We start from the raw sequence: 576,716 nt of genomic DNA on the forward strand, positions 1-576,716 counted from the left end.
AAGAAATGTGTGCTAATTGAAACAGCGAATTTGAGAAATTAGCTATTATTAAGAAATTCGAAAATAATTCATTCTTCTATAAATAACATAATGAATATCTTATCAATTTCATTAATTTGTTGTTATTAATGATCTTTGAAATTTTAATCTTACCTGTAATTTGAATTTTATTTTTCCAGTTGTTGGAGTATCTACAGGGGTGTCTATAGTGGCCGTCATCATTATCGTCTTGACTATCACATGTCTTATTTTCTGGAAGTACGTATTCCCTGTATCTGAATATTTTGAAGATAAAATCTGCTTTATATGTTTTTATATTTAATCGATGACCTATGCTCCTGGAGCTGTTATATGCCACTTGGGTTATTTCTCTATTTCATATATCAATTTAGATAGGACCGTACTATTTAAAATCGGATGAAGGGAATTTTATTATTTATTTATCTATCTGTTTATTATAAACCGACACATCGATAAAGGCAAGCAGGGTCAATCATAAATACTCGCAATTTCTTGTTTATTACAATTTATACTTTAGATTAGAAGAATTTGCCAATAAATTATTGGCAAATGTTTACAATTTTTTTTCTTTCAGTACTTGGTTACAAAAAAGAAAGAATTACAGTCTATTCTTTTTCTTGTACATTACTTTTACTTATGTTTTACAGTCCTGGTATTGTTTCTGTAATTTTTAAATTTTCCCGTATTTCCTTTACTTTCAAAGAAAAATTTACCCCTTCTCAGACTTAAACCTTAAATCAAAAAATGTTGATACTTAACACATAGGTTATTAAAACATAAATTATTTATCTTTTGCATTATTAAGTTAATATTTTTAGTTTATTTATAGAGTACTCTCCTTAGCAGAGGTAATAGTTATTAGCTTTAATTATCTTTTTAGATCCTTGAAAGTCCTTCACATTTATAGTGTTCACTATTTTTTGACACCTTACAGGGGCTTGCATGTGGTGAGTATGGGCTTGGCACACCCAAGGTCCTAAGCTGGATATCATCATTCTTCTCTCAATCTCTCTCTTTCTCTCTCTCTCTCTCAGGGTAACACAGAATTTTGGCTGGTGCAGCAAAAGGCTCAGGCTTCCTTGCGTCATATGGCTAAAATTAAACTTTAAGAAAATTTGGTCCACCTCAGCAACCTTGTTGTTACTTCATAATCCCTTTCCTGGGGTCACATCCGCCTGATGTTCGTTCAGGATATTTGAGTCTTGCAAATTTCATTGCAAGACTCAAATATCATTTGAGTATATCCTCTGTACTATATATCATTTCTATACCGTTTGTCTTTATTAAATTTTCTTAGATTTATAAACTTGTTTATTAAATCAAATGTATTTGCAGGGCACATTCTCTCTAGAGCATTCATTCCTATAAATTGCATTCCAGTTTCTTTATTCTGTCTTCTGCTTTCTTTGTTAAGCATCTGATTCTCTGTTAATTGCGATATACCACTTGGTTTCGGTGCGTCAATCTGTCCGTCGATAAGTTAGTGTTAGTATCACTAGTGGAAAATGATACAAAAAAAAAAAAAAAAAAAAAGGCTTATACAGTATCAGCCAAAAAAAAAAAAAACTTTTCATTTCACCTTTCCATTCCCTCCAATGGATGCAATTTGCAGATCTGAAGCAGTCCTGGTTAAGAGAAGCTCTTTATTCCTCTCACCAGTCTCACAGCCCTTCTCTGTACTCGTTCCAACAGCTCTATATCCTTCCTAAAATGAGGCCTCCAGACTTATATGAGGCCTCCAGACTAGTACTACTATATGCAGTACTCAAGATGTGACTTGACCATTGCCTTATACAAATGGGACAATCACCTCCCTGTCCCTGCTAGCAAAATTCTTTTATATCATTGACAAAACCCAATGAGCTGTCCTGGCAGCCTCTCTGCATTGCTCAGAGAACTTCATATCGGACTGTACAATTACCCTAGGTCTTTTTCACTTTCCACCACCCTGGGTGAAGTGACGTCATTAGTAATTGCAGTACCAGAGTTTTAGGAGCATCAGCGACTAAGGCCATATTGCTTCGTATATACTGTATGTTAATTACGTGTGTTCTGTGATAAATTTTCTGTTTGCTGTATGATAAACCCCAGTTTCGGGGAGAAAAAACCATGCTACCCTCGCCTGAACCGACTAACTCAGCGACGTGAAAAGGCTCATAAAAATTCCTCACATCATCGATGGGACTCGAATTCAAGTCTTTTCCACCCGGTGTGGGGAGAACGGAATTTCTACCAACTATGCTACCTAAGAGAAAGAGTGTAGTGCCATACAGTTGATACATTATTCTGGGGTAACTGCTTCTTATCTGCGCGGTAGCACAGTGGTATCGTCACAGTCCTCCTCATACCTCGAGGAAAAGCCCCGGGTTCGATTATCGATGACGCGAGGAACATTTATGGGCTTTTTTCATTTCGTGGCTGAGTTAGATAGCAAGGTTTTTTCCCGGAAAAACTGAGGTTTTCCGTCCGGCAAAGCAGGCAAATCGACCAGATAACACTTTCAATTTACAGGCACAATACACATGGTTAATTGAAAGTAACATTCCAGGTGACCCGAATATAATGGTTTAGTTTTTTGTTTTTTGTTTTTTTTCAGTACTTTGCATTGGTCAAAGTTAAATTTTTATTTGCCATTTCTAAGCCCATCTGCCTAATTTTTATAGATCTAGTTATGGTAGTAGTCTACCGTCATTAATGTCATTAGCCAACCTGTCAACTTTTGTTATTTTCAAACTGGACATTAAACCTGATATACTCTCATCAATGCCATTAATACAAAAAAAAAAAAAAAAAAAAAATCATCAATACGGAAAAAAAGACGGCCTAGCACCGAACTCTCTGGGACTCCACTAATAACATTAGTCCATGAAGAGCAGCGTCCATTGATAATCACTCTCTGTCTTCTCCCACTCAACTATCCTTTTAACCATAGCAATAATTTGCTCTTAATTCCACACTGCTCCATTTTGTACATCAGTCTTTTATGTGCAACAGTATCAAAATCTTTCCTGAAATCCGAGTATATGATATCAAAATTATTTTTTGCATCCAGTTTCTTTGTGAATGCACTGTAGTATCCAATCAAATTGGTCAGACAAGATTTCCTCTTAATAAACCCATGCCGTGTCTGGAGAATAACTGCAGTCCTGTGTCAGATGGTCCTGCGTTACTTCTTTAACCAGTGACTTCATTATTTTCTCTGGAACAGAAGGTAAGTTAACAGGTCTGTAATTACTCGTGTCACCCTTTAATCCCCTTTTGTGAACTGGGGATACATTTGCACATCTCCAGTCTGCGGGGATTTCCTCTGAATCCATGGATCTCATAATTGTGGCTAAGGGTTTTGCTTATATCCTTCTCTGCCTCCCTTAATATAATTGGATAGAATCCATCCATTCATCTAAGGTGCCTTTCTTGTGTTTAACTTCAACAATTTCTCTTCCACTTTCCTCTCAATTATTACAATCGCTTCTTGACGACTTTCTAATCCAGGTTTTTCATCGTTGTGGAAATTCCACTTAGAAAATGTTTAGTTGGTTAGGATCCTAATGGGACGAACTGAGACAGGACAAAGTCAAACCGAACTGTTCTGCTGTCTGAACGCGACGCTAATCTGCTGTCTGAACGCGACGTAAATTCAAGTTACGGGGGGAAATGTTTAGATTGGACTGCAGGAAGTTTTATTTTAGCCAGCGAGTTATAAATTACTGGAATAAGTTGCCTTCATGGGTGGTAGAGGCCGACAGTTTGGGGAAATTCAAAGGTCATCTGGATAGTACTTTCGGGTAAGGGAAGCGCATAGGATGATAGGATTAATTTCCTTTTTATTTATTTTTTATTTCATTTTATTATTTTTATTTATTTATTAATTATTATTATTTATTTAATTTTTGTTTTTATCATTGTTTTGTTCGGATTTTTTTTTTTTTTTTTTTTTTGGCTGGTGCAGCATAAGCCATAGGCTTTCTTGCACCATACGGCCGTTACTAATACTAATACTAATCGCTGTACTTCGAACATTGCATACATTGCGCTCTGAAAACATGAAAAGTGTTTCTTAACTCTTTCGCGAGTACTCGTATTATATACGTTTCAGATACATATATATATATATATATATATATATATACCGTATATATGCGTACTAAACGTGCATGTATAATTATATGTATCCGAAATTCAAAAATTATATTAAAGATTGGTGATGTAGTACGCTGCCTGATGAGTAATATTGTTATTACCCTTGCCATTTATACAGGAATTACCAAAAAATCTTGAAATAGGTATTGTTATATCTTACCTGTGTTTCCAACTGATTGTTGATACAATTTATGATGGCTTACGATGAGAAAATAGAATCGAAAATCGGAATAAAAACTCGAATATATTAGTGACAATTGTCCGATTTGGGTAATAAACGCCTAAATAAAATTAATTTTTCGAATTCTGATCTATACGATGATGAAACTGAATCATGTGATAGATGTAGATGATATTATTGAATCAAAAGATGTAAAACGAGTTTATTTATGTTTAAATATTATCATTGTTTTATGATTTGATTTTTGACAATAATTTCGCTCTAATGTCAAATCAAATCAAAATAAGAAAAATTAATATTGAAAACTTTATGTACAGAGTGCTCATTCTTATAAAATATTAAAATTCAACAAATAAACTCATTCCACGGAGCACACCGCCGTAGAAATTTCTACAACCCACGCATGAGGACCGCACGCCCATGAACTCTTTCGTCAAAGGGTTAAAAATCTATCCCAAGTCGTTTTCGAGCGAACTTTACGCAAGGTAATTGTAGTAGTAGTAGATGCATGTAATGCAAGAAAGTAAGCGTATGAGCTTATGTAGCTCATACGCTTGCTTTCAAAAATATCAGCTAAAAAAATAATAATAATAATTTACACATCCATTTCCTCTAAAAGTTTGTTCAGTTCCTCCTTAAATTTATTTAAGGTATCAACTTCCACAACGACAGATGGAAGTTTGTTTCAGCAATTAACTTTTTTTCAGCTAAAGGCAAATTTCCACACATCTATTCTACAACCGTCTTTCCTCAATTTGAATTTAAGTCCCCCTCAGGTTCGTATTCTGACCAAGCGGAAGAATCCCATCCGAAGTGAACCACCTCAACCCATTCAAGGCCTCATACACCTCAATCAGATCACCTCCCAGGTACCTAGTCTCCAGACACTGCCAGACGATAAATACGGAAAACAACACTGGGCCCAACACCGAACCCTGGGGAACTTCACTAATAACATTAGTCCACGAAGAGCAGCGTCCATTGATTACCACTCTTTGTATTCTTCACTCAGCCACCCTTTTATCCATTGTAGCAACTTGCCCTTAATACCATACTACTCTAATTTGCACAATAGTTTTCCATGCGGAACAGTATCAAAGCTTTCCTGAAATCCAAGTATATCATATCAGAATTAGTTTTTCCATCCAGTTCCTTTGTAACAACATCATAGTATCAATAAAATTTGTCAGACAAGACTTTCCCTTAACAAACCCATTCTGCGTCGAAATTATTACCGCAGACTTGTCTAGATGATCTTGCAATGCTTCTTTAACCAGTGACTCCATTATTTTTCCCAGAACAGAAGTTAAGCTAACAGGTCTGTAATTAATCATGTCACCCTTTGATCCCCCTTTGTGAATTAGGGATACGTTTGCACACCTCCAGTCCGTGGGGACTTCCCCTAAGTCCAATGATGCTCTCATAATTATGGATAAGGGTTTGCTTATTTCCTTTGCCGCTTCCATTAATATAACTGGATAGATCCCATCCACCTCAGGTGCCTTACTTATGTTTAACTTCAACAATTTCTCCTCCACTTTGCTCTCAGTTATTACAAAATCATTAAGCTCCCTGTTAAAATTTAATGAACTTCTATCCTCCACTTCCCTAAAGAATTTCTCATGTGAATGTAGATGCAAAATACTCATTCAGTTTGTCAGCTATCTGAACAGGATCATCAACAACCGAACCATCGATATCAAGTGGACCAATCTGATTCATCCCCTTCTTTCTAGAATTTATATAAGTAAAGAAGTCCTTGCTTGTCATACAGGTTTCATGAAAAGTCGTTTGTGAACGATGATATCAAGAGGATACAAAAAGTATCCTCTTTCTGTGGGTACTCCCTTGATCCCTATAAACAAACACGCCCGTTTGAACTGGTGTCAGTAGTGTATCGACCGAACCCAAATGCAATGTACCACGGTGCTCTTCACTGATGAGTCCGGATACAGTCAAACAAACTCGCGATGTAAGTTAATCCGGCGGAAACAGGACACCAGATTTCAGCCTTCCAATATTCCTGAAGAAACACGTTTGGAGATGGTGGGCTTAATGATATGAGCTGAAATCGCTGATTTAGATTTGTACCCACGACAAAATCTCTTGATATTTTACCGTGACGAGAAGAAATACTACACTCTTATGTTTGTCCTTTGGCCGAAGAAATTGTTCGAGATTGTTTTTATTTTATTATTATTTTTTTTTTTATGGGAAATAATGCGTATCCTCACAGAGATCTTTCAGTTAGCCGATAGGTGGGTTTTTCGTCACAGGCCCTTCCCAGAAACGTCACTGAGTGTGCGTCAACTTTATGCAAGAATGAGAATTGATACTTCCAGCATTAATCGACAGTCTCGTTCTCAGCTTGAAAAGTAGATGTCTCTCCTGATTGCTACCTACAGAAATTACACACCTTATTAGGGTGTGTTTCCATGGTTATAGAAGTGCCGCCGTGTTTGACTGTTTACAGTCCCATTTGCACAATTTTGTAATTTCGGGCAGAAATTTCTTCAGCAAATGTACAATATTGAAACACGTTAAAAAAGAATACCTCGCTATCGTTTTTCTTTTTTTTCTTATAATTATATTAAAAGGTTTTTGATTTATTTGCCTTTTTATGCTAGTTCCTTAGCTTTTGAGCACCAGCACAGTTTTTTTTTTTTTTTTTTTTATCTATGTTAACTTGAAAAAGTCATTACTTTTTATTTAATTTAAAAGGATATTCTGCTGCACTGATATATTTTAAAATAATACATTTTTCTAGCCGAAATTGGAAACGAAATCAAGAGAATACAGATGCTGCCAAATCAGCTGGTTACCGTTTAGCAACACTAGTTGACAGAGTACGTTGGGCCTCTCCAGGTGGTGCTATGACCAATTCCAGCTTTCAAGTAAGTTAACTTTCTGCGAGTAAATGAGCTTTGACTACAAATGCATTAAATTGATCACCGGATGACTGAAAATTGAATAACTTTCTTCTAAAAAAATCCCCCACCGTGGATTTTTTATAAATTTCTTCTAAAAAGAAGAAATATAACTAATTTTTTTTTTAAAAAGAAGAAATTTTACTTTCTTCTAAAAAGCCGCCACTGAGTGTACGTTAATACGTATACCCAGTGGCGACTGGTGTTAAAGTGCATTTGAGCCAGGGACATTCCTAGGGTATGTGGCACCCAGTTGCCAATCACATTTTGGCGTCCGAGTGCCAACTGAAATTTGGCGCCCCCTTTAAAATTTTCTTCATATGTGTATGTAAGTTTCAGGTTTTCAGGCCCCCTTGAACTTTCGCGCTCGAGTGCAGTTCAGCATCGGGATGGCTCGCCCCTGATTTGAGCCATGGCGCTACCACAATAACAATTAAAAAATAAACAAAAATAAATTTTAGTGTTTTTATATTTATTAATGATTTGTATCTATTTCGTTTATTGCTAATATGTGCTTATTCTGTACTTATAACAACCGAAAAAAATCTTCAAGTTCAAAAATAAAATTTAATTGTTTTAATAATTTTATTTTTTATTTCATTCAGTTAATTTTATTAAAAGCTTCGATAATATATTTATGGCAATAGCCTCGGGTTACATAGAAGTTAACTAGCATATAAGTTAGTGCTAGAGCATCATGTGTATAAGTAGCCAACTACTAAGCAGTGAAAAATGGCATCAAGTATATCTCATATTGTGAATACCTTCACAACGAGTTACCATGATATTGAACTACCTCAAATAAGTAACGAATAAGTAGTAAAAGCTCAAAATAAAAATATGATTGATTGATTTAAATTTAATTATTTTATTCAATAATAATATTTAATATTCAATAATACAAGGGTCACTCCAAAATATTTTGCAATAGATGTTAAATAATAAAAATAATCAAAATCTACGTTATTTATTTACCCTAAATGCCAAGTTTCATGAAAATCAAATAGTTACCGCTGGAGTGAGTGATTTTGTTGACAAGGTGCTTGTTTTTTTTTTTTTTTGTTTTTTTTTAATGATTGCTTAAGCCAAAATGAAGATTAATCTTCAAAGTTTACGAGCCATGATTTTCTATGATTTTAAATTGAATCTAACTACTAAAGTATCCCATGAAAGGTTAGTAAATGTTTTAGGAGATCAAGCCCCATCAGTTAGAACAGTTTTTAATTTGTTCAATGAATTTAAATTTGGAAAAACCAATTTTTAAGATGACTTTTGGAATCACCCTTGTAATTCAATTGTACTCACCCTTGTAATTCACCCTTGCAAAAACTTGAGTTACCCTTGTGATTCAACAACTTTTATGAGCTTTTTCACGATATGAAAAAAACCCATAAAAGTTACAGACTAACTAATTGATTGACCCAGTTAGTCGGTCAATAACACCAGGAGTGATCATTGATTAAAATATTCATACAGATATTCGCACTCCGAATAAGGTGACGTCACCACATAAGCTCCTAGTTTGAAAGTATCCACAGTATTGCGAATATGGTGTTAGTTGTGAATGGAGTCAAGAGTCCGTTAATTGTGTACATACGTCTGAAAAGGTAAAGGACAAGCTTTTCAGTAACAGCATAATGTTATGACTCTGCCTTGCATACCAAATTTTGAACAAAATCTTGATATGTAAGGTGTTAATTCCTTACTGTTGAATATTGAGTTCTACTCGGACTTACCAAATAGTAAAGAATTACACTAAACACAGATTTCCAACGGTAGTTTATTATATACTCGTGCTTCCTCTATTAAGATTATAATATATTGTATTCTGTTTCTCAAGCAGTGCAAGAATTTTTTTTATCTTGTATCATTGTTTTGAAACTACAAACAGTTAAAAAATGCAATGTGAAACACTGAAGGTGTCAAAAAAATAACATTCTCGAAAATTTAAAAAATTAATAGTTGTCACCATTAATAATTAATTATTTTATTATTATTATTATTTTAATTTTCCTTAATTTATTAGCTTTGATATATTGTACATCACGATTAAAAAAACAAGGTTTGGTAATGCTGCGAATACGTTGCCGCTGTACTTTAATACTCAGCGTTTGTTCTTTCTGTTTTGTTACACCCAGAGAAGTGAACAAATTTATTGAGATTAGATGGCTGGTTATGATCCTGAGTACCTCCGTAGCCGAGTGGGCAGGAGCGGGAGTGCAGTAGCACCCGCTCTTTGAGTAGACCGGGGTTCAAGCCCCTGACTGCTGAATACGGTCGATCTGCCAACCCGCACTGGACCAGCGTGGCAAATTATGGTCCATTTCCCTCAGCATGAATTGTTGAGGAGGCTTCCACCCTGCAGTGGGTTGATAATGGTTGCACTTTACTTTTTTTTTTTTATGATCCTGAGGTAAGCGTACGCTAGTGTGCCTATTGTATGATCCAACCCGGACCATACTAAACATGGACCAGCATACCAGGCATGCTTTAAAAACCAATGGTTCTATGAGCATGATTATACCAACCGTGCTACTGACAAGGACTAGTATTAGTGAAGTACATAAAAGTTTTGCAGGAGAAAAAAAAATTAACGAAACGTTTATTTTTTGGCACTTTGAGTGTTTCTTATTTCTACTCACAATTAATGCAATATTTTAAAATTCATCTTTCTTTATTTCCAGCCTGCTGAACCAACAGTCACTTTAGCATTACCTGCAACAGCATCACATATTTATTCAAATCCATACACATCTCATACACAAGGGGCAAGATCAAATGACGAAGAAAACCTGTATGGACGTATTAAAAGACCACGAACTGCGCCGAGTCCAGCATTTGTAAGTTCAATATTCTTTGTTACGTTGATTTATGAAAAGTTCCATTAAACAAAAAAAAAAAAAATTAAATACGAATAGCAGTATCATTATATACTGCTCATTATATACTATCATTATATACTGTCTCGATATGATGGTAATGATAAGATGTATCCCACCTATCCATTTCCTTCCATGAGTTAATTTAAAATATTGTTTTGGTCAAATGTTTCAAATTTGAAACGAATGAAAATGATAGTCTTGGACCAATCTGAATTAATTTAATGCTATAATAATCCCATCTTGATAGTATACCCTTGTAATTAACTCATCACTAATGGAATTTATAAATAAGTTGAGCTTTTTATCTTTTTCAAGTTCAAAGAGATTTAGACTTCTCAAAGCATGTACAAAATTTTTTTTGTATTTATTATTTTTATTAACTATTTTAGTACAATATTATTACATATTTTATTATATTTTTATCATGTATTTTAGAACATTTTTATTACGTATTTTATTATAATTCCATTACATATTTTAATACATTTATCTACAACATTTAACTTGATTCATTCTCGAAGAGATGCATCTTCCCTACTCTATGAATCTCACTTTCTTGTAATATCACTATACTACCCAGGCATTGCAGTACTAATCTCGCGTCCTGCTGTCTCGTTGTATTCCTAAAGAGGCTAGTCAATCGTTTTAATTTATGTTTACATTCCTCCTTCTGTGTCACCAAAGATTTTCTAATGAATTTGATAAAATTTTATAAAATGTTTTGATAAATTTGAATGATGTTTAGCCTTTCTGATTGTTATTGTATACTAAATAGCAGCAATGACCAATAACACGGAATGGACGTAAGGAAATGATGAAAGTTTCAACTAGCTCCTCTTCCTTCGTATAAAATTACGGTGCTGTAACTGAAAGATCATTTTGAAAGACTTGTTGATCTTTTTGACTCAACTGTATTAAATGATGTGGAGCCATCATTTGCTGGTGAATTATGTTCTTATTTCAGAAATTTGAAGAAGCCCACAAAATCTAAGTCAGTGCATCCAGTGAACATCGGTGTCGAGTGTAATGTTGAGTCAGTGTGGTGTGACATAAGCAATGGGAAAACGAAAATAAGGATAGGAGAGTGTTATAGGCCTAATATGACTGTGATGAGTATAGTGAATAACAATAGATACATATAGAGTGGGCCAGTAAATCAGAATGTCTTATAATTGGGGATTTTAACTTTCTGTATATTGACTGGACTTTGTGGGTTGATCACTCACACAATAGCAAGACTTTTGTGGATTTACTCGATGATCGTTTTCTACGCCAGCATGTTAGAAAGAGGCAACAAGAGAAAGCAATACTCTTGATCTGGTTAATTATCAGCAGCGATACTTCATTCAATTAGATTCTGCAGATAAAACACCCACCTGGTGGCAGTGATCACAAAGTATTGATGCGGGGTTTATTTAAAGATGTAATCAGTGTCACAGGCAATGTAAGGGGCTTTTGCTTTCGTAAAGGTGACTACAGCGGTCTCAGGCAACTTTTAAATTCTATGCACTACAGCAATCACAGACAGCATAGGCCGCCGTAGCCTAGTGGTCAGGAGCGCGTGTGCTTAAGTACACGTGCCTTGAGTGACCGGGGTTCAAGCCCGTGACTACTGAATACGGTGCTGTTTCTTGTATTCAATCTATCATGCGAACTCCCCTGACCGTTTGGTCGTCCCGGAGTATAAACAGAAAATTTATTTATTTATTTAAATTCTATAAAATGGATCCAACTAATGGAATTACCAACTGAAAATTCTAAATCACAAACATTCAGGATGTTATCGTAGAAGCTATTAAGCCATTTATACCAACTAAGAAATATAGTTCAAGGCATACGTCAAAATGGATGTAGCGAAGAAAAATGCACGGGATGCATATATATTACCAGGTGACACATGCCTACAGTAGATAGTTTATAGTCTGCAATAAAATAACGAAGGAGGTTTGGCAAGCTAAGGCAGATTATGAGATCTCTGGCAAAGACTGAAAGAAGCAGCAAAGTCTTTACTTACATAAGCAGGAGAAGGAAATGGCTGAATCACATGAGTCCATAGACATATGAATGGATTAACTGTTCATGATCCTGCTCAGGTTGCTGACAAACTGAATGGGTGTTTTGCGTTTACATTCACACATGAGGAATTTTTTAGAGATGGGGATGTCAAAGGTAGGTCAAATTCTGGCGCTGAGCTGAATTATTTTGTGATAACTGAGAGGAAAGTGGAGGAGGAATTGTTAAAGTTAAAGGTAAAAAAGGCACCTGGGGTGGGTGAGATCTATCCAGTTCTATTAAAGAAAGCAGAAAGGGGTCAACAAACCTTTAGTGATAATTATCTGAGCATTCCTGGAATCAGCGAAGGTCCCCATGGACTGAAGATGAGCAAATGTATTCCCAATTCACAAAGGGTGATCGAAGGGTGAGATAAATAGTTAGAGACCTGTTAATTTGATTTGTCTGCGCGAGTAATACCACACAGTGGTATCGTCAACGTTCACTCCACACCGGGTGGAAAAGGCCCGGGTTCGAATCTCGTCGATGACGGGAGGAACTTTAATGGGCTTTTTTTACTCAGTGGTTGAGTTAATCTGTTTGAGGCGTAGATAGCAAAGTTTTTCCCCCAAGAAACTGGGGTTTATTCGTCCAGCAAAACAAATAAATCTCTGTTCCAGGAAAAATTATGGTGTCACTGATAAAAAAAGTAATTCAGGAGAATCTAGACAGGAATGCAGTTATACTGCAGTACATGGATTTGTTGGCAGGCGATCTTGCTGATCTATCTTATTGGATACTATGATGCAGTAACAAAGAAACTGGATGCATAAAATAATTTGGACATCATATACTCAAGCTGGAAATCTCTACAGATAAAAGCAGAACCTTGCTTCTCAATGGTCGTCTTAACATCAACAGAACCATCAACAATTCGTTATAAAGGACATGTACTCAAGAATCAACGTTCATTCAAATATTTAGGTGTTACCCTAGATGATCGCAGAACTTTCATGCCACATCTAAAGTCCATAAAAGAGAAGGCCAAAAATTATATCAATATGCTTGCTCGCTTCACCCGCAAAGACTGGGGTCTTAAGGGACCTGCACTACGCCTTCTTTATTCAGCTGTTTTTGTACCGTTCGTAAAAAACGGCGCTGCCGTATGGTTCCATCGTTTGTCCATTATCAGCATTACGAATGTTATCCTGCAGATACAATGGTTGATGTTATTAAAAATGACTCGGGCTTGTAGAACGACATCAACAGCAGCCCTACGAGTAGTAGTAGTAGTAGTAGTGGCCTCTGATGCAGAAAGCAAGTGTTTGGCAGCATCAGCCAAAAAAAAAAAAAAAAAAAAATTTACAAATCAAATCCCTCTAAATGTTTGTCCAGTTCCTCCTTAAATTTATTTAACCTATTAACGTCCACAACGACAGATGGAAGTTTGTTCCAGCAATTAACCACCCGCTGGCTAAAGGCAAATTTCTGCACATCTATTCTACATCTGTCTTTCCTTAATTTGAATTTATGCCCCCTTAGGTTCGTAATCTGAACAAGTGGAAGAATCCCATCAGAATTCAGCGTGCTCAACCCATTCAAGGCCTTATACACCTCAATCAGATCACCGCGCAGGTGCCTAGTCTCTAGCCACTGCAATTGTCAGAACTTATTTTTAAGCCTCTCTTGGTAAGAGTAACCCTTCATTCCCCTCACCAATCTTGTTGCCTTTCTCTGTACACGCTCAAGCAAATCTACATCTTTCCTAAAATGAGGCCTCCAGACCTGTACGCAGTACTAAAGGCGTGGCCTGACCATTGTTTTATACAGAGGGACAATCACCTCCTTTTCCCTGCTAGTAAAATTCCTATATATCATTGACAAAACCCCATGACCTGCCCTGGCAGCCTGTCTGCATTGCTCAAAAAACTTCATATCTGACTGCACAATTACTCCCAGGTCTTTTTCGTTTTCTACCACCTTAAGTGTAGTACCACACTGTTGGTACGTTTTTCTGGGGTTACTTCTACCCATATGCAGTACTTTGCATTTGTCAAGGTTAAACTTCAGTTTCCACTTCTCAGCCCATCTGCCCAAATTTTCTAGATCCTGTTGCAGTAGCACACTGCCATTACTGTCAACCTCTGTATCATCTGCAAACTTCGACACTAAGCCTGATATACCTTCATCAAAATCTTTGATAAATATACAAAACAACAGTGGACCCAACACCGAACCCTGCGGGACTCCACTAATAATATTAGTCCACGAAGAGCAGCACCCATTGATTACCACCCTCTGTCTTCTTCCACTCAACCATCCTTTTATCCATTGTAGCAATTTACCCATAATACCATTCTGCTCCAAGTATTAACAGGTTGTATCCCCCTTGACCTCCAAGCAGTCTTCACAGGACTTTCCCATGCCATCAGAAAGAACAAAGAAACTGAATTCTTGGGGATAAAAACTGTTGTCGATGCAGATCCGAAACAAGAACTCCGGCGAACTTGGCTGGAACTTGTTTCCCTCTGGTAAATCCATTGGAATGATTCCACCAAAGGCAGTACTACTAAGATATTTCTACCTAGTGTCTCCTACCTTAACAAACAAAGACTTGTCTGGTTCTTCCCTAATTTGCATACTACCTTTCTCTAAGGTAGTATGTAAATTAGCTACTTCAGGACTTTGGGCTTGTAAACGATGCCCATTGTGTATGTGGAGAACTGGAGGACTGGCACCACGTAATGCACTCGTGTAACATCTACCTGGGCCTACGTAATCAACTGTTACTGGATATAAATTTAACCACAATTAGTCCGGAAAGCAACCTGTTAAAACCAAAAGAAGTATTTTTAGCTTTATCAGATATGCCTCAACAGTCTTCAAAAGGTGTTGGTATCATCTCTTCACGTGTGATCCCACAACATAGACATCCAGACCAGACGTTCCTTAAACCGCTGTGATCTCTCCTCGTTCCTGCTCTTCCCTCATCACCGACCACTATCAGAACTGAATGAACACCCAACTGTACATCTTCCTGATTTGAATCACGGCACTAAACTGATAGCAATCAAACTCAGACACTTCCCATTGTACCTACCCAACTTTACAGACCTCTCTAGTTCTGCAAGCTGTCTTCCTTTCCCTGGCCTTCGGTGGGCTCCCAGACCAGGGGTGATTTACACTTCTCCCTTCCCACCTCTTCTTTCCGCTGGAGGATGTCTTCTTTCCTCATCTTCCTCCTTTTATCCACTTTGACTCTACCATTTGTGCTATCTTCCCCACTCTCTTCCTTATTTTTATTTATTTATTTTTTTTTTGGTCTCTGTCCAGAAAGCTCAGACGACCCTGGCGGAGATCAGCCAGAGTATGAAAGCCTGGCTCACCTCCCAGTGGTGGTGGCGGGCAACGTAGGGTTCCACTAGGGGCCCTGCGGCCAAGTAGAGAGAGACACAACAACAGAACATAACACAATACTGCCTAAATCAGACACTACACTTTTTTCTGGTTTATGCAGTAGTTCTGCATTCCATCACAGAGTACATACGGCGCAGATGTGGGGAAAAAAAAAAACCACAGGTGGCGCCTAACCCTAAATACTATTGCACTATGCCACTTATTTTACAGAAAAACGTTTGATACTATTCCACATAAAAGACTGCGTACAAATTGAAACAGAGTGACATGAGGGGCTAGTTACTGCTATGGATAAATGGACGGTTGAGTGGGAGAAGAAAATAAGTGGTTATCGATGGGCAATGCTTACAGAATGACGATATCACCGTTTTGTTTGGCCTCGAACTTCGCCTGACCTTTATCCAACTGAATGCCTGTGGGAACGTTTTGGAACGAGAAGTGAGGCGTATGGATACGCAACCGTAATCTATTCCGACACTATGGAAAGCCTTTCATGCAGCATGGCTGCAGATCCCTATGAATGTCTTCAGACATCTAGTTTAGTCAATGCCTAGGTGAATAGCTGCTGTTATCCGTGCGAATAGTGGCCCAACATGGTATTATGTAGGTGGTAATAATTTAATGATCACTGAGTGTATATTTGTACAAATTCATAATCTGCGCAAGGGCAGCACAGTGGTATCGTCACCGTCCTCCCTACATCGGATGAAAAAGGCCCGGGTTCAAATCCTGTCGATGACGCGAGGAACTTTAATGGGCTTTGTTCACTCCGTGGTCGAGTTAGTCGGTCTCAGGTGTTGATAGCAAGATTTCCTCCCAAGGAACTGGGGTTTTTCCTCCAACAAACCTGACAAATCGACCATAGAACACACTTAATTAACATACATAAGACACACAGCACGGCAGATGAATTTAATTATTGAGGTGGCCTAAAAATAATAGTTTGGTTTGTACTAATTTATTCGCGTCTGCGTGGTAGCCCAGTTGTATCGTCACCATCCTCCCTACATCGTGTGGAAAAGGCCCAGGTTCAAATCCCGTCGATGACGCGAGGAACTTTTATGGGACTTTTTTCACTCCGTGGCTGAATCAGTTGGTCTCAGGTGTAGATTGCGGGGGTTTTTCAGCAAAACAGGCAAATCGACCAGAGAACATCAACCGGTGAAATACCACCACTTTGCTTATTGGAGGCCTGAAGTGGTGAAACCCATGTTTAGTCTCTAGAGCAAAGTTTCCGGCATCCCCCTCTCCCCATACTTCTCCTTCAACCCATGCACGGTACTAAGTACTATAGGTTTTCATACCTTTCGTGTTTGGGATTTTCATAAAAAAAAAAAAAAAAAAATTTACAGGCACAATACACATGAATAGATGAAGTAACTTTCCGGGTGACCCTAATAAATAGTTTTTTGTATTAATTTATATATAAATATTCAGTTTTATTACACATAATTGATTTTCTGCAGAATGAATTTGTGGATTTTTTTAGACTTAAAAAATCTTTAAATTTAAAAAGAATGATGATAACATATATTTTTATATATTTCTTCCAGACAGATGACAGCAGTCCGTATGAACGCGAATTGATACCATCAGAGATCTATGGTGTGGGATCACTGTCTAGTAGTCAGTTTATTCCAAGACCCCTCTACAGATGAAAAACGACCATTCGCTCAATTTTCTACCTGTGAATTAGACAGTTATTTTATGGTATTACAGTGCGATACTTTCCTTTTGAAGAGCGAAAGTGCCTTACAACAAACTGCATCATCTTCATTTTTGAGTGCTGGTCACTCTTCGGGTTGAATACTGACCTTGGTTACTCACTGTGATTTTGATATCTGTGGAATATTATATAATATTTTGCCTTACTAGATTTTATTTTACCCAGAGTTTTAAAAAAAAAAAAAACCTTCATACTGAAGCATTTTGCAAAACATTCAAAAGAAACTGATGATGAGACAGACAAAAATAAAAATGTACAGTTCATAAAATAAATCCTAAGGGATAACAGAAATATGAAGGTTCATGAGATAAATGTTTTTTGTCTATTTTCTAAATAAACACAGGTAATAATTCTGAAGATTCTGCTTTTAGTGTTTATGTGCAGCTTAATAAGACTAACAATTATTCATATTGAGGTTTAACATTATGAATGCCGTTTCTATATATGAGTACAGATTTCTGTTGTAAAATATAAGTACGTATATACATATGAAGGTTGTTCAAAATGTATCGGTAGCACCGCTTATTATATGTACAACACACAACTAGGGTATGGTAATAACGTTCTCATTTCGAATAATATTCTTTCAGCAAGATTCCCTACTATGGGTCGGGTTTTATACTCCTAGCTTACTCAAACTTAGAAGAAGAACTCTTATACAAGGCGCATCGGTATACGTAACACCCATCACGGCTAAAACGGTCTCAGTCGTGAATTGCAAGGTTTTTTTTTTTTTTTTTTTCCTGCCAGAAACTCGAGCTTTCCGTCAGGCAAAACAGGAAAATCGGCAAGAGAACACATGCAATTTATGGACATATTACTAGACATGGACAGATGAGTTGGCTCTTGGGTGGCCCTAATATGGCAGGGTTTTTTTTTATTTTTTTTTATTGCACTGAGTTGTTATTTGAGTGACTATGGCGTTGCTTTGGCCCTACTTAACTCTTTCCAGCCTCTGTTGGTGTCTCACATTATCTGCTTCCGACCACAGGATCGCCTTTGGTTAGCTGTTATTTGATTATTGCTCTTGTATAGTGTGTCTTGTGTCCTGACTGTTTCAGAAGTTTCTTTCATATCCGCCTGTTTACTGTGAGATAACACAGTACTCTGCTACGTCATCATGTGATTTATGTCAGGTACTGTAAAGTGGCGCGGTGTGATGTAGTTATGTTGTATGGCGGGCAATTTGCAACCAAGAAGAAGAAACTAATAGAAGGATCATCCCCCATACCAATCCACAACCACGAGGAGATATGTCTTCGTCATTATGTACAATTATGATAGGATTATACATACCTGCCCGGCCTTTGTGATGAATTCAGATGCGGCCAGATGAGAGAAATCAAAGGATCTGATGGGATCCGAGGTTATCGATTCTCAGCTGATAAGGGAGCCACACCTGTCATGTTCAGAACCTAATCATTCTGGGTTACTACCTGCTTCTCCTTTTCCTAGATCATATGCAGACACTGTTCGAATTTCGGTACAAAAGACTGGACAACCGAAAGTTAAAACTGATAATGTTATTATTCTTCGAGCTTCAGACACCAGTGGGTGCAAAACAAGTGGCGATGTTAAAAATCTCGTTACTAAAACCCTCAAGTCTGATCTTAAGACTGTTAAAATTAAGTCCCTACGCATGATACGAAATAAAGGAGTTATTATAGAAACTGCTACCAAGACAGACTTAAAAAATGTATCTGCTTCTGAGTCTCTTTCTTCGGCTGGCGTCTCTGTCGGTCGCCCTCGCATGGGAAAACCGTCTTTGCTTCTTTACGACATTCCAAAAGATTTAACTAAAGACGAAATAATCGAAAATCTTCATGTGAAAAACTTGGCTAACAATGGATTTTCCTTAGAGGAATGCTCTCAGATTTACTACCCGTTCAAGATCGTCGTCACTTGTGAATTGGGTAATAAGCTTCCCGCCAAGAATGTACAAATGCCTTCTGTCGCAAGAAAGGATTTTCTTATCTTGGACTTCTCACAAATTCCGTCGGTTTACAATTGTAACCAAGTGTTACCTCTGCTTAGGATATGGGCACACTACACAGTTTTGTTCTCACGAATCCCCTTCGTGCGGTCACTGTGCCCGCAGTGGTCATGTTTTCTCTGAGTGCCCTCATAAGGAAGAGACGGCTTGCTGCGCAAACTGCAAGCGACGTAAACGGGAGTACAGCCATTCTGTAAAGGACAGTGAATGTCCTGAATACAAAAGAGCATTAGAAACCGCAAGAATAAGGACCGCTTATGAGTAATTTGACTCATCACTCTGTACATAATGTAAACAACACTACCTCTCTAAACGGTTCTACGCCAGTTTTGTCTGTGAGGGAGAAAGGCCGTCTGAGGATTATGCAGATAAACGGGCAACGATCTCGGGCAGTAGCTGACGAGATTAGGCTTTCTGCCGAGACAAATTGTATTGACATTGTCGCTATACAAGAGCCTTATTTTGCTAGCGTCCAGTCTGGACCACAGTCTAAAATCCTGGGTTACTCGTTAAAAATGAGAATAATACAACCCGTTGACCAGAATCCCAAATCTTGTATATTAATTCTTAATGACTCTTTAGACATCACGGTTCTTCATGGATTTTGTACTCAGTTCTCTACCTGCGTTCTTGTCCCACACTCAGAAATGAATTTTTACTTAATTTCTCTCTACTGCCCTCCATCGGAGGACTTTAATCACTCTCTTGCTTACCTCGAGACTGTGATAAATACTTTGGGACCGAATAGCAATATATTGATCTCATCGGACGTCAGCGCAAAATCAAACTTTTGTCACAGCTCTTCTACAGATGCACATGGCCCTCTCTTGGAGGAGTTCATAATTAATCATTATGTTTTAATTCACAACAAGCCTAATCACCCTCATACTTTCTCAAGTTATGCAGGAGAATCTAATATAGATATAACGATGACAAACTCTCACTTCGATTTGCGGCTTACTGACTGGACTCTGTATACGGACTGGTGCACCAATGACCACAGAGTCATCTTTTATATACTTTCCGCTGATTCTGCCGTTCCATCTTCACACACTTTCTCACAGCCAGAATTAATAAGATTTTCCATCAGAAATATTGACTGGAATGCTTTTGACTCTTCCATTCTTCTGGACCTTGACGAACAGACACTTGCTTCTTTTGAAACTTCACCTATTTCTCATCAAGTGAACTATATTCAAAATGCTATAATAAAAGCGTTATATAAGTCTTCTAGGAAAAAGAGGGTTAATCAGAAGACGTGTTCATGGTGGACTCAGGAGTTATCCCAGTTAAGAAAGGAAGTTCATCGAGCCCGTAGGTACTACCAAAGGCATAGAGACTGGCCCCAAGCCGACGTTAATCGTTTTTACCAGCAGTATTCTTCATTGAGGAAAAGCTACGTGAAGGCCATTGCCTCTCGAAAGCGTGAAACGTGGATGAATTTCGTTCACACCTCTGGAAATGCTAACCCTTGGGGTCTTCTATACAAGATTGTAAGAGGAAAAACCTCTGGTTCTAACATATTTGGCTCAATTGTGTCGGACTCCGTGGAAACACTGAACTGGCATGATGTTGCAAATGCAATCTTGGATGCTCTTTCCGTTGGATGCTCTTAATCTTTCACGAACTTTCTTTATTTCCTGGAAGTCTTCATTCTCAGCCTGCACAAGTTCACCTTCATCTTTCCTTTGTCTTTTCCTACTTCGAGCTTTCTTAACACTAACATCAGACTCACCACCATCCTTTGATCTTTTCTGTTTCTTTAACACTTTTCTTCTGGGTATCGCTAATTATCTGTGAAGGACCGGGGAGCGATGACAATCCTCCCTTCATTGGCGTTCTTGCTAATGCTCGCCCTGAAAACACCTCGCTTTCTGTCGGCTCATGTACTTTAACAGGGATTTCTTGGACTTCCCTTTCATCTTTAGATGTTACAGCCATAATTTCATCACAAGTAGGATCTATTTCACTCGAACTTGACATTGTAAACTTTAAAAATTTATATATTTACAATAAAAACCAAAAGTCAACTGTGACAATTGGTAAACTATTTACACTATATACAAAAACAATTCAAGGAGCAAGGAGCCGCCGAACCAGGACTCAGTTTCAAATGGAACTTTTAAAAACGACAAACAGTCGTTAAAAACACCGAACCCCAAGTTTAACGGGTAACGGTCCCAGGGGCAACTGCCCAACCAATTAACAAAAAGGGCACGGAAATGCTCAAAAACAAGATTCTCAGAATCCAAACTATCAATTAGTGCCCGTTTAGCCGAGCAGGGAATCTCCCTGCTCGCCCACCCCAGACTACGAGAAAGTAGGGCAGCTAATCCAAGCAACACTATAACAAGAATAAAAGAAATCAAAGTTGAAAGTCAAATCAATTCCAACAAGATATTGGCTATCTCAAATGCTCAATTCACAATATACCTCAGATATATGCTGAGGTATATAGGTATATGCCGAGATCATCATCACCATTCTTCATCGTCCGCTACTCTACGGGTCGGCGTATGAAACCTCGCCCCCATGGCCTCTCCGTGTACTTCTCTCGGTCCTTGATTTTAAACCAATTTCCTTCTCTCTTAATGACATCGGCCTTTATCATGTCCTGTCATCTCATTCTTGGTCTCCCCTTGGTTTTTTGTCCCTTAATTGTAAATCAAACTTTCTTCTTGACAAACGCCTCTCGTTCATCCTCTGGACATGTCCAAACCATTTCAAACGGGACCTTTCAAACCTATTCTGGAGTTTTTAACCCCTGGCTTGTAGCCGTGAAGGGTATTGTGTACGGCGTGTGCGTTTTGTATGCAATAAAGAGTTCTTCTTCTTTTTCAACCTGAATTGTCACGCTAATCACAAAATTCCTAATTTTGTCGTGTCTTGTGTTTCCGGCTATGTTCCTCACAAATCTCATTTCTGCCCCTGAATTCTGCTTTCATCCTTTTTCCTCATAGTCCAAGTTTCAGATGCATGTGTCAGAATTGGTACGTATTAGCCCTGATATATAGCCTTCTTACACTACAGTGGTATGTTCCTGTTCCAGATCAGTTCTGTTGTCTTCCTATAGAAATTCCCACCCGCTTGTATCCTTCTACTTATTTCTTCGTCTATTATCCCAGTCTTTGTAATGGTGCTTCCTATACACTTGAAGTTGTTAACCATTTTTAGCTCTTTCCCTTCCATTCTAATGTATCAGTCAGGCTCACCACTCCTCTTTAGAACGATTACTTCACTCTTCTCCTGACTGAAAACCAGTGCAAATTCATTGACCATACTAGCCCATATATCAATTTGCCGTTGCACTTGTTCCCTGCTCTCTCTCCCTATATGCAGAGGACATCTGCGAAGAGCAGAAGAGCATGACTGGTCCTGTCCAAGTTGTTCCATCACTCTACATTGCACATCATTCATGACAGCTATGAACAGTAGTGGTGACAGGACACCACCTTGCCTCAAAACCTAATGTTATTTCGAAGCTCTCCGTCAATACCACCGCTGTTCTTACTTTTCTCACTGTATTGGTGCACGTATTCATAGTTGTATCCTCAAGATGTTCCAGTATCCCCAAGTTTCTCAAACCTCCCACACTTTCTCTCTCTTTACGGCATAAAACGCTTCGTTTTGTATCCAAAAATGCCATCCATAATTTTTTTTGTGTTCCTAACACTTTTCCATCAGTTGCCTGATGCAGAAAATTAGATCCACCGTCCATCTGCCAGGCCTAAAACCGTACTGTTCCTCGGCCATCCTATTTTCAATCGTTCTTCTTGTCTTCCGCTCTAACATTCTCTCATGCAGCTTACTCACATGTGATGTCAGTGTGATGCCTCTATTAATACGCCGAGGTAGATTTTATATATATATATACAGTGTATATATATATATATAGGTTCGCAAACTTGTTTTGATTTTTGAAGAGGTCCTTAAATCTCAGTGGTTTGGGAACCTCTGGTAAAAATAACCCCAGGGACCCAAGAAACTCCGGAAAGTCGCAATCCTGAACACCTGTAGGACAGTCAGAGATTTCCTCGACCAATAGTAACACCAGACATTACAATCACCCTGTGTAGTTGGTAGCAATACCCGTCACGGAGTGGAATCCCCCAATCAGATAGAAATAATAATAATAATAATAGGTCCACCTCCAAAGATGGATGATGTCGCAGAGAAATATTAATCATAGTGCATCGAGTATGGCGCAGGATAAAGTCACTCGCGTTCAGGTCTTAGACAGAGGGGTCGGTTCGAAAAATCAGAGAGGGTCTCCCGAGGAAGACAGTGGAGCGAGTGGCGCTCTCCCCCGTATGGCTACCACAAGACAAGGGCAAGACCATCCGGCCCCACCAACTGGAAGTGCTTCCTGCGGAACTGCGCTAGTGCCCACCCAGGAAGGAAGAAAACGCGAACGCATGAAGTGTAGCATAGAAATGAATACGTACATCATGCAAGCATACTACGAAATAACGAAGATGAATAACAATATGACAACTTACAGGACGAGACTACATACCAAGTGGCTGGAACGATTCATGGATATTCAGGTCACCGAACAGCGAATAGCGGACCAGAGAAGCACCATCGTCACGTAGAACTTGATAGGTCCTGCAATCTTGGAAAAAATCAAGCAGGACGTGAGCAATGAATTACAAAGGATAAAGAATACGGAACCAGAGGGGGAAGAGCAAGAAGAAATACAACCCACAGCAGCTGAAGTGGAAAGAGACGAAGTTATGATATCCAGAATAGAGGACGAGTGGAAGAAGGCCCTAACAGAATTCGAAGAGATGTACCCCAAAAGACTCACGTGATACCGAAGCAGAGGCCGAATAGAACCTTTTGGATAGTCACAGGCAACCTCATTCGGCACAAAATACCACATTATCTCGACAGCAATGGTGCAACACTGGAGACTATCCACACAGCCGTGTATTGTGCTGCGGTAGCAGCCACGAGGATTAAGGAAAGAGAAACGAGAGACCAGCAGAAGAAGAACCGAAAACTGAAGGAACTGCCAGCTTGAGAAAGAAGACTTCAGCAGAAGATAGAAGAATTAAGAGTCAAGATAGGCCAATTGACCCAGTACCAACGGGGCAATAGGAGTAAGAAATTAATTGGAAAAGCGAAGAGCATCTTCAAGAGAGAGAGAGAGCGTCCACAAATTGTTATTTTAGGGTTGTCTGTAACTGAATACATTAAACCGCATTTGTGTCTGTAAGTTGCGTGTGTGCCATGGTCGATTTGCCTGTTTTGTTTGACGAAAAAAACCCCGGTTTCTGGGGGAAAAACCTTGCTATCTACGCCTGAGACCGACTAACTCAGCCACGGAGTGAAAAAAATCCCATTAAAGTTCTTCGAGTCATCACGGGATTCGAACCCGGACCTTTTCCACCCGGTGTGAGGAGGATGGTGACGATACCACCGTGCTACTAACGCAGACAGAAAGCGTCCACAATAGACATGTGACAAAAAATCAAAGAATAGGAGAGTACTTGTACACATTGAAGCAGAACCTCCTTGCACTCAGCAAGAGACTACGCCGATACAAAGCGAGTTCCCAGAGGAAAATAAACAACCGAATCTTCAATGAGGACCAAAGAAGTTTCTACATGAGTCTCGGAGAAGACCGAAAAGAAGGGAACGGACCACCCCAGCAGAAGACGATTGAGGAGTTCTGGGGAAGTATATGGAGCAGGGATGTAAGACATAACAGCTCAGCACCCCTGGATAGAACAAAAAACCAAAAAACGAAGGACATATAAGAATTGAGAGGGTGGGAGAATCGGGAAGAAGAAGAAAACGAAAATATATCATTTAGAACTCTCGCTACTGGCCAACTCTCACTACTGGCCAAATCCAGGAATAGATGACGTCCACATCTACTGGTACTTGCACACACACACAAGCACCTGGCAGAGCAGTTCACCCGAATGATAAGGCACACAGAGACAATCCCGAAGTTTCTCATTCAAGGAATGACATATCTGAAGCCTAAAGACGAAGATACAAGAAACCCAGAGAAATATAGGCCAATCACCTCCCTCCCAAAAATGTACATGTTCCTGACCAGCTACATAACAACTGAGGTATCAGACCACTTCCAGAGATAGGATATAATGACCAAACAGCAGAAAGGATGCAAGCGGCTGAGCAAAGGATGCAAGGAGCAATTAACCATAGATGCCGCGGTTACGTAGCAAGCTTACAAGAAGCGCCGCATCATGTACACAGCCTACATCGATTACTGCAAGGCCTTCGACTCCGTGTCTCATAGCTGGCTAATAGAGGCGCTGTACATCTACAACGCCAATGACAAACTTTATAGGAGAAATAATGGCGAAATGGATTACCACGATTAAGGTCGAAAACATCACAACTAGGCCAGTTCCCTTCAGGAGAGGACTCTTTCAGCGAGATGCCCTGAGTCCATTGTGGTTCTGTCTAGCACTGAACCAGCTATCCACCATGCTCAACAGTAGCAAGTACGGATATAACCTCAAAGAAGGAAGGATGAACCTGTACACCCTCACACACCTGATGTGCATGAATGACATCAAGCTCTACGCTGGAATCCGGATTACTGCAAGGACTTCGACTCCGTGTCTCATAGCTGGCTAAAAGAGGCGCTGTACATCTACAAAGCCAATGACAAACTTCCTAGGAGAAATAATGGCGAAATGGATTACCACGATTAAGGTCGAAAACATCACAACTAGGCCAGTCCCCTTCAGGAGAGGAATCTTTCAGCGAGATGCCCTGAGTCCATTGTGGTTCTGTCTAGCACTTAACCAGCTATCCACCATGCTCAACAGTAGCAAGTACGGATATAACCTCAAAGAAGGAAGGATGAACCTGTACACCCTCACGCACCTGATGTGCATGAATGACATCAAGCTCTACGCTGGAATCCGTAAGCAACTCCAGCAACTACTCCAGATCACTGAAGAATTCAGCAATGATATTAGGATGGAATTTGGTTTAGACAAATGGAAGACTCACGGATTGCGCCAGGGAAAATTAGTCAACCGAAACTACCAGCTGCAGACTGGTAAAGATATCGAAGCCATGGCAGAGCGAGAGGCCTACAAATACTTGGGGATGATGCAAGCGCAGCAGATATAGCACGAGGAAATTACGGCCTGCCTGACCGAAAAATGTCATCAAAGATTCAGAAGCCTGCTGAAAGCAAATCTGAATGGAGTGAACACACTTAAAGCAATAAACACCTATGCAGTTCCAGTGCTAACATACTCCTTCGGGGTCATAGATTGGACTAACACCGAGCTGGAGGATATCATGAGAAAGACAAGGACAATGATGACCAAGAGCCGCCAACACCACACGAAATCTGCCATAGAGAGACTGACAATTTTCCGGAAAGAAGGAGGGAGGGGCCTGATAGACCTCATTGAGCAACAGAAGACAGCGATTGCTAACCTGAAGGATTACTTCCCGAGACACTCAGCAGCACTCCACCAGGCTGATAGACATATGGAAGATAGACAAGCGGTATACCCCACTCAACCTACGCGAAGACTCCCCTTCCAACCAGGAGGCACAAACGAAGCTAGAAAGATGGGCAGAGAAGACACTCCATGGTAGACACTACAATGATCTACATATACATACAGATATTAACAACTTTATCCCATACGTGTCTCCAGGGCCTAGGCCCATATGCACTAATTCTCAACGTCGAAAAACCTTGTATACAGCCTTTGATTTTAAGTATATATTCATAATCAACATAATAATAATAGATAACAAAAAATAAAAATACAGAGATAAATAAAAAAATAAATAAATAACAATAAATCTTTCTAAAATTTCCAATTAAATCTTGGTTCAATATCAATAAAATTTTACATAATGTGCACTATAAAAACAGGGCCGATATATTATCCCGTCGGCACTAAATAGCACATTGTGTTATCCAGTGCCTTCGGTTGCTGTTCCTATACCTTGTGACGAAATACCTCTACTATCACTTAACAACATGGCCCTCCTTTTAAACACATTATTAACAAAAGTTGAGAAACATTTAAAGGACATTTGACTTATAAAAGCATATGTTTCCCTGCCTTTATCAGAGTAATTCCATCTAGTTTGCCAAATATTCATTAACTCATCATGTATAATCGGTCTTTCGACCGCAAGCAGCCGACCCACCCCCGGGCATGACGGAATACCTAAAATCTCCGCGGAGATGCCTCTTCTAAGACAGTACCTTAAGCCTGCGCGGATTACCAATAAATCCGCAGGCATCTTTAGCATTAGCATTAGTAGAGGCATTTGATGCAAGAAAGCAAGCTTATGCAGCATCAGCCAAAAAAATTAAAGTAAAATAAATAAATAAAAAATAACCACTTCCACTTTACCCCTCTGTTCGTTCGAAATACCTGTCCAGCCGAGCCTTAAACTTGTTTAGGCTATCAACTTCCACGACAAGGGATGGAAGTCTGTTCCACCTACCAACCACCCGCTGGCTAAAGGCAAATTTCCGCACGTCTATCCTACATCTGTCTTTCCTCAATTTGAATTTATGCCCTCTCAGGTGATTATTCTGAGCAAGAGGAAGAATCCCATCAGCATTGAGCATGCTCAAACCATTCAAGGCTTTGTACACCTCTATCAGATCACCTCGCTGGTGCCTAGTCTCCAGACACTGTAATTCGCAAACCTTAAGCCTTTCTTCGTAAGAGCACCCCTTTGTTCCATTCACTAATCTTCTTGCCCTTCTCTGGACTCGTTCCAGCAGCTCTACATCCTTCTTGAAATGAGGTCTCCAGGCCTGTATACAGTACTCTAGGTGTAGCCTGACCATTGCCTTATACAAGGGAATAATCATCTCCTTATCCCTGCTAGAAAAATTCCTATATATCATTGACAATACGCCATGAGCTACTCTTGCAGCCCGTCTACACTGCTCAGAGAACTTCATATCTGCCTGCACAACCACCCCCAGGTCCCTTTCATTCTCTACCACTTTCAGTGTAGTACCACAGAGTTGATACGTTGCTCTGGGGTTGCTGTTTCCCATATGTAGTACTTTACATTTGTCAATGTAAACTTCATTTGTCACCTCTCAGCCCATCTGCTCAACCTTTCCAGATCCTGTTGCAGCAGCATAGTGTCAGTAGTGTCCTTGACAACCCTGCCAACCTTCGTGTCGTCTGCAAACCTGGACATTAAGCTTGATATACCATCATCAATATCATTTATAAATACAGGAAACAATAAAGGACCCAATACTGAACCCTGAGGGATTCCACTAATAACATTAGTCCACGATGAGCAGTGTCCATTGATTACCACTCTCTGTCTTCTCCCCCTCAACCACCCCTTTATCCATAGCAGCAATTTGCCTCCAATGCCACACTGCTCCAATTTGTGCAGCAGTCTTCCATGTGCAACAGTATCAAAAGCCTTTCTATGATCCAAGTATATAATATCAAAGTTATTCCCTGCATCCAGTTCTTTTGTGACTGCATCATAATATCCAATCAAATTGGTCAGGCAAGACTTCCCCTTAACAAAACCATGCTGTGTCTGAGCTATAACTGAAGTCTTGTCTAGATGATCCTGCAGTGCTTCTTTAACCAGTGCCTCCATTAATTTTCCGGGAACAGAAGTTAAACTCACAGGTCTATAATTACTTGTGTCAGCCTTTGATCCTCCTTTGTGAATTGGGGTCACATTTGCACATCTGCAGTCCATGGGTACCTCCCCTGAGTCCAAGGAAGCTCTCATAATTATGGCTAAGGGTTTGCTTACTTCCATTGCTGCTTCCTTTAATATAACTGGATAGATTCCATCCACCCCAGGTGCCTTTCTTGTGTTTATCTTCAACAATTTCTCCTCCACTTTACTCTCAGTTATTACAAGCTTCTCTAGCTTACTGCCAAAGTCGAATACACCTCTGGCATTACCCTCGCTGAATAACTCCTCATGTGTGAATGTCGATGCAAAATATTCATTTAGTTTGTTAGCTACCTGAGCAGGATCATCAACAGTTGACCCATCGATATCAAGTGGACCAATCTGATTCATCCCCTTCCTTCTAGAGTTTACATAAGAAAAGAACTCTTTGCTGTTTTTCTTCGCATCCTTTGCCAAGGATTTCTTGTAATCTGCCTTCGCCTGCCTAACCTCCTTTGTAACTTGGTTACAGATCAACTTGTATCTATCATAGGCTTCTGTGTCATGTGTTAATTTGTATGTATCCCATGCATTTTTCTTCTCTGCCATATGCCTCATTAGTTCATCTGACATCCATTTAGGCCTAAACCTTGAACAATATTTCTTAGTTGGTATGTGAAGCCTAGTAGCTTCCCAGATAAGTTCTTTGAATGCTTCCCATTTTGAATTTGCTGTTGGTAACATCATCAGTTGATCCCACTGTATAGAATTTAAATACTGTCTCAGTCCACCGTAGTCGCCTTTACGAAAGCAATACCCCTTCCCTTTACCCCTAATGGTAGTTACCTCTTTGAGTAAATCCCACTTCAGAACACTGTGCTCACTGCCACCTAGTGGTTCATTTATCTACAGATTCTTAATGCATGAAGAATCACTACTGATAATCAAATCAAGAGTATTACTTCCTCTAGTTGCCTCTCGAACATGCTGATGTAGAAAACAATCATCCAATAAATCCACAAAAGCCTTGCTAGTGTGTGAGTGACCAGCCCCCAAATTCCAGTTAATATCTGGGAAGTTAAAATCCCCCATAATAAGACTCTCTGATTTACTGGCCCACTCTATTTCTCTGTAGTTTCTTATTATACTCATCAGAGTCATTAGGCCTATAGCACACTCCTACTCTCAATTTTTATCTCCCAATGCTTATGTTTCACCAAACTGAGTCGACACTGCATCGTCCAGCGATGTCGACTGGCTTCACTTCCTTGGATTTTATGTGTTTCTTAACTAATAGCATAACCTCTCCTCCCTTCCTATCCTGTCTATCCTTTCTGTAGATATTGTACGCCCCAAATTCCAGTTCTGCATTCCTTATATCATGTGACGGCAGGCCCTGGTGATACCTAGAAGAGCGAACCTTTGAGCAGATATTAAATGCTCTCTAATTACAACATTAATCACTTTATGATACCAAGCTCCAGCAGCATAGGTGATAATGGGGACAAACACATACTCATATAGCATATTTAATGATCGTCCTTTGAGTCCCCATTTCACCCTTATTACTCTGCAGAGCTTGGCATAATGGAGTTTAATTTTTTGTTTTAGATATATGATATGTTTTTTAAAAAACAAGAGGTCTTCCAGAGGTACATGACGGCACACCCATTCCTCAAAGAGACACCACCTCTTCGAAGAACGGGAGGCCTCATCCTGCTTAGCTTTCACTTCAGCAACATTGTAACAGTTTTGTCTTTAGAAATATTAAGCTTGTGCAAGGAACTCCAATCCAATAAATCCAGTAAAATCAACCAAGTCCTGTCTTCAGTATCTCTCCTTGAGTTACCGGGAACCAGAAAAACTAAATCATCAGCGTAGGCTATTGCCTGTGAGTCCCCATGTCACGCTCTAAAAAATTCATCTAAAACCATGTTCCACATGAAGGGGCCGAGGATCGACCACTGCGGGCATCCCCGTTCGACCTGAAAAATCTCTTCCTCAAGAGAGGACCGAACAATTACACTACGGTTCGAAAAGTAATCCCGCAAGATGTTATGCAGTGATCTGGACATGTGTACATGTGTATATGTAAAAGGCGGCTCCTAGAACGTTTGTTCAACTCCGCCTCGTATCTCTGTGAAGAACAGTATCACTACAAATTGGCCAGATATGTGTGTGACGTCGGTTTGTGTGTATCATGTGTGTGTTCTGTTGTTCTGTTCTGGCCGCTTGGCTACCCAGAAGCATCAGTCACCTGGACAGATGATTCTAGGTACTCGTCCACAACACGGGAAGGTGGGCGAGTCCATGTAAAGCACGTACTGTCTCAAGAGAGAGAGAGAGAGAGAGAGGGAGACACTGATCCATCTGACGTTGCCAGAAGGTAGGCCAGGATCCTCTGGGGGACCCATTCCAATGTAAAAAAAAAAAAACATCATCCATGGTGCTGGATATGGAACCGAAATGAATAAAAATGAATCAGAAGAAAATAAAATAAAATAGGTGTAAAAAAAAATAATAAAATAATAATAATAAATAAATAAAAATAAGTAAAATGGAAGAAGGTAGTGGTGCTGCTAGAAAAAAAAAGAAGCCAAATAAATCAGTAAAATAAAAAAAAAGTGGTGCTTTTTTAATATATTAAATTTAAAAAATATATAATTTAATAAATAAACAAATAAAAGAAAGTAGTGGCACTCCTAAAAAAAAAAGAAAGAAATTATTATAATAAATAAATACATAAAAGAAAGAAAGCACTTAATTTTTTCTGCAGGCTGAGGCAAAATTTCACATCATGAGGATTTGAGTTTATACATTATTAAACGAGATCTAACCAGCTATGCATCAGCAGGACCATTGTGCTGCATTCTGTTGAGATCTGTCGACAGAATCTGAACGCCTTCGAAGAAATACGCCTTGAGCGAAAGCCTGAAGAATCTGATATGACTCCAAGCTTTGAAGCAGAGACGACTCCTGTCCTGGTTGAAAATTATTAAGTGCTTGAAGAGGAAGCCAGATGTTAACTAACTCGTTCCACAGTCTCCTTCTTTCTCTTTTAGTATCATCTTGAAGGTTGATGGTTATTCCAAGAAATTCGGTCTCAATCTGCTTTTTCAGTTTGTATAAAAATCCTCTAAAAGTAACTTGCAAGTCTAAAGGTAATGTTCCGGCTAGTACTTGCAGAGCTTGCGTCGAGACTGTCCTGCATACCTTAACTAAACACCGCAAGATGGTTCTCTGCAATGAGGCGAGTTTTGCTTTGAAATGTTTGAGCCGTACCCTGTGAAACCATGCACCGGCAGCATACCTGATCAAAGGGAGGAAAACTGCATTGTAATAGATCCTTAAAGTTTTTCTGGAGAGCCCCCATTCAACACGGGACACCCTAACAATTGCACCAGTAAATCTACGTATTTTAGATGATAAGTTTGTCAAGTGAGGAATAAAATTGAGACTGGAATCAATTACCACTCCTAGAACCTTGTACTCTTTAACTATAGGGAGACGAATGTTTTTGATTTTGACCAACGGAGGACGAGTGATATCCAACTTTGATCCAAGAATCATCATCTTTGTTTTTGACAAGCTGATTTTAGGCTTATTGGCCACAGTTCAGTCGTAGAGATCCTGGAGAACAAAATTTGCCGTAGTTTCAAGATAGGCCCTAGAGTTACCATTTACAAAGATGGTGAGATCGTCTGCATACGCTATTATTTTGACGTTATCGAAAGATCGGGAGAGCCACTGCTGCAGCACCATGTTCCATGTAAAAGGACCCAATACAAGGACCCTGTGGACACTCTCTAGATACCGATTTTGATACTTGGCTATGTTCAGCCTTGACTATTATGGTTCTATTGGCAAAGTAATTACGGATTAAAAGGTAAAGGTCGTTGGAGCACCTAGCCGATCGCAGACGCTCCAGGACCCTCTCCCACCAAAGGGAGTCGAAAGTGCCCTCGAAGTCGATGAAAACGGCCAGGGTACAATTTATGTACCGAGTTTTGAACTGAAGAGACAAAGTCCACAAGAGCATCCTGGCAGGAATGTCTGGGACAGAACCCATATTGACTCATTGAAAGCGGATCCTGTTCTACCAGTAGGGTATTCGATCTAATGGCCATTAGTCGCTCTAGCAATTTACCAAAATTTGCCAGCAGAGCGATCGGCCTGTACGATCTAGCCGCTCCAGAAAGCTTATCTAGCTTTACTGATCAACTTAACTAGAGCGACCTTCCAAATTTCAGGAAACGTTTCTTCCTGAAGGCTGATAATAAAAACTGTGATAACAAAAATGTTTTCTACAAGATCTAGTCCTGGGCACTTCAAAACATTAACTTTCTGCGAGACAGCCTGCAGTTCATCCAACGTAAAAGGTTCGGTGGTTTTTGAGGACACATAAGATTCATTGTCTGATCGGATTTTAGAATGAACAGCTAAGTCTGAGGTAGGATCATCCAACGGAAAAAGAGCATCCAAGATTGCATTTGCAACATCATGCCAGTTCAGTGTTTCCACGGAGTCCGCCACGATTGAGCCAAATATGTTAGATCCAGAGGTTTTTCCTCTTACAATCTTGTAAAGAAGACCCCAAGGGTTAGCATTTCCAGAGGTGTGAACGAAATTCATCCACGTTTCACGCTTTCGAGAGGCAATGGCCTTCACGTAGCTTTTCCTCAATGAAGAATACTGCTGGTAAAAACGATTAACGTCGGCTTGGGGCCAGTCTCTATGCCTTTGGAAATACTTACGGGCTCGATGAACTTTCCCTCTTAACTGGGATAACTCCTGCGTCCACCATGAACACGTCTCCTGATTAACTGTCTTTTTCCTAGAAGACTTATGTGACGCTTTTATTATAGCATTTTGAATACAGTTGACTTGATGAGAAATAAGTGATGTTTCAAAAGAAGCAAGTTTCTGTTCGTCAAGGTCCTGAAGAATGGAAGAGTCAAAAGCATTCCAGTCAATATTTCTGATGGAAATTCTTATTAATTCTGGCTGTGAGAAAGTGTGTGAAGATGGAACGACAGAATCAGGGGAAAGCATATAAAAGATGACTCTATGGTCACTGGTGCACCAGGCCGTATACACAGTCCAGTCAGTAAGCCGCAAATCGAAGTGAGTGTTTGTCATCGTTATATCTATATTAGATTCTCCTGCATAACTTGAGAAAGTATGGGAGTGATTAGGCTTATTGTGAATTGAAAAACAATGATTAATTATGAACTCCTCCAAGAGAAGGCCACGTGCATCTGTAGAAGAGCTGTGCCAAAAGTTTGATTTAGCTTTGACGTCCGATGAGATCAATATATTGCTATTCGGTCCCAAAGTATTTATCACAGTTTCAAGGTAAGCTAGAGAGTGATTAAAGTTCTCCAATGGAGGGCAGTAGAGAGAAATTAAGTAAAAATTCATTACGGAGGGTGTGACAAGAACGCAGGTAGAGAACTGAGTGCAAAATCCATGAAGAACGGTGATGTCTAAAGAGTCATTAGGAATTAATATACAAGATTTGGGATTCTGGTCAACAGGTTGTATTATTCTCATTTTCAATGCTCGTGAGCCATGCATTGTTTCCAATGCATGGTTCACGAGCGGGGCGCTCTTCCTCGAGACTGAAATTATAGAAATTACAAACTATAGAACTATGGAACTATAGAAATTACAAAACTCCAAGGAGCCCAGAGTGTCTGATAACGCATGTCGATGATGCCACCTGGCCTCAGAAACGATCCAACACATCACCGCTGGATGCAAAGTGATCACGCAGACTGAGTACACTCATGGACACGACAAGGTAACCAGGATAATACCTCAGAAGCTAACAAGGAAATACCAGTTGATCAAAGAAAGTATACTGTACTACAAATACGGTATACTTTACGGTATACCGTACGGTATACAAGTACGTACTACAAGTACGGTATACTTTCCGACATGTAAAGAAGAAAACGTATGCAGCGCTATGGACCTCCAAACAGGAACTGGTAGATATCAGGAACCCTGACCTTGTTAAACAATATATTTTAAGATGCGTCATCCCCATCCCTCTCTACGCATCTCAGATTTGGCCTTTTATCCCAGATGCTACCATCAAGGCTTTCCTGGGTTTAGAGTAGTGTATGCTGAGATGGTTAAACCGGGTCACTACGCAGCCATTTACGATCTCAAGGGCTGTTTTATATGCCAACTTGGATGTCAAGCCTTGTTCTCACATAATTGTCACCAAGAACATTCTCACCTTGCAAAACTGCTGACCGAGAGACTCGACTAGCCGAAAACTGACTACCTGCTGACTCGGCCCCGCATGACGCAAAGGTGGGCGAATAAGACACTATCCCCTCCAATCAGTAGCGCGCTCACGCAGCTGGGAAGCCTTCAGTGATTTTTTTCCTTCTAAGACCATTAAGATGTACAACTATCTTCAAGCAGACCCAGAAATGTACAGGACTGAAATCTCTCAAAATGCATTACTTCACCTATAAATGTTAAGTGAAGCCCACAGATGAAAACAAAAGAGAATTCAGGAAATGGAGAATGAACTGGTCGGCACTGTGTTTGCTCCGCACTGGTGCTCCTGTTGTTTATATTATACGTCTTATGTTTCTGTTATCTCGCTGTAAATAGTGGTGTAGATGTGAACATTATCTAATTCCTTGTAAAATTGCAAATTATTCTTGTGCTCTCTTTCTATCTGCCTATCATGTAAAAATAAGGCGATGATATGTATAATATAATTAATTAGACAATGTATAATTTATTAAGACAATAATATGTATAAATTATAAATTGATAATTATGTATATAACTTATATACATAAGTTATATACATAATTATCAATTTACGTGCGTGCTCTCTTTCTATTCTATTCACCTTTGCGTGCCCTCTTTCTATATGCCTGTCATGTAAAATAAGGCAATGATATGTATATTATAATTAATTATACAATATATAATTTAGAAAATGTATAATTTGTATAATTTAGACAATGTATATTTGTATAATTTAGACAATGTATATTTGTATAATTTATAAAGACTGATTTGTAAAAGTTATAAATAGATAATTATGTATATAACATATATTTGTATATATGAATGTGCACCCCCTGGTTAATAGCTGTAAGCGGGTGTCTCTTAGGCGAAAATAAAGATAATAATAATAATAATAATATGAATGTGCACCCCCTAGTTAATAGCCGTAAGCGGGTGTCTCTTATGAGAAAATAAAGATAGATATAAAGATATAAGTACGAACCCGAGGTAGTACTAGAGACCCAAACCCACAAGCTGTACTGGGACCGCACCAAAATTACGGATAGGACAGTCCCGCACAACAGACCGGACATAACCCTTGTGGACAAAAAGGAAAACGCTACCTATCTCATTGACATAGCAGTACCCAACACTGGCAGTCTGCAGAAAACCCATGGGGAAAAATCAGGAAGTACACGAACCTAAGACAGGAGATCAAAGAGATGTGGCATATGCAATAAGTAACGACCATCGCGATCATCGTGTCAACCACTGGTATGGTGCCAAAAACTCTACATAACAGCCTAGCAGCAATAGGTCTGGCACCTCCGTAGCCAGGTGGGCCGGAGCAGCAGTGCATAGCACACGCTTCTTGATTAGACCAGAGTTCGATCCGGTGACCACCAAATACGGAGGATGCGGAAAGGTCAGGGAATGAGCACCGCATATCCCCGGAGCAATATGGTCTTAGTTGCTAATGCTCCTAAACACCAAATAACAAACAAACAAGCAATAGGTCTCCCAGCGAACACCTACAAGGAACTCCAGAAAGTTGCAATCCTGAACACCTGTAGGACAGTCAGGGAGTTCCTCTGCCAAGAGTAACACCAGACGTACCAACAACTACCCTGGGTACTTGGTAGCAATACCCGTCACGAGGTGGAACCCACAATCAGGGAGAAATAATATAAGAACAATAATAATAATAATGTAATATTCAGGCGATAAAACAATAGAAACTACCTCGCCCACCGTCTGCGGTATTTTTGCTGTAATTTTTGTTTTTTGTTTAATTTTGCTGAAATGAATCCTTGATGGGTTCCTGAGCAATAGATGTCACTAGTAGACATTATGTATTTCCAAGTGTGACATCACAAGTTTGTGAGGGGTGCTGAATCAACGTTAGAGTTATTGTACATATTTTTTACAACAAAAAATTATAGTACCTATCAATAAATAGGCGCAGTAGTTATGCATAACTAAAGATTTACTTGGAATTGAAAAAAAAAAAGTTAGTATATTTTTAACATGAGACTATCCAAATTGTATTCCTTGCTGTACGCGCATTTAAGGTTAACTTCAGCTGTTATTTCTGATTTCGTATCTCAACAAATTTTTTAATTCGTGCAAATTGTGTGCAGTGAAGAATTTGTTCTGCCTAAAAGAATATTGTCTACCAAGTTAAATTGGTAACATTGACCCATTGTGTATTTAATGGACTGCTTATGGTTAATTTCCAAAGGAAAACAGTAAATATGAGTTGCGTCATAACACTTTGAAGAATATCCTCGAATTTATTGGTGTCTATCAAGGTCAGAACTAGTAGTTTTCCTAACGCAGTTAGTTGGAAGAAGAAATTTTTCGATGTTTTTTTAAATTAAATTAATTTTTAAATTAATTTTTACTAAATCAGTGATGTTATATACATAGAAATGCATACCGCGTAAATTTTTTTATATCATTTAATGGCATGCTTTTTCGTGTATGACTTTATAGCGGAATATTTCGTCACTGAATAATTAATTCTTTTTATGGAACTAATTTTGTTTAGCAGTCGGGTTAATTTGGTTATTCCAGTCATATCTTCTGATAAAAGGAGTTTGTTTATGCATGGGTAATGCACACACACACACACACACATCATTTCTGCTACCAAGGTAGTTTTAATGCATCATTTTAATCATATATTGTGAATACCTTCACAATGAGTTGCCATGGCATTGCACTACCTCGAATAAGCAACATTTCACCTATGGAGAAGACTATTGTTACTTATTCTCAGCGGACATCACCCAGGTGGCACCGTTTCGAAGCTTATTGGCTTCTCATCAGTGGGTGGGCAGGTACGCTGTTGTTGCAATAGTATCAACCCAGTTATGAACCATAACTCCACAATATGAGAGATGCCAGATGGTGCGGTGTGGTTTAATTTGCCATCTCTCATATTGTGGAGTTATACATCAAACAGGGTACCTGCCCACCCACCAATGAGAAACCAATAAGCTTCGAAATGGTGCCCTCTTGGTGGTGGTGTTATCCGCCGAGAATAAGTAAATAATGTTCTCCCTAGGCAAAGAGTTACTTATTCGAGGTAGTGCAGTACGATGGCAACTCAAGAAGGTTTTCACAATATGAGATATGATTAAAACAATGCATTAAAACTAATTTGGTAGTAGAAATGATGTGTGTGCATTACCCATGCATAAACAAACTCCTTTGTACTGTTAGGCATTGCCAAGAAATATCTTTTAGATAATACTATTATGCTGTACTAATCCATCATTTAATATGAAATTTAGCACATATATGTATAATTTTTAACTTTACTTTTTCAACTTAACTTTAACTTAATATATTTTGTGTTATGGCTTTATATATATATATATATATATATGTGTGTTAAATTTGCATATTGCACAATGTCATCTACCTGATTACCTGCTGTACTTTTAGTATTAAGTATATTGGACAAACCAGCAACAAATTACACTTAAGATTTAATTTTCATAGATATTTTTGGCAAAAATAAAAATAATATCGAACACAAAATTGAATTCAGGCATTGACAAATTCACAGTTTTTCTCATATTTACATTTTAGTTAGCATTAGTAGAGGCATACGATGCAAGAAAGCAAGCTTATGCAGCATCAGCAAAAAAAAACAAACAAAAAAAAAAAAACATTTTACCCCTCCATTCATTCCAAATGCTTGTCCAGCTCGGCCTTAAATTTATTTACGCTATTAGCTTACATAACAAAAGGAAGCCTGTTCCACCAATCAACTACCCGCTGGCTAAAGGCAAATTTCCACACATCTATTCTACAACTATCTTTCCTCAATTTGAAACTGTGCACCCTCAGGTTCTTAGTCTGAGCAAGAGGAAGAATCCCATCAGCATTCAGCTTGCTCAACCCATTCAGGCCTTATACACCTCAGTCAGATCACCTCACAGGTGCCTACTCTCCAGGTGCTGCAATTTGCAGAACTTAAGCCTTTCTTGGTAAAAGCACCCCTTTGTTCCCCTCACCAATCTTGTTGCCCTTCTTTGTACTCGTTCTGGCAACTCTACATCCTTCCTAAAATGTGGCCTGACCATTGCCTTGTGTAACGGGATAATCACCTCTCTGTCCCTGCTAGCAAAATTCCTATATATCATTGAAAAGACTGCATGACCTGCCCTGGCAGCCCATCTGCACTGCTCAGCAAACTTCATATTTGACTGCACAATTACCCCCAGGCAGTGGTGAGCTGTGAATATTTTAACAATGGGCTCGCAGTTTTTCCGACTTTCTACCGAGTAAATTTGATCGGTCACGGAAGTGACGTCATCCGCGGCCTCCACTAGAGGCGCTTCCCATGCTCGCACTACTAGTACTGTGATTATAGTGCGTGACGCATGTTTTGTGACCGGTATGATATCTCGAGTCAGGGGCGAATTTAGGGGGGGACAGATGCGGCTTAATACCCCCTTAACGTGTATAAGTGAATGTGTAAAATGTTTCTAGGTCTATCTAAAAAAAAAAAAAAAAAAAACTTAAAAACCTGGTCCTCGTGCCTTGCCTTACGATGATAACTGGATGTGACGGTGTCTGGAGTTCTAACTTTTTAGAATTTTTGAATAGTATGACGTCGCAATCATGCTTCCTGAAGTTACTACCGCAGTAAGTATGGTTTCAACAATACAAATATTTGTCAACACTTTCTTTTTTCATCTCGCATTTTCGTTACATTCCATTGTTAGGTGCCCCTAACAGTTGCGTATGTCGCTTCAACTACGAGATCGGTACATCAATCGGTGCTCTTTTACAGAGATGTTTAGATATTTTGCACTCGCAAGTATACATCTCTTACTTTAGTTATCATAAATCCATTGTATCTTGTCTTCCAGAAATTATGAAAATCTGTGAATGATCAATAAAATATTTACAATAAAAATGTTCTTTTATTTCGTAATCAATATATACAAATCAAAATGCCTAAAAGAAACGTGAAGAACATTTCGCATAAACCCTCTGCTGTGCTCAGCATATGTGCAACTTTTTTTTTTTTTTTTAACAACTAGGGAAATATAATGGATATATTTTCTTCATGATAAAATTTTAATATTGCCCATATCACAAATAACATAAAAACTATCACAAAGCATTCCACAATATAAAAACAAATATTACATAAAAAACAAACTTTCTAGAAAAAGTACACAAAAAATCACAGATTACATGAAAAAAAATTATTTCACAAATATTCAAGAAAAATTTATTCTAAAAATTGCCAATTTACTTCTTTATTAATATTTGTTGTCGATCTTCTGCTTTGCTCAATAGCTGAGCAATGATTACAGAGAAATGATTTGATGTAACGACCTGAGTCAAATTGAAGCAATGGTTTTCCATTTAGATGTATGGTCATCATAATCTGCAACGTGTTTAATTGTCAACATTATTCATTCATTCAATAGTATTCATTATGCTGAAAGCTCACTCAGCTTCAGCACTGCTAATGTCAATGGTTTCAAAGATATTTCTGGCTTTCTTAATTGAAAAGGTAATTTCACTTGATTTTAAAGATAAACTGTCTTCGACAAAATCTCTAAAATCATTAATTTTTATTTCATATTTTATCAGAAAACTTAAATTTCTTATTCAGTTTTCACTGTCTTGCCACTGAAAGTTCTTTCAAATTCATGATTTCGGGTAGCATATGTTTAAAATTTTTTTCAATGGTATCATTATTTTCTTTATTTAATTTAAAATCACCCTGTTGCATTAATAAGTTATCCTTTAAGGATAAAACAATGCATTTAATAACTTGTCATGATGTAATTTTTTTACTTTCAATTTTGATTCCTTCAAATTCTTTCCACTTCAACATGCTCTCAATTTTAGCTTCATAATTTCCTTCAGAATTTTTCAGATTAGCAAGAGCATTGATAGTGCGAATAATTAAATTATATGCTTTTACCATTGTGATTCTGTAAAGCTTCTGAAAGATAAGAGAGCTCTTGCAGAGGATGTCGACCATTAGTGCTAAATGGTTAAGAAATTCCAAATTTAAAAGTCGATTTAATAATCTGGAATATTTAACTTCTGATTACTAAGAAATTATTATTAAGAAAGTAATTACCAAGGGGAATCAAAAAATTTCACTATAAAGAAGCTTGTTAAACAGAGGACCGACTCTAATTAAATCAAAAATGAAGCAATTTTAAAATACATAACTGATCGATTGTGCCATTAAAATGCTGGGAATGGGGTCCTGCTCGCCCCACTGTACTTTCGGTTCTGAATACTGAATAATTGCATTCAGGATTTCATTTGTAGAATAAATCTCAACAATGGGCTCACAAAAAAAAAAAAAAAAAAAGATCGTCTCAACAATGGGCTCTCGTGAACCCATTATAGCTCACCACTGCCCCCAGGTCTTTTTCACTTTCCGCTTCCCTGAGTGTAGTGCCACACAGTTGGTACTTTTCTCTTCGGTTACTGCTACCCATATGCACTACTTTGCATTTGTCAATGTTAAACTGCAGTTGCCACTTCTCAGCCCATTTTCCCAAATTATCTAGATCCAGCTGGAGTAGCATACTGTCGTTAACAACTCTGCCAACCTTTGTATCATCTGCAACCTTGGACATTAAACCTGATATACCTTCATCAGTATTATTGATAAATATACAAAACAACAATGGGCCCAACACCGAATCCTGGGGAACTCCACTAATAACATTTGTCCACGAAGAGCAGTGTCCATTGATTACCACTCTCTGTCGTCTCCCACTCAACCATCCCTTTATCCATTGTAGCAACTTACCCTTAATGCCATAACTCTACAATTTGTACAGCAGTCTTACATGTGCAACAGTATCAAAAGCATTCCTGAAATCCAAGTATATGATATCAAAATTATTTTTGGCATTCAGTTCCTTTGTCACCACATCATAGTATCCGATCAAATTGGTCAGACAAAACCTCCCTATAACAAACCCATGCTGTTTCTTAACTGTTACTGCAGTTTTGTCTAGATGATCCTGCAATGCTTCTTTAACCAGTGATTCCATTATTTTCCCTGGAACACTAGTTAAACTAACAGGTCTGTAGTTACTTGTCACCTTTTGAATCCCTTTTGTGAATTGGTGTTACATTTGCACACCTCCAGTCCATGGGGACCTCCCCTGAGTCCAAGGAAGCTCTCATAATTATGGCTAAGGGTTTGCTTACTTCCTTTGCTGTCTCCTTTAATATAACTGGATAGATCCTGTCCACCCCAGGTGCCTTCCTTATGTTTAACTTCATCAATTTCTCCTCCACTTTGCTCTCTCAGTTATTACAAAATCACTTAGCTCCCTGTTAGCATTTGATAAACTTCTGGCACTCCCCTCATTGAATAAATCCTCGTGTGAATGTAGATGCAAAATACTCATTCAGTTTATCAGCTACATGAGCATGATCATCAGTAGTCAACCCATCTATGTTAAGTGGTCCAATCTGATTCATCCCTTTCCTTCTAGAGTTTACATAAGTAAAGAACTCTTTGCTGTTTTTCTTTGCATCCTTTGCCAAAGATTTCTCGTAATCTGCCTAACCTCCTTTGTGACTTGATTATAGACTAGTTTTTACCTGCCATAGGCTTCTGTGTCACCTGATAATTTATATGCATCCCATACATTCTTCTTCTCTGCCACGAGCCTCATTAATTCATTAGGCCTAAACCTTGAACAATATTTCTTAGTTGGAATGAAAAGCCTAGTAGCCTCCAAATTTAAGTCCCTGAAGGCTTCCCATATAGAATTCAACATTGGTAACATCAATTGATCCCACTGTACAAAAGTTAAACTGTCTGAGATTTCTGTAGTCACCTTTACGAAAGCAAAAGCCCTTCCCTTTAGCCTTGATGGTAGTTACATCTTTAAGTAATTTCCACATCAGTACATTGTGATCACTGTCATCCAGTGGTTCTTTTTTCTGCAAATTCTCAATGCATGAATAATCACTGCTGATAATCAGATCAAGAGTATTACTCCCTCTGGTTGCCTCTCGAACATGTTGCTGTAGAAAACAGTCATTCAATAACTCCACAAAAGTCTTGCTAGTGTGCGAGTGACCAAACCACAATTTCCAGTCAATATCTGGAAAGTTAAAATCTCCCATTATAAGACATTCTGATTTACTGGCCCGCTCTATTTTTCTGCACAATTCCTCATTATACTCATCAGATTCATTAGGCCTGTAACACACACCCAATCTCATTTTTCCTTTCCCAGTGCTTATTTTACACCAAACAGACTCAACACTGCATTGTCTGCCAACATCAATTGGATGCACTTCCTTAGATTTTTTTAGTTTCTGTTTCTTAACTAACAGCATAACTCCTCCCTTCCTGTACATATTGTACTCCTCAAATACCAGTTCTGCACTGCTTATATCTGTGTTACACCACGTCGCTGATATCCCAATAATATCTGCCTTTGATGTCATGACTAACACTTCAAGCTCATCAAATTTATTAACTATACTCCTAGCATTGGCGTACATGCAAGTATACATGCACCTCTTCCTACCCTTAGTTACCCTAACACAGCCCATGTATTTACTTGTTCCACTATGACTCCCAGCAGTTCTGGAAATCTCCATTACCTTGCTTTCCAGGCTGTTGCTCATTCTAATAGAAGCAGTGCAAGAATCACTTTTGCCTCTGCCTGTTGCCAATGTTAACCTTTTAGTCTGTGTATCCCTCTAAGCTAGCAGTTTTCTGAGCCACCTAACACTGCCTCGATAGCTGATGCTATCAGGCAGTATTAGGTGGGTTGCAATTCTTGCACAAAGCTATGATTGCAACTTGAGAATAAGAGAGGAGGAGGTGGTCTTCATGTTAAAATATAAAACTGTTTATCCTTATGAGGTTAGCAATAAATTTAATTGTCAGTTTGTCTCTAGTCATGTATCTGATACTTGTATTTATAACAAATTTAAAATGATTAATTATCTCACAAAACCAACTACTAAAAAATCATAAAATAAATCAAAAGGGAAAAATAAGAATAATTCTAAATTAGGTAATTTTTCTCCGGTTCTTAAGGATAGATTGTACATTAATAGGAGTACGATCCTATTAATGTACAATCTATCCATAATCTACTTTTTATGTTAAACAAAGCATACTCAAAGCCTTGTATAACTTTGTTTATATGTTTCACTTTGAATCTGGAAATATTTTTAATATTATTAATGGTATTTGTAAATTTAGATTCAGACCGCAGCTCAATGTTCCTCAACAAGAACATGCAACCCCAGGAACTCACATCTGGTGAGTATGGGCTTGGCACACCCAGGGTCCTGAGCTGGATATCACCATTCTATTTCTTGGTGATTTCCTTCTACTTTTGACTCTCTCTCTCTCTCTCTCTCTCTCTCTCTCTCTCTCTCTCTCTCAGGGTAATTCGGGAATTTATTTTTTTTGGCTGGTACAGCATAAGCTTTGGGCTTCCTTGCACGATGTGGCTATTAATAATAATAATATTATTATTAATAACATTCTTCTGCCTTCCTAAAATTTCAATATAAATTTATTGATCATTTTAATATGATCATCTTAATTATTGATCATCTTTATATAGTTTTATTAATTCACATAATACTTCCTACAGATCGCCAGAATACTCATATTAAAGTTAGATACAAATATTCTAAATCCTTTGGCTTAATTGCTCGTAACTACAAAACATTGGCAACTTTTATGTTCTGATTCCATTGATTTATACAACTGTACATGTAAAGGTCAAAATTTTATTGACCACATTATTACAATGCTCCAAGAGCCTTCCAAATGCGGATCAATTTTTCCAAAATTTACTCTAAATCTCACCATCATAAAACTGTCAAACATTATAATTTTGCCAAAATTAAAGTTCAATTACAAAATCTTCAGTCTTCAAGAACATTTTATGTTTTCTGGATTTCTATTTATCCAATTTAAATACAATTCGGAATGACTCAACAATCTTTTAGGACTAAATATAAATTTTCATGAAAATCCAACCACTGGATGTTGAGTTGTTACATACATCAGATGGGCAGACAGACTAACAAACAAAGGGACAAGGTAAATTTTTCTTGACTGCTTCTATTGGAAGGAGCAGCAGCGTGGATAGCAAGGTGCTGGGGGTTTCCAGGACTGCTGGCAGTTATCGTGGGACAAGTAAATACATGGGCTGTGTTAGGATAACTAAGATGTACATGCATGTACACCAATTCTAGGAGTTTAGTTAATAAATTTGAGGCGCTATTCAAGACATCAAAGGCGGAATTAGAGACGTGATGTCACACATATTAGGAATGCAGAATTGGAATTTGGGGACTACAATGTGTACAGAAAGAATGAGACAGGACAGGAAGGGAGGAGGCATTATGCTGTTAATTAAGAAACACATACAATCTAAGGAAGTGCATCCAGCTGACGTGGGTGGACAGTGCAATGTTGAGTCAGTTTGGTGTGATATAAGCACTGGGAAAGCAAAATTGAGAGGTGTGTGTGTTATAGGCCTAATGACTCTAATGAATACAATGAACAACCATACAGAGAAATAGTGGGCCAGTAAATCAGGTTGTCTTATAATGGAGAATTTTAACTTCCCACGTATTGACTGGACCTTGTAAGATGGTCACTTGCACACTAGTAAGGCTTTTATGGATTTATTGGATGATTATTTTCTACAGCAGCATGTTCGAGAGGCAACTAGAGGGAGTAATACTCTTGATCTGATTATCAGTAGCGATTCTTCATGCATTAAGAATCTGCAGATAAAGGAACTACTAGGTGGAAGTGATCACAGTGTGCTGAAGTGGGATTTACTCAAAGAGGTAACTACCATCAGGGGTAAAGGGAAGGGTTTTTGCTTTTGTTGTTGTTGTTGTTGTTATTTGGTTTTTAGGAGCATTAGCAACTAAGGCCATATTGCTCCGGGATATGCGGTGGTCATTCCCTGAATGACCTTTCCGCATCCTCCGTATTTGGTGGTGACGGGCTCGAACCCCGGTCTAATCAAGAAGCGTGTGCTACGCACTGCTGCTCCTTCCCACCTGGCTACGTAGGCGCCTTTGCTTTTGTAAAGGTGACTATGGTGGTCTGAGACAGTATTTAAATTCTATTCAGTGGGGACCAGCTGATGATGTTACCAACAGAAAATTCAAAATGGGAAGCATTCAAAGAATTAATCTTGGAAGCTACTAGGCTTTTCATACCAATTAAGAAATATTATTCAAGAATTAGGCCTAAATAGGTGTCAGATGAACTAATTAGACATGTGGCAGAGAAGAAAAATGCATCGCATACATATAAATTATCAGGTGACACAGAAGACTGATAGATATAAGCTAGTCTATAATCAAGTCACAAAGGAAGTTAGGCAAGTGAAAGCAGATTATGAGAAATCTTTGGCAAAGGATGCAAAGAAAAACAGCTAAGACTTCTTTACTTATGTAAATTGTAGAAGGGGATGAATCAAATTGGTCCACTTGATATCAACGGTTCAATTGTTGAAGAACCATTGAATTCTTTAAATGCCAACCCCATTGGCATTTAAAGAATTGGTAGTGGTACTCAATATTGATGCTGATTTTGCAGAACAGAACCAGGAAATGCCAGCATTTGAGAAGTTAGAAGACAGAAAACCATTACCATTACCTGCAGTAAGCAGTCAGAGAGAAAACAGGCTATATAACTGAAAAAAAAAGGCAATCCATAAGGTGGATTGGAACTTCTTTAGAAGATCTTTTATGCAAAGTATGATCAAAAGCCTTTGAAATGTCAAGAGCAGCTGCTTGAGTGTCACCATGTGACTCATCTTTGAATTAATCCAAAGATGAGTAACATAAGCCAATATATTTCCAGTGGATCAACACTTGTAGATTCCATATTGGCAGTTATTGATCAAATGGAAGGGTTCAAGATAGTTTGAGTTGACAGTTGATGAATTTCTCTATTACTTTGGAAAGAGTAGAAGTAAGGGCAATTATCATTAGCCATATAGTGCAAAGAAACCACAATGCAGGCTTTTGCTGCACCAGCAGGAGGAAAAAAATAAAAAAGTAGGTAAGAATATGCAAATTCTTAACATCCCTTCTCTTGTTTTTTTTTTTTTTTTTTGATTTGGTAGTTGTTGGCGCATCGGCTTCTGTGGCCATATTGCACCTCCCAAGGTTTTTTTTTTTTTGCAGTACTTTGATCCAAGCCCGAGGCGGGAATCGAACCCGCGACCTTTGGGTTGCCGGGCAGGTACTTTACCCACTCGGCTAGCCCGGTCGGCTCCCTTCTCTTGTAGCTTACTAACCATGACCTTTGACTTGCTGATCATACCATGCAAGTTGTCCTTCTTTGGACCCTTTCATGAAACTCAAATGTCTTTCTCAGATGGTCTCCCCATACCTGGACATAGTATTCCAAATGCATCTTACCATTGCCTTATACAGTGGCATTGTGACCTCCCTATCTCTATGGGATATTGTTTGATAAATCATTGATAGGAAACCATGGGCTTTCCTGATTGCCTATTTACACTGCTCAGAGAACTTAATATCTGCCTGTTTTGTAAATCCCAGATCCCTTTCTTCCTTTACTGTTTTCAATTCAACTTCAAGTGTATAAGTTATTTTTGTGTTGATATTCCTAAAGTGTAAGACCTTACATTTTGCTGCATTAAAACATAGCTGCCACTTTTCTGACCATTCTTGAAGCCTGTTCAAGTCATCCTGAAAGAGTGCTGCTTGGCACTGATCATTAAAAGCTCTCCCAATATTTACATTTTGACATCACACCCTCTATCCCTTTGTTGATGTCATTTTTGAAAATCAGAAACAACAGTGGTCCAAGAACTGGTCCTTGGGGGATCACACTTCTGACAATATGCCAATCTGAAGAATATCCATTAATCATAAACTTTCTGCCTGTAGCCACCCTGCAATTCATCTTAGAAATTTTTTAAGTAATCCCAAAATGTTCCGATTTTGACAGTAACCATTCATTGATAGGAAAGGTTACTGTCATTGATATTTTATTTACAAGGCATTTGACTCCATCCTTTCGTAAGGATGGAGTCAAATGCCTTGCTATAATTCAAACTATGTTGAAATTTATTCTCTACATCCAGCTCATGAATAACTGTCAAAATAGTTTATCAGGTTAGTTAGACATGATTTTCCATTCAGAACCATGTTATGTACCTTCAGAATGCCATTTCTGTCTAAATGTCCATTAATTGCACTCTCTGGCCACCTCCCTCAAAATTACTAGGTATATGCCAATCAACTCCAGGAGGCTTACTTGCCTTTAGGCTTGAAAGTAATTTCTAATAAACAGTTGCCTGTAATTTCAAAATCACTGATTTCATGTTTCAACTTCTCACACATCCTTTCCTCAGCATGATGGGTCTTTTGCCAGTAAAGATCTATATGCAGTACCTATTTAGTTCATCAGCAACATCAGCTGGATTATCTAAGACTTTCCCACACCCAGTACACAAGGTTCTTATCTGATTTGTTTTCTTCTCTGTATTCATATATACATGACAAACTCTTCTTGTCCCCATTCTTTGCTCTCATAGCCATGCTTTCTTATACTCAGGCATAGCCTCCCTGTCCTTATGTGGTACTGTTACAAATGAATTTTGCTCTGATCAATTTCTGATTCTGATTCTTTCTGACATCAATTTCTGATTCTGATTCTTTCTGACATCAATTTCTGCTCTGTTTCACCAGCTCTGTATTCATCAATCTCAGTATCTTTCTTGTGCTATATTTTTTAAATTTTATATATGCATTAATGGCTTCTCTGATGCTTTATATGTATTCTGTCATTCTAATGTATTTACCCTCCCTCTGATCAACCCAATTAATAGATCCATTTTCGGAAATTAAAACTCGTGCCTTTACTTTTAACTATGGCAGCATCTTTCTTCATCTTTCAACTAACAGCTGCATTATCACTGCCTACCAATGGATCCTGTAATATAAGCTGACCATGATGTTGTTTAATTTGTGAATAATGTTGTCTAGAATAGCATTAGTAGAGGCATATGATGCAAGAAAGCAAGCTTATGCAGCATCAGCCAAAAAAAAAATAATAAAATAAACCTGCTCCAATTGCACCCTTCCATTCGTTCCAAATACCTGTCCAGCTCAGCCTTAAATTTATTTACGCTATCGACTTCCACAACAAAGGATGGAAGTCCTTTGTTGTGGAAGTTACCAACTACCCACTGGCTAAAGGCACATCTATCCTACATCTGTCTTTCCTCAATTTGAGTTTATGCCCTCTCAGGTGATTATTCTGAGCAAGAAGAAGAATCCCATCAGCATTGAGCATGCTCAAACCATTCAAGGCTTTATACACCTCAATCAGATCACCTCGCAGGTGCCTAGTCTCCAGACACTGTAATTTGCAAAATTTAAGCCTTTCTTCATAAGAGCAACCCTTTGTTCCATTCACTAATCTTGTTGCCCTTCTCTGTACTTGTTCCAACAGCTCTACATCCTTCTTAAAATGAGGCCTCCAGACCTGTATACAGTAAGTACTCAAGGTGTGGCCTGACTATTGCCTTATACAAGGGAATAATCACCTCCTTATCCCTGCTAGAAAAATTCCTGTATATCATTGACAAGACACCATGAGCTACTCTTGCAGCCCATCTGCACTGATCAGAAAACTTCATATCTGCCTGCATAATTATCCCAGGTCCTTTTTGTTCTCTACCATTGTCAGTGTAGTACCACAGAGTTGATACGTCACTCTGGGGTTACTGCTTCCCATATGTAGTACTTTACATTTGTCAATGTTAAACTTCATTTGCCACCTCTCAGCCCATCTGCTCAACTTTTCTAGATCCTGTTGCAGCAGCATACTGTCATTAGTATCCTCAACAACCCTGCCAACCTTCGTATCATCTGCAAACTTGGACATTAAGCTTGATATACCATCATCAAGCTTAATGTCCAATGGATCTAACACTGAACCCTGAAGGACTCCACTAATAACATTAGTCCATGATGACCAGTGTCCATTGATTACCACTCTGTCTTCTCCCACTCAACCATCCCTTTATCCATAGCAGCAATTTGCCTCCAATGCCACACTGCTCCAATTTGTTCAACAGTCTTCCATGTGCAACAGTATCAAAAGCCTTTCTAAGACCAAATATATGATATCGAAGTTATTCCCTGCATCCTTTGTGACCAAATCATAGTATCCAATCAAATTGGTCAAGCAAGACTTTCCCTTAACAAAACCATGCTGTGTCTGAGCTATAACTGAAGTCTGTCTAGATGATCCTGCAGTGCTTCTTTAACCAATGCCACCATTAATTTTCCTAGAACAGAAGTTAAACTAACAGGTCTATAATTACTTGTGTCACCCTTTGATCCTCCTTTGTGAATTGGGGTTACATTTGCACATCTCCAGTCCATGGGTACCTCCATTGAATCCAAAGAAGCTCTCGTAATTATGGCTAAGGGTTTGCTTACTTCCCTTCTACCTCCTTTAATATAACTGGATAGATCCCATCCACCCCAGGTGCCTTTTTTATGTTTATCTTCACCAATTTCTCCTCCACTTTCCTCTCAGTTATTACAAAATCATCTAGCTCACTGCCAGAGTTTAACTCACCTCTGGCATTGCCCTCCCTGAATAACTCCCCATGAGTGAATGTAGATGCAAAATACTCATTTAGTTTGTTAGCCACCTGAGCAGGATCATCAACAGTTGAACCATCAATATCTAGTGGACCAATCCGATTCATTCCTTTCCTTCTAGAGTTTACATAGGTAAAGAACCCTTTGTTGTTTTTCTTTGCAACCTTTGCCAATCATTTCTCATAATGTGCCTTTGCCTACCTAATCTTCTTTGTGACTTGGTTACAGACCAGCTTATATCTATCATAGGCTTCCATGTCACCCATTAATTTATCCCATGCATTTTTCTTCTCTGCCATATGTCTCATTAGTTCATCTGACATCCATTTAGGCCTAAACCTTGAACAATATTTCTTAGTTGGTATGTAAAGCCTAATAGCTTCCAAGATAAATTCTTTGAATGCTTCCCATTTTGAATTTGCTGTTGGTAACATCATCAGTTTGTCCTACTGTATAGAATCTAAATACTGTCTCAGACCAACATAGTCACCTTTATGAAAGCAAAAACCCATTTACCCCTGATGGTAGTTACCTCTTTGAGTAAATCCCACTTGGAGCACACTGTGATCACTGCCACCTAGTGGTTCTTTTATCTGCAGATTCTTAATGCATGATGAATCACTACTGATAATCAGATCAATAGTATTACTCCCTCTAGTTGCCTTCTGAACATGCTGATGTAGAAAACGATCATCCAATAAATCCACAAAAGCCTTGCTAGTGTGTGAGTGACCAAACCACAAATTCCAGTCAATATCTGGGAAATTAAAATCCCCCATTATAAGACATTCTGATTTACCATTCTATTTCCCTGTACAGTTTCTTATTATACTCATCAGAGTCATTAGGACTGTAACACTCTCCTACTCTCAATTTTGAGCTCCCAATGCTTATGTCACACCAAACTGACTTGACACTGCACTGTCCAGAGATGTTGACTGGCTTCACTTCCTTGGATTTTGTGTTTCTTAAATAATAGCATAACCCCTCCTATCCTGTGTATCCTTCCAGTACACATTGTACTCCCCAAATTCTAGTTCTGCATTCCTTATATCTGTGTGACACCATGTCTCTGATATCCCAACAATATCTGCCTTGGATGCTTTGAGCAATACCTCAAATTCATCAAATTTATTTGCCAAACTCCTAGCATTGGTGTACATGCAAGTGTACATGCACCTCTTCCTATTCTTAGCTACCCTAGCACAACCCATGAGTTTACTTGTACCGCAGTGACTCCCAGCAGTCCCTGAAATACCCTGCCTCTTGTTTTCCAGGCTGCTGCTCATTCCAATAGATAGAAGGCGCCTCCGTAGCCAGGTGGGAAGGAGCAGCAGTGCGTAGCACACACTTCTTGATTAGACCGGGGTTCAAGCCCTGTCACCACCAAATACGGAGGATGCGGAAAGGTCAGGGAATGACCACCGCATATCCCGGAGCAATATGGCCTTAGTTGCTAATGCTCCTAAAAACCAAATAACAACAACAACATTCCAATAGAAGCAGTGCAAGAATCACTTTCACCTCTGCCAGTGGCTACTGTTAATCTATTAGTTCTTGTATCCTCCCAAGCTAGTAGTTTTCCGACCCACCTAACCACTGCCTCGATAGCATCAGCAATATTCTTGCACCCTTTCTATTTAAGTGTATCCCATCCCTGTAGAAGCAGTCTCTCCTGCTAACAAATACAGAGCGGGCTGAAAAAAATTCTAACCCTTGAGCCTTTTCTTGAGTCTTTTCTGGGCCAAATTGATCGACAAGGCTCTCATCATATACTCCCTCCTATCATGTCTGGCCAGAATTGCAGACACTTTCAAATTCAACCCTAATTCACGGCTTTTTTTCAACAGTGACCTGTAATTGTTAAGTAATTTTGCCGGTCTCCTACTCTTAATATTCTTGCCCATAATATTTGCTCCAGCATGTTAGTACAAATAATCTAGTTTATTTAAAAATTTATTTCCCACAGTAAGTTTCCCTCCTAATTATTCCAATAAATTAAGGATAGAGTGAAGTTACCCATAATAAGACATTTGCACTTGCTTTCCCATTCCATCTTCATGGTCATTAATAATACCCTCCTATCATATTCTTCACAATCCTCTGGTTTGTAGATTACTCCCACTCTCATATTTGCTTCCAATTAACTCAGATCACACATATTCTATACTAGCAGGTGTAACTTCTGACTCAGCAAAAGTTCTTTTCATGCTCAGGCTGCTTTTGATAAGAAACATGATCCCATCATCCTTTATCCCTCTCTTTTCTGTGTACATTTTACATACCATAGTAGAACTGATTATCCCCAATTTACAGGTGGCACCACATTTCTGTTAGTCCTGTTATGTCATCATTAGTCATCCTAACCAAGTGTTTGAATTCACACATTTTACAATACAATACTCCTGATTTCATTATAGACACAGTTAAGACTAAGTATTCTTCTATAGTTTAAACTCAAAATATGGGATCCTGGTGGTTGAGGGGGGGGGCCCAGCTTCATCACACCACTTTGACAAGATGCGTGGTCTGGTACAGCACAACCAGGATCAGTTCGCTAGTGGGTTCGCCTACGAGGATCAGCCCTGTCAGTGCCATGCCCCTTGTGATCCAAAGGATAAGATTCAGGCTGGCAGTGGTGTGGATTTGGCGTCTGGGTATCCCTGGCATACTGCATTTATTGCTTGCCAAGTAGTACGAGTCCCATTTGGGCTTCATGGTGGAGCCTGGAGCCCAAAAATTAAACCATTATGAATCCTGATAATCTAAACTTTTCTTCTGGGGACCCAGTATAGTTGTTCCTTCTAGAGGCTAATGACATGAGTACAGACACTACCACTTCAGAAAAGAAGCCCAGAATAGAAATGGTATCAGGTCCAATGCCTAGATACCTGATAATCCATTCTACCAGAGGGAAGCCTATAGGGAAAATGTCACTCTTTATTCAGAAGTGTTTTGAAGGGTTGGAAGGCTCCCCTAAATCTGTAAAATGACTGCATTCTGGGGATATTCTGGAAACGAAGTGTGATAAACAATCCAAACAGCTTCTCCGAGCCAACTTTATTGGGGGATTTCCAATTACAGTAACACTCCACAAGATAATTTATCCAGAAGTATGAGCTCTGAGTGGGATCTTCTGGAGGTGTCTGAACTAAAATCGCAAGGAGTGACAGCTGCAAAGCAAATATTTGTACATAGGGATGGGAATCTAACCCAACTAGCAACTTCATCCTTACTTTTAATATGCCATCTAATGAGATTAAAGCTGGTTATCTGAATTGCACGGTATCATATATTCCAAACCCATTAAAATGCTTCAAGTGCCAGAAATATGGACATTCACAAATGGCTTGCTGTGGTGCATGTGTTCGATGTTGTGCAAAGGACAACAAAATTACATCATGTAAAGCTGCAAAACCCACTTGCATTAACTGCCAAGGAGAGCACCCTGCATGCATACTCTTGAGAATTCCAGAATTGGAAGGAAGAAAAGGAAATATGATTTTAGGCAGAGCTGAACATTTCATACCTGGAGGCCAGAAAAGCAGTTAAACCAGTAAATAGCAATAAGGCAACATATGCTGAAAAGGTTGCCAAGAAATGTTCCATTGGAACTCAAACGAAAATGACTGTACCACTGAAAGAGTCATTTATGCCCATTGCCTGCTATTTTTTGTACTCAGAAAAACCAGCACAAAAAACTCAGCTGCCACTCCAATATCGATACCTCCTTTTGTCCCAGTCCAAAATTCAAGCAATAAAGTAATACTACAGAAAATCCAGCTGCTAATGGTAGTAGAAGAGAAAATGGATGTCGAAACCAAGGAGGTAGAGGCACCTAATGAAACAGTCTTGGAACTCTTTGTGGAGGAAGAAATGGACACGGGACAACATCCATACTTCTCCAAAAAAAGACCGAGAAAGGTAAGCCCTCAGCACTTCTGAAGCCATCCAACAGAATCACCAAGCCTAAGTAATAGCTAAATTCCTACAGTGAAATTGTTGTGGATTCTGCAAAATGCAAAAGGCATCGAGGCACTCGTGCAAAAGCATGAACTAGCCTGCTTTTGCATATAGGAGACTTTGCATCTAAAAGTAAATGATAACCCCACCATGTGTAACATCACAGTTGGAATTGATGGCCTTACTCATGGAGGAGTTGCTATTCTCTTGAGTAACCAGTCCCCATTTCAGCTTTTGCTACTTGCAAAACCAGGATAGAGACTGTAGCAATGGACCTTACAGTAGGATTTTTATTAACAGTCTGCCCCAGGTGGCTTATTTGCTACCTGGGACTGACGTCCTCCAGAGACTTCGATCTTGTGATGCTGTTGCCTCCCCTTTCTTACTTCTTAGGGATTTTAATGGATGATGTTAGCACTACCCCACAAATAGGGTAGTGCTAACATCAATGGAAAAGGGACAAGTCATAGAACATATGCTCACTGATAATTACCTTTCCCTTCTAAATGTGGAAACAAACACCTTCCTTGTGCCTACCTATATGTTTTCTGCCATTGATCTTTCTAATTGCTCCTCTTGTCTCCTTCCTTCACTTGGGAAGTGATCGCTTTCCCATAATAATCACCCTAATTAGTAAGAGACCGTCTTCCACTTAGGTTATCATGGTGGAAGATTGATAGGCTGACTGGGGAATGCCTTTCAAGATCTGCCAAATTTTGATATCACTACAGTCAGGCAGCTGAAGATTAACATTGTCAAATGCAAGGTACAGTATATGGGTTGCAGTAATCCAAGAATAGCATACTAATTGCATGGTGACACACTGAGGGCAGTGGAAAATGAAAAATATTTTCTGATTATTGTGCAATCAGACATGATATTCTTTGAGCAGTGTGGACGGGCTACTGGGACAGCTCATGGGGTTTTGTCAATGATATAAAGCAATTTTTCTGGCAAGGATAAGGAGGTCTTATCCCTTTGTATTGAGGCAATGGTTAGGCCACAGCTTGATTGCTGCATACAGTCAAGACGGAAGCCTCATTTTAGAAAGGATCTGTTGGACTGAATGCAGAGAAAGGTAACGAGATGAGTGAGGGAAATAAAAAGGCTTCAGTTGAGAAAATTGCAGCATATGGAAACTGTGTATCTGTTAGGAGATTTGACTTCAGATTTTGAAGACTTTGAATGGATTAAATAAGCTAACACTGATGACATCCTCTCACTCAGACAACACAAAGGGCAATACATTTAAATTGAGGAAGGATGGTTATAGGTATAGATATGTGGAAATTGCCTCAGCCAATGGGTAGTTGATTGTAGGAACAAACTTTCACCTGTTGTGGAAATGAATAGTTTGAATAAATTCAAGGTGGAACTAGACAAATTAATTATTAAATTGGGTTGGACAGGTAAAGTGGGAAGCTTTTTTCTTTTTCTTTTTTTTTTTTTTTTTTTTGTTGATGCTATATATAAACTTTATTTCTTTCTTATTTGCAACTACAAATATTAAAACTAATGAAAAAAAATATATAATTTGCCTGTTGCATTGTGTCATCTGCAATAATTTATTATTATTAATAATAATTAAAAGGTTCTAGAATGCCATTTCACTTAGAGTGATCTGTATTACAAGTTTGAGAGTCATTTTCCAAACTTGGCATATTTAGCTGAATTTGTCATTGATTGAAACTGCATATTCTGAATTGAAATTGTATGAAGATATTAAGTACTTTTTTTTTTTGTTTATTTTATATAAAATATGATTTGGGACAGTTTTTAAATTTTTCAGGTTAACAATAAACATCACCAGTGTGCCTGTTGAATAGAAACTTTCAACATGCAGTGGTATGAAGGTGCTATTCCTGAAGCAATTCAAGAAGCAAAACAACATCAGAAGGTGTTTCTAGTTTATGTGGAAGGTAATAATAAACATGTTATCTTTTAAAGCAAATTTTCTATGAAATTAAATAAATATTGCCTTTGGAAAATAAACCAGATGGAATAGGAAGTGAAAGGTTTGTGTATTAAGCATTTATACATCCAGTTGTAGAATGGGAAATTGAGATATTTCCTGGGGGCTTGGGTGTAGAGAATTCTTCTGGGTATGAAAAATGTTCCTTTGGAAATATAACTTTATAGTATATGACCTTAATGGATGAGAAATGAATATGAATTTGTACAGGGTCATCAAGAAAAGATTAAATGGTTTTGAATGGCTATATTTTTTGATCTATTGGGCTGGCATTGGTAGGTTTGGTATCTTAAACATGTGGGATAGGAGTTTTTTTAGCATGTATGCATAATGTGCATATTATCTTCATCATATTCTGTCTGCCTGCCTGCATGTGATTAATGACTTTACTCACAAGAGATGGATTTTCATGGAATTTTATATTTGGGCCTCTCAAAAAGATTTGTTGAGCCATTCCAAATTTCATTAAAATCAAACTAGTAGAAATCCGAGTTTTGTTGTTATATATATATATTGCTGTTGTTATATATATATATATATATATATATATATATATTGTTGTTATATATATATTTGTTGTTATATATATTATATATATATACTGCAATCATAGTTTTGCTGCATAAGAAAGGAGATAAATCAGAAATTGGAAATTATAGACCAATTAGCTTGTTATCCCATATCTACAAGTTGTTCACAAGGGTCATTACTAACAGATTAGAAAGAATACTTGATGAGAATCAACCGAAAGAGCAAGCTGGCTTTAGGACAGGATTCTCAACTATGGATCACCTTCACATAATATCACAGCTAATGGAGAAAGCAAATGAATATAAAACACCATTATGCCTGGCATTTGTGGATTATGAAAAGGCATTTGACTCTATACAGCATAAGGCAATGTTTCAGGCACTGGAAAGACAAGGCATAGATACTCCATATATTATGATTTTGAAGAAAATATATGAGAGTGCTACATCCTTTATTAGACTAGACAAAGACAGTAGCAAATTTAAAATCGAGAAAGGAGTTCGACAAGGAGACACAATATCTCCGAAGCTGTTTACTGCTGCCCTTGAGGAAGCTTTCAGAAGATTAGACTGGTCGCAGAAAGGAGTCACTGTGAACGGAGAGTACCTAAACCATTTACGATTTGCAGATGACATTGTGGTCATATGCCACGATCCCAAAGAATTAGAGGAAAATCTTAATCAGTTATGCACTGTTAGTAAGGATTTTGGACTAAAGATGAATATGGCTAAAACAAAAGTAATGATGAACAAGTATGCCACGGAAAGGGAAATAATGATTGAAGGAGCAGTAATTGAAAAGGTGGAGTCATATACTTATCTGGGACAAGTTATTAGCTGGAATAATGATAAATGGCTGGAAGTCAAGAGAAGAATAAATTTTGGATGGATAGCATTCAGGAAATATAGTCACATACTGAAGAGCAATATCCCAGTTTGTCTGAAACGTAAAATAATGAATCAATGTATACTCCCCACCATGACTTATGGAAGTGAAACTTGGGCACTCACCAAAAGAATGGAAGAGAAGCTAAGAACTACACAGCGAAGAATGGAACGAATTATATTGGGAATCAGACTGTTAGATAAGAAGAGAAACACATGGATTAGGCAGCAAACTCAAGTAAAGGACATTCTTATCAAAACTAAAGAACTAAAATGGTCTTGGGCAGGACACATAGCTCGAAGACATGATGACAGATGGACTAAGAAAATAACAGAATGGTACCCAAGAGGAGCTAGAAGAAAACCTGGAAGACAAAGGCGGAGATGGATAGATGAAATTCATGAGTTTTTGAGTAGTAAATGGATGGCCAGTGCTCAAAACAGAAAGAACTGGAAAGTTGCAGGAGAGGCCTTCATCCTGCAGTGGATTGAAAATGGCTGATGATGATGATGATATATATATTTTCTATCCTCGTGTATTAACTCGATTCCCATGGGTGGATTTTCATAAAAATTTATATTTGGATATTTTAGAAACATTTGTAGAGCCATCCCAAATTTCATTAAAACTGAACCATAGAAATCCAACAATTATTTCTTTGTCCATCTGTTTGTATGTAATAACTCGTCTTCCTATGAATGGATTTTCATGAAATTATATATTTGGCTTTGTTAGAATGATTTATCCAACCTTCCGAAATCTCATTAAAATTGGACCGATAGAAATTCAGCAGTTATTTATTTTTTTTCATACTTACCAATATATTTGTTGCCATGAACTGGTTGGAATAATGAATGAGCAATGTGGCAGATGGGCAGAAACAAAATTTTCTCCACTTCTGCATAAAAGTTGCTTTTTTCTCTTTTTTTTTTTTTTTTGTTAGTTATAAATCATAAATTATTACTATTTGCAAACATACTTGAAAGGTAATGCACTGCATACATTAACTAACTTGTTTATTTGTTTGTGATGCATCCCAGCAGCAAAATTTGCAAGTAAGATGGAGAATATTACTGAGTAGGATGCTTTTTGAATTTAAAGGATTTATTAGAGTTGCAGCTGTATGGTGCAGTGTGAGTTCAAAATTACATTTGCTTGAAAAGATCCAGAAAGATCACCAATTTCAAAATTAGTAAAAAAAGTTTAAATGGCCTGGTTCTGTGATAGACTATAAGGACTGTAAGAAGTATATAGACTATAAGAAGTGCATTGTTAGTAGAAGATGTATATGAGATGTATATATATTGTTAACAGGAGGGACTGCTTCTACAGGGATGGGATACACATAAATAGAAAATTGCAAGAATATTTGCTGATGCTACCAAGGCAGTGTTAGGTGGGTCAGAAAACTTCTAGCTTGGGGGGGGATACACGGACTAATAGATTAACAGTAGCTGCTGGCAGAGGTTAAAGTGATTCCTGCACTGCTTCTATTGAAATGAGCAGCAGCCTGGAAAACAAGATGCAGGGGATATCAGAAACTGCTGGGAGTCAATGCAGAACAAGTAAATACATGGTTTGTGTTAGGGTAGCTAAGAATAGGAACAGGTGCATGTATACTTGGGTGTACAACAATACTAGGAGTTGGGTAAATAAATCTGATGAATTTGAGGTGTTGGTCAAAACATCAAAGGCAGGTATTGTTGGGATATCAGAGATGTGGTGTCACACAGATATAAGGAATGCAAAAATGGAATTTGGGGAGTACAATGTGTACAGGAAGGGTAGACAGAATAGGAAAGGAGGAGGGGTTATGTTATTAGTTAAGAAGCACAATGAAATCCAAGGAAGTACAGCCCATCAACATGGCTGGACAGTGCAGTGTCGAGTCAGTTTGGTGTGACAAGCACTGGGAAAGCAAAATTGAGAGTAGGAGTGTGTTATAGGCCTAATGACTCTGATGAGTATTATAAACAATGTACATGGAAATAGTGTGGGCCAGTAAATCAGTGTGTCTTATAATGGGGGATTTTAATTTCCCAGATATTGACTGGAATTTGTTGGGTTCGTCACTCACACCAGCAAGGCTTTTGTGGATTTATTGGATATTTGTTTTCTACAGCAGCATGTTTGGAAGGCAACTAGAGGGAGTAATACTATTGATCTGATTATCAGTAGTGATTCTATATGCATTAAGAATCTGCATAATAAAAGGAACGACTTGGTGGCAATGATCAATGTGTTGAAGTGGGATTTACTCAGAGGTAACTACCATCAGGGGTAAAGGGAAGGGTTTTTGCTTTCATAAAGGCGAGTATGGAGGTTTGAGACAGTATTTCAATTCTATACAGTGGGACCAACTGATGATGTTACCAACAGCAAATTCAAAATGAGAAGCATTCAGAGAATTAATCTTGGAAGCTACTAGGCTTTTCATACCAACTAAGAAGTATTATTCAAAGTTTAGGCCTAAATGGATCTCATATGAACTAATGAGATATGTGGCAGACAAGAAAAATGCATGGGATACATATAAATTAATGGATGACATGGAAGCCTATGAGAGATATAAGTTTGTCTGAAACCAAGTCACAAAGGAGGTTAGGCAGGCAAAGGCAGATTACGAGAAATCTTTGGCAAAGGATGCAAAGAAAAATAGCCAAGAGTTTTTGTAAACTCTAGAAGGAAGGGGGTCAGATTGGTCCACTTGATATCGATGGTTCAACTGTTGATGATCCTGCTCAAGTAGCTAACAAACTAAATGAGTATTTTGCATCTACATTCACACATGAGGATTAATTCAAGGCGGGGTATGCCAGAGGTCAATTAAACTCTGGCAGTGAGCTAGATGATTTTGTAATAACTGAAAGCAAAGTGGAGTAGAAATTGTTGAAGATAAACTTAAGAAAAGTGCCAGAAAGGTAGGCAGCAAAGGAAGTAAGCAAACCCTTAGCCATAATTATGAGAGCTTCATTGAACTCACGGGAGGTACCCATGGACTGGAGATGTGCAAATATGACCCCAATTTACAAAGTAGGATCAAAGGGTGATACAAGTAATTTCAGACCTGTTAGTTTAACTTCTGTTCCAGGGAAATTAATGGTGGCACTGGTTAAAGAAGCACTACAGGATCATCTAGACAAGACTTCAGTTATAGCTCGGACACAGCATGGATTTGTTAAGGGGAAGTCTTGTCTCACCAATTTGATTGGATACTATGATGTGGTTACAAAGGAACTGGATGCAGGTAATAATTTTGATATCATATATTTGGACCTTGGAAAGGTCCAAATATATGATATCAAACCATGTCTTTTTGTGCAGCAGTCTTCCATGTCTGTTGGACATGGAAGACTGCTGCACAAATTGGAGCAGTGTGGCATGGGAGGCAAATTGCCACTATGGATAAAGCGATGGTTGAGTGGGAGAAGACAGTGTGGTAAACAATGGACACTGCACTTCGTGGACTAATGTTATAAGTGGAGTCCCCCTCCAGGGTTCAGTGTTGGGTCCATTGTTGTTTTCTGTATTTATTAATGATATTGATGATGGTATATCAGGCTTAATGTCCAAGTTTGCAGATGATATGAAGGTTGGCAGGGTTGTTAATGACACTAGTGACAGTACACTGCTGCAACAGGATCTATAAAAGTTGAGCAGATGGGCTGAGAGGTGGCAACTGAAGTTTAACATTGACAAATGTAAAGTACTACACATGGGAAACAGCAACCCCAGAGCAACGTATCAACGCTGTGGTACTACACTGACAGTGGTAGAGAATGAAAGGGACTTGGGGGTGGTTGTGCAGGCAGATATGAAGTTCTCTGAGCAGTGCAGACGGGCTGCAAGAGTAGCTCATGGTGTCTTGTCAATGATATACAGGAATTTTTCTAGCAGGGATAAGGAGGTGATTATCCCCTTGTATAAGGCAATGGTCAGACCACACCTAGTATACAGGTCTGGAAGCTTCATTTTAAGAAGGATGTAGAGCTGCTGGAACGAGTACAGAGAATGGCAACAAGATTAGTGAATGGAAGAAAGAGTGGCTCTTATGAAGAAAGGCTTAAGTTTTGCAAATTACCTGCAAGGTGATCTGATTGAGGTGTATAAAACCTTGAATGGTTTGATCATACTCAATGCTGATGGGATTTTTCCTCTTGCTCAGAATAATCGCCTGAGAGGGCATTAATTCAAATTGAGGAAAGACAGTTAATGGATAGATGTGCGGAAGTTTGCCTTTAGCCAGTGAGTGGTTGATTGCTGGAACAAACTTCCATCTCTTGTTGATAGCTTAAATAGATTCAAGGCAGAACTAGACAAACATTTCAAGCGAGTGGATGGGTGAAATGAGAAGGGCTTTTTTTCCCCCTTTTTTTCCTTTTTTTTTTTTTTGGCTGATTCCATATATGCTTGCTTTCTTGCATAATGTGCCCTTACTAATGCTAATGAGAGTGCTTGAAAATGCTTTTTTTCTTATTTTTTACGAAACCCCAGGCATGAGACTTATTAGAACCTATGTGCCTGGGCTGAAGGTTGAGAAGATGAAAGAAGATACTTGTTGCTATTGGACTTGAATTTCTGGAGATTGTAATTTTCAGGGAATACGTATGAACGGAGGTTGTTCCAGAAAATGTGAAAAGAAAAAAAAAAATGTTGGAAAACTATAAGATTGAAGCGTCATCATCATCAGCCATTTTCAATCCACTGCAGGATGAAGGCCTCTCCAGCAACTTTCCAGTTCCTTCTGTTTTGAGCACTAGCCATCCATTTACTATCCAAAAATTCGTGAATTTCATCTATCCATCTCCGCCTTTGTCTTCCAGGTTTTCTTCTAGCTCCTCTTGGGTACCATTCTGTTATTTTCTTGGTCCATCTGTCATCATGTCTTTGAGCTATGTGTCCTGCCCAAGACCATTTTATTTCTTTAGTTTTGATAAGAATGTCCTTTACTTGAGTTTGCTGCCTAATCCATGTGTTTCGCTTCTTATCTAACAGTCTGATTCCCAATATAATTCGTTCCATTCTTCGCTGTGTAGTTCTCAGCTACTCTTCCATTCTTTTGGTGAGTGCCCAAGTTTCACTTCCATAAGTCATGGTGGGGCGTATACATTGATTCATTATTTTACGTTTCAGACAAACTGGGATATTGCTCTTCAGTATATGACTATATTTCCTGAATGCTATCCATCCAAAATTTATTCTTCTCTTGACTTCCAGCCATTTATCATTATTCCAGCTAATAACTTGTCCCAGATAAGTATATGACTCCACCTTTTCAATTACTGCTCCTTCAATCATTATTTCCCTTTCCGTGGCATACTTGTTCATCATTACTTTTGTTTTAGCCATATTCATCTTTAGTCCAAAATCCTTACTAACTCTGCATAACTGTTTAAGATTTTCCTCTAATTCTTTGGGATCGTGGCTTATGACGACAATGTCATCTGCAAATCGTAAATGGTTTAGGTACTCTCCATTCATGTTGACTTCTTTCTGAGACCAGTCTAATCTTCTGAAAGCTTCCTCAAGGGCAGCAGTAAACAGCTTCGGAGATATTGTGTCTCCTTGTCGAACTCCTTTCTCGATTTTAAATTTTCTACTGTCTTTGTCTAGTCTAATAAAGGAGGTAGCGTTCTCATATATTTTCTTAAAAATCATAATATATGGGGTATCTATGCCTTGTCTTTCCAGTGCCCGAAACATTGCCTTATGCTGTATGGAGTCAAATGCCTTTTCATAATCCACAAATGCCAGGCATAATGGTGTTTTATATTCATTTGCTTTCTCCATTAGCTGTGATATTACATGAAGGTGATCCGTAGTTGAGAATCCACTCCTGAATCCAGCTTGCTCTTTCGGTTGATTTTCATCTAATATTCTTTCTAATCTGTTAGAAAAAACCCTTGTGAACAACTTGTACATGTGGGATAACAAGCTAATTGGTCTATAATTTCCAATTTCTGATTTATCTCCTTTTTCATGCAGCAAAACTATGATTGCATTATTCCACTGCTACCTTTTCTAATGCATTTTGTGAAGAGCCTTGCCAGTTTTTGTGTTATGTCTGTTCCTCCCAATTTTAACAACTCTACAGTAACTTCATCTTCTCCCGGGGCTTTCTGATTCTTCATTTTCTTCAATGCATGTTCTACCTCATCAGGAAGAATATCGGGTATGTCATATGTGTTGCTACTTTGCAATCCATCTTCCCCACTGCTGGCATCATTCCCCTGCTCCTTGTATAATTCTCTATAGTAGTCTTCTGCTATTTGAATTATGCCTTCTCTGCTGTTTATAAGTACATCATTGCTATTCTTCAGTTTCAGTATCATTTCTCTTTCTGTATTACTGCTCATGGCTGCTGATTTAAATCCTTTGTTTTCCCTTAATGCTTGTTCTACTTTTCTTGTGTTAAATCTTCTTATGTCCTCTCTGAGTCTCTTTCTAATGGCTTTGCATAACTCAGTATACTCAATTTTTTCCTTGTCAGTGTTTATCTTGCTCTTCATTTTTTGCCTTCGGTTCATCATAACAAGTATTTCTTGACTAATTTTTTCTTCTTTGGATTTCTTTTTCCCTATAGGTTTCTTGGGCTTTATCACTTTCAGAAAGTTGTAATATTCCTCGTCGATATCTTGGTCCTGAGCAGTCTGCAGAAGCTCAAACTTGTTCTTAAGTTCCAGTACATACTGCTTTTTCTCCTCTTCTGTTATCTCAAAGACCTTTGTATTATTTACTGAAGTCAGTTTTTTCCTTTCCCTTCCTACATCTATATCAAGTGTACATCTTACCATTCTGTGATCACTTCCAACATTTACCTTATTCAGGACAGTAACATCATTCACAATATATCTTCTGTTAGTGAGGATGAAGTCGATTTCATTAGTAGTTAATCCATTTGGGCTCTTCCATGTCCGCTTTCTGTTCACCCTTTTCTTGAAAAAAGTGTTCATTACTGACAGTCCTTGAGATTCTGCAAATTCCACAAGTCTTTCATTTCTTTCACCAATTCCAAAATTTCCTATAGTTCCCCTTTCTGCGCTGTTTTGTCTTTTTCCAACCTTAGCATTGAAGTCCCCCATAATAATAGTGTAGTGGGTTTTCTGCTCATCTAGAAGACTCAATTTCGGTGTACATTTTTTCAACCTCTTCATCATCATGGCTCGATGTTGGTGCATAAATCATTATAATCTTTAGCTTGTACCTCTTAGAAATCTTGACACCCTTGGTGATATACTTTTGAATTCCAAAATGTTGTTTTTAAAACTTTTATGGACCAGAAACCCAACTCCACCTTCACTCCTTTCACTGTTTCTATTGGTGTGCAGCAGATTTCCACTTGATAAACGTATAAGTGATTCATTTCTTCTTCTTGTTTCAGCCAAACCGATGATATTCCAATTCACATTTTCTAATTCCTTTTCCAGCTCTAATATGCTGTCTGCATGTAGACATTCAAACATTATAAAAGGTGTCATCAGATACAGTTGTGCCCCTGTATCCGCCGATTCAGTTACCCGCGGTTAACCTTGGGGAAAAAAATGAAAAAACTTAACACGAACTACTCGCGTGTCCAATACGATGCTTCCTTTTATTTTTTACGATGTCAATTTTAAATCGAATAGGTTTCCTTTATTTTTTACAATGATGTATAGTTTGGTCACCAACATTATAATGGTTCTTTAGAGATTTAATGGATGCACCATTTTCAAACTTTTGAATAATTTCAAGTTTTTGTTTAATATGAAAGCACAACTCTTCCGTTTGCCTGTCTTTTTTGCGATTTCTAAACAAAATAGAAAAAAAAATTCCGACATCCCTGACATAAATAACAAAACAAAATTTGTCTTTTTGTGGTGCAGTGGAACAACAATCAATGCAATGCACTAAATCAAACTAAACATTTGGTGTCTCTTTTTTTTTTTTTTTTTTTTGTTTTGAGCGGTAGGTGTGAAGACAGTGCAGGGGTTGCAAGATAATAGGTACACTAATCTCCCAATGACGACTTATAAAGCCAGTTCTTGTTGCTCATTTACGACTTGCAAAATATCTGTTTATACCTATTCTAGTTATTACTTAAATTTTATGATTTCTGGTTGGTTTTTTTTTTTTTTTTTTTTTTTAATTTGGAGTCTTGAAGTGTCCCAGTTAATCCAATCCTGGTAAATCAAGAGTCTGCTGTACTTTATTATTACCATATTTAATGTCGTTAATGTTATCTTACTGTGTGTTTAATTTATCAATTAAACTTTATTATATGTATGTATGTACAAGAAAATCACATTATATAGGGGGTCAGCAGGTGTTTGCTTATATCTGCGGGTTCAGCCATCCACGGTAGGGCTTGGAATGCATCCCCTGCTGATACGGGGGGGGGTCTTACTGTATTATGAAAACAGTCCATTCATGTAATCAGGAGAAGATGGACATTTTCAGCATTTATTGTAATTTATAATTACTTATCATTATTATTACTATATAATTATTTGATTACATGATAAGAAAAGAATAATAAATTTTAATTACTAATATTTTTTTTCGTTGCACAAATTTTGAAACATCCTGTACTGGACACGCGAGTAGTATGTGTTAAGTTTTTTCTTTTTTTTTTTTCCATGGTTAACCGCAGGTAACTGAATCAGCGGATATGGGGGCACAAATTTAGATGGATGTATTATTTATTGATGAACTATGAGAAATTAATTGAATTTTAAGTGGAGTATATTATTAATAGGATTGAAAATGCTAATTTATGCCACATTCATCATAGAATTGTTTACTTAGGAGGAGGGGAGGGAAGATAAGACCAAAATTATCATGGTTATTATATTTGTGTGACCTTGCTTTTTTTATATACAGGTAATGATGAATTATCAAACAAGATGAATTTAACTTATGATCATCCAAGTGTAATTAGCAAACTTCAAAATAGTGCCTGTGTTGCCCTTAAACTAAAAGCAGACAGGTAAGTCATTGCAAAAAAAAAAAAAAAAAAAAGAATAGAAAAAAAAAAGAAATTTCATTGACAGTAACTTATATTATAGTTGCTCTAAATAAGCTATTGCTTCAAAATATTTATATTAATGTTTAATGTGAAGGTCTACTTTCCTTGCATAGAACGATTAACATTTGTATCAATGATTTATAATCAAAATTAATGAATTTATATTATACTATAATCAAAGTGTAATATGAGAGGCATTCAATAAATTATCCATCTACCTATGAAGGAAATGAGATAGAGGCAAAAATCTGGTTTTATTTTTCAGTGCAATTCTCCTGAATGTCAATATACTTGTTCCATTTTGTTGGTAATGAGGAAATACCAGACAAATAAAATTCCTTGTCCTGTCCATCAAAGACACAGAAATGGCAGACTTCAGTTCATTATCATCAGCAAAGCAACATCCATGTAAGTTTTTCTTGAGATGCTGAAACAGGAAATAGTCACTGGGGGCCAGAACTGGACTGCAAGGTGGATGGGTAAGTTCTGTAAAGTCAGTCTCTCAAAGGAGCAGTAACAGCATGTGACCTGTGCGCTGGTGCATTGTCCTGAAGAAGCAGCACACCTCTGGAAAGTTTTCCACGTCGTTTTTCCTTTATGATATCCCTTAGGTTGTAGTAGGGATGCATATGACTCCCCAGTGACTGTCTGCTTGTATTTCAAGTAGTGAATGTACAAAATTCTCTCAGCATCCCAAAAAAAAAATGGTCTTGCCATAATCTTGCCAGCTGAAGGTTGTCTGAAATTTTTTGGGTGGGAGAGAACCCTTGTGCTTCCACTGCATGGATTCTTGCTTGGTCTCACGGTCCCAGTGATGAACTCATGTTTCATCACCCGTAACAGTTCTGGAGATGAAAGTTTTAGGATCCCTTCCATAAAGCTCTAAATTCTTCTCACAACACTACTATGAATTGCTGTTGCACAGTGGTTAGAAACCTGGGGACCTACTTTGCACTGACCTTAGTCATCCCAAATGTTCATGGAGGATGGTTATAACTATACTCTCAGATATGTCATGTTCCCTAGAGATTTGGGACACCTTTAAATGTCTGTTATTCAGCACAAGGGTTTTTCAACAGCTTGGCACATTTCTGGAGTGATCTCTGTCACAGGCCTTCCTGGATCATCTTCGATGGACTCTCCAAAGATCCCACTTGAATTGTTTTGACCAGAATTTCACCTGGTACTCTGAAGGCTCACTGTTGCCATGCACAGCCACCATCCTTTCATGAATGGCCTTTGGCCCATTTCTTTCTGTGGTGAAAAACTTGATGACTGAGTAATGCTTAAATTTCAGCATATCCACAATTTGATACAGGTGTCTTCCTTCTTTCTGTTACAACAGCACAACCTAGAAACTTAGTGGGATTAAAATTAGTAAGATTCAAGTTGAAATATATAGGAACATGATAAATCGTGAATCACTGAAATATAACTATGGGAAGTACCTTAGGTAAATAATGTATTGGAATGGCCCTGGTCGATTTATGTATAAATTTTTGATAAGCTATATTATTTAGCAAAAATATCATAATTAATCATAGTGTATTGTGTAAATAATGAACACTGCCATGTGCAAAAGAGCAGTCAGCTGACAAAAAACACTACTTTACAAAAATAGTCGGGTGCACTGATCATATGTATAAAATAGGAAATGAATGAATACATGTAGGTAGAGTAGAGGTGTAAATGACAAATGAAAATTATCATTCTTCCTATCCTTGACAGTTCAAAGGCGCCTCCGTAGCCAGGTGGGAAGGAGCAGCAGTGCGTAGCACACGCTTCTTGATTAGACCGGGGTTCGAGCCCATCACCACCAAATACGGAGGATGCGGAAAGGTCAGGGAATGACCACCACATATCCCGGAGCAATATGGCCTTAGTTGCTAATGCTCCTAAAAACCAAATAACAAACAACAAACTTGACAGTTCAATGGGTTCACCCCTCCTCACTTTTTTTTTTTATGAAGAAGTCAGGATTTGGATTCCATTGGAGACTGAAGTAATGTTTAAATTCCTGTTCAATTTTAAGGCCATAATTAGCTGATCTGAGGTGGTTTAAATAGGACTTTTGAGTTGCACAACATGCAGAATAGCTTGTGAACACATAATATATACAGACATAATACTTAATCTGTATGAACTAATTCATTGGTATATGGTGCAGTATGGGCTAAGTCACTGATGCACTTAAAACCCTATAACAATAACAATTGGTATTTAGTATACTGACCATTTTGACCAAAAAATTACTGACTTTGTTTAATTACTTTATTTGCTGATAGATTATTCATTGTTTCAGCAATATTCATCAGTTTCCATATGTAAGAATGCCCAAACTTTATGCTTTCATGAAATATTTGTTGCATTCTATTAAAACAGCTGGTTGCAGTAGTAGTGATGTAGAAGGGTTCATTTGTTGATTGTAAAGGCAACAAAGTAAGTTAGCATATAAGGAAACAAATTAAAAATTGCAACTGCAAGATCATTACCAGTATCCTTGGATACATAGTCTTGAATGATATTGAAAAGATAAAGTTTACCTCTTTAATGTGATTCTCTTTATTTATTACTTGGAGAGGGTGAATAACTTCCTCAAAGTAATAAATAAAGAACAGAATCTCATCCTTAACACAAAATCGATCCCCTGAGTGTGGATGTCCAAAGAGTGTATATGTTATATACAGAAAAATGCTTCCAGGAAGAATTTTTCTGTTGAACTTAGGAAAAACTACACAGAAGAGTATTTCTCTGTAATTATCAACTATTCAAACAGAGTCCTCAAAAATGGAATTCTATATGAATGGAAAAAAAATATGCAGGTAAATATCCATTCTCAAATAGTTTAAATGCCTAGCCTTAATACCTATATATTTTTAAAATTAATATAACAATTTTTTTCCTTTGCAGTTAAATGTATACATAATATGTATAATGCATGTAGGATACTTATATGTGTTTTATTTCTTTTCAGTTATCCTTGCCGTCAGTTTTCACAGATATGTATCCTTAAGAAAATGGTTTTAAGATTGAATTTTGTGTTAATTATCATTATTTTTGAAAAATAAAACTAGAAATTTAACACTTTGATTAAATTTCTATGACTTTATCGGTTTTTATGTTCTGGTATATGCACAGAGCTGAATCACAACTCTAGCATATGTAGATTCCATGTATCATTCAAACAAAACTATGATACAATGGAGAAAAACAAACAAAGACTGTTTTTAGTTAACCCTAGCGCTTCATAGAGATGCCTACAGTTACTTGAAAACCAATCAGGCAAGAAACTAATGCAAAGGGAATAATCTTTGTCTGCTATAGAATGAATTACAAAGAGCTGTGTTTTCATGTGTTTCCTATAAAGAGGTTGAAACAGAATAACCAGTAGATTATTTTATGGAGATAATCTTAATACAGTGGTAAGTATTAAGAGTGGAGACAGCTTTACTACAATGATAAAATATTTTGAAGTCACTGCTATAACTTCACCAACACTATAGAATTTTATATGCATTTTAGTACAGATTATTCAAAATACATTTATAATGAAGTTCAAAGTCTTCATTGGGTTCTGTGACTTGTGAGTAGCTTGTCTAATTCACTGATAGGCACTTGCGAGGTGATCTGATTGAGGTGTAAAGGTTTTGATTGGGTTGAGCAAGCTCAGTGCTGATGGGATTCTTCCTCTTGCTTAGATTTTGAACTGAGGGGTCATTTCAAATTGAGGAAAGATAGTCATAGAATAGATGTGCGATGTGCATTCCATCTATCATTGTGGAAGTTGATAGCTTTTTTTTTTTTTTTTTTTTTTTTTTTTGGCTGATGCTTGCTTTCTTGTATCATATGCCTCTGCTAATGCTAATTTGATAAAAAACTGCTGAAACCAACTGCAGACAAACCTTATAACTAGACAATGGATTATATTCATTTACATATGTGAAAATGCATATTGTGGCCATTTTAATGATTAGTTCATATAAATGCATATAACATGAATATTACTAACAACACTACACACTTTGTTAATACGATCAGTTTTCAGGCTTTAGACTTGTACATGTGATTTCAGTCATTAAAAACATCACAATTGAAATAGTTCTATAATATAAAATAAAACCGTCAACCATCTGGGACATAGTGACATTATTTTATAGAGCTATTTCAGTTTAGTAATAACCTGTGTTTAAAGAGTACCCTGCTTCTTGCATCAAAATATTAGTATGGGAAAACATACCAGGCAGTGTTTTACAGTAGTTCTTGTGGTATTAATGATGTTGGATGAAAGTATATATTTGAATGTGTTAAAAAACAGTTCAGTTTAGCTTTAAAAAAAAAAAGAAAAAAAAAAAAGAAAACAGTTATGGCTTTTGTTCAGAATGCCAGAAATCAAATCTATTGATATACTTGTAGAGGCATAATAAAAATAGGAATATTTTGCTTATTTTTATGCTGCCATAAAAATTGACATATTTTTATGGCACATAGTCTTTTTGTAATGTTTGTGAAAAGAAGGTTCAATGAAAAAAAAAAATTGCACGTTAACATACAATTACACAAGAAAATAACATCACATGTAGGAAAAAAAGGAAAAATTGCTGAATCAGTTGGTTTTAGTTAAACTGTTTACTTCAAAGAGAAGAGAAAAGTGACTTTTCAAAAAGATTTCTGAATCACTTTCGTAAGCAGCAGTATTCCTTTCAGTAATTTAAGCAATCCATTTGTCATATGATTTTTTTTGAAAAAAAAATCGTATAAATCAAAACATTCCAAATGAATCCACCTTCAGGAAGAATTATTTTAATGATATACTAGGGGGCTTTGCCCTTTGCTCGCTTTGCTCACAACCCCCATGCACACATTTTCTACATAAAATGTAGAGGTATGACAGAGTAAGTCAAATCTTTTCTACGTAAAAGACACACCTGTTGTAATGCACTGATGTTCTTCCTTCCCTTTTTACTCCCATCCTTCAGCTATCTCCCTCACTCATGCTTTTTATTTTTTTTTCTTTTATCCATCAGGAAGCCATACCTTGAGTACTGCATAAAGGTCTGGAGGCCTCATTTTAAGTAGGATGTAGATTTGCTTCAGCGTGTACAGAATTGGTGAGCGGAATGCAGGGATGTCTCTGCATTCCGCTGCAGAGAGGCTTAAGTTCTGCAAATTGCAGTGGCTGGAGACTAGACACCTGCGAAGTGATCTGATTGAGATGTATAAGGCTTTATAAATGCCTTGAGCACGCTGAATTCTGATGGGATTCTTCCATTTGTTCAGATTACGAACCTAAGGGGACATAAATTCAAATTGAGGAAAGACAGATGTAGAATAGATGTGTGGAAATTTGCCTTTAGCCAGTGGGTAGTTAATTGCTGGAACAAACTTCCATCTGCCATTTTGGAAGTTGATAGGTTAAATAAATTTAAGGAGGAACTGGACAAACATTTAGAGGGAATTGTTGTGTGAAATTTTTTTTTTTTTGGCTCATGCTACATAAGCTCATACGCTTGCTTTCTTGCATCACATGTCATGATTACTACTACTTACCCCACAAATTTGAGAGATTTGCAAATGATTCTTTGCAGCTGCAAGATTCATTATTCTATGGCAAAAAAAGTACATTTTTGTTAGTGATTTTTTTTTTTTTTTTATGAAAACCCCAAACACAAGAGGTATTAGAACCTATAGTACTTAGTACCATGCTTGGGTTGGCAGTTGAGAAGTTGCTTCTGTGTATATGATAAAAAGCTGCTTCTTCATTGCAAGTTTTCTATCCAAACCTGATCCACATGGACTTACTTAGTACAGGCTTACAGAAACCATTTGGTTCAATTTTGGCAAAGTTAATAAAGTTATTTCTTTCATAAAAGAGCTTTGTAAAAGCCTATACACATAACTGTTTACAGACATATGCACCCTGCCCTAGCTCTTACCAAGGCACCTGTTTTGATAAGGTGGGAAATGTGGTTATGTGCAGCATTGCTTTATGCCAAAAATTTTAATTACCTGAAAATATTTGCCGATACTGTGGATACTGCAGCTGTTGGTGTTGCTAAGGCAATTCTTTGGTTAAAAAACATTTGCTGTTCATTGAGACTCATTTTGTTTGGTTACCTAATTCTATAACCAAACTTTGATCATGGAGACTTTCTTTGAGCAATGCAATTAAAGAGAGGTAGAGAAATTTCAGTTAGAAATTTTCAATGATCTTTGGAGGCAGGAGATAAATAAGAAAAAAAAATCATGATATTTTAAAAAAGAACTCGTGATCTTTAAAAAAGAAATTATATATATACTATGTAATATATTATATAAAATATATGACCAATATACATATATATTATTATATATGCATATTGTCATATATTTTATTACATATTTTGAAATTTTTTTAGTATATAGTTGCACATAATATTTCCTTTAAAGCAGCTGCCATGGTTAATCTTTTCCATAAATAGTTATTTACACACACACACTTTTTTTTTTTTTTTTTTTTACCCTCCCAGTGTCTGAGTGAAACTGAAAAAACATGTTTTGGGGGAAATTGAGGTACTATTTCCATCCTTACTCTTCCTCCTTTTTGCCTTAATTTGGCAAAAGTCTTTCCTTTTCATTACATAATTATTTTTCACTAATTAATAAACCTATAAGAAAATTATTGACTGGAATTCACTTTCATTATTTTTGATTCACTGCTATCTGTCGGGCTAGCTGTTATTCTGCCATTTTGCTGCTAAATATAACATAGATTGCATCTATAATTTTAGAGTATTTTAACCTAGACTAACTGGCAAATAGCAAACAGAAGCAGATAGCCTTAGCCAATTATTGATAGGATGTATTGAGTGGTGCTAGCCCTCATCAATGTACCATTCAATGTATCTTTTTATCAGTCATTTGCTTCATCATTATTTTATTGTATTTTAGTATATATTATATGTTTGATTATAGGTATAACAATGAAGTCCAACTTAGGTTACTTAAATACTTGGCCTTATGGCTCTATAGGTATACTTTTACTCTGAATACCATATTCCATATTCTTGTTAAATTTCATTTGGTATATGATTCAATAAATACTGTAATGTATGTTTTAAAGACTGATGTAATGTTTAATCAATATTTTGATGGCATTAATCTGATATGAAATTCTTTTTCTAATTCTCTATTTTTTTCTAAATTTTTATCAATTATTTCATATGTGTATATATATATATATATTATTTCATTTTGCCATGGCTTCAATTTTAAAAAGCTCATAATGCAACTGCCAATAGATAAATGTCCTTGAAATTCTGTTACTAGATGCAATACACATGAAAGAATGTGTGATTTTTTTTTTTCAGAAATTCTTTTTTTCCCCTTTGCATACTTATAAAATTTTCCACAAAGATTTCAGTTCGACATATTTTCATAAGTTTATAATGCAGCTTCTAATAGGGATTTCTTTTTTGGCTCCAAAGGTGCCAACTCACATGGTGAGATCAGCAAAAGGGTGACCATGTGAGAAAAGACTGATTATGTGGGCTACAGAGCTTGGAAACCAGGCACCTTTGAGGGGACCTAATTGAAGTTTATAAGGCTCTTAGAGGGGTTAGTAAAATGCTTAGCTTATAGTGTTTAAAAGTAATTGTATCATTTTCCTTAAATGAAGTTCATTGTGAGCTGGTGTTTTGAAAATAGCCTTAGTATACTGTTTCATGTTTTTCAATTTTTTAATTTAAAAAAGAGGTGTTGGTCGACCAAGACAACGATGGCGAGATGAAGACCACCTCAAAGAGCTAAAATGGAACAGGTCTTAAAAGACCTAAGCCGGACCAATTTCATTATGATGATGATAATCTAAAAAAATTATATATTATTTATTTATTTGAATGGTAGCATGTACTCCATTAATTCTCCAGTCATACATTACTGACTTCTAGCATAAAACAAAGCCTATAGATGTTCCCTCCAGCTGGATAGTTTTATTGTTACCCAAGGAAAAAAGAGGCTTACAGTACCATTAATAAAAGTGGCATCTTGTACGGACAGTGTAGTAAGTATAGCAAGAGTGAAGAAGAAAAAATAAATAAAATCCCTAAAAACTGCATTGCAAATAATCAGAGTGAAGTAACAGAAGTCAAAATTCTTTTATGCAGTCTTTACTACCAAAAAGAAAATTTTCAAGATGAATGAAAAAAAAAAACTATTCTAGTTAGAATTATGTAATATACCATTGTAAGATATTTTAATGCTTTGCAGAAAAGCATCCTTAGAAGCAATTTTTAGAATATCCTTAGCAGTTAAAAAAACTGCTACCATATGCCTACTACTCTACTGGTTCATGATTATCACACCAAGTTGTGAAATAAAACTTCAGTGCCTGAAGTACTAAACAAAGTGAAAATAAGTGGATGGTTTCTGTATTCTATGAAAAGTTCTTCTGTAGTTAGGTTCATGATGAAATAAAATGCTTGAATGTGGCCTCAACTGGAAAAGAAAGATTTAGCTGGTGTTTTCTCTCTGTAGATTTTTCACCTGTTACTCTATATATAGAAAGATCTGTTTGAATCTTGTGCTTTTCAACTGAGGATTGGGTTAACTAAGCTATTCTCATTTTGAAGAATAGAATTTTTTCAGAATTTTCTCTCAGATTTTTTTCATCATACAAAAGAAATTCATCTTAAAACAGAATTTCAAATGCGAATATGCTCTGACATCATTAATTTGTCTTGCTACTATCCAAACATGTCACAGTGGTGTATAAAATTATTTTATTTAGTTCACATATAGATTTTTCTTGATTATCATGATCAGATCCAGTAGTAGTGGTCCCTTCATCCTTTTTCATTGGAAACAATGGCATTCCTATAGAAGTGGTTGCTGGAGCATTAGAACCAGAAGCATTTTGCACAAGTCTTGACAAAGTTTTTGAGGTGAGATAAAAATAATTTTGTTAATGCATTCAGATTAATTTAATCACCTAATATTGTCGAAAAAAGTTTTGTAATTAACAGCAATAATAACTATCGTGATGGTTATAATTATGAGATTTCACTGATTGTTGTTTCCAGGCAATTTTTAAATATCTTTTAAGCATGTCATGTCCTGTGTTTGCCACATTCTTTGTTCTTAAAATTCCTCACTTCTATGTAAGCAATATTTTAAAAAATATTGTTTTTTTTTTTTTTTGTTTTTTTTTTTCAAATAACCTTTCTCTGTTTTACTTTGCGAATATATTTATAACCTTGCTTACAAGTCTAATCCATCATAATGGGTTCGACTTATAAGCAACAAGGTAACTAAGACCACAAAGGCATGACTGAAAATTACTGTTTCCTGCTTAAATCCCAGCAACAAAAGAGAATTAATTTGAGCTATCATTCAGGATTGGTTCATTACACTTGAAAAACTATGATGCTTGATAGATTCTATGGTAAAAACATTAAAAAAACATTTTTTGCCTTTAAAGATTTTTAAAGGCAAAAAAGCTTCCCAGAAAAATATTATTATAAATAAAGTTTTACACTTAATTAAGATTTGAGAAATTTTATGATTGCTCTCATTTAATTTTCTAATAAATGTATTTTATATTCCACTCTTGATTTTTAAGTTATTTAACCCTTAACAGCAACAAGACATCTTAACAGACAGATACCACTTTTTAAAATTTTTCTGTTATTTTTTTAAATTAGGACATAAATTCTGATTCTCCCATGGACCTTCCTGATCAATATTCTCTAAATATTTAGATAGTATTTTCTGTTATCATTTCAATATTGCTATGCATTATGAGTTAATTTTTTTGTTTGCCAGATGCCACACAAGCATTTGCAACTGTGTACTCCACTCGACTCCTCACTTGTCTTCTGTGAGTGAGGGTTGTCATCTTCCATACAGTTTTGGTTTTTCTTGCTTTTTAGAAATTAAGCACAAAGGGCTGTGGTATCTGTGTTTCAATTTGTGAGTTAAGTGACCATGAAATTTCTAAAAATACCATAAAAACATTATTAGTATAGGTTTCTCTTGTTGCTTACTTCTGTTTGATATTTTATAATTGAATTTTTAAATCAAAATTAATAAAACACTACTTTTAATTCAACAAAAAATGCTAAAAAAATTTATAATTTAAAAATGGTGTCTGCTCTCCGTGTGTGCGTATTTGTTCCATTTAAGGCACAAGTGAAAGAGGGTTAAAAAAGAGATTTGTTAAATTGCAACTATTATGATATTTTTTCATTTCAAAATAAAATGAACAATTTTAAATTCAAAATGAAGGTAGTAAATGTTGATTGTAAGTGAAATATATTTTTAAAGTGCCCCAAAGTGTGTATGCTCTCTGTGACTGCAAATCACTACCAAAATATTGCTATTGAATTTTGTTAGTAGAGTTCACTGGTGCAATTCTGATTATTACATGGTAAATGAATTAACTTCAAACATATTTTATTGTATTAATTAATGATTCTGTAATGCTTAATTATAATATAATGGCATTAATATAATTTATATAATTCTAGTATAAGTATATATAAATCATATAAGTACACTTGCTACACTGGTGGTTTACTCTTTTCAGACTTTCATTGTATATTTTTATATTATATAAATAAATCTTATTTTTTGCATACTTTTAGGGCAGGGGAGGGGAAAGAAGATAAAATGTATACAATACTCGTAACATCAACATGACTGGGGTTACACATACACACAATAAGTCCTTGATATTATGGACTTCAATTTAACAGAGTTAGGATTTAATGGATGGAAAAAATATCACTGGCACCAGTGTGTATCTTGAACATACTTTGGAGAAAGGGGGAACTGGTAAATTGCTGTGATATTTTTGGGCCCTCTGCTTCTTTATTATAACCTCACTTATGGTGTATCTCTGTTTCTCCCTATAAAAACTGGTAAAAAGAGAAAGTGTGCATCTGACTGTTGCTCAGAACTTAATGCTTAAAGAAGTTAGACTCTGAGTCTGTTTCCTGCATTTTTGAGGAATAAGGAGGGGAAAAAAAACAAAACCATACCCATAATGTTAATCTTCAATTTTAAGGTGTCTGAAGACTGATCAGTATCTCATCTTGGCTTCTTTGTCTAACTCTGAATAAAGTTTTTCCAGGCACTGCTGTGGTCATTTTAAATTTATTTCTGCTTACTATATATCAACTAATAAAGTCAAGGTAAATAAAAGTTTGTTTTTTATTGTTTAAGTTTATTTTAATGTTTATAATATATATATATATATATATGGAGTAGTTTAAATTTTCAGTCGGAAGAGGTACAATTGTCTTGAAAAACAAAAAAACCTTTTCAATTTAACAGAAATTCGGGAATAATAGGCACCCCTTCTCCCATTAGTCTGTAAAATCGAGGATTTAATGCATATCACACACATACTGGAACCCACTGAACATGAAATGCATGTTGTTTATATTCCAGCAGCTGTAATTTTCAATGTATATTTATTCCTTTAACATGAAACATGCAAAATTCTATGGTTAACACTTAATAATATTTTAGTATATTTTTGTATCCTCTCTTTCTTTTAAACGAATCCCCATTGAGATTTTCCATTATCCAACCACTATGAAAATAGCATACTAATTACAATACTGTGCAGTAAATAGTAGTATATAACAGAGCAATGATGCTCAGTACTTTCTACGTTGATATCAATATTTGAAGAAGAAGAGAAATATATTTCAATATCATACAGAAGTGTTCTACGCATCATAATGAGGTATATTTCTCTTATTCTTCTACAAAGTAAATAGTAGTATGTAGTCAAAAAAGGATTTTCGAGCTTTGACAATTTTGGATTTCTTTCACATGTTATGCGCTGTCTGCAGATCTCTTTTAGAGAAAACAATTAAACTGTTTTTGTTACTACAATTCTCTCTCTCTTCCATTAGCATCTGGTACCTATTTAGAGGGAAATAAGAATGGACCTTCGAAATGTAATATCCATGTGTTTTCCTATCTGGGTATGTTGGCAGAATTCACATTGCAGTAAATGACCACCAGACCAATTTTAACTGATAGCATTGTTTATATTGTTACGCTATTGTGACTATGGCAATTGTTATTTACGTCAAGTTCTTTAGAACTTCTTGGAATGTTAAAAAAGTGTGCAGTTTTTGGATGTCCACCCGAGATGGAGAAACTATGAGCAATTGAATAATTTGAAACAATTTGTGGCAAAGAAGATTGTTAACAGTGTTATTCAGGAAAGAATTATGGATTTTGTTACTAAAAAAAGTAGGAATTAATGTCACTGGTGAAGAAAGAAAATATCATTCAAATTATTGCACTGTACAGTACAGTCGTAGACGTACTGTTTCTGCTGCATGCCTTTTCTACCGATACTTCCATGGACACTGTTCTTCTGAATTGGCTTCTATAATTCCCGCTCTCTCTTTCAAAACAGTTCGAACATGTCCCGCTACCAGCCAACATCCATTTACTGCCCAACTTCAAACTCACAGAACCAACTTTTCATCTTCCTCGTTTATTCATTCAACTGCTGTTTTTTGGAACAACATTCCTTCATATGTATTTCCTGAAAATTACAGTCTACAGAAATTCAAGTCAACAAATATCTTCTTTCGTCTTCTCAACTTCCAACCCATGCACTGTACTAAGTACTATGGGTTCTAATACTTTAGAGGAAAATAAGAATGGACCTTCAGAATGTAATATCCATGTGTTTTCCTATCTGGGTATGTTGGCAGAATTCACATTGCAGTAAATGACTATATTGCTACCACAATATGGGGTTTTCATATAAAAAAAAAAAAAAAAAAAATGTTATATAAATTGTTATTGTTTTGAATTGATGATAATTTATTTTGTTAATTATATCCCATTATTGACTGTATGAATTTTGCCTATGATTTATAAAATTAAAAGTATCCATAATGTGGAATATGATTAACATGAAATCCAGATAATACAAAAGATTGTTAGTCCTCAGCATTTCATGTTAACTGATTCCACTACACACACAGTAAAAGCTCATTAAAACTCAGTTTGTACAAAATTCTAGTTTATAACAATAGATATATATACATATATATATATATTTTTTTTTATGAAAACCCCAAACACGAGAGGTATTAGAACCTATAGTACTTAGTACCATGCTTGGGTTGCAGGTTGAGAAGACGAAAGAAGATATTTGTTGACATTAGACTTGAACTTCTGCAGACTATAAATTTCGGGAAATACGTATGAAGGAAGGTTGTTCCAGAAAGCGGCAGTTGAATGAATACACGAGGAAGATGAGAAGTTGGTTCTATGAGTTTGAAGTTGGACAGTAAATGGATGTTGGCTGGTGGCGGCATGTGTTCCGACTGTTTTGAAAGAGAGAGCGGGAATTATAGAAGCCAATTCAGAAGAACAGTACCCATGGAAGTGTCTGTAGAAAAGGCATGGGGCAGAAACAGTACGTCTATGAGACAGTGATTGGAGAGACTCTGTTAGAAATTGATCATTAATTAACCTAACTGCCCTCTTCTGAATGGAATCTAGAAGTCTGAAAGAGATTTTTGGGGCACCGCCCCAGATGTGGGTACAATATTCCATGGTAGGGCGGATTTGCGATTTGTACAGAGTGAACAGCTGTTTGGCAGAAAAGTAACACCGAGAGTGAAAGAGAAACCCAAGTTTTTTAGATGCAGAGGAAGCAATATTTGTAATGTGTTTGTGCCAAGACAGATTAGAAGTCAGGGTAATCCCCAAAAGAGATATATCATTTTGCCTAGAAATCGGAGTGTCACCAAAGATAAACATAGGAGCAGAAGAATCCTTTTTGCGAAATATAAGACAAGATTGAGTTTTAGACGGGTTGAAATCAACTAAGTTGTCTTTGCCCCATTGGAGAATTACCTGGAGATCGGCATTTAAGGAATTGGTAGCAGATATTCGAGAAGTTGAAGCTGATTGAACAGGGCAAGGTTTTTCAAAATGGAAAGTGGAATGCAATGTGCTATCATTGGCAAAACTATGGATAGGATTTCCATTCAATGGAAGAAGGTCATTAATATACAATAGAAAAAGAGTGGGGGAAAGAACTGTACCTTGGGGGATGCCGGCATTAGTGGAGAAGTTAGAAGACAGCGAGCCATCTACCATCACCCTCAGTGAGCAGTCGGAGAGAAAACTGGATAACTAATTACAAAAAAACAGTTGGCAAACCATAAGATGGAAGCTTGTTTAGAAGAATTTTATGCCAAACACGATTGAAAGCCTTTGAGATGTCAAGAGCAACTGCTTGTGTTTCACTGAACTTTTCCATTGAATTTGTCCATAAATGGGTAATATAAGCCAAAATATCACCAGTGGATTGACACTGACGGAATCCATACTGGTGATCGTTGATCAGACGGAAGGTTTCTGGGTAGTTTAAGAGTTTCTGGTTAATTGATTTCTTCATTACTTTAGAAAGAGTAGAAGTAATTGCAATGGGATGATAATTGGATGGGAGGGATTTGTCAGCCTTTTTAGGAACTGGCTGGATGTGAGAAAATTTTCAAGCGGAAGGAAAAACACCTTTGGAATAAGAAAGTGAAAAAAGACAGCAAAGAACAGGAGTAAGTTCAGGAGCACAGGTTTTGAGATCAAGTGGATAAATACCATCAGGACCTGGAGCTTTCTTAGCATCAAGATTCGTCAAAATCCTTCTGACATCCTTTTGATGGAAGACCACAGGAGGCATTGAATGGAGCGTGTTGGGAATAGTGGGAGGTGTTTTACCAAGATCATTAATACAGGAGTTGGAAGAAAAATGGGATGCTAGCAGGTCAGCTTTATCCTTTGCTGAAGTGACAACAGAACCATCTGGTTTGGACAGAGGTGGAAGCAGAGATGGGCAAAAGTTGCAGCCAAAAGCTTTTGCAAGGGACCAGAATGCTCGGCTACCATTAGGACAAGAAGCAAGTTTTCTACTGTTAGCCCGTTGAAACTCTAGTTTGGACTGATTAATAACCACTTTATAATTGTTGCGAGCTTTGGTGTAGGCAGAAAATGAAACTGAAGAATTAGAAACAAACCAATTACGATATGCAACGTTCTTCTCTTGAACAGCCTTAGCACATTTATTGGAAAACCAAGGTTTAGATAAAGGACGAAATTTTAAAGTGGAGTGTGGGATAAAGGATTCCATTCCTACAAGAATAATTTTACTCACACGATCTGAGCAAACGTTGACATCTGAAGTTTTGAAACAGTAATCCAACCAAGGAAAAGAAGAAAATAAATCTCGCAGGTCATCCCATTTTGCATTCTTGTAATGCCAAACAATACGAGATTGGGAGTAGCTGTGAGATAAAGGCTCCATTGGAAAGAGACAATCACCAAGTTGTGATCTGAGGTGCCTAATGGACCACTCACTTTGACCGTATACTTAGAAGCGTTGTTTGTGAGAAAAAGATCAAGCGTGTTGGCTGTATGGTTAGGATTGTCCGGTATTCTTGTAGGTAAATGAACAATCTGTGCAAGGTCATTAGTAATTGCAAAAGCCTCAGCATCTCGACCATCTGGGTCGGTGTGACTAGAAAACAGAAGCCAGCTGGAGTTGTGAACATTAAAATCACCAAGGAAAATTACTTCACTGTTAGGAAAGTTGGACTGGAGAAAGTCAAGTTGCAAAGATAGGAAGTTAAAGAGCTCCAAGTTATTAGTGTAATTGGGAGAACGGTAGAGACAACGGACGAATTTCACACAATGAGGTAGTGAGATTTTAAGCCAGAGAAGATTGAAAAGAGGAGATTCCAAATTACCAAGTCTCTGACAGGGAATATCGGAACGGACATATACACAACTACCACCTTTGAGGGCCGACCGGGCTAGCCGAGTGGGTAAAGTACCTGCCCGGCAACCCAAAGGTCGCGGGTTCGATTCCCGCCTCGGGCTTGGATCAAAGTACTGCAAAAACCTTGGGAGGTGCAATATGGCCACAGAAGCCGATGCGCCAACAACTACCAAATCAAAAAAAAAAAAAAAAAAAAAAAAAAAACCACCTTTGAGGCGAAAGGAATCATAGTTGAATCAACCAATAACTTAGATTCTGTTAGAAAAAGTACATGGGGTTTGGCAGACTGCAAGTGGAAATTGGCATCGTTGAGATTAGAATTGAGATCACGTACATTTGTGAAATGAACTAGGAAGTGTTTGGGAGGTTTAGATCTATTTGCAGATAAGCTTACTCTATTAGTTTGACAATTCATGGTGTGTTCAATAGTAAGAAAAGTGGGTGGAACATGCTGTATGAAGTAATGAAATTTTTGGATATGGCATTCACATAGTAAGAATATTAGCATTGGCATATGATGCAAGAAAGCAAGCTTATGCAGCATCAGCCAAAAAAAAAAAAAAAAAACCTTTTCATTTCATCCCTCCGTTCGTTTGAAATACCTGTCCAACTGAGCCTTAAATTTATTTAGGCTATCAACTTCCACAACAAGGGATGGAAGTCTGTTCCACCAACCAACTATCCGCTGGCTAAAGGCAAGTTTCCGCACATCTATCCTACATCTGTCTTTCCTCAATCTGAATTTATGCCCTCTCAGGTGATTATTCTGAGCAAGAGAAAGAATCCCATCGGCATTGAGCATGCTCAAACCATTCAAGTTTTTATACACCTCTATCAGATCACCTCGTCAGTGACTAGTCTCCAGACACTGTAATTTGCCAAACTTAAGCCTTTCTTCGTAAGAGCAACCCTTTGTTCCATTCACTAATCTTGTTGCCCTTCTCTTTACTCTTTCCAGCAACTCTACATCCTTCTTGAAATGAGGCCTCCAGACCTGTATACAGTACTCAAGGTGTGGCCTGACCATTGCCTTATACAAGGGAATAATCACCTCCTTATCCCTGCTAGAAAAGTATATCATTGACAAGACATCATGAGCTACTCTTGCAGTCCATCTGTACGGCTCAGAGAACTTAATATCTGCCTGCAGAATTACTCCCAGGTCCCTTTCATTCTCTACCACTGTCAGTGTAGTACCACAGAGTTGATACGTTGCTTTGGGGTTACTGCTTCCCATATGTAGTACTTTACATTTGTCAATGTTAAACTTCATTTGCCACCTCTCAGCCCATCTGCTCAACTTTTCTAGATCCTGTTGCAGCAGCGTACTGTCATTAGTGTCCTTAACAACCCTGCCAACCTTTGTATCGTCTGCAAACTTGGACATTAAGCTTGATATACTATCATCAATATCATTTATAAATACAGAAAACGATAATGGACCCAACACTACTGAACCCTGAGGGACTCCACTAATAACATTAGTCCATGATGAGCAGTGTCCATTGATTACCACTCTCTGTCTTCTCCCCCTCAACCATCCCTTTATCCATAGCAGCAGTTTGCCTCCAATGCCACACTGCTGCAATTTGTGCAGCAGTCTTCCATGTGCAACGGTATCAAAAGCCTTTCTAAGATCCAAATATATAATATCAAAGTTATTCCCTGCATTCAGTTCTTTTGTGACTGCATCATAGTATCCAATCAAATTGGTCAGGCAAGACTTTCCATTAACAAAACCATGCTGTGTCCAAGCTATAACTGAAGTCTTGTCTAGATGATCCTGCAGTGCTTCTTTAACCAGTGCCCCCATTAATTTTCCTGGAACAGAAGTTAAACTCACAGGTCTATAATTACTTGTGTCAGCCTTTGATCCTCCTTTGTGAATTGGGATCACATTTGCACATCTCTAGTCCATGGGTACCTCCCCTGAGTCCAAGGAAGCTCTCATGATTATGGCTAAGGGTTTGCTTACTTCTTTTGCTGCCTCCTTTAATATAACTGGATAGATCCCATCCAACCAAGTGCCTTGTGTTTATCTTCAACAATTTCTCCTCCACTTTACTCTCAGTTATTATAAGATTATCTAGCTTACTGCCAGTGTTAATACACCTCTGGCATTCCCCACGCTAAATAACTCCTCATGTGTGAATGTCGATGCGAAATATTCATTTAGTTTGTTTGCTACCTGAGCAGTATCATCAACAGTTGAACGATCTATCGATGGTTCAAGTGGACCAATCTGATTCATCCCCTTCCTTCTAGAGTTTACATAAGTAAAGAACTCTTTGCTGTTTTTCTTTGCATCCTTTGCCAAAGATTTCTCGTAATCTGCCTTCGCCTGCCTAACCTCCTTTGTAACTTGGTTACAGATCAGCTTATATCTATCATAGGCTTCTGTGTCACATGTTAATTTATATGTATCCCATGCAATATAGCCAGATCCTTGACATAACGTGGCCTCAATAATGCTCCCCATATTCACACCACTCAGACTCTCCAGTAGCTATCTGGCAGAGTAGAGGTAGCAAGATTATACACTAGCTGATTCGGAAGCATCCTAGGGAGTTACCAATAGGTTCAGTCCGGTGTACTTACTAGCGGCCGGCCTGTGAAAACCGTTTGAGCTGTACTCTTGAAATGTAAGGAAGATTGGATCTCGCCATGATATTCATCTTAACCTCAAAAGTCATCAGTCATACTGAATGATGGAAGAGATGGGAAGGGTTGACTGGAACTTGGTTCTGGAGACTAAACATGGGTTCCACCACCTCAAGCTTCCAATAAGCAAAGTGGTGGTATTGCACCAGTTGATGAGAGTTATCTACCACCTAGTACTGCCTGGTAACATAGTGGAGAGGGGCGGCATTCCTCCATATGGTGTGGGTGCCACACCTCAACCCCTGCTTACGTTGGCTCACACCTGGGTCAACCACCGTGTTCTTGTGCATGGAGGTTATATCCAGTATTACTAGCAGTCCCACCATCATGAAGTGCAAGCAGAGGATTTGGCTGTCACAGACCGTCCGGACTTTGCTGAAATTGGGTCCACTTGACTTGAGTGTCACCCGAATATCAGTTCCATCAGCGTTTTAGACTCCAAGGTAGCAAGTACAGCTTGTCTGGCATATCTGAGAGAATATCTGTGACAACCTTAATTATTTTCCTACTGAAGGATTGACTTTTCTATGTAAACATATTTATTAATTACAAATTTGAGTCTTTTTTTTTTTTTTTTTTTTTTAATGGAAACCTCTAACATGAAAGGTATTCGAACCTGTATTATTTAGTATTGTGCGTTGTTTGAAGGTTGAGAAGATGAAAGAAGATACTTGTTGACATCAGACTAGAATTTCTGTAGATGGTAATTTTCAGGAAATGCATGTGAAGGGAGAGTGGAGAGATTTTGTAAGAGATGAGTCATTATTTAACTCGACTGCCCTCTTCTGAATGGAGTCTTGAAGCCTGAGAGAGGTTAAGGGAACACTGCCTCAGATGCGAGAACAATGTTCCATTGTAGGGCAGATTTGAGATTTATACCGAGAATAGCTGTTTAAAAGAATAGTAATGCTGAGAGTGAAAGGAAAAAACCCAATTTTTTAGATGCAAAAGAAGCAATATTTGTGATGTGCTTATGCCAAGAGAGATTAGAATTTGGTGATTGCTAATGAGAGAACTTGTCTAGAAACCCCATTAGAAGTTGTCGTTAATATGCAAGAGAAAGAAGAGTAAGAAAAAGTATTTAACCCCGGGGAACACCAGCATTAGTGGAGAAGTTAGAAGACAGGGTGCTGTTTACCATCACCTACAGTGAGTGGTCAGTAAGAAAACTAGATACTCAATTACAAAAAACAATTGGGAAACCATAAAACGGGACCTTATTTAGAAGAGCTCTTTGCCAAACACAATAAAAAGCCTTTGAAATGTCAATAGCAACTGCTTGAGTTTCACCAAACTTTTCCATTGAATTTGTTCATAGATGGGTAATAGCCAGTTATCTGTAGTGGATTAACACTCGCGGAATCCATATTTGCAATCATTGATGAGATAGAAAGTTTCTAGATAGTTTAGGAGGTGGCAATTAATGGATTTCTCCATGACTTTAGAAAGAATAGAAGTGCAATGGGAGATAATTAAATGGGAGGGATTTATCATCCTTTTTAGGAACTGACTGGATATGAGCAAATTTCCAAGCAGAAGGAAAAACAAGTGGAATAAGGGAGTGCAAAAAGGTGATACAGAACGGAAGTAAGCTCAGGCACAGGTTTTGAGAACAAGTGGAGAAATACCCTAAGGACTTGGCACTTTCTTGGTATCAAGACTGTTCAAAATTTTTCTGACATCCTTTTGATGGAAGACCACAGGAGCATAGAAAAGAGTGTGCTGGAAATGGTAAGAGGTGGTTTAGCAAGATCATCAATACAAGAGTTACAAGAAAAGTAGGATGCTAGCAGGTTGGCTTTATCTTTAACTGAAGTGGCATTAGAATCATTAGGTTTTAACAGAAATGGACAAAAGTTTCAGCCAAAAGTTGTTTTGGCAAGAGACTTCAAGGACACCCTCGACTACCATTTGGGCAATAAGCAAGTTCCATGCTCTTAACCTGTTCAAAATCTAGTTTACACTGATTAATAACTGCTTTACAGTTGTTGCGAGCTTTGGTGTAGGCAGAAAATGAACTTGGGGATATGGATACAAGCCAATTGCAATATGCAGCATTCTTATCTTGAACAGCCTTAGTGCATTGATTGGAAACCCAAGGTTTAGATAAAGGTCAAAATTTTTAAGGTGAAGTATAGTATAAAGGATTTCATTCCTAAATGAATAATTTCACTAACATGATCTGAGCAAATATTTACATTAGAGGATTTAAAGCAGTAATCCAACCAAGGAAAAGAAAAATATAAATCTTGCAAACCATTGCATTTTGCATTCTTATAATGCCAGACAACATGAGTCTGAGAATGGCCATTAGAGAAAGGCTCTATTGGAGAGGAGATCATCTCCAAGTTGTGATCTGAGGCACCTAGAGGACCACTCACCGTAACTGTGTAATGGGGGAAGGGTTGTTTGTGAGGAAAAAGATCAAGAGTGTTAGCTGTGTGTTTAGGATTGTCTCGTATCCTGATAGGTAATGAACAGTCTGTGCACGGTCATTAGTAATTGCAAATGCTTCAGCATATCAACCAGCTGTGTCTGTGTAACTAGAAAACAGAAGCCAGCTCAGTTGTGACAACATGGCTGCCGTAGCCGAGTGGTCATTCTTGAGCGTATGTAAGTACATATGCTTTGAGTGACTAGGGTTCAAGCCTGTGACTGCTGAATATTGTGCTGTTTTTTGTATTCTCTCTGTCTTGTGAACTGCACTGACCATGTTGCTGTATTGGAGTATAAACACAAAATTTATTTATTTATTAAAATCACCAAGGTAAATTACCTCACTGTTAGGAAAGTTGGACTGGAAGAAGTCGAATTTCAGAGAAAGTAAGTCAAAAGAGTACCAAGTGATTAGTGAAGATAGGAGAAAAATAGAGGCAACAGAGAATTTCATAGAATGGGGAAGAGAGATTTTATGCCAGAGTAGTTCAAAAAGGGGGAATTCCAAATTACTAAGTCTCTGACAGGAAATATCAGTGGGGACATATGCACAAGTACCATCTTTGAAGCAAAAGGAATTGCACAGTGAATAATTAAGATAATTGAGATGGCAGCAGTTGAATCAACCAATAACTGGAATTCTGTCAGAAAACGTACATGGCATTTGGCAGACTAAATGGAAATGAATATCATTGAGATTGGAACTGAGATGCGTATATTTGTGAAATGAGGAAGTGCTTGGGAGGTTTAGATCTTTTCATAGATAAGATTGTTCTCTTAGTTCGTCTATTCATGATGTATTCATTAGTAAGAAAAGGTTGGGAGGACAATGTCGATGGTAAGACAATGTCGTCTTGATAATGCCCCCCTCCCTTTACATACACATTACCCAGACTTCCTCCAGTCACTATCTGGCACAGTAGAGGCAGTGAGATTATACGCTAGCTGATCTGGATGCTTTCTGGAGAAAGTTACAAATGGGTTCAGCCTGTTGGACTGTCTAGTACACACTTATAGAGCTGTGTCCTTGAAATGTAAGGAAGATGGATCGTGATACCCATCATAACCTCAAAAGACATCAATCATACTGCATGTTGGAAGAGATGGGGGATGCTCGAGCTTTGCTCTTCAGACTAAACATGGGTTTCACCACTTCAAGCCCCAATTAGCAAAATGGGAAATCACAGCCTTCTAAAATGCACAGCTTGCATGATGTTTGTGGAGCATTCAGGAACGGGACATGATATTGCCATGGGGGATGTCTTTTTGTGTGCGCGATGTAAGGAGTGTATCGAAATCACGCAACAACTCAGCGTTCTTATGGGCCTATATGAGAGCTTGAAAGACAGGGTGGATGCCCTCGAAGGAACTCAATTGAGGGGCCCATCAAGCTCTCAGCTGCCCACATCAACGCCAGAGCTTGCACTTGGTCGTCGCGCATCATAGAGGCAACCCACAAGGCAGAATACGCTGGTCCCAAAGGAACTAGTAGTTGTTGGTGATTCTATTGTCAGGGAAACAGGGAACATGCTTTGTAAAAAGGATAGGTGGAACAGGACCAGGGTATGTCTGCCAGGGGCAAAGGTTGATGACGTTGTAGAGCAGATATCATCTTTTAAAGGCACAAAAGGTGATATAGTTGTACAGTTGGCACTAATGATATCAAGAGTAGGAGACCGGCAGAATTGCTTAACAAGTACAGGTCACTGTTGAAAAAAAGCCGTGAAATAGGGTTGAATTTGAAAGTGTCTGCAATTCGGCCCAGACACGATAGGAGGGAGTATATGATGTGAGAGCCTTGTCGATCAATTCAGCCCTGGAAAGATTGTGCAAGGCTCAAGGGGTAGAATTTTTTTCAGCCTGGACTGTACTTGTTAACAGGAGAGATTACTTCTACAGGGATGGGATACACTTAAATAGAAAGGGTGCAAGAATATTTGCTGATGCTATCAAGGCAGTGTTAGGTGGGTCGGAAAACTGCTAGCTTGGGGGAAGACAAAGACGAATAGATTAACAGTAGCCACTGGCAGAGGTGAAAGAGATTCTTGCACTGCTTCTATTAGAATGAGCAGAAGCCTGAAAAACAAAATGCAGGATATTTCAGAGACTGCCGGGAGTCATTGCGGTACAAGTAAACACATGGATTGTGTTAGGGTAGCTAAGAATAGAAATAGGTGCATGTATACTTGCATGTACACCAATGCTAGGAGTTTAGTAAATAAATTTGATGAATTTGAGGTATTGCTCAAAACATCAAAGGCAGATATTGTTGGGATATCAGAGACGTGGTGTCACACAGATATAAGGAATGCAGAACTGGAATTTGGCGAGTACAACGTCTACAGAAAGGATAGACTGGATAGGAAGGGAGGAGGGGTTATGCTATTAGTTAAGAAATACATAAAATCCAAGGAAGTGAAGCCAGTGGACATCGCTGGACAGTGCAGTGTCGAGTCAGTTTGGTGTGACATAAGCATTGGGAGATCAAAATTGAGAGTAGGAGTGTGCTATTGGCCTAATGACTCTGATGAGTATAATAAGAAACTGTACAGGGAAATAGAGTGGGCCAGTAAATCAGAGAGTCTTATAATGGGAGATATTAATTTCCCAGATATTAACTGGAATTTGGGGCCTGGTCACTCACACATTAGCAAGGCTTTTGTGGATATATTGGATGATTGTTTTCTGCATCAGCATGTTCGGGAGGCAACTAGAGGGAGGAATACTGTTGATTTCATTATCAGCAGTGATTCTTCATGCATTAAGAATCTGCAGATAAATGAACCACTAGGTGGCAGTGATCACAGTGTGCTGAAGTGGGATTTACTCAAAGAGGTAACTTCTATTAGGGGTAAAGGGAAGGGTTATTGCTTTCGTAAAGGCGACTATGATGGACTGAGACAGTATTTAAATTCTATACAGTGGGACCAACTGATGATGTTACCAACAGCAAATGCAAAATGGGAAGCATTCAAAGAACTTATCTTGGAAGTTACTAGGCTTTACATACCAACTAAGAAATATTGTTCAAGGTTTAGGCCTAAATGGATGTCAGATGAACTGATGAGGCATATGGCAGAGAAGAAACATGCATGGGATACATACAAATTAACACATGATTCAGAAGCCTATGATAGATACAAGTTGATCTGTAACCAAGTTACAAAGGAGGTTAGGCAGGCGAAGGCAGATTACGAGAAATCTTTGGCAAGGGATGCAAAGAAAAACAGCAAAGAGTTCTTTACTTATGTAAACTCTAGAAGGAAGGGGATGAATCAGATTGGTCCACTTGATATCGATGGGTCAACTGTTGATGATCCTGCTTGGGAAGCAAACAAACTAAATGAATATTTTGTATCGACATTCACACATGAGGAGTTATTTAGCGAGGGGAAAGCCAGAGGTGTATTCAACTCTAGCAGTAAGCTAGAGAATCTTGTAATAACTGAGAGTAAAGTGGAGGAGAAATTGTTGAAGATAAACACAAGAAAGGCACCCGGGGTGGATGGGATCTATCCAGTTATATTAAAGGAGGCAGCAAAGGAAGTAAGCAGACCCTTAGCCATAATTATGAGAGCTTCCTTGGACTCGGGACGTACCCACAGACTGGAGATGTGCAAATGTTGACCCCAATTCACAAAGGAGGATCACAAGCTGACACAAGTAATTATAGACCTGTGAGTTTAACTTCTGTTCCAGGAAAATTAATGGAGGCACTAGTTAAAGAAGCACTGCATGATCATTTAGACAAGACATCTGTTATAGCTCGGACACAGCATGGTTTTGTTAAGGGGGAGTCTTGCCTGACCAGTTTGATTGGATACTATGATGCAGTCACAAAGGAACTGGATGCAGGGAATAACTTTGATATTATATACTTGGATCTTAGAAAGGCTTTTGATACTGTTGCACATGGAAGACTGCTGCACAAATTGGAGCAGTGTGACATTGGAGGCAAATTGCTGCTGTGGATAAAGGAATGGCTGAGGGGGAGAAGACAGAGAGTGGTAATCAATGGACACTGCTCGTCGTGGATTAATGTTATTAGTGGAGTCCCTCAGGGCTCAGTGTTGGGTCCATTATTGTTTTCTGTATTCATAAATGATATTGATGATGGTATATCAAGCTTAATGTCGAAGTTTGCAGATGATACAAAGGTAGGCAGGGTTGTCAAGGACACTACTGACACTATGCTGCTGCAACACGATCTGGAAAGGTTGAGCAAATGGGCTGAGAGGTGGCAAATGAAGTTTAACATTGACAAATGTAAAGTACTACACATGGGAAACAGCAACCCCAGAGCAACGTATCAACTCTGTGGTACTACACTGACAGTGGTAGAGAATGAAAGGGACCTGGGAGTAATTGTGCAGGCAGATATGAAGTTCTCTGAGCGGTACAGATGGACTGCAAGAGTAGCTCGTGGTGTCTTGTCAATGATATATAGGAATTTTTCTAGCAGAGATAAGGAGGTGATTATTCCCTTGTATAAGGCAATGGTCAGGCCACACCTTGAGTACTGTATACAGGTCTGGAGGCCTCATTTCAAGAAGGATGTAGAGCTGCTGGAACGAGTACAGAGAAGGGCAACAAGATTAGTGAATGGAACAAAGGGGTGCTCTTACGAAGAAAGGCTTAAGTTTTGCAAATTACAGTGTCTGGAGACTAGGCATCAGTGAGGTGATCTGATAGAGGTGTATAAAGCCTTGAATGGTTTGAGCATGCTCAATGCTGATGGGATTCTTCCTCTTGCTCAGAATAATCACCTGAGAGGGCATAAATTCAGATTGAGGAAATTGACAGATGTAGGATAGATGTGCGGAAATTTGCCTTTAGCCAGCGGGTAGTTGGTTGGTGGAACAGACTTCCATCCCTTGTCGTGGAAGTTGATAGCCTAAATAAGTTTAAGGCTCAGTTGGACAGGTATTTTGAACGAACAGAGGGGTGAAGTGGAAGTGGTTTTTTTTTGGCTGATGCTGCATAAGCTTGCTTTCTTGCATCAAATGCCTCTGCTAATGCTAAAAGCTTAGTATAATCCTAATTAATTAAATTTATTCCCAGACAAAACATTTGCTGTTCAAAGAGAATCTTTCAATATTAGAAAATTAAGTAATGAAAGAATTGCTTGTGTGAAAGTAATGAAAGTATTACTTGTGTGAAAGTAATGAAAGAATTACTTGTTATGTTGCAGTTTATTTGGCTGTACAAAACTGCACCCACTTGTGATTGTGAGGTTGTGATTATGTGCTTGACTTGTGGACAGAAGAATAACTTCATAAATTTGGCTGATTCTTGATTGTTGTACAGCTTGGGTTGGTATCACACCATGTGTAATAATCAGCTTATCAACTTCTTCATAAATAGTGACTTTGTGAAGAAGTTGAAAGACATGGTCCAGGAAATGAATAGAAGCAGCATCATGGAGTGGGAAACTCTGAAGTAGTATATGGATTTTTGTGGAAAATTGAGGTTTAAGTGGATAATAATTTTGATACTACAGCAGTGTGAACACCACAAGACCTTCTGCCCACCAATCAAAATGAACTTTTTTTTGTTACCTGTGATGAAGGTAAAAATTAAAAAGCACACCTACTGGCATCTGAAAAAAAGATCCCAAAATTCATTGAACATTTTAGAGCACATTGATGGCTTGCAGTAATATTGATAAGAAAAGGTGTAGTGGCATTCTTCTGAACTGAAGAATTGTTTAATTTTTTTTCTTAAAACCAGAAATATGAAAAGAATGTGTGTTCATAATGCTCTCTTTAAACTTAATCTAACTTTCAGTATTGGCAAAATGTAATTAAATGAAATGTTTTGTATGTATTTATACCAGTATATTTCTCTGTTCATGTGTGCCCTAATAATGCCCTTGTAATGCTTTATGTTATTTTATTCATGAACAAATAGATTTTAATTTTTTTGTTATTTCAGTGGATGAATTAATGAAAAAATTCATTTTTTCAAATACTTAAATATCTTGTGGCTCCCTGATTTAAGCTTCTTCTTAGTCCCCCTAGTTTTGAGGACCAGTGATTTAAAGTAGAGCTAATTGAAATTAGAGCAAGTCTAACATTACTGTTTAGCACATAGTTATGTTCCAAGTATATATTATAAATTTCACCATATTTTCTATTGAAAATAAATTTTCAATGTTGTTCGGTGTAACCTGTCAGTATACTTTACCTAATATTTTATTTATGGTTTTAATTTTTTCTTTATTCCTATTAATTTTTATGATTCCTTATAATATGCTAATGTATACTTGTAGCATAACTATAATGTCTAGATCACTAACTGTAGACTTGTTCTTACTCTGCTCAGCTATACATAATAACAGTATACACTGAAAGGACAAAATTCACGGGATACCTGGTTCCTATTCAACACAATGCTGTCACCCCTCTCACTGGTGGACAAACCCACCACTTAGCAGGTATATAGGTACACTGCATTCACATAGAAGGTAATTCGATGTCAGTATGGATAAACGTCATGAGTTAACTGACTTTGAAAGAGGGAGATGATAGTGGGTGCATGACACATGGGTTACTCTATTGCGGAGGTGGTACAGAAATTGCACTATCCCCATTCAACAGTATCAAGAGTGTATATCGGGAATACACTCCTGATACTGTCGAAAAGGAGGTGATTGTCCCTCTGTATAAGGCAGTGGTCAGACCACGCCTTGAGTACTGCGTACAGGTCTGGAGGCCTCATTTTAGGAAGGATGTAGATTTGCTTGAGTGTGTACAGAGAAGGGTAACAAGATTGGTGAGGGGAATGAAGGAATCCTTTTACCAGGAGAAGCTTAAATTCTGCAAATTGCAGCGGCTGTAGACTAAGCACCTGTGAGGTGATCTGGTTGAGGTGTATAAGGCCTTGAATGTGTTGAGCACACTGAATTCTGATGAGATTCTTCCACTTGTTCAGATTTTGAACCTCATCATCATCATCATCAGCCATTTTCAATCCACTGCAGGATGAAGGCCTCTCCAGCAACTTTCCAGTTCCTTCTGTTTTGAGCACTGGCCATCCATTTACTACTCAAAAACTCATTTCATCTATCCATCTCCGCCTTTGTCTTCCAGGTTTTCTTCTAGCTCCTCTTGGGTACCATTCTGTTATTTTCTTAGTCCATCTGTCATCATGTCTTAGAGCTATGTGTCCTGCCCAAGACCATTTTAGTTCTTTAGTTTTGATAAGAATGTCCTTTACTTGAGTTTGCTGCCTAATCCATGTGTTTCTCTTCTTATCTAACAGTCTGATTCCCAATATAATTCGTTCCATTCTTCCAAGACCATTTTAGTTCTTTAGTTTTGATAAGAATGTCCTTTACTTGAGTTTGCTGCCTAATCCATGTGTTTCTCTTCTTATCTAACAGTCTGATTCCCAATATAATTCGTTCCATTCTTCGCTGTGTAGTTCTTAGCTTCTCTTCCATTCTTTTGGTGAGTGCCCAAGTTTCACTTCCAGAAGTCATGGTGGGGAGTATACATTGGTTCATTATTTTACGTTTCAGACAAACTGGGATATTGCTCTTCAGTATGTGACTATATTTCCTGAATGCTATCCATCCAAAATTTATTCTTCTCTTGACTTCCAGCCATTTATCATTATTACAGCTAATAACTTGTCCCAGATAAGTATATGACTCCACCTTTTCAATTACTGCTCCTTCAATCATTATTTCCCTTTCCGTGGCATACTTGTTCATCATTACTTTTGTTTTAGCCACATTCATCTTTAGTCCAAAATCCTTACTAACTGTGCATAACTGATTAAGATTTTCCTCTAATTCTTTGGGATCGTGGCATATGACCACAATGTCATCTGCAAATCGTAAATGGTTTAGGTACTCTCCATTCATGTTGACTTCTTTCTGCGACCAGTCTAATCTTCTGAAAGCTTCCTCAAGGGCAGCAGTAAACAGCTTCGGAGATATTGTGTCTCCTTGTCGAACTCCTTTCTCGATTTTAAATTTGCTACTGTCTTTGTCTAGTCTAATAAAGGATGTAGCACTCTCATATATTTTCTTCAAAATCATAATATATGGAGTATCTATGCCTTGTCTTTCCAGTGCCCGAAACATTGCCTTATGCTGTATGGAGTCAAATGCCTTTTCATAATCCACAAATGCCAGGCATAATGGTGTTTTATATTCATTTGCTTTCTCCATTAACTGTGATATTACGTGAAGGTGATCCATAGTTGAGAATCCTGTCCTAAAGCCAGCTTGCTCTTTCGGTTGATTCTCATCAAGTATTCTTTCTAATCTGTTAGTAATGACCCTTGTGAACAACTTGTAGATATGGGATAACAAGCTAATTGGTCTATAATTTCCAATTTCTGATTTATCTCCTTTCTTATGCAGCAAAACTATGATTTCATTATTCCACTGCTTAGGCGTCACACCTTTTCTAATGCACTTTGTGAAGAGCCTTGCCAGTTTTTGTGTTATGTCTCTTCCTCCCAATTTTAACAACTCTACAGTAACTTCATCTTCCCCCGGGGCTTTCCGATTCTTCATTTTCTTCAATGCATGTTCTACCTCATCAGGAAGAATATCGGGTATGTCGTATGTGTTGCTACTTTGAAATCCATCTTCCCCACTGCTGGTATCATTCCCTCGCTCCTTGTATAATTCTCTATAGTAGTCTTCTGCTATTTGAATTATGCCTTCTCTGCTGTTTATAAGTACACCATCGCTATTCTTTAGTTTCAGTATCATTTGTCTTTCTGTATTACTGCTCATGGCTGCTGATTTAAATCCTTTGTTTTCCCTTAATGCTTGTTCTACTTTTCTTGTGTTAAATCTCCTTATGTCCTCTCTGAGTCTCTTTCTAATGGCTTTGCATAACTCAGTATACTCAATTTTCTCCCTGTCAGTGTTTTTCTTGCTCTTCATTTGTCATCTTTGGTTCATCATGACAAGTGTTTCTTGGCTAATTTTTTCTTCTTTGGATTTCTGTTTCCCTATAGGTTTCTTGGGCTTTATCACTTTCAGAAAGTTGTAATATTCCTCGTCGATATCTTGGTCCTGAGCAGTCTGCAGAAGCTCAAACTTGTTCTTAAGTTCCAGTACATGCTGCTTTTTCTCCTCCTCTGTTATTTCAAAGACCTTTGTATTATTTACTCGAGTCAGTTTTTTCCTTTCCTTTCCTACATCTATATCAAGTGTACATCTTACCATTCTGTGATCACTTTCAACATTTACCTTATTCAGGATGGTAACATCATTCACAATATATCTTCTGTTAGTGAAGACGAAGTCGATTTCATTAGTTGTTAATCCATTTGGACTCTTCCATGTCCACTTTCTGTTCACCCTTTTCTTGAAAAAAGTGTTCATTACTGACATTCCTTGAGATTCTGCAAATTCCACAAGTCTTTCACCTCTTTTATTTCTTTCACCAATTCCAAAATTTCCTATAGTTCCTCTTTCTGCGCTGTTATGCCTTTTTCCAACCTTAGCATTGAAGTCCCCCATAATAATAGTGTAGTGGGTTTTCTGCTCATCTAGAAGACTCTCAATTTCAGTGTACATTTCTTCAACCTCTTCATCATCATGGCTCGATGTTGGTGCATAAATCATTATAATCTTTAGCTTGTACCTCTTAGAAATCTTCAGTATTAGTCTTGACACCCTTGGTGATGTAATTTTGAATTCCAAAATGTTGTTTTTAAAATCTTTATGGACCAGAAACCCAACTCCACCTTCACTCCTTTCACTGTTTCCATTGGTGTACAGCAGATTTCCACTTGATGAACTTATAAGTGATTCATTTCTTCTTCTTGTTTCAGCCAAACCTAAGGGGACATAAATTCAAATTGAGGTATGACAGCTGTAGAATAGATGTGTGGAAATTTGCCTTTAGCCAGTGGGTGGTTAATTGCTGGAACACACTTCCATCTGTCATGGAAGTTGATAGGTTAAATAAATTTAAGGAGGAACTGGACAAACATTTAGAGGGAATGGTTGTGTGAATTTTTTTTGGCTGATGCAACATAAGCTTACACGCTTGCTTTCTTGCATCATATGCCACGATTACTACTACTAATACACCATTTCTGGAATAACATCTCACCGTGGACAGTGCTGTAAGCAGAGAAAAGTGGCAGATGAACACAGGCGTCAACATCTGTCTGGAATTGTTTCAGCCAACCAGAGAGTGACAGTAGCACAAATCACTGCCAACTTCAATGAGGAAGGTGCCAGAAACATCTCCACCAGCGCCATCAGGCAATCATTAGCCACAATAGGTTATGGGAGCCGTCGATTCACCAGAGTCCCTTTGCTAACACCACGACACAGGACTCTATGCTTCAACTGGGCAAAAGAACATAGGCACTAGACCTTGGATAATTGGACACAGGTCTCCTGGTCCGATGAGTCCCGTTTCCAGTTATTTCAAGCAGATGGGAGGGTGCGTATCTGGCGGAAACCACACAAAGCTATGCACCCGTAACATCAACAAGGAACTGTTTAGGCAGGTGGATGGTCGGTAATGGTCTGAGGGCGTGTTCAGCTGGCACACATTGGAACCTCTGGTACGTCTAGATGCATCTCTGAATGGTCCAGATTGTATCCATCCTTGCAGACCATCTGCATCCCTTCATGGTCATCATGCACCCACAGTGCAGTGGACTCTTCCAGCAGGACAATGCGCCTCCCCACAAAGCCGTGATGACTAGAACATGGTTCAAAGAGCATTCTGCAGATTTTACCACCATTCCATGGTGGTAAAATCTGCAGAATGGCCTCCCCATGGTGGTAAAATGGCCTCCCCGTTCCCCGGACGTGAACCCTGTGGAGCATCTTTGGAATGCTGTGGAAAGGTCCGTTTGAGCTTTGGATACACTACCCACGAATGCAATGGAATTATGGACAATGAGCATAGATGAAAATACCTGTGGAATGCTTTCATGAACTAGTGAACTCAATGCCTCACCGTGCAACTGCCCTTATCCAGGAAAAAGGTGGGCTTACCTGTTATTAGGTAAGTATCCCATGATTTCTGTCTACTCGTTGTATACTGCTGCATTCTATCATTTGTGTTTTGTTGATGCTAGTCCCAGTAATGTAAACATTTTGTAACTAAAACCTTCTATACTCTCTCTGTTTAAACTAAATATATTTATTTTTTTTAATATAAAATCAGTGGATTTTTTTTTTTTTTTTACTTTTATGTAATTTTGAGACATGCTAAACATTAAAAACTTAATTTCTTTATTGCAAAATAAACTTACAGCATCATCAGAATAGCTTAGATTCTTCCACATGTAAAAGTGATACATCTGTATCTCCTCCTGATGGTGTATCTCCTGGTGTCAGTGTGGCAACACCAAGAAAAGAACCAATCCAGATATCTCCTCCTCTGAAAGAAGCATCAGTCAGCTCTGAAGAACCATTAGCTTCCACATCTTCTCTATCATCAGAGAGCACAACAGCTAGCTCTGTCTGTGATATTGCTCAGGTAAAGAATTAAGTGAACTGCAAGTGTCTTTAATAATGATTTAAAAATAAGTTTGTCTCTTTTATAAAGAAAGACAATTCTTAATGAATGATATATTATCTGTAAAAATAGAAAACGAGAGGTTATAAATTCATATTATGCTTTGGATTTGTTTTTAACTGCAAAGTCATAGTATTGCAGTGGATCTAGCATTAGCATTAGTAGAGGCATACAATGCAAGAAAGCAAACTTGTGCAGCATCAGCCCAAAAAAAGAAAAAAAAAAACCCTCCCATTTCACCCTCCATTCATTTCAAATGCCCGCCCAGCTCAGCCTTAAATTTATTTAGGCTATCAACTTCCACAACAAAAGATGGAAGTCTGTTTCACCAATCAACCTCCCACTGACTAAAGGCAAACTTCTGCACATCCATTCTACAACTGTCTTTCCTCAGTTTGAATCTATGCCCCCTCAGGTTCTTAATCTGAGCAAGAGGAAGAATCCCATCACCATTCACCTTGCTCATCCCATTCAAGGCCTTATACACCTCAATCAGATCACCTCGCATGTGCCTACTCTTCAGGCATTGCAATTTGCAGACGTAAGCCTTTCTTGGTAAGAGCACCCCTTTGTTCCTCTCAACAATCTTTTTGCCCTTTGTACTTGTTCTAGCAACTCTACCTCCTTCCTAAAATGAGGCCTCCAGATCTGTACACAGTACTCTAGGTGTGGCTTGACCATTGCCTTGTACAAGTGTAAAGTGTCTTAATTGTCCGACAGCACCAGGGGTTTTCCCCATCTCCGTATTGTGTACTCTATTTTTGTGACACTGAGCTCTGTGGAGGCCAGAGATTTAAAAAGTGTGTGGGAAGTGGAAAAACAAGTAGTGTTATGTTATGTTCTGTTGCTGCTCTGACCATTTAGCCATTGGGCCCCTATTGGGATCCACTATTGCCCACTTTGCCACATGGAGGAGGCAGGTCAGGCACCCAGTAGATTATTTAAGTACTCTGGCAGGCCCTGCCACCTATTTTCCAAGGATTTCAGTGACAAGGCCTATTTATAAAAAAAAAAATGGGGGGGGGGGGTGAACACTAGAATTTGGAAAAGCCAAGAGAGATTTTCAAGAGAGCGGTTGAATTTAGATGTTCATTAGAATTTGGCAGCATTGTTAATGGGGTGTACTCAATTGGCTTAGTTAGAGTGGGAGGGAGACTGAAAATTGGGAGGAAAACAGGTAGAAGGATGGGGACGATAGAGTAGGCATCCCCAAAAAGGTCAGTGGGGATGAGCCCAGCCAGGAAAAGTATGGGGGAGGCAGGGAGAGAAGGAGATAGTCCCCCACCCACCTGGGGATGTGGATTTAAAGGGAACTGGGTTTGAGTACCCAGCAAGATGGTCACACTGCCCATCCTGCTCCAGGGGTAGGATATGTTTGCTGACAGGCTGAAAGAGACAGGCATTTACTTCATTCATAATCTGCATTCTCACTCTACTTGCATTTTATTTTTATACTTTTTTCTTATATTTTATAATATATATATATTTTTTTTTCTGTTAATTATATATATATATATATTTTTTTTTTTTTCACTCACTCATTCATCTTTTTTCTCACACACCAGGGGGGAGGAGATGCAATGGTGTGTAATGTAATAATGCATAGTTAAATAAGTAAGAATATAAATGATTGAAACTAGGGTTGAAAGTTAACTGTAACATTTATGGTTTGTGTTCTTTTTCTCACACAGTTACACTCATTCATTCTTCTGGCATTCATTTCATTTGTCGACTCTTGCTTTCTGCAAGAGTCGAACTTACTGTTATTCTTCAGTTGTGGTGCAGGCCGGGTTGCAAGTTTTTTGCAGGCCAGGGGAGAATGCAGTGATAGTGTTTGTGTTGTTAGTAAATGTTTGTTGGAATATATATAAAGTAGTGTAAGTTATTATTAACTTTGTATTCTTTTGGCCAATTACATTTGCTCTTCCACTCATTCCCATTCACCATAACACTCATTCACTCTCTCTTTCCCTCGTGCTGGGTCACTCTTTCTTTCTTTCACCAAAACTGACATTTATTCCCTTTTTCCATAATTCCTAATTCACTCTTTCACTCAGTGCCCAGCCTGTTCATTCTGTCTTTCATTCTCATTCATTCTACATTGCATCTCCTTGCTACTAGCTTACTGATATTTTTTAGCTAATTCTAATAATGCTTCCCTGGCTACCTCTACACTCCCTCCCCTAAATAAGTAATTATTTGGTGCAGGGTCCCAGATTCTTACACATGGCAGGGTAGTCCTGGGGTACCCAGGTCAATCTAGTTTTGTCATGTCAGGTTTCTGTCAGAGCACAGAATACTGCTATCCTGACAGTTTTTAAATCATAGTCTGGGCGTGGTGGGAGATGTGAGGAATTCTAACTATTAATTATTGGTTAATTTCTGGGGGGCTGAATTGCTATTCTTTGGATAGTTCTGCACATTTCAAATATTTCTGTGTTGAAGGATGTAAAGGCTTTATAGTTTTCCTCTTCTATGATAAACAGGTGTTCTTCCCTAGGAAGGGGGCCAATCTGTGCTCTATACATTCATATAGAATGTATGCCCAATCTTGATTCTCGCCATAGGTGCAGTTTGGGTCATCAGTCAGCCCTAAGGAGGTTAGTCTTGCTTTTAGGAAGCCGTGACCTGTCAGTATAAATGTTGCAAAAGGTCCAGGGGCATACCATTTAGGTGTCTTTGGGCTAACCATTACCACCTGTGGCAGAAACCTTTTAGTAACCAGACCTCTGGTTTCCTGCTCCCACTTTGTTTGCCGTACCTCATGGAGCTTTGTGGCTATTCTTTTTCCAGCATTGAAGGTGTTGGCTGTATCAAGGGCTATCCCCAGAAATTCTGTGGGTATGCCCTTTTTAAGTCTATAATACAAGCCTCTTTCGGCTACCTCCCCCCCTCGACGTGGGCACCTGTACGTGGTGAGGGGACCTCCCAGTGACGCTGCTGGACTTCTAGACTAGCATCACTGGGATCCAACGCCCACAGCCCAGGTTCCAGGCTTACATCAATGGAATCCGGCATGTTTGCTGTGCGCTGCGATCCGTGGAGATTCAGAAAGGGGGATCCTGGTGGTCGAGGGGCCCAGCTTCAATACACAACTTTGGCCCCTGCTTCGACAAGATGGGTGGTCCTGGAAGGCCCGGCTAGGATCAATCGGCTAGTAGGCTCGCCTGCGAGGGTCAACCGTGTCAATGCCACGCCCCTACCCTCATGGTCCGAGGGACAGGATTCAGGCTGGCAGCGGTGCGGGTATGGTGTCGGGGTAGCCCTGGCGTTCCACTCCCGAGCGCATTTATTGCTTGCCGGGTAGTGGGCGTCCCTTTGGGCTCCGTGGTGGGTGGGGAGCCCGGGCACTGAACCACTTCAAAACTTCATGAATCCTGATAAACATATTTCTTCAGGGGCCCCAACCCGGTCCCTATCTGAAAACATAGATAAAGATTCAGATAGCATTATTGCTACAAAGAGGCAGCGAACAGAAATATCATCAGGGCCTGTTCCAAGATTTCTAATTATACATTCTACCAATGAAACACCGATTGGTAAAATGTCACCCTTTTTTATACAAAAAGGTTTAGATGGGTTAGCAGGGTTACCCAAATTAGTTAAGAGGCTCTGTTCTGGAGACCTTTTAATTGAAACTAAAACTGACAGGCAATCTGAGCAGCTACTCCGAGCAACATCAATCGGAGGAGTACCAATAACAGTGACACCACATAGAACACTAAATTCATCAAGAGGTGTCATTTCAGAATGGAACCTTCTCAACGTAACCGAGGAGGAAATCTGCTTGGAATTGAAACTACAGGGAGTTATTGCCGTCAAGAGAATTAGTGCGTGTAGGGATGGGAAACTTGTTAAAACCAGGAGCATTATCCTGACTTTTAACTTGCCCAAACCTCCTGATGAGATTAAAGCTGGCTACATCAACTGTCCAGTGCGTCCATATGTTCCAAACCCTTTATGGTGTTTTAAATGCCAGAATATGGACATTCTCAAATGGCCTGCCGTGGAGTCCTTGCATGCGCTCGATGTGATGCAAAGGACCACGAAACAACAGCATGTTCAGCCACAAAACCCACCTGCATTAACTGTGAGGGAGAACACCCAGCCTATTCACGAGCATGCCAGAGGTGGAAAGAAGAAAAAGAAATTCAACGGCTGAAGGCAGAGCTAAACATATCGTACCAGGAGACAAGGAAAGCGGTGAAACCTCTAAACATCAACAAACCTACCTACGCCCAGAAGGTAGCAGGGAGGTGTTCCATTGGAACTCAGACAGACATGTCCATCCCTCCAAAAGAATCATTTACTCCCATCGCACGTTATCTCTTAAGCTCCCAAAAACGTGCACAGAAGGACCAATCAGCTGCCACTCCTATATCGATACCTCCTAATGCTCCCAAGTAACAAAAGCAACTGGAAAAGAAAAGAATAAGAAAGGTGAAGCATCCCTTAATACCCAGGAAAACATAGATGTCGAGCAGAAGGAGGTACAAGAAGACTGTTTTGGAGCTCTTTGCTGAGGAGGAAATGGACACTGGACAGCGTCCATACTTCCCCAGGAAGGAGAAAGCCAGAACTGAAAAAGGTAAGCCCTCAGCACCTCGGAAGCCACCTGATGGACCCACCAAGCCAAAATAATGGCTAAATTCCTACAGTGGAACTGTCGTGGATTCCGGCAAAATACTGATGACATCAAGGCACTCCTGCAAAAGCACAAACCAGCTTGCTTTTGCATACAGGAGACTTATTTAAAGGCAAATGATGACCCCACTATGCATAACATTACCATCATTCGTAAGGATAGAATTGTGGATGGTCCTGCTCACGGAGGAGTCGCAATCCTCATTGGCAACCAGATCCCATTTCAGCCATTGCAGCTTACGACTAGCATTGAGGCTGTAGCAATTCGCCTTTCAGTGGGGTTCTTATTAACTGTCTGCACCATTTATTTGCCACCTGGGATTGACATCCCCCAGAAAGGCCTTGATGATCTTATCATGCAATTGCCTTCCCCTTGTTTAATTCTTGGGGATTTCAATGGACATAATACTCTGTGGGGTGGTGCTAACATCAATTGAAGGGGACGAGTCATAGAGCATATGCTCACTGACAATGACCTCTCCCTCTTAAATGTGGGAACAAACACCTTCTTCCACATGCTTACCCGTACATTCTCTGCCATTGATCTTTCTATCTGCTCCCCTTCTCTCCTTCCCTCACTTACTTGGGAGGTAGAAGAAAATCCATATGGAAGCGATCACTTCCCCGTGATAACAACCCTAACTAGTGGTAGACCCTGTCTGCCATTTAGTTTACCGCGGTGGAAGATTTATCAGGCTCACTGGAATGCCTTTCAATATCTGGCAAACTTTGGCATCGCTACAGTCAGTCAGGAGCCAATCAATGAAGCAGTCATATATGTGACAGAAATGATTGTCCAAGCAGCTGCAATTGCAATCCCAAAATCATCCAGTCGGTTTCCACTATTTCCCAAACCTTGGTGGAATTCAGAATGCACGGCAGCAAAAAAAGCACAAAACAAAGTGTGGGGGATATTCCGCCGGTATCCCATGACTGAAAATTTAATATCATTCAAAGTGCACGTGCGAAAGTGCGTTATGTATGACGTCAGAGCCAAAGGAAATCTTGGATTCGTTTTACATCTTCCATAACTCAGGCTGCTAGCTCAAAAGTAGTCTGGGATAAGATCCGGAAAATGAAGGGAAAATATTCACCATGCCCTTCAGTGATCCTCAAGCACAACGGATGTCCAATTGCAGATCGAACTGCAGTTGCAAATACTTTAGGGGAAACATTTGCAAAAATCTCTGCAATAACATCTTTTCCCGCAGAGTTTTTGGCCCTGAAAAAGAAAATTGAGAAAAACCCACCGAACTTCTCTTCAAAAGGGCTTGAATCGTATAACAAGCCCTTTTTACAGGAAGAGTTAAATGCAGCACTCTCTCTCACGCATGCAAGTGCTGTGGGGCCCGATGACATCCACTACGAAATGGTAAAACACCTCTCACCACAATCTAAGGATCACCTTTTAATTCTGTTTAACAGAATTTTTATTCACAAACAATTTCCGGATTCCTGGCAAAGGGCTATCGTCCTTGCTTTCCCAAAACCAGGAAGAGACCCTAGCAATCCAAGTAACTATCGTCCTATTGCTCTGACAAGCTGTTTGTGCAAAGTCCTGGAAAGAATGGTTAATGCATGCCTCGTATGGTATTTAGAAACAAATGGTCTGCTTTCCAGGACACAGTGCGGCTTCCGAAGAAATCGATCCACTCTGGATCATTTAATCCGATTGGAAACGTCCATTCGTGATGCTTTTATTAAATCCGAGCATTTGGTAGCAGTTTTCTTTGATATTGAAAAAGCGTACGACACAGCCTGGCGATTTGGGATTTTAAAAGACCTCTATAACTTTGGTCTTAGAGGTAACCTTCCTGTTTTTATTAAAAACTTTCTTTCGAATCACTAATTTCAAGTCCGTTTAGGATCCACCCTCTCTCGAGTTTTCTCTCAGGAAGAGGGAGTCCCACAAGGATCTGTTCTAAGTGTCACGCTTTTCGCAATCAAAATAAACTCTATCGCAGAACAACTTCCACCCACTGTAAACAATGCCCTCTATGTTGATGACTTTGCTATATTTTGTCATTCATGCATTATGAGGGTCATTGAAAGGCAACTGCAGAAAACCATTGACTATCTTACAGCTTGGTCTTTGGCTAATGGGTTCAGATTTTCATCACAGAAGACTGTTTGTGTACACTTCTGTCGCAAACGTAATCTTCATCATGACCCAGAATTAAGGCTTGGGCAAAATAACACCCCAGTTGTAGCAGAATTCAAATTCCTTGGACTTATTTTCGACAAAAAGCTGACATTTTTACAACATATTCGTCAGCTGAGGACAAGATGTGTCAAAGGGCTTAACATCCTTCGTGCCCTTTCGTCAACTTCATGGGGCGCAGATCGTTCTACCCTTCTTCGTCTTTACCGAGCACTTGTCCGTTCCAAACTCGACTATGGGTCTCAGGTTTATGGTTCTGCTAGAGATAGTGCACTTCGGTGGTTAGATCCAATCCACCATCAAGCCATCCGGACAGCCACTGGAGCATTTCGCACATCTCCTGTCCAAAGCCTTTACGTTGAAGCAAATGAACCATCTCTGTCTCTTCGACGTAAGCAGTTGTCCTTACAGTACGCCTTCAAATTAAAATCCCCGCCCGATCATCCCACGTGGCCATCCGTTTTTGAGCCGCGTTGGGAAAACCTCTACAACACCCGTTGGACTGCCAACAAACCTTTTGGTATTCGCATTCAAGGGCTGCTGAATGAGCTGAACTTGACGGTAGACAACGTTGCCCAGTCACCAAGGCAATTCTTTCCACCCTGGCATGCTTATTTTCCAATTTGCGACTTCTCCCTTAAGATCTGGGAAAAGGCTACTACACCGCCATCTGTCTACCAGCAACTCTTTGCATCACATAGACAGCAGTATTCTGACTTTCTGCCAGTCTACACAGATGGCTCAAAGTTAGAATGTCATGTGGGATCTGCTGTTGTGTTCCCTCATAAAACATTATCCTATAAGATCCCACAAGAAACTAGCATTTATACTGCAGAGTTGCATACAATACAAACAGCCCTAGATCACATTAAAAATCGCGACTACCAGAGGTATATGATTTATTGCGATTCATCGAGTGTGTTACAGGCTCTGGTATCGGTGAGTTTTAACTCTCATCCGATCCTGTCCAGGATCCGGCAGATTCTTTTTTCTCTCAAGAAATTAGAATTCGATATTCGCTTTTGCTGGATCCCAAGCCACATTGGGATCCGGGGAAATGAATCGGCTGATGCCGCTGCCAAATCAGCCATTTCCCTGGATAATCATTGCCTGTCAGTCCCCTATACAGACTACAGGCAAATAATACGTTCCAAATTACTTTCCCAATGGAAAGATTCTTGGCATGGACAGGCCACAAATAAATTACATCACATCAAGCCTGTAATTATGCAATGGCAGTCCAGTCTACGCAGGGTCCGAAGAGAGGAAGTTGTTCTTGCTCGGCTCCGCATAGGTCATAGTCATCTAACCCATTCCTACTTGCTGAGGGCGGATGACCCACCTATGTGTGATATGTGCAATGTTATTTTAACCATCTGTCATATTTTAATAGAACGTCCTGTTTTTATAGAAGCACGACGCTTGTATTTTACTGCTTTTAATAATTTGACTGAGCCATTTACACTCAGTCAGATTATAGGTGACAGACACAATATGTCTGACGTTTTTAACTTTTTACAATTTATTAATTTTTATACAAAGATCTAAGTTTTATGCTTTTACTTTTATACCTTTTTAACATAATAATTAATTGTTTGACGTGGTAGCCTTGGCTACCAAAATGTTTAATAGCATTTTAAACTTGACTTGGCGCATTATGGCCTTAGCTGCCAATGCGCCATTAAAAACCAAACCAAACCAAATTCGGCTACCTCCAGGTAAAGTGAGAGAGCTCTGGCCAGCAACTGTACTGCAGGTGTGCTCACTGTGTGACATGCTCTGGTAATAGTGAGAAGTATTGTCCTTTGTATCGATTCTAATTTATTCCTATTTCTTACTATGGCCGAATGGGTGAACCACACACCGGCTCCATAGGTGATAATAAGTAGGAACATTGCGCACTATATGATTGCCAAGGTCTTTCTTTTGAGTCCCAAGTCCTGCTCAACTGATCCTGGCAATCATTAGCATTAGTAGAGCCATATGATGCAAGAAAGCAAGCTTATGCAGCATCAGCCATAAAAAAAAAAAATAATAATAAAAAAAAACCTTCCACTTAACCCGTCCATTCGTTCGAAATACCTGTCCAGCTGAGCCTTAAATTTATTTAGGCTATCAACTTCCACAACAAGGGATGGAAGTCTGTTCCACCAACCAAGTACCCGCTGGCTAAAGGCAAATTTCCGCACATCTATCCTACATCTGTCTTTCCTCAATCTGAATTTATGCCCTCTCAGGTGATTATTCTGAGCAAGAGTAAGAATCCCATCGGCATTGAGCATGCTCGAACCATTCAAGGCTTTATACACCTTTATCAGATCACATTGCCGGTGCCTAGTCTACAGACACTGTAATTTGCACAACTTAAACCTTTCTTCGTAAGAGCAACCCTTTGTTCCATTCACTAATCTTGTTGCCCTTCTCTGTACTCGTTCCAGCAGCTCTACATCCTTCTTGAAATGAGACCTCCAGACCTGTATACGGTACTCAAGGTGTGGCCTGACCATTGCCTTATACAAGGGAATAATCACCTCCTTATCCCTGCTAGAAAAATTCCTGTATATCATTGACAAGACACCATGAGCTACTCTTGCAGCCCATCTGCGCAGCTCAGAGAACTTCATATCTGCCTGCACAATTACTCCCAGGTCCCTTTCATTCTCTACCACTGTCAGTGTAGTACCACAGAGTTGATACATTGCTCTGGGGTTGCTGTTTCCCATATGTAGTACTTTACATTTGTCAATGTTAAACTTCATTTGCCACCTCTCAGCCCATCTGCTCAACCTTTCCAGATCCTGTTGCAGCAGCATAGCATCAGTAGTGTCCTTAAGAACCCTGCCAACCTTTGTATCGTCTGCAAACTTGGACATTAAGCTTGATATACCATCATCAGTATCATTTATAAATACAGAAAACAACAATGGACCCAACACTGAATCCTGCGGGACTCCACTAATAACATTAGTCCATGATGAGCAGTGTCCATTGATTTATCATACCCACGTAATTTCTCACTTTCTTCACCAAGTAGGTCAAATGGGAGTAAAAAGTTAATTTTGAATCAGACTACTCCAAGATATTTTAGTTCTGTTACCATTTTTATAGTAGTTGTGTTAATTTTGATTTGTGGGTGTCTTCTAATGTCCAAATTGCCTTTTAGAAGTATTTGTTTGGTTTTTTCTGACGATATTTTGAGCATGTGCGTTTGTCCCCATTCCTGCAGCTGCAAGAGGGCAGCATTTGATCTTTGCTCTACAACCACTCTTGTGTTTCCTTTTACAAGGAAAATCATGTCATCTGCAAAGGCCAGGCTTTCCACAGGGCTCAGATCCAAGGCCAGAAATTCGTCCAGAACAATATTCCAGAAGAAAGGGCCAAGGATGGAACCCTGCGGGTAGCCTTTATTCACAGGGCGTGCCAATTTCTGGAACCTTGTGCGTACTGAGACACTTTTGTCTGTAAGGTAGTTGTTTATTACCTTATAGAGGTTTTGTGGGGAATTTTCCTGGCAGAGTCTCCTTAGGACACTAGGCCATCAGAGTGATTAAAATGCCCCTGCAAAGTCAATGGAGATTGCCAACATATATTTCTCCTCCGAGTTTTTAACTGTTTTCAGCAAGTGGTGCGTGGCATCCTCTGTAGTGTTGCCTTGCTTAAAACCATACTGATTGTTGGAATGTAAACCTGCTTCCGTGTAGTATTGAGCTAATCTGCTATATATTAGTCTTTTGTATATTTTCCCTAGTACAGGGAGTAGGGCTATTGGTCTATATGATTTGGGATCAGTAGGGGGTTTCTCGGGGTTTTTGAGAATTAATCTTAATGCTGTTTTTTTTCCATATTTTTGGGAATATACCTTCTGTCATACAGTTATTATATAGTGCTATTAATTTGTCTGGTGCTATTTCCACTAATTTTTTGATAATCTCAACCTCTAAGAGATTAAAACCTGGGCATTTATTGTTTTTGGTTTTAGATAGTGCTATTTCTAAGTCTTGTACGGTAAACAGAGGTTCAACATTGGTATTGTCATATTCAGTGTTTTCTTTTATAATGTCTAGCTGGGTGGAGGAATGATCCCCGATTTCAGTCTGAATAATACTGTCTAGGATTTTATTTACAGAATCCACCCAGCACAGGGTTGGGGTTCCATCTGGTTTGACAGTAGTTTCTAAGACATCTCCTCTTGGCAGCTTGTTGGTCACTATTCTGTAGACAACTCCCCAAGGATTATTGTTTCCAGTAGTTCTCACCAAGTGTCTCCAGCATTCCTTTTTTTTTGTCTCTTATGAAGACTGTATACTGATTCCTGAGAGACTCTATAAGAATCTCTCAGTGTATCCACCTCATTTTGTGGCCAAGATGTTCTGACTCTTTGAAAATGTCTCCTTGCCTGGTGTACACTTCTCCTGAGTATAGTCAATTCGGGACACCACCAGGGAACTGCCTCCTTCCTCAGTTTTTTCCACAGGAGAGACAGGTTTGATGCTTTTGTAAAAATGTTTGTCATAGTCAGTGCTTGCTCGTCCGGACTACAGTTGTCTGATCTAGACCACTCATTTTCTTGTTTTTCCAGCTCAGCTGCTGTATGTTCTGTGAAAATCTGCCAGTTTGCCTTTTTAAGGTTATACCTTTTGATATCCAAAAGGGAGTGTTTGTTGTTTGTAATTGCCTGTTTAGTTTGAAGGAAATGACTCTGAAGGGATCTGATATGGTCCAGGCTGGCTGGAGACACCAGTCTGTGATTTTATAAGCTATTGAATTGGTGGCAAGAGTAACATCGATGTCACTCTCCCACATGGCACTGCTGAAAGTTGGGAGGTTATTTGGTTGGTTTAGCACTTGAAAGGGTGAGGTGGCTATATAGTCTGAAAGTGATCACAGTGTTGAAGTGGGATTTACTCAAGGAGGTAACTACCATCAGAGGTAAAGGGAAGGGTTTTTGTTTTCGTAAAGGCGACTATGATGGTCTGAGACAGTATTTAAATTCTATACAGTGGGACCAACTGATGATGTTACCAACAGCAAACTCAAAATGGGAAGCATTCGAGGAACTAATCTTGGAGGCTACCAGGCTTTACATACCAACTAAGAAATATTGTTCAAGGTTTAGGCCTAAATGGTTGTCAGATGAACTAATGAGACATGTGGCAGAGAAGAAAAATGCATGGGATACATACAAATTAATGGGTGACATGGAAGCCTATGATAGATATAAGTTGGTCTGTAACCAAGTCACAAAGGAGATTAGGCAGGCAAAGGCAGACTACGAAAAATCCTTGGCAAAGGATGCAAAGAAAAACAGAAAAGAGTTTTTTACCTATTTAAACTCAAGAAGGAAAGGGATGAATCAGATTGGTCCACTGGATGTTGATGGTTCAACAGTTGAGGATCCTGCTCAGGTGGCTAACAATCTAAATCAGTATTTTGCATCTACATTCACGCATGAGGAGTTATTCAGGAAGGAGAATGATGTAGGTAAAGTAAACATTGGCAGTGAGCTGGATGATTTTGTAATAACTGAGAGGAAAGTGGAGGAGAGATTGTTGAGGATAAACATAAAAAAGGCACCTGGGGTGGATGGGATCTATCCAGTTATATTAAAGGAGGCAGCAAAGGAAGTAAGCAAACCCCTAGCCATAATTATGAGAGCTTCTTTGGACTCAGGGGAGGTACCCATAGACTGGAGATGTGCAAATGTAACCCCAGTTCACAAAGGAGGATCAAAGGCTGACACAAGTAATTATAGACCTGTTAGTTTAACTTCTGTTCCAGGTAAATTAATGGAGGCACTGGTTAAAGAAGCACTGCAGGATCATCTAGACAAGAATTCAGTTATAGCTCAGACGCAGCATGGTTTTGTTAAGGGCAGGTCTTGCCTGACCAATTTGATTGGATACTATGATGTAGTCACAAAAGAACTGGATGCAGGGAATAACTTTGATATTATATATTTGGATCTTAGAAAGGCTTTTGATACTGTTGCACATGGAAGACTGCTGCACAAATTGGAGCAGTGTGGCATTGGAGGCAAATTGCTGCTATGGATAAGGGGATGGTTGAGTGGCAGAAGACAGAGAGTGGTAATCAATGGACATTGCTCAACGTGGACTAATGTTATTAGTGGAGTTCCTCAGGGTTCAGTGTTGGGTCCGTTGTTGTTTTTGGTGTTTATGAATGATATTGATGATGGGATATCAAGTTTAATGTCCAAGTTTGCAGATGATACAAAGGTTGGCAGGGTTGTTAAGGACACCACTGACGCTATGCTGCTGCAACAGGATCTGGAAAGGTTGAACAGATGGGCTGAGAGGTGGCAAATGAAGTTTAACATTGACAAATGTAAAGTACTACATATGGGAAACAGTAACCCCAGAGCAAAGTATCAACTCTGCGGTACTACACTGACAGTGGTGGAGAATGAAAAGGACCTGGGGGTAATTGTGCAGGCAGATATGAAGTTCTCTAAGCAGTGCAGACGAGCTGCAAGAGTAGCTCATGGTGTCTTGTCAATGATATACAGGAATTTTTCTAGCAGGGATAAGGAGGTGATTATTCCCTTGTATAAGGCAATGGTTAGGCCACATCTTGAGTACTGTATACAGGTCTGGAGGCCTCATTTCAAGAAGGATGTAGAGCTGCTTCAACGGGTACAGAGAAGGGCAACAAGATTAGTGAATGGAACAAAGGGTTGCTCTTACGAAGAAAGGCTTAAGTTTTGCAAATTACAGAGTCTGGAGACTAGGCGCCGGCGAGGTGATCTGATAGAGGTGTATAAGGCTTTGAAATTTTGGATGGATAGCATTCAGGAAATATAGTCACATACTGAAGAGCAATATCCCAGTTTGTCTGAAACGTAAATTAATGAATCAATGTATACTCCCCACCATGACTTATGGAAGTGAAACTTGGGCACTCACCAAAAGAATGGAAGAGAAGCTAAGAACTACACAGCGAAGAATGGAACGAATTATATTGGGAATCAGACTGTTAGATAAGAAGAGAAACACATGGATTAGGCAGCAAACTCAAGTAAAGGACATTCTTATCAAAACTAAAGAACTAAAATGGTCTTGGGCAGGACACATAGCTCGAAGACATGATGACAGATGGACTAAGAAAATAACAGAATGGTACCCAAGAGGAGTCAGAAGAAAACCTGGAAGACAAAGGCGGAGATGGATAGATGAAATTCATGAGTTTTTGAGTAGTAAATGGATGGCCAGTGCTCAAAACAGAAGGAACTGGAAAGTTGCTGGAGAGGCCTTCATCCTGCAGTGGATTGAAAATGGCTGATGATGATGATGAAGGCTTTGAATGGTTTGAGCATGCTCAATGCCAATGGGATTCTTCATCTTGCTCAGAATAATCAGCTCAGAGGGCATAAATTCAAATTGAGGAAGGACGGATGTCGGATAGATGTGCGGAAATTTGCCTTTGGCCAGCGGGTGGTTGGTTGGTGGAACCGACTTCCATCACTTGTTGTTGAAGTTGATAGCCTAAACAAATTTAAGGCTCAACTGGACAGGTATTTCGAGCGAACGGAGGGGTGAAATGGGAGTGGTGTGTTTTTTTTTTTTTTTTGGCTGATGCTGAATAAGCTTGCTTTCTTGCATCATATGCCTCTACTAATGCTAATGTTGTGTTTGCCTGGTCTGTCTTCCGTATGGCTATGCCATAAGGCTGACCGGCAATTGACATCAGTACACACTATAATATTTGCAGTAGGTAGCAAGTCTGTGACTACTTGTTATTCAGTAGTTGGATTTATATCTTCACCTGGTCTGGAATATAGTGAAATAATGTAAAACTGTCCTACAGAACTGGTGATATGGGCACACACTCCCACTGGGGAGCAGAGGTGGCCCACCTTTGTGACTGTAAGGTCAGTATTTTTAACTACTGTTGCTGTAGAAGGGGACACCTGAGGTGTATTCCATTATTTTATAGCCTCTTGGGTATCCCCGAACCTTACCTATATGTGTGTAGGCTCCTGGAGCACCAAGATATCTATATTTTCTTCTAATTTGAGTTTGATTTGATCTACAACAGCTCTTGCTCTTTGAGCATTCAATTGGACAAGATTTAGAGCCCTAGTCACATTTATGTTTTCAATCTGGCCCATAGTTAGTCCTAGATTGTTTAAGTTTTGTCATTTTTTTTTATAACTGGGGCATTTATACCTGATACTATGTGTATAGTTAGTTAGCCGTGCTGCCTTGCAGGGAGCACATTTTTGCTGCTGAGACTTATTTTTGCAATTTTTGTAATCGTGGCCAGCTACTGCACAGTGACCACACACAGGTTCTTTCTGACTGCAGTCTTTGGCAATGTGACCATATTTATGGTAGTTAAAGCATCTTTGGATAGGGAAATATTCCCTAAATCTATGACTGGTCCAGACAGCATAGATTCTCTGTTGTCCCTGCAATACCTTCCAAATTTCTGGTGTAATTTCTGCAATTATGTTGAGCTGTCCATTCCTTTTGTTTTTTGTTTATCTTTTCAGCAGGAACTCAGCAGCAAATTCATCTATTGTCATTTCATTGTTAAAGTTTTTGAAGTAGATGTCCATCTTGAATTCTTTTTCTATTACTGACACAGGTACATCAAAGATTATAATATTTGGGTTTTTCCCTTTTGGTTTTTCAGGAAGCAAGCCCAGTTTTTCCACCTCAGGATGGTTTTCTATTTTACTTAGATCTTCTTTGCTTGTTACCTCGATCAGGACTCCATTATTCCTAATTTTTCGCATGTTGTTTATCTTTATTTCTCTCAGATGAGGCCTCAACGTTGTTACCACTGTGTCCTTAACTGCCTCACTGGTTTTATGGGTAGAGTCACTTTTTGCTTTCAGAATAATAATGTTGCTTTCCTTGTTTATATTAGTTGCTTAGTAGCTATTTGTTTAGCTCTAATTATGTCCTGTTTGCCATTAACCTTTGCAGCTTGGGCATAAGTTAATGTGTTCATTATTTTATAGTTGTTCTTCTCCTCTATTCTTGATTTTCAAAATCTCTAATTTTGATTTTAACACTTGGTTCCCTGTGTTTAATTCAATCAGGCGCTGCTCAAGCAGTGACCAACAGCTCACTGCTGCAGCCTAATTGCAGAAGTAATCCTGTTGGTTTGCTTGTGCATATATTCTTCTAGATACACTCTGGTTTCCTTTGCCTGTTTGATAGGGTCAGTCAAATTTGTTAAGTAGTCTAATTTTAGTTCTTCTGTCTTTTGTTGCAACTCTGGAATTTCTGTAGTTTCTTGATTTTTCCCTTTCCTGACCATCCAGTTCATTACCATTTTCCTCATTAATAGGGGCTTTCTCCTTGAGCACTCTAACTTCATTTTCAGAGGAGTTTTTAATTCATTGTTCAGGATTGTCATTATTTGATTTTTCAGCCATAATTTCTGAATTAAATTCACTTTTGTAGCAATAAGTTAATTGCTGACATTTTAAGTAGTGGTTTGAAGTACTTATTTCCAGTGTAGGCCCAATAGAAGTCAAAAATCACGATTTTTCAGTTTTGGCGGGAAAACTCTCTTATAAACTAAGTACAGTCAATCCTCGTATAGCACGATAGTTGCGTTCCTAGAAACCCTCGTGCAATATAAACAACAGGCCCTATGGGAAAAATAGGGTTAGGTGCCAATCACCCAAGATTGAACACACGTTGGTAACCAAAACATTACCAAACACAATAAATAAAATACTTATGTATTTTATAACGATTAAAATTTACGTATTTTATTACAACTATTACGTAATAAAATATTGCTAATGCTTTTGCTTCTATCGTAAGCAAACTTGTTTTTTGTTTGATTTTCTATCTAAACAGATGACAGGCGTTCCATCTCTTCCAATTCTTTGTGTCTTAATCTAATGGATTTTAATTACACTTTGAGTTGTTCCTGCTATGAAAGTTGTTTTTATTTTCTCTGCATTCTTTGTAATTCTCGGCGTTGCCTCATTTAGGTCTGTAGCACGTGCAATATCACATGGTCTTTCATTTTGCTCAAAGCGTTTCACAATTTCATATTTTTTCTCTATCAACAGAGGCGGACTGGCCATAAGCCTTACCGGGAAAACCCCAGTGGGCTGGAGGCCAGTGTGATTTTGGCCGTAAACCATAGTATGAAGCCACTATATATTTTCCCTGGTAAGAATTTTTGATCCAGTCTGCCTCTGTTTATTGATATTGCTTTTCTTTTTCTCTCTGAATCTGCAATGTCTTCACCAGGATGCTTCCTTTTCATACCTTTTAAGCATTTTACTCATTTTTAGGGAATAAAGCACAATTACAAAACGAGGAGGCACGCTTGATACACATAAACAAAGCTGCGCGCGTGTAGCAACTGAATAAACAACACCGTAAAGGCAGAGATACACTATTAACACCTCACATTTTACTAAAGCACATTTCTAGGGGTTACTACCATAAAACAATAAAAACAATTTCCAGTTGCTTTTCTGCTAGTGGAATCTGTTATAAACTGGTAGTAAACTCGATCTAATTGCATTTGCGATTATACTGATAGCTGGAATTGTGTCGGTTTTTACTTTATTATGGTGAAATGTGTTTCCCCTTCAGTGATATAAAAAACATAAATACATTTTCAGAATCTTCTCTTCGTTCCTATCGTGTTGCGTTCAGTTGGGGTGATTCCACGTTCGACTGCCATTTCTTGTAAACACAAAGGTGAATCATGCATAAGCGAATTTGGTTCATCTTATATAAGATATCGTTCCCCTATTTGTAAATCGTGTATGATTGAATTCGTGTAGTGTAAACACGTGTTATATGAGGACTGACTGTATAAGTTAATTCTGTCACTAGCATTATGACATAAAAATAACCTTATCACAGGCAGTTTGAAGTATAATATCAAAATTTTTGGAGTTTTGAGATGTACTCAAATTAGTAGCTATGCCAGTGGGTTTGCTACCACTGGTGCTGTAGCAATCGCGCTGAGCAAAAACTCTCAAAAGAGCAACAATAGGCAATTACAATCACAAAAACTATTCTTACCCAACTTAATTTACTTACCTTCATCTGTGATATTCTTCAAATCTGAAAAATCCATGTTGTAATACTTGAATAAATCGAAGATCTCGCAATAAATATTGTCAGCAATCGCCGTCTGCCGTTTACATCAAGTGGAGGCTTTGTGCAGATGCGTCTGTACACCTACACAACTGCAGCGCCACATCCCATTGCCTTGTACAATGGGATAATCACCTCCCTGTCCCTGCTAGCAAAATTCCTATGTATCATTGACAAGACTCCATGATCTGCCCTGGCAGCCCGTCTGCACTGTTCAGCAAACTTCATATTTGACTGCACAATCACCCCCCCCAGGTCTTTTTCACTTTCCACTTCCCTGAGTGTAGTACCACACAGTTGGTATGTTTCTCTTCGGTTATTGCTACCAATATGCAGTACTTTGCATTTATCAATGTTAAACTTCAGTTGCCACTTCTCAGCCCATTTGCCCAACTTATTAAGATCCAGTTGGAGTAGCATACTGTCTTTACTGTCGTTAACAACCTTGCCAACCTTTGTATCATCTGCAAACTTGCACATTAATCCTGATATACCTTCATCAATATCATTGATGAATACACAAAAGAACAATGGGCCCAGCACTGAACCCTGGGTTTAGTGCTGGGCCCACTAATAACATTTGTCCATGAAGAGCAGTGTCCATTGATTGCCACTCTCTGTTGTCTCCCACTCTACCATAGCTTTATCCATTGTAGCAACTTACCCTTAATGCCATACCTCTCCAATTTGTACAGCAGTTTTCCATGTGCAATGGTATCAAAAGCTTTTCTGAAATCCAAGTATATGATATCAAAATTATTTTTAACATTCAGTTCCTTTGTGACCACATCATAGTAGCTAATCAGATTGGTTAGACAAGACCTCCCTTTAACAAACCCATGCTGTATCTTAATTATTACTGTGGTCTTATCTAGATGATCCTGCAATGCTTCTTTAACCAGTGACTCCATTATTTTTCCTGGAACACAAGTTAAACTAACAGGTCTATAGTTACTTGTGTCACCTTGTGAATTGGTGATACATTTGCACACCACCAGTCCATGGGGACCTCCCCTGAGTCCAAGGAAGCTCTCATAATTATTGCTAAGGGTTTGCTTACTTCCTTTGCTGCCTCCTTTAATATAACTGGATAGATCCCATCCACCCCAGGTGCCTTCCTTATGTTTAACCTCAACAATTTTCCCTCCACTTTGCTCTCAGTTATTACAAAATCACTTTGCTCCCTGTTAGAGTTTGATAAACTTCTGGCATTCCCCTCATTGAATAACTCATTATGTGCGAATGTAGATGCAAAATACTCATTCAGTTTATCAGCTACCTGAGCATGATCATCAGTAGTCAACCCATCTATGTTAAGTGGTCCGATTTGATTCATCTCTTTCCTTCTAGAGTTTACATAAGTAAAGAACTCTTTGCTGTTTTTCTTTGCTTCCATTGCCAAAGATTTCTCGTATTCTGCCTTCGTCTGCCTAACCTCCTTTTTGACTTGATTACAGACAAGCTTATATCTGCCATAAACATCTGTGTCACCTGATAATTTATATGCATCCCATACATTTTTCTTCTCTGCCACAAGCCTCATTAATTCATCTGACATCCATTTAGGCTAGAACCTTCAACAGTATTTCTTAGTTGGAATGAAAAGCCTGGTAGCCTCCAAGATTAAGTCTCTGAAGGCTTCCCATTTAGAATTTAACGTTGTTAACATCATCAGTTGATCCCACTGTACAGAATTTAAAAACTGTCTTGAGACCCCTGTAGTCACCTTTATGAAAGCAAATGCCCTTCCCTTTAGCCTTGATGGTAGTTACATCTTTAAGTAATTCCCACATTGTGATCACTGTCACCCAGTGGTTCCTTTATTTTTTATCTGCAAATTCTTAATGCATGAATAATCACTGCTGATAATCAGATCAAGAGTATTACTCCGCCTGGTTGCCTCTCGAACATGCTGCTGTAGAAAACTGTCATCCAATAAATCCAAAAAATGTCTTGCTAGTGTGTGAGTGACCAACTCACAAGTTCCAGTCAATATCTGGAAAGTTAAAATCCCCCATTATGACATTCTGATTTACTGGCCCACTCTATTTCTCTGCACAATTGCTCATTATACTCATCAGATTCATTAGGCCTATAACACACACCTACTCTCATTTTTCTTTTCCCAGTTATGTCACACCAAACAGACACAACATTGCATTGTTCACCAACATCAATTGTGGATGCACTTCCTTAGATTTTGTGTTTCTTAACTAACAGCATAACCCCTCATCTCTTCCTGTCCTGTCTATCCTTTCTGTACACATTGTACTTTCCCAAATTCCAATTCTGCACTGCTTATATCTGTGTGACACCACGACTCTGATATCCCAACAATATCTGCCTTTGATGTCTTGACTAGCATTTCAAGCTCATCAAATTTATTAACTATACTCCTAGCATTGGTGTACATGCAAGTATACATGCACCTGTTTCTACTCTTAGCTACCCTAACACAAACCATGTATTTACTTGTTCTGCAATGACTCCCAGCAGTCTCTGATATCCCCTGCATCTTGTTTTCCAGGCTGCTGCTCATTCCAATAGAAGCAGTGCAAGAATCACTTTTGCCTCTTCCTGTGGTCACTGTTAACCTTTTATTCTGTATATCCCCCCAAGCTAGCAGTTTTCCGACCCACCTAACACTGCCTCGATAGCATCAGCAACTATTCTTGCACCCTTTCTATTTAAGTGTACACCATCCCTGTAGAAGCAGTCTCTCTTGTCAACAAGCACAGACCAGGCTGAAAAAATTTCTGCTCCCTTGAGCCTTTCACAATCTCTCCAGGGCCGAATTGATCGACAAGGCTCTCATCATATACTCCCTCCTATCGTCTCTGGGCAGAATTGGACACTTTCACATTCAACCCTAACTCACGACTTTTTTCAACATTGACCTGTACTTGTTGTGTAAATCTGCAGATCTCTTACTCTTAATGTCATTATTTCCAACAATATCACCTTTTGTGCCCTTAAAAGATGATATCTGCTCTGTGACATTATCAACTTTTGCCCCTGACGGACATACCCTGGTCCTGTTCCACCTATCTTTCTTGCATAGTCTCTCTAACAATACTCATCAACAATAACCAGTTCCTTGAAATATCTAGATCTCACAGACATCTGTGGGAATTCTTTATGTCACTATCCTAACTTTAAATAATCTGTTTCTATACGAAAGTACAATTTTTTATGATATAAAAAAGTTATATTTGATAAAAAATTCTATTAGTTTAATATATTTGTGCTTAGATCTATTAGTTGTTAGGGAAAATGGGTTGCTGCTGTAAGCTGTTTGTCACTTGATATTCTTCCTGCACTTCATCTTACTGGATGGATTCTTGAGTGTTTTTTTTTTTCTTTTTTTAAACAGCAGACTTCAAATACTCTCACAGAGAAAAATTCAAGTGGGGATAAATTGAGTGAAAAAATAATACCTTTTTCTTAATGGAGATTGTTAGACTCACCTTGAAGAATTTTCTGTATGAATCAGTTACTTAGTTTGTGAAACAGTTATTAGAAATTCAGTGCACTTATTTACGAACTGTATATCTAATAGAAAGTTACAGCTGGTCCTGCCATGATAGTATATTGCCATATAGTGCAAGGAAGCCACAGACTTTTGCTGCACTGAAAAAAAAAAAAAAAACCCTCAATTAGATAAGAAAATACAAATTATATGCTTCCCTCCTCACACAGGTAACTATCCAGTTGGCCTTTGAATTTATTCAAACTGTCAGCCTCAACTACATGCAAGAGCAACTTGTTCCTACAATCAGTGACTCGCTGGCTAAAAGAAACATTTTCTACAATCTAATCTAAACCTCAACCCCCGTAATTTGAATCTATGACCCTTAGTTCTGGAATTCTTTATAACAGTGAGAATACATCTTTATTCATTTTATTACTCCCTCTCAGAGCCTTATAAAACTCAATCAGGTCACTTCTGAGGTACCTAATTGTCAAGCTCTGTAGCCCACATAATCAGAGTTTTTCCTCATGTGGTTATCCTTCTGCCAATCTCACCATTCGAGTTGCCCATCTTTGGACCCTTTCAAGAAGCTTGATGTTTGTTTTCAGATGAAGTCTCTATACTCAAACACAGTATTCCCAATGTGGTCTTATACTTTATACAGTGGTATAAAGTATAAGACCAAATTTATCTATTGCTTTTTACAGTGGGATCATGACCTCCTTATCTGTAGGATAATGTTCGATAAATTGATAGGACATCACATGGGCTTTCCTGGCTGCCTGCCTTCCTTTTAACACTTTTCAGAAAACTTCATATCTGACCGTATTGTAACTCCCAGATCTCTTTCCTCCTGCACTGTTTTTAATTCAATCCCACAGAGTGTATAATTTATTTGTGGGTTGCTATTCCCCAAGTGTAAAACCTTGCATTTAGTAGCATTAAAACATAGTTGCCACTTCTCTTTGAAGTCTGTTCAAGTCATCCTGAAGGAGTGCTGCTTGACACTGATCATTAACGACTGCTAATCTTTGTCATGTGCAAATTTTGACATCACACCTTCTTCCCTTCATCAATGTCATTTATGAAATTGAGAAACAACAGTAATCCAAGAATTGATCATTAAGGGACCCACTGCTGACTTTACACCAATCTGAAGAATATCCATTAATCGCAAACTTCTGCCCTGCAGCCACCCAACAATCCATTTTAGAATCTTACCAGTAATCCCAACCTGTTCAAGCTATACAGTAACCTCTTATTAGGGACCGAGTCAAATGCTTTGTTTTGCAAAAATCCAAATAAACTATGTCGAAATTGTTCCCTAAATCCAGCTCATTATTAACTATGTCAAAATAGCCTACTAATTTAGTTAAACATGATTTGCCCTTAACAAAGCCATGTTGTGTGTCCTGAATTCCATATCTATCTAAATGTCCCTGGATTGCACTCTTAATCATTGTCTCTAAGATTTTTCCTACCACAGAAGTCGGACTAAGCAGTCTGTAGTTACCAACTTCACGCTTAGAACCGCTTTTATGTATTGGCGATACATTGGTACTTCTCGAATCCAAAGGAATCTCCTCTGAGTCCAAAAATGCCCTTACAATTAACCTCAATGGTTCAGTGCACTCCCTTGCACTCTCCCTCAAAACTACAGGGTACATGACTTGAATTCTGGGTTTACTGATAATGGCAAAAATCCTAGCACCACCTTTGTTCAAATGAATACCATCTCTACAAAATAGATTCCTTCTATATTTACAAATGCGGGCCATGCTGATAATAATTTCCCCCCTAGAGCCTTGCAGATTTCCTCAAGTCTCAAGTTGACCCACGAGGCTTCCATCCTATAATCCCTCCCATTGTGTCTGGGCAGAATTGCAGACATACACATTCTGACCTAACTTGTGGCATTTTTTCAGCATAGTCCTATATTTTTCCAACAGATGGTCAAGTCGTGTATGTTTAATATAGTTAATCCCCACATGAATAATAATTCTCTCGTTACCTCCCTTAAACTCTGACAATCTGTTGGTAACATCATCAGTTGTTTCTCCTGGCAAACATTCTCTGGTTCTGGACCACCTATCTTTATTACAAAAAATGTTACCCATTTCCCTGATACTAGAGTCCCAATAAAACTGGATCACCTTCTACCAGAGCAGGCCGCACTTAATGTGCGAATACATTCTGAAAAAAAAAGTAGAGAAATGCACTCTATAGCATGTGCTTTTTCATGTAACAGTCAAGTATTAGTTCCATGATAGCTATAAATTATCATTATTTACATCATTTTCAAATTTAATTTTATCAATACAGTATATGGACTATACCTTACATCAGTAGTTCTCGACCAGTGTGCTGTGACCCTTTTCAAATATGCTACACAAGATTAGGAAAAATTCAGTTGAGTTCGATGGCAATCACTATTTCGATGTGCTGTTAATATTCATCTTTTAACTTAAAGTGTGCATTCAGTGATAAAAGATTGGGAACCACTGCCTTACATATTATGCTGTGATTGGTAAATAACATATTAAAACTTAAAGGTTATTAAATAAAAATTTATTGAAAAAAAAAACATACACGATCAATATTTTTTGTTTTTGATGACTAACCTTTCACTCAAAGGAAAATGGGTGGAATTTCTTGTATTTTTTAGAGTTAATGTAAGGTTGGTTGCCCGGCTGTTTTTGTTCTCTTCTAAAATAAATCTGTAGCTAGCTGCTCATCAGATTATATAATTTTCTTTTTGAATGAGCAGCTTCTTTTAATATCCAAATTCATGTCGGAAGTAATTTTTTCCAAAACTTTGAAACTTCATTGTTATTTCAATATTTATTTTATTGTTTGCTATATGGGTAGCAAGAATATGTATATGTAGGAAACTAGATAGAAATTTTTATACACAATATGCAACATGGACAACCATAAACTGAAATGACACTGGTGAGAAAGGCTAACATGGCAGTCTGTGGGTTTGGTGCATGTAACTTCAAATTTCCAAGTGTGTAATGGTGGAAAAGTTGCTAAATAAATAGGCATGCATGTAACTTGAAACATGCATTGTAAGATGGTGTATTATAGCAGGATGTTTGCACTGTAACACAATCTCAGGTAATAGGTAAATGTAATATTCAAAAAATAAAAGTTTATTTCAGTTTAAATTTACCTTTTTATAGAGTGCAACATTTCCAAAACTGAAAGATATATTTAATATTTTTTTTTATGACAGAAAATAGTAGGTTATTATGACATTGCAATCGGTTGTACTTCATACAATCATTTATATACAGCCAGTTTGCAGCAGAAATTAAAATCTGTTATTAAGGAGGATTGCTTGTGATCGAATTGTTTTGGAGAATTTTTGGGAATAATTTTTTTTAAAAATATTTTGAAGGTACCCTCATAATTAACCTCAATGGTTCAATGCACTGCCTCACGTTCTCCCTCCAAACTACAAGGAGTGTTTTAGATAACACAGAACACATAGTCATGCTATGTTTTCTGTGTTTTAAACCTGCATTTAATGGACTACAGAAAATGACATACCAGCTCACCAGATTCCATTTTTATGTTAACTTTGCAAACTTATTTTAGAGAGGAGACTAAGCAAGGGAAAACAGAGAGACATCTATGAGCACTATTAAAAAGTGAATACTATACTGTCTGATACATTCTGAATAATAAGTAGACAGGTAAATGGATTATTTTTGTATCCAAAAACATGAACATTTCAGTAATTTGAATACCTCCCCCATGCTTTAACATCCCCTCTTGGATTACTGTGATTGCATTTCATTTTTTTATATATACAGGGTGATTCACTACCAGTGTGACAAACTTGCAGGAGGTGTAGGGGGCACAAAGACGAATCGGAATCACATAGCATTGCAGGGTCTGAAAAGCCTTCGTCATGTGGTAGAGGACGTTGAACAGGAGGTCGCATGAACAGCGATCCCGCTGGAAGTCAGCATTTGCGAACCGGTTCCCGAGGCAGTAGGATGGACGAGTATTCAAACGTTGAACTGGCCGACATGCACCTCGCGTATGGAGCTGCCGAGTGTAATGGGCGCACCGCTCTGTGCTCGTACCAGGAACGTTTTCTGCACAGGCGTGCTCCTCATCATACGATTTTCGCACATGTGCACAGAAGGTTACGTGAGACTGGTTGTTTCACCAGAGGTACCATGAATCGAGAGCGAACGACGAGGACGCCAGACAATGAGGAGAATGTCCTATGTCTTGCAGAAGGCAAATCGAGTACGAGTACTCGAGCGATAGGCCAACGATTGGGTATTTCCCAATCCACTGTATGGAGGATACTGTCAACAAACCAAATGAGTTCATACCATCTGCAATGCCTCCAATCATTGGAGCCTGCGGATTATCCAGTCCGGAGGACTTTTGCTACTTGGTTTCTTCAACAGAAACGGTTCGCAAATGCTGACTTCCAGCGGGATCGCTGTTCATGTGACCTCCCGTTCAACGTCCTCTACTGCATGACGAAGGCATTTCAGACCCTGCAATGCTATGTGATTCCGATTCGCCTTTGTGCCCCCTACACCTCCTGCAAGTTTGTCGCACTGGTAGTGAATCACCCTGTATATATAAAACTCTACATTAATACCATATTGTTTGTTTAAAATATTTAATCACATGTGCACAGAAGATTACGTAAGACTGGTTGTTTCACCAGAGGTACCATGAATCGAGAGCGAACGACGAGGACGCCAGACAATGAGGAGAATGTCCTACGTCTTGCAGAAGGCAAATCGAGTACGAGTACTCGAGCGATAGGCCAACGATTGGGTATTTCCCAATCCACTGTATGGAGGATACTGTCAACAAACCAAATGAGTTCATACCATCTGCAATGCCTCCAATCATTGGAGCCTGCGGATTATCCAGTCCGGAGGACTTTTGCTACTTGGTTTCTTCAACAGAAACGGTTCGCAAATGCTGACTTCCAGCGGGATCGCTGTTCATGTGACCTCCCGTTCAACGTCCTCTACTGCATGACAAAGGCATTTCGGACCCTGCAATGCTATGTGATTCCGATTCGCCTTTGTGCCCCCTACACCTCCTGCAAGTTTGTCGCACTGGTAGTGAATCACCCTGTATATATAAAACTTTACATTAATACCGTATTGTTTGTTTAAAATATTTAATCAAATCATTGCGGAATCAGGGATAGTAAATTTTAACCAAGAAGCAGTGTTGTAATGCTTTACAAGTCTGACTGAAAAATACTGTTGCATGTTAATCACGAGTTCAAGGTTAGCATGTTAATCATCAGTTCAAGGTTAGGAAGCTAGACAGACTTTACCCCATCTAGCTTCCTAAATATATACAGTTTTATTTCAGTAGTTTTAGAAGTTGTGTTGTTTACCCAGAGTTAAGAGAAATTTGCAAAAAAGTTTGTGCATGAGTTAATTGGATTTTTGTGTTTTTTAAATTTTATGAATTTGCAAGTGGAAGTGATCGATAGTGTTTTGTTTATATTTTATGTTTGTGTCCCTTTCCCTTCCCCAACAGAATTATTAAACATTTGATTTTTTGAAAATAACCGATATAAAATATGTAATGTTTTTTCAACATAAAAGTTTCATTAAAAATAAATACATTAGACCCTTGGTTATCTGGGTTTGGAATAACTGGTGTGTCTATGGTTTGGGCAAGTCTAAGTCATCCTAAGTCAGATAACCAAAAAGAAATATATTCAATCCATTACAGATGTTGTTTGTATGCATTTTATATTGTTCCTCCTCTTCAATTTCTCAGATCCCCACCTTTGCTTTCTGCCTTCTAGCTCAGTTGTTATCCATTTTAGTTCTGTAATCCTTCATTTTACTACTGTTGTGATTAATTTATCTTTCTTCTTCAAGTTGTTTTAATTTGGATCTGTTTCTTCATCATGTTAAAATGGAAAAGGGTTGTTTTACTATCTAGCAAAAACTTTAGCTTGTTGATAAACATGTATAAGGTCTCTGTAGTTCAACTTAACAAGTCTCTACTCAACTACATGCCACAAGGAGATGCTGCTCTCACTGTTAAGATGATGCTTTAAAATTTATGTAGTACCATTCACAGGATGGCAAACCAAGGGAAAAGGCAAACTCTGTTATTGTCCCCTCCCCCAAAAGAAGTAATATGTGGTTCTTAAATTTTACATTAAAACTCCGTGGTAAATTTACAACTTTTTCTTTCATTTGCATATTATGTGAGAAAATTTATTTCCAAACCACCACCTAAAATCTGCAGTCTACTGTAAATAAATACATTTAATAAGTATATTTAAAAATCCAGAAACTTTTTTTCCAAAAATGAAAAAAGAAATGTTAGGTGGAACCATCAGGCCCATGTAGTAGTAGTGGCATGTGATGCAAGAAAGCAAGTGTATGAGCTTATGCAGCATCGGCCAAAAAAAAAATCACACCATTCCCTCCAAATGCCTGTCCAGTTCCTCCTTAAATTTATTTAACCTATCAACTTCCACAACGACGGATGGAAGTTTGTTCCAGCAATTAACCACCCGCTGGCTAAAGGCAAATTTCCGCACATCTATTCTACATCTGTCTTTTCTTAATTTGAATTTATGTCCCCTTAGGTTCGTAATCTGAACAAGTTGAAGGATCTCATCAGAATTCAGCGTGCTCAACCCATTCAAGGCCTTATACACCTCAATCAGATCACAGTGCAGATGCCTAGTCTCCAGCCACTGCAATTTGAAAACTTAAGCCTCTCTTGGTAAGAGGATCCCTTCATTCCCCTCATCAATCTTGTTGCCTTTCTGTGTACACGCTCAAGCAAATCTACATCCTTCCTAAAATGAGGCCTCCAGACCTGTACGCAGTACTCAAGGCGTGGCCTGACCATTGCCTTATACAGAGGGACAATCACCTCTTTTTCCCTGCTAGCAAAATTCCTATATATCATTGACAAAACCCCATGACCTGCCCTGGCAGCCTGTCTACATTGCTCAGAAAACTTCATATGACTGCACAATTACTCCCAGGTCTTTTTCATTTTCTACCACCTTAAGTGTAGTACCACACAGTTGGTACGTTTCTCTTGGGTTACTTCTACCCATATGCAGTACTTTGCATTTGTCAAGGTTAAACTTCAGTTGCCACTTCTTAGCCCATCTGCCCAAATTATCTAGATCCTGTTGCAGTAGCACACTGCCATTACTGTCATTAACAATCCTGCCAACCTTTATATCATCTGCAAACTTCGACACTAAGCCTGATATACCTTCATCAATATCATTGATAAATATACAAAACAACAGTGGACCCAACACCGAACCCTTTGGGACTCCACTAATAACATTAGTCCACGAAGAGCAGCACCCATTAATTACCACCCTCTGTCTTCTCCCACTCAACCATTCTTTTATCCATTGTAGCAACTTACCCTTAATACCATTCTGCTCCAATTTGTACAATAGTCTTCCATGCGCAACAGTGTCAAAAGCTTTCCTGATATCCAAATATATGATATCAAAATTATTTTTTGCATCCAGTTCTTTTGTAACCACATCATAATATCCTATCAGATTTGTCAGACAAGACTTTCCCTTAACAAACCCATGCTGTCTGAATTATTGCTGCAGCCTTGTCTAGATGATCCTGCAATGCATCTTTAACCAGTGACTCCATTATTTTACCCGGAACAGAAGTTAAACTAACTGGTCTGTAATTACTCGTGTCACCCTTCGATCCCCCTTTGCAAATTGGGGATATATTTGCACATCTCCAGTTCGTGGGGACCTCCCCTGAGCCCCAGGATGCTCTCATAATTATATTATGGCTAAGGATTTGCTTACTTCCTTTGCCGCTTCTTTTAATATAACTAGATAGATCTCATCCACCCCAGGTGCCTTTCTTATGTTTAACTTCAACAATTTCTCCTCCACTTTGCTCTCAGTTATTACAAAATCATTAAGCACCCTGCCACAATTTGATAACCTTCTGGCATTTTCAATCCTCAATAACTCCTCATGTGTGAATGTAGATGCAAAATGCTCATTCAGTTTGTTTGCTATTTGAGCAGGATCATCAACAGGCAAACCATCAATATCAAGTGGACCAATCAGATTCATCCCCCTCCTTTTAGAGTTTATATAAGTAAAGAAATCCTTGCTGTTTTTCTTAGCATCTTTTGCCAAAGATTTCTCGTAATCTGCCTTCGCCTGCCTAACCACCTTTGTGACCTGATTACAGACTAGCTTATATCTGCCATAGGCTTCTGAGTCGCTTGATAATTTATATGCATCCCATGCATTTTTCTTCTCTGTCATGAGTCTCATTAGTTTATTTGATAACCGTTTAGGCCTAAACCTAAAATGATAATGGAAAGCTTAGTACAAGCTGTGATAATGGTAATGATATATAGCAGGGGTGGCCAAATTAATTTGGGATGCGATCTACTTTTTTTTATTCAAAATGTGTCGCGATCGACCACTCAAGAATTTCATTGCACGTGGTTAAAAGAGTTAATCAGTACATACTGAAAATTGCTGTTTATAAATTTTAAAATTAAATACAATTCTGAATTCTTATTTTAAATTAACATATATTTAAATTTTTAATTTATGTGAAGTTTGTGTCTTCATGTCATCTGCCAAGCTTTCAAAATCGGGGATATACTGTGATAAGGCCAACCGTAAAGAATCTTCTGTATGCAAGTCCGTAAGATTAGAGCGATTCTTCGTCTTTGTTTGTTTAAAATACGAAAAGGCCGATTCACATAGATATGTGGAACCAAAACTTGAATTTAAAAGTTCACTGCATTTTTTTTACATTTGGTTACTTCTCTCGGCAAACATAGTTCCAAAAGTCTTTTTCTGATGATTTACCTTTTAGGAAGACATTGTTTCGCAATGTAATTTTATATAATTTCATTTTCAAGCAATATTTTCTCCATGTGAAAAATCTCAGCGGTTATTTTCTGCAATTTGTTTCGTATCTGAGTCGGCATTAAATGGATAAAAATGTACCATTGAAGACATTGTATTGAACAATGTCTTCAATGGTTTTAAAATCACCGCATCTGGTTTCAAAATCATCGACAACTTTCTCAATTTCGGAAACATATTTCTCACAATTAAATTCAAAAAACAGGATTTCACATCTGGTAAGTATTTGCTTTGCACACTCAGTGCCCTGAGCTGAATATCATCATTCTTCTCTTCTTGGTGATTTCCTTCTACCCTCTCTCTCTCTCTCTCTCTCTCTCTCTCTCTCTCTCATGGTAACTCAGAAATTGTTTTTGGCATAAACCTCAGGTTTCCTTGCACCATACGGCTAACAACAATCATAATAAATTATATTTTTTGCAAATGATCTTGCATCCTTGCAAAATGTTAGAATTTTTTTTCTTTGAGATCCTTAACCATTTCCAAAAATTGATATTTATATGCAGAAATACTACTAATCATGTCACCCACATTTTTATTTTTTCTAAATTCAGATCACTTTAATTTTCTGGTAAAATCTGACAAAAAAGCCAGTCACACAACCACTCCATATCTTGTAGCTGCTGATAATCATCTCCCCTTTGATCAGCAATTTTTTTAAAATTTCATTCAGAAAATTTCTAAATCTCTGTAGAAACTTACTCCGACTCAGCCACCTCACATCTGTGTGCAATATCAGATCTGGTTCATTTTCATCGAATTGCATTTTGAAATGTCTCCTTTGAAGAGATTGTCCTCTGATGGAATTCATGATTTTGAAAGCTATGTCCATAACATTTTTAGTATTTAATCTTTTTCTGGCTAACACTTGTTGGTGGATGATACAGTGGTAACTGGCGCTTCCGTAGCCAGGTGGGAAGGAGCAGCAGCAACAGTGCGTAGCACACGATTCTTGATTAGACCGGGGTTCGAGCCCATCACCACCAAATACGGAGGATGCGGAAAGGTCAGGGAATGACCACCGCATATCCCAGAGCAATATGGCCTCAGTTGCTAATGCTCCTAAAAAAAAAACCAAACCAGATACAGTGGTAACTCAAAATCTGGGAATTCGTCATCCTTTTGGCACAGTGCGATGAATCCGTTAAGATGACCCATCATTGCTTTATCTCCATCTGTTATTGACATGTCACCCACATAACATTTTTAGTATTTAATCTTTTTCTGGCTAACACTTGTTGGTGGATGATACAGTGGTAACTGGCGCTTCCGTAGCCAGGTGGGAAGGAGCAGCAGCAACAGTGCGTAGCACACGCTTCTTGATTAGGCCGGGGTTCGAGCCCGTCACCACCAAATACGGAGGATGCAGAAAGGTCAGGGAATGACCACCGCATATCCCAGAGCAATATGGCCTCAGTTGCTAATGCTCCTAAAAAAAAAAAAAACCAAACCAGATACAGTGGTAACTCAAAATCTGGGAATTCGTCATCCTTTTGGCACAGTGCGATGAATCCGTTAAGATGACCCATCATTGCTTTATCTCCATCTGTTTATTGACATGAGCTTAAATAGTCGTAATTTAATTGTTTTCAATAAAATTTTTGAATGTGTTAAATATATCAAGATCTCTAGTTCTTTCTTTTAACGAAACCATATCCAGCAGTTCTTCTCTAGTGGCAGAATCATCGAAACCATACGAATAAAAACGAGCAACTGAGCTGTATCACTGATGTCTGTTGATTCAGCCAGTTGTAAAGAAAATTACACACAATTAGCCAATTGAGCACGTAATTGTTCACTCACATTTTTACTCAGTTTTTTGATGCACTGCATCACAATATTTCGAGATAATTTCAGATCTTATCTCGAAATTCGACACATACACTGCTCTCCATTACGTAATACACTGCTCTCCATTACGTAACTGCATGAATTTTCACTAGACAACCCTAGTGGCTGCACGGCGACAAGAGTAGTCACGTGTTTCAACGGATTTGTAAGAAGCGTATGCAGTGGGGCGCATAATAATAATAACATTTAGATTTTGACTAATCCGTTTTTTATATATATTTAAAATTCGTCGTCGCGACGTAATCGGCCGAAATTAAAGCCGCGATCAACTTGTTGGCCACCCCTGATATATAGTATACCTTTTAGATGTTGATCATTTCTGCTAAAGTTCTTTTAAGGCTTAGACAAACACTAAGAACAGTGATATAGAACCATGTACACAGTGATACACACTTTTACTCTGGCTTCATTTATGATATAATGAATTCTTGTCACGCTGACTAGTTAGAAGAAGAATAAGCACATTTCACTCATGAGCAATCATACTTTTCACTAAAAACTTAAAATTTACAAATTAAAATATCTGTTAAAGAGATGTCAGTGTGAATTTTGGTATTCCTTTATTGTTGATTTAAACCTTTGTATCATTGTTTTGTTATTGGAGAATTTTGGTCATAAAAATAAAATGTTTTCTATAAGCCTATTCTTGATAATTATATGCAATTATCAGGAAACAAGAATTTTGAAATTAGTGGCACTTCTCACATCCAATTGTTGAACTGTGCTGGATTCATGTTTTATTGCAGCATCTCCAATTGTTGAAGTCCATAAGCTTTTCAATTTCATAGTTATGTCCACAGCATTGCTAGCTAGTGTTTTCAATGCAATGAAGACAAGCTGAAATGCAGGATATGATAAAAATCCAAAGTAGACATGCATGTCTAAAGTGTGTGTAGGGTGGTTTATTATAAAAAATTAAAAATATACATTTTTAATATAAAAAATGGATCTTTGACAGCTGTGCTCATAAAAATGCAAACAGTTTTGAATTATTTCTTGTCAATTTTTAAGATTATAAAGCATTTAGTGCATAAGCTATGGAAAAGTCTAGACTATATATAAGTATAGTGCAAAAACATCAATAGTACATAGCCAAATCTGAATGAACAGAATATTAGCAAAGCGGCATCGTTTTAAGTTATATCTCATATTGTGAATACCTTCACAATGAGTTGCCATGATATTGCACTACTTCGAATAAGTAATGCTTCACCTGAGGAGAAGACTAAGAGGTCATCTTAGTCTGGGCTATTTGGCCCTTCTTCGGTGGGTGGGGGCGCCTCCGTAGCCAGGTGGGAAGGAGCAGCAGTGCGTAGCACACGCTTCTTGATTAGACCGGGGTTCGAGCCCGTCACCACCAAATACGGAGGATGCGGAAAGGTCAGGGAATGACCACCGCATATCCTGGAGCAATATGGCCTTAGTTGCTAATGCTTCTAAAAACCAAAATAACAAATCGGTGGGTGGGTAGGTACCCGAGTGATGCAATAATGGCAATGATGGTTATAAAATGGGATTACTTTTTTCAATGTGACTGCTCATCAAAAAAAAAAGAAAAAGAAAAATTGTCACACTCACTAGATGGTTAATGGTTAAATGTAAAAAATAAATGCATCCATAAAAATAAAGTATATACCTGAATGAAATACACATGAAACATAGAAACTTTCAGAACCAACCACTTGTCACAGTTTATATCATACTTCACGAAGCGCCATTTTGTTGTGTTCGTTGTCATTGCAGAACCGGGGGAGGGGGGTTATACAGTTGCATTCCTGTATTTTTGTCTATTCATGAGGTGATAAGTTGACAAAGGGAATGCAGCTCTGAAAGCTGTTCTGTGATTTCATGTGTATGTTTTATGCTTATATTTTATTAATTTTATTTAAGCTTTATTTTTATGGGTTTATTTTATTTTAATATTTGAATTTAACCTTTAAACCTGCTTATTATTTTTCTGCCTAGTTAAATGTGCCATGAATTTATTATTATATTATGATTTCTTGAGGCCTTTTACCAAAATTCATTTAGTAAACCACACGGACATGCACTGAAGCAAGCAAAATACAGTAGAATCCTGTTAATCTGGACCCCAATGATCCGGACTGGATTTTCAGTCGGGAAAAATTCTAACTATCGAAAAGAAATATATTTCTGTTCACTGACATTTGGGAGGGGGCTTAAAATTTAAAACAATAAAAAAGATAAGCAATCAATAACAAAGAACACCGCATGCACAAATTGCAACTAACACGATACGCACAAGTGAAAACGGAGTAACAAATTATGAAACTTAAAAAATAGGAATGAAGAGAACGTTCTGAAAATTTATTTATGTTTTTGTTATGATTGATGATTTCTTGGAAGGGGAAACACATTTCACCATTATAACGTAAAAACCCACAGAATTCCAGATGTCAGTATTATTGCAAATTCAATAAGATCATGTTTACTCTCCGTTTATAATAGATTGCACTAACAGAAAAGCTAATAAACAGGGCACTGCTAATTGTTTTTATTTTTTTATGGTTGTGATCTCCAGAAATCCGACCGATCCATGTGGTATGGTTGGAGACAGTCGTAGGGTAATCTTGAGTGCTGGCCAATTCAGTTGACAGCTGCAGCTAGCATTGTCCACACTTACATGTGTTAACATTGAAAGTGAGTTTCAAAATTAAAGCAAAAAAAACATTGAGGGCTATTTCAAGCAAACTTCTCAAAAATAGTTATTTGTTTTGTGTTGTAATATATATTTTTTTGTGTGTTTAATTTTGTGTTAATGTTTTAATGTTCTACATTAAAACTATTGCTTTGTACAGTATTTTGTTTACTTACCATGTTCTTTTACTTTAAAATATTGTTTTATTAATTTAATATAACCAGTTTAGTTAAAATTTTGTCATTTAGTAAGTTTAAATAAAAACTGGTACGTTAAAGATAGCTTCCGATTAATCCAGACTGAGTGTGGTCCCGTCAAGTCCGGATTAACGGGGTTCTACTGTAGTAGAATTGCACACCATTATGTGTAGTTCTGCTATGTCATGTTTATGCGACTTGAACATTAAAATTAATTTTATGTAGTATTAGTATTGGCAAATAATGCAAGAAAGCAAGCATATACAGAATCAGCCAGAAAAAAAAAAAGAAAAGAAACTTTTTCATATCACCTGTCCGTCCTTTAATAATTTGTCTAGTTTCTTCTTTAAAGTTATTCAAACTACCCACTTCTGTAATGTTAGATGGTGGGGTTTGTTCCAACAATTTATCACTCTCAAGTTGAAAAATTTTTTTCGCAGCGTTCCTGCAACCCATTCTTTTTAAATTTATGCCCATCTCCTTATGTGTATTATCTGAAGAGTGAGGATGCCATCAGCATTTAGTTTACTCAATCCATTTAAAGCCTTAACTTCAATCAGCCTTATAGATGCTGCAATTTGCAGAACTGAAGTCTTTCTTTGCAAGAGTGACCTTTTGTGCCCCCTGGCTAATCTTATTGCTCTTCTCTGCATCCTTGCATAGTATTCAAGATATAGCCTAACCATTACTTTATACAGTGATTAGGCCTTGCTTTGAGTACTTTATGTTAGTATGCTAATATAACAATGCATAACCATCTGATTAAAGTCACGATAGAGTCACAAATCATTGTAATTTCATTTGTAATATGGCTTTGTACCTGAAAAAACGGTGCATGTTTTATGTATGCTGTGTGTTTTTACTTTTCTTCTTAAAAGTAAATTTTGTAGAACATTAACCAGATAATAGAAGAAATTTTTGATATTGGGATTCATTTGCATTATTGTGTTTTAGGCTACAACAGCAGTCACACCTGAGATGGCTTCCTCAAGTACTTCTCCTCTGCCATTTGAAGAAAGGGTGGAAAGGTACACTGTTTTAATAAAGTTACTGAAAAATTTGTGAATTGACTAGAATAACCAATCTTATGTTGTGTGACACACACATACTAGAACATCTGAAAATTCTAACCTTAAAAGAATTTAACTAACTTTTGTCACTTAATACTTAAATACTGTGATATAATTTATTCTTCTGGAGCCACCAAATGGCACCACCAATGCCTAGTGATAATTCAGACATTTAGCATGTGAGGACAGACCATTATGCTCATGCAACTCTAACTGCCAGGATGGTTTATAGAATAATTTTTTATAATTACAAATAAAAAATTATTAAATTTTGTGAAAAAAAGCTGTATATTTTTTAATTTGCTTTCATAACAGCTATTTTCATTTAATTTTGTAAACTGCACTGGATAAGTTTATGTAGGATTAGCCATTCTGTGTGTGCATATATATTTATTTATTTTTTACTGCAGGAAAGGAAATTGTGTGTGTATATAATTGAGATCTAAAAATAAACTGCAGTCTCATGTGACTCAAGAGTGAGAAGAAACATTTCTCTGCCTTGAAAATCATTGTTTTAAAGCAAAAGAATAATACAGAGTAAACAAATTACCTTTGTTTTCATTGCTAAATTAAGTGAAAAAGGGGAAAGTGGTTTGTCTCATTGTATAAAGAAACTCAAAGTTTTATTGGTATGAAACTTGGAAACCAGCATTAGTGGAGAAATTAGAGGGCCATCTACCATTGCCTACAGAGAGCAGCCAGAGAGAAAACTGGATACCCAATTGCAAAAAAAGTCAGCAGTCTATAATATGGGAGCTTGTTTAGAAGACCTTTATGGGAACAGCCAATGGGTATATGGAAGAAAACTTCCGTTTAAACACAACTGTTATAAATGGCAATTTTCTTCCATACACTGGTTGGCCATTTGGTTAAGCATAATATATTACTCACTTCTTTGACATACATTTACTAACAGAAATCACCTGTTAGCTGGTGTAAAGGCATTAAGTTTTTAAACAGCTGTACTTTTGGTGGCTCAAATTTTCAAATGCATGGCAGATTAACCTGTTTAATGGATGCTATACAATTTAAAAAGATAATAACAACTTAGACAGAATCATGATAATAGTATTTGTTTTAAAGTTGGCCATGAGACCAAGCTTTAGTGCTGAGTTCATTATGTCAATATTTTTAGGGAGTAGAAACTTCCTTGTGATCATATATCTAATGCAGAATGCTTCTCAAATCTGCCATATTTTTTTTTCTCCATTAAAGTATCTCCTACAGTCCTATATCATTAAGAAAAATGGTTTTTATATTGAAATTAGAGGAAACAGAAAAATAAGTTTTAGGGGTTACAGTTAAAGCTAAGATTAAAGTAAAAAATATATATTTATTTTTACTTGCTTTTTAACTCAGAACTTTTAATCTGTTTAACTTGAAGTATTTGTTAGTAAGCACAAATTATAATGCCAAGCAAGCTACAACATGCTTAGTTACAAATTAACTTCAAAATTAGTTAAAAGGTAGAGGAGAACATATGGGCTTCTTTATATTGGTTAATTTTTTTGTCCGTGGGATAGATACACACACACACACACACACATATATATATATATAATTATTACAAATAATAAAAATTAAAAATAAATAGAGAAGTTGGATTTGAAGTGCGATAATATGGATTATGGATCAGGGACACTGCAAGAGCAAAGGTACCCTACAACCATAATATATACATAAAATTATTTTTATTGTTATGTGTAGAATGTAGTAGGTATATATATAAGTATAGAATTTAAATATAGAATTTAACTAGTGCTAATAATGAAAATACCGTGTATCCTGGTAGCGATATATGTGTTGAACAAAGGGTGGAAAAAAGGAAAAGAAAAAGTGTAACGATATAAAAGAGTGTAACGATATAAAAAGAATGTAACGATATAAAAAGAAACAAAATGCAAATTTTGAAAAAACAACGACCAATGTGGAAATAGCATTGCAGTATTTTTCATAATTTTTGTGTCTTCGTCAGAGGTCATCCACCAAAATTATGAAAAAGAACAGCAATACTCTTACTTCTGTATCTGACATGTTCTGTATGTCAAAGAGCACGTATAAGAAGCCACGTGGTAAAAATAATTTAGAATAAATAAAATACAAGTTATGTAAAACTATTATGTGTTACTAATGTATTACATACAGAACATGGATGACCTTACAGAAGTAAGTGGACCGCTATGAAAGTGAAGACAAAGGAAGGGAGTGTCCGAATGACAAGAACTTACCGCTACTGGACGGGTTGACAGAAAAGACTGAGCCGGAGGCTAACCCGTGTATATATGCGTAGAAACGCTAGCGGCGCCTAGCGTTAGACGAATTTGTTGTCTGTATATTATGTAATTTACGTATGCGGTGGAGTTGCTCAAACATCTGGGATAGATAAGAAATATAAAGTATTTACGTCAGTTGTGTTAAGAGTGTAACTGTGTACATTTAAGTTACAATCAAATAACAATTAAATAAATAAATCAAGATAGGTTTAAAAATAATTACAAGATAGTTACAAGGTAAATACACTATGTCAGGCCAATCGGTGGGTACAAGTTTTCCAGACCGTAAGACACCAAAGAGGCCTAGTGTATTGTATTTACACTATATACATACTTGATGCGTATGGGAATAATTATAAGTTAATAATGCTGTTTATATTAATATCTATTAATTTCTTGTGCCTTAATATGTTAAGGGCTTTATTGATATGATGACGCAGATATGCAATAGGAAAAAGATTTTTGGTTAGTTTACTGTATAATATTCTGATGTTATCAATAGCTGTAGTTTTGTCGCTGCATATTGTTGCTATTCTGATGCATTGTGCTAGGATAACATTAGCATGTACCTGTTTGGAAATATTGGAATTCCATTGTGTAAAGTTTACTATGCTAAATTTGAATGCTTCACGTTTGTTGTACAAATTGATGGAGGCTATACCATTTTTTAAATTAATGTCTAGATCCCAAAAATGGGCTGCTGTATCAGAATTGTTTGTTCTTTCTAGTACAAGTTCGTTAGGGTATAAATGTCCATAATCCTGGATGAAATTCGGGCAGTTGATTACTATGAGGTCATCTATATATCTGAATAGGATTAGGTCCTGTGGAAATGAGGTTTCTGACCAGTATAAATATAGGTTAGCTATTATGCATGAGGCTGGGCTGCCCATAGGTGTTCCATTGGTTTCTTGATATACTGTGTTACCATCATATATGAAGTTATTGGAAATACATAAGTTCAGTATGTTGTTCCAGTAATATGTGTTGCAGGAAATAAAGTCCTTATGTTTATCATAGATATCTTTTAGTACCAATTTGAGATTGATTTGATTGATACTGGTAAATAGGCTATGGAAATCAAAGGTTTGAATATTATTGACTTTATTACTTTGCAAAAATTTTTTAATACGGGTTGGTTGTTGCCTATGATTTTGCTGTTATGTATGTTATGCTTCAGTGGTTGCAGTAGTTGTTCAAGTTTCTTTCCAGATTTGTGTACATAACTATTTTTACATGAGGTTATGAATCTGAAGCCTATTGGTTTTTTATGAAATTTAGGAATGAAGTAGATATAAGGTAAGCTGTAATTGCTTAAGTTGAGCTTTAGTTTTTTATTGAAGGCCATTAGTTTTTTTGTAATGATATTACATGTACTGGATATCGGTTTGTAAGTATTACTTGAGTTAAGTTCATTAGTTAAAGTATGTGTGTAAAAATATTTGCAAATGAATGCAAAATTATTGGCTGCTTTATCTACCAGTGTGATTACGAAGTCTTTGTGTATTTCTAGCAGTTTTTGTTTTAATTTAGTCAAGTTGTAGTATTTACCTTGATAATATACATTTGAACTGTGCAATGCATATTTACGCTTGAATAAGGCGAATGTATGGCTAATCCACATATGGTATGCTTCTATAGGTGTGTTATTTTTGTAGGCTAATTGGAAGCAGTAGTTTAACAGGTCCTGATATATCTGCTTATTGAAGTTGGTTACATTTATTTTGGTACGTGGCCTGAATTTGAATCCTTGTGATAGTACATATCTGAGCATTGGGTCCGTAACTATGTTTAGATTTCCTGTAATGATATGTCCATAGTCTGGATCAATATATTGCTGCATGTTGCTTTGTTGACAAATGCAGTTGTTGTTGTCTGTAATATGTGATATTAAACTGGTAGCTATAGATTTGTAGTTACAAGCTAATAATCCAAAGGGTTTATTATACTTATATCTTACTTTAATATAACTAGGACTAGTATTAGGAAGTAGATGATTATGCTGATTTATAAGTTTATTGATATTTATGTTGTCCATGATATGGTTGTTGAAGTTCAAGATAATGATTGATTCTTTATCACATGTTGTAGAGCTTTTGTTTTTTAGATTGAATTTACAAATATCATTTATTAAATGAAAGAGATGTTTGGACTCGAAATTGAAAGTGCGTATGAACTTGTATAATGCTCTCAGTATACTGTGTTTAGTACTGAAAAGTAAATTATGTATATCTTGTACATTTATAATATTTTTATCCCAGTTCTTAAGGGTGACTTCAAAATCACCTAAAATAGTACTGTGCTTGTTGCTGGTATTTTTAGATTTATTAGTACGTTTACGTGGGTTCTTATGGAACTTGATTATATTGAATTTGTCATATATACAACTGTCTGTTAAGTTATTAGTAATAATTTTATGGTTGAATTTATTATTTAGACCATATGGGTATAATGTTTTTAATTTTAACATAAATATTTCTTCTTGTATAGTTCTAATATTAGCGTTATTAATCTGTGCTAATATGGATATGTATATATTGTTGAAGTTGTGTGATTGAAAATGCATATATTCTATTTCATGTTCTATATTATTATTATTTCTATTTAAGTAGTTATTGATGTCAGATCTATGCTGATTAATTCTTAGGTGCAGCTTATTGCTAGTTTGTCCAACGTATTTTATATTACATGTTTTGCAGGCTATGAGGTATATAACATTACTAGTTTTACAAAAAGTAGGTTTTGATGCATCATTTGTTATATGCTGCGGGTGTATACAGGGACAGGTTAAACAAAGTTTATTCTTGCAGGTGTTGAATTTAAAGTCATGGATCCCATATTTATCTAAGGTAGAAGCATTACATGCTGTTGTGCTCTGTCTTGTGTGTGTTAAATGCGTATGTTTAGAGTTACATCCGTGTTGCGGAGTACAGTACAGAGCATGTGTACCCGGGGTCAAATTTATTCTACTCTGCCCATGTAGCATGTTATCAAAGTTATCTGGTTCCATACATATAAGTTGCATAAAATTACAATTAAAATTAAAGTTACAATAACATTTAAAATGACATCAAAATAAAGTGTAGGCGCAACCAAGAGTAAACGGTACTTTCAAGATAGGGATAGGATGGTAAATATATAAAAAATCAAGTAGAAATAGAAATAGCAAGTGTATATAAGCTGTTCTAGGCGGCGTGAGCTCAACCTGGATAAAGCTTAGGATAATAATTACGAATAATAAAAAATTAAAAATAAATAGGATAGGATGGTGAATATAAATATTGGGTAGAAAAAAGAAATAGCAAGTGTATATAAGCTGTTCTAGGTGGCGTGAGCTCAACCTGGATAAAGCTTAGGATAATAATTATTACGAATAATAAAAATTAAAAATAAATAGAGAAGTCGGATTTGAAGTGCGATATTATGGATCAGGGACACTGCAAGAGCAAAGGTACCCTACAACCATAATATATACATAAAATTATTTTTATTGTTATGTGTAGAATGTAGTAGGTATATATATAAGTATAGAATTTAAATATAGAATTTAACTAGTGCTAATAATGAAAATACCGTGTATCCTGGTAGCGATATGTGTTGAACAAAGGGTGGAAAAAAGAAAAGAAAAAGTGTAACGATATAAAAGAGTATAACGATATAAAAAGAATGTAACGATATAAAAAGAAACAAAATGCAAATTTTGAAAAAAACAACGACCAATGTGGAAATAGCATTGCAGTATTTTTCATAATTTTTGTGTCTTCGTCAGAGGTCATCCACCAAAATTATGAAAAAGAACAGCAATACTCTTACTTCTGTATCTTACTTCTGATCTATATTTAAATTCTATACTTATATATATATATATACCTACTACATTCTACACATAACAATAAAAATAATTTTATGTATATATATATATATATACAGGGTGATTCACTACCAGTGCGACAAACTTGCAGGAGGTGTAGGGGGCACAAAGACAAATCGGAATCACATAGCATTGCAGGGTCCGAAATGCCTTCGTCATGCGGTAGAGAGCGTTGAACGGAAGGTCACGTGAACAGCGATCCCGCTGGAAGTCAGCATTTGCGAACCGTTTCTGTTGAAGAAACCAAGTAGCAAAAGTCCTCCGGACTGGATAATCCGCAGACTCCAATGATTGGAGGCATTGCAGATGGTATGAACTCATTTGGTTTGTTGACAGTATCCTCCATACAGTGGATTGGGAAATACCCAATCATTGGCCTATCGCTCAAGTCCTTGTACTCAGATTGCCTTCTGCAAGACGTAGGACATTCTCCTCATTGTCTGGCGTCCTCGTCGTTCGCTCTCGATTCATGGTACCTCTCGTGAAGCAACCAGTCTCACGTAACCTTCTGTGCACATGTGCGAAAATCGTATGATGAGGAGCACGCCTGTGTGGGAAATGTTCCTGGTACGAGCGCAGAGCGGCGCGCCCGTTACAGTCCACAGCTCCATACGCGAGGTGCATGTCGGCCAGTTCAATGTTTGAATTCTCATCCATCCTACTGCCTTGGGAACTGGTTCGCAAATGTTGACTTCCAGCGGGATCGCTGTTCACGCGACCTCCCGTTCAACGTTCTCTACCGCATGACGAAGACATTTTGGATCCTGCAATGCTATGTGATTCCGATTTGCTTTTGTGCCCCCTACACCTCCTGCAAGTTTGTCGCACTGGTAGTGAATCACCCTGTATGTGTGTGATACTCTAATGTTAATTTAAGATAAAAATATTATAATGAAAATATAAATACCATTAAAAAATGTGTTAACGTAATGCCATCATAAATACAATTAAACATTATTACATCTTCTTGTGCCGACCGGGCTAGCCAGGTGGGTAAAGTGCCTGCCTGGCAACCCAAAGGTCGCGGGTTCAAATCCCGCCTCGGGCTTGGATCAAAGTACTGCAAAGACCTTGGGAGGTGCATTATGGCGACAGAAGCTGATGCGCCAACAACTACCAAAAAAAAAATTACATCTTCTTGTGCATGTTTGTGGGTATTGGTCTAGCTCTACCTATTAAGCACTTCGTAATTTTAACCTTATCAATTTGTTATGTCCTTCTCTTTAATATTTAAACACTTTATTTTTTTTTAGAGCAAAACAACTTCTAGAAGAAAAGAAGATAATAAAAGAACAGGAAGAGAAAGAGGTAAACTTTTCAGTTTGTCATATCTGAAAGTGATTTGTTGCAACACAATGTTGCCTCATTCATATTAATTATTCTAACAATACACACTCATGCACACACCAACCCACTCACCCAGCCATACCATTAATATCTGGACACCTGCACATCTAAAATTAACCTTTATTTATAGGAAAACTAATGTGTGCTGAAACTTTTTATGAAAGCCTCTGTGGAACGCTTTCCAGAAGTTTTTTTTTTAAATAGTCTGCAGTATTTTCCACCATTTGGCCTTCAAAGAGGCAACCAGTTCAGCTTTGTGTTTTGGGTAGTTTCTCCTTGTGCACCAGACAATTCAGTCCATCCAAGAGGCTTTGTTTATGTTTTGTTTCTTTACAGTTTAAGCATCAGTCCACTTCCATTTCACATCACAGATCACCTCACCAATCATTGACCCAGGAATCTTCAGTGCCATTGAAATATCATGTACAGCCTGTTTGTTTATGTGGCACTCTATTACCATTTCATGCTGGATGGCTGTTAATTCTGTTGATTACAGTATCTTGCATGCACAATCGTACTAATGGCTCCTTGAAGGGCTACAAGTATATTTATAGTTGTATCTGACGTGGTGCTTGGGTAGGATGTGACCAACTATTAATGTTATGCAGCGTATAATGTTTACGGTTTTCATTTTCATACTACAGTAGAGCGGCAGTTATCTGGAATAATTGATGTTAGACCTCTTCCGTGTAGCTGAATTTTCCAGATAAATAATCGAACCGAAAAATTTTCCGGATAATTTTTTCATTAAGATTAAATAAGTTTAATCTTACCTTACGATTAAATTAAATAAGATTAATTAAATTAAAAAAGATATATATAAATCAATCTCAGAAAGCAGAAACATCCATCCATGCATTTTTATGATTTTTATACAAAACAACAAAATTAGAAATATTTTAAAATGCTCTCAGTTTTTTCAACTTACCGATAACAAGCACAGACAGTCTGTGCATCCCAGTGGCATTTGCACACATAGCAATTGTAACTCGCTCTTTTCTCATCTTAAAACCTGGTGCATTTCTCTTTTAGTGGATAGGGTTTTTCCGGTAATGCTTTCCATAATAAGCCCATCTCAACAACGTTATAAACGTTTCTCTTAATTTGCCATAACTGAAGCAAACTTACTTTTCAAAGGACACCGCTGCCGATTCGTCTGCAGAAGGTTTCTTGCCTTGAATATTTAGTTCACTTATACAATGTCTTAGTTTAAAGTTTTTCAGCCAATGTGTGCTTGCCTTAATCTTTATTACCTATTAATTTTTGATTAAAATCCAATGCTTTTTCACACAACGTTGGGCCAGACACTGGTTCACCTAAACTTCGCTCTGAAGAAAACAAAAAAAAATAAAAATAAATAAAGTGAGTGCACTCTCTAAAGCGGCATTTTCAGATTTCGACATTGTCTTTTTCCTGCTAGAGCCTCCTTCTCTACCCATAATCAACACAAATTCTGTTATAGCATTGGAATCTTTCTTGATGTCGTAAATCTTTGAAGTCTTCATATTAAACTCTTTGCAGAGATTTCATAAATTTTCAACTTTACTAATTCTGTTAATAATTTCCGTTTTTTGTTGCAATATTAGAACTACGCGTTTTCATTTCATTCGCATTTTACTGTAAAATGTAAAATGTGAAAAATAATAAATCACACAGTTTCGGGCTGATATTATTCTTACTGAATCTGGAGCTAAACTAATCTGAAATTCACTCATGGTTTCAGAGAAAACCCAGTAGTCTCTGTGATATTTTTCTAAAGCACATTTCTGATGACCACATAGAATTCTAGAGGCCACAACCATAAAACAAAAACAGTTTGCAGTTTTCGGTGTTTTGGGCTTTCTGTTTGTGCATTCTGTAATGAATGGGTAGTAAACTCGATCTTTGGCTAATTAGAATCAAAATTCAATTTGAAAACGTGATCACCATACCTGGCACTTACTGTACTACCGTTAATAGAAAAAAAAAGGAGAAAAATCAGCCTTTCAAATTATTCCGGATAACCAACGTTCTATTGTATTAAATTTTGAAAGAATAACAACATAACTCGTTTTTAATTTCCTAAGTCTAGGAGTGAAATTTTTTTTCACTAATGGTAATCATAAAATTGATTTGACATGCAAAGAATGCAGAAGAGCATAAAAACAAGCTTGATATCCATATTCAGACAAATATCTCATGCTTTGAATTGTTGATTGTTGGTTGCATATTTACAGGAGAACTTGGGGAGAGAGATTATCCTCCTCAAAATGGTGTTGAAGGGGTTGGACTTGGTACAAACTTGCATGTTTATGAGTTGTAGAGGCATGTATGACGTAATCTAGTTCTCCCCTCCTAAAACTTCAAGAGGAAAGTGGGGGAGAGGCTCTCACTCTCTTCAAACTAGGAAATCAAAACACCTCATCCCCCCCCCTATTCCAATAATGCACCTTCCATTACTACTACAGCAAGGAGGAGCCCAGTAGTGGTCAAAACTACAAATCCTAACAAAAAAAAAAACAGTTTTTATAAATGGTTCTGTTCTGCAATAAAGTCAGTCAACAACAGTGCCATTCACATATCAAGAGCAATTCAAATAGACAATTAAGAATTCTACCAAAAATTCAAAGAAATAATGATTGATGTCAGCACAATCCAGGATCATAAATAACCTCACAGTAAACAGAAAAAAGTCAGAAAGAACTTACTTTGGAAGAAGAGCAGAGAATTAAAATATTCCATTTAAAGCTGACTGTTACGAATGTGGAAGCATTCCATACATTCAGAAGTACCAAAATGTAATAAAGCATTTCTTACTAGACCTGTGATCAGGTGGAAAGACTACCTGGGGGGGGAGGCTGCTTCTTAACCGGCTTGTATTTTTTTTAACCATCCCCAATAAATAAAAAAAATCTAACTGCTCATTAGTAACCAGCAAGAGAATTTACAGAATTCCACCAATTCTAGAAAGGCCTTTCGCTTCTATTCAAGATTCACTAAATTTAGCATATTCAAGACAGATCCTCACAGTTTATAAGAGACCACTATGCCAGATGGAATTAGTGTACATTTAAAAAAAAATCAATATCAGTGGGTGCTTGTTGTATTTCACTAGACATACAGTTGCATTGATCCTACAAAACTTTCAGAAACCTTCTTGAGAACCACCTGCAACAGAAATCATGCCTCATTATAATGCCATTCATACTGATGATAGATGTCAGAGGCTCATCATCATCATTGCTACTGTTCAGTAACTAAGAGCTTGAATTCACTACTGTTCATGACTTTGATAGCTTGAATTCACCTGTAGTATATATAGCAGTATCTGTACTGGACAAAGCAGTTTAATACTCAGACATACTGTGGGTCTCTTCAAAAAGGATTCAAGAACAGAAAAATTCCATGCACATGGGGAGTGGGGAAAAGGTGTCCATGGGTCATCTCTAAAGCAAGAAATTAGCTGGCTTAGAAAAATTTAGTGTAAAAGTTTAATGCCTGCTTTTTCTATATAGGATGTTATCTCATCATGTTGGTACCATATCTCATCTGTGTTGTCAGTTTCTTCAAACTGTGCCTATAACTCTTTAACTAATGTCACAGTGGAATTCTGCATTGACTGAAACTGCTTGATCACTTTCATTATTGAAAAGAAAGGACCAATAATCTTAACTTGAAACAGCAAATCACTGTTACCATTGGTAAATGAAGTGGCATTTCATGAACTTGAAAGATTATTATTAGTCCAGTAGTGATAATGTGTTCTGATCTACCCATACTGGCTCCCAGTGCAGTGCCGCACAGGCATACCCACAGTATGCCTGAGTTAATATGCATGTACAGGGAGTTTTGCATATTTGTACAGCTGTCTCTGAATACTTTTGGTCATATCATGTGGGTGCATACACACACACACGGTGTTTCATGATATGCGGGCTGTACTTTAGGATTGATCAGTACTTTAAAATGGTAAAAAAATTTAAAATGTGTCCAATTCTGAATGGTTATAGAGCTGAAGTTTTCAATGATTAAAAAAAATAAAAATTAAGCAAACTGTAACACTTTACTAGATACGTGTGCTTATTGTGATTTACTATTTTATAATTTTTATTATTTTTTATCATTGAAAACTCCAATAGCTATAGTTTTGTAACCATTCAAAATTGGCTAAATGTTTATATAAACTTTTTTATTGATTTCTGGTTCTGAATTGATCCTGAAAGTGTACTTGCATATTATATTATGAAAAATTCACACACACACACACACACACACACACACACACACACACACACACACACACACACACACACACACACACACACGTGCGCACGCACATACGTACTGGGGGGAGAGAGAGAATTCAGATTCCTGCATATATGCATAATTAAATAAAGTTTTACATGTGAGAATTTATAAAATAAAATATTGAGACATTTAGTTTAAATAAATTTACTAGGGAGCTTTGCCCCTGTTGCTTTGTTGCCAACCCCCGTGCATGCTTTTCTACATAAAATGTAGAAGTATGAAGGAGTAAGTCAAATCTTTTTTTTTATGTAAAAGACACCTGTTGAAACATACTGATCAATATCTAATCAGGAAATGACCTATGCAATTATTTACCTGTGCTTTTGTAGTGAGGAAATTCCCCGCCCACTTTTATCATGTGACCTGCATCCCTCTTCTCCCATTGGCTACCACATCACACATCATTCTCAAGGTGGAATAAATATCACTATGTAATTATTTACCCGTGTTTACCCAAGTCACTTAGGAAAAGGCCTTTTGCTTTGGGTTCCATAATGCATGAGGAATATTGTTGCATCTGAAAGGGCAGGGCTAAAATATTTACAAACTATACAAATATTTAAAATATTCACAAAATACTAAACTATTTATAAATATACAAACTATATTGAGTCCCTTCATCAGCTGACATTACAATGGAACATCAAATGATATCGGGCATGGTCATGTGTTAGACAGTGAAGCACAAGGTTGGTGAACTTTTTTTAACGTATAGAGAGATTAATCAAATCATTTAAGGGTTGCATTAAAGCAGTAGTTTTATTACACAAAAATTTTGTGATTCTATTGCCTTTGTGCTGTAGGTGTCACATTGCATGTTAATTGAAGGATTAGATGATTAATGAACTAAGGAATAATTCAAATTCAGATCCTTACAATATATAGGTTATTAATGGTAATCTTCAAATATAAGCAATTACCAATAAATGGGCCATCTCTTAAAAAAACAAATTCATCAGTATTTGGTTTTTTAAGAGATGCCCACAGAATAAAAGGATAAACAGTATCATATAAGTCGCAATTTGGCATCCAAAGTTCATAATGATATTCACACTGAAAATTTGTTGATATAGAAATTAAACTAAAAAAAAATTAAATAGAAGATTCCTGAAAATAATGTATTGTCATTAATAATGCAGTTACTATAAATTATTCAATAACAAGTTATTGAAATAAACTTCAATAGTTTCTGATTTTTTACTGAAATTTTTAGAATGAGATGTTTGCAACTGATAATTTGAGTATATACAAAAGTTGTTGAACATTTGTGGAAATTAGCCAATGTGTAAATAAACTTCAAAAGCCAAAATCATCTTGGCAGTAATATATTAATTAAGAATTACCAGTGACTGAATGATACTGTTAAAAATTGTGTCCTTAATATATTCAAATAAAATATTTCACATAGCATAGTTGGAAATTAGAAGTGATTTGATTGATAATACTCTAATCCAGAGATTTGAATTTAGACTTTTTATTTAAATAATGATCTAGGTTTATGAATTTTACTAAGTTAAGTAGAATGCCCAATTTTTGTGCCATATTTAATGTGTATTGAAAAAGGTCAAATAATATTTACAGTAAGGCAGAAAGCCTTGTCAGACTTGAAGCTTAATAGATAATCCAAACTTGAATCCATGTCTCATATCTTTTAATTCAACAACTGGAACTATATATAAATTACCCAGAACTATATATAAACTTAAGATTTTCAAGATAATATTATCATAACCTTTATTCAGAAATTTAATGTTATTATAATTTTAGTTTATTGCTGGTTCTGAGGCATTACTTAATCTAAATTTTAAAATATGTAATATTAAGTAGTGTATTTCATTTATACAGAATATTCTTTGTAATTATAAGTTCGTAAGTATCAAGTTGTTTTACAGAAAGAGAAGCAAAGTGAAATAGAGCGCAGAAAGGTTGGTAAAGAAATGTTAAGAGCCCATAAACAGAAGCAGGATAATGAACTAAAAGAATGGGCAAGAGAAAGAGCCAAAGAAAAAGAAGAAGAAAGAATAGCACGGGAACGAGTCAGGGCACAAATTGCACAAGACAGGTAACAAATTTTACTTTTAATTGTTTTAGGTCTAATTCAATTCTTAGTCTATTGAAGCGACCAGGACATTTCTGTGGGAGTTGATGGAAAAGTTTCATGTTTAACTAGGAAAGAAGCAAGTTTAAATTATGAATAGCTGCTATATTTCTTCAAAATTTTAATCCTATTCTTAAAGGAGGTTTGGCCCAATTCATTTGAGACTGATGGATCCCTGATTCATCAATTTGAAAAGAATCACAGACAATGGGGGGGGGGGTTTGTCCTCTGAATCACAGCCTTATGAAATATACTGCTTGTTTGATGTTTTGCAGATTTATCAGGAACAGGATATGGTATTGCTAAGGATGTATGTCTTTGTGTGCTGCATGTAAAAGTGTGGGATGTTGGGGCGACAACTCAGCGTTGTTATGGGCCTTTATGAGAGCTTGAAGAACAGGGGGCATGCCCTTAAGAAATTCTGCTAAGACACAATAGGAGGGAGTATATGGTGAGAGCCTTGTCAACCAATTTGGACCTTGATAGATTGTGCAGTGCTCATGGGGTAGAATTTTTCGCAGCATGGTCTGTGCTTGTTAACAGGACATACTGTTTCTACAGGGAAGGGATACACGTAAATAGAAAATAGGGTATATGAATATTTGCTGATGCTGTCTAGACAGTGTTAGTTGGGTCGGAAAACTGCTAGCTTAGGGGGGGGGGAGATTTACAGATTAATAGATTAACAATAGCCGCAGTCAGAAGTGAAAGTGATTCTTGGAATGAGCACCAGCCTGGAAAGCAATTTCCTGGGGACTTTCAGGAACTGCTGGGAGTCATCTTGAAACAAGTAAATACATCAGCTCTGTTAGGTCACTAAGATTAAGAACATCTCCATGTATATTTGCATGTACACCAATACTAGGAGTATAGTAAATAAATTTGATGAATTTGAAGTGCTAGTCAAGACATCAAAAGTGGATATTATGATATCAGAGACATGGTGTCACTCAGATATAAGGAATGCAGAATTGCAATTTGGGGAGAACAATGTGTACAGCACGGGAGGAGCAGTTATGCTGTTAGTTAAGAAACACGAAATCTAAGGAAGTGCATCCAGTTGACATTGGTGGGTAGTGCAATGTTGAGTCAGTTTGGTGTGTCATAAGCACTGGGAAAGCAAAAATTAGAGTCGTGTGTGTGTGTGTGTGTGTGTGTGTGTGTGTGTGTGTGTGTGTGTGTGTGTGTGTGTGTGTGTGTGTGTGTGTGTGTGTGTGTGTGTGTGTGTGTGTGTGTGTGTGTTATAGGCCTAATGACTCTGATGAGTACAACGAAGAACTGTACAAAGAAATCGAGTGGGCCAGTAAATCAGAATGCCTTACAATAGGGGATTTTAACTTCCCAGATATTGACTGGAACTTGTGGATTGGTTACTTGCATATTAGCAAGACTTTTCTATAGCACCATGTTCGAGAGGCAACCAGAGGTCGCCTCGATTATGCAGATAAAGTGGCAGTGATCACAGTGTACTAATGTGAGATTCAAGGGTAAAAGGGAAGGGTTATTGCTTTAGTAAAGGTGACTATGGTGATTTCAGAAAGTTTTCAAATTCTGTTCACTGGGATCAGTGGATGATGTTACCAACAGCAAATTCTAAATGGGAAGCATTCAAGGAATTAATCTTGAAAGTTACTTGGCTTTTCATACTAACTAAAAAATGCAGTTCAAGGTTTAGTCCTAAATGGATGTAAGATGAACTAATGATACTCATGGCAGAGAATAAAAATGCATGGGTTGTGTATAAATTATCAGGCATCACAGACGTCTATGGTAGATACTGTAATCAAGTAACAAAGGCATGCAAAGACAGATTAGGATAAACCTTTGTCAAAAGATGCAGATATAAACAGCAAAGACTTCTTTCTTATGTAGACTCTAGAAGGAAGGGGATGAATCAGATTTTTCCACTTGATATCGATGGTTCGACGGATGATGATCCTGCTCAGGTAGCTGAAAAACTGAGTATTTTGCATCTACGTTCACACATGAGGAATTATGTAAGAAAGTGGAGGCCAGAAGTTGAACACACTCTAACAGGGAGCTAAATGATTTTGTAATAACTGAGAGCAAAGTAGAAGAGAAATTGTTGAAACAAAAAGGAACCTTGGGTGTATGGGATCTATCCAGTTATATTAAAGGAAGGCAGCAAAGGAAGTAAGCAAACTCTTAGCCATAATTATGAGAGCGTCCTTTGATTCATCTGAGGTCCCACAGACTGGAGATGTGCAAATGTATCCCAATTCTCAAAGGGGTATCAAAGAGTGGCACAAGTAGTAATAGTAGTAGTAGTGGCATGTGATGCAAGAAAGCAACTGTATGAGCTTATGCAGCATCAGCCAAAAAATAAAAATAAAAAAAATAATAAAATAAAAAAATAAAAAATAAAATAAAAAATCACACCATTCCCTCCAAATGCCTGTACAGTTCCTCCTTAAATTTATTTAACCTGTCAACTTTCACAACGACAGATGGAAGTTTGTTCCAGCAATTAACCACCCGCTGGCTAAAGGCAAATTTCCGCACATCTATTCTACATCTGTCTTTTCTTAATTTGAATTTATGCCCCCTTAGGTTCATAATCTGAACAAGTGGAAGGATCCCATCAGAATTCAGCGTGCTCAACCCATTCAAGGCCTTATATACCTCAATCAGATCACCGCGCAGGTGCCTAGTCTCCAGCCCTGCAATTTGCAGAACTTAAGCCTCTCTTGGTAAGAGGATCCCTTCATTCCCCTTACCAATCTTGTTGCCCTTCTCTGTACACGCTCAAGTAAATCTACATCCTTCCTAAAATGAGGCCTCCAGACCTGTACGCAGTACTCAAGGCGTGGCCTGACCATTGCATTATACAGAGGGACAATCACCTCCTTCTCCCTGCTAGCAAAATTCCTATATATCATTGACAAAACCCCATGACCTGCCCTGGCAGCCAGTCTGCATTGCTCAGAAAACTTCATATCTGACTGCACAATTACTCCCAGGTCTTTTTCATTTTCTACCACCCTAAGTGTAGTACCACACAGTTGGTACGTTTCTCTGGAGTTACTTCTACCCATATGCAGTACTTTGCATTTGTCAAGGTTAAACTTCAGTTAAACTTCAGATCCTGTTGCAGTAGCACACTGCCATTACTGTCATTAACAACATTGCCAACCTTTGTATGATCTGCAAACTTCGACATTAAGCCTGATATACCTTAATCAAGGCCTCCGTAGCCGAGTGGTCAGGGGCGGGAGTGCAGTAGCATACGCTCTTTGAATAGACCGGGGTTCAAGCCCCTGACTGCTGAATACGGTCAATCTGCCAACCCGCACTGGACCAGCGTGGCAGATTATGGTCCATTTCCCTCAGCATGAATAGTTGAGGAGGCTTCCATCCTGCAGTGGGTTGATAATGGCTGCACTTTACCTTTTACCTTCATCAATATCATTGATAAATATACAAAACAACAGTGGACCTAACACCGAACCCTGTGGGACTCCACTAATAACATTAGTCCATGAAGAGCAGCACCCATTGATTACCACCCTCTGTCTTCTCCCATTTAACCATCCTTTTATCCATTGTAGCAACTTACCCTTAATACCATTCTGCTCCAATTTGTACAATAGTCTTCCATGCGCAACAGTGTCAAAAGCTTTCCTGAAATCCAGATATATGATATCAAATTATTTTTTGCATCCAGTTCCTTTGTAACCACATCATAATATCTTATCAAATTTGTCAGACAAGACTTTCCCTTAACAAACCCATGCTGTGTCTGAATTATTGCTGCAGTCTTGTCTAGATGATCCTGCAATGCATCTTTAACCAGTGACTCCATTATTTTACCCGGAACAGAAGTTAAACTAACTGGTCTGTAATTACTCGTGTCACCCTTTGATCCCCCTTTGTGAATTGGGGATACATTTGCACATCTCCAGTCCGTGGGGACCTCCTCTGAAACCAAGGATGCTCTCATAATTATGGCTAACGGTTTGCTTAGTTGCTTTGCCGCCTCCTTTAATATAACTGGATAGATCCCATCCACCTCAGGTGCTTTTCTTATGTTTAACTTCAACGATTTCTCCTCCACTTTGCTTTCAGTTATTACAAAATCATTAAGTATCCTGCTACAATTTGATAACCTTCTGCCATTTTCAAACCTTAATAATTCCTCATGCGTGAATGTAGATGCAAAATACTCATTCAGTTTGTTTTCTATCTGAGCAGGATCATCAACAGTGGAACCATCAATGTCAAGTGGACCAATCACATTCATCCTCTTCCTTTTAGAGTTTATAAGTAAAGAAATCCTTGCTGGTTTTCTTAGCATCTTTTGCCAAGGATTTCTCGTAATCTGCCTTCGCCTGCTTAACCTCCTTTGTGACCTGATTACAGACTAGCTTATATCTGCCATAGGCTTCTGAGTCACTTGATAATTTATATGCTTCCCATGCATTTTTCTTCCCTGTTACGAGTCTCATTAGTTCATTAGATAACCATTTAGGCCTAAACCTTGAACAATATTTCTTAATAGGTATGAAACTTTTAGTAGCATCCACGATTAATTCCTTGAATGCTTCCCACTTAGAATTTACTGGTGGTAACATCGTCAGTTGATCCCACTGTACAGAATTTAAAAACTGTCGGAGACCACTGTACTCACCTTTACGGAAGCAAAAACCCTTTCCTTTACCCCTGATGGTAATTAAATCTTTAAGTAAATCCCACATCAGTACACTGTGATCACTTCCACCTAGTGGTTCCTTTATCTGCAAATTCTTAATACACGAATGATCACTGCTGATAACCAGATCAAGAGTATTACTTTCTCTGGTTGCCTCTCGAACATGCTGCTGCAGAAAACAATCATCCAATAAATCCACAAAAGTCTGACTAGTGTGTGAGTGACCAACCCACAAGTTCCAGTCAATATCTGGGAAGTTAAAATCCCCATTATAAGACATTTCGATTTACTAGCCCACTGTATTTCTCTGTACAATTGTTCATTGTACTCATTCGAGTCATTAGGCCTATAACACACTCCTACTCTTATTTTTGCTTTCGCAGTGCTTATGTCACACCAAACTGACTCAACAGTGCACTCTTCATCTATATCAACTGGAGGCACTTCTTTTGATTTTATGTTTTTCTTAATTAACAGCATACCACCTCCTCCCTTTCTATCCTGTCTATCCTTTCTGTACACATTGTACTCCCCAAATTCGAGTTCTGCATTCCTTATATCTGTGTGACACCACGTCTCTACTATCCCAACAATATCCGCCTTTGATGTCTTGACCAACACTTCAAATTCATCAAATTTATTTACTATACTTCTAGCATTGGTATACATGCTCCTACTCCTGAAAGTAATTTCAGACCTGTTAGTTTAAATTCTGTTCCCAGGAAAACAGTGGAGGCACCTGTTAAAGAAGCAAAGCAGGATCGTCTAGACAAGAATATAGTTATAGTTCAGACAAAGCATGGATTTGTTAAAGGGAAATCTTGTCTGACCAATTTGATTGGACACTATGATATGGTCACAAAGGAACTGGATGCAAAAAATAATTTTTATGACATACACTTGGATTTCAGGAAAGCTTTTGATACTGTTGTACATGAAAGACTGCTGTACAAACTGGAGCAGTATGGCTTTGAGGGCAAGTTGCTACAATGGATAAAAGGATGGTTGAGTGGGAGAAGACAGAGTGGTCAAATGGACACTGCTCTTCGTGGGCTAATGTTATTTGTGGATTTCCCCAGGGTTTGGTGTTGGGTCCATTGTTGTTTTCTGTATTTATCAATATATTGATGAAGCTATGTCAGGCTTAATGTCCAAGTTTGCAGATGATTCAAAGATTGACAGGATTGTTAATGACAGTATGCTACTGAAACAGGATCTAGAAAAGTTGAGCAGATGAGCTGAGAAGTGGGAACTGAAGTTTAACATTGATAAGTGTAAAGTACTGTATATGAGTAGTAGTAACCCCAGAGTAACATAACAACTGTGCAGTACTACCTACACTCATGGTAGTGGAGAATGAAAAAGACTTGGGCATAATTGTCAAAAAAACAGTCAAATATGGTTTTCTGAGTGATGCAGACAGGCTGCTAGAGCAACTTAAATCCTTCCTGAAATACGGCCTCCATACCTGTATGCAATACTCAAGGAGGTGATTATCCCATTGTATAAGGTAATGGTCAGCCCACACCTTGAGTACTGTGTACAGGTCTGGAGGTCTCATTTTAGGAAGTATGTAGAGCTGCTGGAATGAGTACAGAGAAGGGTAACGAGATTGGTGAGGGGAACAAAGGAGTGCTCTTACCAAGAAAGGTTTAAGTTCTGCAAATTGCAGCATCTGGCGACTAGGCACCTGTAAGATGATATGATTAAAGTGCATAAGGGTTTGAATGGTTTGAGCAAGCTCAGTTGGCGCACTATGGCCATAGTTGCCGATGCGCCTAATAAATCCCCAAACAAACAAACAAACAAACAAACAAACAGCAAGCTCAGTGTGATGGGATTCTGCCTCTTGCCTAGATTGCATACTTGAAGGGGCATAAATTCAAATTAAGGAAAGACAGTTGCAGAATGGATATGTGGAAATTTGCCTTTAGCCAGCACACAGCCGACCGGGCTAGCCGGGTGGGTAAAGTGCCTGCCTGGCAACCCAAAGGTCGCGGGTTTGATTCCCGCCTCGGGCTTGGATCAAAGTACTGCAAAAACCTTGGGAGGTGCATTATGGCCACAGAAGCCTATGCGCCAACAACTACCAAAAAAAAAAAAAAAAAAAAAGCCAGCACATGGTTAATTGTTGGAACAAATTTCCATCTGTCATAGTGGAAATTGATAGCACAAATAAGTTGAAGGAAGAACAGTACAAATGTTCTGAGAGAATTGATAGGTGAAATGGGATGTTTTTTTTTTTATTTTTTTTATGAGCTTGCTTTCTTGAATCATATGTCACTACTACTTATGCTAATTGTTTATCATTTGCAGAAAAGGTATGTGGAATATTTGATAGCTTAAATATAAAATTATTTTTTGTTTTTAAAAATGTTTACTAGAATAACATGGACCCAGCATCCCTTTCCACTTCACTGTTACAAGGTTCATTATCACTTAATGTATTTACTTTGTATTAACCCCAGGGGCTCACATTTGGTGGTATGGGCTTGGCACACCTAGGGTCCTGAGCTTGATAGCATTCTTCTCTCTTTCTTGGTGATTCCCTTCTACTTCTGACTCTCTCTCTCTCTCTCTAACTCTCAGAGTAACTCAGAAATTTTTTTTGGCTGGTGCTGCATAAGCCTCAGGCTTCCTTGCACCATATGGCTAATAATAATAATACACTGTCCTACCAAAAGTCATTGGGCACTTGTAATTATGAAAACATGTATTTATTCAAAGAAAATAATGTATGTGTCCACTTTTGTAATGACTATTTCAGGGTGTTGTGGAAGACTTTTTACTATTTTTGATAGAAATTTCATCTAAGAAAGACATCAGACTTCTTGAAAGAGTCCACAGTATGGGTATTGAGCCTTCTGAAAGAATACCCATGCGAGAAAAGACAATATCTGATAGGTATTTCGTTAGAAGGGATAGTGACATGAATTCAAATTGTTAGGAAAGAATTTAATATAAGACTGTAGGAAGTTTTCTTTTAGCCACTGAGTTGGTAATAACTGGAATAAGTTATTTCTATGGCTAGTTGCATTTGACAGCATGGGGAAATTTGAAGGTCAGCACCTCTGTGAGGAGGAAAACAGTTTTTTTTTTTTTTGGGAGGGGAGGTACTGCTGTAGCAGTAGTAGCATTGGCTTTCTCTACTCCAGGTGGCTAATATTCTTGCAACCTCCATAAGAATAGGAGTGGGAATTTATTTTAACACTCTGTGATTCTACCAATAATATTTGAGTTTTGCCAGCAGAAACAAACAGATTATTATTTATCTCTTTATATAAGTTGCATCTTGAGATTTCCAAACCTGTAATACAGTTTTGGAGGCCTGATTTCAGGAAAGATGTAGATATGTTGAAATGAGTGCAGAGAAGAACAAGAAGATTATTCAGGGGCCCTAATGGTTACCCTTATTAAATGCAACACCATCAAACACTTTAATCCTGTAAATTGCAATGTCCGTAAGCTATTCACCTGTGAGAACTAATTAAAGTGCTTAAGGAACACTAATTATTTCTAATTAAAGTTAAAAATTAGTTCTAAATAAGAATTAAAGTGTTTTTTTCCAACAATTCTCTTTCAGCAAGAGAATTATTGGAACAAAACTGAAACAATGGAACAAAACTTCCACCTGGAGTTGTGAAAGTGAATAGCTTGAATTAGTTTACGAAAGGATCAAACAAATTATTTGGGTTTAATTTATTTCCCCTATGTCATATGACTTATTCTAAAGATGCCCTTATCCTTAATTTTCTCAACCCTTTTAAAGATTTAAGGCCTTGTTCTCTGTCTTTCTGGTAGAGAAAGAAGTTTCATGGATTAATTATTCTCAAGGAACCCTGAGTTCTTCTGTAATACAGTAAAACCATGTTAATTCAAACTTCAGTATTTCAAAATTTGGCATACTTGGACATTTTAATATACACTAAAGGAAACAGAACGCTATGAAAGAGTGATTTTAATTTGAACAAAGTAGGTGATAATGTTAGGAAGGATTATAGGAATGAATTATTTATGAACAAATTCTACAGTTGGAATACCATTTTTTTTTTACATAAAAAAATATAAATTTTTTTAAAGTTTTTGATTAAAATGTATTATTATTGTATTCCTAGAATAATGCTGAGATCTCAAATTGCCCTGCACGTCCAACTGATAGAATTTGAAAGATGTAGATCTGTTGGAATGGGTGCAGAGAAGGACAACTTATAAAAACAAGAAAAGCTTAAAATTACAATATTACTTTTTTTAATCAAATTTTCAATTTTTTAGCCTTTGTGCTAGGGTTTGTCTGTCTGAATGTAATACTTGGTTCACATCTGGTGAGTATGGGCTTGTCACTGAGCTGGATATCATCATTCTTCTCTTTCTTGTTGATTCCCTTCTACTTCTGACTCTTGTTCACTCACTCACTCACTCACTCACTCACACACACACACACACACACACACACACACACACACACACACACACACACACACACACACACACACACACAGGGTAACTCAGAATTTTTTTTTTTTTGGCTGGTGCAGCAAAAGCCTCAGGCTTCCTTGCACCATATGGCTAATAATAACAACAACAAAAAACATATATTTCAGAATCATCACCAAGGAAAGGTGCTTTAGCATATAAAAGAAGACACCAACTTTTGAGTTGAACAGAAGATTGTTGCAAAGTACAGATACATTTTTAAAGATTTATTTCCTCTTTATCTTTAAAACCCATTTAATTATGCCTCCTTTTGAAAAAAGCAAAATGGCTTGCCTCTACTCTTCTAAAACAGCAAAAATTTGATGTGCAACTTGCTGTCTTTTTTAAGATCTGGACTATACTTTTAAACACTGGGCAGAAAATCTTTCTAATTGGTTTAGAACATACATTAACTTCATAAAATAAAATGAAAACAAGCACACCTAAGCATTTGTTTCTCATAACTTTCCTTAAAAAATCATGTCACAAATAAACCAGGCCAGCAACTACATAATCCTGGAAAAATAAACACCTTTGGTTTAAAACATGCAATTAAACTCAAAATTGCAATACGGACCTAACTTTCAAAGCTACTGATTTTTTTACCAAAGTTTTTTTGTATCAGTTCAAGCATTACAAATCTGTCTGCATTTTCTTGGCATTTTTTTTTTTTTTTTTGGCTGATGCTTCATAAGCTCATACACTTGCTTTCTTGCATCACATGCTACTACTGCTACTATTCTCATTCAGCATTCTCTCCCTGCATTTATTTCTAAAACAAAAACGTGGTAAACAGCTGTTAGGCACTTTAAAACTACCAAGTGATGCTGCATCTTATATGTTGTGTAGCTAGCTTCTATCAGCCCATTTTTGCTTTCATTCATTGAAATGGATGTAATGGTAGAACAAACAAATTAATCCTGTCTTTTTTTGTTTCATTTATGTCATTATAAATGTTATTACATAATTCAACACAATGCATAGCTAAGGGTAAATATTTAACTTATAATTTCAGTAATAATTATTCTATTTTTCTTCTTTATTTTTTTATTTCAAATTGTTTGTAGCAAGTGACTAGTATCATCATCAGTATTTACAAGCGTCATCCTTTTTTGTGATGATGTTTACAAGCAAATTGTTTACATCATCAATTTCAGCCTATCCTTAATTTTAAATTTTTTTAACTTTTAAACTCATAAAAATCTTTTTAAGCTAATTTTAAAATAAGTAAAATATAAATTTATGTAGAGGTTTCTACAACATGAAATAAATAGGTAGAGGAAGCGATGGAGGTGACATTGCTTACACTCAGTTTTTTTATTTTTTAACGTTTATACATTATCTTGGTTCTCTTCTTCAGTTTGTCAATATACACATTCATTGGCACTTCAGAAGTATCTGATTTACATATTACTGTGTATATCAACAACTCATCCCAAAATCACTTCAGAAATATACTTTTTTTCCATGTCTTATTTATGCATCTGTTTATTCTTCATTCAAAATTTCAGCTTTCTGTGATCAACTACTTTGAGTCAACACACCTCAAAACCTTAGTGACATGTGCTGTTATAACCAGCCTGTTTATTTCTCCCCTTCCCTCAAGAATTGTCTCTACTGACTTTGTAACTTATCTGCATTATTGACTTAATATGCTACTTTAACTGTCAGATTTTTGACTATGATTTCTAACTGCAGGGCAGAAAGGGCAGCAAAATATCATAAACAAAAGGCTGATGAAGAGTTACAAGAACAAAAAGCTGCAGAGCAAAAAAGGAAAGCAGAACAAGAAAAAGCAGCAATAGAAGCTGCTCAGAGAAGGTATGTGTGTGTGTGTATGCACGCACGCACGCACGCGTGTGTGTGTGTGTGTGTGTGTGTGTGTGTGTGTGTGTGTGTGTGTGTGTGTGTGTGTGTGTGTGTGTGTGTGTGTAAAAAACCATCAATTTTATTTTGAAAATATATAGTTGATAATTAACCAAGTTAGAAGAAATACAGGAATACCTCGCACAGTGTGGTTAATGCATTGGAAAAAAAAAACTACCGCACTGACTGAATTAGCACTAAACGAGGAATAGTTTCAATGGGAAAAATAATGGTATGTGAGTATCATAAGGATTTTTTTATATTAGAAATAATTATGCATGATTAGTTAGAAAAAATAATAAATACAAATAGTGATGAGGTAGACTAAGAAAAGAAATTAATTGATAACAATTGCAGTCTCAGATAATAAACTTCACTATAGCGAATCCTGTACTGATTGAAGCTGCACTGTGCAAGGTATTGCTGTACACTTATTATTATTTATTTTTTTTAACTAATAAAAGTTGATTGTTTATACATGATAATCTCATTATGTTGAAACATATGAATGTAAAAAAAAATTAATATGGAATAAATCGGTTTTCATTATCTGCATCACCCTGTGTTTAATGTAAATACCTATCGTCATATAAATCCTGCAATTTCCCCTCATTCACTTCTGAGCTTCATTGAGGTTTCTGCTTGGTTTTTAAGACAATTTTGATTGGAATTGAAAGCTTTTCTTCCATTGCTGACTTTCCAGAACATATAGCTAATTTCTCAATGTGATTATGAGAAAATTAAGAATAATGAGAATTGAGGAAGCTAACATTTGTGCATAAACGTAATAAAGTTGCTGCATTTCTTTTATGTGGAATTAATATATTTATCAGTGTCTTTAACACCCACTTTTACCCAATCATGTGGATTGAGTTTTACAGAATATAGTAGGGCATGGACAACTTAACTTTGTTTAATTAAAAATATTGATAGGATTTCAATACTGATCTTGGTAATTATGACGTAGCTATATGTATTTCCATTTTCTATTCCATTTCAGTTTTTAACTATCAACATTTAAAAAAAAAACTGCTTTAATTTCTAGTTTCCTAACATAAATTAATTTTAATAAATGAAGATGTAATGAAAATGAATCTTTTACAATATAACTGTAAAAATAAGTAAATAAATAAATATACAGTCTGTCCCCAATATGCGTAAGAGGTATGTTCCAGGGCTTCTTACGTAAGTTGATTTTTACATAATTCGGGAATGGCTAATAAAATATTGCTACTGTATCCCTGATATGTCAGAATTACAAAAACTACATAATATCCTCAGAAGAATGAAGAAAAATAATTATATGCCATAACAATTAAAAACTATCTGGGAACAGTGGTGAATTAACCGGAATGGCACATAAGAAAAGTTATTGAACTGTAAAAACATGTATTTCATACACTGTGTAGGCTTTATAAGGGCTGCTAAGGGAATCAAAACCAAAGTGTATGTATTTAAGAAAATTGGACTAAACCACACAGTGAATCAGTGTATACACTTCAGGTGTGATGAACTGAAGGAACCTTAAAACGAGCCTGAAGCATTAATTACAGGGTGTTGTAGGCCGAGTAGAGATCAGGGAGATAGTACATGATATGAACTGTTCGATCTTCATCTGTTTCGTATGCTTTTTTTCTCTTCATATATTCATGATAAGCAATCTTGAACTTTTCTTTCTATTTTCAAGGAATGTTCAGTGTTTTCATCCATTTCATCAAACAGAGACCTTCCTGAATTTTACGAAACGCTTCTGGTTGCTCCGGTTCCTCAACAGATTCTGCTCTCCCTTCCTCCTCAACTATTTGTGCATTCAACTGAGCTAAGTCTTCTGTTGTTAAATCTTCACCTCGTTCATCTGCAACTCATCTACATCTTCGTTCTCCAGAACCAGCTGCAACTCCTGGGCTAAGTTTACAATTTATTTGGTAACAGAAGACATCAGCTCATCTTTGTTGAAGCTTTCGTTATCAAGCTCGGAATATTTTAGAAGATTTTTCCAAACTCCGCTCATACAAGTTGTTGTCACATCATTCCAGGCTCTTGGAATGTTGCGTATTCCATCAAGGATGTTAAACGGATAGAGTGTAATTCTCCAAAGAAATAGTCAATGGGACAGTCCATGTGGCTTAAAAGTTGTGGGGGTTTCTCTGAAGTGCTTCCAACGTAGTTCACCTGTCTCAAACATGTGTCGAATATTTCTTCAGAATTTTTAAAGCAGAAAATGAAATTTATTTACCTAGATGCTAGTTATGCTGCAGGTTATTATCCAACGTAGTTTGTATGGGAACAAAAATAAAAACTTATACTTATTGTTCCTTCATTCGACTTCACTCTTAAAAATTATACAGAAAGTATCTTTACGATTTTACCAAAAAAATTTACATAAGTCTGAATTTATGTTACTCGGGCTTATGTAAGTCGCAGACTAACTGTACAGCAACTCCCCAATGTACGTAAGGGTTGCGGTCTGCGGAACACTGCATAAGTCGAATTTTATATAAGTCGGAATTTCCCTAAATGCTTATGCAGCACTCGCAACTATGCACACTGAATTTGATTGAAGAAAAAAGACATGTTCAACGAACGTGTAAATAGAATTATTTATTCAATTTTTTTATCTCATGCACAGGAAAAATTACAAAAAGAGATAGGAGACAGGCATAACGTCAGCAAGTTTTATCTTTCAAGCATCACTGCCAGAATTAACTCTAAAGCTGATGAGCACGCCGCTGCAGAAGTTGAGGGCTGTGAAGGTTTAGAAGGGTTTTTCCAACACATCACAAAATTTCTCTGCAGCTCCAGAATCTGCACTGGCGACTTCACCGCATACAGTACTTTAATGTTTTGGAAACCAGCACGATGCTTGAACCTATTAAACCACCTGTTGCTTGCCATGAACCTGGCTTGGGGTTTGCCATACTTATCCTTAATATCTTCATAAATACTTCTTGCTTTTGCTTGAATGGCCATTGGACTCAGGGGCGCTTGCTTCTGAATCTGATTTTCCATCCATATTATTAATAGCTTTTCCATCTTCGATATAGCACCTGAACTCTGTTTTGTGATCATTGTTGATCCTTTAACATGTTCTTATAGATGCACTGTCCCTTAAAATAGTACTCACTGTTGAAGCAGTGAGACCTAATTCCGTGCAATAGATGACAAAATTTGTCCTGCTTCATACTTAATTATCTTCATTTCTAAATCAATTTTGTTTTGTTTCCTAGCACTGCCAGCACTTGCACTTTCCATTGGTCCCTTCACTGTTGTAATAAGTAAATAGAAATGAATCGAAGATTCTGAAAATTTGTTTTTTTTATATGATTGAAGATTTCAGTGAAGGGGAACACATTTCAGTATAATACTATAACATAAAAATCCAAAGAATTCCAGTTATCGGTATTATTGCAAATGCAATAAGATTGAGTTTCGTACCCAATCTTATTGCATTTGCAATACCCAAGCTTGTACCCATTTATAATAGATTGCTCTAACAGAAAAGCCCAATAAACTGGAAAGTGCGAATTGTTTTTATTGTTCTATGGTAGTGACCTCCAGAAATGTGTTTTAGAAAAATATCACAAAGGCATTCAAAATTGATTCTTATAACGGAACATATAATAATGAAGAAAGTGTAGTACAATTTATTTCCATTATAAAAATGACCTTTTAGAGTGTTATATAGCGAAAATTTTAACTTCTAAGGTCTTGGAACAAATTACCAAAAAAAAAAAAAAAAACGTTATTGCAGTGGTTTTCAACCTGGGTGCAGCAACAACATTCTAGGGGTACCATGTATGTAATTTTGGATTAAGTTACTTAAACTTATTATTATATATTTTTTAAATTTATATATTTATTTCATTATAAAAAGGTGTAGTGATCTATAATTGATGTTTATTTAGTACCGCTATATAAAGAATGAAATTATTATATAAGTATATTTAATTTGCATTATGAATTTTAATTTTGTTTATAATTATATTATTATAATAACTATCATATAACATTTTTTTTAATATCTCTCACACACACACACACACACACACACACAGAATCAGATTATTAAATGGTCGAAAACCAGTGTGTTAAGTATTTCTTTTGGCCTGGGGTGCTGTGGGAAAAATTACTGGGACACTAAGAGCGCTGTGAACCAAGAAACTTTGGGAATCTCTGTGTTATTGGGTTCACATTACGATATTTTCACACTGCCTCCATTTATTCTTATGGGATGCAAAATACATTTCCACAATTTTTTTAAGTTTGCCCCGGCCGGCAAAAACTTACATAAAGTCGAGTATTACGTAAGCTGGGGAGTTCATATATATATATATATATATATATAACTAAAAATAAATTTAAAATAAAAACTAATGTCAGTTGCATGGCAAAACTGTATAGCAGAAATAATAAATTAAACAAAATAATTAAATCAGCAGGAAAGGTAACAAGACTAAAAATTATAGTAGAAACTATCATAAAAATCAATTAGATTTTAGTGCCAATTACATAAAAATTTAACTGCGCTCTCCTACTACGGTAACAAGTCCAAATTACGTGAAATATCACAAATAGAGTCGTAAACTAACTACAATAAAATAAATTCAAATTAACAAAAGTAGACTGCCCATATCGACAGAGGACCACAAGGCCAATAATGGTCAGGGAATCGCTGCATTTCAATCGTTAGACAAATCGCCACAACGGCAAACTGATCAAGGGATCGATGAAACATCTGATCCCCAGATCGAACCGCCAATGCAGAGGATTTGAATAACAGTGGTCCTCATGCAGCAAAAAATAAAATATGCAATAGACTAGCACTCCAGAGCAAAGCCACACCACTAACACAATGTAAGTTTGACCAGTAAAGAACTGTACTGCCATCTATAGTTCTTTATCAGTCTATATAATCTGGTTAAACTTACATTGTGTCAGTGGTGTGACTTTGCTCTGGAGTGCTAGTCTGTTGTATATTTTATTTTTTGCTGCATGAGGACCACCGTTATTCAAATTCTCTGCATTGGTATTGTTCCATCCGGGGATTAGATGTTGGCTTGATCCCTCGATTGGTTCGCTGTTGCGGCGATTTGTCTAATGATTGAAATGCAGTGATTCCCCGACCATTATTGGCCTTGTGATTGGTCCTCTGTTGATATGGGGCATAAATAATGGTCAGTCTATTTTTGTTAATTTGGATTTGGCACCCTACTAGGAAGGTGCCGTTAAATTTTTATGTAATTGGCACTAAAATTTAACTGATTTTTATGATTATTAATTGGATTTTCTAAATTATTTTGGAGAGTTTCTACTACAATTTTTAGTCTTGTTACCTTCTCTGTTGATTTAATTATTTTGTTTAATTTATTATTTTTGTTCTACAGTTTTGCCATGCTACTGGCATTAGTTTTTATTTGAAATCTACTTTTAGTTACATTTTAGGCATCATGTAGAGGAATATGCATTTTTCTGCCTCTGATGTTTGATCTTTTACTAACGTTTTGATCTAATGATCTTTTACTAACGTTTTCAACTATTTTCTTTCACTACCTTTTATCAACTATTCATTATTCAAATATATACAGGGTGTTTCAAAAATGGTCAATAATTTAAAGGTGAAAAGTACAAACTATAATAAGCAAAAAAGACCCAGTGCACGTCGGGCCGCAGATGAACCGTTTTCGAGATAATATACATTTTCTCTTAAGTTTCGCCACTGACTATGCGAGCACTAGTTTAGCAAAAAGCTGTGAATCCTTTGCTAAGGGTGGTTTTATTAAATATAAGATAATACATTTTTAATTTTTGGTTTCAGCACCACAGGATTTTATAGATGTTACAGGATGTTCTTTCTAAACACCCTTTCCTCAACATCAGGTGTATGCTTCTGGGCCTACCTGCTCGTACTCCATGTGTGAAGCGCCCATGTTCTCTAAGGTGATTTGTACCCTGATGAATGTGCGCCTGTTGGGCTGCCTTTGGCAGGGAAATGCTTCTTGGTACAAACGTTTCCGAGAAAACAGTAGTCTCTGTGATATTTTTCTAAAGGACATTTCTGAAGGTCACAAAGAATTCTAGAGGTCACAATCATAAAACAATAAAAACGATTTGCAGTTTTTGATTTATTAGGCTTTTTGTTTGTACAATCTGTTATAAACAGGTAGTAAACGCGATCTTTCACTTGTTATAATCAAAATTCAATTTGCAAACAGTTTTGAAAATTTAATTTTGCAAAAATTCAATTTGCAAAACTGTTTGCAAATTGAATTTTGTAGTACAGTAAAATTCAATTTGTAGTACAGTAAGCTCCAGTTATAGTGTCACCACTATAACTGGAGCTTACTGTACTACTGTTAATAAAAAAAAAAAAAAAAAAAATCAGCTTTTCAAATTATTCCAGATAACTGACTTTGATTAAATTGATTAAAGATAATTGATCTTTTTGTAGGTGAACGGGTGATAGCTGTTATAATGTAGAAGCATACCGGTGTTTGTAGGTTTTTGATAGATGTTAAATTGGATTTTATTCGAGTCCCGAGTAAGCATGAAATTTAGAAAATTTAATGACTTTGTATCTGTATCGTCCCTTTCCAATGTAAATTTGAGCCTAGAATGAATATTATTAAACGAATGTAAAATGTCTTGGATAGTACTACTATCAGTAATAACTAGAACATCGTCTCAATATATCTCCCATATGATACATATGTGATACAGGGTCGAAAAGGCATCAAATGTATATGTTCAATCGTTGAGAGATAGATCTCCGATATTAAGCCGCTCAGGCTCAATCCCGTTGGCAAACCAAAAATTTGTTTGTATACTTTGTGTTGAAAGGTGATATAGTTGGCCTCAACTAACAGTTTAATTAAGTGAAAAATTTCCTTAATAGGAAGCTTCATATAATTAATCGGTAAATAGTTATTATTTAAAACATCCGAAATAATATCTAATGTGTATTCAACATTTACATTCGTATATGATGAGGTAACATCTAGTGAGAATAAATTGTTATTGTTGCCAAGTCTACAATCCTTAAGGTTATTAAATAATGTATTGTAGTTCTTAATCCCAAATTGTATCACCTGTCTAAAGCATTTTATAATGCTATATACATGTGTGGCTAAGGATGAAAATGCCAAGTTTCTGTAGGAAACAATATGCCAAATAGGAAATCCAGTCTTGTGTAATTTTATCTGACCGAAAAGTGCAGGAATATTGTATGTTCTGGCCTTCAATTCCTTTAACTGAGCCATAGTAATGTAGTAACGTTTTTTCGATACATGATTAACGTTTTATTATATTGATTGACTAAATTGGTAAATAGTGCAGGATCTACTTCAAGATAAGTGAAGGTATCTAAACAACTGATTCTAACTTATTAATATAATCAGGTTTATCGAGTATTACTACTGTATCTCCTTTATCTGCCCTCTGTATAATAATGTCTTTATTTTCTCGAAGTTCACGTAAAGCTGAACTGTCATGTGTATTCAATTTAGGAAGTCGTGTTTCTTTTATGTTATTCACCACTTGGTTAACTTGTTGAATAAATAAATCTTTTTGTGGAATGTTACGAACATTACAAATTAATCACTTGGTATACAACATTCCTTGCGGTGATTGCGACTCGTCTTACCAGGGTTTGACGCGTTTTCCTTTGAATATTCGTGTTAATCAACATGTGGCCTCAGTTCGTGCTTCTCATTCAGCAGCGTCAGAAATAGCCTTTCACGCTGTTAATGAAAGGCGCACTTTTTTATTTAACGAGGCCAAAATACTTAGTGTCCAACGTAATTATACGTGAAAATTCTGTTAATGTTCGTCGGCCATATCTCATCTCTGATTCATGGGCTTTTACGTAAAAGCACATGCGCGAAGACCAATAATCCATATTTAAGTTTCATACTTGCCCTTATTCGGTAATTTTTATTCCTGTGATCACGACATATGGTCGAAAAGCATTGTCAGCTTCAGGAAGGAAAGTCGTTAAGCAATTTTTTCATTAAATTTTAATTTTTTCTAATTAATTTTATCATTTTTAATTGCGTTAAATTGATTTTAAATTATTTGTTACTCTAATGTAAGATTTTCGATTTTTTCGTTTTAATTTCTGGAGAGTATCACATGGAAGTGTTCTATGTATTATATTAAGGTAAACTTCTCTTATTATTTTACAAATATTGATATCAACGTAGAATGTATTGAGCATTACAGCTCTGGTTCATACTATAGAAAATAAATAAATATAAAGCTATCATTAGAGGCAGCAAAATGCACATCCTCCAAATGTTAATTTTTTTGTTAATTTTTTGCTCTACAGTTTTACCATGCTACTGACATATATATATATATATATATATATATATATATATTGATTCGATTTTAATTTTTATATTGATTACACACACACACACACACACACACACACACAGTAGAACGCCAGGTCCTTGAGGCTACCGCAGACATTCTCTCAGATATGCCAGACACCTCTGAGTTTAAAACGCTGATGGAACTGATATTCGGGTGACACTCAAGGCAAGTGGGCCCAATTACGGCGAAGTCTGGACAGTCTGTGACAACCAAATCCTCTGCTTGCACCTTCACAATGGTGGGATGGTTAGTAATCCTGGGTATAACCCCCATTTGCAAGCACACTGTGTGCGACCACCCAGGTATAAACCAACGTAAGCAGAGGTCGGGGTGTGGTGCCTGCACCACATGGAGGAATGCTGTCTCTTTGTATTATCAGGCAACACTAGGTCATAGATGACTCTCATCAACCATGCAATAACACCACTTTGCTTATTGGAAGCTTGAAGTGGTTAAACCCATGTTTAGTCTCCAGAGCTAGGTTCCAGTCAACCCTTCCCCATCTCTTCCATCATGCAGTATGATTGATGTGTTTTGAGGTTATGATGAACACCATGGCAAGATCCAGCCTTCCTTACAATTTGAGGGTACAGCTCTAAAACGGTGCTCGCAGGCTGGCCACTAGTTAGTATACTGGACCGAACTTATTGGTAACTCTCTAGGAGGCTTCCAGATCAGCTAGTGTATAATCTTGCTGCCTATACTCTGCCAGATAGTGACTGGAGGGAGTCTGAGTAGTGTGTTTGCGGGGGGCATTGTTGTCCTATGTTATGTCAAGGATCTGGGTATATTCTTACCATGTGTAAGCCATATCCAAAAATTTCATTACTTCGTACAGCAAGTCACTCCCCACTTTTTCTTACCATTGAATGCACCATGAATTGTCAAACTAATAGAGCAAACTTATCTGCGAAAAGATCTAATGTCCCGAACACTTCCTAGTTCATTTCACAAATATACGTGTTCTCAATTCTAATCTCAACGATGTCCATTTCCACTTGCAGTCTGCCAAACCCCATGAACTTTTTCTGACAGAATCTCAGTTATCAGTTGATTCAACCACCACTCATCTTAGTTGCCCAACTTATTCACTATATGATTCCTTTCACCTAAAAGGTAGTACTTGTGCATATGTCCATTGTGATATGCCCTGTCGGAGACTTGATAATTTGGAATCTCCTCTTTTCGATCTTCTCTTGCTTAAAATCTCTATCTCATTCCGTCAAATTTGTCTGTTGTCGCTACCATTCTCCCAACTCGACTAATGACTTGGAACTCTTTGACTTCCTCTCTTTGCAACTTTACTTTCTCCAGTCCAATTTTCCCAACAGTGTGGTCCTTTCCTTGGTGATTTTAATGTTCACAACTCCAGGTGGCTTCCGTTTTCTCGTCACACAGACCCAGCTGGTCGAGATGCTGAGGCTTTTGCAATTACTAATGACCTTGCACAGATTGTTCATTTACATACCAGACAATCCTAACCATACAGCCAACACGCTTGATCTTTTTCTCACAAATAACCCTTCTAAGTACACGGTCGAAGTGAGTGATTCTTTAGGCACTTCAGATCACAATTGGTAATTGTATCATCACCAATGGGGCCTTCATCTCATAGCTATTCCCATCTCATGTTGTTTGGCATTACAAGAATGCAAAATGGGATGATCTGTGAGATTTCTTTTCTTCTTTTTCTTGGTTGGATTACTGTTCCAAAACCTCTGATGTCAATGTTTGGTCAGATCATGTCAGTGAAATTATTCTTGTAGGAATGGAATCCTTTATTCCACACTCCGCTTTAAAATCTCATCCTTTATCTAAACCTTAGTTTTCCAATAAATGTGCTAAGGCTGTTCAAGAGAATTGTTGCATATCATAATTGGCTTGTTTCCGATTCTTCAGTTTCATTTTCTGCCTACACCAGAGCTCGCAACAATTGTAAAGCAGTTATTAATCAGTCCAAACTAGATTTGGAACAGGCTGAGTAGAAAACTTGCTTCTTGCCCCCAATGGTAGGCAAGCATTCTAGTTTCTTGCCAAAGCTATTGGCCGCAACTTTTGCCGATCTCTGCTCTCACCTCTGTCAAAACCAGATGGTTCTATTTTCACTTCAGCCAAGGATAAAGCTAACCTGTTAGCATCCCAGTTTTCTTCCAACTCACGTATTAATGATCTTGGTAAAATACCTCCCACCATTCCCATCATACTTCATTCAATGCCTCCTGTTATCTTACGTCAAAAGGATGTCAGAAGGATTTTGAAGAATCTCGATGCTAAGAAAGCTCCAGGTCCCGATGGTATTTCTCCACTTGTTTTCAAAACCTGTGCTCCTGTTCTTTGCCGCCTTTTTTCACTTTCTTATTCGAAATGTGTTTTTCCTTCTGCTTGGAAATTTTCTCATATCCAGCCAGTTCCTAAAAAGGTTGACAAATCCCTCCCATCCAATTATCGTCCCATTGCAATCAGGTTAATTGATTTCTCCATTACTTTAGAAAGAGTAGAAGTAATGCAGAAATAAATTAACAGCCAACTACTAAACTACGAAACCATGTTATACAGGCAATCCCTGTATAACATGGTTTCGCTCTAACTCAATTGATAAATTGCTTGTTCTCAAAACCTGTACTCCTGTTCTTTGCCACCTTTTTTCACTTTCTTTCTTATTCCAAAGGTGTTTTTCCTTTTGCTTGGAAATTTGCTCATATCCAGGCAGTTCCTAAAAAGGGACCAAATCACTCCCATCCAATTATCGTCCCATTGCTATCACTTCTACTCTCTCTAAAGTAATCGAGAAATCAATTAACCGCCAACTCTTAAACTACTGGCAACCCCCGTATAACACAGTTTCACTCTAACACGATTGATTAATAAATTGCAGAAATCCTTGCACAATGTAGTACTTATATAACACGGTTTCACTCTAACACAGTTTGAAAATTTCGGTAAACTTCGCACAACACGGTACTTATATAACATGGTTTTGTTCTAATGTGGTTTGAAGATTTCGGTAAACCTCGCATAAGAGGGTATTTTTGTGCAAGGGGAAAAAAACCCTGTTATTATGTTGGATGTAATTTTTCAACATTTCCATTCTTTTTGAATGCCTGCTGTTGACTGTCTAGTCAAAAAAAAAAAAAAAAAAAAATATTGAGAAATCCCGTATTTTATTTTGTTGGGAAATCCCTGTTACGTTTTGTGCTATTGAACTTGTGGAAAAATCTAGATTTCAAAGTTTTATTACTATTTGATAGCACATCACATCCAAATGTTGAAGTTATGTTCCTACCACCACAGTTGTACTAGGTTAATACAACTTCTTTTATTCAGCCATTAGATCAAGGCATTATATCTACCTTTTATATTCGTTACCTCTGAAAATTGTTACAATGGATTTTGGAAAAAAAATGATTCCAAATCTATTGAAGTAATGGAGGCATGGAAACATTTCCCAATCGTGGACTGTATCAAAATCATAGCTTTATCGCTGAAAGAAGTAAAACCGTCAATGTTAAATGCGTGTGGAAAAATTTATGGCCAGAGTCAGTTCATTCAGGAAATATGGTCGAACCACCAGAAAACAGAATCGGTGCAATAGTAGAACTTGCTACGTCAGTAGGAGGGGAAGGATTTGATGATATGACTGCTGAAGCCCTCATGGGTAGCACAATTGATAGAATCACCCTCCTTCCCACACTGGGTGGAAAAGACCTGAGTTCAAATCCCGTCGATGAGGTAAGAATTTTTAAGGGTCTTTCACAATGTGGCTCAGGTGAGGGTAGCATGGTTTTCTCCCGGATTCTCAGGTTTTCATCCAGCAAAACAGAAAACTGACCTTGGGACACATGCAATTTATAGACAATATATACAGAGTAACATAGCCTTAGTCGCCTATGCTCCTAAAAAATAAGAAAAAGATATGATTATTGAAGACGTTCAACAATTACTACTAGAAAAAGAGGCTGGTAAAGCAGATTTGGTGGAAATGGCATCGGAGGTAAAACAGAATCAATTCAGAGGATGATAGCGCAGATGAAAATTCTAAGCTTCCAAAATTTACACTAAAAAAAAAACGGTAAGGCATAAAATTATTTTTTAATGGAGCCCAAAGTTCAAAAGGGAGCTTCAGAAATGCTTATTACGATTAAATTCACAAAGATTTATCAAAAAAAAGCAAACAAACCCATTACTGATTTTTTAAAGAGAGTAGAAGATACACGAAATCTAGAGTGGTGTGTTTTTGTTAACATTTTGTTAACGAAAAAGTGTATTTTTTTTTAGCTTTTGGAACGTAACCCTGCTTTTTTTACTTCTTCCTAGTCCCGTATAACACTGTATCGCACAACAACATTTTATAGGAACCTAACTACTGTGTTATATGAGCATTTCTCAGCCCATTGACAGGCGCCTCCGTAGCCAGGTGGGAAGGAGCAGCAGTGCGTAGCACACGCTTCTTGATTAGACCGGGGTTCGAGCCCGTCACCACCAAATATGGAGGGTGCGGAAAGGTCAGGGAATGACCACCGCATATCCCGGAGCAATATGGCCTTAGTTGCTAATGCTCCTAAAAACCAAAATAACTAACTCAGCCCATTGACCCAATTTTCCTAGATCTCATTGGAGTAGCTCACCCTGATTATTATCATTAACAGCTCTCACAATCTTTGTATCATCTGCAAACTTTGACATTAAGCCTGATTACCTTCTTCATTGCTGCATAAGAAATTGGAAATTATAGACCAAATAGCTTGTTGTCCCACTTTTACAAGTTGTTCACAAGAGTCATTACTAACAGATTAGAAAGAATACTTGATAAGAATCAACCGAAAGAGCAACCTGACTTTGACAGGATTCTCAACTATGGATCACCTTCATGTAATATCACAGCTAGTGGAGAAAGAAAATGAATATAAAACTCCACTATGCTTGGCAGTTGTGGATTATGAAAAGGCATTTGACTCCATACAGCATAAGGCAATGTTTCGGGTAAGACAAGGCATAGACATCCCATACATTATTATTGTGAAGAAAATGTAGGAGAATGCTACCTCCTTTATTAGACTAGACAAAGACAGTAACAAATTTAAAATTGAGAAAGGAGTTCGACAAGGAGACAATATCTCTGAAGTTGTTTACTGCTCCCCTTGAAGCTTTCAGAAGATTGGACTGGTCACAGAAAGGAGTCGTATGAATGGAGAGTATCTAACCATTTATGATTTGCAGATGACATTGTTATCATAAGCCACGATCCTGAAGAATTAAGAGGAAAATCTTAATCAGTTATGCAGAGTTAGTAAGGATTTTAGACTAAAGATGAATATGGTTAAAAATAAAAGTGGTAATGAACAAGTATGCCACAGGAAAGGATATAATCATTGAAGGAGCAGAAATTGAAAAGGTGGATTCATATACTTATCTTGGACAAGTCATTAGCTGTAATAATGATAAATGGCTGGAAGTCAAGAGAAGAATAAATTTCGGATAGATAGCATTCGGGAAATATAGTCACATATGGAGGTGCAATATCCAAATTTGTCTGAAACATAAAATAATGAACCAGTGTATACTCCCCACCATGACTTGTGGAAATGAAACTTGTGCACTCACCAAAAGAATGGAATAGAAGCTGAAAACTACACAGTGAAGAATGGAATGAATTATATTAGGAATCAGGCTGTTGGATAAGAAGAAAAACACATGGATTAGGCAGCAAACTCAAGTAAAGGACATTCTTATCAAAACTAAAGAACTGAAGTGGACTTGGGCAGGACACATAGCTCAAAGACATGACAGATGAACTAAGAAAATAACAGAATGGTACCCAAGAGGAGTTAAAAGAAAACCTGGAAGATAAAAATAGAGATGAACAGGTGAAATTCAAGAGTTCGTGGGCAGTAAATGGATGGCCATTGCACAAAACAGAGGGAACTGGAAAGTTGCTGGAGAGGCTTTCATCTTGTAGTGGATTGTAAATGGCTGATGATGACTATCTTCATCAGTATCATTAATAAATATTGAAAATAACAATGGGCCAAGCACTGAACCCTGGGGGCCTCCACTGATAACATTAGTCCACAAAGAGCAGTGCCCATTGATAACCACTCTGTCTTCCACTTAACCATCCCTTTGGGTTCACTCCTAACAGGACTGAACAATACTTTAAAAAATAATTATTATTGATGATTACCTTGACTATAACAATACATTAAAATAATACTTAATAATATACAAACTTGTATAAAAGTTTTTTTTTTTTTTAATGAAAACCCCAAACACAATAGGTATCAAAACTTATAGCACTTAGTACTGTGCATGGGATGAAGGATATGGGAGTGGGGAGGTAGGATGCCAGAAACTTTGCTCTGGAGACTAAACATGGGTTTCACCACTTCATCTCCAATATGCAAGTGGTGGTATTGCACTGGTTGATGAGAGTCATCTACCACCTAGTATTAATATTATATTGCTATTATTTGTGTTATATTATATTAGTAATGGTACTCATTAGTACTAGTAGTAACATTGGCTGGAGGAGATGTGGGGGGGGGGATACTGGAAACTTTGCTCTGGAGACTAAACATGGGTTTCAACCACTTCAAGACTCCAATAAGCAAAGTGGTGGTATTGCATTGGTTGATGAGAGTTGTTATATTATAGTATTGCAGTTTATTAGTGTTATTTTATATTAGCATTAGTAGCAGTACTAGTAGTGCCGTGCACGTGTTGAAGGAGATGGGTGAAAGACAAGAACACAAAATGCAATAGTCATCAACTCAAGGTGCTAGTCATCACAAAAATGGATATGATTGTCTTCAGGCAGTGAAGAAATAAAACTGGATTCAAGGTCTATGAAGGTCATCATCAATCTTCTTATTCAGTTGTCTGGAAAGATTTTTACAACTTTTTGGTAGGATCTTTCTGTATAGGTTTGTACACAGCTGTTTTTAAGTAGATTCGGTATCATGAGCATGTAGTCTTCTATATTCATAATAACTGTGGCGTTGCCTTTGTCTGATTTAGAAATATGGATCCCCTTGTCATTTCTGAAAAGAGGATCCATATTTCTTTTTTGGCCTGGAGATTAAGTTCAAAAAATTCAACAGCCTAGAAAGCTTGCCTTTGCAATTGTCCTGTTTTTGATGAATTCTGTTATAATCAAAATTCTTGTGAATGTGCAATTTCTAGTGACAACTGGTGAAATGTTTGGCCTTGTTAATCCTGAATTTTGACTAGAGTGGTATGTAAATATTCCAGGAAGTCAAGCAACAGAATGTGTCAATGTAGGTTTAGAATTTGGGCTCTTTAGGAAGTTTGTTACATACTTCAGTAATAAACTGTCTAGCTTCTTCAAGGGATACTCTGACTTCTTACCTGCCTTCACTGATGTCTCGAGGTCAGACTCATCGGCCCCGAGTGCCAAGCGTTAGTGACAAGCGATTTTCTCAGTGATTTATAGAGTGCTCTTATTAAAGAAAAAGTTTTATTTGATTTCTAGTGTCTTTTTCTATTTAATTTACTTCCAGTTGTTCTGTGCTTAAAGTATTAAGTAAGAACACAGAAAGGAAAACAATCTTTCTTTATTTAGTATATATATTTTACTAATAACAAACAACTAACTTCTACAACCGCTTGGTCACTGGTGGCACCGCTCCTGCCTCCACGTGGCGGGGCCGGTAACCTGGGGGATAAGACAATCCCCGGGGCTAAAAGGAGCAGAGATGGAAACAAGTGATTTTCCACGCTTAGAGCCGAAGAGCTCTCAATTAAATGAGACACACGACACTGACCATGACTCCTCTATCTCAAAGAGAATGAAGAAAGACACTGGCAGACAGGAATTACCAGCCTTCCTGATTATACATTCTCTGTCAACGCAGCCTGTCGGCAAGCTCTCCCCCTTCACCATTCAGAGATGCCTAGAACATGCTGCAGGTTCACCAAAAATGGTGAAACGTCTTCAATCTGGAGATTTGTTAATAGAGACCACCAATTCTAGACATTCTGAGCTACTACTACGTCTGACATCCTTGAGTGGAATCCCAGTTCAAATCACACCACACACCACCCTCAATTCTTCAAAGGGAGTGATCACTGAATGGGATTTATTGAACGTCCCCGAAGATGAAATAGTTCAAGAACTTAAAGAACAAAACGTCACTCAAGCAAAAAGGATCATGATCCGAAAAGATGGCAGTTTAGTCCCTACCCGGAGTATAATTTTAACATTCAGTTCTCCAAATCTACCATCTTCAGTCAAGGCAGGATATTTAAACTGTCGCGTTCGGCCCTATATCCCGAACCCTCTAAGATGTTTTAAATGCCAGAAATTTGGCCATTCCCAGATAGCATGCCGTGGAGATGCAACTTGTGCAAACTGTGGGTGTAAAACACATACACAAACAGAATGTAAGGCACCAACTCCACAGTGTCCGAATTGCAAAGGCAACCATCCCGCTTATTCCAAAGACTGCGACCTCTGGAAGTTGGGGAAAAAAATACAAAAATATAAAATTGAAAATAAGGTTTCCTATCAAGAGGCAAGAAAACAAGTAAAATTAAGTATGCCAAAACACACCTATGCTACTGCTACACACAGTCACCAATCAGTAGCATGTCAGACTGAAGTGACCATTCCTCCAGACACATCGATCTCCACCAAACGTAGTAGACCAATGCAGTAATACACCACTAACAGTTCCATCCCAGAGACCTCCCTGTTGTCAAGCAGTAGATAATTTACAGAAATCAGATCCTGTTGAGGCAAAGCAATCTCATATATCAAGCATGGACACTGATGACATAACTAATCAGGATCTGCTTGAAATACATGCAGATGGAGATATGGAAGAAAGCAATGACTCAGAACGCCCTAATTTTTTAAGAAAAGAAAAATCAAAACTCGAAAGAGGTAAACAAGCCACCCACAAAAAACAGACAGACTCAACTTCCACCCACAGAACTAAATAATGGAACAGATCATACAGTGGAATTGCAGAGGTTTTCGCAGCAGTATTGAAGATATTTTTGAATTAATTCACCATTTCAAACCCGCTGCTATGTGCTTACAAGAAACAAATTTAACACCAAAAATCTCCGTTTCAGTCAAAAATTATACCATCTTCAGAAAAGATCGATCTGAAACTAACAGTCCTCATGGAGGAGTAGCTGTACTTGTGGAATCAAGAGTCCCTTCCAGGCACATTCCTTTGAAAACACCATTAGAAGCTGTTGCAACGCGTATAGTTATGGGTATCACATTGACAGTGGTCTCGATATATCTTCCGCCAAACCATCCATGCACATTTCAGGATCTGGAAAACCTTATTTCTCAATTACCATCTCCGATCTGTCTATTAGGCGATTTTAATGGACATCATCCATTGTGGGGTTCACTGGTCTCAGATGGACGTGGCGAACTTATTGAAATGCTACTTGATAGAGAGAATCTGACACTGTTGAACACTGGCTTACCCACCTACATCCATTTTCCTACTGGATCAAGCACTGCTATCGATCTCTCAATCTGCTCTCCGATCCTGTTCCCAACCATAGAGTGGACAGTACACGACAATCCTCTAAACAGCGATCACTTTCCGCTGATTTGTAGCATTCAATCCACCCATTTCAGACAAACACAAACAAAAACTCAATGGAAATTTTCCAAAGCAAACTGGACAAAATTTACCAATCATGTATCTTTTGATGAGGATATCATTACGTCTTTTCCTATTGACGCTGCCACCGAATATATTACAAAGCAGATACTAACAGCTGCAACAGCAGCCATCCCAAAGTCTCAAATAAGAAACCATTGACATACCGATCACTGGCGGAATGGTGATTGCAATAAAGCAAAAAAGGAAAAAAATGCAGCATGGAATACCTTTCACAAATATCCCACCACTGCCAACCTTATTAACTACAAGAAACTGAGAGCCAAAGCTCGTTTCATCCGGCGAAAGGCCAAAAAAGATTCATGGGTAAAATTCGCCTCCTCAATCAACAAAGATACTGATACCCGAATAATCTGGGAAAAAATAAAGAAGCTAAGTGGAAAATATCATGTACCACCTTCTCCTATTATTAACTGGAATGGGAAGGAGATCTCCTCTCCTGGAGAGATTGCCAATGCCTTAGGAACTGTGTTCTGTGAATTATCTGCCTCAAGTGCATATCAACAGTCTTTCCAAAAAATTAAAGCCGGAATAGAGAAAAGGAAACTGAACTTCAAAGCTAACTGCCATTTACCCTATAACCAACCATTAACAATTTCTGAACTGAAAGAAGTTATGTATACCTCAAGAAACAGTTCTCCTGGCCCTGACGGAATTTACTATATAATACTTCAACATCTCAATCAGAAATCACTATCTTTATTGCTTAAATTTTACAATCGGATATTCTCAGAACATATATTCCTGACCTCCTGGCAACATTCTTATATAATAGCTATACCGAAACCTGGAAAAGATCACTCGATTCCGCACAATTATAGACCAATTTCTCTTACCAGCTGCTTGAGTAAGACTTTGGACAAAATGGTTCACCATCGTCTCACATGGTATCTTGAATCCCAAAAAATAATCAGTAATAATCAGTTTGGTTTCCGAAAGAATAGATCATCCCTAGACCTCATGACCAAAGCCGAATCCAACATAAGAAATGCATCCATCAGAAATCAACATCTCGTCATGATATGCCTTGATATAGAGAAGGCTTTCGATACCACATGGCGATACAGCATCCTAAGAGATCTCCATTCTATCCATATGAGAGGGCACTTACCATATTTTATTCAAAGCTTTCTTCGACACAGGCCTTTCCAAGTTAAGTACCGGCAGGTTTTATCTCAAACATATATACAAGAAGAAGGAGTCCCACAGGGGTCTGTTCTTAGTGCCACTCTGTTCTCACTACGAATAAACAATATTACAAACTGCATCCCAAACACCGTTGACTCATATCTCTATGCGGATGATCTTACCATATCCTGCCATTCTCAGAATATGAACTATATCGAGAGACATCTACAAATATCCATAAACAACATTGAATTATGGATGGCACAAAATGGATACAGACTGTCAAGCCACAAATCAACAGCCATACATTTCTGCACAAAGCACAGAATGCATCCTGAACCTGAGTTGCACTTGGCCAATCACCCTATACCAATCGTGAACAGTATTCGGCTCCTAGGGCTAATTTTTGATAAGAAATTAAATTTCCAGGAGCACATAAAATATCTAAGAACCTCTTGTGCAAGGAAAATGAATATACTCCGGGTAATCTCCAGTACATCTTGGGGTGCAGATCGCTGTACTCTGCTCCACTTGTATAAGTAGTCCCTAATTAGATCTCGGCTAGACTACGGAGCACCTGTTTATGACTCACCTAGGGAAAGCACCTTAGCGCGTCTTGCGCCCATCCAACATTCGTCTCTTAGGATAGCCCTAGGTGCATACAGAACATCACCGGTTCAAAGTCTTTACCTTGAAGCTCACGAACCTCCACTTAGCATCAGAAGAAAAATGTTACTGATGAATTACTCAGCTAAAATTAAAAGCCTGCCTACTCATCCTGTTTGGCCACTCCTGCATGATCCTCTGTGGAAACCTCACTATAGAAATAAACCCAGAACAATTCAGCCTGCTGGTATCAGACTGCAGATTCTAGCAGAAAGCTGGAACATCCAATTCGATAATATCCTCAAAGAATCAAAAGATCCAGATCCCCCATGGTCTACTCTCACATTTTCTTCTCATGAATACCTTGAGCAATGGGGTAAAAGTTCCATAGCAAATATTAACATCCAACAACTACATTATGCTCATACACAAAAGTACCCCGAATTCACCAAGATCTATACTGATGGTTCAAAGTCTGACAATCAAGTGGGTGCAGCTGCTGTCTTCCCTAATTCAACTATCTCATTTTCACTTCCAGTCGAATGTAGCAGTTATACTGCTGAGCTTCATGCCATTAAGCTTGCTCTTGAAAATATCTCACTGCTGTCAATAAATAAAAGTATAGTATATACCGATTCACAAAGTGCTATTTTAGCTTTGAAAGGTATTTCCTCACCTACCAATCCTTTATTAAAACTCATAAAACATAAGCTGATGCAGCTTCATGAGCATAAACAAACTGTCATCTTTTCTTGGGTCCCAGGCCACAGTGGTATTCCAGGAAATGAATGTGCAGATGATGCTGCAAAGCATCCTTCGAATATAGCCTCAACAAATGATCTAGTCCCATATCCTGATTACAGACACAAAATTCAGAAAACATGCATGGAACAATGGACACTTCTGTGGAAAATGCAAACAAATAACAAGCTATTTCAAATAAAATCTGAACCACAATTATGGACTTCTAGGCTTCGTAAAAATAGAAAAGAAGAAGTAATCTTAGCCAGAATCCGAATAGGTCACACACCTCACACATCTCTATCTGCTTACAGGGAATGATCCTCCTCAATGTGCAAACTGCTCACAGCCACTTACAGTAAAACATATACTTGTCGAATGTAGCTTGTTTAACAACGCCCAACGAATGGCTTTTAGTTCCATCTCAGATCTGCAACAACTTTTGTCTCTCAATAGAATCATCGGCAAAGAAGCAAATCTCTCTGAATTATTTCTCTATTTAAAACAAATTAAAGTGTATGATCGTTTTTAACTGCTGTACAAGCAGTTCCCGTATGTAAAGTCAATTGATTTGGGAGGTGCAATATGGCCTAAGTTGCCCTTGCACCAAAAAAACACCACAACAACAACAACGTCAGACTCATCTGTTGGGTCTGCTGCCATCTTCCCAGATAACACTATATCTGAGAATATTCCCAACAAATACAGCACATACTCAGCAGAGTTGTATTCTATAGAATTAGCCTTGGACCACATTAAAACCCTCAATTACCAATTTGAACTGGCTGGCACTGCAGTCAAGTCACCACAACCCCAGAACAACCATAATGTGTTAGTTCTCTATACAGACTACAAGTAAGTAATATGCAATAGATTACTTTCCCAGTGGGAAAGTAATCTTGGCATGGGTAGGTCATGAACAAGCTCTATCAGATAAAGCCTATAAAGAAACACTGGCAGTCTAGTCTGCACAGTAACCATAGAAGTTGTTCTTGCTCACTTCCACATAATACACAGTCATCTTACCCGTTCATTCCTGCTGGCAGGAGATGACTCTCATGTGTGTGTCACCTTTTTAACATATTCTATCTGAGTGATCACATTGTATACATGTGTTTTATATTTTATTGCTTCTGGTCGTCTGACCTGAGCCTTATATATTTAGCCAGATTTTATCGAACAGTGACCATGTATCAGCCATTTTTCATCATTTAAAATCATTAAACCTTTTCACTCTTACTTAAAAGTTATTTTTTATACAGTGGTACCTTGGATTGCAAGTAACTTGGCCTACGAGTGTTTTGCAAGACGAGCAAAAATTTTTAATAAATTTTAACTTGATAAACAAGCGAGGTCTTGCAATACGAGTACAGTCAATCCTCATATAACATGTGTTTACACTACACAAATTCGATCATACACGATTTATAAATACGCGAACGATAGCTTATATAACACGAACCGAATTCGCTTATGCACGATTCGCCTTTGTGTTTATAAGAAATGGCAGTCGAACGCAGAATCACCCCCAACCGAACGCAACACGATAGGAATGAAGAGAAGATTCTGAAAATGTATTTTTTTTTTTTTTTTTTTTTTTTATGTTTTTTATATCAGCGAAAGGGAAACACATTTCATCATAATAACGTAAAAACCAACACAATTTCAGCTATCAGTATAATCGCAAATGCAATTAGATTGAGTTTACTACCAGTTTATAACCGATTCCACTAGCAGGAACGTAACTGGAAATTGTTTTTATTGTTTTATGATAGTAACCCCCAGAAATGTGCTTTAGTAAAATGTGAGATGTTAATAGTGTATCTCTGCCTTTACGGTGTTGTTTGTTCAATTGCTACACGCGTGCAGCTTTGTTTATGTGTATCAAGCGTGCCTCCTCATTTTGTAATAGTGCGAGCGATGAATCTGTTTAACGACAATGCAATTGTCATATTTCTGTGAAATCCTCAAGAGGAGGCAAGTGTCATTGGAGAGGTTCCTTGTTAAAGTCGCACAAAAAGAGAGCCAACAGATAGCAGTGATTGCGAGAGTCACATTGAAAGTCGTCCTACCACAAATCCGATTGCTTTATGTATATTAAATTTAAATATTAAAAATATGAAAAGGTATGTATGTATTTTGTATTAATCATTTTTACAGTATATGAATATTTTTGAGTTTTGGAACAAATAATCTGGGTTTCCATGATTTCTTATGGGAATATTCGCTTTGATATACGAGTGCTTTGGATTACGAGCGCGTTTCCGGAACGAATTATGCTCGCAAACCAAGGTACCACTGTACTTTTTTTACATATTTTTATTGTTATAAATTTTGACATAGTGACCTAATTTGTTAGGTAACTGAAATCTTAACTATTGTATTTTATATAACCTGGTTTTGGTGCATTATAGCCTTAGTTGCTAATGCACCAAAAAAACTCAAACCCTGACTGCTAAACCTGATAATTAACTCAAAAGAAATGTATATAGTCAGCAAAGTTTCTGACTACATGTATGAGGGCTATTCAATAAAGAATGATCATAATTTTTGATGAACGACTGCATATCTGCTATTTCTAGCTGAGATATAGAATTTAAGACCAAAAAGCTTAATATAGCAGCTGTGCAGTTGACTCGTGCACACGGTGTAACCATGGCAGTTGGTCAGGTTTATGCTTGTTCAGTTTTGCCTATGTAACAATGAACATGGAATGCGCGGAATAATATGCTGCTTTCAAAATTTGTTTACGTTTCAGTAAAATATCAGTTCAAACACATGAAATGTTAAAAGAGACTTATGCTGCGTCTGTGTTTCCATGCTGCACAGCTCACAGGGTTTTTGAATGTTTAAAGATAAATGTGATTCAGTCAACTATCGATCGACAGTCCTGGAGCTTCAACCACTACTGTCACCCCAAACCACAAGCACTGCTTATTTAATTGCAAGAGAAGATCGTCATATAACAGTAAGGCAACTGGAAGAGATATTGAAAATATCAGTGGGAAGCATGCATGGCATTCTCCATGACCATTTGCATATGACACATGTTTGTGCATGCTGAGCTCCAAGACTACTCACACCTGAGCAACAGTAAGTTTGCATGGAGGTTTGTCAGGAGCTGCAATGGATGGTTATTAAAGATAGTGGGGTTCTGTGCAAGATGATGATGGTGGATGAGACATGGCTTCATCATTTTGACCTACAGAGTATGCAGCAGAGCTCTGTTTGTAAGTCTACACCAAAAAAAGCAAAAGTTGTGGCTTCTGCAGGAAAGGTTATGGTCATCTTTTTTTTTTTTTTGTTTGTTTGTTTGTTTGACATTCAAGGAATGGTTTACCAGCATGTTGTGCCATGTCGTACAACTGTTACCGGATCTTACTACAGAACTGTACTGCACAGTTTGTGGGATCACATTAATCGCAAATAACCACAACTGCACGCAGGTGGTTGGATGTTTTGCCACAACAATGTGAAACCTCACGTTGCTCATACTGTCATTGAATACTTAGCCAACATTAATGTCAAATTTGTTCCTCATCTGCCCTACAGCCCTGACTTTGTACCCTGCAATATTTATTTCAAAGGTTAAAGAAAGAGCTACAAGAAAAACGTTTCTAGTTGTCAGAAGTTGTAAAGACATCAGAGGTGATTCTTAAATGCATGTCAAAATTACTTCCATCATGATTTTGGAGAAAGTCAGAAACATTGGTGTTAGTATATTTCATCAAATGGGGACTACTTTGATAAGGACTATCAAAATATTGATGATTAACAAAGGTATATAAATAAAAATATGATCATTCTTTTTTGAACAGCCCTTGTATTTAATAACATTCTGCCAAAGTGTTATGAAACATTGCATTTTTTGCATAAAATTGCAAAAAGTTATTTAAAAAATACTCTAAATAACTGTGAAATTAAAAACAAATTTTGTAATATTCATTTTGATAAACTTATCGTGTGAAGTAGAAGAGCTTGAAATTTTGTCATATTGTATTGTAAAAATTCTGAATAAAACTTTTTCTGAGTCTGAAGAGATCTCAGGTATCCTTGCTGGAAGTTCAAATTACTTCCAGTTGATGTCTAACATGCTTAACAGGCCGATGGAAGGTAATGATGAGGAAAATCGTGGCTCCTCAGCACCTTGATTTATTGCAAAAATATTTTACTGCTTTGGAAATATTATCAGACCGAGGCAGTTCCATCACTTTGACACATATGCAGATACATAACTAAGTATTCCTTCACCCTCCAGTCCCCACAAACACGTCCTAGTTCATTTCACAAATATACGTGGTCTCAATTCTAATCTCAACGACATCCATTTCCACTTGCAGTCTGCCAAACCCCATATACTTTTTCTGACAGAATCTCAGTTATCAGTTAATACCACTACTGCTCATCTCAGTTGCCCAAATTATTCACTGTATGATTCCTTTTGCCTCAGAGGTGGTACTTGTGCATAGGTCCATTCCGATATTCCCTGTCAGAGACTGGTAATTTGGAATCTCCTCTTTTCGAACTTCTCTGGCTTAAAATCTCTCTACCTCATTGTGTCAAATTCATTTGTTGTCTCTGCTGTTCTCCCAACTCCACTAATCACTTGGGGCTTTGACTTCCTCTCTTTGCAACTTGACTTTATCCAGTCCAATTTTCCTTGGCGATTTTAATGTTCACAACTCCAGCTGGCTTCTGTTTTCTAGTCACACCGACCCAGCTGGTCGAGATGCTGAGGCTTTTGCAATTTCTAATGACCTTGCACAGATTGTTCATTTACCTACAAGGATACCGGACAATCCTAACCATACAGCCAACACACTTGATCTTTTTCTCACAAACAACCCTTCTAAGTACACGGTCGAAGTGAGTGGTCTTTAGGCACTTCAGATCACAACTTGGTGATTGTCTCTTTTCCAATGGAACCTTTATCTCATGGATATTCTCAGCCTCGTATTGTTTGGCATTACAAGAATGCAAAATGAGATGACCTGCGAGATTTTTTTTTTTCTTCTTTTCCTTGGTCGGATTACTGTTTCAAAACTTCAGATGTCAACGTTTGCTCAGATCGTGTCAGTAAAATTATTCTTGTAGGAATGGAATCCTTTATTTCACACTCCACTTTAAAATTTCATCCTTTATCTAAACCTTGGTTTTCTAGTAAATGTGCTAAGGTTGTTCAAGAGAAGAACGCTGCATATCGTAACTGGCTTGTTTCCAATTCTTCAGGTTCATTTTCTGCCTACACCAAAGCTTGCAACAATTGTAAAACAGTTATTAATCAATCCAAACTAGATTTTGAATAGGCTAAGAGTAGAAAACTTGCTTCTTGCCCTAATGGTAGACGAGCATTCTGGTCTCTTGCCAAAGCTATTGGCCGCAACTTTTGCCCATCTCTGCTCCTACCTCTGTCAGAATCAGATGGTTCTGTTGTCACTTCGGCTAAGGATAAAGCTGACCTACTAGCATCTCATTTTTCTTCCAACTCACATATAACCCTTCCCACCATTCCTAGCAATCTCCATTCAATGCATCCTGTGGTCATCCGTCAAAAGGATGTCAGAAGAATTTTGACGAATCTTGATGCTAAGAAAGCTCCAGGTCCTGATGGTATTTCTCCACTTGTTCTCAAAACCTGTGCTCCTGAACTTACTGCTGTTCTCTGCCACCTTTTTTCACTTTCTTATTCCAAAGGTGTTTTTCTTCTGCTTGGAAATTTGCTCATATCCAGCAAGTTCCCAAAAACGGTGACAAATCCTCCTCATCCAATTATCGTTTCATTGCAATTACTTCTACTCTTTCTAAAGTAATGGAGAAATCAATTAACCGCAAACTCTTTAAACTACCAAGGAACCTTCCATCTGATCAGCGATCGCCAGTATGGATTCCGTCAGTGTCAATACACTGGTGATATTCTGGCTTATGTTACTCATTTATGGACAAATTCGATAGAAAAATTTGGTGAAACACAAGCAGTTGCTCTTGACATCTGAAAGGCTTTCAGTCATGTTTGGCATTAAGGTCTCTAAACAAGCTTCCATCTTATGGTTTGCCAACTGTTTTTTGTAATTGGTATTCCATTTTTTTCTCTGCTCACTCACTGAGGGTGATGGTAGATGGCTCTCTGTCTTCTAACTTCTTCACTAATGGTGGTGAGCCCCAAGGTTCAGTTCTTTCCTCCACTATTTTCCTCTTGTATATTAATGACTTTCTTCCATTGACTGGAAATTGTATCCATACTTTGGCCGATGATAGCACACTGCATTTCACTTTCCATTTTGAGAAACGTCCCCTGCTCAATCAGCTTTAACTTCTTGAATATCCGCTACCAATTCCTTAAATGCCGATCTTCAGGTAATTCTCCAGTGGGGTAAAGACAACTTGGTTGATTCTATTTTATTAATAACGAGATACACAACAGGTGACCATTAAGAGTGTATCTGAGATCAGAACAATAAACATAATAACAATAATATGAAATCCAACAGGAAGATAAACATTGATTTAGATTCAAACATTAAAATCATATGTACAAAAGAGGATTGCGTTAAGTTAAGTTACTAGGAAAACAAGTGATAATTAATCAGTTAGAGAATAGAAAAATAATAAAACACATAATACTAATAAACTACAATAATTAGATCAGAGCTAGTCACTTTGCAGTTTAAGAGAAGAGGCAAACTTGTGGATGGAGTTCATCAGTGATTGGAAGTTGTCAGAGAAGTCAATGAAAGAGTCATTTGCTGATTTGCTGATTCTGTTCAGTGGACTGAACTTCATAAAGTCCGTGGTGGCAGAGTCAAGGCGAAACGGTGTAAGGTTCGTGACTTGTCTACAAGGAGCATTGAAGTTGATTTTGTTAAGGATTTCAGATGCTTCATAAATTCCAGTGATTACTTTGGCTAGAGTCAGCAGTAACTCTTCTGGTGCACAGAGGCCTCGGATGAAAGTAATCACACAGCGATTCATAATACACTGAGTGATAGAATAGAGGATTGCAGGATGTAAAGTAACGGACAAAATTTTTTTGGACTGCTTCAATTTTGTTAGTTAGTCTTTGTGTGAGGATTCCAGATGGGTGAACTGAATTCAAGGATTGGCAGAACAATAGTTTATAAAGGATAACCGCATATCTGTAGTTTTTGAACTTGTATGTGTTCCGTTTGATGAATCCCAGTATTTTGAATGCTTTGCTGCTGATTTTAAGGAAATGAGCATCGAATTTAGCACTGCTGGAGAAGAGAATCCCCAAGTCGTTAACTTGGTCACACCTTTCGATGATCACAGAGTTAATACTGTATTCCGTATTTATTAGTTGTGGAGATCTGCCGGATGAGAAAGAGATTACTTTGCACTTTGAGGGGTTAGCAGACAAGCCATTCAGAGATAGCCACAGAGAGAATTTATTGAGAGCACATTGAAGCTGTTGAAAATCGGTAATCTCCTTCACTGCTGAGTAGATCTTAAGATCATCTGCATAGAGAGCAACTTGAACATTTGAGGTGTAGATGAAAGAAGGAAGATCATTTATGAAAACAATGAAGAGAAGAGGACCTAAGGGGAGAGCCTTGTGGTACTCCACTTAGTGGTATAAAACAGTCTGAGTTCACTTGATTGATGATAACGCTCAAGGAACGATGCGTAATATAGCTGCGTAGCCATGAGAGCAAAGGGTCACGGGTACCATATAGCTTAAGTTTTTCCAGAAGTTGTTCGTGCGGGACTTTATCAAATGCCTTAGATATGTCTGTGTAGACTGCATCAACTTGAAGGTGGTTATCAAGAGCTTCAGAGGCGTATTGCCAGAAAGGAAGTAAATTTGTTACTACTGACTTGCCACTGCAGAAACCATGTCGATTCTGATCAATGAAAGGCCTGAAGAATTCGAAGAGATGTTTGTGTACTGCTTGTGTCGAAGAGTTTAGCCAGGCTGTTTTGCAAGGTTATGGGTCTGTAATCAGTTACATCATTTTTATCACCTTTTTCGAAAATAGGAACTATGTTGACCTGCTTAAAGTGCTTAGGATACTTCCCCAGCGTGAGAGACAAGTTGGAGATAACTTATGAGGGGTTTTAAGGTAGTGACAGTCATTTTCCAAAATAAGCCTGGAATGTCATCTGGGCTTCTAGTATAGTCATTTCTCATGCTTTTTAATTTCAATCCTTCTAAAACTCAGTCTTGTCTTATATCTCGCAAAAAGGATTCTTCTGTTCCTATGCTTATCTTTGGTGACACACTCCGATTTCTAGGCAAAATGATATCTCTTTTGGGGATCACTCTGACTTCTAATCTCTCTTGGCACAAGCACATTACAAATATTGCTTTCTCTGCATCTAAGAAACTTGATTTTCTCTTTCACTCTCGGCGTTACTTTTCTTCGAAACAGCTGTTCACTCTGTACAAATCACAAATTCGCCCTACCTTGGAATATTGTTCCTACATCTGGGGTGGTGCCCCCAAAACCTCTGTCAGGCTTCTATATTCCATTCAGAAGAGGGCAGTTAGGTTAATTAATGACTCCTCTCCAACAGAGTTTCTGCACTTGCTGTCTCATAGACGCAATGTTTCTGCTGTATGCCTTTTCTACAGATACTTCCACGGGCACTGTTCTTCTGAATTGGCTTCTATAATTCTCACTCTCTCTTTCAAAGCACTCTGAACACATGCCGCCACCAGCCAACATCCATTTACTGCCCAACTTCAAACTCACAGAAGCAACTGTTCATCTTGCTCGTTTATTCATTCAGCTGCCGTTTTCTGGAACAACCTTCCTTCATACGTATTTCCTGAAAATTACAGTCTACAGAAGTTCAAGTCTATGTTAACAAATATCTTCTTTCGTCTTCTCAACCTCCAACCAAAGCACAGTACTCAGTACTATAGGTTCTAATACCTCTCGTGTTTGGGGTTTTCATAAAAAAAAAATATATATATATATATATATATAACTTAACAGTGAATAAATAAATAATGAAATGTTGAAGAATATTTATTGTGCCCCACACAGTTTCCAGTGTTTCTGAGTTAAAGTAACATAAATAAATGTATTATATTATGTTTGTTTGTTATGGTTATCCCTGGTTTAGATGCACCTTCAGAGAGTGCCCTGCTTGTACATACAAAAATGGTTCTGCTTGTACATACAAAAAGCTTGGTTTTAGTTGTGTTATCTATTATTCTGTAGTTTGTCATTGGGGGTTTACTGGTTAAATTAACTAATGCCAACATAATAGGAAGTTCAGAAACATGGGTCATTTTAATATACTGGATGCAGAATTTTAATATTATAAATAAAATGTGTACAGGAAAGACAAAGTGAGGGTTTGCTGCATTTTGTTTTGGATTTCATTATAAAAAAATAACCTTTGAATTTTCTTGTTATATAATCTTTGTAGTTCTATAATGTGTTATTGTTTCATTTATTTATTTATGTACATTAATGTCTTAAAATATGCATATAAAAATGAATTAAATGTTATTTTAAATTTCTGGAACTTAACTATTACCAGGCAAAATTTATTTTTCAGTATGATGATTTTTTTTTTTTTTTTAACTAACTAATACTGGAGCATGCCATCATTATACAAACACCTGTGGATTTAGAAAATAAAATTTGATTACTTTGTATGTAATCTCTTTCTCAGCAGAAGTTATCCTTTGTGCTTGATTAATGCCTTTTAGATAAAGCTGAGTTTAATTTTCTGAATTTCCTTCAAGTAATAAAAACCCACTTAAAAAGTTATCACAGGAATTAAAACCACATACTTCTTTTACATGAATACTGCTAAAGAACAGTGTAGTCTCATTGCCATATGAACATATCTTTGTTTCAAACTGAAAAAAAAAAAAATGTTTCTGAGCTTTCCCACCATGCTGTGGTCTACAGGACATTTACTGGATATACATGTATACAGACACAAACAGAATATCTAAAATTGTTAATTTTTAAAATAATTTGTATTAGAGTACAATTTCTGATACCCTGAATCTTTGCTATGTGACTAACCTTCCCTAGTGATAATGACTCCTGCCTAAAGTTTGTACTGTTTTCCATTACCAATCCATTTGATGATTTTAATATTTTTTGTACTCTGAATGTGGGATTCGTGTTGGCTGTCCAGTCTGAATCTCCCCATCCAAAAAGGAAAAAAAAAAGAAGTAAAAGGAAATATTGTCATGTTCACTAATTTTTATAATTTTTATATGTTGACTGCTGATAGGGCATCAATGCCTGTTACTTCTGCTTCAGAGCCAGTTTTTTTTAAATAATTGTATTAATACGTGATAGTTTTTTTTTTTTTTTAGTTTTTCCATGTTCAAATATTGAACTTTAAAAACTAAATCACTAATTTTCTACAATAAGTCAGATTAATGTTATTAAATTATAAATAATAAATTATTAATATATATATATATATATATATATACACACACACACTCAGAACTTTAGTGATTTAGCTTTTCAAGTTTAATATTTGAAACTCATTCCTTCATCTTTCCCATTGTGTAGTAACGTAGCACGTATCCAGTTCAGGCTTCCAAATGGTTCTTATGTAACCCATCAGTTTTCTGCCAGTGCAACCCTTGAAGAAGCTAGACAATTTATTATTGAGGTATGTAACAAACTTGTTGTATACAGGCTTGTATTTTATTATTGTATTTGTATTATTTTAATGTATTGTTATAGTCAAGGTAATCATCAATAATAATTATTTCTTAAAGTATTTTGTTCAGCCCTGTTAGGAGTGAACCCAATAAACTGATATTGTTTTGCTCATAACCTCATGCAGTATACTGACTCAGTTGCTATATTTTTTCTTAATATATGATAATTGATGTTTCAGATGTTATCTTATTATAAAAGTTTAAATTGTTTTATAACCCTAGATTGCTCCATTGACTTAAAAAAAATTTATTCTCCTATAAAATGATGCTATCCATTCAATCATTATGTAATTGGCAATTTGCTTGCATGATATTTTTACTTGTCAATCAGTTAAAAATTAAAGGTTGTATTAGTAGGAATTGTATTTGCATTTGGAAGAATTGTACTTATATTTTGCAGCCTCTGTATTGTGTTACAATTCATGTTTGCACTTGTTCATGCCTGTTTTGGAAAACTGCTAGCAGGGGAGGATACATAGACTAGAAATTTTATTACAGTTACAGGCATAGCAAGATTCATTTCTTGCACTATTCAAAAAGCTCTGATTCAAAGAGCTGAAACTGGCTGTAAGACTGTCAGACCATGGGAAAGTAATAACTACCAGACATTTGTATAGCGAGTAATAGAATTAACTAAATAACCAATTAGAAATTCTTGGGGAAATTGCCATAAACGGCTACATTGGATGTGTGTTAGAGTTACAGAGAACATGAAAAGACACTCCTACGTTGTATACTAATGCCAGTCATATAGTCAATAAACTTAATGAATTTGAAGTTGATTAAAATGTCATTCTAATATATTGGATGCAGAACTTGAATATGGTAAATACAATGTGTATAGGAGCGACAAACATAACAAAAGGGTAGCATTATGCTATTAATTGTGAAGTACATCAATTCAAGAAGATTATATCTAGAGGATAAGAACTGTCAAGATGTTTTGATTTGACAAGACATTTCATAGTAATACTGCAAAATTGCTAAAGATTTACTGACTTATAAAATTGGATAAAAGTTTAAAAACTTGGATACAATTTTTGTCAGTTCCAGTTATTAATCAGGAATTCATACGTGTTGGCTTATTAGATATTGGGATTGAGTCAAAATTTGTAAAAATTTCATATTTAATTTAATAAATCTAATTTGAAACTTATGTGTATCAGGATGTTGTGTAGTCAGTCTAGCATGAGATAAGTGATGGGAAACCAAAAATAAGATTGGGGTATGTTAGTCACCAAATCGGTGTGAGGAGTATGATGAAAACCTATGTAAAGAGATGGAATGGATAAAAGATTGACAAAGCTAGACTGGGGCTTGTGGCTGGGTGGGTTGCTTGCACAGTAGTAGTATATTTCTTAATTGATTAGACGACTACTTGTTATATCAACATGTTAGAGATGCCACATAGGAAAGCAGTAATATTGACATTTTTACCAAGGATGCTGATACAAACTTTTTGCATTATAATTTTGCATAAATTTTGCATTAAGTAGGTGGCAATCACAATATATTAATGAGGAACATAGCTAATGAGAACTGTTATTGAGGATAAAGAGGAATGTTTAATTTTCAAAAGGAAAATTATGATGCCTTTGCATTATTGAACTCTGTTCACTGGGAATCATTATTGAATATGGAAAATAAAATGAAATTATAAAATATTCAAAGAAATAATTCTAGGTGCTACTTGTATTTTTTATTATAAGTAGCAATTTATGCAAGAAAGCAAGCTTATAAAGCATCATGGAAAAAAAAATATATATATATATTTTTTTTATGACGCCCCCCAAGCACAGCTCTATTAGAACTTATGGTACTTAGTACTGTGCATGGGTTGAAGATTGAGAAGATGAAAGAAAATACTTGTTGACATTAGACTTGAACTTCTGTAGATTGTAATTTTCAAGAAATATGTAAAAAGGAAGGTTGTTCCAGAAAACAAAAGTTGATGGAATAAAAGTTGGTTCTGTGAATTTGAAGTGGGACAGTAAAAGGATGTTGACTGGTTGTGGTATGTGTTTGGACTGCTTTGGAAGAGAGAGCGGGAATCATGAAAGCCAATTTAAAAGAACAGTGCCCACAGAGGTAGGCGCCTCCGTAGCCAGGTTGGAAGGAGCAGCAGTGCATAACACATGCTTCTTGATTAGACCGGGGTTCAATCCCATCACCATCAAATACGGAGGATGCGGATAGGTCAGAGAATGACTACCGCATATTCCCGGAGCAATATGGCCTTAGTTGCTAATGCTCCTAAAAACCAAATAACAAACAAACAAACCCACAGAAGTATCTATAGGAAAGGCCTGCAGCAGAAACAGTACGTCTATGAGACAGCGAGTGGAGAGACTCTGTTAGATATCAGTCATTAATTAACCTAACTGCCCTCTTTTGACCAGCGGAATTACTTAACAAGTACAGGTCACTGTTGAAAAAAAGCCGTGAAGTAGGGTTGAATTTGAAAGTGTCTGCAATTCTGCCCAGACACGATAGGAGGGAGTATATGATGAGAGCCTTGTTGATCAATTCGGCCCTGGAAAGATTGTGCAAGGCTGAAGGGGTAGAATTTTTTTCAGCCTGGACTGTACTTGTTAACAGGAGAGATTGCTTCTACAGGGATGGGATACACTTAAATAGAAAGGGTGCAAGAATATTTGCTGATGCTATCGAGGCAGTGTTAGGTGGGTCGGAAAACTGCTAGCTTGGGGGGAGACAAAGACTAATGGATTAACAGTAGCCACGGGCAGAGGTGAAAGAGATTCTTGCACTGCTTCTATTGGAATGAGCAGAAGCCTGAAAAACAAGATGCAGGATATTTCAGAGACTGCTGGAAGTCATTGCGGTACAAGTAAACACATGGGTTGTGTTAGGGTAGCTAAGAATAGAAACAGGTGCATGTATACTTGCGTGTACACTAATGCTAGGAGTTTAGTAAATAAATTTGATGAATTTGAGGTATTACTCAAAACATCAAAGGCAGATATTGTTGGGATATCAGAGACGTGGTGTCACACAGATATAAAGAATGCAGAACTGGAATTTGGGGAGTACAACGTCTACAGAAAGGATAGACAGGATAGGAAGGGAGGAGGGGTTATGCTATTAGTTAAAAAACACATAAAATCCAAGGAAGTGAAGCCAGTTGACATCGCTGGACAGTGCAGTGTTGAGTCAGTTTGGTGTGACATAAGCATAGGTAAATCAAAATTGAGAGTAGGAGTGTGCTATAGGCCTAATGACTCTGATGAGTATAATAAGATACTGTACAGGGAAATAGAATGGGCCAGTAAATCAGAGAGTCTTATAATGGGGGATTTTAATTTCCCAGATATTGACTGGAATTTGTGGGTTGGTCACTCACACACTAGCAAGGCTTTTGTGGATTTACTGGATGATTGTTTTCTACACCAGCATGTTCGGGAGGCAACTAGAGGGAGTAATACTCTTGATCTGATTATCAGTAGTGATTCTTCATGCATTAGGAATCTGCAGATAAATGAACCACTGGGTGGCAGTGATCACAGTGTGCTGAAGTGGGATTTACTCAAGGAGGTAACTACCATCAGAGATAAAGGGAAGGGTTTTTGCTTTCGTAAAGGCGACTATGCTGGTCTGAGACAGTATTTAAATTCTATACAGTGGGACCAACTGATGATGTTACCAACAGCAAATTCAAAATGGGAAGCATTCAAGGAACTAATATTGGAAGCTACCAGGCTTTACATACCAACCAAGAAATATTGTTCAAGGTTCAGGCCTAAATGGTTGTCAGATGAACTAATGAGACATATGGCAGAGAAGAAAAATGCATGGGATACATACAAATTAATGGGTGACGTGGAAGCCTATGATAGATATAAGTTGGTCTGTAACCAAGTCACAAAGGAGATTAGGCAGGCAAAGGCAGATTATGAGAAATCCTTGGCAAAGGATGCAAAGAAAAACAGAAAAGAGTTCTTTACCTATTTAAACTCAAGAAGGAAAGGGATGAATCAGATTGGTCCACTGGATGTTGATGGTTCAACAGTTGAGGATCCAGCTCAGGTGGCTAACAATCAAAACGAGTATTTTGCATCTACATTCACACATGAGGAGTTATTCAGGAAGGGGAATGTCGTAGGTGAAGTAAACATTGGCAGTGAGCTAGATGATTTTCTAATAACTGAGAGGAAAGTGGAGGAGAAATTGTTGAGGATAAACATAAAAAAGGCACCCGGGGTGGATGGGATCTATCCAGTTATATTAAAGGAGGCAGCAAAGGAAGTAAGCAAACCCCTAGCCATAATTATGAGAGCTTCTTTGGACTCAGGGGAGGTACCCATGGACTGGAGATGTGCAAATGTAACCCCAATTCACAAAGGAGGATCAAAGGCTGACACAAGTAATTATAGACCTGTTAGTTTAACTTCGGTTCCAGGAAAATTAATGGAGGCACTGGTTAAAGAAGCACTGCAGGATCATCTGGACAAGAATTCAGTTATAGCTCAGACACAGCGTGGGTTTGTTAAGGGCAGGTCTTGTCTGACCAATTTGATTGGATACTATGATGTAGTCACAAAAGAACTGGATGCAGGGAATAACTTTGATATTATATATTTGGATCTTAGAAAGGCTTTTGATACTGTTGCGCATGGAAGACTGCTGCACAAATTGGAGAAGTGTGGCATTCGAGGCAAATTGCTGCTATGGATAAGGGGGATGGTTGAGTGGCAGAAGACAGAGAGTGGTAATCAATGGACACTGCTCAACGTGGACTAATGTTATTAGTGGAGTTCCTCAGGGTTCAGTGTTGGGTCCATTGTTGTTTTCTGTATTTATAAATGATATTGATGATGGTGTATCAGGCTTAATGTCCAAGTTTGCAGACGATACAAAGGTTGGCAGGGTTGTTAAGGACACTACTGATACTATGCTGCTGCAACAGGATCTGGAAAGGTTGAGCAGATGGGCTGAGAGGTGGCAAATGAAGTTTAACATTGACAAATGTAAAGTACTACATATGGGAAACAGTAACCCCAGATCAACGTATCAACTCTGTGGTACTACGCTGACAGTGGTAGAGAATGAAAAAGACCTGGGGGTAATTGTGCAGGCAGATATGAAGTTCTCTGAGCAGTGCAGACGAGCTGCAAGAGTAGCTCATGGTGTCTTGTCAATGATATACAGGAATTTTTCTAGCAGGGACAGGGATGTGATTATTCCCTTGTATAAGGCATTGGTCAGGCCACACCTTGAGTACTGTATATAGGTCTGGAGGCCTCATTTCAAGAAGGATGTAGAGCTGCTGGAACGAGTACAGAGAAGGGCAACAAGATTAGTGAATGGAACAAAGGGTTGCTCTTATGAAGAAAGGCTTAAGTTTTGCAAATTACAGAGCCTGGAGACTAGGCATCGCCGAGGTGATCTGATAGAGGTGTACAAGGCTTTGAATGGCTTGAGCATGCTCAATGCCAATGGGATTCTTCCTCTTGCTCAGAATAATCACCTGAGAGGGCATAAATTCAAATTGAGGAAGGACGGATGTCGGATAGATGTGCGGAAATTCGCCTTTAGCCAGCGGGCAGTTGGTTTGTGGAATAGACTTCCATCGCTTGTTGTTGAAGTTGATAGCCTAAACAAATTTAAGGCTCAGCTGGACAGGTATTTCGAACGAATTGAGGGGTGAAATGGGAGTAGTGGTTGTTTTTTTTTTTTTTTTTGGCTGATGCTGAATAAGCTTGCTTTCTTGCATCATATGCCTCTACTAATGCTAATGCTTTTGAGCGGACTCTAGAAGTCTGAGAGAGGTTTTGGGGGCACCACCCCAGATGTGGGAACAATATTCCATGATAGGGCAGATTTGCAATTTGTACAGGGTGACAGCTGTTTGGAAGAAAAATAATATCAAGAATGAAAGAGAAAATCCAGTTTTTTAGATGCAGAGAAAGCAATATTTGTAATGTGCTTATGCCAAGAGAGATTCAAAGTTGTGGCAATCCCCAATAGAGATATATGATCCTGTCTAGAAATCAGCTAAGTTATCTTTGCCTTACTGGAGAATTACTTGGAGATCAGCATTTAAGGAATTGTTAGTGGATATTTGAGAAGTTGAAGCTGTTTGTGCAGGGCAAGGTTTCTCAAATTGGAAGGTGGAATGCAATATGCTATCATCAACAAAACTATGGATAGGATTTCTGGTCAATGGAAGAAGGTCATTAATATCAAGAGGAAAAGACTGGAAGAAAGAACTGAACTTTGGGGAACACCAGCTTTAGTGGGGAAGTTAAAAGACAGAGAGCCATCTGCCATCACCCAATTGCAAAAACAGTTGGCAAACCATAAGATGGAAGCTTATTTAGAAGACCCTTTATGCCAACATGATCAAAGCCTTTTGAAATGCCAAAAGCAACTGCTTGAGTTTCCACATCTTCTGTCCAATCCTCTCCAACAGTTTGTCTAGTTCTTCCTTGAATTTATTCAAACTACCCATTTCTGCAACAGGAGAAGGAAGTTTTTTCCAACAATTAGATACTCACTGTCTTAAGGCAAATATCCAGACACTATCCTGCAACCATCCATCCTTAATTTGAATCTATATCCTCTTGTGTGTAGTCTGAACAAGGGGTAGAATGCCATTAGCATTGAGCTCACTCAATGCATTTGAAGCCTTAAACACCTCAATCAGATCTCTCTGGTGAATAGTTTCCAAATGCTATAGTTTGCAGTACAAGTCTTTCTTGGAAAGCACACCCTTTTGTTCCTCTCATTGCCCTTCAGTCCTGTATGCAGTACTCAAGATGCAGCCTAACCATGGCCTTGTACAAAGGGATAATCACCTTTCTATGCCTGTTTGCAAAATTCCTGTATATCTGTCCTGGCTGCCTGTGTGTACTGCCCAGAGAACTTCATATCTGACTACACAATTACTCCCAGGTCTTTCATTTTCCACTACCCTGAATGTAGTACCATGAAGTTGGTACATTAATCTGATTACTATTACCCATGTGCATTTCCTTGCATTCGTAGTATTATTGTTCCAAGAGTGGACCCAGCTGGATGAATACTGAACTGATGTTAGTAACAGAAAAGAACGTTGCATGGGATGAATTGAAAGTATAAAGAGACTGAATAAGTATAAATTAATCTATTAAAAAAAAAAAAAAAAAAACACTTGCCAAACACTTATTTATTTTAATGCATGCACCTGCAGATGTAACTTTCAAGAATCTTGTCTCTGTATATAAAAGCTATTAAATGTAAAAAAAAAACTTGATCTGTGGACAAACTCAGAAATGTAATCAATATCTGTGCAAATAAATCAAATACACCAGAAAAAAACAAGATATCTACATAAGCATAAATGTTTGGAATTTTGCCTGGAGAATGGATACAAAATGGACAAAATGAACAGTGCTCGCAGAACACTTCTGGTGGAGCAGATGCAAGCACTAGTTTCATATGAAACATAAATTTAAGATGTTGGAGAATTGCACCTGCAACGAAAATGTACCTGTAAACAGAAAGAATAGCAAAGAGATGTCTATGTGTGGGGAGAGACTATGAAAATGCATTATGGAGCTTGAAACTAGGCAACTTGGAGGAGAGGGAACTCATTAATATATATAAAATTAGCTAGGGGGGGACAGAATGAATTACAGCAGAATTTTCACAATGCAATAAGATACAAAAACCATGGGAAATAAATACAAACTATTGAAGAAAAATAATAAACTGAATCTCAGTAGCGAGTCTGATAAGAGATGTCTTGTATGTATCTCTCTGTGCGTGTGTGCGTGCAAGGATATACAGTAGTCCACCCTTATCCGCAGTTTTGGTCAGCCGCGGCCCGAAAATATTAAATGGAAAATTACAGAAATAAACAATTCATAAGCTGTATATGTATATGCTACCTGCCCATTAGTCACTTTGTAGCCATCTCGGTTATCAGATCGACTGTCATGGTATCGCAGTGCTTGTGTTCAAGTAAGCCTTATTTTACTTAATAATGGCCCCAAAACACGAGAGTAGTGATGCTGGCAATTCGAATATGCCAAAGAGAAGCCATAAAGTGCTCCCTTTAAGTGAAAAGGCGAAAGTTCTCGACTTAATAAGGAAAGAAAAAAGATTGTATGCTAAGGTTGCGACAATCTACGGTAAGAACAAATCTTCTATCCGTGAAATTGTGAAGAAATAAAAAGAAATTCATGCTAGTTTTGCTGTTGCACCTCAAACTGCAAAAGTTATGGCCACAGTGCATGATAAGTGCTTAGTTAAGATGGAAAAAGCATTAAATTTGTGGGTGACAGACATGAACAGAAAATGTGTTCCGATTGACGGCAACGTGTTGTGCCAGAAAGCATTGAGCCTATACGGAGACTTCAGCAAGGGATCCCCTGAAATGAGTGACACCAAGCATTTACTGCAAGTAAGCGATGGTTACACAGATTCAGGGATAGGTTTGGACTGAAAAATATAAAAATTACTGGAGAGGCTGCATCTGCCGATGAAGAAGCTGCTGCAACATTTCTGGCAGAGTTGAAGAAGTTGATTAAGGAGAAAGGATACCATCCAAAGCAAGTCTTCAATAGCGATGAAACTGGGCATCTTCTTCCAGAAGATGTCCAATAGAACCTACATTCATAAAAGTGAAAAGGAGGCACCAGGGCATAAAACATGGAAAGACAGATTAACTCTAGTATTGTGTGGCAATGCTGCAGGGCATATGATAAAGCCAGGCGTAGTGTGCAGAGCGAATTGCCAAGGCAATTCGCTCTGCACACATTCGGTTTGCCAAGGCCACATACACCTATCTGGTATTTGATTGCATTCAATCAGCAATTGATGCAGACCCTAATCTGGACATAATGCAGTGCTGGAAATCATTCACTATTGCTGACGCAGTAACGTTCATCAAAGTTGCAATGGATGAATTAAAACCAGAAACTGTAAATGCCTGCTGGAAAAACTTATAGAGTGAAGTCGTGAATGATTTTAAAGGCTTCCCGGGGATCAATGGAGAAGTTAGGAAAATCATTCACGCAGCAAGACAAGTTGGTGGAGAAGGATTTTCCGACATGGTTGATGAAGAAGTGAAAGAACATATTGAAGGCCATCAAGAAGTGTTAACAAATGAGGAATTGGAAGAACTTGTTAAGTCATCTGAAGAGGAAGATGAGGAAGAAGAAACTAAAGCAGAACCAGCAATGTGGACATTACCGAAATTTGCCGAAGTGTTTCAAGTTGCACAGGCATTAAAGTCACCCATATTATCACCGAAGGATTACAACCTCTGCAGTAACACTGATGAGTTAAAAAGAAAGAGACAACTTCCGATTACAATGTTCTTCCAAAAGCTTTCAGCTAAAAAGCCCTTCAACTGTTGAGGATCCCCAACCATCGACATCATCATGGCTCGATGATCCAGGATCATCTGCTTCTCCTTCTGAAGTATCGTCAGAAGGTCAATAGTAGACTAACGCTACATCACAATGTCTAAGTCATTCACCTCACTTCATCTCATCATGTAGGCATTGTGTCATTACAAGAAGAAGGGTGAGTACAGTACAATAAGATATTTTGAGAGAGAGAGACCACATTCACATAAATTTTATTACGTATATTGTTATAATTGTTCTATTTTATTATTAGTTATTGTTGTTAATCTCTTACTGTGCCTAATTTATAAATTAAACTTTATCATATGTAGGTATGTATGTATGTATGTATAGGAAAAAACATAGTATATATAGGGTTCGGTACTAACTGCAGTTTCAGGCATCCACTGGGGGTCTTGGAACGTATCCCCCAAAGATAAGGGAGAGGGACTGCTGAATGCATGTAGCTAATAGAGAAGTAATAAATATAATGCACTGAGAGAGAGAGAGAGAGAGAGAGAGAGAGAGAGAGGTAAGCTTATAATGGAGCAGATAAGTAGCTAGGTATGCAGCCATGAGCCAAAACAATTAGCACAGCCCTGCATAATAAAAATAAAATAAAATCAGTAAATTTTTATTTTCATATACATAATCTACACTTAAATTATGTACACAAAAAGTCAGTTATTAATAGAATACATTGACTTGTACATTATCAAGAATTAGCACCATTCAGTGTATCCGAACCATAATTAGCTGCAACTGTCTGTTTCTGATTGTTATCTACTAGTTCTAGTTAGGCCTAAAGATTGGCTCCATGACCAGCTGGTTATTAGAGTAAATTATATCATACTGGCAAAATTTTAACAAGCTTACTGGCAGAATAACAGCTGGTTCAACAGATAGTAGGGTATGAAAATTGGCTGAGAGGCTTGTGATTTTAAGCCCCTGAAACTTGTTTTTAAATAGTGATTTTAAAGTGCTTAAAAATTGAACAAGTTAGGGAATTGAAGAAGTAAAGATGCGATAAGTCTTAGGTTAATCATTTTGGAGTTATAGGGTGCTTTGTTTTGTAATTTTCAGTACATTGTATATTATTGATTTCTGATTGTATATTATTTGTGTATTTTATCACTTTGAATATTATTTGTGTATTTTATCACTTTGTATATTATTTGTAGTTATATCAGTATGTTTTCTTAGTGGCACTTCAGTTCTGGTGGAGGCCATGGAGCATGATGGATACTGTTATTATATACCTATAAGTGTTATACTCTAAATTCAATAGTGTTTTCAGTTGACTGAATATTTTTAATTGGATTGATCTGGGCATAATCTGGTGAGACTATAAGTAGCACATCATGACAGAATTTCGTTGTAGGTACTTTTATGAAGAGAGGTTATATTTCTGCAAAAAATCTATTTCTAAATGTTTTGAAGGTCGTGAGAAATAGATTCCAAAAATTCACCATTTTGCCCTTCTTCCTCAGTTTAAACATTGCCTGGCAGTGCCACCATATAACTACAAATAATATACAAAGAGAATGAACTGAAAACTACAAAACAAAACACCCAATAACTCCAAAATTATTAACCTAAGACTTATCACATCTTTACTTCTTCAATTCCCTGACTTGTTCAATTTTAAAGCATTTTAAAATCACTATTTAAAAACAAGTTTCAGGAGCTTAAAATCACGAGCCTCACAGTCAATGTTCATACACTGCTATCTGTTGAACTAGCTGTTATTCTGCCAATATTCTGCCCATGGTTCTTGAGGTTGTCACAGACATTCTCTCAGATATGTTAGACAAGCTGTACTTGCTACCTGGGAGTCTAAAATGCTGATGGAACTAATATTCAGGTGACATTCAAGTTACGTGGACCCAATTTCGGCGAAGTTCAGACGGTCTGTGACAGCCAGATCCTCTACTTGCACTTTCACGATGGTGGGACTATTAGTAATCCTGGGTATAATCCCCATGCACAAGCACACTGTTGATGACCACCCAGGTATGAACCAACATAACCAAGGGTCGAGGTGTGGCGCCCACACCAAATGGAGGAATGCTGCCCCCTCTGTGTTACCAGGCAATACTAGGTGGTAGATGACTCTCAACTGGTGCAATACCACTTTGCTTATTGGAGGCTTGAAGTGGTGAAACCCATGTTTAGTCTCCAGAACTAAGTTCCGGTCAACCCTTCCCTATCTCTTCCATCATGCAGTATGACTGATGACTTTTGAGGTTATGATGAACATCATGGCGAGATTCAAACTTCCTAACATTTTTAGGGTACAGCTCTAAAATGGTGTTTGCAGGCCAGCCGCTAGTTAGTACACACCTGACCGAACCTATTGGTAACTCTTTGGGAGGATTCCGGATCAGCTAGTGTATAACCTTGCTACCTCTACTCTGCCAGATAGTGACTGGAGGGAGTCCGAGTAGTGTGTATGTGGGGGGCATTGTCGAGGCCACATTATGTCAAGGATCTGGGTATATCTTTACCGTGTGTACGCCATATCCAAAAATCTCAACGATGTCCATTTCCATTTGCAGTCTGCCAAACCCCATGTACTTTTTCTGACCGAATCTCAGTTATCGGTTGATTCAACTACTGCTCATCTCAGTTGCCCAAATTATTCACTGTATGATTCCTTTCACCTCAAAGGTGGTACTTGTCCATATGTCTGCTCTGATATTCCATGTCAGAGACTTGGTAATATGGAATCCCCTCTTTTCAATCTGCTCTGGCTTTAAAATCTCTCTACCTCATTGTGTCAAATTTATTTGTTGTCTCTACCATTTTCCCAACTCCACTATAATCACTTTAAGCTCTTCGACTTCTCTCTTTGCAAATTGACTTTCTCCAGTCCAACTTTCCTAACAGTGAGGTAATTTTCCTTGGTGATTTTAATGTTCACAACTCCAACTGGCTTCCGTTTTCTAGTGACACCGACCCTGCTGGTCAAGGTGCTGAGGCTTTTGCAATTACTAATGATATTGCACAAATTATTCATTTATCTACAAGAATCCCGGACAATCCTAACCATACAGCCAACACGCTTTATCTTTTTCTCACAAACAACTCTTCTAAGTACACGGTCGAAGTGAGTGGTCCTTTAGGCACCTCAGACCACAACTTGGTGATTTTCTCTTCTCCAATGGAGCCTTTATCTCATGGCTATTCCCAACCTCATTTTATTTGGCATTACAAGAATGCAACATGGGATGACCTGTGAGATTTCTTTTCTTCTTTTCCATTGTCTGATTACTGTTTCAAAACTTCTGATGTCAGCGTTTGCTCAGATCGTGTCATTGAAATAATTCTTGTAGGAATGGAATCCTTTATTCCATACTCCACTTTAAAATCTCATCCTTTATCTGAACCTAGGTTTTCCAATAAATGTGCTAAGGCTGCTCAAGAGAAGAATATTGCATATCGTAATTGGCTTGTTTCCAATTCTTAAATTTCATTTTCTACCTACACCAAAGCTCGCAACAATTGTAAAGCAGTTATTAATCAGTCCAAACTAGATTTTGAACAGGCTAAGAGTAGAAAACTTGCTTCTTTACCTAATGTTAGCCCAGCATTCTGGTCTCTTGCCAAAGCTATTGGCTGCAACTTTTGCCTATCTCTGCTCCTACCTCTGTCAAAACCAGATGGTTCTATTCTCACTTCAGCCAAGGATAAAGCTGACCTGCTAGCCTCCCATTTTTCTTCCAACTCTTTTATCAATGATCTTGGTAAAACACCTTCCACCATTCCCAACACATTCCATTCAATGCCTCCTATGGCCTTCCATCAAAAGGATGTCAGAAGGATTTTGATGAACTTTGATGCTAAGAAAGCTATAGGCCCTGATGGTATTTCTCTACTTGTTCTCAAAACCTGTGCTCCTGAACTTACTCCTGTTCTTTGCTGCCTTTTTTCACTTTCATATTCCAAAGGTTTATTCCAATTTTCCTGCTTTGAAATTTGCTCATATCCAGCCAGTTCCTCAAAAGGGTGACAAATCCCTCCCATCAAATTATTGTCCCATTGCAATTACTTCTACTCTTTTTAAAGTAATGGAGAAATCAATTAACTGCCAACTCTTAACCTACCTGGAAACCTTTTGTCTAGTCACTGATCGCCAGTATGGATTCCGTCAGTGTCGATCCACTGGTGATATTTTCGCTTACGTTACCATTTATGGACAAATTCAATGGAAACGTTCGGGGAAACACAAGCAGTTGCTCTTGACATCTCAAAGCCTTTCGATCGTGTTTGGCATAAAGGACTTCTAAACAAGCTTCCATCTTATGGTTTGCCAACTGTTTTTTGTAATTGGTTATCCAGTTTTCTCTCTGATCGCTCACTGAGGATGATGGTAGATGGCTCTCTATCTTCTAACTCTCCACTAATGTTGGTGTCCCTCAAGGTTCCGTTTCCCCCCCCCACTCTTTTCCTCTTATATATTAATGACCTTCTTCCATTGATTGGAAATCCTATCCATAGTTTTGCCGATGATAGCACGTTGCATTCCACTCTCCATTCTGAGAAACCGTTTCCTGCTCAATCAGCTTCAACTTCTCGAATATCCGCTACCAATTCCTTAAATGCCAATCTCCAGTGAGGAAAAGACAAATTAGTTGATTTCAATCCTTATAAAACTCTCTCTTGTCTTATATCTCGCAAAAAGGATTCTTCTGCTCCTATGCTTATCTTTGGTGGCACTCCGATTTATAGGCAAAATTATATATCCCTTTTGGGGATTACCCTGATTTTAATCTCTCTTGGCACAAGCACATTACAAATATTGCTTCCTCTGCAACTAAAAAAGTTGGTTTTCTCTTTCGCTCTCAGTGTTACTTTTCTTCCAAACAGCTGTTCACTCTGTACAAATCGCAAATCAGTCCTACCATGGAATATTGTTCCCACATCTGAGGCAGTGCCCAAAAAACCTCTCTGTGGCTTCTAGTTTCCATTCAGAAGAGGGCAGTTAGATTAATTAATGACTTCTCTCTAACAGAGTCTCTCCACTTGCTGTCTCATAGGTGTGCTGTGTCTGCTGCATGCCTTTTCTACAGATACTTCCATGGGCACTGTTCTTCTGAATTGGCTTCTATAATTCCCGCTCTCTCTTTCAAAACAATCGAACATGTGCCACCAGCAGCCAACATTCATTCAACTGCTGTTTTCTGGAACAACCTTACTTCGTGCGTATTTCCTGAAAATTACAGTCTACAGAAGTTCAAGTCTAATGTCAACAAATATCTTTTTTCTTCTTCTCAACTTCCAACCCAAGCATGGTACTAAGTACTATAGGTTCTAATACCTCTCGTCTTTGGGGTTTTCATAAAAAAAAAAAAATAAATAAATAAAATAATATATTGTTTGGTGTCTGAAATGAATTACAGATTATCAAATTAATACTAAATATTTTTATTATTGGATATTTTACATAGACCATTCCACATCATTGGCTAAGTTGGAATGAGAGGTATAATCCTTCATTTTTTTTTTAAGAAATATAGGCTGAGGGGAAAGTATTACTGCAGTCATTGAGGATATATGTTACACTTTTGAAAGTGTAACATATAATTTGAAAGTGTATGCAATTCTGCCCAGACACGATAGGGGAGAGTATATGATGAGAGCCTTATCGATCAATTCGGCCCTGGAAAGATTGTGCAAGACTCAAGGGGTAGAATTTTTTTCAGCCTGGTCTGTACTTGTTAACAGGAGAGATTGCTTCTACAGGGATGGGATACACTCAAATAGAAAGGGTGCAAGAATATTTGCTGATGCTATCGAGGCAGTGTTAGGTGGGTCGGAAAACTGCTAGCTTGAGGGGAGACAAAGACCAATAGATTGACAGTAGCCACTGCCAGAGGTGAAAGAGATTCTTGCACTGCTTCTATTAGAATGAGCAGAAGCCTGGAAAACAAGATGCAGGGTATTATAGAGACTGCTGGGAGTCATTGCGGTACAAGTAAACACATGGGTTGTGTTAGGGTAGCTAAGAATAGGAACAGGTGCATGTATACTTGCATATACACCAATGTTAGAAGTTTGGTAAATAAATTTGATGGATTTGAGGTATTGCTCAAAACATCAAAGGCAGATATTGTTGGGATATCAGAGACATGGTGTCACACAGATATAAGGGATGCAGAACTGCAATTTGGGGAGTACAATGTGTAAAGGAAGAATAGATAGTTATAGAAAGGGAGGAGGGGTTATGCTATTAGTTAAGAAACACAAAATCTAAGGAAGTGAAGCCAGTCGACATCACTGGACAGTGCAGTGTCGAGTCATTTTTATTGTGACATAAGCATTGGGAGATCAAAATTGAAAGTAGGAATCTGTTATAGGCCTAATGACTCAGATAAGTATAATAAACTGTACAGGGAAATAGAGTGGGCCAGTAAATCAGAGAGTCTCATAATGGGGGGATTTTAATTTCCCAGATATTGACTGGAATTTGTTGGTTGTTCACTCACACACTTGTAAGGCTTTTGTGAATTTATTGGATGATTGTTTTCTACATCAGCATGTTTGGGAGGGAAACTAGAGGGAGTATTACTTGATCTGGTTTTCAGTAGTGATGCTTCATGCTTTAAGAAAATGTAGATAAAGGAACCGCTAGGTGGCAGTGAACACATGTGCTGAAGTGGGATTTATTCAGAGGTAACTGCCATCAAGGGTAAAGGGAAGGGTTTTTCCTTTCGTAAAGGCGACTACGGTGTACTGAGACAGTATTTAAATTCTATGCGGTGGGACCAACTGATGATGTTACCAACAGCAAATTCAAAATGGGAAGCATTCAAAGAATTTATCTTGGAAGCTACTAGGTTTTACATACCAATTAAGAAATATTGTTCAAGGTTTAGGCCTAAATGGATGTCAGGTGAACTAATGAGACATATGGCAGAGAAGAAAAATTCATGGATACATATATATATTAATGGTTGACATGGGAGCCTATGATAGATATAAGCTGGTCTATAACCAAGTCACAAAGGAGATTAGGCAGGCAAAGGCAGATTATGAGAAATCTTTGGGGGGAAGGATGCAAAGAAAAACAGCAAAGAGTTCTTTACCTATGTAAACTCTAGAAGGAAAGGGATGAATCAGATTGGTCCACTGAATATTGATGGTTCAACTGTTGATGATCCTGCTCAGGTGGCTAACAAACTAAATGAGTATTTTGCATTGACTTTCACACATGAGGAGTTATTCAGGGAGGAGAATGCCAGAGATGAATTAAACTCTGACAGTGAGCTAGATGATTTTGTAATAACAGATAGGAACATGGAGGAGAAATTGTTGAAGATAAACTTAAGAAAGGTGGATGGGATCTATCCAGTTATATTAAAGCAGGCAACAAAGGGAAGTAAGCAAACCCTTAGCCATAATTATGAGAGCTTTTTTTGGACTCAGGGGAGGTACCCATGGACTGGAGATGTGCAAATGTGACCCCAATTCACAAAGGAGGATTAAAGGACGACACAAGTAATTATAGACCTATTAGTTTAACTTCTGTTCCAGGAAAATTACTGGAGGCACTGGTTAAAGAAGCACTGTAGGATCATCTAGACAACACTTCAGTTATAGCTTGGACACAGCATGGTTTTGTTAAGGGAAAGTCTTGCTTGACCAATTTGATTGGATACTATGATGTGGTCACAAAGGAACTGGATGCAGGGAATAACTTTGATATCATATATTTGGATCTTAGAAAGGATTGTGATACTGTTGCACATGGAAGACTGCTGAAGGAATTGGAGCAGCGTGGCATTGGAGGCAAATTGCTGCTATGGATAAAGGGATGGTTGAGTGGGAGAAGACAGAGTGGTAATCAATGGACACTGCTCATTGTGGACTAATGTTATAAGTGGAGTCCCCCAGGATTCACTGTTAGATCCATTGTTGTTCACTGTGTTTATAAATGATATTGATGATGGTATATCAAGCTTAATGTCCAAGTTTGCAGACGATACGAAGGTTGGCAGGGTTGTTAAGGACATTAATGGCAGTACCCTGCTGCAATAGGACCTAGAAAAGTTGAGCAGATGGGTTCAGAGGTGGCAAATGAAGTTTAACATTGACAAATATAAAGTTTTTATTTGGTTTTTAGGAGCATTAGCAACTAAGGCCATATTGCTCCGGTATATGTGGTGGTCATACCCTGACCTTTCCGCATCATCCGTATTTGGTGGTGACGGGCTCGAACCCCGGTCTAATCAAAAAGCGTGTGCTACGCACTGCTGCTGCTTCCCACCTGGCTACGGAGGCACCACAAATGTAAAGTACTACATATGGGAAGCAGTAACCCCAGAGTAACGTATTAACTCTGTGGTACTACACTGACAGTTGTAGAGAACAAAAAGGACCTGAGGATAATTGTGCAGGCAGATGTGAAGTTTTCTGAGCAGTGCAGATGGTCTGCAAGAGGAGCTCATGGTGCCTTGTCAATGATATACAGGAATTTTTCTAGCAGGGATAAGGAGGTGTTATCCCCTTGTATAAGGCCTTATCAATGATATACAGGAATTTTTCTAGCAGGGATAAGGAGGTGATTATCCCCTTGTATAAGGCCTTGTCAATGATATACAGGAATCTTTCTAGCAGGGATGAGGAGGTGATTATTCCCTTGTATAAGGCAATGGTCAAGCCACACCTTGAGTACTGTGTACAGGTCTGGAGACCTCATTTTAAGAAGGATGTAGAGCTGTTGGAACGAGTACAGAGAAGGGCAACAAGATTAGTGAATGAAACAAATGGTTGCTTTCACGAAGAAAGGCTTAAGTTTTGCAAATTACAGTGTCTGGAGACTAGGCACCTGCGAGGTGATCTGATTGACGTGTATAAAGCCTTGAATGGTTTGAGCATGCTCAATGCTGATGGGATTCTTCCTCTTGCTCAGAATAATCACCTGAGAGGGCATAAATTCAGATTGAGGAAAGACAGATGTAGGATAGATGTGCGGAAATTTGTCTTTAGCCAAGGGGTAGTTGGTTGGTGGAACAGACTTTCATCCCTTGTTGTGGAAGTTGATAGCCTAAATAAATTTAAGGCTGAAAAATGGGAGTTTTTTTTTTTTTTTTGGCTGATGTTGCATATGCTTGCTTTCTTGCATCATATGCCTCTACTAATGCTAATTCTTTCAGCAAGTAGTAGCTGCTCCAACATGTCCATAGATTAAAATTATAGCAACCACAATGATTGGCCATATTGTGTATGTTATAGTGAATTCTTCTATGTATTAATGGCTACCCCTGGATACTTAAATCATAATATATCCTTTGGCTAACTGATAGGTTTCCTTGGTGTTGCATCATTTAAAAGATTATCAATGTTTTGACTGCTGTTTTATAATATGATACAACATGACATTGTTTCCATATATTGGATACACATTGCAACTGAATAGGGCACCTCCATAGCCAGGTGGGAAGGAGCAGCAGTGCATAGCACACGCTTCTTGATTAAACCTGGGTTCGAGCCCGTCACCACCAAATACGGAGGATGCGGAAAGGTCAGGGAATGACCACCGCATATCCCCCGAGCAATATGGCCTTAGTTGCTAATGCTCTTAAAAACCAAATAACAAACAAGCAACTGAATAGTATTAGCAATGGCTGCATCGTGCAAGGAAGCCCATGGCTTATGCTGCACCAGCAAAAAAAAAAATAATAATAATAAAATAATAATAAAAAGAAAATTTTTAAAAATAATTAATAAAAGAAAAGGAAATAGACAACCTATGTGTTTCCCTCCTCCATTAGATAACTATCCAGCTCATCTTTGAATTTCCCCAAACTGTCAGCCTCTACCACCCATGTGGTAGAGGCTTACAGTTTATTCCAGTAATTTTTAACCTGCTGGTGGCTTGTGACATTTTTAATTTGTGAACAAAATTCTACTTAGGAAATAATATATATCTTTATTTAATTGTAAATAAAAGTGATTTTGAAATGTAGTGGAACTGTAGTGGAAATGAATGAGCATGTTTGTTCTAGGAAATTCGGCCAGGATTTTCTTGCTTCACTCTCTCAACTACATTTCCCCGAAGACAGTTCAATACCAGTGATTATTCTCAGACACTAAGGGATTTGCAGCTGGCACCATCTGCTGCATTGCTCATTTTGCCTGTAAGTTTAAATTCTCTTCTGTTAATATTTATATTCCTATTTTGTTAAATGCAAAAACATGAGTAATTCCACTATTTATGTGTTAGTGAAATTGCTCAGGAATCATGCACGCACACGCACACACACACACACAATATTCAATTTTGCATGTACCATAAGTGGCATATGCAGCTGTTGTTAATGGTGTGCCTCTCAGTGTGAAAAAAATAACAAAAAATTATACAACTAAACACATACAGTTTAAATTCCACTTTTCAGGCTAATGAATAAATGTTTGTCCTCATGACATTAATTATGTAAGGACAAATATTTATTCATTAGCCTATATCAAAGGTTCTCAGACTTTTATACCTTGTGCTCCTTTTCACTCTCTTCCCTTCCAGAACAAGTACAAATAAACAAATTTGACAAAATTTAGTTATGCATATATGTACTTTTGTAAATTAATATAAGGGGTGTCTGGGCTAGAGGTGTCCAAAAATAATGGCTTATAATGCGAGAATCACTCATTATATTTTCTCAAGTGAAAGTGCAGTTGATAGGAAATCTCTCCAAGACTTGTTTCGTCACATTTTGCTGCATTTGGGCTACGGAGAATCCTCACCAAGTGATCGAAAATTAAAGGGACACACCAAAAGTCAGTCTGGTTACGAGTGCTTAAAAAGGGCATCATCGGTCCATTTTTTTTTTCATAGAAAAAAAAAAAAAAGCATGGGGCTTTATTAAAGACTGTGTGTACCAGAGAAAAGTTCGATTTGGATGATTTGAAACCGTGTCATTGAAGCAGTTGCTCTAACGACCCCTCAGATGCTGGAAAACACTTGGCAAGAGCTCGAGTATCGTTTTGACATCTGTCGAGCTACAAAAGGTGCCCATATTGAACTTTACTAACCTTTACTAACTTGGTGAGTTTCTATAATAGCAAAAAAATTATTTTTATACTCCTTATAGATGCTGAGATATGTATGTGTATTTTTGGATACCTCCAGCCCAGACACCCTGTATATATATACATTTAATCTTAAAAATTGAAATAAAATCTGCTTTGATACCTTGATTAGTGAGATGGATGTGGCTGGCTCTTGAAACATAACGTAGTTCCTAAAACTGCCAAGGCACTCTAAGTTTGAATTCAACAGTAGTGTGTGATAACTAAACCACATCAACCAAGAAAAAGATTTTTAAAAAGTTTGTCCATATTTCGTTAAAAAAAAAAGAAATATTGGTATCGAGTCCCAAAATTTGATCGATAACAATCAATTTGGATTCAGAAAAAATTGATCATCATTGGACCTTATGATTAAAGCCGAAGCAAACATCAGAAATGCATTCATCAAAAAGGAGCATCTCGTTATGGTCTGTATGGATTTTGAGAAAGCCTTTGACACCACATGGCATTTCGGCATCTTAAAGGATCTACATTCTCTTGGCCTGAGAAGAAATTTGCCATATTTCATCCAAAATTTCTTACAACAAAGATCCTTTCAAGTTCATTATCGGAGAACTCTCTCTAAAAACTTTGTTCAGGAAAAAGGAATCCCTCATGGGTCTGTTCTCAGCACCACTCTATTTGCAATTAGAATTAATCACTTAACTGAACTCATTCCGAAAACAGTGGACTCATATCTTTATGCCGATGATCTCACAATCTCCTGCCATTCTCAAAACATGAACTATATTGAGAGACAATTGCAAATATCAATAAATCGGATCCAGATTTGGGCGACACAAAACGGTTACAGACTATCCAGCCAGAAATCGATTGCCATTCACTTCTGTACCATATGTAAAATGCATCCTGATCCTGAACTTCAATTAGATAACTATCCTATTCCAAGGGCATATAGTATTCGTATGCTTGGCTTAATTTTTGACAGCAAGTTAACCTATCAAAAACACATTGAACATCTCCGGACAGCTTGTCAAAAAAAAATGAACATACTCAGAGCCTTATGAGCAACAACCTGGGGAGCAGACCGTTACACCTTGCTTCACTTATATAGATCCATAATCAGATCTCGATTGGATTATGGCGTGCCTGTCTTCGATTCTGCTAGGGAAAATGCTTTATTTTGCCCGAACCCTATTCAACGTTCAGCTCTTAGAATAGCCCTAGGTGCATTCAGAACATCTCCAGTGCAAAGTCTGAATGTAGAAGCCTATGAAGCTCCTCTAAAGATCAGAAGAAAGATGTTATTACTGAACTACGCAACCAAGATCCAAAGCCAGTCAACCCATCCTAATTGGTCAATATTTAATGATCCGAAACTAAGCCTGCAGGTATTAGGTTAATGGAACTAGCAGAAAACTGGAATATACAACTCAATAAAGTCGACCAAGAACCTATAGATCACATTCCTCCATGGTCTGTCATCATGTCGTCTTGTGACAATTATTTCCACTAATGGTAAAAACACTCCTTAACGGATAATAACATCCAACAGCTGCACGTTGCACATATACAATGTTATCCTGACTTCTCTAAAATATATATTGGTGGATCGAAGTCCGAGAGTGGAACAGGTGCAGCAGTGGTATTCCATGACACTACCATTTCTGTATCACTTCCAACAGAATGCAGTAGTTACACCACTGAATTGTATACCATAAAGCTTGCTCTGGAAAACATTTCCATCTCTCAATCCAAAAGAGCATAATCTACACAGACTCGCAAAGTGGCCTATTAGCAATGCAAAAGATTTCCCCATTATTACAGCTCGTCAGATCAGAGTTGATTCGTCTCAGAGATCATCGGCAAAAGATTGTCTTCTGCTGGATCCCAGGCCATACTGGAATACCAGGAAACGAAATTGCAGATGCTGCTGCTGCTGCTGCCAAGCATCCACCCAGCACAGCCCCAATGAATTTTCTGGTCCCGTTCAGTGATTACAAAATGCATATACAAAATATATGTAAGGAATGATGGACACTTCAGTGGCAAATGCATATACATAACAAACTACTTGATATTAAACCTATACCACAATTATGAGCCTCCAATTTCTGCACAAACAGACAAGAAGAGGTAGTCCTGGCGAGAGCCTGAATAGGCCTCACTCATTTGACCCATCTATTCCTGTTATCAGATAATGACCCTCCACAGTGTTCGCACTGCTACAGGCCACTCACAATAAAACACATACTCTTGGAATGCACCTTGTATAACAACTCTCGTCTAATTTCATTCATTTCTCTCTCAAACTTACAGGAATTGTCACTTAGCCATATCATAGGCGAAAATTTGCATTTATGCTCTGTATGGTCACTGGAGGATTGCCAATTTACTGTAGCTGTTCTATTGCTGCAAATAAATCACCACAACAGCAATGGATCACACGTGTGGAAACATATGGGTTTGATCTTGCAAAGCGTGTAAAATAACCTCTACTTACATGTTTCTTATACTATATTGGCAAATCAAAAAACACAAGTAGGGCTCATGAAGTTTGATGAATAGCCAAAGATACCTTATATTTACGAACAAAAATTAAATCATACCGTGAGCACACATGCTGCTTTCTCTGCCATTGAAAGCATGGTAAAACTTGCAAAAAGCTTGCAAATGGGTACTACGACTAAGCTGTCCTTTTCTGATTTCTTACACTTAGAAATTTGAACACAAGGTGAAAAATTGAATTTGAGCCTACATATTATCAATGTTGAAAATCCATTTGCAATTAATTATTAAATAACACACTGCAAAAATTTTAGCTCCATTTCTCTGAAATCTATGCATTTTCTGATTAATCTCAATTAATAACCACAATGCAAAAACCCAAATCCAAGAAATTATGAAACCTGGTAACCTTTTTGCCTCAAGCTCTCACTGGATAGGTGGTCCCATACTTGTGTTTGATTTTTTGTTTTCTTATTTTTCAAAGTACACACCCTTTGAAAGCACTTAGGAGCAGAGGAGATGAGAATGTTACAAGCAGTACTAGCCCGAACACCAGGCAATCTGGGCAGTTGCCCAGGATGCCTAATTTTGGGGACAGCATATGACTGTTTGATTTGTTGTCTAAAAATTAACCCACGAGTGGGCATGCCCAGTCATAGGGCACTCCAGACACGGTACTTCTCAGAAATCTCCAAAACACAACTGTGTCTTATCTTATGAGGTTTCATATTCCTTCTGGAAAGTCTATTGCCACTAAAACTGTTTCTCACTCCATTTGCCTGCAATCTTGCTTCAGTGAAGGTCTGTGCAGTCTGGCATTCTGTGTTGCGCCCGCTCATTTAACCAATCCTAGAAGCAGTATTTTTCAAGATATTAAAAAAATCTTTTGTAAATAAATCCCTTGTTAGTAATGAGTGTTTTGATACCATGATGACATTGACTAATAAAGAATCTGAGCCTGCATTCTGTGCTTACCATTATTTATTATTTTTAAATAATTAATTAGTTTAGTAAATAAGAAATTACTTAGGACTATTAAAATAAATAAATCTATTTGCACACACAGCCCTTGTGTCAACCAAGAAATTATAGGGAGCACAAAATTGTAAAAGAAGACTGGAGAAGATATTAGAAATTCAAAAGCAACCTTAGTTATCAAAGAATATTAAAAGTACTTTGACTTCCCAGCTGGTTGGTGATGCTCAGTTCTCTTTTAATGATGGAAATGAAGAAAAAACAAGGGAGAAGGTAAAAACAATAACTGAGATATCAGGAGACCATGAAGACGGCCAAGAAGTTGTTATAATAGTAAATGCGAAACTGACTATGTAAAGTGTACACTTGAATAATACCATATGTTGAATTCTAATTCTTGTTTCGATTTCATTCATGAAACAAATTTAATAAAAAAAAATGTGATGATACACATGGCCTGATAATTTATCTAGCTCCGATTTAGATCATGTTGTACAGATTGGCCCATCAGCTATTAAAAATTATTTTAATTTTCCTAAAGATATATGCAATCGTAATTTTTCAAATTCCATGTATTATAGGAAAATGAGGAATGGTGGAACAATTTTACGACAGTGGTTAGTGTATTCTGAGAGTTTAAATGCAGTGTTTTGCTTCTGTTGTAAGCTATTCAATCTTTCAAGTAGAAGTAGTTTAACTAAGAGGGGAATGAGTGATTGGAAATCTTAGTGAATGCTTAAAATTGCGTGAAAACTTGCCTCAAAACATAAGCTACAAAATTTGGTTTAAAACGAGTTTACTTCTTAAAAATTGTAGAATGCTAGATGAGAATTTTCATTTAGGTATAGAGAAAGGAAAAAATCATTGGAGAAGTGCGTTAGAGAGGTTAATAAATATAACCTTATATTTAGCGCAAAATAATCTAGCTTTCCGTGGATCTTTGGATAGATTATGTACACCACACATGGCCATTTTTAAATCTAGTGGAATTACTTGGTAAGTTTGATTTAAGTTAAAAGCAAGCATATATGGTGAATAACATTATGCGAAACTCATGCACATTATCCCAGTAAAACTATTCAGAATTTGCTTGGAAACACTACTTTGGAAAATATACTGAAGCAAGCAAGGAAAGCAAAGTATTTTAGCATAATAGCTAATTGCACTACAGACTTCAGTTGCATTGAGCACCTTTTGTTAACAATCGTATTTGTAGACATTGCAAAATACAAGAACATTTTCTTTCTTTCTATCCACTCTCAGAAACAACAGGTGAAGCAATATATGAATCAATCACTCAAATGCTAACAGATTTTAAACTTGATTTAGGCAATTGTAGAGGCCAGGATTATGACAATGATGCCAATATGAAAGGCAAAAACAAAGGTGTTTATGCTAAAATTTTAAAGTGCAACTCACAAGCATTTTTTATGGCTTGTGGATGTCATTCTCTAAATTTAGTAATTGAGGACAGTGTAGCAAGTTCAACATTTTATAATAGATTTTTTGGTGTGGTACAAAAGATTTACGTATTGTTTTCAGCTTTGGCTTATAGGTGGGAATTACTGAAGAAACACATTAAACACATGACCTCTAAACCTTTGTGTGGCACTAGGTGGGAATGTAGAGTTGATAGCGTTAATGCTGTTAAAAATGAAATTTTAGAATTAAGGAACACCTTAACTGAGTTGACCAAAAACCCAAGCACTGAATCCAAATCTCTAATAGTAAAAATTGAAGTTTTAGCTTTTTGATTACCCTTTGCATGTGGAATGATATTTTATTTAAAATCAATGTCATAAGCAAATCAGTGCAGGGTCCTGACATGGACATAGGTACTACAGCCATGCTTCTAAAGAATTGTACAGAATTTCTAAAGAAATAGTCTCTGGCTATGTAGAAGCCTTGAGATCAGCAAAATGTGTGGTAGAAAGATTACATCTAAAATAGATTTAAAAATACCCAATTTTTCAAACTTAATGATTTTAATGGCAAATACAAGAAGGCGAAGAAAAAAGATTTCAACAACTGGAAGAGTTCTATGATGATTGGGGTTTTTTATACAATATCAAAAAAAGATATGGGCCATGATGAATTATTAAAAAGGGGAAAAAACTTTAAATAAAACTTAGTGATATCAAAGGATGTGATGTAAATAAATGGTGAAGAGTTTTGCCAAGGAATTGAGGTGTTGGTGGTACTTTTGCCTGAAAATGTACCTGATAATGCTTTAGGTATTTTGAAGTATATAAATTCAAACAAAATGCAACATATGCTAACAAACTTATGGATTGCATTATGAATTATGCTAACCATTCCTGTAACTGTGGCAAGTGGTGAGAGAAGTTTCAGTAAACGAAAGTTAATTAAAACATACTTGCGATCATCCATGACAGAGACAAAGTTGAATTTAGAAGAAGAGAATGCAGCAGAGCCAGTGGAAACAGTAACTAATTAAATTTAATAAGTTTTAATACGACAAGTAGCTTTCGGAGTAATGAACTCCTTCAGTAAGTAAATAGAGAAATGCAAACACAACATAAATCGTTAGAAATGGAATAAATCATACTAAATATGCTGAACTTGATCAGATGACTAGGAGAGCACGTACGTGAGTGCGAGTGCTTAGTCATTCACTAGGCCAGATCAGGTGATTGTTGTTGGTGTGCACCGCACACATGGGATTGCTGCCAGCGTTTGTCATGTTTCAACACTATTGACTCCAAAATTGGGTGTAGTCTTGTACCTCTACTGCGATTTAAAACTTTGTGACAGCTGGATATATTCAGGGATTCTGACCACAGTTGGTGATAGTAGTGTCGAGATTGGCCAATCACCTCACTATCACGCCTGGGGTTGAGGTCATGATGAGTTGACCAAAAATGTCTGCAATTGCAGAGTGTTCAGAGTCACCCAAGCGGATGGATCTGTCATGTTCCACAAGGCAGTCTTGAAGACGTCTGGAGCTTTCCCCTACATAGAAGCTGCCACAATTGTGGCAAGTAATCTGGCATACAATACTGCTGCATAAGAGGGGGGGAGGCGATGGACGTTTTTAATCTTGAGACCAGAGATCGTAGACTTCTGCCAGGAAGTTGAATGCATTTCATGCAGTACTCACACAGGATCTTAGAAATCTGGTCTAAGATGCCTGGGTAATACGGAATATAAGCAGTAGATACACTGTCACTGTCGCGAGGGGTTCTTGGGCGAGTTGCAAGCTCTTGTGCTTGTAGTAAGCACCTGTTGTGAATTGCCCACAGCACATTAGTTTCCGGTATACTGAGGTTTGTAGATGAGAGCCCATTCGTCTCACCAAAACATCTAGGAAAGGAAACCTCAGTATACCAAAAACCAACGTGCTGCGGGCAATTCACGAACTACAGGTCAGCCCATGCCCCTTGTCATCTTCCATGTTTCAACACGCACTCTACTCTCTTGAGCTTGGAGCCATTTCAGCTCAGAGGAAGCCAGGCACACCAAGGTTTTTAGAGTAAAAGCCGACCTCACCAATTGTGGATACCTAGCCCGTGTATTAGACAGGTGCTTACTACAAGCACACGAGCTTGCAACTCTTCCGAGGCCCTCGTCTAATCGTGACAGTGACAGTGTACCTACTGCTTATATTCCGCATTACCTGGGCGCCTGAGACCAGATTTCTAAGATTCTGGGTGAGTACCACGTGAAATGCATTCAACTTTCTGGCAGAAGTCTATGATCTCTGGTCTCGAGATTAAAAACACCCATCGCCCCCCCCCATTATGCAGCGGTATTGTATGCCAGATTACTTGCATGATTGTGGCAGCTGCTATGTAGGGGAAAGCTCCAGGTGTCTTCAAGACTGCCTTGTGGAACATGACAGATCCATCTGCTTGGGTGACTCTGAACACTGCGCAATTGCAGAACGTTGTTGGTCAACTCATCATGACCTCAACCTCAGGTGCAATAGTGAGGTGATCGGCCAATCTCGACACTACTATCACTGCCTGTGGTTAGAGTTCCTGAATATATCTAGTGTCACAAAGTTTTAAATCGCAGTAGAGGTACAAGATGACACCCAATTTTGGAGTCAGTAGTGTTGAAACATGGAAAACGCCGGCAGAAATCCCATATGTGCGTTGTGCACCAACAACAATCACCTGATCTGGCCTAGTGAATGACTGATCACTTGCACTCATGTACGTGCTCTCCTAGTCATCTGATCACGTACAGCATATTTCGTATGATTTATTCCATTTCTAATGATTTATGTCATGTTTGCATTTGTGTATGTACTTGCTGAATTAGTTCGTTACTCCGAAAGCTACTTGTCATATTAAAACTTATTAAATTTAGTTAGTTACTGCTTCCACTGGCTCTGCTGTATTCTCTTCTATCTAAACCAGTGTGATGACAGGCCCATTCTCTTTCAAGGTTGAATTTTCTGGCAATTTTATCTATTGAAAATGCCACAGTAGCAAAATTGAATTTGTTAGAAATTATTAATAACTTTGCTGACATGAAATCTAGGAAGAAGATACATTAAGAGAAATGTTATTGATTTCAGTTGATTAAAGCATTAATCAATGGAAGACTAATTAATGTTTCAGTTATGTTGTATTAAAATTTCATGTTCATGTAAATTATGAGATCGATAATTATAATAATTGATATTTTTAATAAGTGTATTTAAATGTGTGTTGTATTCTCTCATTGGAAGTAATCAGATTGTATGTATTAGAGTATGTCATTATAATATTACTGATATTTTTATAATCGCATTCGGATCATCAAGTAAATAATGGGTAAGATATGATATACAGTTCATGATATTATTGCAGTTTATTATTGAAGCTTAAAAATAAATTCAATTTAAATTCCTTATGCATTTCATTACCTATGAAGGGGGAGGGGCACATAAATCTTTCCGCCCAGGGCACCTAAATGCTTCGGTCTGGCACTGCTCACATGTATTGTGTATTTCATTTCTTCCAACATAATCTTTTTGGTTCAAACGAACACAGTGCAATGTAAAATTGCACAAGTATACATCTTACCATAAACATAACAGCAACCAGGCGCCTCCGTAGCCAGGTGGGCAGGAGCAGCAATGCATAGCACGTGCTTCTTGATTAGACCAGAATATGGAGGATGCGGAAAGGTCAGGGAATGACCACTGCATATCCCCGGAGCAATATGGCCTTAGTTGCTAATGCTCCTAAAAACCAAAACAACAATAACAGCACCCAAATTAACCTTTTTTTTTTTTTTTTTAAATGACCACCACACAAAAAAGAAACAAAAGTCATAATACCATTTTTAAATTATTATAGAAACAAATAACTACTTTCAGACAAGAGATTAAAGTATAACTGCTAAATATTAAATATTAGGGAAATATTATATGTGGTGTATAAAATTTGTCTGAATTCTCAGACCTTTAGACCAGAGATATCCAATCTTTTTTGCATGGGGTCAAAACAGAAATGCTGAAGGTTGTAGTCCTCACGGATTCTCACAAGAAGTGGTGTAGGGGCTTTAAGAGCAAGTTCCTTACCATTAATTACACATTTTTCAAAACAGAATTAAATTTTTGTTATTGTTTATTTACAATTTCATTTTTTTACATTTAATAATTAAATATGAAATCCAACATTTTATTACATAACAACATTAAGTTATGTAATAAATAAGTAATAAGTTATGTTATATGGTTTTAATAATTTTGTTAAATACTGAAGACAATACCAGAAAACGTAAAGCCATACAGTAAAGTCAAATATTGCTAAAAATTGGCAATTTCAAATGTCATTGTGAAAAATACAAATTTTAAACTTAGGGGGACACAGTTACACTTAAGGCTGCATGCATGGCTGCAGATTGGAACATCCCTGTATTGAAGTTAGTGTTTCATTACTTGATATGATTCCAGAATGATATACAGGATGATTCACTACCAGTGCGACAAACTTGCAGGAGGTGTAGGGGGCACAAAGACGAATCGGAATCACATAGCATTGCAGGGTCCGAAATGCCTTCGTAATGCGGTAGAGGACGTTGAATGGGAGGTTGCGTGAACAGCGATCCCGCTGGAAGTCAGCATTTGCAAACCGGTTCCCGAGGCAGTAGGATGGACAAGTATTCAAACGTTGAACTGGCCGACATGCACCTCGCATATGGAGCTGCGGACTGTAACGGGCACGCCGCTCTGCGCTTGTACCAGGAATGTTTCCTGCACAAGTGTGCTCCTCATCATACGATTTTCGCACGTGTTTCACCAGAGGTACCATGAATCGAGACTGGTTGTTTCACCAGAGGTACCATGAATCGAGAGCGAACGACGAGGACGCCAGACAATGAGGAGAATGTCCTACGTCTTGCAGAAGGCAAATCGAGTACGAGTACTCGAACGATAGGCCAGAGATTGGGTATTTCCCAATCCACTGTATGGAGGATACTGTCAACAAACCAAATGAGTTCTTACCATCTGCAACATGTCCAATCATTGGAGCCTGCGGATTATCCAGTCCGGAGGACTTTTGCTACTTGGTTTCTTCAACAGAAACGGTTCGCAAATGCTGACTTCCAGCGGGGTCGCTGTTCACGCGACCTTCCGTTCAATGTCTTCTATTGCATGACGAAGGCATTTCAGACCCTGCAATGCTATGTGATTTCGATTCGTCTTTGTGCCCCCTACACCTCCTGCAAGTTTGTCGCACTGATAGTGAATCACCCTGTATATTGCTCTTGTTTTTTTTTTTTTTTTTTTATCACCAATGTCACTACCTTAACAATTACTTTTAAACTTAGGATTGGTTTATTTCTGAAATTTTTGTTTCTAGGGACAAGCTGTATCAGTTGCACCAGCAGAAGGAAGTAGTGTGACAAGACTTATGTGGTCTGTCTTTTCACCTTTTCTGTTTTTATGGAATTTTATGATAAACTTCCTGTTTGGTAGTTCTTCACCAAACACCAGGACACCAAGGGCTACCTCTTCAGAACAAGCTCAAGAAAACAGTAATAGCAATACAGAAAGTCAGGAGTAAGTGTTTTTGGTAAGATAGGCAATGAACTATGTTTGGGTCTGTTACTAAAAAAGACCTTTAAACTTAAAAATTATGCTTCTCATTAAGATGTAAAATATAAAGTAAAAAAAGAAGTGTAGCCCTCTCAGGAGAATGCACTTGTTGTGATTAGTGTTGCTCTGACAATGGGCCAGTTTGTTACACTAATAGGTAGTTAAGTTTTGAAGATGTGTTAGTTTCCCACGGAAGAAATAACATCGATGGCAAGCAAGAGCAAAGCAAAAAAAAATTTTTGAACAGATGTCCATGGGAAGCTAACACATCTTCAGAACTTAACTAATATAATAAACCAGTCCATTGCAATAGCAATGGTAATAACATTGAATGTCTTTTCCTGAGAGAAGGATAAGGACTATAGCATTTAAATTTTTTTGTTGTTTTTCTTTCACTGTTTGAAATAAAATGCTGATATGATCTTTTTATAAACAGGTGAATGGTTTTTTTTAAAGAAAATCTATATATAGTAAACTCCCTTTATAACACTTCCACTAAAGTACTCTTTTGTGGTTCCTTAATCAATTCTGTAAAGTGCCATGTATTTTTTAATGTCTGTGGCACTCCCATTTAAAATGCTTTTCAACTTATATAACTTTTTGGTTTTGGGAAATAGATGATAGAAACTAAAGTCTAGGAATCATTTATGATGCAGTTTGTTTCCTTCATAAAAATTGTTTTCAGTGCAGATTATATTTATTTTATATTTAACTTGAAGTTTTAAAGGTAGAAAGGCTACTCTTTACCAAGTCAGCTCTTTACTTTCATTTATCGGTGAAATCACACAATCTTTTTTCTTTTTCTTTTTTAAATTCAGCATTGTTTTCCTTGCTGATACAATAATCATTATCTTTTATTTGTGCATTTGTGTTATGAATAAATTTCATTAATCTTGGAATTATTATTATTATGTTTACTATATTTATCATAATTCATACAGCAGGTGTCAACAACCTTTTTTGAGTAAAGAGCCATTTTTGATCTAATTAAAAATAGAGAATTCAAAGAACTGCACCTCAGCTCAAGCTGGGAGGAGGGGGATGTTTTTTAAGAAACGGAATAGAGTGGGAAGGTGTTTTATTATAAAATATATATTTTTCGAAATATTATATATTAATACTGAAAAAAAAATGTAACAAATATCCAATTAGGTTCAAATAAATGTAACTTTTGCTGCTGAACTTCTTGAGCGAGTCTCTCAACATCAGTCGAGTATGCTGTAATTTTCATCTTTAAACATGCTGAGAGACTCACATTGTTCAGTCCATTTCTTGATTTATTTTTAATATAGTTCATGTTCGAAAATGAACTATGGTTTGCCAACTATTTTTGTAATTGGTTATCCAGTTTTTTCTCTGACCACTCACTGAGGGTGATGGTAGATGGCTGTCTGTTATCTAACTTCTCCACTAATGCTGGTGTCCCCCAAGGTTCTTTCCCTCACTCTTTTCCTCTTGTATATTAATGACCTTCTTCTATTGACCCGAAATCCTATCCATAGTTTTGCCAATGATAGCACATTGGAATACCATGGAATATTGTTCCCACGTCTGCGGTGGTGCCCCAAAACTTCTCTCAGTAGATTCCATTCAGAAGAGGGCAGTTATGTTAATTAATGATGCTTCTCTAACAGATTCTCTCCACTCTCTGTCTCATAGACGTACTATTTCTGTTGCGTGCCTTTTCTATAGATACTTCCACGGGCACTGTTCTGAATTGGCTTCTATAATTCCCGCTCTCTCTTTCAAAAATGTCCAAACATGTGCCGCCAAAATCCATTTACTGTCCAACTTCAAACTCACAGAACCAACTTTTCATCTTCCTCGTTTATTTATTCAACTGCCGTTTTCTGGAACAACCTTCCTTCATATGTATTTCCTGAAAATTAGTCTACAGAAGTTCAAGTCTATTGTCAACAAATTGCTTCTTTCACCTTCTCAACCTCCAACCCAAGCACGGTACTAAGGACTATAGGTTCTAATACCTCTCATGGTTGGGGTTTTCATAAAAAAAAAAGAGAAAAGAAAGAATATTTGCCCGCAAAATACGTCGAACCAAAAACTGAGAGAAGTACAAATGCAAATATTTTCAAATTTATATTCGTGTCTGGTAAGCTACCCCACGCATTGTACACAATTTAGTCTTGCTTTTTCAACTCATCTATTGCTGTCCATTTATGTAGAATTGCAAGGGCAGCCTTTTGACTCTCCAAATCTTCAATTTCAGTTTTAAGGCATTTTACTCTTGCATTCCACATGTCGTTGATTTTTAAGTCCTCTAACTCCGTTTCAAATTGTGCTTCATGAGGGCTAAAAGTTAGAGCCGCAGTTACATGTTCAAAGAGCCAAATGTGGATTGCGAGCCGCAGGTTGTCGACTCCTGTTATACAGTAATGCCCAAGATATATTTAGTTTAATAAATCTTTTTTAAAATTTCCATTCTTTTTAACAGCGTGCAAAGAAAGTTTGAACATGCCAAAAAAGAAGTGTAGTATGTAATACAAGTTTTCAGCTTAAATATAAACCATTGTTTCCTAAAATGCTGCAAAAAAAAGATTAAAAAATTATCAATTTTATATACCAGAATACTGATGAAAAACAAAGAATAGCCTCCAAAAGGGGGCTATTCTTTAATCAGTGTTACTGACTAGTCAAGTCCCAATGGAAATGCAGCATACCTAATTTTTAGATATTATCAGTCTCTTTTAAGTCATTCCAAAAGGTTAAATTAACTTTAATAAAGGTTAAACATTACTTTAAGTAATGTATGTATATAACTGCATGGAGCTATATAAAATTTGCTTACACTTTGTTTTTATTATTGCATGTAGAACATGTATTATTGCATGTAAAATTTGTTTTTATTATTGCATGTAGAACTTTCAATAACTGTAGTGTTTTTAGTGGAAGTGCTATCGTAAAAGATGTTCTGAATCAGTGGTTTTCAGAATACCTCATTCATCATTCCTAGCCTCCAAATTAATTGAAAGCAGATTTAATGTTGCAAGTGGATAAAATATTTTTTATTTCAAAAATAATTTTGGCGTACAGTAATACCCCGAAGTTACGCAACAGGTGGGTCCGACGAAAATCGCTTAAGTCGAATTTGCGTACAACTTTGCACATAAATACATATGAATTTTGTTTAATTGGGACCAAGGACTAACAAAAACACTAGTTTTAGAAGAAAAATATTTAATAAAATTGCAGTTCTTTATACATATTAATACAAAATATGTATTAAAAAAATAAATGAGTTACATAAAAAAGTTATGTCGATGGCTTCATAAAATCTAACAAATTTGTCTGACGACACAGCGCCTTTTTTTCACGCAGAATTTCTTCGTAGCAAGCTAATATTTTTTTATTCCTTGCTTTGTAGCTATAATACATTCTTCGTTGGAGTCTGTTTTCTAAAATTTTTAAGCCCTTTTCAATTGAGCTGAGACCTTCTGTCAAGCTTGCAATTGTCATGTGCTTTTCTGGTGGAACTGGGTCTGAAGTGTCGGATACTTCAGTGACGTTTTGCTCACGCATCTCATTCATTGTCAGCTCCTGACTATGTGAATCCAACAGCTCATTGACATCATCACCATTGACTTCCAAATCTAATTGCCTGGCAAGATTAACAACTTCTATCACATGAGCGACATGATCAGTTTCTGGCATTGTTTTCGTATCATTTTTGAAAAAAAATGGAAAAGGTTTCTTCCAGACACCATTCAATGTTTTTTTGTGAATTTCATCCCAAGATTCTTCGATGATTCTTACGGCATCTAAAACATTGAATTGTTTCCAAAAATCTTTAACAGATATCTCACTATTTTGTCTCATAGCTTCATTCAGACGTGCAAACGAACGCCTCGTGTAGTAAGCCTTGAATGTTTTGATGACTCCCTGGTCCATCGGTTGAAGCAAGCTGGTTGTGTTTGGAGGCAAAAACACAACTTTCACACGTGGGTCGAAATTAATTATGGTGGCAGAAGGGCGACCGAGTGCATTGTCAATAAGAAGCATCACTTTAAATGATCACCACTTCATAACTGTTTGGCTTCGGGTATGAAGTGGTGACCAAGCCAGTCCTCAAAAACGGAAGCTGTCACCCAAGCTTTATGATTTGACTTTCAAATAGCTGGTAAGCAAATTTTAGATATATTTTTTAAAACTCTTGGGTTTTCGGAGCGATAAATTAAGAGAGGTTTTAACTTGTAGTCACCAGCTGCATTCCCGCCAACCATCACTCTCAATCGGTCTTTGGAAACCTTAAAGCCTGGAAAGTTTTTTTTTCTTCACGCGCGATAAAAGTTCTTTTAGGCATCTTTTTCCAGAACAGGCCAGTCTCATCCATGTTAAATACGGTTTCACTGCTATAGTCACCTTCTTCTATCATAGCCTTGAGTGTCTCAGGAAAAGAAGACGCAGCTTCTTTAACGGCACTTGCCGCCTCTCCACTCTCCACGATACTGTACCAGTTACAGCGAGTTTTAAATCAGTTGAACCAACCGTTACTAGCTACAAAGTTTTCATCTTTGCCCGCCTCCCCAACTTCTTTCAACCTCTCAAAAATCAGCTTAGCTTGATAGCACACAGTGTTCTGATCAATTCTTCACTTTTACTTGATTATCACACCATAATTTCAGCATTGTTTCCATCTCAGCAATAATACCATGACGTTTACGAATTATGCTTGAGTTCAAGGATTGGGCATTTTTCACCACTTCGAGAATTCTTTCTTTATCTTTTATGATTGTTCTTACTGTGGCTTCCGGTAGCTCGAACTTTTTTGCAAATTCACAAATTTTCATTCTGCTATCAAAATCCTTGATAATATTAAGTTTACATTCCAAAGATATCGTTTTCCTTTTCTTACTAGGTGCAGGAGAATCAGATTTACTTTGTTTGAACGACATAGTTTTTTTAAGGGTTTAGAAAACGTATAACAAAACAATCTTAACTTTCGTCAATCGTAATTGTGCACATAGAGTTCGCGTGAAACACGGTCCAATGCGTATCACAGCAAGAAAAAAAAATCAAGAACCACGTAACTCCGAGTTCGCGTAAGTCGGGGTATTACTGTATATAAAAGTTTTCTTTATAAATATAAAGGAAATTTATATTTATGGACAATTTATATTCTAACAGGGTATGTAACTACTCCAATCAGTTTTATTCATTTTTTTATTCACTTGAAAACCTTATGTCATCCCTTATAAAAAAAAAAAAAAAAAAATCATCTATCTATCTATGCTCGACTTAACACGGCAGATGTCGAAAAATGGGAACGACAAGGCAGAGCCTTGTCGTTTCCATTTTTCAAAGTGATGCGGGCATATTCAGCTTTCAAATTTCTCTTTCTGATGGCTGATAGTGCACCTTCCTTCCATGTTTTTCTAGGGCATCCTCGCCTTCTCTTCCCTTGTGGTATCCACTCATATATATAATTTTAGGCCATCTCACTTCATTCATGCACAGATGTCCAAACCATCTCAACCTCCTATTTTCTATTTGTTCTATAATATCCTCATCAGCATGCATATGTCCTCTTATTTCCTCATTCGTTATCCTCTCTAGCCTAGAAACCCTAGCACTCCGACATAGGTAGTTCATCTCTAGGGCTCTAAGCTTCTTTTTGTCACCCTCTTTCAGTGTCCACACTTCACATCCTTAGCAAAGTACTGATTCCACTAACGACTGTCCGATATGTTTTTTAGTTCTATGGGAGATATTGTTGTCCCGCCATATAAAGAATTTTCCTACTTTGATGAAGTCTTGTGTAAACTTCCTCTTTCCCCAATCCTTCTTTAGTTAATCTACATCAAGATATTTGAAAAAGTCAACAGGTTTTAGATGTATATACTGTGTAACTTTCAATTCATCAGGATGTTCTGCTGTGCTTAGGTATTCTGTCTTTGTAAAATTGATATTGAGGCCCCATTGGTCATATGTAAAATGCAATTTTCTCAACATGTATTCTAAATCATAAGCTTCTTGTGCAATGATAACCTGATCACCAGCAAAATTTAGACTCCAAAGATATCTGTCTTTAATTGGTACTCTCCCATTCCATAACAGCTTCTTTTCCATTCTTGTAAAGCACATTCCAAGAAAACATTAAACGATAAAGGTGATAGGTTACATCCTTTTCTCGGTCCCTTTGTTGAATAGATTGGGTTAGATAAAGCATTCCCAACTTTAATATATGCCACGTTTTTATCGTACAATTCCCTAATCAGTTCCACAAGCTCTGGATCAACTGACATATTTTGAAGGGCTTTCCATAATTCCTTTCTTGGAATGGAGTCATAAGCCTTTTTTGAATCGATTAAGGCAAAGAAGGTATCTTTATTCGTTGTTCTTTTCTTTTCTCCACCAGCTGTTGTAGATGTTGTAGAACAGATTGTCCACACAAGAGCGACCTGACCTAAATCCACTTTGTTCTTCACTTATCTTATCCTTTACTTTCTCTCGTAATTTTAACTGAAACACTTTAGAGTATAGGCTGGACATAGTACACTTAACCCTCTATAGTTCCCTGGATCCAGCTTATTTCCTTTTTTTATATATGGATGAAATATAACTTACTTTCCATTCATTTGGAGTTTTCCTTAGCTGTATACATCTGTTAATCAGTTGTGCTACCAGATCGAAAAGACTTGGTGGTCCATATTTAATTAATTCTATCCCTGCCTTCCTGGGGCCTGGAGATTTTTTGTTCTTCATTAATTTTGCACAGTCAAGGACTTGATGTTTTGTAATTTCTGTCTCCCCGTTATCTACTGGTGGAGGGGTAATTATGCTCTGATACTATGATTGTCTTTCGTTTAGGAGGTTATTGTAATTATTTTCCCATGTTGGCATATCTGTAAAGTTCTTATTTAATCGAGATTCATTTGTTTTTAGTGCTCTCAAGCATCGCCAGGCTTCGGATGACTGTGTTCCTCCTAATGAGCTGTCAATTTCTTGGCATATTTTCTTCCATGCTGCATTCTTGGATTCAGCAATTTTCCTTTTAATGCTCTATTACACCTTTTGTATTCTTCTCTATTTTCCGGGTTTTTATTCATTAACCATTTGTTATAGGCTCTTTTCTTTTCTTTCACCAAACTCGCTACCTCCTCGTTCCACCAATACTGTTGCTTAATTATATTTGTGATCAATTAGGCCTAGTGCTTCGTTAGCAGCCTCATGTATGGTGGTTTTAATGCTATTTTATAAGATTTTCGCCTCTTCTATTTCTAAAAAAAATCATTAAAATGATTTTAATAAATCAACACTGATTTACTAATTCATAAAACACTCCTTTAGGAGTGTTTTTTATGAATTAGGGATGGGGAAAGAGAGAGTGAGTGCCACCTATATATGTTTCCTTCTTCTTATTAGTACTGAATCATTATTATTATAAAAAAAAAACATCTAAATATCCCCAAACCACTGACCTCATTTACTGAGACAACTTATTCCAGTGATTAACAAATTTACAGCTGAAGAGAAACTTCAGCCTAACCCAGTTAAATAATACCTGCCAACTCTTTCAGATTTAATTTACAATGGTGATTGTTTCTGACTCATTTTGATCCTTTCTCAATCTCACCATCATAACAGTTTTTCTCAGTTTTTTCACAAACAAAAAAAGTGAGTGTGACCAGTTGGCTATGTAATAAATTGGCCATCAAGGTGTTGCTAGTCTGCATTGTGCAAAATATGTGGGTTTGAAGGAAAGAGTTTGTTTTTTTTGTGTTACCTGTAGTGTAACATGCTTGTAGTGTGTGTGTGCGCACACGCGTTTGCTGTATGCAGATGCGATTTTTCAATTTCACTCAGCAGGAAACATGATATAATCAAACACTTGTAAAAAATAAAACTAAAAATATACATTTCAGAGAAAAGAATGGAAAAACAGATGGAGCATTTTAAAATGAAGATGATAATGTCATATCTGCTGGATGTTTTATTTGCATTGTTTAATCTATATTAGGTGATCTTCCTCTGAGCTGTGCTAATTATGCAGGTGCATTCTTTAGAAATATGTTGTGGAAGACCAAAAGCAGCAGTGATTATTAGTGAAATTGGACAGAGGGAAAGAAGTAACTGCGGTTGCTTTTAAAACTGTGCCCTTTCCAATTGCTACAGATGACAGCAATCACATTGATTCTAAGCTACATCCTACTGCAGTGACCTTTCTTAAGGGGAAAAAACTAGTCGAATCAAAGCAGCTTACTATCATTGGCAGAATTGGAAGGTGACTTTACAGAGTACAACTCTGAACACTGGGCATCTTCTGGGCAACCTAAATACATGAGGGATTTCTTTAAAAAATGTCGGGCACTTAGCATCAATAATACCTCTGCTGTAATAAGCCTAAAAGCTAGAGTAGCAAGGGTATTAAAAATAGAATATTGAGCACTTGGTGGTAATAGATGGTCTTTGTCATTTCATTAATTTGTGTGCTCAAAAAGGTTTCAGCATACCTTCCTGTGAAAGTGGATGAACATGTGAAAAATGCTTACTACTGTCTAGAAATAAGTGCTAAAGGAAAGATTTCATGCATCACTTTGCCAGTGCTGATACTGAAAGGAAAGATTTGAATTTTATGTGTATGTGGCTGTCTATGGGTAAATGCTTAGCTTAGACTGGTGGAACAGTGGCACTCTGTGACAAGTCTGTTTAAAAATATGTTAGGAGTGGTGAGAAAAGAACCCATGTGAACCCTTTTCAAAGTTGCTCATTCGAAAAGTATAACAAGCAATCACTGCTGATTAGCACCAAATGACATTGAAATCCAGTTCATAATCCAAAAGAAGTTTTAAAAGAAGACAAATTAAGAATTCCTCAAGGAAAAAAATTTCTGAATTGCAAACTTCTGGTGAAACCAGTTATAAACATTCCAAGAAAACCAGAAACCCATTAAGTATGCAACTTATCCTCACATGTGAAGAAAGCCTGTTTGCTGTTTGTGTTCCTCTGTTCTTTGTTCAGTGAGCAAATACTTTATTGCTACATTTCACTGGTGCACAAGTTCCTATTGAAAAATGGTATTCTTATAAATGCTGAGGTAGTAAAATTTTCATCCAGTTGGCAGTGTTTATCATTATTGAATATGAAATTTTTTGTTGACATTTCCAATGCTCCTTTGGTGTCATTGAAGATAAAACAACAGATGTTATGCAGTACTTCAGATCTTCTCTTCCTGATGAAACTTATCTGTGCAGGTAGCACAGTAGTTATAATCACTGTCCTCCCCACACTGGGTGGAAAAGGCTTGGGTTTGAATCCAGTTGATGACAGGAGGAACTTTTATGGGCTTTTTTTTCACTCTCTGGATGAGTTGGTCAGTATCAGGTGTGGAAAGTAAAGTTCATTCCTTGCCCATTCCCAGAAACTCAGGTTTTTCATCTAGCAAAACAGGCAAATTGACCAGAGAATAGAAGCAATTTGTGGACATATTACATGTGGGCAGAAGAGTTAGTTCTGTCAGGTTTAGTGTGAGAACCTATCCAAAGCTATTATAAAAGAAGAAAGAATTGATGTACATTTTGGGGAACTGAGTGCAAAAGGAAACTTGAAATATAACAAATTATTCCAAGATTGCTTGGCATTTTAACATTTTCTCATAACACTGCTGGGTAAGAGGATTTCAGCTAGGTGAAATGAAACTTGTCTGCACCAGTAGCAGAGTGGTTATAATTACTATCCACCTCCTCACACTGGATGAAAATGGCTTGAGTTTGAGTCTTGTCAATGACATGCGGAATTTTTGTGGGCTTTATTCATTCTGTGTCTGAGTTAGTCAGTCTCAGCTGCAGATGTTTTTCTTCTAACAAAAAAGGCAAATCAACCAGAGAAAACTTGCACTTTATGGACACAGCAAATAAATAAGTTCTCAGGTGGCCTAATATGACACCTTTTTTTTGATGAAACTTTGGAAGTGCCCTTGATAGGCAAGTCTAAACAACAAAACCATTATTATAGATGAAACTTTGACGCAAAATCAGTTGGTATCTAACAGACAATCCAAATAGAAACCCACAGACAGAAAAATCTTAAAAAAGTATATATTGGAGAATGTACTGTACTAGCAAATAATCCTGTGGCTGTATTTTAATATAAAAAATGTATGCCATCAAAGAAATTTAATTTCTAGTCCAAAATCTGTATTTTGAAAAATTCCCTTACTTTCATTCTGCTTTTCCTGAAAAATATCCTACTTTGTCCTACTTAAAATTAATAAATCTCCAGCTTTTCGAAAGTCAAAATGTATCAGCTATGTGTATTCCTTAATTTGAATTTGTCACTTGTTCCAGTGTTACTTAATACCTTGAAAAATTTGCCTTCATTCATTTTACTGTCTCCATTCATCACTTTATAAACCTCATTCAGATTAGATCTCCTCTTTTGTTTTGTCCATATTCGGTTTCCTTCTCTTCTCCCCCATCCCCATATAAACATCCTTTTTCCAATCACATTTGCTATCTTTGGACCTTTTCAAAAAACTGTCTGCATATACAATTCCAAGTGTGGTCTCGTGTAGTGGAATTGTAACTCTTCTTTCTCTACAGGTAATTACTTGATAAATCATTGACAAGACTCCATATGGGCCCTCCTCTGCACCTCTCTGCACTGCACAGAAAATTACATGTCTGACTGTGCCAAAAGTTCTCAAATTCCTTTTTATCCTCTACTGCTTTTAATTCAAAACCTCCCATATATTATTATTTTCAGTATTAACACATAGTTGCCACTTGATGCTGGCCATTGAATACTTTCCTAATATTTTTATCATTTGCAAATTTTTGTTTCATATTCCTTTCCCTGGTCAATGTCATTAACCCTTTCCAGAGTGAATTCCCTGAAAATGAGTTTTCAAAATTTCACAAAAGAAACTCATTCCACAGAGCCATCTCTGTGGAGTGAGTTTCTTTTGTGAAATTTTGAGAATTCATAAAAATGAAAACTTTGTACATAAATGCTTTTAAATATTTTTTTCTTATTTTGACTTGGTTGTGATATATTAGAGTGAAATTATTTCAAAAAATTATATAAAAACTCATTGTTACTTCTTTTTTTAATGTAAAGACACTTGGCTAAATTTCATCTTCTGGATCTGTATTCCAGAAATTTCTATGCCATCTATTATAATCCATAATTACTTGGAAAACAGATTACAGCACTTACTGGAAGATTACAAGAGAATTCATACATAAACAGAGACATTATAAAATGTACTTGAAACAACCTTTAAAAATGTGTCTCTGGAAAAGGTTAAGGAAAACTGGCAACAGGAGTGGTCCAAGCACCGATCCTTTAGGAACGCAACTTCTAATCCCAGCCCATTCGGAAGAGTAACCATTAATTACAACCCCTTGTGGCACCTCTGTAGCCAGGTGGGAAGGAGAAGCAGTGCGTAGCACACGCTTCTTGATTAGACCGGGGTTTGAGCCCGTCACCACCAAATACGGAGGATGCAGAAAGGTCAGGGAATGACCACCACATATTCCCGGAGCAATATGGCCTTAGTCGCTAATGCTCCTAAAAAAAAAAAAAAAAAAAAACCTTGTTCCTTGTTATCCATTTAAGAATATAACTGAACCTGTAAATGTTATGAGAAAGATATAGATATTGCACACTTGATAGCAATCCTCAAAGTTTTATTGAAATTTCACCATGATAGAGCAGAATTGTGTAAGTGGTTGAGTGCATGGCTAATTTTATTTATGTCACAGTTTTAAATAATTAAAGAGTATAGAAACTTGGTTCAATACCCAATAAACTAATACTTTTAGTTTACAGCTTATGTGGAGTTAATTGTCTTTTACTGAATAATTTGTACTTAGTGTTTATAGAATTAATCTTGCTTTTTATCCCAATATGTTGCAGATAATATAACAATCTGCCATGTAAACTGAATCTTGCTAAGGTCCACCCACATAAGCAGTGCCAAAGTATTTCCTGTATCCAATTCATGAGTGACAATAACAGTTTATAAGGTTAATTAAACAAGATTGTTCCTATTAGCAAAAAAGGCCTTGTGCATCAGGATAAACATTTCATAAAATAAATCTTGACACAGCAGACAACAACAAAGAAACCTTATTAAATTTTCTTTAACATTTAAAAAGAAATGTATATATATTTTTTTCTTTCTGACATCATACCGTTGTTCCCTGGAGAAAACCCGTCCTAACTATCCAAATGATTCTGTATTGCATTTATAATCATTACCTCAATGATTTTCCACACCACTGAAGTCAGACTGACTAGTGTGTAGTTACCCACTTCATTTTTAGAGTCCACTTTACAGATTTGGGGTGATTCTCGTGGCCCTGAGAATTGCCCCTGAGTGTCATAAAGCCCTCATTGCCTTTATTTGCTTTCAGGCTCAAAATATTTTTTATATCAGTGTTACAGAAATTACAGCTGACTGTAATTTTTGTAACTCTGATTCTGCATTGCTCAGGATCACCAGTACAGTTTCTCCTCACCATTAAGTGACCTTTATCTGTAAAGATCAATACAAAGTACTCATTCAGCTTCTCAGCTGGGTAATTGACTTTCCAGCAGTAGTATTTGTATTAGTAATGGCAAATTATGCAAGGAAGCAAGCCTGGGATAATCAATGGGTTATATATTGGGATATACCTTGGAAAAATTACCCTCTTTTTCTTGCTGGCAAAATTCCTGTATATCATTGATAAAACCCCATGAAATAACATGGGGTTTTACATTGATAAAATCCCATGCAGTCTGTCTGCACTGTTAGAGAATTCATGTCAGAGTGTACAGTTATCCTCCGGTCTTCTTCATTCTCCACCATCCAGTTGGTATATTATTCTCAGATTACATTGATATTGTATGATATTCTGAAGTTGAAGAAATAACCTTCTCCTCCATTGAAACAATGGAACTCATTGGTTGGATTCTGTTATGATAAACATAATGCCTTCATTCTGCAGTTTTATACTGAGAATAAGGCAGTTCATGTCTGTATCATGTACATAATGATTTACCATAGTCACCTAGAAAGAACAAGTTTTTCAGTATAGTCAATTTCCCCTGCCCCATTTTATATGTTGCTTAAAATTTGCTGAATAAAAAGAACAAGTTAGTTTCAGGCATATTAGCAAATAGTAATAATCTGATTGATAACAAGCAAACCAAAAAATAAAGCAACAACTTTTTTCGCATATGCTATATATATTTTTTTTTTTTTTTTTTTTTATTAAAACGTGAACAGTAGATACATTTTCAACAACAACAACTACTGTATTTACATTCTATGTACAAAGCAAAAAGGAAAGATAAAGAAAAACTTTTTAGAAAGAAATACAAAGGTTTCAAAATTTTAATTTCAGGAAATAAGAAAAAAACAGTTTCTTGGGGTTGGGTCGTTCTCCTGTTAAGTGTCACAAGTTGAAGGTGATGGACTGTTCAGTGATGGTGAAGAGGTGACCGCCACTGTTCCATTCGCTGTTAAGATGATCCACAGTTTCTGGTCTTTTGCAGTGGAATTCGAGTAGGAGTCTGCTCTGCAACTTCCTCCGTAGGCTCCACTTCAGATGTTGCGCCGATGTGTCGACAGGTGGCACGTCATCACTGCTTCTTGTGTGCTTCAAGTAGAAGCTGTAAATGACGGCCTTGGCCGCAATGAATAGGAAGTTGCAGGTGGTGTGTGCTGTCTGCTCAGAGTGAAGTAGGTACCAGTAGTCCTCCGGAGTGTGGGCGTGGTTGCAGGCAAGCTTTGCTGCATCCAAAGCGTATTTGACGAGTTCCTTGTTCACAGGGCATGCCAGGTATATGTGTTCCAGGGTACCTGGGGTGGCGCAGAAGAGGCAGTAGTTTGAGGAGCGTAACCCGAAGATTTGTAGCTTGACTGGGGTGGGAAGGATGTTGTGCCACAGTCTCCACTGGATGTCTGCGTCCGATTTGGAACATTTCGTCCTGTACGGAAGGTTCCACTGAAAGTTTGATGGTGGCTTGTGGTGAGTGGAGAGGGGTGCAGGGACAGCTTGGCAGGTGGATGACTGGAAAATCGTGGTTGCATGGCGAGACATGATTAGCTGATAGACTTTTTTGGAGGGTGCAGGAGACAGAGGTACCGTGTCTTCTGGTGATGTGATGACGAAGGTTGGTGTAAGCGAGGATCCAGTGACATTTCCAATCCCTTTAGTTGTAGTGATGTCTGGAAGAGCTTGTGTGATCGCTGATTTTAGATGTATGTGTTGCTGCTTTGCATTAATGGTTTTAATGGGCAAATCTTCTGATCCTTTCCATTCAAGGCTTGGTGTCAGGAGGTCGCCTATGGTTCTTATTCCTGCCCAGTTCCACGTAGGGAAGAAGAGAATATCATCATTTGCAGGGTCTATTATTCTTTTATTGTAGAAGAGCGGTTCTGAAAGTATTCCGGAAAGGGATGTTCTCTCAAGATTATGGTGAAGGTTTAGCTTTTTCCAGCGGTATAGTGCGTCTTTATAAAACGGCGGTAGTTTGAGTGGTACTGGTGCCATGTCCATTCTCAATATTGTTGAAAGGGATAGTCCTCTAGTGGCTGTGGCTAGTAGTTTATCCGTAGTGTTGGATTGTGCGTATTTTGTTTGCAGCGTCTTAAGAAGAAAGGTGATCCGGAATGCTGTGATTTTGTCGTCTAAAGAGACCAACCCTTGACCCCCGTGAGTAAGTGGTTGGCTAAGTTTGGAGCAGGACATCCAGTTGGTTTTGTTCCAAAGGAAGCTTCGGATAGATGCCTGGATTTGGTGGAGGAAGTCAGCAGGTGGAGTGAGAATTTTGAAGGTGTGCCAGAGAACGCTTGCCGCCATATGATTGACCACAAGCACTCTCCCTCTCAGCGAAGATGTGGCGCACACGCTTCTCCATCTTCCGAGTACTTTGTTGAAACGACTCAGCAATTCGGGCCAGTTCTTCTGGGAGAAAAGGAGGGTATTGCCGAGGTACACACCTAGGTATTTCTGTCCCTCGCTGGACCATGTGCCTTGGATGGGGGAGTCGGTTCTAGTTTTCCAGTTGCCAGCCCACAGGCCGCTGGTCTTACAGTGGTTGAGTTTTGCGCCTGATGCTTGAGCATAAAGATCATGAGCCTTTTGAATGACTTCAAATTCACTCTCGTGTCGTATTGCAATTGTGACGTCATCTGCGTATGCTGAGTAGGTTATATTTAGGTGGGGTTCTGGTAGCAGCGTTCGTCGGGATTGTATACTGGTGGCAATTTTATTAAGGAATGGTTCTATGGCAATTGCATAGAGTTGTCCAGAGAGTGGGCAGCCTTGTTTTATCCCTCTGGAATACGGAAAGTGGCAGGTGAGCTGGTTGTTGAGTTTCAGGCAGAATTTGGCTTCCTTATATAGCAGATGGATTGTTCCGATGATGTAAGGTCCATATCCAAAGGCTTTCAAGGTTTGAAATAGGTAGCTGTGTTCAACGCTGTCAAATGCCTTTTCCTGGTCAAGGCTAATTAGTGCTAGGAATTCTCTTTGGCTGTTTGCAGTGGAGAGGAGGTCTCGGATCAGATGTAGATTGTCGTGAATCGATCTTCCAGGTACAGAATATGTTTGTTGGTGATCGATGATATCAGGGAGCGTGGCTTTTAATCTATTGGCGATGGCTTTGGAAATGATTTTACAGTCCGTGTTCATTAAGGAAATCGGGCGCCAGTTTTGTAGATTGGCGCGATTTCCTTTCTTGGGAATCAGTCGAGCGACAGAGGTGGTGACCGAAGCTGGTAGTCCATGGAACTGAGCTTCTTCAAGCATTTCAAAGAGTAGCATTCCGAGTTGATCCCAAAACGTTTGGAAGAATTCAGAAGTCAGTCCGTCCAGACCTGGTGATTTATTTTTGGAAAGGGCTTTGCATGCTGCTGTTAGTTCTTGTAGGGTGATTTGTTTCTCCATGCTGCAATGGGCCGTATGGGAGATTTTTTTAAGTCCTGAAAGGATTTCCTCCGTTGCCTTTGTAGAGGTTTCTTGAGAACTGTAAATTTCTCTATAAAATCTTGTTACTTCAGAGAAGATTTCCTCTGGGTCTTCAGTGATGTTTCCGTTTTGCAGCTGAATGGCAGTGATGGTGGTTGATTTCTGATGTCTGCTTTCTAATGAGAAAAAGTATTTGGTCGGGGCATCAGATAGATTTATGTGGGTGTATCTTGATCGGAGCAGGGCGCCTTTTGCAGAGTGTTCTAAGTGGGTTTGTATGGCTTGTAGTGTTGACTGGTAGGTCTGACTTTCAGATGGGAGATTTTTCAGCCTTTGCTCAAGTTGATAGAGGTTATTACGCTTTTGTTGACTTTTCTGTTGGCTGTAGGTTTGGGAGAATGATTTCAGTTTACTTTTAAATCTAGGCCACCACGTGTTCATGGGCTCCAATCTGTCTTTGGATTGGGCAAGGTTGGATATCAGGTCTTGCAGCTTAGAGATGTATTCCTTGTCTTGAAGAAGGCTATTGTTGAACATCCAATAAGCACCTCTACTTTTGTAGTGATTGGGTGAGAAAGAGAGCTGTAATTTGATAAAGGAGTGATCTGAGATATAAGACGGCAAATGTGTGATGCTTCTGACCAGGGGGATGGTGTGTTTTGGGATGTAGTATCTGTCCAGTCGGGCTTGGTAAGGTAGTCTTGCTGATGCTGTATTTGCTGATCTCCAGGTGTAGGACTTTTCTTCTGGGTGCTGGTGTCTAAATACGTCGACCAATTCATTGTTGTTTATCAAGGCTTGCAGGTTATTGATTAATGTTGTGCGGTGCTCAGTGCATCGTGCTCTGTCCATTTTTGGGTCAAGAGTGCAGTTGAAGTCGCCAGCAAGAATGATATGTTCTTGATCTATGGTAGAGAGGTGGCTTTGTATGAAGTTGGTTATTTGGATAGCGAGTCTGTCCTGCTGTGGCATGTAGATGTTAAAAAGGTGCAGGGTTTCCTTCTGGGGTGTATCCAGGAGGGCGTAAATTGCGTAGCCAGCGATCTCTGCTATCACATTGAGCTTGCAGGCTGACCTTTGATGAAGGCCGATACTCACTCCTGCCCCATGATGTTGTTGTGTTGGAGAATGATGAAATACATATGGCCAATCTGCCCATTTCAAGGATGGCCTTGTGTCTGTTTTAATATTTGTTTCTTGTAGGAAGAGTAGGTCGGCATGATGTCGTTGGACCTGGTGAAGGATCAGCTTATTGCGCGATGCAGAGGAGCATCCTCTTGCATTAAGTGATAGCATGCTAAGAGTCAGCATTATCTGCAGGGATAAAGATAAGGGTTTTGCAAGTTTTGGGGCGGTTAACATCCTGATTGATGATATTGCTGTTCAAGCCCGTTAATCAAGTAGTACAGGCGTTTGGATCTATTCACATCTGCTCTGTCTTTCTTTCCTTTTAGTTTGGAACGCAGACCCGTAAGTTGTGAGATCAGCTCGGGTATGTTAGAGGTGAACTTCAGAGCTGTCACCAGCTTCTGTGGCGAGCCGCGTACTTCCCGTAGAAAGGATCGTAGTTTCTCCACAGTTAAAGGACCTTTAGTGTAGGGAAAATCGGTTTCCTCGTCCTCTGAAGCACTTGAATAGTGAGAATCACAGTTGGTCTCTTCTTCAGTGCCCAGAAATTCGGGTTCTTCATTTGGATCGTCAGTAGTTTGTAGCTGTTTATTTATTTCCATACTTGGTGGTATGATGGACTTATTTGAGATCTGGCCGTTTATCTTCTGTGGTGTTCTGTATTTATTTTCGTCGCCCCTGTTGTTTTTGTTTGCGGTTTGCTCTTTTCCTGCCGCCGTGTGCGTTGTCTTCTTCTGTTTTGTGGCTTTGGACGTGGTCTGCCTTGGGGGTTGCTTTTGAGATAAAACTCTTCGGTCTCCTGAAGAGATTGCGTCCTGGTCTTCTGTGGTTTTTGAATTTTCTTTTTCTAAAGAGTTTGTTGTGGGGAGCATCTCAGACTGTTTGACAGTTTCTTCAGCATCCTCATTTTCTCCAACAGTCAGCTCGCTTTGTGCATCTGGCCTGACCCAGGTTGGTGCCGCCTGAATTTCGGTATTACTTTCAGAAGAGTTAGAGATATGCGGGCAGTTTTTCCTGATGTGACCCTCTTCGTGGCAGAAGAAACATTGTGAGGAAATGGAGGTATAGAAGGTGTAAGTTATTCCGTTTAGATCGGTGTTGATGAGTTTTGGGATGTTTGCTGCGTCATTGTTGGCGAAGTGCATAAGTGCTTGCCTGCGGAAGCTTTTTATATGCGAAAATTCCGGTTTCGTGGTTGCTGCAGAGAGTGTGCGTATTTTCCCGGTAACTGATCCGTATTTGGATAAAATCCCTCTCAGAAAGTGATGAGGGATTTCAGGTGGGACGTTTGAAATTGTGACTTTCGTTGGTGCTAAGGCAATTGGCGCCGCTTCTAGGTGATGAAGACCGATGTCTACTCCATTTTGCAGGATAGTTTGTGCCCATGAGGGGTGGCTGAAATACACCTGCACAGTTCCCGCCACACGGGATGCGTGGGTAATATTTTTCGGTGGTACTTTCTCCGCAATCGCTGTAAGGTACTGTTCTAAGGGAGTGTTTTCCTTGGTAGCGAAAATTACTATTCCATTTTCCCGGGAAGTAATAGCGGTTGCTTCATTTGTAAGAGCGTTGTTCGACCGCATATGCTATATAGATAAATAGATAGATAGATAGATAGATAGATTAGAGTATGAATGGAGAAATGCTGACTACATCAGATGTAGTAACAATGGAAAAAATTAAATAGGCACCTGTAAAATAAAATTAAATAAAAATAATACATATAGTACTTAATGCTATAGATCCAATGATTTTAACTTCATCATCAAGGGTCAGCAGCCAAAACCAAAGGAAATACAGCAAGAAGCAAGGCCCCTGTTTCCGATATGACATATACGTAGTAAAAAAGTAGGCTAATGTATATTGCATAGCCAACCTGACAGAGACCAAAATAGAAAGGAATAAAAACCAGATCAAATCTAAAATAAAAATTAAGATTAAATTAAATTAAATTAAAATATCAAGCAACATGAGGCATTTAAACAAAAGTAATGTAAAATGAAGACGAAAGGATATAGACTAAGGAGGACAACTTGCTGTGGTGCCAAGCAGGAGCCAGTGATATGGGCTGAAGGTTGATATTCAAAAATGTCAGCCTGGCTGTATCGGTGAACCAAAGAAGTTAGCAAATTAGTTCCCTTCCCAGCGTATTTATAACATATTAAAGTAACCCCAAGTGTGGGAGAGACTGTATAAATAGTTCAAAGTTAACATTACCACTGTGATAGGGAGGTTGGCAATTAAACAAATGAGGCATATCAACCCAGTATAGGAGAGAAATACAAAACTGATAAAGTAGCATAAAAAGACTCTAAACTTTGTTGGAGACGAAAAGAGCGAGTGATAGCAGAAAAATAGCATCTCGAATATTGCTTTCGGTCAATCTAATTGCTCACGAGAAATAAAAAAAACATAGGGTACAAGAACAGTAAAAAGTAATTGAAAGAAGGGGAATACAGTGGTGCTCGGGAAGTCTGGGGTTATGAAACCGTACCAATAGTAGGACCCTGGACATAGGTCTGGGAATATGCTTCATGTGTAATGTTAGTCAGTAATGTTATTTTATTATCATAAATATATGACAAATAATCTAAAAAACAAAAATAACCATCAAAATATAATACCCCTGTAGTTAGCCAGTGATCAGATGAATGCATTTTAAAATTATGCAACTCTAGTAGCAGAGTTAAGATCTAAACCATGATATTTAGTATAACTTGAATAATTGTAAAAATCAGAATATTCAAATCTCAGCTCCCAATAAGCTACCATGAATTATCATATTTTGCTGCAGAGAGTATCTTTGGTAGATGTGGCTGTAATTTGAATATTGATTATTCATCTGTAGAGGAATGCATACTAAAAAGAAGAAAAGTCTCTTTTTTTTGCATTATGATTTATTGTTTTGATTGAACTATAATAATAGTGCATTTGTGATAATCCTTTATAATTTATTTTTTAAAAACATCAATAAATATATTAATTTATTTAATTTTAAATTATGTCAAATGCTGGAATGAATTTAAATAGTTTATTGTTAGTAAAATTTAAAAATAGTTTGTTAAACTAAAATCATTATGTTGCCTCTCCCTTTTCTTTTTCCTTTCATGTAGTTCTTCTGTGCATAACCGGCAAACTGGCATAGATCAGTCAAGTAACTTTTATCGAAGAGAAGGAAATATTTTTCGCCTCTGCAATCAAAACAGCGATGAAGATGAAAATAATACGTGGAATGGCAATTCAACCCAGCAGATGTGAAAATGTTACTATCAACAAATCTGTAAAGACTGATATAAAGTCTCAAAAAAGATTAGAAATTTATGTACAGTATTTTTTGTTTATTTTAGCAAAAATAAATCTATAAATTTATAGATTGTACTGCAGATGGTGAAGAAAACTAACACAAGTATCAAAAATTAATAATATTTTAACTTCATTTCATCTAGTCTGGATTCATCCAATTTATCTGAAAAATTATAGTTTTGCCACGTTTTTTCTAACAGTAAAAGCTAAAATTGCTAAATTGTAAGAAATAATGTTGCTTACTAAAAAATTACTATTGCAGATTTGTGCTTGGCTAGTTGAACATAGAATGCCAGCAAATTCAGTCACATTTAAAAGCCATTATTATGTTGCATAGAATGCATGGATATATAGTAATGTGCTAAACAAAAGCCCTTAAAATTTAAAGAATTTTTCCATTTTTTTATAGGCTAAAAACAAAGTTCATTCTGCCCCTCTGCTGTAAAAGTATTAGTTCAGAAGCATGTAGACTGCAGTTGTTTGAACAGACAAATCCTTTATTAATTTACTGTTGTGATTTTATTTACAGAAAGTGTATATTTTTTGTTCAGCCTGAATTTTATGGTGCCTTGTCCATGTTTGTGTGGGTTTGGGAATATAAAACATCGATTCAAATAAACACGAGTTCCTTTAAAATCTGTAATCTTTTATTGTAATTAAAGATTTTTATTCAAATATTTATTTTTCATGACTGAAGCTACATTGTTATGAAAACATTATAAAATAAGTTTAGAAACCAGTGTTCATAAAAGTATCATGACGTAACGATATAATTGTTAAAAAGGAATGGTTAAATAAACACAAGCTTGAAGAATGATGATTAAAAACATTTTACTATTGGTTGATTTAAAGGCTTTAATATAGAATAATTAGTATTAATAAAGGCAAAATGAGGTAAGGGAGCATGGTTATTTGGCATCAGTCTTGGGGGAAGGCTGTAACCAGATTTGATCTAAGTATTTGTCTAACCTTCCTTAAATTTACATAAGCTCTCTAATTCTACTAGATTAGTTCACAAGCTATTCTAATTGTTAATAATCCTTTGACTAAGAAAGCTTTTATATCTAGGCTAGAACTGTCCTTCTTAATTTAGAGTACATGTTCTCCAGTTTGTGCTACATACAGAAGGGTCCTCTGTGGCAGTATACTGATTTCACCACGTCACTACTTTGGAGAGGTCTAGGTTTGAACCCCATTGAGATGAAAAACATTCTTAGAGGATTCTTCATTCAGAGTTTAATTAGCTGATCTCAAGTTTAGAAATTGGAGTTGGTCACAAATTATTATGGATTTTTCATCCCACACATTAATCAGATGTAATGTAATTCAAATTGCCTTAAAAACTAAATACGTATTAGTCTACTATACTATGAACTAGATGTCTCACAAACCAAATTACTTTATATGTTACAAATACAGTAGATTTAAGTTAACTGGGGGCAGCCGTTTATTTGGGGCAAACTTTGAACAGAAACAAATTGAGAATATAACCCAAATTTGTTTCGCTTATTTGGGCCACTACACCACTTAACTACAGAAGTAGTCTGTAGTTAACGACAAAAGTAGTGTAAATGGCATCAATTTAACTATATCTCATATTGTGACTACCTTCACAATGAGTTACCCTGTATTGCACTACCTCGAATAAGTAATGCTTCACCAATGGAGAGGACTACTGTTACTTATTCTCAGGCGATACTACCACCCAGACAGAACCGTTTCAAGGCTAGTTAGTCTATCATTGGTGAGCGGGTAGAATTAAAAATGAGATACAATTAAATCAATGCCATTTACACCACTTCTGTAGTTTTTTTACTACTATGAAAAAATATGGTGATATATCACTGATGTTCTTATAGTGAATTACCAGTCCTTATCCTATTACACCTTGTGCATTTATTCTTTTTAGTATTATTATTATGCACACCAACTGGTATATGGTGCCTCCGTAGCCAGGTGGGAAGGAGTAGCACTGCGTAGCACACGCTTCTTGATTAGACCGGGGTTCGAGCCCATCACCACCAAATATGGAGGATGCAGAAAGGTCAGGGAATGACCACCGCATATCCCGGAGCAATATGGGCTTAGTTGCTAATGCTCCTAAAAACCAAATAACAAACAAACAACCAACTGGTATCTCTCATATTGTGGAGTTATACTTCACAACTGGGTTGGCATGATTACAACACCGGGATACACCCGCCCGTCAATGATAGGCCAACTAGCCTTGAAATGGTGCCATCTGGGTGGTGGTATCCCCCGAGAATAAGTAACAATAGTCTTCTTCATTGGTGAAGCGTTACTTATTCGAGGTAGAGCAATACATGGCAACTTGTGGAGGTAGTCACAATATGAGATACAATTAAATTGATGCCTTCTGTAGTTTTTTACTACTATGAAAAAATATGGTGATATATCACTGATATTCTTATAGTGCATTACCAATCTGCAGCCTATTATGCCTTGTGCATTTATTCTTTTTAGTTAGATTTTTACAGATGCAAAATTAATGAAATCGAACGTGGTGTCATTATGGTGAAATCAAACATAGGCTAACAACACATGTATTTCACTTATTTATCTCTCCCCCCCCCAGGAAGTACTCAGTAACGTGGAAATCTAGACCTTTCCATTTAGGAGTAACCAGTGATTTTTTTTTTCCCTTTCAAACTAAACCATTTGTTAACATTCCAGTTGCTGGAGAAATGAGTGCTTGCTCTAGAAATCAGTGTAACTGGGAGTTCACCAGGGACTCGAGTATCACATGACCTGCCAAGTGATTCAGGTCCTGGTGTCATTATGGTGAAATCAAACATAGGCTAACAACAGGAGTATTTCTCCCCACAGGAAGTGCTCAGTAATGTGGAAATCTAGACCTTTCCATTTAGGAGTAACTAGTGATTTTTTTTTCCCTTTCAAACTAAACCATTTGTTAACATTCCAGTTGCTGAAGAAATGAGTCCTTACTCTAGAAATCAACGTAACTGGGAGCCCACCAGGGACTCGAGTATCACATGACCTGCCAAGTGATTCAGGTCCCAAAAAAGAATGTCAAATATAAACTGCTCTGGTTGAAAGTGATATAGTTTTATTGGGAGCCTATAGTCAGAGATGTGGGTAACATTTTTTGTAATAAAGATAGGTGGACCAGGACCAGGGTGTGTTTGCTGAGAGCAACAATTGATGATGTTGCCAGCAGATTGTCAGAGTTTAAGGGGGCAAAGAGAGAATTATTATTCATGTGGGGACTAATGATATTAAACAAACCTGACCTGAACATTTGTTGGATAAATACAGGACCATGACTAGGTCAGAATGTGTCTGCAATTTTACCCAGACATGATAGGAGGGATTATATTACAGATGACTGTATATTAGTAAAACTTTTGAACATAAAGGCAAGTAAGGATCCCGGAGTTGATGGCATATATCCTGTTTTGAAGGAGGCTGCCAGGGAATGTATTGAACCACTGAGGTTAATAATGAAGGCATCTTTGTATTCAGAAGAGATTCCTTTGGATTGGAGAAGTGCCAACGTATCACCAATACACAAAGACAGTACTAAGAGTGAAGCTGGTAACTACAGACCAATCAGTCTAACTTCAGTGGCAGGGAAAATCTTAGAGGCAATGATTAAGAGTGCAATCCTGGGATATTTAGGTAGATATGGCATTCTGAGGGATCCGAAACATGTTTTAAAGGAAAATCATGTTTAACTAACTTAGGCTATTTTGATACAGTTACTCATGAGGCTCGATGCAGGGATCAATTTAAGCATAGTTTATTTGGATTTTAGCATAGTCTCTCACGTGAGACTACTGTAAGCTGTAACATGTTGGGATTACTGGAAATATTCTAAGATGGGTGGCTGCAGAGCAGAAGGCAGTGATTAATAGATATCCTTCAGGTTGGTGTAATGTCAGGAGTGGGTCCCTCAAGGTTCAGTTCTTGGACTACTGTTTCTGATTTTCATAAATGACATCAACGGTACAATCAAAGACTCCGATTATGTGGGCTACAGAGCTTGGCAACAAGGCACCTTAGAGGTGACCTAATTGAGGTTTATATGGCTGTGAGAGGGGTTAGTAAAATGAATGAAGGTGGAGTTTTTACTGTTATAAAGAATTCAGGAACTAAGGGCCTTAAATTCAAATTACACAGGGGAAGAGATTTAGACTAGACTAGGAAGTTTTCTTTTAGCCAGCAAGTCATTGATTGCTGAAACAAGTTGCCTTTGCAGGCAGTTGAAGCTGACAGTTTTAATAAATTCAAAGGTTAACTGAATAGTTAATCTATGTGAGGAGGAAAGCACATAATTTGTATTTTCTTATCTATTTTTTTTTTTTTTTTTTTTTTTTTTTTGTCCAGTGCATTAAAAGCCTGTAGCTTTTGAACTATATGGCTATTACTATTATTCTCTTTGTACAAAGTTTTTCTTTAAGGCTTTACTGTGAATGATTTATGTACATGATGTTTTTCCTAATATAGTGACCAATAACAGCAAAAACTGCAGTAACATGTAATATTTTAATGCTTTAAGCTATAATTTATATCTGATTATTCTGTAAGTTAAGGCACATATTACAGAAAAAGAATTACAAGGCCATTTATCAAATATATATTTTTTATTTAAAATCTGCATTTTTGGATCTGTACACCACAAAGCCATAAAATAATCCAAAAACATCTGAAGTCTGTATAGTTAATTCACAAAATAATACTTTTTTTTATTGCTGCTTTCCTAATGGTTACCAGTAACATATGTGCATATTGGCAAAACATGATCTAAACAATCTTGTTTCCTTATATATGATATTTCTTTCAATTTAGTTTTATTTATCTCCAACCTTTTACCGCCTCCAAAAATATTAGGTACATTTTGAAGCATTTGGCAGGACAAATATCCCTTTTATACTTAGTATGGTAGTAAAATCAAGACACACCATATTACTTGCTATCCCGACTTTCCTCTCTGGAATCATAAAATGCAAAACATATTATTCTACGCATTTACAGTTTCTCTACAAAAAAAAAAAAACAACCTTGAATTGCTTATGAGATAAAAAAAAAAAAATTAAAAAATCCATATATGATATTACCAGAAACAAGATCACAGGAATCCTGTTTCTTATATATCAAATGAGGATTACTTACGTGAGTGATGTTGTCAAACTTCTGCATGTAGAAGCAATCTTTGAGAAATTCAGAGAATGCAAACAACTTGAATGGGATATAAAACTATCTTACCAAAAGTCATGGGACATTGCCTGATAGCAGAAAATTGTAGACTAGGAATAACAGAGGGGAGGGAGGTTATACTTCTCATAAAAAGGCATCTGAATGTGGCAAGATTATACCCAGATTAAGAACAATTTCTGGAGAGTATGTGGTGCAAGATAATTAATGATAAAGGAAATTTGTACAGAAGGTTTGCTGCATACCACTTGATAGTGATGGGTACAATAAGTCTTTACGTGCAGTTTGACTGGGGAATATGAATGCCTTGCGGAGGAATTCATTTTACCACTCACTGATTGGAAATCATGGCCTGGCAACTCAACTTGTGGGATAAATTTTTTTGAATCAACTTGAATGATCTGTTCTTCAAACGGGCCTCTGAGGTTGGGTATGTTCATATTGTAGTTTTAAATGTTTTTCACCAACCTTATGTAGAAATAAAACGCAATGAAAACGAAAACTGGAATCTTGATAACTATGTATTTATAATAAATTATATTTGCCTGTATTTACAATAAATTATATTTGACTTTACAACTAAAATATATGAAATATACATTAAAATATACTGGGTTAAGAACATTAAAACACATTAAAATATACTAAATTAAAAGCAATAAAACCATAGCTTTCAAAGGCTCCTGCCTTCTTCTTCAGCTGTATTTTCTTTGTTCTGCGGTGCGTCTTTAAATGCCAGCAGGTTCACGGTACTCATCACGTGTTCCGTTCTCTTGTAGTATGGAACCGGAAGTGGCTCGGGAGTGGGTCATATGGAACCGTTCATCCCTTCTGAGGATAGTAGCCTCAAAGAGGAGATGGATCCGCGTTCCTCTATCTCTATTAATGTTCACTGTGGAACAGATCCGCAAACTCTCGAGCCACTTGCGGTCCCAGAACTTATGCGCCCGATCGGTGATGATAGCATCGTCCGGGGAGATCTGGTGCTGCTTCTCCCAAAATGCTTGGCCATGGCGGACTTACCATACTCTGCATTTCTTATTGCCTTAGTGTGCTCCCCCAGATGATCTTTGAGACGGTGTTTTGTTTCCCCCACAATCCGGGCATCTAATACTATATACGACCCCACTTGCATTCTCTTTTTGAATGGGGTCCTTTGCTTGTGACACGATTGTGTGCAGCCTCCGCCCTGGAAGCTGCACACAATGCATCTGATAATTTCTTAGTATTCTAGTTATATGATCGGTTAGACCCAGATAGTAGGGAATATATGCAGTGGATACTGGCGTAAAAGATTCGCCTCTCCTCTGATTTCCTTTAATATATTTTTCTATAATCCTTTAATATATTTTTCTTTACTTGTAAAGGACCCCATTCAAAAAGAGAATGCAAGTGGGGTTGTATATAGTATTAGATGCCCGGATTGTGGGGAGTGTTATGTAGGGGAAACAAAACGCCGTCTCAAAGATTGTCTGGGGGAGCACACTAAGGCAATAAGAAATGCGGAGTATGGTAAGTCCGCCGTGGCCGAGCATTTTTGGGAGACGCAGCACCAGATCTCCCCGGACGATGCTATCATCACCGATCGGGCGCATAAGTTCTGGGACCGCAAGTGGCTCGACAGTTTGCGGATCTGTTCCACAGTGAACATTAATAGAGATAGAGGAACGCGGATCCATCTCCTCTTTGAGGCTACTATCCTCAGAAGGGATGAACGGTTCCATATGACCCACTCCCAAGCCACTTCCGGTTCCATACCACAAGAGAACGGAACACGACGAGTACCATGAACCTGCTGGTATTTAAAGACGCACTGCAGAACAAAGAAAATATCGCTGAAGAAGAAGGCTGGAGCCTTCGAAAGCTATGATTTTATTGCTTTTAATTTAGTATATTTTAATGTGTTTTATTGTTCTTAACCCAGTATATTTTATATGTATATTTCCATATATTTTAGTTGTAAAGTTAAATATAATTTATTGTAAATACAGGCAAATATAATTTATTATAAATACATAGTTATCAAGATTCCAGTTTTCGTTTTCATTGTGTTTTATTTCTACATAAGGTTGGTGAAACACATTTAAAACTACAATATAATAATTTGAATGATCTGTATCAACGTATCACAGAGATGTCAAGGGAGCAAGAAAATTCTTAATCTGGTCATAATCAGTGTCTCGATATTACAAACATGATGGGACAGGAACTGTTAGTAGAGAGTGACCATAGTGCCCTAAAATGGACAGTGATAAATGAAATTTCTGTAGTCGGGGCAAGGGAAAGTTTTAAAGGTTTTAAGAAAGGTGATTATTGTGGACTGAAAGGTTCTTAGAGTATCAATCAGAATGAAATCTACAAGATTGAACAAGGGGGATACTTTTGTAAAAGTTTGGTGAAACTCAGGCAGTCACCCTTGCATTCTTTAGCCTTTTGATTGTGTTTTTACATAAAGGTCTTCTGTGGAAGTTCCATCTAATGGTTTGCCTTCTGCTGTTTGCAATTGGTTAGCCAGATTGTAATCATTTACTGACTACTCATTACAGGTAATAGTAGATAGCTTCCTATTTCAAAATTCTCAACAAAAGCTGTTCTTTCTACTACTGCTTCCTTTGTGTACGTTAATCACCTACAGACTGCAATTTCTGTCCATAGCTTCGCTGATGGTATCACATTACATTTCAAATTCCACTTTGAGAAACCCTGCAATACACAAACATGCCTTTTCTATACCTATTTCCATAAAACTCTGATAACCACCACTAATTCCCTAAATACTAATCCACAGATAATTTTACAGTGCCCCCCCCCTCAAAAAAGTAAATATCAATCCCTATAAAACTCCTGTATTACTTATACAGGGGGTCCCCGGTATCCGAGTCCCTGCAGTTAGGAGGATTTGAAAATTAAAGCTTTTTCCCTTGAGAAAATTGACCAAGCACTTGAATATTTTTTGTGAGAATGATCTTTATCATGATCGTGCAACAAAAGTTAAGCGCAAAGTTAAAGATATGACTACACAATTTTATCTGAAAAAATACAGCAAAAAAAAAAAAACCACCACGAACAACTCTGGATTCATTCTTTATTTGTACAACTGAAAAATAGTGTAACTTCGATAAACTTTACTTAACATTGTGTTTTACTTTACTTACATTGTGTAACTAACATATAATAAAAAATGCCTAATAAAATAATTTTCTCATTTTTCAGTTCCCTCATCCATTTTTTACTATATACAAGTACATAATAAACATTACTATATAATTTGGTGTAGATACCCCATAGACAACTCTTAAAGAAAAACTACGGTAGTAGTGTGAAAGGCATCATTTCATCTGTATCTCACATTGTGTTTATCTTTCACAACGAGTTGCTCATGTATTGCACTACCTGAAATAAGTAACGCTTCACTTGCAATACCAGAGTACCTGCCCACCCACCAATGAAAAGCCAACTAGCTTTAAAGCAATGCCAACTGTGTGGTGGTGCTCACCAAGAATAAGTAACAATAGTCTTCTCTATTAATGAAGCGTTACTTATTTGAGGTAATGCAATACATGCACAACTCGTGCAGGGTGAGCACAATACACATGAAATGATGCCTTTCACACTACTACGGTAGTTTTTAAGAGTTGTCTGTGGTGTATCTACACTGATATTATATAGAATCTTAAAATATTATGCCTAATTTTATTTAAATAATAAACATTACAAAAATTTGGTCCCCGTTTTAAGTGGAATTTTCTGGAACCAATTATCCTCGGATAACGAGAAACCCCTATATATAAAAAGAGACTGCTGTTCCCATACTCATCTTCAATGATGCTCAGATTACTAGACAAGATCAAATATCTCAAGATATTTCACTTCTAACCTATCTTGACATAAGCATATTACAAATATTGCTTCTTCACTGAAAAAATTAAATTTTCTCTTTCATTCTTGGTGTTGCATTTCTTCTAAACAGCTATTGTACAAATTTCAAATCTGCCCTGCCATGAAATATTGTTTTCATATCCGAGATGGTGGCCCCAAAACTTCTGTTATGCTCTTAAGTTCTATCAAAGGAGGGTAGTGGGTTAATTAATGACATCTCTTACAAATTCTCTTCACTTCATTTTACTTAGAATTCTCTTATGTAAAATGAAGTGGAGAAAACTCTGCTGCATGCCTTTTGTATAGATATTTCCATGAGTACTGTTCTTTTGAATTGGCATCTGTAATTTCAACTCTTGCTTCCAAACATGTGCCTCGACTAGTCAACTTCAAACTCAGAGAGTTAACTTTACCGCTTCAACTTTGGAAGTATTTTTGGGAAATATATACGAAGTATGATTTTTTATTTATTTATTTTTTTAAACAACCCTCCTCCTTTGTATGCATTTCCCAAAAATTAGTCTACAGCAGGGTTTCTCAAACTTTTTTTTCAATCCCAATCTCTGCAAGAGATTGTGATTTAAAAAAAAAAGAATAAATTGAACTTCGCATGATGCTAGTACTCGCAGTGATGGACAGTGACCGAGCAGCCTTGTTAGCCATTCTCAGTTTTTGACACGAGATAGGGGAGGCTGTTGATAATTGGTGAGCGTTGTATTGCACAGAGGGGAAGACGGTAGGCTGATTCCCCTCCCAAATTACCTCCTCCAACTGCTGTTGTTGTAAAGGTTGCAAAATGTGGATTGTATTGGTTAGAAGTGAATTGTATTGTGAAGTTTTTGTATTTTTTGCAATTTTCTCATTTAGGTATTTATTATGCCCTTCTGTTTTATATTTTATTAGCATTTGTGTTGTACAAACATGTCTGACGGTCCAATATGGGGATTTTTGAAGACTAGGTGTGAGATGGAAGAGGTGGATTCTAGGCCTACAGAAAATTCTGATAAGGTTAGTGATGAAGAATTACAATCTTCTGAGTCATTTCACTGCACTAGGGCAACAAGGGAGCACAAAAAAAGTCAGTCTTTACAATGAAAGCTACTTATCAATGGATTTTACATCGGCTAGTAATCAAAGTTGTCCTATTCCATTGTGTGTCATCTGTGGCAAACAACTTACAAATCGCTCCAGCAAAATTGAAAAGACACTTAACTACAAATCACAGCCATTTGACAAGTAAAAGTGCTGATTATTTTAAATGGCTATTGGAATCTCAAAACAGTAAAGCTTTTGTCAAAAAAGTCACATTCAGTGAAAAGGCTCAAGAAGCAAGTTATTTGGTAGCAGAACTTATTGCCCAGAAAAGGAAAAGCCTCACAGTTGGTGAGAACCTAATATGCCAGCACGTAAAATTATAGTGAATAAAAATGCTAGGACAAGATGCGGTATGAGAAACTGAAAAGGTTCCACTCTCAAACAGTATAAGTTGACGTGTTGATGACATGTCACATGATGCTGAAGGGGTTTTGTGTAATAAACTGAAAAACAACAGCATCTCTATCTAGGTTGGTGAGTCAATAGATTTCACCAATAAATGTCATGCTGCAGCATTTGTAAACGATAACATTTTCTGCTGCAAAGAGCTGCCTGAAACAAGCAAAGGCCAAGATATATTTAATGTTTTGTCTTCATATCTGGAAACAAAAGGTCTGTCTTGGAGAAACTGCGTTGGCATCTGTACTGATGGTGCACCATCAATGGTTGGCTCCATGAGAGATTTCGCTTCTCTTGTAAAAAAAAAGAAAATCCTGACATTGTCACAACAGTGCTTTCTTCACAGAGAGGTGCTGGTGTCAAAAACTTGGGGATGAAATGAAAAAAGTTCTGGATGATGCTACAAAAATGGTTAACTTTATTAAACAAAGACTGGTTCACTCGAGAATGTTTAAAAAACTGTGAAAACCTGCTAAATCTCCTGCTACATGCAAAAATCTGGTGGTTTAGCAGAGGAAGAGTTCTCAACAGGGCATTTGAGCTGAAAGGTGAATTGCAGAAGTACTTTCAAGAAAACAGTAGGCCAGATTTTGCTGAGTGCTTTGACGATGAAGAATGGCTACTTAGCGGACATTTTTCATCACATGGGCTAATTGAACAAGTCTCTGCAAGGCCCTGGAGAAAATGTTTTGACTTCAAGTGGCAAAATTCTTGGATTTAAAAGGATGCTGCATCTTTGGAAAAATCATGTTGCAAAAGGAAATCTTGAAATGTTTCCACTGTTGCTTGGGCTTGAGAGTGAGGATGGATATCAGCAAGTCTCAAGTCTTGTTGAAAACCACCTGAAAGAACTGCAGAACAAAATTGAACAGTATTTTCCCTCCCTTTCAACAAGTGTATGACTGAGTGAGGGACCCCTTCTCTGAATCTTATGTTCAGCCTGAGAACTTTACTTTGAGAGAAGAGGAAAAACTTTGTGAGCTGCAGTCTGATTGTACACTCAAGATGAGATTTACTCATCTCCCTCTAGACAAGTTCTGAATTTCTTTGAAAGAAGAATATCTTGCCATTCATAGGAAAGCAATGAACATTTTGCTGCAGTTTTCAACTTTTTACATGTGCGAACAAGCTTTTCTTGTTTAATAAGCATCAAGAGCAAGGACAGAAATCATCTCATTTCAGTTGAAGATGAAATCTGTGTGCTCATCTCAAGTTCAACCCAGAATTGAGTTTTTTAAAGTCTTGTTAAAATTGTCTTAGGCTATATTTTTATTCATATTTCATTAGCTTATGGTTTTAGTAGCTTTACTATTTAACATTGTCAATACATTTTCATGTTGTAAATAACATTGATTAAAATCAATTTACAACCTTTATTTAAATTAAATCCTATTTTTATTTAACAGAAATTTATTGTTTGCTTTATGGGTTTTGAAAATTTATGAAAAGGAAAGAGATTAATTTCAAAAAAGGTAAGTTAAGCTTAACTACCTATTTTTTTTTTTAAGAAAAAACAGGTAGTTTTAAGAAAGGTTGGATAAAAAGTTATTTTTAGTTGTAAATAGGGAAAAATACTACTCTTGCACATACCGTACCTCATTAGCATCTTGTATAGTAGAAATCTGTGATAAGACTTTTAGGCCTACTGGGATAAGGTAAAAAAATCAAGTGGAAAATTAAAAAAAAAAAAAAAAGGAAAAACTTAAGTTTCCTCTACCTACACTACTGACTTTCATTAGAGGTGATATCCTTTGTGGGGATGAGGGAATCACACAAAAAGAGTAGGCTAATTAGTTGGCCAAAATAAACAGATCCACAGAAAACTATTATTTTCTACTCAAAAGAACATTGACAATTATTGTTGGCCAAATAAACAGATCCACAGAAAACTATTATTTTCTACTCAAAAGAACATTGACAATTATTATTGTATATTGACAATTATTATATCTATAACTTACTGATCATGCTAACGTACTGTGAGCTGTAGATATAATAATTTTCAATTATTATATCTACAGCAGGGGTTCCCTGAAATCTGAAAATTATTTCGAGGGCTCTTCCATGGTAAAAAGATTGAGAAAGGCTAGTCTAGAGATTCAAGTAGAATGTTGACAAGTATCTTATTAATCTTTAATCCATACGCCGAGCTTAAGTACTATAGGTTTTAATGTGTTTTAGACTTGGGGTTGCCATAGAAAAGGGGAATGACAAATTACAATTCAAATAAGTTCTTGAGGCTGTCACAGAAATTCTCTCAGATATGTCAAGCTAGGTTTGCTACCTGGGAGTCTAAAATGCTGATGGAACTGATATTTGAGTGACATTCAAGTAAAGTGGACCAAATTTTGGCAAAATCTGGTCATTCTCTGACAACCAAATCCTTTGCTTGCACCTTCATGATGGTCGGACTGTAGTAACCCTGGGTATAACCCTAAACTGCAAGTCCTGAAATGTGACACCTAGTTTACCAGAGGCGACCACCCAGGTGCAAACTAACTTAAGCAGAGATTGGGGTGTGGCATCTACCACACAGAGGAATAGTGGCCCTCTGTGTTACCAAGCAATACTAGGTGGTAGATGGCTTTCATCAACTGGTGCAGTAACACCACTTTGCTTATTGGAGGCTTGAAGTGGGCTAATAAGTTGATTCTATCAAATTCATCTGTTGCCTCTATCATTCTCTCATGTTAGTCTCTAGAGCCAAGCTCTGGCAATCCCATCCAACTCTCTCATGCAGTATGATTGATGTCTTGAGGGACATCATGGTGATATATCAATCTTCCTTACATTTTGCAGGTGCAGCTCTAAAACAGCATTTGCAGGCCAGCCACTAGATAGTCCTCTGGACTGAACTTAACTCTCTAGGAGGCTTCCAGATCAGCTAGGTATAAACTTGCTGCCTCTACTCTGCCATATAGTGACTGGAGGGAGTCTGAGTAGTGTGCATGTGGGGGGAGGCATTGTTTGGGGCCACGTTATATCAAGGTGCTGGGTATATTTCCTTGACATGTGTATACCATATCCAAAAATTTTAAAATTTCATTACTTTATGCAACATGTCCTCCCCATCTTTTCTTAATACTGAATATATCAAGAATAGTCAAACTAATAACACAAGCTTATCTGTGAAAAGATCTAAACCTCCCAAATACTTCTTTGTTCATTTCACAAATATAAGTGGTCTCAGTTCCACTCTCAATGATGTCCATTTCCACTTAGTCTGCCAAACCTCACATACTCTTTTCTGACAGAATCCCAATTATCAGTTAATTTAACCACTGCTCATCTCAGTTGTCCTAATTATTTTCTGTATGATTCCTGTCGCTTCAAAGTGGTACTTTCACAAATATATGCTCTGATATTCCCTGTTAGAGACTTAGTAATTTGGAATCTCCTCTTTTTTTTTTATCTTCTCTAGCTTAAAATCTCTCTAACGTGTTCTATCAAATTCATCTGTTGCCTCTATCGTTCTTCCAACTCCACTAATCACTTGGAACGCTTTGACTTCTTCTCTCTGAAACTTGACTTTCTCCAGTCCAACTTTCCTAATAGTGAGGTAATTTTCCTTGATGATTTTAATGTTTACAACTCCAGATGGATCCAGCTGGTCAAGATGCTGAGGCTTTTGCAATTTCTAATAACTTCGTAAAAATTGTTAATTTACCTACAAGCATACCAGACAATCGTAACCACACAACCAACACCTTGATCTTTTTCTCAAAAATAACAAGTACACAGTCAAGGCAAGCAGTCCTCATATCACAACTTGGTGATGGTCTCTTCTCCAACAGAGCCTTCCTCTCACCCATTCTCAACCTCCTGTTGTTTGCCATTACAAGAATGCAAAATGAGATGATCTGCAAGGTTTCTTTTTTCCTTGGTCAGATTACTGTTTCAAATCATCTGATGTCAATGTTTGCTCAGATTGTCAGTGAAATTATTATTGTAGAGATGAAATCCATTAAAATAAAATTAAATCTGGAAAATGATAAATGTTCTAATATTGTTCAAGATAAGAATGTTGCATATTGCAATTGGCTTGCATTCAAATCCCCAGGTTCATTTTTCCCTACACCGAAGCTCACAACAACTGAAAAGCAGTTATTAATCAGGCCAAACTAGATTTTGAACAGGCTAAGAGTAGAAAACTTAATTTTGTCCAAATAGTCAGAGCATTCTAGTCTCTTGCCAAAGCTATTGGCCACAACTTTTGCCCATCTCCGTTCCCACCTCTCTCAAAACTGGATGGTTCTGTTGCCACCTCAGCTAAAAATAAAGCTGACTTGCTAGAATCCTACTTTTCTTCTAACTTGTGTATTGATGATCTTGGTAAACCACTTCTACCACTCCTGGTACATTCCATTCAGTGGCTCCTGTGATCTTCCATCAAATGGATGCCAGACAAACTTTGAACAGTCTTGATACTAAGAAAGTGCTAGGTCCTGATGGTATTTCTCCACTGGTTCTCAAAATCTGTGCTCCCGAGCTTACTCCTTTTCTGCGTTGCCTTTTTACATGTTTTTATTCAACCAGTGTTTTCTCTTTTACTTGTAAATTTGCTCATATCCAATCAGTTCCTAAAAAGAGTAACAAATCTCACCCATTCAATTATCGTTCCACTGCATTTAGTTCTACTCTTTCTAAAGTAATGGAGAAATCTATTAACTGCCAACTCTTAAACTGTATAGAAAACCTTCCATCTGGTCAATGATCACCAGTATGATTTCCATCAGTGTTGATCCACTGGTGATATATTGGCTTATGTTACCCATCTATGGATAAATTCAATGGAAAAGCTTGGTATAATTCAAGCAGTTGCTCTTGACATTTCAAAGGCTTTTGATCATGTTTTTTGTAACTTTTTTGTAATTGGTTATCCAGTTTTCTCTCTGATTGTTCGCTGAGGGCGATGGTAGATGGCTCTGGCTTCTAACTTCTCTACTAATGCTGGTGTCCCCCAAGGTTCAGTTCTTTCCCCTACTCTTTTCCTCTTGTATATTAATGACCTTCTTCCATTGACTGGAAATCCTATCCATAGTTTTGCTGATGATAGCACATTTCATTCCACTTTCCAGTTTGAGAAACCCTGCCCTGCTGAATCAACTTCAACCTCGAATATCCGCTACTTGTTCCTTAAATGCCGATCTCCAGTGGGTCAAAGACAACTTAGTTGATTTCAATCCTTCTAAAACTTCGCCTTGTCTTATATCTTGCAAGCTAATGGAAGTGCTGTGGCTCAGAGCAGAACTGAGGGGGGCAGTTGTCCTCTGACTCACAGCCTTATAAAATGCACTGTTTGCTTGATGTTTGCAGAGCAATCGGGTACGGGACATGATACTGCCATGGGGGATGTCTTTGTGTGTGCGCGATGCAAGGAGTGTATAGATATCAGGCAACAACTCAGCGTTCTTGTGGGCCTATATGAGAGCTTGAAGGACAGGGTGGATGCCCTCGAAGAAACTAAACTGAGGGGCGCATCAAGCTCTCAGCTGCCCACATCAACGCCAGAGCTTGCACTTGGGCATCACGTGACACAGAGGCAACCCCCAAGGCAGAATGCGCTGGTCCCGAAGGAACTAGTAGTTGTTGGTGACTCTATTGTCAGGGAAACGGGGAACATGCTTTGTAAAAAAGGATAAGTGGAACAGGACCAGGGTATGTCTGCCAGGGGCAAAGGTTGATGACGTTGCAGAGCGAATATCATCTTTTAAGGGCACAAAAGGTGATATAGTTGTACACATTGGCACTAATGATATTAAGAATAGGAGACCGGCAGAATTACTTAACAAGTACAGGTCACTGTTGAACAAAAGCCGAGAATTAGGGTTGAAATTGAAAGTGTCTGCAATTCTGCCCAGACACAATAGGAGGGAGTATATGATGAGAGCCTTGTCGATCAATTCGGCCCTGGAAAGATTGTGCAAGGCTCAAGGGGCAGAATTTTTTTCAGCCTGGACTGTACTTGTTAACAGGAGAGATTGCTTCTACAGGGATGGGATACACTCAAATAGAAAGGGTGCAAGAATATTTGCTGATGCTATCGAGGCAGTGTTAGGTGGGTCGGAAAACTGCTAGCTTGAGGGGAGACAAAGACCAATAGATTGACAGTAGCCACTGCCAGAGGTGAAAGAGATTCTTGCACTGCTTCTATTAGAATGAGCAGAAGCCTGAAAAACAAGATGCATGATATTTCAGAGACTGCTGGGAGCCATTGCGGTACAAGTAAACACATGGGTTGTATTAGGGTAGCTAAGAATAGAAACAGGTGCAGGTATACTTGCATGTACACCAATGCTAGGAGTTTAGTAAATAAATTTGATGAATTTGAGGTATTGCTCAAAACATCAAAGGCAGATATTGTTGGGATATCAGAGACGTGGTGTCACACAGATATAAGGGATGCAGAACTGGAATTTGGGGAGTACAACATCTACAGAAAGGCTAGACAGGATAGGAAGGGGGGGAGGGGTTATGCTATTAGTTAAGAAACACATAAAAACCAAGGAAGTGAAGCCAGTCGACATCGCTGGACAATGCAGTGTTGAGTCAGTTTGGTGTGACATAAGCATTGGGAGATCAAAATTGAGAGTAGGAGTGTGCTTTAGGCCTAATGACTCTGATGAGTATAATAAGAAACTGTACAGGGAAATAGAGTGGGCCAGTAAATCAGAGAGTCTTATAATGGGAGATTTTAATTTCCCAGATTTTGACTGGAATTTGGGGGCTGGTCACTCACACACTAGCAGGGCTTTTGTGGATTTATTGGATGATTGTTTTCTACATCAGCATGTTCGGGAGGCAACTAGAGGGAGTAATACTCTTGATTTGATTATCAGCAGTGATTCTTCATGCATTAAGAAACTGCAGATAAAGGAACCACTAGGTGACAGTGATCACAGTGTGCTGAAGTCAGATTAACTCAAAGAGGCAACTACCATCAGGGGTAAAGAGAAGGGTTTTTGCTTTCATAAAAGTGACTACGGTGGTCTGAGACAGTATTTAAATTCTATACGGTGGGATCAACTGATGATGTCACCAACAGCAAATTCAAAATGGGAAGCATTCAAAGAAATAATCTTGGAAGCTACTAGGTTTTTCATACCAACTATGAAATATTGTTCAAAATTTTTAGGCCTACGTTTTTGGCCTAAAAAAAAGGCCTTTGATACTGCTGCACATGGAAGACTGCTGCACAAATTGGAGCAGTGTGGCACTGGAGGCAAATTGCTGCTATGGATAAAGGGATGGTTGAGTGGGAGAAGACAGAGTATTAATCAATGGACACTGCTCTTCGTGGACTAATGTTATTAGAGGAGTCCCCCAGGCTTCAGTGTTGGGTCCATTATTGTTTTCTGTATTCATTAATGATACTGATGATAGTATATCAGGCTTAATGTTGAAGTTTGCAGGTGATACAAAGGTTGGCAGGGTTGTTAATGACAGTACGCTGCTGCAACAAGATTTAGAAAGGTTGAGCAGATGAGCTGAGAGGTGGCAAATGAAGTTTAACATTGACAAATGTATAGTACTGCATATGGGAAGCAGTAACCCAAGAGTAACGTATAAACTGTGTGGTACTACACTGACAGAGGTAGAAAGTGAAAAGGGCCTGGGGGTAATTTTGCAGGCAGATATGAAGTTTTCTGAGCAGTGCAGGCGGTCTGCAAGAGTAGCTCATGGTGTCTTGTCAATGATATACAGGAATTTTTCTAGCAGGGATAAGGAGGTGATTATCCCCTTGTATAAGGCAATGGTCAGGCCACACCTTGAGTACTGTATACAGGTCAGGCCTTATTTTAAGAAGGATGTAGAGCAGTTGGAACGAGTACAGAGAAGGGCAACAAGATTAGTGAATGGAACAAAGTGTTGCTCTTATGAAGAAAGGCTTAAGTTTTGCAAATTACAGTGTCTGGAGATGGCACCTGCGAGGTGATCTGATTGAGGTGTATAAAGCCTTGAATGGTTTGAGCATGCTCAATGCTGATGGGATTCTTACTCTTGCTCAGAATAATCGCCTGAGAGGGCATAAATTCAAATTGAGGAAAGAAAGTTATAGGATAGATGTGCGGAAGTTTGCCTTTAGCCAGCAAGTGGTTGATTGATGGAACAAACTTCCATCTGTCATTCTAGAAGTTGACAGCTTAAACAGATTCACGGTAGAACCTTGATAGCTTAAACAGATTCAAGGCATTGGAGAAGAGACAATCACAACTTGGTGATTGTCTCTTCAGCAAATGGGATGATCCCCGAGATTTCTTTTCTTCTTTTCCTTGATCGGATTACTGTTTCAAAACTTCTGATGTCAATGCTTGCTCAGATCATGTCAGTGAAATTATTCTTGTAGGAATGGAATCCTTTATTCCACACTCCACTTTAAAATCTCGTCCTTTATCTAAACCTTGGTTTTCCAATAAACTTGCTAAGGCTGTTGAAGAGAAGAATGTTGCATATCATAATTGGCTTGTTTCCAAATCTTATTTCATTTTCATTTATTCATTTTCTGCCTATACCAAAGCTCGCAACAATTGTAAAGCAGTTATTAATCAGTCCAAACTAGATTTTGAACAGGCTAAGAGTAGAAAACTTGCTTCTTGCCCTAATGGTAGCCGAGCATTCTGGTCTCTTGCCAAAGCTATTTGCCGCAACTTTTGCCCTTCTCTGCTCCCACCTGTGTCAAAACCAGATGGTTCTGTTGTTACTTCAGCCAAGGATAAAGCTGACCTGCTAGCATCCCATTTTTCTTCCAATTCCTGTAACAATGATCTTGGTAAAACACCTCCCACCATTCCCAACACGCTCCATTCAATGCCTCCTGTGATCTTCCATCAAAAGGATGTCAGAAGGATTTTGATGAATCTTGATGCTAAGAAAGTTCCAGGTTCTGATGGTATTTTTCCACTTGTTCTCAAAACCTGTGCTCCTGAACTTACTCCTGTTCTTTGCTGCCTTTTTTCACTTTCTTATTCCAAAGGTTTATTCCTAATTTCCTGCTTGGAAATTTGCTCATATCCAGCCAGTTCCTCAAAAGGGTGACAAATCCCTCCCATCAAATTATTGTCCCATTGCAATTACTTCTACTCTTTTTAAAGTAATGGAGAAATCAAATAACTGCCAACTCTTAACCTACCTGGAAACCTTTCGTCTTGTCAATGATCGCCAGTATGGATTCCGTCAGTGTCAATCCACTGGTGATATTTTGGCTTATATTACCATTTATGGACAAATTCAATGGAAAAGTTCGGGGAAACACAAGCGGTTGCTCTTGACATCTCAAAGGCTTTCGATCGTGTGTGGCATAAAGGACTTCTAAACAAGCTTCCATCTTATGGTTTGCCAACTGTTTTTTCTAATTGGTTATCCAGTTTTCTCTCTGATCGCTCACTGAGGATGATGGTAGATGGCTCTCTGTCTTCTAACTTTTCCATTAATGCTGGTGTCCCCCAGGGTTCAGTTCTTTCACCCCACTCTTTTCCTTTTGTATATTAATGACCTTCTTCCATTGACTGGAAATCCTATCCATAGTTTTGCCGATGATAGCACGTTGCATTCCACTCTCCATTCTGAGAAACCTTGCCCTGCAGAATCAACTTCAACTTCTCAAATATCCACTAACTATTCCTTAAATGCCGATCTCCAGGTAATTCTTCAGTGGGGCAAAGACAACTTAGTTGATTTTAATCCTTCTAAAAAGGATTCTTCTGCTCCTATGCTTATCTTAGGTGACACTCCAATTTCTAGGCAAAATGATATATTTCGTTTGGGGATTACCCTGACTTCTACTCTCTCTAACTGGATACACGAGCACATTACAAATATTGCTTCCTCTGCATCTGAAAAACTTGGTTTTCTCTTTCACTCTCCGCGTTACTTTTCTTCCAAACAGCTGTTCATTCTGTACAAATCGCAAATCTGCCCTACCATGGAATATTGTTCCCACATCAGAGGCGGTACCCAAAAAACCTATCTCATGCTTCTAGATTCCATTCAGAAGATGGCAGTCAGGTTAATTAATGACTCCTCTCTAACAGAGTCTCTCCACTTGCTGTCTCATAGACATACTGTTTCTGCTGCATGCCTTTTCTACAGATACTTCCATGGGCACTGTTCTTCTGAATTGGCTTCTATAATTCCCGCTCTCTCTCTCTCTCTCTCTCTCTCTCTCTCTCTCTCTCTCTCTCTCTCTCTCTCTCTTTCAAAACAGTCCAAACACATGCCGCCACCAGCTAATATCCATTTACTGTCCAACTTCAAACTCACAGAACCAACTTTTCATCTTCCTCGTTTATTCATTCAACTGCCGTTGTCTGGAATAACCTTCCTTCATACGTATTTCCTGAAAATTACAGTCTACAGAAGTTCAAGTCCAATGTCAACAAATATCTTCTTTCATCTTTTCAACCTCCAACCCTAGCACGATACTAAGTACTACAGGTTTTACTTCCTCTTGTGTTTGGGGTTTATATAAAAAAAAAAAAAAAAAAAAAAAAAACAGACAAACATTTGAGGCGGGTGGATGAATGAAATGAGAAAGGGGTGTGTGTTTTTTTTTTTTTGTTTTTTTTTTTGGTTAATGCTATATAAGCTTGCTTTCTTGTATCATGTGCCCTTGCTAATGCTAATCACTGTTAAGGATAGGCTAGCAAAACAGATATGCAGAATGGAATTGTTTCCTGAAATTTTAATTCTAGACTAGTAAACTGCCAGAAAGGAAGAGTCTCTGTTAGAATTTTACTTATATTTACGCTTAAGCTGAAAAAAAAAAAAAAAAAAAAAAATTACAGTTTTGTACTTACTTGCTGTGCTCCTTTTTCTTCTTTAAAAGGTATATATTTTTCTTCATTTCTCGCACTTCATTAGTTAGTCTGTTGATTTCATCTTTGTATTCGGATACACATGATTCATACATATTTACCTGAGATGCCAAACTCTAGCATAAATAAAGGAACTTTATTCCAGTAGTAACCATTTTTAAAATAGCCAAAATGAATCAAATGTTACAAGAAAATGGAGCATTTTCTGGTAATGTTGGATTCACTTTACAACTTTCTTTTACATTGTCAGTGGGCTTAAGTCCAATTAGCAAGCAATTTAGAAATTTTATCCCATTCTCACAAAATTACAACAAAAAATATTCTCTAAAATCATCAATATTACCCCTAGGTTCTAAATTATATAATTTTTCAAAACATCATTATTACTTTGAGATTAATTTGAAGTATACATTCCTGTATACATATTCATCACTACAAAAGTGCCATGAAAAATATAGAGATAATTAAAAAAAGAGGATGTAACCGAATGTAGATGGAAGGAAAAGGCAAAAAAAAGACTATATACAGAGTGTTTCATGAGTTCAGAGGGATTGATATTTCAAAATAGATAATATGGGGTAACCATTTAAAAAATGATTTTTTATGGAGGTGATTTAAAAAATGGTTACCAGTATGGTAAACATTTTTAAAGGACCTTAAAAAATTAGCAGAATGAAAATTAGTTCTATTTTAAATGGTAATCAATTCCTATTTTTTTCTGTTCCAGGGAAAATGATGGAGTAACTGGTTAAAGAAGCATTGCAGGATCATTTAGACAAGACAGCAGAAATAATTCAGACACAGCATTGGTTTGTTAGGGTGAAGTCTTGTGTGACCAATCTGATTGGATACTATGATGTTGTCACAAAGGAACTGGATGCAAAAAATAATTTTGATATCATATACTTGGATTTCAGGAAAGCTTTTGATACTGTTGCACATGGAAGACTACTGTACAAATTGGAGCAGTACGGCATTAAGGGCAAGTTGCTGCAATGGATAAAAGGATGGTTGAGTGGGAGAAGACAGAGAATGGTAATCAATGGATACTGCTCTAGGTGGACTAATGTTATTAGTGGTGTCGCCCAGGGTTTGGTGTTGCCATTGCTGTTTTGTATATTTATCAGTGATACTGATGGAAGATACATCAAGCTTAATGTCAAAGTTTGCAGATGTCAAGGTGTGGCCTGACCATTGCCTTATACAAGAGGATAAGGAGCTGATTATCCCCTTATATAGGGCAATGGTAAGGCCACACCTTGAGTACTGCATACAGGTCTGGAAGCTTCATTTCAGGAAAGATGTAGACTGGTGAGGGGAATAAAGGGGGTGCTCTTATGAAGAAAGGCTTAAGTTCTGCAAATTGCAGCGTCTGGAGACTACACACCTGAAAGGCGATCTGATTGAGGTGTATAAGGCCTTGAATGGATTGAGCAGGCTCAATGCTCATGGGATTCTTCCTTTTGCTCAGATTACAAACCTGAGGAGGCATAAACTGAAATTGAGGAAAGACAGTTGTCAAATAGATGTGTGGAAATTTTCCTTTAGCCAGTGGGTAGTTGATTGCTGGAACAAACTTCCATCTGTTGTTGTGACAGTTGATAGGTTAAATAAATTCAAGGCAGAACTAGACAGACATTTGGAACAAATGGATGGGTGAAATGGGAAAAATTTTTTTTTTTTTGGCTGATATTATATAAACTTGTTTTCTTGCATCATATGCCACTACTATATGCTAATGCTATTCATAATTGCATGAGACAGAACAAAATTATCTTCATGTGAAATGGTATAAGACAATCTTCTCTCAGCTTGAAATGTTTAGTCAACAATGCACCTGACATTGTCAACTGTAATGACTGCCCAGTTTATCATCACTTCATATTCTAAGGTTCTGGATTATTTATTGGTCTTGACTGAAGTAAGTGAAATGGTTGAAACTGCTGTCCAGCAGTTTGGCTATCCACTGATTTGGAATTGCTACTCTAGAATCATTGTTTTGTAAAATAATTGGAACAGCTATTTACATTATTGGTGAATGATATTTATAACTACTGAAAGATATAAAGGCTGTGTCAAAATTTTGTTCATAACAATGGATATGCTATCTAGGGAACTATAACTGGAATCCAGATACTTTTTTTTTAAGTACATTAAAATTCATGAGTGTTTTTTAAATTTCAACTTCTCGGAAGAAATAATCCTGTAGAAAGTTCATTTTACACAGTAAGTTGATCTCATCAAATTTCTTTCTCAGAGTCTTCTAGCCCAACATTTCTCAGTCTTTTTAGTAATGCAGCCCAGCTATATATAAAACATATATCCACATACTACTGTGTGGATGCATATATTCTTTGTTGTTAGAAACTTACAATTTCATCTTATTGGATGATCTAAATATAGTTATTTCAACTTTCACTATTCTTTGTAATGGTATTTTTTATATAAAGGAAACAGCTTTTTTTTTATATAAAGGGAACATGAATCTTATATATACCTCCTGCCACAATGACATGCCATGCCATCTGAGTTACTGGCTCTGTATTGCCTCCCTATTCACAGAAGTTCAGAAAATGCTCCAAACTCCTTTGAAAATAACTGGTGTCTTATATCTCTCCAAAAATATATATAGAGAGAGCCATCTATAAAAAAAATTTCCACTTCTCAAATCAGGCTTACTTAAAAAGTAAGTACACAAAATTCCGATGCATATCAAGATGGAGGAGCACTCACACAAATGAACATAAATTAATACGAAAATGTAAGATGAAGAACACAGATTTCGCAAAGCTCAAGTAGAGTAGAGTAGAAATCATACACAAAAGTAATGGATTTTTTCTTTTTTTCTTTAGTTTTCAACTAGAGGAGCCAGGCAAAGCAATTCATAATGTGAATTGCTTTGCCTGCGTTAATAACCCTTTCATGGTTTGGTTTATTGGCTGCTGTTATCAGTGAAGTATGGCATTGAGTCACTGAAATCTTTAATATAAAATATTTAAGGGCAAAGGCCTTATGCTACGAGGTAGAATGACTAATATGTAAGTTAGTGCAAAAGCATCATTTTAACTTAGCCATCTACCAAAGTAGTTAAATTAATTAATTAAATTGGCATCGTTTTGGTTATATCTCATATTGTGAATGCCTTCACAAGTTGCCATGGTATTGTAGAATAAATAACAGTCCTCCACTGGTGAACTGTTATTTATTCGAGGTAGTACAATACCATGGCAACTCGTTATGAAGGCATTCACAATATGAGATAAAACCAAAATGATGCTTCTGCACTAACCTACATATGAAATATTTAATATATGGCCACCATAGCCAATTGATCAAGAACATGGGCGCAGAAATACTTTTAACAACTGTGGTTCAAGCCAATTACTACTAAATATGATAACGTTCTTATATCTCTCCCTATCTTGTAAGCCCCATCTGACGTTATATGGTCAATTCAGAGTATAAGCAGAAAATTTCATATATTAATAAAATTTTAGAACAAAAAGCCTCAAAAATTATGTGAAATTCAAATTATAACACTGTTTAGTGCTAATACATCATTACTACATAGTTGAAGTTTAGGACAAACTGAAGTTTATACATTAGCCATCATTATTATAACATCTCATATTGTGAAATCCTTCACAATGAGTTATTATTATCATTAGCTGTATGGTGCAAGGAAGCCTGAGGCTTTTGTTGCACCAGCCGAAAAAAAAAAAAATTCCTGAGTTATCCGGAGAGAAGTAGAAGGGAATCACCAAGAAAGAGAAGAATGATGATATACAGCTCAGGACCCTGGGTGTGCCAAGCCCATACTCACCAGATATGAACCCCTGGGGTTGCTTCCTCTTATATTTCAAATAAGTAACACTTCCCCATTAGAAGTCTGCTGTTACTTATTCTCACTTGAATACCACCACCACCCAGACAGCAATTTACATAATGAAAGATGCCAAGTAGTGTATTTCTTATACTAATAAATAGAGCTGAAGTATTAAGGGGGCGGGGAGAATGCTTATAAAGTTAAAAATCACACTACATAAAGTGAATGGTACCTAAATTCAACAGAACACTTTTATTATTAATGTTGTTTATCAAGAAGTATTCTGAATTATAATAATGTTAGTTATAATAAAATTTAGCCCTATTTTCTTTTATCTAAAGTATATCCCCATCATTTTATGATGGAATGGGAAGATGGGCAATTTCTCAATTAGGACCAATCTTATTTGCAAACTTCTTTTAACATGCAAAAACCACAGTCCAAAATATGAACATATGACACTGCTCAACTACTACACTTTTAAAATGCATGTGTGTATATATTTTTTAAGTTTTCCCTAAGGAACTTTTATATGATGACAACCTGTCCTAATTCATTACGATTTCTAAAAATGAACAGATTGTTATATTAATAAGCTAGAACTAAGTTATTAAAAGGTCCATATAAATCAAAATATTCATAATTCTGTTGCCTGATATCATACTTGTCCTAAAGTTTGCCTGTTACCTCATATCACTAGCAATATATTTCTTTTTTATATAATCATACTGACCTTCATCTGCTGTGTTTTGTCCCTTAGTTGCTTCCTACATAATTGTAACTGATGGGCTATTTCAGGACTTGGTTGTCGAGATAGCAATTTTTGTAATTCCTCAATGTGACGATCCTTCTCTACAAGCTGTAGATCTCGTTCTGATACTTCCTGTGCTTTTGAACTAAGCCTCTTCTGAAGAACCTGTGTCTTCTGAAGCAATTCATATTTGTTTGGATCTGTACCCTAATAGCAAATTAAGCAAATACTTTATTTTGCCAATACTAAATTATTAGAAGAAATGTTCATATGAAATGGATAAAAAAAATTATTTTTGGTTCATGCTCTTCAAGATTGCTTCCGTGCATCATTTTACTAATACTAAGCACAGATCATGACACTAAATAATATGAAAAGAAATGTTTTTTTGCAATTGAAATATTCATAGTTTCTGACTGATACATACTATAAAGATCCAGGAAATGTGCAAGAGTTGGAATAGGCTTTAATGTATTGAAAACAATTGTTAGTAATCTGAGAAAAAGGAAACTGGGTATCAAGTAGGTTTCACAGATGCTAACATCATATCACAAGGAGCAGACTGTGCAAACTTGCCATCTTCTGGTGTGGTATGAGATCATGGACGATAATTTCTTGACAGAATCACTGAAGATGAGACCTGGCTCTCATCTTCAGTGACAATGAAACAGAGTCAAAGCAGCACTCTATGGAGTGGTGACCCCAGGATTCACCACTGGTAAAGAAAAAATTCAAGGATCAGCCATCTGCTTGAAAAATCATGTTCCATTTTTTTGAGACAAGAGAGGGGTTATCCTTGTGAATTTCCTGGGACAGATACACACACATAATCACTTATGCTCACTATGTGGAGACACTGAAGACAAATTGCAAGAAAATAAAAACACTCCCCCTCCAGCTCAAGAATCCCACACCCCATACTAGCATCCTAACAAAGGAAACCATTGTGGAATTTGGGTGGACTGCTCTACACAACTTCCTCATGCCATCAGACTTTTACCTGTTTGGTTTTCACTGGGAATACTTTGGAGGCTGACAGCAATTTTTGAGAAGGGGATGTAGACTGGTCCTGAAGGAGTTTTGGCAGAATAAAATGTATACAAAGTGGTAATGAATATATGCAAAAATAAATGTTAAGTACTTAAAAAGCTTATAAATGTTAAGTACTTAAAAAGCGTATATATGTACCTGAAGTACATATATACACTTTAAATCTAAGAAAATATTTGGAGTAACCCTCGTAAAACAGAATTTCTGCTTTTGGATTTGAATTTGATGCACCCACTAGATGGTTAAATATATTTTTTGTCAAAAGCTTATCTAACACATGCAAGAATTACATACCAATTTTCAGTTCTGACATTCAAATATTGTGATTAATTGAGAATGTATTTGAATTTATGATCAGCAATGACAGTCTTAACAAGTGAAAATTTTTTTATTTTGGAAGTTTAACAAATCAGAATGTGTTGGGCTTCATTTTAAAGAGGAATCTTGTCAACCAGAATGGCATTCTGCCACAATTCATGGATTATGAGAAAGCCTGGTTGTTATAATAATAAAAAATAAATCCATCCAATAAACAAAATGCAGCCCAGCCCAGCTCAGCTCATAATGCACAGGTAATCCTTTATTTACAGCAGGGATGTGTTCTTAGAAAGCATGAAATAAAAAGATGCATTCTGGTGAGTTCCATCTTATTTTATTTTTATTTATTTATTCTTTTTTTTTTTACTAAAAAATGAATAGCAAATGCTTAAAAAACAGTACTCACCTTGTATAAATCTGCAATAAATTTATTGGTAGATGGTGGCTAAATTTAGGTTGGAAGAAGCATTAAAAATCTTTTTAATGCTTTTTTTTTTTGTAAACTATAATTTTCAGGAAATACAGGTAAAGTATTTCCTGAAATTATGAGGCACATGTTTAGACTCTTTTGGAGGAGAAAGGTGGAATTATAGATGTAAATCCAAAAGAACAATGCCCAAGGAAATATCTACAGAAAAGGTAGGCAGCAGAAACTGAATGCCTGTGGGACAGAGAGTGGAAAGAGTATATAACTTGACTGACTTCTTGTGGACAGAGGACTTGGGAGAAGCATGAGCTTGATTGACTCAAATCTGCCCTACCATTGAACAATATTCCATGCCTGGGTAGATTTGATATTTGTACAGATTCCACAGCTGTTTAAAAAAGTATAATGATTTCATTATACTTTTTATTTTATCATAATATTTCATCAGATTTTACATTCTAGCAGAAAAATCTTGGGAAAACAAAATTAACTCTAGATAAGTGGCAAGCATTCCCATATGGAATTATGTATGCCATAAAACAGTATGTGTTAAAATGGCATAAAAGCAACAAGGAACCAAACTTATTCTGCAACTGCAAAAAAAAAATAAATAAATAAATAACACCCCCTCACCTCTTGTATTATTTTCATCATCAAAAAGTGACTACCCTCTCCAAATTTCTTCTTGAATTTTGCCAAAATTCTCTGCCTTACTTGTACATTGGGAAACTCATTCCAATTTTTCATAATACACTGTCCAAAGGTAAACTTCAAAAGATCTACTCTACCTAATTTGATAATGTCTGTTCTTACCTCACTCACCAGTAAGAATATTCCTTACCTATTCATTTTACTAATATTCTTAGTGTTTTCAATCAAATCCCCACCCTCCACATCTTCTAAGGTAAAGAGTACTAAGCATTATTCCTATAAGGAATAACGCTTAGCTTAATAATGCCTAATTTTGCCAAGCTAATGCTTTTTTTTTTTTTTTTTTTTTTGCACCTTCTCTAAATTATTTCTTTAGATGAGCTTACAGACCATCTTTCTTTAGATGGGCTTGCAGACCTAGATATGATATGGGTGTGGGTTTTATCTTAAAGAGAGGAATAATGACCACTTCCTCTTGACTTACAAAATTTCTATTTCAACACAGCATTGTTATGTGAGCAGAATTGCTAAGCATTATTCCTTATAGGAATAATGCTTAGCACTCTTTGCCAAGCTAATGGCTTTTTTTTTTTTTTTTTGCACCTTCTCTAAAAGTTATTTCTTTAGATGAGCTTACAGACCATCTTTCTTCAGATGGGCTTGCAGACCTAGATACGATATTATGGGTGTGGGTTTTATCTTAAAGAGAGGAATAATGACCACCTCCTCTTGACTTACAAAATTCTGATAAATCATAGATAGAATAACATGTGCTCCTCTTCTTGTTGCCTGTTATGAAATTACATACAGCTTGCTGAGACAATCTTGTCTCCTTTCCATCATGTGCTATTGAGTTTCTAGATCTGTAAACTAAAATGCCAAAAGATAAATTATTGAATAAAGAAGGATTTCTTTATTCGATAATTTATCAATTCAATAAACAACCAAGAGACATAACATTTTAATAACCTTTAAACCTACCAAAGCGTTGTTCAGTCACAAAGCCAGCAACTCCATAACACATGCTACAAAGGAGACAGGATTGTCTCAGCAAGTTGTGTATTTTCATAAGTGATAAGTAACTCTGCTTTGACCACCCAAGTCTACCAATTCTACATCAAAGAGAGATTATCTCCCTCAAGTGTCCTCAATGCTTGTTCCTGGATGCCACTCCACTATCATGTGAAACCACTCCCTGCTGACCTTGAACTCTTCCCAATGTGGTACAACACTCACCTGGATCACCCTTGGGCCTGATCTCTACTCTAGGTACCTCACTTCCTGGAGCCTTATGGCATTGTGTAGGAATTTCAGCTTCTTGGTAGCTTATCCTTGTGCTAAACCAGGGGCCTTTCCAAATGGGATTCAACCTATATAACATGTGGTTTGCAGAGCTTTAACCCTTAAACTATACCCAAATCCTCTTCCCCTCATGTCACTTCACTCTTTCCCTGGCCAGAGTGTTGGTGGCCTGTCATAGTCCTATCTATCAAGTGCTCCTATCTACTATACCTGATCCAGCTCCCTGCAATATGGAAAGATATTAGTAGGTCCATTTCCTGGTGATCGTACTCATTCTAAGTGACTAAGTGACTAGTCGAACAACATGAACAATTTACTACTCACATAACCCACATTGACTGGTTTTACAAAGTTGTGCAGCATCACAGAGTATTAATGCAGATTTGTGGAAAACTACAGGGGCCACCTAACAATGTTGCTATGTCTGTCTACTGTGTTCACTTTGGATTGTAGGAAGTTTTCTTTTAGGCAGGTAGTTGTTAATCATTAGAATAAATTGCATCCATAATGTGTGCCTCCATAAGTATTCCCCAATGGCTTGAGGAAATTCAAAGGCCTATTGGTACCTACAGGAGGAGGGGAAACACATTGGTAGGTTTTTTTAAATTGGATGGTGCAGCAAAAGTCTGACTTCCTATGGCCACTATTAATATTAATATATATTATACATTCAACTGAATCAATTTGTTCTAAAATTTCTAATTTCACCACTAAAGCGGCTACTTTCTAGTATTTCTAAGTAGTGATCATTTTCCAGATATTTTTACCACTTGTACACTATTACTATCACAATGTGTAATAAAATGACAGAGAATTAGTGCATCATTCCATGTGTGGTTCAGCATACTGGTTCAACAAATAATGCATTCAGCCTTTGTGCAAATAAAAATAATTCTGGCACACCTTTTTATTTTAATAATGTCATTATAATGAAAATATGAGACTCATTAAAATACAATATTATTAAAATATTAATGTCATTGTAGTGAAATAACATATAAATATTCTAAAAAAAATAACTACTTATATTACATTAAACTTGATGCTATTAATTAGCAGTGCTCAATTCTGATATTTAATTTAACAGATTAGCAGTTTCATGACATTACATACAAGATATTGACAACTTTGTAGCACATTTATAACTTATTCAACAGGGACTTCTTAAATTTTTTGTAGAAAATCTGCGACAAAAAATTACCATGGAAAAGGACTGTGCCTGACTTCTAAATGAGAGAAATGGTTCAAGTGAATTTAAGAATGAATTAGTAAAAAAGAGTGATGAAAACTATCACCTTTGAAGCAATGAAGTAATATCAAAAATCATGTTTTATATACTTGAATTCTTTTGAAACAGTTATACTTCTTTTTATTACATCATATTAAATAATCAACATAATGAATTTGAACTAATTATGCTTTGGAGCAAAAGACTGAAGGATGTAGAAAATAAATATTACAATAACACAATCTTTTAAAAATTAAGAATTTTGAAGCTTAAATCAATGGCTACCCCCATGACAATCAAAACCACTGTTTAAGTTTTAATATTTCTGATAATAAGAGACGACCATTGTACTATCCAAGTTTAACTCTCTTTTGTTTAATGTATTTAATTTAGTAGGAAACAGTTTTTTGTATGGGTTTTGTGTGTTTTTTGCCCATGTAGCATAAACATAATAATAATGATGTACAAAATAGTAGTATACAGTAAAGGTTTTTTATAAATTTCAATGTAACATTGTATACCTTGCTGTAAACATACACACCTCTAATAGTCTCCAGCGGTGAAGATTCATAGGATTGAGAAGCTCATTTTCTAATGCTTTACACTTCATTTCTTCTTGACTGAGCTCTTTCTGTGCTTGTATCAGCTCTCGACGCATTCGTTCCATCCTGTTTGCAGCATTTGTTAATAATTTTTTTTCCTGACAGAGACGCTTTATCTCTTTTTTTAAAAGTTTGATATCATCAACTCGTTGCTGATATTGATGTTCTCCTCTACTTATTGAAATATCTTGTATCTTTAACTTTTCATACACTAAAACAAGCTCATCATTCCTTCGTACCAACTGGGCACCCAGAACGTTTCGCTCATTTATTGTCTATTAAAAAATTTTAATTCATTTAATTAAACTTGAGAAGGGCATTACATGGAAATTACTACTAAGTAGGTTTAATAGAGGTGCTTTATCATGTGCAGTATTTAATTAGTTTATTGGAATGAAATGACAATTGATACAATAGATCCAAACAAACCCAACAGCTTAATAAATTTTAGTTGGCTATTTTTTGGATTTCTGTGTTAAATCCAGGCACCTGGATTTTGGTTCAGGATAAGTTTATAAATCTATCATGGAAGACCAATCTGAGCTGCATGAAATACCAAGCTATACCATCTACAACTATAACTACCTCTTGAGGTAGTTATAGGTGCGTGTGGTACAACAAGATCACTCCAGTGGCAATAGCTTGGTATCTCCCACAGCTCAGATTGATCTTCCATGGTAAAGTTATATATTTATCCTAAACAAAAAATCCAGGACAGAAGACAGATTTCAACAGAGAAATCTAAAGTGTAGTCAATTTATTGGTTGTTGAGACTGTTTGAGTCTACTGTAATAGCTGTCCTCTTATTCCAGTAAACTAATTAAATGCTTCACATGGTAAAGTGTCTTTATTAAACCTAAAACTCATGTAGTTTCAATAACTTTGAGAAATTCTTCAATGAATAAAAATTACAAATAAATTTATTATAATTAACATATTTAAAAGTTAAAGATGTTATTGACATTTATGAATAAATGTTGGTTCAGCAGAAACTTGTTCAGGGTGTGGCATTAAAAATATTAATTATTCCATGTCTTTAATCATCTGCAGAGTAGATCATGGTATCAATTGGTTTGAGAGCAGGTGAACAACAGAATGCTCCGGGGCAGGTCATAAATTATGGCATATTTGATTCCAAGACCAATGAACTGTGATATAATTTTTGAGTACAAGAACTGTGAATATATAGAGATCCATTGTGGGATACAGGCAGTACACTGCAACTCATGTTTTGAAAACAACTGAAATTGGCTAGTGCAGGCAGTTTGATAATGATCATAGTCACAAAATTCTGCATATTATCACTATGAAAGTAACAGTATGTAAATAAAAATGCATTCAATGCAATCACTGCAGTGAACCTTAAACATCAGTGTAGGAACTGTGCATTCCATTGTTCGGAATATAGGGTACCATACCAGGTGGTAATTGGCTGTTATGCTTACTCAGTGAAAATAAAAAAATGAATGCACATAGAACTAATGCAACATTTGATGTGATGCATTAAAAACATAAATTACTTTACACATGGCCCTTGTAGCTAGCAGTGACTACAACAATGTTCTTCCACAGTATGTAGAAAAGGTGTGAGTTCAAATCTTGAATAGGAGGAGTTCTGAAAATTCCTCTTGTTGCTCTTCTCTACATCCTTTCCAATGGATCTTTGCCTTTCCAAAAGTGAGGTTTTGAAATGTGTATGGCATTGCAGATGTAGCCTAACCATTCCATTATACAATGGAATAATCATCTTTTCATTCGTATTGTCAAAGTTCTTCCTGTATATCACTGATATAACTCCATCAGCTGTTCTAACAACCTATCTGCACTAAGGAAAAATAGGCCTCTGTACCCAGGATTCCATATTAATGTAAACAATGTAGTGTCACTGGGAAGAAACGGATTAAATAAAACAGGTTGAAGTTAAGGAGTTAAAATCTCATTTAATAAACTGAAACAGTTAAAATAGGAACAAAAATAAAGTAATAAACACAAAAGCTTTCAGATGGAAGATGTCCTTCTTCAGTTATTACAAAAATACAGAATGTCATGTGCGTGCTGTGGTGGTCATGTGAGGTAAATATTGCATGCTAAAGGTGCAGGCAACAATTAGCTGTTGGAAGTGGAGGCTTGTGGTTGTAGCTGCATTGCTTGGATATGCTGTAAGTGCCAACATTTGCTAGCTAGGAGGATGGGTGCAACTTCCTCTGTTCTGGTTAAAGGAATCACTATGAGATGTGGGGCGATTCCAACCAGACACGGCGATGGTAGTGTTTGGATCAGTCAATAATCTCGATGTTGCAGCATGGATCGATGTCGTGCTGGGTAGACCAGAAGTGCTGCATTGGGGAAACCAGCAGAAGACTCAATAATCGAGTCTCTGAGCACAAGAAAGCTATTAGTTTGGCAGACATGGAGCACTCGGCGATTGCTGAGCACTTCTGGTCTACTCAGCACTACATCGATCCATGCCACGATGTCGAGATTATTGACTGGTCCCATCACTACCATCGTCGTGTCTGGTTGGAATCGCCCCACATCTCGTAGTGATTCCTTTAACCAGAACAGAGGAGGTTGCATCCATCCTCCTAGCTAGCAAATTTTGGCACTTACAGCATACCCAAGCATTGCAGTTACAACTGCAAGCCTCCACTTCCAACAGCTAATTGTTGCCTGCACCTGTAGCATGCGTTTTTCACCTCACATTACCACCAGAGCACGCACGACATTCTGTACTCTTGCAATAATAGTCACAACTGAAGAAGGACGTCCCCTGTCTGAAAGCTTTTGTGTTTATTAGTTTTATTTTTGTTCCTATTTTAACTGTTTCAGTTTATTAAATGAATTTTTAACTTCAACCTGATTTATTTAATCTGTTTCTTCCCAGTGACACTACATTGTTTACATTATTACTATCTGCACTGCTCAGATAACTTAATTTTGGATTGTACAATTATCCCTACATCTTTTTCCTTATCAATTACCTTGAATTTGGTATCACTCAGAGTATGTTATTCTGGGAATACTGCTACTCAATAATGCAGTACTTTTTATTTATCTATGTTAAAACCTCAAATGCCATTTTTCAGCCTATTTGCCTAGTTTATCTAGATTATCAGAGATATTATCTTTGATAGTCTAGTTTAATTACTAGACTATCAAAGAATTGATAGTCTAGTAATTAGAATTACTTAAAGTTTCCTTCTTTGGTTAATGTAGCCCTATCTGTCCTTTTATCCACAAACCTAGACATTAAATTTGAAATACCTACAGATATCATTAATAAATATAAAAAAAAAAACAGTTTAAGAGATCCAGTACCAAACTCTGATGACTATTTATAACTGTTGTTTATACCTCTCCAAATCTAACCTGGAGTTCTTCAGATTTAAGCATACCATGTTTGAGCTCCATGTTTTGTTGTAATTTCTCCAAGTCAAAGAGTAGTAGAGAAAAAATAACATTTCCATTTCATTTTTTTTGAGGCAAACATAATATTATTATATGTTATTATATGCTTTTTTTTTTTTTTTAGAGTATATATAACTTATGAGACCATTTAATACTTGTATCACAAACCACAATGTTTTAAACCAAGAGCTGACTGCTTTTCTCACTACACAAGCTCCTTTAAAAAAATAAAAAATAAGGTCACAAGATCGACCTATAAAAATTTTTTATGAATGTATCTCTATTTTAAATAAAAATACACTAATTATAGAATTACTATAACTTTTTATTATCAAAAACACTTTAGATTAGTAAGTACATAAAAATTTTAAATAAACTTAAAAACCAAATTAGGAAAGTAATTAATGAGATTTCTGATATTGATGTTCTTCAGAAAATTATAATTTTATTCCCATATACTAGAATTGACCATTTTCCAACACTTGTTCGGAACTGGAAATTAGAATTATATACAAGTAAATAGTTAACCTAAAGCTTTTAGTAATTTTTTTCTAATATATATATATATATATATATATAGTAGTAATATACAACTGTTAAGAAGCAGAAAAAGGAAAATAACAAAAGTTATCATATGTCTAATGCTCCAAAATGCACAGTGCAGCAGTAAAGGAAGCAAAAGGATATAAATAATGTGTGGTTTGTAAAATAAATAGTGTCTGTGAAAATGGAAATGAAAAGTACACACGGTGCCTGAACTAAGAGAAGTTTAGGGGATAGTCAAAAGTGGAAGTGAAGTAGCGGTTAAACAGGTGAAAGAATTTGAATAATACAAAAATAAACTGGGACTGAGGAAGCAAACAAAAAAAAAAAAAAATAATAAATAACAAAGAAATAAATAAGTAAATAACACTATATTCGGATATGGGAGGGCAATTTTAGCAAGAGGTTGAATCAGGGGATGGCCAATATGTAGAATCTGGATATAGTAGACGAAAATATGATACATAGCCAGGAAATTCAACAGGGGACTACTCCTGACCATGAATAAGGCACTGCATTTCCAAACTTGTCTGTAGTATTAGAAAAAGGGGGGAAGTAAATATGAGGCTTTATCGTAATACTAGTAGACAAGGTAGTCCCTACACAGTAAAAAGTTAATAATGTAAATTAAAATAAATACAAATTTACAAAAAGTGTAATGTGAAATATAATACAAATGTATGTGAAGTGCGGAAGGGGTGAAAGGTAATTAAATTAACATGGTTGAAAATTAAAATTCAAATATAAAGCAGAGAAATTTGATCGAAAAAGTGTGGACAAGCAAATGGTATAGGGAATGTTAAAATTCTTGGGGAGGGGAAGGGGAGGAAAAAATGGTCAAAAGAAGGCGAAAATAGCGATAGGATAGATGGAACGTTCGTATTACACTAATAGTTTTACGAACGGGAAAAATATAGAAAAAGACAGTATAAAGACAAAGTGTAGAAAAAGTCATTAAAAATACTGAACTTACTGGGTTTATACACCCAGTTAACCTTAAAGGCCCAACCTTAAAGGAAGGGTTCTGGTATAAGCAAGTGTTAGTAAAAATGGGTGTTAATACCATAGGCTTGTAGAGAAGAAGGGAAATGGAAACCAAAACTATAAGTGAGAATTACCTGGAGTCATTAAGTTGAGCGGAGGAGAGATGTACACAGCCAAGATGCAAAATGGAGAAACAATGACAAGTTACCGAGTTATACAGATTTAGAGAAACAGATAGGGATGACCTATCTGTTTCTCTAAATCATACAGATGTCAAACTTAGAAACAAAGAGAAAAGATATGGATGTCATTGAGAGAAAAAAAAAAAAAAAAGTGGGAAAGATGGCCTAAAAACATGAAACGCCAGACAAAAGGCCTCAGACATACCAATATGTGAAGGAACATGTAGAACAAGAATAATTCCGAACTACAGGAGATAAAATTCTGGTAAAAATTAGATGATCAGAGAACAGGGTTTATAGATCACGTTTCCAAGATGACAAACCGCTGTAGAAAGAGAAAAGCTCAGTTTGGCACAGCTGAGGTTGATTTAAGGTTTAGTGAATCCATTGAAGGGTGTGACAAAAAATCCGGCATACAGATATATATATATATGTATCAATTAACAAATTATTTTTAGTTAGAAAGTAATCTCAAAAATATATACTTGGTGAAAAACTTTTAGGATTTATTTTTCCAATCCTTTCACCACACTCCCCCCCCCCCCACCAATCATCTCTGGGTCACAGACTTTGAAAAGCTGGAATGGTATAAAAAAGTTTACTAAAATATAAATATCTAATATCAGTATTGCTCTTTAAATCCAGTTCTTTTGTGACACATTATCTAATCACATTGTTCAAGACCTTCCTTTAACAAATCCATGCTGTGATTATCATATTCTGTACTCCATTCCTAACTACTTACTCCATTATTTTTCCTCATACAGATGTCAAACTTAGAGATTTGTAGTTACTCACTTTACCCATCGAACAAACCTCGGTACAGATAAGAGCATTTGTACATCTCTGATCTATGGAACTGGAGATGTGCAAAGGTTCATATAGCTAAAGATTTAATTACTTCTTTTGCTGATTATTTAGATGCAACAATTTCTCTTACAGTTTCCTTTAAATTATCGCTAAATCATTTAATTTAATCAATTAAATCATTATTTATTGGTGTCTGATATTCTCATCTCCAAACACTTCATTGTGAATGTATGTATAATATATTTACTCAGTTTGTCAGCAAACCATACAGAATCATCAATAGTTATTCCATTCATATCAAGTAGACCAATGTGATTTATCCTTTTCCTTCTGTGTTAATATAAGCAAATAATTCATTACTACTTTTCATTGAACTCTTAGCTATGAAGACTTTCATAATCTATCTAATCCCCTGTGTAACTGACTCATAGACTAATTTATACTCAATTTACCTGTTTGCACTTGAAATTGATATTTCTCTGAATACTATTTTCTCCAGTTGTCAGACATTTATTTTGGAAAAAAATTCTTCCATTTGATATAGAAGGATTCTACATGTCTCCATTTGAGATGGAAAAGTATAGAACCAAACAGTTTTAGGGATGATATTTCAACATTACACAGCATAAGGCACTCTTAATGCAAAATGGGCCAGGTTAGCTAGTGTTTATGAGGCAGATAAAAGTTTGATATTAATAAGATATGGATGTCTAAAATTGTTTTGTCCATCCTCATCTTTCTGCACACCAATGCGCAGTGTGAGCCTGATAAAAAGAACAATGTAATTAAGATAATCTATATCAATTAAAATGTTAGTTTATTTAAGATTAATAGCAACTGCTACTTTAATGTAATCCACATTAAGTAGAACCATCACTTATTAAATCCAACAAGATGACAATACAACAGCCTATACTGTGAATGCTACAATCACAGTATTACATAAAATCTTTGGTAATCAGATAATTTCACATCAGCTGAAAAAAAAAATAAAATAAATAGTGCAGTTTCAATTGTGTAGGAGTACTCAGAACACTCAGTTACTCCGTTGTAAGTCTCTCTCTCAATTGAACTAAATGAAAAAATAAATAAGTCCTTTCAGAAGACAAACAAAATAACTTAAAATCTAGTTTATTTTCTTTCATGACAATTTTGCCGTAAATTCAGAAGAAAGAAAGAAAAATGTTTAAGACGAGAGAGAGAGATGCTCTATTAAAAGTTTGTTTTCAGGATTCTGATTTCTAAAAGTTGGCAGGAATTATAACATTACTTAAACATTATAATGTGTTATAAAATGTCATAAAGGTAAAATTACTGTTGACTCCAGAGAAACAGAAACAAATAGTTTGTAGGCAGAATCCTTTAATAAGGTAAAGTAAAGCAAAAACAAACAAATTAAAAACAGAAGCTTTCAAGTCTATGAGACTCTTCGTCAGCTGTATATACACGTTATTACAAAAAACAAAGAATGCCCAGTCGTGGTCATGTGAGACAAACAAAGCGTGGTACGAGCGTAAGCAACAATCATTAGTCAGAGCTAGACATTTGTAGTTTGACTGCAAAGTGCATACACAGGGTGCAAGCCAATGTTCATCACACTGAAGAATAACCACCTTCATAATAGGATGAATACATGCCCCTTTATTGAGATTTAAAGCACAATAGCAACCGGATATGTGGAGTGATTCTAGCCACAATCGTGGTGGTAATTTTTAGCACTAGCATTAGCAAGGGCACATGATGCAAGAAAGCAAGCTTATATAGCATCAGTCAAAAAAAAAAAAAAAAACACACACACACACCCCCTTCTCATTTCACCCATCTACTCTCTCCAAATGTTTGCCTAGTTCTGCCTTGAATTTGTTTAAGCTATCAACTTCTACGACAGATGGAAGTTTGTTCCATCAATCAACCACCCGCTGGCTAAAGGCAAACTTCCACACATCTATCCAACTACTGCCTTTCTTCAATTTGAATTTATGCCCTCTCAGGTGATTATTCAGAGCAAGAGGAAGAATCCCATCAGCATTGAGCATTCTCAAACCATTCAAGGCTTTATATATCTCGCAGGTGCATAGTCTCCAGACACTGTAATTTGCAAAACTTAAGCCTTTCTTCATAAGAGCAACCCTTTGTTCCATTCACTAATCTTGTTGCCCTTCTCTGTACTCGTTCCAACTGCTCTACATCCTTCTTAAAATAAGGCCTCCAGACCTGTATACAGTACTCAAGGTGTGGCCTGACCATTTCCTTATATAAGGGGATAATCACCTCCTTATCCATGCTAGAAAAATTCCTGTATATCATTGACAAGACACCATGAGCTACTCTTTCACACTGTCTGCACTGCTCAGAAAACTTCATATTTGCTTACACCCAGGTCCTTTTCACTCTCTACACTGTCAGTGTAGTACCACACAGTTGATACGTTACTCTGGTGTTAATGTTTCCCATATGCAGTACTTTACATTTGTCAATGTTAAACTTCAGTTGCCACCTCTCAGCCCATCTGCTCAATTTTTCTAGATACTGTTGCAGCAGCATACTGTCATTAGTTTCATTAACAACCCTGCCAACCTTCGTATCTTCTGCAAACTTGGACATCAAGCCTGATATACCATCATCAATATCATTAATGAATACAGAAAACAACAATGGACTCAACACTGAACTCTGGGGGACTCCACTAATACCATTAGTCTACAAAGAGCAGTGTCCATTGATTACCACTCTCTGTATTTTGCCATTCAACCATCCCTTTATCCATAGCAGTAATTTGCCTCCACTGCTCCAATTTGTGCGGCAGCCTTCCATGTGCAACAGTATCAAAAGCCTTTCTAAGATCTAAATATATGATATCAAAATTATTCTTTGCATCCAGTTCCTTTGTGACTACATCATAGTATCCAATCAAACAATTGGTCAGACAAGACTTCCCCTTAACAAACCCATGTAGATGGAAAATATTCATTCAGTTTGTTAGCTACCTGAGCAGGATCATCAGCAGTTGAACCATCGATATCAAGTGGACTAATCTGATTCATCTCCTTCCTTCTAGAGTTTACATAAGTAAAGAACTCTGTGCTGTTTTTCTTTGCATCCTTTGCCAAAGATTTCTCGTAATCTGTAATCTGCCTTCGCCTGCCTAACCTCCTTTGTAACTTGGTTACAGATCAACTTGTATCTATCATAGGCTTCTTTGTCACGTGTTAATTTATATGTATCCCATGCATTTTTCTTCTCTGCCATATGTCTCATTAGTTCATCTGACATCCATTTAGGCCTAAAACTTGAACAATATTTCTTAGTTGGTATTTAAAGCCTAGTAGCTTCCAAGATTAATTCTTTGAATGCTTCCCATTTTGAATTTCCTGTTGGTAACATCATCAGTTGGTCCCACTGTATAGAATTTATATACTATCTCAGACCACCGTAGTCACCTTTACGAAAGAAAAAACCGTTCCCTTTACCCCTGATGGTAGTTACCTCTTTGAGTAAATCCCACTTCAGCACACTGTGATCACTGCCATCTTGTGATTCCTTTATCTGCAGATTCTTAATGCATGAAGAATCACTACTGATAATCAGATCAAGAGTATTACTCCCTCTAGTTGTTTATTCAATCAACATCCAATAAATCCACAAAAGCCTTGCTAGTGTGTGAGTGATCAACCCACAAATTCCAGTCAATCTCTGGGAAATTAAAATCCCCCATTATAAGATACTCTGATTTACTGGCCCACTCTATTTCTCTCCACAATTGCTCATTATACTCATTAGGCCAATAACACACACTCTCATTTTTCCTTTCCCAGTGCTTATGTCACATCAAACAGACTCAACATTGCATTGCCCACCAACATCAATTGGATGCACTTCCTTAGATTTTGTGTGTTTCTTAACTAACAGAATAACCCCTCCTCCCTTTCTGTACACATTGTACTCTCCAAATTCCAATTCTGCATTGCTTATGTCTGTGTGACAGCACATCTCTGATATTCGAACAATATCTGCCTTTGTTGTTTTGACTGGCACTTCAAGCTCACCAAATTTATTAACTATACTCCTAGCATTGGTGTACATGCAAGTATACATGCACCTGTTTCTACTCTTAGTTACCCTAAAACAGCCCATGTATTTATTTGTTCCACTATGACTCCCAGCAGTCCTGGAAATCCCCATTGCCTTGCTTTCCAGACTGCTGCTGAATTGCATTTCAATAGAAGCAGTGAAGAATCACTTTCACCTCTGCCAGCAGCTACTGTTAATCTATTAGTCCATGTATCCCCCCTAAACTAGCAGTTTTCCGACCCACCTAACTCTGCCTCAATAGCATCAGCAAATATTCTTGCACCCTTTCTATTTAAGTGTATCTCATCCCTGAAGAAGCAGTCTCTCCTGTTTTGCGAGTGGTTGATGACTTTGATGTCTCAGTGTGGGTCAAAATTATGTTGAGATGACCAATAATACTCTCCGACTGCCGAGTGCTCTGAATCAGCAGACCGGATTGCCTTCTCATGTTCTGAGATAAGATCTCTGAGTCTTCTGCTAGATTTCCCAATGTAACAACCACCACAGTCATGGCAGGAAGTGTGATGCACCGAGCCGCTCCATAAAAGGGAGGAGATCGGTGTTTTTACCCTTGAGAGGAGGGATCATAGTTTACTGCCATGTAGTTGTAAACATTATATCTGATTTGTGTGAAGGATTTTAGAGGGGCATTGCAATACACCAGGGTAATAGGGGATAAAGGCGGTAGAGATCGTGTTATCATTGTGGGAGGCCCTAGGGTATGCTGCAAGTTCATGGGCCTGCAGATCACGTTTGTCTAGGACACAGGTAGGGTAGCCACATTTGGACAGATCTGTTTTTACTCTCATAATTTCATCACGTCTTTCGTTCGCAGAACTGGAATGGGTCCAGGCATGGGAAAATAGGGCGCATGCGGTACTGAGAAACTGGCTGTGGATGTGTACTGATCTATAGTTGGTGAATTGGCCAGCACACATTGGTTTATGGTAGATCACGGTTCTTAAATGCACACCCTCACGCTGAACTAGAACATCCAGAAAGGAGATGGCATTATCAGACTCCAGTTTGATGGTGAACTGGATGAAGGGCAACAGAGAGTTGGTCATAAAAGCCGGTCTTCCAAGCCTCGAGGGATGATCACAAACACGTCATCGACGTAGCAATACCAGAAGGTAACTGGATCTGGTAAGTTTAGGAATGTGCAGCCCTCCAGCTCCTCCATGGCAATATTCGCCATGACAGAGCTGACAGGGACACCCATAGCCATGCCATGGATCTGTCTAAAGAGGGAGCCACCAAACATGACCACACCACCGGTCAAAAACAAGCTTAGAGCAGTGCAAATGTCTTCAGCAGATAGCAAGGTTCTATTGGGTAGGGAGGGATCGCTGTCCAATAGTTGTCTGGCACATGTGATGGCTTGTTGAACTGGGACTGAAGTGTATCCCCCGAGACTTGGAAAACTGGCTTTTGTACCTCAACTCTCTGTCACCCTTCATCCAGTTCATCATCAAACTGGAGTCAGCTAATGAAGAGTCTCATAGACTTGAAAGCTTCTGTTTTTAATTTGTTTGTTTTTTTTGATTTACATTACCTTATTAAAGGGGTCTACCTACAACCTATTTGTTTCTGTTTCTCTGGAGTAAACAGTAATTTTACCTTTATCATGTATACTGGAATCTGAGGCCTTTTTAACCTCATAAAATGTTATAATAACATTATTCCAAAATTTTGTGAGAAACACTGATTAAACTACATTCAGAAAATACAAATTTCATTCATAAACATTCTCTGAATGATATGGCTTATTTATACTTATAAACAGCCTTGTTTCTGATGAATTGTTAATGCAGCCACAGATTATTGCTTTCATGAAACACCCTAAGAATAGTAATTTAAATATAGATAAAATTATGTGTACAAGGCTATGGTTAGGCCACATCTTGAGTACTATATATAGATCTGCTGGGACAGGTGCTGAGAAGGGGAAAGAGATTGGTGAAGGGAACAAAGGGTGCTTTTAGCAAGAAAAGCTTCAGTTCTGCAAATTGCAGCATCTGGAGACTAGACCCCTGTGAGGAGATCTGATTGAGGTGTTTAAGGCTTTGAATGGATTGAGTAAGCTCAATGTGATTGTTGGAACAAACTTCCATCTGTTGTTGTTGTTGTTATGGAAGTGAGTAGTTTGAATAAATTCAAGGAAGAACGAGACACAATCTTGGAAGGGATAGATGGGTGAGGTGAGTAGTTTTTTTTTTTCCTTTCCTTGACTGATGCCCTATAAGCTTGCTTTCTTGCATCATATGCCACTACTAATACTAATACTGGGCACTCAATAGAACACACATACATACCACAGGTCATCTTGTATAAATTCCATGTCTGTGCAGATAATTTTGGATGGTTTGAGTTGACACCCATATTCCTAAAACTGCTGCAAAGCATCCAAACAGCAGGGTAGCATTCAAATATTGATTTGTAATAGTCAAAAAGAGAGAAATAGGGACCTTGTCAAGGCAAGGTCCCTATTTCTCTCTTCTTGGCTATATTTGGGTGAATAGTTTTGGTAAATAATTTTGGTAAATAGTTTTGGAAAATAACAGAATAAATATTTTCTTAATTGCTATACTTTTATCAACATGAGTTACCTGTGCATACAATTGAATACACAGTTACTTCCAATTAGCCTGGAAAATAAAGAGACAAAAGTTAATAAGATATCATCAGATAATTCTGACATCACACAAAAAAAAAGAAATACTTATGCTGTTTCAGACCTCTGTCAACTTCCGTTGTGTAAGTGCACATTCCTTTTCCCGATCCACACAGATACGTTCAAGCCTCTGAGAATGTTGCTCTTGATGCTCTAGCTCAGTTTTTGTTTTCATTGTCAGATCAATCTGTTTTTGCAAATCTTCTCGTAGCTCTCTAGCCTCATCAGTATGTTGCTTTGCTTGCATTTGTAATCCAGCTAATTCTTCATCTCGCTCTCTGATATCCTCCTTTAGTTGATCTATGTAATGGTTTAAAATATTGACTTTTTCTTTCTGTTCTGATGCACTGTCCTGAAAAATAATGTATGTATAGTAGTCATTTGTTGCAGCTATTCACTAAAGATGATTTTTTATGATAACTCTAAAGATAAATATATATCTATCAATCTATATATATACAGCCACTCCCCGATAAATGTGAGGGTTTCATTCCACAGAATGCTACATAAGTCAGAATTTCCCCCCTGCATGTGCAGCACTCGCAACTGTGCTTGCTGAATTGATTGAATCAAAAAAGAAATGTTCAACGAACATGTAAATAGAATTATTTATTGTATTTATTCAATTTTTTTATCTCATGCACAGGAAAAATTACAAAAGCGTGTAATTTAAAAAATTTAAAAATTATAAAATTACAAAAAAAGAGAGCAGACAGGCATAACGTCAGTAAGTTTTACCTCTCAAGCATTGTTGCCAGAATTGATGTCTTCAGCTAATAAGTATGCCACCGCGGAGGTTGAGGGCTGTGGAGATTTAGAAGGGATTGGCCGCGCAACCTTATGAAAGAACATATTAAGACGTTGACTGCCAAGGCTTATTTGGGTAAACTGGTCTCCAATGCAAATTTGAGTTAGGCATGTTAAATTATTCAAAACCCAAATTATAATATATATTCATCACCAAAACTCATAAAAAAAGCATCATGAATTATCTCTCGTATATCTTATCTCGTAGTTGGCATATGTAATAGAAAATTCTTCACGGCAGCCAACTATGAGTTAACTTGATTAAATCAGACATGTAACTTGCAGAATTATCTGTATATGAATCAGTGCTGTGCATAAATCCGTTGCAGTGACACTGACTTTACCATGTACGTTGTATTTAGTACTTTGTTACATACTAAAAAGAACCTAAAACATGGATAAGAAGAAGAGACCACTGACCAAAGAAGAGCTTGAGCTCTATGCTAATATGAGTGACTTGGAATTTGAAGAGTTTTTTGATGAGTCGTACGGTCCTGGTTCATAGATCAATCGGATCAAATGCTCTTGTATTATTCAGTGCTAAGAAAAATCATCAGAGGTCCGAAAAAAACTGCATTACACATTATAGAAATATATATGCATAACATATACACCCTTTTCCGTCAAGTTACGGATTTCTCTGAATTTCAGACATTTTATGGTGGAACCCGTAACTTGACGGGAAAGTTACATTGAATCTTTGATTGGAGAAAAAATTCTAAATGTTCCAAAGAAGATAAGGTCTGAACGTAAAATTCATTATTTAGAATTTCAGTTGGCTATACCACCAACTGAAAAACAAACCACGGCTGACTAAGCCATGTCGAGTATGAACGAGAAATAAAAAAGCCACAGAACATGCTATTATTGTCCAGTGTGATAAGAGAAGCTAGCTCTTTGTGTGAAGAAAATATTTCTTTTTGTGAATAAATTCTGTTTTCCGACACCGTGGTTCATTTTTCATTCTTATCCCAGAAGCCAACTATCCATCAATTGCACATATTTGCTATGAATATATTCGTAGCTGCACCTGAACAAGTCATAGCAGTTCGAGTTAACTCATAGTCGGCGTCCTGGGCCAGATTGCCAAGTACGAATTAACTCATAGTCGGCATTCAACGTGTTAATGGATGACTGAACGGTGGCTTTTTTCTTTTCATCGTAGATTTCTTTGTAGCAAGCAAGCATATCATTCCCTCTGTTAACGTTTAAGAATTATTTGCTGTCAGTATCCATATTCACAAACCTTGCCATTGCCATCTCTCTGGTGATGAAGCGTCATCAGCTCCTCATTTGGTTCATCTTGAGCTTCATCAGCATTTTCTTCTTTCACTATCACTGCCTGCAAGTCAATAAGTTCTTTGTTGATAATTTCTTTTCTTCTTCCTCTGTTAACTCCTCCACATTTTTGGCAACAACCTACAACTGAAGTAGCTCTGCAACCTTTACAATCTTATCTGTAACTGCTTCATATGATTTGTCTTTTTCAAACCCTTTGAAGCCTTTTACATGCCGTGGACATATTTTCTTCCATGCGTCATTTAAACAGATTTTAGTAATTTCCACCCAGGCCTTATTAATGTTTAAGATGGTGTGGTAAATATTGTAAGATTTCCAAAAGTCTCTTAACGTAAAATTTTTCTCACTGTCTACTGCAGACAATGCCTGAGCAAATGTTGTGTGTAAATAGTATACTTTTAAATTCGAAATAACACCCTGATCCATAGATTGGATGAGTGAAGTTGTGTTTGGCGGTAGAAATACGACTCTCACATTCAAATTGAAATCATCTAGATGTGTAGAATGTCCAGGAGCATTATCTAATAGAAGCAAAATCTTGAAAGGAATGTCATTGTCTTTACAATATTTTTCAATTTTGGGAATGAAGCAGCATTTAAACCAATCCTCAAAGAGAGATACTGTTATCCGTGCTCTCTGGTTCGATCGGAAATGCACAGGTAGGGTGGCTTTATTTGATGCCCATAAATGCACGAGGATTTCCAGAATGGTACACAAGCAGTGGTATTAATTTGTAATCTCCTGCTTCATTAGTCCCAAGCAAGAGCGTGGCCCTATCTTTTGAAGCGTTGAAACCTGGCATTGTCTTTATCTCTTTGACAATGTATGTTAGATCCGGCATTTTTTCCAATACAGAGCAGTCTCTTCAACGTTAAAAATTTTCTGCATTGAATAGCCGCCTTCATCAATAATTTTTTCCAACACATCACAAAATTTCTCTTTCACAGGTTCGAATCCCGCTTCGGGCTTGGATCAGAATAAAATGCAAAAACTTTGGGAGGTGCATTATGGCCACAGAAGCCAATGTGCCAACAACTAACAACAACAAAAAAAAAAAAATGTTTTGGAAACCAGTGCGATGCATGAACCTATTAAACCACCCGTTGCTTGCCAAGAACTTGGCTTGGGGTTTGCCGTACTTATCCTTAATATCTTCATAAATACTTCTTGCTTTTGCTTGAATGGCCATTGGACTCAGAGGCACTTGCTTCGGAATCTGATTTTCCATCCATATTATTAATAGCTGTTCCATCTTCAATATTGCACCTTATCCCCAGGGGCTCATATCTGGTGAGTATGGACTTGGCACAACCAGGGTCCTGAGCTGGATATCATCATTCTTCCCTTTCTTGGTGATTCCTTTCTACTTCTCTCTCTGTCTCTCAGGGTAATAGGAAATTTTTTTTTTTTGGGCGGTGAAACATAAGCCTCAAGCTTGCTTGCACCATATGGCTAATAATAATAATAATAAACACTGTTTTGTGATCACTGTTGATCTTAAGTGCATTGATCCTTTGACATGTTCTTTTATACGCACACTGTCCTTTAAAATAGTATTCAATGTTGAAGCAGTGAGACCTAATTCCCTTGCAATAGATGACAAACTTTGTCCTGCTTCGTACTTCTTAATCATTTTCACCTTCAACGAAACAAAATTAATTTTGTTTCGTTTCCTAGCACTGCCAGCACTTGCACTTTCCATTGGTCCCTTTCCCTTCACCATTGTAATAAGTAAATAGGAATGAAGAGAAGATTCTGAAAATTTATTTATGTTTTTTATATGATTGAAGATTTCAGTGATTTCATTTCACTATAATAACGTAAAAAAACACAGAATTCAAGTTATTGGTATTATTGCAAATGCAATAAGATCGAGTGTACTACCTGTTTATAATAGATTGCACTAACAGAAAAGCCCAATAAACCAGAAAGTGCAAATTGTTTTTATTGTTTTTTGGTCGTGCCCTCCAGAAATGTGGTTTAGAAAAATATCACAAAGGCATTCAAAATTGATTCTTATAATGGGAACATGACCCCAGGGGCTCACATGTGGTGAGTATGGGCTTTTCACACCCAGGGTCCTGAGGTGGATATCATCATTCTTCTATTTCTTGGTGATTCCCTTCTACTTTTGACTCTCTCTCTCTCTCTCTCTCTCTCTTAGGGTAACTCGGGAATTTTTTTTTGGCTGGTGCAGCATATGCCTCTGGCTTCCTTGCACCATATAGCTAATAATAATAATAATAAAATATGATAATGATGAAAGTGTAGTGCAATTTCCATTATAAATATGACCTTTTAGAGAGATAAATAGCTTAGTAATATAGCAAAATTTTCAACTTCCAAGGACTTGGAACGAATTAAAAAAAAAAAAAAAGTTATTGGGTTCAGCATTATGATATTTTCACAATACTTCCATTTATCCCTACAGAGGCAAAATACATTTCCATATTTTTTTCGGTTTGCACCAGCCAGCAAAAACTTACGTAAAGTCGAATTTCCGTAAGTTGAGTATTATGTAAGTTGGGGAGTTCCTGTATATATATATATATATATATATATATATAAAATATGAAAATGAGCATTTAAATAACTGAGGCATTAATATTAAGTTAAGTGCCATATTAATTATACAGGATGCTATGCTAAAAGAAATAAACAGAAAATGGTAAAATAACATAAGAGAGGAAGAGAAATGAAAGTTAATAGAAGTTAAAAAATAAAAATTTCATAAGCATGTGAAATAAAATTAAAACACTATAAACAATACAATAATAAAGCAGATTAGCAATAATTGCAAAAAAGTAGATATTGATAATGATGTAAAATTGAATGTGTGGAGGGGAGTTGAAATTTAAGGAAGTACTTAGAATAAGGTTTACAAAAGTATATATATATATATATATATATAATTTCAACAATTAAGGAAGTACTTACAATAAGGTTTACAAAAGAATATATATATATATATATATATATATATAAAAAAGCACTGTGTATATATATATATATATATATATATATACACAGTGCTTTTTTTGTAAAACAAAATAGGCCCGGTACTCATTCTTTGCAGGAAAAATTGAAAATTAAAAGGATATGAAAAGTACTATAAAATTTTTTTTTTTCTGATATTGCTTTAGCAGTAATATTTTTAGAATAAGAACAACAAATTAAGTATATTAACACAGTTTATTAAGCATAAATTTATTATTCAAGTATATAAAAAAATAAGTAAAACGTGAGTAAAAATAATAACATAAGTAAAAATAATTTCATAATAAAGTTTTTGTAGAATATTCCAAATTTTTATTAAGTTCTCATCCGACACCCTATGGCAGGGGTCGGCAACCTGTTTTGAGTGAAGAGCCATTTTTGATATAATAAAAAAAAAAGGGGAGAGAATCCGAAGAGCCACACCTCAGCTCAAGCTGGGAGGAGTGGGGGGGGAGGCAAGAGTTTTTTAAGAAATGGAATAGAGTGGGAAGGTGTTTATTAAAATATATATTTTGAAATATTATTTATTAATACTGAAAAAAAGTAACAAACATCTAATTAGGTACAAATTAATGTGACTTTTGATGTTGAGAGACTCGCTCAACTTCTTGAGCGAGTCTCTCAACATCATGCAAGTATGTCGTAATTAAACATGCTGAGCTTTAAACATGCTCATATTGTTCAGACGACGGTTTCTTGATTTATTTTTAATATAGTTCATGTTCAAAAATATTTACTTACAGAAATACATGGAACTAAAAACTGAGAGAAGTCCAAACGCAAATATTTTCAAATTTATATGAGTCCGATAAGCTACTCCATGCATTGAACACAATTTGGTCTGCATTTTAAACTCGTCTATCGCCGTCCATTTGTGTACAATTGCAAGGGCAGCCTTTTGCCTCTCCAAATCCTCAATTTCAAGTTTTAAGGCATTTTATTTGCACTCCACATGTCCTTGATTTTTAAGCCCTCTTCACTCCATTTCAAATTGCTATAAAGTTAAAGAACCACTGTTACGTGATTGAAGTGTATAGAGCCTTGAATGGTTTGAGCTTGCTCAATGCTGATGGGATTCTTCCTCTTGCTCAGATTAATCGCCTGATAAGGCATAAATTCAAATTGAGGAAAGACAGTTGTAGGACAGATGTGTGGAAGTTTGCCTTTAGCCAGCGCGTGGTTGATTGCTGGAACAAACTTCCATCTGTTGTTGTAGAAGTTAATAGCTTAAATAGATTCAAGGCAGAACGTGACAAACATTTGGAGCGAGTGAAGAATGAGTGAAATAATGGTGTTTTTTTTTTTTTTTTTTTTTTTTTTTTTGGCTGATGCTATATAAGCTTGCTTTCTTGCATCATGTGCCTTTGGTAATGCTAATGCTAAAAGAGCTGCATGCGGCTTGCGAGCCACAGGTTGCCGACCCCTGTCCTATGCCGACTTCTTTTCTTCCTCTTTGTGTGTCGGTTGTTGAATGACGTTTCCAAAGCAGCCATGAATCGACATATTTTGCTGGATCGAAACAGGCCTACAATTTTAAGAAACAGTAGTGAAGAAACTGTTTTTGTCATCAACGAAGGGCAGGTTGGGCTGACAATCAGATTCATTTGTGGAATTTCTTGTTCACATTCACTCGATGAAATTGGTATTGTACTCCGAGAGTTCATCAAATTCTTCAATTTTTCCGAAATCTTCTTATCAATTAGATATCCCCGAAATCCACAAATTGCATAACTTTCATTTAACTGTAACCTGATTGACAATTTTCTAACTTCGCTTTCACCAAATTACAACAATTCATGTTTAGAAGGATTATACCTTTGTTGTCCTCGTTTTCCATCTCTCATCATCGGTATTGTCACTAGTTCTTAAATTTGAATTTTTTCTTTTTTTTTTTCTTTTCTTTTTTTTAAAACTGTCCAAAATGTCGGTGTCATTCAGATATTCAGGTTCTGTGACCATGTAAACAGAGGTAGGGAAAATTTACGGAAAATGGGGATAACGCAATTCCGCGAAACAACAGATGATTATTTGTTGGGGTAAAAGAAAATCACTTTTCTAATTCTCGAATGGGGGGCTTACAGTTGATTCACAGAGATGTCCAACCTACTGCCCACGAGGAAAGTTAACTAAAACAGCATTTTAAAATTTGTTATTTAGGAAAAAATTCTCATTAAATGTTTTGTTCAGTAAATGTAATTACTGTATTTCCCCATGTATAAGACGCACCTTTTTTCGAAAAATTTGGGATCTAAAAACTGAGTGCATCTTATACAGTGGTTGTAGATTTTTTTTACTTGCATTTCCCGCTTTTTCGCACTTGTTACCAGTATATTAGGTTACATTTTGCCATGTTCTGCCCAGAAATAGCTCAGTAAAGATTTTCGTACAGTGCTGAATTCAAGTTAAAAGTGATCCAGTTTGCAAAAGTGAATGGAAATCGTGCTGCTGAACGTAAGTTTGGTCCTCCTCCAACTGCGAAAACAATCCGAGACTGGCTACGGGAAGAAGAAACCCTACTGAAAACGCCACAGCAGAAGAAGGCCACGAGAGGCAAGTCAGCAAAATGGCCTGATTTAGAGAGGGAATTGAAGATATGGATTGAAGAGCAAAGGGCAATTGGAATTCCTCTGTCCACAAAGATGGTTCGGCATGAGGCAAGAAGAATTGCTGAAGAAAAAGAAGTTACTGATTTCAAAGGAGGACACAATTGGTGCTTCAGGTTCATGAAACAGAATGGACTAAGCATGCGTACATGCACCAGACTTGCCCAAAAGATGCCTGAAAGCTATGAGCAGAAGGTTTGTCATTCAATGTCGGAAGACACATCAGTTTGATTTGGGACAGATTGCAAATATGGACAAAGTCCCCCTTCAATTTTATGTCCCAAGTAACAGAACTGTTGATAAGAAGGAGGTGAAAGCTAACTGTGAAGACAAGTGGACACGAAAAGAGCCATTATACAGTTGTTCTAGTTTGTTGTGCCGACGGAACCAAGCTGCCTCCTATGTTGATTTTCAAACACAAAACAATGCCAAAAGAAGACATTCCTCGAGGAGTGATTGTCCATGTTCATGACAAGGGTTGGATGGATCAGGATGGGATGAAGATCTGGTCTGAGAAAGTTTGGAGCAGGAGACCAGGTGGGCTCTTACGCAAACCTGCCCTATTGGTGCTTGATCAGTTCAGGGCACACATAACAAAAAACACAAAGAAGATTGCTGCAGAGCAAAAACCAAAACTTGGCGTCATACCTGGCGGCTTGACATCCCAGCTCCAACCACTTGATGTCAGCATTAACAAACCCTTCAAAGCTGCCATGAGAGACGAATGGAACCAATGGATGAAGTCTTCTGGGGACAATTTGACACCAGCAGAAAGAATGAAGAAACTAACTATAGGAGATGTTTGTATCTGGGTGAAAAGATCCTGGGATAATATCAAGATTGAGATTGTTGTCAAGTCATTTAAGAAGTGTGGCATTTCAAATGCCATAGATGGAACTGAGGACGAGGCAATATATGAAGACAGTGATTCGTCATCAGACACAGATGAGGACAAGCTAATGGATGGGAGTTTTGATAGTGATGAGGAGTTGTATGAATTTTATGATGAATAAAACTTGAGTTCAATAACTTTATGTAATACATTTTTTTTTCAAATTTCAGGCCCCAAAATTAAGGTGCGTCTTATACATGAAGAAATACAGTATGTATTGTATTTAATAAAATTTTCGAATATTTTCTTTGAATCTTTTTGAATATGGCCACTGTACGGACACCACTGCAGTAGAAGATGGACCAGAGCCCATTGGGAATACATCTTGATCTGCTCATTCTTGACTAGCGCGACTCCTCCGCATGTGGGACAGGTGGTCGGATAGGTTTTACCTGGTACCACTAAGTTGTAGAATGATTTAGCTCTCTTAATTCGTGCAGCAGGACTAAGTGCGTAAATTGCCTGAAAGCAAGAAATGCAAAAAGTGCATACCGAGTTGCAAAAAGTGCTCTCCTAATCCGTTCGCTATATGAAAATTTTCTTCGCTCAACAGAAAGTATTTTAAATTTAACTTCCAAGGGGAAGTCAAAATAATTCGCTATAAAAGGACTTTGTTAAACAGAGGTCCGAATGAGTAATTTAGAATTATAAAAATGGTTATACAGTTTCATATAGAAATATCTTAACAATAGACAGTAAAAAATGCAAATTCAGTAAATAATTTTAAGCTTATTTGAGTAGTAAACATGAAAAAAATTTACGGAATATTACAAATTTCGAAGTGCACTGCATCCAAATGTCACACGTCACTGTTAATAAAGGTGCCGGTACGCAGTACCATCACGTACTGTCTCAAAAAAAGCACTATATATATATATATATTCTTATATTCTTTTGTAAACCTTATTGTAAGTCTTCCTTAAATTTCAACAGGGGATCATAACTCTGATGAAGTTCACCATGTCAACATTTTATGATAATACATAAACTGTGTCACAATGATCAATTAAGATTTTAAGAATAACACTTCACTCCATGTAAGTATCGACAATTATAACTTTATTTATTCCTATAAAACAGATTAAATACTTTGAATTATTTACAATATTTGTTGTGCAAATATTTACGTAAATATTTGCACGACATTTGACAATATTTCAAACAAAATTTTGGATCTATTTTTGAGTATATAAAGTAAGGAAAAAGAAAACAGGATGAAACTAATGTTCTTTCATTACTATTGTGTGATGCACCATAACCAAAACAATGTAACCAATTTTCAAATGCTGAGTTGGTCACCCATAAGTGTGTATTATTAATTTATAAACTGCAGGAAGTGACTTTACACCTGTAGATCAGTGAATGAATAGGACTGTGAAAGAATAGCATTGAAACTTCACAGAACAGTGAAGTTTTCAATCAGTGAACTTCAATCAGTAACAAGTTCATTAACAATATACAGTTGTTAGCGAATTTGTTAACGTGTTAGCAATTTTCAGTATTCCTGATGTAATTTCATAGAAAAAGGATGTCTCCTAAAAGGACAAAATAAAATGTGGTGTAATCAAAGGATGATTTAAAAAATTACATGCTATTAAACCACATTCAAGGGATAGTTTCAAACAGCATCCAGCAATGCTGAAGAGGTGCCACCTGTGACCTATATATGAATGAAAATTAAAAATAAAGCTACTAATTAAAAATAAAAATTAGAAAATTTCAGAAATAAATAAGCAGAAATCTACACTCACCCAGGGAAGAACAGTGACAGTAGTTGCATCTTACTTTAAGCAGGAGACCATGCCACTCTACTTCCCTGGATTAGTATTGGCATCTGCTTATTTATTTATGAAATTTAATTAATATTTTTATAATTTTTATTTTTACTCGGTAGTTTTATTTTTAACTTTAACTTGTATGCCGGTGGAAATTGGCACCTTTTCAGCATTACTGGTTGCAGTTAACAACTATCCCTTCAACGTTGTATAATTGTGTTTAATTTTATAAATAATTATTTGATCAAGTCAGGTTTTATTTTCATCTTTTAGCAAACTCAGATATTTTTTCTTTTATTCTTCTGCTCTCCCCGTCTCCTTATATCTTTGATATAATTACCCTTTTCTAATTTTGTTTAAGTTGTTTCCTAGTTATTGGAATGATAACCATATTTAAGATGTATTTTCTGTTGTCACATCTGTCTTGATCACTCACATAGAGGCATCCACAGTTCTTTTGATGTTAGTACACCATGACGGAAATGCAAGTGTTTAGAAATTTCCACAGAGTTTTGTGGTCACTGTGGTTCCCCTAAAATTTCTTTATCTTGGGTTCTTTGTTAGTGTGCATCTGCATTTGGACACTGGGTTAAGTGATGTGGGGATTTCCTAGCTAGTTTCTGATAGTAGTTGCACCATACTTTAAGCAAGAGACTGTGCTTCTATGCTTCCCTGGGTGAGTGTAAGCTCCTCCTTATTTATATATTTATTTGTTTCTGAAATTACATTTACTTGATACTGTAGGTTTATTCTTAATATGCCATGTGACACCAACTACCACCTGCATATATTCACTTATATGCAGGCAGCAACTGGCACCTCTTCAGCATTACTGGTTGCAACCTGCAACTATTCCTTCAAAGTGGTACGATAGTATTTAATTTTATAAATCATGGATATCTCTTGCTGTTGTATATAAAAAGTTGCTCTGTAACTGAATATGATGCGTCATGAAAAACTGGCCTCAGTAATCAATGAGCTATGAAGAAAGGAAGAAAGCTATCTGAGGAAATTTCCTTTTTCCTCAGGTAGCTTTAACATGGCTGGTGTTTTTTTTTTTTTCTTATTATATCTCTAGCTGATCTGAGTTCTTAAAAAAATTTCAATTAATTAGTCTTAAAGTCTAGACTTTCTTATGTTTCCATTTGACCTTTTTATATTTGTCAGAAATCTTTTAAAAATAATAAATTATACTGGGAAAAATTATCTTATTTGATTTATAAAAATTAAGAGCTACAGAAATTCAAGTTATCAAAAAAAAAAAAAAAAAAATATGGAAGGGCCAGAAATTTTGGTTTCTAGATGAACTTTAAGTTATAAAAAGTTTAGTTGTACACTGCGCAAATAAAGACCATACTAAGTGAAACAGCACAGCCTCTTAGTCATGATTTGTTATTGTTATATGGTTTTCTTTTTTAGGAGCATTAGCAACCAAGGCCATATTGCTCCGGGGATATGCGGTGGTCATTTCCTGACCTTTCCGCATCCTCCTTATTTGGTGGTCACGGGCTCGAGCCCTGGTCTAATCAAGAAGCGTGTGCTATGCACTGCTGCTCCTGGCTATGGAGGCACCAGTCATGATTTGTTCAGATCCTGTCCTTTCTATGAAAAAATCCTTTGAGGATCAAGGGCAAATAGTAATATTTCTTATTAAATAAATTTCTGTTTAAATTTCTTTTCTGTTTATACCCTGGAGGGTTAAAGCTTTTTGGTGACCTTTCCCAAGAAAAAATAAGTTAATGTATCGAGAATAAATAAATAGAATTTAAAAAAAAAAAAACGCATCTTAGATGATATGACTGGCAAAAAACAATAATGGCTTTTTGTAATAAATCAAAGTCTGCAAAAAGCACTCATTGTCGGTCTATATTGAATGGCCTGAAAAAAACCTCTTATATGTGATCCTTCTGTGGCAATAAAAATTTGGTTTTTCAAAACAGATCTTACTTGGGCTTCTTTGAAATACTTGCTGTACATATAGCGATCACTGCAGGCTGCTTCATATAAGTTTTTCATTTGTTTCAAGCTGCTTGTAACTTCTGCAATTTGTTTCTTGAATTCTACACCTCTGCTCTCATGGATTTGAATTTCATCTAAAAGTGTGGTAATCTGGAAATGAGTTTTTAACTTTTAGAAAGATTCTTAGAATGAAAAATTAGTGAAAAAGTTATTTAAAAAATATTAGTATCAAGTAAGAACTACTACAATATAACAGTCTTTACCTGATATCAATCTAGTAATACTATACTACATTACACACTACTTACAGAGCACATCTTTCAAACAGCAAAAATTTATTAAACAGGACTACTAAGGGCAATCATAACAGAGTTTCTGGTTTCATAAAGCTTGATATAAATTAAATATTTTAGCATAGCTCCTTTACCCTTAACTTCTTAAATATCAGCTGATTTTAATACTTAATTACTACTTAATAAAATAGCAATAGTAGCTTATTAGCACTAGCATTAAATAATAAAAGAGTGGCATTAAGAGTAGCTTAACACTTTTGCTGCTGGTTTTTCTGATGACCTCTTTTTGACCAGAGATTGAAAACCATGGGATTGAACCAATATGGACTAAAAAGGACAGAGAAAGTTTTGGACTTTCTTCTCACTATAACTGAATTAATCAGAACTTTGGTGAAGATTGCTTGACAAAAATATCCCGTGTTTCTTCTGTCAAACAGGAAGAAAAAGTTCTAAAGTAAGGTGGTGCTCTCTCCAAATGGATTAAAAACCCGATACTGCATATTTGTGTAAGGAAGCTGTTGTTATTGTTGTTATTTGGTTTTTAGGAGCATTAGCAACTAAGGCCATATTGCTCTGGGGATATGCGGTGGTCATTCCCTGACCTTTCCGCATCCTCCGTATTTGGTGGTCACAGGCTCGAACCCCGATCTAATCAAGAAGCATGTGCTACGCACTGCTGCTCCTGCCCACCTGGCTATGGAGGCACCGTGTAAGGAAGCAGTGAACATGTTAATACCACTGTTTTACTACAAATATTTTTTTTCTTTAATTTTCATGTCTATCCTTAAACATTTCCTGGTATTTTTAGTTGGCAATTATTGCATGAGTTTCCCTTCTTATTAGGTAATGCCCTACCATTCTTATTCTTTATTTTATTCATTTACCATTAATTTCCTTTAAACTCAGCAGATATCAAAGAGGTAAGTTATGCTTAAAGAAGTTTGTTCTAGCAATCAACTATTCACTGGCTGAAAGCAAATTTACATGCATCTATTCTGAAAGCATCCTTCCCAAAATTTAAAGTTATGCCTCCTTATGTGCGTTGTCTGAGCAAGAGGAAGGATGCCATCAACATTTAGCTTAATCAATCCATTCAAAGCCTTAAATACCTCAATCAGATACCCTCACAGGTTTATAGTTGCTAGACACTGCAATTTGCAGAACTGAAGCCTTTCTTAGTAAGATACCCTTTTGTATTCCTCATTAATCTCACTACTCTTTTCTGTACCTGTTCAAACAGATTAATATCAATCACTTAAATTGAGGCTTCCAGACCTGTACACAGTATTCAAAATGTCGTCTAACCACTACCTTATCCCTGATAGCAAAATTCCTTTATATCATTAGCAAAAACACATAAACTGTCCTGGCAGCCTGCCTGCACTGTACAGACAACTTCATGTCTGACTGCACAATCATCCCCGGGTATTTTTTGTTCTTCACCCCCCTCAGTGTTATGTCACACATTTGGTAAGTTATTCAGGAATCACTACACCCCATATGCAGTACCTTGCATTTGCCAATGTTAAATTTCATTTAATACTTCTCAGCCCATCTGTCTAATTTTTTCTAGATCTTGCAGTAGCATACCCTAATTATCATTAACCACCTCCTGCCAACCTTTTGTATCGTCTGAAAATTTCAATATTAAGCCTGATATGCTCTCATCAATATCATAAATAAATACTGAAAACAATGGGCCCAGCACTGAACCCCGGAGGACTCCATTAATAATATTAGGCTAATAAGAGCAGTGGCCATCAACAACCAATCTCTGTCAACTCCCACTTAATCATCCATTTATCCATAGCAGTAATTTGCTATGGAAAAATAAATGCCCACAACTGCCTACTACTTCAATTTGTATAGCAATCTTTTATGTGCAACAGAATTAAAAGATTTTCTGAAATCTCAGTATAAGATGTCAAAATTATTTTTTGCAACTGGTGTTTTTGTTACTCTATCATATCCAATGAGATTGGTCACACAAGATTTCCCCTTAACAAATTCATGCTGTGACTTCAGCATAACTGCATTCCTGTCTAGATGGTCCTGTATTACTTCTTTAACCAGTAATTCCATTATTTTCCTGAAACAGAAATTGTTTCAGGAAAGTATTACTCACTACCCCTTTGTGAATTGGGGAAACATTCACACATCTCAAGTCAATATGAGCCCCTCCTGCCTGGATCCAATTATGCTCTCATAGTTATGGTTAAAGGTTTGCTGATCTCTTTTGCTGCCATTCTCAGTATAACTGCGGGAGGGAAATGGAAGATATAAACTGAACATAAAACCTCCTCACAGACCAATAAATGCATGTACTAAAAATCTGAGGTCAATATAACTTTTCTTGAATGATGTCCAAACACCTGAAACTATATGATTTGTATGTGGGAGTGGGGAGGCAGAATCAGAATTTATCTCAATATCTTCCACGGGACTAACAGAATGTACACTTAAAATTTGATGTTCATTTTTAACTTATCAAATAATATCAAACATTGAATTGAAAACACAGTTACATTAGAACCTTTCAGTTATAAACCAAAACGGTTGACTGAAAATTTTATGAAAATAAAAATATGACAAATTTCTATGTTGACAATTATAAATCTTTATAAAAGCCCCAAATATAAAATTTCATGAAAATCCATCTATTGCAGTCAATAGATGGACTACTGAAGTTTTACATGCAGATAGCTATGTGTATGTGTTTTTCTAGTCCAGTGATGAACAAAACATGGCCTGCAAGTCTCATGATGTCCTAGCTTTACAATGCAGCCCAATTTTGAGAACAAGAAAGAAAAATGAAACTCATAAAATAATTATTATATTTCTATAAAAAATATTATTAAACAATTTTACATTGTAATATTGATCCCATAAAATATTTTATATATAATAATAGTGGCTGCCTCAATGCAGGCACTTGCACAGTTTGATGGTATTGGTCAATTTGTAATATCATTAATGATAAATAAAGAATATATATATATATATATGTATATATATAAATAATGATTTACAATGCAGCCTACAAACATTTTTCCCTCCTGAATTGGCCCTCGTGCAAAAAAATTGCTCGCCATTGGTCCAGGTGGTTCCCCAGGATCACCCTAAAATCCATCGATATCATCTGTTATAGCATCTCTGTGTAGCCAGTCATGCATTTTTCACAGGTTACTGTGTTGAGCATTATGCTGTGTTGTATGGCTGGTCACTTAGCAATCAGCCAGCAGAAAATCAACTGGAAATTCACTGGCTAGTTCCCATCCCACAAGGAGACAGGCCAATTGCACTATTCATTAATACTTTGTGCTGAGCTGCCTTCTGGGACACTAAAGTTCCATAAAGTAAGCCCAGTAAAAAAAAAAAAAAAAAAAAAAATATATATATATATATATATATATATATATATATATATTTATATTTATATGAGTAATATGGAAAGAAAGTAATAAATTGTAACAAAGTGTAACTAATACTTATGGGCCAATGCACTTGCTAGAGCAATTATGCATTACGACCATAATGTGTATAAAATATTTTGTATAATACTGAAGATAATAATATAGAAGATAATTCAAGCAGACAATACCAAGCTGGATTTAAAGAAACACAAGGGATAAAAAAAAAAAACAATAAAATAAATATATGTATATATATATATATATTATGTGAGGTAAAAGTTAGGCAAAAGTAATAAAAATAAATAAATATGGCTATGTTTTTATTTTAAATATCATATTTATTTTAATTATCAGATATATATATATGTTATGTATATATATATATATATATATGTTATGTATATATATATATATATATACATAACATATATATATATATTTTATGTATATATATATATATATATATATATATATATATATACATAAAACTTATCGTTGTCTAACCGCAATCTAAATGACTTCAACTGGGGCTCCAACCACCCAGACTGAAGCAAAAAATGACAAGGAGTTCTCTGTTTCTGTAATGATCAATATCTGCTAAGATATATAAAAATTCAGAGATTAAGTAATTTGAATCTAAACCAATTAAAGGTAGTTAAAATTTTTTTAGAATCTAAAGAAAGATAGTATAACTGTAAGCATATATTGAACATCGTTGATTCGACAGAGAACGTAATTTAATAATTAAAATAAGAATAAATGTAAAGTATAGGGCATATCTACCATATCCAGGACATAATGTAACAACTAGTCGTCATGAAATAATAATCCCTCTAGTGAGTATATATGTGGTGACCCCTATGTGATGGATATGGTAAAAATAATTAATTAAAATTAAGTTAACGCAAAGAGAAACATGCAGATAGTAAGAAGAATAAAAACTAATAGAGTAGGAATAATAGAACCTGAACTCCATAAAGGCGAAAATATAGTAGTACAAATAAGAAATAGTTTCTCCTACATCCTCGGATTACCTTAATAATTCGGAGAAATAAGGACAGCTTAAAGACAATACAAGATATAAGTTGTAGCTCGGGTATGCCCAGGATCGCAAACCCTTTTCTATAGAAGGACCCTGAGCTGAATTTGCATGTCACCTTAGCGTGAACTTAAGTATATACAGTGTGATTATAAAATAAGATAAGATAAAATAAAATAAATTATAACTATAATTTGTAGGCCGGTGGGTACAAGTTTTCTAAGCCGTAAGACACCAAGAAAGCAAAGAGTATCCTATGTACATAATATACATGGCTCTAAATCCATAATTATATTGAAGCAATGGGTTCAGGAAATAAATTTTTGAAATTAATTATATTTATCGCCTTCCTGAAGTGGTATTTCAGGTAAGCGATAGGGAAATTATTATTTATCAACTTATTGTACAATGCTATTATGTTTGCTGCACAGGTTGTCTTTTTATTGCAAATAGAAGCAATCCTCAGGCATTGGGATAAAATGATATTAGCATGCACTGATTTCGATATATTAGATCTCCAGTTTGTAAGGCCAACTACATTGAAATTAAATGCGTCTCTTTTATTATATACATTTACATCTATATTATTATAGAATATTTCTATACGAAGATCCAGGTAATTTGTATAATATCAAAACTATTAGTTTTTTCCAATACAAGTTCTTCTGGATATAATCTGCTGTAATCCTGAATGAAATGCAGACAATTAAACACACTTAGATCAACTACGTATCTGAACATAAGCAGGTTATCTTGGAATGTTCTTTCTGTAGAATATAGATAGAAGTTTGCAATTATGCAGGATGCTGGACTTTCCATAGGGGTGCCATTCACTTGTAAGTATAATGAAGTTCTGTCATATACATAATTATTAAAAATACATAAATTTATTAGAGTATCATAGTATGTTAAATCAAACTTTATAGCATTTTTATGTTCCAAATATAGTTTTTGAAGAACATCTTTTAAATTGTCGAGATTGATACTAGTGAATAAACAGTTAAAGTAATATATTTGTATTTGCTGAATATTGTTATTTTTTATTGCATTTAGAATCGGTAAGTTCTTATTTATTATAATAGTTTTATTTACATTATTTAATATAGTTTTAGGTAACTTTTCTAATGTTCTACCTGGAATTTTAGCATAACTATCTCTGCATGATGTTATGAATCTAAATGCAATACGTGATTTAGTGAAATTTAGGTATACCATATATAAACGGATATTTTAGGTTATTGTACTTTAATTTTTTATGCAATGCTATTAGTTTTTTGATTATTACATTAGGGGAAGATGCTATGTATTTGTATGTACTACTGGACTTCAGTTCATTTTTAATAATTTCTTTGTAATATGACTTACCGTATTTCCCCATGTATAAGACACACCTTAATTTTGGGGCCCGAAATTTGAAAAAAAAAAATGTATTACATAAAGTTATTGAACTCAAGTTTTATTCATCATAAAATTCATACAATTCCTCAACACTGTCAAAACTCCCATCCATTAGCTTGTCCTCATCTGTGTCTGATGATGAATCACTGTCTTCATATATTGCCTCGTCCTCAGTTCCATCTATGGCATTTGAAATGCCACACTTCTTAAATGACTTGACAATGATCTCAATCTTGATATTATTCCAGGATCGTTTCGCCCAGATACAAACTTCTCCTATAGTTGGTTTCTTCATTCTTTCTGCTAGTGTAAATTGTCCCCAGAAGACTTCATCCATTGGTTCCATTCGTCTCTCATGGCAGCTTTGAAGGGTTTGTTAATGCTGACATCAAGTGGTTGGAGCTGGGATGTCAAGCCTCATATGATGGCAAGTTCTGTTTTTTGCTCTGTAGCAATCTTCTTTGTATTTTTTGTTATGTGTGCCCTGAACTGATCAAGCACCAATAGGGCAGGTTTGCGTAAGAGCCCACCTGGTCTCCTGCTCCAAACTTTCTCAAACTAGATCTTCATCCCATCCTGATCCATCCAACCCTTGTCATGAATGTGGACAATCACTCCTCGAGGAATGTCTTCTTTTGGCATTGTTTTGCGTTTGAAAATCAGCATAGGAGGCAGCTTGATTCCGTCGGCACAACAAACTAGAACAACTGTATAATGGCTCTTTTCATGTCCACTTGTCTTCACAGTTAGTTTTCACCTCCTTCTTATCAACAGTTCTATTACTTGGGACATAAAATTGAAGGGGGACTTTGTCCATATTTGCAATCTGTCCCAAATCAAACTGATGTGTCTTCCGACATTGAATGACAAACCTTCTGCTCATAGCTTTCAGGCATCTTTTGGGCAAGTCTGGTGCATGTACGCATGCTTAGTCCATTCCGTTTCATGAACCTGAAACACCAATTGTGTCCTCCTTTAAAATCAGTAACTTCGTTTCCATCAGCAATTCTTCTTGTCTCATGCTGAACCATTTTTGTGGACACAGGAATTCCAATTGCCCTTTGCTCTTCAATCCATATCTTCAATTCCCTCTCTAAATCAGGCCATTTTGCTGACTTGCCTCTAATGGCCTTCTTCTGCCGTGGCATTTTCAGTAGGGTTTCTTCTTCCCGTAGCCAGTCTCGGATTGTTTTCTCAGTTGGAGGAGGACAAAACTTACGTTCAGCAGCGGCCGACCGGGCAAGCCGAGTGGGTAAAGTACCTGCCCGGCAACCCAAAGGTCGCGGGTTCGATTCCCGCCTCAGGCTTGGATCAAAGTACTGCAAAAATCTTGGGAGGTGCAATATGGCCACAGAAGCCGATGCGCCATCAACTACCAAATCAAAATCAATTATGTTCAGCAGCACAATTTCCATTCACTTTTGCAAACTGGATCACTTTTAACTTGAATTCAGCACTGTATGAACATCTTTTCTGAGCCCATTTCTGGGCAGAACGTGGCCTAATATACCGGTTACAAGTGCGAAACAATGAGTGCAACGACAACAAGGGTGAAAAAGCGGGAAATGCAAGTAAAAAAAATCTACAACCACTGTATAAGACGCACCCAGTTTTTAGACCCCAAATTTTTCGAAAAAAGGTGCATCTTATACAGGGGGAAATACGGCACATATAATTGCATAATTGCAAGCAGCTTTGTCAACTGGAGTAATTACAAAATGTTTGTGTATTTCTTTGATCTGCTTATTTATTAATTTTGTATTATTTAGATTATCTGGTCTGAATTTCAATTGATTATATTTGTTAAAATATGATATTTAGCATTGTGAACAGCCACATGTGGTATGCCTCAACTTGTATGTTATATTTGTATGCAGATCTTATGCAATATTTTAATAAATCTAGATATAACAGTTTTTTAAAAGTTGATTTATTAATAGGTAGATTAGGTCGAACCTTAAAACCAAGTGATAAAATATCTCTAAGCTGAGGATATGGGATTATATCTAAATCGCCAGTTATAATGTGGTTATGATTAGGATCTACGTATCTAAGAAATGAAGGCTTGTGGCAAACACATATATCCTGTCCAGTGTTAATATTGTGAAGGTTTGTAGCTATTATTTTATAGTTTCCTACTTTAAGAACAAATGGTTTAGCATATCTAAACCTGATATTAATATGTAAGTTATTAATAGGTAGCAAGTCGTTACGTAAGTTAACAGTTCTATGTATATCCAAATTATCCATCATTTTATTTTGAAAATATAAGACAAGGACAGAGTTTTCTGGTTGCTTGTTAATATTCAAAATTCTGAATTTAACAATGTCTAGTATAATGTGCATAAGGTGACAAGATCCAAAGACATAATTATTAGCTTTCCTGCTTAGGGCTTTAAGTGCACTAAGTTTAATAGTGAAGAGTGTATTATGTATTTTACCAATGTTTATAGGATCGGTGTCCCAAATTTTAAATAAATCTATGAAATCCCCTAGCTGTTCTCGGTCGCTCTTAAATGTTTTAGATTTACTATATTTTCTTTTGCATTTAGATTTATGTAGTTTGGCAATTTGAAACATATTATAAACACAAATATCTTTCAAATTATTAGTCATGTATTTTTGATTAAATCTAATATCGCTTACCTGAAATACCACTTCAGGAAGGCGATAAATATAATTAATTTCAAAAATTTATTTCCTGAACCCACTGCTTCAATATAATTACCATAATTACGAATTTAGAGCTATGTATATTATGTACATCGGATACGCTTTGCTTTCTTGGTGTCTTACGGCTTAGAAAATTTGTGCCCACCGGCCTACAAATTATAGTGTATAATTTATTTTATTTTATGTTATTTTATCTTATCTTATTTTATAATCACACTGTATATACTTAAGTTCACACTAAGGTGACATGCAAATTCAGCTCAGGGTCCTTCTATAGAAAAGGGTTTGCGATCCCGGGCATACCCGAGCTACAACTTATATCTTGTATTGTCTTTAAGCTGTCCTACACTCTTTGTCCTCATTTCTCCGAAATTATTAGGGTAATCCGAGAATGTAGGAGAAACTATTTCTTATTTGTACTACTATATTTTCGCATTTATGGAGTTCAGGTTCTATTATTCCTACTCTATTAGTTTTTATTTTTCTTACTATCTGCATGTTTCTCTTTGCGTTAACTTAATTTTAATTAAATATTTTTAACATATCCATCACATAGGGGTCACCACATATATACTCACTAGAGGGATTATTATTTCATGAGGACTAGTTGTTACATTATGTCCTGGATATGGTAGATATGCCTTATACTTTACATTTATTCTTATTTTAATTATTAAATTATGTTCTCTGTCGGGTCAATGATGTTCAATATATGCTTACAGTTATACTATCTTTCTTTAGATTCTAAAAATTTTTTAACTACCTTTAATTGGTTTAGATTCAAATTACTTAATCTCTGAATAATTTTTATATACCTCAGCAGATATTGATCATTACAGAAACAGAGAACTCCTTGTCGTTTTTTGCCTTCAGTCTGGGTGGTTGGGGCCCCAGTTGAAGTCATCTAGATTGTGGGTAGAAAACGATAAGTTTTATGTACGTAATATATATATAATTTTTTTTTTATATATCCCTTGTGTTTCTTTAAATCCAGCTTGGTATTGTCTGCTTGAATTATCTTCTATATTATTATCTTCAATATTATACAAAATATTTTATATATATATATACAGGGTGTTTCAAAAATGATGGTCAATAATTTAAAGATGAAAAGTACAAACTAAAATAAGCAAAAAAGTCCCAGTGAACACCAGGCCATAAATGAACCATTTTTGAGATAATGCACATTTTCTCTTAAGATCCGCCACTGACTATGGGAGCACTAGTTTAGCAAAAAGCTGTGAATCCTTTGCTAAGGGTGGTTTTATTAAACATAAGATAATACATTTTTAATTTTTGGTTTGAATACCACAGGACTTTACAGATGTTACATGTCACAGGATGTTCTTTCTAACGCCCTTTCCTCAACATCAGGTGTGTGCTTCTGGGCCTACCTGCTCATACTCCATGTGCAAAGTGCCCATGTTCTCTAAGGTGATTTGTACCCTGATGAATGTGCACCTGTTGGGCTGCCTTTGGCGGGGAAATGTTTCTTGGTACAAACGTACAGCCTCCAGTGCACTGCCGTTGGCTTTACCATACATGAAGTGCATGTCCGCATAATCTTTGTTGCTGTAACCTCTTTCCATGTTGACTATCCTTTGACAAGTACTAGTATGCCTGCTATGTCTCAGAGCATTGAGAAAGAGGAAAGGGAGAGAATGAGCATAACATAACCTAAAAAAACAAGTCAGTAGTGGATCCCAACTAGAAATGTGCGATATCACGAAAACGATTCATTCACTTAAGGACTCATGTTTACTAGGCTTTTTTTGCATATTGCAGTTTGTACAGTTCACCTTTAAATTATTGACCATCACTTTTGAAACACTCTGTTTTTTTTTTTTTTGCTAGTGATTGGTGCATCAGCTTCTGTGGCCATAATGCACCTTCCAAAATTTTTGCACTACTCTGATCCAAGCCCGAGGCGGGATTTGAACCCACGACCTTTGGGTAGGTAAAGTACCCGGCTAGCCACGACCTGGCTAGCCGGGTACTTTACCTACCCGGCTAGCCAGGTCGGCACACTGTGTGTGTGTGTGTGTGTGTGTGTGTGTGTGTGTGTGTGTGAGTGAGTGAGTGAGTGATGATAACTTAATATTTATTTATTTTCCTAATTTTATTTTATGTTATTACATTCTAACTTTTAAGTCATTATTTAAATATAATTCAGTGGTAGTAGTGGGTTGATATGCAAAAAAGCAGCGCCTGTGCCACCATCTATTCTCCTTTTTCTGTTTATATAAGCTGGCTAAGCTTACATTATGTCAGTGGTGTGTCTCTGCTCTAGAGTGCTGTCTGTTCTATAGTTTATTTTTCGCTGCATAAGGACCACCGCTATGCAAATCCTCTGCATTTGTGGATCAATCGGAGGAAGAAGGGGTGGTTTGGTCCTTCGATCTTTCGCCTTTGTGACGATTTGTATAGTGATTGAAATGCAGCGATTCCATGACCATTATTGGCCTCGTGGTCCTCTGTCAATATGGGGCATAATGGTCAGTCTATATTTTGTTAATTTGTTTTCTTTTATTAGTTATTTTTAGTCCCTTTTTTGGTGATATTTCACCTTTTTTAGAACTGGTACCTTTCGGGGGGGTACTGCTAAATTATTATATAATTGGCATTATTTTAAATTGGATTTATTATTATTATTAATTGGATTTAAAGCTCTAAATTATTTGGGGACTTTCGGCTATGGTTTCTGTCTTGTTACTTTTACCTCCCCCTCCCAGTTGATTTATTTTTAATTTTATGTTAACTTTCACTCTACTGTTTTTTGCCATACTACTGGCTTATGTTTTATTTTTATATGAATTATTGGTTATATATATTTATATATAGAGAGAGAATATAAGTAATAAGTACAGGAGTGGTAATAAGAGAAATATATGATGGAATATAGACCTGGGTTACTAGTATGTAGAGTAGAAGGCACCCAACGACTATAAATAAATAAATGCTAGTTGGTTATGCTTTTTATGTGGAGAGAACAGCAGGTAGTGTAATCAACCAACGGGTTAGATAACATAGAAAGGCAGTCATAAAATAACACAATTCGAACCTGCAACAAAAAGTCAAAAACATATTATAAGTACTTAGTGCTGTACTTCAAATGATTTCAATGTTGTTAACGAGGGCTAGCTGTCAAAACCAATCAAAATGCAGCAAAAAGTAATGCCTCTGTTTTTAACATGAAATATACGTAGCAGATGGTAAAAAGATACAAGGCTTTTTAGTTTATTATTGATATTCTGAAGTCATGTTAATCGTAATGCTAATGTATATATCATGGCTGACCTGACAGAGCCGGAAAAATGATAGATAATAAGGAATATAGATAGTAAAGCAATACTAAAAATCATTGAAAGTTGAAATCACGAGATGGAGCAGACGGTCAGGAATTGTACTTACTGATTTTGCAAGCCTGAGAAGAGGGGACGGTGTCGTCTGGTGTGCTGCAGTGAGGGGAAAGAATGCTACGTGCGTGTTTCAATGACTATATGGTATGTGTGTAAAAGCGACCTCAGGCACTGGAAAGCAGTAAGATGTATGGGGTGAACGGGGGGGGATTAAACACAATGAGGCTAAGTGTCCCAGGATAGGGGAGAAGGCATAACATACAAAATAGCATCTTGATATTGCTTTTGAAACCAAATCGTGCAAAAGAAATAAAAGATAGGGATTCAGAACAGTAAAAAGTAGTGTGAAGATGAGAGGGATTAGTAGTGCTCGGGTAGTCCGGGGTTGATAGCCTGTTCCTGAAGTAGGCCCTGAATGTAATTTCTGGGACTGTCTCAAGTGTTTGTCAGTAATGTTAATAATGGCGGAGGTAGACCATTATATTACCATTTAGGTTTTATTACCAATCATGATGAAAATATAATTACATATATATATATATATATAAAAAATACTCCTATGATAACCAGTTGGTGGGCACAAGTTTTCTAGACTGTGAGACACCAAAAAGGTTAAGGGGTACTGCCTATACATTATTTACACAGCCTGGATGTAGAGGATGTCATTATGCTAGTATATTTGTAATATCTAGGGGTTGGTTAATTATATTCTTATATTTTAAGATTTGGAATGCTTTGTTGAAGTGGTAGTGAAGGTAGGCTGTCGGAAACTGATTGTTTAACAGCTTGTTATATAGGGTTATTATATTATGCTTTATTGAAATTGAAGGAGTCTCTTTTATTGTAGATGTCGATGGATGTTTGTGAGCTATTAATATTAATATTCAGATCTAGGTAGTTGTCATTGGTTTTTTCTAGAGTCAGTTCTAGAGGGTAAATGTTGGCAAACTGTTGTATGAAGTTGTTACAGTTTATTACCAGTAGGTCGTCAATGTTTCTGAACATATCCCCAGAGGCTCACATCTGGTGAGTATGGGCTTGGCGGGAAGGAGCAGCAGTGCGTAGCACACGCTTCTTGATTAGACCGGGGTTCGAGCCCGTGACCACCAAATACGGAGGATGCGGAAAGGTCAGGGAATGACCACCGCATATCCTGGAGCAATATGGCCTTAGTTGCTAATGCTCCTAAAAACCAAATAACAAACGTGGGCTTGGCACACCCAGGGTCCTGAGCTGGATATTATCATCATTCTTCTCTTTCTTGATGATTCCCTTTTACTTCTCTCTCTCTCTCTCTCTCTCTCTCTCTCTCTCTCTCTCAGGGTTACTTGGGAATTTTTTTTCGGCTGGTGCACCACAAGCCTCAGGCTTCCTTGCACCATATAGCTAATAATAATAAAAATACTTAATAGTTCAGTTGATAAAGCAGTTTTGGCATAGTATAAATAAAGGTTGGCCAGGACACAGCTGGCTGGACTACCCATTGGTGTACCTTTGATCTGTAGGTAGATGGTTCTTCCATCAGTAATATAGTTGTTTGCAATGCGGAGGTTGGTTAAGCTGTTCCAGAATGCTGGTTTGCAGTTTATCAAGTGATTGTAGTTATTGTACAGTTTGTCAAGAACTATTTTTAAGTTTGGTAGGTCTATGCTGGTGAAGAGGCTGTAAAAATCGTACGTTGATATACTGGTGATGTTGTTGGCTTTTAATGCTTCTATTACGGGCTGGTTGTTATAAATAATTCTGCTATTTGGTAATGTGTTTCAAAAGTAGTTCTAAAATCTTGCCTGGTTTGTGTGCATAGCTATGTTTACATATATATATATATATATATATATATATATATATATATATATATATATATATATATACAGTGGCGCATTAGCAACTGAGGCCATATTGCTCTGGGGATATGTGGTGGTCATTCCCTGACCTTTCCGCATCCTCCGTATTTGGTGGTCACAGGCTCGAACCCCGACCTTCACTATCCATAATCAACACAAATTCTGTTACAGCACTGGAATTTTTCTTGATGTCGTAAATTGTTGAAGTCCCCCACATTAAACCCTTTGGAGAGATTTCCTAAAATTTCACCTTTTCTAATTCTATTAATTTACATTTTATGTTGCAATGTTAAAACTCTGCGTTTTATTTTCGTTCACATTTTACCATAAAAAAAAACTGAGAAAAATAATAAATCACACAGTTTCAGACTGACATTATTCTTACTGAATCTGGAGCTAAACTAATCTGAAATTCACTCATGGTTTCCGAAAAAATCCAGGTCCTGTGACATTTTTCTAAAGCACATTTCTGAAGGTCACAATCATAAACAATAAAAAACAATTTGCAGTTTTCGGTTTATTAGGCTTTTTGTTTGTACAATCTATTATAAATGGGTAGTAAACTCAATCTTTTGCTTATTAGAATCAAAATTCAATTTGCAAACATGATCACTATAACCCGTGCTCACTGCACTACAGTTATTAATAAAAAAAAAAAAGAAGAAGAAAGATCAGCCTTTCAAATTTGTTCCGGATAACCGACATTCTACTGTATTAATATACCATGAAAATATTTGGTTTGAACATATTGAACATTATGTTAAAACAATTAAACATATTAGTTGCTTTGTTTTCCCAACATATTGGATATGAAACTTGAATACTCCTTTATTCAAACATATTCCATATTCAATATTTTTAGTTTTTCTATACCAGATGCCAATATTCTTCATAACAGAGTATATATCTCTTTGCAGGAGAAGTTCAACATTTATTAAATTTTAATAACAATTTTGTATAAATTATCCACACTAACCTTTGATGTCAATGTAGCAACTTCATTGACAAAGCGATTTCGGTCTCTTTGCAGCTGGTTAATTATTCGACAATGTTTTTCAGATTCAATTCTAAAAGTCTTTATATCTTGATCAAGAGCTTCCTTCAGCTGAGTCTGGAATTGCAGCTGATTTTGGTACTCTTGGATAACCTTTTCTGTATTCTGAAGGTTCTGTTTCAAAAATTAAATTCTATTACTACATATACCAGGTAGAGATCGTTGAATCAGTAATCTATACTTATATATGACTGCAGAATTTTCTACTTTTAAGAATTTTATTGTTGCCAAAATAGAAAGCAGGATGAAAGAGAAAGAAAAATCACAAAATCAAAGTAAAACAATAATGCCTAAACTGAAAGCACACTGTTTATTTTGAGAGTTTCTTCACATTCAGAATTTAAAGGTGAGAAATAAGTAATCATAAGTCACAGTCTGTGACTGTGACTTATGATTACTTATACCAACAGAAATATCCCTGTATCAGTTACCAGCAGGGTGGGCAACTCTGAAAAGAATTGTTGTTGGGATCCACAGGAAGCAAGTTTAAACAAATAACAGAGGCAGAATTTGATGATGGCACTTCTGATAATGAAAATAATCACTGTATGTTAAAACTGATGCATTCACGAGGGAGGGAAGAGAAAGAGACCTTAAAAGAACTGCTGGTTTTGCATTTAACCTTAGTAAGAAACACAAATGCAGAATGCTTCTGGTAATATAAATATTTTAAAAATAAAAACAAAATTACATAATTTAAAACTCATAATGTTTTCCTCACTATTGACACACGGACAGTCCAACACCCCAGGATCACAGTGGTGAACCCCAACCCAATCCCAGAAATATTAAATCCCCCATGCAACCTCTAGTGAAGGAAGGCATTTTGTCATAAACACGAATTTGGAATACAAATAAAGTACTATTAAAATGCGATAAAACAAGCCAACCAGGCTAGCCGGGTGGGTAAAGTGCCTGCCTGGCAACCCAAAGGTCGCGGGTTCGAATCCCGCCTCAGGCTTCAATCAGAGTAGTGCAAAAACCTTGGGAGGTGTATTATGGCCACAAAATCTGATGGGCCAACAACTAACAAAGGAAAAAAAAAAGCGCTAAAACAATAAAATTAAAGAATTCTTCCCTTAAGCGGACTAAAACTTTTCGACTAGTGTCATGTTCACAGGGTGGAATGAAACAAACAAAACATGTGTATGTTCGGAATCTTATAAATAGGAGATTAGTCTTTGATATGCATGCATTCAAATGACCACGAATCAGATATGAGAAATGGACAACGAACATTAATTGAGTTTTTTTTTGTATATTCATTTCTAAAGTCTCTGCAATCAATAACTTAGTATAATTATGTTGAATATTTAAAATTTTGGCTTCATTAAACAGGAATGTATGGTTTTCATTTATCACATGGAATGCTAGTTCTGATGCAGTCATATGTGATGCACGGACTGAAAACATCTGGTAGATCCAATGTAAGAAGAATCACAATCCTTACAAGAAATGTGGTAAACGAGGTCATGTGTTTGTTCGGAAGTCGATAGCACCGTGTGATTTTGAGTGTAGCATATAATTTACAGAGCAGTTTTGCTACTATTTGCATTTCTGTACCTCTAAAAAGGCTGTTAATTTGTCTATACCAGTGTTCAACATATGGCATTGAAATAAAATATTTTTTTATTAATCCTGTCATTATGTTTGTTATTGATTATTTTGTCTTTAGCTTCTAATTTAATACTATTGATAGAGGTAATTGGGTATCATCTATTTAGGAACCTATTCGTCAGTTCTATTTCTATCTGTAGGGCAAGTTGTGTGGAAGAGTATTTGAATGCATTTAAGAACTGGTTTAGCAAGATTGACCTTTTATATGAGTATGGGCGGTAGCTACTATAGTGTAGGAACATATCCCCGTATTCGTGGGCTTACAATAAATACTGAAATTAATATTTTTGCCCTCCCTCTTAAGTGTAAAGTTTAAAAAATTTATGGACTTTGTTTCTTGTTGTTCTATCTCCAGAGTAAATTTTAACCTAATGTGCATATTATAAAAGTTTGCAAAACTTTGTTTGTAGTGTCATTATCCGTTATAATGAGGATGTCATCGAGGTATCTTCCATAAAATGTGATTTTTGGTAAAAACTGTGTTAAATGTATATTTTCTAATCTATCTAAATACAACTCCGATATTAGGCCACTCAAGTTTAAACCCATAGGCAAACCGAAAATCTGTCTATAAATCTTATTTTCAAATTGGTTGGTTGGTTTGGATTTTATTCACGCATTAGCAACTAAGGCTATAATGCGCCAAGATCTTACTTTCAAATAAAATATAATTAGCCTCAACCAGTAACTTATTTGGCTCAAATATCTTTTTTTTGGGCAACTTCGTACTGTTAATGCTAATAGTGTGATTGTTTAATAAACCCCCAATTACATCCAGCGCATATATTACATTAACATTAGTGTATAATGAAACTACATTAAGGGAAAATAATTTAACTCCTCCCTCAATTTTACAGTCTTTTAAATTTGTATATAAGGTATCATAATTCTTTATACTATATTTTAATACCTGTCAAAAAAGTTTTATAATCCAATATAAATGTGTCGCCAAGGCCGAAAAAGCAGAATTTTTTTATGATACTATAGGCTGAATAGGGTGTCCGGGTTTGTGTAGTTTTACTTGTCCAAAGAGAATAAGTACATCATTTGTTCTAGCTTTTAGTTGCTTCAGTTGTGCCATTGATTTTAGAGGTAAAGAAATGCAAATAGTAGCAAAACCAGTCCGTAACACAAAAATCACATGGTGCTAGTGACTTCCGAACAAACAAATGACCTCGTAGTAGTAGTGGCATGTGATGCAAGAAAGCATGTGTATGAGCTTATGCAGCATCAGCCAAAAAAAAAAAAAAAAATATCACACCATTCCCTCCAAATGCCTGTCCAGTTACTCCTTAAATTTATTCAACCTATCAACTTGAACAACGACAGATGGAAGTTTGTTCCAGCAATTAACCACCCGCTGGCTAAAGGCAAATTTCCGCACATCTATTCTACATCTGTCTTTTCTTAATTTGAATTTATGCCCCCTTAGGTTCATAATCTGAACAAGTGGAAGGATCCCATCAGAATTTAGCGTGCTCAACCCATTCAAGGCCTTATACACCTCAATCATATCACCGCACAGGTGCCTAGTCTCCAGCCACTGCAATTTGCAGAACTTAAGCCTCTCTTGGTAAGAGGATCCCTTCATTCCCCTCACCAATCTTGTTGTCCTTCTCTGTACCCGCTCAAGTAAATCTACATCCTTCCTAAAATGAGGCCTCCAGACCTGTACGCAGTACTCAAGGCGTGGCCTGACCATTGCCTTATACAGAGGGATAATCACCTCCTTTTCCCTGCTAGCAAAATTCCTATATATCATTGACAAAACCCCATGACCTGCCCTGGCAGCCTGTCTGCATTGCTCAGAAAACTTCATATCTGCCTGCACAATTACTCCCAGGTCTTTTTCATTTTCTACCACCTTAAGTGTAGTACCACACAGTTGGTACGTTTCTCTGGGGTTACTTCTACCCATATGCAGTATTAGTATTAGTATTAGTATTAGTAACGGCCGTATGGTGCAAGAAAGCCTATGGCTTATGCTGCACCAGCCAAAAAAAAAAAAAAAAAAAAAATCCGAACAAAACAATGATAAAAACAAAAATTAAATAAATAACTAAATAATAATAATTAATAAATAAATAAAGTAAAAAAAAAAATAAAAAGGAAATTAAACCTTTCAACCTATGCGCTTCCCTTACCCGAAAGTACTATCCAGATGACCTTTGAATTTCCCCAAACTGTCGGCCTCTACCACCCATGAAGGCAACTTATTCCAGTAATTTATAACTCGCTGGCTAAAATAAAACTTCCTGCAGTCCAATCTAAACATTTCCCCGCGTAACTTGAATTTATGTCCCCTAGTTCTAGCATCATTTATAATCTTGAAAATTTTGTCCTCATTCATTTTACTGATGCCTCTCAGAGCCTTAAACACCTCAATCAAATCTCCCCTAAGGTGTCTAGTTTCCAAACTCTGCAACCCACATATTCGAAGTCTTTCTTCATACGGACGCCCTTTTGCCGATCTCACCAGGCGAGTTACCCTTCTTTGCACCCTTTCAAGAAGCTCGATGTCTTTCTTTAGGTGCGGTCTAACAAAAGCCTTATATAATGGGATTATCACGTCCCTATCTCTACTTGCAAAAGTTCGATAGATCATCGATAGGACACCATGGGCCTTCCTTGCAACCTGTTTACAATGCTCAGAGAATTTCATGTCTGACCGTATCGTAACACCCAAGTCCCTTTCCTCCAGTACTGGGTTTAGTTGAACTCCACCAAGTGAATAAGTTATTTTGGGATTACTGTTTCCCAGGTGTAATACCTTACACTTTGTTGGATTAAAGCACAGCTGCCATTTTTCTGACCATTCTTGAAGTCTATCTAGGTCTCTCTGAAGAAGCTCAGCTTGACAGTGATCATTAACTACTCTACCAATTTTAACATCATCTGCAAATTTAGACATCACGCCCTCTATCCCTTCATCAATGTCGTTTATGAAAATTAAAAACAGCAGTGGTCCTAATACTGATCCTTGGGGAACCCCACTTCTTACATCAACCCAATCTGAGGAATAGCCATTTATCACAACCCTCTGCCTCCTGCCCTGAAGCCATCCTTCTATCCATCTAAGGATTTTTCCAGTGATTCCAACCTGTTCCAGCTTATAAAGCAACCGCTCATGTGGGACTGAGTCAAAAGCTTTGCTGAAATCTAAATAAACAATGTCGAAATTATTCCCTAAATCCAGCTCATGAGTGACCCTTTCGAAATAGCGAACCAGATTTGTTAAACATGATTTTCCCTTTACAAAACCATGCTGAGTATCCTTGAGAATTTCAATTCGATCCAAATGATCCTGAATTCCACCCTTGATCAATGCCTCCATGATTTTCCTTACTACTGAAGTCAGACTGACAGGTCGATAATTTCCCACTTCACTTTTAGAGCCACCCTTATGTATGGGAGATACATTTGCACTTTTCCAATCCAAGGGAATCTCCCCAGAGTCTAGTGATGCTCGCATAACCAGCCTCAGTGGTTCAATGCACTCGCTTGCCGCCTCTCTCAAGATTATAGGGTATATTCCATCAACTCCAGGAGCCTTACTAGTCTGTAGGCTTGAAAGTTTTTTCATTAAATAATCTTGCGAAATTTCAATATCATTAATTACATATTTTTTAACTTCGCTCCCACAATTTCCCATTGCCACAAAAGGCTTTTCATTTGTAAATATCGATGCAAAATAACTGTTGAGTTCATCTGCAACGGCAAAACAAGTAACCCCAGAGAAACGTACCACACAGTTGGTACGTTTCTCTGGGGTTACTTCTACCCATATGCAGTACTTTGCATTTGTCAGGATTAAACTTCAGTTGCCACTTCTTAGCCCATCTGCCCAAATTATCTAGATCCTGTTGCAGTAGCACACTGCCATTACTGTCATTAACAACCCTGCCAACCTTTGTATCATCTGCAAACTTTGACATTAAGCCTGATATACCTTCATCAATATCATTGATAAATATACAAAAAAAAAAGTTGGCTCAACACCGAACCCTGTGGGACTCCACAGGGTTCAATGTCATCTACCACATTTCTTGTAAGGATTGCGATTCTTCTTACATTGGGTCTACCAGATGTATTTTAAACTCGAGGGTTAAGCAACATGAAGCATCAGTCCATGCATCACGTGCGAATGCATCAGAACTAGCATTCCATGCGATAAATGAAAATCACACATTCCTGTTTAATGAAGCCAAAATTTTTAATATTCAACATAATTATACTAAGTTATTGATTGCCGAGACTTTAGAAATTAAAATACAAAAAAACTCAATTAACATTCGTTGTCCATTTCTCATATCTGTTTCGTGGTCATTCAAATGCATGCGTACCAAAGACTAATCTCCTATTTATAAGATTCCGAACATACACATGTTTCGTTACTTTCATTCCATCCTGTAAACATGACATTAGTTGAAAAGTTTTAGTCTGCTTAAGGGAGGAATTCTTCAATTTCATTGTTTTATCTCATTTAAATAGTCTTTTTATTCGTATTCCAAATTTACGTTTATGACAAAATGTCTTCCTTCACACGAGGTTGCATGGGGGGGATTAATATTTCTGGGATCGGGTTCACCGCTGTGATCCTGGGGTGTTGGACTGTCTGTGAGTCAATAGTGAGGAACATATTATGAGTTTTAAATTATTTTAAATTATGTAATTTTGTTTCAACAAATCATTTCGCAATTTATTCGCATAAGAAAATTTGGTAAAGAAGAAATCCTACTGACTGAATAAAAGGTAAAACCTTGTTTATTTTTAAAATATTAATAGAATGTAGGAAACATTGAGCATATGTAAGCTCTCATTTATGTGGTAATATAAATGGAAGTTTAAACAAATCAAAACTGTGGAATTTAATTACACTATAAGTTACAAATAGCCAAGAAGTTAGGACCAATTTGTTCTTTGGTACTATTAAGGTGAATCAATTTAAAATGTCTAAATTTAAATTATGCCATCATGAGTGTAAATTTAGGAACTGACACTAGCATTAGTAGAGGCATATGATGCAAGAAAGCAAGCTTATGCAGCATCAGCCAGAAAAAAAAAAAAAAAACTTCCACTTCACCCCCCCATTTGTTCGAAATACCTGTCCAGCTGAGCCTTAATTTTATTTAGGCTATCAACTTCCACAACAAGGGATGGAAGTCTGTTCCACCAACCAACTACCCACTGGCTAAAGACAAATTTCCGGACATCTATATTACATCTGTCTTTACTCAAATTGAATTGCCCTCTCAGGTGATTATTATGAGCAAGAGGCAGAATCCCATCAGCATTGAGCATGCTCAAACCATTCAAGGCTTTATACACCTCTATCAGATCACCTTGCTGTTGCCTAGTCTCCAGACACTGTAATTTGCAAAACTTAAGCCTTTCTTCGTAAGAGCAACCCTTTGTTCCATTCACTAACCTTGTTTCCCTTCTCTGTACTCGTTCCAGCAGCTCTACATTCCTTCTTGAAATGAGGCCTCCAGACCTGTATACAGTACTCAAGGTGTGGCCTGACCATTGCCTTATACAAGGGAATAATTCACCTCCTTATCCCTGCTAGAAAAATTCCTCTATATCATTGATAAGACACCATGAGCTACTCTTGCAGCCCGTCTGCACTGCTCAGAGAACTTCATATCTGCCTGCACAATTACCCCCAGGTCCTTTTCATTCTCTACCAATGTCAGTGTAGTACCACAGAGTTGATACGTTGCTCTGGGGTTGCTGTTTCCCATGTGTGCTACTTTACATTTGTCAATGTTAAACTTCATTTGCCACCTCTCAGCCCATCTGCTCAACCTTTCCTGATCCTGTTGCAGCAGCATAGCATCAGTAGTGTCCTTTACAACTATGCCAACTTTTGTATCGTCTGCAAACTTGGACTAAGCTTGATATACCATCATCAATATTATTTATAAATACAGAAAACAATAATGGACCCAACACTGACCCCTGAGGGACTCCACTAATAACATTAGCCCACGATGAGCAGTGTCCATTGATTACCAATCTCTGTCTTCTCCTCCTCAACCACCCCTTTATCCATAGCAGCAATTTGCCTCCAATGCCACACTGCTCCAATTTGTGCAGCAGTCTTCCATGTGCAACAAATATCAAAAGCCTTTCTAAGATCCAAGTATATAATAGCAAAGTTATTCCCTGCATCCAGTTCTATTGTGACTGCATCATAGTAGCCAATCAAATTGGTCAGGCAAGACTTCCCCTTAACAAAACCATGCTGTGTCCGATCTATAACTGAAGTCTTGTCTAGATGATCCTGCAGTGCTTCCTTAAACAGTGCCTCCATTAATTTTCCTGGAACAGAAGTTAAACTCACAGGTCTATAATTGCTTGTGTCAGCCTTTGATCCTCCTTTGTGAATTGCGGTCACATTTGCACATCTCCAGTCTATGTGTACCTCCCCTGAGTCCAAGGAAGCTCTCAAAATTATGGCTAAGGGTTTGCTTACTTCCTTTGCTGCCTCCTTTAATATAACTGGATAGATCCGATCCACCCCAGGTGCCTTTCTTGTATTTATCTTCAACAATTTCTCCTCCACTTTACTCTCAGTTATTACAAGTATCTAGCTTACTGCCAGAGTTGAATACACCTCTGGCATTCCCCTCGCTGAATAACTCCTCATGTGTGAATGTCGATGCAAAATATTCATTTAGTTTGTTAGCTACCTGAGCAGTATCATCAATAGTTGAACCATCGATATCAAGTGGACCAATCTGATTCATCCCCTTCCTTCTAGAGTTTACATAAGAAAAGTACTCTTTACTGTTTTTCATTGCATCCTTTGCCAAAGATTTCTTGTAATCTGCCTTCGCCTGCCTAACCTCCTTTGTAACTTGGTTGCAGATCAACTTATATCTATCATAGGCTTCTGTGTCACGTGTTAATTTATATGTATTTAGGTGGGTCGGAAAACTGCTAGCTTGGGTGATACAGAGACTAATAGATTAATAGTAGCCGCTGGCAGAGGTGAAAGTGATTCTTGCACCACTTCTATTGAAATGCAATTGAGCAGCAGCCTGGAAAGCAAGGCAATGGGGATTTCCAGGACTGCTGGGAGTCATAGTGGAACAAGAAAATACATGGGCTGTGTTAGGGTAACTAAGTGAAGAAACAGGTGCATGTATACTTGCATGTACACCAATGCTAGGAGTATAGTAAATAAATTTGATGAGCTTGAAGTGCTAGTCAAGGCATCAAAGGCAGATATTGTTTGGATGTCATAGACGTGGTGTCAAACAGACATAAGCAGTGCAGAATTAGAATTTGGGAGTACAATGTGTACAGGAAGGATAGACAGGACAGGAAGATTGGAGGGATTATGCTGTTAGTTAAGAAACACATAAAATCTAAGGAAGTGCATCCAATTGATGTTGGTGGACAGCTGTTTGGTGTGACATAAGCACTGGGAAAGGAAAAATGAGAGTAGGTGTGTGTTATAGGCCTAATGAATCTGATGAGTATGATGAGCAGTTGTGCAGAGAAATAGAGTGGGCCAGTAAATCAGAGAGTCTTATAATGGGGGATTTTAATTTCCCAGAGATTGACTGGAATTTGCAGGTTGGTCACTCACATGCTAGCAAGGCTTTTGTGGATTTATTGGATGATTGTTTTCTATAGCAGCATGTCCGGAAGGCAACTAGAGGGAGTAATACTCTTGATCTAATTATCAGTAGTGATTCTTCATGCATTAAGAATCTGCAGATAACGGAACCACTAGGTGGCAGTGATCACAGTGTGCTGAAGTGCGATATACTCAAAGAGGTAACTACCATCAGGAATAAAGGGAAGGGTTTTTGCTTTCGTAAAGGTGACTACGATGGTCTGAAACAGTATTTAAATTCTATACAGCGGGACCAACTGATGATGTTACCAACAGCAAATTCAAAATGGGAAGTATTCAAAGAATTAATCTTGGAAGCTACTAGGCTTTTCATACTAACTAAGAAATATTGTTCAAGATTTAGTGCTAAATGGATGTCAGATGAACTAATTAGACATGTGGCAGAGAAAAAAAATGCATGGGATAAATATTAAATAACAGGTGACACAGAAGCCTATGATAGATATAAACTGGTCTGTAACCAAGTCACAAAGGAGTTTAGGAAGGCAAAGGCAGATTATGAGAAATCTTTGGCGAAGGATGCAAAAAAAAACAGCAAAGAGTTCTTTACTTATGTAAACTCTAGAATCAAGGGGATGAATCAGATTGGTCCACTTGATATTGATGGTTCAACTGTTGATGATCTTGCTCAGGTAACTAACAAACTGAATGAATATTTTGCATCTACATTCACATGAGGAGTTATTCTGGGAGGGAAATGCTAGAGGTGTATTAAACTCAGGCAGTAAGCTAGATAATCTTGTAATAACTGAGAGTAAAGAGGAGGAGAAATTATTGAAGATAAACATAAGAATGGCACCTGGGGTGGATGGAATCTATCCAGTTATATTAAAGGAGGCAGCAAAGGAAGTAAGCAAACCCTTAGCCATAATTATGAGAGCTTCCTTGGACCCATCGACAGGAGATGTGCAAATGTGACCTCCAATCCACAAAGGAGCATCAAGGGGAGACACAGATAATTACAGACCTGTTAGTTTAACTTCTGTTCCAGGGAAATTAATAGAGACACTGGTTAAAGAAGCATTGCAGGATCATCTACACAAGACTTCAGTCATAGCTCGGATACAGCATTGGTTTGTTAAGGGGAAGTCTTGTCTGTCCAATTTGATTGGATAGTATGATGTAGTCACGAAGGAACTGGATGCAAAGAATAATTGTGATATCATATATTTGGATCTTAGAAATGCTTTTGATATTACTGTTGCACATGGAAGACTGCTGCACAAATTGGAGCAGTGTGACATTGGAGGCAAATTGCTGCTATGGTTTAAAGGGATGGTTGAGTGAGAGAAGACAGAGAGTGGTAATCAATGGACACTGCTCTTTGTGGACTAATGTTATAAGTGGAGTCCCCCAGGTTTCAGTGTTGGGTCCATTGTTGTTTTCTGTATTCATCAATGATATCGATGATGGTATATCAGGCTTAATATCCAAGTTTGCAGACGAACAAAGGTCAGCAGGGTTGTTAATGACACTAATGACAGTACGCTGCTGCAACAATATCTAGAAAAGTTGAGCAGATGGGCTGAGAGGTGGCCACTAAAGTTTAACATTGACAAATGTAAAGTACTGCATATGGGAAGCAGTAACCCCAGAGTATCGTATCAACTGTGTGGTACTACACTGACAGTGGTAGAGAGTAAATAGGACCTGGGGTAATTGTGCAGGCAAATATGAAGTTTTCTGAGCAGTGTAGATGGTCTACAGAGTAGCTCATGATGTCTTGTCAATGATATACAGGAATTTTTCTAGCAGGGATAAGGAGATGATTATCAGGCCACACCTTGAGTACTCTATACAGGCCTGGAGGCCTCATATTAAGAAGGATGTAGAGCTGCTGGAATGAGTACAGAGAAGGGCAACAAGATTAATGAATGGAACAAAGCTGTGCTCTTACGAAGAAAGGCTTAAGTTTTGCAAATTACAGTGTCTGGAGACTAGGCACCAGCGAGGTGATCTGATAGAGGTGTATAAAGCTTTGAATGGTTTGAGCATGCTCAATGCTGATGGGATTCTTCCTTTTGCTCAGAATAATCACCTGAGAGGAAATAAATTGAAATTGAGGAAAGACAGTTGTAGGATAGATATGTGTTTAAGTTTGCCTTTAACCAGCAGGTGGTTGATTGCTGGAACAAACTTCCATCTGTCGTAGAAGTTGATAGCCTTAACAGATTCAAGGCAGAACTAGACAAACATTTGAAGCGAGTGGTGGGTGAAATTAGAAGGGACTGTGTGTGGTTTTTTTTTTTTTTTTTTGGCTGATGCTATATAAACTTGCTTTCTTGCATCATGTGCCCTTGCTAATGCTAATCGATAATTTGGTCCATATTTAGCACAATGTTTGAAATTACTCATCTCATGTCATCTTCTGGATCAAGTCTGGAATGCTGTTTTGTTATTATAGCTGTTAATTTTGAGAAACCAACCTCAAATAAATATATATACCCGAAAGGTAGCAATGTTTGTATTACCAATTTCGATAATTTTGGATACTCGTCTCGAAGAGAATGCCAAAAAGTTTCCCAAGTAGTTTTGAAAAGAGCACGTAATGCTTCGTCAGACAACAGGTTGATAAGATCTTCCTTTTGCTGAATTACCATTCAGCAAACAAATAAATAATAATTTTGGGACAAAAAGAAATATCAAAAGCAAAGGGATCATGAATCCAATACAACTTTTTTTCTGGAGATACATTAAATCATTTGGAAAAATTCTTAATTAGCATTGTTAGGTGGGTGGCAATGATATCCCTAAATTATAAAATGTCAATATTATAACAAAATCAGAAAAGCATGGGAACATTTCAGCATTATTATGCTCAAATACAGATTTCCAAAGATTAAGTTTCCCTTTGAAAGTTTCTATTTTATCACTGAGTATTAATATATTTCTTAACTATCCTTAAAGACTTAAATTTAAATCATTAAGCTTGTCAAATATATCAATAAGGGAACTAAGTTTTCCACGCCATTTTTGATTTGTAAACAATTGAGCAAGGTTCTGATTTTTATCCGATAAAAACAAAACTTGATAATGTTGATCACACTTATCGCATCTTTCAAACCTTCGTGAAAAGCAATTTGCATTTCTTTTGCTACTAATGTTTCCCTATATACTGTATGATGCAATGAGTCAAAACTATATTTGGAGAAATTTCCTTTACTTTGCCTTTTAATCCTTTATTTTATCCTGTTAATGCAGCTGCACCATCAGTACAAATCGCAAAGCAGTTGTTCCACTTTAGAAAATATTCGTTTGAAAGAAAATATTTATAACATCAAAAATCTTGCCCATTGTTCTTCCTTCCAAAGCTTTGCAAAATAGAAAATTCTCCAAAATATCTCCCTCGTAGCAGTATCTGACATACACAATAAGTTCAGCAAGGTTTTAAATATCTGTGAATTCATCTAACTGTATTGTAAAAATTGGACTTTCTCTGAATCAATTTAATAAATTGAATTTTATGTTGTTTGCGATAACTGTGTCCCTGGATAGAGGAATGGTATTTAAATCATTGCTGTACTTTTCTCCATGCATAATTGAAATCATTTTTATTGCAGCAGGGAGAACAAGGGATTCAACAATAGTATGTGATTTCAAATTTTTTCCTATTAAATATGAAACTTCCAACGATGCTCTTAAAGCTTTATAAGGAACTGCAGTGTTTCTTCATGAAAGATTTCAGACCTTGTGTGGTGCCGGCATGTCTTTTGAACAAGGATTCATTTTTTTCATTATTGCTGAATGTTTCGTATGTAAGTGTCTTTTGAATTTAATAGGTTTCATGCTTTCATTAGCCAGTTTTTCTTAACATATTATGCGTGCAGGACGTTGCTCATCAACAATAACACTGTAAGTAAAGCCATACTTCATAAATTCTTCTTGATATTTTCTATTCTTTTTGATTTGAAATATGATAGCTCTCTACCAGAATCTGGTGGTTGTACTACAGTTGAAATAATGTTAATGTCCAAATTTTCACATGACAATTTCTTGCCCTTTCAGCTTCTGATGTATCTGTAGCAACATTATTGTCGTCACTCCTCGACTGTTTTGTTCTGATTACCCAACTGCCCATGGTAAAATATATAAAAATGTATATATTTTTTTCTTCTTAAAAACAACCATAATATAAAAAACAGCAGAAGAATGAAAACCACATCCAAGTTGACATGAAAGCACCCAATTACGAAGCAGAATAAAGCATGCGTGCAACAGACTGCCATATGAATGCTATTTATGAATATATGAATGCAACAGAATGCTATTTACTGCCATAGCATATTCGCACCTCTGGCCTTTGGGCAATTTCAGAAATTTTTGCTGTAGGAAGCACAAATTAAGAGCTAGAGGGATAACGGTTCAGCAATTGAGTAGTACTGAAAAGTATTAATACATACTGAGCAGTCACACTAGTCAGCTGCTTTCTGTGTGTTCATAGCCAGTGAGCAAATTAAGACATATTATCCACAAGGACAACAAGTAAGAAAGTCACCTACATAACACCTAAAACCACCCTAAAAAATAAAGAGTGGCAATAGGGCTCATTCGTATCTCAGAATTCATTCGAGTAGTAAGGTCTCTACTACCTACAGTACTGAAAAAGTAATTTTAACAACAGTTTTTTTGGCTTTCATGTACACAAAAACTAATTTTTTTTAAAAAATTGCTGCGACCCCTTTAATTTATCATGCAACTCCTCTGGGGATCGTGCCCTATAGGTTGGCACTACTGCCTTAGACCTCAATCAAAGTACCTTGCAGGGGTCTGGTCTCCAGATGCTGCAATTTGTAGAACTTAAGTCATTCTTGGTAAGAGTACCCCCTTTGCTCCCCTCATCAATCTTGTTGCCCTTCTCTGTACTCGCTCTAGCAACTTTACATCCTTCCTAAAATGAGGATCTGTGTGCAGTACTCCAGACCTGTATGTGGTACACAAGGTGTGGCCTGACCATTGCCTTATACAAAGGGATAATCACCTCCTTATCCCTGCAAGAAAAATTCCTGTATATCATTGACAAGGCCCCATGAGCTGCTCTGGCAGCCAGTCTGCACTGGTCAGAAAACTTAATATCTGACTGCACAATTACCCCACAATTTCATTCTCCACTACCCTGAGTGTAGTACTACACAGTTGGTACATTTTCTGAGGTTACTTCTACTCATATGCTGTACTTTGCATTTATCAACGTTAAAACTTCAGTTACCACTTCTCAGCCCAAATGTCCAACTTTTCTAGATCCTGTTGCAGTAGCATATTGTAACAACTGTCATTAACAACCCAGCCAACCTTTGTATCATCTGTTAACAACAATGGACCCAACACCAAACTCTGGGGGACTCCACTAAAAACATTAGTCCACAAAGAGCGGTGTCCATTGATTACCACTCTGTCTTCTCCCACTCAACCATTCTTTTATCCATTGTATCAACTTGACCTTAATGCCATACTGCTCCAATTTGTAAAGTAGTCTTCCATGTGCAACAGTATCAAAAGTTTTCCTGAAATCCAAGTATATGATATCAAAATTATTTTTTGCATCCAGTTCCTTTGTGACCACATCATAGTATTCAATCAAATTGATCAGACAAGACTTCCCCTTAACAAACCCATGCTGTTTCTGAGCTATAACTGCAGACTTGTCTAGATGATGTGCAATGCTTCTTTAACCAGTGACTCCATTATTTAGCTCGGAACAGAAGTTAAACTAACAGGTCTGTAATTATTTGTGTCACCTTTCGATCCCCCTTTGTGAACTGGGGAAACATTTGCACATCTCCAGTCCAAGGATGCCCTCATAATTATGGCTAAGGGCCTGGTTACTTTCTTTGCTACCTCCTTTAATATAATTGGATACATCCCATCCACCCCAGGTGCCTTTCTTATGTTTAACTTCAATAATTTCTCCTCAACTTTGTTCTCAGTTATTACAAAATCATTTCGCTCCCTGTTAGAGTTTAATAAGCTTCTGTCCTCCACTTCCCTAGAGAATTCCTCGTGTGTGAATGTAGATGCAAAATATTCATTCAGTTTGTCAGCTATCTCAGCAAGATCATCAAAAGTCAAACCATCAATATCAAGTGGGCCAATCTAATTCATATCCTTCCTTCTGGAATTTACATAAATAAATTCTGGAAGTTACATAATAATAATAATTTATTTATCCCTATTTTATGTTACACGTTTTTGGGAGATAACAGCAAAAAGGAAGGGAGAATACATAAGCCAATGGCTTTTTAGGGGGTGTTCCCTTAAAAAAATTATAAATATACAAATATACAATTGAAAAATGTACAGTTCTGAAATTATACAGGTAATGTTCAACAGGAAAGACAAATAAATTGGAGTTTTTTTTTTTTGTACATTTCTTTACAGAAGATTTCAAAAAGCATCACTACTTATAACATCATTGTGGACATTTTTACAATTAAATGAGGAGAGAAAAGAAAAAATGATGAGAAACATGCACAGAAATTTACAAACTATTTGCCAACTGTTTCCTTTAACATTTGTACATTATTTCCATGTTGGTGTTTTTAAAATCGAGGAGTTGAGTGGAAGGTGATTTGAATCAGACATCCCTGGTGATGTGTTCAATTAGTAGTTAGCATTAGCATTAGCATTAGTAGAGGCATTTGATGCAAGAAAGCAAGCTTATGCAGCATCAGCCAAAAAAAAAAAAAAAAAGTAACATAAATAAATAAAAATAACCACTTCCACTTCACCCCTCTGTTCGTTCGAAATACCTGTCCAGCTGAGCCTTAAACTTATTTAGGCTATCAACTTCCACGACAAGGGATGGAAGTCTGTTCCACCCACCAACCACCCGCTGGCTAAAGGCAAATTTCCGCACATCTATCCTACATCTGTCTTTCCTCAATTTGAATTTATGCCCTCTCAGGTGATTTTTCTGAGCTAGAGGAAGAATCCCATCAGCATTGAGCATGCTCAAACCATTCAAGGCTTTGTACACCTCTATCAGATCACCCCGCTGGTGCCTAGTTTCCAGACACTGTAATTTGCAAAACTTAAGCCTTTCTTCGTAAGAGAACCCCCTTGTCCCATTCACCAATCTAGTTGCCCTTCTCTGTACTCGTTCCAGCAGCTCTACATCCTTCCTGAAATGAGGCCTCCAGGCCTGTATACAGTACTCTAGGTGTGGCCTGACCATTGCCTTATACAAGGGAATAATCACCTCCTTATCCCTGCTAGAAAAATTCCTATATATCATTGACAATACACCATGAGCTACTCTTGCAGCTCGTCTGCACTGCTCAGAGAACTTCATATCTGCCTGCACCACCACCCCCAGGTCCCTTTCATTCTCTACCACTGTCAGTGTAGTACCACAGAGTTGATACGTTGCTCTGGGGTTGCTGTTTCCCATATGTAGTACTTTACATTTGTCAATGTTAAACTTCATTTGCCACCTCGAAGCCCATCTGCTCAACCTTTCCAAATCCTGTTGCAGCAGCATAGTGTCAGTAGTGTCCTTGACAACCCTGCCAACCTTCGTATCGTCTGCAAACTTGGACATTAAGCCTGATATACCATCATCAATATCATTTATAAATACAGAAAACAATAAAGGCCCCAATACTGAACCCTGAGGGACTCCACTAATAACATTAGTCCACGATGAGCAGTGTCCATTGATTACCACTCTCTGTCTTCTCCCCCTCAACCACCCCTTTATCCATAGCAGCAACTTGCCTCCAATGCCACACTGCTCCAATTTGTGCAGCAGTCTTCCATGTGCAATAGTATCAAAAGCCTTTCTAAGATCCAAGTATATAATATCAAAGTTATTCCCTGCATCCAGTTCTTTTGTGACTGCATCATAGTATCCAATCAAATTGGTCAGGCAAGACTTCCCCTTAACAAAACCATGCTGTGTCCTAGCTATAACTGAAGTCTTGTCTAGATGATCCTGTCACCAGTGCCTCCATTAATTTTCCGGGAACAGAAGTTAAACTCACAGGTCTATAATTACTTGTGTCAGCCTTTGATCCCCCTTTGTGAATTGGGGTCACATTTGCACATCTCCAGTCAATGGGTACCTCCCCTGAGTCCAAGGAAGCTCTCATAATTATGGCTAAGGGTTTGCTTACCTCCTTTGCTGCCTCCTTTAATATAACTGGATAGATCCCATCCACCCCAGGTGCCTTTCTTGTGTTTATCTTCAACAATTTCTCCTCCACTTTGCTCTCAGTTATTACAAGATTCCCTAGCTTACTGCTAGAGTTGAATACACCTCTGGCATTCCCCTCGCTGAATAACTCCTCATGTGTGAATGTCGATGCAAAATATTCATTTAGTTTGTTAGCTACCCGAGCAGGGTCATCAACAGTTGACCCATCGATCTCAAGTGGACCAATCTGATTCATCCCCTTCCTTCTAGAGTTTACATAAGTAAAGAACTCTTTGCTGTTTTTCTTCGCATCCCTTGCCAAGGATCTCTCGTAATCTGCCTTCGCCTGCCTAACCTCCTTTGTAACTTGGTTACAGATCAACTTGTATCTATCATAGGCGTCCGTGTCACGTGTTAATTTGTATGTATCCCATGCATTTTTCTTCTCTGCCATATGCCTCATTAGTTCATCTGACAACCATTTAGGCCTAAACCTTGAACAATATTTCTTAGTTGGTATGTAAAGCCTAGTAGCTTCCACAATAAGTTCTTTGAATGCTTCCCATTTTGAATTTGCTGTTGGCAATATCATCAGTTGATCCCACTGTATAGAATTTAAATACTGTCTCAGTCCATTGTAGTCGCCTTTACGAAAGCAATAACCCTTCCCTTTACCCCTAATGGTAGTTACCTCTTTGAGTAACTCCCACTTCAGCACACTGTGATCGCTGCCACCAAGTGGTTCATTTATCTGCAGATTCTTAATGCATGAAGAATCACTACTGATAATCAAATCAAGAGTATTACTCCCTCTAGTTGCCTCCCGAACATGCTGATGTAGAAAACAATCATCCAATAAATCCACAAAAGCCTTCCTAGTTTCTTGAATTGATTTAGTGAAGTGACAATTTTGATTTTTGCAGGAAGTTTGTTCCAGGTTTTAGCACCTCTGTATTTTATGCTTTTCTGACCTATGACTTCAGGTTGGCTTCATTTCTTAGATTGTATGATATTTCTTCTTCGTCTGTGGTTATGAAAAAGGATCTGAAGAGAGGAGGAAAGTCTGCTGTCTTCATAGCATTGTAAACAAGGATTGCCTCGGCTTTCTACAATAGCTGGTAGATGCTTAGGAGTCTCACTTCCTTGTATCTTGAACTAACCGAAGCGTTCCAGGGAAGGCCCAAAATTGAACGAACGCATCGATTGAGAATGGAGTTGATTCTCGCGAGGTTTTCTTGGCTGGTGGTACCCCATGAGATGATTCCATAGGTGAGGTGCGGCTGAATTAAAGAGAGGAATACTTGTCTGAGAAGAGAAGGAGACACCCAGGCAGAGGCCCTGGCGAGTATTCCCGCTAGTGACGAAGTTTTCTTTCGTAGGGTTATCATTTGTTTTGCCCAACTTAGCTTATCATCTAGCCAGATTCCGAGAAACTTGGTTTCATTCACCCTTTCAAGTTGTTTTTCTTTGTATGTTACATCTAACTCAATATTTAGTGGTTTGTTTTTCGTTCTAAACACCATATATTTTGATTTTTCTGGATTCAGTATAAGCTGATACTTTTGAAGCCAATTATACATCACAGAAAGCAAGGCAGGGATTTTGAGTTGGAGCTCATTAGGGTCTTTATCTGTGATTAGGATGGAAATATCATCGGCATACGCTACTAGGTGAGAAGATGGAAGAAGAGAGAGAAATTCATTGATGTAAAGAACAAATAGGATAGGTCCAAGAAGTGAGCCTTGAGGTACTCCCCTAGAGAAATAACAGATGTCAGAGTATGACTGATTTGTTCTTACGACAAACGGCCGATTGGTAAGGTAGTTTTCAAGGAGAAGGTTAATTTTCCCTCTCAAGCCAAGGTTATTGAGTTCGTTAAGTAGAATAGTATCGTTTATGCAATCAAAAGCTTTAGATAAGTCAAGAAACAGTGCTATAGCATGACCCTTTTCAAGACTATCAATGATCCTTGAGCCGAAGTCAACAATTGCAAGATCAGTGGATCTTTTAGAGCGATAAACATACTGTTGTTGATGGATGAGCTGATTTTCTTCAAGAAAACCCATGCGTCTGCTATGAAGAATTTTTTCGAGTAATTTTGCAAAAACTGAAAGTAGAGCTATTGGTCGAAAGTTGTTGATGGAGTTACAACGGTTTCCCTTTGGAACAGTAATGATTATTGCTTTTTTGAATTGAGAAGGAAATTTACCAGATTGAAAGGAGAGACTGAATGTATATTTCAGTGGTAAGAATTGAGCTAAGGACCTTTTTCAGCAGAGACGGAGATATTTCATCAAAGCCAGGGGCTCCCTTTTCTTTCAATTGATTGTGGCGCCTCCGTAGCCAGGTGGGCAGGAGCAGCAGTGCGTAGCACACGCTTCTTGATTAGACCGGGGTTCAAGCCCATGACCACCAAATACGGAGGATGCGGAAAGGTCAAGGAATGACCACCGCATATCCCCGGAGCAATATAGCCTTAATTGCTAATGCTCCTAAAAAAAAACCAAACAACAAACAACTTCTTTCAATTGATTCCCTGCTTCTAAAATCTCTTGCTCGGAGAGAGGAACGAGAAAAAAAGAGTTTCTGACTGAGTACTTGCCAGATTCTCTCATTTCATTGTCTCTGAAGTCAAGTTCGTCTTGAAAGAGATTATTCACACTTGAATTAAAGTGGTTACAGAAGGCAGTAGCTTTTAGCTCATCATCTGAAATGACTACCTCGTTTTCAACTACATCTCCAACAATCTTTGTTCTTTTTCTTTGCATCCTTTGCCAAAGAATTCTCATAATTTTCCACTGCCCTGAGTGTATTACCACACAGATGGTACATTACTCTTTGATTATGCTACATATATGCATTATTTTGCATTTAGTAGCAGTAATGGCAAATGATGAAAGAAAGCAAGATTATATAGTATCAGAAAAAAAATACCAGTTCACCCCTCCATACCTTCCAAAATTTGTCTATTTCTCCCTTGATTTATTCAACCTATCCACTTCCACAACGTCGGATAGACGCTGTTCCAACAATCAACCACCTGCTGGCTAAAGGCAAATTTCTGCACATCTATCTTGCAACCATCCTTCCTCAACTTTAATTTATGCTCCCTCATGTGTGTATAGTTTCGGCAATTTTTTTTTTTTTTTTTTTTTATGAAAACCCCAAACATGAGAGGTATTAGAACCTATAGTACTTGGTACCGTGCTTGGGTTGGAAGTTGAGAAGACGAAAGAAGATATTTGTTGACATTAGACTTGAACTTCTGTAGACTTTAATTTTCAGGAAATACGTACGAAGGAAGGTTGTTCCAGAAAACAGCAGCTGAATGAATAAATGAGGATGATGAAAAGTTGGTTCTGTGAGTTTGAAGTTGGACAGTAAATGGATGTTCGCTGGTGGCGGCATGTGTTCGGACTGGTTTGAAAGACAGAGTGGGAATAATAGAAGCCAATTCAGAAGAACAGTGCCCATGGAAGTATCTGTAGAAAAGGCATACAGCAGAAACAGTACATATATGAGACAGTGAGAGGAGTCATTAATTAACCTAACTGCCCTCAGGGTAGTTAGATTAATTAATGACTCAGAAGTCAGTGTAATCCCCAAAAGAGATATATCAACTTGCCTAGAAATCGGAGTGTCACCAAAGATAAGCATAGGAGCAGAAGAATCCTTTTTGCAAGATATAAGACAAGACTGAGTTTTAGAAGGATTGAAATCAACCAAGTTGTCTTTGCCCCACTGGAGATTGGAATTTAAGGAATTGGTAGCAGATATTCAAGAAGTTGAAGCTGACTGAGCAGGGCAAGGTTTCTCAAAATGGAAAGTAGAATGCAATGTGCTATCATCGGCAAAACTATGGATATGATTTCCAGTCAATGGAAGAAGGTCATTAATATACAAGAGGAAAAGAGTGGGGGTAAGAACTGAACCTTGAGGGACACCAGCATTAGTGGAGAAGTTAGAAGACAGAGAGCCATCTACCATCACCCTCAGTGAGCAATCAGAAAGAAAACTGGATAACCAATTACAAAAAACAGTTAGAAACCATAAGATGGCAGCTTGTTTAGAAGACCTTTATGCCAAAAGCCTTTGAGATGTCAAGAGCAACTGCTTATGTTTCACCAAACTTTTCCATTGAATTTGTCCATAAATGGATAACATAAGCCAGAATATCACCAGTGGATCGACACTGACGGAATCCATACTGGCAATCGTTGATCAGACAGAAGGTTTCTAGGTAGTTTAAGAGTTGGCGGTTAATTGATTTCTCCATTACTTTAGAAAGAGTAGAAGTAATTGCAATGGGACGATAATTGGATGGGAGGGATCTGTCACCCTTTTTAGGAACTGGCTGGATATGAGTAAATTTCCAAGCAGAAGGAAAAACACCTGTAGAATAAGAAAGTGAAAAAAGGTGGCAGAGAACAGGAGTAAGTTCAGGAGCACAGGTTTTGAGAACAAGTGGAGAAATACCATCAAGACTTGGAGCTTTCTTAGCATCAAAATTAGTCAAAATCCTTCTGACATCCTTTTGATGGAGGACCACAGGAGGCATTGAATGGAGTGTTGGGAATGGTAGGAGGTGTTTTACCAAGATCATTAATACATGAGTTGGAAGAAAAATGGGATGCTAGCAGGTCAGCTCTATCCTTGGCTGAAGTTACAACAGAACCATCTGGTTTTGACAGAGGTGGGAGCAGAGATGGGCAAAAGTTGCGGCCAATAGCTTTGGCAAGAGACCAGAATGCTCGACTACCATTAGGGCAAGAAGCAAGTTTTCTACTCTTAGCCTGTTCAAAATCTGATTTGGACTGATTAATAACTGCTTTACAATTGTTGTGAGCTTTGGTGTAGGCTTTGTTATTTGTTGTTATTTTGGTTTTTAGGCGCATTAGCAACTAAGGCCATGTTGCTCCGGGGATATGCGGTGGTCATTCTCTGACCTTTCCGCATCCTCCGTATTTGATGGTCACGGGCTCGAACCCCGGTCTAATCAAGAAGCGTGTGCTATGCACTGCCACTCCTGCCCACCTGGCTACGGAGGCACCTTTGGTGTAGGCAGAAAATGAAACTGAAGATTTGGAAACAAGCCAATTACGATATGCAACATTCTTTTCTTGAAGAGCCTTAGCACATTTATTGGAAAACCAAGGTTTAGATAAAGGACGAGATTTTAAAGTGGAGTGTGGAATAAATTCTTGTAGGAATTCCATTCTTTGCTCAGATCGTGTCAGTGAAATTATTCTAGTAGGAATTCCATTCCTACAAGAATAATTTCACTGACATGATCTGAGCAAACGATAACATCAGAAGTTTGGAAACAGTAATCCAACCAAGGAAAAGAAGAAAAGAAATCTCGCCGGTCATCCCATTTTGCATTCTTGTAATGCCAAACAACATGAGGTTGGAAATAGCCATGAGATTAAGGCTTCATTGGAGAAGAGACAATCACCAAGTTGTGATCTGTTGTTGTTGTTTTTTGGAGCATTAGCAACTAAGGCCATACTGCTCGAGGGATATGCGGTAGTCATTCCCTGCCCTTTCCGCATCCTCCGTATTTGGTGGGTACGGGCTCGAACCCCGGTCTAATCAAGAAGCGTGTGCTATGCACTGCTGCTCCTGCCCACCTGGCAATGGAAGTTGTGATCTGAGGTGCCTAAAGGACCACTCACTTCGACCGTGTACTTAGAAGGGTTGTTTGTGAGAAAAAAATCAAGCATGTTGGCTGTATGGTTAGGATTGTCTGGTATTCTTGTAGGTAAATGAACAATCTATGCAAGGTCATTAGTAATTGCAATAGCCTCAGCATCTCGACCAGCTGGGTCGGTGTGACTAGAAAAGGGAAGCCAGCTGGAGTTGTGAACATTAAAATCACCAAGGAAAATTGATGGCAAGTGAAAGAATACTGTTACATTCAGCTTACTCAATCCATTCAAGGATTTAAACACCTGAATCGGACATCCTCGCAGGTGCCTATTCTTGAAACACTGAAATTTTCAGAACTGAAGCCTTTCTAAGTAAGAGCATCCTTTTGTTCCCTTCATTAATCTGCTTGCCATTCTTTGCACCCATTCCAGCCAATCTACATTCTTCCTTAAGTGAGGCCTCCAGACCTGTATACAGTACTCAAGATGTGGCCTAACCATGGCCTTATACAAAGGGATAATCACCTCCTCATCCCTACTAGCAAAGTTTCTGTATATCACTGACAAAACCCCATGAGCTGTCCCAGCAGCGTGTCTGCACTGCTCAGAGAATTTTATGTCTGCCTGCACAATTATCCCCAGGACATTTTCATTCTTTACTACCCTGAGTGCAGTATCACACAATTGATAAGTTACTCTGGGGTTACTACTACCCATGTGTAGTACCTTGCATTTGTCAATGCTAAACCTCAACTACCATATCTCAGCACATCAACCCAATTTTCCTTGCTCTTGTTGCAGTAGATCAGCATGAGTGTCGTTAACCACCCTGCCAACTTTGTATCATCTGCAAACTTGGACATTAAGTCTGATATACCTTCATCAATATCATTGATAAATATTGAAAACAAAAATGAACACAGAACTGAATCCTGGGGAACTCCATTAATAACATTAGTCCACGAGGAGCAGTGCCCATTGATATCACTCTCTGTCTTCTTTCACTTAACCATCCCTTTATCCATAGCAGTAACCTACCCTAAATGCCACATTGTTACAGTTTGTAAAGCATTTTTATGTGCAAAAGTATCAAAAGTCTTCCTGAAATCCAAGTATATGATGTCAAAATTATTTTTTGCATCCAGTTCCTTGGTTAGACAAAGACTGCCCTTGAAAAATCCATGCTGTGATTGCAGTATAATTGCATGCCTGTACAAATGGTCCTACATTACTTCTTTAATCAGTGATTCCATTATCCAGTGAATTCCAGTGATTATAACCAAAGAATTTAATGGAACAGAAATTAAGCTAACAGGTATGTAATTACTCTGTCGCTTTTTGATCCCCATTTATAAATTGGGGATATATTTGCACATATCCAGTCCATAGGATGCTATCATAATTATGGCTAAGGGTTTGCTTAACTCCTTCACAGCCTCCCTTAATATAAATGGATAGCCTCATTTGTCTCAGGTGCCTTTTTTATGTCCATCCTAACAATTTTTCTTGCAATTTCCTTTGAGTTATCACAAAGTTATTTAGCTCCTCATTAGAGTTCGATAAACTTCTGGCATACCCTTCCCTAAAGAATTCCTCATTTGTGAATATAGATGCAAAATACCTATTCAATTTGTCTGCAACCTGAGAAGAGTCATCAACAGTTAACCCACAGACATCAAGTGGCCTAATGTGATTCAACCCCTTCCTTCTACTGCTAATATAAACATAGAAGTCTTTGCTGTCTTTCTTTGCATACTTTGCCAGAGACTTCTCATAATTTATCTTACCTTGCCTAACCTCCTTTGTGACTTGATTACTGACTAATTTACATCTACCATAGGCTTCTGTATCACCTGATAATTTATATGCATTCCATGCAGTTTTCTTCTCTGCCACGTGTGTCAGTAGTTCATCTGAGATCCATTTAGGTTTAAGCCTTGAACAGTATTTCTTTGTTTCTTGGTTTATGCAAAGCCTAGTAGCTTCTTTGATTACTTCCCATTTAGAATTTGTTGTTGATGATAACATTATCAGTTGGTCCCACTGCACACAATTTAAAAACTGTCTGAGACCTCTGTAGTCACTCTTACGAAAGCAAAAGTCTTTCCCTTTACCCTTGACAGTAGTTATGTCTTTAATTAAATTCTGCATTAGTACACTGTGATTACTGCACCCAGTGGGTATTTTACTTGCAGATTCTTAATTCATGAAGAACCACTGCTGATAACCAGATCAAAATTTTTGCTTCCTGTTGTTGCTCTCTAACATGCTGCTGTAGAAAACAGTCATCCAATAAATCCACAAAGGTCTTGCCAGTGTGGGAGTGACCAACCCACAAGTTCCAGTCAATATCTGGAAAGTTAAAATTCCCCATTATAAGACATTCAGATTTACTTGTCCACTCTATTTCTCTGTACGTTTGTTCACTGTACTCATCTGAGTCATTAGACCTATAATACACTTCTACTCTCATTTTTGCTTTTCCAGTGCATATATCAAACTGACCCAATATTGCATTGGCCACCCATATCCAGTGACCATTGCGTAATCCCTAGCAACTTGCCTTCCAAGCTGCTGCATATTCCAATATAAACAGTGTAAGAATCACTTTCACTTCTCTCTCAGGTGCCTCCGTAGCCAGGTGGGAAGGAGCAGCAGTGCGTAGCACAAGCTTCTTGATTAGACCGGAGTTCAAGCCTGTCACCACCAAATACGGAGGATGTGGAAAGGTCAGGGAATGACCACCGCATATTCTGGAGCAATATGGCCTTAGTTGCTAATGCTCCTAAAAAAAACCAAAACCAAAACCAAAAAAAAAAAACTTTCACTTCTGCCTGTGGCTCTAGTTAATCTATTAGTCCATGTATCCCCTCCACAATCTAGTAATTTTTTTTTTTTTTTTTTTTTTTTTGGCTGATGCTGTATAAGCTTGCTTTCTTGCATCATATGCCTCAACTAATGCTAATGCTAAAAAACAAGTGTAAGAACATTAAATAGTGAGTGACAGAAGAAAACTGAAGTTCAGCTCTCTGTGTTCTTCTGTCACTCAATATTTAATGTTGACGGGGGCCCCTTATTTCTTTAGATGGGGTCCCCAAATTTCATTTTGCTTTGGGCTCCAGGAAGGTATAACGTGCCACTGCCCTTATTGGTCTCATTGTTCTTCTCTGCACCCTTTCAAACAGATCCACATCCTTCCTAAAATGAGGCCTCTAGACCTGTATGCAGTACTCGTGATGTAGTCTAATCACTGGCTTATACAATGGGTAGTCACCTCCTTGTCGAGCTTCATGTCTAACTGTGCAATTCCATTTAGGTCTTTTTTATTTTCTACTTTCATAGTGTGGTACCACACAGTTGGTATGTTATTCTGGAATTGTGCTACCCATATGCAGTACCTTGCATTTGTCAATGTTAAACTTCGATCACGTCAAACCTTCACTCAGAACAGCTCACACAGTTGTTGAAGGTAGATCAGCGAATATCAGTTAATGCTGTGGCGAGGAAGCTGAAAATCATTCATGGGTATGCTTACACTAACGTCTGTGACAGATTGTAGTATTATAATAATTTCTGCTTGAAGTTTGTTCCCACATCTGTAGCATCTAATATGATATGAAGAGGAAGAAAATGGATTCTTGGTTTTACCATAAATTAAACTATGTACGTAGTGTAAAGGCATCATTTTTTAATTGTATCTCATATTGCGGCTACCTTCACAACGAGATACCAGGTATTGCACTACTTTTAAACAGAAACGCTTCTCTAGTAGAGAAGACTACTGTTATTTATTCTCAGTGGATACTACGATACTACCACCCAGATGACAACATTTCAAAGCTTGTTGGCTTATCATCAGTGGGTGGGCAGGTCCCATGATAATGCAAACATGCCATCACAGCTGCGAAGTGGTTCCACAATATGAGAGATGCCAGATGGTGAACAAATGATAATGTATTTTAAAGACAAAATGCACAGACATAATAACTACTTTTTCCAAATAAAAAATAATTATGCTTTAACCTTTATAAGCAATTCCTTTTCTCTTTGCAAATCAGTATTTGCCTTCTGTCCTTGCTGTACTTTCTTGTTCGTGGCTTCAAGTTCTGAAAGAATTAATAAATATAGACAACTAGATATACAATTATTGTAGTTTCAGTAAAAATTGTCATTATGGGTGTTTATAATATTACTTTTAAAATCTTAGAAAAAATTCATAATACGAATGACTGGATTAAATGGTATGAAAAAACCAGTAGTTCAAAGTAACTTTTCTTTCTTTTTAAATCTATTTCTTTTTTTACATGGAGAGAGAGAGAGAGAGAGAGAGAGAGAGAGAGAGAGAGAGAGAGAAAGAAAGAGAGAGAGAGAGTGTGTGTTAAAAATTGAATAAGATCCAGCACACTTTCAAATTAAGATGACTCAGCTTTACCCAAGTTAGCTATTTCCAGATGATTTGAACATACTAAGAATTATAAATGAAAAAAAGGAATAATATAGCAGAACTTCAGAATGGATAAAATCAGCATACATGCTGATTGTGAAAGTTTTGGATTCCGTCTTGTGTGAACTGTGCTTCACCTGTGAATATCACTAAGGCAGGAAAGTGAGGAGTTGTACCACACTGCTGCAAGAACCACGCAGGGTAATCTGCTGGTGACAAGGCCTGTACCTGTTGCAGATGGTAAGGATACAGTTGGTGTTCTCGCAACACTCTCCAAATAGTCGAACGTTGAACAGCCAGTTGCATTGCTATTCTGCGTGTGCTGATTCCAGGAGTAGCATTTACAACATCCAAAATCTCCTCCTCCACTTCAGGAGTCATAGCTCTCCGTCATCCTCTGTCAGCAGCACGAGGTGTAAAGGTCCCATGTTCACAAAGCAGCAATGGATACTTTCAAATGTTTTCCTGTCTGGACATCTTCGTTCTGGGAACCTTTCATGGTACAAATTACAAGCTTTCAGAGCATTGCCATCTGTCAAACCGTACATAAAGTGCATATCTGCTTGCTCCTGATTTGAGTACATGGTCGGAATGGAAAACCACCAGATTTTGTCAGTACCTTGTAATGAAGGAAATCACCTACAGGAGATAAGACATTCCGGTTAATAACTCGGGAACAAAGCATTTCCGGAACTATGTTGATATAAAATATTTTTATTGTCTACATATGAGGAACTCATTCCTGTTATGCCGTGTATTTTTGGGACACCCTGTATATATATTTGTTCTCCATATTTAGCGTTACTAGTACCATAACATTAGCACATTGCCTTTCACAACTACTAACTTATATATATATTGTAAAGATTAATGGGAGAAGGAGTATGAAAAAGGAAACTGATTATGGACAAAGGTAAGTGATAGCCAGAAAGGACCTAATGACTATAATCGTATAATAGTAAGTACAGTAAACCCCCGCTATTCGGCAGTTATGTTCCTGAGAAATGCTGCGAATACCGAAAACTGAGTTATGGCTCCCATAGTAATAAAGGGGTTCCGTTCCAAAGTATGAAATATATAAGAAAAACTAGTCTAAAATTTTGTCTATGTATGTATTATATGTACCTTCATAATATGACTACGTACATAGACAGTACATAGTGAAATGCAAGCATATGGCATCAAAATGAAAATAAGAAACAATTTAATATTAAATGTAATATTTATTAGAAATTTCAAACAAATCTTTCAAACCAGCGCCTTTGCTAGCTAAAAAACTTATCCCACCAGTGCTATCATCAGTTTCGCTAAAGTGTTGATAAAGAAGTTTTGCCTTTTCACGAATGATGAGTGAACTTAACGGAATTTTATTTTGAGTTCTGTCTTCTATCCACAGATTTAAAGCTTTTTTCTAATTTAACATCAACAGTTACAGAGCAAATTTTTGAAACAATTAGCGCGTTTGCCCGGACACTACGGCAAATTTTTTCTTCCGATTTCTTGATTGATCGTACCGTTGACTCATTAATTTTATAATGTTTTGCCACTGAGGAGACACTTTCACCATTAGAAATTTTGTCTAATAACTCAATTTTATTCGCTAATGTCATCACCTTCTTGATCTTTTCACATTTCCCTTGTTATTTGTAGCCATATTTTTGTAAGGGTTAGAAAGAACTTGTCCACAATAAAGTCACTTTCTTCCGTTAACACACCTGAAAAAGCCTGTTTCACACTGCAAAATGGTAAGATTTATCACTTTTGTAAGCATATCAATTTATAAATTGATATGCTTACAAATATATCAATTTATATATTATCAATTTATAAACTGATAAATTTATTCAATTTATAAGCAAATAAATTAAAAGCAAATGATGAAACCTTCCATGACAAGCGCATAACACATACTGAACAAGGATTAGCGAGAAACATCCACGCTCGCAATTTTGTCACCTCTCTCCTCCCATCCACTGAGTGCTGTTTTGACCAGAAAGATAATTTTAGCCACGCCCATGTTTTTTTTTTTTTTTTTATGGCAGAAAATGCTCATGGTGCTTTAAAATTCACATTTTTTTTAGGTTTCATTTTATATTAAATCAGTGACCGCGAATAGCGGGGGCTTACTGTAAATAAAAAAAATGTAGAGATAAGAGAAGTAAGTAAAGTTGTAGAGATAAGAAGTAAGTAAAAAAGTGTGAAAGAAGACAGAAGAGAGAAAAGAAGAGTAGGTAAAAAATTAATACATATATAAAGAAATAAGTCAATATTATTGTACCAGATACATACATATTGTCGTATATCGCACAATCCTGGTGTTGGTTTCAAGTGTCAACCTCCAGAATTGTCTGACAAGATAAAACAATATAGTGTCCTCTGTTTCTAACATGAAGTACGTGCTATAGCAAAATAGAATTACATCAAAATATAGTATTGGGGGGGGGGAAGCATATGGAATAATGTAAAATTGAAGCTGTAAGTGAGGATATAACCAATACGGTCAGACATGAAATTCTCTGAGCATTGTAAACAGGTTGCAAGGAAGGCCCATGGTGTCCTATCGATGACCTATCGAACTTTTGTAAGTAGAGATAGGGACGTGATAATCCCATTATATAAGGCTTTTGTTAGACCACACTTGGAATACTGTGTTCAAGTATGGAGATTGCACCTAAAGAAAGACATTGAGCTTCTTGAAAGGGTGCAAAGACGTGTAACTCACCAGGTGAGATCAGCAAAATGGCGTCCTTATGAAGAAAGATTTCGAATATGTGGGTTGCAGAGTTTGGAAACTAGACACCTTAGAGATTTGATTGAGGTGTTTAAGGCTCTGAGAGGCATCAGTAAAATGAATGAGGACAAAATTTTCAAGATTATAAATGATGCTAGAACTAGGGGACATAAATTCAAGTTACAGAGGGGAGATGTTTGGATTGCACTGCAGGAAGTTTTATTTTAGCCAGCGAGTTATAAATTACTGGAATAAGTTGCCTACATGGGTGGTAGAGGCTGACAGTTTGGGGAAATTTAAAGGTCATCTGGATAGTACCTTCAGGTGAGGGAAACGCATAGGATGATAGGTTTAATTTCCTTTTCTTTTATTAATTATTAGTTTTTTTTTTATCATTGTTTTATTTGGGGTTTTTTTTTTTTTTTTTTTTTTGGCTGGTGCAGCATAAGCTATAGGCTTTCTTGCACCATGCGGCCATAACTAATACTAATATAAAGATTGCTGGCATGTAATTTAAGGTTGACATGACAGAGGACCTGAAAAAGTTACAAACATAAATTAAGAATGAAACTAAAGCTAAAACAAGAACCATTGTTGAGAGTAGACAAAGGCTATTGTTGATAGTAGTTGAGAGTAAAATGAGCTCCAACTATATTCTTCCTTCATATACTGTTCACTTTCCTAAAACTATAATTTTCACACTTTGGGCTATTAGTGTAATACGAAGGCAGGAATGTCTATTTCTATCTTAATTACCTACCCTAATTTCACCTCCAGTTAACTAAATTGTTATACTATTGCTTATAAATGCTACATGCATTTCTGCCATTAGCCTTTGTATACCTTAAATTACATGCCAGCAGTCTTTATATCTTCCCTTATAGGTTAAATTTTACATTATTTCCTATAATTTTTTTCCCCAGTACTATATTTTGATGAAATTCTATTTTGCTATGACATGTACTTTGTTAGAAACAGAGGACACTATATTGTCGTCTTGTCAGGCAATTCTGGTAGTTGACACTTGAAAACGACCCACGATTATGTGATGTACGACAATATAATCATGTATATATCTGGTATAATAATATTTACTTATTTCTTTATATATGTATTATTTTTTTTCCCTATCATTCTTTCACACTTTTTACTTACTTCTTATCCCTAAAACTTTTCTTTACTTACTTCTCTAATGTCTACTACTTTTATTTACTTACTTATTTTATATATATATAGGCACCTGTGAGGCGATCTAATTGAGGTGTATAAGGCCTTGAATGGATTGGGCAGGCTCAATGCTGATAGGATTGTTCAGATTATAGTGTTACAGCTGTCAGCAATCAGTAGTGTTACAGCAATCAACTACCCACTGGACAACTGTCCAGTGGGTAGTTGACTGCTGGAACAAACTTCCATCTGTGGTTGTGGAAGTTGATAGCTTAAATAAATTCAAGGCAGGACTAGACAAACATTTGGAATGAATGGATCAGTGAAATGGGAAGGGTTTTTTTTTTTTTTTTTTGGCTGATGCTGTATATGCTTGCTTTCTTGCATCAAGTGCCTCTACTAATGCTAATGCTAATATACATAATAAGTAATTAAATAAAATCAGATCTAATTCTTTTTCAGGAGTGCAATTTTGTTGTAGGAAAGTTGAATAAACAAAATGAATTAAAATGCAATTTAAATTTCAATTTCCCCCCCATTAATTTAGCATTATGTTACCTCTCTCAGTGCTCATTAGTTCTGTTTTTAGGGATTCAGCTTTCTTTTCAGCAGCAAGTTTCTGATTCTCTACAGATATAACCCTTCGAACTGATGCTTCCTTAAGCTTTGTTGCCTGAGATACTTCCTCTTTCAGTTGTTTTAAGCTTTCCTCTTTTGCCTGAAGCAAAACAGAAAACCTGATCAGTAAATATGTTTTTCTATATTTATGAAATAAACATTCTGATTAAAGTTATTTAATCCAAATGTTCAAAATCAGATTTAAAATGACATAAATCATTACTACTACTCTCATTAAAGAGAAAAAGGAGAGGAAAATGATATGGAACCAAAACTCATAATAAAAGCAGGAAGAGTTCCTTTTAAATATGTAGAAGAATTAGAAGGAGAATCAAAAGAAAAATCAAAAGTAATTGGCATTAAACAGAGAAAGCCTTAGAGGGTGGCACAGCTACTGTAACATTGCACTAGTTGAGTTGAACCCACCTACAGTATTGCAGGGATCCAACTCAACACTCCCATGCATCTGGTTGCAGAGATGAATTACCAAGGTCTAGAAAGGCAATAGCTCCACAAAGGTTCTAATTTTAAATGATTCAATTATTAAGAGAAATTGAGGATATACTATGTAGCAAAGACAAATGGAATGGAATCAAAGAATGACTTCCAGGAGAAGGTAATCATGCCACAATTATCATGTTTTAAGGTCATATTGGGTTACCATGTTATACATACAGGCACTAACGATATTAAACAAAGGCAATCTGAGGTTATAGATATGAGGGGTGATTTTGAGAAAAAGCCTATCTCCAGGCAAAACAAGAGAAAGTTTATGCCCAAACCTTGTTAATCAATTTCAACCTGGAAAGATTATGTAAAATTCATTGGGGATGAATTTTTCCCAGCATGCCTGCACTTATACAAAAGGGGTTGCTTTTGTAGGATTGGAATACACTTGAATAGAAGTGGTAAGAATATTTTCTGGTGTTATTGAGGCAGTGGTAAGTGTTTGGAAAAACTGCTAGTTAGCCTACACAGGCCAATATGTTATGGCTAAAAACAGAGGCAGATGCAATTCTTGCGGTGTCTGAACAATCACATTAAGGACATACAGTAATTTAAAAAGCAGAAGAAATACAAGGCCTGATGGTATTTTTATAATACTACAATAGAGAGCAACTTTTTTTGGCCTACCAAGGAAGAACTGGACAAACTTTTGGAGTGAATGCATTGGTGAAATGGGAAGGTTTTCTTTTTCTTTCTGGCTGATGCTGTATAAGCTTGCTTTCTTGCATCATACACCTCTACTAATGCTAAAACCATTTGCAATCTCCACTTCACCCCTTAGAGGCTGTCCCCCCTTACTTGGCACCCATTTAGACCCTTTATATGTATTACAAAGAAATGAGTAACAGAATAGCATTAGCATTAGTAGAGGCATTTGATGCAAGAAAGCAAGCTTATGCAGCAGCAGCCAAAAAAAAAAAAAAAACCACTTCCACTTCACCCCTCTGTTCGTTCAAAATACCTGTCCAGCTGAGCCTTAAACTTATTTAGGCTATCAACTTCCACGACAAGGGATGGAAGTCTGTTCCACCAACCAACCACTCGCTGGCTAAAGGCAAATTTACGCACGTCTATCCTACATCTGTCTTTCCTCAATTTGAATTTATGCCCTCTCAGGTGATTATTCTGAGCGAGAGGAAGAATCCCATCAGCATTGAGCATGCTCAAACCATTCAGTGCTTTATACACCTCTATCAGATCACCTCGCTGGTGCCTAGTCTCCAGACACTGTAATTTGCAAAACTTAAGCCTTTCTTCGTAAGAGCACCCCTTTGTTCCATTCACTAATCTTGTTGCCCTTCTCTGTACTCGTTCCAGCAACTCTACATCCTTCTTGAAATGAGGCCTCCAGACCTGTATACAGTACTCTAGGTGTGGCCTGACCATTGCCTTATACAAGGGAATAATCACCTCCTTATCCCTGCTAGAAAAATTCCTATATATCATTGACAATACACCATGAGCTACTCTTGCAGCCCGTCTGCACTGCTCAGAGAACTTCATATCTGCCTGCACAACCACCCCCAGGTCCCTTTCATTCTCTACCACTGTCAATGTAGTACCACAGAGTTGATACGTTGCTCTGGGGTTGCTGTTTCCCATGTGTGCTACTTTACATTTGTCAATGTTAAACTTCATTTGCCACCTCTCAGCCCATCTGCTCAACCTTTCCAAATCCTGTTGCAGCAGCATAGTGTCAGTAGTGTCCTTGACAACCCTGCCTACCTTTGTATCGTCTTCAAACTTCGACATTAAGCTTGATATACCATCATCAATATCATTTATGAATACAGAAAACAATAATGGACCCAACACTGAGCCCCGAGGGACTCCACTAATAACATTAGTCCACGACGAGCAGTGTCCATTAATTACCACTCTCTGTCTTCTCCCCCTCAGCCACCCCTTTATCCACAGCAGCAATTTGCCTCCAATGTCACACTGCTCCAATTTGTGCAGCAGTCTTCCATGTGCAACAGTATCAAAAGCCTTTCTAAGATCCAAGTATATAATATCAAAGTTATTCCCTGCATCCAGTTCCTTTGTGACTGCATCATAGTATCCAATCAAATTGGTCAGGCAAGACTTCCCCTTAACAAAACCATGCTGTGTCCGAGCTATAACTGAAGTCTTGTCTAAATGATCCTGCAGTGCTTCTTTAACTAGTGCCTCCATTAATTTTCCTGGAACAGAAGTTAAACTCACAGGTCTATAATTGCTTGTGTCAGCCTTTGATCCTCCTTTGTGAATTGGGGTCACATTTGCACATCTCCAGTCTATGTGTACCTCCCCTGAGTCCAAGGAAGCTCTCATAATTATGGCTAAGGGTTTGCTTACTTCCTCTGCTGCCTCCTTTAATATAACTGGATAGATCCCATCCACCCCGGGTGCCTTTCTTGTGTTTATCTTCAACAATTTCTCCTCCACTTTACTCTCAGTTATTACAAGATTCTCTAGCTTACTGCTAGAGTTGAATACACCTCTGGCTTTCCCCTCGCTAAATAACTCCTCATGTGTGAATATCGATGCAAAATATTCATTTAGTTTGTTAGCTACCTGAGCAGGATCATCAACAGTTGACCCATCGATATCAAGTGGACCAATCTGATTCATCCCTTTCCTTCTAGAGGTTACATAAGTAAAGAACTCTTTGCTGTTTTTTTTGCATCCTTTGCCAAAGATTTCTCGTAATCTGCCTTCGCCTGCCTAACCTCCTTTGTAACTTGGTTACAGATCAATTTGTATCTATCATAGGCTTCTGTGTCATGTGTTAATTTGTATGTATCCCATGCATGTTTCTTCTCCGCCATATGCCTCATCAGTTCATCTGACATCCATTTAGGCCTAAACCTTGAACAATATTTCTTAGTTGGTATGTAAAGCCTAGTAGCTTCCAAGATAAGTTCTTTGAATGCTTCCCATTTTGCATTTGCTGTTGGTAACATCATCAGTTGGTCCCACTGTATAGAATTTAAATACTGTCTCAATCCATCGTAGTCGCCTTTACGAAAGCAATAACCCTTCCCTTTACCCCTAATGGTAGTTACCTCTTTGATTAAATCCCACTTCGGCACACTGTGATCACTGCCACCTAGTGGTTCATTTATCTGCAGATTCTTGATGCATGAAGAATCACTGCTGATAATCAAATCAAGAGTATTCCTCCCTCTAGTTGCCTCCCGAACATGCTGATGTAGAAAACAATCATCCAATAAATCCACAAAAGCCTTGCTAGTGTGTGAGTGACCAGCCCCCAAATTCCAGTCGATATCTGGGAAATTAAAATCTCCCATTATAAGACTCTCTGATTTACTGGCCCACTCTATTTCCCTGTACAGTTTCTTATTATACTCATCAGAGTCATTAGGCCTATAGCACACTCCTACTCTCAATTTTGATCTCCCAATGCTTATGTCACACCAAACTGACTCGACACTGCACTGTCCAGCGATGTCCACTGGCTTCACTTCCTTGGATTTTATGTATTTCTTAACTAATAGCATAACCCCTCCTCCCTTCCTATCCAGTCTATCCTTTCTGTAGACGTTGTACTCCCCAAATTCCAGTTCTGCATTCCTTATATCTGTGTGACACCAAGTCTCTGATATCCCAACAATATCTGCCTTTGATGTTTTGAGCAATACCGCAAATTCATCAAATTTATTTACTAAACTCCTAGCATTGGTGTACACGCAAGTATACATGCACCTATTTCTATTCTTAGCTACCCTAACACAACCCATGTGTTTACTTGTACCGCAATGACTCCCAGCAGTCTCTGGGAATAATTATATATCATAGGAATAACCATGTACAGGTGAAGGTAGGGAAGGTTCTTTTGTCCTTCACAGGCCAAAAAAATGTTGCTCCCTCCTATAACATGTAAATCTAGAATTGGTTGTGGAACCATGGGAAAATTATTGAACATAAGCACTATAACTAATCAAACCTCCAGCTGAAAATTTTGTGTTAAGGTTACAAAAAAATTACCCTTTACTCCTCTAGACTGTGTGCAGTTCAGCTTGGTTGGTTATCATATCCAATTTACTGACTAATAAACTGATATTTATTTTATTTATAAAAAGACATACTTTCATAGGTTTAATACTAATACTAGATGCAGGGCCTGAGAGAGGTGAGATGGGGCACAGCCCAGTCATAAATATAGGGCCCCATCCCACTCTAAAAGCCATAAATATATATGAATAAAATCAAATAAAGATTTTTCACTACTTATAAAAATAAACTTTAATTTATATAACAGAAATTTATCATATTGATTACAGTGCTTCACATTGTCCATATAATTTACATTTATTTAAAATTTGAAAGGAATTAAAATTATTTTAAAAAAGCTTTTCAAGTTTTATTTTTTGCAAATTCTAAAGGAATTTGCAAAAATAAGGTTGAATAAGGTTTACTTTAAAAAATAAAAATTCTCTCACAAACCACCTCCAAAAGGAATTGTAAGATATATTTGTTTAAAGGTCTCATATTGTCTCATGCATTTCACTGATTTTTAATGTCTTGTATTACATGGAACAATTTTTTCCATGGAATAATTCCAAGACGTGGAAAATAAAAATATTTTTAAAATCACCTTAGGAGGGAATTTCAAGACTGGACTCAAAGAAAATGAAGCATGGAATACATTCTCATTCCTTGCTTTCCATTTCCAATCCTCTCTCACTCCTTTAAGCAATACCTGATAAGCAGGGCTTTTTTTGTGAAATATAAACTTCTAAAACACTGAGGAATTCTACCAAGGGAAGGGGTGGGTGTTTACATATCCTCTAGGAAAATGTTTAGAAAATCATGATGCAAAATACACCAATTTTTAAAATATGGTAGTTTTTACAAAGTCTTAAACAGTTAGTTTTGAAGGTTTTTTCTTGAGATCTCAAGAAAAAAATATATGCAATTTTATCATTTTGGCCACTTGTTATTTGGCTGCTTGCCCTACACTCCTGCTTCTTTGTTGTAGTGTGCTTAATAGTCACTTTTTCCTTTATTTGATATTTCAATAATATTGTGCATATACAATACACAGTATGCATTCTCATTCCAGAGTGAGGCTTTTAAATAATAGCATATAAGCAATAATTTGACATGTCAAATTACAAAAGTATAGTAAACTGAACAAAAATAATTTAACAGTTATTATTTGTTTATTATTCAAATTTTTTTTATAAAGACTTCCACAGTAAAAACACGTTATCATATTTTTATTGTGATTTTTTTTCAAGCTGTGCATCTAGCTTAACTCAATGCCAATGCAAAATATGCCAACAGCATTAAAAATAATAAATAATCTATATTTTAAAATAAATATTTTTTGTTGTGAATATATGATTTTTTTATTTGTATTTCTTTTTAACTTCTGAAACACCATTCTGATAGAAAAAAAGTCCTCCTGCCAATAAGTGATCATAAAATATATTATTGTATCATCACTTCACAAATAGAATGACACTTTTATAATAAATAATTTTTAAGTTATTTTGAAACTTTTTTCAATCACTTTCGTATCATGTTTTTTACATAATAGACTAAATTTTGGGGCTCCTCTGGGTCCAGGGCCCAGGCCAAATAGCCCTGCTGGATTCCCCCCCCCCCCCGACTAGATGTATAGTTAATAAATTTTATAAACCTGAAATTCATTAATAAGTTAGTTAATAATTTTGTAGTACGTTTAAATCAACAAATTTTGGCATAATAGGAATATCAGAAATGGTGCCATTCTGATATACTAGATACAAAATTTGAATATGATAAACAAAATGGCACAGAAAGACATATATGATCAGAAGGGGAGAAGGGGTAATTCTTCTGATCAGAAAGTACATGGATTTTGGAAAATATATCCACTGGATGGGGCACATCAGAATAACATTGAATCAGTCTAGTGTGATATAAAGAGCAGAAGAACAAAAATGAGTAAGAGTGTGCTGTGCTGTAGACTTGATGAATGCACTGAGTATAATAATCAGTTAAAAGCACAACTGCAGTGGGCAAAAAAGTCAGAATTTCTTAGTATAAAAAACTGGTAACATGCTAGGGTAAATTAGAATTTTGGGGTAAGACTCTCACCAAAGTATAAGCTGGACCACCTGGATGACTGCTTTCTATAAAACTTGGGGATGCTACTAGGAGAATCAATTCTTGACCTGGTCATTACTAAAGATCATCTACAAAAAATCTTTGAGTTAAGGGGAAGCTAGGAGATGGTAATTATAACATGTTGCTATAGGATGTATCCAAGGAAATTACAGTTATTAAGGATAAAAGGAAGGGTTTAAGGGGAAATTATGTTGGCCTTGAATATTATTTCAGTTCAATTTACTGGGAACAGCTCAAATTACTAAGGGATAAATATATTACATTAGAAATTTTCTAATAAATAATTCTAGATATGCTATTTCATAGTATCTCACATATTGTGGACATTTTTTGTCACTGAGTTGTCAGTAGTCTTTAGATCTGCAGTGATCCTATAGGCCGCAACTGCTCCAGAGACTAGTTTAACCTTGAAATCAAGAGTTCTGCCTCATGATCATAATCAGAAAAGTAGAAAGTTCAAAGATTACTTCATACTTTCTTTACAAAACCAATCCAAAAACAAGATAGCAACATTAGCCCTATATGGATAAGGGGCTAATGTTAGTATCTTAGTCTGTCTTTAAGAGCAAGATTACCAGACAAGAAACAGCCCTGAATAACCAACTTTTCCCCTTCTTCCTTTCCTGCATTGATACAGCCGTTTTCATCTTCACATCAACACAAGCCACCAAATGGTGAGGTCAGATAATGTCATTTCCTAACAACAGCATCATCTAAACTAGCCTTAGATGGCAATGCTTCTGGAAAGTAGTTGGTCAGGCAACCTTGCTACAGTGCAATTTTTTCAACAATATTTACAGTGTAAATAACTGTTGAAAAAATTCTTTAAATCTATGCATATGAAAGACAGAAAGAGCCAAGTGGTCAATGTAGGAGAAGCAGTACACACATTTGAGATGAAGGTGGTTCAAGCTTGCATGATCACCAAATACACTTATTATATTCTTATCAGAATGATTAATGTAAATTCCTCTGGCCCAGATGGTCAAGCCAGAGTATAAATGGCAAATTACTACTTCGACATCATACTATCTATATGACATAGGCATAAATAGTACATAAATATATGTACTATTTATATTTATATGACATAGACAACAAATGTACTATTTATATTTATATGACATAGACAACAAATGTACTATTTATGACATACACAACATTCAGTGGAAACAGCTGAAATCCATAATTATTCTTAACACATAATAAATGAGAAATATTCTAGTAAATAACTGGATATGCTATTTCATAGCATCTCACACATGTGGATATTTCTCATCACTGGGATGCAGTGTTAGGTGGGTCAAAAAATCTGATAGCTTGAGTATTCACAGACAAAAAGCTTAACAGTAGCTGCAGGCAGAGGCAAAAGTAATTCTTGCACTGCTTCTATTGTAATGAGTAGCAGCCTAGACAGCAAGTTTCTGGGGATTTCAAGAGCTGCTGGGAGTCATCATGGGACAAGTAAATACATGGGCTTTGTTAGGGTAACTAAGAGTAAGAACAGGTGCATGTATGCTTGCATGCACAACCAATGCTAGAAGTATAGTTGATGAATTTGAAGTGCTGATCAAGACACTTCAAATCTGTGTGACATAAACCAGTGTTTATGTCACAGATATAAGCAGTACAGAATTGGAATTTGGGAAGTACAATGTGTACAAAAAGGATAGACAGGGGAGGAGGAGTTATTCTGTTAGTTAAGAAACACATAAATCTAAGGAAGTGCATCCGGTTGACATGGGTGGACAATGAAATGCTGAGTCAGTTTGGTGTGACATAAACACTGGGAAAGGGAAAATGAGAGTAGGTGTTATAGGACTAATATCTCTGATGAGTACAATGAACAATTGTGCAGAGAAATAGAGTGGGCCAGTAAATCAGAATGCCTTGTAATGACGGATTTTAACTTTCCAGATAGACTGGAACTTGTGGATTGGTCACTCGAACGCTAGCAACACTTTTGTGGATTTATTGGAGGATTGTTTTCTATAGCAACATGTTCAAGGGGCAATCAGAGGGAGTAATACTCTTGATCTGATTATCAGCAGTGATTATTCATGCATTAAGAATTTGCAGATAAAGGAACCACTAGGTGACAGTGATCACAGTGTACTGATGTGGGATTTATTTAATGATGTAACTTCCATAAAGGGTAAAGGGAAAGGTTTTTGTTCTCGTAAAGGTGACTACAGTGGTCTCAGAGAGTTTTTAAATTCTAACCAGTGAGATTAACTGATGATGTTAAAAACAGCAAATTCTAAATGGGAAGCCTTCAAGGAATTAATCTTTCAAGTTACTAGACTTTTCATACCAACTAAGAAATATTGTTCAAGATTTACATCTAAATGCATGTCAGATGAACTAATGAGGCTCGTAGCAGAGAAAAAAAATGCATGTGATGCATAAAAACTATCAGGTGACACAGAAGCCTATGGCAGATATAAGCTAGTCCATAATCAAGTCACAAAGGAGATTAGGCAAGTGAAGGTTAATTACAAGAAATTCTTAGCAAAGGATGCAAAGAAAAACAACAAAGACTTCTTTACTTATGTAAACTCTAGAAGGAAAGGATTGAATCAGATTGGTCTGCTTGATGTTGGTTGTTCGACTGTTGATGATCCTGCTCAGATAGCTAACAAACTGAATGAGTATTTTGCATCTACATACATACATGAAAAATTCTGTAAGGAAGGGGAGGACAGAAGTTTACTAAACTTTAACAGGGAGTTAAATGATTGTGTAATAACAGAGAGTAAAATGGAGGAGAAATTGTTGAAGTTAAACAGAAAAAAAAGGCACCTGAGGTGAATGGAATCTATCCAGTTATACTGAAGGAGGCAGCGAAGGAAGTAAGCAAACCCTTTAGCCATAATTATGGGAGCATCCTTAGATTCAGGGGAGGACCCTATGGACTGAAGATGTACTAATGTATCTCCAATTCACAAAGGGGGTTCAAAGGGTGACACAAATAATTATAGGCCTGTTAGTTTAAATTTCTGTTGCGGGGAAAATAATAGAGTCACTGGGTAAAGAAGTGATGCAGGATCATCTAGACAAGACTGCAGTAATAGTTCAGACACAGCATGGGTTTGGTTAAGGGGAAGTCTTGTCTCATCAATTTGATTGGATACTATGATGTGGTCACAAAGGAACCTGATGCAGGTAATAATTTTGATATCATATATTTGGACCTTGGAAAGGCTTTTGATACTGTTTGAAGACTGCTGCACAAATTGGAGCAGTGTGGCATTGGAGGCAAATTGCCGCTATGGATAAAGGGATGGTTGAGTGGGAGAAGATTGTCTGACCAATTTTACTGGATACTATGATTTGGTGACAAAGGAATTGGATTCAAAAAATAATTTTGATATCATATACTTGGATTTCAGGAGAGATTTTGATACCATTGCATATGGAAGACTGCTGTACAAATTGGAGCAGTATAGCATTACGGGCATTTTGCTGTAATGGATAAAGGGTTGTTGTTGTTGTTATTTGGTTTTTAGGAGCATTAGCAACTAAGGCCATATTGCTCCAGGGATATGCAGTGGTCATTTCCTGACCTTTCCGCATTCTTCGTATTTGGTGGTCACAGGCTCGAACCCCGGTCTGATCAAGAAGCGTGTGCTATGCACTGCTGCTCCTGCCCACCTGGCTACGGAGGTGCCATGGATAAAGGGAGGGTTGAGTGGAATATGGCAGAGAGTTGTAGTAAATGGACACTGCTCTATGTGGACTAACGTTATTAGTGAAGTTCTCAAGGGTTTGGTACTGGGCCCATTGTTGTTTTGGGTATTTATCAATGATATCAACGAAGTTATATCATGCTTAATGTCCAAGTTTGCAGATGATACAAAGGTTGGCAGGGTTGTTAATGACATAACATCTGCCTAACTTTTCTTGATCCTGTTGCATGTACTGCAACAGGATCTAGAAAAGTTAGGCAGATGGGCTGAGAAGTGGCAACTGAAGTTTAACATTGACATATGCAAAGTACTGCATATGGGTAGCAGTAACCCAAGAGAAATGTACCAACTGTGCAGTACTACACTCAGGGAGGTGGAGAATAACAAAGACTTGGGGGTAATTGTGCAGTCAGATATGAAGTTCTCTGAGTGCAGACCACAGCATGAGTACTGCTACAGGTCTTGAAACCTCATTTTAGGAAGGCTGTAGAGTTGCTAGAACAAGTACAGAGAAGGACAACAAGATTGGTGAGAGGAACAAAGGGGTGCTCATACGAAGAGAGGCTCAAGTTCTGCAAACTGCAGCATCCGGAGACTAGGCACCTGTGATGTTATCTGATTGAGGTGTATAAGGCCTTGAATGGTTTGAGCAGGCTCAATGCTGATGGGATACTTCCATTTGCTCAGACTAAGAACCTGAGGGGGCATAGATTCAAATTGAGGAAAGACAGTTGTAGAATAGATGAGCAGAAGTTTGCCTTTAGCCAGCAGGTGGTTGATTGCTTGAACAGACTCTTATCTGTTGTTGCGTGAGTTGATAGTTTAAATAAATTTAAGGCTGAACTAGACAAACATTTAGAGTGACCGGATATATTAAATGGGAAGGGGCTTGCTTTCTTGCATCATATGCCTCAACTAATGCTAATTTCATTACTCTCACACTTGTGGATATTGCTCATCATTATCAAGCAGTGTTAAATCAGTGAATGTGTTGTCATGTGAGTCACTGCTGATCTAAAGACAACTAGTTTAACCTTAAAAACACAAGAAAAGTTAAAGATTTATTGATGAAACAATGGTGAACATAAAACTTTAAAAATTACAAATAATGTAAAGAAGCAGCTAACTGCCTTTTTCAACTGAAGAACACTTTCAATGGCAACATCTTTCTTAAATACATAACTATTGTCTGCCAGATAATATGTGACCACCAATCACTGTGACCTGAAAGTAAATATAGAACTGACTGCAAATTATGTGTACTTACAAACAAATACCGAGTTTTATTTATATCTAGTAGATCTTTTGTGTTACAATGTTCAAGGCTTAATATTTTAATTATTTTGGGTAGTATTTATAAAGATTGTGTCTACTGAAATAATCCATATACAAATCTAAAATGAAGAAGAGAAATACAAGTAGTATTAAAATATCACCGGTTACTGGACATAATCACAAAAACTTGGTGTGTGTGTGTGTGTGTGTGTGTGTGTGTGTGTGTGTGTGTGTGTGTGTGTGTATATATATATATATATTTACAGTATATGAATAATAATAATAATAATAGGTTGTAGTGATAAACCAAAATGTGAAAAAAAAAAAAAAATAAATAATAATAATAATAATATATTATAATGGTTTATGGATCTGGGACACTGCTAGTTACAGCAAAAATGCCCAAGCAACCATAATGAAATATAGGCAAATAGATTACTTGTCATAGTCATAAAAACCTGGCATGTATATATATATATAAACACATACACCTATCCACACACTTATCTAATCTATTTGCCTATATATATTTACAGTATATATATACAGGGTGTTTCAGTTAAACGTTTCAGAACTTCTAAGAGGGGTAGGGTACATCCTGACAACTCGAAATCATATAGCAATGTGGGGTCGGAAATGCTTTCCTGAAGCTGTGTTGTACACAGAAGCACCATAAAGAAAAGAGACCGTAAGTGAGAAATCGTTTTAATAATACATGAAAAGAAGCAAAAGGTACATGGATTAAGGTAAGTGTTCGAAGTTTCTTCCACGGGCTACAATGCACGCCTCACATCTCCGATGCATGGACATCCGAACATTCTGGAATACTCCAGGCGAATTTCGAATTTCTTCGGCAGCTACTGCGATTCTTGCAACCAGCTCCTCAGCATTGTCAACAGGGGTGTCATAAACTAGCGATTTCATATGACCCCAGAAATAAAAATCAAGACATGATAGGTCGGGTGACCGAGCAGGCCAACGCACGGGACCACCAAGTCCCGTGCGTTGGCCTGCGAGATCACCTCATCGGACCTCACCTGTTACCGTGTCATCTAACCGGACCTATCTACTTGATCTTTCTGCAGCAAGTATTGCCACAACTTTTGAGAGATGAACAGATTTCTGCATCGACGCAACAGACAATGTGGTTCCAACACGATGGAGCCCCTGCCCATTATAGCGGAGATGTTCGTAACTACCCATTTGGTCAACAGTGGATCGGACGTGGTGGTCCCGTGCGTTGGCCTGCTCGGTCACCCGACCTATCATGTCTTGATTTTTATTTCTGGGGTCATATGAAATCGCTAGTTTATGACACCCCTGTTGACAATGCTGAGGAGCTGGTTGCAAGAATCGCAGTAGCTGCCGAAGAAATTCGAAATTCGCCTGGAGTATTCCAGAATGTTCGGATGTCCATGCATCGGAGATGTGAGGCGTGCATTGTAGCCCGTGGAAGAAACTTCGAACACTTACCTTAATCCATGTACCTTTTGCTTCTTTTCATGTATTATTAAAACGATTTCTCACTTACGGTCTCTTTTCTTTATGGTGCTTCTGTGTACAACACCGCTTCAGGAAAGCATTTCCGACCCCACATTGCTATATGATTTCGAGTTGCCAGGATGTACCTTACCCCTCTTAGAAGTTCTGAAACGTTTAACTGAAACACCCTGTATATGCACAAACTATACCTTTTTACCTTAAGATCTTCTGACATGAAGGCATTTTCTTCTGTCATTTGCCTCAGCTTAAATGATTGACTATCATGGCTACGCTTCAAAGTTTGGAATTCTAGGGTAATTGCCTCTAACTCTTTTTGAATCTTTTCTCGAAAATCCTAGAAAAAATCAGTAGGGTATTATAAAATTTTTTTCCATCAAAATACAACAATAAAAAACAATACAACAAAAAATATAAAATACTTGTGGGAAAAGAACTACATATTCCATATTTAAGAAGAAAAATTAATGAAAACTATGAGGGTTATCACAAAGGTAATGTGCACTGGGCATGTTCTCCTCTCTGCATGACTGACATTTACCAGGATAATAATTTGAAGTTTAACCTCAAACATTAATGTGTTGAAACAGAGTTCCTGTATTGAATTTTTGTACAGATGCTTTTAAAAATGAATGGTGATACTGCTTCAGGTCAGATTACAGTTTCAAACCAAAGATCTTTTATCAAAATTGAAACTATGTGGTCAAACACTGACACAAATTTATGAATTGTTATGGAAGTGTTTGATGAATCAACAGTAGATCATAGCATAATTTCACATTGGTCAAGGTCAGACCAATGCTGAAAAGAACAACAGTCAGGTAGACTGAGAACATCTATGGGCAATACATTGAGCCATTATTACCACCATTTTGGGTGAAGATAGACATGTGACCTGTGAAGAAATAGCCAATAAATCTGGAAAACTGAAATTATCTATTCACCAAATTTTAACTGAGGTGTTACAAAAACAAAAGATCACTGCCCAATAGGTCCCACATTTGCTGTTAGATGAACAATAAACAGAGCATAAGGAAATTACAATACATTAACTCACATGTTACTGAGAAGGTGAAGAGTTTCTAAAATGAACTGTTGACATGAGACATGGACCAGTGACTGTGAAACTGAACTGAAGTCAAAATCACTTCAGTAGAAGCATACATTTTTGCCAAGTCCCCCTAAATGTCACCAGCAACAATCAAAGGTGAGACAAATGATCATTACACCCTACGATTATAAGGACATTATTTGCTACTGTTCATGTTCCACTTGGAAATCAGTAACTGAAGACTAGTATGCAACAGTTCTTCATCAGAAGAAATTACACCCACAAATTCATTAGAAATGGCCACAGATGTTGGAAGCTGGTGGACTCATGCTCTGTTACAATGCAAAGCCTCATATCATACATTCTACAACTTGTTTTTACCAATTATAATTTGGAGGCACTACCTCACCACCCCCTAGAGTCCTGATATGAGCCCTTGTAATTATAATGTATTCTCCAAATTCAGGAACTGTTGCATGGATGGACAAAGATTTCTGTCTTTAGAGGCATTGAATATAGCTGTGATCCAATGCATCAGAGAGCTTAATACTTTCACTGCTGGCTTTTCCGACAACGGTTTCAACTCTCGATTGAAAACAACAGGATTAAGTCAATATGAACTGCAAAGGACAGAAACGTTTTGGGTGAAACGTTTTTCTTCTCACTATGACCAAATTAATCAGCCAATGGTAAAGGTTGCTTAACAAAAATGTCTGGTGTTTCTTCTGTCAAACTGAAAGAAAAAGTTATTTATTATTATTATTATTATTATTATTATTATTAGCTATATGGTGCAAGGAAGCCTGAGGCTTGTGGTGCACCAGCCAAAAAAAAAATTCCCGAGTAACCCTAAGAGAGAGAGAGAGAGAGAGAGAGAGAGAGAGAGAGAGAGAGAGAGAGAGAGAGAGAGAGAAGTAAAAGGGAATCATCAAGAAAGAGAAGAATGATGATATCCAGCTCAGGACCCTGGGTGTGCCAAGCCCATACTCACCAGATGTGAGCTCCTGGGGAAATTAGGGTGGTTTCATCTCCAAGTGGATTAAAATCGAAGCCACATATTTTCATTCAAGGAGCAATAAACATGTTAACTTCAGCAGACACTTAAAAGGCATTCAAAAAAATAACTGTGATGTTCGGAAGTAATCATAATGCATGAAAGAGACTACACTGAAGATTTTTTTTAAGTATATTATGTTATAAAATAAATTCATTTTAAATTAACTACTTTTAGGCATTACTTTTGGGATAACTCTCATAATAAAGAATACTGAAAGTAAAATTCAGTTCAACATAAATTCATAATGATTAATATTAAGTGTCTATTTCGATATAAGAATAATACTGAAAACCAAGGGAGAAACCCTTTGTTTTAGATTGAAAACTGAAATCATATTTCAGGAAAGCTTTTGACACTGTTGCGCATGGAAGACTATTGTACAAATTGGAGCAGAATGGTATTAAGGGTAAGTTGCTACAATGAATAAAAGGATGGTTAAGTGCGAGAAGACAGAGGGTGGTAATCAATGGGTGCTGCTCTTCTTGGACTAATGTTATTAGTGGAGTCCCACAGGGTTCGGTGTTAGGTCCACTGTTGTTTTGTATATTTATCAATGATATTGATGAAGGTATATCAGGCTTAATGTCGAAGTTTGCAGATGATACAAAGGTTGGCAGGGTTGTTAATGACAGTAATGGCAGTGTGCTACTGCAACAGGATCTAGATAATTTGGGCAGATGGGCTAAGAAGTGGCAACTGAAGTTTAACCTTGACAAATGGAAAGTACTGCATTTGTGTTTGTACTGCAAAGTGTTTGGCATAAAGGTCTTCTAAACAAGCTTCCATCTTATGGTTTGCCAACTGTTTTTAGTAATTGGTTATCCAGTTTTCTCTCTGATCGCTCACTGAAGGTGATGGTAGATGGCTCTCTGTCTTCTAACTTCTCCACTAATGCCAGTGTCCCCCAAGGTTCAGTTCTTTCCCCCACTCTTTTCCTATTGTATATCAATGACCTTCTTCCATTGACTGGAAATCCTATCCATAGTTTTGCCGATGATAGCACATTGCATTCAACTTTCCGTTTTGAGAAATCTTGTCCTGCTCAATCAGCTTCGACTTCTCGAAAATCTGCTACCAATTCCTTAAATGCCGATCTTCAGGTAATTCTCCAGTGGGGCAAAGACAACTTAGTTGATTTCAACCCTTCTAAAACTCAGTCTTGTCTTATATCTCGCAAAAAGGATTCTTCTGCTCCTATGCTTATCTTTAGTGACACTCCAATTTCTAGGCAAAAGGATATATCTCTTTTGGGGATTACCCTGACTTCTAATCTCTCTTGGCACAAGCACATTACAAATATTGCTTCCTCTGCATCTAAAAAACTTGGTTTTCTCTTTCGCTCTCGGCGTTACTTTTCTTCCAAACAGCTGCTCACTCTGTATAAATCGCAAATCCGCCCTGCCATGGAATATTGTTCCCACATTTGGGGTGGTGCCCCCAAAACCTCTCTCAGGCTTCTTGATTCCATTCAGAAGAGGGCAGTTAGGTTAATTAATGACTCATCTCTAACAGAGTCTCTCCACTCGCTTTCTCATAGACGCACTGTTTCTGCTGCTTGCCTCTTTTACAGATACTTCCATGGGCACTGTTCTTCTGAATTGGCTTCTATAATTCCCGCTCTCTCTTTCAAAACAGTCCGAACACGTGCCGCCACCAGCCAACATCCATTTACTGTCCAACTTCAAACCCACAGAACCAACTTTTCATCTTCCTCATTTATTCATTCAACTGCCGTTTTCTGGAACAACCTTCCTTCATACATATTTCCTGAAAATTACAATCTACAGAAGTTCAAGTCCAATGTCAACAAATATCTTCTTTCGTCTTCTCAACCTCCAACCCAAGCACGGTACTAAGTACTATAGGTTCTAATACCTCTCGTGTTTGGGGTTCACATAAAAAAAAAAAAAAAAAAAAAATATGGGTAGAAGTAACCCCAGAGAAACGTACCAACTGTGTGGTACTACACTTAAGGTGGTAGAAAATGAAAAAGACCTGGGAGTAATTGTGCAGTCAGATATGAAGTTCTCTGAGCAATGCAGACAGGCTGCCAGGGCAGGTCATGGGGTTTTGTCAATGATATATAAGAATTTTGCTAGCAGGGAAAAGGAGGTGATTATCCCTCTGTATAAGGCAATGGTCAGGCCATGCCTTGAGTACTGCGTACAGGTCTGGAGGCCTCATTTTAGGAAGGATGTAGATTTACTTGAGTGTGTACAGACAAGGGCAACAAGATTGGTGAGGGGAATGAAGGGATCCTCTTACCAAGAGAGGCTTAAGTTCTGCAAACTGCAGTGGCTGGAGACTAGGCACCTGCACGGTGATCTGATTGAGGTATATAAGGCCTTAAATTCGTTCAACACGCTGAATTCTGATGGGATCCTTCCACTTGTTCAGATTACGAACCTAAGGGGGCATAAATTCAAATTAAGAAAAGACAGATGTAGAATAGATGTGCGGAAATTTGCCTTTAGCCAGTGGGTGGTTAATTGCTGGAACAAACTTCCATCTGTCGTTGTGGAAGTTGATAGGTTGAATAAATTTAAGGAGGAACTGGACAGGCATTTGGAGGGAATGGTGTGATTTTTTTTTTTTTTGGCTGATGCTGCATAAGCTCATACATTTGCTTTCTTGCATCACATGCCACTACTACTACTACCCTTTGTTTTAGATTGAAAACTGAAATCATATTTCAAGATGTGAATACTGTTTACCCAGAACTGCATATGCAATATGCTTATGCTTATATAATGAACAGAATGAATGCAAAATAGTTTACCAATATGATAGGTATTAATTCTAAATTCTCACCTTTCATAATACTTTTCAGATCACTTAGATTACGAAATTAACTTTTTAAAAAATTATTACAATTATAATTAAAATGTCTTAATGTTACAGGGAAAAACATTACACTGACTAGAAAAATAAAAATTTAATAAGAAATATGGTGGATTTCCACCTGTGCTATAGAAGTTTATAAGTTTATGCTGACAAGTTAATACCATATTTTGTCTGTCAGCTCCGAATGTTAAAAAAACAAACTTAATTCACATTATTAAAATTATTTATTCAGTATGTATAAGCCTACATACAAAATGCAGGCTTGTATATATATATATATATATATATATATATATATATATTTGATAGTATGAACCAGAGCTATAATGCTCAATATGTTCTATGTTCATATCAATATTTGTAAAAGAATAAGAGAAGTTTACCTCAATATGATGCATAGAACACTTCCATATGATACTTTCCAGAAATTAAAACAAAAACAATTAAAAAATCGAAAATCTTACATTAAGATATAATTAACAATAATTAAAAATCAAAGTAACACAATTAAAAATCAATTTAACGCAATTAAAAATTAAGTAAAAAATTAATTTAATGAAAAAAAATCGTTTTGCAATTTTTTTGTTAAATTAATTTTTTACTTAATTTTTAATTGCATTAAATTGATTTTTAATTATTGTTAATTATTTCAATAATTAACTAGTTAATAACTAATCATTAAATAATATCTGATTAATTCAATAATTAATCAGAAGAGACAATTACGATTATAAAGAGACTATAAAACAGTCTGAAACAGAATTCAGGCTTATATTATTCATATAAGCCTGGCTTCTATTTCAGTCCTGGGATATAGCACGAAAACTGATACATACCTTTTCCGTTTTGAAATATCTTTCCAAATCCACAATGCGTTTCTTATCTTCTAATTCAAGTTGTTCTAAAGTCTTAATTCTTGCATCTTTTTCCTTGTTCTCTGTTCTTACTTGTAGAAATTCTCGATTAATTTTTTCTTTTCTTTTAGTTTCTTTTTGCATCTCTCCTCTCAAAAGCCCAAGGTCTATCTCTAACTGCAATGTTATTTAAATACAATATGAGCATTCAAATTTATAATTTATGTAATCAGAAAAGAGCAACATATTCTATATATTAAAAGAATACAAAAACATAAAAGAATAACATATAGAATATTATGATCTCGTAGAAAAACATATGGCATTTCAACAGCGTACTCCTCATACAATATATTCTCAATTAACATTCTTCTCCAGCAGCAGATTTGCAGGTTAACTGGAATCTCTACAGACCTATCCTGGAAGTTTTAGTTTGTATAATTTGGATAATAAAAAGAATGAACAAAATCTGTTACATGCTTACATTTTGTATTGCAGAGTGGGAATAAGATACACTAACTCACTGTAGTCATATTCAAGTAAACCCTCAGTTATTATCTAGTAATGGCTTTTATTAAAATGTTACTGTATTATGCTGTTTATTAATTAATGATTTTACTTCAATGATATTAATACTACTATTTAACTAATGTTTAACCAGTAGTTTGTTTATAGAGTTAATTTTAAAATTCTTCTCCAAGTGTACTAAAGTGCTAACTTTAATGAGCCTCTGCTCACAGCCGACTGGTCAGAAGCGTGAATGCAGTAGCACATGCTCTTTGAGTAGACCGGGGTTCAAGCCCATGACTGCTAAATATGAACGTTTGTATTGATTGATTTATTATAAACTCCACTGACCTGGTGGTCATGCCAGAGTATAAACAAGAACATATAAAACAGCGAGTTGCTGCTCTGGATGACAAGGTGATCCTTTGAAATATGCAGTATCATTCTGTGGAAGGCAAACCTTATTGTAGCAAACCTTATTAATAGTATATTATATGTACTATTAAATTTTTATGACAAATCTTCTCATGCTACAGAATATTTTTAAAAATATGAATACAGTACGTAATAAATAAATTTGTAAGTTTTTTCACTATTCAGATTAGCCAAGGTTTTGACTATCTGGAAAATTAATTTCACAACCACTGCAGATAATTGGGAGCTGCTGTAGGTACATTATCTGTATACACGATACCCAACAAATTATATAACTTTATTATAAATAATGATAACAAGATAATTGCTCAGTAAATAAATATAACTGTAAGTAAATAAATTTGTGAGTTTTGCTCTTATTTTTCACTATTCAGATTAGCCAAGGTTTTGACTATCTGGAAAATTAATTTTGCAACCACTGCAGATAATTTGGAGCTGCTGGAGGTACACTATCTGTATACACGATACCCAACAAATTATATAACTTTATTATAAATAATGATAACAAGATAATAACTGCTCAACAGTGAAGATTATGATGTCATATTTTTGCGACATTTATGTTTCATTACATTTCAAGTAAACACAGTTCACTGTATAGAACATGAGAATGGTCTGGCTCTAACCATGCTGTTTTTAAAATTTCAGTATGATAAAATCCCTGTAGATCATATGTATATTTTATTTACAGATTTTATCTTTGACATAACCAGATAAAAAAATTAAGTTGTATAACATCTGGAGGTAGGAAGAGGTTACCTTTGATGATGGCCTTATCATCCAGTTCCAGTTATCAAGAAAACAACAGACTTTTAGACTACATTGTGGAGGACTTCTCCCTTGCAAATCAATACCCCCCTTTGAGTTGAAGAATAAAAAACTAATTAAGGATACTGTATGTTCTGTATCTGTAACTGTCTGTTCTCTATGTCTATCCCATAAGAAAGATTTAATCAAAAAGTTCACTGCAGAAGAGGCCACACCAAACTTTCAATTTCTTTACCTTTTCAATGAGCTAGTAAAGAGCACAACTTAAGGGTGTTGAAAAATTAATTGGTACTACAATTAGCTGTTGTAAAAGTAGTGAAAGCCATCTGAATTTAGGAGAGTACAGATGCATTTTGCTCTGAGAATTATGATCTACCTCATTTAAGGTTTCTATAACTAAAAATTGAATGCAGATCATTCACATTAATCATACCTGCCCAACCAGAATGTCTTAAAATGGGAGGATTTTAACTTCCCAGATATTGACTGGAACTTGTGGGTTCATAATACGCACACTAGCAAGACTATTGTGGATTTATTGGATGAGTGTTTTCTGCAACAGCAGCATGTTCAAGAGGCAACCAGAGGGAGTAATACTCTTGATCTCATTATCAGCAGTGATTATTCATGCATTAAGATTTTTTTTTTTTTTTTTTATGAAAACTTGAAACACAAGAGGTATTAGAACCTATAGTACTTAGTACCATGCTTGGGTTGGAGGTTGAGAAGATGAAAGAAGATATTTGTTGACATTAGACTTGAACTTCTGTAGACTGTAATTTTCAGGAACTATGTACGAAGGAAGGTTGTTCCAGAAAACGGCAGTTGAATGAATAAATGAGGAAGATGAAAAGTTGGTTCTGTGAGTTTGAAGTTGAACAGTAAATGGATGTTGGCTGGTGGCGGCACATGTTCTGACTGTTGTGAAAGAGAGAGTGGGAATTATAGAAGCCAATTCAGAAGAACAGTACCCATGGAAGTATCTGTAGAAAAGGCATGCAGCAGAAACAGTACGTCTATGAGACAGCGAGTGGAGAGACTCTGTTAGAGAGGAGTCATTAATTAACCTAACTGCCTTCTTCTGAATGGAATCTAGAAGCCTGAGAGAGGTTTTGGGGGCACTGCCCCAGATGTGGGAACAATATTCCATGGTAGGGCGGATTTGCAATTTGTACAGAGCGAACAGCTGTTTGGAAGAAAAGTAACACCGGCGCCTCCATAGCCGGGTGGGCAGGAGCAGCAGTGCATAACACACGCTTCTTGATTAGACCGGGGTTTGAGCCCATGACCACCAAATACGGAGGATGCGGAAAGGTCAGGGAATGACCACCGCATATCCCGGAGCAATATGGCCTTAGTTGCTAATGCTCCTAAAAACCAAATAACAAACAAACAAAAGTAACATCGAGAGCGAAAGAGAAAACCATGTTTTTTCGATGCAGAGGAAGCATATTTGTGATGTACTTGTGCCAAGAGAGATTAGAGAGATTGTAATCCCCAAAAGAGATATATCATTTTGCCTAGAAATTGGAGTGTGACCAAAGATAAGCATAGGAGCAGAAGAATCCTTTTTTGCGAGATATAAGACAAGACTGAGTTTTAAGAAGGATTGAAATCAACTAAGTTGTCTTTGCCCAACTGGAGAATTACCTGGAGATTGGCATTTAAGGAACTGGTAGCGATTCGAGAAGTTGAAGTTGATTGAGCAGGGCAAGGTTTCTGAAAATTGAAAGTGGAATGCAACGTGCTATCATTGGCAAAATTATGGATAGGATTTCCAGTCAATGAAAGAAGGTTATTAATATACAAGAGGAAAAGAGTGGGGGAAAGAACTGAACCTTGGGAGACACCAGCATTAGTGGAAAAGTTAGAAGGCAGAGAGCCATCTACCATCACCCTCAGTGAGCGATCAGAGAGAAAACTGATTAACCAATTGCAAAAAACAGTTGGCAAACCATAAGGTGGAAGCTTTTTTAGGAGATCTTTATGCCAAACACTATCGAAAGCCTTTGAGATGTCAAGAGCAACTGCTTGTGTTTCCCCGAACTTTTCCATTGAATTTGTCCATAAATGGGTAACATAGACCAGAATATCACCAGTGGATCGACACTGACGGAATCCATACTGGTGATCGTTGATCAGATGGAAGGTTTCTAGGTAGTTTAAGAGTTGGCGGTTAATTGATTTCTCCATTACTTTAGAAAGAGTAGAAGTAATTGCAATGGGACGATAATTTGATGGGAGGGATTTATCACCCTTTTTAGGAACTGGCTGGATATGAGCAAATTTCCAAGCAGAAGGAAAAACACCTTTAGAATAAGAAAGTGAAAAAAGGTGGCAGAGAACAGCAGTAAGTTCAGGAGCACAGGTTTTGAGAACAAGTGGAGAAATGCTATCAGGACCTGGAGCTTTCTTAGTATCAAGATTCCTCAAAATCCTTCTGACATTTCGACGGAAGACCACAGGAGGCATTGAATGGAGCACGTTGGGAATGGTGGGAGGTGTTTTACCAAGATCATTGATACAGGAGTTGGAAGAAAAATGGGATGCTAGCAGGTCAGCTTTATCCTTGGCTGAAGTGCCAACAGAACCAACTGTTTTGACAGAGGTGGGAGCAGAGAAGAGCAAACGTTGCGGCCAATAGCTTTGGCAAGAGAGCAGAATGCTCAGCTACCATTAGGGCAAGAAGCAAGTTTTCTACTCTCAGCCTGTTCAAAATCTAGTTTGGACAGATTAATAACTGCTTTATAATTGTTGCAAGCTTTGGCATAGGCAGAAAATGAATCTGAAGATTTGGAAGCAAGCCAATTACGATATGCAACGTTCGTCTCTTGAAGAGCCTTAGCACATTTATTGGAAAACCAAGGTTTAGATGAAGGACGAGATTTTAAAGTGGAGTGTGGAATAAAGGATTCCATTTCTACAAGAATAATTTCACTGACACGATCTGAGCAAACGTTGACATCAGAAGTTTTGAAACAGCAATCCGACCAAGGGAAAGAAGAAAAGAAATCTGACAGGTCATCCCATTTTGCATTCTTCTAATGCCAAACAATACAAGGTTGGGAACAGCCATGAGATAAAGGCCCCATTGGAGAAGAGACAATCACTAAGTTGTGATCTGAGGTGCCTAAAGGGCCACTCACTTCGACCATGTACTTAGAAGGATTGTTTGTGAGAAAAAGATCAAGTGTGTTGGCTGCATGGTTAGGATTGTCCGGTATTCTTGTAGGTAAATAAACAATCTGTGCAAGGTCATTAGTAATTGCAAAAGAATCAGCATCTCGACCAGCTGGGTCGGTGTGACTAGAAAACGGAAGCCAGCTGGAGTTGTGAACATTAAAATCACCAAGGAAAATTACCTCACTGTTAGGAAAGTTTAACTGGAGAAAGTCAAGTTGCAAAGAGAGGAAGTCAAAGAGCTCCAAGTGATTAGTGGAGTTGGGAGAACGGTAGAGACAATAGATGAATTTGACACGATGAGGTAGAGAGATTTTAAGCCAGAGAAGATCGAAACAAGGAGATTCCAAATTAACAAGTCTCTGACAGGGAATATCGGAACGGACATATGCACAAGTACCACCTATGAGGTGGTACTTGAATACAGCGAATAATTTGGCAACTGAGATGAGCAGTGGTCGAATCAACCAATAACTAAGATTCTATCAGAAAACGTACGTGGGGTTTGGCAGACTGCAAGTGGAAATGGACATTGTTGAGATTAGAATTGAGACCACATGTATTTGTGAAATGAACTAGAAAGTGTTTGGGAGGTTTAGATCTTTTTGCAGATAAGCTTTCTCTATTAGTTTGACAATTCATGGTGTATTCAATAGTAAGAAAATGTGGGGAGGGACATGCTGTATGAAGTAATGAATATACCTAGATCCTTGACATAACGTGGTGTCGACAATGCCCCTTGCATAGATACTACTTCGGACTCCCTCCAGTCACTATCTGGCAGAGTAGAGGTAGCACAATTATACACTAGCTGATCTGGAAGCCTCCTAAAGAGTTACCAATAGGTTTGGTCCAGTGTACTAATTAGTGGCCGGCCTGCAAATACCGTTTTAGAGCTGAACCCTCGAAATGTAAGGAAGATTGGATCTCACCATGATGTTCATCGTAACATCAAAAGTCATCAGTCATACTGCATCATGTAAGAGATGGGGAAGGGTTGACCAGAACTTAGCTCTGGAAACTAAACATGGGTTCCACAACTTCAAGCCTCCAATAAGCAAAGTGGTGTTATTTCACCAGTTGATGAGAGTCATCTGCCACCTAGTATTGCCTGGTAACACAGAGGGGTGTAATTCCTCCATGTGGTGTGGGCGCCACACCTCAACCCCTGCTTACATTGGTTCACACCTGGATTGTCACCCACTGTGTGCATGTGCAGGAAGGTTATACCCAGGGTTACTAAAAGTCCTACCACCGTGAAGGTGCAAGCAGAGGATTTGGCTGTCACAGACCGTCCGGACTTTGCTGGAATTGTGTCTACTTGACTTGAATATCATCCAAATATCAGTTCCATCTGTGTTTTAAACTCCCATAGCAAGTACAGCTTGTCTGGCATATCTGAGAGAATGTCTGTGACAACCTCAAGGACCTAATTGCAGATAAAGGAACCACTAGGTGGCAGTGATCACAGTGTACTGATATGGGATTTACTTAAAGATGTAACTACCATCAGGGATAAAGGGAAGGCTCTTTGCTTTCGTAAAAGTGACCATGGTGGTCTCAGATAGTTTTTAAATTCTGCACAGTGGAACCACCTGATGATGTCACCAACAGCAAATTCTAAATGGGAAGCATTCAAGGAAGTAATCTTAGAAGCTACTAGGCTTTTTGTTGCAACTAAGAAATACTGTTCAAGGTTTAGGCCTAAATGGAGGTCACATGAACTAATGAGATTCGTGGCAGAGAGGAAAAATGCATGGGATGCATATAAATTATCATGTGACACAGAAGTCTGTGTGTATAAGCTAGTCTGTAATCAAGTCATAAAGGAGGCTAGGCAACCAAAGGCAGATTATAAGAAATCTTTGCAAAGGACACAAAGAAAAACAGCAGACTTCTTTACTCATATAAATTCTAGAAGGAAGGGGCTGAATCAGATTGGTCCACATTATATCGTTGGTTCGGCGTTGATGATGCTGCTGAGATAGCTGACAAACTGAATGAGTATTTTGCATCTACATTCACACATGAGGATATATTTGGTGAGGGGAATGCCAGAAGTTTATCTAACCCTGCCAGAGTTCGATAAACTTCTGGCAGGGAGCTAAATGATTTTGTAATAACTGAGAGAAAAGTGGAGGAGAAATTGTTGAAGTTACACAAAAAAAAGGCACTTGGGGTGGATGGAATCTATCCAGTTATATTGAAGGAGGTTATAAAGGAAGTAAGCAAACTCTTAGCCATAATTATGAGAGCATCCTTGGACTGAGGGGAGGTCCCCATGGACTGGAGATGCACAAATCTATCCCCAATTCACAAAGGGAGATCAAAGGGTGACACAAGTAATTACAGACCTGTTAGTTTAACTTCTGTTTCTGGGAAAATAATGGAGGAACTGGTTAAAGAAGCATTGCAGGAACATCTAGACAAGACTGCAGTTATAGTTCAGACACAACACTGGTTTGTCAAAGGGAAGTCTTGACTGACCAATCTGATTTGATACTATGATGTAGTCACAAAGGAACTGGAGGCAAAAAATAATTTTAATATCATATACTTGGATTTTAGGAAAGCTTTTGATACTGTTGTACATTAAAGACTACTGTACAAATTGGAGCAGTATGGCTTTGAGGGTAAGTTGCTACAAAGGATAAAAGGATGGTTGAATGGGAGATGGTAGAGAGTGTTAATAAATGGACACTGCTCTTCGTGGATTAATGTTATTGGTGGAGTCCCCCAGAGTTCGTGTTGAGTCTGCTGTTGTTTTGTATATTTATCAATGATATTGATGAAAGTATATCAGGATTAAATGTCCAAGTTTGCAGATGATACAAAACTTGGCACAGTTATTAATGACAGTAATGATAATATGTTACTGCAACAGAATCTAGAAAAGTTTGAAGTTTAACATTAACAAATACAATGTACTGCGTATGGGTAGTAGTAACCCCAGAGAAACATACCAACTATGTAGTACTCTACTCAGGGTAGTGGAGAATCAAAAAGATCTGGGGGTAATTGTGCAGTCAGAAATGAAGTTTTCTGAGTAGTGCAAATGAGCTGCCAGAGCGGTCATGGGGTCTTGTCAATGATATACAGGAATTTTGCTGGTAGGAATAAGGAGGTGATTATCCCTTTGTATAAGGCAATAGTCAGGCTATACCTTGAGTACTGTATACAGGTCTGGAGGCCACATTTTAGGATGGATGGGGTTGTAAGAATGAGTACAGAGAAGAGCAACAAGATTGGTGAGGGGAACAAAGGGGTGCCCTTACCAAGAGATGCTTAAGTTCTGCAAATTGTGTCTGGAGACTTCACCTGTGAGGTGTATAAGGGCTTGAATGGTTTGAGCAAGCTCAATGCTGATGGGATTCTTCCTCTTACTCAGATTACGAAACTGAGGGGGAATAAATTCAAATTGAGGAAAGACAGTTGTATAATAGATGTGCAGATGTTTGCCTTTAGCCAGCAGCAGGTGTTTGCTGGAGCAAACTTTCATCTGTTGTTGTTGTGGAAGTTGATAGCTTAAACTGGACAAACTTTTGGAGTGAACGGATGGGTGAAATGGAAAGTGTTTTTTTTTTTTTCCTTGCATCATATGCCTCTACTAATGCTAATGGCAGCCATGTAGTTTTCAAGTCAGTTATTCTTCTGTTTTTTCATAACATGCTGCAGCAATCTATGCAATTCTCTACTTGAACTTTGAAGACTGCTAAGTTTTCTGAACTGTTTCTTATCAGCTGAAGATCTTTGATAAACAGATCATATAAGGAGGTGATTATCCCATTGTAAAGGCAATGGTTAGGTCACACCTTGAGTACTGCATAAAGGTATGGAAGCCTCATTTTAGGAAGGATATGGATCTGATAGAATGGGTGCAGAGAAGAGGAATGAAATTAGTGAGGGAACTAAAAGATACTATCAGAAAGGCTTCAGTTCTGTAAACTTTGGCATTTGGAGATTAGCCCCATTTGGTATTTAACACTAGAACCACCACAACAATCAATTTCACCATTGCCTATTTTTTATTTTATTTTAACAAATTCCCTTTAAACTGTTGCAGTTTTGCAGCCCTTTTAGCTATAGAAGTGTCAGTCCAAGGCATTTCATAATTTTCCATTAACTTATTGCATGCACAATTACAAATAATTTTGCATAGATTTTTCTTTAAAATTTCAATTCTATACCAATAATAGATGTGCAGAAGCTCAATTCTATACCAATAATAGATGTGCATCATAATCATAAAAACTATAAGTGTCTATCAGCAGGCAGCAAACATACTTCAAAATCTGAGCACATATGAAACTGCCAAAGCAGTCAATTTGTCAGAACTTGCCAAAGCAAAATTTTACAGTCTGACTGTAAAATTCTGATAAAATTAGATAATTTTTATATAGTTTATCCAGCTTTTGCATTTATTTACCATGTAACAAACATTTGTGATTCCAATCACCCTATGATTTGTGCAAGTAGCCTCGGTGCATATGTCTGCACATTTGTAAATGCCAAACCAGGTGAATGCCAACACAGTGTGTGTGTGTGTAGGAGTCTCTACTATATATTGCTGTGCTGTGCCATTTCAGTTTAGTCTGGGTGAAACTTTATATATGGAAATGTATTTCAACAATTTTTACATTGCTAGTTTAATTCTGTTATGTGGTGACCTTGCAGTCTTACTCAAGAACAGATTTAAAAAGGTCTAAAGGAATTAAAAAAGCTATCTGAAAATGAGTCTGGAGATGAATACTTCTGATCCCTATACATCAAGTGATACCATGGATGATAATGCACAGCATCATAATCATAAAAACTATAAGTGCCTATCAGCAGGCAGAAAACGTACTTCAAAATCTGAGCACATATGAGAAGTTATAAAATCCAGTGTCCTTCAGCTGAACATGCATTACAAAGAAACATAATTCACAATAACATTGGGCCAGTTCCTTATGCAAGATGAAATGTGTGTATGGATTCTGTGGTAAGTGCATTTTGCTTATTTGTAGATGATAAAACTTCTGATAACACTTCAACAATAAAACATACAGAACTGCACTAAAATCAAAGCGCAAAGATAATTAAAGGATAATAATTGGTCTACATCCATTCAAGAAATTGATGTTTTTATCATGTACTTGCAGAGCAGCATATGGTACTAGAAAGACAGAACTGGATAGTTTGAGGTCAACTGTATTGGAAGCCTCAATTTTTTCATGATACAATGTCACATAACAACTTTCGTGAAATTAAGCAGTTCATAAGATTTGACATACATTCTTCAGGGAAATTTTGCTTTAGCTTTACAGAAATATGGTTCAAATTTATTTATTTATCATATGTGTAGTCTGAATAAACAAAGTGTTTATTCAGAAGAACTAAAACTATTATGGGGAAGGTATGGCAAGTGTTGGTCTTTTTTTTTTTTTTTTTTTTGGATTATGTTGTATAAGCTTGCTTTCTTGTGTCACTTGCCATTACTAATACAAATACTACTGTACAGTTACAATATAATGCAAATTTTCTATTTTTACTGTTCATATTTAGACCACCAATTTAATAAACATTTGTTAATACACACAGTGAAGAATTTCTCTTACTCCATTCATTTGATCAGAACGACTACCAGTAATGCCATTTGATTCTCATTAAAGATATCTGAAAGTATTATTGAAGAATGGGAGGAAATGAAACTCATACTTTAAACTTATTTTTATTTATTTTATTATAATAAGAGTTTTACTGCAAAGTAATCTCAGTTCGAGTCCCACAAGGGGCAGTACTGTCTGGCCTCCTCTTCACTGCCCTCATTGCTCCACTGGAATATGCCGATAACCTTTAGGTTATCGGCATATTCACATACTCACACCAATTAAGGCAAACCAAGATCCTCACCAAATCACAAAAGAACTAACCTCCACTCTCTCATCAGTATCTACCTACCTGAAACAGTTTGGTCTGTGCATCAATCCTGAGAAGTCAGAAACCATGGTCTTCTCACTAAAGCAGCACCCAACAAAAATCCATCCAGCCCTCAATGGAGTTCCGATCCCGCTTGTTCAAAACCACATTGACCTAGGGATCAGATTCGGCTCAAAGCTTCTCTTTCAGCCAACATACAGACCTGCTTCTCACAAAAGCTGCCAGATTGAGATGGATATGCAAGCAGCATCTACAACATGTAATTGACAAATCCACCATGGTCAGATATATTGCTACAATAGTTTATCCCTCAAGTCTCTGTGCTGCAGAGATTTGGGCATCCATTTCTTCCACTACCATCAAATCAGTGTTCTCTCCAAGTACTGGCTCCTCAAGTGGGTTTGCCAAAAGCTTAGCCTACCTCCTCAGATCTGGATCACTGCTATGGCCAAAACACTCAAAATGCTCACCTGGCTTATTGATGAAAGGAGGCCCATCCCAACCATCAAGCTCATGACTGGCCTTATCTCCTCTCCCTCCTGGAACAACTGTGCATAGAGGATCGCAGTGGCGCATCTGCAAGAAAGTCCACAGCTATGCCCTCTTCAAACATGTCTTCACCTGTTGGACCGGTTTCTTCCTCAGCAGATGTTATCACGCATCCAAGATTTAGATGTCGATTTCAACAAGTTTAGTAGGGATCGAGAATACAGATAAAGAATACTCAGTGGTAGATGGTCAAGGCCATCAATATATAACCTGTGTCCCAAGCAATACTCTAACTCAAATCAAGTCAATGTCAGTGTATTGAATTATGCAATTCAATATATATTGTTATGTAATGTATTTTGTAACTAACTAACTAATGGAGTATGTAACTAATGATATATACACTCACTTAATGTGTTCTGTATATAGTACACTCAATTCATTTCTTTTTCTAGTACTTGATTTAATTTATCTATTATTTTATTTTATGGTGTATTCAGGCAACCTTGTCTTTATAATAAATTGTTAACCGTTGGCCATTGTGCCATGACAAGTAGTTGCAACCACACTATTGTAAATCATCATCTATGTGTTGCAATAAAGATTCTTCTTTTTCTTCTTCTTCCTCTTAGTTTTCAAATCCCCATCTTAATTGGTTCATTTATTTTGAATTATTTTGAACAAGGTACACAATGCATAGTAGAATCCCAAAGAGAGAGAGACACCATGGTAACCTTGAATTTATATAAATGTTTTGCTTTATGCAGTGGAATTTCATGGTTTATTTAAGTTAATCTGCATATTTTTCCAGCTTTAACACATTTCAGTAATCTTTAGGTATATTATTGCTACAAAATGTATCTCATATTACTATTGCAAGTCATTGTGAATTGCTTTAGTCTTGCCTTTCAAATAAATCACACTCCTCTCTAAGACGATATACGTTATATATTTCTTCTTATTATTATTTTGATGCTGTCTCCTACTGGAGGTTGGAAATCAGCACACTGTACTTCTCTCTGTCTTGGGCAAGATGAAAAAAATCCTCAGCTGATCTACCAGTCCAGTTGCAGACCTAGCCACATTTGCCAATTTCCCAGCTTCATATAAGGTTCTAAAGTTCCATGTTCCTATTTTTTCTAATGAAAGTTTTTGCCACTTGGGGATTCTTAGCACCCCTGTCCCATTTAAAGGACGCCAGGGACTCGGGGCCATCTCTCTCTCATTGTATTAGCCATGGTGATGGCTACTACAATGAGAAATTAATACAATAAATGGTATTTATTTCTAATGTGTGCAATTAGAGGGATGGCCATTTTTGAGATTACTATTTATTGGTTATCAATAAAGAAATAGTAATTTTATTTACTGTTTCTGCATTTTGAGAGATGCCAAAAGGTGCCAGTATTTCAAATCTCAAGTGACTTTTTTTGGCATTTTGTGGAAATATTTCATCACTTATAAGCTCCTACGATGGTGCTTATCCAAAGTGCAAAATTGAAGTAACTCATGATAACTTGCTTCCTAATATGAGACTGATACATTTTTTTAGCAAATTTAGTTTGCTAAAAAATGCATTAATCTCAAGTTAATGCATTAATCCCAAGCTCCATTTGCTTTTAGTTACACACACACACACAGCACATCACATTAATAAAAAGTAATGCTTTTGACAAATCATGCACATTAATGTTTAATCAGTCTAAAAAACTTGTTATGAATTTACTCAAGTCTTTACATATATTTAATTATAATTTTTAGCTTACCATCCATATTATAAATTAACTAAATTTATTCATAATACAGATGTAATTATCTGTATTATAAAAAAGTAAAGTTTATTTATAATACAATGTTACACATTTCATTTTTGTAGGAAACAAGAGCTCATATATTTCCATTATATTTAATTTCATTTTATTCTGAATCAAAAATTTTAGTAACCAACTTGGTTGAACCACTCATAAGACCCTGGTCATCTAGTACTAAACAAATTCACCTTTTCTGCAGTTGTTGTTTTTTCTTCCAATTTACTGTTCAACAGTTCTTCATTCTGTTCTTTACTTGTTAGTTCTTCTGAAATTTTCTTCATTTCAAGTAGAATAATTTCCCTTTCTTCAAGCATTTCTTCTCTAAGTTTCATCAGTTTTCTAAAAATGTAGTAGTAACAGCAACAAATCAAAAATAGGATTGTGAAAAAAGAAAAGCATTTTAAATAATAAAGGTATAAAAAATTAAGCTCAGGATTACATATCAGCAAACTGTGACAAAAGAAGGCTTTTGCTTCTCTTGATTTCTAATATTTCCAAAAGCATGTCAGTTCTATAACAAGGTACTCAATATTATTCATTTATTTGGTGTTATAAGACAAGAAGGAAAAAGGCTCAGTATGAGTTATAAGGTTGAAAAAAATGCTGTTTTATTAATTGAGAAATACACCATACATTAAGAATTAAAATCATCTCAACATCCGTGTGAGCTAGATAGTTGGGTTAGCAGGCCAATCGAGAGGATATCATTATTAGTTTTCTCAGAATTGAATATTTGCAACCTAATCTAATACATTATGTTCCTTAAGTGAAAAACAAAGTAGAGTAGACTCTAGAGTTTTTTTGAAAAGATACAACATAGGAACATTTTGATGGAGAATGGTGGGGGGGTGGTATCAACACTTATTATTCCTGGTCTGTGTTCTGTAAGATCTGAAGCCATATTTAAAACATTTTATAACTTATTTTGTGTATGTCTGTCTGCCCTGGATGAATCCAATCAATATTTTTTCACCACATATTTAAACATGGCCAGAACACCTTAGTAATTTGCACTCATGATAAATTTTTAAATACAGTATTATTAACATGGAATCAGAGAGGTAAATACCAGATTCCTTACAAATATTAAAAACCTTTCCTCCACACTTAACAATGGTTGGCATAAAAATTTGGAAAGTTCCTCACTAATTCATAACCTTTACAATTTGGACTGCCTTCAGAATTGAGATTTTACCTGAAAGAGAATTTAATTATATATTTACATACTTTTTTTTTAAATGGTTTTGCAATCACTTTGTAAAATTCAAACCAAAAAATTATATGCAAATGAAAACATTAAGGCACTGTTAATGCCAATGTTATTGTCTGATATGCACCTACACATCCTGCCTCTGAATTTTTTTAAGAAATGATTGGCAATATCAAATGCCTTTTCTTAACTACTAGTACCCCAGCCCTCATACTGTCTATGGATAAAGAATTCCTATTCAACTGTAAATGTTTGTACCAAAGGAAATAACTGAAGAGTGCCTAACTTTTCATTGATGATTCTGACAATGGTCAGGACACAAAAGAAAAAAAGTCAGTGGCCAATATTAAAAATTTTAACATAGAAAGTGATATTTACAACTGGACTGCAAGTCAAAATGAAGTATTGCAGAATAAAATAGTAAGTGCAGGAAAAATATATTAAATGATGACATTTTCTTGATGACTTTGATGGAATCAACAAGAGTGTCAAAATGTGTTGCACAAAAATGGAAAAAAGGATATTAATTTGGAGAATTAATGAACAAAAGAACATGGTGATGGAGATGAGGCCGGATATCACATGGTGATGGAAAAAGAAATAACAGTATTTCAAAGAAAAAAATCTCTAAGTGAAGCAGGAGGTGGAGAAGAAGAAGTTAAATTATATGAAGCCAGAAAACTGTTTTGATACTGTCAATAAATTTGCTATGATGAGGATCCCCAAAATATTTTTATGTTCTAAGACAATATCATGAAACAGTAATAAATGAGACCATTAATTTTTAAAATTTTCACAAAATAAAAAAATATTAAATGGGAAGAGATAACTTCCTGCAGATTAAATTTATTTGGTATTAATGTTTAATATATTTATTATTAAAAAAATTGCATTTGTGTTCTATTTGATTTGAACTCCTTGTGTTTTTGATATTTTTTCTTCTATATTTTAATTTTTCAATTTAATTAAATATGGAAATTTGTTTTCCATATTTAAATTTTATTTTTTTTTTTCTGAATGATTTTGGCAATAAAAGAATTTCTAAATATATAAACAGTTTCATAAAATTTTATCTTTCTTTCATTCATATTTGTATCCATATAAATTAATATAATTTTCTGAACTGTGAATAAATTTAGTTTTTTATAATGTACATATGACTTGAAAATATTTACATATATTCTGTAAATCAGACTTTTCACTATTTCAGACTACTTCTTTCCTCCATTAGTCTAAATTACTAAGGTTTTCTTATAACTATTTAGATATGTCCAACATTATGATCACTGCTAATATTACCATTAGTATTGGCAAATGATGCAAGGAAGCAAGCTTATGGAATCAGTCAAAAAAAAAAAAAAAAAAAAACTACCCACATCTGTCCATCCCTCTAATCATTTGATGTTTGTGGAGCAACCAGGTACGGGACATGATATTACCAAGGGGAACGTCTCTGTGTGTACGCGATGTAAGGAGTGTGAGGAAATCAGGTGACAACTCAGTGTCGTTATGGGCCTATATGAGAGCTTGAAGGACAGGGTGGATGCCCCCGAAGGATCTAAATTGAGGGCCCATCAAGCTCTCTGCTGCCCACATCAATGCCAGAGCTTGCACTTGATCATCACGCAACACAGCGGCAACCCCCAAGGCAGAATGCAGTGGTCCCACAGGAACTAGTAGTTGTTGGTGACTCTATTGTCAAGGAAACAGGGAACATGGTATGTAAAACGAATAGGTGGAACAGGACCAGGGTATGTCTACCAGGGGCACAGGTTGATGATGTTGTAGAGCAGATATCATCTTTTAAGGGCACAAAAGGTGACATTGTTGTACATGTTAGCATTAATGATATTAAGAGTAGGAGACCGATGGAATTACTTAACAAGTACATGTCACTGTTGAAAAAAAGCCGTGAATTCGGGTTGAATTTGAAAGTGTCTGCAATTCTGCCCAGGAGGGAGTATATGATGAGAGCCATGTCGATCAATTCGGCCCTGTTAAGATTGTGCAAGACTCGAGGGATAGAATTTTTTTTAGCCTGGTCTGTACTTGCTAACAGGTGAGACTGCTTCTACAGGGATGGGATACATTTAAATAGAAAGGGTGCAAGAATATTTGCTGATACTATAGAGGCAGTGTTAGGTGAGTCGGAAAACTGCTAGCTTGGGGGGGGGATACAAGGATTAATAGCTTAACAGTAGCCACTGACAGAGGTGAAAGTGATTCTTGCACTGCTTCTATTGAAATGCAATTCAGCAGCAGCCTGGAAAACATGATGCAGAGTATTTCAGAGACTGCTGGGAGTCATTGCAGTACAAGTAAACACATGGGTTGTGTTAAGCTAGCTAAGAATAGGAACAGGTGCATGTATACTTGCGTATACACCAATGCTAAGAGTTTGGTAAATAAATTTGATGAATTTGAGGTGTCACTCAAAACATCAAAGGCAGATATTGTTGGGATTTCAGAGACGTGATATCACACATATATAAGGAATGCAGAACTGGAATTTGTTGAGTACAATGTGTATTAGTTAAGAAACACATAAAATCCAAGGAAGTGCAGCCAGTCGACATCGCTGGACAGTGCGGTGTCGAGTCAGTTTGGTGTGACATAAGCATTGGGAGATCAAAATTGAGAGTAGGAGTGTGCTATAGGCCTAATGACACTGATGAGTATAATAAGAAACTGTACAGGGAAATAGAGTGGGCCAGTAAATCAGAGAGTCTTATAATGGGGGATTTTAATTTCCCAGATATTGACTGGAATTTGTGGGTTTTAGCATTAGCATTAGCATTAGTAGAGGCATATGATGCAAGAAAGCAAGCTTATTCACCATCAGCCAAAAAAAAAAAAACCCACTCCCATTTCACCCCTCCGTTCGTTCGAAATACCTGTCCAGTTGAGCTTTAAATTTGTTTAGGCTATCAACTTCAACAACAAGTGATGGAAGTCGGTTCCACCAACCAACCACCCACTGGCCAAAGGCAAATTTCCGCACATCTATCCGACATCCGTCCTTCCTCAATTTGAATTTATGCCCTCTGAGGTGATTATTCTGAGTAAGATGAAGAATCCCATTGGCATTGAGCATGCTCAAACCATTCAAAGGCTTATACACCTCTATCAGATCACCTCGCCGGTGCCTAGTCTCCAGACTCTGTAAATTGCAAAACTTAAGCCTTTCTTCGTAAGAGCAACCCTTTATTCCATTCACTAATCTTGTTGCCCTTCTCTGTACCCGTTCCAGCAGCTCTACATCCTTCTTGAAATGAGGTCACTCCCACAGTAGCAAGGCTTTTGTGGATTTATTGGATGATTCTTTTCTACATCAGTATGTTCGGAAGGCAACTAGAGGAAGTAATACTCTTGATTTGATTATCAGTAGTGATCCTTCATGCATTAAGAATCTGCAGCTAAAGGAACCACTAGGTGGCAGTGATCACAGTGTGCTGAAGTGGGATTTATCAAAGAGGTAACTACCATCAGGGGTAAAGTGAAGGGTTATTGCTTTCGTAAAGGTGACTACGATGGTCTGAGACAGTATTTAAATTCTATACAGTGGGACCAACTGATGATGTTAACAACAGCAAATTCAAAATGGGAAGCATTCAAAGAACGTATCTTGGAAGCTACTAGGCTTTACATACCAACTAAGAAATATTATTCAAGATTTAGGCCTAAATGGATGTCAGATGAACTAATGAGACATATGGCAGAGAAGAAATATGCATCACATACATATAAATTAATGGATGACATGGAAGCCTATGATAGATATAAGCTGATCTGTAACCAAGTCACAAAGGAGATTAGGCAGGCAAAGGCGGATTATAAGAAATCTTTGGCAAAGGATGCAAATCAAAACAGCAAAGAGTTCTTTACTTATGTAAACTCTAGAAGAAAAGGGATGAATCAGATTGGTCCACTAGATATTGATGGTTCAACTGTTGTTGATCCTGCTCGGGTTGCTAACAAACTAAATGAGTATTTTGCAACTATATTCACACATGAGGAGTTATTCAGAGAGGGGAATGCCAGAGGTGAATTAAACTCTGGCAGTGAGCTAGATGATTTTTTAATAACTGAGAGGAAAGTGGAGGAGAAATTGTTGAAGATAAACATAAAAAAGGCACCCGGGGTGGATGGGATCTATCTAGTTATATTAAAGGAGGCAGCAGAGGAAGTAAGCAAACCCTTAGCCATAATTATGAGAGCTTCCTTGGACTCAGGGGAGGTACACATAGACTGGAGATGTGCAAATGTGACCCCAATTCACAAAGGAGGATCAAAGGTTGACACAAGCAATTATAGACCTGTGAGTTTAACTTCTGTTCCAGGAAAATTAATGGAGGCACTAGTTAAAGAAGCACTGCAGGATCATTTAGACAAGACTTCAGTTATAGCTCGGACACAGCATGGTTTTGTTAAGGGGAAGTCTTGCCTGACCAATTTGATTGGATACTATGATGCAGTCACAAAGGAACTGGATGCAAAGAATAATTTTGATATCTTAGAAAGGCTTTTGATACTACTGTTGCACATGGAAGACTGCTGCACAAATTGGAGCAGTGTGGCATTGGAGGCAAATTGCTGCTATGGATAAAGGGATAGTTGAGTGGGAGAAGACAGAGAGTGGAAATCAATGGACACTGCTCATCTCATCGTGGGCTAATGTTATTAGTGGAGTCCCTCAGGGTTCAGTGTTGGGTCTATTGTTGTTTTCTGTATTTATAAATGATATTGATGATGGTATATATCAAGCTTAATGTCCAAGTTTGCAGACGATATGAAGGTTGACAGGGTTGTTAGTGACTCTAATGACAGTATGCTGCTGCAACAGGATCTAGAAAAGTTGAGCAGATGGGCTAATAGGTGGTAAATGAAGTATAACATTGACAAATGTAAAGTACCACATATGTCAAGCAGTAGCCCCAGAGTAACGTCTCAACTCTATGGTACTACACTGGCAGTGGTAGAGAATGAAAAGGACCTGGGGGTAATTGTGCAGGCAGATATGAAGTTTTCTGAGTAGTGATCATCTGCAAGAGTAGCTCATGGTGATATACAGGAATTTTTCTAGCAGGGATAAGGAGGTGATTATCCCCTTGTATAAGGCAATGGTCAGGCCCCACCCTGAGTACTGTATACATGTCTGGGGGCCTCATTTTAAGAAGGATGTAGAGCTGTTGGAACAAGTACAGAGAACAACAAGATTAGTGAATGGAACGAAGGGTTGCTCGTATGAAGAAAGGCTTAAATTTTGCTGATTACAGTGTCTGGAGACTAGGCACTTGCGAGGTGATCTGATTGAGGTGTATAAAGCCTTGAATGGTTTGGGCATGCTCAGTGCTGATGGGATTCTTCCTCTTGCTCAGAATAATCACCTGAGAGGGCATAAATTCAAATTGAGGAAAGACAGTTATAGGATAGATGTGCAGAAGTTTGCCTTTAGCCAGCGGGTAGTTGGTTGGTGGAACAGACTTCCATCTTTCGTTGTGGAAGTTGATAGCCTAAATAAATTTAAGGCTGAGCTGGACAGGTATTTGAAACGAATGGAGGGGTGAAATGGGAGTGGTTTTTTTTTGGCTGATGCTGCATAAGCTTGCTTTCTTGCATCATATGCCTCTACTAATGCTAATGCTAACGTCAAACTCACAGAACCAACTTTTCATCTTCCTTGTTTATTCATTAAACTGCCGTTTTCTGGAACAACCTTCCTTCATATGTATTTCCTGAAAATTATAGTCTACAGAAGTTCAAGTCTAATGTCAACAAATATCTTCTTTTGTCTTCTCAACCTCCAACCCAAGCACGGTACTAAGTATTATAGGTTCTAATACCTCTCGTGTTTGGGGTTTTCATAAAAAAAAAATATATATATTACAATCACTTAAAGTTGTATCACTTTCTTCCATCAATCTCAAACTATTTTTAACTAATCTTTATATCCTAGTAATTCAAAAACAGCATACCTTTCTTCACTCTCAGCAGTAGGTTTTATCTCGTCTGGTTTACCTATAGCAGACACCTCTGTCTTCAAAGTGTGGATCATTTCTCTTGCCTTTTGCTCTCTTTTCTGAAGTGTTTCAATCATAAAAAAAGATTTATCCAAATCCTGTAAAAATGAAAGTTTGTTTGTCAGAGATACAGTCTGCAACTATAACAGAATGCAATGAGTATATATATCATGCATTTTCATATATTCACTCACTAGTTCATCTCTATTTATATCACAATCTTGGTTGGAAAACATAGTTACTTCTAACAAATAGAATATTTACCATTTGTGTTTCTAGCGCTTTCTCCCTGTTATGTTATTTCTTAATGAGCTAACTCGTTTAACTAAAGATGAACCTCTCAAGGTATATTGTGAGAATTGATTAGATTAGCCTCATTAGTCTCATTTGGGACAATGAAAGATGCCTCACACAAATGTAATAAGATTACAACTAAGTAATCTTATTACAGTTGTGTGAGTACAATTAATACCTTCTCCTTCATTGCTGTGGCCAGTCAAATTAATTTTGTCACAAAATATTTGGTGTTTCTTAAATACACTGGTGAAAACAATAATGGGTGCAAATAATGTTTGCATAAATATAATGACATAACATGTACCAGATAATACAGTTGAAATTCTGATCAGTGTATATTGAAAATCTAAGTGCTGATCAGTGTACATTGAAAATGTTCAAGGCAACTCCAGAATGAAGAGTAATTGTGGCTTTACTGGAACATGATACATCAGAAGCAAAGTACAGTAAGCACCCAGGAATGGTTTTTTCACCAAGCAGATGGCATGTACATGGACAACAACTTTAGTATAGTGTATTGCCCCAAAAATTGTCAGTCATGTATGCACTTATGACAAAATCAAGGTATAGATGAGTTGTTGTGGAATCAGTTGCCTGTCTCAGACTCATGTATGCACTCTTTTCAGCTGATTGCCACTGGACAGTCCTGATGAGCTGCAATATGGCTTCCTACAGCAGCCTAAATGTCCTCAATGGGATTCAGATTGAGAAAGTGGGGGATCCATACAGATGATACCCTCATCAATGCTGACAGGATACTTCTGCTTGCTCAGATAAGAACCCGAGGGGGGGCATAGATTCAAATTGAGGAAAGACAGTTGTAGAATAGATGTGTGGCAGTTTGCCTTTAGCCAGCAGGTAGTTGATTGCTGGAACAAACTTCCATTTGTTGTTGTGGAAGTTGATAGCTTAAATAAATTTAAGGCTGAACCTGATAAACATTTGGAGTGACCGGATGGGCGAAATGGGAAGGTTGGTTTTTTTTTTTTTTTTTTTTTGGCCGATGCTTAAAGTGACCGGACATCCCAGATTTCAGTCATTTGCCCTGCATTGCAAACCATCCCAGATTGGACATGTAGCCTCCATACTTAAGGGCAAACATAATGCAAATCCTTTGCATTATGTTTGTGGGGAACAAATGGTACAACGAAAAGAGTTTTTTTCATTAGTAAAGAAGTTGTGAACGTCAAAAAAAAAAAAAAAAAAAAAAGAACTGACCACAGAAACGCCCAAAAGCAATACTACAAAAGAATGAATTATTATTAAGAAAACTTCACTCAGCAGAAAAATATATTTAATTACATTATTTAATTTCTCTTTTGTTTATATTGTTAAAAGAAGTATGTATTTTTATTATTAGTATTATTTCACAGAGAAAACAACCTTTTTTCACTAAACAAAAATGAAAGTCTATTAAAAACATGACCCCTCTAATAATTTTTTTTTTTTTATCTTCTAATAACAACTATTTTTTTCAGTTCATGTCCTTCATGCTGTTCGTCATGTAGCATAGCACAGGGGGAGGATACCTTTCCTGACTTAAAATATAATATTTCAAACTTTTAACAATTCTTAAAATCCTATACATTATATTTATTATCATATTTGGTCTAAACACAAAACATTGTTTAAATTTTCAAGAACTTCAGATTCTCTACAAGAGAAAATCACAATAAATTAGCATTAGTCTGATTTTACAAATATCAGTGGGTCTCGATCACACAAGTTATCTGTCCAACATGAGGGGTACCTATACTGAATTTCAGCCTTTCTGTGAAAAAAAAAAAAAAAAAATATATATATATATATAACATCAATGAGACAAAACATTATGACCACCTACCTAATATGATGTTGGTTCTCCATGTGCAGTCAAAATAGCTTGTACCCGACGAGGCATGGATACTACAAGATTTCTAAATGTGTCTTGTGATCTGGTACCAACACGTAACCAGCAGATCCTTTAACTCCTGTAAGGTCCATGGTTGAAGTGCCGCAGATCGGAGTTGCTGTTCTGACATAAACCACAGATGTCCAATGGGATTGATGTCTGGGGAATTTGGAGGCCAAGGCAATACCTGGAAGTCTTCCGCATGTTCTGCGAACCAGTCTCGAACAATCTGGGCGGTGTGGCATGGCGCATTATCCTGCTGAAAGATGGCACCACCAGAGGGGAGGACCGTTGCCATGAAAGAGTGTACCTGATCAGCAATGATGCTTAGGTAGGTGGTAGACGTCAGAGTGCCCAGCACATGAAAGACTGGACCCAGGGTATCCCAGCAGAACATCGGCCAAAGCATGACACTGCCGCCACTGGCTTGTTTTCATCCCATGGTGCATCCAGGCACCATCACTTTCCCAGGTAAACGATGCACACGCACCCAGGCGTCCACATGGTGCAACAGGAAATGTGATTCATAGGACCAGACGACCTTTATCCAATCACTCAAGGTCTAGTTTTGATGCTCGTATGCCCATTATAGGCGCTGTGGACCATGGTTAGTAAGGGCACTTGGAGTGGCCTGTGCTACGCAGCCCCATTTTCAGCAGGGTTCGAGGTACTGTGTGTGTGTGTTGTGACACATTACTCCCATCACCAACATTTCAATTACCGGCAAATTGCGCCACAGTCGCTTTGTGTTGCCATGTGCCATCCAGGAGACTCTTCACTCACCTCGAGCATCGATGAGCCATGGTCATCCAACTCACTGTTGAACAAAAGCCGAAAATTAGGGTTCAATTTGAAAGTGTCTGCAATTCTGCCCAGACACGATAGGAGGGAGTATATGATGAGAGCCTTGTCGATCAATTCGGCCCTGGAAAGATTGTGCAAGGCTCAAGGGGTAGAATTTTTTTCAGCCTGGACTGTACTTGTTAACAGGAGAGATTGCTTCTACAGGGATGGGATACACTTAAATAGAAAGGGTGAAGGAATATTTGCTGATGCTATCGAGGCAGTGTTAGGTGGGTCGGAAAACTGCTAGCTTGGGGGGAGACAAAGACCAATAGATTGACAGTAACCACTGGCAGAGGTGAAAGAGATTCTTGCACTGCTTCTATTAGAATGAGCAGAAGCCTGAAAAACAAGATGCATGGTATTTCAGAGACTGCTGGAAGCCATTGCGGTACAAGTAAACACATGGGTTGTGTTAGGGTAGCTAAGAATAGAAACAGGTGCAGGTATACTTGCGTGTACACCAATGCTAGGAGTTTAGTAAATAAATTTGATGAATTTGAGGTATTGCTCAAAACATTGAAGGCAGATATTGTTGGGATATCAGAGACGTGGTGTCACACAGATATAAGGGATGCAGAACTGCAATTTGGGGAGTACAACATCTACAGAAAGGATAGACAGGATAGGAAGGGGGGAGGGGTTATGCTATTAGTTAAGAAACACATAAAAACCAAGGAAGTGAAGCCAGTCGACATCGCTGGACAGTGCAGTGTTGAGACAGTTTGGTGTGACATAAACATTGGGAGATCAAAATTGAGAGTAGGAGTGTGCTATAGGTCTGATGAGTATAATAAGGAACTGTACAGGGAAATAGAGTGGGCCAGTAAATCAGAGAGTCTTATAATGGGAGATTTTAATTTCCCAGATATTGACTGGAATTTGGGGACTGGTTACTCACACACTAGCAGGGCTTTTGTGGATTTATTGGATGATTGTTTTCTACATCAGCATGTTCGGGAGGCAACTAGAGGGAGTAATACTCTTGATTTGATTATCAGCAGTGATTCTTCATGCATTAAGAATCTGCAGATAAATGAACCACTAGGTGGCAGTGATCACAGTGTGCTGAAGTGGGATTTACTCAAAGAGGTAACTACCATTAGGGGTAAAGGGAAGGGTTATTGCTTCCGTAAAGGTGACTACGATGGACTGAGACAGTATTTAAATTCTATACAGTGAGACCAACTGATGATGTTACCAACAGCAAATTCAAAATGGGAAGCATTCAAAGAACTTATCTTGGAAGCTACTAGGCTTTACATACCAACTAAGAAATATTGTTCAAGGTTTAGGCCAAAATGGATGTCAGATGAACTAATGAGGCATATGGCAGAGAAGAAAAATGCATGGGATACATACAAATTAACACATGACACAGAAGCCTATGATAGATACAAGTTGATATGCAACCAAGTTACAAAGGAGGTTAGGCAGGCGAAGGCAGATTACGAGAAATCCTTGACAAGGGATGCAAAGAAAAACAGCAAAGAGTTCTTTACTTATGTAAACTATAGAAGGAAGGGGATGAATCAGATTGGTCCACTTGATATTGATGGGTCAATTGTTGATGATCCTGCTCAGGTAGCTAACAAACTAAATGAATATTTTGCATCGACATTCACACATGAGGAGTTATTCAGCGAGGGGAATGCCAGAGGTGTATTCAACTCTAGCAGTAAGCTACAGAATCTTGAAATAACTGGGAGTAAAGTGGAGGAGAAACTGTTGAAGATAAACACAAGAAAGGCACCCGGGGTGGATGGGATCTATCCAGTTATATTAAAGGAGGCAGCAAAGGAAGTAAGCAAACCCTTAGCCATAATTATGAGAGCTTCCTTGGACTCAGGGGAGGTACCCATAGACTGGAAATGTGCAAATGTGAACCCAATTCACAAAGGAGGATGAAAGGCTGACACAAGTAATTATAGACCTGTGAGCTTAACTTCTGTTCCAGGAAAATTAATGGAGGCACTGGTTAAAGAAGCACTGCAGGATCATTTAGACAAGACTTCAGTTATAGCTCAGACACAGCATGGTTTTGTTAAGGGGAAGTCTTGCCTGACCAACTTGATTGGATACTATGATGCAGTCACAAAAGAACTGGATGCAGGGAATAACTTTGATATTATATACTTGGATCTTAGAAAGGCTTTTGATACTGTTGCACATGGAAGACTGCTACACAAATTGGAGCAGTGTGACATTGGAGGCAAATTGCTGCTATGGATAAAGGGGTGGTTGAGGGGGAGAAGACAGAGAGTGGCAATCAATGGACACTGCTCATCGTGGACTGATGTTATTAGTGGAGTCCCTCAGGGCTCAGTGTTGGGTCCATTATTGTTTTCTGTATTTATAAATGATATTGATGATGGTATATCGGGCTTAATGTCCAAGTTTGCAGACGATACAAAGGTTGGCAGGGTTGCAAGGACACTACTGACACTATGCTGCTGCAACAGGATCTGGAAAGGTTGAGCAGATGGTCTGAGAGGTGGCAAATGAAGTTTAACATTGACAAATGTAAAGTACTACACATGGGAAACAGCAACCCCAGAGCAACGTATCAACTCTGTGGTACTACACTGACAGTGGTAGAGAATGAAAGGGACTTGGGGGTGGTTGTGCAGGCAGATATGAAGTTCTCTGAACAGTGCAGACGGGCTGCAAGAGTAGCTCATGGAGTATTGTCAATGATATACAGGAATTTTTCCAGCAGGGATAAGGAGGTGATTATTCAATTGTATAAGGCGATGGTCAGGCCACACCTAGAGTACTGTATACAGGTCTGGAGGCCTCATTTCAAGAAGGATGTAGAGCTACTGGAACGAGTACAGAGAAGGGCAACAAGATTAGTGAATGGAACAAAGGGGTGCTCTTACGAAGAAAGGCTTAAGTTTTGCAAATTACAGTGTCTGGAGACTAGGCACCAGCGAGGTGATCTGATAGAGGTGTATAAAGCCTTGAATGGTTTAAGCATGCTCAATGCTGATGGGATTCTTCCTCTAGCTCAGAAAAATCGCCTGAGAGGGCATAAATTCAAATTGAGGAAAGACAGATGTAGGATAGACGTGCGGAAATTTGCCTTTAGCCAGCGGGTGGTTGGTTGGTGGAACAGACTTCCATCCCTTGTGGTGGAGGTTGATAGCCTAAATAAGTTTAAGGCTCAGCTGGACAGGTATTTTGAACGAACAGAGGGGTGAAGTGGAAGTGGGTTTTTTTTTTTTTTTTTTGGCTGATGCTGCATAAGCTTGCTTTTTTGCATCAAATGCCTCTACTAATGCTAATGCTAAAAACTCCTCACTGGCGATTCGTGGGTTTTTCCTCCGTGGACCACTTTCTGTAGGTACTAGCTAGGGCTGACCGTGAGCACCCCACCAGCAATGCCGTTTTGGATATGCTCTGAACCAGTTATCTGGCCATTACAATTTGACCTTTGTCAAACGCGCTTAAGTCCACTGCCTGTCCCATCTGAAGAACAAGAGTAACATTGATTAACGGAGCTCAGTATCAGGTGTTTTTTATACCACATCCCGACCTGCACACGCGCCGCAGTTCACCTGCAGTTGCTTCGATTTGCATACTGACTCACTGGTCATAATGTTTTGGTTCATCAGTGCATATATATAGAATATATTTGTTTTTTGTTTTTTTTTTAAGAAGTGTGATATTTTATTTTATAAGTTTAAAGAAGTATATGTATTTAATTTACATTTTGTATTTAAATTTTTTTGTAAATTTTTTAAAAAATTTTTACGAAAACTCCAAACATGAGAGGTATTAGAACCTATAGTACTTAGTAACGTGCTTGGGTTGGAGGCTGAGATGATGAAAGAAGATATTTGTTGACATTAGACTTTAACTTCTGTAGATTGTAATTTTCAAGAAATACATATGAAGGAAGGTTGTTCCAGAAAACAGCAGCTGAATGAATAAATGCAGATGATGAAAAGTTGGTTCTGTGAGTTTGAAGCTGGACAGTAAATGGATGTTGGCTGGTGGTGGCACGTGTTTGGACTGTTTTGAAAGAGAGAGTAATAGAAGCCAATTCAGAAGAACAGTGCCCATGGAAGTATCTGTAGAAAAGGCATGCAGCAGAAACAGTACGTCGATGAGACTGCGAGTGGAGAGACTCTATTAGAGAGGAGTCATTAATTACCTAACTGCCCTCTTCTGAATGGAATCTAGAAGCCTTAGAGAGGTTTTGGGGGACACCGACCATATGTGGGAACAATATTCCATGGTAGGATGGATTTGCGATTTGTACAGAGTGAACAGCTGTTTGGAAGAAAAGTACCTCTGAGAGCGAAAGAGAAAACCAAGTTTTTTAGATGCAGAGGAAGCAATATTTGTAATGTGCTTGTACCAAGAGAAATCAGAAGTCAGGGTAATCCCCAAAAGAGATATATAAACTTGCCTAGTAATCAGAGTGTCACCAAAGATAAGCATAGGAGCAGAAGAATCCTTTTTGCGAGATATAAGACAAGACTGAGTTTTAGAAGGATTGAAATCAACTAAGTTGTCTTTGGTCCATTGGAGAATTACCTGAAGATTGGCATTTAAGGAACTGGTAGCAAATATTCGAGAAGTTGAAGTTGATTGAGAAGGGCAAGGTTTCTCAAAATGGAAAGTGGAATGAAATGTGCTATCATCGGCAAAGCAATGGATAGGATTTCCAGTCAATGGAAGAAGGTCATTAATTTACAAGAGGAAAAGAGTGGGGGAAAGAACTGAACCTTGAGGGACACCAGCATTAGTGGAGAAGTTAGAAGAAAGAGAGCCATCTACCATCATCCTCAGTGAGCGATCAGAGAGAAAACTGGATACCAATTACAAAAAACAGTTGGCAAACCATAAGATGGAAGCTTGTTTAGAAGAACTTTATGGCAAACACGATCAAAAGCCTTTGAGATGTCAAGAGTAAATGCTTGTGTTTCACCAAACTTTTGCATTGAATCTGTCCATAAATGGATAACATAAGCCAGAATTTCACCAGTGGATCGACACTGACGGAATCCATACTGGCGATCGTTGATCAGACAGAAGGTTTATAGGTAGTTTAAGAGTTGGCAGTTAATTGATTTCTCCATTACTTTAGAAAGAATAGAAGTAATTGCAATGGACCGATAATTGGATGGGAGGGATTTGTCACCCATTTTAGGAACTGGCTGGATACGAGCAAATTTCCAAGCAGAAAATTAGGAATAAACCTTTGGAATAAGAAAGTGAAAAAAGGCGGCAAAGAATAGAAGTAAGTTCAGGAGCACAGGTTTTGAGAACAAGTGGAGAAATACCATCAGGACCTGTAACTTTCTTAGCATCAAGAATCGTCAAAATCCTTCTGACATCCTTTTGACGGAAGACCAATGGAGGCATTGATGGAGCATGTTGGGAATGGTAGGATGTGTTTTACCAAGATCATTAATACATGAGTTGGAAGAAAAATGGGATGCTAGCAGGTCAGCTTTATCATTGGCCGAAGTGACAACAGAACCAACTGGTTTTGACAGAAGTGGGAGCAGAGATGGGCAAAAGTTGCGGCCAATAGCTTTGGCAAGAGATCAGAATGCCCGGTTACCATTAGGGCAAGAAGCAAGTTTTCTACTCTTAGCCTGTTCAAAATCTAGTTTGGACTGATTAATAAGTGCTTTACAATTGTTGCGAGCTTTGGTGTAGGCAGAAAATGAAACTGAAGAATTTGAAACAAGCCAATTATGATATGCAACATTCTTCTCTTGAACATTTATTGGAAAACTAAGGTTTAGATAAAGGACAAGATTTTAAAGTAGAGTGTGGTATAAAGGATTCCATTCCTACAAGAATAATTTTGCTGACACGATCAGAGCAAATGCTGACATCAGAAGTATTGAAACAGTAGTCCGACCAAGGAAAAGAAGAAAACAAATCAAGCAGGTCATCCCATTTTGCATTCTTATAATGCCAAACAACACGAAGTTGGGAATAGCCATGAGATAAAGACTCCATTGGAGAAGAGACAATCACCAAGTTGTGATCTGAAGTGCCAAAAGGAAAACTCACTTCGACTGTGTACTTAGAAGGGTTGTTTGTGAGAAAAAGATCAAGCATGTTGGCTGTATGGTTAGGATTGTCTGATGTTCTTGTAGATAAATGAATAATCTATGCAAGATCATTAGTAATTGCAAAAGTCTCAGCATCTGAACCAGCTGGGTCAGTGTGACTAGGAAACGCAAGCCAGATGGAGTTGTGAACATTAAAATCACCAAGGAAAATTACCGCACTGTTAGGAAAGTTGGAGTGGAGAAAGTCAAGTTGCAAAGAGAGGAAGTCGAAGAGCTCCAAGTGATTAGTGGAGTTGGGGTAATGTTAGAGACAGATGAATTTAACACAGTGAGGTAGAGAGATTTTAAGCCAAAGAAGATTAAAAAGAGGAGATTCCAGAATATCCTCTTTTCGATATTTTTCTTTTTATAAATAAAAAAATAAATTTAAAAAAATGTTTGTGTATATTGTTTCTGGGGGTCTGTAAAATTCTCCCCCTAATGTCCAGCATTGGAATATTAAGGACCTGGTAACTTTACTGATGCTGTATAAGCTTGCTCTCTTGAATCATAAGCCTCAACTAATGCCAGTGCTGATGCTGGAGTTTAATCAATTACCTTAACGAGAGGTTGCACTTCTCAAAATCCATATTTGTTTTATAGTTATAATCAGGAAACACTGAGAACCAGCACAAGTCCTGTGGTGAACATCACTGGACTGCCTTCAAATTCCTCTTTACTTTCCAGAATCCAGGAATGGGACAATTTACTACCTTCTTCCTGACTGCCATAATTAGGAGAGTATCCTTGGATTCAGGGGAAAGTCCCCATGGACTGGAGATGTGCAAATTTTTCCCCAATTCACAAAGGTGGTTCTAAGGATGACATGAGTAATTACAGACCAGTTAGTTCAACTTCTGTTCTGGGGAAAATAATGGAGTCACTGATTAAAGATGCACTGCAGGATCATCTAGACAAGGCTGTAATAATAATACAGACACAGCATGGGTTTGTTAAGGGAAAGTCTTGGCTGACAAATTTGATTGGATACTATGATGTAGTCACAAAGGAATTGGATGCAAAAAATAATTTATTATTATTATTAGCCTTATGGTGCAAGGAAGCCTGAGGCTTTTGCTGCACCAGCCAAAAAAAAAAATTTCTGAGTTATCCTGAGAGAGAGAGAGAGAGAGAGAGAGAGAGAGGGGGGGGGGGAGAACAAAAGTTAGAAGTAAAAGGGAATCACCAAGAAAGAGTAGAATGATGTAAGCCCCTGGGGCTCACATCTGGTGAGTATTGTGTATTTTCATATCATATACTTTGGATTTCAGGAAAGCTTTTGAGACTGTTGCACATGCAAGACTGCTGTACAAATTGGAGCAGTATGGTATTGAAGATAAATTGCTACAATGGATAAAAGGATGGTTGAGTGGGAGAAGACAGAGAGTGGTAATCGATGGATGCTGCTCTTTGTGGACAAATGTTATTAGTGGAGTCCCCCCAAGGTTCAGTGTTAGGCCCACTCTTGTTTTGTATATTTATCAATGATATTCATGAAGGTATATCAGGCTTAACTTAAAGTTTACAGATGATACAAAGGTTGGCAGGGTTGTTAATGACAGTAAAGACAGTATGCTACTGCAACAGGATCTAGCAAAGTTAGGCAGATGGGCTGAGAAGTGGCAACTGAAGTTCAACATTGACAAATGCAACGTACTGCATATCGGTAGAAATAATCCCAGAGAAACATACCAACTGTGTGGTACTACACTTAGGGTGGTAGAAAATGAAAAATATCTGGGATAATTGTGCAGTCAGATATGAAGTTTTCTGAGCAATGCAGACAGGCTGCCAGAGCAATTCAAGGGGTATTGTCAATGATATACAGAAATTTTTCTAGTAGGGAAAAGGAGGTGATTATCCCTTTGTATAAGGCAATGGTCAGGCCATACTTTGAGTACTGCGTACAGATCTGGAGGCCTCATTTTAGGAAGGATGTAGATTTGCTTGAGCATGTACAGAGAAGGGCAACAAGATTGGTGAGGGTAGCAAAGGGGTGGTCTTACCAAGAAAGGCTTAAGTTCTGCAAATTGCAGTGGCTGGAGACTAGGTACCTGCGTGGTGATCTGATTGAGATGTATAATGGCCTTGAATGGGTTGAGAAGACAGTTGTTGAATAGATGTGTGGAAATTTGCCTTTAGCCAGCATTTATTTTATTTTATTTTTTTATTTTATTTTTTTTATTAACTGCTGGAACAAACTTCCATCAGTCATTGTGGACGTTGATAGCTTAAATAAATTCAAGGAAGAACTGGACAAGGCTTTGGAGGGAATGGATGTGTGAAATTGTTTCCTTTTTTTTTTTTTTTTTTGGGCTGATGCTACATAAGCTGATACGCTTGCTTTCTTGCATCACATGCCTCCATTATTACTATTACTATCACAACAGAACTGATAGTGGGGTTGTGAACAACACCAGTGTCACCTGATCCTCAACACTATTTCCACTATGTATGTTAGTCCAAGAACATGTATTGTCATTGTGGCTGCAATGGATATTGATAAGGTAAATTGTGCCGTGATCCCATAATTGTTCTGATCAGTGTAAATATTCCAAGGTAATAATAAAAATTGATAATAACAAAAATAAGTCCCTGCTATAACAATGAAAATTAAATATAAAATACAGTCTATTTACTTGTTGGTTGGAAGTGTCTTCTCCTTTTTGGAAAGTCTACTTACATTATAAGTAGATTTAGCATTGTCTAGCATTATTGAAATGCTACACAATGCTAAAAAATGATCAAATTTCCTTAAAAATATTTAACAAGTCCCTCCTCTAGGATGATTTCATCACAAAAACAAATAAGGTGAGATTTTTTTGTGTGCTTGCATTACCTACTGTTCCTATTATAACAAAACTCAATATCATCATTGATTGCACATATTGAAATACAGTTTCAGAATTCCTGAGTAAAAAAAGCTGAACTTGATCAGTCACAAGAGGCTGAAATGAGGTATGGCCATATCTCCTGCTATTAACTGGATATATGATTTTATTAAAAAAAATAATTCAAATATACAGTAGAATCTCAATCTTCTCAATTGAATTCCCTTGAATTCTCAATTCAAGGGACCTCATTATTTCAAACCATGAAAATGGCTTGTAATAATAAGGTCTGCCAAAAAGTGTAAAACTTTCCTTTTTTTGGGGGGCATCATATATATCTAACAAGAATAAGAAATCATAACAAAAATAAATGAAAGAAAGTAAAATAAAATAAAATAGTAAAAATATTAAAACAACAAAAGCCTTGTAAATAATAATAATATATTTTATTTTATTTATATTTATTTATAAAATAAACTAAGAGAAAAGAAATAACATAATTGAAATAAAAATATAGTATATATATAATTTAATTTAATTAAGTAATTATTTATTTTGAAATTTAATTTTTCTGTACATAAAGTATTTACAGAAAAATTAAATTAATCTAATTTAAAGATAGAGACTACTTTGATTGCACAGTTTTTGTCTTATATACATTCTTAATTACAGCACAAGCATTATCAAATGTAATATTTGTTTCTATATCAATGTACAATGCACATAACACATTCTCTATATGTTTAACCCATCGTGGGCATCTTTTTTAGATTGCAGATTGGGTGCTTTTTCACTTTCATCACTGGTAAAAAAAACTACATTTTGTTTTGTACTCAGCAGCTGTTCTGGTGTTGCTGTGGTAGCAACTTCAAAATATCCATGTGCTCCTTCAGCATCCCCATTCCTCAATATTACTAGCACATTCATCTGGCACTATGTTTTTTCGATGCTATTCTCTCAAAGTCACTCTCTCTGAAACAGTTCATTAATACACTTGATGCAATATTGTCTCAGGCAACATCAATAAAAATCCAAGACAGTCCACTTTGCCTGAAAATTGTTCCCTCCTTCTACGTTGCAAATCAAATACCTTATCAGCTGGGCTCTATATGCTGTTGTTATTGTTATTTGGTTTTTTTTAGGAGCATTAGCAACTAAGGCCACATTGCTCCAGGATGAGCGGTGGTCATTCTCTGACCTTTCCGCATCCTCCATATTTGGTGGTGACGGGCTCGAACCCCGGTCTAATCAAGAAGCGTGTGATACGCACTGCTGCTGCTGCTGCTGCTCCTTCCCACCTGGCTACAGAGGCGCCTGCTCTATATGCTCTCTTGAGGTTATAAGTAATGCCTTGATCGAGTGGCTGCATAAAACTTTTATGTCCAGTGGCTGCATAAAACTTTTATGTCCAGTGGCTGCATTAAACTTTTATGCAGCCACTGGATTTTATGGTATTAGCATTAGCAAGAGCATGATGCAAGAAAGCAAGCTTATATAGCATCAGCCAAAAAAAAAAACAAAAAAAACACCCTTATTTCACCCATCCCCTCGCTACAAATATTTGTCAAGTTCTGCCTTGAATCTATTTAAGCTATCAACTTCTACAACGACAGAAACGTTTGTTCCAGCAATCAACCACACACTGGCTAAAGGCAAACGTCTGCAGATCTATCCTACAACCGTCTTTCCTCAATTTGAATTTATGCCCTCTCAGGCGATTATTCTGAGCAAGAGGAAGAATCCCATCAGCATTGAGCATGCTCAAACCATTCAAGGCTTTATACACCTCAATAATCAGATCACCTCGCAGGTGTCTAGTCTCCAGACACTGTAATTTGCAAAACTTAAGCCTTTCTTTGTAAGAGCAACCCTTTGTTCCAATCACTAATCTTGTTGCCTTCTCTGTACTCATTCCAGCAGCTCTACATCCTTCTTGAAATGAGGCCTCCAGACCTGAATAGTACTCAAGGTGTGGCCTGACCATTGCCTTATACAAGGGAATAATCACCTCCTTATGCCTGCTAGAAAAATTCCTGTATATCAATGACAAGACACCATGAGCTACGCTTGCAGTCCATCTGCACTGCTCAGAGAACTTCATATCTGCCTGCACAATTACCCCCAGGACCTTTTCATTCTCTACCACTGTCAGTGTAGTACCACAGAGTTGATACATTGCTCTGGGGTTGCTGTTTCCCACAGTACTTTTCATTTGTCAATGTTAAACTTCATTTGCCACCTCTCAGCCCATCTGCTCAACCTTTCCAAATCCTGTGCAGCAGCATAGCATCAGCAGTATCCTTAACAACCCTGCCAACCTTTGTATCGTCTGCAAACTTGGACATTAAGCTTGATAAACCATCATCAATATCATTTATAAATACAGAAAACAACAATGGACCCAACACTGAACCCTGAGGAACTCCACTAATAACGTTAGTCCACAATGAGCAGTGTCCATTGATTACCACTCTCTGTCTTCTCCCCCCTCAACCATCCCTTTATCCATAGCAGCAATTTGCCTCCAATGCCACACTGCTCCAGTTTCTTGAGCAGTCTTCCACGTGCAACAGTATCAAAAGCCTTTCTAAGATCCAAATATATAATATCAAAGTTATTCCTTGCAACCAGTTCTTTTGTGACTGCATCATAGTATCCAATCAAATTGGTCAGGCAAGACTTTCCCTTAACAAAACCATGCTGTGTCCGAGCTATAACTGAAGTCTTCTCTAGATGATCCTGCAGTGCTTCATTAACCATTACCTCCATTAATTTTCCTGGAACAGAAGTTAAACTCATAGGTCTATAATTACTTGTGTCAGCCTTTGATCCTCTTTTGTGAATTGGGGTCACATTTGCACATCTCCAGTCTATGGGTACCTCCCCTGAGTCCAAAGAAGCTCTCATAATTATGGCAAGTATTTTACCTTTGTCAATGTTAAACTTCAGTTGCCCCTTGTGAGTCCCTCTGCTCAATTTCTCTAGATCCTGTTGCAGTAGTGTACTGTCATTAGTGTCATTAACAACTCTGGCAACCTTGGTATCGTCTGCAAACTTGGACATTAAGCCCGATATACCTTCATCAATATCATTAATAATTACAGACAACAACGGGCCCAAGACTGAACCCTGGGGGATTCCACTAATAAATTAGTTCATGAAGAGTAGTGTCCATTGATTACCACTCTCTGTCTTCTACCACTCAAGCACCCCTGTATCTAAAAGCAGCAATTTGCACTTAATGCCATACTGCTCAAAATTATCAAAATTATTTTTTGCATCCAGTTCCTTTGCGACCACAATCATAGTATCTAATTAAATTGGTCAGACAGGACTTCCCTTTAACAAACCCATACCGTGTCTGAACTATAACTGCAGTCTTGTTTAAATGATCCTGCAGTCCTTCTTTAACCAGTGCCTCCAATTAGTTCTGCAGAACAGAAGTTAAACTAAAAGGTATGTAATTACTCATGTCACCCTTTGATCCCCCTTTGTGAATTGGGGATATATTTCCACATCTCCAGTCTATGGTTACGTCCCCTGAGTCCAAGAAAGTTCTCATAATTACGGCTAAGGGTTGCTAACTTCCTTTGCTGCCTCCGTAAATATAACCGGATAGATCTCATTCACCCCAGGTGCTTTTCTTATGTTTAACTTTAACAATTTCTTCTCCACTTTGCTCTCAGTTATTACAAAATCATTTAGCACCCTGCCAGAATTCGATAACCTTTTGGCATTTCCCTCCCTGAATATCTCCTTATGTGTTAATGTAGTTGCAAAATACTCATTCAGTCTGTTACCTAGTTGATGATCATCAACAGTCAAACCATCAATATCAAGTGGACCAATCTGATTGATCCCCTTCCTTCTAGAGTTTATATAAGTAAAGAATTCTTTGCTGTTTTTCTTTGCATTTTTTTCAAAGGGTTTCTCATAATCTGCCTTTGCGTGTCTAACCTCCTTTGTGACTTGATTACAGACCTGCTTATATCTACCAGTGGCTGGAGACTAGGCACCTGAGCGGTGATCTGATTGAGGTATATAAGGCCTTGAATGGGTTCAGCACGTTGAATTCTGATGGGATCCTTCCACTTGTTCAGATTACAAACCTAAGGGGGCATAAATTCAAATTACGAAAGGACAGATGTAGAATAGATGTGCAGAAATTTGCCTTTAGCCAACGGGTGGTTAATTGCTGGAACAAACTTCCATCTGTAGTTGTGGAAGTTGATAGGTTGAATAAATTTAAGGAGGAACTGGACAGGCATTTGGAGGGAATGGTGTGATTTTTTTTTTTTGCTGATGCTGCATAAGCTCATACATTTGCTTTCTTGCATCACATGCCACTACTACTACCATAGGCGTCTGTGTCACCTAATAGTTTATATGCATCCGATGCATTTTCCTTCCCTGCCACATGTCTCATTAGTTCATCTGACATCCATTTAGGTCTAAATCTTGAACAGTATTTCTTAGTTGGTGTGAAAAGCCTAGTGGCTTCCAAGATTAATTCTTGGAATGCTTCCCATTTAGAATTTGCTGTTGGTAACATCATCAGTTGGTCCTACTGTATAGAATTCAAAAATTGTCTGAGACCATTGTAGTCACCTTTATGAAAGCAAAAATCATTCTCTTTGCCCCTGATGGTAGTTACAACTTTGAGTAAATCCCATGTCAGCACACTGTGATTACTGCCACCTAGTGGTTTCTTTATCTGCAGATTCTTAATGTATGAAGAATCACTGCTGATAATCAGATCAAGAGTATTACTCCCTCTGGTTGCCTCTCAAATATGCTGCTGTACTGTTTGTTTGTTATTTGGTTTTTAGGAGCATTAGCAACTAAGGCCATATTGCTCTGGGACATGCGGTGGTCATTCCCTGACCTTTCTGCATCCTCCCTATTTGGTGGTGACGGGCTCGAATCCCGGTCTAATCAAGAAGCGTGTGCTATGCACTGCTGCTCCTTCCCACCTGGCTACGGAGGCGCCCATGCTGCTGTACAAAACAATCATCCAATAAATCCACAAAAGCCTTTATAGTGTGTGAGTGACCAATCCATGTTAGAGTCAATATCTTGGAAGTTAAAATCCCACATTATAATACAATGTGATTTACTCACCCACTCTATTTCCCTGTGCAGTTGTTCGTTTTACTCATCAAAGTCATTAGGCCTATAACACACTCCTACTCTCAATTTTTTTTCCCAGTGCTAATGTCACACCAAACTCAACGTTGCATTGTTCGCCCATGTCAACTGGATGCACTTCCTTAGATTTTATGTATTTCTTAACTAACAGCATTCCTCCCTTCCTATCCTGTCTATCCTTTCTGTACACATTGTACTCCTCAAATTCCAATTCTGCATTCCTTATATCTGTGTGACACCACGTCTCTGATATCCCAACAATATCTGCCTTTGATGTTTTGACCAGCACCTCAAATTCATCAAATTTATTTTCTAAACTCCTAGCATTGGCAATACAGCAGAAGATACACTCCCAATGGCAGGACTCGTGGAATAGACAGACTGGAAATAAACTATATCGTATAAAGCCTGTAATTGAACCGTGGCAGTCTAGTCTGCGCAGGAATCGTAAGGAGGAAGTTGTTCTTGCCCGGACCCGCATAGAACATAGTCATTTGACACATTCATTTTTGCTGAGGGCTGATGACCCTCCTATGTGTGAGTCCTGTGGCACAATTTTAACTTTTAGACACATTTTAATTGATTGTCCAGATTTTAGCAATATCCGTTTTACCGCTTTTAATCATCTGACTGAGCCATATACACTCAGTCAGATTTTATCTGACAATGACCATGTGTCTGCTGTTTTTACCTTTTTAAAGTCAATAAACATTTTTGCTCTTATATAAAATTTATATTTTTCTTTTATACATATGTTATACATCTTGACATAATGACCTAACTAAGTAGGTCACTGAAAGTTTAAAATTTTTTTATATACGACCTGGTCTTGGCGCATTATAGCCTCAGTAGCTAATGCGCCAATAAAAACAAAACCAACCAACCAACCTAGCATTGGTGTACATGCACCTGTTCTTACTCTTATTTACCCTAACACAGCCTATGTATTTACTTTTTCAGCGATGACTCCCAGAAGTCCTTGAAATCCCCTGCACCTTGTTTTCCAGGCTGCTGCTCATTCCAATAGAAGCAGAGCAAGAATCACTTTCACCTCTGCCAGCAGCGACTATTAATCTATTAGTCTGTGTATCCCCCCCAAAGCTAGCAATTTTTACGACCCACCTAGCACTACCTCGATAGCATCAGCAAATATTCTTGCACCCTTTCCATTTAAACGTATCCCATCCCTGTAGAAGAAGTCTCTCCTGTTAACAAGCACAGACCATACTGAGAAACATTCTACCCTATGAGCCTTGCACAATCTCTTTAGGACCGAATTGATTGACAAGGCTCTCATCATATACTCCCTCCTATCGTGTCTGGGCAGAATTGCAGACACTTTCAAATTCAACCCTAACGCGTGACTTTTTTTTAATATTGACCCGTACTTGTTAAGTGACTCCACATATCACTCCTCAAATAGGCCTCTGAGGTTGGGTATATTCATATTACGTTCTTAGCGTTTTTTCACCAACCTTTCATGGAGTAAAATAAAATTAAAATAAAATAAAACAAAACAAATCTTGATAACTATATTTACAATAACCTGTATTTACAAAATTAATATACGTATTACAATATTAAAAGTATTAAAACACAAGATTAAAATGCATTAAAATATACTAAGTTAAAAGCGATAAAATCCCGTAGCTTTCAAAGGCTACAGCCTTCTTCTTCAGCAGTACTCTCTATTATTCAGTACACCTTTAAATATCAGCAGGGTAATGGTAGGCATCACATGTTTCCATTCTCACGTGTTCCGCTCTCTTGCATTGTGGAACCGGAAGTGGCTCGAACGGAAGTCGTACGGAACCGTTCATCCTTTTTTAGGATAACAGTCTCTAAAAGGGGGTGAATCCGTACACCCCTATCCCTATTAATGTTGGTTGTAGAGCTGATCCGCAAACTCTCGAGCCACTTACGGTCCCAGAACCTATGCGCCCGATCGGTGATAGTGGCATCGTCTGGGGAGAAATGCGGAATATGACAAGTCCGCCGTGGCCGAACATTTTTGGGAGAAGCAGCACCAGATCTCCCCAGACGATGCCACTATCACTGATCGGGCGCATAGGTTCTGGGACCGTAAGTGGCTCGAGAGTTTGCGGATCAGCTCTACAACCAACATTAATAGGGATAGGGGTGTACGGATTCACTCCCTTTTAGAGACTATTATCCTAAAAAAGGATGAACGGTTCCGTACGACTTCCGTTCGAGCCACTTCCGGTTCCACAATGCAAGAGAGCGGAACACGTGAGAATGGAAACATGTGATGCCTACCATTACCCTGCTGATATTTAAAGGTGTACTGAATAATAGAGAGTACTGCTGAAGAAGAAGGCTGGAGCCTTTGAAAGCTACGGGATTTTATCGCTTTTAACTTAGTATATTTTAATGCATTTTAATCTTGTGTTTTAATACTTTTAATATTGTAATACGTATATTAATTTTGTAAATACAGGTTATTGTAAATATAGTTATCAAGATTTGTTTTGTTTTATTTTATTTTAATTTTATTTTACTCCATGAAAGGTTGGTGAAAAAACGCTAAGAACGTAATATGACTCCACATATCTACTACACTTAATGTCATTAGTGATAACGTATACAACCGTATCACCTTTTGTGCCCTTAAAAGATGATATCTACTTTACAACATCATCAACTTTTGACCCTGGCAGACATACCCTGGTCCTGTTCCACCTATCCTTTTTGCATGATATATTTCCCATTTCCCTGACAATACCTTATATATTTTAATATAACAATATAATAAACAGAAAATATAACAATATATTTCCCATTTCCCTGAGTCACTGACAATAACTACCTTTTGTGGGATGACTAGAAATTATGTGAAATTTACATGGTTTAACCTTTCTATGTGAATTTTATGTTTCTTAAAAGAGTTCATGAAGATTTATACAAGGTTTGATCAAAAAGGTTAGTAAGTGTTGCAAAAAATTTTGTTCAATAATATTATTCAGTATTAATTTTTTTAATGGAAACCCCAAAACAAAAAGTATTAAAACTTATAGTACTTAGTACTGTACATTGGTTAAATGCTGAGAAGGCATGTGTACTGCCATTACACTTGAATTTCCATAGATTACAATTTTCAGAAAATACATGTGAAGGAAGATTGTTCCAGAAAACAAAAGCAGAAGAGATAAATGAGGAAGATGAAAAATGGTACTGAGTTTGAAGTTGGACAGTGAATTGATGCTAACAGCATATGTTCAGCCTGGTTTGGAAGAGAGCATGGGAATTGCAAACAATAATTCAGATTATTGTTTGCAATTCCCGTGGAGATTTATCATGGAGATCTCCACGGGAATTGCAAACAATTGATCATGGAGATATCTATAGAAAAGACAAGCGACAGAAACTGGACATCTGTGAGACAGAGAGTGTAGAGACTTTGTAAAAGATACGTCATTAATTAATCTGACTGTTCTCTTTTGAATAGAGTCTAGAAGGTTGAAAGATAAGAGGGTTTGCAGGCACCATCCCAGATGTGGGAATAATATTTCATGGTAGGGCACATTTAAGGTTTCTATAGAGTGAGTAGTTGTTCCAAAGAAAAGTAACAGCAGTAGTGAAAAAAGAAAACACGATTTTTTTTCATACAGAGGAAGTAATATATGTGATGTGCCAAGGAGAGAGAATCTGAATATCACTAAAGATAAACATACGAGCAATAGATGCTTATTGCAAGAATAAGAGAGGACTGAGCTTCAGAAGGATTGAAGTTATCTATTGGTGTTAGTTAGAAAAAAAAAAAAAAAACTTATAAGATCTGTGTGGTGGATATTCAAAAAGTTGAAGATGTGCAGGATAAGGTTTCTCAGACCACAAGTACTGTAGTGTGTTATCATATAAAGCATAGGATTTTAATTCAGTGAAATGTAGTCATTAATATAAAAGAGAAAAAGGTCGAGAAAAAGAACCTTGGGAACCACCTGCACTAATTGACAACAAAGGGCCATCTACCATCACCTACAGTGAAGTGAAAGGTCAGAGAGAAAAACAATAGGTTATTAGCTACAAATTCTATTTAAATTCAGCAACAACTGTGGACAAAGCCATGGTCAAAATATTGCCTTAGTAGATTTACACTTATTTTTATTACAGTCCATGTATTTACACTCCATTTATTGTTCAACAAAATTTACTTAATTTAAGCTACTCCATTCAAAAATAACTCTTATTAGATGTATATACTGATAATGTTTTCTAATGAAGCGTGCAAAAACCCAAGATATAAACTGAATGAGCACAGATTTCTTCATTTTTAAATTATATAAAATCAGCATGTCTGAACCATTCCTGGTTAAAAACTTTACCTTTTTAAGATTAGAAATCACTGCCTGATCTTCTTCTGAAGCCTTCTTTATCTGATTGATCTTGGACTCACTGGAAGCTACTTCTGCCCTCAGTTCACGGCACTTATTTATTAGCTGTCGTTGTGATTTAAGAGACATCCTGAATGTCTGAAGAAGTTTCTCATATTGTATTCGAAACTTCTCCAATTGTTCATCACCTTCCAGCTCCTCCAGAAACTAATAAAAGACAAAATTGATACAATATGAAGTCCATCATTTCTAAATTAATATTCCATAAAGTCATAAAGTTATTTGAATATTTTTAAACAGAGATGGCAACTAAACAAATATTTACATAAAAAATAATTACAATACAAAAATAATTATGTAATCTGGCATAGCTTTATTATAATTCATTGAATTATACCTCCATTTTAATGCAGTATGATATACAGGGTAGTAAGTGCAGTCCCCATCCAAACAGAAACCTTGAGAACCAATTATGTTGTAGGTGTGATAAACCATATGAACTGATGTACCCTGTGAACAATGATTGAAATAGCTGATGCATTAAATAATCCTAAAACAATCAATTAACTAAGCATATATGAGGTGTGGTCATTAAATAATGAGACTGCACATGCAGCCACTACACACCAAGCACCACCAATGAAACAAAGCCACAACAGTTGACCTTGAACCTTTCCCTAATTATCTGCCAAGTTATTTATGTTCTTACATGCTCATTCACTTTGTGGTGAGACAGGTTTTCATTACCTTTCGTTTTTGCAGTTTGCCAGAAAAATAACAGACAAAAGGATTGAGCAATGAATCAACATAAAATTTTAAACCAAACTAAATAAAACACTAACTGAAAGTTATGAGTTTGTTACATAAAGTTTATGAGGAAGATACTAAGTCAAGAGCTAGCATGTTTGAATAGCATAGAGAGAATAGCATTCTCTCTTCCTTCAAAAATAATTTTAGAAGGAAGAGAGAATGTGGGAAACAGTAAACAACCAGGCTGTCTGGTATCCAAGAAAACTGATGAAAATATGGACCAGGTTAGGACATTGATTAGAAGCGGACATCATTTAAGAATTAAAATAGCTGCATCAGAACTCAATATGGGCAAAGAAACAGACAAATTTTAACTGAAAATTTAGACATGAAAAAGTGTGCCCCAAAATCTTTGAATGAAGATTAAAGAATGAGAAGACTCCAAGTTTGTGAAGGTGTTTTGAGAAAAACTGAAGAAGATTCAGACTTTCTAAGTACTGTAATTACTTGCATTGAAAGTTGGCTGTTCCAGTAGTATGACCCAGAAACTAAAAGACAGTCAATGCAATGGAAGATAAAACAATCCTCGACCAAAAAATGCAAGAATGTAAAAATCAAAAATTAAAACTTTGCTTCTTGTCTTCTTCAATTTTAAAGGAATTATTATGGCTGAATATGTCCCACCAAATCAGACTATCAATCAAACATACTATATTGAAGTTCTGACAAGGCTGCATGAAAAAATTCAGAGCAAGAGACCTGAATCTGGTTGGATTCTCCATCAAGACAATGCTCCAGCACAGAATACACTCTCTTTGTCGATTTCTGACCAAAAAACAAATCTCTGTGCGTGAACATGCACCCTACTCACCAGACCAGACCGTCCCTTGTGCCGTTTTTCTCTTCCCTAAACTGAAAAGTGTACTTAAGGGAACACTTTTCAATTAAGGGAAAAGCATTCCCTTAAGTACACTTTTCAATTAAGGGAAAAGCATTCCCTTAAGTACACTTTTCAATTTAGGTAAATAAAAAAAGTGAAAAGTGGACTTAAGGCAACCCATTTTCAGTCCATTGAAGACATTCAGGAAAAAATTACCAAAGTGTTAAAAGGGCTTACAGAAGGTGACTTCCAGAAATGTTTCTGTGCTTGGAAGAAATATATGGAATAGTATGTGCAAGCCCAAGGCAATTATTTTGAAGGGGATAACTTGAAAGGTACAAAATATTTTATTTTATTTATTTTATTGCAACATGCTCGTTATTTAATAGCCACACCTTTCTGATTCTATCTAGTTATTTAATATTTTTATCATAAATCAATAGAAATAACAAATAAATAAATCTTAACAGTAAGAGTAATTCAGCTATATAAATTTGATGCATTTTGAAACTTTAAATAAGATTCCAATTAGGATTTTTTCACCCATGGCCAAATATTAGAAATGCATCTTTGATTTTCCTTAATTCTTATTAAATTATTATTTACTAATAAATTAATTTAGCCATCGAATAATAATGTAAAGAAATATTATTTAGTATTATAATATACTAATTTAATATCATTTAAGTAATTTATATATCATCATCAGCCATTTTCATTCCACTGCAGGATGAAGGCCTCTCCAGCAACTTTCCAGTTCCTTCTGTTTTGAGCACTAGCCATCCATTTACTACCCACAAACTCATAATTTCATCTATCCACATGCACCTTTATCTACCAGGTTTTCTTCTAGCTCCTCTTGGGTACCATTCTGTTATTTTCTTAGTCCATCTGTCATCATGTCTTTGAGCGATGTGTCCTGCCCAAGACCATTTTAGTTCTTTAGTTTTGATAAGAATGTCCTTTACTTGAGTTTGCTGCCTAATTCATGTGTTTCTCTTCTTATCTAACAGTCTGATTCCCAATATAATTTGTTCCATTCTTTGCTGTGTTTCTCTCTTCCATTCATTTGGTGAGTGTCCAAGTTTCACTTCCATAAGTCATGGTGGGGAGTATACATTGGTTCATTATTTTACGTTTCAGACAAACTGGGACATTGCTTTTCAGTATGTGACTATATTTCCTGAATGCTATCCATCCAAAATTTATTCTTCTCTTGACTTCCACTCATTTATCATTATTACAGCTAATAACTTGTCCCAGATAAATATATGACTCCACCTTTTCAATTACTGCTCCTTCAATCATTATTTCCCTTTCTGTGGCATACTTGTTCATCATTACTTTTGTTTTAGCTATATTCATCTTTAGTCCAAAATCCTTACTAACTGTGCATAACTGATTAAGATTTTCCTCTAATTCTTTGGGATCGTGGCTTATGACCACAATGTCATCTACAAATTGTAAATAGTTTAGGTACTCTCCGTTCACACTGACTCCTTTCTGCGACCAGTCTAATCTTCTGAAAGCTTCCTCAAGGGAAGCAGTAAACAGCTTTGGAGATATTGTGTCTCCTTGTTGAACTCCTTTCTCGATTTTAAATTTCATACTGTCTTTGTCCAGTCTCATAAAGGAGGTAGCATTCTCATATATTTTCTTCAAAATCATAATATGTGGGGTATCTATGCCTTGTCTTTCCAGTGCCCGAAACATTGCCTTATGCTGTATGGAGTCAAATGCCTTTTCATAATCCACAAATGCCAGGCATAATGGTGTTTTATATTCATTTGCTTTCTCCATTAGCTGTGATATTACATGAAGGTGATCCATAGCTGAGAATCCTGTCCTAAAGCCAGCTTGCTCTTTCGGTTGATTCTCATCAAGTATTCATTCTAATCTGTTAGTAATGACCCTTGTGAACCACTTGTAGATGTGGGATAACATGCTAATTGGTCTATAATTTTCAATTTCTGATTTATCTCCTTTCTTATGCAGCAAAACTATGATTGCATTATTCCACTGCTTAGGCATCACACCTTTTCTAATGCACTTTGTGAAGAGCCTTGCCAGTTTATGTGTTATGTCTCTTCCTCCCAATTTTAACAACTCTACAGTAACTTCATCTTCCCCCGGGGTTTTCTTATTCTTCATTTTCTTCAATGCATGTTCTACCTCATCAGGAAGAATATCGAGTATGTCGTATGTGTTGCTAATTTGCAATCCATCTTCCCCACTGCTGACATCATTCCCTTGCTCCTTGTATCATTCTCTATAGTAGTCTTCTGCTACTTGAATTATGCCTTCTCTGCTGTTTATAAGTACACCATTGCTATTCTTCAGTTTCAGTATCATTTGTCTTTCTGTATTACTGCTCATGGCTGCTGATTTAAATCCTTTGTTTTCCCTTAATGCTTATTCTACTTTTCTTGTGTTAAATCTTCTTATGTCCTCTCTGAGTCTCTTTTTAATGGCTTTGCATAACTCAGTATACTCAATTTTTTCCTTGTCAGTGTTTATCTTGCTCTTCATTTTTCGCCTTCGGGTCATCATAACAAGTATTTCTTGACTATTTTTTTCTTCTTTGGATTTCTTTTTCCCTATAGGTTTCTTGGGCTTTATCACTTTCAGAAAGTTGTAATATTCCTCGTCGATATCTTGGTCCTGAGCAGTCTGCAGAAGCTCAAACTTGTTCTTAAGTTCCAGTACATACTGCTTTTTCTCCTCTTCTGTTATCTCAAAGACCTCTGTATTATTTACTCGAGTCAGTTTTTTCGTTTCCTTTCCTACATCTATATCAAGTGTACATCTAACCATTCTGTGATCACTTCCAACATTTACCTTATTCAGGACGGTAACATCATTCACAATATATCTTCTGTTTCACAATATATCTTCTGTTAGTTGTCGTTATTTGGTTTTTAGGAGCATTAGCAACTAAGGCGATATTGGTCTGGGGATAAGAGGTGGTCATTCCCTGACCTTTCTGCATCCTCCGTATTTGGTGGTCATGGGCTTGAACCCCGGTCTAATCAAGAAGCGTGTGCTAACCACTGCTGCTACTGCCCACCTGACTATGGAGGCGCCGATCTTCTGTTAGTGAGGATAAAGTCGATTTCATTAGTTGTTAATCCATTTGGACTCCTCCATGTCCACTTTCTGTTCACCTTTTTCTTGAAAAAGTGTTCATTACTGACAATCCTTGATATTCTGCAAACTACACAAGTCTTTCGCCTCTTTCATTTCTTTCACCAATTCCAAAATTTCCTATAGTTCCTCTTTCTGGGCTGTTTTGTCTTTTTCCAACCTTAGCATTGAAGTCCCCCAAAATAATAGTGTAGTGGGTTTTCTGCTCATCTAGAAGACTCTCAATTTTGGTGTACATTTCTTCAACCTCTTCATCATCATGGCTCGATGTTGGTGCATAAATAATTATAACCTTTAGCATGTACCTCTTAGAAATCTTGAGTATTAGTCGTGACACCCTTGATTATGTACTTTTGAATTCCAAAATGTTGTTTTTTAAATCTTAATGGACCAGAAACCCAACCCCACCTTCACTCCTTTCACTGTTTCCACTGGTGTACAGCAGATTTCCACTTGATAAACTTATAAGTGATTCATTTCTTCTTCTTGTTTCGGCCAAACCGATGATATTCCAATTCACATTTTCTAATTCCTTTTCCAGCTCTAATGTCCTGTCTTCACCGATAAGTGATCTTACGTTGTAACAGGCCAAGTTCAGTTTCCGTGCATGGCAGCCTGGTCATACCCAGAGATTCTTAGCACCCTCTGCTTCCACTCTGATCCTCTCGCTGCTGTAAGAGGAGGAGGAGTGAATGCCGCTGGGGACTGAGGGCCATTTGTTTTGTCGTGCTGTCATATGCTGGAGCATTTGGTCTTCTCCGCTTCACGCTGACCAGGCGTCTTGAAGAGAACCACTCTACACGTTCGTTGCCACCTAAGTGACGTGACAGGGCTTACCATCGAGAAGGTGTGCATGAGTGGATTTCAGGGAGGCAGGCCAACCGGACTTCTCCTAAATCTTCGGTAATCGTTGGCACTAATGATATCAAGAGTAGGAGACCGGAAGAATTACATAACAAGTATAGGTCACTGTTGAAAAAAAGCCATGAATTAGGGTTGAATTTGAAAGTGTCTACAATTCTGCCCAGACACGATAGGAGGGAATATATGATGAGAGCCATGTCGATTAATTCGGCCCTGTTAAGATTGTGCAAGGCTCAAGGGGTAGAATTTTTTTCAGCCTGGTCAGTACTTGTTAACAGGAGAGACTGCTTCTACAGGGATGGGATACACATAAATAGAAAGGGTGCAAGAATATTTGCAGATGCTATCGAGGCAGTGTTAAGTGGGTTGGAAAACTGCTAGCTTGGGGGGATACAAAGCCTAATAGATTAACAGTAGCCACTGACAGAGGTGAAAGTGATTCTTGCACTGCTTCTATTGGAATGAGCAGAAGCCTGAAAAACAATATGCAGGATATTTCAGAGACTGCTGGGAATCATTGCGGTACAAGTAAACACATGGGTTGTGTTAGGGTAGCTGAGAATAGAAACAGGTGCATGTATACTTGCGTGTACACCAATGCTAGGAGTTTGGTAAATAAATTTGATGAATTTGCGGTATTGCTCAGAGCATCAAAGGCGGATATTATTGGGATATCAGAGACGTGGTGTCACACAGATATAAGGAATGCAGAACAGGAATTAGGGGAGTACAACGTCTACAGAAAAGATAGAGAGGATAGGAAGGGAGGAGAGGTTATGCTATTAGTTCAGAAACACATAAAATCCAAGGAAGTGAAGCCAGTTGACATCGCTGGACAGTGCAGTGTCGAGTCAGTTTATGGTGATATAAGCATTGGGAGATCAAAATTGAGAGTAGGAGTGTGCTATAGGCCTAATGACTCTGATGAGTATAATAAGAAACTGTACAGGGAAATAGAGTTGGCCAGTAAATCAGAGAGTCTTACAATGGGAGATTTTAATTTCCCAGATACTGACTGGAATTTGAAGGCTGGTCACTCACACACTAACAAGCCTTTTGTGGATTTATTGGATGATTGTTTTCCACATCAGCATGTTCAAGAGGCAACTAGAGGGCGTAATACTCTTGATTTGATTATCAGTAGTGATTCTTCATGCATTAAGAATCTGCAGATGAATGAACCACTAGGTGGCAGTGATCACAGTGTGCTGAAGTGGGATTTACTCAAAGAGGTAACTACCATTAGGGGTAAAGGGAAGAGTTATTGCTTTCGTAAAGGCAACTACGATGGACTGAGACAGTATTTAAATTCTATACAGTGGGACCAACTGATGATGTTACCAACAGCAAATGCAAAATGGGAAGCATTCAAAGAACTTATCTTGGAAGCTACTAGGCTTTACATACCAACTAAGAAATATTGTTCAAGGTTTAGGCCTAAACAGACGTCAGATGACCTAATGAGACATATGGCAGAGAAGAAAAATGCATGGGATATATACAAATTAACCCACGACACAGAAGACTACGATAGATACAAGTTGATCTGTAACCAAGTTACAAAGGAGGTTAGGCACGCGAAAGCAGATTACGAGAAATCTTTGGCAAAGGTTGCAAAGAAAAACAGCAAAGAGTTCTTTACTTATGTAAACTCTAGAAGGAAGGGGATGAATCAGATTGGTCCACTTGATATCGATGGGTCAACTGTTGATATTCCTGCTCAGGTTGCTAACAAACTAAATGAATATTTTACATCGACATTCACACATGAGGAGTTGTTCAGCGAGGGGAATGCCAGAGGTGTATTCAACTCTGGCAGTAAGCTAGATAACCTTGTAACAACTGAGAGTAAAGTGGAGGAGAAATTGTTGAAGATAAACACAAGAAAGGCACCTGGGTGAATGTTATATTAAAGGAGGCAGCAAAGGAAGTAAGCAAACCCTTAGCCATAATTATGAGAGCTTCCTTGGACTCAGGGGAGGTACCCACAGACTGGAGATGTGCAAATGTGACCCCAATTCACAAAGGAGGATCAAAGGCTGACACAAGTAATTATAGACCTGTAAGTTTAACTTCTGTTCCAGAAAAATTAATGGAGGCACTGGTTAAAGAAGCACTGCAGGATCATCTAGACAAGACTTCAGTTATAGCTCGGACACAGCATGGTTTTGTCAATGGAAAGTCTTGCCTGACCAATTCGATTGGATACTATGATGCAGTCACAAAAGAACTGGATGCAGGGAATAACTTTGATATTATATACTTGGAACTTAGAATGGCTTTTGATACTGTTGCACATGGAAGACTGCTGCAAAAATTGGAGCAGACTGGCATTGGAGGCAAATTGCTACTATGGATAAAGGGGTGGTTGAGGGGACGAAGACAGAGAGCGGTAATCAATGGACAATGCTCATTGTGGATTAATGTTATTAGTGGAGTCCCTCAGGGTTCAGTGTTGGGTCCATTATTGTTTTCTGTATTTATAAATGATATTAATGATGGTATATCAAGCTTAATGTCCAAATTTGCAGACGATACAAAGGTTGGCAGGGTTGTCAAGCACACTACTGACACTATGCTGCTGCAACAGGATCTGGAAAAAGTTGAGCAGATGGGCTGAGAGATGGCAAATGAAGTTTAACATTGACAAATGTAAAGTACTACATATGGGAAACAGCAACCCCAGAGCAACGTATCAACTCTGTGGTACTACACTGACAGTGGTAGAGAATGAAAAGGACCAGGGGATAATTGTGCAGGCAGATATGAAGTTCTCTGAGCAGTGCAGATGGGTAACAAGAGTAGCTCATGGTGTATTGTCAATGATATACAGGAATTTTTCTAGCATGGATAAGGAGGTGATTATTCCCTTGTATAAGGCAATGGTCAGGCCACAGCTTGAGTACTGTATACAGGTCTGGAGGCCTCATTTCAAGAAGGATGTAGAGCTGCTGGAACAAGTATAGAGTAGGGCAACAAGATTAGTGAATGGAACAAAGGGTTGCTCTTATGAAGAAAGGCTTAAGTTTTGCAAATTACAGTGTCTGGAGACTAGGCACCGGCGAGGTGATCTGATAGAGATGTACAAAGCCTTGAATGGTTTGAGCATGCTCAATGCTGATGGGATTCTTCCTCTTGCTCAGAATAATCACCTGAGAGGGCATAAATTCAATTGAGGAAAGACAGATGTAGGATAGATGTGTGGAAATTTGCCTTTAGCCAGCGGGTAGTTGGTTGGTGGAACAGACTTACATCCCTTGTTGTGGAAGTTGATAGCCTAAATAAATTTAAGGCTCAGCAGGACAGGTATTTCGAACGAACAGAGGGTGAAGTGGAAGTGTTTTTTTTTGGCTGATGCTGCATAAGCTTGCTTTCTTGTATCATATGCCTCTACTAATGCTAATGCTAATAGAAAGATATTGGATCCATCAGTGTTTTAGACTGAGTGTCTGATAACACACTGGATACCTGTTCTCCTCTAAGCCCCTCTAATTTATATATAATACTGGTGAAATTATTAGTATTAGTACTAATATTGGTTTATGGGACAAAACAGCCAACTTTTGCTACATTAGCTAAAATATATTTTTTTTAAAAACACTCCATGTATTTCTCCTTCCATAGGTACTGTTCCAAGCTGGTCTTTGATTTTCCCAAAGTTAACAGCCTCAACTACCCACCTAGAGCAAACTTTATACCCTTAGTTTGAATTTATGCTTTTTAATCAGCTGTCATTAACATATGGAACTTTCACCTCTCTCCACTTTACTACCCCACTCAGAGCCTTATAAATTTCAGTCACAACCCTCTTGGGTATCTTGTTACCAAGTTCTTAGCCTACATATTTGAAGTAAAAGTTTCACCTTATATGAATGCCCTTCCCAATCTCACAAGACGAGTTTGCCATCTTTGGATCTCTTCACAATGCTGATCTTTTTATTACATGCTTCCATACCTGAATATAATGTTTCAAGTACAGTCTCACACTTGCCTTGAACAGTGGAATCATAACCTCCCTATCTCTACAAGAAACTGTTCCATAAATAACCTATAAAACACCATTCCTCCTTTCTACCTCTTTGCACTTTATGGAGAACTCAAGTTTGCCTGCATCATAAACCCAAAATCCCTTTCATCCCTAACATTTTAAATTCAAATCTTTAAAACCAATTCTTAAAGCATATCCAAGTCATCCTTAAGAAGCACTGCTTGATGCTGGTCCTTAACTCACTCCCCTAGGCTTACATGATCTGCATGTTTGGATATCATATATCACCTATATCCCTTCATACCCATTCATTTAATTGTATAAACGTATCGGTAAGGGTATCAAATCCACGTGTTACAAGTCGCAGCTCCGCTAAACGAGTAGTTTTTTTAGCCATATTTAGCTGCTTTATTGACCATCAAATTATTTTCTATAAGTAGCTTATAGACCTAGTCAGGATCGTTAGTTTATTCTTAATTGAGACAGCGAGATTTGGAAGTTAATTAATACTTAAATGTCCGTAGATTTACCGTTCGTAACCTGCCACCATTGTTATACGATACAACGTTATATCCTGAACTAGATAGTGTTAGTATAGTATTGTATAGTATAGTATATAATATATTGTCAATTAATCAGTAAAATCTATTAATTTTGTTAAACTTCATTGCCAATTAAATTGTACTTTTAACTAAACACATATGACGACTTAGATTACAAACGTAAATAATTAATTAATACATAACTTGATACGGAAGTTATATAATCAGAACTCGTAGATAATACTTGATACTGAAAAATATATATATAGCGTTATAACTGCATTGGGATACAAGATTAGGGTTATAATTTTGTACTGAAATTTAAATTTTATTGAAATTAATCGAAATCATGACTCAGACCAGCGCAGCAAAGAGAAAGGCTCCAGCTAATGGGAGTGCTATGGCTCAGAGGAAAACTGAGGGGAGCAGTTGCCCTCTGAATCACAGCCTTTTAAAATGCACTGCTTGCATGATGTTTGTGGAGCAATCGGGTTGGACACATGGGTTAGACATGATATTGCTATGGGGGATGTCTTTGTGTGTGCACGATGCAAGGAGTGTAACGAAATCAGGCGACAACTCAGAGAGGTTGAAGGACAGGGTGGATACCCTCGAAGGATCAAAATTGAGGGGCACATCAAGCTCTCAGCTGCCCACATCAACGCCAGAGCTTGAACTTGGTCATCATGCAACACAGCGGCAACCCCCAAGGCAGAATGCACTGGTCCCACAGAAACTAGTAGTTGTTGGTGACTCTATTGTCAGGGAAGCGGGGCACATGCTTTGTAAAAAGGATAGGTGGAACAGAACCAAGGTATGTCTGCCAGGGGCAAAGGTTGATGTTGTAGAGCGGATATCATCTTTTAAGGGCAAAAAAGGTGATATAGTTGTACACGTTGGCACTAATTATATTAAAAGTAGGAGACAGACAAAATTACTTAACAAGTACAGGCCACTGTTGAAAAAAAGCCGTGAATTAGGGTTGAATTTGAAAGTGTCTGCAATTCTGCCCAGACACAATAGGAGGGAGTATATGATGAGAGCCATGTCGATCAATTCGGGCCTGTTAAGATTGTGCAAGGCTCAAGGGGCAGAATTTTTTTCAGCCTGATCTGTACTTGTTAACAGGAGAGACTGCTTCTACAGTGATGGGATACACTTAAATAGAAAGGGTGCAAGAATATTTACTGATGCCATCGAGGCAGTGTTAGGCGGGTCGGAAAACTGCTAGCTTGGGGGGGATACAAGGACTAATACATTAACAGTAGCCACTGGCAGAGGTGAAAGTGATTCTTGCACTGCTTCTTTTGGAATGAGCAGAAGCCTGAAAAACAAGATGCAGGATATTTCAGAGACTGCTGGGAGTCACTGCGGTACAAGTAAAAACATGGGTTGTGTTAGCGTAGCTAAGAATAGAAACAGGTGCATGTATACTTGAGTGTACACCAATGCTAGGAGTTTGGTAAATAAATTTGATGAATTTGAGGTATTGCTCAAAGCATCAAAGGCGGATATTGTTGAGATATCAGCGACGTGTTGTCACACAGATATACGAAATGCAGAACTGGAATTTTGGGAGTACAACGTCTACAGAAAGGATAGACAGGATAGGAAGGGAGGAGGAGTTATGCTATTAGTTAAGAAACACATAAAATCCAAGGAAGTGAAGCCAGTCGACATCGCTGGACAGTGCAGTGTTGAGTCAGTTTGGTGTGACATAAGCATTGGGAGATCAAAATCGAGAGTAGGAGTGTGCTATAGGCCTAATGACTCTGATGAGTATAATAAGAAACTGTACAGGGAAATAGAGGGGGCCAGTAAATCACAGAGTCTTATAATGGAGGATTTTAATTTCCCAGACATTGACTGGAATTTGTGGGTTGGTCACTCACACACTAGCAAGCCTTTTGTGGATTTATTGGATGATTGTTTTCTACATCAGTATGTTCGGGAGGCAACTAGAGGGAGTAATACTCTTGATTTGATTATCAGTAGTGATTCTTCATGCATTAAGAATCTGCACCTAAAGGAACCACTAGGTGGCAGTGATCACAGTGTGCTGAAGTGAGATTTATCAAAGAGGTAACTACCATCAGGGGTAAAGTGAAGGGTTATTGCTTTCGTAAAGGCGACTACGATGGTCTGAGACAGTATTTAAATTCTATACAGTGATGACTGATGATGTTACCAACAGCAAATTCAAAATGGGAAGCATTCAAAGAACTTATCTTGGAAGCTACTAGGCTTTCCATACCAACTAAGAAATATTGTTCAAGGTTTAGGCCTAAATGGATGTCAGATGAACTAATGAGACATATGGAAGAGAAGAAAAATGCATGGGATACATATAAATTAACACGTGACACAGAATCCTATGATAGATACAAGTTGATCTGTAACCAAGTTGCAAAGGAGGTTAGGCAGGCGAAGGCAGATTACGGATTACGAGAAATCTTTGGCAAGGGATGCAATGAAAAACAGCAAAGAGTTCTTTACTTATGTAAACTCTAGAATCAAGGGGATGAATCAGATTGGTCCACTTGATATTGATGGTTCAACTGTTGATGATCCTGCTCAGATATCTAACAAACTAAATGAATATTTTGCATCGACATTCACACATGAGGAGTTATTCAGCGAGGGGAATGCCAGAGGTGTATTCAACTCTGGCAGTAAGCTAGATAATCTTGTAATAACTGAGAGTAAAGTGGAGAAGAAACTGTTGAAGATAAACACAAGAAAGGCCCCAGGGGTGGATGGGATATATCCAGTTATATTAAAGGAGGCAGCAAAGGAAGTAAGCAAACCCTTAGCCATAATTATGAGAGCTTCCTTGGACCCAGGGGACATAACCATAGACTGGAAATGTGCAAATGTGACCCCAATTCACAAAGGAGGATCAAAGGCTGACTCAAGTAATTATAGACCCGTGAGTTTAACTTCTGTTCCAGGAAAATTAATGGAGGCACTAGTTAAAGAAGCACTGCAGGATCATCTAGACAAGACTTCAGTTATAGCTCGGACACAGCATGGTTTTGTTAAGGGGAAGTCTTGCCTGACCAATTTGATTGGATACTATGATGCAGTCACAAAAGAACTGGATGCAGGGAATAACTTTGATATTATATACTTGGATCTTAGAAAGGCTTTTGATACTGTTGCACATGGAAGACTGCTGCACAAATTGGAGCAGATTGGCATTGGAGGCTGAGTGGTTGAGTGAGTGGTTGAGTTTTATTGGCGTTCAAGGCAAATTGCTGCTATTGATAATAAAGGGGTGGTGAGGGTGAGAAGACAGAGAGTGGTAATCAATGGACACTGCTCATCGTGGACTAATGTTATTAGTGGTTCAAGGTTCAGTGTTGGGTCCATTATTGTTTTCTGTATTTATAAATAATACTGATGATGGTATAGCAAGCTTAATGTCCAAGTTTGCAGACGATACAAAGGTTGGCAGGGCTGTTAAGGACACTACTGATGCTATGCTGCTGCAACAGGATCTGGAAAGGTTGAGCAGATGGGCTGAGAGGTGACAAATGAAGTTTAACATTGACAAATTTAAAGTACTACATATGGGAAACAGCAACCCCAGAGTAACGTATCAACTCTGTGGTACTACACTGACAGTGGTAGAGAATGAAAAGGACCTGGGGGTAATTGTGCAGGCAGATTTGAAGTTCTCTGAGCAGTGCAGACGGGCTGCAAGAGTAGCTCATTGTGTCTTATCAATGATATATAGGAATTTGTCTAGCAGGGATAAGGAGGTGATTATTCCCTTGATAAGGCAATGGTCCGGCCACACCTTGAGTACTGTATACAGGTCTGGAGGCCTCATTTCAAGAAGGATGTAGAGCTGCTGGAACAAGTACAGAGTAGGGCAACAAGATTAGTGAATGGAACATAGGGTTGCTCTTAAGAAGAAAGGCTTAAATTTTGCAAATTACAGTGTCTGGAGACTAGGCACTGGTGAGGTGATCTGATAGAAGTGTACAAAGCCTTGAATGGTTTGAGCATGCTCAATGCTGATGGATTCTTCCTCTTGCTCAGAATAATCACCTGAGAGGGCATAAATTCAGATTGAGGAAAGACAGATGTAGGATAGATATGTGGAAATTTGCCTTTAGCCAGCGGGTAGTTGGTTGGTGGAACAGACTTCCATCCCTTGTTGTGGAAGTTGATAGCCTAAATAAATTTAAGGCTGAGCAGGACAGGTATTTCGAACGAACAGAGGGTGAAGTGGAAGTGTTTTTTTTTTTTTTTTTTTTTGGCTGATGCTGCATAAGCTTGCTTTCTTGTATCATATGCCTCTACTAATGCTAATCGTAAAAATTTAATTTGCTTTAAGGAATATTTGATAATTTTTGCAATCACACTGTTTATAAATTATTAATAAAACACCGATATAGGTATATATATAGTGAAAGTTTTTTTATCTTTGTATTAACAAAATAAAAAAAATTAGCTTACATACTGCTGTTATGAGTGAGAATAAACTTACTTTTTGGAATTCCTCATCACGAGCTGCAAGTGTACCATCATCTATTGATATCTGGGCACCTTCAGCAGATGTATTCTGCTCAGTACCCTAACAAGGAGAATATAAAATTTAACAATGAAAGAGAATAAATTATAATTAATAGTGAATGGTATGATTTGACATATTAACAATATTCATTATTTTAAACTAATTGCGAGTGAGTGAGTGACGAAGAGAGAGAGAGAGAGAGAGAGAGAAAGATTGATCCTCATCTATTGTTAATTGATCAGATAGTTAATACTATCTGCTGTAAAATAGGCTTATGGTAAGCCTCTAATAACCCTGAAATGCACATCTTAAAGCACATTACAAGGTTATAAGGATTTACACGGAAACTAAGTAGTTAGCATGAGAGTACAGCAGCATGCATATTTCAGTTGATCATGGTTTGAGCACATGTGATAATGATTACATTTTTGTCAAATAATGAGTTGTAAACTCATCTGACTTATGTGTCGATGCCAGAATATATACAGAAACTCCCCAACGTAAGGATTGCGTTCTGCTGAACGCTCCGTAAATCGGAGAATTTCCCCATGCTTGTGCAGCACTCACTGAATTGATTGAATCAAAAAATAAATGTTCGACGAACATGTAAATAGAATTACTTATTGTGTTTATTCAATTTTTTTATCTCATGTGCAGGAAAAATTACAAAAGAGTGCAATTTAAAAAAATTTCAAAATTATAAAATTACAAAAAAAAGAGAGGAGACAGGCATAATGTCAGTAAGTTTTACCTCTAGAGCATCGTTGCCAGTATCAACATCTTCAGCTGATAAGTACGCTGCTGTGGAGGTTGAGGGCTGTGGAGATTTAGAAGGGGCGGCCGCTCAACCTTATGAAAGAGCATATTAATGGATGACTGGATGGTGGCTTTTTTCTTTTCATCATAGATATCTTTGTAGCAAGCAAGCATATCATTCACACCTCTGTTAACTTTTAAGAATCATTCACTGTCAGGATCCATCCTCTCAAACCTCGCCATTGCCGATGCAACCTCTCGGCTCCTCATTTGGTTCACCTTGAGCTTTTCCAGCATTTTCTTCTTTCACTATCGCTACATGCAAGTCAATAAGTTCTTCATTAGATAATTCCTTCTCTTCTTCCTCTATTAACTTCTCCATGTCTCTGGCATCAACCTCCAACTGAAGCAGCTCTGCAACCTTTACAATCTTATCTGTAACCGCTTCATATGATTCGTCTTTTTCAAACCCTTCAAAGCCTTTTACGTGCCGTGGGCATATTTTCTTCCATGCGCAATTTAAACAACTTTTACTAATTTCTGCCCAGGCCTTTTAATGTTTAAGATGGCGTGGTAAATATTGTAAGATTTCCAAAAGTTTCTTAATGTAAAATTTTTCTCACTGTCTACTGCAGACAATGCCTAAGCAAATGTTGTGCATAAATAATATGCTTTTAAATTCAAAATAACACCCTGATCCATAGTTTGGATGAGTGAAGTCATGTTTGGCAGTAGAAATATGACTCTCACTTTCGAATTGACATCTAGATGCGTACGATGTCCAGGAGCATTATCTAATAGAAGCAAAATCTTAAAAGGAACGTCATTGTCTTTACAATATTTTTCAATCTCGGGAATGAAGCAGAATTTAAACCATTCCTCAAAGAGAGGTATTGTTATCCATGCTCTCTGTTTCGATCGGAAATGCACGGGTAGGGTGGCTTTATTGATGCCCTTAAATGAACGAGGATTTGCAGAATGGTACACAAGTAGTGGTTTTAATCTGTAATATCCCGCTGCATTAGCCCCAATCAAGAGCGTGGCTGTATCTTTTGAAGCCTCGAAACCTGGCATTGTCTTTTCCTCTTTGGCAATGTATGTTCGATCCAGCATTTTTTTCCAATACAGAGCAGTCTCATCAATGTTAAAAATTTGCTGCGTTGAATAGCCGCCTTCATAAATAATTTTTTCCAACACATCACAAAATTTATCTGCAGCTGCAGAATCGGCACTGGCGACTTCACTGCATATGTTAACGTTGTGGAAACCAGAATGATGCCTGAACCTATTAAACCACCCATTACTTGTCACGAACTTGGGTTGGGGTTCGCCATACTTATCCTTAATATCTTTATAAATACTTGTTGCTTTTGCTTGAATGGTCATTAAACTCAGGGGCACTCGCTTCTGAATCTGATTTTCGATTCATATTATTAACAGCTGTTCCATCTTCAATATAGCACCTGAATGCTGTTTTGTGATTACTGTTGATCTTAAATGTGTTGATCCTTTAACATGTTTTTTATATGCACACTGTCCTTTAAAGCTGTTTAAGCAGCAAGACCTAATTTCTGTGCAATAGACAACAAACTTTGTCCTGTTTCTTACTTCTTAATCATTTTCATCTTTATTTCTAAATCAATATTTTTTTCGTTTCCTAGCACTGCCACCACTTGCACTTTCCATTGGTTGCTTTCCCTTCATCATTGTAATATGTAAATGTTGTTGTTTGTTTGTTTATTTGGTTTTTAGGAGCATTAGCAACTAAGGCCATATTGCTCCGAGGATATGCAGTGGTCATTCCCTGACCTTTCCGCATCCTCCGTATTTGGTAGTCACGGGCTCAAACCCCAGTCTAATCAAGAAGCGTGTGCTATGCACTGCTGCTCCTGGCTACGGAGGCAACCGTAAGTAAATAGGAAAGAAGAGAAGATTCTGAAAATTTATGTTTTTTATATGATTGGAGATTTCAGTGAAGGGTAATATATTTCACCATAATAACCTAAAAATCCACACAATTCCAGTTATCAGTATTACTGCAAATGCAATAAGATCGATTTTACTACCAACTTTCAACAGAACTACAAGGCTACACCCTATTTTCGAGTCAATAGGTTTGAGGCACGACAAATGCTGGCAGCAATCCCATATATGCCCCGTGCACCAACAATAAGCACCCTATCTAGTGAATGAATGTCTGTACAATCTTGAGTTCATGTGCACACTCTCCAAGTCATCTGAGCACACACAGCCTATTTAGTATTTATTCTATTCCTATTGTTTATATTATGTTTGCATTTCTGTATGCCTGAGGAAGGGGTTCGTCACCCTGAAAGCTTCTTGTATTAATCTTAACTTATTAAATTTATCTTAGTTACTGCCTCCAGTGGCTCTGCTGATTATTCTTCTTTAAAACTATGGAAACCAGTGCCACAAGCCCATTCTCTTTCAATGTGTTATTGGGTTTACATTAAGAGATTTTCAGAATACAGTAGAACATCGGTTTCAAATCATTCCAAATAACTGACTTTCTACTGAAAGTCAGTTATTTGGAATGATTTGAAAGGCTCATCTTTCTTTTTTTTTTTATTAATGGTAGTACAGTAAGCGGCGGTTATAGTGATCATGTTTGCAAATTGAATTTTGATTCTAATAAGCGAAAGATCAAGTTTACTACCCATTTATAACAGATTGTACAAACAAAAAGCCCAATAAACAGAAAACTGCAAATTGTTTTTATTGTTTTATGGTTGTGACTTCTAGAATTCTATGTGACATTCAGAAATGTGCTTTAGAAAATTATTACAAAGACTACTTGGTTTTCTTGGAAACCATGAGTGAATTTCAGATTAGTTTAGCTCCTGATTCGGTAAGAATAATATCAGCCCAAAACTGAGCAATTTATTTTCTCAATTTTTTACAGTAAAATGTGAATGAAATGAAAATGCGTAGTTTTAATATTGCAACAAAAATTGGAAATTATTAACAGAATTAGAAAAGGTGAAAATTTAGGAAATCTCTCCAAAGAGTTTAATGTGGGGACTTCAACAATTTACGAGATCAATAAAAATTTGAATGCTATAACAGAATTTATGTCGATTATGGATAATGAAGGAGAACCTAGCAGGAAAAAAACTAGGTCGAAACCTGAAAATGCCACTTTAGAGAGTGCACTTTATTTGTGTTTTCTTCAGAAGTGAAGTTTATTTGAACCAGTGTCTGACTCAATGTTATGTGAAAAAGCATTAGATTTTAATCGAAAATTAAGAGGTAATGAAGATTTTAAGGCAAGCACAGGTGGGCTGAAAAACTTTAAACCGAGACACGGTATACATGAACTATATATTCAAGGCAAGAAACTTTCTACAGACGAATCGGTAGTGGTGTCCTTGTAAGTTTGCTTCAGTTATAGCAAATTAGGAGAAAGAAAACGGTTATAAGGTTAATTAGGCGGGCTTATTATGGAAAGCATTACCAAGAAAAACCCTAGCCACTAAAAGAGAAGAGAAATGCCTGCACCAAGTTTTAAGATGGGAAAAGAGCAAGTAACAATTGCTGTGTGTGAAATGCTGCTGGGATGCACAGATTGTCCATACTTGTTATTGGTAAGTCAAAAAAACCGAGAGCATTTAAAAATATTTCTAATTTTCCTGTTTTGTATAAAAATCATAAAAATGTCTGGTGGATGTTTCTGTTTTCCGAGATTGGTTTATAATTTTTTTTATTTAATTAATTTTAATTATTTAATTTAATTGTAAGGTAAGATTAAATTTATTTAATCTTACCTTATGACTAGATCGTATGTATAGTTTAGCTTAATTTTCAGCACTCACCTCATAGTAATCCGCTTAGCTGGTGGAGAGTTTTACCACATACATAGTGGTTATAGGATTCTAATAACTTACAGGGATTATGGGTTTAAAACTAAGTTATGGGCTATAAAAATTTTTCTAAGAAAGGAAAGATTATGATTAAATTTATGATTAAATTTAACTTACCTTATGATTAAATTTATTTAATCTTACATTCAATTATCTGGAAAATTTGGCTATCCGGAAGAGGTCTGACATCAATTATTACGGATAACTGACGCTCTACTGTACTTCCATTTATTCCTATGGGATGCAAAATATGTTTCCGTATTTTTTTCAGTTTGCACCGGCCAGCAAAAACTTATGTAAAGTCGAATTTACATAATTCGAGTATTACGTAAGTCGGGGAGTGATTGTATTACCATAACATCCAGTTAAAGAATTCCTGAATTCAGCTAAAATGTAAAACAGCATGATCCAAACTTTTAATTATATTATTCTTATTCATACTGATTTTGTTCACTGTATCATGAATAAAGCTCTCAACTGTGTGTGAATTGTTCCACAAGCACCTCAATTTTTTGCACCTTTGTCAAGATATTTAATTTCATTGAGATAAGAGAAAGAAAGAAAGAAAGAAATATGAAAAGCAGAATAATAAGCAGTACATACAAGAAGGGTTAGGGTATATGAAGCCAGAATTTCAGTACTGTAACTAATTAAATTTTGTTAATGGATAAATTCACTAAAAGCTGGGTAACAGAAGCAAATGAAAAAGATCATATAATGTCTATACAACAAACTGAAAAGTATATAAAGTATATTTTCATAAATTTTCCATAACCATAACTGAAACTGAAAATGGCATGAAACATTATCCATAATAGTTATCTAAGGCAGACAAATGACGAATGCTGTTATATGAACAGTTATTTACTTGAGTTGTTCTCAAAACATACAGCACATCAGACTTGTAGTGTGAACAGAATAGCCAGATTTTTATATACTTAGTATCTAACTAAAATGCAACTAATTTGCAATACAACAAAATTTTATTATTAAAAAAATATAATTTAAAAAATCACAGAGTGAGCTGTAAGTATCCACTTGCTTTTTTTTGTCCGATGCAACTCTACAAAGACTAGATAGCTTAATTAATTGCACGAATTCAATTGTTGGTATTTTGCTCCAGTTCATCCAGCATCTGTAGGTTGTTCATGTAAGCAGTGAGTACACCACATAGGCAATGTTCCAAAGTACATATGTTCTTGCGGGAAAACCAGTGTTATGTACTGTACTAATAAATGCTGTACTGCTCCTTAAATACTACTGCTCTCACAATAAAACTACCATCTACAACATGTCTAAAAGTATCTTGCACCATAAACAATGGCATCATGGACTCTGTTGTCATAGTACAATTCTGAATGGTTGAGATAAAACTGTCTGAATTTTAAAAAATGCTATTAAGTTTTGAATAGTAAAAAATAATAAATGCAGTATATTAAAAAATAAACAGAAATAAGAAGGCAATACCTATTGCCTTCTTATTTCTGTATATATGAATAAGCATTTTACTTTCTTTATGTCTGCTTATTCTTATTTATTTGTTTTTTATATAGTATTAATTTTTACTTTTTGATAACTGAAAACTCTATAGTCATTAAACAGCCATAGCTCTATAACCATTCAGAATTGGATGTCTCTTTATATGTACCTTTTTTTACTTATTTTGAAACACTGAACTGCCCCTACAATTTTTTCAGTATAATTTATAAACACCTTAAGGTGACAGATTTTGTTATCTTCTAATAGAAGCCAATATATTTCCCAATTTCATGAATGACTGAATAACACTGGTCAAAACGTAAAATGTTACAAAATCGAAAATACCCAATCTTGACTAATTTTATGCTGCTGAACACAAAAATCACTTTAAAATTTGTCGATTGACTCTTGTTTTTGAATTACAGTTGGGGTCTCACATTAGTGAGTTACTCTACATTATCAACTACGACTCTCTGCAAAATGCAGGGCAAGACTGCAGTTTGTTCCAAATGGCTCTTGTTTTTGAATTACAGTTTGGGTCTCATATTAGTGAGTTACTCTACATTATCAACTTCAGCTCTCTGCAAAATGCATGGCAACACCGCAGTTTCAGTACCATCATGCTTTTATCACATGATTGGCAACTGTTGCCTCGCTCTGCATCATGTGATAAGTTGTTGTCACCTCAAAAATGTCTTCAACTCCATTGCGGTAATGCTTGAATACAGATAAGGACTGGGTGATTTGTTCTCAGGTTGCATCTACAGAGATGGAATATATTTAAATAGAGAGGGTGCAAGAATATTTGCTCATGTTATTGAGGCATTGTTAGATGGGTCGAAAAACTGCTAGCCTGAGGGATGCACGGACTAATAGATTAACAATGGCCGTTGGCAGAGGGGAAAGTGATTCTTGCTCTGCTTCTATTGGAATGAGCAACAGCCTAGAAAACAAGGTGCAACGGTTTTCAGAGACTGATGGGAGTCATTCCGGAACAAATAAATACATGGACTGTGTTAGAGAAGCTAAGAATAGGAACAGGTGCATGTATACTTGCGTGTACACTAATGCTAGGAGTTTGATAAATAAATTTGATGAATTTGAGGTGGTGTTGGTCAAAACATCAAAGGCAGATATTATTGGGATATCGAGACGTGGTGTCACACAGATATAAAGAATGCAGAACTGGAATTTGGGGAGTACAATGTGTACAGAAAGGATAGACAGAATAGGAAGGGAGGAGGGGTTATGCTGTTAGTTAAGAAACACATAAAATCAAAGGAAGTACAGTCAGTCAACATGGCTGGACAGTGCAGTGTCGAATCAGTTTGGTGTGACATAAGCACTGGGAAAACAAAATTGAGAGTAGGAGTGTGTTATAGGCCGAATGACTCTGATGAGTATAATAAACAACTGTACAGGGAAATAAAGTGGGACAATAAATAAGTGTGTCTTATAATGGGGAATTTTAATTTCCGAGATATTGACTGGAATTTGTGGGTTGGTCACTCACACACTAGCAAGGCTTTTGTGGATTTATTGTATGACTGTTTTCTACAGCAGCATGTTTGGGAGGCAACTAGAGGGAGTAATCCCCTTGATCTGATTATCAGTAGTGATTCTTCATGCATTACAAATCTACAGATAAAGGAACCACTAGGTGGCAGTGTGCTGAAGTGGGACTTACACAAAGGGGTAACTACCATCAGGGGTAAAGGGAAGGGTTTCTGCTTCCGTAAAGATGACTACGGTGGTTTGAGACAGTATTTAAATTCTATACAGTGGGACAAACTGATGATGTTACCAACAGGAAATGCAAAATGGGAAGCATTCAAAGCATTAATCGTGGAAGCTACTATGCTTTTCAAGAAATACTGTTCAAGATTTAGGGCTAAATGGATTTCAGATGAACTAATGAGACATGTGGAAGAGAAGAAAATGCATGAGATACATATAAATTAACAGGTGACACGGAAGTCTATGATAGATATAAGCTGGTCTGTAACCAGTGGCTCCATTTCCAAGTCACAAAGGAGATTAGGCAGGCACAGGCAGATTACGAGAAATCTTTGGCAAAGGATGCAAAGGAAAACAGCAAAGAGTTCTTTGCTTATGTAAACACTAGAAGGAAGGGGATGACTCAGATTGGTCCACTTGGTATTGATAGTTCAACTGCTGATGATGCTGCTCAGGTATCTAACAAACTAAATGAGTATTTTGCATCTAGATTCACACATGAGGAGTAATTCAGGAAGAGGAATGCCAGAGATGAATTAAACTGTGGCAGTGAGCTAGATGATTTTGTAATAATTGAGAGCAAAGTGGAGGAGAAATTGTTCAAGTTAAGCATAAGAAGGGCACCTAGGGTGGATGGGATCTATCCAGTTATATTAAAGGAGGCAGCAGAGGAAGTAAGCAAACCCTTAGCCATAATTATGAGAGCTTCTTTGGACTCCGGGGAGGTACCCATGGACTAGAGATGTGCAAATGTGACCCCAATTCGCAAAGGAGGATCAAAGTGCAACACACATAATTACAGACCTGTTAGCTTATTTCTGTTCCAGGGAAATTAATGGAGCCACTGGTTAAAGAAGCACTACAGGATCAGCTAGACAAGACTTCAGTTACAGCTCAGACAGCATTGGTTTGTTAAGGGAAAATCTTGTCTGACCAATTTGATTGGATACCATGATGTGGCAACAAAGGAACTGGATGCAAAGAATAATTTTGATATTAGCATTAGTAGAGGCATTTGATGCAAGAAAGCAAGCTTATGCAGCATCAGCCAAAAAAAAAAAAAAAATTTTTTAAATAGAAAATAACCACTTCCACTTCACCCCTCTGTTCATTCGAAATACCTGTCCAGCCGAGCCTTAAACTTATTTAGGCTATCAACTTCCACGACAAGGGATGGAAGTCTGTTCCACTAACCAACCACCCGCTGGCTAAAGGCAAATTTCCGCACATCTAACCTACATCTGTCTTTCCTCAATTTGAATTTATGCCCTCTCAGGTGATTATTCTGAGCAAGAGGAAGAATCCCATCAGCATTGAGCATGCTCAAACCATTCAAGGCTTTGTACACCTCTATCAGATCACCTCGCCGGTGCCTAGTCTCCAGACACTGTAATTTGCAAAACTTAAGCCTTTCTTCATAAGAGCAACCCTTTGTTCCATTCACTAATCTTGTTGCCCTACTCTGTACTTGTTCCAGCAGCTCTACATCCTTCTTGAAATGAGGCCTCCAGACCTGTATACAGTACTCAAGGTGTGGTCTGACCATTGCCTTATACAAGGCAATAATCACCTCCTTATCCCTGCTAGAAAAATTCCTATATATCATTAACAATACACCATGAGCTACGCTTGCAGCCCGTCTGCACTGCTCAGAGAACTTCATATCTGCCTGCACAACCACCCCCAGGTCCCTTTCATTCTCTACCACTGTCAGTGTAGTACCACAGAGTTGATACGTTGCTCTGGAGTTGCTGTTTCCTATATGTAGCACTTTACATTTGTCAATGTTAAACTTCATTTGCCACCTCTCAGCCCATCTGCTCAACCTTTGCAGATCCTGTTGCAGCAGCATATTGTCAGTAGTGTCCTTGACTACCCTGCAGACCTTCGTATCGTCTGAAAACTTGGACATTAAGCTTGATATACCATCAACAATATTATTTATAAATACAGAAAACAATAATGGACCCAATACTGAACCCTGAGGGACTCCACTAATAACATTAGTCCACGATGAGCAGTGTGCACTGATTACCATTCTCTGTCTTCTCCCCTCAACCACCCCTTTATCAATAGCAGCAATTTGCCTTCAATGCCAATCTACTCCAATTTGTGCAGTAGTCTTCCGTGTGCAACAGTATCAAAAGCCTTTCTAAGATCCAAGTATATAATATCAAAGTTATTCCCTGCATCCAGTTCTTTTGTGACTGCATCATAGTATCCAATCAAATTGGTCAGGCAAGACTTCCCCTTAACAAAACCATGCTGTGTCCGAGCTATAACTGAAGTCTTGTCTAGATGATCCTGCAGTGCTTCTTTAACCAGTGCCTCGATTAATTTTCCGGAAGTTAAACTCACAGGTCTATAATTACTTGTTTCAGCCTCTGATCCTCCTTTGTGAATTGGGGTCACATTTGCACATCTCCAGTCCATGGGTACCTCCCCTGAGTCCAAGGAATCTCTCATAATTACGGCTAAGGGTTTGCTTACTTCCTTTGCTGCCTCCTTTAATATAACTGGATAGATCCCATCCACCTCAGGTGCCTTTCTTGTGTTTATCTTCAACAATTTCTCCTCCACTTTACTCTCAGTTATTACAAGATTCTCTAGCTTACTGCCAGAGTTGAATACACCTCTCTGGCATTCCCCTCGCTGAATAACTCCTCATGTGTGAATGTCGATGTAAAATATTCATTTAGTTTGTTAGCTACCTGAGCAGGATCATCAACAGTTGACCCATCGATATCAAGTGGACCAATCTGATTCATCCCCTTCCTTCTAGAGTTTACATAAGTAAAGAACTCTTTTCTGTTTTTCTTTGCATACCTTGCCAAAGATTTCTCGTAATCTGCCTTCACCTGTCTAACCTCCTTTGTAACTTGGTTACCGATCAACTTGTATCTATCATATCCTTCTGTGTCATGTATCCCATGCATTTTTCTTCTCTGCCATATGTCTCATTAGTTCATCTGACATTCATTTAGGCCTAAGCCTTGAACAATATTTCTTAGTTGGTATGTAAAGCCTAGTAGCTTCCAAGATAAGTTCTTTGAATGCTTCCCATTTTGAATTTGCTGTTGGTAACATCATCAGTTGGTCCCACTGTATAGAATTTAAATACTGTCTCAGTCCATCGTAGTCACCTTTACGAAAGCAATAACTCTTCCCTTTACCCCTAATTGTAGTTACCTCTTTGAGTAAATCCCACTTCAGCACACTGTGATCACTGCCACTTAGTGGTTCATTTATCTGCAGATTCTTAATGCATGAAGAATCACTACTGATAATCAAATCAGGAGTATTACAACCTCTATTAGCCTTCCGAACATGCTGATGTAGAAAACAATCATCCAATAAATCCACAAAAGCCTTGCTAGTGTGTGAGTGACCAACCCACAAATTCCAGTCACTATCTGGGAAATTAAAATCCCCCATTATAAGACTCTGATTTACTGGCCGACTCTCCCTGTACAGTTTCTTATTATACTCATCAGAGTCATTAGGCCTATAGCACACTCCTACTCTCAATTTTGATCTCCCAATGTTTATGTCACACCAAACTGACTCAACACTGCACTGTCCAGCGATGTCGACTGACTTCACTTCCTTGGATTTTATGTATTTCTTAACTAATAGCATAACCCCTCCTCCCTTCCTATCCTGTCTATCCTTTCTGTAGACATTGTACTCCCCAAATTCCAGTTCTGCATTCCTTATATCTGTGTGACACCACGTCTCTGAAATCCCAACAATATCTGCCTTTGATGTTTTGAGCAATACCTCAAATTCATCAAGTTTATTTTCTAAACTCCTAGCATTGGTGTACACGCAAGTATACATGCACCTGTTCTTTTTCTTAGCTCCACTCACACAACCCATGTGTTTACTTGTACCCCAACGATTCCCAGCAGTCTCTGAAATATCCTGCATCTTATTTTCCAGGCTGCTGCTCGTTCGAATAGAAGCAGTGCAAGAATCACTTTCACCTCTGCCAGTGGCTACTGTTAATCTATTAGTTCTTGTATTCCCCCAATCTAGCAGTTTTCCCACCCACCTAACACTGCCTTGATAGCATCAGCAAACATTCTTGCACCCTTTCTATTTAAGTGTATCCCATCCCTGTAGAAGCAGTCTCTCCTGTTAATAAGTACAGACCAGGCTGAAAAAAATTCTACCCCTTGAGCCTTGCACAATCTTTCCAGGGCCGAATTGATCGACAGGGCTTTCTTCATATACCCCCTCCTATCGTGTCTGGGCAGAATTGCAGACACTTTCGAATTCAACCCTAATTCACGGTTTTTTTATTCAACAGTGACCTGTACTTGTTAAGTAAATCCGCCGGTCTCCTACTCTTAATATCATTAGTGCCAACGTGTACAACTATATCACCTTTTGTGCCCTTAAAAGATGATATCCGCTCTACAACGTCATCAACCTTTACCCCTGGCAGACATACCCTGGTCCTCTTCCACCTACCCTTTTTATAAAGCATGTTTCCTGTTTCCCTGACAATAGAGTCACCAACAACTACTAGTTCCTTTGGGATCAGCGCATTCTGCCTTAGGGGCTGCCTCTGTGTTGCACGATGACCAAGTGCAAGCTCTGGCATTGGTGTGGGCAGCTGAGGGCCTGATGGGCCCCTCACTTTTAATCCTTCGAGGGCATCCACCCTGTCCTTCAAGCTCTCCTATAGGCCCATAACAACACTGAGTTGTTGTCTGATTTCCTTACACTCCTTGCATTGCGCACACACAAAGACATCCCCCATGGCAGAATCATGTCCCGTACCCGACTGCACCACAAACATCAAGCAAGTAGTGCATCATATAGTGCATCATGTAGATATCATATATTTGGATCTTAGAAAGGCTTTTGGTACTGTTGCATATGGAATACTGCTGCACAAATTGGAGCAGTGTGTCATTGAAGGCAAATTGCTGCTATGGATAAAGGGATGGTTGAGTGGCAGAAGACAGAGGGTGAAAATCCATGGACACTGCTTTTCGTGGACTAATGTTATTAGTGGAGTCCCCTAGGGTTCAGTGTTTGGTTCATTGCTGTTTTCTGTATTTATTAATCATATTGGTGATGGTATATCAGGTTAATGTCCAAGTTTGCAGACAATATGAAGGTCAGCAGGGTTGTTAATGACACTAATGACAGTACACTGCTGCAACAGGATCTAGAAAAGTTGAGCAGATAGCCTGAGATGTGGCAACTGAAGTTTAACATTGAAAAATGTGAAATACTGCATATGAGAAGCTGTAACTCCAGAGTAATGTATCAACTGTGTGGTTCTACACTGACAGTAAAGTGTAAAGTGTGTTAGTCGTCTAACGGCACCAGGGGTTTCCTCCATCTCCGCATTGCATTCTTTGTGAGTGACACAGAACTCTATGGAGGCCAGAGATTTAAAAAGTGTGTGGGGAGTGGTCTGTTGTGCAGCATTATGTTCTGTTGTTTCTCTGACCATTTAGCTGTTGGGACCCTATTGGAACTCAACATTGCCCACGCTTTGCCATGAGGAGGCAGGTCAGGCATCCAGTAGATTATTTAAGTACTCTGGCAGGCTCCACTACCTAATTTCCAAGGATTTCAGTTGCAAGGCCTAAAAAAAAAAGGGGGAAGGGGGTATACACTAGAATTTGGCCAAATACCCCGGGGGCTCACATCTGGTGAGTATGGGCTTGGCACACCCAGGGTCCTGAGCTGGATATCATCATTCTTCTCTTTCTTGGTGATTCCCTTCTACTTTTGTCTCTCTCTCTCTCTCTCTCTCTCTCTCTCTCTCTCTCTCTCTCTCTCTCTCTCTCAGGGTAATTTGGGAATTTTTTTTTTTTTTTTGGCTGATGCAGCATAAGCCTCAGGCTTCCTTGCACCATATAGCTAATACTAATAATAATAATAATAATAATAATAAAAGAGATTTACAAGAAAATGGTAGAATTTAGACGTTGATTAGAATTTGGCGGCATTGTTAAGGGGTCTACTCAGTTGGTTTAGGGAGAGACTGAAGATGGGGGGAGGAAACAGATAGAAGAATAGGGATTACAGAGTCAGCATCTGCAAAGAGGTCAGTGGAGACGAGCCCCACCAGGCGAAGTATGGGGATAGGCAGGGAGGAGAGGAGACAGAGATCTGCCCGGGGATGGGGTTTTAAAGGAAACCAGGTTAGAGCACCCAGTTCAGATCGCCAATGGTGTGTCGGCAGCAAAGCTGCAGAATGTCTTTGTCAGTGTGATGTCCAAGTTGTGTCAAATCCGATAGGAAGGTCAAGCTGCCCGTCCCACTCCAGAGTTTGGATATGTTAGTTGGCAGTGGGGAACCCATCAGGCGAAGGGGTGGGAGAGACAAACAGTTACTTCATTCATAATCTGCATTCTATTTTTATACTTTTTTCTTATATTTTATATATATATATATATATATATATTTTTTTTTTTTTTTTTTCTTTTCAAGTTTCATATATATATATATATATTTGTGTGTGTATATATATATATATATTTTTTTTTTCACTCACACTCATTCATCTTTTTCTCACACACCGGGGGGGGGGGGGGTGAAATGATGTGTAATGTCAATTTAAATACTAATTAAAACTAGGGTTAGTGTGTACTTAACTGTAGCATTTATGGTTTGTGTTCTTTTTCTCACACACTTACACTTTCATTCATTCTTCTGGCTTTTATTTCATTTATTTGACTCTTGCTTTCTTCACTGCCCTCTCTCGGCACCTCAACTTACTGTTATTACTGTTAAATAAAAGTAGACCAGGAGAGAATGCAGTGATAGTGTTTGTGTTGTTAGTAAATGTTTGTTAGTATATATAAAGTAATGTAAGTTATTTTTAACTTTGTATTCTTTTGGCCAATTACATTTGCTCTTCCACTTATTCCCATTCACTCTCTCTCTCCCTCATGCTAGGTCACTCTTTCACCAAAACTGCCATTTATTCCCTTTTACCATAATTCCTAGTTCACTCAGTGCCCAGCCTATTCATTCTGTCTTTCATTCTCATTCTTCTTTCATTCTACATTGCATCCCTTTGCTACTAGCTTACTGATATTTTTCAGCTAATCTGCTTCCTTGGCTGCCTGTACATCTCCCTCCCCTACGTGGTTTGGCATGGGGCCCCCAGGTTCCTACACATGGCAGGGTAGTCCTGAGGAGGTCTGTCATGTCAGGTTTCTGTCAGGGTACAGAATACTGCTATCCTGACAGTTTTTAAATCATCATCTGGGCGTGGTGGGAAACTTGGGCAATTTTAACTATTGATTATTGTTTAATTGCTGAGGGGCTCAATTGCCATTCTTTGGATAGTTCTGTGCATTTCGAATACTTTCTGTGTGAAAGATGTAAAGGCTTTATAATTTTCCTCTTCTATGATGAATAGGTGTTCTTCTGCCCTGGGAAGGGTGCCAATCTGTGCTATTTGCTCTGTTCTGGGGATGTCATATATTATACATTCATATAGAATGCGTGCCCAGTCTTCACTCTCACCACAGGTGCAGTTTGGGTCATCAGTCAGGCCTAAGGAGGCTAGTTTCACCTTTAGGAAGCCGTGGCCTGTCAATATAAATGTTGCAAAGAGTCCAGGGGCATACCACTTAGGTGGCTTTGGGCTAACAATTGCCACCCATGGTAGAAACCTTTTAGTAACCAGACCTCTGGTTTCCTGCTCCCACTTTGTTTGCCATAGCTCATGGAGCTTTGTGGCTATTCTTTTTTTTTTCATCATTGAAGGTGTTGGTTGTATCAAGAGCTATCCACCAGAAATTCTGTGGGTATGCCCTTTTTAAATCTATAATATAAGCCTCTTTCGGCTACTTCCAGGTAAAGTGGAAGAGCTCCGGCCAGCAACTGTAGCGCAGGTGTGCTTACTGTGCGACACGCTCTGGTAATAGTGAGTAGTATTGTCCTTTGTATTGATTCTAATTTATTCCTATTTCTTACTATGGCTGAGCGGGTGAACCATGCACCAGCTCCATAGGTGATAACAGGTAGGAACATTGCACAGTATATGATTGATAGGGTCTTTCTTTTGAGCCTCCAATCTGCTCGACTGATCCTGGCAATCATATCTGCATAATTTCTCACTTTCTTCGCCAAGTAGATCAAATGGAAGTAAAAAGTTAATTTTTAATCAAAGACCACTCCAAGATATTTTAGTTCTGTTACAATTTTTATAGTGGTTGTGTTAATTTTGATTTGTGGACGTCTTCTTATGTCCAAATTGCCTTTTAAAAGTATTTGTTTGGTTTTTTTCAGGTGATATTTTGAGCATGTGGGTACTACACTGACAGTGGTAGAGAATGAAAAGGACCTGTGGGTAATTGTGCAGGCAGATATGAAGTTTTTTGAGCAGTGCAGATGGTCTGCAAGAGTAGCTCATGGTGTCTTGTCAATGATATACTGTACAGGAAATTTTATAGCAGGGATAAGGAGGTGATTATCCCCTTTTATAAGGCAATGGTCAGGCCACACCTTGAGTACTGTATACAGGTCTGGAAGCCTCATTTTAAGAAGGATGTAGAGCTGCTGGAATGAGTACAGAGAAGGGCAACAACATTAGTGAATGGAACAAAGGGTTGCTCTTATGAAGAAAGGCTTAAGATTTGCAAATTACAGTGTCTGGAGACTAGGCACCTGTGAGGTGATCTGATTGAGTGTATAAAGCCTTGAATGATTTGAGCATGCTCAATACTGATGGGATTCTTCCTCTTGCTCAGAATAATAATCACCTGAGAGGGCACAAATTCAAATTGAGGAAAAACAGTTGTAGGATAAATGTGCGGAAGTTTGTCTTTAGCCAGTGTGTGGTTGATTGCTGGAACAAACTTCCATCTGTCATTGTAGAAGTTGATAGCTTAAATAGATTGAAGGCAGAACTAGACAAACATTTGGAGTGAGTGAATAGGTGAAATGGAACGGTTTTGTTTTTTTTTTTTGGCTGATGCTATATAAGCTTGCTTTCTTGCATCATGTGTCTTTACTAATGCTAATGCTAATAGTTGTTCTCTGCAAGATTCCTACTTTTTTTTTTTGTGCAGTATTTGTGTCATTTAACCCCGGGGGCTCACATCTGGTGAGTATGGGCTTTGCACACCCAGGGTCCTGAGATGGATATCATCATTCTTCTCTTTCTTGGTGATTCCCTTTTACTTTTGACTCTCTCTCTCTTTCTCTTAGGGTAATTCGGGAATTTTTTTTTCCTGGTATAGCATAAGTTTCAGGCTTCCTTGCACCATATGGCTATTAATAATAATAATAATGTAAAATTGATGTGCCTCCGTAGCCGAGTGGTCAGGAGTGGGAGTGCAGTAGCACACGCTCTTTGAGTAGACCGGCGTTCAAGCCCCTGACTGCTGAATACGGTCGATTTGCCAACCTGCACTGAACCAGCGTGGCAGATTATGGTCCATTTCCCTCAGCATAAATTGTTGAGGAGGCTTCCATCCTGCAGTGAGTTGATAATGGCTGCACTTTAATTATTTTTTTTAATGTGCCCATAATTAACGTGTCACATAACATGACTTCTCCACATATCATTAACATATAATCATTAACACCTGGAACAAAGAATGTAGAATTTGAACCTCTGGTAAATCCAAATAAAGTTTTGCTTCCACCACTCCACATCAAACTGAGGCTCATAAAAAATTTCATGAAGGCTTTGGAAGTGAACGGTCCTGCATTCACATACTTGCAAGAGAAATTACCAAGACAGATTGGTAATCTGTCTTGGTAAACCAAGACAAGATTAAGGAAGGTGTTTTCATTGGTCCACAAATAAGGCAACTTTTCAAAGACAAACAGTTCGAATATGTCCTTAATGATAGCAAGAAATCAGCATGGAAAGCCTTTCAAAATGTTTAGACTGATTTTCTAGGAAATGTCAAAGCCAGCAAATACAGGCACCTTGTAGAAGATCTCATTACTTATGAAAAACTGGGGTACAAACTTGTCATTGAAGATGCATTTCTTGCGCTCACATCTGAATTTCTTTCCGCCAAACTGTGGTGCCATCAGCAACGAACACAGTGAGTACTTCCATCAAGACATTGCAGTGATGGAACAAAGATACAAAAGGAAATGGAGTGCCGCCCTGTTAGCCAATTATTGTTGGATGCTGAAAAGGGATGCTCTCGATGCTGAATATAAGCAAAAAAGCAAAGTTTTTTTTTATATTTATATAAGGTCTTGTGTTTGATACAAACACAGGACCTTGTGTAAATATAAAAAAACTACATTTTTTCAAAAACAAGAGCTAATCTACCATTTTAAGCACTATTTCCATGTTTAGCATCACAAAATCGATAAAGTTAACCTACTTTTGTGCCCGCAACAAGATAAAGATACGACCCAAAATTTGTTGTTCAGTATAATATAAAGATCAGCACTGTACATATATTTTTGCTAAATTTGAAAAGGTATGGATTTCTTCTTTTTTTTTTTTTTTGACTTTTCAAAATTATGAAGTGTAACAGGATTTCCTTATTCTCGTGTGTATTACATAAAAGATGAGAAACTACTACTAGAACTGCATATTTGAGGGTTTAATCGCCTAAAGCCAGTAAGTCACAAAACAAATGCTGGCATTTTAACCTTTTGCATGGCATATGTAATGCACCACTAAGGTAACTTGTGGTAACATTAAAAAGTTCATTCGGCTGAATGTGTTAAGAACATTGTAGTAAATTTTTATTATAATGTTATCTTATTTTTTAAATTCGTTTTACAGTTTAAAACGTGCTGTCCACAAAAACAGAAGCGATAACAAAGTATTTTTTATAATTAACATTTTATAATTTCATAATATTATTGCTGCCTTCTCAATAACAGACAAAATTATGAAATATATATAAAAACAAAACCTGTTATATAATTCAACACAACTTACCCCTCCCATTTTGTTCTACTTGTCAATTATGTCCTTGGTTATTGACATTCCAATACTTCAGGAACCATTTGACAGCATTAAATCAGAACAACCGACAACCCTTGCAGGGCATTCAGGTTATCACGTTCTGAAGGTTCCTAATATTGACTGCAATTTCAGTTCCAGAAAAAGTACACCGAATAGTAACAATTAAGGCGAGTTCCGTTACCTGGATACAAGCGATAACAATAACACAACAAATGCATTTTGAACGCTGCACTATTGCTAACTTCCGCATTGTTACGGATTTATCATTCAACAAAGCGTACCTAGCAACAGTAACCGTAGTGATAACAACATATTCTCCTGCCCTCTATGATTTTTCCAAAAATAAAGGCAAAAATTGGTAGCTGTCAAAAAATGGGCATTCTCTGCTTTTCAGGAAAACAAATTTTCAGGGAGAAAAGAAACATGCAGCAGTAAATACTGTACTGTATTCTTTTAACGGTATGGGTGTGCAGTGCAGGTACGTATACAAAAACTGGAAATTGATAAAATAACAAGCACTTAAACTTGTGTGGAGTGTAATCTGCCTTTAATATCTGAAAGTACAGATTATTAAATAAATAAATTTTCTGTTTATACTCCGGGACGACCACACCGTCAGAGGAATTTGTAAAATAGACAGAATACAAGACACAGCACCGTATTTAGCAGTCACGGGCTTGAACCCAATCACTCAATGCACGTGTACTTATACCCCTTCGCGCTAACAACTCGGCTACGTTTGCCTCTTTCTTCAGATCTTTCGAAGTCTGTTAGTTGTTTGTTAGTGTTTTAGGCGCATCAGTCTCTACGACCATATTGGGCAATATATATTGTCTGTCTGCGCGGTTGCACAGTGTAGCGTCACCGTCCTCCCCATACCAGGTGGATAAAGGCCCGAGTTCCAATCCCGTCGATGACGCGATGAACTTTAATGGGCTTTTTTCACTCCGTGACTGAGTTAGTAGGTCTCAGGCGTAAATAGCAAGGTTTTTCACCCAGAAACTGGGATTTTTTCCTCCAGCAAAACAGACAAATCGACCATAGAACACATGCAATTAACAGACATAAGACACACAGCACAGCACAGCACGGCACGGCATATGAATTTAAAGATTCGGGTGGCCTAATATAATAGTTTCTTGTTAGTATAAATTGTCAGTAAATTGCATGTGTTCTATGTTCGATTATCTGTTTGCTGGACGAAAAACACGAGTTTCCTGGTGAAAAATTTTGTGAAATAGGCCTATAAAAATTTCTCATGTCACCAAGTCGTTTGAACTCAAATCTTTTCTAGCCGTTGTGCAGGAGAACGGCGATTATATCAATTGTGCTCACGATGAGAACAGGGTGGAAGTACAATCAAGTTTACGGTCATTCTTTAGTGTTTGTGAAGAGGAAACTAAGATAACGAGATATCAATATATCTGCCTGTAAAATAATTGCATTTTAGTCATTCTCTGCTTTTCTGGAAAACAAAGTTTCATCGAGAAAAGAAACATGCAGCCTTAAATATTCTATTAGCGGCATAGTGTGCAGCAGTGGCATAGCTACCATGTAGGCAGGCAAGGCAATTGCCTCCGGGCCGGGGCCCGGGCCCTTTATATGACTGGCGTCTTTGGCTGTCTCCTGTTTTTGCAATTTTCATTAATTAAGTAGGGGCCCCGAACATTCTTTCCCTCCGGGCCCGAAAAAGGGTAGCTACTCTACTGGTGTGCAGGTATATCAAGAACTGGAAATTGGTGAAACAATGGGCACTTAAACCTGGTTGGAGTGTAATATGCCTTTAATTTCTTAAGATAGTACTGATTATTCTCAGACGTTTCGTGGTACTTCCTGCACCACACTTAAGAAATCGTACAGGAAGTACCAAAAAACAAAAGAACTATTATTTTTAGACCACTTGAATAATTAAATTCATCTGCCATGTCTTACGTCTGTTAATTGCGCGTGTTCTATGGTGGATTTGTCTGTTTTTCTGAGCGAAAACCCCAGTTTCTGGGAAAAAAAAAAACCTTTCTATCTACGTCTGAGACCGACTAACTCAGCCACGAAGTGAAAATAGCCCATTAAAGTTCCTCGCGTCATCGACGAGATTCCAACCCGGGACATTTCCATCTGGTGTGGGGAGGAATGTAATGATACCACTGTGCTACATGCGCAGACTGCTGGAAGCACCACAAAGACTGCACTCCATGCAGGTTTAAGTGCTCATTATTTCAGAAGAAGTGCCACGTGGAGATTGCATTACTCGCATGTTTAAGTGTTCATTATTTCAAGAATTTCTAAACATGCAACCTTCGCCAGAGAACGACGACCAACGCTATACAACCGCGGGAAATTATTATTATTGCTCTTATATTATTTCTCCCTGATTGGGGGATTCAACATCGTGACAGGTACTGCTACCAAGTACACTGGGTGGTTGTAATGTCTGGTTTTACTGTTGGTCGAGGAACTCTCTGACTATCCTACATGTGTTCAGCATTGCGACTTTCTGGAGTTCCTTGAAGGTGTTCGCTGGGACAGCTATTGCTGCTAGGCTGTTATGAAGGGTCTTTGGCACCATACCTGTGGTTGACACGATGATCGGGATGGTCGTTACTTGTTGAATATGCTACATCTCTTTGATCTCCTGACTTAGGTTCGTGTACTTCCTGATTTTTTCCCCATGGGTTTTCTGCAGGTTGCCAGTGTTCGGTACCGCTATGTCAATCAGATAGGTAGCCTTTTCCTTTTTGTCCACAAGGGTTATGTCTGGTCTGTTGTGCGGGATGGTCATCCGTTATTATGGCGCGGTCCCAGTACAGCTTTTGGGTTGGGTCTCTATTAATGCCTGGGGTTCATACTTGTAGCATGGTATACTTTCTTTGATCAACTGGTTTCCTTTCTAGCTTTGATTTCCTTGCTAGCTTTGATGATCCTTGCTAGCTTCTGATGTATTATTCTGGCTACCTGGTCGTGTCTATGAGTGTGCTCAGTCTGGGTGATCACCTTATAGCGGTGATGTGTTGGATCGTTTCTGAGTCCAGGTAGCATCGTCGACATGTGTCATCTGACATTCTGGGGTCCTTTGCGATGTATTTTCTTTAGTTTCTGGTGTTGTTTACCTGGTCTTGGATGGCCAGCATGAATCCTTCAGTCTCGGGGAAGAACGTCCAGCTTGTGAGCCATGCACTTGAAGCAATGTTATCGATGTGCTCTTGATGGAGGTCATTGTAGTGTCTGCCGTGGCGTGTCTTCTTTGCCCATCCTTCTAACTTCGTTTCTTGTGCCGTCTGGGTGGGAGGGGGTTCCTCGCTTAGGTTGAGTGGGGTATACCACTTATACCACTTCCTTATGGCCTGGTGGAGTGGTGCTCTGTGGTTCTCGAAGTAATCCTTCAGGTTAACTATCGCTGTTTTCTGTTGCTCTATCAGGTCTATCAGGCCCCTTCCTGGTGACTTCGGGTGGTGTTGGAGGCTCTTGGTCATCATTGTCCTTGTCTTTCAATTATTATTGAAATCATTATCCTTGTCTTTTAATTATTATTGAAAGACAAGGATAATGATGTCCTTGTCTTTTGAAACTGAAAGACAAGGATTGTCCTTCAATTATTATTATTATTGCTCATATTATTTCTCCCTGATTGGGGGTTTAATCTGTTGTTGTGGAAGTGGAGGGGTTGAATAAATTCACAGACCTATAAAATTGTTGGAGGATGGATGAGTGAATTCTGTAGTTTTTTTTTTTTTTTTGCTTATCCTATAAAGGTTCGCTTTCCTTCATCATCTGCTCCTACTACTTTTGATATAATTGGATAGATCCCATCCACCCCAGGTGCCTTCCCGACAATTACTTGAAATTACTTATTTTATTAGAGTTACGCAAAATTTCTTTTTTATACTCATTTATGCAATGTGTCTGTTAATTGTGCCTCTGGTCAATTTGCTGTTTTGCTAGACGAAAAAACTTGAAATTTTTCAGGAAAAAAAAAACTTGCTATCTACACCTGAGACCGACTAACTCGGCCGCGGAGTGAAAACCCATTAAAGTTCTGAGCATCATCGACGGGATTCAAACCCTGGCCTTTTTCAGCGGCGTGGTGAGGACGGTGATGATATCATTGTGCTAATCGTGCAAACGTACAATTACTCCAGCAATTTCTCTTACATTTTCCTGTGGGACTTAGGGGTGGTTGTGCAGGCAGATATGAAGTTCTCTGAGCAGTGCAGACGGGCTGCAAGAGTAGCTCATGGAGTATTGTCAATGATATACAGGACTTTTTCCAGCAGGGATAAGGAGGTGATTATTCCCTTGTATAAGGCTGTGGTCAGGCCACACCTAGAGTACTGTATACAGGTCTGGAGGCCTCATTTCAAGAAGGATGTAGAGCTGCTGGAACGAGTACAGAGAAGGGCAACAAGATTAGTGAATGGAACAAAAGGGTGCTCTTACGAAGAAAGGCTTAAGTTTTGCAAATTACAGTGTCTGGAGACTAGGCACCAGCGAGGTGGTCTGATAGAGGTGTATAAAGCCTTGAATGGTTTGAGCATGCTCAATGCTGATGGGATTCTTCCTCTAGCTCAGAATAATCACCTGAGAGGGCATAAATTCAAATTGAGGAAAGACAGATGTAGGATAGACGTGCGGAAATTTGCCTTTAGCCAGCGGGTGGTTGGTTGGTTGGTGGAACAGACTTCCATCCCTTGTCGTGGAGGTTGATAGCCTAAATAAGTTTAAGGCTCAGCTGGACAGGTATTTTGAACAAACAGAGGGGTGAAGTGGAAGTGGGTTTTTTTTTTTTTTTTGGCTGACGCTGCATAAGCTTGCTTTCTTGCAACAAATGCCTCTACTAATGCTAATGCTAATGCTGTCACTTAATATAAAATCATTTAGCTCCCTGGTGGGGTTTGACAACTTTTCGTATCCATTTCGCTAAAGAATTCCTCATGCGTGAATGTAGATGCAAAATACTCATTCAGTTTGTCAGCAACCTGAGCAGAATCATCAACAGTCGACCATCGATAACAAGCGGACCAATTTTATTCACCCCCTTCCACCTAGTGTTTACATAAGAAAAGAAGCCTTTGCTATTTTTATTTGCATCTTTTATCAAAGATTTCTCATAATCTGCATTGGCTTGCCTAACATTTAATTACCATCAGGGGTAAAGGAAAGGGTTTTTGCTTCCGTAAAGGCGAGTACAGTGGTCTCCGACAGTTTTTAAATTCTGTACAGTGGGATCAACTGACGATGTTACCAACAGTAAATTCTAAGTGGGAAGCATTCAAGGAATTAATCTTGGAAGCTACTAAAAGGTTCATACCTATTAAGAAATATTGTTCAAGGTTTAGGCCTAAATGGTTGTCAAATGAACTAATGAGACTCGTAACAGAGAAGAAAATGCATGGGATGCATATAAATTATCAAGCGACTCAGAAGCCTATGGCAGATATAAGTTAATCTGTAATCAGGTCACAAAGGAGGTTCGGCAGGCGAAGGCAGATTACGTGAAATCCTTGGCAAAAGATGCTAAGAAAAACAGCAAGGATTTCTTTACTTATATAAACTGTAAAAGGAAGGGGATGAATCTGAATGGTCCACTTGACATCGATGGTTCGACTGCTGATGATCCTGCTCAGATAGCAAACAAACTGAATGAGTATTTTGCATCTACATTCACACGTGAGGAATTATTAAGCTTTGAAAATGACAGAAGGTTATCAAATTGTAGCAGGATACTTAATGATTTTGTAATAGCTGAAAGCAAAGTGGAGGAGAAATTGTTGAAGTTGAACATAAGAAAAGCACCTGGGGTGGATGGGATCTATCCAGTTATATTAAAGGAGGCGGCAAAGCAACTAAGCAAACCATTCACCATAATTATGAGAGCGTCCTTGGACTCAGGAGAGGTTCCTATGGACTGGAGATGTGCAAATGTACCCCCAATTCACAAAGGGGGATGGAAGGGTGACACGAGTAATTACAGACCAGTTAGTTTAACTTCTGTTCCTGATAAAATAATGGAGTCACTGGTTAAAGATGCATTGCAGGATCATCTAGACAAGACTGCAGCAATAATTCAGACACAGCATGGGTTTGTTAAGGGAAAGTCTTGTCTGACAAATTTGATAGCATATTATGATGTGGTTACAAAGGAATTGGATGCAAAAAATAATTTTGATATCATATATTTGGATTTCAGGAAAGCTTTTGACACTGTTGCGCATGGAAGACTATTGTACAAATTGGAGTAGAATGGTATTAAGGGTAAGTTGCTACAATGGATAAAAGGATGGTTAAGTGGGAGAAGACAGAGGGTGGTAATCAATGGGTGCTGCTCTTTGTGGACTAATGTTATTAGTGGAGTCCCACAGGGTTCGGTGTTAGGTCCACTGTTGTTTTGTATATTTATCAATGATATTGATGAAGGTATATCAGGCTTAATGTCGAAGTTTGCAGATGATACAAAGGTGGGCAGGGTTGTTAATGACAGTAATGGCAGTGTGCTACTGCAACAGGATCTAGATAATTTGGGCAGATGGGCTAAGAAGTGGCAACTGAAGTTTAACCTTGACAGATGCAAAGTACTGCATATGGGTAGAAGTAACCCCAGTGGAACGTACCAACTGTGTGGTACTACACTTAAGGTGGTAGAAAATGAAAAAGACCTGGGAGTAATTGTGCAGGCAGATATGAAGTTTTCTGAGCAATGCAGACAGGCTGCCAGGGCAGGTCATGGGGTTTTGTCAATGATATATAGGAATTTTGCTAGCAGGGAAAAGGAGGTGATTATCCCTCTGTATAAGGCAATGGTCAGGCCACGCCTTGAGTACTGCATACAGGTCTGGAGGCCTCATTTTAGGAAGGATGTAGATTTACTTGAGCGTGTACAGAGAAGGGCAACAAGATTGGTGAGGGGAATGAAGGGATCCTCTTATCAAGAGAGGCTTAAGTTCTGCAAATTGCAGTGGCTGGAGACTAGGCACCTGCGCGGTGATCTGATTGAGGTATATAAGGCCTTGAATGGGTTCAGCACGCTGAATTCTGATGTGATCCTTCCACTTGTTCAGATTACGAACCTAAGGGGGCATAAATTCAAATTAAGAAAGGACAGATGTAGAATAGATGTGCGGAAATTTGCCTTTAGCCAGAGGGTGGTTAATTGCTGGAACAAACTTCCATCTGTCGTTGTGGAAGTTGATAGGTTGAATAAATTTAAGGAGGAACTGGACAGGCATTTGGAGGGAATAGTGTTTTTTTTTTTTTTTTGGCTGATGCTGCATAAGCTCATACACTTGCTTTCTTGCATCACATGCCACTACTACTACTACATCCTTTTTACTTGTTTTCAGTTCTACCATAGGCTTCTGTATCACCTCATAATTTATATGTGCCCTGTGCATTTTTGTTCTTCGCAACGAGTCTCATTATCCCATCTGACATTCACTTAGGCTTAAACTTTGAATGGCATTTCTAGGTAGCTGTGAAAAGCCTAGTAGCTTCTATGATTATGTACTTGAACCCTTCCCATTTAGAATTTGCTGTTGGTAACATCATCAGTTGGTTCCACTGCATAGAATTTAAAAACTGTCGAAGGCCACTGTATTCACCTTTCTGAAAGCAAAAACCCTTCCCTTTACCCTTGATGGTAGTTACATCTTTGTTGTTGCTGTTGGTTTTTTTTTTTTCAGGCACATCGGCGACTAAGGTCATATTGCTCCTTATGTATATTATCTGTAAATTGCATGTCTGAGGTCAATTTCTGTTTGCTGGACGCAAAATCTGGGTTTTGGGGAAAAAACCATTCTACCCAGGCCGGGACTAACTAACTCTGCCACGTTGTCAAAAAGACTCATAAAAATTCCTCCCGTCATTGATGGGTGGAAAAAAACCCATTCAATCCTCAGACAAGAGTGTAAGGAAGAGTTGTGCCAGACACGCTGTACACTGCAATGAGACACTCCTAAGGCAGATGCAACAGCACATGTGCTGGTAGTAGGATTATTCTGGACGGCATTCAACACACTTTCTTCCATGGTGGGAGTTTGCGTCTAACGTGGTCTGTCCGTACTACTCTAAATGACCCATAATCACACAAATTTTGATGCACACGTGCAAACAAATGGTGGTCCGGTACATGTGTCTGGGAAGCGTTCTCCATAAATTCGTGGAGCGGCTCGTCCATTGCCCTCTGCTAATCCATACACTAGGTGCATGTCTGCCAGCTCACATTTCGTATATCGATGCATGCTGTTCGTGCGGCGACTACTGCTTGAATGAGTAAACCAGAAATTTTCCCTCTCGCGAACTGATGAACAGTGCTGTGTGCCGACTTATGGTGATGTTTCCGGTTATGGGTTCCTATGCGATTCACATTCCTTTAAATGTTACCTACCTCCCCTAAACGTTTGTACCAATATTTTTGAGACACCCTGTATATACTATAAGCTTCTGTGTTGCCTGATAATTTATATGCATCCCATGCGTTTTTCTTGTCTGCCACGAGTCTCGTTAATTCATCTGATATCCATTTGGTCCTAAACATAGAACAGTATTTTTTAGTTGAGATGAAAAGCCTAGGAGCCTCCAAGATTAATTCCATGAATGCTTCCCATTTAGAACATCACTAGCTAGTCCGTGTATAGAACTTAAAAAATCTGAGACCACCGTAGTCACCTTTACAAAAGCAAGAACCTTTCGCTTTACCCCTGATGGTAGTTACATCTTTAAGTAAATCACACATCAGTACACTGTGATCACTGCCACCTAGTGGTTTCTTTATCTGTAAATTTTTAATGCATGAATAATCACTGCTGATCATCAGATCGAGTGGTACTCCATCTGGTTACATCTCCAACATGCTGCTGTAGAAAACAATCATCCAATAAATCCACAAAAGCCTTGCAAGTGTGCAAGTGACCAATTCACAAGTTCCAGTCAATATCTGGGAAGTTTAAATCTCCCATTATAAGACAATCTGATTTACTGGCCCACTATTTCTCTTTAGTTTTTCATTGTACTTATCAGTATCATTAGGCCTATAATACTCCTCTCAATTTTGCTTTCTGACTGCATGTCAAACCCAGATGAGTCAACTTTGTACTGTCCACCCATGTCAACTGGATGCACTTTCTTAGATTTTGTGTTTCTTAACTAACAGCATAACCCTTCCCTTCCTATTCTGTCTATTGCCCATCTTTTATGTACACATTGTACTCCCCAAATTTCAATTCTGCATTCTTACATGTTAGACGTCTATATCCCAACAATATTTGCCTTTATTCTAACTAGCACTTTTAAATTCATCAAATTTATTTACTAAACTCCTAGCATTGGTGTACATGCAAGTATACAAGCACCTGTTCTTACTCTTAGTTACTCTAATTCAGACCATGTATTTACTTGTTCTGTGATGACTCCCAGCGCCTTGTTTTCTAGGCTGCTGCTCATTCCAACAGCAGAGCAAGAATCACTTTCACCTCTGCCAGTGGCTACCATTAATCTATTAGTCTGCTAGCAATTTTTCCGACCCACTTAACACTGACTCGATATCATCAGCAAATATTCTTGCACCCTTTCTATTTAAGTGTATCCCATTCCTGTAGAAGCAGCCTCTCCTGTTAACATGCACAGACCATGCTGAGAAAAATTCTACCCCATGGAGCCTTGCATAATCTCTCCTGACCTGTACTTGTTAAGTAAATCTGCAAATCTCCTACACTTAATGTCATTAGTGCCGTGTACAACGACATCACCCTTAGTGCTCTTAAAGTATATCTGCTCTATATCAACTTTTGTCCCTGGCAGCCATACCCTGGTCCTATTCCCATTCTTTTGGCACAATACATTTCCCATTTCCCTGACAATTTTCTCATCGACAATAAGTAACTCCTGGAGGACCAGTGCATTCTGCCCTGAATATTGCCGCTGTGTTGACTGGTGCACAGGAGTGAGCTCTGGTGTTGATTTGGGCAGCTGAGAGTGTGATGGGCCTCATTTTAATTCAATCAGAATGCTGAGTTTGTAACTAATTTCTTCACATTCACTGCACCTAGCACACAATATATTCTCAATGGCTAGCTCATGTCCTGTTCGAGAAAGGTCCGCAAACACGTCAACGTTTTGCACACTTCTTTTAGACTGATGCATTGGAGAGTTATCCCTTCAGTTCTCCCCCATTCACCTCACTTTCCCTACTTTGTGCACGTTGTTTTGCTGTTCTAGCTGGGGCATGATTTCGGTTTAAATGCAATTTAATGAACAATAAAAATTAATAAGATTTATAAATTTAATTGAATAATTAGCAACACTATACTCAGTTAACAGATTCCTAATAAAGTGCTACATATTACGCTACGTAGTTTTATGTTATACTTTACGCTATCAATTTTGAGATATACATTACACTATTCTGTATTGATCTACAACAATGGTGCCAAGTTTCGAATGGTGCAAGTTTCACCAATACTAAGTAATAACCCACAAAGTCTCTACGTAAATTCAAAATAAACTAAGTATCGCAACTAGGAATATAAAGCTACTTCTAGAAATATATTAGTATGTCAATTAAAGTCAATAAAATAGGAAAAATTTAAGAAAAACTTTTCTATTAGCTGGAGCTGTAAAATCTTCGCCCGCCCAGAGCTATTCTCGCTCCCAAAACTCTGCATATTTAAATTTGGATGAAGTGTTCCTAACAGAAATTCAGTTTTCTTCCTTCTCATTCTTAATTGGCTGTTTCAGCTACATAGCGTTCTGCATATTTAAATTTGGATGAAGTGTTCCTATCGAACAGAAATTCAATTTTCTTCCTTCTCATTCTGAATTGGCTGTTTCAGCTACACAGCCTTCAAAATTTGGTTCTGTCATCTAAGTATTCATTGCATCTGGGACAGGTAGACAGTTTCCTATACCTACTTATGAAAGGAGTTTTTTCAAAAGCAGCATTCCTCAAAAAGTCTAAATCAACTGACATCTTTATTCATAATCTCCTAAATTACAGCATTTTCAATTGTTTTTAGTCACCAGCAAATTGATTCGATTCTAATAAGCGGCTCCTTCTAGTAACCAGTGACACTATTAACCTACTGTTATTAACCAGTATAAGCAAAAACAAACTTTATTTTCACATCTTAAAAACAATTTTTTTTTTACATTTTGTGAATAGAGATCAAGCAGTTTGTCTTTGTGTGATAATTTATTTATAAAATATTACAATTAGTTACATTCTGATGAAAGTCTACAAATACAATTATATATATATATATATATATATATATATATATCCTTAAATTTACAATATATACTCTTGCTATTACAGTGATACACTGACAAAATAGACATTTACAAATATGTTTAAATGAATATGTATGTACTCTCAAAAAAAAAACTGTCCATAAATATATTAAATAAAAATTACTTCTTTCTCTTCTGCATTCTCTTTTTCTTAGGCTTTGAATATTTGGCTTCCAGATTATCTAAAAATGAGTCAATATTTCTTTTTCTATCTTTGTTCCTTTCAGCAATTGCTTTCTCAAGAGAAAAATCTTTATTATCTAAACCTAACTTCTTTTGCATCTCCTGGGCTTCAACAGCTTCACCTGTGAACTGGAATATCAAATAAAAATGCAATAAGGTTTAAAAACATAAATTAATAATATAATAATAATTCAAAAAAAAAAAAAAAAATGTAGGAAACTAATTACAGAGAAAGAATACCACATGTTAGAAATCTAAACAGCAGGGAAAGAAATGACAATTACATCTACAGAAATATGCTGGAAAAAGTTAAAGAGAAAGAAGGTACACTTAACAATAACGATAAAAGGCTACTAGAATTGTGTAAACCATGTACTCTTAACTACAAATTCAGCGTAGAGACAGCCACAACAACAGAAATAACAAAATCATAACTTATATATCATTATAGAAAAGGATCTTGAGTAGCTTTTCTATAATCACTATGATACAAGATACATCGATACATATATTGATGATGTACCTTATAAATGATAATTAGTGCCAAAATAAGAAATATAAAGTGTTAAAATGAACAAAAATTGAAAAGCTCATAGATTTATCAATAATCAATAAATTCAGATTTAAGTTCTCAGATTTTACCAACAATCAATAAACCTTCTTGCTCAAAAGTTACACAATATTCCTGACAATAAAATGTCAGTGATGAAGAATAGAAAAAAATTAAGAGAGCTTTAACAGATGTTGAAAAAGAGATAGAGGAGGTGAGCAGAAATAAAATTAGTTACAGAAAAATAGGTTTGGAAAGTTGAGAGAGAAAAAGAAAATTTCAAGTGTAGACTAAATTAACAAAAAATTGGAAAAAGTTGGTAATTTTGTGTGTCCAGTTATGTATTAATGAAGATGGAAGATTAGACAGAATTAAATAATCGAAGCATGTAAAGCCAGTTAAAAAAATTCATTTGGAGCAAGGGATAAATTATTAAAAAAAAAAAAAAAAAATAGCTATTTATAACACACAAGCAATAATAAGATGGACTATTGGTGTCAAGCAAGAATTAGAGGACAGCATACTCTGGCTAAGGCTAAAAGATCATATAGTAAATTACAAAAGAGTATGCCAGAAAATAGCAAACAGAAGGCTGATAGCCCAAAAAGATTGATTTGTACTACCACAGTGATCTGTACACCCACTAGGTATAACAGATTTGGATAAGATTTTTTTGCTAGTTATACATATGCCCATAGACTGGTTTGACTTTCAGTTCAAAAGGTTCAAGGTAGTTAGGCTGGTGTTAAAAGCTGGTTTATACTGAGCTAGTCAGCATCATCATGAGGAAGTAGTCCAAATCTTGATATCATTTAAGGGATAAAATTATCATTTTGCTGCAGAAATGGATGTAAAATAGTCAAAAAGAATATTTATTGCCAACAGCATATCAACCCTGCAGAATAGAAACTCTCAGCATCATTGTGCAGGTTTTACTCACACCACACTGTGATTGATCTATAAGCAATCAATGGTTAGGGAAATCAAGTAAATAAACATCAAGGCATAACAGGTACTACTGGAGGCAGGCAAGTTAAATGAATGTTAAATTAATTCAAAAGTAGATACAATATTTAAATAAATGAAATCAACTGACTTGTGTTAGTTAATACATTTTTGGATTGCAGTGTTTATTGTAAGACGGTTAGTCATAAGCAGAACTGCGTTCCCATTTATAATGTCATGTTGGGACATATTAGACTCTATATGCTGACAATGACAGAAGCATGATTTTTAGCAAAAATTTTTAGCAGTGATGTTGAAATGGATCAGAAAATTTTATTTATTTTTAGGCAAGATAAATCTTGTACTATTTCATGATTCTGAAAGAACTGCATTGATATGTCTCTATTAAAAATTAAGACTAAAGTTTTCCTCTTGTCTAGGAAAAACTAATGAATTACCTAACTAATTATATAAAGAGGGGACATCTAGCCCAGGAATTCTAGTCAGCATTATTGCATTTATTGTGTCTCTAAGGAGATCATGTTAGCTTTAGCATTAGTTGAGGAATATGATGCAAGAAAGTTAGTTCCTTTGGTCTTTTTATTGTGTATTATGTTTATATAAATGTATGTGTTGAAGGGCAGATCTGCACATTGAAAGTTAAAAAAAAACCTAGAATAACTAACGATATGGAGGGGGGGAAAGTTGTAGTATTCCCTTTATCAGAGATCAGTTAACTAAAGGGCATCAGATATTACTTGAAAGGGGGAGGGAACTATTCTTGTTTTTTATAAGCAAACTGATTGATACAGTCTCTCCAATTATAAAGGCACATCCATTGCCAGGTGGGCAGTGCGTAGCACACACACTTCTTGATTAGACCAGAGTTCGAGTCCATGACCACCAAATACGGAGGATGCGGAAAGGTCAGGGAATGACCACCGCATATCCCCGGAGCAATATGGCCTTAGTTGCTAATGCTCCTGAAAACCAAATAACAACAACTCTCCAATTATTAAGATGCAGAACATGAAATCATTTTTGACTCCACATATATTCTTTTTGCAAGAAAGAAAGCTTATACAGCATCAGTCAAAAAAAAAAAAAAAAAAAAAAACCCTTCCCATTTCACCCATCTGGTCACTCCAAATCTTAGTCTAGTTCAGCCTTAAATTTATTTAAGCTATCAACTTCCACAACACCAGCAATCAACTACCCGCTGGCTAAACACAAACCTCCACACATCTATTCTACAACTTTCCTTAATTTGAATCTATGCCCCCTTAGGTTCTTACTCTGAGCAAGCAGAAGATTACCATCAGCATTGAGTTTGCTCAAACCATTCGAGGCCTTATACACCTCAATCAGATCACCTCGCAGGTGCCTGTTCGCCAGATGCTGCAACTTGCAGAATTTAAGCCACTCTTGGTAAGAGCACCTTTTTATTCCTCTCACCAATGTTGTTGCCCTTCTCTGTACGCATTCTAGCAACTCTACATCCTTCCTAATTGTTGTGAAAATTTTTTTTTTGGCACTCACTACTTTTGTCACAGTACATCAGTTCAAACGGTATGCTAGTTCCTTTGGTCTTTTCATTATGTATTATGTTTATATAAATGTATGTGTTGAAGGGCAGATCTGCATGTTAAAAGTTAAAAAACCCAGAATAACTAAAATTATGGGTGAGGAAGGTTGTAGTATTCCCATTATTAGAGATCAGTTAACTAAAGGGCATCAGATATTACTTGAAAGGGGGAGGGAACTGTTCTTGTTTTTTAGAAGCAAATTGATTGATAGTCTCTCCAATTATTAAGATGCAGCTCAAAGCACATGAAATCATTTTTGACTCCACATATAATCCTTTTTACAGTATTTGATACACCATAAATTCAAATTATGGGGAAAGAGGTTCAGATTGGATTACAGAAAGTTTTCTTTTAGCCAGCAAGTTATTAATTACAGGAATAAGCTTCCATGGGTAGCTGAGGCTGTCAGTTTGGGGAAATTCAAAGGCCAACTGATAGGTACTGATGTAAGGAGGAAGAGTCACACAGATAATTTATTTTATTATTTATTGATTATTATTTTTTAATTAACTGTTTTTTGTCTGGTACAGTAAAAGCCTTGCATTTTTACTGCATTAGTATTAGCCATGTGGCTAATACTACTCTGAGCAAGTGGAAGATTACCATCAACATTGAGCTTGCTCAAATCACTCAAGGGCCTTATACACCTCAATCAGATCACCAATTAGTATTAGCCATATGGCTAATACTAACTGGCAATTCCGGTTATTTGGGACACATCGGGACTAGTGCATTTTGACCAGATTATGTGGCTGCGAAGTTTTCCGTAAATAGTTAAAAATACAGCTTTATGATTGATTTTCTGTACGATCAAATCACGTTATGATGGATTCACCATAGTAAAGTACCATTCACTATACAATATGTAGTAAGTGCCGGTCATTTTGATCACATTTTGAATATAGAAATTGAAGTTTAATTCTATTAAACAGTGATTCTAATTAGTGAAAATAGGAGGAATATTATCCACAGGCTATAAAAGTAAAGATATACTGTATCTTTACTTTTATAAGTAAAAGTAAGTACAAATTTACACTTTATTACATTACCAATTAAAAAATTAAATGATACGTGAAAATCAGAAGAATATTTTCACACAGGTTAGCAAACTAAAAATAAATTTACGCTTACGTGCATAGCTTAATTAATACGTATTGTAATATGTACATACTAACTATTTCTATAACTAGTTGTACATACTAACTATTTATTCATTCAGTAAGGAGGTCAGTCAGATATATACTTTAGCATTAGTAGAGGCATATGATACAAGAAAAGAAAGCAGGTTCATACAACATCAGCCAAAAAAAAAAAAAAATCCTTCACATTTCAACCATTCCAAATGTTTGTCTAGTTCTCCCTTGAATTTATTTAAGCTGTCAAAAGTTTCCACAATGACAGATGGAAGTCTGTTCTAGCAATCAAATCCTGCTGGCTAAAGGCAAATTTCCGGACATTTATTCTACAACTGTCTTTCCTCGATTTAAACTTATGTTCCTTCAGGGGATTAATCTGAGCAAAAAGAAGAAGAATCCCATTAGCATTGAGCTTGCTCAAACCATTCAAGGCCTTATATCCCTCAATCAGAATCACTTCACAGGTGCCTAGTCTCCAGACACTGCAATTTGCAGAACTTAAGCCTTTCTTCATAAGAGCAACTCTTTGTTCCATTCACCAATCGTATTAGATCTAAATCCTTCCTAAAATGAGATACAGTACTCAAGGTGTGGCCTGACCATTGCCTTATAAAAGGGGATAATCATCTCCCAATTCATGCTAGAAAAATTGCTGTATATCATTGAAGACACCATGAGCTACTCTTGCAGCCTGTCTGCACTGCTCAGAAAACTTCATGTCTGAGTGCACAACTACCTCCAGGTCTTTTTCATTCTCCACTACGCTGTGTGTAGTTTCACAGTTGATATGTTATTCTGGGGTTACTGCTACCCACATGCAGTACTTTACATTTGTCAATGTTAAACTTCAGTTGCCACCTCTAAGCACATCTGCTCAATTTTACTACATCCTGTACCAGTAGCATACTTTCATTAACAACACTGCCAACCTTCATATCGTCTTCAAACTTGGACTTTAATACACCTTCATACCTTGGACAATAATATACCTTGATATACCTTCATTAATATCATTAATAAATACAGAAGACAACAATGGATCCAATACTCAACCCCGGGGGACTCCACCAATAACATTAGTCCATGAAGAGCAGTGTCCGTTGATTACCACTATCTGTCTTCTCCCACTCAACAATCCCTTTATCCAAAGCGGTAATTTGCTCTTAATACCATACTGCTCCAATTTTTACAGTATTCTTGCATGTGCAAAAGTATCAAAAGCTTTCCAAAAATCCAAGTATATGATATCAAAATTATATTTTGCATCCGGTTCCTTTGTGATCACATCAGAGTATCCAATGAAATTGGCCAGACAAGACTTGCACTTAAACAAACCCATGCTGTGTCTGAACTATAACTGCAGTCTTGTCTAGATGATCTTGCAGTGGTTCTTTAACCAGTTCCCTCTTTAATTTCCTGTGAACTGAAGTCAAGCTAATAGGTCTATAATTACTCGTGTCACCCTTTGATCCCATTTGAATTGGGTACATGTTTGCACATCTCTGGTCAATGGGGACATCCCTTGAGTCCAAGAAACCTCTCATAATTATGGCTAAGGGTCTGCTTACTTCCTTTTGCTGCCTCCTTTATTATAGCTGGATAGATCCCATCCACCACAGGTGCTTTTTTTATGTTTAACTTCAACAATTTCTCCTACACTTTGTTCTTAGTTATAACAAATTCAAAAATCAAATGATTTTGTAATAACTGCAGTAGCTCCCTGCCAGAGTTTGATAAACTTCTGGCATTCCCCTCCTTGAATATTTCATGTGTGAATGTAGATGCAAAATATTCCTTCAGTTTGTCAGCTACCTGAGCAGTATCATCAACAGTTGAACATCGATATCAAGTGGACCAATATGATTCATCCCATTCCTTCTAGAGTTTCCCTAGGTAAAGAACTCTTTGCTGTTTTGCTTTGCATCTTTTGCCAAGGATTTCTTGTAATCTGCCTTAGCCTGTCTAACCTCTTTTGTGACTTGATTACAAATCGGCTTATATCTATCTACCATAGGCTTCTGTGTCATCTGCTCCAATCATTGGAGAAGTCTCATTAGTTCATCTCATATCCATTTAATCCCAAACCTTAAACAATTTCTTAGTTATGAATAGCCTAGTAGCTTTCAAGATTAATTCTTTGAATGCTTCCCATTTAGAATTTTCTGTTGGTAACATCATCAATTGGTCCCACTGTATAGAATTTAAAAACTGCCTCAGACCACTATAGTCACCTTTACAAAAGCAAAATCCTTCTCTTTGCCCCTGATGGTAGTTACATCTTTGAGTAAATCCCACATCTGCACACTGTGATCACTGCCACCTACTGGTTCCATTGACTGTAGATTCTTAATGCATGAAGAATCACTGCTCATAATCAGACCAAGAGTTTTACTCCCTCTGGTTGCCTCTTGAACATGCTGCTGCTGTAGAAAAGTCATCCAATAAATCCACAAAGGCCTTGCAAGTGGGCAAATGACCAACCCACAAGTTAAAGTCAATATCTGGGAAGTTAAAATGCCCCATTATAAGACAATATGATTTACTGACCCACTATTTCTCTGTACAGTTTTTCATTGTACTCAACAGAGTCATTAGGCCTGTAACACACTCCTACTCTCAATTTTGCTTTCGCAGTGCTTACATAAAACCAAGCTGACTCAACGTTGTACTGTCCACTCATGTCAACTGGATGCATTTTCTTTAGATTTTGTGTGTTTCTTAACTAACAGCATAATTCCTCATTCCTTCCTATCCTGTCTATCCTTTCTGTACACACTGTACTCCCCAAATTCCAATCCTGCATTCCTTATATCTGTGTGACATGTCTCTGATATCTCAACAATATCTGCCTTTGATGTTTTGGCAAGCACCTCAAATTCATTTACTAAACTCCTACCATTGGTTTACATGCAAGTAAACAAGCACCTGTTCTTACTCTTAGTTACCCTAACTCAGCCCATGTATTTACTTGTTCTGCAATGACTCCCAGCAATCCTTGAAATCCCCAGCTGCTGCTCATTCCAATAGAAGTAGAGCAAGAATCGTTTTCACCTTTGCCAGCGACTACCATTAATTTATTTGTCTGTGTATCCTCCCAAACTAACAATTTTTCGACCCACATAACACTGACTTGAAAGTATCAGCAAATATTCTTGCACCCTTTCTATTTAAGTGTATCCCATTCCCGTAGAAGCAGTCTCTCCTATTAACATGCACAGACCACGCTGAGAAAAATTCTGCGCAACGAGCCTTGCACAATCTCTCCAGGGCCAAATTGATCGACAAGGCTATCATCATATATCCCTGCTATTGTGTCTGGGTAGAATAGCAGACACTTTCAAATTGAACCCTAACGCGCGACTTTTTTTTTTCAACAATTACCTGTACTTGGTAAGTTTGCAGATCTCGTACACTTAAATGTCATTAGTGCCAACGTGTACGATATCACACTCTGTGCTCTTAAAGGATGATATCTGCTCTACAATGCCATCAACCTTTGCCTCTGAGAGACACCCTGGTCCTATTCCACCTATCCTTTTGCAAAATATATTTCCCGTTTTCCTGACAATTGACTCATCGACAATAAGTAGCTCCTGTGGGACTGGTGCATTGTGCTTTGAAGATTGCCACTGTGTTACATGATGCATATGAGTGAGCTCTGCCGTTGAGCTGGGCAGCTGAGACCTTGATTGGCTGCCCCATTTTAATTCCTTCGAGGGCACCTACACTACACCCTCATTGTCCATCAGAACATTGAGTTGATGCCTAATCCTGTCCATGTCCTGTTCCAGAAAGTCTGCAAATATTTCACATTTTGCACATTTTTTTTAGACTTTTGATGAGTTGGAGAATCACCCCCTTCAGTTCTCCCCCAAGCTACAGCACTTCCACTGCTTTGTGCTGGTTGCTTTGCTGCTCTAGCCTGGAGCACGATTTCCATTTAAATACAATTTAATGAACAATGAAAATTAATAAGATTAATAAATTTAATTTATAACAGACAATAATATATTAAGCTAACAGATTCCTAATACAGTGCTACAAATTACACAATTTAGTTTTATGTTTTACTTTATGCTTTCAAGTTCGAGATATGCGCCGACCGGGCTAGCCGAGTGGGTAAAGTACCTGCCCGGCAACCCAAAGGTCGCGGGTTCGATTCCCGCCTCGGGCTTGGATCAAAGTACTGCAAAAACCTTGGGAGGTGCAATATGGCCACAGAAGCCGATGCGCCAACAACTACCAAATCAAAAAAAAAAAAAAAAAAAAAAAAAAAATCGAGATATGCGTTACACAATTCCGTATGAATCTAATATACTACAACAATGGATGCAAGTTTCAAACGGTACAAGATTCTATGGATATTAAATAGCAACCTAAAAAATCTCTATCTAAATTCAAAATAAACTAAGGAGTGTGATTAGGACTATAAAGCTACTTCTAGAAAATAAATTAATATGACAATTAAATCAATAAAAGGGCTAAATATTCATCAAAAACTTAGCATTTGCCTGAGCTGCAAAATCTTTTCCAAAATGTGGATAACCTCTAAATAGTAAAAACCAACCTCTAAATAGTTTGGATAACCTCCAAATATTACTTGTGATAATAAGTTCTCTCACTCAAAGAATGCTAATAGTGAGATATGTTAACTCACTTTTTATTAAAGGGTTAGCCAAAACTATTTGTTTCTGCAAATGTGTATTCAAAATTACATATGAATGAGATGTTGTTTGTCTAACTCGTAAATTTTTTTAAAGTTGTGTTTTGAAATAATACAGCAGTTTTATTATTATTTTTTTTTTATATGGGATTGGCCTTTTCTTTATTCTGAATTCTCAATGAATTAATATATACTATATATCCAAAAGTATTTGGACACTATTTCATAATACTGTGTATTGCATCAGAAGTTCATAACACATGCATACTGGTTCAAATACACCAAAATAAATCTTGTGTGTGCAGCAGCAGCATGTTATAAGCTGGTATTGGTTATTGGTTTAATAACTTGAAAGTTATCAATGCAGGAGCCACATCAATGCACACAACTTCCACTTGCCTGAACTTCAAAAAATCTACTGTGGCAAATGTCATTTAAAGATGGAATACTGAAAGTCGGGGCTGGCAAATGATCAATCATGATTGATTAACTGTCACAAAAACATTTTGATTGATGCAGTACATAGAAATAAATATGTAAAATATTTATTTACTCATATGTAAAAAACAATTCAAACATTCTACTAAAAAATCAAAGTTTTCGTAGGTGGTACAAAATGTGTTTGTATATCAATATTAAATATTATATTTAATAAATATTGCACTTTTGTACTATTTTTGTTTGAAAAAAGTAGATATAGGTACACTTGTAAAAATTGTGATAGTCAATCTTAAGACCTTGCTTATTTTTAAAGTAACTCATATGGTGGAAAGGTTACCATCCTTTGCAAGGGGGATGGCCTCACAAATGCACAGAACATGTTCGATGAACCATAAAGAAGGTAGTTCATGCATGTCATCTGTGGAAAACGTCACAGGAACACCCAGGTTTAAGGGTAGAGAACTGAGTTCAATGGCAGGGCAGCTGAATATAAGCCCAATATCGGTTACAAAGAAAATTAGCATTCAGAGTGGTAGAATTCCCAACACTTGTGGACTCCAGAAGAGCGGCAGAAGGTGCTACAGAGTGATGAATCTCAACTTTTGGTCCTTGAGGTTGTCACAGACATTCAGATATGGCAGACAAGCTGTACTTGCTACCTGAGAATCTAAAACGTTGATGGAACTGATATTCAGGTGGCATTCCAGTCAAGTGGACCCAATTTCGGCGAAGTCCAGATGGTCTGTGACAGCCAAATCCTCTGCTTGCACCTTCGCGATGGTGGGACTGTTAATAATCCTGGGCATAACCTCCATGCACAAGCACAATGTGGGTGACCATCCACAGCGTGCTTGTGCATGGAGGTTATGCCCAGGATTACTAAAAATCTATGAGATATACAGTCTCTCCATTTCAATCATAATAGCTGGCCTAGCCCTAACCAATTTAGTTGCTAGCAGTAGAACAGCTGCCTTTCCCACTGCTAAAATTAATTCTTTATTTTTTATAATTGTTCTTACAGTTGAATCTGCCAGTCCTAAATGATTGTACACATCTACTTGTAGTTGAATGGAATCAATTCGCTTCAAAATGTATAATTTAATTTTCAAATTCTGTCTGTTTCTTACCTTAGTAGGCTTCGTGCAGTGTCCAGATGTTGTTGCTTTTTAATTTTTATCCGCCATTCATCTTCGAAAATGTAACAGCGTTGCATTAATTATTATACAATGTTCAAGTAAACTGTCTGTTACCTAACACTGTACTGAGTATGACTAGACTTTGGATAAATGCATATAATGCAAATATTACAAGCAATATACAGGTAAACCTTGATATATGCATTTTCAATCAATGCGAGTTTCAGTTAATACGGTCACAAACATTTATACCATTCCTCTATATGTGTCCCCAAAAATTTCGAATAGTGCAGCCAATTATGAAACAAATTTTTAACAGGAAAAAAAAAAAGAAGCCCGAAAACTGTTGTCTGTAAACAGTGATGCCAGACTGCTTCTGCTGCTCCATTATCCTGCCATAATTTCAGTTTCAAAGCAGTCTCTTCCCATTACTGTATCACACTAAGTAATAATTAATATTTTGTAAAAGTTCATGTCCAAAAGGAAAAGTGATATATCAATGGAATCTGATAAGAAGAATATATGCAGTTTCGAGATATACAGTACACCCGTAGCATGAATTAACTGCATATATCGAGGTTTACCTGTACTTGATCATTTTTTAAAATGTTGATCTTGGAACTACATAACATACTGCAATTAAATTAGCGTGGAAGAAAATTTCACTGAGTGTGGGAAAATTTCCCAAGTCAGCGTGGAAACTTTTTAATGCTTTTTTGCTATTCATTTTCAAGCTATTGACTACATCAGATGAAACGTTTTCATTAAACATGCCAAAAATTTTATCTGTACACTGGTAAAACAGCGTTATAGTGAGTTGTGACAACGTTGGTGAGATATGGGTTATAAAATGAGAACAGTGTTATAGCAAATCAGCGTAGAGCGAACTGCATTATAACGAGGGCCTGCTGTACTACAATTAATTGTACAGTTATCATTACAATGTACTATCCCATTGTTTAGGTTATGAAAGCAGTAAACAGTGGTTGCCAGAATAACTATAGTATATCAAGACACAAAAAAATAATTTCTTACCTACAGCTGGATCAAATACTTCAGTTGACAGGAAAATTGAATGTGCAGTGGTACCAAACTTAAATACAGAAAAATAGCACTATTAACATGTTTAATGGCATGAGAGATACCAGTACCCACTCTGTTATGCTTTGATATAGTTTACCACCACATGTAATCAGCATAGCAGCATGCAATCTTTTAAGTGAGTGTCCACTGGCCTGTGGATACTACAGCACGCATCAGCATTGACAATAATTCATGATTAGTGTAAAAACATCAACTGCTCTGTAATATTTAAGTGTCATGCACTGTCAATGGCTATCACCAGTATCCGCACTCACAAAACAGTCTGCCAAACTATCTGTGTTTGAGAAATTTAAAAACAACACCCTTCCTACTGTTTTACCTAAATAGAACAATATTATGGTAATGGCCTGAAGGGAGAATAAAAAAAAAGAAGAAATAAAAAAAATCTAAAATCACTGGGATAGTGACAGTGTTAAATGATACCATACATATAAAACTATATATATATAAACAAATTCAGGAAAGAAACATAGCATTACAGAAGTAAACAGGACTAGACATCAAAATAATCTCTGACTACATACCCTATTTTTCCTTGCTTTCTTTCTTTTTGCTGTTTCTTTTGCAAATTTGTCATACTGTTGCAGTTCTCCTTTGGCAATAAGATCATTAATGATCTCTGTAAGTCTGTGTTCCTCATCTGCTTCATATGAAGTCATATGCTCACTAATTAAGTCCATATCTCCTTCATATCTGTTGTAATATTCTTTCAGTTCTTCTATTTCATCCTGCGATCCTATACATACATAAAAAATTAAATGCAACCCTTTTCATATAGATTAACATTCCTCCTTCAGTTATTTAAATATGCAAGAATTTAGTGACTTAATTTTTTATATTATTATACACTTTGGTTTTATAATTAGAAAAAACAATTACTAAATTACTACAAAATCACAATTAAAATATATGCATTTTTATTTTTTAATATGCTACAAGTCTGGACTGATGATTTACTTCAATAAGTGGCACCTTTGTTTTTGTAGTGAACACACACACACACACACACACACACACACACACACACACACACACACACACACACACACACACACACACACACACAGCTATATTTGGTGTGCAATAAGCAACATGTATCTCAGTCTTAAAAAACCTCATGTGTAATTAAGTAAATATAATTTTAGTTTATTAAAACAAATTTTCACAAGAGTATGGCTGTTGTTGTTGTTTTTGGTTTTTAGGAGCATTAGCAACTAAGGCCATATTGCTCTGGGAATATGCGGTGGTCATTCCCTTGACCTTCCCGCATCCTCCGTATTTGGTGGTGATGGGCTCGAACCCCGGTCTAATCAAGAAGCGTGTGCTACGCACTGCTGCTCCTTCCCACCTGGCTACAGAGGCGCCACAACACAAGAGTATGGCAAAAACTAGTGTATGTGGTGGCAATAATAATTATAAAATGAAACAATGACACCGATCAATGAGATTAATAGTATTTAAAAAAAGTCCATTAGAAGGGATATTCAATCAATTGCATATTATATTTATTTGCAAAATGCCTGCAGGCTAATGGACTAAATTTCCTTGCATCACTGTATGACTTACTGATATAGAATGGTTGATGGTTTATCACAGGTGTATCAGGAATGTGAATATATATATATATATATATATATATATATATATATATATATATATATATATTTTTTTTTTTACTCTGGTATTTTTTGCATATTAGATACTCAGGTTGATATGTTAAAAATACTTATTAGAACTGAATTACCAGTTCCAGCAGCAATCACTTCATATGGTTTGTTGTATTTATAGCAAAAGAACACACTTTACAAGTGTGTTCATTTGCCAATTTGCATATTGTGTGGGCTGAAAAACTTGGAATAACTCTAAGTTATTCTTTTAATTTGATTTCATTATTACAAATCATTCAGTATACTTTGAAGGAAAAGTATAATGAATGACTGTAGGAGTTCAGATGTATCGATTTGATCTCAGACTATTTTGTAAATGAGTTTTAGATCTGCCTGAATCCTGCTCAATTTAACTAAATTAGTTTTAAGTACTTATAGAGAGCCATATAGTTCAGTGAGTGGTAAATGAGCAGATTTATAGATTTTTTTTTTTATGAAACCCCACACAAAAATGTATTAGAACCTAGAATGTATAGTATCATGCATGGGTTTAAGTTGGGGAGGCAGAAGATAATTGCTCACATTAGACTTGAATTTCTGTAGATTGTAATTTTAAGGAAATACATGTGAAGGAAGGTTGTTTGGGAAAATGGAAGTAGAAGAATAAATGAGGGAGAGGCAAAGTTGGTTATTCACTGTCCAACTCCAAATTTGAGTTTGGAGTTGGACAGTGAATGGATGCTGACTAGTTGCAACTTGTGTTTAGACTGGTTTGAAAAAGGGGCAGGAAAATTAGAGACACCAATTGAGAAGAACAGTGCTGGTGGAAGTAACTACAAAAATTGTATTGAGCAGAAAATGCCTATGAGACAGGGAATGGAGAGACTTTGTAAGAAATGGGTCATCAATTAACTGAGTTGCCCAGAAATCAAAGAAAAGTAAATAAGCGTTGATACTATATCACATTTATTAACAATATTTAACTTTAGGGTATTAATTTTTGGTCCAAGTAAACAAAAAAAGCTAAAAAAAAAAAAAAAAAAAAATCGCTAATTAAAAAGTGGGAACCCTACTCGGGTTAATCAAAGAAAATTTACTTAAAAATATATGCTGAACATCTTTTGTGGCTCATGATCATTCATACAAAAGAACCAGATATAGTTGCCGATCATTGCCAAATTCCACATTTATAAGTATATCTCTTCTCCGTTAACAGTATGTTCTTGTGGAATCTCTCCCTATGCTCTCCTCTTCACTAATGTGTCCAGATTTTTGGTCTGAAAAAATCCAGGTGTGTGCAAATAATGGAACCTGATTGCCATTCTGCACCCCATTTCCAGAATAACAATCGGGTTCACTCTTAATGATACCAAAAAGGTCATTCACTACAATGAGAAACAACTCTAGGCCATTTTGCTTAGCAGTCACTGTTTCTTGTGAAGACAGCATCTATTTTATTTATGGATCAATGAATAAGTCATCTTGCTCTTTTGTATCACATAATTATCATTAGTAGAGGCATATGATACAAGAAAACAAGCTTATAATGCATCAGCAAAAGGGGGAAGGAAAACTTTGCTTTTCACCCATCCAATCACTCCAAACTTCCAGTTCTTCCTTGAATTAATTTAAGCATTATTTTCCACAACAACAGATGGAAGTTTGTTCCAGTAATCAATCACCTTTGCTTTGACTGACTAAAGGCAAATTTCTGCACATTTATCCTACAACTGTATTTCTGCAATTTGCATTTATGCCCCCTCAGATGTGCAATCTGAGCAAAAGGAAGAACCCCATCAGCACTGAGCTTGCTCAAACCATCCAAGGCCTTATACACCTCAGTCAGATCAACCAAGAGGTGCCTAGTCTCTCCAGCCATTGCAATTTGCAGAACTTAAGCCTTTCTTGGTAAGAGTAACCCTTTGTTTCCCTCATATTGATTTTATATGCTTTTTTTTTAAAGCAGATCCCTACTTGGAGATCCAGTGCTTTAAAAGTTTTGTTTGACCAACCAGTTCCAGAGTGATGGAAGCAAGAATTTGTTTCTTGGAACCACAGATTGTTTAGTACAGTGTGCATGAACCAGGTTTCAAGTCAATTCTGGTAGACCATTCTCTTCTCGTGTAGTGCTGCTTCTGCTGTCCCAGAGACAGATACAGTAAAGAATCCCAGAATCTTGAAAACGTGACATTTATACTGGTCACATTTCATCTTCTCTAACAGATTTCCATAGTGTTTGTTAATATGAGAAGAGTGTGCAACAGGAACGGATGGAAATGCCACTCTTCCGGATTGTGACTAATGCTAATTTATTCATAAAGACCCATCAAATCAAAAGAACAGCACATGGATCCTGCAACAGTGTAAAAAAGCGCATAAATGGTATGTTGTTTTCTATATAGTGTTTTCAGCTAAGATCCAGTAATTCACTTTTTAAGTGAAATGTAAAAAGCAATGCATTAGATTTGGTTAGATCCAAGTCACTGCTTTCCAATTCCTGTACTGATTAGGGAAATGCGTCACTTTACTTGAACAACTTCTGAGGTGAAATCCCAATTATCCCTATTAATCAGATTCATCATCCAATTTCTGAAGACTTCTCTGGAAAGTGGACTAATTGGCAGGTCTTCACCATGTGGCAGTAGAGCAATAGATGATGGTACACTGGAGTGCAGTACAGTATCTATGACACAAAAGTAGCATTTGTCATTGTGGTTTGTGTGCCTTTCCATATTCGAGGTATAGCAAAAGGAACATACACTTTCAACTACAATGGCCGCCTCCGTAGCCAGGTGGACAGGAGCAGCAGTGCGTAGCACACGCTTCTTGATTAGACTGGGATTCGAGCCCGTGACCACCAAATACGGAGGATGTGGAAAGGTCAGGGAATGACCACCGCATATCCCCGGAGCAATATGGCCTTAGTTGCTAATTCTCCTAAAAATCAAATAAACAAACAACTACAATGAAACCATCAGTCTAGTGTTGACCTGCAACTACTACAGCAGAAATGAGGTTCCCACAACTTCATCCATAGGCATTCCACAATAGGCTTCCTATACACAAAGATGAACGGAAGCAATTTCCTTTCATCTCTGTCTGAAGATGGCCTTGTTCATTTTTGCTTTGACTTCATAACAGAATCCAAAGTGGATTCAGAAATGTCTGTAAATAAGCAATTACTTGGATATAGGGTTCCTCAGTATTGCAGAGTCAATAAAAAGATTGTTGCTTTTAAAACATGGAGTTAAAGTGTAACTTCAACTGGTAATAATTTACAACACTTACTCAAATACAGGTCGACCATCACTAATTTGGCAACACTGAGACCTGTGGGGTGCAGGATTAGTGAGTTTGCCAGATCACCGGTGGTTATTTTAGCACATACAGTTTACTCAACAGCTAACCACCTCATCCTACTCCTACCTTTAACACATTGACTGCCAAGCTAGTTTAAGAAAAAAATTCACCAGGGGCCAAAAAATATTTAGTAAATAATTCGATTAGTAATTCTAAAATAAATATTGTAATGTCAGTGTTGTCGTTTTTTTCGCTTAAAACATATATATAAAAAAAAGACTTTATGTCGCATATATGTGGCCGACATGGCCCCAATAGATTAAATCTTGAGAAGCTGTGTCGACCACATACGTGTGACACTATGACAGCATGCATACATATATGAAGGTTGTTTGTGATTAGTTTAGTGCATGCGCAGTGAGCGCTGCAATAAAATAAACTCTCAAACGGCACAATAAGTTTGTCAGTATTGTTAGAGATTTTGCGAAAACAAGTTCGTCAGCATGCTATATTATCCATCATATTGTGTTGTTTTTCTGCAAGTTTGTACAAGTGTGTTGTAAAAAAAAAAAAAAAAAAAAAAAAAAAGGAATGGCTAAAAGAAAATTACTAAATAAGAGGAATTGAGAGAAATTATTGGAATTTACAATTAAGCATAGTTAAACTTTCACAAACCGCTGTCCAGTTTTTTCAGAAGCTCAACTTTATCTGTTATGGACGATGTACGGTGTTTGCACTTTACACCACGAGAGGCACTTCCTTTATGCATTGGAGCCATGGCTGGGGCTAAATGTGAGCAGGTTATAATAATAAATGCAGAAAAACAAGTGGGAATGGCTTGCCAGTGTTTACGAGTTCGTGCCAACAGCTGATGCAACCAACCCCACCAAAACAGTAGCGGCAGGTCGGTGCGCCGACCTGGGAAATTTGAAATTACGTTCGCAGAAATTATGTCCAAATTAGCGGTGGAACCAGATTAGTGATGGTCGACCTGTATGAAAGAAATTTTATTCACTGACAAAAAAAAAAAAAAATAAAATAAAATAAAACCGTCCCTTTTATGCAAATTTTACTTACCTTTGTACTTCTTCATAAATTCTTCTATATCTTTAAGGGTGACTTTAGGAAACCATAATCTCCAATATTCTACCCAATCTTTTTCTTGAGGTATGTCATTCTCCTCATCAAATGTTCCTGTGGTATAAATAAAAGAAAGTCTCAGTATTAATAGATACTGTATAAAATTTACACACACAACATATAAATTTCTTAATTGCAAGAAATAATTCTACATATTTATGGATTGGCCTGATTTTTAACTACATTTATGAATAAATAATTAATACAGACAATACACGGGTGAATATCCAAACAGCTTCAAATGATCACAGTGTGATACTTTATACAGAAGTTTCTTCTCTTCTTCCTCTTTGTTGCTCTTCTCAAATGCATGATTAAGGAACAATCAGAACAGGCAAAGAATACTTCTAACAATTTTGATTGATAAATACTACTTGTATTACTGTCTATATGCACTTAAATTTTTTATCACTTATGTTTCTCAGCATTGGTCCACAACTGACCAAGGCTCAGACTGGGGCTACTGTTCTTTACAATTTTTTTAAAATGACACTGAAGAAGGGATACAGTGTATAAGGCCAAAATATGCAGATGATGTCAAGGTAGGGAGTGGTTAATGATCAGCCCCAAAAAGCAGTGCTCTTTCAGGACAATTTAATCCTTTCAAGTGGTAGTTGTTTTAATGTGGCAAAATGCAAGGTCCTGCACCTGAGAAATAGCAATTCTAAAATAATCTGTAAACATGAAAGGATTAAATTCAAAATAGTAAAAGAAATCAATTTTGAGGATTATGATTTGGAGGCTCATGGTGTCCTTTCATTTATTTGTTGAACATTTTCTTAAAGAAAAAGGGATGTTATCATCTCACTCTAAGACAATTGTAAACTGCACCTAAAAAAGATTGAGCTTCTTAAAGGGGTCGGAAGATGGGCAATGTGCCTGGTGAGATCAGCAAAAGAAACAGAGCAAATACAGCAAATGAGATCACAAAAAGGGAAATATTTCAAATATGTGGGCTACAGAATATGGTAAATAGGTACCTTTAATGATCTGATTGAGATTTATAAGGATCTCAGAGGGGACAGCAAAATGAATGAATATAAAACTGCAAGGCTATAAATGACATTAGAACTTGGGCCCATAAAATCAAATTAGAGGGCAAAAGTTTTAGACTGGATTTTAGGAAGCTTTCATTTATTTAGTGAGTTTGAATAACTGGAATTAATATTAGCAGGGGCAAGATAACAAAAGGAAGCAAACTCATATACAGCATCACTTTGTTTGGGGAACCATACTTCCTTCACCTGAGACTGGCTAACTACAGCCACAAATTAAGAGAAATTTAGAAATTCCTCAACTCAGAATCAAATAAAGACCTCTACAAATGAGTGGCAGACAGTGATGTATTACACTGACTAAGCTGTCACAGAGAACAATAACTAGAATAAGTTACCTCTATGAACAGTTAAAGGCTGACAGATGGGAGAAATTGAAAGGCTAGCTCAATTTGCAACACAGGTGAGCTAGCCTTCCCATTTAAAATTTACCAACTGCAAATTCTAAATGGGAAGCATTCAGGGACTTAATCTTGGAGGCTCCTAGACTTTTCATCTCAACTAAGAAATACTGTTCAAGGTTCAGGCCTAAATGAATGTCAGATGAATTAATGAGGCTTGTGGCAGATAAGAAAAATGCATGGGATGCATATAAATTATCAGGCAAAACAGAAGCCTATGGCAGATATAAGCTATTCTGTAATCAAGTCACAAAGGAGGTTAGGCAGGCAAAGGCATTTTGCGAGAAATCTTTGGCAAAGGATACAAAATCAAAACAGCAAAGAGTTCTTATGCAAACTATAGAAGGAAGAGGATGAATCAGATTGGTCCACTTAACATAGGTGGTTCAACTATTGAGGATCCTGCTCAAGTAGCTCATAAACTGAATGAGTATTTTGTTTCTACATTCACACATGAGGAGTTATTCAAGGAGAGGAATGCCAGAAGTTTATCAAACTCTAACAGGGAGCTAAGTGATTTTGTAATGACTGAGAGCAAAGTGGAGGAGAAATTGTAGAAGTTAAACATAAAAAAGGCACCTGAGGGGAAATGGAATCTATCCAATTATATTGAAGGAGGCAGCAAGGGAAGTAAGCAAACCCTTAGCCATAATTATCGAAGCATCCTTATAATCAGGAGGGGGTCCCCAGGACTGGAGATGTGCAAATGTATCTCCAATTCTTAAAGGGGGGTTCAAAGTGTGACACAATTAATTATAACCCTGTTAGTTTAACATCAGTTAGGGGAAAATAATGGAGTCACTGGTTAAAGAGGTTATACAGGATCACCTAGACAAGACTGCAGTAATAGTTCAGACACAACATGAGTTTGTTAAGGGGAAGTCTTGTTTGATCAATTTGATCGGATACTACGATGTGGTCACAAAGTAACTAAATACAATAAAATTTCCATATCATATACTTGGATTTCAGGAAAGCTTTTGATACTGTTGCACATGGAAGACTGCTGTACAAATTGGAGCAGTATGGCATTACGGGCAAGTTGTTGCAATGGATAAAGGGATGGGTGAGTGGGAGACAACAGAGAGTGGTAATAAATGGATACTGCTGTACGTAGCCTAATGTTATTAGTGGAGTTCCCCAGGTTTCGGTGCTGGGCCCACTGTTGTTTTGTGTATTTATCAATGATATCGATGAAGGTATATATCAGGCTTAATGTCCAAGTTTGCAGATGATACAAAGTTTGGCAGGGTTCTTAATGACAGTAAAGACAGAATGCTACTGCAACAGGATCTAGAAAAGTTATGCAGATGGGCTAAGAAGTGGCAACTGAAGTTTAACATTGACAAATGCAAAGTACTCCATATGGATAGCAGTAACCCAAGAGAAACATACCAACAGTGTGGTACTACACTCAGGGAGGTGGAGAATGAAAAAAACCTGGAGGTAATTGCGCAGTCAGATACGAAGTTCTCTAAGCAGTGCAGATGGGCTGCCAGAGCAGGTCATGGAGTTTTGTCAATGATATATAGGAATTTTCCTAGCAGAGACAAGGAGGTAATTATCCCTCTGTATAAGGCAATGGTCAAGCCACACCTTAAGTACTGTATACAGGTCTGGAGGCCTCATTTTAGGAAGGATGTTGAGTTGCTAGAATGAGTACAGAGAAAGGCAACAAGATTTATGAGAGGAACAAAGGAGTGCTTTTACCAAGAAAGGCTTAAGTTCTGCAAACTGCAACGCCTGGAGAGTAGGCACCTGCGAGGTGATCTGAATGAAGTGTATAATGTCTTGAATGGTTTGAGCACGCTCAATGCTGATGGGATACTTCCACTTGCTCAGATTAAGAACCTGAGGGGGCATAGATTCAAATTGAGGAAAGGCAGTTGTAGAATTGATGTGCAGAAATTTGTCTTTAGCCAGCAGGTAGTTGATTGCTGGAACAGACTTCCATCTGTTGTTGTGGAAGTTGACAGTTAAAATAAATTTAAGGCTGAACTAGACAAACATTTGGAGTGAACGGAGGGGTGAAACGGGAAGGGGTTTTTTTTGGCTGATGCTGTATAAGCTTGATTTCTTGCATCATATGCCTGAACTAATGCTAATGTGAAGAGGAGGTTGCATGAGAAGGCTGCTTTCTTTTTGTTGAGTAAAAGCTTGTAGCTTCCTTGCACCATATATAGCTATCTTAAATAATTTTAAAATTATTTATCAAAAAAAAAAAAAAAAGCCTTGTCACATTTCTGATAATGTGTTACCAAGTGATATACAGGGTGATTCTAAATTATTGTCGGGGTTTCCGTGGCCTATAATTTTCAAACCGGAAACAACAATCAAAAAAAGAGACAACTGGAAGACAACAATCTTCCAGTTCTCTCTCCTCTGGCAATGCTGTACTCACCACATTGATGTCTGGGAGATATGATGGCATTACTTCAAAATGGCGACTGTTCAAGAGAAGGCAATGTGTGTACTTTAGTTTTTCAAAACAAAGTCCGTTATCACAATGCAATGTCGTTACAGAACTCAGTATCGAAAAGATCTACCTTTAGATAATGCTATCCGACGTTGGTTAAAGCAATTTCAAGAGTCTGGCAGTATACTGCACCAAAAAGGAGCAGGAAGACGTTGATCGAATCCACAAAGCATTTTCTCGAAGCCCACAAAAATCAACTAGACAAGCTTCTTTGCAGTTAGGTATACCACAAATGGCTGTTTGGAGGGTTGTTCATAACCGCCTTCACCTCCATGCCTACAAACTGCAGATTGTGCAGGCTTTAAAGCCGAACAATAAACCCTGTCATTTCCAATTTGCCCAAGACATTTTGTTGAATATCGAAGCTGATGAAATTTACCTTTGGAGATGGAGATTTAGTGATAAAGCAACGTCTTACATATCAGGGAGGGTAAATCGTCATAACTGCAGAATATAGGGATCAGAAAACTGTCACGCAATTCAAGAATTCGAAAGAGATAGTCCAAAGGTGAATGTCTGGTGTGCTTTGTCATATTCGGAAGTTTGGGGGCCCTTTTCCTTTGCGGAAAAAACAGTGACAGCGGTGACCTATCTGGACATGCTACAGCTGTATTTGTTACCCCAGTTGGAAAAATCATCAGCCAAATGTGGTGTTCCGGCAAGATGGTGCACCGCCACATTGGGCTTTTATTGTGTGAGAATTTCTTGACATGTATTTTCCTGGGCACTGGGTGGGCGTGGTGGACCGATTCCACGGCCTTTTCACTCACACGATCTTACACCGCTTGATTTCTTCCTGTGGGGATACGTGAAGGACATTTGTGTACAAGGTCCCCGTGACCTCCCTCGATGAACTCAAGCTCAGAATTGTTGCTGCGATCGAAACAGTTACACCACAAATGCTGGAGAAAACTTGGAGGGAAATTGAATATCGCTTGGACATCTTATGTGCCACAAAAGGCATGCATGTTGAAGTTGTTTAGCATTCTGCAGTATTGATTCTATAGGTAATAAAACTTTTTGATTTACAATTTCATATTCCATAAGCAGTTTTAATTTGTTGTTTAGAAAATTATAGACCATGGAAACCCTGACAATAATTTAGAATCATCCTGTATGTCAAGATGTTGGCAGCAAACATTTCCAATGCCAACTGTGAATTATCACCTGCACACAATTTTTGAACTGCATTTCTCATTTTAACAAAATGTTCTACATCTTACATGTTAGCCATACACAAAAGTTGAAGTTTACAAGCTTTTGGATAGGTTTGACATAGCTGAGTGGTCAGGAGGATGAGTGCAGTAGCATGCACCCTTTGAGTGGACTGGAGTTCAAGCTCGTGACTGCTAATATGATTAATGTTTGTATTGATAATTTATTGTAAAACTCCACTGGCCTGGTGGTCGTGCTGGAGTATAAACAAGAACTTATATATAGCAATAAATCAAAAGAAGTGAAATTTAATTTCTATAAAAGAGCATTTCTAAATCACTGAGGCTAGTGGAGAATAAGAAATACCTGAAGGTAATTATGCAGTTAGACACAAAGTTCTCTGAAGAGGGCAGATGAGCTGCTAGGATAGCTCATGGAATTTTGTCGATGATATACAATAATTTTGCCCTCAGGAATAAGGATGTGGTTATCTTGTTGCATAAGGCAATGGGTAGGCCACATTGTGAGTACTGCATAGAGGTCTGAAGCCTCACTTTAGAAAGCACATTAATCTGTTGGAATATATGCAGAGAAGGGCAATAAAACTAGCGAGGTGGAACAAAAGGGCGCTCATACAAAGAAACCTTTCATTTGTGAAAATTGCAGAATCTGGAAACTAAGCATCTGTGAGAAGATCTGATTAAGACTTTGAATGCACAGAGTAAGCTAAATGCTGGTGGCATCTTTCTTCTTCCTCAGACAACACATATCAGGATACATAAATTCAAAATGAAGAAGGAATGAGGAAGGGATAAACTTTCTTTCAGCCAACAGGTAGTTGATTGGCATCGTTGGAACAAACTTCCATCTGGTATTGTAGAAGTGGGTAGCTTGAATAGATTTAAGGAAGAATTAAACAATTTATTAAAGGGGCTGGACAGGTGATGTGGGAATATTTATTTATTTATTATTATTTATGTTTTTTTTTGAGTGATGCTGTATATGCTTGCTTTTTTTGTATTATTTGCTAATACTATAAATAAAAATCTGCAGATTGAAAAAAAAAAAAAAAATCTATATAATGATAAATTTAATGTCATTATAATAATAAAAACTATAAACTGAAAGAGTTTTGCAGAGCTATAGCCTCAGCCTACATAAAGATTCACTTAATGAAAAGGTTAGGGTAACTGCATCATGTTTTTTCGTAAGTGAATTACCAAATTGGTAAAATGGCATCGTTTTTATCATGTCTCGTATTGTGAATACCTTCACAATGAGTTGCCTGATATTACACTACGATAAGTAACATTTTGCCAGTGGAGAACATTATTGTTACTTATTTGTTACTTGGTGGATACTTCCATCTATGCTTCAAGGCTATTAGGCCTATCATCGGTGGGTGGGTAGGTACCCCGGTGTTTGTTTGTTATTTGATTTTTAGGAGCATTAGCAACTAAGGCCATATTGCTCCAGGGATATGCGGTGGTCATTCCCTGAACTTTCCGCATCCTCCATATTTGGTGGTCACGGGCTCGAATCCCGGTCTAATCAAGAAGCGTGCGCTATGCACTGCTGCCCCTGCCCACCTGGCTACGGAGGCACCATACCCTGGTGTCTTCTCCACCGGTGAAGCATTACTTATTTGAGGTAGTGCAATATCAGGCAACTCGTTGTGAAGGTATTCACAATATGAGATATGATAAAAATGTCATTTTTACCAATTTGGTAATTCACTTACAAAAAAACATGATGCAATTGCCTAACCTTTTCGTTAAGTGAATCTTTATGTAGGTTGAGAGTACAGCCCTTATGATAAGAGCCTTGTCACTCAATTCAGTCCTGGAGAGATTGTGCAAGGCTCACAGATAAACTTTTTCTTAGCATGGCCAGTGCTTGCTAACAGAATAAATTGTTTTTACAGGGATTAGATGCAGTTAAGTAGAGGAGGTACAAGAATATCTGCTGATGCTATCAGTTTAAACTGTTCTACACCATCTGGCATCTCTCATATTGTCGAGTTATACTTCATAACTGAGTTGTCACTATTGCAACACCAGGGTCACTATTGAGTTGTCACTATTGCAACACCCACACACCGATGATAGGCCAAATAGCCTTGAAACAGTCGTCTGGGTGGTGGTCGTACCCACCGAGAATAAGTAACAATAGTCTTCTCCACTGGTGAAGCATTACTTATTCAAGGTAGTGCAATACCAGGTAACTTGTTGAGAGTGTGTGTGTGGTATGGGTGTTTAATGGCGCACAAGCTGCTGTGGCTATATTGTGCCTATTCATAGGTATGTTGAAAAGATAAAATAAATAATTAATGTGAAGACGGTTCAATCTCATTTCATGCCAGAAACTAATCAGAGTCGCTTATACATTCCTATTTGTTTCAAATAACAGAAAAGTTCATTAATATTGGCATTTTCACCAATGATATCATTTAATGTTATCCATTCACGGAAATTAGCCAGAGAATGAAATATTGAAGTTCAATGTTGTTGATAATGTGGACAGTCAATCAAAATATGTTTGACTGTTAGATGCTCAGAGCACTGTGAACAAAGAGGAGGATCATCGCCTGTGAGTAGATGGAGGTGAGTCAGATGAGTATGTCCTATTCTAATCCGCGCGAGTACCACTTCTTCTCGCCGAACTGTCTGAATGCATGAGTGCCAAAATTTTGGGTCCTGTTTTAACTGGAACAGTTTGTTATTTGTTTGTTTATGCCATAGCTCTGTCCATTGTGCATGAAATGCTGTTTGAATTATAATATTATAATCAGAAACTGGAATAAAGGCAGAGGTTAAGTCTACTGTTGATGGATTTTTAGCCGAAATATCAGCCAACTCGTTCCCTTTGATGCCTGAATGTGCTGGAATCCAGCAAAAGTTCACTCGTTGCTGGCGATCTTCGATTTTCAACAGCAAATACTTGATTTGATTTAGTATAGGGTGATCCTTATAAGAGAAATTCTGCATTATTCTAATTGAGCTGAGAGAGTCGGTGTAAATTAAATATTTTGCAGATGGGTGAAGAGTCAAATTTTCTAGAGCTATTTGAATTGCATATAATTCCGCTGAAAAGCTGCTGTACTCAGGTGGAAGAGAGGCTGATATGATAGCAGAGGGAAACACTGCTGCTGCTCCAACAGTTGAATGAGATTTAGAACCATCAGTATATATCGGTAAGAAGTCAAAACAGTTTTGAATATGGCTAGCATGGAGTTGCTGCACATTCAGAGTTGGTAGACGATTCTTTCCCCATTGGAGAAAATAATTATCACAGGCTGGTTGAGGAAATGGGGTCCATGGTGGGCAAGAATAATTCTTTCTGTGCTGCCTACTCTGGAGAGGAACATTCCAATTTTGTGCTATTTCAAGGAGCCGTAGGCCTGCTGGGCGTATTTTATTTGGTTTATTTCTATAGAGATTGTGAAATGATGGATTAAAGAGATATGGTTGGATGGGGTGCGGAGAACAGTTTCGTATTCTGACTGCATATTTAAGTAGTAACATTTTTCTGCGGAGGTAAAGAGGGGGCTCATGGGCTTCAATATATAGACTATAGGTTGGTGATGTCCTATAAGCACCAAGAGCAATCCTCAGTGCATTGTGTTGTACAGGATCGAGCCAGCGTAATACACTCTTTCGAGAAGAATCATAAACTGGGGCACCGTAATCTAACCGAGATCTAATCAGTGCTCTATATAAGAGCAGCAAAGTTGTACAATCTGCTCCCCAAGACTGGGCAGATAGAGCTCTAAGCATGTTCAGCTTTTTCAGACAGATAGTACGTATTACTTTAATGTGCTCAAGGAAATTTAACTTGCTGTCTAATATTAATCCCAAGAATCTAATATTGTTGGTAATCGGGATGCTGGAATTTGATATCTGGAGTTCAGGGTCTATATGTAATTTGCGTTGGTTACAAAAGTGGATAGCAACTGTTTTCTGATGGGAAAGCCGATATCCATTGAACTCAGCCCATTTTTGAATTTTATTGAGGGACATTTGCAATTGCCGTTCTATAGATCTCATGTTCTGAGAGTGGCAAGAAATGGAGAGATCGTCAGCATAAAGATAGGCTTCTACAGTATTTGGAAATGGAATCAATTCTAAGGGCAAATAGGGTTGCGCTCAAAACCGACCCCTGTGGTACTCCTTCCTGCAAGAATGTAGAAGAAAGGGAGTTTTGGTATCGAACCTGGAAAGAGCAGATCTGGAGGAAGTTCCTAATGAATATAGGCAGGTTGCCTCGTAGACCAAGATTATGTAGGTCACTGAGAATGCCATACCGCCAGGTAGTATCGAATGCCTTTTCTATATCAATGGAGACCATGACAAGGTGTTCATTTTTCACAAAGGCATTGCGAATTTCAGATTCGGCCTTGATCATCAGATCTAGAGAGGACCTATTTTTGCGAAAGCCATATTGACAATTACTCAATAGTTGTTCAGTTTCAATGATCCAGCTGAGTCGACTGTGGATCATTTTTTCAAGAATTTTACCAAGGCAACTTGACAGAGAGATTGGCCTGTAACTATTAGGACTGGAAGGATCTTTTCCAGGTTTCAAAAAGGGCAAAACTGTAGCATGGTGCCAAGATGTTGGATAAATATTTTCCAGGAAGATCCGGTTAAAGAAAACTAGCAGCATTTGTAAGTTTTGCTCATCGAGATGCTGCAGCATGACATAATATATGCCATCTGGCCCAGCTGCACTGTTTCTCGTTGTTTTTATGGCTTGTAAAAGTTCACAATATTCATGAGGCTGATTATACGGAAGTGATAGTGAGGTTCTAAAGTTAATGGGCCTCTGTTCGGTGGAGGTCTTAATTTTTTGGAATTTCGGAGTGTAATTTGATACAGCAGAGACTTCGGCAAAGGTTTTACCCAAAGCATTCGCTATATCTAGAGGACCAGAGAGTTCTTGTCCATTGTATGAAAGAACTGGGGAAGGGATGATTGGAAACTTCCCAGAAAGCTGTCTAATTTTCTTGGAAGATCCTGGAGTCGGTATCTCTGTTGATAGTACATGCAAACCGAGTCCAAGAATCTTTCTTGGCTTGCCTGTGAATGAACTGCGCTTTTGCCCTTAGCTTCTTGTAGCTAATTAAATTAGCTGTTGTCGGAAATCGATGGAATAAATTGAATGCTTTATTTTTTTCCTTCTTTGCTTTCGTGCACTCTTCGTTCCACCAGTAGTTGAAGTGCCGTCGGGTTGGGGGGTTTGATAATGGAATTGAGTATTTTGCTGCAACTAAAAGACTGGATGTGATATAATCGGTTACTTTATCTATAGGTTGTAGCTGAATAGTTTCTTTGTCCAGAATGACTGCTGATTGAAATTTGGCCCATTTGGCTTTAGAAAATTTCCATTTTCTGCAGGGTTGGTCTAATGGTAGTTGTGTAGTGAGCAGGTTACACACAATTGGAAAATGGTCACTTCCCATTGGATCATCCATAGCGGACCACTGAATGACTGGAAACAGTATCAGAGAACAAATCGAGAGGTCAATTGCAGAAGTCTGTCCAGTAGGTAACTGTATATGGGTGTGTGTACCAGTATTAAGAATGGTAAGGTTTTGTTTATCTAGTAGAGTTTCAATCAGTCGGCCCTGTCTATCTAATTTAGAGGATCCCCATAAAGGGTGGTGGCCATTGAAATCCCCTAGCAAGCAGACTGGTGAGGGTAGCTGTACTAAAAGTTCTTCAATCTCAGCAATCAGACACACAGCAACGGCTTCAATTTTGGTTTGAAGAATGATTCGACTAGCAGGGATCTTTGAGTTAATCAAAATAGCTACACCACCACGAGCAGAGTCAGATGTATTCCGATCTCTTCGGTAGACTGAGTAGTTTTTTATAGAAACAGAAATTTTAGCAGTTAAATAGGTTTCCTGCAGACAGAAACCCATTGGAGAGTAGCGTCTAATTAAGTACTGAATGTCATCAATGTTGCCTCTAAAGCCTCTACAATTCCACTGTAAAATATAAGGCATTATTTGAGTTTAGAAGAAGCTGTACCTGACGTGGCTGTCTTGTGACGTTCTGGCTTTGGTTTATTTCTTTTTGGAAAGGTGGGGCGACCTGTGTCCATATCTTCTTCTTCTTCTTCTGCAAATATTTCAAGAATCGGATCTTCCTGTTTAGATGGGTACTCTTGATCCATTGATGTTTTCCTGAATACTCTGTTTTGAAGTTGAACTGGGATTATTTGGTGTAGCAATCATTGGCGAATGAGGAGATTTTGCTGGAATCATAAGAGGCGTATTACTTGCTTGATCTGAGTGCTTCTGGATATTGTACTGTTGCTGAGAAAGAACAGCTCGAGCCCAGTCGGAGATTGATATGTTGGATGGAACAGTAACATCAGTTTGCGTGGCTATTGTTTGATATTTTTTTGCAATACTGGCATAGCTACGGTTAGATATACTGGGTGCAATTAATTTTCTTGCTTCCCGATAAGTAACTTTGTTTTCGACTTTATATTTTACAATTTTTTTCTCCATTTTCCACTTCTCACATGTTTTAGAGTAAGCAGGATGGTTACCCTTGCAATTAGGACAAGTCATTTCTTTTGCCGAACAGTCGTTTTGACTGTGATCAGAAGATCCACAGTTGGGACAAGCTGGGTTCCCTCTGCATGCCGTCTGAGAATGGCCATACTTTTGGCATTTGTAGCATCTCAACGGATTAGGAATATAAGGATGAATGCGACAGAGTAGATATCCTGCTTTTATTGTCGAGGGTAGATTTGGACTGTTAAAGGTGAGAATGATACTTCTGGTGGGTGTGAGTATATTGTCCCTTTTAGTCATGATTCTTTTGACAGCAATTACATTTTGTTCATTTAGCTCTTCTTTAATTTCTTCTTCTGTCACATTCAAAAGGTCCCAACTAGATATAACACCCTTAGATGTATTTAGGGTTGCATGGGCAGTTACCTTTACTGGAATTTTTGCAAAGTTTGTCACTTTCAGGAGTTTTTCAGAATGCCTGCAGTTGACAGTTTCTACTAGTAAGTCCCCCGATTGCAATCTCTTAACCATCTTGGGAGACCCTGCAATACTTTCCAAGTGTTTTTGGATAAGAAAGGGGGATAGCTTACTAAGAGGCTGTTCTGATAATGAATGCATTATTAAAAATGCAGGAAACTCGGTCGCAGAGGAAATGGTTTTTAACCACTTTGCTTGCGAAGAGTCATGTTCGTGCTCTGTGTTTAGCCGACTGCTTGTCGGTTCTAAACAAGGAAACATATTTTGTTCCATCTTGGCTCCTTTTAGCCCCTGGCAGATGAACTTTTCTACCAAGGTTACCGGCCCCGCCACGGGGAGGCAGGAGCAGTGCCTGGAGTGACCAAGCGAAATTAGTAGGAGTTAGTCTATTAGATATGAAAAATAAAGAAAAGGTTACTTTCCTTCCTTGCTCTCTACCAGTACTTTTGATACAAGAGCTACTAAATTAAAGGATTTCTCAAAGAGAGGAGCGTAAAAGAGAACGCAGAATTCACCTATCAAAAAGTCGCAGTGAAAGCACAAATAGAAATCGCTCAGTCAATCGCTTGGCACCCGGGGCCCACAATATGAGATATGATATAAACGATACCATTCTACCAGTTTGGTAATTCACTTACAAAAAAACATTATGCAATTGCACTAACCTTTTCATTAAAAACTATAAAACAATTCTTGTACTGTAATATAAACACGCTTAGAAATTCAATATGAACTAACCTGTTTCATCATATATTGCTCTTTTCTCCTTATCAGACAAAATAAAATATACTTTAGCCAAAGTCTGAAATTTCTTTGTTGCCAAAGCTTTCTGTTTTTCTTCTACCTTATCTGGATGAACTTTCATTGACAATAATCTATAAGCCTTCTTCACTGAAATAATAAATAGCAAGAGTGAATTTATTTAATTGTGCAATGTTAATAATTTCATCTCATCCTTTGTATACACCAAAACCTCAGTGCACTACAACTTAATTTCATATAATATAATACTGTAAATCATAAACAGTCACAAAATATTAAATGATGTAAAAAGGCAAGGTTATACAGCATCAGCCATTAAAAATATTGCTTACTTTGTTTTCTCAATACTTCTTTAAATTTATTCAAACTGACCACTTCCACAACATCTTGTGGAAGTTTATTCCAACAATCGATAACTCTCTAGGTGAAATCAAATTTCCATGAAGCTACGTTGCAGTCATCCTTTTCTAATTTAATTTTGTCTCCTTGTATGTCTGTCATCTGAGGAGTAAAGATGACATCAGCATTTAGTTTCCTTAAATCTTTTAAAGCATTAAACACCTCAATTAGGTCACCACACAGATGCCAAGTTTCCAGAGAATGAAATTTCAGAATTTCAGTTTTCTTGGTAAGAATACCCTTTTGCAAACCAAACTAACCTCACTATCGTTCGCTGCACTCTAACAGATTATGTCCTTCTTAAAATGAAGTCTCCAAATTTGTATGCAGTATTGAAGTCTCACATGGAGGGGCATTCAGAAGTTCCTCCAGTCAGCAACCAGAATTAAATCCAGACTAAGCTGCCACTGAGGCAAATAACTAGAAGTTACCTCCATGGGAAAGAGTTGAGGGTAACACCTTGAGGAAATTCAAAGGGCTAGATCTTGTGCTTGACTAATGCCTTATACAATGGGATAATCGTCTCCTTGTTCCTGTTGGCGGTTCCTGTATATCACTGACAGAATTCCATAAGCTGTTCTTGAAACCTGTCTGCACTACTCAGAGAACTTAGTGTGTAGACCTGACTCTAGCTGGACATAATGTCACAGTTGTTGCCTTTGTGTGTGCCAAGTGCAGAGAGAGTAAGGAAATTAAGTAGAGATTTTGTATTCTGTTGGGCAAGGTTTGAGTGCTTTAAGAAAAAGGTTGCTGCTCTCAAAGGAATTTAAATCACGGGATTCATCAAGCACTCAGCTGCCCATCTTAACATCAGAGCCTGCCCTGATGCATTTGGCTGCATGGTAGAATCACCATGAGCAGGATCTGCCTATCCCACAAGAGGTAGTTACTATTGGTGACTATTTTCAGGGAAAATGGGGAGTATTTTATGCAATAAGGATTGATGGAAAAGGACCAGGGTATGTCAGCCAAGGACAAATGTTGGATACTATAGAACAACCATCTTTAAGGGCACAAAAGGTGAAACTGTCGCACATGTTGGTACTAATGATGTTAAGCATAGACATTCTGAGGCTTTACTTAAAAAGTATGAGGTTATGCTGAGAGCATGAGCTATGGCTGAATTTGAAAGTGTTTGGAATTTTGCCATGACACGACAGAACAGAGTTTATGATAAGAGCCTTGTCACTCAATTCAGTCCTGGAGAGATTGTGCAAGGCTCACAGATAAACTTTTTCTTAGCATGGCCAGTGCTTGCTAACAGAATAAATTGTTTTTACAGGGATTAGATGCAGTTAAGTAGAGGAGGTACAAGAATATCTGCTGATGCTATCGAGGCAGCGTAAGGGGTCAGAAAACTGCTAGTTTGAGAAGAGGATATACAGACTAATACTTTAACAGCAGCTCTAACCAGAGACAAAATTGATTCTTTCAGTGCTTCTATTTTGATATGAAGTAGCCTGAAATGCAGAAGGGGAACATAACATGGCCTGCTGGAACATGGACTGGCAATTACATGAGCTGTGTAAGAGTTGCTAAAAAGACAAATAGGGACACACATTAACTTGATTATATAAATCTGATGGGTATGAAGTATTGGTTAAGTCACCAGATGCTGACAATATAGGTATAACAAGTTAAGAAGCACAAACACAAAAACACAACCAGTGGACATTGGTTCTGGTGTAATATTGAGTTAGTATGATGTGACAAACATTGAGAAAATAGAAGTCCATACTGGAGTTTGTTATAGGCTAAATGATTGCAATGAATATAAGGAACAGAGTATACAGACAAATAGAGCAGACCAGCAAATTAGAATGTAATATCATGGAGCATTTTACTTTCCAGATATCAAATGGAACTTGTGGGTTGTCAGTTCAATTATTGGCAAAACATTTCTTGATTTCCTAGATGACCATTTTCTACACCAACACTTTAGAGATTCGATGAGAGAAAGCAACATTTTTGATCTGGTCATTAGTAGTGATTCATCACGTATTAAAAACTGTAAAGTAAAGGAATCGTCAGGTGACAATGTTCATAGCATGTTGACGTGGTTTTAGTCAAAGAAATAAATATTTTCAAGGGTAAAGGGAAGGAGCTTTGTTTTTGCAAAGTTGATTATAATGGACTCAATCATTTTTTAAACTCTTTTAAGTGAGCCTAACTGATGACGTTGAAAAATTCGTTGATGTTGGAAGCTGTTGTTGTTGTTATTTGGTTTTTAGGAGCATTAGCAACTAAGGCCATATTGCTCCGGGAATATGCGGTGGGTGGTCATTCCCTGACCTTTCCACATCCTCCGTATTTGGTGGTGACGGGCTTGAACCCTGGTCTAATCAAGCAGCGTGTGCTGCGTACTGCTGCTCCTTCCCACCTGGCTACGGAGGCACCGACGTTGGAAGAATTCAGAAAAGTAATTGCAGAGGTCACCACACATTTTATATTACTAAGAGATATTGTTCAAGATTTTTGCCAAAATGGATGTCAGATGAACTTTTGAGCTCTATCCTTACAGATAGGGCTCAAAAGAAAATAAACAGTACAATAAAGGAGAAGACGATTTATACTGTGATAACAGTTTGGTTCTGTGAGCCAAAAATAAAATCTGAAAAAAAAAACTACTTGCCAAAATGAATAAAGATGATTATAAGGGCCAAAGGGGTTTATATTAGATATTAAAAGTTATACTTCTTTAGTTTTTGAACTTGAATTATGAAATAAATGTGGGTTTTTTTTGCAATTTTGCACAGACACAATAGGATGGAATACATGAAACCCTGTCAATCAATTCTGCCCTTGAGACTAGGCAAGGCTCACGAGGTAGAATTTTTCTCAGTATGGTCTGTGCTTATTAACAGGAGAGATGTTTTTCTACTGTGATGGATACACTTACACAGAAGGGGTGCAAGAATATTTGGTGATGCCATCAAAGAAGCGTTAGCTGGGGTGGAAAACTAATAGCCTAGGGGAATACATAGACTTACAGATTAAAAGCAGCTAAAGGCAGAGGTGAGTGATTCTTGCACTGCTTCTATTGGAACATACAGCAACCTGAAAAGTGAGGTATCAGAGACTATAAAGGCTGCTAGGAGTCATCATGGAACAAGAAAATATATGGGTTGTGCAGGATTACTAAAATCAAAAGCATGTATACTTGCTTTTACACTAAAGCTGTATAGTAAACAAATTTGATGAATTTGAAGTACTTGTTAAGTCAAGAAATGTAGATGTAATAGGATATCAGAAATGTGTTGCCACTCGGACATAAGTGATGTGGAATTTGAATGTGATGAATACAATGTGCACAGAAAAAATAGGAGGGCGGGGGTACTGATTTAGATTAAGAAGTAAAGCGATTTCTTACTTTATGCGTGTTTAAATTACATGAAATTAACACACAGCAACCATATTTATGGAAAGTGCCACGAGAGGGGGAGTACATACCCAAACAAATATTCAACCTCAATGAAATAGGTTTATATTGGGAAAAAATCTGATCACACATATATCCATTGCTGAAAAGATTTCACCTGGCTTTAAGGTGCCGAAAGATCCGCTAACACTTCTGTTTGTTGCTCTTTCTGTCTGTTAATATGAAGGGCATAAACTGAAACTTGTATGCATTTACCACTATCAAAATCCTTGTGCCCTTAGAGGTTACGATAGGTCATATAGGCCCATGTACTGGTACTCAAACCAAAGGGTGGACGACTGCTATTATTTTCAGAAGTTATTTTGGATCTGAGTTACGACTAGAATTGGAAGTGTATTGCAAGGCAGAAGAAATTCCGTTCAATATCTTACTTATTCTTGATAATGCCACAAGCCATCCACCCAGTATTGTTGATCTCTGTTCCAATATCAAGACTTTTTTTTTCCCTGGAAAATACAACTTCAATACTCCAGCCTATGGACCAACATGTGATTAAATCTTTTAAGGCTCAGTATTTAAAGTGTATTCTGGCTGATCTAACTGACAAGACTGACCACAAATAGATGAGTGTGAAGCAATATTGACTAGCCTTCGAATAAAAGATGCTTTAAAATTCCCTGATGCTGCATGGTGTGATGTTCCACATAACTGTATTCAAAGTTTGTGGCCTAAGTTATGTCCAGATTGTAGCAACTTCTTCAAAGGCGCTGATATGGATGAAGATTATGCACAAACTAAAACAAATGTGCGGAACTTGCTAAAAACATAGGGTTCACTGAAGTGGAGACAAATGATGTCCATGATTTAATCGATTTGCATCATCAAAAATTGTCAAATGAAGATCTGTTTGCACTGGAGCAGTATCGCATTCAAGAGGAGGAGGCATCAGTAGAAAGTGAAAGCCCAGAGGTTAAAGAATGGAGCCTGACAGTAAAAGGAATATTGAGAGCATTAAACCTAATACATGAAGGCCTAAATATGTCAGCTGATGAAGACCATAATCTTGAATGAAGCTCTAAAGTGCAACGTAAATTTACACTAGAACTTGGTTGCTACTATAAGTTGTTGCATGAGATGAGGCAACATGCAAAGCAACTTTTTTCAATCGCTCAAGAGAGCAGTCAAGTTTGTTTTGATTTGGTAGTTGTTGGCGCATCGGCTTCTGTGGCCATATTGCACCTCCCAAGGTTTTTGCAGTACTTTGATCCAAGCCCGAGGCGGGAATCGAACCCGCGACCTTTGGGTTGCCGGGCAGGTACTTTACCCACTCGGCTAGCCCAGTCGGCGAGCAGTCAAGTGAACCCTCCACTTCCCAGTTTGGCATAACACCCCGGCTCCCACCTATCTTGTACGAATCAGAGGGAATGGAATCTGACCATGACAATCCCTCTCATCAATGCGTAAATTAAGAAGTGATTGTACATAGAATCTTAGTGGACCTTGATGATGTGGGTGGCTAGTGAAATAGTTTGGTGTTGCATAAGCAATGGGAAAACAAAAATGAGAGTAGGAGCGTGCTATAGACCTAATGACTGTGATGAATATACCAAACAACTACACATAGAAATAGAGTTGGTCAGTAAATCAATATCTCATAATGGGGGATTTTGACTTTCCAGATGTTAACTGGAATTCGTGGGTTAGTCACTCACATACTAGCAAGGCTTTTGTGGATTCACTGGATGGCTGTTTTCTACAGCAGCATGTTAGAGAGGCAAGAAGAGAAAGCAATACTCTTGATCTGATTATCAGAAGTGACTCGTGCATTAAGAATATCCAGATAAAGGAACTACTAAGTGGCAGTGATCATAATATATACTTAAAGATACTGTCAAGGGTAGGGGATTTTTCTTTCGTAAAGGCAACTACTGTGGCCTCACACAATGTTTAAATTCCTTTTAGTGGGACCAACTGATGATGTTACCAACTGCAAATTCTAAATGGGAGGTATTCAGAGAAGTAAGCATAGAAGCTACTTAAGCTTTTTATATCAACTAAGAAATACAGTTCAAAATTTAGACCTAAATGGATGCCAGATGAACTGATGAGATTAGTGGCAGAAAAGAAAAATGTATGGGTGATTATAAATTAGCAGGGAGGCATGGAATCCTACAGCAAGAACAAACAAGCATGCAATCAGGTCAGTAAGTGGAAGGGGGTTGGCAAGCTAAGGCAATTATGATGAAGTTTTTGGCCCAGAATCCAAAGAAAAATAGCAAAGAATTCTTTACTTACGTTAATACTAGAAGGAAAGTGTTGAACAACACTGGCCCAATAGACATGAATGGCATATCAATTGATGATTGTGTTCAGGTTGCTAAGCTAAATAAATAATCTGCACCTACATTCACACATTAAGATGTTTTTAGGAATGAGGAACCCCAAGATACATCAAGTTATAAAAAATAAAAATAAATAAATTGCAGCCATTATCAACCCACTGCAGGGTGGAAGCCTCCTCAACAATTCATGCTGAATTAGCTAAATTCATTTTGTTAAATTATTTTGTTATAACTGAAAAGAAAGTGGAGGAGAAATTGCTGAAGCTAAAAGTAAATAAGGCATCTGGGGTTGATACAATCTAATCAGTTATATTAAAAACAGCAGCAAAAGAGTAACCAAACCCTTAGCCATAATTATTAGAGTATCCTTAGTTTCAAGGGAGGTTTCTATAGAGTGGAGGTGTGCAAACATGTCTTCTGTTCACAGAGGAGGGGATCAAAGGGCAAGGTGAGCAATTATAGACCTTGCTTTATATAGCTTGATTTCTGTTCCAGGAAAATAATGAAGTCAGTCGTTAAAGAAGTACTGTAGGATTATCTTAAATAGGAATGGAATTATACAGAAATCACTGATGCTAAACAACAACAGTATCAGTCTGGGTACTTTATTGCCACAACTCCTTTATAAACAATATTTGCACCCTGACACAGTTGTGGCATGAGGAGTTTACATGGCAAAAAAATTCAAGTTAGCAGAATGTTATATAAATTGCAATTTTTGAATTAACACTCTAAAATGTTAAGCACAGAAAAACTGTTAACTAAAGACAAACCAGATTGCGGGATAAGCAATCAATCTAATTTTTTAAAATCTTGTTTTCTCAGAGATATAACTACTAGCATTATTAAATCAAAGTGACAAGATCAGAAAAGTAAAAAAAGCAGATAAAAATCGCAATGATAACAACAAGTATATGTCTGGCAGGGGCAAAGGTTGATGACGTGGTAGAGTGGATATCATCTTTTAAGGGCACAAAAGGTGATATAGTTGTACACGTTGGCACTAATGATATTAAGAGTAGGAGACCGGCAGAATTATTTAACAAGTACAGGTCACTGTTGAAAAAAAGCCATGAATTAGGGTTGAATTTGAAAGTGTCTGCAATTCTGCCCAGACATGATAGGAGGGAGTATATGATGAGAGCCATGTAAATCAATTTGACCCTGTTAAGATTGTGCAAGGCTCCAGGGGTAGAATTTTTTTCAGCCTGGTCTGTACTTGTTAACAGGAGAGACTGCTTCTACAGGGATGGGATACACTTAAATAGAAAGGGTGCAAGAATATTTGCTGATACTATCGAGGCAGTGTTAGGCAGGTCGGAAAACTGCTAGCTTGGGGGGGGGGGGGAATACAAAGACTAATAGATTAACAGTGGCCACTGGCAGAGATGAAAGTGATTCTTGCACTGCTTCTATTGGAATGAGCAGAAGCCTGGAAAACAAGTTGCAGGATATTTCAGAGAGTGCTGGGAGTCATTACGGTACAAGTAAACACATGGGTTGTGTTAGGGTAGCTAAGAAAAAGAACAGGAGCCATGTATACTTGCGTGTACACCAATGCTAGGAGTTTGGTAAATAAATTTGATGAATTTGAGGTATTGCTCAAAGCATCAAAGGCGGATATTACTGGGATATCAGAGACATGGTGTCACACAGATATAAGGAATGCAGAACTGGAATTTGGGGAGTACGTCTACAGAAAGGATAGACAGGATAGGAAGGGAGGAGGGGTTATTCTATTAGTTAAGAAACACAAAATCCAAGGAAGTGAAGCCAGTCGACATCGCTGGACAGTGCAGTGTCGAGTCAGTTTGGTGTGACATAAGCATTGGGAAATCAAAATTGAGAGTAGGAGTGTGCTATAGGCCTAATGACTCTGATGAGTATAATAAGAAACTGTACAGAGAAATAGAGTGGGCCAGTAAATCAGAGTCTTATAATGGGGGATTTTAATTTCCCAGATATTGACTGGAATTTGTGGGTTGGTCACTCACACACTAGCAAGGCTTTAATGGATTTATTGGATAATTGTTTTCTACATCAGCATGTTCAAGAGGCAACTAGAGGAAGTACTACTCTTGATTTGATTATCAGTAGTGATTCTTCATGCTTTAAGAATCTGCAGATAGAGGAACCACTAAGTGGCAGTGATCACAGTGTGCTGAAGTGGGATTTACTCAAAGAGGTAACTACCATCATGGGTAAAGGGAAGGGTTACTGCTTTCGTAAAGACGACTACGATGGTCTGAGACAGTATTTAAATTCTATACAGTGGGACCAACTGATGATGTTACCAACAGCAAATTCAAAATGGGAAGCAATCAAAGACCTTATCTTGGAAGCTACTAGGCTTTACATACCAACTAAGAAATATTGTTCACGGTTTAGGCCTAAATGGATGTCAGATGAACTAATGAGACATATGGCAGAGAAGAAAAATGCATGGGATACATATAAATTAACAGGTGACACAGAAGCCTATGATAGATATAAGTTCATCTGTAACCAAGGTACAAAGGAGGTTAGGCAGATTACGAGAAATCTTTGGCAAGGGATGCAAAGAAAAACAGCAAAGAGTTCTTTACTTATGTAAACTCTAGAAGGAAGGGGATGAATCAGATTGGTCCACTTGATATCGATGGTTCAACTGTTGATGATCCTGCTCAGGTAGCTAACAAATTAAAGGAATATTTTGCATCGACATTCACACATGAGGAGTTATTCAGCGAGGGGAACGCCAGAGGTGTATTCAACTCTGGCAGTAAGCTAGATAACCTTGTAACAACTGAGAGTAAAGTGGAGGAGAAATTGTTGAAGATAAACACAAGAAAGGCACCTGGGTGAATGTTATATTAAAGGAGGCAGCAAAGGAAGTAAGCAAACCCTTAGCCATAATTGTGAGAGCTTCCTTGGACTCAGGGGAGGTACCCATAGACTGGAGATGTGCAAATGTGACCCCAATTCACAAAGGAGGATCAAGGGCTGACACAAGTAATTATAGACCTGTGAGCTTAACTTCTGTTCCAGGAAAATTAATGGAGGCACTGGTTAAAGAAGCACTGCAGGATCATCTAGACAAGACTTCAGTTATAGCTCGGACACAGCATGGTTTTATTAAGGGGAAGTCTTGCCTGACCAATTTGAATGGATACTATGATGCAGTCACAAAAGAACTGGATGCAGGGAATAACTGATATTATATACTTGGATCTTAGAAAGGCTTTTGATACTATTGCACATGGAAGACTGCTGCACAAATTGGAGCAGTGTGGCATTGGAGGCAAATTGCTGCTATGGATAAAGGGGTGGTTGAGGGGGAGAAGAGAGAGAGTGGTAATCAATGGACACTGCTTATCGTGGACTAATGTTATTAGTGGAGCCCCTCAGGGTTCACTGTTGGGTCCATTATTGTTTTCTGTATTTATAAATAATATTGATCATGGTATATCAAACTTAATGTCCAAGTTTGCAGACGATAGAAAGGTTGTCAGGGTTGTAAAGGACACTACTGATGCTAAGCTGCTGCAACAGGATCTGGAAAGGTTGAGCAGATGGGCTGAGAGGTGGCAAATGAAGTTTAACATTGACAAATGTAAAGTACTACATATGGGAAACAGCAACTCCAGAGCAACTCTGTGATACTTCGCTGACAGTGGTAGAGAATGAAAAGGAACTGGGGGTAATTGTGCAGGCAGATATGAAGTTCTCTGAGCAGTGCAGACGGGCTGCAAGAGTAGCTCATTGTGTCTTATCAATGATATATAGGATTTTTTCTAGCAGGGATAAGGAGGTGATTATTCCCTTGTATAAGGCAATGGTCAGGCCACACCTTGAGTACTGTATACAGGTCTGGAGGCCTCATTTCAAGAAGGATGTAGAGCTGCTGGAACGAGTACAGAGAAGGGCAACAAGATTAGCGAATGGAACAAAGGGTTGCTCTTATGAAGAAAGGCTTAAGTTTTGCAAATTACAGTGTCTGGAGACTAGGCACCGGCGAGGTGATCTGATAGAGGTGTATAAAGCCTTGAATGGTTTGAGCATGCTGATGGGATTCTGCCTCTTGCTCAGAATAATCACCTGAGAGGGCATAAATTCAAATTGAGGAAAGCCAAATGTAGGATAGATGTGCGAAAATTTGCCTTTAGCCAGCGGGTAGTTGGTTGGTGGAACAGACTTCCATCCCTTGTTGTGGAAGTTGATAGCCTAAATAAATTTAAGGCTCACGGACAGGTATTTCGAGTTTTTTTTTTTTTTTTTTTTTTGGCTGATGCTGCATAAGCTTGCTTTCTTGCATCATATGCCTCTACTAATGCTAATCTTACAACTTTATTTTCACTGCAAATGTTGCTATAATTGCATTTTTAACAGATTGTTTCTTATTATCACCCGCAAAATTCTCTACAGATTTTTAAGCTTAACTTGTTTTTAAAATTTAATTTATCTTGTATTTTTTATTCTTTATTTATTCTATTTCTTTACTTTAAAGAAAAACAAGGCATTCCTCAAAATAACAGAACCAAGCATTTATGATAAATATTAAAAAATATATATAATAAAGATGGAATCAGGCGGTATAAAGAATTAATTCGAGAAAAGTTGGTGCTTTGTCTCATTTTTCTAAAGCAAAGTGAGAAAGTGGTAGAAATATAAGACTATTCTAGCAGTCAGAACAGGTCCAGGGCAAACAGCCTCACCACCGCAGTCTGCTTTTCCCTGTCGTGGTGTGTGTGTGGGGGGGGGGGGTTTGCTGCAATTCTGGACCATTCCACAATGTGCAGACTGGGGAAACTGACCCTCCCAACACTTCTGAGTCTCCAAATTACTAAATTTGGAGAGAGAGTCAAAATAATTAGTCACCCTAATCTAAACTCTTTTGATTGCATAATATGCACCAAACTTCATTTTCAAATAATTGAGATGCAGACTATGTACTTATGTCTCTGATCACAAGTGTATGTACCCTTACTATAGAGATAACAAAAAGACAAAAAAAAAAATGAAATGTAGGATGCAATCCTAAGAAATGAAGGAGTACAGGGTATAATAAGGGTTCAACTATAATAAGAAAAAAAATGAAGGATAGGTTTGGAAGCTTGGCTTTGAATAAAAAGATCTATTGAATCTAAACTTGGAAATAAAAATCCTCTAAGGGGGGTTTTGGGCTCAAATGTGGATTTATACCTGTTCATATATCTGTAATGGGCCCACATATACTACAGAACGCACAACCTCTCAGTATGATACATGTTTGAGAGGCAACCAGATGGAGTAATACTCTTGATCTGATTATCAGCAGTGATTATTCATGCATTAAGAATTTGCATATAAAGGAACCACTGGGTGATAGTGATCAGTGTACTGATATGGGATTTACTTAAAGATGTAACTACCATCAAGGGTAAAGTGAAGGATTTTTACTTTCATAAAAGTGACTACAGTGGTCTCAGACAGTTTTTAAATTCTATATAGTGGGATCAACTGATGATGTTACCATTGGTGAATGCGAAATTGGAAGCCTTCAGGGACTTAATCATGGAAGCTACTAAGCTTTTCATACCAACTAAGAAAATGTTCAAGGTTTAGGCCTAAATGGATGTCAGATGAATTAATGAGGCTCATGGCAGAGAATAAAAATGAAATGCATGGGATACATATAAATTATCAGGAGGCGCAGACACCTATGTCAGATATAAGTTAGTCTGTAATCAAGTCACAAAAGGGGTAGTAGTGGCATGTGATGCAAGAAAGCAAGTGTATGAGTTTATGCAGCATTAGCCAAAAAAAAAAAAAAAAAATCACACCATTCCCTCCAAATGCCTGTCTAGTTCCTCCTTAAATTTTTTCAACCTATCAATTTCCACAACGACAGATGGAAGTTTGTTCCAGCAATTAACCACCCGCTGGCTAAAAGCAAATTTCCACACATCTATTCTACATCTGTCCTTTCGTAATTTGAATTTATGCCCCCTTAGGTTTGTAATCTGAACAAGTGGAAGGATCCCATCAGAATTCAGCGTGCTCAACCCATTCAAGGCCTTATACACCTCAATCAGATCACCGCGCAGGTGCCTAGTCTCCAGCCACTGCAATTAGCAGAACTTAAGCCTCTCTTGGTAAGAGGATCCCTTCATTCCCCTCACCAATCTTGTTGCCCTTCTCTGTACACGCTCAAGCAAATCTACATCCTTCCTAAAATGAGGCCTCTAGAGGTTAAACAGGCGAAGGCAGATTACAAGAAATCATTGGCAAAGGATGCAAAAAAAAACAGCAAAGAATTCTTTACTTATGTAAACTCTAGAAGGAAAGGGATGGATCAGTTTGTCAGCTACCTGATCCTGCTCAGATAGCTGACAAATTCAATGAGTATTCTGCATCTACATTCACACTTGAGGAGTTATTCAAGGAGGGGACTGGGAGAAGTTTATCAAACTAACAGCAAGCCACGTGATTTTGCAATAACCGAGAGCAAACTGGAGGAGAAATTTCTAAAGTTAAACATAACGAAGGCACCTGGAGTGGATGGAATCTATCCAATTATATTAAAGGAGGCAGAAAAGGAAGTAAGCAAACCCTTAGCCATAATTATGAGTTTCTTTGGACTCAGAGGAGGTTCCCATGGACTGGAGGTGTGGAAATGTATCTCCAATTCACAAAGGGGGATAAAAAGGTAACACAAGTAGCTATAGACCTGTTAGTTTAACTTGTGTACTGGGGAAAATAATGGAGTCATTGGTTAAAGCATTGCAGGATCATCTAGAGAAGACTGCAGTAATAGTAAAGACACAGCATGGATTTTTTAAAAGGAGGTCATGTCTTACCAATTTAATTGGATACCATGATGTGGTCACAAAGGAACTGAATGCGAAAAATAATTTTGATATCATATACTTGGATTTCAGGAAACCTTTTGATACTGTTGCACATGGAAGACTGATGCACAAATTGGAGCAGTATGGAATTAAGAGCAAGTTGTTACAATGGATAAAGAGATGGTTGAGTGGGAGATGACAGAGAGTGGTAATCAATCGACACTGCTCTTCGTTTACTAATATTATTAGCAGAGTGCCCCAGGGTTCAGTGCTGGGCCCGTTGTTGTTTTGTGTATTCATCAATGATATTGATGAAGGTATATATCAGGCTTAATGTCCAAGTTTGCAGATGATACAAAGGTTGGACAGTAAAGACAGTATGCTACTGCAACAGGATCTAGATAAGTTGGGAAAATGGGCTGAGAAATAGCAATTGAAGTTTAACATTATGTTATGTTATTTGGTTTTTAGGAGCATTAGCAACTAAGGCCATATTGCTCCGGGGATATGCGGTGGTCATTCCCTGACCTTTCCGCATCCTCCATATTTGGTGGTCACGGGCTCGAACCCCGGTCTAATCAGGAAGCATGTGCTACGCACTGCTGCTCCTGCCCACCTGGCTACAAGCTTAACATCGACAAATGCAAAGTGCCGTATATGGGTAGCAGGAACCCAAAGAAACATACCAACTGTGTGGTACAACACTCAGGTTAGTGGAGAATGAAAAAGACCTTGCGGTAACCGTGCAGTCAGATATGAAGTTCACTGAGCAGTGCCGATGGGCTGCAGAGCAGGTCATAGTCTTGTAAATGATATATTGGAATTTTGATAGCAGGGACAAGGAGGTGATTATACCATTGTACAAGGCAATGGTCAGGCCACACTTTGAGTACTGTGTACAGGTCTGGAGGCCTCATTTTAGGAAGGATGTAGAGTTGCTAGAATGAGTACAAAGAAGGGCGACAAGATTGGTGAGAGGAAAAAAGGGATGCTCTTCCAAGAAAGGCTTAAGTTCTGCAAATTGCAGTTCCTGGAAACTAGGCACCTGTGGGTTGATCTGATTGTGGTCCATATGGTCTTGAATGGTTTTATGTTCAGCAAGCTCAATGCTGATGGGATTTTTCCTTTTGTTAAGATTAAGAACTTGAAGTAGCATAGATTCAAATTGAGGAAAGACAGTTGTAGAATAGATGTTCAGAAATTTGCCTTTAGCCAGCGGGTAGTTGATTGCTGAAACAGATTTGACTTCCATCTCTTGTTTTGGAAGTTGATAGCTTAAATAAAGTTAACACTGAGCTAGAAGGCATTTGGAGTGAATGAATGGATGAAATGGGAGGGTTTTTTTTTTTTCTTTTGGCTGATGCTGCATAAACTTGCTTTCTTGCTTCGTATGCCTCAACTAATGCTCTAGACTGTGACTGTAAAGATTACCGAAATTATGAGATCAAAACAAAAGTACACAGTAGGGTCTCCTTCCCACAATCTTGTTATGATTAAGTAGTGCCCCCAAAAACTAGAGGATCTAGGTGATGTCTCCGGCAAAGGGCTTCAGCAGTGGCATAGCTACCATGTAGGCAGGCAAGGCAATTGCCTCCGGGCACTTTAGGGGCCAGGCGTCTTTGGCTGTCTCCTCTTTTTGCAATTTTCATTAAGTAGGGGCCCAAACATGTTCTTTGCCTCTGGGCCTGAAAAAGGGTAGCTATGCTACTGGGCTGTAGTGCTGTCATTATTCAGGTGATGATTTTGTCATGTTACTATATGACAGTCTTCAATTGCTATATTTGGTATTAGTAGTGGCAAATGATGCAAGAAAGCAAACTTATAAAGTATCAGCCAAAAAAAAAAAAACTACACACCTGTCCCATCCATGCCCTCTAAGAATGTTCAGTCCTTCCTTGAATGTATCAAACCACCCATTTCCACAAAAACAGATGGAAGTTTGCTCCAACAATCAACCACCAGTTAACTGAAAGGTAATTTCTACACATATATCCTGCAACCATCTTTCAAATTGAATTCATGCCCCCTCTTGCATGTAGTCTCAGAAAGAGGAAAAATGCCATCAACATTTAGCTTATTCAATCGATTCAAGGCCTCAAGCACCTAAAATCAGATCTCCCAACAGGTGCCTAGTCTGCAGAAGCTGCAATTTGCAGAAATGAAGCCTTTCTTGGTATAAAAGCACCCTTCTGTTCTTCACCAATCTGGATGCCCTTCTCCGTCCATTTCAGCAATCTACTTTCTCCCTAAAGTGAGGCCTCCAGACCTGTATACAGTACTCAAGATATGGTATAACCATGGCCTTGTACAAAGGGATAATCACCTTATCCCTATTAGCAAAAAATTTGGCTGAATTTTTTTCTACTTGTAAAGACAATTTAAACAGCATAAGTAATCTTTATTAATGCTTTACTGAAATTTTTTGTTATTTTTTCAAGATGATAATGCAATAAGGACAAAGAAAGAAGAGTTGGTCTGACGCAGAGGCAAGGTAAACAACACAGTAGTAGTAGTGGCATGTGATGCAAGAAAGCATGTGTATGAGCTTATGCAGCATCAGCAAAAAAAAAAAAAAAAAAAAAAATCACACCATTCCCTCCAAATGCCTGTCCAGTTCCTCCTTAAATTTATTCAACCTAAATCAAATTCCACAACGACAGATGGAAGTTTGTTCCAGCAATTAACCACCCGCTGGCTAAAGGCAAATTTCCGCACATCTATTCTACATCTGTCTTTTCTTGATTTGAATTTATGCTCCCTTAGGTTCGTAATCTGAACAAGTGGAAGGATCCCATCAGAATTCAGCGTGCTCAACCCATTCAAGGCCTTATACACCTCAATCAGATCACCGCACAGGTGCCTAGTCTCCAGCCACTGCAATTTGCAGAACTTAAGCCTCTCTTGGTAAGAGGATCCCTTCATTACCCTCACCAATCTTGTTGCCCTTCTCTATACACGCTCAAGTAAATCTACATCCTTCCTAAAATGAGGCCTCTAGACCTGTACGCAGTACTCAAGGCGTGGTCTGACCATTGCCTTATACAGAGGGATAATCACCTCCTTTTCCCTGCTAGCAAAATTCCTATATATCATTGACAAAACCCCATGACCTGCCCTGGCAGCCTGTCTGCATTGCTCAGAAAACTTCATATCTGCCTGCACAATTACTCCCAGGTCTTTTTCATTTTCTACCACCTTAAGTGTAGTACCACACAGTTAGTACGTTTCTCTGGGGTTACTTCTACCCATATGCAGTACTTTGCATTTGTCAAGGTTAAACTTCAGTTGCCACTTCTTAGCCCATCTGCCCAAATTATCTAGATCCTGTTGAGTAGCACACTGCCATTACTGCCATTAACAACCCTGCAACCTTTGTATCATCTGCAAACTTCGACATTAAGCCTGATATACCTTCATCAATATCATTGATAAATATACAAAACAACAGTGGACCCAACACCGAACCCTGTGGGACTCCACTAATAACATTAGTCCATGAAGAGCAGCACCCATTGATTACCACCCTCTGTCTTCTCCCACTTAACCATCCTTTTATCCATTGTAGCAACTTACCCTTAATACCATTCTGCTCCAATTTGTACAATAGTCTTCCATGTGCAACAGTGTCAAAGGCTTTCCTGAAATCCAAATATATGATATCAAAATTATTTTTTGCATCCAGTTCCTTTGTAACCACATCATAATGTCCTATCAAATTTGTCAGACAAGACTTTCAGTGAGGCTAGGGTGGCCCACATTTTAAAATCCAAAAAGGAGGGCACTGAATTATTCAGGAATGAAATATAGTTTTTTGTATAAAATCTAATATGGGGAAAATTTAATTGGAATATACATATGTAATAGGCAATTACTGCAACAACTACTTATTGCAGCTTCCTGAATGGGGGAGTGGGAGAAGGATTTCAGTTAGGTTAGGTTTTGTTATATGAGTGTTAAGTGCCAAAGCAACTATGGCTATGAGGCGAATATATTTTAATGATATACTATATAATATTGGTGTAGATACACCATAGTTTACCCATAAATTTAAACTACATATGTAGTGTAAAAGGCACTGTTTTAATTATACTTCATCTTGTGGCTGCCTTTACAATGAGATACCAGGTATTGCACTACTTTGAATTAGCATTAGCATTAGTAGAGGCATATGATGCAAGAAAGCAAGCTTATTCAGCATCAGCCAAAAAAAAAAAAAAAAACCCTCTCCCATTTCACCCCTCCGTTCGTTCGAAATACCTGTCCAGTTGAGCTTTAAATTTGTTTAGGCTATCAACTTCAACAAGTGATGGAAGTCGGTTCCACCAACCAACCACCCGCTGGCCAAAGGCAAATTTCTGCACATCTATCCGACATCCGTCCTTCCTCAATTTGAATTTATGCCCTCTGAGGTGATTATTCTGAGAAAAATGAAGAATCCCATTGGCATTGAGCATGCTCAAACCATTCAAAGCCTTATACACCTCTATCAGATCACCTCGCCGGTGCCTAGTCTCCAGACTCTGTAATTTGCAAAACTTAAGCCTTTCTTTGTAAGAGCAACCCTTTGTTCCATTTACTAATCTTGTTGCCCTTCTCTGTACCCGTTCCAGCAGCTCTACATCCTTCTTGAAATGAGGCCTCCAGACCTGTATACAGTACTCAAGATGTGGCCTAACCATTGCCTTATACAAGGGAATAATCACCTCCTTATCCCTGCTAGAAAAATTCCTGTATATCATTGACAAGTAACGCTTCTCTAGTAGAGAAGACTACTGTTATTCATTCTCAGTGGATACCACTACCCAGATGGCACAGTTTCAAAGCTGTTCGCCTATCATTTTAATGATATGCATTCCTTGGTCAGTTTGCTGCACGCAAAGCTAGAATTTCAGAAAGTAAACACAATGCCACTTTCCACTGTGATCGACTAACTCATCCACATTGTAGATAAGCCATAAAAATCCCTTGCGCCAATGAAGAGATTAGGACTTTGGCCTTTTCCAACTGGTGTCAGATGCCAGTGATTATAATTAATGTATCACCTTCAAGGGCGAGATAAAACCAACATGAAATTGGATAAGATCACCCACACCAATATACCTATGGCAGTTCCCCTTTGCAAAGATGTGTTATTATTTTTTATTTATTTATTTTTTAATTTAGCCACTACTGATTCATACTGATGCAGTGCCAAGTTCCCCTAGTTACAGCTTTTAAAAACTGAACATCCCATTCAAGCAATGGAAACACAAAATTGGTAGCACCACTGTACAAACAACATTAATGACTTATTTCGGCATTAGTAGAGCCATACCATGCAAGAAAGTAAGCTTATACAGCATCGCCAAAAAAAAAAAAAAAAAAAAAAAAAATGCATATCATTCATTCGCTCCAAATATTTGTCTAGTTCTGCCTTGAATTTATTAAAACTGTCAACTTCCACGACAGATGGAAGTTTGTTTCAACAATCAACCACCCGCTGGCTAAAGGCAAATTTCTGCACATCTATTTAACTGTCTTTCCTCAACTTGAATTTATGTCCCCTCTGGCGATTAATTTTGGCAAGAGGATGAATCTCATCAGCATTGAGCTTGTTCAAACCATTCAAAGCCTTATACACCCCATTTTTGGCGCTAAATATCGAGTTTCGACTAGTCAAGTAATTTTTATATATTTTGTGTACGGGGTTGCGCACGTAAGTTTCTCTGAGGGTGGGGGGCTTGAATAAGGTTTCAGATGAAAGCGTGTAAGCTTAAAGAGACACGATCTGGTAAAATTTTGATAAATAATAAGTTCTTCAACAAAAGTATTAGTGACATTTTGTGCCCACGATAACCAACTGGTGGCATAAAAGTATCGCAGAGAGTAGGATAGAAACTACTGCTGCTACAAAATCATATTTTTTAAAACGACATTTATTAAGATTTTTTCGATAAGCAATAATGCAATTAAGTGATAAACTTCAAACGGTTTTGGCCATTTGATTACTTTGTTCAAAACTCACATTCTTTTTCTGTGGCTGTTTTTTGGACTTTTAGCACTTCGTAGAGATTTTTTGTGCCATAATGGTTGTCGCAACTTTCAAATAAACTCATTTTAACGAAATGCAAATTTAACTAGTGCTGCGATAATGGCAACTAACGTCGCAAACTCACAGCACTTCAAACACGCTCCTAGCGATCACCAACAAACTGCATTTTGAAATAAAAGCAGTGCCATAACTGAGCACCATCTGGTGTGTAATTTTTAGTAAGCTGACACTAAAAATCTGAACACTCTAATGCAGGAGGTGCGTGCCAAAATTGGCTAGATCCTTTTAACCCTTAAAACTACCCTTGCGTGTCCCTCATTATTTTTCTCATACACGCTTTACTTGACAAAAGAGTAAAAAAATAAATAAATAAAAAATACAAATACAAATAATATATTTCCCTACTCACATAGGTAACTATCCAGTCGACCTTTAAATTTATTCAGACTGTCAGCCTCAACTAAGTGCAAAACAACTTGTTACAGTAATCAATGACTCACTGGCTAAAAGAAAACGTCCTACAATCTAGTCTAAACCTCAACCCTGATAATTTGAATTTATGACCTCTACTTCTAGAATTCTTTATAATAGTGAAAATTCCCCAATACAAAAAAATCAAACTATTATATTAGGATCAACCGTAATTCATTACATAAACTCGTATTTTGTGTCAGTAAATTGCGTGTGTTCTCTGGTCGATTTGCCTGTTTTGCTGGATAAAAAAAAATCCCAGTTTCTGGGGTTTTGCTTGTCTATCCCTGAGACCGACTAACTCAGCCACGGAGTGAAAAAAGCCTACTACAGTTCTAGCGTCATAGACGGGATTCGAACCTGGACCTTTTCCACTCGGTGTGGGGAGGACGGTGAGGATACTACTGTGCTACACGCTCAAACAGTGAAAATTCCACACTGATTCGTTTCATTAACCTTCTCAGAGTCTTATAAACCTCAATCGGGTTACCTCTGAGGTGCCTGGTTGCCAAGAGGGCAACCGCCCACATACGGAGAGTCTTTCCTCTTACTCCATACCATACTTAAACTCATTATTCCATATGTGCTCTTGCAATTGCCTTATACAGTGGGACTATGAACTCCCTCTCTCTACAGGATAATGTTAGATAAATCATTGATTGGACACCATGGACTTTCCTGATGGCCTGTTTATACTGCTCTGAAAACTTCATACTTTCCCATATCGCAACTCCCAGATCCATTTATTTCGGTTTTTAATTCAACCGTCAAGTGTATAATTTATTTTGTAATTATTCCCTAAGTGTTAGACCTTACATTTTGCTACATTGAAACATATCTGCCACCTTTATTATCATTTTTGAAGTCTGTTCAAGTTATCCTGAAAGAGCGCTGCTTGGCACTGATCATTAACCACTCCATCAATCTTTACATGGTGTGCAAATTTTAACATCACGGTTTCTACTCCTTCGTCGATGTCGTTTATGAAAATTAAAAAAAATAGTGGTCCAGAAACCGATCCTTGGGGAACCCCACTCCTGACGTTACACCATTCTGAGGAATATCCATTAATTATAACCATCTGACTTCTGCCCTGCAGCCTCCAGCAATCGATCTTAGAATCTTTTTAGTAATCCCAACACGTTCCAGTTGTACAGTAACCTATGATGAGCGACTGATACAAAATGATTAGCTAAAATTCAAATTAAACTATGTCAAAATTGTTGCCTACATGCAGCTCATGCGAAACACAGTGAAAATGGCTTACAGTAAAAAAAAAAAAAAAAAAAAACTGTTTTTTGTCCTTTAGTATCCCTTATTTATCTACACCAATGAGCCAAATCATTATGACCAGCGAGTCGTTATGCAAATCAAAGCAACTGCAGCTGAACTACGGCGCGTGCGCTGGTCTGGACACGGTATAAAAAACACCTGATATTGAGCTCCGTTAATCAGCGTTACTCTTGTTCTTCAGACGGGAAAGGCAGTGGACTTAAGCGAGTTTGACAAAGGCCAAATTGAAATGAACAGACGATTGGGTCAAAGCATATCTGAAACGGCACGGCTGATGGGTTGCTCGCAGTCAGCAGTGGTTAGTATCTACCGAAAGTGGTCCGAGGAAGGAAAACCCAAGAACCGTTGGCGAAGTGTTGGACGACCACGGCTCATCGATGCTCGAGGTGAGCGAAGGGTCTCCCAGATGGTACGTGGCAACAGAAGGGCGACTGTGGCGCAATTCGCCGGTAATTGGAATGCTGGTGACGGGAGTAATGTGTGACAACACACAAAATTAAAAAGAAATTATGAGATTAGGGTCCCTTGTAATGATTACATCTATCCATATTTATTTTGTCTGTAAATTGCCCGTGTTCTCTGGTCGATTTTCCTGTTTGCTGGACGAAAAAACCCGTTTCTGGGGAAACAAACCTTGCTATCTACCCTTGAGACCGACTAACTCAGCCACAGAGTGAAAAAAGCCTAGAAAAAAGCCTACTAAAGTTCCTCGCGTCATAGACGAGATTCGAACCCGGAACTTTACCACTCAGTGTAGGGAGGACGGTGACGCTACCACTGTGCTACCCACGCAGACTGTCACAACATACATTACATCGAACCCTGCTGGAAATGGGGCTGCGTAGCCGCAGGCCACTCCGAGTGCCCATGCCTACCACGGTTACCGGCGACAGCGCCTACAACGGGCACGCGAGCATCGAAACTGGACTTTGAGTGATTGGAAGAAAGTCGTCTGGTCCGATGAATCACGTTTCGTGTTGCATCATTTGGACGGCCGGGTACGTGTGCGTCGTTTACCTGGGGAAGTGATGGCGTCTGGATGCAGTGTAGAGTGTGTTTAGTGTCAAACTACACCAGGGATTTCCCCAATCTCCACGTAGTATACATTGTAGGTGTGAAACAGAACACTGTCAATGCCAGAGGTTTAAAAGTGTATGGATGTTGTAAATGTGTAGAATCGTGTACCGTTGTTCCTCTGGTCATTTCGCCACTGGGCCCCTAATAGGTCCCAACGTTGCCCACACTCTGACCCATGGAGGCAGACCAGGTACACTAGTATTATAGTTATTTAATCTGGCAGGTCCTGCCACCTAATTTTCTGAGATTTCAGTAGCTAGGACCTTAAAATAAAAAACGGCTATAGATAGGGGTCAGCCAAAAGGAGTACTAGTTATGCGATTTGATGTCATTAAGTTTTTGGTTGTAGGGCTCAAGCAATTTAACAATGATTTGAACGCTAGTAGTTTCAAGTTAGAGGGGGGAGGGGAGACTGAAAGCTGGGGGAAAGACAGAGATATAGGGTCCATAGAGAAGATGACCCCCAAATCAGTGGAGCAGGCCTGCACCACCAGAACGGAAAGAGAGGCGGCGAGGGGGTGGAGACCAAAGGTAACTCCCCCCTCCAGCCCGGGGAGTGGAGGCAAAGGACCATGCAATGGAGCGTGGCTAGGAATGCCTAATAGCAGCAGCTGAGCTGTGCTGGTGGTTGTATACCACCTGGAACAGCATTACACAGGAACAGCCAATAGCATGGATGATCTTGTGGTGCATAAGGTTCCCAATGCCATCTATCTATCTGGTGGAGAGGCTGGAACAGAACATGCAATTCATATCATTCGCTCACACAAAATTTTTGTTGTTTTTTTTTTTTATATTTTATAGTTTTTTTTTCCCCTTCTTTTCTCTTTTCTTTACATTTTATAGATTTTTCCCCTACATTTCAAGGCAACATGTTATAGTTTTTATATTTTACAACTTTTTTATATATATATATTTTTTTTTCATTCATCCATCATTCTCATTCACACCAGGGAGAGATGACTTATTAAACAACTAAAACTAACACCAAGCTGTCGAACCAGCCTGTCCAATTATTGCTTTTAAAATAATTTAATGTTTGTTTAACCATTGTTTTAAAGACAAAGCAACAATTTAAACAAGCAATAATTTAAAGAAAGCTCACACAATTTAAACATACAAATAATAATAATAAAAAAACACTAACATTTATATAACAATTATACTAATGCTAATTTTTTTTTTCTTTTTTAAACACACTTCCTGTCATACTTTTATATTCTGCTTTCGACATTTATACATTCAACACACTATTTCTGGCATTCATTCACCCATCCAGGCATACACTTTTACACCCTTACATTCACACAGCGGGATCCATTTCAAATCAGATGCACAGGATTACGGTGGCCAGGCGAATCCACAAAGGGAGAATGTTTTCCCGACGGCCAGTACGCTGTGTCCCTTTAACACCTGCCCTTCAGAGACACCGTTTACAGTGGTGCATCAAACACGTGGACTGGACAGCAGCGCAATGGGGTAAGGTATTCTTTACCGATGAGAGTAGATTCAGTCTCAGCAGCGATTCTGGACATCAGCTAATCTGGCGAGAGGTTGGCACACGGTTTCACCCGGCAAACATCACTGAAAGGGATCGATATGGTGCTCGAGGTGTTCTCGTCTGGGGAGAAGTTTACCTTGGATCTGGGGAGAAGTTTACCTTGGAACATACACAACTCCAGGACTGGAAGGCGGTACTGTAATCGATGCACGCTACTGTACTGAAGTAATTCTTCCCAATGTGCGCCTGTTCCGAGGTGCCATTGGCCCTGAGTTCGTGTTTATGGATGATAACGCCACACCCCATCGCACTGCAGCTGTTAATATGCTTTTGGAAAGTGGCAACATTGTTCGTATGGACTAGCCTACCCGTTTCTAACCGATCTAAATCCCATCGAACACATATGGGACGCTCTGGGGAGACGCTTAGCGGCACGTCCACATCCACCAGAAAATGTTCACCAGCTGAAGATGGCGCTGGCAGAGGAATAAACGATGTTACCGCAAGAACTTATCAAACAACATTGTTCTAAGTATGGACAGGCAGTGAAAAGCCTGCATCGACATTAGGGGTGGCCATGTCTCCTACTGAGGACGCCTCTTTCCTTTGTTCCATCTTTGGCAGTGATGCATCTGTACCGTGGCAGTCTGTGCTACATTGCCATTTTTGAATAAAGTCCCTCTGTACCGTTTTGTTTCCGTTGTTGTGTCAGTGTTGTTTCCTTCATCATTTCTATACTTCAGGAGGTTCTTTTGGTATGCTTTTCCAATATCCAGGTCACTCCTATGAGAAGGTAGATGTGAAACCCTGACTGGTCCTTAACTTTTGCATACCAATGTAGTAAGAGAATCTTCCTATTTAGTCCCCAGACCGATTTGGAAGTGTGGATAATTGCTGTAGTGAACTTCTTAATCTTCGAGGCGAGGTTATTAATATAAGAGGAGAAGGTTAACCTGTCATCTAAAATTACACAAATATTTTAGTTTAGGTACAAAAGGGATTTGCTTACCGTGTATCTTTATATTAGGAGGTCTTCTGCATTCAAACTTCCCCTTAAAAACCATCAGTTTTGTTTTTATGGCAGATATTCGTAATTTATTTATATTAGAGCACTTGATTAGCGCAGAAAGAGTTATATTGGCTGATTGTTCTAGTTCTAGACTCGATCAACCTGGAATTAGAAGAACCAAATCATCGGCGTCGGCGAAGGTACAGATATTGTCAGGTTTTTGCATGAGCCAGCTGTCCAAAACTATGTTCCAGAAGAGGAATCCCAGAACTGATCCCTCAGGGCATCCTCTTGAGATGGTCCTTGAGAGAGACTGCTGTTTCGAGATTACTTGGATGAGTCTATTTTTAAAGTATCTTCTAATAATTTGGAACAGTTGCTGAGAGCATATGACTTTGGTAAGATAGTTGAGAGCGCCCTCCCACCAGAGGGAATCGAAAGTTCCCTCGAAGTCAATGAAAATGGCCAGTTCATATTTAGACCTAGAAGCTGATATGTAGTGAACTGAAGAGACCAAGGCGTCTTCACAGGATTTTCACTTCTTGAAGCAGCCAAATTGGGATGAAGACATTAAGTTTTGACCTTCAATTAAACCTGCTACTCTGGGTGCTAACAATCTTTCAAATAGTTTGCCAAGGTTTGCTAAAACAACCACGTGGGCTCACATTTGGTGAGTATGGACTTGGCACACTCAGGGTCCTGATCTGGATATCATCATTCTTCTCTTTCTTAGTGACTCCTTTCACTTCTGATTTTTTCTCTCTCTCTCTCATGGTAACTCGGAAATTTTTTTTGGTACTGCAGCACAAGCCTCAGACTTCCTTGCTCCTCATGGATAATAATATTAATAATTATTATTACTATTATTATTTACCAGTTGATTGAAGAAAGTGTACCCTACTACAAGTACGAACCCCAGACAGTACTAAAGACCCCAACCCACAAGCTTTACTGGGACAGCGCCATAATAAGGGAGAGGACAATCCTGCACAACAGACCGGACATAACCCTTGTGGACAAGAAGGAAAAGGCTACCTATCTGATTGACATAGCGGTACCCAAAACTGGCAACCTGAAGAAAAACACATGGGGAAAAAATCAGGAAGTACACGAACCTAAGACAGGAGATAAAAGAGATGTGGCATATGCAACAAGTAACGACCATCCCGATCATCGCTTCAATCACAGGTATGGTGCCAAAGACTCTTCATAACAGCCTAGCAGCATTAGGTCTCCCAGAGAACACCTACAAGGATCGCCAAAAAGTCGCAATACTGAACACCTGTAAGATAGTCAGAGAGTTTCGCAACCAATAGTAAGACCAGACATAACAAGAACCACCCTGTGTACTTGGTAGCAATACCCCTCACGAGGTGGAACCCCCAATCAGGAAGAAATTAATTGGCCGAAACTACCAGCTGCTGACTGGTAAAGAGATCGAAGCTATGACAGAAGGAGAGACCTACAAATACTTAGGGATGATGCAGGCTCAGCAGTTAGAGCACAAGGAAATTAAGAAGTGCCTGATCGAAAAATAACATCCGAGACTCAGAAGCCTGCTAAAAGCAAAATTGAACGGAGGGAACACAGTTAGAGCCATAAACACCTAGGCAGCTCCAATACTAACATACACCATCGGGGCCATTGATTAGACTAACAGCGAGCTAGAAGATATCATGCGAAAGACAAGGACAATGATGACCAAGAGCCGCCAACACCACCCGAAGTCAGCAGTGGAGAGACTAACAATAGCTCGGAAAGAGGGAGGAAGTGACCTGATAAACCTGATAGAGCAACAGAAAACAGCGATAGTTAACCTGAAGGATTACTTCGAGAACAACACAGAACCACTCCACCAGGCCATAAGGAAGATAGATAAGTGGTATACCCCACTCAACTTAAGCGAAGAGCCCCCTCCCGCCCAGACAACACAAGAAACGAAGCTAGAAAGATCGGCAAAGAAGACACTCCATGGCAGACACTACAATGACTTTCATCAAGATCAAATCGATAACATTGCTTCCAATGCATGGTTCATAAGCGGGACGCACTTCCACAAGACTGAAGGATTCATGCTGACCATCCAAGACCAGGTAATCAACACCAAAAACTATAGAAAATACATCGCAAAGGAGCCCCGAATGTCAGATGACACATGTCGATGATGCCACCTGGACTCAGAAACGATCCAACACATCACTGTGGGGTGCAAGGTGATTACCCAGACTGAGTACATTTATAGACACGACCAGGTAGCCAGGATAATACATCAGAAGCTAGCAAGGAAATACCAATTGACCAAAGAAAGCGTACCATACTACAAGTACGAACTCCAGGCAGTACTAGAGACCCGAACCCACAAGCTGTACTGGGATCCCGCCATAATAACGGATAAGACCATCCCGCACAACAGACCGGACATAACCCTCGTGAACAAGATGGAAAAGGTTACCTATCTGATTGACATAGCGGTACCCAACACTAGCAATATCCATAAAACCATGCCGAAAAAAATTAGGAAGTACACGAACCTGAGACATGAGGTCAAGGAGATGTGGCATATGCAAGAAGTAACGACCATTCCAATCATCGTGTCAACCACCGGTATGGTGCCAAAGACTCTATATTGCAGCCTAGCAGCAATAGGTCTCCCAGAGAACACCTACAAGGAACTCCACAAAGTCGCAATCCTGAACACCTGTAGGATAGTCAGAGATTTCCTCGACCAACAGTAACACCAGACATTGCAACCACCCTGTGTACTTAGTAGCAGTACCCGTCACGGAGTGGAATCCCCCAATCAGGGAGAAATAATATATCAGCAACAACAACAACAACAATAATAATAATAATAATAATAATAGAAAGATGGGTCTGTTTGCTTTTGGATCAGATTTATTTTTGTCCGGATTTTGAATAATTTTTATCAAAGCTACCTTCCAGAGATTAGGAAAAATCTCCTCAGTAAGACATTTGTTGTACCCAGAAGTATTTCTGGAAGATTTTAGCAAATTTGACAATTGCAGAATTTTCCACAAGATCTAAACCTGGACATTTATGGATATTTATTTTGCGTAGGGCCAGCTCGAGAAGAGCGATGATATCCGTTTCATATGAGCCATCCAGAGAGCGACAGTGGCACAATTCACCTTCAACGAGGGAGGTGTCAGAAACGTCTCCACCAAGACCATCATTAGGTTATGAAAGCACCGAGTCACCACAGTTCCATTACTAACACCACGACACAGGACTCTATGCCTCAACTTGGCGAAAGAACATCGGCACTGAACCTTGAATGATTGGATACGTGTCTCCTGGTCCGATGAGTCCCGTTTCCAGTTATTTCGAGTGGACGTGAGGGTGCGTATCTGGCGGAAACCGCACGAAGCTATGCACCCGTCATATCAACAAGGAACTGTTCAGGCAGGTGTATGGGCGGTAATGGTGTGGGGGATGTTCAACTGGCGCTCGTTGGGACCTCTGGTACGTCAAGATGAATCTCTGAACGGTCCAGGTTAGGTGTTCATCCTTGTAGGCCATCTGCATCCCTTCATGGCCGTCGTGGACCCAAAAGGCAATGGACTCTTCCAGCGGGACATTATGCCTCCCCACAGAGCTGTGGTGACTAGAACATTTGTTCGAAGAGAATTCCACAGATTTTACCACCATGGAATGGCCTCCCCGTTCACCAGACCTCTAGAGCATCTATGGGATTTTGTGGAAAAGTCTGTTTAAGCTTTGGATCCTCCACCAAGGAATGCGACCGAATTATGAACAGCTGTGTAGCAAGCAAGGAATGAAATACCTGTGGAAAGCTTTCGTGAACTAGTGGACTCCATGCCTCGCAGTGTGACTGCCCTTATCCGGACGAAAGGTGGGCCTACCCGTTACTAGGTTACTAGGCAGGTATTCTGTCCACTCAGCATAATATCTCTGTAAATTGCGTGTGTTTTGTATAGATTTTCTGTTCGTTGGATGAAAAGCCCGCGTTTCTGAGAGAAAAAAAAAACCACGCTACTCTCTCCTGAGACAGACTAATTCAGCCACGTTGTGATTAAAAAAGAACATAAAAATTCATCCCTTCATTGATAGGATTCAAACTCGTGTGGTTTCCGCCCAGTATAGGAAGTGTGGTGATTATACGAACTATACTGTCCACGAAGGCCTGCTGACTTGCTTTAGTTGAGAAATATCAGGCGATCAAATTCAAATATAAAGGGTTTTTATTTTTGATTTTTAAGACTAGTAACCTGACTTTTCTTGAGATACTATACAGTTAATCAGTTTCAAAACTATTATATCACCAGGTCTGCCACCACAGGAGTTTCGGGAAGTCAAGAGGTTGTTGTTGTAGTTGGGTTTTAGGAGCAATAGCGACTAAGGTCATATTGCTCCGTATATACTGTTCGTAAATTCTGAGGTCCATTTTCTGTTTGCTGGACGAAAAACCTGAGTTTCTGGGAGAAAAAAACCATACTACCCTCGCCTGAGACTAACTATCTAAGCCGCATTGTGCAAAAGGCCCATAAAAATTCCACACGTCATTGACGGGACTCGCACCCAGGTCTTTCCACCCGGTGTGGGAGGCCGGTGATTCTACCAACTGTGCTACCCACGAGGGCGAAGTCAAGAGGTACTCGTAGGTTTGGTATTGCGTTAAAGTTCACGAGGGGGGGGGCTGTTTTTTTTATTTATTTATTCAATTGATTTCTATTTACAATCGCCCCTTATACAGAATGCAAGCTAGAGGAGATAAAAAAATTATAACTCAGAAATAAATTTACAAAAAATTGAGTTTAAAAATTAAAAAGGACCTTTATGCTCGATATCTCAAAGAGGAGTATCCACAACACGTAAAGCTTACCAAACTTCTCTCACGATCTGCTTGATGGTGGCATAACACTGAGAAGCAAAAATATTGTGTTGCTAGGGGGTCAACTTCCAAAACCACGGAAGAGATTTGGCAAGAACTGCTCATTAGGACCGCCTTCAACGGCGGGCTGTTGTGACTCAGTTGTTTGTTGGAAGATAATCGTTCTGTAGGTCTTACTGGAGCATAATTTTTCACAGTTTACTTGAAAGCGGTTCAGAATTTCCATTGTATTAAGCGGGAACATCCTGTTAAAGCTTTTCAAGGAGATTAGGTTGAACCATAGTGGTTTGATTTGCAGACTGCACGATTGCCTCAGATTTCGTGGGTGAGATATGATGCCTGATAGGACTGGCGTATCATATTTACCTGTGAGTAATTTGGCCAAGATATGAATATTTGTCCTGATAAAAATAAACTTCCAAGGTGTCCACTCCATATCTGCATACAGAATGCCTCTTGATACAATGAAGAGAAATTGGAAGATCCGGTTTAACCACCTAAGGAGCCAATATTCAATGTTAGGAAGGTTTTGACGTATGTTTCTGGAACTGATGACCAAATAACCGAAGCATATAAGGCAATCGGAGCAACGTGCCTATCAATGTATTCTTTCACCAGTTGAGCATTATGGACCCCAGTTAATTCCTGTCTTGAGCGCGGCTCGATGGCGGCTAAGGTATTTTTCTTTGTGGTACTGAAATGCTCCGTGAAGGATAACTTGTTGCCCCAGGTAATTCCCAGATCTTTCTGATATTCGACTTTCTGTATCGGTTGGCCATTTAAGAGTACGAAGTCATGCTTCTTATGCTTTCAGGAGAAGGACAACTGGGCCGTTTTGAGAGAGTTTAATTCAAGACCAATCGAAGCCAGGAAGATGGCCAGGTTAGTTAACTGTTTTGTGACTTGTAGAGCAACCTTGTGCGCACTAACACTATTTTTGGATGGAAAGAACATTTTCATGTCGTCGGCGTAGGTAATGATGTTATTGCAGGTTGAGAGGAATGGATCAAAGGCTGCAGTGAAAAGTGTCGCAGAGAGAGAGAGCCCCTCTATTTGGCATGTAATCGATGCTGAAACCATCATGCTTAACAATAATGTGCCTCTCTGTTAGTAATTCCTGCAAGATTGTAAGTTTCCTGTAATGCGACTGTGACACTCCAGGGAGTGGAGGAGGGGTTGAATTGCTTGCTATCCTGTCATAAGAGGCTTTAATGTTCAGGAAGAGGATATCCATCTGGCTTTTATTGTTCAGGGCTGTTTGGATCCTGGAACCTGTCTCTAATAGGTTTGTAAAAGTTGATCTGTTTTCGATGACTGAGTGAAGATAGGATGGACGGTGGCCAAAACATCGATTATTTAAATGTTTGATTATGCATTTCTCAAAGATTTTTAATAAGATGCATCTTATGGAAATAGGTCTGTAGTTTCTCCAGGTTCCAGGTCTATTAGTTTTGTGAGGTACGTTTTCCAGGCTTCCAGGAGAGTGGCCGTTTCAATTATCCTGTTGAAAGTATAGGACAATAAGTCCTATACTATATATCTTAATGATGAAAAGGGGAAATTTATCTGGGCCTGTGGTGCATTTACGGGTAGTCTTTTGATGACCGCACAATTTCTTGGCTAGGGATGGATAGCTTCTCCAAAGGAAGAAATTGGTTGTTGGGTCTACGATTGTCTTCTGTGAGGTGGTAAATTACCACAATTTCCAAAGATGTGATCCACCCATTCTTTAAAAGCCTCCCAAGTCACATGGAAACATTTTTTTCGAATTGTTGGTCGGCTTGCAAATTTTTCGAAGATTATCTTGTTACGTGCTTGCCTTCTAATCCTCTTAAACATTTCTCTTTTCATTTTGAAGAAGGTGTGGGATTTCGGGGTTCATGTTTTTCGCCATTCTTGTTAGGCTTTTTGCTTGTCATTGAAATATGGTTTCATTTGACTGGAGAACCAGGGCCTGGTTCATTCGCAGATGTTTATCTTTCTTGCTGCCCCTAACCGGGCGATAGCCCATAGGGGATTTGCGTTGCAGTCTATTGCTTGAGAGGGAAGAAGTTTGTAGATTGCGTTCCAGTCCATTGCTCTAAGCTTCTTAAGAATTATGCTTTCCTGTACGAACTTGGTGCATCCATTGATATTGCACTACCTCCAATGGATGCGAACTTGGTGCATCCATTGATATTGCACTACCTCCAATGGATGCGAACTTGGTGCATATAAGCACTAGATAGCAGAACCGGTCCCAGCTAAACGCGCCTAGAGACAGGTGCAAGAAAGTGACTGACCAGGTATTGGCTGTGCTTGTGTGTGTTTACATAAACACACACAGACACAACATTCTTAGTCCTTTAGACAGTTTTACTGTTTCAATCACAGATTTACAAGGTGGAGTTTGACTTGCGTCTAGGTGCCACCCAAAACATATTATAAATGCATGAACTTGGTAGAAAAAATGAGTTTTGTGGTTGTTGTCTTCTTGTTTTTATTCTGGTTAGTATTCTTAGGCAGGGGGTAAAATTTAACGGCAAGAGGATAGTGATCCGAATTAAAACTTCCAAAATTCTGCAGGAGTTTAGCGCTGCTTATATTCAAGTAGATTAGATTCAGTTTTGATTCTGTTTAGTTGATGGGGTGCGCAGGTGTTAAATTCCAAGTGATGAAAGGAAGATATCCAATTCTGTTTTTGTCTCTGCATACCGTGGGAGGAGTATATTAATGTCTCCCTGTGATGATAGTGAGAAGATTTTGTTTTAAGTGCAGGGTCAACCATGCATGTAGCTCCGTTCTAGATTCCTTATTACGCTATTTTGGCGGGGCCCACAATTTATAGCTTTTCCCTGCAGCTAATTAATCGTGTTTGCGGTTTCTGCTGTTTTATTTTATATGTTTAATACAATAAATATACAGGAAAGTTTGCTGATGTCCTTCCGAATTTTGTTTGCGTGAAATTTATGCAGAAGACGAGAAATTTTGCCTTTTTGGGAACTTTAATTACAACGATGCACTTAACATCGTGCCATATTGTTGTTTAGATCTCTTTAAAGCATTATTATTATTATCTACATGGTGCAAGGAAGCCCGAGTCTTATGCTGAACCAGCCAAAAAAAAAAAAAAAAAATTCCCGAGTTATCCTGAGAGAGATTTGTGATATGTCATTAATCACGAGTACAAGACTTCAGCGACTGTAAATTGCAGCGTCTGGAAACCAGACACCTGTGCTGTTTAAGGATTTAAACTGACTCAGTAAGCTAAATAAATAAAATAAAAATAAATTTTCTGTTTATACTCCGGCACGACAACCAAGTCAATAGAGTTTTACAATAAATCGTCAATACAAATATTTATCGTATTTAGTGGTCACGGGCTTGAACGCCGGTCCACTCAAGGAACGCGTGTTATGCACCCTCGCTCCTGACCACTGGGCTACGTCAGGACAAATGCTGAAAGCATATTTATTATTTCCTGAATGGCACGTAGAAGGAGACACATTTTAATTAAAAAAGGAAGGTTTGCAGGAGAGATTTGTGGAAATTTGCATTCAATCAGAAATTAATTGATTGTTGTAACAAATTTCCATCTAGTGTTGTCAGTGCAATTCACTGGACAATAAATATAAACAGCCGGATAGAGGAGGTCTGTGGGTCTCTCATAACATTGTCTCATTTAAAATATATAGGATGTTCGAAAAAGACACCACCAAATTGATAGGGCAGTTTATGTGACTAATAATAAGAAAAAGAGTTCTAATGAATATATGGTCCCATCTGAATTTATCGCAAATTAAATAATATAAATGAAGGAATGTAATTCAACTAATGTGCGATGTTTGGGTCATTCTCTACAAAATTAGCTACTTCTATATTAATATTAAATTATCTTGAGTTCTTCCAGAATCCCTTTGTATGTGCAATGTACCAGTTTCTCGCAAACGTCTCCGACAGCTTCAAATATACTTCGATATGAAATACGCCATTGACGAAATCGTGTCACGTACACAAGTACAGCTTCCCGCGAATTACAATGTGCCATTCCGGATATGTATATTCATACTCTTCGTTTGTAAACTCTATTTTCAAATAAAATATAACTAACCAAAAATACGACGAATGACGAACAAAACCTGGGACTCTTGAAGTAATGACTCTTCGCCTCCTCAACTAGCCGCCTCAGGTAATGCATCCTTACAAGATTGGCAAAAGCAGGGAGAGGCGAGAAGTTGAGGAGGCGAAGAGTCATTGTGATGTTGTTACTTCATACAAAAGCGATAATTTAAGAAGGCTAGTGTAATTCAAATTTACTTTACTGGTAACCTTTATTCTGCAATGACTTCAGATGGAAGCATCTGTGACTATACACTCATTAGATTTTTTTTTTGTTCTAATTTTTAATCATAGAAACTAACTACCCTATTAGTTTGGTGGTGACTTTTCGAACACCCTGTATATAATGTTGCATTCGACCGAATATAGAGTAGGGAAATGAACAGTTACGGATAAAGTAAAACAGAAATGAGCAGTCATTAATTTTAAAACTGACTTCACATGAGTGGAGGGAGAAGCGGTATTATTTTGTGCATAATTTAAATAATTAGGAAAATAGATATAAAAATTTGGCAAATTTTCCTTACGATCCGCCAAGAAGCAATCCCCCCCAAAGCTCTTTTTTTGTCTTGGAAGTGAAACTTGTTTAACACAGTTTTAATATACTTTTTATTAGAGCATTGTTTTAATTACATTGATTAAATATATTAATGAAATTATAATGATTAAATTAAAACTGTTTTAATTTGTTTATCTGTTTGTACGTGTGTAATATTATTATTACTCTTATTATTACTAGACATATAGTGCCAGGAAACCTGAGGCTTATGCTGCACCAGCCAAAAAAAAAGAATTCGAGAGTTACCCTGAGAGAGAGAAAAGAGTAGAGAGGAATCAACAAGAAAGAGAAGAATGATTATATCCAGCTGAGAACCCTGGGTTTGCCAAGTCCATGCTAACCAGATGTGAGCCCCTGGGGTGTATATTTGTTTGTATGTAATATATTTGTTTATCTGTATGTAATATATGATCGTGGCATATATTAAGTCATCGCAGGAAATACTTTATTAATCTCTTAAATCGCAGCAAATTAACTATTTAATTATCACTCTTAAACCTAATAATAACATTTTTACTATTATAGGTAGCAGTGGCGTATAGCTATAAGACATGGCACTGCCATCTACTTAGTAACCTCTGCCTCCATCTTAACACAAAAAATAATAATAATAAATAAATAAATAAATAAATAAATAAAAAAGAAATAAAATAAAAACAATAAATAAATCATATATAGGTAAACACATTTTCGTATTTATCACTGCTTTATATTTGCCTTGTTTATTACTAAGATGTGTTTATTTCATTTATTACTGAAAATTATTTGTTTTATTTATTAGTGATTTGTATTTATTTTGTATTTATAACCGATGTTATTAATGATTAAATGTTATATGATGTAGTCATATTCGTAAGCTAACCCAATAAAGAGAAGTGTCATTCTGAAATTACCAATGGATGCACGACGCTAGATCATGTCAAAACAGTCTGGCTCCAGTTTCTCTTCTCGCGTGCTTATATTAGTGTTTACCCCCAATGAACAAGAAAAGTAATTTATTAAAAAAAAAAAAAAAAAAAAACCTTTTCGTAGCTGTCATACGATGATAAATATAACGATCAGGCATACCTCAACCTAATTTAAATATTATGGAAAAAAAATTGGCATTACCAATTAAAATCACCATTAGACACTACTGATAGGTAGTAACCTGTTTTTTGTAAAATTTAGAGAAAACTTTTAAATGAGTTTAATACCTATGATATAGACGTTCCTCAACGCTATTAGGGTTCCTGACAGCATTCCTCTAGACGTTTATTGTTTAATTTTTATATTAATGACCTAACCAAAATACCATATCAGGTAGAGTTCACTTACTGCCTTTTGCTGATGACATAAATCTCTTTTCTGCTTTTCATTCACATACAGATTGCACTAATGAAAACAACCTTTCCATAAATACGTGAAATTGTAAAATAATACGTTCTTGTTTATATTCGGGCACAACCAATTGGGCAGAGGCGTTTAAATTAATTACTTTGACAATAAATACAATCAATAACCGTTCAGCAGTCACGGATTTGAATTGCGGTCCATTCAAAGGCGTGTGCTCCTGCACCCTCACTCCTGACTATTCATCTAGTGACCAGCGAAAATTACGTATACGCTACAATTACCGCACAAATACAGTACTTAATCTCTGCCTAGAATAAATGAATTTAAAGATTTCCGAGTAATATTTTCTTTAAATTGTTCATTTACTATTCTAGTAGATCTATGGTTAAGAAAGTCTCGCTAAAGAAAAGGAAGAAAGAGATCGAAACGTAATTTCAAGAAAGAGATTAGGTTTTAATAAATATTTTTCATATTCACTTAAAAGTCCAAAGCTATAAAAATTCTATTCACTGCATTACTTTTACCACTATTGGAATTTTTGGAAATTATATTACATAAAATAGAAAATATTCATATAAAATGGTAAATTTTCTGTTAAAATTGGACGATAGACAACACTATGTTAATTACAACTATAATTATTATTTGACAATAGTCACATATAGCCATTAATTCGTAGACGATTACCAATAGGACTAAAATTCATTCATGAACTTCTTGGAATGCTCAAATGCTGTTATATTATTTCCACTAATATATTCAACGTATTTGAATGAATGAATATATTGAATATTCCAATATATTAAACTAGAAGAAATCTTACATTTTCAGTCAAATATAGGACAGACTTTGAAAAAATAGCCCAACGTTCTTATTACGAGCCTCTTGATTAACAAAGAAATAGATCCATTTTTACCAATGAAACATTTTCTACATCAAATGTAGAAAATGTTTCATCGGCCCTTTCTTGTAATGTCTGTCTATTAATATACACTGAGTGATCACTGAATTATGACCGCCCATATGAAAACTGAATGCGACTCGTTGACCACGTGAGGTACGAGAGTGCGGAGTTAGGCGACCTACATAGCATAGATAAGGTGTCAGTGGTTCAGTAGGTAGTAAAATTCCGAGCGTGATGGGTAAAAGGAAGGATTTATCGGACTTTGATAAAGAAGAGATTGTGGGTGCTCGACGAGCTGGTGCCTCGATTTCCCAAACGGCTGAACTGGTGGGGTATTCGAGAGCTGCCCTAGTTAAAGTGTACCAGGACTGGCGTCAAAATGGTCAAACAACGACCCGACGGCAAAACTGCAAAGGTCAGCGAAAGGCTGATGTTAGAGGTGAGCGTCGGGTCCGACTACTTATACAGGCGAACAGGTGCAGCACTGTTGAAGAGTTGACTACCCAATACAACACGGACCAACCCGGAACAATATCTGGCATTACCATGCGTCGCACGCTCGAACGTATGGGCTATACTAGCAGACGACCCCTACGGCATCCTCTCCTAACCAAGGTTCATCGGCGTAAAAGACTCGCCTGGTGCAAAGAGCATGCAAGTTGGATGTTAGAAGACTGGAAGAAGGTGTGCTCGTCGGATGAGTCACGTTATTTACTCCACACCGTGGATGGTCGTGTATGGATTTACGGTCAACAACGTAGGCTCTTGATCCATCATGCATGGTTTCAAAAGTGTAAGCCGGTTGTTGTTGTTGTTGTTGTTATTTGGTTTTTAGGAGCATTAGCAACTAAGGCCATATTGCTCCGGGGATATGCGGTGGTTATTCCCTGACCTTTCCGCATTCTCCGTATTTGGTGGTCACGGGCTCGAACTCCGGTCTAATCAAGAAGCGTGTGCTACGCACTGCTGCTCCTGCCCACCTGGCTACGGAGGCGCCGTGCAAGCCGGTATAAGTATAGGTATGTTGAGGATCTTACGGCTCCGGGGATTTCTCCCATCTCCGCGTATGTTCTATGTATCGAGTGACAGTACCCTGTCTATGCCAGAGGTTTAAAAATAATGTATGGGTCATGTGGTATGTAGTTTGTTGTGCCCATTGTTCATCCGGCCTGTTGGCTACCGGACCCCCAGTGGGACCCGGCGTTACCATACCTAGCGACGGGGACGCCAATCGGGTGTACCATGAGACTAATTATACTCTGGCAGGTCCTGTCACTTACTTTCCTGGGATTTCGGTGACTAGGATCTAAAATAAAGATTGGAACTATCGCTGTTGATTTAAGTAAAATTGCATTTAGAAAGCGCTGCGTGGGGTTTTACGCTGAAAGAACTATTTGCAAGCCGGTGGAGGCGGTTGTATTGTGTGGGGCATGTTTCACTGGCAGGAACTTGGAGCCTTGGTGCATGTAGGACAACGTATCAGTGGTCTCCGCTATGTTACACTTTTTCCCGAATGGCGATAGTGTCTTCCAAGATGACAATGCGCCCAGCCATCGGGCACTTGTTGTGCGGGAACGATTTGAGGAACACAGTTCTGACTTCCAGCATATCGATTGGCCTCCGAATTCCCACCGATATCAATCTCATAGAGCACTAGTGGGACACTATGGAAAGGCATATCAGGCATCTGGATACACCAATCACCTCCATACCCGCATTGCTGACCGCATTACACACAGCTTGGTTGGCCATAGTTCCCGAACGCTGACATCTTGTTGAATCAATGCCACGTCGGATAGCTGCTGTACTGAGGGCAGAAGGAGGACTTAGGAAGTATTAGGTAGATGGTCATAATTCAGTGATCACTCAGTGTATACTGTATATAATAACTTGGGGGTTTGGAGAGTTTTAACTGTCTGTTAACATTTAAGGTTTTGTCATTTAATTCAATTATAATTCCCAAATTAGCGTTATTTGATTAACTATTAATTTAAATCTAATTTGCAATTAGCGAATTAGTCTTGTAAATTGAATTAAATTCTTATAACCTTTTCCTTTTTAATCTCTAAGATATTAATATCTTTGGACTCACTAAAAGCGGAGGGGAGGATCAAATAATGTCAAAAAAGTATCGCAAGAAACTAAAGACAGATAGCTACTCTAGATATCCACTCACAGATAAGAATATCGCTAGATTACTAACAGTCATCAGTCAGAATTCCCGTGCTAAATGACTGAGTGCGACGTACCCATTACGAACGAATGTGGTGGGGCGATCACGCGCCACGAACGTTACACACCCTTTACTGTTTTGCATGATATGGTTCATTGTCTTTCACGAAATGCCAGAAGAACATTTTGCAGCAGTGACACCTAACTCCTAATCGGTTACGTTTGTAGCATACGGTTATTCATAGGGAATAAAGGTGGGGAGGGGGAAGTTTCAGTGTAATTTGGCGTTCATCTGACAATGGATTCATGAAGTGGTATTGCATGACGATTGGTGCACCCCACCTTTGTAGGAACCTCCTATCGTTTACAATATTCATTACCCACGTTAGGTGAATATCAGTTCGCGCACTCACCACACCCTCGGCTGTTAAGTTCCGTGCCCACCTTTTTGTCATTTAAACTGCTCTTAACGTGTGACAGTACACGAAACATTCTTCCGAAACATGCATCCTTTTAATATTCCCTGTCCTTATCAGTTCTTCATATAATTAGTGGGGTTTCTCTTTCTCAAATCCCAGGTAGTCATATCGTTTGCAAAGTATATTGGCAAGAGCATTTTCTAAAGGTGCAAATCTTCAACAGTTGTAATCTTTAATTTTTTCACATCACGCTAGATAGCTTTTCTAAATGGCCATTGTTATTTTCTATGACATGTTGCCTGCAAGAAATTTCTGGGTACCTGGTGTTTGTGATTATAATCAAGCACATTGCCAGTCTAATACAGTGGTTCCGAAAATTTTTGGCACTGCCTACTAAAAATCTATTTTTTATATGTCCACTCCGCTGTCGTAGCGGAAAATTAATGTCCCCCCCACACCTTCCAAAGCAGAACTGTCTTTGGGTCTGACAGATGCAAGACATGGGTCTTGCATCCGTCTAGGCCAAATTGCATCCTGACGTCAGTGTGAACTCTTCAGTGATCTGTTAGAGTTGATTCTCGGTTGCCGCATAGAGTTTGACGTCATACATAAGGTGAGGAGGGTGTACAGGTTCTTCCCCTTCTTTGAGGGTATATCCGTACTTGCTGTTCTTTAAGATGTTTTATTATCTAAGATATTTAAGAAACTTCATTGCTCCCACTCTATACATGGGTCCTACAATGCGGGCCATCTGCTACGCCATTACCCTCGTGGTGAGCATAGTAGTTACAATCTCAGTTCTTACACACTGTCTGTAAAAGATTAGGGTGTGAATTTTTCACCTTATGTGACTTTGGTGCAAGAAGCAAGACAACAGTAATGCCACTGCTCTCTTCCTTACTACAAAAATAATTTTATCAGGTTGTGCTCCCATCAGTGTTTGAGCCGATGCAGTTAAAACTCAATGACTTCGACTATATTACTCCCATTAAGTGCATATTGTGAGTCGCCCACATGCTGCTTTCCCAAACGCACGCGATTAGAATACAAGTGTAATTACCCAACACGCGACTGAATGGCACTTCGACTGCTCTCACATCGCGTTCTTGTTGAAGGAAATCTAAAAGCACCGGTTCAACAGTTGATAAAGTTGTGTACCAGAAGTAAAGTTGAACATTTGCATTTCAATATCACCAGTTGAACTGCTGATAGGATCATGGCCTAAATAGTTATCAGAAACATTTCATTTTATAACTGAAAATGCATTATGCACTAATATGAGTTATTTAAAACAAACAGAAAGCACATGCTTATTTATCTTCTTTTTTTTCTCTTTCCCTCTGTCATAGCTTTAATCTCTTCACCAGTCTTCAGCTAGTAGTTTCAGCCGACTGGATTTCCGTGATGCAATCCATGGGTCTTGCATCTGTCTAGGCGAAATTGCATTCTGACGTCAGTGTGAACTCTTCAGTGATCTGTTAGAATTGATTCTCGGTTGCCGCATAGAGTTTGACGTCATACATAAGGTGAGAGAGGGTGTACAGGTTCTTCCCCCTTCTTTGAGGGTATATCCGTACTTGCTGTTCTTGAGCATGGCTGACAGTAGGTTAAGTGCCAGACAGAACCACAGTGAATTCCCTCCCACTTCAAAAGCAGAACTGACTAGGATGGGGTCTACTTTAAGCTGCTTAATTATCTAAGATATTTAAGATATTTACCAGGGTGTTCAACACGATTTTTCCGACCGTCAAATTCGAGAACGTCGTGGTGGCCTATATTTCACCATGATTGCTTCTAAAAAGTGCGTCAGTATCCGTTGACAATGTAGATCTTTAGTGTCTCTATCAGCCAGATATGAAGCACGGAGTCGAAGGTTTTGCGGTAGTTGATGTAGGCCGTGTACAGGTTGCGGTGCTTCTTGTAGATTTGATCCATAACTGCCGCCTCAATGGTTAACTGTTCCTTGCATTCCTTTGCTCATCTGCTTACATTCCTTCTGCTGCTCGGCCATGATGTTCTGGCTCTCCAAGTTGTCTGATATCTTCTTGGTTATGGAGGTGATACATTCTTGGGGACAGAGTGATTGGTCTACACATGGCCCGGTTTTTGGTAACTTTTTCCTTCAGATAAGTGATTCCTTGAGTCAGAGACTGTGGGACTGTGTCAAGTTACCTTATCATCTGGGTGAACTACTTCGCTATGTGCCTATATGTGCAGCTGAACTTTTTGTACCAGTAGTTGTGGGTGTTATCTATCTCTGGGGTTCACTAGTTATGGGACTGCCTGATCGACTGTGTTACTTCTTCCTCCTGAATTTTCCATTTTGTCATCTCTTGTATGTCAGGAAAGGGTTATATTCGCCCTCCTTTTCCTCTTTTCCAATGTTTTTGCAGAAAGCTCTCTGGTTTTCATCAAATATCCAGTTGTCTGTTTTCCTCTGGGAATTATTCTCATATCGGCCAGATCGCTTGCTGATTGCCAGCGTTTCTGCTTTACGGTGTCATGGTTTTCTTCAATCCTCTGATTATAAGTCTCACGTTTCCTGTGGATGTTGCCTTTCTTGAGGATGCTCTTTACCTTTCTAATCAGCTTCTTACTTCTCTTACCCCTACTGTGCCGGGTCAGTTGGCCTATCTTCTGCTTAAGCCTTTTTCCCAGGCTGGCAGTTCCTTATCTTTGTGTTTTGTGTTCTATTGGTCTCTAGTTTCTCTTCCGTTCATCCTGGTGGCTGCTACTACAGCAGCACAGTAAATGGCTGGGCTGATGGTATTCTAGTGTCACCACTTTGTTGTTGAAATAATCCGGTATTTTTCGCTGATTGAAGTAGTCTGTGACTTGCTACAGGGTTCTATTGCATCACTGCGTTTGTATGATGTAGGTGCTTGTGGGGTTCATTCCCTCGAATTCTGCTAGGGCATTCCTCCACTCTTCTTCTTCTTTTCTGAATATCGCGACCTCGTTTCTTTCCGCTTTGATTACACTGGGTTGTTTTTATTATTAGTAGTACTCAAGAGGGGAGGCTCTTCCTCCGAGACTGAAGGATTCCTGCCATCCAAGACCAGGTAAGGTTGATCATCCAGACTGGTACCTCACAGACACGGCCAGGTGGCGTGGATAATACATCAAAATCTAGCGCAGAAATACCAGTTGATCAAAGAAAGTGTGCCAGACTACAAATAGAAATCCCAGACTGTACTAGAGATCCCTATGCACAAACTATAGTAGGACCGCGCCATAATAATTGATAAGACGATCCCGCACAACAGATCAGACACAACCCTCATCGACTACCTAATCGACATAATGGTACCCGACACCAGCAACCTCAAGAAAACCGACGAGGAAAAGATCAGGACGTTCATAGACGTGGATGAAGTCAAAGAAATGTGACATATGGAACAAGTAATGATCATCCCGATCATCGCGTCAATCACTAGCATGGTGCAAAAGAGCCTCCATAAGAACCTAGCAACAATAGGCCTCACAGAGAACAGTTACATGGAACTGCAGAACCTGCGATCGTGAGCACCAGTAGGATAGTCAGAGAGTTCCACTACCAACAGTAAAAAGAAAAATATTAACCAGACATAAGCAACCGCCCCCTGAATTTTGTACTAGTGCCCATTTCTGGGTGAAAAAAAATCCCAGTAAGGAGAAAAGTCATAATAATAGTTAAAGAAGAGTAGAATGGAAACAATTCTGTTATGACTTGAGGTTTGCAAAAAAAAAGTTTGTGCATTCGCAAAACATTTTTAAAACTAAGAGAAGATCCCTAGATTTAAAATATCAGAACAATTGCATTAATATGGGTATGTTTCATGACTTTTCGTTAACATCAATGTGCATTGTATGTTTTGTTATTTTGCAAAGTATCTCGAACAGTGAAGATACTGAGAAGCGACGTAAGAGCCGGGGCGAGTTGTTTCTGCACTCGAGGTAGATATTCTGATCCCCCTCCCAATTAACGGTAACATGCTAAGTCACATCATTAAATCTCTTACGAGCTTTTGAGCTTGAGGTAGATGTAGTGGCCAAATCGCCGTCGTGGCATCATTAATAGTGAAGCAATGATCCCAGTCATCTATCTGATTACTTAGGTTTGCTTACAAAATTTGGCAAGAAAATTTTCTTTAAAATCCATTTTTGCTTTTCATATAAAATATTAAGTTTTAAATGACCAACTGACTACCAAGAGTGTCAAGAGGTAGGCGTAGGCGGGTCAACTGCTCTACCTGACTCATCTTGGAACTATAGAAAAACGGAACTGGAGTGAGAATGGCAGTTCGAGTTTAGTAGTTTTTCCTCCAGGGTCTGTGCCGGTTGTCGACGCTTCAGCTGACTGGCAATGGCAGTACTTGATATTATATAAGAACTACTGACTGACAACAATTCAGTTTTCTTTATTTTCACTTAAAACTTAAATCTAGTTCTAAAATAAATCTTATTCTAAAAGTAACGTTACATTGGTCAGAACTGGTTTCGTATAGTCAGATCTAACGAATAGGAAGGGTAGTAGTCTTTTGGAAACTCGGGTGTTTGGGATCAGTGCTCCCAGATTGGCAGGAATAATGCCACTTTTAAAGAAAAATATAACTAGAAATAACCACAGGCACTCATCGGGGGAGATAAAGGGGACGAGACTTCTCCCCCAAAAACAATTTTTTGCATTTTATAATTGAACTGTCATGTGTTGAGGCTTGTAAAATATTTAAATAAAATAAATTACTTTTATTGTTGCTAAGCAAGGTGCAGGCAGAAGACACTACTAGAAACAATATTATTCATTAAGGAGGTATGGAAGGGATAAAAAAAAAAAAAAAATTCCTATTTATGCTCCTACACGACCGGAGACAACTAATTATTTTGACAATGAATAGAGTTCATCATCATCAGCCATTTTCAATCCACTGCAGGGTAAAGGCCTCTCCAGCAACTTTCCAGTTCCTTCTGTTTTGTGGTCTTGGTGCATTATAGCCTTAGTTGCTAATGCGCCAATAAAATCCAAATCAACCAACCAACCAACCTTCTGTTTTGTGCAATGGCCATCTATTTACTGTCCATAAACTCATGAATTTCATCTGTCCATCTCCGTCGTTGTCTTCCAGGTTTTCTTCTAGCTCCTCTTGGGTACCATTCTGTTATTTTCTTAGTCCATCTGTCATCATGTCTTCGAGCTATGTGTCCTGCCCAAGACCATTTTAGTTCTTTAGTTTTGATAAGAATGTCCTTTACTTGAGTTTACTGCCTAATTCATGTGTTTCTCTTCTTATCTAACATTCTAATTCCCAATATAATTCGTTCCAATTTTCGCTGTGTAGTTCTCAGCTTCTCTTCCATTCTTTTGGTGAGTGTTCAAGTTTCACTTCCACAGGTCATGGTGGGGAGTATACATTGGTTCATTATTTTACGTTTCAGACAAATTGGGATATTGCTCCTCAGTATGTGACTATATTTCCTGAATGACTTGTCTCAGATAAGTATATGACTCCACCTTTTCAATTACTGCTCCTTCAATCATTATATCCCTTTCTGTGGCATTCTTGTTCATCATTACTTTTGTTTTAGCCATATTCATCTTTAGTCCAAAATCTTTACTAACTCTGCATAAATGATTAAGATTTTCCTCTAATTATTTGGGATCATGGTTTATGACCGCAATATCATCTGCAAATCGCAAATGGTTTAGGTAGTCTTCATTCACAATAACTCCTTTCTGCGACCAGTCTAATCTTCTGAAAGCTTCCTCAAGGGCAGCAGTATACAACTTCGGAGATATTGTGTCTCCTTGTCGAACTCCTTTCTCAATTTTAAATTTCCCACTGTTTTTTTTCTAGTCTAATAAAAGAGGTAGCGTTCGCATATATTTTCTTCAAAATCATAATATATGGGGTATCTATGCCTTGTCTTTCCAGTGCTCGAAATATTGCCTTATGCTCTATGGAGTCAAATGTCTTTTCATAATCCACAAATGCCAGGCAAAATGGTGTTTTATATTCATTTGCTTTCTCCATTAGTATGATATTACGTGAAGGTGATCCATATTTCAGAATCCTGTCCTAAACCCCCGCTTGCTTTTTCGGTTGATTCTCATCAAGTATTCTTTCTAATCTGTTAGTAATGATCCTTGTGAACAACTTGTTCATGTGGGATAACAAACTAATTGGTCTACAATTTCTAATTTATCTCCTTTCTTATGCAGCAAAACTATAATTGCATTATTCCACTCCTTAGACGTCACACCTTTTCTAATGCATTTTGTGAAGAGTCTTCCAGTTTTTGTGTCATGTTTCTTCCTCCCAGTTTTAACAACTCTACAGTAACTTCATCTTCTCCCGGGCTTTCTGATTCTTCATTTTCTTCAGCGCATGGTCTAGTTCATCAGGAAGGATATCGGGTATGTCGTACGTGTTGCTAATTAGCAATCCAGCTTCCCCACTGCTGGCATCATTCCCTCGCTTCTTGTATAATTCTCTAGTCTTCTGCTATTTGAATTATGCCTTCTCTGCGATTTATAAGCACGCCATCGCAGTTCTTCAGTTTCAGTAACAATTGTCTCTCTGTATTACTGCTCATGGCTGCTGATTTAAATCCTTTGTTTTCCCTTAATGCTTGTTCTACTTTTCTTGTGTTAAATCTTCTTATGTCCTCTCTCAGTCTCTTTCTAATGGCTTCGCATAACTCAGTATACTGAATTTTCTCCTTCTCAGTGTTTATCTTGCTCTTCATTTGTCGTCTTCGGTTTATCATGACGTGTTTCTTGACTAATGTTTTCTTCTTTGGATTTCTTTTTCCCTATAGGTTTCTTGGGCTTTATCACTTTCAAAAAGTTGTAATATTCCTCGTCGATAACTCGGTCCTGAGCAGTCTGCAGAAGCTCAAACTTGTTCTTAAGTTCCAGTACATACTGCTTTTTCTTCTCTTCTGTTATCTCAAAGACCTTTGTATTATTTACTCGAGTCAGTTGTTTCCTTTCTTTTCTTACATCTATATCAAGTGTGCATCTTACCATTCTGTGATCACCTCCAACATTTGCTTTGTTCAGGACGGTAACATCATTCACAACATATCTTCTGTTAGTGAGCATGAAGTCGATTTCATTAGTTGTTAATCCATTTGGGCTTTTCCATGTCCACTTTCTGTTCACCCTTTTCTTGAAAAAAAGTGTTCATTACTGACATTCCTCGAGATTCTGCAAAGTCCACAAGTCTTTCACCTCTTTCATCATTTTTTTCACCAATTCCAAAATTTCCTAGTTACCCTTTGTGCGCTGTTTTCTCTCTTTCCAACCTTAGCATTGAAGTCTCCCATAATGATAGTGTAGTGGGTTTTCTGCATATCTAGAAGACTCTCAATTTCGGTGTACATTTCTTCAACCTCTTCATCATCATAACTCGATGTTAATGCATAAATAATTATAACCTTTAGCTTGTACCTCTTAGAAATCTTGAGTAGTAGTCTTGACACCCTTGTTAATGTACATTTGAATTCAAAAATGCTGTTTTTTATATCTTTATGGACCAGAAAGCCAACTCCACCTTCGCTCCTTTCACTGTTTCCATTGCTATAGCAGATTTCCAATTGATAAACTTATAAGTATTCATTTCTTCTTGTTTCAGCCATACCAATGATATTCCAATTCAAATTTTCTAATGAATAGAGTAATCAACACATATTTAGTTCAGGTGAGCTCAAACCATGATGAATTCAAAAGCTTGTGCCACTTCTTCCTAACCATTCAACTATGTCACGGTCTAGAAGCTGCCAATGTGGGCTTTGCGAGCACCCTTTCTCCAAAAACACAAAATTTGATTTTCAATGGTCCTTAAAATTCTGTCGATCTATACATACGTTCATGATATGGCCGCTTATAGCTATTCATTTTAAGAACTGTTCCAGTATTTAACCTTATTTTTGACGTATTGTTGTTTAAAAGTGCACAACTGAATGCGACGTGCCTTGACTTGAAAACTGCATGTCACAGGGTTTGGATTTCGGAAACTAGTTCATATTCTGAGTAGTTATTTTAAGATATAATGAAAAATCACTCTTCTTCATGTCGATTTTACAATCCAAAAAAATTGGAAATTAAAACTCACAAACTCCATTGCATTCATTATGCCAAAACAGGATCACCACAATGGAGGAGGGTGGGGGGTACCCCTTTACTATTTGCATTTGAGTGTTTGAACCATCTTGGGCAAAACCCCCTGTGGTTTTGTCATAAGTAGATGACCTTAAATACTTTATTACAAGCCGACCGGGCAAAGTACCTGCCCGGCAACCCAAAGGTCGCGGGTTCGATTCTCGCCTCGGGCTTGGATCAAAGTACTGCAAAAACCTTGGGAGGTGCAATATGGCCACAGAAGCCGATGCGCCAACAACTACCAAATCAAAAAAAAAAAAAACTTTATTACGTCTAAGTTCTTAGAAATATTCCTGAAGTTATTGAAAAAAACTACCAGAGAAATCAGAAACCTTCAAAATTTATAGTCTATTAGATTAACAATAAACCACGATAAGACAGCGAAAATGTCCTTCACAAATTGAATAACTAAAATGATGTACTTAATGATAGACATAAAGGGAAGAAATATCATTCAATTCAGAATTTTATACTGACTTAAGCCTTACTTAGGATGAGAAAATTGAAAACTTACTTCGCTTTTTTATTTACCAATATAAGTGAAGATGTATTCCGCCTTATGAGGAATCTAGCAAGAGCCTGTTTAAGTACCAGAAACTTAGATCTCTTCATTCACTCCTTCTTGTGTAGCCTGTGTAGTCCCGATGCCTATGTAAGCATCAATTATTTGGACGTCTGGCTTATCAGGTGGATAAATACGACGGTAAGGAACCAATTTATCACACCTGTGTAGAGCAATTCTGTAAGGATAGAACTTGCAGGAGATAAGGTACACACCAACACATTCCAATGTGATGTCAACCATGAAATTTTTATTACATCTGACGCGCATGGTGAGAGCAACCACGAAATTAAAAGTGACCTTGTCTTGACAACGAACGAAAAGGTCATGAAACACTTAGGACGGTAACGGTGACTATAAAGAGACAAGCGGCTTGTTTGTGTGTAGATTATTACATTTGTATTACAAATTTTCAATTTTTAGGCGATTAATATGGAATTATAAATGTACATATGAAACCATGTTTAAGAATAGTGGAATTTACAGGAAAGATGCGAAAGATATAAAGTAAAAAAAATGATGTCACCTAATCATAATCACTATAATATGTAGTCGTAGTGATGTTGATTTACTAATGGGGCTGCTGGTTATGTACAGTGGCGGACAAAATCAAACTGCATCACTTGTGAATTTTGCAAATAATGTGTTTTGCGCTGCACTGTGGGTTGCAGAAATGTTCGAAATGCATTTGTTAGATGGGATATATATATATATATATCTCTGTGAATGAAACCCAACAAAAAGACTCCACTTGATATACCTAATTGTCATAAATATCTTCCCAAAGGATAAAATGCGTAATTAATGGAAATATGAGAAATCATGCAAATGGCAATCGTGACAACCAAACATACATTTTATTGCATTTACGTGTACAAACTGAAATGACAAGTTAACGTAATAGTATTATGTACTGTAAATCAGCAAAATAAGTCCTCAATATTTTCTTGTTCCTCCTCGACCTATACCTCGACCCATCATTACAGCCTTGCAACGATCTGGCATAGAGTTAATCAACTTTTGGATATACGGTTTCCCAAACTGGTCGTACCACACCCTTACAATTAGGGCTTACAATACCGGTCAAAATCTTAATACCGGTATTTCGGTATTTTTAATTTATGAAACCGGGATACCGGTATTAATACCGGTATTTCAAAAACAAACGTTTTTCTCAATAAATTTTGATGAAAATTAGGTGCAATAAAGTAAAGAAAAAACAAGTACTGTAATTACTTGAATTTGTGTTTTAAATAAACTTTTATTGCAATAATAAATATTCTGAAAAAATCATTAAAATACAGTTATTCTAAAAACAAAAAAATACATATTGTTACTGCAAAGTTTAGTTATGCATCCACACTACCTATCCGAATAAAGTGAGCTCTTAAGAAACATAAGCAAGCGATAGTATGATCATTTAAAATGGATATAATTTCGGTACATACAGTATTTGATTAGGGGTAGAAAATGCCCTTTCGGATTCTATGCTGGATGGTGCTATTGTATTGAAATAATCGTAGACGATCTCAGTCCATATTTTCTGGACTTTTAACTTTTTTAGCAAAAATAGTTAAAAGTATTTCATTAATTTCCGACTCAGGTTCATCTTTTAAAATCTCATTGGAGTCAGGCAATTTCTTATTTTGGAAAGAATTTTCGGAACACTGACGTTCTGTTCAATGTTGGTCTTCCATGGTTGAATTATGTTCATCATTTTCTGAAGGAGAAAGACGTTTTATTAAGCGAAGTATAATTTTCACTATAGTATCTTTACTGAGTCTGGCAGAGAGCAAAGAGTGGGGATAAGGAATAAAGAAAAGAGTAAAGAGTGCAGTTAAGGATTTCTTCACATATATAAATGCAAAGAACAGAAGGACAAATCAGATTGGACCCTTATGTAATGGACGTGGGATAGTATTAGGTAACATAGCTGAAGTTGCAGATGAACTCAACAGTTACTTTGCATCGATATTTACATTAAAAAAAACCCTTTTGTGTCAATGAGATATTATGGAAGTGAAGTGAAAAAAATGTAATTAATGATGTTGAAATTTCAAATGATTATTTAATGAGAACTTTCTAGCCTACAGGCGAGTAAGGCTCCTATGGTTGATGGTATATACCCTATAATCTTAAAGGAGGCGGCAAGTGAATGCACTGAACCATTAAGACTAGTTATGAGAGCATCACTGGACAGGAGAGATTCCGTTGGATTGGTGTAAATTGGAACATAAAATCGGTTCTAGGAGTGTAACGAGAAATTACCGACCGGCCAGTCTAACTTCAGTAGTAGGGAAAATCATGGAGGCAATGATCAAGGGTGGATTTCAGGATCAAACGGAAAATCATGTTTAGCAAATCTGTTTAGCCATTTTGACAAGTCACTCGTGACTGGTTTTAGGGAATAATTTCGACATTGTTTATTTGGATTTCAGCAAAGCATTTGACTCAGTCCCACATGAATGGTTACTTTATAAGTTGGAGCAGGCTGGAATCATAGGGAAAATCCTTAGATGGATAGCACGATGGCTTGAGGGCACCAATCAGAGGTTTGTGATAAATGGTTATTCCTCAGATTGGGTTAAAGTAAGTAGTAAGGTTCCCCAAGGATCAGTATTGGGACCACTGTTGTTTTCGATTATCTTAAATGACATCTATGAAGGGATGGAGGGCGTGAGGTCTAAACTTGCAGATGATGTAAAGATCAGTAGAGTAGTTAATGATCGCCGCCAAGCAGAGCTTCTTCAGCGTGACCTAGTTAGACTTCCTGGATGGTCAGAAAAGTGACAGCTATGCTTTAATTCAGCAAAATGTAAGGTCTTACACCTGGGGAACAGCAACCCCAAAATAACTTATACACTTGGTGGAGTTGAACTAAAGCCAGTAGTGGAGGAACGGGACTTCGGAGTTGCGATACGGTCAGACATGAAGTTGTCCGAGAATTGTGGACAGGTTGCAATGTTGCATGGTGTCCTATCGATGATTTATCGAACATTTGCTAGTAGAGATAACGACGTCTTAATCACATAAAGGTGAGTTTATAACCTTTATGTGATTAAATTATAAACAATTACGTTTTTAAATTAGTATCGAAAAACCGGTATTTTTTGTATCAATACCGGGATCCCGGTATTGTTAGCCCTACTTACAATGCTCTCCTGCAGCTGAATCGCACTTGTTGGCTTCTTTTATGAGCAATTTTAGACGACATTATGCACCAGCAATTTTCAATAGGGTTCAAATGTGCACTGTTGCTGGACCAGTCCAACACTGTAATGCCAGCATTTCTGAGGTATGACTGCACCTTAAGGGAGAAAAAAATTGGTGTATGTTTTAAGCCTTGTGAGACAAGAATACAAACTCATCATTAAATCTAAATAGCATAAAATTTACCAATTTTGCTGCGTGGCAAGGTGCTGAGTCCTGTTGAAAAATGCAGTTTTGGACGTCTGTGTGGTGATCCCTAATAACGGGTTTCAACCTCTCCTCCAGGATAGCAGTGTAGGTTTCTGCATTCACCGTTCCGTTAATAAACTTAATTCGCCCCACCCCTTTGCTTGTTATTCATCCCCAGACTATCTGATCTGCGGGGAACTTTACAGTCAGTTTTATGCAGTCAGGATGGTATGCCTCCGATTTTCGTCTTCTGAAATATCTCTTCCCATCCGAGCCATGCAGGTTGAATTTTTTTTTTTTTTTTTTATATGCTAGTGACTAGTCCCTTAGGGGCAGGTTTCGCTGGTCTCCATTTTATCAGGGACGGGATTTTAAACTGCTTGTACCCAGATTTGGGCCTCCTGAGTACGGGAACTGCTGGCATCTATTGCTATTACGCTTTCTCCAGTAGATGCGGGATTCTTTGTGGTATTCGCCACTGTATGTGATTATAGGAGACTGCTGAACCCATAGAACTCACGCCTTTTCCAATGGGTGCTGGAAATATTACATTTAGCTTAGTACATGCATAGTTTGGTCCGCCTCCTCGTGGCATGAACGGGTACTGGGAAGTAGCCTTCCTGGTGATCGCTGCTTCCTAATAGCAAAGCGGCCAGAAACAGCTAAACAACACAACAACAACACACACTACGCAAACATAACACTACACTCATTTCTGGTCATTGTACAGAGTCTTGTATATCATCACAGAGAACCATGGCGGAGATGAACTAACGTTTAGGGGCCGCCTTGCGTAAGACACAACACATGTCCACATGCAGGTTGAATTTCGATTCGTCAGAAAAGATGACAGTGTCTCATTGCTCTTTTGTGCATGAAACATGCATTTTAGCCCAAGCAAGTCTCTTCTTCCTCATTTGTTGAGTCAACAAAGGCTTCTTCTTGGGCCGATAGGCATGCAGACCACATTCCGAAAGCCATCTTTGGATAGTTCGTGCACTTGTTTCAACGCCAGAGGCCATCTCAAAGTCCAGTTTTAGATCAGGAGCACTAACACAGCGATTACGAAGGCATAGCCGTTTCAAATATCGTTCTTGTCAAGGCGTAGTCACTCTCTTACGGCCTGATCCAGGTCTTCTCTTAACATCACCGGTTTCAAGCTTTAATTTCAGCACCCGGGATACTGTTGAGTTGTGGCAGCCTATTTTATCAGCGATAGCACGCGTAGAAAGCCCTTCCTGGGATATACTTTTTTTTTTTGGTGTCAACTGAACATATGGAGCCATGCTTACACCTCCGCAAAACAGAATACTAATGAGCGTGTGTATACCCTTCTAACGCCGTATTTATTGAAACGACTGATGCAATACCTTGCAATTACTGTCTGGTGCAATAGAAGCGTTATCTGACGCAATACCTTTGCTTTGCGACAAACAAAATGAGTGCAATCAAACAATACCTTATACGTTTCACTACAAATGTTACTTTTTTTAAGGTGATGCAGTTTTTTTGGTACAAATTTGGTATATTCTGGGTACAAATTTGTATATTTTATTGTTATAAAACATACGGTATCTGTATCTTATATACAGACAGATAATGAAAGATGCTATATCAGATATATTGCGGACCTGATAATGATGTGATATACCCTTCTAGCCTGCAGGTTGTGTCGGGATTATCATTATTTGGAATAAACAATGGAAACCTCGACACAACCACATTATTATTTTTAGTGGGATAAATGACTGATAGATGGCAGCACGACAAATAGCGCGATAGAGTTTGGAATGATGTGCAGCGTTGAAGGATGCAAATGGATAAGCATGCTGTGCATACAATATCCTTAAATATGGTGATCAGGAAAAAAAGGGAGGGGGGATTAAAGGATGATTTTTCCGCAGTATACGTTAGACCTGTTAAGATCGAAGAAATGTAATGTTTTACTGCATCCCATCATAAAGCCATTTAAGCTCTGCCAATTTCAATTAAAATTTTTAAAAGATCAAATAGAAATTTTATGACCGCGGAACTAACCTTTGAGTTTCACTGAGGTTTTATACATTTATTTTGTAATGGGAAGGTTGGTAGAGAGGTAAGCGACACCGATTTAAATTTATTTAAATACCTGCGTTAAAATGTAATCCTACTTTGCTATGAACAAACGCGACGCAGCATTAGAAACTTTTCTTCAATATTGACTGCACGCTTAGACCAGATATATTATTCGCAGATCGGCGTAAGTTTACTAATATAGGCGTCACTTCGACTGTTGAGAGATTAGTAAGTCTCGAAACAGGATTTTGAGTTTTAAATGAATAACAGATTCACCTTTTAAGCGAAAATAATTTTATTAAGACGATATTATTAATTTAGATGGACTAGTGGATTACGATGTTATCCAGAATGCGAGCATGAACTCAAACCTTCAAGATCGAAAGTCGGTCTTTGTCACCGGAGAGAGAGACCAAGGTGTACCCATGACAGAAAACGTACGCAGAAATGCGTACAGTTCTATACTACTTTGCAATAATTAATAAATAATACAGCAAAAGGCCAGCTTATCCGGGAGCTCATGCAACTGGCATATTTGAAAAATAATATACAGTGCAGCACAAGAACAGTTGCGTCATAAATCCACTCAGTAGCAAATAAAGTGTAAATTAAATAATTAAACATTACAAAAATTGCATTAAATGAAAACAAGAATGTTTAACAGTACACTTTATACATAAAAAAAATATTTTTTTTTTCCAGAAATTTGTAAAATACTGTATTATTGTTTGCAAGGGATCGACAGACACTGAGTTTACCAGTCCACGCCCGGTCGTATTTGTCATTTTCTTCTTCGTCTTCTTCAGGTTCCGTGTTCAATTTGAACGTTGGAAACCAAAATTTTCCAGCCAACCCTCTCTTGTTTTGTGAAATAGTTCTTGCGTCGTAAGACCCCCTGTCCATTCTTTGAAGTTATCAAGCCACTTTTTTCTTTGTCTTCCTTTTGCTCTTTTGCCTCTAATCTTCCATTGCAGGATTAATCTCTGCAGGTCATATTGAGGGCCTCTTATAATATGCCCAAGGTAGGCAGTCTTTCTCTTTGCAATTGTAGTTAGTAGTATCCTTGTGGTCCTTGCCCTCTTAAGGACCCACTCATTGGTGACCCGATCTGTCCACGAATTTTGAGCATTCTTCTGGGCGTCCTCATCTTGAAGGCTTGCAGTTTCCTGATTTCCGCATGACCCAAGTCTCACATCCATATAGGAGAGTGCTCCATGTGTAGCATTTGGCCATTCGATATTTTTTCTGGAAATCCAGTTTCGTGTCAGAGGAAGTACTTAAGATTCTTAAATACCTCTTTGGCCATACCAATTCTGCTTCTAATTTCTGTGCCTTGGTCATTATTATTTGTACATTATTATATATTTATTATTTGCCATCAGTATTGATTATTTGAGCAAGTGTATTTATATCGACATATTCGGAACCCATCCATCGTTATGTTATTCAAAAGAGAAAGTTGACGAAAAATGTAGACCTGTTGTGTTAACCTTAAACAAGAAACGATCGGATATTTGTAAACTACAAAATGCGAAAATCGTAGTGTTTTTTTCTATGAAGGAGTATGACCTTGGCGCTACAACACTTTCTCGTACAAAAGCACAATCAGCAATTACTTTTCATGAAAATAAATTTTGACCATAATTTAAAAACTCATTTAAAGGAAATAAAGAGTAGTATATATAATGCCAAAATTAATAATCTTTTAACTTCACATAACATTTCATTTACCGTACAGTGTGGGCACCTGTAGGAATAATGCTCATCTAACTGTCGCCCCTCCCCACCCCACCATCCGAATTCCCCACAGATACCGATAACGGCTTTTACTGTAAAATAATATTTATAATAATAATAGCAATTAATAATAATAATAATGAAACGAAAAATAATTAATAACGAATTAGTGGTAAGCTTGCTGAAGCATTTTTATTTTATTTATTTATAGATTTTTCGAAATAAAAATAAAGTACTTATTTAGTAAATATAAAGTGTACCTCACCCAACGAAGGAAGGATTACGTGATACTTAGTTAAATGACCTTTTTTTGCGTGTCTCAAGGTATCTGAGTTGCTTTGCTATAACGCGCAAGGTCATCCATCTCAACACATACCTCCCATCCAACTCAGAGACAACCAAGGTCGTCCGTGTTGTAGCTGTGACAATTATAAGATTGTTGTCAGTATGCACCTTCTTTTTTTTTTTTTTTTTTTGACCAAAAATAGCAAAATTACTTGTAAATCTTCTAAATTCCTTTGATCCAAAGGATCAAAGAATGTGGTCCGGGAGTGCAAACAGAAAACTGCAAGTGCCCCAGATTAAAAAATCTCTTTGATGATTATTACAAATTAATATCACAGTTATGTCTCTTAGATAAAATATATGCTAAGAGGTTTTGTTTCTTGTAAAGGAATATACCGAAGTGAATGGACAACGGAAGCTGAAAAGAGGGAGTGAGGTGGGGGGGGGGGATGTTGAACTACATGTGTACGATGATATCCGACTATGCTCTTACGTTATATTTTTGTTTTTAATAAACGTTTATTAAATGCCCTTGCATTTCGTTATAAACACTGTACGTTATGCTATAACATCGTACATATGCATTAGTAAATGTTTGGGAATTCCTTTCACTGTCTCGAGGTTCCAATGCCCTGATGCTTCACATTAATGCGCCCCCTCTTCCTCTTTTGCACGATCCTCCACGTAAGCCTTCCGCAGAGCAGCCGCGTACGAGTGCGCAGCGCAGCGCAGGTTATGTATTGCACAGAAGCACCTACAATTAAAATTAAAATTTTAAATTAAAAGCGACAATTATCTTGCTTCTCTTCATACTTTAGTATAAACTTTACCAGTCCATTATCATCTAAAATTTGTTTATTTTATTGTGAAATCGTTAGCCATAAATTATAAGAATACAATAGTGAATAGTTAATGACCACGCCCACCTGCACACTTAATTGTAGTCTGGCTATTTTGGCGCCCCCGCAACAGAAAAAATGTTTTTACAGTATAACTGTTCATTGTAAGCTGAAATTTATTTGGTGCGCATCTTAGTGTGTTTATGCTGTCTGTAAATGTAATAGTGAAGGTAGGTACACATAATAATACGCAAATCGGGTAAATATTAGTAAAAAAATTGAGAACTCAAAAATTTCCCAATTTTTTTTTACCTTTATTTTAAGTGGAAGACTCATTTTTTAAATTTCAGTGCCTGCAGCTAGGTGTCTCATTTGTAATAAGAGATGCTTCAAATATATTACGTTAAAGAAAATGTTATATTAAAGTAAAGTTTTTATTTAACCTTGAGTCTTCGTGTTTAGAGGAAAATGGTCATCCACCATGTAAAAACCGTTGCCCATGTTGGTATCGTAACTATATGGCTGCAGATCTCAGTACCTTCCTAAATTGCTCTACTTCATAATTTCTGTGTAATAAGTGATATACTGTGGTCAATAGTCTTAGTAATTTGGGACCAAATTGATTTGAAGGACCTCAATGGCACTTCGTTTCGATTTCAGAGTGCGGAATTCTTGTTCAATGGATCATGCCATTATTTTGTTGTGATCTTGTCTGAATAAAAATAACTGCATGATCCAGTGAAACTTTGGACTCCGATTCCAGAGTCCAGCGTTTCTGAATCACCTACAGCAGTGGTTCTCAATCTTTTGTCGCTTAAGTCACACTTTAAAAGGACGCATATTCACGGTACTCCTAAGTAGAGATTGCCGTTAAACTCTACTGAGTTTTTCCTTTTGGCGATTTTAGCGCTGAGAGCGAAACACAGTTGTTAGAATTTACTACTGAATGTACAGATTATTAACTAAAAAGTGGCACTGAAAGTGTGTTGGGGGGTCAGCTATACTGATCTCGAACATTGATTAAGGGGTTCGAACTGCAACAAGAGTTACGGATAAGAAGAATTGGTGCAAAAGACAAGACTCAATGATGATATTTGTTCTAGAGCCCATAATTTGAGATGGAGACGGCGACGCTGAAGCCGACAGTATTGGATTATAAACAGACGACACTGGAAAGTTTTTTATTTTATTTGGTGGATTTTCCTTAATCATGCTAATGATGTGTATGTAAATTGTTCGAACAATCATAACCGAATGAAAATCATTATATCCTCAATGATGAATAAAATTCAACTAAAAGATCCTGCACATCATTCAGCGTTTTGTAAATTGTTCTGTCCTTTGCTGTAATAATCATAGTATTTCATAAAGTAACACCTGAACAAAAATTTACGATTTTTTAATTTTCACGTTTAACTTACAAATACCGTTTCTGCATTTTTTATGCAATTTCGTTATAAAGAGGAAGTCTGCTTTTAATTTCTAGAAGGAATACAGATAATTGTCCGACGTTTCGTGGTATCACTTCTTGTATGACTTCTTCAGTGAGTGAATCTCTGTGTTTATTACAGTGTGTGAAATTGAAATGTAACACGGAGAGCGATTTATTCATTGAATAACAAGTACAGGAAGTACCGCGAAACGTTTGAAATTTTTATGCATAACAGCCAGAAATTCTCTTCATTGGTTGCGATGATTTCGTAACATTGTGTTCCAATTTAAAAATTCATTTTGCGCTTGTGGATTGCTTTATTTCTTTGGTACAGGTGTTCTTAGAAATCTGTTCAGAGACATAATATACAGCCTTTGTTTCTGGGACAAAACGTTATAAATAAATGAGTATGCGATAACCAACACTGATAGAATATATACTAGTATTTCATTTATGTTGAATAGGAAATAAAGATGTTGGTTTCCAATAGTTTATTTCTAAATAAAAATGGCTATACATTTTGAAGGAACATTTCTTTCCAAATGCTAGGACACACAACAGAACCCAACACAATACTACACATTCAACACACTACACTTTTTCTGGCATTTACAGTGTTCTGTATTTCTTCACAGTGTACATATGGTGCAGACGTGGGAAACCACAGGTGGCGCCCGACCCTAACACTATGCCGCTCTCCGGTTGTCTGCGTGGGTAGCACAGTGGTATCGTCACCGTCCTCCCCACACCGGGTGGAAAAGGCCCGGGTTCGAATCCCGTCGATGGCGCGAGGAACTTTAGTGGGCTTTTTTCACTCTATGGCTGAGTTAGTCGGTCTCAGGCGTAGATAGCAAGGGTTTTTCCCTGAGAAACTGAGGTTTTTTCGTCCAGCAAAACAGGCAAATCGAACAGATTTGCCTGTTTTGCTGCACCTTTCTCCGCCCACAGCGCTGTGCACGATGAGATGTTATTCCGGAAATGGCGTATTCCCGATACACCCTTGATACTGTCGAACGGGGACAGTGCGATTTCTGTACCACCACCGCGATAGAGTGACTCATACATTATATTATTGGGCATGGATCACTCTATCATCCCTCTTTCAAAGTCGGTTAACTAACGACGTTTATACATATTGACATCGAATTACCGTCTACGTGAATGCAATGTACCTATATACCTGCCAAACGGTGGGTTCATCCACTAGCGAGGGGGATGTGACAGCATCGCGTTGTCCAGGAACCAGATGTTCCATGAATTCTGTCCTTTCAGTGTACAGTAATATTATAAAATAATGTGATTATTTACAGTGCAATATTCTGTTGAACAAAAAATAAAATGAATTTTGTTGCAACAAAATCTTAATTTCTTGTAATTTTAAATTGTTACGAAATATAATAGAACGGGTATACTATAATGAAATATATTGTTGACTTTATTTCCCTATGCTTTACGTTAAAGCAAAATTGATTTGTTTGTTTTTCTTTATTATCCTATCATAAATAATTAATGCATTAATGCAAAGGATGAAAAACAACAATGATTATTTATTATTCTTTTTTGGTGGGGACACTGGTAAGACTGCCCCAAGATGCGTCATAGACAGGCGGTGACTCTGGCCTTCGTAATAAGACGTTAGCGATTGGAGTTGCTATACCTTGAACATCGACTGAATGGTTAAAAATTTTTGTGCTAATTCAGAGTCATTATGAAATAGCAATCTCTTTCCCTCCCTCTCTCTCTCTCTCTCTCTCTCTCTCTCTCTCTAGGTACCGTGTCCGTTAAGGACGTTGGTGATCATGGTCTTCCACAGCTCTCGATCTTTTTTAATATAGTTAATTCTTTGTCTTCCTCTGCTTGTTTTCCATTCACCTTGCCTGTCATGATGATCTCCTCCAAACCTTCCTTCCTCATGACGTGCCCAAAAAATGATCTTTGCGTTCCTGCTCTTTTTAGTACCTCTTTTTAGTATTCGTGGTATGCTCAGTCCAGGATATTCTGAGCATCCGTCTGTAAAACCATATTTCTGTCTCCTCCAAACGCTTTGCCCTTTCTCGGGAGATTGTCCAGCATTCACTATTGTACGTAAGGACCGGTATAACATAACAGTTTAAAATTCTGTTTTTCGTTTTCAATGACAATTTCCTATCTTTTAGTATGTTGCCCAGTTTCCGAAACGTGGCCTTGGACATACCAATCCGTCTTTTGATTTCATTATCTGATCGTCCATCTTGTGTAACACAACTCCCTAGATAATTGTATTTCTTCTCTACTTGTCTTATGATGTTTTTCCCTATTTTCAGTATGCATTTGGGCACAATTTTCTTTTTGCTAAAATCTATGCACTCTTGTTTTTTTTAATGTTTATTGTTAAGCCTTTACTTCTGCCTTGTTCCACTATTTTGTCTACAAGTTCCAATAGTTCTTCTTCTGTCTCGGCAATGAGAGCAATATCGTCCGCATATCTGATGTTGTTTACATTCTGTCCTCCAATTGCGAATCCTCCAATTCCATGTGTTCCTCTCATTATTTCTTCGCTGTAGAGGTTGAATAGGTCCGGAGAGCAAACACGACCCTGTCTTACTCCCCTCAGAATTTTTATGTTCTCACCTCTGTCTTTTCCAATTCTCTGGCTGGCTGTTTGTTCCCAGTATAAGGTCCTGAGTATTCTTATGTCTTTCCCATCCATGTCTAAACAATCTAGAATGTTGAAGAGTTCTTCATGTTTCACCCTGTCGAATGCCATCGTAAGATCAATGAAACACATAAACAGGTCTCTCTGCATTTCAATAGCCCTCTCTGACATTATCCTTATCTTGAAGATAACATTTCTTGTTCCAGTATTTTGCATAAATCCACATTGTTCTTTTCCTATCTCCGGCCTTATTTTATTCCTTATCCTCATCAATATTATTCTTAGAAGAATTTTAGTAATATTACTATTAAGCTAATGGTGCGATGTAGTTCACAATCAATAGCCCCTGATTTCTTTGGCAGAACTATGAATATGGATTTACTAAGATCCTCTGGTATCAATCCACTCTCATATATATCATTTAACACCTCAGCTATTATCGCAATGACAAAATCATCCAAAGCCCTTATCATTTCTGTCACGATGGCGTCTGGTCCGGCCGCCTTATTACGTTTCAATCGGGATACAGCTGCCCTGACTTCTGATTTCAGTATTACCGGACCTTTCAAGGTCCTATGGCTTGTTGGTTTTTCCCCGCGTTCGTCGTGAAAGAGTTCGACGTATTCTGTCCATCTGTTCATAACTTTGCCTTTTTCCATGATTACTGTTCCGTCCTTCGCTTTTATACAGCCCGACGCTGGACAAATCTTATACCCCACCAACTCTTTGATATTCCTGTACATTGTAGCTGGCTGTGAGCGTTCATATTTTTCAATCTCTTGGCACTGCTCATTTAACCATGCTTCTTTTGCCTCTTTGCATTCCCTCTTGATTTCCTTGTCCATCTTCCGATATTCTTCGCTGCGTCTTGAAAAAATCTGTTGTCTTTGCCTCATCAAGCTCAGGATTTTGCTCGTCATCGATTGATTTTTACTTTTCCGTTCTTTCTTTGGAATGATCTCACATGCTGTGTTGGTCAAGGCTTCCTTCAGTGCGTGCCATTTACTGTTTCCTTCATTTTTAAGTATCTTATTCCTGCCTCTGATCGCCTCAGCATATGCATTCCTGATGCCATCATCTTTCTACAATAGATCAAATTGAAAACATTCCGTTCTTGTGCTTTGTTTCAGTTTTTTCAGCTTGACCAGGAGTTTGGATACTACTGGTACATGGTCGCTTCCGCAATTCACTCCTGGGTATGTCTTTGCCTGATGGATGGCGTTCCTAAAGCTTTTACTTATAGTGATATAGTCTATTTGATTTTTTACATTGTCTCCTGGACTTTTTCATGTCCAGATGCGCCTTGGATGTTCTTTAAACCAAGTTTTTAAAATAGCAGTAGCTCATTTAAATAATTCTTGTGATTTTCAGTTATAATTGTCAGTGTATTTTTAGACAACTTCAAAAGGCAGCAAAAGTCTAGCACGAAGATATGCAAGCACGGTTGACATTCGATAATAACAAATTGTGATAGTGTTTTCAAACCATGGGGGTGGGGAAGAGGGGTTGGTTCCGATGTGTAGGAGGTTTTTTTTTTTTCATTTCTAAATTTTGGGGGAAAAAAGCAAGTACTTAATGAATGAACTAATTAAAAAAAAAAAAAACATACGAAGTCACTTTCAACATAATTCATTCCATGTTAGTAAGTTTTATATGAAACCAGAAAATGGAACCATGGAGGTTTGAGAAGATGAAATAAGATATTTGTTGACATTAGACTTGAACTTCTGTAGATTGTAATTTTCAGGAAATACATACATATGAAGGAAGTTGTTCCAGAAAACGGAAGCTGAATGAACAAATGAATCAAATATCCCATAAGTATGATTTAATAATTAAATATAATTTGAAACATTACTAGAAAGAGGAAGAGCTAGATACTCAGATGAATCATAGATTAGATTACATGAATCAGAATACATGTTAAATACTCCGCTGCATTTCTAGCATATAAATTTCTTTGTGGCTCGCGAAACCCTTAAGACCCAAATGAGGTTTCTCAATAAAAAAACAGTTGCTCTATATTGATTTAAAAAATTACTTTAAAATGACTAATAATATAAATTATTCATACAAGAATATCGTTTGCCGCTTATTTGTTGAGAAACGTTTCCAAAAGAAGCCTAATGCAGTATTTATAAATCTTCTGGCGGTTCTTCTTTGAGAGAACCAAAATCTGCCACGGACAACTCTTTTTACATTCCTCTTCCTCCTTATTGTCATAACAGCTTAGTTCTCTTTTCTGTGTGAGGCTTTGTGTTTTTGTTTATTAACGAGTAACTTAAGTTCCAAGAATATCAGTCGACCACTTTTGTGAGAGGGGAGAATTGCGAACTCCCCGGATCGGAATCAATGTCCTAGCGAATTAATAATTCAGCAGTGTTAATTTCAATCTTAGGTTTTCTCGTCCGTCATCTAGGAATACAGCACAATATAGGAAACCCCCGCTTAATGTGGGAGATGAGTTCTTGGCAACTCCGCATTAAGCGAAAATTTCCACCCACCCTGTTTTATTTATTTACTATTAAATAAACGTAAAATGACAAGAACAACATGAAAAAATGTTTTATACTCGTATACATATTTAAACATGTATAGGTATAACGCTCTATGGGGCCCCTTTATTAAAAATTAATACAGGGTAGATTACTTGGCTTTTTTACCCCACTTATGCAAAATTTTTCTATAGCCCCTCAAATAAGTGGTTGCAACTTCGGTTTAACGTTCCACCTTGTGAAAAGTCATTACCATGTTTCATTTTTGTAACATTTTTGTGCTCTGAAATGCTTCTTCAACGACTTGAACAGTCAAAACCCTTATGGAGCACGTTAAGACTGTTGTGTTATCTCAAAAAGCAGCGTGGAAATCTAATCTCTGCAGTTCATTAATAGTAATGAACTCAAAAACTTAGCACCGACTCTCAATCCCTACTACATGTACTACCTGTCAGCTTTCTATGCGACTGATGTCTTCAATTGTATTGGGTAGCGTTTTCAAAGGAAACTGAGTAAAGTACGACTTCTAGTTACAGGTTCTTCCAGACACCAATCATATAATACACTATTCGTCGTCAATGTTATGGATTGCCTTAAATTGATTAATACCCTATACAAAAATATACATCAATTACATTATGTGGAAATTTTACCACCAGTTCCACACGCTTTGTGCATTCTTCTGTGGACATCGGTAATGCCTTAACTATGAAAATATATTTTCAATAATTCTGAGCCAGCCTACTGGGCACATTCGAACTGAATAGCAACCAAGGGGTGGTGATGATAAATGTTTGCGTTAAGTGTACACGCCTAACGCGGTACGATCACCCCATCCGGTACTACTGGTCTACGACTCACTGCCAGATATTTTTGAATAAGAAATTTTGCCTTTTAATTTTTGAAATATAAACCACTTTATAACGACTTCGAGTTACCTTGAGGTTTCTTGTAGCCGCATGGCTAACTCAATTTATGGATGGGATTTTTATCTCCTTCATCAAATCTTTCGGCACTGTAATTATGAATATTTAACTCGCCCCTCTCTCTTTCCCAGATAAAGATATCACACCCATTTATTCAATTCAGTTCAACTCTTTTTTTTTTTTTAAACTCTTGTTTGTTTGTTTGCTTTTCTTTCAAAATGTAATTGTAGGCTTCTTTCATCTCCGAATGTTTCAGTTATTTGACGGCTACTCAATTAAACGGTAACCCTGGTAGTATTGAGATGTGGAGTACAGAAGTTATTACGTATCATTTTACAAGCTCACAATACACACACAATCTATCAAAATTGTGCACAACACTGTGTAATTACGATCAGCAAGGCTGTAATTCCAGTCAGCTGTCCGGATGAAACAGTCTAACTGCTAGTGTTGTTCCATACGGCAGTATCTTTATAAGTTCTACTCTCTCTGCTCTTCCTTAATGATTGATTTACCTTTGTGGAAAATAACTTGATCAATGATCAAGGACTCTTCGTAGATGCATCATCTGGACAAAGATGTTCAAGGGATAAGACTTAACAGCAGGTTCTATTATCATCTGTAGTGTTATTAACTAATATGTTGCGTTGGGCTTGGAGACAAAAGGTATCAGAATTGAAGAATTCTTTGCCCCGTTGTTTTTACAGAAATTCGTGGAAGTTTTAATTATAGTTTAAAATCATAGCACTGAATTATTGTGAATTTAAGTATTAACTAAAGAGAAGCTTATTATTCGATGTTTGACAACTGATAGAAAATGACGAGGCTTCCTTGCAAAGAAATGTATAAGTTTGGAGTTTTAAACATTGAAACTTACGTTCTTATTTTCAAATTATTTAGGTCAAGCCTATTGCAGTTTTTACCGAGTGAGAGAAGGCCTCTGAGGATTGATGTGGAATACTTTGGAGACACATTTTAGAAATCAGGAGATTGATATACCCTATAGAGAGGATATATCTCCTACTAAAGTTCTTCTGCTTTTCTGTTATACTTATGTAACAACTTTATAAATTCGCGGAGCACTGTGGCCCTGTCCCCCTTGCACCGTTAAACCTACAAAAAACAAAAATAAAAACAAAAAAAATTCATTGATTTGTATAGATATCAAAACAAAAATAACTAAATGATGTTTTATTTAAAAAAAAATCTTTTTGAACATCAGTAAAAAAATTTTAAATACTTTTTTTAATGTACAGCTTGCTGTGCAGCTAGAGTACGAGTAGAGCATGAATTTTTGTGTTTGTATATTTTGAAATTACATAATTTGATTTTCTTTTCTTCTATTACACCCAGGCTTCTGGGTGTAATACTAATTATTTTATTCACCAGAAGAGTTCTGAAGACTCTTCTCCGGAAGGTGGATTTAGTTCTTCATCGTATGGCATTGAGGTAATAGAACATGTTATGTTGGGGTACATTACAGCTTTTTGGGTGCAGACTTTTTAAATTTTGATATATCTACAATAAAAAGTAGCATTTGTCATGATGGTTTATGGTTCTCTCATTATGCGAAGTATAGCAAAATATTGACCAGTAGTAGATATCATATTTGCTGTTCTACTTATCTTCCAAAATAGGCTTCATGTGCACTGCGAAACTTGGTACCACCAACGATGTTATGCTTTATTTTCTTTGGAGCTATATAATATCCACAAACAAACTCATCCAGCCAATCGGATAGAAATCTGCTGATGGGTAGTCCGCCGCAGTAGGCCGAATTTCATCTCATATTCCTGTACAATTCCAGCCTTCTGACATGTTGTTCATTTGATACCAAGGGACCTAACGTACACCAAGAAAACACTCCTCAGACTGTTACACCGTCACCAGTATATATTATTGAGAGATGGCAGGATAAGTTCATGGACCTTATGCTGTTTTTGCCATATTCTGGTTCTTCCATCAACGTGAAAGAGCAAGAACCAGGATTCGTCAGAGTAGACAATCCGATGCTATTTCTAATCCTCCGCTATCCTGTATTGGTGTTGCTGAGCTTAATACAACAGGACCATCTTGTTTTTTTTTTGTTTTTTGTTTTTTGCTAAGAGGATTGGAATCCGGTTCGGTCGTTAGCTTGGTATTACATCCGAGACATGGTTCGATGAATTTTTCATTATGAAGTATCTCTTTTGTTACCACTTTTGTACTGCGTTGTTATTTGACTATTTAATTTATTAACTTTTAATAAAAGCCAATCAAGCAACAACTATTGATATCAGCAAGAGGCCAACGGAGGCCTCTCAGTCAGTAAGCTGTTTTCTGATCACAAGCCCTCGTGGGGTAGCACAGTTGCTTTAATCACAGTCCCCACACTGGGTGAAAAAAAATATCATTTCGAATCCAGTCAATTACATGAGGAATTTTTATAGGCCGTTTTTGCAATGTGGCTGAGTTAGTTAGTCTCAAGCAAGAGTAGCCTGGTTTTTCGCCCAGAAAAAAAGAAAATCGACCACAGAACACATGCAATTTACAGACATAATATATAAGGCACAACGTGGTATAAGTCGCTGATGGGCCAAAAATCCCCTACAACAAGGGACCACAACGATCTTGTTTTTGGTTATTGAACCAATCGTCATACACCCGAGACACGGTCGTACGTGGAAATCACAGCAGGGTTGAGGTTTACGAGATGCTCTAATCGGCGCGACGGGCGCTGAGTACCATGCCACGTTCAAAATCACTGAAACCGTCCGTCTTCCCTCTTGTCGCACTTAATTGAATATATAGACATCCTTATGTATCTACTCACATGCTTATATCGCATGGTATGAACTCGTGATGCTGTTACTGAATGAGCGTCTATTTCATGAACGGCGTCTCAATAGCCAGGTGGTCAAGAGCAGCAGTGCGTAGCACACGCTTCTTGATTAGACCGGGGTTCGAGCCCGTCACCACAAAATACGGAAGATGCGGAAAGGTCAGGGAATGACCACCGCATATCCCCGGAGCAATATGGCCTTAGTTGCTAATGCTCCTAAAAACCAAACCAAACAACAACAAATTTCATGAACAGGATAGGTGTACCTAATAAAGTGCCCACTGTGTATATCACAGTACTGGTACGCAATTATGTATTACATATACTGTAAATATCGCAAAAACATAAATCCTTCATTTGCTGCTAAAATTTATACAGCGCACAAAATACATATAAGAAACAGTAAAAAACAAATATGAATATCTTTTGTACTGTATATGAAACTCTCCAGGTTGAGTATTCTGTTGAGTTGTCTGCAAGTCCGCAATTACGTTGGAATTCTAAAGGATGCAAAGACTTCCCTGGACCCTGTCATAATATAGAGGACAATTCGGAGGACTCTCTTCAAACATGCCTGACATAGCTGAGTGGTCAGGAGCGTGAGTGCAGTACACGCGCTCTTTGAGTGGACCGAGGTTGAAGCCCATGACTACTAAATACGATTAACATTTGTATTGACGATTTATTGTAAACTCCACTGACCTGGTGGTCGCGCCGGAGTATAAACAAGAATATTTAACGGATCTTTGTCCTCAGACTTTTCGAATAACGAACTTTTTTTTTAAGTCCAATACTTAAATCCATGCTAATCATTTGAGCCTGGAGAAGATGGTTATTTAAATCACTCTGAAAGGGTTTTTAAGTGTAAAAATGCCATTCTTCATTCGTCAAAATCGAAATAAACGTACTCATTTAGCAGCTGTTGAAGAAGCCTGCCTTATATTCATGGAATGCTCTACAAACAAGACAAAATAATTTCAGACGTGTTTCGCATTTTCTTACATGCTGACTAAGTGCTCATTTCTGTCTGTTTATCTGATGAATTTACTAGATAGGGAAATGAAAAGAAACTATTTCATGGTGACGTGTTTCTGTAAACATAACCAAGGCTGTTATTTGAATAGAGGAATAAAAGTAGGTCACTGACAAGGCTAATTTCGTAGGTCAGACATAGCAGTGATCTGATTCCCTGATTGAATGACCTCAACACCAACTAGTTATTAGTCAACACCGTTCAGGCTCTATCTTTGGAAGTTTTTATTTTATTATTATTATTTTTTTTTGTGCATTGCAGGAGAAACTGCCAAGGCCAAGTGTAATGTAAAAATAATTGTAGTATTCATCTCAAATTATACACCGATTTGTGTCTTTCTATTTTAATTCAGATCACAAAGAATACCTGGCACACCTAATAAAGAAATCCCTGCCCTTGTGTTTTTTTTCTCTTTTTCGAAGAACTTCTGCCTTTCTATAACCACCGTAATTAAAAAGAAATAATGATATAAGATAATAATAAAAAAAATAGATCGATTGATAAATTCTATGGTTAAAGACTTGTCAATTACGTATTTCAAGCAGTAATTAGCTTATAATTGTTATCAGAATTATTCAATAATTAAAATTAGGACAGTGTTTGACATTAATTAATAGCTTGGCTATTAATAGAAATCCAATGAGCCGTTATCTTTTTCTTTTGCTGTACGAATTAGGCTGCTGCCTTTTTCACCTTTTCAAGCAGGACTCGGCTAATTTATTTAAAGTGTCGTGCGGTCCCTCCACCCTTGAAGTTTTGCCTGATTTTGTTTTCACCTCATCCAGACAAACCTGCCTTAGAACACACGTCGGTCACGCTAACTGAAGTGCTATTTTTCCAGTTCTTCTAATTGCGATATCCATAAACACACTCCAATTAGTAGATTGTCATCACTAAACCTTAACTTGTTCCACGACTCATTGGAAGTCCTCAATGGCATCGACGTTATAAATTGCTTCTTTGTATTTCGCCTCTAGTCCTGGGTAGCCTACCATTATAGCTTTGAATGTTTATTTGAAAGGTGTACCGTAATTATAATTACAGTTTGCGAAAAAATGTTAATCTGTATTTTGAAAAATAAAGACATATTTTAATACTCCTAATAAATGAATGCTTAAATGATCAAATTTATGCTCAATTCTAAGGGCGTAGTCCTGAATTTTTTAAATTTAAATACTTTCACGATATAAAAGAATTTTAATTGGGTGCATTTGTGCATGAAAAACAAAATAATAAAACACACGTAAAATTTTCTTTTAAGATTGAAGAGGAAAAGCTTCTTGCCGAAATCAGAGAAACAGAGACATATTTTAGAAGAAGTAACTTTTAATTAAGTGTTCCGGAACGTTTGATCGATCTACTTTGTGTCAAAAGGATAGAAGGCTAAGTACTAATTTCTTTCTCAAGTACTGATTAAATATCGATTATTCAACTGCTATCCATTCAAAGAAGCCACTAGGCACGGAATCAGACGTTTGGTAGTTCGTTCAGTCTAAGTATGCAAATGAATAATTGGAGAGTTTTAGACATTTTCTGGGAATATAAAAATCCGCCTATCAGTTGGAATACTGAGGGGTTTTTAGATTAACTGGTAGATCTTCAAGACAAGTGTTCTGTGCTGGTGATCACTCTCGTTTCTGATTGCATTGACTAATATGGACGAGAGAATAAAAGGTACAGTGTCGAAATTCGCGAATGATGAGAATTCTGGGAGTACAGTTAAGGATGCAGGTGGAACTCCTGGTGGGTTGTTTGCTGTATGGTTTTAGGCGCATCAACAACTTAGTCCATATTACGCCGTATATAATGTCTGCCAATTGCAGTGTGTTCAGTGGTCTATCTGCTATTTTCTGGACGAAAAACCCGAGTTTCCGGAGGGAAAACCATGCTGACGTCAGCTGAGGCCGACTAACTCAGTCACACACTGTAGAAAAGACTCATTAAAATTCTTCGCGTCATTGACGGGATGTGAACTGATGTCTTTTCCACCCGATGTTGGGGAGGACTGTGATTAAACTAACTGTGCTACCCCACGAGGGCGCCGAATTCCTGCAGAATGATTTGTACATGCTTCATGGATGGAGAAATGGTTACTTTTCAATGATGCCGACTGCAAAGGTATATTTTAATGAATAACAATTTGAGAATAACTTATGCACTGGGGAAAGGGGTGATTTGAAAGATATAAATGAAGAAAATGACTTGAGTGTTGTGATCATTGGAAGAAACATGTAGTGTAGGCAAGTGGCGGGGAAGGTGCGTTTTGTCTTTTCAGTGGTTTGCCGTTCCTTTGCATCTGAGGAGAAGGTTAATGTTCCGTTATACAAGTTGTTGGTTAGACCGAATTTGGAATATTGTGTTCATTCCAGAAGTCACTTATGAAGAAAGAGATTGCGTTTCTTGAAAGCATCCAAAGACGGATGATTCTACTGATATGGGTAGTAAAGGATATCCCTATGAGGAGAAACTACATAGATCGGGGTTATAGATCTTGAAAAGTAGACATCTTGGGGGAGTCTAATTAAACTATGTTAGACATTGACCGGGAGGGATTGTAAACGACGGTGGAATTTTTACATTGAAATGGGACAAAATCCAGAGGTAGAGGATAAAATTGCAAACAACTGGGGAAAATCAATAGATTGGATCTCAGGAAATTTACGAATACGTTTAATCAGCACGATGTTGACAACTGGAATATTTCTTTCTCAGTAAATAAAAAATAAATTAAATTATATAAAGAATTTATGTAAAAATGGTAGGTTGCAATATTGTTTGCAGTCTATTAATAGATCTTCAGATACAATTTAGGGATTCCACGTGGTAGTGCAGTAGGTATGATCACCGTCCTCCCCACACCGAGTGGAAAAGATCAGAGTTCAAATCCCGTCAGTGACGCGAGGAATTTTTATGGGTAATTTTTACGAAGTGGCTGAGTTAGTCGCTCTCAGACGAGGGTAACGTTCTTCCCCCCCCCACGGAAACTCGGGTTTCCCGAAAAAAACTTCACATAAGTAAGAAAGAAAGAAAAAGTTTAGAGTATGAGAGTTTCTTACTTTAAAATTTGCATTGCAAATATCAGAATATTTTATACTCTTGCACAGCATTGTCTCCACGCTGATGAACAAAGGAAATCTTCATTAACCATTTTTAACTGGAAAGAGCCAATGTGGTAGCGTAAAAGAGGTTCCTGACCTCAGGAGCAGCAGTCGAACAGAAATGAGCAGTTTCCGCACCTCGCAGCTGCATGTAAAAATGCTTTGGCATTGATAAACGATTAAACGTATGATTAACTTTCCATTCGTATGTTTAGATGGTCTTGACATCTCTCGTGCTTGTTGCAGCTCGACACGTTTTTCGAAGGTGTTTTGACATCTGTTTATGTTCGTGAACATCATCAACTGAGTATTTTGACATAGTAGTAATAACTTATCGGCACGATAAAAGAATAAGAACGGGAAAAAAAATATATTAACATAAAAACGAAAGGGAAGAAATCTGTCCCGACATCCAGTTACATTTTACCGCAGGTTAAAATGTTATATTAGTTATAGTCTTCAATTATTTATTGATAATGAAATATTTGCAATTAATTATTCTATTTTCAGCCATTTTGGTCTTTATTTAGCTGAAGCTCCTTAAATCACTTCCAGGATTGTTGTTTTTGAATGAGCACTGAGGTAGCTAAGTACATCAGGTATAGGTGTGCAGTTTCTGTACAATCAGTGTATTCTGTTGTGCAGTTTCTGTACAATCAGTGTAGTCTATTGGAAATTGTTTGCTAATATTTGTAACATGTTGTGACGATAAATTGTAAATAACATACCATCTCCACTTTCCTAGTCATCATGATCGTGAAGGGGTGTCATATAATTAAATTGAATAAATGAAAATCCGAGCTCTGGTAGTAAAGACCATGCAATCAACTCGCGAGGCTGAATGACTTAGCTGTGTGAAAAATATCCATAAACATTTCGCCCTTTTCAATGGTATTCGAACCCAAGCCTTTCCCATAAGGTATAGAAGGGCAGTGATCGGTGTCACTGTGCTAGTAACGAGGGCATTATCTCAATTCATTGAAACTTGGAATTGATTGTTGCATGAGTACTGAAGATAGCTTATGCTTATAAACGTGGATTTTTAACTTTTATTGCTTCCCATGAAAAGAAATTGCATGGTTCCTAATCTGAAGGATACACTAGCGCTCGATTACCCTTCTGCAGCTATCATGGAGGGAAAATTTCACTTAAAAAGTGAGCACAGATTTGATAATAACGGTGAGGTAACCTTTTTTTTTCCTTATTGAAATAAAATGTATTTATAATGGTCCCGTTAAGGGACCAAATATCAGTCCTCTTATTTTCAATGATTTATCAGGTTGTTTATTATTATACGTAATTGTCAAAGTTAACATTTAAAATTCTAACTTCATTAAGGTTACTTCTGTTCTTACATAATTATCCTCTGTTTTAGTGAAGTTTTAATATCGAATTCTTCCATTTTTACTGTTCTAAAACGCAGTAAAAAAACTCCTGGAAAGTATTCAGTCACCCATAAAAGGATTATAATTTCCAATTTGCTTGGATATTGTGTTTGGATAATTGGAACCAAAATCTATGGGGGTGGTTGTGAAATAATGTATGATAATTGGTGCCGTTTTCGCTTGGGTTTAACTTTATCGGACTAAGTCACGGAGGGGAAGCAGCTATGATTAAATTTCTTTTTTACTCTCGATATAGGTTGGTTTTTGAGTTTGTTCTTTGGGGCTTTAACTTTGCGCTATTTAGTTTTCAAATGTTTGTTTATAGTTTTAGTTGCTGTTAATAGTATGATCCCTTGATCTTTAGATATTAAGAATAATCTAAACAGCATCAAAAAGACGCCTTTCTTCATCCATCTTTCGTCTATCTTTGAAGATAGACGAAAATGGGTGAAGAAAGGTTAGACGAAGATCCGCTTACTACAGAAATGAGATATATATAAAATTCTGACGATGTCAGAATTGGTACAGCAGTCGACAAAGCAGCGACTTGCTGTAGAGATATATAAAGAATTCTGCTTATGATCAGCGTCCAAAATTGATTTCACATCTGACACATACTGCACACGGAAGTCACTGACTAATCGTTGTTCAAGGTAGAAGGCGATGGGTATAGTCTACGAAATGAGAAATAAAATTCATCAACTTTTTGTCGATGTGTATAAATTTTATTTCATTTTATGATACTAGGTTTTTATTTATTTTATCAAATATTTGTAAATGATTACATGTGGTGTATCTTTTTACAACTGAATAAGAAATTATGATCAGAGAGCGTTGAAAATCAGTTAGCATAATTGCTCTGTAAATGCCAATAAATTTTTAAATAAAAAATGAAAATCAAATATCTGTGATATTTGGAAAATCTTGAATTTTTGTTTCTCAGTTTCTGTCTACCATAGACGATAGAACCTCTGTGGCCACCTTGTGCTATTTAGATTTAGATTTACCCAAAACAGATCTAAGAATCTCACTCCATGGTTGCCATAGTCAATTATCGTCCATATTCCATGGTGGGAGGAGGAATTCTTTGATTATAAACTAAACGAGGACATCCTCCAGTTCCCTGCATTTCAATTATCCCCGTTGGCCGCCTACGCTGTCTCCCCTGCGGTTTGCACTTCACATTCACTTTACAGATAACGCATAAACCAAGGAGGATCCACTGCGGTAGATTCTTAAATGCATTTGTCAAGGTGGGTGTCAAAAGGGACCTTTATGACCCCTGTTTTTATCTGGATCGCCGTCCTTGCGGTTGATTGGCAATTATGATAGCTCTGTGAGGATATAAATCGTTTTGTTTGACTGCCATAAGGATTATACCTCCTCCCTCCCCTCCCTTTCCTCTGCAGGTCATTCTCCCTTTCGGTAACAGATGGAAACTGAACGAAATCTCTGCCCTCTTTGGAGTTCATAGAAAATAATCAGGGATATTTTACATTATCGTTTGTTTCGTCCGCATGTCAGTGAAAAGACAAGCCAGGACTCCTCTCGCTCGTATATGAAAATGGGTACGTGGTGAGAAGCGTTGAGCTGTGTAATGCACGAGGATGGCAGAGATTAATGGCGACCTTAGCAATGCTGTTTTCAGGAAGGCACCGTCTGACATCGTTTATTGAGTTAATTGAATGACTTCCCGAACGAAATATACCGCAAAATTAATTTCGCAAAGGTAGTTTTCAGAACTGTGTTCAAGGCTGGAATTAAAAAAAAGAAAAAAAAAAATTGGCCCGATTCTGAATTTTTCACCTTAGTGACCTATATTAACGTTTCAGTTGAGATTTTCAATTAGAGTTTTGTCTTGTTAGATTTCCTTAGGTGATCATAAATCATAGCTTGTAATTAGAATCGCATTTTAAGCAGTTTACATACAGTTCAAATGTAAATAAGGGCGTTTACAAACAGAGTACCGATTAAAAACTTTATGGATTTCATTTTCTTTCTCCTTCCGTTATTAATAGGGAGTAATACATTATGGGTGGGTTTTGGAAGTTGCTTTTAAGTCGTCCGCCTTGGAACTGAGCAGCCCTGGAGGGAGGGATCTGATTCAGGGTTCGGAATGGATGCCATCTATATACACATACCTGTGTATTGTTAAAAATAAGATATTTTATTAACGAACTTTTCGTTCCATTTCGTAAAATTTTGCATTTCGACCCCTAATCTGATTGAGGTGTATAAGCACTGAGAGTGGGGGGGGGATAAAATGAATGACGGTGGAATTTTCATATTTAGATAGGACACAAAAAAGCTGCCAAGGGCGTAAATATAAGTCATTGAGAAAACTAATAGAAGAGAAGTTTGCGTTTGGTCAGAATATTGTCGATTACTGTAACGAACTGTCTTTCTTAAGATGGGGACAATACAAAGGAACGTAGATACAAATTATTATTTTAATGGCACCGGAGCTTGTTCATGTCCATTTTTGTGTATATCTGAGAAAGTGTACGTTCACCGGACGATTTTTATTTGCACATTTTTTTGCTTTTTTATCCAGAAAACAGCACACCGTCTAAAGAATACACAACACATGGTCGCCTCATAGTCTTAGTTGCTTTGACGTTTAACCTACACACCTACCAGACCTGAAATATGTGTTTTGTACCAGATAGGATAACTGGTTGGATGATGGTATCAACGCACAAGTATGGATTATATTTTCTACTTGTTGGATAATAATGCACTGATTACATAAACTAAATTAACAATATTATAACATTAATATTTTATTTTATATAATACACAAGAAAATAAATTAAGTCGAAAAAAAAAAGAATGAAACATATTTATAGTAATATTAATTTTACAAATTTTTGGCTAAGTGACTGTGTGGAAATTGTATGTCGAGTGATGCAGTGTAGTCCAGTAATGTAGTTGCCCACAAAAGTGGGGTTCGTGCCTCTATAGTGTAGCAAAGTTCTGCCAAGGCCAGATGGTTGTGTGAGTAGCGTGATATACCGTGAATAGATTGTTGTCGTGTTGTTCATCTGGTCACTCGGATGGATACTGGAAGGCTCAATCCATGGAGAGACCTTCCAGTAACTAAGTGGACAGATGAACAACTTCCCCTTCTAGGAGTAAAAGAGAAAGATACAGAGGACACTTTAGAGGAGCAGGAAATCATTAGTGGGGAGCTCTACAGGAGGGAGGGGTTGGGTGAAAATAGGGAAGTAATGTGGAAAGAGAAGAGAGATGTGGGTATCTCCATAGACCACTCTCTCGGTCAAGAGATCCCATGCCGAGGAGCTCCAATTTCATTAGAGTCAGGTCAGAGTCACGTCCAGTACAGGTGTTGTCCAATGGTACAGTACGGCGATGGCTTCCGAGAAAGTCAGTGTCATTAAACAATAGAAAAGTTAGTCAATAAAGTGGGTCCTTGTATGTGGTTACTGTTGTTCAGACAAGGCTTGTTGCTAGTGAGGGACGATGTTCAGCAGAATGCTTCACCGTCTCTTGAACAGTTTGGTGGCGTAAGTCAAAAAAGGATGAAATAAGTCTTTGGTGAAGACAACGAGGTGGAACGGAACAAGTGATTGAACATTGGAGGACAGAAGTTGCTGATCAAGGTCCAGGTAAATGGGGCAGTTCAACATGAGGTGTGCCCAGGTCTCAGGTTCTCCACATAAGCATAGGCCATCTTCAGTCAGGCTGTCCTGAAATCAGATATGTGAATTTTTAAGTTTGGAGAATACCAGGTTAGGTTATCAGGGAAGAATTTCCCCGTGATTTCACCCCCGGATTCTTGAGTCCATTTTTGACGGAGTGAATGGAAGTCGTCTCATAGTCTCTTCCCCTACAGTTTGGGATCCTGATGAAGTCTGGTAGAGATACCAATATGTTCCGTTAGGTAGTTGTGTTTGACGTGGTGGAGTAGTTCTAATGGCCGTCATGGAAGTGTCGGCCATTATCTTTCCTCTGAAGGCGCCTCTGTAGCCAGGTGGGAAGGAGCAGCAGTGCGTGGCACACGTTTCTTGATTAGACCGGGGTTCGAGCCCGTCACCACCAAATACGGAGGATGTGGAAAGGTCAGGGAATGACCACCGCATATCCCCGAGCAATATGGCCTTAGTTGCTAATGCTCCAAATAACTAACTAACTAACTTTCCTCTGATGTAAACAATGCAGGAGAGGAAAGAGCAGGGCTGGTCAGGGACGATTCTGTGGTATTTGAACGAAGGTAGTAATTTGACAGAGAGAGAGAGAGAGACGTTCAACTTGATACGAGGAGGCCCACTTGATTTTAAAGTCCCTTTTACTAATAGCAATATAGCCTAATTGGACGAAGGAGTGAACTTATGCATGTGGCGCATTGCGTAGGATTCTAAGAACTGAGTTGGCCTCAGCCTCTCCAGGGTGATCAGCGTGTGAAATTTGACCAAGAGGACCAGGTCATCGGCGTATGAAAGCATGGTAGCATTCTAGAAGGAGAGAGATAACCACTCATGAAGCACTGTGTTCAATATCCCCAGGCCCAAGTGGAACCTGGAGGCAGCCTCTGGAGACTGTCGTACCGTGTTTGGATGATAAGTGGGCTCTCTGAGAAATAGATGACCAAGCTTTTGTAAAGCTCAGGTGAACACTCTGCCTTCCTGATCCTTCTTATGGCCCTGGGTCACCAGAGGGAGTCAAAGGCCCCTTGAAAATCTATTAATATGTCAAGGACGTACTTGGAGGGGGGAACTCCTCCATCATTTTAGTTATTTGTAATAATGCATCCACTGTTGATTTTTCCTGTAGTGCAGCCATATTAGTTGGGGCTATGGCTGTGTGAAAACAGGACATCAGCAATTTCCGGGTTCAACTGTGGTAGTTCTTTTTTTTAATTAGAAATCCAGATGCAGAAAACTTGTTCGCTTACTGTGCTGTTAGCAGTGATGGGGAGAATTAAATTCTTCGCTTTCTCCAACAGACGGGATGATTGTATTTATACTGCTAGCACCATGACTATGTAAGTATTATATTAGGGTCACCCGGTAAATACTTACGTATACCCATATATGTATTATGTCTGTAAATTGCGTGTGTTCTCTGGTCGATTTGCCTGTTTTGCTGGACGAAAAAAACCCCAGTTTCTGGGGGGAAACCTTGCTATCTACGCCTGTTACCACCATGACCATGTCACAAGCTTAACAAAGGCACAACTGTATACCCTAAAATGTTACTTGCCGTATCGACCAGGATGATATCTTATAATTTGCGCCGGTCTCTTAAGCTTAATCGTCCAAAATTTCAATTGTAGTTCACAGTAAGGGAGGTGGGGAGCTGCTGAGTCACCCATATATCCCCAGTTTCCATCCCTGATTTCACACTCTAAATACTCATTATTTTATATCTTCATATACATCCCTTACACCTTCTTTATGTAAAATGTACGACGATATGCTAATATACAATAGCAATGATGTGGGTGCGCATGGGTCGTCAGTCCAGAAAGCACTGTATTGTATGGTTAAATAAATGAAAAATGTTAAACTTTTTGGTGCAGTAATCCTTGGACTTCGCACATTGTGGCCTAAGTTGCCCATAGGTCATAAAATTTCAGTTAATCTTTATATCTATATTTATATCTTTATTACCTTGAAGGTGCCTGGATATGAACATACAATTTGTAAAAACAATTTTAATAATTAGTAAAAAATGAAAATGCAAACGATTTTGTATAAATGGCCATAAGCTACTTAAATTATACTGTAATTTTGAATTTCCAGCAGTGGAGGTAATCTGAAAAAGTTAGTGTTCTTTCAAGCTGTAATTTTTAAGAAACTTTTAACGATCTTCCACTTTCAGTTTTGTACTGAAAGATTTCAATTTAAGTGTCGATTCATTTTCTAATGACAATGATATTAATGAAAACGTCATAATGACACAGAGCGAGAGAGAGAGAGAGAGGAAGAGAGAGAAAATAGTTTTATGTATAGAAAACTAATCGTACCTTTTAGGCGTTACTTTATGGGTCAATATATTAATGTTTGTTATTATCGTATTAAATTATTTACGTTCAAAACTAGAACTGCACCCGATCTGTGAACAGCTAAATAACGGAAGCCCCGCAACGCATTGCAACCAGACGTGCATTACAGATAAACCATAAGTTTCCGTAAATACCCGACCCGATACAGAACTCTAATAGTGGGAAACTTGAATGAAATCGTTGATTTTAGGAATTAAGATTACATTGCAGATGGTTCGTTGGTGCAGGAAGTAGTGCAAAAATTAGGTCAAGAAATATCCTAATTTTGTTTGAAATAGAGAGAGAGAGAGAGAGAGAGAGAGAGAGAGAGAGAGAGAGAGAGAGAGAGAGAGAGAGAGAGAATGATTGACAAAATAATGGATACACCTGTGATAAGAGTTAAGAATGCACTAAAATGGTACTGGGAGCTAAGGATGGCCCAATACATCCTTTGCTTTTAAAACAGCTCGTATTCTACGTAGAACAGATTCAAATAAATATTGAACTGTCTTAAGAGGAAATTGGACCATTTTTCATGGAAGAACGCTTCAAGCTCCAGGAGCGATGAAGTTGGAGGAACTGGCTCCTCACTGTCTGCTTCAAATATTCCCACAACGTTTACGTCTGTTGATTGTGCAGGTCATGTGAGATGCTTTGCCTCAGTTTCATGCTCCCAAAACCAAAATTGGACACATTTGGTTGTGAGTATTGGAGCAATAACATCTTGGAACATGGCATCGTTGATAGAAAACAATGTTTTCACCACGAGATGAACTTGGTCACTCAGAATATCAAGGTAATCAGTGGCAGTTATTCGACCATTCATGGTGATGATAGGACCTAAAGAATACAAAGATATTGCTGCCAAAACATTATTAATCCTCCTCCATGTTTAACGGTTGGTACAAGACAGTCAGGATGATGTTCCTCCTTTGGCATTCGCCAAGTGTAAAGTCTCCTTGATGTTGTAAAAAATATGAATAATCATTTGTTCGGACATTATGCTCCCGATCATCAGGTGTTAAGGATTCATGGACTTTACCCACTGCATCCTCTTTCTAGCATCACCATCAGTAACAAGTGGCTTGGAAATAGTGGCCCTGATAAATTTCAGCTTTATGAAGTTTTCGCCAAACTCTTTCGCTAGAAACTGAACTGCTGAGACAATAAATTCTACAATTTTTGAGGCAGTAGTTTTGTGTGGTTTTACAGTCCTATTAAATGAGACTGAAGAAATGGAACTGAAATGGTGGAAGAGAGCCTCGCTTGATCATTTTCTGTATCAGCGTTTTATTCATGAAAAATAGATAAAAACAAAAGGGAGGTAAACAAATCCACGACCACACTTGATTCAATACTTTATAGAGATGTCAAACGATGACGAAGGGAAAGAGAAGGATCAGAGGACCTTCGGTTTCTCTCCTTCTTTACTCTCTTTTTGCATACTTCCATCCCGCTTCTACTTTCGCACTCATGTTTTCCCTTTCATGTCTCCACAGTGCCACACTTATTCCGGGCGATAAATTAAACTTCCCTTCATGTTCCTTACTTTTCGCTTTCCTGCCCTGTCCTTAGTGAAATATCAGTGGTGAACGTGGAAAGTATTCCAAGTCGCTTCACTCGCCGATCCCGTCATTAATATTCCCAAGTAGAGAATCAGCAATAAAAGTTGTCGGCACTTTAGGTAACGCTAAAATCTAGCGGCAAGGTGTCCGTGAATCCTGGAGGCTTCTCGTGCGCCATTATTTATTTAGCGATGCCACGAAGGGGCGTGAAAGTGATAGGTTATCACTGAGCTGGTTGTCACCTCTGTGTGCTGTCTTTTCGGCAAATCGCAGTCCCTGCTGTGCCAATATTTAACTGTCGACAGTGTGCCGGCGGCTTGTCGTCTCAGCGTGACCTTTCTGTGGTCCACCCATGCTGGCGAGACGGGCGACGTGTTTTTCTTGTTGTTAACACACAAGGAGGCGGACATAGCTTTTCAGGTTCTGATCCTTAAACAAGACCCTAGAAGCGACAGCAAAGGATCAGGGTCGCAGATACCACATCACTAATTTTTTTCTCCCAAAAATGGCAGGTCCAAAAATAATTTACCTCATTATATATGTATGTAGAAGACTGTGTTAGAATTCAAGCCAAGACAGACGCTACAGTAGGTGTTATTAATAGTTTAGTAATACTCAAATATTTTAAGAGAAGCAAGGTCCAATCATCACTCTCGTTTTCAGCCTCCAGGTTGTTTGATGGCCGCCTATTGATCCTGTACAGCAGTTTATATTTTCATTTTGAGCACCGCAGAGTAAGTTTTAAAAAATACATCAAATTTATCAAATTTCGTAAAATGAAGTACGTTAAATCGCTTTCATTTCGCGTCCATAAACAATGCAAATTTTAAAATTTTTAAATCTCAGTTGGATCTTGCGCTGTTACCTGCTTATATTAGCTTTAAAGCTGCTTCGTGATAAATGGGAAGAATCAATATTTTCTTGTTAAGAGAATCATGGTAGCATAGACTCTAGCTGATTAGATAAATAAATATTCTGTTTATACTCCGGGACGACCACACGGTCAGAGGAGCTCACAAGAAACAGCACCGTGTTCAGCAGTCACGGGCTTGAACCCGGGTCATTCAAGGCACGTGTACTGACCACTCGGCTACGGGTATGATTAAGTACGCAATATAAAACACGATAAATTGAACTAAAGAATAAAGCAACGTTGCTTTCATACTAAGTTAGAGGATGTATTCTTTTTCGAAATTTTTTGGAGAAACAGTTAAGTAAAATAATGAAGCTATGTGGGAACCGAGGTTTCTTCAATGTTTATTTTATTTACTTATCTGGTTAAGTGTCGTTATACCCTGTGTTCTGGAACCCAATTTTGGTAGTTGTATTATTTTTTGATTTAAGTACAACTGGTTCCTCAAGCTACCTGACTGCTACTATATTTATTCTTTCTGTCACAGAAGATTCTGGGCACTGAGGATATATGTATTCTCCTTGTACAGGTTTGGACTTAGTGCAATTTTTTTTTTTGGAGGGCAATGTATATTTTTCTTAGAATAATGAAGCACTTATTTATATTTCTAAACATAACAAAGGGTTATTTCCATATCAAAATTTACACAGTATACCTCATTTAATGTTAAGGAATATCATATCCACCTTCCTTCTGAAATCGTACAACCTACTCTTAATTACGGTTAACTTCGGGATCAATAAAACAAACTTCCTTCTAACTCCTTTTTACATTTTCTTCATACATATCTTTAATTATACCATTTAGTTAAAAGTTATAATCACTCTTTCCTTCTGCAAATTGTACAAACAACACATTTCCTCCAACTATCTCAGACTATACAACTCTCTGAAAACAATCCTACAATCCTTTTACCCTTACAAAATATTACTCCTATAGTCAATCAAATATCTACCCTTTTGTTTTTTTTTTTTCTTTCACAAACATGTACTTCGGGATACATATATTCATTCTCCCTACAGCACTTATGCAACATAATCCTGAGCATATAACATATATTCTACACAATGTCATATCAGAGATAGATAGTATTTTCTCTCTCTCTCTCTCTCTCTCTCTCTCTCTCTCTCTCTCTCTCTCTCTCTATCTCTCTCTCTCTCTCCCCCCACCTAACACAGTTTCTTCTATTTATTGGTGTTCTAGGCCTACCTCAAGCTATCAGTCGATTTATTTTCAGCCACCAGTAGATTGATCTTCTACTTCTGATTTTTCTCTGTGGCCGTCTTCCTTGTACCTGGCTTACAGATTTTTCAGGCATTTCCAAAAAGAAGTTAACCACAAAGAAGAATTAGAAAATTTTGTTATAATTTTTTTTATAACTAATTAATTTAAAATTATTCCTTTTATTTGTACTTGTAAGATTTGGGATCTTACAGCTATTGATTTAATATAAGAGCGGAACCAAACTAGCTAAAAAACGAAAAAAAAAAAAGTAAAATTTTGGGAGTCACAACATGCTAAAGTAGGATTATTCAACAAGAAGTAAACGTAACAAAACACAAGGGAGAGTAATGATTGAGAGAAAAAATATATTTATTTTTATTTTACTCAGTGTAAAAATTGAGAGCCACAGTTCTGGGTGCTCGGAGACGCTGGTTCCTTATCCCTGTGCCCTCAGTGGTTAAAATCATCGTACATCAGGTGGAAAACGCCTAAGCTTGAATCCCGCCAATGGCGCGAGGAACGTTTATGGGCTTTTTTCCACAACGTGGTTGAGTTATTCGGTCTTAGAGGAGGATCACATTTACTTTTTCTCACGGAAACATGGATTTTCAACCAGGCAGCAGAAAATCGACCGAAGAATGCACCTCGTAGCTTTGTGCACTTGTTGAAGTAGGGTTTTTAGGAGCATCAATGGCTAAGCCCAAATTACTATGTGTGTATGGTCTGTAAATTGCGTGTACTCTGAGGTCGATTTTCTGTTTTCTGGACGAAAAACAGAGTTTCCGGAAGGAAAAAAACTACACTACTCTCTCCTGAGGCCGAATAACTCAGGCACATTGTGAGAAAAAGGCCCATAAAATTTCCTCCCGTCATCAACGGGACTCGAACTCAAGTCTTTCCCTCCCGGTGTGGTGAGGACGGTGAGTCTACTAACTGTGCTACCTACCAGAGCTTTGGCGCTTAAACACACCTAGATTTGCTCTGACCTGTACAATAGTGTTATATAGCAATCGTAGCTTGAGGCTGTTGTGTAAATATTTAACATAAGAACGATAGGAATAAAGTAGTGGTTAGGGAAACTACAAATTCGGGTTTAAAATAAGGATTTCATAATTTTTAAATATCGCAAAATATTTCTTTCATAAGGATCCAATTTTTCGAAGAACAGATTCCTGATAGAAATTTTTTTTCCATTTCGTGACTGTATTGTAAACACCAGTTCACCTTTAGCTATAGATATTATGGCAATTGATTTAAGTCTAATAATGAATAACTATTTGAGAAAGCAAAATTGTTTTTTATTGAGATTCCTCTCTTAATCAGTATGCATTAGTGTATGAAGAAGTAATTAATAAAGCATAAATCAGGAGTCATCAGATCACATAACTTGTGTTCATTCTTCTTGTGTCCTTTGCGTTGTTGGTATTAACGCAGCTGTATTTTACAGTAGGTATCGGAGTTCAGTGGTTTCCCTGTAGGTATCCTACTCCCGTAGTGCATTCGTTGAAAGAAACGTGTCATGGTCCGGGTAGATGTCTTGTGATATTCTGCATTAAATTCAGCGGTTAATACTTCTGCCGTTCGGCGACTATTACCCTTGATAATCAGCTCGAAACTGAGCACTTTGCTCTATCATCTTATATTTTCAGCCCCAGTTTCGTCTCTTCAAGGATGTGTCCTGGAAATTTTTACATTCTTTAAAGACTTGAATGCCACAATTTTTTGAACACTCGACAAGTGCAATCTTCCACTCTGTTGTAGCACCTACTGAATGCATACGGACAATCATACCTTTTGGAAGATCGTAATATCCTGTCCGTTCCCTATTGATGACGAACTGATTTGGGCACTAATCGTACGGCTTTATATCGTTTTCATGCGCTCTTCGGTTTGCATATACGAGAGCTTCATGGTCCTGATAAAGTGGCCAGGCAGTCCAAGTAGCATCCAGCATCAACTTATTGTAAGTGCATTCACATCATTACTTCTGTTGCTTACCGATGAAGGTTCTTAAGAACAGTTCAAGTTGCTTAGGGAAATCAGAACAATAATGGTGTCTGGGCATTAGTGGCCAATATATCCAGGGTGTCTGGACATTATTGAAATCTAACTTTGATAACAATACAATCCTAACTTGGAATTAGTTCACCGTCTTTAAGTTCAATTTGCAAAATATTTGAAGAAATTTCGTTTAACCGTTGAAATACTAAAAGTAATTTTAATTTTGTCATTCCCATTTGGCAGACACAAGTACATCTTAACAGCTTCGTATGTGAAATCTGATAAGTGAAATTACTTATAGCATGAATAACATATTTTAAGAAATGCGTTTTCACCATTTCTAATGTTTGGTTTAAATAAATTTAACAGCGTAAATTAATTGCGTTAATAATTCATTAAATTACACAAGGGGCTCACATTTGGTGAACATGGGCTTAACACACGCAGGGTCCTGAGCTGGATATCACCATTCCATCGGTAATGGCCGTCATTCTGTGCAGCCATGATTTCTCGAGCTCCTGAATTTTGAATTATTTAATGTGTTTAAAGTGTTTTCTTTCACTGGAAAAGTGTGCCAGCTGAAAGAACTAAGCAAGTGGATTATGTAGGTGAGAAAATTTGTCATTACCAGAGTTATCTTGTGAGAACCCTCTCGTTATCAACATAATCTCATTAGGCTTAGCATTCTGCTGACCGCATGCTAACGCGTTTTGCTATAATCACATACGCATTGTTGATAATTAGGCTTAGCGGTTTCACTATTTCTATCTAAAAAATAAGAATCTGGGGTTTGAATGATATTGGCTCTTTCCCACTAGAATATGCTTCTTAGTTTGGACAATAACTATCAACCGTTTTTGTGTCCGTGGAGTTTTCATGACGACGAAGCTTTCATCCTGCCGCCTGAATCATAGATAGTTTTTATGAAGTCTTCATCAAGATAAGTACTACTTATTTAAGCTTAAATTTTTAGTGTGCAACGTTACTCTGAGCCTTGTTTTGCATAGCTACAAATAGGAACGTTATTGACTTTTGACCTGAAGTTCTTACCTCTACTCAAAGCTGTTCGTGACTTTGGTAGTGTTCTTGCTTTTGTAAAGTCCTGCAGCCCTCTAGCAATTCTGCAGTTAGCCACTCCCACGTCCGAACTATCTTGTTATTTCTCCAGGCTTAATACTCTTCTCTTCAATTCCCTGCTGTGTCAATAACGGCTCACCTGCTTATTTGTTTCATTCGGTTTGCTGATATTTAAAGCCATTCTCAACTCTTCAACATGCCACCTAAAAAAGCGGTTTCATGCAATATATGTCAAAAAACAGTACGAAATTGGGTTATCTGCAAGGGAATTTGCAGTATGGCGTTTTGTGATGCGTGTTCATTAATAAAGAACTTTTCTAAATCCAGTAATTTAAAAAACAATTTCAGATGCCCTTCATGCAAAAGTGCTCACAAGGGAAGTGCAAACTTACAGTCTCCTAGTCAGCATAAGCTGAATTCCCAGGATACCCCAACAGATGCTGATCTCCTTAGCAACGTTGACCATCCCTCGTCTCCCCCCGTCAATATAGTTCAATTTCCTAAGCCCTCAGACCATACAAGGAAGTCAACTAAAGATGCCTCTGCCCAAACGGATGACGCTTCCTCTCTGTCCCCCCTGCCTTCAACAGCCCCAAACAATGATCGCTCATTTGCTTCCCTGGAACAAATGCTGAGGAAACAATTTAGAGAAAATGAAGATATTAAACAGCACCTTTTTCGAATAGAAGATCAGCAATGTAAATTCTACCACCTGCTTCTCGAACTAAAGACTATGGTCGAAAGCCATCCGGTACCTCACCCTTCTTTTCATCAGGCTTCTGCAGTTCCAGTCCTCAGTTCAGATGCTGAAGAATTTGTTCCAGAAAAAACAGCTGCGCGACCCCAAAACTCAAGCTCTAGCTCTCTTTCTGTCAGAGAACACAATCGGGCTTCCTCGCAACGTGTTGACACAGGTAGACAACCGATATCCACCACTATTAGTAATCAACAAAAACCGAGCAATTTGTATGTGCACTATCAAAATGATCGCTCTGAGCATCATCCTGAAGTGCCTTCCTATAATGGCTTGCCTACAAAATCCCCAGGTTTTAACTTTCCCCGCAGAAACAACAGATATGCAAGCATAATAGGAACAAGAAATATGCAGTCTTGTATTAAAATTAGAAACAGAAATAGTTCGACGCTTAGAAGTAGTAACATTTTTGTTAGCAGGCTAGACCCCAAAACTACTTCCCAGCAGATGGACCAGCTACTATTAGAACTAGAAATTCCAGGTAGAGCGTTCAAAATAAGAACGAAATATCCCACATATTCATCATTTAGAATTGAGCTAAACAATTGTGACCTACAACAATATCTAAATCCTGATATCTGGCCAAATGGTCTACTCGTCATGCCATTTTATGGAGCTATTGGAGGATCGGTCAACGACTCTAGTGAAAAGGTACCAACTAATTCTCAATCTGCTGAACTCTCTGCATAGCTAGAGAATAATATTCCTGATTCCCATCCTAATCCATATCCATCATTTAACCTGCCACCTAATACATCTGTTTGCAAACATCCTTCTAATACAAATGTCCATCTCAGCATTTTTCTTCAAAATGTAAGAAGCATAAAAAATAAACTGTCTACGCTTATTTCATTAATGGTGGAAGAATCGCATGACATATGTTTAGTTGAAACGTGGATGCAGGAATCTTTACAAGATGTTTTCCTACTGCCGAAGAATCTTAGCTACACGCCATTCATGACATCAAGAATTAATCGTAGAGGTGGTGGGACAGCAATAATTTTAAAATCCAATTTTAAAGTTTTGAACACATACAACTCTAATACTTTCGACTTTGAAGGAATTTCCGTACTAATCCAAGTTAAGAATTCTCTGCTTCAAATTTATAATATTTATATTCCGCCTTGACCTACTGATGACATCATTAATGAAGTAATAAACTGGATCACTACTGTTCTTAAGCCTCAAACTAACATCATTATAATGGGCGACTTTAACCTTCCCCTGCCGAAATATAATCTACAAATGAAGCTGCTGTCCGACTCGTTTTTAGTTCTAGGAGCTAAAAAAATCAACGTCCCTGTTACAAGAGGTAATCACGCACTTGATCTTGTATACTCTAACTTTCCACTGCATGAAAAACTTAGTACGAACATTACATTTAAATCTGACCACAAAAGTATAGAACTGCAAGCAACAATTTGCTGCGGGAATCCTCGCCCCCCTCTGGAAATTACTAAAAGAATATCATCAATTAAATTCCTTCAGAAAGAAAAGTTTTTGCAGCTCTTAAAATATTATCCATGGGATTCTCTCAAAAATATTCCTATACAGGACGCCACCTTTCTTCTTATAAAATGGCTTAATCAACTGAAAACAGAGTCGGCATCCAAACTTGTTAGAATATCTTCTCACTCCAAACCTTGGTTCAAATCCCACCTGAAACCTTATTTTAAAAGTAAGCAAAAATACCACAGACAGTGGAAGAAATACGGCTCTTCATCAGCACACATAAAATATAAAAAGAGCAGAGCTTTGTTTCAATTCAAAAAAATTCAGTCGTACAAAAATTATGTTATGTCCACGCTAAAGCACAATAAAAGAGCACTTTCTACAAAAACAACAGCTACCTTACAGCACGATCTAGTTTCTGAATGGATAAGATGCAGTATGGAAACAAGCAGATCTGACATTTTCACTGAAGGTATACAAAACAGATTTATAGCATTTAATTCGTATGAACAAGCAGACAAAGTGCAACATGATGTGTCTCCGGATCAAGCCCTGCTAATTAACCAACTTGTGAACAAGAATACAGTTCAGCGTGCAGTTAACAAAATACGCCCTGATAGTAGTGAAGGTCCTGACAGCTTCCCTGGTTTTATTATTAGATTGTCCAGCGTATACATCATTGATTCGTTAGTGCATATCATTTCCAGGTGCATCTGCCAGCCATTCCTTCCAAGACAGTGGAAAACTTTCAGGATTACGCTGATTCCTAAAAAAAGCTTGCAGAAATAACCATCCCGGCCATCGGCCAATTGCTGTTTCGTCAATAATTACTAAAATTATTGAAAAAATCATGCTCCCATATCTTCAACATGCAATCTTCGCTAATGCGCCTGTGAATATGCATTTTGGTCCTAGAGGGCGCTCCACAACAAGCCTAGCTGATACCATTGTACGCATCCAAACTGCGTTTCAAGATAAGGCACAATGCGATATATTTTATTTTGACATCAAAGGTGCTTTCGACAACATAGATCTCAAAAAAGCTTTTGAAATACTAAAAAATCATTTTCCCGTTGACACAATGATTATTTCCTATCTTCAATACAGCCTAAATCGCAGACTTCTACTCTTCCCAACAGATGATCAACGAGTCTGGAGTCATGCTTCTTGCAAAGTTAATCACATCTGCATGCGATTCACCAAACTTAGCCAATATAATAGCTGTCTCCAACAGAGAAAATTCAAGAAACCAGCAATTCAAATCCAACCTCTCCAGGCTCAAACAAATGGACAGAATGTTCCCCAATGCATCTCTTCACCTCATAAATCATCACAACATTGATTGCAACAGGTTAATCAACTGGAGTCAGATCTCCGATAAAATGAAGAAAAATAATCCAACCCAGTAATTGCAACTGAAAGCCAAATGTCCTGTTCTGCAATGTTTTTAAATTCATAACTGTTCTGCAATTTTTTTAAATCATAACTAAAATTCCTAGCTTGTTAATATCTATATAAAATCTACTATGGACATGTACTTTTATATCATTCCCTTTGTATTTTTACCTGCCCCTAGCCATGTGCTGTGATGGGCTTGCTGTATTTGCAATAAATGAATATTTATTTATTTATTTATTTATTCTTCTCTTTCTTGGTCTTTTGACTCTCTCTCTCTCTCTCTCTCTCTCTCTCTCTCTCTCTCTCTCTCTCTCTCTCTCTCTCTCTCTCTTAGGGTAACTCGGGAATTTTTTTTTGGCTGGTGCAGCATAAGCCTTGGGCTTCCTTGCATCATATGGCTAATAATAATAATAATAAAACAAATGCAAGACCCACGGATTGCGCCAGGAAAAATGCCAGCTGCAGACTGGTAAAGAGACCGAAGCCATGGCAGAGGGAGAGGCCTACAAATACTTGGGGATGATGCAGGCTCAGCAGTTACAGCACAAGAAAATTAAGGCCTGCCTGACCGAAAAATACCATCAGACTCAGTAGCCTGCTGAAAGCAAAGCTGAATGGAGGGAACACAGTTAAAGCATTCATTTAAGAAAACAGTTAAAGTTAATGCAGTTCCAGTGCTAACATACTCCTTCGGGATCATAGATTGGACTAACACCGAGCTGGAGGATTTCCTTATGTTTCATGAGAAACATAAGGAAAATGATGACCAAGAGCCGCCAACACCACCCGAAATCTGCCGTGGAGAGACTGACAATTGCCTGGAAAGGAGGAAGGGACCTGATAGAGCAACAGAAAACAGCGATAGTTAACCTGAAGGATTACATAGAGAACAACATAGCACCACTTCACCAGGCCATAAGAAAGATAGACAAGCAGTATACCCCACTCAACCTAAGCGAGGAGTCCCCCCCCAACCAGGAGGCACAAAGGAAGCTAGAAAGATGGGCAGAGAAGACACTCCATGGCAGACACTACAATGATCTCCATCAAGATCACATAGATAAAATTGCTTCCAATGCATGGCTCACGAGCTTGGATGCTCTTCCCCGAGACTGAAGGATTCGTGCTCGCTATCCAAGACCAGGTAATCAACACCAGAAACTATTGAAAATTCATCGCCAAGGAGCCCGGAGTGTTCGATGACACATGTCGACGATGCCATCTGGCATCAGAAACGATCCAACACATCACCTCAGGGTGCAAGGTGATCAGAAACTCAGACTGAGTACACTCATAGACACGACCAGGTAGCCAGGATAATACATCAGAAGCTAGCAAGGAAATACTAGTTGATCGAAGAAAGTGTACTGCACTACAATAAAACTTTCAGGATTACGTACACTTTTAAGTACACTTTTACGTTCACGATTAAGTACAGTACACTTTCTGACCCCAGACAGTATTAGAGACCCCAACCCACAAGCTGTACTGGGACCGCACCATAATAACAGGTAGTACAATCCCGCACAACAGACCGGACATAACCCTTGTGGATAAGAAGGAAAAGACTACCTATCTGATTTACATTGCGGTACCCAACACTGGCAACCTGCAGAAAACCCATGGGATAAAAATCAGGAAGTACACGAACCTAAGACAGGAGATCAAGGAGATGTGGCATATGTAACAAGTAACGACCATCCCGATCATCGTGTCAACCACAGGTATGGTGCCAAAGACCCTACATAACAGCCTAGCAGCAATAGGTCTCCCAGTGAACACCTACAGGGAACTCCAGAAAGTCGCAATCCTGAACACCTGCAGGATAGTCGGAGAGTTCGTCGCGCAACAGTAACACCAGACATTACAACAACCACCCTGTGTACTTGGTAGCAATACCCGTCACGAGTTGGAATCCCCAATCAGAGAGAAATAATATGAGTAATAATGATAATTTTAGTTAACATTGTTAGAATGGGTAATTCCGGAAGATGAAAATTGGTTAGCGGACAAAAGGAAAACTTTGAACGTATTAATAATTACAGGTATTTTATTAACTATTGCAAGTGGAAAGATCAGAATGCCTAAATTAAATTCTAGAGAAAATCTACCAGTAGGGTTCTTGCAGTGAAGAATTTATAAAAAAATACATTAAATACAATGTTTTATGTTTACATCCTAGGTCTAACATTATGTAAATACCCTACAGTCAAGAACTCTAAAGAAAGTAATGATAGACTAAAAAAATAAATGGAATGAAGAAAGATTTATCACAACTGCCAGATACTCGCAATAGAAAAAGAAAAAGAACAGCTTAAATGAATATTAATTTTGGATTAAAGGGTATGAACTTGAAAAATCCATGGTTCTTAAAAGCCACTTTATATCTAAAGAAGCAGAAGGAATCTGTTTCATTAGACGTAGAGATACCGAAGTAGGTTTAATCCCATGCTTTGAATCTCGAACAGTTAGAGCAAATGAAACAAAGTATGTCATTTGTGGAGATATATTTCCAAAAAAACTGGATCCAACACCGCGCTTGCAAATGCCGCATTCATAAGTGATGTGGCTGAAACTGAACCCGATGATCTTTATTATCATTGCGATTACTTCACAGCCAGACAGAAAGATTTAAAATAGCTAAATTTGGAGAGTCTGTGCTACCCTGTATGCTTCACCAAACAGCAAAATAAACTGTTTATTATTAGTAGACTTTCTGGCATCATCAATTTATTACGTTCTACTTTGGATAAGTTTTCTATTTTAGTTTGTTACACAGCGAGACTGCATAACCTCTACCTACTTCTTTCACAAATATATATATTTTAAGGAATAATATTAGTATTTGTATAAAGGGTCTGGGGCTGCTACCCAGTTCTCTCCCCTATTGTTCCAACAGCGAAGCACATTGTTGGAAATCTGACGGTTTAATCTTGGTCTTTGTCGTATGGTATTGGACTGATAGTGTTTGTAGATGGTACTTTACGAAAGGAGTTGTATGGTGACATCTTCTATAATGTGGTTCTTCCAACACTGATGCAATTTTGTGGCGCAGGAATTATACGTTTATCAACAGAATAATTTCGCTCATGATGAATTGTTCACTTTGGGATTAATAGGGTATGAGAATCTCTCATTCAGGTCACACATAGCTGCCCCAAGAGCAAAGGCCTATGAGGCAACTTGGAGCACCAGGTAGGGATTAGTGCAGCTTATAAATACTGCGCTCATTGTATGTCCAGCACAGCTTATTGCCTGTCGTCGTGTATGCTTCTGTGGTTTGGTCTTCGTCATCTTTCCCACTTGAATAAGTTTTACGGCCAAGAGTACAAGTCCTGAGATGGCTCAACAGAATCACAGGGCAATCTTCACAGTCTTCAGATCAGAACCCTTTGTGCAAACCTGAAGAGGCACCCTAGAGACAATTAATTGTAAAGAAAAACATTACTACATAGGCACAGTCCTAATTCTCAGTATGAATGATGTCAAAATGGTTGACTCCTTGGGTCCTTCCCGTTCAACTGAGAAGCAGATTAGCAACATGATATTTCTCTGATGTATGGTCCCGGCAAACAATTGTGCAATTCTTTAGACTACGAAAGGGTGTGCTCTGATAAGACGTGCAGAAACGTCATGGTGGCAGAACTGTATAAAGTGATAATTTTCTGTTTATACTCCAGTTCGAATGACCATGCTGCCAGAGGTGTTCACAATATAGACAGAATACAAGAAACATTGCATTTAGTAGTCACGCGTGCTTGAACTTGAATCACGATCACTCAAAGCGTGTACTTATGCCCCTCGCGACTGACCATTCGGCTACAGCGGCAATTAACCAACATGGGTTAGACATAGGACCGGATTATGGTTGAAAGATGCCCGGGCCATATTTAAATTCGAGGCCCCTTTAATATATATATTGCACATGCATATAAATACAACATAGGTTTTTATATTTATATTGTGAATAATAATTCCTTGATAAAAAATGTAAAATTCTGGAGGGGGGGGGCCTCAGCCACCAGACGGGTCGCAGGTGGTGGATAGCGAATGGCCCATAGTATGTGGGTTAGCTGCGAATAACCAGTAAGCAATCATCCCGGACCGAAGCGGCAGAGATAACAGAGTGTCGAGGGATAAACTGTGGCAGGTTCATTCCAATTTAAATGCCGCAATAACTCAATGACCTCGTCAAGGCGAGGAAACGCCGACTTGCCGCCTTGCAGGATGAGCTGTTGGATCAGCAAAGGCTAGGGGAAGGTATCCACGATATCAAATCCCTGGTGCCTCGGGTTGAGGATTGAGGCGTCGGGCCAGCACTCTGGCACTTGGAAAAACACTTTACCGCTAAAAATACCATTATTGCAAAGAAGCCGGATGGACCAAAAGGAAACGACTTAAGCGCGGAAAAAGGACTATTCTTATTGGTACATGGAACGTTCGTGGAAGCTCACACAAGAGATAGTTACAGAAGCAAAAGAGATGCACCTTAATGTTCTTGTCATGACCGAAACAAAGTAAAAGGGAAAAGGGAATGAACAGTTTGGAGAATATGCTCATTGCTGTAGTGGGGTTGAAAAATCAAAAAATTCTTAACACTTTTTTTTTTTTTTTTTTCAACACAAAAACATCCATAGATATACATGAGAGTGACCATCACTCCAGCAGAAATCAATTATAGACGTTATAATTACTCGCCAGAAGTCGGTATGGGCAATAAAAGACTGCAGGGTAATGAGAGGTGCCAACTGCGGGTCGGATCGTTACCTGCTGATTCATTGCAGATATATTATTCAAATACCAGAAAGTGAGACCTAATACGGTCAGTAAAGACAATAGAGTAGTACAAGAAAATATTGCTTATAAACTGGAACTACTATCTCATGACAGCATTAAAAATCTTTACCAGAAAAAACTCCAGAACCACCAATCTCACATTGGAGAAATAGAAGAGGAGAATATCTTATATAACAGCATTAAAATGGCATACACAAGGCTGCTAGCGAAGCACTAGGCCAAATGATCACAAATATAAGCAACAGTATTGGTGGAATGAGGAAGTAGCGAGGTTGGTGAAAGAAAAGAAAAGAGCCTATAACAAATGGTTAATGAATAAAAATCAGGAAAATAGAGAAGGATACAAAAGGCGCAATAGCGCAGTTAAAAGGAAAATGGCTGAATCCAAGAATGCAGCATGGGAGAAAGGATGCAAAGAAATTGACAGCTCATAGGAGGAATACAGTCATCCGAAGCCTGGCGAAGCTTGAGAGCACTAAAAACAAATGAATCTCGATCGAATAAGAACTTTGTAGTATGCCAACATGGGAATTATAATAACCTCCTAAATGAAAGACGATCACAGTATTAGAGAATAATTACCCCTCCACCAGTAGATAATAAGGAGATAGAAATTACAAAACATTATGTCCTTGACTGTGCAAAATTAATGAAGAACAAAAATTCTCAGGCCCTTAGCGATGGAACTAATTAAATATGGACCACCGAGTCTTTTCGATCCGATAGCACAATTGATTAACAGATGTATACAGCTAAGGAAAACTCCAAATGAATGGAAAGTAAGTTATATTTCATCCCTATATAAAAAAGGAAATTAGTTATATCCGGGAAACTATAGAGTGTTAATTGCACTATGTCCAGACTATACTCTAAAGTGCTTCAGTTAAAATTACGAGAGGAGGTAAAGGATATGATAAATGAAGAACAAAGTGGATTTAGGTCAGATCGCTCTTCTGTGGACAATCTGTTTGTTCTACAACAGCTGGTGGAGAAAACAAAAGCAAGAATAAAGATACTTTCTTTGCCTTCATGGATTTAGAAAAGACGTATGACTCCGTTCCAAGAAAGGAATTATGTAAAGCTCTTCAAAATATGTCAGTTGATCCAGAGCTTATGGAACTAATTAGGGAATTGTACGATAACAACGTGGCATATATTAAAGTTGGGAATACTTTATCCCCAGCAAAGGGGCTGAGACAAGGATGTAGCCTATCACTTTTATTGTTTAATGTTTTCTTGGAATGTGCTTTACAAGAATGG

The 576,716-nt window shown here is 37.6% G+C and overlaps 3 protein-coding genes across 6 annotated transcripts; 1 reads left to right on the forward strand and 2 right to left on the reverse strand.

The window, feature by feature from the left end:
* Positions 1-37,052: 37,052 nt before the first annotated feature.
* LOC150089814 (UBX domain-containing protein 4) lies at positions 37,053-243,672 on the forward strand. Of its 3 annotated transcripts, none has more exons than XM_090389660.1 (14): positions 37,053-37,193; positions 56,613-56,742; positions 67,071-67,176; positions 70,190-70,218; positions 76,015-76,133; positions 99,364-99,588; positions 135,597-135,670; positions 143,110-143,164; positions 149,383-149,552; positions 160,429-160,551; positions 191,624-191,726; positions 211,142-211,273; positions 222,467-222,666; positions 242,864-243,672. In XM_090389660.1, exons 2-14 carry the CDS (start codon positions 56,661-56,663, stop codon positions 243,006-243,008), a joined length of 1,563 nt encoding a protein of 520 aa, XP_090245786.1. In that variant the 5' UTR covers positions 37,053-37,193; positions 56,613-56,660; the 3' UTR covers positions 243,009-243,672. The 3 variants fall into 3 exon arrangements, with proteins under 3 accessions (XP_090245786.1, XP_090245785.1, XP_090245787.1); XM_090389659.1 differs by lacking the exon at positions 37,053-37,193 and adding an exon at positions 37,233-37,494; XM_090389661.1 differs by lacking the exon at positions 37,053-37,193 and adding an exon at positions 37,233-37,494 and having other exon boundaries at positions 222,467-222,679; positions 242,864-242,977.
* Positions 243,673-247,938: 4,266 nt separating this feature from the next.
* On the reverse strand, positions 247,939-441,115 carry LOC150089815 (uncharacterized). 2 transcript variants are annotated; one of them, XM_090368833.1, is made up of 16 exons: positions 440,803-441,115; positions 422,020-422,106; positions 407,345-407,560; positions 385,867-386,009; positions 378,870-379,020; positions 365,555-365,749; positions 359,966-360,103; positions 346,616-346,775; positions 341,739-341,821; positions 314,591-314,782; positions 299,584-299,745; positions 287,328-287,615; positions 274,531-274,866; positions 268,996-269,220; positions 264,419-264,537; positions 247,939-248,025 (listed from the first exon to the last, which is right to left on the reverse strand). In XM_090368833.1, exons 1-16 carry the CDS (start codon positions 440,809-440,811, stop codon positions 248,001-248,003), a joined length of 2,529 nt encoding a protein of 842 aa, XP_090224959.1. In that variant the 5' UTR covers positions 440,812-441,115; the 3' UTR covers positions 247,939-248,000. The 2 variants fall into 2 exon arrangements, with proteins under 2 accessions (XP_090224959.1, XP_090224958.1); XM_090368832.1 differs by having other exon boundaries at positions 264,419-264,552.
* Positions 441,116-452,133: 11,018 nt separating this feature from the next.
* On the reverse strand, positions 452,134-501,890 carry LOC150089816 (dnaJ homolog subfamily C member 9). The gene is made up of 5 exons (XM_090368836.1): positions 501,686-501,890; positions 482,729-482,881; positions 469,835-469,951; positions 464,375-464,586; positions 452,134-452,418 (listed from the first exon to the last, which is right to left on the reverse strand). Exons 1-5 carry the CDS (start codon positions 501,774-501,776, stop codon positions 452,227-452,229), a joined length of 765 nt encoding a protein of 254 aa, XP_090224962.1. The 5' UTR covers positions 501,777-501,890; the 3' UTR covers positions 452,134-452,226.
* Positions 501,891-576,716: the final 74,826 nt, after the last annotated feature.

Source organism: Mastigoproctus giganteus, chromosome 2 (assembly GCF_048544385.1).
Source record: "Mastigoproctus giganteus isolate SK-2022 chromosome 2, ASM4854438v1, whole genome shotgun sequence".
In the NCBI taxonomy this organism is placed as follows: domain Eukaryota; kingdom Metazoa; phylum Arthropoda; class Arachnida; order Uropygi; family Thelyphonidae; genus Mastigoproctus; species Mastigoproctus giganteus.

What these genes read in the sequence shown, in the direction of transcription:
- LOC150089814 (XM_090389660.1), top strand. Translation starts at nt 56,661, where the DNA reads ATGCAGTGGTATGAAGGTGCTATTCCTGAAGCAATTCAAGAAGCAAAA. An exon ending in TTTGAAGAAAGGGTGGAAAG is followed by an intron (nt 135,671 to 143,109) that starts GTACACTGTTTT and finishes ATTTTTTTTTAG; the next exon opens with AGCAAAACAACTTCTAGAAG. An exon ending in CTGCATTGCTCATTTTGCCT is followed by an intron (nt 211,274 to 222,466) that starts GTAAGTTTAAAT and finishes TTTTGTTTCTAG; the next exon opens with GGACAAGCTGTATCAGTTGC.
- LOC150089815 (XM_090368832.1), bottom strand. An exon ending in TGATTTCTAATCTTAAAAAG is followed by an intron (nt 386,010 to 407,344) that starts GTAAAGTTTTTA and finishes TCATTTTTACAG; the next exon opens with GATTTGGATAAATCTTTTTT. An exon ending in AAGAAAAAGGAGCACAGCAA is followed by an intron (nt 248,026 to 264,418) that starts GTAAGTACAAAA and finishes TTATGATTCCAG; the next exon opens with AGAGGAAAGTCGGGATAGCA.
- LOC150089816 (XM_090368836.1), bottom strand. Translation starts at nt 501,776, where the DNA reads ATGAGTTTATTTGAAAGTTGCGACAACCATTATGGCACAAAAAATCTC. An exon ending in AGCAATATATGATGAAACAG is followed by an intron (nt 469,952 to 482,728) that starts GTTAGTTCATAT and finishes TTTATACCACAG; the next exon opens with GAACATTTGATGAGGAGAAT. An exon ending in AGAAAGCAAGGAAAAATAGG is followed by an intron (nt 452,419 to 464,374) that starts GTATGTAGTCAG and finishes TTGATATTCCAG; the next exon opens with TTCACAGGTGAAGCTGTTGA.